General features: G+C 43.2%; 1 protein-coding gene across 4 annotated transcripts; it reads left to right on the top strand.

Annotated features, from left to right (window-relative positions):
* The first annotated feature begins 192650 nt into the window (after nt 1-192650).
* On the top strand, nt 192651-440678 carry SLC10A7 (solute carrier family 10 member 7). Of its 4 annotated transcripts, XM_073642504.1 has the most exons (12): nt 192651-193010; nt 215605-215687; nt 229646-229782; nt 240628-240703; nt 271364-271402; nt 361981-362016; nt 366354-366437; nt 389677-389842; nt 396001-396052; nt 398012-398085; nt 435485-435630; nt 440407-440678. In XM_073642504.1, the coding sequence occupies exons 1-12, from the start codon at nt 192911-192913 to the stop codon at nt 440443-440445; spliced, it is 1032 nt and encodes a 343-aa protein (XP_073498605.1). In that variant the 5' UTR covers nt 192651-192910; the 3' UTR covers nt 440446-440678. The 4 variants fall into 4 exon arrangements, 3 of the variants coding, with proteins under 3 accessions (XP_073498605.1, XP_073498606.1, XP_073498607.1); XR_012247589.1 differs by lacking the exons at nt 240628-240703; nt 396001-396052; nt 398012-398085; nt 435485-435630; nt 440407-440678 and having other exon boundaries at nt 192652-193010; nt 389677-389734; XM_073642505.1 differs by lacking the exons at nt 361981-362016; nt 366354-366437; nt 389677-389842; ... (2 more) ...; nt 435485-435630; nt 440407-440678 and adding an exon at nt 286477-287608 and having other exon boundaries at nt 192652-193010.
* Nucleotides 440679-576716: the final 136038 nt, after the last annotated feature.

Here is a 576716-nt window from a genome sequence, read left to right as displayed (position 1 = left end):
CTCTGCAGACATAGTGTGACTACATTACAAGTTGGTCACAGCTAAATACTGGGGGCATTGGGGCATTAGCTGGTTATTCAGCTATTCATTTTAATACTTTCTCACATCTGCTGATAAGGTGCACCCCGCACCCCCCAGCCAAGTGCTATTCTTAGATTTCGACCTGATTCTATACATAGCTGGGGTTCATAGACTGAATTACCTCACTATTATGCCACATGTAGTGGCAATTTTACTTGCAATCATTCGGATTAGGCGTTTTACCTTTGTGTTCTGCTGCTGACTGTGACAATTTCCGTATAGAAAAATATAACTGACAATGATTATTTACATTCACACACATGATTTGTATTCACATCTTACTCTATCATATATATATATATATATATATATATATATATATATATATATATATACACACATATATCGTTCTAGTAAAATATTCAGTTGTGTTACGGAGAGGAAGGTGTTAACCTTGCATCATGAACTTGCATTCTATGTGGAGGATGAACTCCTGTACAGTAGACTGCGTTTTTACATGCGGTACCAGCTGTGATTCCCTCTTCTCCTTCTCCTAGGCTGTGGATGAAAGCAGGGACTGCTATTGTTTTAGGTAGGAAACCCCTGAATTGCATTGTACTTCTCTGACTGTCGCCATCCTGAAGAAATGAAATAAATCAAAGTTAAGAGCTTGAGGATCATTTAATTATTGTGTGAACAGTGCTGTGCACCACGTCCAACAACATCTCTAAGCAAATTATGGGCGGCCCAGGAAGGAATTATTAGATTGGAATTTCATTTAGGCCGGGGAGACACAGCACTTCAATATGTAATCTGCTCTGCCTCATCTGATTTGGATGCTTAATTCGCTTTGACGAATTTATTAGTTTTCATAATAGTGCAGAAATGAGCTGCTCCATAGTCTGCTAATACAGTGTGCGCCATAAATCGTGTGTCAGCGCCAAGAGGCTGCACGGAGCTTTTATTAATGCCTGGTCCTCCATAGACAGCATCTCCAGCCCTCCGTGCCCCCTCCACAGCCAGGCAAGCGTTAATTACACCGCGTTGTCACCGAGAATGGCTGCAACTTTAAATGATCTTCTAATTAACAAGGCTGGTGTAATTTGCCAACTCTTCAAGGGGCATCACTGCTGTAATTATTATATAAGGGGGCTAGTTAGTGTGACGGCTCCACAGCTCCCCTGCTGTGCAGAGCGATTGCTTATATTATACTTTATACTAAATAATAGTACAAGCAGGTGTATAATGCCTGTGCATATGGATACTTATTATGGAGGAAATGCTAAAGTACAATCAATATGTTAGTTGGACAAGAAAGTACTGGAATGGAAGATATGGAGCAGCAGATCTCTAATATTCTGTTCTATCAATATTGATTAATTTTCCTCGATATTACAGTGATGGTGCGATAATGCAGATAACTGCAAACTGTTAGGAAACATGTCCCAAATGACAAATTCAGCTCTGCTACATACATATAGATATACATAGATATATAACTTCCTGATAGATGATAGATCGATACATAGATAGATAGAAAGATAGATAGTTAAACTTCCTGATAGTTATTAGATAGATAGATAGAACTATTCTTATAGGTAAAATGTCTAATAAAGAGATAATTTCTGATAGATAATAGATAGATAGAACTATTCTGATAGATAGAACTTCCTGATTGATCGATCGATTAATTGATTGACAGAAATATAGACAAACTTACTGATAGTTGTTAGATAGATCGATATATGATACATTGAACTGTTTTGACAGATAGCATTATTCTTCTAGATAAACTTTTTGTTATAGAGAGAATTCCTAACAGATGCTAGACAGATAGATAATAGACAAAGAAAACTATTCTGATATATATAGACATATATGTGATAAGATTAGATACATAGATATGAGAGATCTATATAAGAGATAGGTAGATAGATTGATACGTGATAGAAAGATGGAGTCATTGATAGATTGATGGATAGATAGATATGCAGAATTATTCTTCTAGATAAACTTTCTGATATAAAGAGAATTCCTGATGATGATAGATGATAGACAGATAGATAATAGATATCTATAACTATTCTGATAGATAGAAAGATAGATAGATAAATATATAGAAAGATATATATGGGGTAGATAGATAGATAACTTTTTGATATGAATTATATTCTTTAGGAATACTTATAATGCAATTCTTTTGGTAATACCTAGAACTTGTATACATTCGATTGTTGGGATATATTGTTTGCCTCCCTGTAAAATAAGACACAGCATAGTATAGTTTCCAGAGCTTAATTACTGGCTGAGATGAGTTAATGTATTCTATGACACTGGGGGATTGGGAAACGCTTATAGTCAATTTGCATTAATCTTGATCTTAATAGCAAGTGACAACAGATCTCCAAAATGCTGCACTCTTGTCACCATTGTGTGAGGTAAATACTGCGCTATAAGAAATTCATGAAAACTCCACTGAAATAATTGACTTCACTTTTACTGCTGTTAAGATGAACTGGGAGATAAGCGGAAACGCAGCACTGTGAATGGGAGACTCATTGTAAGGAGACTGCTGATCAGTGATCACATGGAGACCAAGCCTCTAAGTATGTGGGAACAGGCAATGGCATTAATGAATGTATCATGTGATGGAGAAACTGCTGCCAGTCTAGGAGGAAGATAAAGGGCTTTTCATATTTGGGTTCTGGCTGGTTTAGTGAAGTAAGAGCTGTTCCTGGAGACTCTTGCACACTATGCGGTATTATGTGCAACTAGTCTTGACCAGACATTGAGCTGAATCTTCTAGTCTTTATGTGTGTTGTAATTGCAGGGATGACTCTGATATGGAGGCACCTCAGCTTGGCAGAGACAAGAGTTAATGGAAGTTCACAGGGTTACTGCTTTGCTAGATGGAGGTGATGAAAATGTACAGCAGGAATCTTGTGCAGTCTAAGTGCCTGGATCATAAGGGGCGCAGAACTAAAATTAGTCTAGAACCTATTGCACTAGTGTGAACATAGTCCTGGTATTAGCAGGTAGAAAGTAATTTAACATTACCAATATTTGTAGTAAAGGTCGGAGACATAAAATCTGTAATCCTATTATGTAGGGTGTTAACTCTTTGGTGTCTGTATGAAGCATGCCTAAGGTTTTTTTTTTACAGTATTTTATGCTGTATGAATTCACCTTATCAATACTCAGTGAGCTTTGTAAATGAAGATGATAAAGCTATAGTAAGCACTGGACTCTGCTGAAGGTCTATGGTTTATTGCAGCAATTAGGTAAAATGAACAGAAAAAATTCTGCTCAAATCTGTGACTTCACTTCTATTCTTGAAAGAAAAGGTTCCAGTATAATATATATCTTGATTGGACTATCTATCTATCTATCTATCTATCTATCTATCTATCTATCTATCTATCTATCTATCTATCTATCTACAACCCCTGGCAAAAATTATGGAATCACCGGGCTCGGAGGATGATCATTCAGTTGTTTATTGTTGTTGAAAAAAAGCAGATCACAGACATGGCACAAAACTAAAGTCATTTCAAATGGTAACTTTAGGGCTTTAAGAAACACTAACAGAAATCAAGATTAAAAATGTGGTACTTAGTAAGGGTATTTTTCTTAGACCAAGCAGAGTGAAAAAAGTATGGAATCACTCAATTCTGAGGAAAAAAATATGAAATCATGAAAAACAAACACACAAAAGAACACTCCAATACATCACTAGTATTTTGTTGTACCACCTCTGGCTTAATAACAGCTTGCAGTCTCTGAGGCATGGATTTAATGAGGGACAAACAGTACTCTTCATCAATCTGGCTCCAACTTTCTCGATTGCTGTTGCCAGATCAGCTTTGCAGGTTGGAGCCTTGTCATGGACCATTTTCTTCAACTTCCACCAAAGATTTTCAACTGGATTGAGATCCGGACTATTTGCAGGCCATGACATTGACCATTTTCACCATTTTTGCTCTATGGCAGGATGCATTATCATCTTGAAAAATGATGTCATCATCCCCAAACATCCTTTCAATTGATGGGATAAGAAAACTGTCCAAAATATCAATGTAAACTTGGGCATTTATTGAAGATGTAATGACAGCCATCTCCCCAGTGCCTTTACCTGACATGCAGCCAGATATCATCAGTGACTGTGGAAATTTGCATGTTCTCTTCATGCAGTCATGTTTATAAATCTCATTGGAAAGGCACCAAACAAAAGTTCCAGCATTATCACCTTGCCCAATGCAGATTCGCGATTCATCACTGAATATGACTTTCATCCAGTCATCCACAGTCCATGATTGCTTTTCCTTAGCCCATTGTAACCTTGTTTTTTTCTGTTTAGGTGTTAATGATGGTTTATGTTTAGCTTTTCTGTATGTAAATCCCATTTCCTTTAGGCGGTTTCTTACAGTTCGGTCACAGACATTGACTCTAGTTTCCTCCCATTCGTTCCTCATTTGTTTTGTTGTGCGTTTCCTGTTTTGGAGATATATTGCTTTAAGTTTCCGGTCTTGACACTTTGATGTCTTCCTTGGTCTACCAGTATGGTTGCCTTTAACAACCTTCCCATGTTGCTTGTATTTGGTCCAGATTTTAGACACAGCTGACTGTGAACAACCAACATCTTTTGCAACATTGTGTGATGATTTACCTTCTTTTAAGAGTTTGATAATCCTCTCCTTTTTTTCAATTGACGTCTCTCGTGTTGGAGCCGTGATTCATGTCAGTCCACTTGGTGCAACAGCTCTCCAAGGTGTGATCACTCCTTTTTAGATGCAGACTAACGAGTAGATCTAATTTGATGAAGGTGTTCGTTTTGGAAATGAAAATTTACAGGGTGATTCCATAATTTTTTCCTCAGAATTGAGTGATTCCATAATTTTTTCCCTCAGCTTGGTCTGAAAAAAATTACCCTTACTGAGTACCACATTTTTAATCTTGATTTCTTTTAGTGTTTCTTAAAGCCCTAAAGTTGCCATTTGAAATGACTTTAAGTTTTGTGCCATGTCTGTGATCTGCTTTTTTTCAACAACAATAAACAACTGAATGATCATCCTCCGAGCCCGGTGATTCCATAATTGTTGCCAGGGGTTGTACAGTGCATTGTGAAAGTATTTGGCCCCCTTGAACTTTTCTACCTTTTGCCACATTTCTGGCTTCAAACATAAAGATATAAAATTCTAATTTCTTTGGGAACAATCAACAACAAGTGGGACACAATCGTGAAGTGGAACGAAATGTATTGGATATTTTAAACTTTTTTAACAAATTAAAAACTGAAAAGTGGTGCGTGCAATATTATATTATATATATAATTATATATTATAGAATCCACCTGTGTGTAATCAAGTCTCCGTATAAATGCACCTGCTCGTGATAGTCTCAGGGTTCTGTTTCAAGTGCAGAGAGCATCATGAAGGCCAAGGAACACATCAGGCAGGCCGGGATACTGTTGTGGAGAAGTTTAAAGCTGGATTTGGATACAAAAAGATTTCCCAAGTTTTAAACATCTCAAGGAGCACTGTGCAAGCGATCATATTGAAATGGAAGGAGTATCAGACCACTACAAATCTACCAAGACCTCACCGTCCCTCTAAACTTTCATCTCGAACAAGGAGAAGACTGATCAGAGATGCAGCCAAAAGGCCCATGATCACTCTGGATGAACTGCAGAGATCTACAGCTGAGGTGGGAGAGTCTGTCCATAGGACAACAATCAGTCGTACACTGCACAAATCTGGCCTTTATGAAAGAGTGGCAAGAAGAAAGTCATTTCTCAAAGATATCCATAAAAAGTCTTGTTTGAAGTTTGCCACAAGTCACCTTGGAGACACACCAAACATGTGGAATAAGGTGCTCTGGTCAGATGAAACCAAAATCAAACTTTTTGCCCACAATGCAAAACGATATGTTTGGCGTAAAAGCAACACAGCTCGTCATCCTCAAAACACCATCCCTACTGTCAAACATGGTAGTGGCAGCATCATGGTTTGGGCCTGCTTTTCTTCAGCAGGGACAGGGAAGATGGTTAAAATTAATGGGAAGATGGACGGAGCCAAATACAGGACCATTCTGGAAGAAAACCTGTTGGAGTCTGCAAAAGACCTGAGACTGGGACGGAGATTTATCTTCCAACAAGACAATGATCCCAAACTTAAAGCAAAATCTACAATGCAATGGTTCAAAAATAAACATATCCAGGTGTTAGAATGGCCAAGTCAAAGTCCAGACCTGAATCCAATCGAGAATCTGTGGAAAGAGCTGAAAACTGCTGTTCACAAACGCCCTCCATCCAACTTCAATGAGCTCGAGCTGTTTTGCAAGTAAGAATGGGCAAGAATTTCAGCCTCTCGATGTGCAAAACTGATAGAGACATACCCCCAGCGACTTGCAGCTGTAATCGCAGCAAAAGGTGGCGCTACAAAGTATTAACTCAAGGGGTCCAAACAATATTGCACGCTGCACTTTTCAGTTTTTAATTTGTTAACAAAGTTTAAAATATCCAATAAATTTCGTTCCACTTCACGATTGTGTCCCACTTGTTGTTGATTCTTCCCAAAAAAATTTGAATTTTATATCTTTATGTTTGAAGCCAGAAATGTGGCAAAAGGTAGAAAAGTTCAAGGGGGCCGAATACTTTCACAATGCACTGTATCTATCTATCTATCTTCCTACCTACAGTCTCGTAAAAGTTTGGGCACCCCTGATCAAAATTACTATTATTGTGAGCAAGTTGAAGATGAAATGATCTCTGAAAGGTCAAAAGTTAAATATGACAAATTTCCTTTGTATTTTGGCAAAAAAAAAATTGTCACTTTTTATATTTTAAAAATTACAAAAAGGAAAATGGACCCATGCAAAAGTTTGGACACCCTGCACCCCGCACTAGCAGCACCCCATTTTGCAAGTATCACAGCTTGTAATCACTTTTTCTAGTCAGCCAAGAGTCTTTCAATTCTTATTTGAAGGATTTTCATCCATTCTTCCTTGGAAAATTCTTCCAGTACTATGAGATTCCTGGGTCGGAAGCTCACAGCAGAGAGAGTCTCCTGAAGTGAGTGTCCCTCACTGCTGAGTATTTGGTGCAATGTAGCAGGAAGTGGGTCTCATCCTCCAGGGCCTCCAGGTCACAGTGTGGGCCCAGTCTATACAGTTGAAACCAGAAGTTTACATACACTCTATAAAAATACACATATGCATGTTTTTCTCAATATCTGACATGAAATCAAAATAAACCTTTCCCGTTTTAGGTCAATTAGGATTACTAGAATTTTTAATATTTGTTAAATGGCAGAATAATGAGAGAGAGAGAATGTTTTAAGGCATTTTATTACTTACTGCAAAGTCAAAAGCTTACATACATTTCATTAGTACTTGGTACCATTACCCTTAAACTGAATGACTTGGGTCAAACGTTTGTGATATCCTTCCACAAGCTTCTCACAATAGTTGGTTGGAATTTGGGCCCATTCCTCCTGATAAAACTGGTGTAACTGATCCAGGGTTGTAGGTTGCCTTGCTTGCACCTGCCTTTTCAGCTTTGCCCATAAATTTTCAATATGATTGAGATCAGGGCTTTGTGATGGCCACTCCAAAACATTGACTTTGTTATCCTTCAGCCTCTTTGTTACCATTTTGGCAGTATGCTTCGGGTCATTTTCCATTTGGAAGTCCCATTTCCGCCCAAGTTTTAACTTCCTGGCTGATGTCTTGAGATGTTGCATCAGTATTGCCGCATAATTATCTTTTCTCATGATGCTACCTATTTTGTGAAGTGCACCAGTCCCTCCTGCAGCAAAACAACCCCACAGCATGATGCTGCCACCTCCGTGTTTCACAGTTGGGATGGTATTTTAGGCTTCCAAGCTTATCTCTTTTTTTCTCCAAACGTAACGATGGTAATTTTGTCCAAAAGTTCAATTTTAGTTTCATCAGACCACAGGACATGTCTCCAAAAATTAAGAACTTTGTTCCTGTGTGCATTTGCAAACATTAATCTGGCTTTTTTATGTTTCTTTTGGAGTAATGGCTTCTTTATGGCCGAGTTGCCTTTCACCACATGTTGATACAGTACACGTTTCACTGTGGATATGGACACAATCTTACCAGCTTCCACCATCATCTTCACAAGGTCTTTTGCTTTTGTCCTTGCGCTGATATGCACATGTCGGACCAAAGCACGTTCATCTCTGGGACACAGAACCTGTCTTCTTTCTGAGTGGTATGATGGCTGGACATTCCCATCTTCTTTGTACTTGCGTATAATTGTTTGTACAGATGAATGAGGCACCTTCAGGTATCTTGAAATTGTGCTCAAGGATAAGCCAGACTTGTGCAAGTCCACAATTCTCTTCCTGATATCTTGGCTGATTTCTTTAGACTTTCCCATGATGTTACACAAAGAAGCAGTGTGCTTCAGGTGTGCATTAAAATACATCCACAGGTGTGTCTCTAATTAACTCAGATGTTACCAAAAAATCAGAAGGTTCCAAACACATAACATCATCATATAAGCAGTCCAGAACTGTTTAAAGGCATAGTAATCTTAGTATATGTAAACTTTTGACTTTGCAGTAAGTAATAAAAATGCCTTAAAACATTCTCTCACTATTCTGGCATTTGGCAAATATTAAAATTTATGGTAATCCTAATTGACCTAAAACGAGAAAGGTTTATTCTGATTTCATGTCAGATATTGAGAAAAACATGCATATGTGTCTTTTTATATAGTGTAGGTAAACTTCTGTTTTCAACTGTATAATTGGCTCAGGATCTGGCAGTCTCTGGGGTCCGGGAGTTTCTCCAGATATGGAGCCAGTCTGTAGTCTCTCTGGTACATGGTCAGTTTTTGTGAGGTGATAATATCGTTCTTCCAGACACTGACATACTGTATCTCTACCAGCCCTCGTCTACCATCTTCCTGATTCTAACTTTTGTCAGGCTGCTGTGATTGGCATTTTGGTCCAGTTGGGTTTGGGTCAGCTGTTCCGGGGGTCTTTGTTCATGTGGACCACCTATATGTAGCAGGGCTTTATGATGATGGGAGCTTGGACTGCTACTATGTAGGTGAGCCTGGAATGACATAGCCCTCTTCAGAACTGTTAGGTGTAGAGGAAATCTGCAATGCAATAGGCACTGTTGGTGGTGCTCCAATGGACCTGGAGAATGTGCTTACAGAATTCCAGGTGGAATATTTCTGCTGGGCTTGAATCCCATTTTCATCAGTCTGGGTATGTGTCAGGGCCCCAGACTTCGCTGCCGTACAGGAGGATTGGGGCGATGATAACATCGAAGATTTTTAGCCAGATCCTCACTAGCAGCTTCAGATGGTAGAGTTTCCTTCAGATGGCTTAAAAGGTTTTGCAGGCCTTGTCCTTCAGGGTCTCTATGGCTTGTTTGAAGCTGCCTGACTGGTGAATTTCCAGGCCCAGGTAGATGTATTTGTCTGTTCCTGTAAGAGCGCAGTTGTTTAGTACAAATGAAAGGTGCTGTTCCGATCTTTTCTTTCTCCTCTGAAACACCATGATGTTGGTTTTCTTTGGGTTGATCGGTAGTGCCCATGTGGAGCTGAATTTCTCTAAGATTTTAAGGTTGTCTGCTGCGTACAACACCTAGGCGTCATGGAGTGTGAGACCTGGTGCTGTGGAAGATTTCAGAGTGGTGGCCAGCTTATTGATGTTGAAGAGCGTTGGACTTAGGCTGCAGGTCTGTGTGACTCGGCGGCTCTCCTGGAAATAAGCCGTTCTATGCCCTTCACACTCATGCTGCAGCGGTTCTCGATGGAAGAACTTTTTATGACATCATAGGTCTTTCCTCCTATTCCAGTCTCCAGCAGTTTCAGAAATTTGCCCGGGTGCCACAGTGAGTCAAAGACCTTTTTAAAGTCCACAAAACAGGCGTATATCTTCCCATGCTTTGTGTTGTGGATGTGGATCTGAATGAGGCTGTGCAGGGTGTAGATGTGGTCAGTAGCGCAGTGGCATGAACCCAGCTTGGCTTTGCTGAGGACATTGTGATCAGTGAGGAAACTGAGGATCCTCTTGTTCAGGATGCTGTTGAACAGTTTCCCAGCTTGCTGCTTACATATATGCCTCTTTAGTTGGCAGGGTCATACCTTTCCCGAGTCTTGTGGATGGGTGTGATGAGGCCTTGGTTTCAGGTACAAGGGAAGAAGTCAGCACACAACACAATATTAAACAGTTTAACCTCTGTATTTCTGGTGGTCTGTACTTCAGCATTTCTGGTGGGATTCCATCCAGGCCACTGGCTTTTCTACATCTTATGGAAGAGATTCTCTCTGTAACTTCCTGTAATGTAATTAGTGTATCCAGAGGGTTTTGAAAATGTTTGACTTTTTCCTCCATTGCCGTTAGTTTTGCCGTTATGGTTTTATACTCTTGGCTTAGTCCTTCCTTTGGGATGTCTTTGTAGAGGTCTCTGAAATACTGGAGCCAGATGTTGCTGTTCTGGATATGGATGTTGTTTTTTTTGCTTTTTGTGCCTAAGTGGTTCCATAGTTCTCAGAAGGAATTGTCTTGGAGTTGATTAAGTTTGGTAGAGATGTAACATTGCGTCTTCCTCCTGAGGATGGTTTTGTACTGCTTTTGTATGGTGTCATAGGCATCCCTTAGACCCGGGTGGATAGGGTCTCTATGTTTCTTGCTTGAGGCTGTTCTCAGAGTCTTCCATATGGCTTTACATTCTATGTGAAACCAACCATTGATCATTGATCAGGTTTTCTTTTGGCTTCGTGTAGTTTACTTTTTAAAGGTCAGATAATCTGGTCATGGAGTACAATATACAGTGGGTATGGAAAGTATTCAGAATTTTTCACTCTTTGTTAATTTTTTTTCTCATTAAGGTACACTCCGTACCCCATCTTGACTGAAAAAAAAAAGAAATGTAGAAATTTTTGCAAATTTATTAAAAAAGAAAAACTGAAATATCACATGGTCATAAGTATTCAGACATTAAGCTGAAAAAGAGAATGGACAGCACCTCTCGGCAAAAATATATAAAACTGAACATGAGGTTCTTAGTTTAACATTCTGATCAGACTGTATGAAGCCAACTGCCACGTCATTTTTTCATAAAAAAAATGAACTTTTTAGAATTTACCAAATGGCTGTAATGAAACAAAGAGTGAAAAGTTTAAAGGGGTCTGAATATTTTACGTACCCACTGTATCATTGAGGTATTTTGCAGCTTGACTCACTCCTTCTAGGTTAGACTTGTACTTGTAGTTGTAGAAGTACAGGAGCATCTCCTGTATTTTGGGTCTGCTGGGAGCCTCTTTATATTTTATTGCCAAACTCTTGGACCATTTATGGGATGAAGGCAGGTTGAAGATGGCACTCTGCTGATGCTTTTGTGTGGATGGTTACTTTGTAGATTTCATGTACAGAAGAAGTTGGCTGTGATCTGACAGGTGCATTTGTGGGGTGACAATGAAGGCACCGCTTTTTGATAGGTCCATATCTGTAATGGCCTAATCTAATACACTCCTTCCTATTTGGGAGTTTAGTGTAGAGTTTACTCTAGAGTGTCTCCCTTGGTGCAGCAATTAAGAATATGAAGTCCTAAACTTCTACATAAGTTCAATAGCTTTTTGCCTCTTTTGTTGACTGTACTGTCATAGCTGTTTCTCACCGCGTGTATTGAGTTGTGGCCATCAGTCTCTGCTCCAAATATACAGATGTATCCATCTGTGGTCAGAAAGTCTTTTTCTCTCCTTGTTCTTGCATTGAGGTCTCCAAAGATGAGAACTTTGCCCAGTGCTTGATAATGGGCGGCTTTGCCTTGTAAGATCTCAAAGCTGTCTGGATTGAAGTAGGGTGACTCTGGTGGTGGTGCGTAGGTGGCGGAGAAGTAGACTTCAGACTGAGAGGTGAGGTCAGAAAGTCTTTTTCTCTCCTTGTTCTTGCATTGAGGTCTCCAAAGATGAGAACTTTGCCCAGTGCTTGATAATGGGCGGCTTTGCCTTGTAAGATCTCAAAGCTGTCTGGATTGAAGTAGGGTGACTCTGGTGGTGGTGCGTAGGTGGCGGAGAAGTAGACTTCAGTCTGAGAGGTGAGGATGGAGCTGCTGATTCTGATCCATATGTGGCTGTCTCCTCTCCTTAACCAGTTTGATGTACTGGTGGAGCTCTTCTTTATACTAGATCAATATTCCTCAGAGAGGCAGCCCAGTTTGATGTTTTTATTTTTCAGGGCAGGGACCGAGATTTCAGTGTATCTGATGTGTACCAGGGATCTATCTATCTACCTATCTATCTATAGACAAAAAATTCGATCCTGGGTGCAAGGACCACAAACAAATTTTCGTTCTGCAGTAATAAGATCAATAAAAAAGCAGGCGGCACTCCAAAGAATGTTAACATAAAAAAGTGGACTTTAATTGCCTTGAGAAAGGCTGTTTTCAGCCAAAACGTTGCCACACCATATGGACAATTAAAGTCCACTTTTTTCATGTAAAAGGTTTTTGGAGCGCTGCCTGCTTTTTTTATTTCTATCTATCTATCTATCTATCTATCTATCTATCTATCTATCTATCTATCTATCTGGAAAAAATCAGGCAGCACTCCAGTTCAGGGAAAAATTGTGGACTTTAATCCAACACCAAGTGGAACAACATTTCGACCTCACAACACGGTCTTTGTCAAGCTTGACAAAGACTGTGTTGTGAGGTCGAAACGTTGCACCACTTGATGCTGGATTAAAGTCCACAATTTTTCCTTGAACTGGAGTGCTGCCTGATTTTTTCCATTTACATATTTTGCGTTGGACAACCGCATTACTCAGGAAGTATTGCACCCAAAATCATCTTAAGGTCGTGCGTGCTGCTATCTGTCTTTTTTATCTATCTATCTATCTATCTATCTATCTATCTATCTATCTATCTATCTATCTATCTATCTATCTATCTACCTGCCTACACTTACCAAACTTTATTACTAAAAGAACAAGAAAAGGCAAAAGCAGGGTTTCTATATGTCTGCGTCTTCAGGTCGAGTATTATTTATCCTCAACTGATGACAAATGATAACAACTAATATCAAAACAGCAACAGATCAGTTGTCTTCAGTTTTTTATTCACCAGTTTCTACTGTAAAATCTAGCGATTCCAGATTAAAAAACACAACATGTAGCATTTTCTGATACAGCCCTATGAAGGATCCGACACAATAACTGATGCCCTGAATAAATGTAAACAATCCCATAACAAACTATGAGATCTTATCTTGCATCAGTTTTTAAGCTGTACTGTGTAAAGACATGAAGTTTGTAAAGAATATCAGACCAAGAAATGTTAATTACCTAACTAAAATTCTGGACAGTAAATGCCTCTCTACCCTGTGGGTAATTCTATAACAGTATGTTAAGGCAATAGGGCTTCATAGTATTGTTTGTTTTTGTTTTTTTTGACAAATGTTTAGTCAAAAAAGGGTGAAGAACAGGTTCCTTTGATAGATCTTATTATTTTCTATAGGGTGCATACAGATTCAACTTGTGTAAAGGTGTACCACCCTGTCTGGAATTGTGTTATCTTTAAGATGTGTGTTACAGTTGTAATCAAAATTATTGATCCCCCATTGCAAATGAGACATATTAACAAAATTTACAAACTTTGTGCTGTTTGCAAAAAACAAACAAGAACAATTTATAAAGCTCAATGCAGCTAAAATATTAAGAGTAGTTACAAAAAGACAAAAATAAAGAAGGAAAATGGAGCCTGTATGCCCCAACAAAGCTTAAGAGTAAAAAAAAATCTAATGCTTAATTCATGTAAGAAGTATACATTTTATTAATAAACACATTAAAAGGTAGATATCGTAATAACATGAAATAGCAAAAACCAACAGTAACTGATATCAGGTGAGTGGTGTGAACACACTATATGTGACAGAACACACAGATCATTAGCAGTCAATGGTAATAAAGAAAATGCATATACTGTTACTATGTCAGGAGAGTTTAGTTTATAACACAGTGGAAAGCAGGACCTTAATCCCTGAAGCAATCCTCCCTGACAGGGTTCACTGCTAAGTAGTGATGAGCGAGTATCTTCAGTTTGCTCAGGTGTTATGTTTTAGTCAATCTGTGTGCATGATTTGCGACTGTTTGACAGCTTTAAGACATGTGAGGAATGCCTAAGAAACAGGCATTCCTCACATGAATTAAAGCTGTCAAACAGTCGCAAATCATGCTCACAGAGTAACTCAAACATTACACCAGAGCACGCTAAAAATGCTCGGAAAACACCCAAGCATGCTCGTAAATCGTGAGAAACGAGCATACTCGCTCATCACTACTGCTAAGTAATGACCATAAGTAAAATTATGCAAACATAAGGCAGGACAGAGATAAGGGAAAGGGCTGCTCAAAGACCCATGCTGACAGAGTAATTCAATGCATTAGTGCTCACCCATCGGATGCGGAGTGACCTGCGTGCGCAGATCAAGCCCCAACGCGTGTTTCACGCCGGCTTCCTCAGGGGGCTAAGAGTCTTTAGCAAAGTTGCTACAGAGTGGTTACATAATCTACTCGTTCCAGTCACATGCAAAGCTGCTTTCAAAATTCTGCAGTGTTAGGCTATGTTCACACGTTACGTTTTTTGGCTGCGTTTTTTTATGCAAATGTTAAGCTGCATTTTACAGTACAAGCAAAAGTTATGAGATTTCAGAAATCGTATGCACACACATTCGGTTTTTTTTCTGACTGATTTGGAAAACTGCGGCATTTTTGCAAACTGCAGCATGTCACTTCTTTCAGCGTTTTTTCTGCATTTTTTCACATATAGAAAGCAATGAGTTAGTGCAAAAATGCAGGTATCAGGTTTTGCTGCCTTTTTGGTGCAAAAACCTGGGGAAATTGAATCATGTTTTTTTATGCCCTAAACTTTATCAGCATGCACAAGAGACCTGACAAAAATGCAGCAAAACCTGCTTTTTTGTAAGCAGCTTCTTTATTGCTCAACAAAATAACTTCTCTGTGACCATGCAAATCAATCTGCTGTATATGTGATTTAGGCTGTGCTTAGAACATGATGTGAACATTGATGAGTGGCTTAAATGGGTGCTCCAATGAAAACAAGTTACTGTATTTCAGTGGGGATCCGACCAATGGGACCGGCACCTACCAGCAGAAAGGGGAAGATTTATCTTTGTTAGACTGGAGTGGCAGTGCCCATGCTCGACTGCCGCTCCATTTATTCCCTATGGAACTGCTTAGTTCAGTGCTTGTCTTTTTCTAGCACACCCATAAAGAGTGAGTAGAGAGGCATTTGGGCTTTCACACTGCTTGCAGGGATAAAAGTGCTTCATTGGGGATAAAAGTTCCCAGTTCTTCTGATAGATGTGGATCCAATTGGTCGGACACCCAATTAGTAACCGAATTGAAGAAAGAAGTAAAGGTAGCATTCTGCCAATAATGCATGCTGGCCAGTGGCATAGGACGGAGACCCCGAAGGGTGTGTGAGGGAGTGACACTGAGGACGACGGCCGTTTCGCTGCCTTCCGGCGCTTCAACGGGTCCCACGTGTCAAATTAATAAGTTATTGTCACCTATACCATGGATAGGTGAGGGCATTTTAACAGAATAACCCCTTTAAACAATGATCTTCAGAACACCCTGAACACCATGCTTTGCACAATGAACCAACACAGAGCTATAAAGTAATGTAAAATTTTTAGCTTAAAGAAGTTGGCCACAACTTCTTAGTATGCCCCCAATGTATCCCCCCGGGGCGCTATCGCGGACCGTTCACAGGCATCATGTGACCCCGTGCTGACGTCATGACAAGTGAGGCGTGACTCAACGTCACACCCAGCATCCACCGCGCTTTCCCGATGATTGGGGAGAGGGAGAGCGCGTGGTGGATGCTGGGTATGACGCGCGGGGATAACTCCGCCCACAACCCAGCAGCCTCCATGGGACGCAGAAGAGGGACCCTCGGCTTCAGCCCGGACTTGTCGTGATAGCAGTGATAGCGCCGCTCACAGGCCGTAACTGCAACAGAAGTTATTTACAAAAGTACTTATAGGCCCCGGGGGGATACATTGGGGAGGGGATAATAAGTAGTGGACAACCCCTTTAATAGGTGGGAGACACAAGATAAGTTAAGCATAGTTTCTGCACAGTTGCTCAAATATTTTATGTACATTATGATCATGAATATTCGTTTTGACAGTTCTGGTATAATTCAGCAATACAAGTTAAATACGAAAGTTTATTGGGACAGTGCTACTTCAGCAAGTAACAGTTTTATTAAAACAAACTATGAGTTATAAAATTTTAGAGGTGCATCTAGCACATAATTTAATATATACAGTGAGGAAAATAAGTATTTGATACACTGCCGATTTTGCAAGTTTTCCCACCTACAAAGAATGGAGAGGTATGTAATTTTTATCGTAGGTACACTTCACCTGTGAGAGACAGAATCTAAAAATAAAAACCAGAAAATCACAATGTATGATTTTTAAAAATTAAATTGCATTTTATTGCAAGAAATAAGTATTTGATCACAAACCAACCAGAATGAATTCTGGCTCTCACAGACCTGTTAGTTTTTCTTTAAGAAACCCTCCTACACTCATTACCTGTATAAAAGACACCTGTCCACACACTCAGGCAATCACACTCCAACCTCTCCACCATGGCCAAGACCCAAGAGCTGTCTAAGGACACCAGGGGCCATATTGTTGACCTGCACAAGGCTGGGATGGGCTACAGGACAATAGGCAAGCAGCTAGTTGAGAAGGCAACTGTTGGCACAATTATTAGAAAATGGAAGAAACACAAGATGACTGTCAATCTTCCTCGGTCAGGGGCTCCATGCAACATCTTGTCTCGTGGAGTAAGGATGATTCTTAGTAAGGTCAGGAATCAGCCCAGAACTTCATGGGAAGACCTGGTCAATGACCTGAAGAGATCTGGTACCACAGTCTCAAACATTACCGTTAGTAACACACTACGCCGTCATGGTTTAAAATCCTATAGGACATGCAAGGTACCCCTGCTCACACCAGCACATGTCCAGGCCCATTTGAAGTTCACCAGTGACCATCTGGATGATCCAGAGGAGGCATGAGAAAAAGTCATGTGGTCAGATGAGACCAAAATAGAACTTTTTGGTATCAATTCCACTCGCCGTGTTTGGAGGAAGAAGAAGGATGAGTAAAACCCCAAAAACACCATCCCAAACATGAAGCATGGTGGGGGAAACATCATACTTTGGGGGTACTTTTCTCAAAGGAGATAAGGCGACTGCACAATATTGAAGGGAGGATAGATGGGGTCATGTATCATGAGATTTTGGCCAACAACCTCCTTCCCTCCTTCTAAGAATATTGAAAATGGGTCGTAGCTGGGTCTTCCAGCATGACAATAACCTGAAAAACACACAGCCAGGACAACTAAGGAGTGGCTTTGTAAGAAGCATTTCAAGGTCCTGGAGTGGCCTAGCCAGTCTCCAGACCTGAATCCAATAGAAGATCTTTGGAGGGAGCTGAAACTCAATGTTAGTGGGACAAAATCCCTGCTGCAGGGTGTGCAAACTTGGTCAACAACTACAAGAAACGTCTGACCTCTGTAATTTCAAAGAAAGGTTTCTGTACCAAATATTAAGTTCTGTTTTTCTATTGTATCAAATACTTATTTCATGCAATAAAATGCTAATTAATTATGTAAAAATCATACAATGTGATTTTCTGGATTTTATTAAAGATTCTGTCTCTCACAGTTGAAGTGTAGCTATGATAAAAATTACCTATTCTTTGTAGGTGGAAAAACTTGCAAAATTGGCAGTGTATCAAATACTTATTTACTCCACTGTATGGTAGGACAAAAGTTTTTCTTTATGAAACATATTTTTCTACTACTATCTACTATTGTCTACTGGAATATATCATTTCTGGTCTGTAGGAGCCTGACTGCTGGGGTCCCCAATAGTCTTTTAAATCCAGTAATGGTTTGTCACTGTGTCCCCTTCTAATCTTTACCTTGCACAGCAGTGCTTCCATGTTTTGGCTGTGCAGGTTTTTGCAGCAAGGCGCCATTCCTTTGAATGACTTTTTGTTGCAGTTTCCTGCCTTGCAGGTGGCCATGAGCATCACCAAAGGCCCTTAAAGGGCCACTAAACACAAAAAAATCATAAATAATCCAAAGATACCCCAGCAGTACCTCCCTGAATTTCATCTTATTGTGTATTTTTATTTTGTCTCATATTACAACTAAAGCTTGAAATGATATGTATAAATCTCTGCTTGTCTCAGGAGCCCTGCCTCTTCTTCCTCACTGTCGAATGTGTGGCTGTAAGACAACTGACTGCAGCACAAGACTCTCTGCCTCTGCTGTGCGCTGTGTGCAGTAGGACAAAAGCCAACAGAGCCTCACCTTCACCTGCTGAGGAGCAAGAATTCATTTGGCCTCCAGCTGAAGATTAAACTTATAAGCAGGAGGTTAACCCCTTTGTTCACTGCAAACTGATTGTTTCAGGATCATGCTGAAAACTAACAAATAAGGGAAACTATATTTCTTGATTAATTTCTAGGTTTCGTGTCACGGGGATCAGTGGTTGTCCTAACAGTTAGATCCCCTCTGATCTAGTGGTATATCATCACTTTCCGAGTCGGAAAATTTCCCTTGTCATATCATTTTAACAATTTTTTTTCCAAGACTAAATAATTTAGATCCTTCTTTATGTTTTATCTACTCTACAAGAAGCAGCATCTGTCCACTGAGAACACTTGAAGGCAAGTGACAGATTTCTTATTTACAAACAGAAACAAAAATGACGATATCTGTTATGTTTTATTGTGCACCAAGTGCAACTCACTTGTGGCACCCCAGGAGTCCGGTTGCCACAGTGGCATTGCCTCCCTTACAAGGGGTGATGCCATGCCTTGAAGCAAGGAGGGGTCCCCTAATCAGGTTTACCAGCATCCAACACTTTCCTGTCTCCAGACCAGAAAGGGGAGCTCCTCCCCTTAGCAACTGGAATCTGGAGGCAGGGTTAGTTAGAGTTAGTGAGAGTAGTTGAAGACAGGACAGCGACGAGGAAAGACCTAGGGAGTGGAGCTGTAAGCCAGCTCACCCCAGAGGAGAGAAGCGCAGAAGAACCGGACACCGGAGTCCGAGGTTGTGGGGTACTGAAGGCCCAGCAGCAGAAACCAGAGGTCAGGAGACTGCAGGTCTCCTGGCCCCATCAGATGCCCGGCGACACAGCAGCACCATAGGGCCCAGCACCGCCACGTGGGAGCGACACATAAGGAAGGCCCGAGCTGCCTACCATAGGGTGAGGATCAGACGTTTTACTCAGGGACGAGGTCTGGAGCATAGCTACAAGCAGCAGGGCCAAAAGAGATTAGCACAGAGGGAAGGCCTACAACTTCACCTGGCGAGGTGGATCCCCAACTTACTCCCAGGCCGCCCGGACCTCTACTACCAGCTAGTACCCATGCCACGGTCTGCTTAACAACTGCAAGTAAAGATGAGAGGAAACCGCCATTAAGTTGTGGACTGGTCATTATCTGCGCCATCACCTGCACTACACCGCACCAACAACATCTACCCTATATTATCACTAAATCCTGCCCTGGAGCTAAGCTCTGCCTGTGGAGAGCTGAACCAACTCTGCTGCGTCACCATCAGCTCCAGAGGATCTGCACCGCAGCGGCGGATCCATATAGCCGCATACCACAGGTGGCGTCACAAACGTTATCTATAAAAACTTTATTCCCCTTCTACCTTTTCCTTTAATTGACCGCCCTGGGTCACGGACCGAGTCACTGCTACCGTGACACACCCCAGCACCGACCGGCCCGGCTACCGAGTACCCCACGACCCAGGGGGGCACGTCACACTGATTTCTCTCCATCCAATGGTGTATAAACAAGTAGACAAGGTGTACAGTATAACCAGATTTTCTTTCAACTAGGGCAAATATTCAGTTTGTGCCCCTGTCTAATCTGAAATTTAACTCCACTTGCTGTGCCCCTTCTCCACGACTTAAAATTAGATATACAACTGGGTCATCCTCAGAAGTAGTTCTATTCAACTGATGGCCTCCTATATCTATCCGCTGTTTGACTGACAGATGTGCTCTGTGAGCTGTGCAGGCAGGTATGTCTGGGTCAATGTCCCCTTGTTCTCAATTCTAACAACACTAAAGTCACATGCCCAGCCTGCCCGTTAGCTCTGCCCCTGCGGTAGACTACAAATAGGACTGATGCTGTAGTAACTGGGTATACATTGTCAAACATGTGCCAGTCTTCAAAAGAACATGTCCCCATTAAAGGGAGTCTGTCACCTCATATATACAAGTCAAATAAAGCACATAGTTTGGTATGAGATGGAGCAAAAGGGAAAATCGTTCTCTTTGTTTTGAAATCTGTTCCTTTGTTGTCCCACCAAAACGTCATTGTAAATCGCAAATGAGGGTGCGCAGTGCATTGGCGCAGCTAAATGCCTTGTTGCACCGTTCCAGTCATTTATTTAGACTAATGCCACTACTTCATTGTTGATCAACAGTACTGGCTTGCCCAGTGGAACCAGAACTATCTGATAAACCTCCATAATGTGATAACTCTCCCTGTGCAGGAGAGAGCACACAAATCACTCTCTCCTAACTTCTGACATTGCTCGTCTCCTTGGCAATACTGAAGTGCAGGAGAGATCACACAAATCACTCTCTTCTTGTAGTTGACATCGATAAACAGTTATTCCCGAGAAATGTCATCCTCGTGGAGAGAGTGATTTGGGTGCTTTCTTCTGCCCTGAGGTGATAACAGTGATGGCAGAAGAGATGAGCGATGTGAGAAGCAAAGAGAAAGCACCCAAATCACTCTCTCCTCGCAGATGACATCGCTTGGGATTAGCTGTGTAGTGATGTCAAGAGTGGTCTCTCATCCACTGAAGTGACAGCATAAGAGACAAGCAATGACAGAAAAGAGGAGAGAGTCACATATGGACACACCATTGGTGCAACCTGTGCAGTCACACTGGGACCCAAGAGGTAAGGAGGCCCAGTTTCACCTCCAAAGCAACTTTTGTCATAAACACATTATTGGACTACAAAGGGTCCATATTCTATTCTTGCACCGGGGCCGTTCTTCTTTGTCTGCCACTGGAGAGAGTGATTTGTGTGCTCTCTCCTGCACAGTAATCTCAAAATGGAGATTTATTTTCAGACAGCGCTGGCTCTGGGCAATCAACATAGGATCAACAAAATAAGTGGGTTCACTGAGATATTTATCCATGCCAAAGGTGCACTGCAAACCGTTATTTTCATGTCACAATACAGCTGTTTTTTTGAAGCAATGGAAGAATTAATTTAAAAACAAAAAGGACATTTTTATTTTTGCTCCATGTCCTACAAGGCTGTTAGTTTGACACATAAATATAATATAACAGATTCCTTTTAAAAGCATGATGACATAGTTTTCAAAAGTTAAACTTACCTAATAATTATATTGCTACACTGTCCAAATAAACACATTAAACTAAAAATGTAGTTAATTTTTGACCATGTCATAAGACTTTCCTGCAAAGAACTGTAGCCTGTCAGACTCAGAAAAGGAAGAGGCTTTCCTTTCACATCCCATTATAGTTCTGGACACACAAATGGGCTGCCTAAGTGGCATTACTGCACCCTTTTCTCTCTACAGGCCTTGGACATCTGGGGAAAGTCACTGTCACATTCTATGTAGCGCTATTCTGATTCATAATTAAAATTTAAAGAATGTATTCATATTTTACAGCTTCTAAAGCGTGCCATTAAATTTTTATCCTTTAAGATATTTTCTGAAAGGAAGGCAGTGCTTAACTTTACCTCTACATAACACTTGGTAAAAATGTATTGAGTTCACCTTTTGTTACGGTGTGCATCCCCTTCTACTACCATTCCCCCTCTCTGTATTTACACAGAATTATATAATTATCCATTTTGCATACATGTAGTGTATGTTCACTTCTTTTCAAATACATTTCTAATTCTGTAGTTGACGCGCCCCCAGGGCCGTGGGGTACTCGGCAGCCGGGCCTTCAGATGCTTGGGGGAAATCACGGTGGCTGGCCCGATCCGTGGCCCAGGGCGGGAAACAAAATGGGGAATGATTATATTTATAGGGGTTTTAGAATAATTTGTGACGCCACCTGTGGATTCTGATAAGAGGTTACCAGCGCTGCAACAGTCCACTGAGGCTGATGTTAGGGGCAGCTATGATGGAACGGCTCCCCACAGGTGGAGCAGGCCTCAGGGCAGTGTAGAGGTGTAGAAAGATGGTGGAAGCAGGAGAGAGACGGCAGGACGGTCCCAGAGGAAGTACAGGCACACACACAAGGGCAAACTTCAATACCTTTACTGGTGGTGATGCAGGTATGGTCCAGGGCACTCAGGGCGAAGGGTACATTTCTGGATTCTCCCCAGTGAGCTGGTGTAAGGCCTCCTGATCTGTGTCTTTTATTCTCTAAGCTTCGGGCCTGCCTGGAGCTAGGCCTGGCTTGCTTACTGCTTCCTTCTTGTACCTACTGACCTAGCGGTAGGGTTTTCTCCTGGTTCCCACTATTCCTGGTCGCTGGAGCCTTAGTGGTACCTAACCCTGTTGCTGTGGTCAGCGGTTGGTTAACCTGGGACTTGTAGTTCTCCAGGGATTCCGGTTGTTCCTACGGGTCATAAAGATCCCTGTAGGCGCGGACCCGGTGTCCGGTATATAAATCGGGGTGAGCTTACTATGCTCCTCTGCTCCCTTAGTTCCACTTGCCTTCAGCCGCTCGGGGCCCTCACTAGGCTTCAGGGCTGCTGGAGGCCTAGCTTGCCTCACACAGCAGCCTGCGTGCAGCTACATCCTGTCTCTCTGCAGACTGAACACTGACTCAGCTGCCTGGCTCCACCTTCCCTTTATATATCCCTATCAGGGCTCCCTCTGCTGGTATGAGGTGGAAGGTGGAGGTGTTTGCATGTAGTGAGGGCCTCTTTTGGAGAAATCCATCTATGCACCCTTCTAGGTTCTGTGGCACCAATGCGCAGCAGGGGCACCACATAGTAAATGGTCCATAATGTGCAGCTGCTAATTGCTAAAATTTAATAACATTTTTAATGCAGCGCTGAAGCTATTTTTTTTTGCCTATATAGTGTAGCATAGGCTATTATTAAAGGGAACCTGTCACCTGAAAAAAAGCTCTTGATCTGCAGGCTAATAGTGTTGTGTACCTGCCCAGCGCCAGCACTTAGACCCAGGAAATGAATTTTATTCCCCCCGGCAGCATTTTGGTTTCAGTCTTGGGGGTAGCGCTGGCGCTGGTTCAGTCACCACTCAGTGTATAGTGAGCGGCGGCTGTAATCACTGACTGATAGCCGGCCCCAATGCTGAGCTGTTTTCAGTCAGTGAGGGGGGCATGGTTATAGCCGCCGCTCTCTATACACAGAGCTGTGGCTGAACCCACACCTGCGCCACCCTCGTGACTGAAACTGGAATATATCCTATGTGATGTATACAGCAGAGTCTCGGTGTATCCTACATGATATATACAGCAGAATCTCAGTATATCCTATGGGATGTATAGAGGAGAATCTCAATGTATCCTATGTGATGGCAACACAAGAAATTCCTCAAAAATAAAGAATAATCCCCTCCTAAATAGAACACACACCTACAGCAGCATAGAGATAAAATTCATAAAAGAATATCAAAGTTTATTAAATACAACTTACATACGTAAATTATGAAACAAAAATGACACATGGTCCCCATAGAGTAGAAGGTAAATGGGTTTGAAGGGACTCAAAAGCACAAATACAGAAGCTATTAGCCCTAAGACATAAATAGTGCCAATGATGGATATTATGCAGCTAGACAGTATCTAGATTTGATAGTCTATATTACAATATGTAAAAATAATCTATAACGCAACAGATAGAATGTACTGTAGAATGTAAGCCCGCAAAGGCAGGGTCCTCTTCCCTCTGTACCAGTCTATCATTGTTAGTTTGTTTACTGTAAGTGATATCTGTATTTGGTATGTAACCCCTTCTTATGTACAGCACCATGGAATCAATGGCACTATATAAATAAATAATAATAATAAAAGATATATTGTACCTGGTACCATCTAGAGATAATTTTGAAGGAGGTTTCCTGAGCTTTGGACCCTATTGAGGTTTTATGTGTTAGGAAGAAACATTTGGAAGTGCATTGAGGTGAAGAGTGCATTGCTGGAAAAGGGAAGAAAAAATAAAAAACTCTTTAAATCTCTTAGTTTGCGAGTGTGAACGAGCTGCGTGTGTCCGGAGCGTAAGTGCGAACGAAAGTAAGTGTGTGACTTGTTTTTCAGTGAAGAGGTATTGGGAATCCTGCAGAAAATACCTGTGTGAATTGCGGTGAGTGCTGCATTGTGACCTGCTGAGTGCTTTTCTACCTGTGTAGATTTATTGGGCTTTTTAAAACCTATTTTCTCACTACAGTTTTAGTTTCTTAGTTTACTACCTGTGTATTTAAGGGTTAACTACATTGCACTAAAATCCTGAGGTGTAGCTTTACTCACAAGGGGTTAATTAAGGGGACGGGGTCATAATTAAGGGTTTATAAGGGGCAGCTGGTTGGACATTCAGTCCTTTGGAAGTGCATTGAGGTGAAGGGTGCATTGCTAGAAAAGGAAAAAAAAAAAAAAACTCTTTAAATCTCTTAGTTTGCGAGTGTGAACGAACTGTGTGTGTCCGGAGCGTAAGTGCGAACGAAAGTAAGTGTGTGACTTGTTTTTTAGTGACTTTGTATTCAGGGAGTTTGGAAGGGAGGACTTTGGACTGAATTGCTGACTGTTTTTCATTAATTCTTTACTTTACTTTTTACTTAACATTCTGTATATTGCAATCCCCATTAGGAAATGAGCTCCATTACTGACAATGCTATCCAGTGTACATCTTGCCACATGTATGTATTCCTTGAACAGCCGGTCGAGGTTGCTTACTGCTGCGTGAGATGTGTGCACGTTGTGCGTTTGGAAGCCCAGATACTGGATCTAAATGAGCAGCTGGCAACACTGAGATCCATTGACAACATGGAAAGGAGTCTGCTGCTCACTGAGCAGCAGCTCACTGGGGTAGATGTGGGGGAGGGTGGTAGTCGGGAGCTGCAGGACAGTGAGGTCGCTAGTTGGGTGACAGTTAGAAGGGGTGGTACAGGGAAGAGTGCCAGGGAGGCTAGTCCTGATCTGGAACACCCCAATAAGTTTGCAAAGTTGGCAGATGAGGGGAGTGATGGTACAGGGGTAGTACTACTGCAGCAAGGCATGTCCCCTGAAAGCCAGAGGAGTGTCAGCTCCAGTAAAGAGGGAAATAGGAGAGTAGGGCAGGCCAGGCAGGTGCTGGTAGTGGGGGACTCAATTATTAGAGGAACAGATAGGACAATCTGTCACAAAGACAGGGATCGTCGAGCAGTGTGTTGCCTACCTGGCGCTCGAGTCCGGCACATCGCTGATCGGGTTGACAGATTACTGGGAGGGGCTGGTGAGGACCCAGCGGTCATGGTGCACATTGGCACAAATGACAAAGTTAGAGGTAGGTGGAAGGTCCTTAAAGATGATTTCAGGGAATTAGGCTGCAAGCTGAAAGCAAGGACCTCCAAGGTGGTATTCTCTGAAATACTACCGGTACCACGTGCCACGCCAGAGAGGCAACGGGAGATTAGGTAGATAAGTAAGTGGCTCAAGAACAGGTGTAGGAAGGACGGATTTGGGTTTCTGGAGAACTGGGCCGACTTCTCAGTTGGCTACAGACTCTACGCTAGGGACCGGCTGCACCTTAATGGGGAGGGTGCAGCTGTGCTGGGGGAGAAAATTGCTAGAAGGTTGGAGGAGTGTTTAAACTAGGGATTGGGGGGGAGGGTATTCATTTTATAGGTGGGGAAGATAGTGCAGATAGTGACCTGGGCACAAATAAAGAAATTGGGGTGGGGTTAGAACAGTCAATAAAGTAAGAAGGAATAGAGGTACAGAGAGATACATAAAATGCATGTACACTAATGCCAGAAGCCTCACCAACAAAATGGAGGAATTAGAATTAATTTTGTTGGAAAATAATTATGACATGGTAGGGACGTGGCTGGACGAGAGCCATGACTGGGCAGTTAATTTACAGGGCTATAGTCTGTTCAAAAATGATCGTACAAACAAGTGAGGGGGGGGTGTTTATATGTAAAATCAACCTTAAAATCTGTCTTGCGGGAGGATATATGTGAATCTAATGAAAATGTAGAGTCCCTGTGGGTGCAGATAAGGGGAGGGGGAAAAAAATAATAAATTACTGATAGGGGTTTGTTATAAGTCTCCAAAAATAATGGAAGTAGCGGAGAATATCCTCGTAAAGTAAATAGATGAAGCAGCGACTCAAGGAGAAGTCATTATTATGGGAGACTTCAACTACCCTGAAATACAATGGGGGACAGAAACATGTAGTTCAAGCAAAGGAAATAGGTTTTTGACTACTATGAGAGACAATTACCTTTCACAACTGGTTCAGGACCCAACAAGAAGGGGGGCACTGCTAGACCTAATATTAACCAATAGGCCAGACCGCATATCAAATATACGAGTTGGGGGTCACTTGGGTAATAGTGATCACAAAATAATACATTTTCATGTAACTTTTAAGAAGATGTGTAGTAGAGGGGTTACAAGGACACTAAACTTCAGGAAGGCAAATTTCCAACGGTTAAGAGATGATCTTAGTGCAATAAACTGGGACGATATCCTGAGACATAAAGCTACACAAAGCAAATGGGAGACATTTATTAACATCCTGAATAGGACCTGTGCACAATATATACCCCTTGGGAATAAACATGCTAGAAATAGGAGGAAACCACTATGGCTAAATAGAGCTGTAAGGGGCGCAATAAGTGACAAAAATAAAGCATTTAGAGAACTAAAGCAAGTAGGTAGTGATGAGGCATTAAATAAATATAGAAAATTAAATAAATTATGTAAAAAACAAATCAAGGCAGCAAAGATTGAGGCAGAGAGAATCATTGCCAGAGAAAGTAAAAATAACCCCAAAATATTTTTTAACTACATAAATAGTAAAAAACTAAAAAATGATAGTGTTGGCCCCCTTAAAAATAGTCTGGGTGAAATGGTGGATGAGGATGAGGAAAAGGCCAATATGCTAAATTATTTTTTTTCAACCGTATTTACACAAGAAAATCGCATGACAGAAAACATGATTAGTGATAACAAAAATTCTCCAGTAAATGTCACTTGCTTAACCCAGCAGGAAGTACGGCGGCGTCTAAAAATCACTAAAGTTGACAAATCCCCGGGCCCGGATGGGATACACCCGCAAGTACTGCAGGAATTAAGTAACGTCATAGATAGACCATTATTTTTAATCTTTAAAGATTCCATAATAACAGGGTCTGTACCACAGGACTGGCGTATAGCAAATGTGGTGCCAATATTCAAAAAGGGGACAAAAACTGAACTTGGAAATTATAGGCCGGTAAGCTTAACCTCTACTGTGGGTAAAATCCTGGAGGGTTTCCTAAGAGATGCTATGATAGAGTATCTGAAGAAGAATAACCTCATGACCCAATATCAACATGGGTTTACGAGGGACCGTTCCTGTCAAACTAATCTGATCAGTTTTTATGAGGAGGCAAGTTCTGGACTGGACCAAGGAAATGCAGCTTTTGATACGGTTCCATACAAAAGGTTGATGCATAAAATGAGAACAATGGGGATAGGGGAAAATATATGTATGTGGGTTAAGAATTGGCTCAGTGATAGGAAACAAAAGGTGGTTATTAATGGAAAACACTCAGACTGGGTCTCAGTTAACAGTGGGGTACCACAGGGGTCAGTATTGGGCCCCCTTCTTTTTAACATATTTATTAATGACCTTGTAGGGGGCATACAGAGTAATATTTCAGTATTTGCAGATGACACTAAACTCTGCAGGGTAATCAATACAGAGGAGGACAATTTTATATTACAGGAGGATCTATGTAAACTAGAAGCTTGGGCTGGTAAATGGCAAATGAGCTTTAATGGGGATAAATGTAAGGTAATGCACTTGGGCAGAGGAAATAAAATGTATAATTATATGCTTAATTGTAAAACACTGGGCAAAACTGTAACTGAAAAAGACCTGGGTGTATTGGTGGACGACAAGCTCACGTTTAGTGGCCAGTGTCAGGCTGCTGCTGCAAAGGCAAATTAAATAATGGGATGCATTAAAAGAGGGATAGATGCTCATGAGGAGAACATAATTTTACCTCTATACAAGTCATTAGTGCGACCGCACTTAGAATACTGTGTACAGTTATGGTCTCCGGTGTATAAGAAAGACATAGCTGAACTAGAGAGGGTGCAGAGAAGAGCGAACAAGGTTATTAGAGGACTGGGGGGTCTGCAATACCAAGACAGGTTATTACACTTGGGGTTATTTACTGTGGAAAAAAGAAGGCTTAGGGGTGATCTTATTACTATGTACAAGTATATGAGGGGACATTACAAAGACCTTTCTACTGATCTTTTTACTCTGAGGCCTGAGACGGGGACAAGGGGGCATCTTCTACGTCTGGAGGAAAGAAGGTTTAATCATAATCACAGACGCGGATTCTTTACTGTAAGAGCAGTGAGACTATGGAACTCTCTGCTGCAGGATGTTGTAATGAGTGATTCACTGTTAAAATTTAAGAAGGGCATGGATGCCTTTCTTGAAAAGTATAATATTACAGGTTATAAATACTAGATTCCTTGATAGGGCGTTGATCCAGGGAACTAGTCTGATTGTCGTATGGAGTCGGGAAGGAATTTTTTTCTCCAATGTGGAGCTTAGTGTTTGCCACATGGTTTTTTTTGCCTTCCTCTGGATCAACAAGTTAGGCTATGGGTTGAACTAGATTGACTTAGTCTTCCTTCAACCTTAAAAACTATATCTGGGAACACATATAGAGGTATAATAGCCTCCAATATAATTGTTGCATAGTTATAGTACCATGAATCCTAGATATATATCTATAAACATACATGTAAAAGTATAGTGATATTCAATATTCCCTAAATGTGGGCATTGCTATACCATCATAGTGACAATGTGCATATATAAATTATCATAGTTAGCACGTGTCTCTACGAATAGTAATTACCTGTGGCTATGATGTAAAGATAGGCTGAAAGGCACCTCGACGTGCGTTTCATGGCCTCCAGCGTTTTCGTCAGAGTCTCAGTGTATTCTATATGATTTATGCAGCAGAGTCTCAGTATATCCTATGTGATGCATACAGAAAAGTCTTAGTGTATCCCATTTAATGTACACAGCAGAGTTTTAGGGCATACGATGGTATGCATACGGTAGAGTCTCAAAGTATCCTATGGGATGTATATAGTAGAGTCTCAGTGTATCCTATGTAATGTATCTAACATTCTTAGTGTATTCTGTGTGATGTATCTAGCAGTCTCAGTGTATTCTTTATGATGTACACAGGAACCACAGTTTATTATATATGATATATATATCAGTCTCAGTGTATCCTCTGTGATGTGTAAAGCAGTCTCAGTGTATCCTTTGTGTGATGTATACAGCAGTCTCAGTATACTCTATATAATGTATATAGCAGTCGTGATGCATATAGCCCAGTTTCAGTGTATGCTATGTGATGTATACAGCAGTATCTCAGTTTACTCAACGTGATGCATACAGTCTCATTTAATCATATGTGATGTTTACAGAAGAGTCTCAGTGAAGCCATGGGAGAAACCACAGTGGTGAAACTCAAATCAAGATTAATTTGTTCTATATGCTGTTTTTAATTGATCTTTTGTAAATACAATAAATGACCTTGCGTAAAGAGGCTTTGTTATGCAGTTGGACTTTTTGGCCCACGCTATCTAAATTCGTTTCAGGACGATCAGAAGGCAAGACTGAATAATTTCATAGAAGAAATTATAACCGTTTTGGGGAATTAAGAAATACCTGCGAAATGGAATCACTAGACTGCTGAATTTCTAAAGCCAAGTCCATTGTCTGTGCATAATGCTACAATATTGTGCTCTTCATGTTTAGGAATATGACCAGCTCCAATTGTGTTTTTGCTGTGACTTGGGGAAAAAGTGTTAACTTTTATTTTTTTAATAGATTTAACTGTTCTGTTTATTTATCCTATGCAGATTTGACTTTAGCAGTGGCAAGCTGGGCAATTGCTCATGGCCCCAATCCCCAATAGGGTCCCCTGTGGCAGTGGCTTCCCCAGGCCAGCTCACACAACGGGGCACATCCGGAGCGACCTCCACTTAAGACTGTATTGGCGTACACAACATGCTGATACAGTTAAAAAAACTGTTACAGATCAGTGAGCCATGTTCTCCCTGTCCTCTTACGCTCTATTCTGTAGGCCACATGTCACTTTAGGCATGTGGCCTATAGAACGGCAGGAGCACACACATGACATGAGCATACTGGTGCAAGTGGCATGATAATGTCACCGTATCACTTCGCTCTTGGAGGTATGCCGACTGTCCCGACGGGTTCGTCAGGATCATCCAGGGGTTAAATTAGTATATAAGTGTTTATTTTTTTAATCTTATAAATTAGTACTCCTAGGCAAATTAACGGGCTTTATATTGTGTATGGGGAGCTGTGGAGGCCATCTTACTGTGTGTGTGAGCTTTGGGACTATTATACTGTATTTAGGGAGCTGTGGAGGCATCATACTTTATATAAGGAACCGTGGGGCAATCCCACTGAATGTAGGAGGTTGTAGGGAACTGCAAACTGTATATAGGGAAGTTGGGGACATAATACTGTTTATAGGGGGCTGTTGGAGCCACCATACTGTATGTAGAGGTTTGTGGGAGGCATCAGACTGTGTATATGGGAGCTCTAGGGCCATCATACTGTATGTAGGGGCTGTGGGGGCCTTATACTGTATACAGGGAGCTGTGGGATCATCATACTGTATATAAAGAGCTGTGAGTACATCATACTATATTCAGGGAGCTGTGAGGCCATCTTAATCCATCTATGGAGATGTAGGACCATCATGCTGTGTGTAAGGAGCTGGTGGCCATCAAACTGTATATAGGAAATCTGTGGGGTAAATAATAATGTGTAAAGGGAGCTGTGGGAACAACATAAAGTATACACGGGAGCTGTGGTGACATGATATTGTATATATGGAGCTGTAGGAGACATCATACTGCACATAGGTAGCTATAATGACATCATACTGTATGTGGGGGGCTGTGTGACAATCATAATCATATAGGGAGCTGTGGGGGCCATCGTACTGTGTATAGGGAGCTGTGGGTGTGTCATTATTTATATAAGGATCTGTAGGGTCCTCATACTGTATATAAGAGAGCTATGAGTGACATAATTCTATATATAGAAGAGCTATAGGGCACATCATTCTACATATAGGGAACTGTGGGGAGCATCATATTGTATATAGAGAGCTGTGGGGGCAATCATACTTTATATAGGGAAGCTGAGGGGGGAAACATAATGCATATAGTGGGATGTGTATAGTGGACAGTGGGGGCTATACTGTGTATATTGGGGTTGTGGAAGCTATTTTACTGTGTGGAGGGTTGTGGGGGCCATCATACTGTGTGGGGTTAGCTGTAGGGGCCATAATACTGTTTTAAGAGGCGGTGGGGGCTATCTTACTGTAAATACCAGTGGATATAAAAAGTCTACCCACTCCTGTTAAATTGTCTGTTTTTTGTCACGTAAAAATCATACCAAGAAGAATTTTAAAACTTTTTCCACCTTTCATGTTACCCATAATCTGTACAAATCAAATGAGAAGCAGATTTAAGTAATTTTGAGGGGGAAAATAAAAATAGCAACACCAAAATAAAGTCGTTGCATAAGTGTGAGCACCCTCTTCTAATTGCATATGTGATTGTGTTCAGAATTAGGCAATCACATTTAAACTATTGCTAAATAGTAATTAGTACACAGATGCCAATATTTAAAGTTATTCTGATTACCCCTTATAAAGTTTAGCTGTTCTAGTAGGATTTTCCTGATATTTTCTCAGTTGCACTTTACAGTAAAAGTCGACTTCTCTATCTGCTGAGCCACAGCAGCCACCTTTTATCTGGATGTTTCTTGTCTGTTATTCTTGCTTTAGTCTTTTTAGGTTAATTTGTCTGCCCTATCACCTTTTATGGTGCGGTTATATACATTTTCTCCTGCTGGTATTTCCTGCTTGTGATAGTCTCATGTGGATGTCCAACCATACTGCTGTGTTTATGCCATTCAGTGAAAGACCAGCTAGGGTTTATCTCTCTTCTGATTATGTTTTTCTCCCTGTACCTATCTTCTGTTTCTTGTTTAGGAACAAGGTGATGAGTGGAAGACTGCATTTAATACACCTGAAGGTCACTTTGAAAATTTAGTGATGCCATTTGGTTTGACCAGTGCTCCAGCAGTGTTTCAGAACTTCATAAATTATATTTTTTCTTCTTTAGTGGGTAGATTTGTAGGGATATACTTGAATGACATCTTGATTTACTGAGCTTCTCGTGAGGAGCCTCAGGAGCATGTTCAATCATTTATTTGCCAGACTAGAGAAGTGCAGCAAATTCAGTTTTTGGGTCATCTGGTTTCTGCTAAAAGTTTTCAGATGGATCCCGTTAAGGTATGGCCGTCCTTGATTGGGTACAACATACTAATCTTAAAGCTTTACAGAGGTTCTTAGGTTTTGCTAATTATTATCATAAATTCATTAAGAACTTCTCTTGGTCTACTGAGGCTGTTGATGTTTTTGCTGCTCTCAAGACAGCCTTTTCTAAAGCTCCTGTCCTCAGTCAACTTGATGTTGATTTGCCTTTTGTGGTTGAGTTAGACCCCTCTTCAGTGGGGATGAGTGCTGTTCTTTCACAGAAGATCGACAGTTGCTTTCATCCTTGTGCTTTTTTTCCCCAGAAATTTTCACAAGCAGAGTCCAAGTAAGAAATAGGCGATCGGAAACTCTTTGCTGTTAAGAGAACTTTCCAGAAATGGAGGCATTGGTTGGAGGGGGATAGTCATAGAGTAACAGTCTTTACGGATCATAAAAATTTACTGTATATTGACGTCGCTAAGTGCTCGAATACTAGACAGGCCAGGTGGGCTCTCTTTTTTGCTCAGTTTGATTTCTCTTTGACATATCTTCCTGGTACTAAGAATGTTAAGGCTGATGCTTTATCATGTAGTTTTGTTCCAGAGTTGAGGAACGAAAATCCAGTCAAAATTCTTAGCGAAGGGGTGGTGGTGAGTGCTTTGGGGATCGATCTCAGACAGCGCATTGTGGAAGCTCAGGTTGGTGCACCAGTGGGCTTGCCACTCTGCAAGCTTTTTGAGCTGTCCTCGCATTGCACTGATCTTCTTAACGAAGTGCATGACTCTGTGTTGGCTGGACATCCTGGTTCCTCTGCCACCTGGAGAGCTGTCTCCAGGTTCTATTGGTGGCAGAGTGCTCAAAAGAATATTGATGATTATGTTTGTAAGTGCAGAGTTTGCGCCAGGTCTAAAGTTGAGTGCCAGGCCCCGGCAGGATTTCTTTTGCCTAATGAGGTTCTGTCTCAGCCTGGGACTCATTTTTCCATGGATTGCCATTGCTTTTCTTATGAAATTCTCAATAAGTTTATGAAAAGCAGCAACAATAATCAGCATGGATTGAGGTTATTAATGGAAAGCTATGTGCACAGTTATATTATTCAAAAGCATGAAGTCAAAGTACAATACTTACATATGAAGTGTTAATGACAATGTACAGCCGATGGAGGTATGGGAGAAATTAGCCCCTAATCCATGCTGATTATTGCTGGTGCTTTTCATATACTTATATGAGAATTGCATTTGCACTTTATATTTACTAATATAATCAATATTTTCCAAATATAAGGAGAGGAATCTCTCTTTTATGCACTTGCACTTTGTTTGGATGTTTTTTTGGGGGGGAATTGGTACTAAATTCTTTACAATACGTTATATCTGGGGAAGCAGTGCAATATTGATACACCAGATTTCATAGGCATGTGCTGTTAAACAATTATTCTTGCATGTAACTTGAGCCAGTTTGGAGTGTTTTATGGATGAAATTTGAAGACACTTGTTTTTTAATAAGTTTTTAATTATTCAAATAAAAATTTATTTATTTTAGTGGATTTGTATCTTATCTTCCTTTAAACCAAGCTTATTTAGCCTGTGTTTGTGTGCTTCTTATAAAACATTGCAGAGTGTTAGATCAGCGATAAGGGCAGGGAAAGTTGATGTCCAATATGTTGTTAAAAATATTTTTAAAAAATCACAAAATAAAGAACAAAAAAAACTAATAAAATATTATACCAATGAATTCATATATTAACCCTTTCCCTGCTAGCACCGATTGTGGACATTTAACCCCTGTGATGCCGCTGTCAATAGTGACAGCGACATTGCAGGGTACCGCAGAGGGAGTGGGCTCCCTCTCTGCTTCCATCAGCACAACGCGATGCGATCGCATTGTGCTGATGGTCTCCATGGTGCCCTTCTGTCCCAAGATGGCCACGGGATCCTTCAGGATCCTGCAAGAAGGTGGCCTGTCAGTGCTGAGATACCTCCCCCCTGCCTGTCAGACGCTGATCTGGTGCTCTGAAATGCAAATGAAAGGTGATGTCCCATAATGGGACAATGTAAAAAAAGTAAAAAAAAAGTTAAGAAAATTATAAAAAAATCACAAAATCACAAAATAAAGAAAAAAAATATTAATCAAATAAATACATTCATCTGTGTAAAAAAATAAAATAAACAAAAAAGTACACATATTTGGTATCACCGCGGTCGGAGCGACCCGATCTATAAAACTCTCCCACTAGTTAACCCCTTCAGTGAACACCATAAAAAAATGAATGAAAAACAAGGCAAAAAACTATGCATTAACATCAAACCACCAAAAAAAAGTATAATGAAACGTGATCAAAAAGACGAATGTAAATAAAAATAATACCTATGAAAACGTCATCTTGTCCCGCAAAAAAACAAGCTGCCATATAGCTCCATCAGCGGAAAAATAAAAAAGTTACAGCTCTCCAAATAAAGCGATGCAACAATAATTATTTTTTCTTTAAAATAGTTTTTATTGTGTAAAAGCATCAAAACATAAAAAAATTATATAAATGTGATATCGCTGTAATCATACTGATCTGAATAATAAAGCTGCCTTATCAATTTTACCACATGTGGGATGTCATAAAAAAATTCCCAAAAAACAATTCCTGGATAGCTGGTTTTTGTTCATTCTGCCTCCTAAAAAAAGGAATAGAAAGCGATCAAAAAATGGAATTTGCCCAAAAATGGTACCAATAAAAACTTCAACTCGTCCTGCAAAAAACAAGTCATCACATGACTCTGTTGGCAGAAATCTAGAAAAATTATAGCTATCAAAATACTTGTTTTTACAATAAAAGCATCTTTTAGTGTGTGACAGCTGGCAATCATAAAAACCCGATATAAATCTGGTATCGCTGTAATTGCACCGACCCAAAGAATAAAGTCGTCTAATCACTTATAGCGCACGAGGAACGGCGTAAAAAATAAATAAAACGTATTCTTCACCTTCTGTTGGTTTGTTCAGTCTGCCTCCCAAAGATCACAGTAATGCTCAGCTCACATTTATCCTGCACTCTGCGCTGAGCGCTTATACTGGGATTTTCATGCAAATCTCTGAAATACGTGATTCAGACGAAAACCCCAGCTGAAGATTCCCTAAAATGAGGCAGATGGAGGCATTGTGGATGCTGTCTGGCCTATGATCCAGCGGTGTCTGTCTTTTTATTAGGCGTGCATAAAAGTGCCGTCAGCCCCAGTTTTGTGCACTTCCGAAAAGAAGGACGACGCTAAACAGAGGCCAAACGGAATCCAGAGTGACTCTGCTGCCTCATTATAGTGAATGGATCCCTTGGGGGTTTCATCTGAATCACGTCGCTCTGAGATTTAGATGGAAGCCCCAATATAAGTGGTCAGCGTGAGAGTGCCAGATAAATGTGATCCCAAATGTTATAAAAAATGTTCCCAATAAAAGCTTCAACTCCATTCTCAAAAAAACAAGTCCCCACTTGGGTCCATCAGCTCTTAATATAGGGGGTTTCCACGTTACTGCTAGCACAAAGGCTCTGGAAAAATTAAATGGCTCCTCTCCCTCCAAAACAAATCCAGCGAATTCTGTGCTCCCAAATCCAAATGCTGCCATTTCCTTCTGAGCCTCAATGTGCCTAAACTGCAGTTAGCGTCCACATGTTTGGTATTCCTGTAGCGATGAAAGCCCGTCTAATTTACGGGTGCATGTCTCCAAAAGAACGAGCTGGGCATAACGTACTGCTCACTACAATCTATTGGTCACTACAACGGCAGTTTGCTATCTTCACTTAGCAACATCCACTGCTGCTTGTTTCTGGAAAACACCCATGGAGTCAAAATTGTCACTACACCTGTAGGTAAATTCACAATGGGCTATAATTTCCAAACTGGGGTCACTTGAGGGGGGATTCTGCTATTCTAGCATGTAGGGGCTCTGTATATGGAGTCCGCAAACTATTCTAGGAAAATCTGCGCTCCAGGAGTCAAAACGCACTCCGTCCCTCCTGATTCTCACCGTATGACTAAGCAGTACTGCACAGCCACATATAGGGTATTTCTAAATTCAGCAGAATTTATGGGACAAATCTTGGTGCCATTTTTACTCATTGCATGGCATCCCAGTGTGAAAATGTAAAATCAGGGGCTAAAACAAAATTTTCGTGGGAAAAAGTTAATTATCTTTTTTTCACTGCCCAATGGTATAAAATTCTGTGACGCACCTGTGGTGTCAATATGATCCCCTAGATGAATTAATTGAGAGGTGTAGTTTGTAAAATGGGGTCGCTTATGGGGGTTTGGCTGATCTGGCACTTCAGGGGCTCTACCAATGTGACATGGCATCCTCAAACCAATCCAGCAAAATCTGAACTCCCATATGGCACTTCTTCCCTTCTGAGCTTTGCACTATGCCTCAAAAGTAGTTTTCGACCACATATGGAGTATCGGTGTACTCAGGAGATATTGCACAAAACATTTTTGGCTCCATTTTCTCCTGTTACTCTTGTGAAAATGCAAAATTTGGGGGTAAAAAATATTCTTGCGGGAAAAATGTGATTTATTTTATTTACATGGCTCAACGTTATAAACTTCTGTGAAGCATCTAGGGTTTCAAGGTGTTCACCATACATCTAGATAAGTTCCCTGAGGGGTCTAGTTTCCAAAACGGTGTCACTTGTGGGGGGATTCCACTGTTTAGGCACATCAGTGGTTCTCTAAACACTACATGGCGTCTGCTAATTATTCCAGCAAATTTTGCTTTCAAAAAGTCAAATGGTGCTCCTTCCCTTCCAAGTCCTGCTGTGCCCCAAAACAATAGTTTTCCTCGACATATGGGGTATCAGTGTACTCAGTAAAATTGCACAACAAATTGCATGGTGCAATTTCTCCTGTTACCTTTATGAAAATGAAAAATGTGGGGATAAAAAACATTTTTGTGGGAAAATTTAGATTTTTTTTTATTTTCACGGTTCAGCGTTATAAACTTCTGTGAAGCACCTGGGGCTTCAAGGTGCTCACCACACATCTAGATAAGTTCCCTGAGGGGTCTAGTTTCCAAAATGGTGTCACTTATGGGTGATTTCCACTGTTTAGGCACATCAGGGGCACTCCAAATGTGAAATAGCATCTGTTAATCCAGCAAATTCTACATTCAAAAAGTAAAATGGTGCTCATTCCCTTCTGAGCCCTGCCGTGCACCAAAACAGTAGTTTTCCCCCACATATGAGGTATCAGTGTACTCAGGAATAATTGTGCAACAGATTGTATGGTGCAATTTCGCCCGTTACCTTTATGAAAATGCAAAATTTGTGGATAAAAAACATGTGTGGGGAAAATGTGATTTTTTTATTTTCATGGCTCAACATTATAAACTTCTGTGAAGCACCTGGGGGTTTAAGGTGCTCACTACACATCTATACAAGTTCCCTGAGGGGTCTAGTTTCCAGAATGGCATCACTTGTGGGGGGGTTTCCACTGTTTAGGCACATCAGGGGCTCTACAAATGCTACATGGCATCCGCTAATTATGAGAGCAAATTTTACTTTCACAAAGTCAAATGGCACTGTTCCAAGCCCTATTGTGCCCCCAAACAGTGGTTTTCCTCCACATAATTGGTATCGGTGTGTTCAGGAGAAAATGCACAACAAATTTTAGAGTCCATTTTCTCCTGTTATCCTTGTGAAAGTTAAAAAAAAATTTGGCCTCAATTAAAAAATTTTTAAAAAAAAATTAAAGGTTTATTTTTTCCTTTGATATTCCATTAATTCCTGTGAAGCATCTGAAGGGTTAATAAACTTCTTGAATGTGGTTTTGAGTACCTTGAGGGGTGCAGTTTTTAGAATGATGTCACTTTTGGGTATTTTCTGTCATATAGACCCCTCAAAGTCACTTCAAATGTGATGTGGTCCCTAAAAAGATGGTTTTGTAAATTTTGCTGTAAAAATGAGAAATCACTGGTCAACTTTTAACCTTTATAAATTCCTAACAAAACAACATTTTGTTTCCAAAATTGTGCTGTTGTAAAGTAGATATGTGGAGAATGTTATTTATTAACTATTTTGTCTGACATGACTCTCAGATTTAAGGGCATAAAAATTGAAATTTTGAAAATTGCTAAATTTTCACAATTTTCGACAAATTTCCGATTTTTTTCACAAATAAATGTAAATCATATCAAAGAAATTTTACAACTATCATGAAATACAATATGTCACAAAAAACTGTCTCAGAATCACCGGGATCCGGTCAAGCATTCCAGAGTTATTACCACATAAATTTACATTGGTCAGAATTAAAAAAATTGGCCTGGTCAGGAAGGTGCAAACAGGCTTTGGGGTGAAAGGATTAATGTAAAAACAAAAATAAACAAATAAAGTACACATATTTGGTATCACTCCGTCCGTAATTACCAGATCTATAAAATTGTCACACTAGTGAACACCTTACGTGAGCACCGTAAAAATAAACAAAAAAACGTGGCACAACACTATGATTTTTTATCATACCGCAGAACAAAAAGTTGAATAAAACGCAAGCAATAATTCGAATGTAAATAAAAATGGTATCCCTGAAAACATCATTGTGTCCCGCAAAAAAGAAGCTGATATAAAGCTTCATTAGCGGAAAAATAAAAAAAGTAATAGGTCTCAGAATATAGCGATGCAAAACCATTCTTTTTTTTATAAAACAGTTTTTATTGTGTAAAAACGGCAAAACATAAAAACAAGACATACATGTGATATTGTTGTAATCGTACTGACCAGAAGAATAAAGCGGTCTTATCACTTTTACCACACAGTAAATGGCATAAAAAAACAACAAAATAATTCCTGAATTGCTGGTTTTTGTTCATTCTGCCTCACAAAAATCAGAAGAGAAAGCGATCAAAAAATGTTGTGTCCCAAACATGGTACAGATAAAAACGCCAACTCATCCCACAAAAAAAAAAGCCCTCACATGACTCTGTGAGCAGAAATATAGCAAAATTATAGCTCTCAAAAGCAATAGTGTGGCGATGCAAAAACTTTTCTTTTGATAGTAGCTAAACTTAAAACAACTATTTAAATCTAGTATTGCTGTAATCGCACAGGCCCAAAGAATAAAGTCACTTTTTCACTTATACCTCACGAGAAACGGCGTCAAAAATAAATAAAACCAATTTTTGATCTGCTGTTGATTTGTTTATTCTGCCTCCTAAAGATCGCAGTAAGGCTCAGCTCACATTTATCCTTCCCTGAGTGCTTATACTGGTGTTTCAATATAAATCTCTGAAATACGTGATTCGGAAAGAACCCCCAACAGAACATTCCCTATAATGAAGCAGATGGAGACACTTTGGGCTCTGTCTCGCCTATGATCCTGCGGTGTCCGTCTTTTCAAACGTGCACTGACACTATATACAGATCTCCTGTGTATAATGTCACTGGTGATCACTATATTACCTGTACACTGACACAATACGCAGAGCTCCTCTGTATAATGTCACTGGGGATCCCTGTATTACCTGTACACTGACACTATATGCAGAGCTCTGTGTATAATGTCACTGGTGATCACAGTATTACATGTACACTAGACTCCATATACAGATCTCCTGTGTATAATGTCACTGGTGATCACTATATTACCTGTACACTATACACTATATGCAGAGCTCCTGTGTATAATGTCACTGGGGATCCCTGTATTACCTGTACACTGACACTATATGCAGAGCTCCTGTGTATAATGTCACTTGTGATAACTGTATTACCTGTACACTTACACTATACACTACATACTATGTACAGAGCTCCTGTGTAAAAAGCACTTATGGTAATATTAATAGGATTAAAGTCAGGCTTTGACTAAGCCACTCCAAAGTCTTAATTTTCTTTTTCTTAAGCCATTTAGAGGCAGACTTGCTAATGTGTTTTAGATCATTGTCCTGCTGCATAACCCAAGTGCGCTTCAGCGTAAGGTCACAATCACATGGCCAGACATTCTCCATCAGGATTTTTTGGTAGTCAGCAGAATTCATGGTTCCATTTACCACAGCAAGTGTTCCAGGTCTGGAAGCAGCAAAACAGTCCCAGACCATCACACTACCACCACCATATTTTACTATTAGTATGATGTTCCTTTTCTGAAATGCTGTGTTACTTCCACGCCAGATATAATGGGACATATACGTTCCAAAAATTTCAACTTTTGTCTCGTCAGTCCACAGAGTATTCTCCCAAAAGTCTAGGTGATCATCTAGATGTATTCTGGCAAAACTGGGATGAGCCTTTATGTTCTTTTTGCTCAGCAGTGGTTTTCATCTGGGAACTCTGGCATTCATGCCATTTTTGCCCAGACTCTTTATTATGGTGGAGTCATGAACACTGACCTTAACTGAGGCAAGTGAGACCTGGAGTTCTTTGGATGATGTTGTGGGGTCTTTTGTGACCTCTTGGATGAGTCGTTGCTGTGCTCTTGGGGTAATTTTGGTTAGTCGGCCACTCCTGGGAAGGTTCACTACTGTTTCATGTTTTTGCCATTTGTGGATAACGGCTCTCACCATGGTTTGCTGGAGCCCCAAAGCTTTAGAAATTTCTTTATAACCTTTTCCAGACTGATAGATCTCAATTACTTTGTTTCTCATTTGTTCCTGGATTTCTTTGGATTGCATCATGATGAGGATCTTTTGGTCTACTTCACTTTGTCAGGCAGGTCCTATTTAAGTGATTTATTGATTGAGAAGAGGTGTTGCAGTAATCAGGCTTGTGTGTGGCTAGGGAAATTGAACTCAGCTTCCCAAAGATGTGATAAGCCACAGTTAATTTATATTTTAAGTTATTAATTAATAATAAAGACCTTCATTTAAAAATTGAATTTTAGGTTTACTTGTGTTATCTTTGTCTAATATGTAAGCTTGTTTTGTGATCTGAAACATTTAAATGTGACAAACATGCAAAAAAGTAAGAAATCAGGAAGGGGGCAAACACTTTTTCACACCACTGTATTGAGGCGCAAATCACCTTTGTGTGGATCATAATGGCTGTGTTAAAACATATCCCATAAATTACTAGACCGTTCAGCTACGATGGAGGGTACTTGTGGGAGAATTTTTTTGAGAACGGGATCTGTTTGTAGTGTTTCCTAACTATGTTGATAAATTGATTACATTGATTGTGGTAAATCGTACCTGATTATCAACAGTAATGTCCTTTTTGGGTTGATTATTGTAAAGAGGTAAGTTTCTAGAGGTCTACTTAGACCTCAGATATCCTCGACGGATTTGTGTCCGGCTATATCCGTGTTCTTCAAAATGACTAGATAACTCTTTGGATTGTGCTTAAAATTACTGATCGCCGGAACATATTCTCTTGACTCTTAGGATTTGCCCTATGGGGATCCAACGGATGTGAATAGTCAGCACGAAAAAAGGAGATGGTGGTGGTTGGTTTTCTGAAAATATTCGTGGATAAATGGCTATCAGGTAGCGCAAAAATACACAAATCAAGAAAATCCACATCTCTCCCAAATCTAAAGGTAAGTTTAGTGTTCAGTGTATTATGTTTGAATGTATTACTCATCCAATGTAATTCAATTTCCGAACCCTCCCAGAAGAACCAGATGTCATCGATATATATCATCCAGTTTTGTATCTGATCAAAATCTGGGATAGCATCACTTTGGAAAATTTCTCTTAACCACACCCCTAAGAAAGGTTGGCGTATGATGGGGCACAAGAGGTCCCCATCGCGGTCCCTTGAATTTGTAAGTATGTCTTTTGATTGAATTTGAAAAGATTATGGGTAAGAACAAATTCCAGTATGATGATGAGTAAATTAGCTATAGGTTTGTCAATATTGCTGGATTTAAGAAACCATGTTACCGCTTTCTAACTGTCTGAGTGTTTTGTAGGGCCATGAGGCGCAGCTGGGTTCTGTGGGCTCTGGACAGCAGACCTTCTATGAACTGGCCAGTCAACAGTTTATTGGTGTCCTGCACGCTGCCAGGGCCAGCTTGTTTAATTGCTCCCTGAGCTTCTTGCAGGTTCAAGGCATAGTCTCTGATACTATCTTGGGCTCGCTGCTTACAGCCATAGAACCTCATTTTGATTTCGGCTGAGGTACGGGTATCAAAGGTACTCCGCAGCCGGGTCAGAATGTCCTTTACAGTTCTTTTCTCCTCATCTGACCATGATTTCACTTCCCGCTGGGCTGCACTGGTTAGCTGCCCGGTCAGAATGCTCATTTTCTGTTCTTCTCTCAGGGGATAAACTTTAAATAAACTATGCAGTCTTTCCTTAAAGTCAGTTAATGTATGGGATTCCCCTGAGTATTGGGGCAGCCAGGCTGCTCCGGGGATGTAGGGCATGGAGAACGGCATCACCGCTGCTGCAGCCACGCTGGTGGTAGAAGGCCCCTCCGCGTCCGTCATCTTCCTCCCCCCTAGTTAACCGTGGCCTACCTTCCGACGATCCTCTTCTGTAGGCCGCGGCTCCGCTGGTGCTGCTCCGGGCGAGGACCTTGCGTCGCGTCCTGGTGACGTCAGCATCGCTCTCTCTCCTTCCAGGACCTTGCGCAGCGTCGGTACGTAGGGCGGGGCTTCAGGTCTCGCGCGGTTTGGACGTCCACGCCCCTCTTCTTCCCACGCAGCGTCCTGAAGATGGCGTCCGATGGCGGAAAAATGGCTGAAGATGGCGGGAAACGACTGAAGATGGCGGAAGACGACTGAAGATGGTGGGAAACGGCTCCGAATGGCGGGAAACTTCCTTTTGAGGTACGTGTACAGTCTTTTTCAGGCACGCAATACCCGTTTGTGGCGGGTTGGTCACAATCCTGCCGACTACGCCAAAGCTGACCCGCCCCCTGGGCCGTGGGGCACCCGGAACCGGGCTTCGGTGCAATGTTGGGGGTAGTGGTGGCAACCCGATCCCGCGGCTCAGGGTGGTCAGACAAAATGCTGTGGCAGTCTATTTGTAGGGTTTTGAATGTCCGACTACGCCACCCGTGGATTGCGGTCAGGGATGACCGCCACTGCAAGGCAGACCGCTTAGGCTGATGTTGGTATGCAGCACAGGGATAGGATAACTCCCCACGGGAAGAGTGTAGCCTCAGGGCAGTGTAATAGGATGCTGGGGGTGATGGTGCAGGCCGCAATAATAAGGGTTCAGAGTCTGCTTCAAACAGTCCAGGGTCTTTATTGTAGTTAGTACTAATGACCCAACAGGAGTACAAGGTAGGAATGGGCCTGGGGGTCTGAGAGCATTTGGGCGAGCCCCACTGGTCAGGGTGAGTGGGTAGGCCTACCGTTCTCTCTCTGCCCTTGCTGACTATCCCCCTTTTCTCCAATAACCCCACGATAGCACCAAAGGAGGATGTCACCCCACCCTAATAGGGACAGGAAACACAAAGAGGTTAAATAGCCCCTCCCTCATCCTCCCTCCAGTGTTTTTCCTGTCCCTATTGGGGAGATCAGTCCAGGAAGAGATGTTCGGTGGTCTCCGTTCAAAGAAAAGGATGGTGTTCCCGATACATAAAAACATTCAGGATCTAATCCTGGATGAATGGGAAAACCCTGAAAGACGGCTGAATACACCAGCGGAAATGAAAAATAGGTTTCCCGTAGATGAAGAAACCGCAAAATGTTGGACTGAGATACCTAAGGTCGACATTCAAGTGGCAAGAATAGCTAAAAAAACAGCTTTGCCATTCGAAGATCCTCTGGACCATAAGATGGACAGCCTTCTCAAGAAATCCTGGGAAACATCAGCAGTCCTTATGAACACAAATGTAGTCTCCACATGTGTTGCACGGTCCATGTCAAGATGGCTCAACCAGCTTGAAGAACACCTGGCTATGGGCACATCCAGAGAGGAGATACAAGCTTCCCTACCTTTACTGCAGAAAGCCACCGACTTCCTGGTGGATGCTTCAGCAGAATCCGTGAGGGTAACCGCCAGGGCAGCAGCCCTATCAAACTCCACAAGGCGAGCACTATGTCTGAAATCGTGAAGCGGTGATGTGGCCTCTAAAATAAAACTTTGTTCTATTCCCTTCAAGGGAGAATATATGTTTGGCCAGGCCCTTGACGACCTCCTGGAAAAGGCGGCTGACAAAAAGAAATCCTTGCCTGAACCCAGACACTATAAGAAGACCCCCTTTCGCCCCCCTCGGGAACAGAATTCCCAATACAGGGGGAAGGGCAAGTCCGGTCGATGGAGCTACCCCAAAGGGGGTAAAGATAGGAATATTTTTTCCCCGAAAGGACAACGACAACAGAAGCGGTGATGCCAGTGCGGTGGGGGGACGAATCATGAAATACCTTCCCCAATGGCAAAAGATCTGCTCCAGTCAATGGGTCTTAAATGTAATTCAAGAAGGGGTAAAGATCGAATTTTCTTCATATCCTCCCAAAAAAGTAAGGATAACTCATCTAACCTCTCCAAGATTAAAAACCGTTCTGATGTCCGGCCTAAAAGACCTACTATCCTTGGGGGCTATTTCACCAGTTCCAAAAATAGAAAGATACACAGGCCACTATTCATGCCTGTTTATGATAAAGAAACCAAACGGCACATACAGAATAATAATAAATCTGAAACCCTTAAACCAGTACATTGTCTACCGAAGATTCAAGATGGAATCCATCAAATCAGCAGTTCCCTTAATAGGGCAGGGGTATGTGATGGCAACCATAGACTTACAGGACGCATACTATCACGTCCCTATACATCCAACATACCGAAAATTTCTAAGGTTTGCAGTGGTTCAAGAGGATCAGACGTTACACTTCCAATTCAACGTATTGCCGTTCGGGATATCTTCAGCACCAAGAATATTCACCAAAATTATGTCAGAAGTAGTGGCTTCAATCAGGAAAGAGAAAATCTACATCATTCCCTACCTCAACGACTTCTTACTAGTAAGTCCCTCGGTAGAATCACTCCAGAAAGGTCTGCAAAGAACAATCCAGATCCTGACCACCCTAGGGTGGTTGATAAATCATCAAAAGTCAGAGCTGGTCCCTGCCACAGAAAAAACGTTCCTGGGGGTTCTACTAGATTCCACCAGACAAACCTCCTTTCTACCAAAGGACAAACAGATACTCTTGAGATCCAAGATATCGAATCTAAAGACCCTGAACAGAGTGTCCCTAAGGTCTGCCATGTCAACCCTCGGCTCCATGACAGCCTGCATTCAATCTGTAGCCTGGGCTCAGGCTCACACCAGAGTTTTGCAGACTCACATTCTTGCACAGTGGGACGGATCCCCAAACTCACTAGACAGGAAGATCATGATCCCTCATTATGTGAAAACATCCCTATCATGGTGGCTCAACCAAAGGAACCTAAGAATAGGGGTTCCATGGTCTCAGTTCCCTCTGGTAACAGTCACGGTAGATGCCAGCAAAGCAGGATGGGGAGCCGTTGTTGCTCAAACCCCCTTCCAAGGGGTCTGGACAAAAGAAACCAGCAAGAAATCCTCCAACTTCCGCGAATTAAAGGCAGTGGAGGAAGCACTCAAGATATTGGCTCCAATCATTACGGGCAAACACGTAAAAGTCTACTCAGACAACATGACTACCGTAGCTCATCTATCTCATCAAGGGAGCACAAGGTGCGAGAATCTAAAGAGTATCTCGGCAAGAATATTCTTCTGGGCAGAAGGACATCTTCGTTCCTTATCAAGGTTGCACATAAAAGGCTCAGACAACACCCAAGCCGACTTTCTGAGCAGAAGGAATATCCATCCGGGAGAATGGGAGCTGGACTCAGACATTTTCCACATGCTGACCAGTCGATGGGGTCGTCCGGAGGTGGAACTCTTTGCAAGATGCCAGAACACCAAGGCAGAAAAATACTTCTCCCTAGATCCAGACGACGCATGCCTGGGGATAGATGCATTCGCTCACCCATGGCGTTTCCATCTGGCTTACGCCTTTCCCCCAATTCCATTGCTACCCAGTACCTTACAGAAAGTAAGGACCGAGGAGGTCAAGATAATCTTGATAGCCCAGCTTTGGCCCAAAAGAAGTTGGTTCTGTGCACTAAACAATTTAAGCATAGAGGGACCCCTCATTCTACCAGCAATCAGGAACCTTCTCCATCAGGGTCCAATACTCCATCCAGACCCAGAGAACCTCCATCTAGCAGCCTGGCTTCTGAATTCACAATCCTGAAGGCTAGAGGGCTCTCAGACCGAGTAATTCATACCCTACAAAAAAGTAGGAAGCAAATCACAAACTCCATATACAGCAGGATATGGAAGACCTTCCTAGCATGGTATAAACCAAACGTACCAGATCTTCGGCATCCTGAGATGACCCAGATCTTGGATTTTCTACAAGAAGGGCTGGAGAAGGGTCTTAGATCCAGCACCCTCAAAGTTCAGATTGCGGCACTGAGTATCTACTTCGACCAGAGCCTTGCCGAACACCGATGGGTAAAAAGGTTCATGACAGCAGCTACTCGTCTGCGTCCCAGAATAATTAACCACGTTCCCTCCAGGGATCTTAATATTGTCCTTAAAGGTCTGACACTACCACCATTTGAACCTTTGGCTTCAATAGAGCTGGATAAATTAGCTTGGAAAACAACATTTCTAATAGCAATTACCACTGCTAGAAGAGTAGGAGAAATCCAAGCCTTCTCAGTGAATGACCCTTATCTGAGAATCCTGGATGATAGGATTATTCTACAATTGGACCCATCTTTCTTACCAAAGGTAGTCTCAGACTTTCATAGGTCTCAGGAGATAATTCTGCCTTCCTTCTGTCAAGACCCAAAAAATAAAAGAGAAGAAGAATACCATACTTTGGATGTAAGACGGGCTGTTCTTCACTACCTCCGGAAGACAGAGGCCTGGAGAAAAGATCAGAACCTCTTTATTCAGCCATTTGGTCAGAACAGAGGGAAAAAAGGTCTCAAAGGTTACCATCGCTACTTGGATCAAGAAAGCAATTGTGGAATCATATCAGATCCAAAATCTCTCACCACCAGAGAAACTGAAAGCACACTCTACAAGAGCCATGTCCGTCTCCTGGGCAGAAAAGGCTAGCGCTTCCCTCGAGCAGATATGCAGAGCAGCTACATGGTCTTCGGTCCATACCTTCACCAAGCATTACAAACTAAACTTAATGTCCATTAAAGACTTGACCTTTGGGCGGAAAGTGCTTCAGGCCATTGTCCCTCCCTAAACATGAGTCTTTGGTACTCCTCCTTTGGTGCTGTCGTGGGGTTATTGGAGAAAATAGAATTAGACTTACCGGTAATTCGGTTTCTAATAACCACCACGACAGCACTGGTAATTCCCTCCCAGGCTTGGTTAGCCAATCATTTAATTTGAATAAATATAATTTGAAGCATCCATACTTGTGTGGTCATTTATAAAAACACTGGAGGGAGGATGAGGGAGGGGCTATTTAACCTCTTTGTGTTTCCTGTCCCTATTAGGGTGGGGTGACATCCTCCTTTGGTGCTGTCGTGGTGGTTATTAGAAACCGAATTACCGGTAAGTCTAATTCTATTTTCGTGGTGTGATAGCCCACGTCCCTGAGCTGGCCGTGTACTATGCCTGTATGGCTTGCGACTAGGGCCTTAGGTACCTGTAGCTTCTCCGTGCTGTACCGGTCCCTCTGTGTGGCGGAGCCTCCAGGCTTCTCAGGCCAAGGGACCTAAAATCCCTCGCAGGTCGGTTATCTGCTGCCGGGCTTGCAACCCTGACAGCCTCGGACCCCAGTGTCCGGTTGTGTAGTTCTCTCTCAGCCAGGACCGGCTCTCTTCGCCTCTGTCCCTGGCTTGCTGTTCCTCCTCTGCCTCCCGGACTCCTCAGCTGCTGCTGACCTGTCCCTTTCCTCTGGGAACCCTTCTGGATGCTTCAGAAGTGGGTCCTGGTCTCCCTAACCCTGCCCCAGTTCTAGCTTTTATAGGGGCAGCCTGCTCCCCCTACTGGTCTGGGACAGGAGGTGCTGCATGCTAATGGTCCCTGACCACGGAACCTCCCTCCTGCTCTCAGACACAGCCTTTAATATTTGTGGCATCCAGGCCTAGGGTGACACAATAGCGCTAACTTTGCAGCTGCTATGGGGCTCTTGAGCGGGAGACAAAGGTGAGCCCTCAGAATCAAATCCTCTGGTGGGCACAATGTTTTTCAATCTGAAACAGCTTCTCAGTGGGAGTTGTATTTCACCACAGCCATATTCTTTAGCTCGGTGAAAGGACTGGCATAGAGGGAAACCGTATCTACCCCGGCTGTCATTTCTCCGTCACCAGGTTCCGCCCATTGTCACACACTACCATGCCTGGCTGTATGTTCAGCGGTCAGAGCCACAGATCAGGCTGCTGTGTTACAGCTTTCAACAACTCTGCAGCGCTAGGCAGTTTGTCAATTAAGCATTAAGCATGTTATCTTCAGCACAGCCTGTTGCCACTTGGCCAAGGCAGTGCTGCAGTGCTGTCAGCTTGTGACTGATGTGGTCATTTCGGAGATGGAGGAGGAGGAGGTGCATGAGCTGAACAATGTGATTACATTGTTGTTAAATTGGTGACGCTGTTTTTTATACTAAAGAAAGATCCTATTGTTTTTTTAAGACAAATGCATTCTCTGGAAAATGTCATTTTAACATTTTACAACCTTAGCTGGCAATGTGGTGTGTGACACATCATCAGACACTTCCTGTTTTATTTATGATGGAGGGACTCTGAAAGCCATAAAGCCTATTTTTATAGGGGCATCAGACAGCTGACTAATTTTAGGAAAACCCCCACTAAGAATTTAAAGACACACAGAGCAGGGCCACAGTAACAAGGTAAGACATTAGAAAGGAGAGAGTCTGCTTTACATTTATAGTGTATGCTGTGAGTCCAACGGCTGACCAATTTTAGGAAAAATCCCACTAAGAATTTAAAGACACATAGAGCAGGGCCACAGTAACGACAAATTCCCATTAGAAAGGAGAGAGTCTCCCATAGTGTTGGCCTATGCAGTGAATGCAAGGGCTGCCAAAAATTTGGAGGCACTTCAATGTCCCTTGGAAGAGACGTGGAGAAGGGCCTCATAAAAAAATGTTCCCATTAGAAAGGAGCGGGCCTCCTATACTTGTAATGCCCATGCACTAAGTGTATGGGCTGACAAACATTTACCCCTGAGGGTTATACATGAACATACTGCATCAAAAAATTTTTTTTACGGGCATCATAAACACCCTTTAAAAAAATTAGGTGGGTGTTGCATCACGGACCACGGTCACCCTGGTGATATGGTGGTGGAGGATGAGGAGAAGGAGGAGGACAAGAGCAAATAGCCAAAATCAGGAAGCGTATACCCATGTGTGGATGTGAAAAGGTGCATGGGAATACACCTCTCAAGAAAAGACACTGGATTTGAGTTTATGTTACGCTGCTATCATTCGGTGGTGTTGAGAAGTCTGGCCCAATCCAGCCCTTGTTCATTTTTATAAGAGTCAGCCTGTCAGCATTTTCAGTTGACAGGCGGATGCGCTTATCAGTTATAATTCCACCAGCGGCACTAAAAACCCCCTCTGATAAAATGCTGGCGGCAGGGCAGGCCAGGACCTCCAAGGCATAGAGAGCCAGTTCATTCCACGTATCCAGCTTGGATACCCAATAATTATAAGGCACAGCGGAATCACGGAGGACGTTGGTACGGTCCGCAAGGTACTCCCTCAGCATCTTCCCAAACTTTGCACTCCTTGTGAGTACCTCGCGCCTCAGGGCCTTTCCGATGGGAGGGTCTGAGAAAACTCTCCCAGAACTTTGACAGTGTTCCCCTGCCTCTGCTGGATTGAAGTTGTGTCTCTCTCGCCTGTACTCCTTGGTTGTCCAACGAAGTGTGCCCTCTGCTGCCAGCGTTTTCAGATGGGAATTTTTTTAATAGTTCCGCAACAAGGGCCTTCTGGTACAGCCCCATTTTTGTAGACCTGTCCGCCTCAGGAATAAGAGATATAAAGTTCTCCTTGTAGCGTGTGTCTAGAAGTGTCACCAACCAGTAATGGCTGTCACCCAAAATTTTGAGAACGCGAGGGTCATGGGAAAGGCAGCGTAAAATAAACTCAGCCATGCGTGCCAGACTACTAACAGGTAAGACTTCCGTGTCCTCACCAAGAGGATGACTGACCATGCTCTCCTCCTCCTCTTTGTCCTCTGGCCATCCACGCTGATCAGACGGTATGACAGCTGTGCAGGTAGTACCGTCTATAGTGCATGAAACTAGCTCCTGTCCTTCCTCCTCCTCCTCCTCTTCCTCTTTGTCACCCAATCCACGTTGGGATGAGATGGGGCTTTGCTGTGTGTAATCACCCTGTATGGTTCCTTGCTCCATCTCATCGTGATCCGCCTGCAATGCATCCTCTTTGATTGTGAGCAGAGAGCGTTTCAGAAGACAGAGAAGCGGGATGGTGACGCTAATTATGGCGTCATCGCCGCTCACCATCTTGGTGGAGTCCTCAAAGTTTTGGAGCATGGTACATATGTCTGATATCCATGTCCACTCCTGAGGTCTTATGTGTGGAGTCTGAATTGAATACCGACGGCCTTGTTGATGCTGGTACTCAACAACTGCCCTCTTCTGCTCACAAATCCTTCCCAACATCTGCAGTGTAGAGTTCCAACGCGTGGGGACATCACACACCAGTCTGTGAGCCGGAAGCTGCAAACGCTGCTGAAACACTGCAAGGGTGGCGGAAGCTGTAGCTGACTTTCTAAAATGGGCACACAGGCGGCGTACTTTAACAAGCAGATCCGGCAGCTCCGGGTAGGATTTGAGAAATCACTGAACCACGAGGTTAAGCACATGGGCCAGGCATAGTACGTGTGTGAGCTCGCCTCGCCTCAGAGCCGCCACCAGGTTCCGGCCATTGTCACACACGACCACGCCTGACTGTAGGTTCAGCGGTGTCAGCCACAGATCTGCCTGCTATTTCAGAGCTGTCCACTTGGCCGAGGCAGTGCTGCAGTGCTTCCAGCTTGTGACTGATGTGGTCATTTCGGAGATGGAGGCTGAAGAGGAGGAGGAGGCTGAGGAGGATGAGGCGCAGGAGCTGTAGACTGTGGGGGCAACCCTGATTGACCTAGGGCCAGCAATGCTTGGCGTCGGGAGGACGTGTTCCGTCCCAAGGTCCGACTAGGTCCCGGCTTCCACTATGTTAACCCAGTGTGCCGTCAGCGAGATGTACCGTCCCTGCCCACAAGCACTTGTCCACGTGTCTGTGGTTAGGTGGACTTTACCAGTAACTGCGTTGTTGAGAGCACGGCTAATGATTTGGGACACGTGCTTGTGCAATAAGGGGACGGCACACCCGGAGAAATAGTGGCGGCTGGGGACCGAGTACTGAGGGATGGCCGCCACCATCAGGTTGTTGAATGCTTCCATCTCCACGAGCCTAAAGGGCAACATTTCGAGTGCAAGCAGTCGTGAAATGTGAGAATTTAGTAGTGTGGCCTGTTGGGCATTGGCTGCATGTTTGCACTTGCGTTCCAAGGACTGAGGTATGGACAACTGAACGCTTCGCTGGGACAAGGACATGGACGTGCTTCCTGATGCTGCTACTTGAGAGTGTGCAACAACAGGTGCAGGCTAGGAGGCATCTTCGCATGCACCATGGACAGGGGATTGGCTTGCATCCACAACAGCGGAAGAAGCAATGGTGCTACCCGCAGACACTGTTCCTGGGGTTCGGTCTACAAAGTCGGGTGCTTTGCTGCCATGTGCCTGATCATGCTGATGGTGGTCAGGCTGGTCGTTTTGCCACCCCTACTGATGATGACCTGGCAGGTGGTGCAAATGGCCTTTTTGGGGTTATCGGCAGAGTCTTTAAAAAACAACCAGACTCGGGAAGACCTAACAGTTGTACTGGCAACTTCCTTCGTGTTGGTGTTACGGGGAACGGTTGCCTGCCTTCTGTCTGCGGCCACCACACTGCTTCTTCCTGCCTGTTGGGGTGCTCTGCCTCCCTCCCCCTGTGTGCTGCTGTCCTCGCTCTGCATGTACTCCTGCCAGGTTGGGTCAGTTACTATATCGTCCACCACCTCGTCTTCCACTTCCGCACCCTGGTCCTCCTCCTGACTTTCTGGCAATTGTGTCTCATCATCGTCCACCTCTTGTGACACTTTCCCACCGTCACCTTCGTGTGACCGTGGCTGCTCAAATATTTGGGCATCGCTACACGCGATCTCCTCTTGCCCCGCTTCAAGTGGACCGGGCAAGAGGCCCGAATCTATAAATGGAAAAGTGAACAGCTCTTCAGAGTGTCCAAGTGTGGGATCAGTTGTCTCTGGGTGCTCGGCATGATGGGAGGAAGGAGGATCAGGGTGAGGAATATGCGGTCCAGACTGACGGCTACTGAGACTTGACTGTGTGGAAGACAGGGTGGTGGTGGCTAAGTGACTGGAAGCATTATCCGCTATCCAACCAACAACCTTTTGACACTGCTCTGGGTTCAATAGTGGTGTGCTGCGGTCCCCTAGAAATTGGCACAGGAAGGTCAGGCAAGAAGATGTGGGTGTTTGTTGTGGCACAATTTCGGCTTGCCCACGGCCTTGTCCTCGGTCTCTGCGTGCACCATTACCATCACGTCCAGTTCCCCATCCCTTGCCACGTGCCTTGTCCATTTTAAATGGAGGACAGTATCTTCCACGCTCACTACAAATGACTGAGTTTGGAGTGAACTTATATGTGAGCCGTTTGACGGAGAAAACACAGTTTTAAATACCTGGCCTGTAGGTAAGTAGTTTGAACAGCAAACTGCTGTGAATTGCTTCACTGACACACTGAAATTTTTTTTTAATGGAGGCCAGAAATGGCAGTATTTTCTGAAAACATATATGTGATTCGTGTGATGAAGAAAACACAGTTTTAAATAGCTGGATTTTTAGCGCTGTAATATGGAAAGGACCTGGCTGTATTCTGCAGTGCCAACAAGCAAATGGCGCAGAAAAACGGTGTTCTCTGGATTGCTTTTTAAGCAAATTATGAGGATTAAGATGCAAAAAAAATTATTCCTGGTCCCTGAGACCTGGGCCTATTTCTAGAAATATAACAGCAGCAGAAGGCAGAACTGGAATGGAGCCTCTTGTCCTATGTGCGCTGCAGTAAGTTATATACTCTGCCTGCCTGCCTATATACTCTGCCTGCCTGATATCTTTGCAGATGGATTAGTTAGTCCTCAAAAGCACTGTTTGTTAAGATGGATATGTGTAATGTACGGTTTTTCTCCCTACACTAGATAATACACAATTAAATCTCTCCCTGACACAGCAGCAGCTCTCCCTACACTGTCTGATCCGGAGTAACTGTGACGAGCATGGCGGTGCCAGGTCTTATATAGACCTGTTGATGCTGTGCGGCCAGCCAATCATTGTAATGCCACAACCAACATGGCTACGGCATTACAGTGCATGGCAGGCAATCCCTGCATGTTCATTGGCTCTCTACAGAGCGCCAAACATGCAGGGATGGTACCCAAGTTCCCGCCGAGCAACCCGGAAATACTCGCCGAGCTTGTCGAGCACCATAATGCTCGGGCAAGTACCGAGTAGTGGCGAGCGCGTTCGCTCATCACTAATAATGATGTCAAAGATTTTGTGTCCGTTTGTGAAGTCTGCGCAGGCGCTAAAGTCAGTCATAGCTGGTTGGCCGGGGAATTGGCTCCATTGCCAATCCAGAAAGACCATTGATTCATTAGTCCATGGATTTCATCACGGATTTGCCTCTGTCTGGTGGGAAAACTGCTATCTGGGTGGTAGTTGACCGATTCAGCAAATAAGCTCATTTTGTTCCTTTGTCAGGATTACCTAATGCAGAGACACTCTCCAGGTTGTTTATTTCTCATATTGTAAGGTTACATGGGATCACTCTTAACATTGTGTCTGATAGGGGAGTACAATTTGTCTCTAAATTCTGGAGAGCTTTTTGTAGTAAATTCGGGATTGACTTGTCATTTTCATCTGCTTACTACCTTGAAACCAACGTCAGACTGAGAAAACAAATCAATCTTTGGAACAAATGTTAAGGTGCTTTGTGGCGGCTCAGCAGGAGGACTGGTCTTTGTTTTTACCTCTTGCTGAGTTTGCATTTAACCCCTTTACAACCCAAGGTGGTTTGCACGTTAATGACCAGGCCAATTTTTACAATTCTGACCACTGTCACTTTATGAGGTAATTACTCTGGAACGCTTCAACGGATCCCCCTGATTCTGAGATTGTTTTTTCGTGACATATTGTACTTCATAATTGTGGTAAAATTTCTTCGATATCACTTGCGTTTATTTGTGAAAAGAATGGAAATTGGGCAAAAATTTTGAAAATTTTTCAATTTTCAAAATTTGAATTTTTATGCCCTTAAATCAGAGAGATATGTCACACAAAATAGTTGATAAATAACATTTCTCACATGTCTACTTTACATCAGCACAATTTTGGAACCAAAATTTTTTTTTATTGGGGAGCTATAAGGGTTAAAAGTTGACCAGCGTTTCTCATTTTTCCAACAAAATTTACAAAACCATTTTTTTTAGGGACCACATCATATTTAAAGTCACTTTGAGGGGTCTTTATGACAGAAAATACCCAAAAGTGACACCATTCTAAAAACTGCACCCCTCAAGGTGCTCAAAGCCACATTCAAGAACTTTATTAACCCTTCAGGTGCTTCACAGGAATTTTTGGAATGTGGAAGAAAAAAATTAACATTTAACTTTTTTCACAAAAATGTTACTTTAGACCCAATTTTTTTTATTTTCACAGGGGTAACAGGAAAAAATGGACCCCAAAATTTGTTGTGCAATTTCTCCTGAGTAAGCAGATACCCCATATGTGAGGAAAAACCACTGTTTGGGCGCACGGCAGGGTTTGGAAGGGAAGGAGCGCCATTTGACTTTTTGAATGTAAAATTTGCTTGAATAATTAGCGGACACCATGTTGCATTTGGGGAGCCCTTGATGTGCCTAAACAGTGGAAACCCCCCACAAGTGACACCATTTTGGAAACTAGACCCCTCAGGGAACTTATCTAGATGTGTGGTGAGCACCTTGAACCCCCAGGTGCTTCGCAGAAGTTTATAACATTGAGCCGTAAAAATAAAATGTTCACATTTTTCCCAGAAAAATGTTTTTTAGCCCCCACTTTTGCATTTTCATAAGGGTAACAGAAGAAATTGCACCATGCAGTTTGTTGTGCAATTTCTCCTGAGTTAGCAGATACCCCATATGTGGGGGAAAACCACTGTTTGGGCGCGCGGCAGGGTTCGGAAGGGAAGGAGCGCCATTTGACTTTTTGATTGTAAAATTTGCTTGAATAATTAGCGGATGTGCCCCTGATGTGCCTAAACAGTGGAAACCCCCCACAAGTGACACCATTTTGGAAACTAGACCCCTCAGGGAGCTTATCTAGATGTGTGGTGAGCACCTTGAACCCCCAAGTTCTTTACAGAAGTTTATAACATGGAGCCGTGAAAATAAAAAAATCAAACTTTTTCCACAAAAATGATGTTTTAGCCCCAATTTTTTTTTCACATGGGTAAGCGGAGAAAATGGACCCCAAAAACTTTTGTGAAATTTCTCCTGAGTACGCCAATACCCCATATGTGGGGAAAATACAGTGTTTGGGCGCACGGCAGAGTTCAGAAGGGAAGGAGCACTGTGTGACTTCTTGAACGCAAAATCGGCTGGAATCGAGAGCGGACACCATGTCGCGTTTGGAGAGCCCCTGATGTGCCTAAATAGTTGAAACTCCCCACAAGTGACCCCATTTTGGAAACTACACCCCTCAAGGATTTTATCAAGGGGTATAGTGAACATTTTGAACCCAGAGGTACGACACAGAATTTGATGACATTAGGTCATCATATTGAATAAGTTGTCATTAGTCTTGAGCGCAAGTGCTCGCTACTTGAGTTTGCATCGGTACTCAGGTATGCACCATGTATCATGGGTGTTCAAGTGAAATGCTCGAGTCCCCGCCCACATGTTTCACAGTTATTAGACACCCCAAAAAAAACATGCGGGGATCGCTCGTGCATGGCAGGCAATCCCCGTGAGGTTTTTTTGGCCGCGAAGGATATGGGGCGGAGACTCGAGCACCCGCGATACTCAATGCATACCCGAGCACCCGATGCAAACTCAAGTAGCGAGCACTTGCGTTCAACACTAGTTGCCATATCATCATTTTTTATTTTAAATTTTTTTTTACTTTTGAAAAAAACAACAACCCTAACCCCAACCCTAACCCTACCCTAGCCCAACCCTGATCCCAACCCTAACATTAGCACAACCCTAACCCCAACCCCAGCCCTAGCGTTTATTTTTTATGCCGTTCCTAGTGCGGTATAAGTGATTAGACTACCTTATTCTTCGGGTCGGTGCGACTACAGAGATACCAAAATGATATCGGGCTTTTATGATTGACAGCTGTCACACTAAAAGACACATATTTTGTAAAATCTAGTTTTTGCATCGCCATATTTTGAGAGCTATAATTTTTCCATATTTTGGCCAACAGAGTCATGTGACAGCTTGTTTTTTGCGGGATGAGTTGACGTTTTTATTGGTGCCATTTTCAGGCATGTGACATTTTTTGATCGCTTTCTATTCCAGCTTTTGGGAAGCAGAATAAACAAAAAACAACAATTCAGGAATTGTTTTTTTTTTATTTTTTTTTATTCTACTCTGCGTGTGGTAAAATTGATAAGGTAGCTTTATTCTTCGGGTCAGCACGTTTACAGCGGTACCACATTTATATAGTTTTTCTATGTTTTGGCGCTTTTACACAATAAAAGCTACTTTATAGAAAAAAATATTTTTTTGCATCGCTTTATTCTGAGAGCTATAACTTTTTGATTTTTCGTATGATGGAGCTTTATGGCAGCTTGTTTTTTGCGGGACAAGATGACGTTTTCAGCGGTACCATTTTTATTTTTATTCGTCTTTTTTATCGCGTGTTATTCCATTTTTTGTTTGGTGGTATGATGATAAAGCATTGTTTTTTGCTTCGTTTTTTAGTTGTTTTTTTTACCATGTTCACTGAAGGGGTTAACTAGTGGGACAATTTTATAGGTCAGGTCGTTCCGGACGCGGCGATATCAAATATGTGTACTTTTATTGTTTTGTTTTTCATAATAATATTTATTGATGGGTACATTATATTTTTATTTTTGGTGGATTATTTTTTTTATTTTTTTTTTTATATTTTTACAATTTTTTTAAAAAAAAATTTTCACTTAGAGTTTTTTTACTTTTTTACTTTGTCCCACTCTGGGACTTTCACTTTTTTTATTCTGATCTCCTGCATAGCATAGGGATGGAGCACCATCCTTGTGCTATGCAGGCTGTCAGCGCCCGACAGTGAGAAGATCTTCCTGCTGTCTGGTGACTCGGATGTTGTCATGACTACATCGGGTCGTCATGGCAACACCCGGGAAGCCGCGGCAGACAGCGCTGGAGGCCGGAAGAGGAAGTGAGTATTGCGATCACCTCCCCTTAGCCACCGCAATGCTGCGATCGACTTCGATCACAGCATTGCGGGGGGTTAATGTGCCGGGAGCGGTGCGGGACCACTCCCTGCACATAGTACCGGGTGTCAGCTGTGACAATCAGCTGACACCCGGCGGCGATCGCGCCCGCACAGCCTGTGTGCGCGCGTGATCGCGATGACGTACTAATACGGGTCAGGCTCTTAAGTCCCAGGGCACAGACGTGTATTAGTATGTCATGGGCTTTAAAGGGGTTAACAGTCGAGTGAATCAGTCTACTGGAATCTCACTGTGTTATTGTAATTATGGTTTTCATCCCCATTTTGGTGAATATTCTAGGATTAGTTCTGAATGTCCTGGGGTGGAGGTTGCCGTACAAAGACTTGGGGATGTCTGGAATGAGATTCAAAAGAATATTGGGACTGCTCAGATATGCCAAGAACGGAAGGCCTATAGAAGACGTTCAGTGGGTCATGTTTTTAAGATCAGGGATAAGGTTTGGTTGTCATCTAGGAACATTAAACTTACAGTGCCGTCAGCAAAGTTGGGTCCAAAATTTATTGGTCCATATGAAATCCTAGAGGCGGTCAATCCGGTGGCATTCAGATTAAAGCTTCCTAAATCTCTTCACGTCCCTAACGTCTTCCATAAGCTCCTATTAACCCCTTAAGGACCCTGGGATTTTCGATTTTTGCATTTTCGTTTTTTGCTCCCCTTGTTCCCAGAGCCATAGCGTTTTTTATTTTTTGGTCATTACTGGTTTTACCATATCGTATACGGAAAAACAGGAAAAATATTCCAAGTGCGGTGAAATTGCAAAAAAAAGTGCAATGCCACAGATGTTTTTTTTTTTTAACCACGTTTACTGAATGCTAAAACTGACCTGCGTTTCTTATTCTCCAGGTCATTACGAGTTTATAGATACCAAATATATATAGGTCCTTTTTTATTTAAGTGGTGAAAAAAAATCCAAAGTTGCTAAAAAAAAAAAAAAAAAAAAAAAAATGGCGCCATTTTCCAAGACCCGTAGCGTCTCCACTTTTTGGGATCTGGGGCCGGGTAAGGGCTTATTTTTTGCATGCCGAGCTGAAGTTTTTATTGATACCATTTTTTGTTAGATCCGATGTATTGATCGCCCGTTATTGCATTTTATTGCAATGTTGCGGCAACCCAAAAAATAATTCTGGCGTTTCGAATTTTTTTCTCGTTACTCCGTTTACCGATCGGATTAATTCCTTTTTTATGTTGATAGATCAGGAGATTCTGAACGCGGCGATACCAAATATGTGTATGTGGTTTTTGTTTTTATTATTTTAATTTGATTGGGGAGAAAGGGGAGGTGATTTAAACTTTTTTATTTTTTTAATTTTTTTTATATTTTTAAAAACTGTTTTTTACACTTTTTGCTTGCTTCTATAGTCTCCATAGGAGACTAGAAGCAGCAACTGTCCGATCGCCTCTGCTACATAGAGGTGATGAGCAGATCACCTTTATGTAGCAGAAATGCTCCAGTGCTATGAGCACCGACCACTAGGTGGCGCTCATAGCGATCAGTACATGACAACCACTGGGGTCTGCTGCAGACCCAGGGTTGTCATGCCCACCCATCGGTGACCCGCGATCACATGACGGGGTCACCGATGGGCGGGAAAAGTGACGCGCTTCCGGCGCGGCGCTGTTAAATGCCGCTGACAGAGATTGACAGCGGCATTTAACATGTTAACAGCCGTGGGTGGATCGCGATTCCACCCGCAGTTGTTGCGGGCACATGTCAGCTGTAAGAATCAGCTCATATGTGCCCGGTTCTGTGTGGGCTCAGCGCCGGAGCCCGCGCTGAGCAGGGGGTGACAGCCTGGTGTGTACTATTACGCCCCAGGCTGTAAAGGGGTTAAAGAAGTTTATCACAAATCACTCTAAACAGTGCTGTTCATGCAGTCAGCGTAGGGTAACTATATAACAATTACAAATTGCCATAGGCAAATAAACCCTAAACTAAAGACTCATAAAATTTAAGTTTTATTAATTACTATTAAATTATTAGAGGAACATATTAAAACCAGCATGCAGTCAGCAGTGCAAAGGGACAGATAGCTATTATATCTCTCCTTATATTGGTCTCCTACCTATCACTGTTTCATAGTCTGTCCCAATATTAAAAGTCTTTAGTTTAGGGTTTATTTGCCTATGGCAATTTGTAATTGTTATTAAAGGAGTTTGTCCCTTGAGCATTGTCTCCCTCATTCCCGCCTCCTCCAGTTTCAGTCGACGGTGGCTTGGAGTATGAGGTTTAGAGGGTTCTGTATTCCTGTAGGGTCTGAAATTCCCTCCAATACCTCATCTACTGGAGGGCATATGGACCAGAGGAGAGATCCTGGACCCCAGCTTGAGACGTGAAGGCCGATCGGTTAGTCAAGGCCTTCCGTCTAAAATTTCCTGGGAAGCCTGGGGGTCTGGTGGACTCCATTTGAAGACTGGGTACTGTCATGGTTCCACTTCTCAGTGTTTCTGGGATGCAGTTACTAACAGCTCAGCCGTCCAATCTAGCACAGGGGCGTGCTGAAGGTTTCAGTACTTTGATTGACAGCTCAGTTGTCCAGTTTGGTGCAAAGGCGTGCTGAGTTATCTGTGTGTTAATTGACAGCTCGACCGTCCAATGTGAGTCTGGCAGGCGCTGGCTATCTCCAGATGTTCATTATCCCAGGTGATTGCCAGGCTACTTAACAGGGCTGTTTCTCCCAGACCTCTGCCAGACGTACAATCAGCTGGTGTGAGATTTGTTTCTCTGTACTTAGTGTTCTGTGAATTGACCTTCTGTTGCCTGACTTTGGAATTTGTTCTGACCATCTGTCGTTTTAACCCCTTCTGCTCTGATCCGCTATCCTCCTGGTATTCTGACCAACGGAACGTTACCTGACTACGTCTTTGTCTCGTCCTTCTGTTTAAGACGTACGCTCCTGACTTTTGACTTCAGACTCCTTGACCATCCAGTCTCACGGCTTGGCCATGAAAAGTGACTCAGCCTCACAGATTCAACATCTGCCGTCATCATCATCATATTGTCGTTCAGTTGTATATTGTCTAATCTTCGTAATGCCGATGTTGTATCTTTTATGTATGATGGTAATTCAGCTACCAGGGGTTTGAGGAAAAAATCTATAACATCACAAATAATCTCACACAGGCCCCCATTACCTGCTACAATTGGCCTACCTCTCTCCTCCACTATCTATCATGAATGCAGCTGCCAGGATCATATTTATGTCCAACCGCTAAACTGATGCCACCACCATGTTCCAATTTTTGTACTGGTTGCGCATCCGCTAATGAATTCAATATAAACTTATCACTATTACATACAAAGCTCTCCATAATTCTGCACTGCCCTACATCTCCTCCCTCATCTCTGTTTAACCCCCTACTCGTCATCTCCTTTCCGCTAATATCCTAAGACAAACATCCTCTGTAATCAGAACCTCCCAATACCATCTCTAGGACTTTTCTCATGCTGCACCAGTTTTCTGGAATACACTACCCCAGATAATCTGGTTAATTCCCAGTATCCACAATATTAAGCATGCCCACACACATTTCCTTAGACTAGAATATCATTTTGCCTCACTAATCTAGCTAACTATGCCATGTTCTCTCTTCCACACATTCAATAGCACTTTGTAAGTATACTTGTAAAGATATTGGTTGATGACTGGTTCATGGAGCGTTTATTGAATGCCCCTAGCTATTATACTTATGGTTGGAACTTACACTACATGCACTTTACATTTATCTTTTGTGTTACCCTTATTTCCTCCTAGATTGTATGCTTGCGAGCAGAGACGTATACCTCCTGGTATGCGTTGAACTATGAGTTATTCTTTAATGTCTTATTTTATTTGTACAAGTACCCTCTGAATTGTAAAGTGCTGCAGAATATGTTGCTGTTAACTTTGTTTCATTAACAAAGTGCTGGAGCACAGTCTGTGCATTGCATAATCCAAAGGCACTGGTGTTGAAAGCAGTCTTCCATTTGTTACTTTCTTTAATGCAGATTAGGCTATAAATTCCACACATGTCTAATTTGGTGAAGAAGGTAGAACCTTTAATCGTGTTAAATAGTTTAGAGATGTGGAGCAATGGATAATGGTCTTTTAATGTGATTTTACTCAGGCTTCAATAGTCTATGCACGTGACAGCGTGGCAAATCAGGGATGTTCATGGGTGGAGCCGATTTTTTTGGCGTAAACCAATTGCTGTTTCAAAAACGGGATGCATTTTGGAAGGCCTGTTATAAAGCCATTTATTTTTCACTTTACTAACAACAAACCTGTTTCTCACTTCAAAAAAGTAACATTTTGGACTGTTTGCTAAACTATAAGCACCAAGAAGATAAAAGCAAAAAATAACTAAAAGGCCCAGGTTAATTTTTGCCAAATAATTTATTCAAATATATTAAAAGAGAATGAGCATAAAAGAAATGAATTCAGAACAGATGAAAAAATAGCCAACTCAGAAAACATACATGAAAAAACAAAGGGTAACATCGGGTGAGTATACCAGTACACACATTAAATACATTAAAAAAAAAGGGCCTGTGCATAATTTATGGTATATAATGATATATATATATATATATATATATATATATATATATATATATATATATATATATACAGTACAGACCAAAAGTTTGGACACACCTTCTCATTTAAAGATTTTTCTGTATTTTCATGACTATGAAAATTGTACATTCACTCTGAAGACATCAAAACTATGAATTAACACATGTGGAATTATATACTTAATAAAAAAGTGTGAAACAACTGAAAATATGTCTTATATTCTAGATTCTTCAAAGTAGCCACCTTTTGCTTTGATGACTGCTTTGCACACTCTTGGCATTCTCTTGATGAGCTTCAAGAGGTAGTCACCGGAAATGGTTTTCACTTCACAGGTGTGCCCTGTCAGGTTTAATAAGTGGGATTTCTTGCCTTATAAATGGAGTTGGGACCATCAGTTGTGTTGTGCAGAAGTCTGGTGGATACACAGCTGATAGTCCTACTGAATAGACTGTTAGAATTTGTATTATGGCAAGAAAAAAGCAGCTAAGTAAAGAAAAACGAGTGTCCATCATTACTTTAAGAAATGAAGGTCAGTCAGTGCGAAAAATTGGGAAAACTTTGAAAGCGTGCCCAAGTGCAGTTGCAAAAACCATCAAGCGCTAGAAAGAAACTAGCTCACATGAGGACTGCCCCAGGAAAGGAAGACCAAGAGTCACCTCTGCTTCTGAGGATAAGTTTATCTGAGTCACCAGCCTCAGAAATCGCAGGTTAACAGCAGCTCAGATTAGAGACCAGGTCAATGCCACACAGAGTTCTAGAAGCAGACACATCTCTTCAAAAACTGTTAAGAGGAGACTTTGTGCAGCAGGCCTTCATGGTAAAATAGCTGCTAGGAAACCACTGCTAAGGACAGGCAACAAGCAGAAGAGACTTGTTTGGGCTAAAGAACACAAGGAATGGACATTAGACCAGTGGAAATCTGTGCTTTGGTCTGATGAGTCCAAATTTGAGTTCTTTGGTTCCAACCACCGTGTCTTTGTGCGACGCAGAAAAGGTGAACGGATGAACTCTACATGCCTGGTTCCCACCGTGAAGCATGGGGGAGGAGGTGTGATGGTGTGGGGGTGCTTTGCTGGTGACACTGTTGGGGATTTATTCAAAATTGAAGGCATACTGAACCAGCATGGCTACCACAGCATCTTGCAGCGGCATGCTATTCCATCTGGTTTGCGTTTAGTTGCACCATCATTTATTTTTCAACAGGACAATGACCCCAAACACACCTCCAGGCTGTGTAAGGGCTATTTGACCATGAACGAGAGTGATGGGGTGCTACGCCAGATGACCTGGCCTCCACAGTCACCAGACCTGAACCCAATCGAGATGGTTTGGGGTGAGCTGGACCCCAGAGTGAAGGCAAAAGGGCCAACAAGTGCTAAGCATCTCTGGGAACTCCTTCAAGATTGTTGGAAGACCATTTCCGGTGACTACCTCTTGAAGCTCATCAAGAAAATGCCAAGAGTGTGCAAAGCAGTCATCAAAGCAAAAGGTGGCTACTTTGAAGAATCTAGAATATAAGACATATTTTCAGTTGTTTCACACTTTTTTGTTAAGTATATAATTCCACATGTGTTAATTCATAGTTTTGATGCCTTCGGTGTGAATGTACAATTTTCATAGTCATGAAAATACAGAAAAATCTTTAAATGAGAAGGTGTGTCCAAACTTTTGGTCTGTACTGTATATATATATATATATATATATATATATATATATCCTTGATAGGATATGCATGGAGTGGTCAGACAATACAGACCAAAGTGGAGGTAAATATTCAGTGCTAATATAATAAAAAAAGTCTCAGAGGTAAAAGTTGTCAGTCCTAAAGATAGGAAAATATTACAAAGTACAGAAGCACACCACTTATGGTAATGGACACATCACAATAGGTACATTACAATTTCAGGAGCCACCCCGCTAGGTCAATTATTTGCTTTAGAGAGTAAAAGGATCCAGTCACCCACCACACCCCACACACGTTTCGCACTGAAATGCTTTGTCCAGGGGTGGTGAAATGCTGGAGAGAGGACTATTTTAACAAGACCTGACCAATCCACGCAGGGTAACTATAATTAATGATGTGGCTCCGGTGAGCCTGCGACGCCCCATCTTACCCTGTATACCGCCGTAACCATGGGGACGCACTCTGCTGGGAGAATGAAACCGCAGGTACCTTGATCGTAACAAGCGAGCCTGCTGGAAGTCAACGCGAATGACGCTACCGGAAACCACCATCACGTGACCTGGACCGGTCACATGAACGGGGTCAAATCACGTGATCTGTTTGTCATCCTGCCGGAGTCTTATTAAGGATGGATTACCTGTGTATAATACAAGACCCGACGGGGTCTTTGACCCCGATCACACCCCCCCGGAAGAAGCAAGTGGGCAAAACGCGCGTCGTGATGAAAGAGACGGCTTCCTGCTTTGGATCATTGATTTTCCTGTACATTAATATGTTTCCAGGTAAATACCATCTTTTCTATACTTCCCTTACCATGGTTATATAGCTGGTCGTTTATGGCATATGGGATCTTTATGTAGGGCCTGTTAGTAGCCCACTCTAGACCATACTGAAAATATATATTATGTTATAGAGGCTACCATTATTGATGCTATCTATGTCTTCTTTACTTTGCAGTTGGAATAGCAGGCAGAGTCTGTTGATTATGTTATTGTTTGAAATGCCATATTATTTATATAAATTCCTTCTTGATGCTAGACTTCTACATATATTGTATTTAACCAGGCTTACCCACCATATTTTCATCTCTGATGAATTCATTTCTTTTATGCTCATTCTCTTTTAATATATTTGAATAAAGTATTTGGCAAAAATTAACCTGGGTCTTCTAGTTATTTTTTGCTTTTATCTTCTTGGTGCATATACAGGTGCCTCTCACAAAATTAGAATATCATCAAAAAGTTAATTTATTTCAGTTCTTCAATACAAAAAGTGAAACTCATATATTATATAGAGTCATTACAGAGTAATCTATTTCAAGTGTTTATTTCTGTTAATGTTGATGATTATGGCTTACAGCCAATGAAAACACAAAAGTCATTATCTCATTAGAATAATGTACAAAAAACACCTGCACAGGTTTCCTACACATTTAAAAAGTTCCCTTAGTCTGTTTCAGCAGGCTCCACAATCATGGGGAAGACTGCTGACTTGACAGATGTCCAGAAGGCAGTCATTGACACACTCCACAAGGAGGGTAAGCCACAAAAGGTCATTGCTAAAGAAACTGGCTGTTCACAGAGTGCTGTATCCAAGCATATTAATGGAAAGTTTAATGGAAGGAAAAGAGTGTGGTAGAAAAAGGTGCACAAGCAACCAGGATAACCGCAGCCTTGAAAGATTTGTTAAGAAAAGGCCATTCAAAAATTTGGGGGAGATTCACAAGGAGTGGACTGCTGCTGGAATCATTGCTTCAAGAGCCACCACACAGAGACATATCCAGAACATAGGCTACAAGTGTCACATTCCTTGTGTCAAGTCACTCATGACCAATAGACAACACCAGAGGCGTCTTACCTGGGCCAAGGACAAAAATACCTGGACTGTTGCTAAGTGGTCCAAGGTGTTGTTTTCAGATGAAAGTAAATTTTGCATTTCATTTGGAAATCAAGGACCCAGAGTCTGGAGGAAGAGTGGAGAGGCACACAATCCAAGCTTCTTGAGGTCTAGTGTGAAATTTCCACAATCAGTGATGGTTTGGGGAGCCATGTCATCGCTGGTGTAGGTCCACTGTGTTTTATCAAGACCAAATGTTAGGATCTATGTTGTTTTACTTTTCAGCCATCTTTTTGTGGTTTGCTGGCTTCTAGTCTTTTCCTCTGGTGCTGGGTGTCTTGGTCACGTGATCTCCTCACTCTTTATTACTCAGCACCTGTCTCCCATTCCCCGCTGGAAATCAGTGTTGTTTTGCTTGTGCTCTGGCTAAGTTGCGTTGTTAGTTCTTTGTGCTTAGGACAATTGATATCCTGGGACTTCTTGTTCCACCAGTTTTGTTTCCTTTTATCTTCATTTCTGCAACTTACTTTTCTTTGAGGAGGTCTCCTGTTCTTGCTCCCAGCCCTTAGATCTTTTAGGGACCCCCTTTCCCCTTCCTTCAGGTCTTCGTTTGAGTTCAGTGCAGGAGTGTCGGTGGGGCTATTAACAAGGAATAGGGAACGCATCCCAGCGTAGGTTTTAAGCTGAGTCTCAGTGCAGGGACAGCTTTTCCCTCATATTCCTTAGTTCTAAGTTGCAGAACATAACAATATGTCCAGCCCCATTTAAAAAAAAAAGAAAAAAAAAAAGGTTTTTTTTTTCTCCTCCCCTCTTCCTGGGTTTTCTTCAGTATGAGTACCATCCAGGAGCTTGCCCAACGCTTGCAAGGGTTGACTCTGGAGGTCGCCGGTCTTCAGCAGTACGTGAGTAAATACCCTGCAGAACGCTATGAAGAACCTAAGGTAGGATTACCTGAGTGTTTCTCAGGGAAACGACAGGATTTTTTTTCATTTAAAAATGCTTGTTTATTGTATTTTTGGCTCAGACCCACATCTTCTGGGAGTGAACTACAGCGTGTAGGGATTATTATGTCTCTATTGCGTAAAGAACCTCAAATCTGGGCGTTTTCCTTGTCTCCTGATGATCATTGTTTGAGGTCTGTGGAGGCATTTTTTGATGCCATGGGTTTGCTATATGATGATCCTGATTGGGTTACATCAGATGAGGCAGAGCTCAGTCGTGTCAAACAGGGTTCTCTTGATGCTGAGAGTTATTGCACCCAGTTCAGACGATGGTCTGCAGAGGTCAGGTGGAATGACCCTGCACTTAAGTTTCAGTTTTTGGCAGGCTTGAGTGAAAGGGTTAAAGATTTGCTCATTGCATTCCCTGCACCTGATACTTTGCAAGTTGCCATGCAGTTAGCTATCTGTGTGGATAGAAGGTTGAGGGCCAGACAGAATGAGAAGTTCCCTGTATTGGTGGATTCTGTTTCTCACAATATTCCTGCCGACACTGGGGAACCTATGCAGGTGGGGGCAATGTCATACCATTCCAAGGAGAGGGACAGGAGGTTCTCTGAGGGACTTTGCTTGTATTGCGGTAAGGCTGATCATTTTTTAAAGCAATGTGAGGTTCGCTTAAGGAAAGAAAAAAAAATGGTCAGTAGAAATAACACTCCAGTTTGCATTGCGTTTTTACGTTCTGCTGGGGTGTTTTTTCCTGGTAATACCACCTGTCAGGGTTGTTCGATTGAGTTTCAGGTAATGGTGGATTGTGGTTCTGCACTTAATTTGATTGATCAACAATTTCTTGAAAAGTATAAGTTCGGTTCTGAACCTTTGTCGTCTCCTTTTCCTGTGGTGGCGATTGATAATATTCCCCTGGAGCATGGGAGAATTCTTTGAAAGGTCACTGGGTTTCCGCTTACTATGAATATGGAACATAAGGAGCAGATTGACTTATTTGTACTTGCTAAATTGCCTTCCACTGTCGTCCTGGAGTTGCCCTGGTTAAAAGTGCATAATCCTTTACTGGACTGGTCGTCTGGTTCCATAAGATCCTGGGGTCAGGGGTGTTATGGTAAGAGTTGTAATGTTCACATTACAGCTGTTGTGAAGGGGGAGTTACCTGAACCCATTCAGGATTTTTGGAGGGTTTTTTCGGAGGTGGAGTCGAAAGCTTTACCACCTCATAGAGATTACGATTGCGCTATTGACTTCGTCCCTGATGCTAAGCTCCCTAAGAGTCGGTTGTTTAATCTGACAATTCCTGAGAGGGAGGCTTTGAAAGAATACCTTCAGACTAGTTTAGCTGCAGGTCACATAAGTCTCATGTTGCTGTTGCGTTCTGTTTTGTCAAAAAGAAGGATGGGGGTCTTAGGCCATGTCTGGATTTTCGGGAGATTAATAAGATCACTGTGCGCAATCCTTACCCGTTACCACTTATTCCGGATTTGTTTAACCAATTGACTGGAGCTAAATTGTTTTCTAAGATTGACCTTCGTGGGGCATATCATTTGCTGCGGGTGTAGGACAGAGATGAATGGAAGACAGCTTTTAACACCCCGGAAGGTCATTTTGAGTGTTTAGTGATGCCTTTTGGGCTTACTAACGCTCATGCATTTTTTCAAAATTTCATCAATGACAAACTGAGACCCTTGATCGGTAGGAGTATTATTGTTTATCTAGATGACATTTTGATTTATTCATCGGTAGAGATGAGCGTTGTTCTACTCGAACTGTTCGCCAATCTCAAATTCGAGCTGTTTTGGGCGGTGTTCGAGCCGGTCGGCGAACACGAACAATTTGAGAAAAATTCGGCTGTTCGAGGTTATGTTCGATAACTGTTCGTGCACCAAAATCATAACTGGATTTTTTCTCAGTAATGATGAAAATTAATGTTAATACGCAGTTTGAGTGTACAGCGGGGTGGGGGGAGGGGCAGGGGATGGATCTCTGCAGGAACAATGAAGATCTCCATTTTTTTTTCTCTTTCCCGCATTTGCAGTGGGGAGGTGCAATCTGTCAGCCTATCAGCAGCGCACACACGGAGCGAAGTGCTTTTTTTCACACAAGCAAGGGCATGTGTGATTGGCAGTGTATGTCACATGTCCTTGCCCTATAAGACCAAGCCATTTTCCCCGTCGCCACCATTTTCTCACTGCTGCAGCTGCGTGTTAGACGGCACCGCTGTTGCTGTGTGCGCTATACCTTGTTAATTTCAAGCCAATTTTCGCACAAATATACAGATAGCTTGGGAGTAGGGAATAGTTGTGATTGCAGTCCTTTTAAGGACTAGGTTACAGCATTTCCTATGACTTTTATCAGGCAGGTCTGTGCTCTTAAATAGATAGATTGTGGGAGTAAAGACTAATTGTAATTGGAGTCCTTTTCAGGACTAGGTTACATCAGTTCCTATCAGTTTTTGCCAGGCAGGTCTGTGCCAGTGCTGTGCAAGTTTTTTTCACAGCATTTGGCTGAATCTAGCAAAGCTAATCCTTTTTGGCCTATTGCAGAGTGTGTTAGTCAGTGGAGTAGCCTATCTGTGTTGCAAGATATACCACCTGTGTATAGAATACCAATTTTTTTACTGCACCTAGTGAAGTAAAATCTTTTGGGCATAGCATCATTCTATTAGTCCATCTATACTGACCTCCATCAGGTTGCAAACTGAATATAATTTTTTTCTGCATCTAGCTCTGAAAAAATATTTGGGCTTCTAGCAGTGTGTGGGACTTGGTCTATTAGTCCATCTATACTGACCTCCATCAGGTTGCAAATTAAAAATAATTTTTTTCTGCATCTAGCTCTGAAAAAATATTTGGGCTTCTAGCAGTGTGTGGGACTTGGTCTATTAGTCCATCTATACTGACCTCCATCAGGTTGCAAATTAAAAATAATTTTTTTCTTCATTTATCTCTGAAAAAATATTTGGGCTTCTAGCAGCGTGTGGGACTTGTTCTATTAGTCCATCTATACTGACCTCCATCAGGTTGCAAATTAAAAATAATTTTTTTCTGCATCTAGCTCTGAAAAAATATTTGGGCTTCTAGCAGTGTGTGGGACTTGGTCTATTAGTCCATCTATACTGACCTCCATCAGGTTGCAAATTAAAAATATTTTTTTTCTGCACCTAGCTCTGAAAAAATATTTGGGCTTCTAGCAGTGTGTGGGACTTGGTCTATTAGTCCATCTATACTGACCTCCATCAGGTTGCAAATTAAAAATAATTTTTTTCTTCATTTATCTCTGAAAAAATATTTGGGCTTCTAGCAGCGTGTGGGACTTGTTCTATTAGTCCATCTATACTGACCTCCATCAGGTTGCAAATTAAAAATAATTTTTTTCTGCATCTAGCTCTGAAAAAATATTTGGGCTTCTAGCAGTGTGTGGGACTTGGTCTATTAGTCCATCTATACTGACCTCCATCAGGTTGCAAATTAAAAATAATTTTTTTCTGCATCTAGCTCTGAAAAAATATTTGGGCTTCTAGCAGTGTGTGGGACTTGGTCTATTAGTCCATCTATACTGACCTCCATCAGGTTGCAAATTAAAAATAATTTTTTTCTTCATTTATCTCTGAAAAAATATTTGGGCTTCTAGCAGCGTGTGGGACTTGTTCTATTAGTCCATCTATACTGACCTCCAACAGGTTGCAAATTAAAAATAATTTTTTTCTGCATCTAGCTCTGAAAAAATATTTGGGCTTCTAGCAGTGTGTGGGACTTGGTCTATTAGTCCATCTATACTGACCTCCATCAGGTTGCAAATTAAAAATAATTTTTTTCTTCATTTAGCTCTGAAAAAATATTTGGGCTTCTAGCAGTGTGTGGGACTTGTTCTATTAGTCCTTCTATACTGACCTCCATCAGGTTGCAAATTAAAAATAATTTTTTTCTTCATTTAGCTCTGAAAAAATATTTGGGCTTCTAGCACTGTGTGGGACTTGGTCTATTAGTCCATCTATACTGACCTCCATCAGGTTGCAAATTGAATATAATTTTTTTCTGCATCTAGCTCTGAAAAAATATTTGGGCTTCTAGCGGTGTGTGGGACTTGGTCTATTAGTCCATCTATACTGACCTCCATCAGGTTGCAAATTAAAAATAATTTTTTTCTGCATCTAGCTCTGAAAAAATATTTGGGCTTCTAGCAGTGTGTGGGACTTGGTCTATTAGTCCATCTATACTGACCTCCATCAGGTTGCAAATTGAATAAAAAAATTTTCTGCATCTAGCTCTGAAAAAATATTTGGGCTTCTAGCGGTGTGTGGGACTTGGTCTATTAGTCCATCTATACTGACCTCCATCAGGTTGCAAATTAAAAATAATTTTTTTCTGCATCTAGCTCTGAAAAAATATTTGGGCTTCTAGCAGTGTGTGGGACTTGGTCTATTAGTCCATCTATACTGACCTCCATCAGGTTGCAAATTAAAAATAATTTTTTTCTGCATCTAACCCAGCCAATAGTTTTGGCCTAATACCACAGTTTGGCCACTCAGCTCTGCTCGGTTACCATCCATTGTTTTTTTGTGCAAACAACTCCAGAGTTGTGAATTAGTTAACCACCAAAATGAGTGGAAAAAGGCCTGCTGCTGGTGGAAAGGGGAATAGGCGTGTTGGGAAGGGGAAAAAAGGTTGTGTCCGTGGGGTAGGTGCAGAAGAAAGACCATCTTCCAGCCAAACTAAAATGTCTACTTCTTTTAGCGGACAATGTGATAAGATCCCTTTCTTACGGCCACGCCAATCGCTACAAATTCCAGATGAGGCACAAAAACAGCAGGTGCTTCAACGGATATCAAGTGCTCCTTTAAGTGGGCTCTCCTCCACATCAACTTCAACATCACAAATACTCCAGTCCTCAAAGGTGTCACCCAAATCGCACTTGCTTCCTCACAGCTCCCAAATCTCCAGCTGCCCGTCTGAGTATGAGGTAGAACAGATGGTTGAGTCTGCAGAGCTGTTTACTCATACTATAGCCTGGGAATCAGAGGTCGACTCCAGCGCTTCTGTGAATCCAGACGAGGAAATGATCTGCACTGATGCCCAGAATCTTTATGAGTCGGATCCAGGACCAGACGCAGAAGGTTCTGACCATAATGTAGACCCTCATTCCCAAACTGTAACTCCTGTTGGTGGAGACAATGAGGAAGACGATGATAAGACTCAAATACCTGATTGGAGCGACAACTTTAGTTTTTTGTCAGGGCAGGAACAGGTTGGCTCTGAGGACGACGGGTGTGATAACGCACAGGGTGATGATGATGAGGTCGGAGATCCCACTTACTGTCAACCCACAGTCAGCCAAGAGATGAGGTCAGCAGAGGAGGTGGAGGAAGATGCTAGTGACGACGAGGTCAGGTTGCGCCTTCCTGGACAGAGACGTAGTACTGGAAGCACGTCAACAACTGCATCCTCAAACACAACTCTGCCTCTCACCACAAGTCGTGGTGGCTCTTCAGGTCGCATGGGTGCTAAGCCTTGCATAGCCTGGGCATTTTTTCAGATCGATAAAGATGACCCAACTCGTGTTATCTGTAACATTTGTCAGCAAAAGCTAAGTAGAGGCCAAAAAATACATAGTTTGAGTACTTCATGCATGAACCGGCACATGGACATGAAGCATAAGTTGCAGTGGGAAGCTCAGTGTGCTACAATGCGGTCTAGCCGGCCGGGCCAACCACCGTCTGCCATATCTTGTGCATCCGCGGCCTCTTCATCCTCTGTGACTGGGGGGACAGCAGTCACACCTGTTTTGGGGCGCAGACCTGCCACCTCTTTACCCGCAACAGCCAGCGTGATTGGCAGGTCATCATTTTCTTTGGAGGTGGTAACACCAGCTGGTCTTGAGCGCTGTCCGACATCGATAGCACCACCTTTGGATCAAGGCAACCTAACATGTCCGCCTGCATCTTCCTCACAGACCGGCAGTTTGCCGGGGACACCCTTATCAACCCCGTCTAAGCACAATAGCCAGCCCTCGGTCCCTCAGATGTGGACAAGTAAAAGACCATTTCCTCCTAGCCATGAGAAAGCTAAGAGGTTGAATTTCACCATCTGCAAGCTCTTGGCTACAGAAATGCTGCCTTTCCGCCTGGTGGACACAGAGGATTTTCGAGACCTTATGTCCGTCGCAGTGCCCCAGTACCAGATGCCCAGTCGGCACTACTTCTCAAAGAAAGGTGTGCCTGCGCTCCACCAGCATGTCGCACACAACATCACCGCTTCTTTGAGAAACTCTGTGTGTGACAGGGTGCATTTCACCACAGACACTTGGACGAGTAGGCATGGACAGGGGCGTTACATGTCGCTGACTGGGCACTGGGTAACTATGGTGACAGCAGGACAAGGGGCTGCTGTCCAAGTCTTGCCGTCCCCACGAGTTGTGCGTCAATCCTCTTTATGTCATTTTTCCTCCACTGCTTCTGCCTCCTCAACCTCCTCTCGGTCTTCCACCTGCACCCAAAGCCTGTCTGGTCATGCCACAAGCTTTCTAACTGCGCAGAAGGGATCCTGCACACCTCCTTACTATGCTGGCAGTAGGGCTCAACGTCATCAGGCGGTTTTTACATTGAAATGTCTGGGAAATGTGAGTCACACAGCTGAGGAGTTGTGGTCAGCTCTGGAGAACCAATTTCATGAATGGTTGTCTCCACTGGACCTGAAACCAGGGAAGGCCGTGTGCGACAATGCTGCAAACCTGGGTGCGGCCCTTCACCGGGGCAATGTCACACACGTGCCTTGTATGGCTCACGTGTTGAACCTGGTTGTCCAGCAATTTTTAGCCCACTATCCCAGACTAGATGGCCTTCTGCAGAGGGCACGGTCGCTGTGTGCTCACTTCCGCCGTTCGCATCCCGCAGCTCAGCGACTTACATCTCTACAGAAGTCGTTGGGCCTGCCACTTCACCGGCTAAAATGCGATGTGCCTACCCGGTGGAATTCAACTCTGCACATGTTGCAGCGACTGTGGCAGCACCGACAAGCCCTGGTGCAATACGTTCTGACGTATAGCCTGGGCCAACGAGATTCAGAGGTGGGGCAAATCACGCTGGAGGAGTGGTCTCAGATCAGGGACCTATGCACCCTTCTGCACAGTTTTGAAATGGCGACAAAGATGTTTAGTGCTGACGATGCCATTATCAGCATGACTATTCCGGTGATTTACATGCTGGAGCACATGTTAAACAGAATTCGGAGTCAGGTGGTGGCACAAGAGGAGGTGGAGGAAGTAGAGGAGGAGGAGTTGTATGCGGAAGGGCTAACATCTGCAAGGTCCAGACGGTCGGCAGCACCAAGGCGGCAGGCATGTGAGGGTGGGGGAGATGGTTTAACCAGGGCGCATGGTAGCAGCCAAACTAGTGAGGAAGGTGCAGGAGCCCAGGAAGAAGTGGAGGACGAACTGATGGAAGACTCATCAGATGAGGGAGACCTTGATCACATTTCTGTTGTGCGAGGTTGGGGGGAGAGGACAGAGGAAGGAAGCATGATTGTTACCTCGCCACCAACACAACAGGGACTTGGTGCTCCTGGATGCGCAACACACATGAGTGCCTTCTTGCTGCACTACCTGCAACATGACCCTCGAATTGTGAGAATTAGAAATAATCCTGACTACTGGGTTGCCACACTGTTAGATCCCCGGTACAAAAGTAAATTTGCAGAAATTATTCCTGCCATAGAAAGGGATGCATGCATGCAGGAGTATCAGCAGAGACTGTTGCAGAATCTTACATGTGCTTTTCCACAAAATACCAGTGGTGCACGTAGTGAATCTCACAGTTCCAACTTGCCAACCGTGGGACCGTCAAGTGTTCAGCACTCAAACCGTAACAGAACCACAGTATCTGCTGGTAACATCAATTTTGCGGAATCATTTCACCACTTTTTTAGCCCATCCTTTGCAAGGCCACAGGAGACAAGAAGTCTGACACATAGTCAACGCCTAGAGACGATGGTACAGGAGTATCTCCAAGTAAACATTGAAGCCACGACTGTGTCACTGGACCCTTGCTCTTTTTGGGCTTCCAATCTGGATAAATGGCCGGAGCTAGCCACTTACGCCTTGGAGATCTTGTCATGCCCCGCAGCCAGCGTTCTGTCTGAACGTGTGTTCAGCGCTGCTGGTGGTGTGCTGACAGATAAGCGCACGCGGCTCTCCACTGATAATGTAGACAGACTCACGTTCATAAAGATGAACAAATCATGGATCCGAAACGACTTTTCTACCCCTGTGTCATCCTGGGGAGAGTAAAAGCTTGATGATTGGTTAAAATCACCCTACCAACCGTTTTAAGCTTTCAAATTACTAATCATGTTTATCTGTATCTTGACTGGAAAATAATTTGGGCTTTGTAGCAGTGTGCAGCACTGATCCTATTAGGCCATCTATAATAAGCTTCACCAGATTTAAAATTAAAAATAATTTTTAGCTGCATCTAGCCCGGAAAATAATTTTGGGGCTCCGAGATGCGCAAGACACATAAGTGCCTTCTTGCTGCACTACCTGCAGCATGACCCTCATATTGTCAGAATTTGAAGTAATCATGACTACTGGGTTGCCACACTCTTAGATCCCCCAAACTTTTCGATCAACCTTTTCATTTTAATAAAGACCAAAAAAATGGTCATTTTTGAAATTATAAGCATTAGCAGGTTGTTAGAAACTGAAATCAAACAGTTTTCAACTCAAAACTTTATTCTAGGTGATGTTACATTTTCACATAGGACCCCTTGTTCGAAAGGAGCTTCTGAACTCTCTCGTCCATTGAATTTGTCAGGTTTTGGATGGTTTCTGCTTCAATTGTTTTGCATGAGGACAGAATACCCTCCCAGAGCTGTTGCTTAGATGTGAACTGCCTCCCGCCATCATAGACACTCCTTTTAATGATGCTCCAAAGGTTCTGAATGGGGTAGAGGTCAGGGGAGCATGGGGGTCACACCATAAGTTTGTCCCCTTTTATGCCCATATCAGCCAGAGATGCAGATGTTTTATGTGCAGCATGAGATGGTGCATTATCATGCAGAAAAATGATCTTGCTGTGAAATACACGGTTCTTCTTCTTGAACCATGGCAGGAAGTGCTGTTTGAGAAAATCCACATACATTATGGAGTTCATCTTTAGCGCCTTCAGGGATCCTAAAGGGGCCGACAATCTCTCTCCCCATGATTCCAGCCCAAAACATTACTCCACCTCCTCCTTGTTGGCGCTGTAGCCGTGTTTGCGTGGGGTGTCCATCAACCAGCCATCCTCCACTCCATTCATCTGGACCATCGAGCGCTGCACGGCACTCATCCGTGAACAAAACAGTTTTGAAATCAGTCTTCATGTAATGTTTGGCCCACTGGAGCCGTTTCTGCTTGTGTGAAGTGGATAGAGGAGGTCGACAGGATGGCGTATGCACAGCTGCAAACCTCTGAAGGACCCTGCATCTTGTTGTTCGGGGGACGTTGGAGGCACAAGCAGCTTCAAAAACTTGTCTGCTGCTATGACAAGGCTTTTTTGCCGCTGCTCTTTCAACCTGACGTAATTGCCTGTAGGAAAGAGTCCTCAATTTGCCCTTATCAGCACGCACACGTGTGTACTGTGAATCAGCTACATACTTCTTGATTGCCAAGACACTTCATCCTGATCATCGCACAATGTTGATTGTAGTCATGCCTTGACCTAAACACTCCACAATTTGTTGCTTCTCAGCAGCCGACACATCCTTTTTCTTTCCCATTTTGGCAGAAAATGTAGGCTGCTTAATAATGTGAGAGAGCCTTCTTAAGTAGTCTTGCCTTTATTGGACACACCTGCCAAACTAATTAGCACAGGTGTCTGCAATTGCTTACAGTGATATAAAGAGCCCTGACACACATCACCATCAATGAGTTTAACTGACAAACAAACAAATTCTTCCCTTATCACTCCTAAACACTTTTTGCATAATAATTTGGAACGCGGTGTACATGTGCTTTTCCACAAAACACCAGTGGTTCACGTAGTGAATCTTACAGTTCTAACTTGCCAACCGTGGTCTGTATGGAATTGTTCAATAAAGGGCCCAAAATTAAGATAACATAGATGGGAGAGGTCTCTATGAATAGGAATTCCTAAGTATTTGATACCCTGTGAGGGCCAGGCAAAGGGAAAGTTGGACTGGATGGAATTCTATATGGATTTAGGGAGGGAGACATCGAGGGCCTCAGACTTCGCTGCATTGATTTTAAAATTTTACCATGTAACAAAGTGATCTATTTCAGCCATAACAGCAGGGATGGATATATGTGATTGAGTGATATATACTAGGACATCATCAGCAAATAGAGAGCACTTGTACTCGGTGCCTCCCACCTCAATCCACCTAATATTGGGGTTATGGCGAATTGATGAGAGCAGGTGCTCCGTCACTAGGATGTATAAGAGAGGGGACAGAGGACATCCCTGCCTTGTCCCATTGGTGATTGTGAAAGGTGATGAAAATGTTCTGACGCACCCCCTGGGCCTTGGGACACCCGGAGCCGGACCCTTTTTGGTGGATGCTGGTGGTTGTAGTCTTCGTGGCGGCGATCTGGTTCCGTGGCTCAGGGCGGTCAAACCAGTGGCGGAACTATTTATGTGGTTTTGATGTTTAAATGTCCGACTACGCCACCCGTGGATTGCGGTCAGAGTGAACCGCCGCTACAGGGCAGACCGCTAAGGCTGGTGTTGTGGGTGCAGCAGAGCGTAGCATAACTCCCCACGGGAGGAGTATAGCCTCAGGGCAGTGTATGCGGAGGATGGGGGTGATGGTGCAGGGCAGCAGCAGTAACGACACGGAGTCAGTGATGCAGTTCAGGGCCTTTACTCACAGTTCTTATTATCCAGACCACGTCTGCAGGTAACGGCTGCCCACGTCGTACTGTGCTCACCAGGTGAGGGGCTCAGACAACTCCCAGATAACTTTGGAGCGCTTCACAGGACCCCCTTTGTGTGTCCTTTGTCTGGCCTTTCTTACCAACACTTCTGTCCGGCTGCCTCGGGCCTCCTCTTGGTAAACTTGGCGCCAGTTTCCCTGACCCTATGTGGTGCCTTCCTAGCGGGTGGAGCAAGGGGCTGCGCCACATAAAATGTCAGAGCCTCCGGTTTCTAGCTGAGGGTCGTTTCCTGCCTCCACTAGTTCGGGGACCGGTCTCCCCCTTTGGCCTGACCCCTCCACGCAGGTGGATTCGGGCGTGCGGTGGCGACTCGCCCGTCCGCACCCCTGGGATCCCTTCATTCCTCGTTCCTGGAGCCTTCTCCGCTCCTCTTCCTTCCTTCTCCCTCTTGCAGGCCTGGGCCTCTGTTACTAGGCCCGCCTCCGGAGCAGAGCTCATGCAGAGCCCCTGCTCCCTGCCACTTCTGCTCAGACTTCTCTGCACTGAACTAAGATGGTGCCCACCTTTTATACTCCCTTCTCAATGCACCCAGGAACTGCTTCCTCCCTGCTCCTGCACTGCAGGGTTCCCCTTCCTCAGTGTTCCCTCCCCCCACTCCAGCCAGGGACAGGGACTGTCGTGCCCATCTCAGGGGCATATTGGTCGCCCTGCCCCACGGCAATGTGGTGTAATGCATGCAGGTGTCGGGTCCTGATCCACACTCCATCCTTATCTGAGAGTGAGATATCACACCTCTGGGTGAGGTGCAATACGTCTGTAGCAACCGAGCCCTCGGTGCTACAGTTCCATTTATCTTCAGCCTAGGTGACGTATTGTGATACAGGGCCGTGATTTTGGCTATAAAAGGGTCCCCTAGACCCCTACCCCAAGCTTTTTAAGAGAATCATATATGGCGTGCCAGGAGACTCTATGGAATGCTTTCTCAGCATCCAACGAGAGTATCTACTTACAAATTTTTAACTGCATCTAGCCCAGGAAATACTTTGTGCCTAGTAGCAGTGTCTGCTAGTCAGCGGATTATCCCGGCTGTTAAGCAAGCTACACCACCTGTAGTTTGGACACTTAATTTTTTCAAAGGAAATGCTTCGGGACCACGGGATACTTAGTGAAGAGCATCAGGAGGCACCCCAAGGCATAGGGGCTGGGACTGGCACTAGGATGCCTTGCGGTGGACAGCCGAGCTCGATCCTTATAAAAGCTTTTTAACTGCAGCAGCTTTAGTGGACGCTACTGGAGCTGGAATTACGCGGCTGCTGGCATGAGACTTGCCCTCCAATAGATCCTTGTAAATGGATTTAAAGTGTATTCATTCAAATTAGAGGGACAATTTAAATTAAAAAGCTTAGAGCTGCCTCCACCACAGGGGGGCTCTCTCGACCCACCAGCGGACAGGCACCAGTATTGGGAGAGGGGGGCTGGCCGTCAGGGTTCACCGCGGCTCTGGCACAAACCCGGCGACACGGAGGTGGCACGGGCAGGAGCGGACTGGCCGTCTCGGCTTCTCACTTTTTGGATTTTAGAAGGGCATGACATGCCTATATCTGTGTCTCCCCCTCCTTTTACTCCTCCACCTCTTTTCTTTTCGCATGACTATATGTACTTGTCACTTTTCCATGTGTTAGTTGTGTCTTCTGAGCAGTTTGTCAGCTTTTGGACACCTTTGAAGGTGTTTTCTATGTGTTTCTATGTGTTTTTGTTTGCCTGCCATTGGTTTTAACGGTGTTCGAAGGTGTTCGACGAACAGTTCGACGAACTGTTCGGCGAACACACGGGTGTTCGACGAACCGAACCGAACTCGAACACTACGGGGGTGGCTCAACACTATTCATCGGATCTTGAGTCTCATTGGCAGAGAGTCTGCGAAGACTTCAGATACTGAGAGATAACACACTTTTTGCTAAATTGGAGAAGTGTCAGTTTGCTGTCCAGAAAATTTGTTTTTTGGGTTACTTTGTCTCTTGTGATGGTTTTGAGATGGACCCGGTGAAAGTTCAAGCTATGCTGGAGTGGCTGAGGCCTGAAGGTTTGAAGTCCGTACAGAGGTTTTTGGGGTTTGCCAATTACTACAGGAAATTCATAAAGAATTTCTCTGTCATCGCTAAACCCATTACTGATCTCACCAAGAAGGGTGCTAATACAGTCCAATGGTCCACTGAGGCTATTGAAGCTTTTGAGTATCTCAAAGAGAGGTTCAGCTCTGCTCCTGTTCTTATCCAGACGAATGAGGCCAAGCCATTTTTGGTTGAGGTGGATGCCTCATCTATAGGCGTAGGGGCAGTTCTGTCCCAGGAGGGTGAGGATGGGGTGCATCCCTGTGCTTTCTTTTCAAAAAATTTTTCTAAGGCTGAGCTCAACTATGATGTTGGGAATCGTGAGTTGTTGGCTATTAAACTCGCGTACGAACATTGGCGACATTTTTTGGAGGGGGCTCGACATCCTATACAGGTTTTCACTGATCATAAGAATTTGATTTATCTGGACGCAGCTAAACGTTTGAATGCCCGTCAGGCTAGGTGGGCACTGTGTTTTGCCCGGTTCAATTTTTCCGTAACCTTTGTCCCGGGGACAAAGAATGTTAAGGCTGACGCTTTGTCTCGTAGTTTCTCTCCAGCGGTGAATGCTGAGAAGGAGGAGTGTATTTTGCAGAGAGGGGTGGTGGTGGCCGCATTGGATTCTAAGTTGAAGAATAGCATCCTAGGAGCTCAGAGTGCGGCACCAACTAACACTCCGTATGATAAATTGTTTGTGCCTAGAACCTTGAGGAGAGCGTTGTTTGTTGAATGTCATGAGTCTCGGTTGGCTGGTCACCCAGGGATTTCGGAAACTAGGAAGTCTATCGGTTGGAGTTTCTGGTGGCCAGGGTGGCAAAGGGAAGTCATCAAGTGGGTGCATCAGTGTTCTGTGTGCGCTAGGTCGAAGGCCTCTCACGCTCCGGCTGCGGGGTTGCTATACGCCTTGGAAGTTCCTAGTTCGCCATGGACGCACCTTGCCATGGATTTTATCACCGATCTGCCTGTATCGCAGGGTTTTTCTGTCATCTGGGTTGTTGTGGACCGGTTTAGTAAAATGTGTCATCTAGTTCCATTCAACAAGTTACCTTGCACCAAGACTCTTGCTAAGGCTTTTGTGAAGGAGATTGTCAGGCTCCATGGTGTTCCCACCGACATTGTTTCCGATAGAGGACCACAGTTTGTGGCTCTCTTTTGGCGTGCTTTTTGTGACAGATTGAAAATTCATTTGTCATTCTCGTCGGGGTATCATCCAGAGTCCAGTGGACAGACTGAAAGGAAGAACTAGGATGTCAAGCAGTTTTTGAGATGTTTTGTGGCAGACAATCAGGAAATGTGATCAGAATTTCTACCACTTGCGGAGTTTGCCCTTAATAATCATACTTCTTCATCGACTGGGTGTTCTCCTTTTTTTTGTTGTACTGGCAGGCATCCATCTTTTGGTCCATTTTCCAAAGTTGGGGCTGCTGTACCGGAAGAAAGGACAATTTTTCTGGTGATTTGGAAAGGGTTTGGATCAGTGTACACCTGAATCTTAAAGAGGCTAACAGGAGATCAAAAAGGTATTTTGACAAAAAAAGAAAGGAGTCCTTGTTTGCTGTTGGGGACATGGTTTGGTTGTCCTCTAGGAATCTTCGTTTGAAAATTCCTTCTAAAAAACGGGAGCCTAAATTTGTGGGTCCTTTCAAAGTGGTTCAGATTGTTAACTCGGCAGCGGTGAGGTTGGGCATTCCCTCGTCCTGGAGGATTAATTCTGTTTCATGAGTCGCTACTTAAGAAGGCCGACACGCTTGATAAGCAGGCGAAGCCTACTGTCCCTCCTGTTGATGAGGACGGTGAATTTGAGATTTCTCGCATTTTGGATTCCAGGTGGCATAGAGGGAGATTACAGTATCTTGTGTCCTGGTGAGGTTTGGGCCTGAGGATAATTCCTGGGTGAAGGCCGAGGATGTCTCGGCCTCAAGGCTAATTAAGGCTTTTCACAGGAGATTTGGTGGTAAGGCTCGGCCTAGAGGATCCGGAGGATCCTCGTAAAAGGGGAGGTACTGTTAGAATCTATGTTGTTTTACTTTTCGGCCATCTTTTCTGGTTTGCTGGCTTCTAGTCTTTTCCTCTGGTGCTGGGTGTCTTGGTCATGTGATCTCCTCACTCTTTATTACTCAGCACCTGTCTCCCATTCCCCGCTGGACATCAGTGTTGTTTCGCTTGTGCTCTGGCTAAGTTGCCTTGTTAGTTCTTTGTGCTTAGGACAATTGATATCCTGGGACTTCTTGTTCCACCAGTTTTGTTTCCTTTTATCTTTGTTTCTGCAACTTACTTTTCTTTGAGGAGATCTCCTGTTCTTGCTCCCAGTCCTTAGATCTTTTAGGGACACCCTTCCGCTTCCTTCAGGTCTTCGTTTGAGTTCAGTGCAGAAGTGTCGGTGGGGCTATTAACAAGGAATAGGGCACCCATCCCAGTGTAGGGTTTAAGCTGAGTCTCAGTGCAGGGACAGCTTTTCCCTCCTATTCCTTAGTTCTAAGTTGCAGAACACAACACCAAAGTCAGCGCAGCCGTCTACCAGGAAATTTTAGAGCACTTCATGCTTCCCTCTGCCGACAAGCTTTTTGGAGATGGAAATTTCATTCTGCAGAAGGACTTGGCACCTGTCCACACTGCCAAAAGTACCAATACCTGGTTTAAAAACAACAGTATCACTGTGCTTGATTGGCCAGCAAACTCTTCTGACCTTAACCCCATAGAGAATCTATGGGGTATTGTCAAGAGGAAGATGAGAGACACCAGACCCAACAATGCAGACGAGCTGAAGACTGCTATAAAAGTAACCTGGGCTTCCATAACACCTCAGTAGTGCCACAGGATGATCGCCTTCATGCCACTCCACATTGATGCAGTAATTGATGCAAAAGGAGCCCCCACCAAGTATTGAGTGCATTTACTGAACATACATTTCAGTAGGTCAACATTTTGGATTTTAAAATCATTTTTCAAGCTGGTGTTATAAAGTATTCTAATTTACTGAGATAATAACTTTTGTGTTTTCATTGGCTGTAAGCCATAATCATCAACAATAACAGAAATAAACACTTGAAATAGATCACTCTGTTTGTAATTACTCTATATAATATATGAGTTTCACTTTTTGTATTGAAGAACTGAAATCAATTAACTTTTTGATGATATTCTAATTTTGTGAGAAGCACGTGTAGTTCCTACCTTACATAAGGATCTATCTATATACAGTGAAGGAAATAATTATTTGATCCCTTGCTGTTTTTGTAAGTTTGCCCACTGACAAAGACATGAACAGTCTATAATTTTAAGGGTATGTTAATTTTAACATTGAGAGATAGAATATCCAAAAAAAAATCAAGAAAATCACATTGTATAAATTACATAAATTTATTTGCATTTTGCAATGAGAAATAAGTATTTGATTCCTCTGGCAAACAACACTTAATAGTTGGTGGCAACGTTTCTCCTTGTGGAGAGTGACACCCTGGCTCTGGCATGCCAAAGTAAGGAGGCTTATTCGCCGTGCAACGCTCCTCTGGGAAATTTAATTTGCAAATTGCATCTTCAGAGAAAAAGAGGACTTGAACTCTATAGCGCCACCTATTGGAAGCAGCAATCCTACAAGTCACAATCCACCCTTTAACGAGTTGTGCAATATGACTTAGGATAATAGCCAAATCAGAATCTCAATTTGCATAGGTGGCGCTATAGAGTTCAAGTCCTCTTTTTCTCTGAAGAGGCAATTTGCATATTAAATTAAATACTTAGTGGCAAAACCCTTGTTGGCAAGCACAGCAGTCAGAAGTTTTCTGTAGTTGATGATGAGGGTTGCGCACATGTCAGTAGGAATTTTAGTCCACTCCTCTTTGCAGATCATCTCTAAATCATTCAGATTTTGAGGCTGTCGCTTGGCAACTCGGAGCTTCAACTCCCTCCATAAGTTTTCTATGAGATTAGGTTTTGGAGACTGGCTAGGCCACTCCATGACCTTACTCTGCTTCTTTTTGAGCCACTCCTTTGTTGCCTTGGCTGTATGTTTTGGGTCATTGTCTTGCTGGAAGACCCAGCCATGACCCATTTTTAATGTCCTGGCGGAGGGAAGGAGGTTGTCACTCAGAATTTTACGGTACATGGCTTCATCCATTCTCCCATTGATGCGGTGAAGTAGTCCTGTGCCCTTAGCAAAGAAACACCCCAAAAACATAATGTTTCCACCTCCATGCTTAACAGTGGGGACGGTGTTCTTTGGGTCATAGGCAGCATTTCTCTTCCTCCAAACACGGCAAGTTGAGTTAATACCAAAGAGCTCAATTTTTGTCTCATCTGACCACAGCACCTTCTCCCAATAACTCACAGAATCATCCAGGTGTTTATTGGCAAACTTCAGACAGGCTTGCACATGTGCCTTCCTTGGTGATTGTGGTCCCAGCAGCCTTGAGATCATTAACAAGTTCCCTCGTGTAGTTTTAGGCTGATCTCTCACCTTCCTCATGATCAAGGATACCCCACGAGGTTAGATTTTGCATGGTGCCCCAGATCGATGTCCATTGACAGTCATTTTATATTTCTTCCATTTTCTTACTATTGCACCAACAGTTGTCTCTCCTTCTCACCCAGCGTCTTATTTATGGTTTTATAGCCCATTCCAGCCTTGTGTAGGTCTATGATCTTGTCCCTGACATCCTTAGAAAGCTCTTTGGTCTTGCCCATGTTGTAGAGGTTAGAGTCTGACTGATTAATTGAGTCTGTGGACAGGAGTCTTTTATACATGTGACTATGTAAGACAGCTGTCTTTAATGCTGGTAATGAGTTGATTAGGAGCGTCTAACTGGTCTGTAGGAGCCAGAACTCATAATGGTTTGTAGGGGATCAAATACTTATTTCTCACTGCAAAATGCAAATAAATTTATCTAATTTATACAATGTGAATTTCTTGATTTTTTTGTGATATGCTATCTCTCAATATTAAAATTAACCTACCCTTAAAATTATAGACTGTTCATGTCTTTGTCAGGGGGCAAACTTACAAAAACAGTAAGGGATCAAATAATTATTTCCTTTACTGTAGGTGTATGCAGTTTGCTAAACTGTAGCAAAAGTTATTGCTACTTCATAGGCCATGCTTTCTTTGTGCAGTGATCGAAACAAAGTTACATTTTTACAACAAAAATTTTATTGCTGTCAATAAATTTTCAAGTTTGTTTTCACGGATGAAATAAACCATGATACCCTCTTATTCAACTCTTATTTAACTCACCAAAATACAAGTTTTCTTTAACTATTTTTTTTAAACTTTGCATTTGCAAAAAAAAATAATTTATTTTTAAATTGTTACAGCATGGCTAAAATGAGCCACATGCGGTCTGGGCCCTGGACTGGTGCTTCCCATTGCTTCTTCATTGGCCATATTGTCTTGGCTCTGGTGAATCCCCATTGCCTATATACTAAACCTGTAGCTACTGCTCAAAGCTTTCAAATTCATATTTCAAAATATTTCCTCATCTGTAATGGTGAGTAATCATTATATGTGCAAAAAAATGCTGGAGTACATCTTTAATTTTACAATATTGAGGAATTTGGTAGTTGATCACCACAGATATAGCTCCTGAAGCCACTGGAGATCAGTTTTAATTGCTGGGAGAGCTGCAGCCACCACAACAGATGTTACAAGGAAATACTCTAATATATAGCACTCATTCAAATATAGTAGAAGTCAAACAGAGTATGAGTCACTATTTCTTCGTGGCTCATTACTCTGGCTATTATCGTGGATATATGGACATGGGTGGTCAACACCTTTTTAGGATTCCGAGAACTTCTTTTATGGAACATATGTTAACACTTACAAATCTTATATATATTTGAATCATGTTACAATATAGACTCAAACATTTCTATGGGTCCTGTAATATAAATTTATATAACAAAGAGCTGTAAAAAATAGCTATAAAAGACTGTATATGCATAAAGCCTTAAAGGAGTTGTTCAAAACTTGAAACTTGTTCATTGAAACGAAATTATATCAATGAAAAAGGCACGGTATGTGGCAGCAGCGCCCCCCAATAACGATTAGTTTAAGGGCAGTGATAGAAGTTGTTAGGTGGCCCTGCTGTCAGTCACCATGCTTCTGTGTCACCCCAGGCCTGGATGCCACAAATAATAAAGGCTGTGTCTGAGAGCAGGAGGGAGGTTCCCTGGTTAGGGACAATTAGCATACAGCACCTCCTGTCCCAGGCCAGTAGGGGGAGCTGGCTGCCCCTATAAAAGCTGGAACTGGGGGCAGGGTTAGAGAGAACTGGATGACCTAGCTCAGGAGTGAGACTAGTCCCAGAGAAGGAGGGACAGTTCAGCTGTAGCTGAGGAGGTCGTGAGGCAGTGGAGGAACTGCTAGCCAGGGACGTACGGCGCAGAGAGCCTGTCCTGGCAGAAAGGGAGAATAAACTACTGGACATTGGGGTCCGAGGCTGTAAAGACTCTAAGTCCAGAAGCAGAGAACCAATCCGCGAGGGATTTCATGTCCTTTGGCCTAAGAAGCCCGGAGGCTCCGCCACAACAGAAGGGACCAGCGAAGCCAAAAGAGGCCAGAGGTAAAAGGAGCCCAAGTTGCAAGCCATACGGGTGAGAGTACACGGCACACTCAGGGACGTGGGCTATTTTACCACTAAAGGGGGAAATAGTCAGAAAGAGCTTAGAGAGCACGGTAGGCCTACACCCTCACCCTGACCAGAGGGGCTTCCCGAGTGTTCTCAGATATCCAGGCCCCCTTCTAGGCGGTACTGTTGTTGGGTCATTACCATCTGTTATAATAAAGACCCTGAACTGTTTAAGCGGACTCTGCATTCTGACCGTCGCGGACGGAACTATCACCCCCAACATCCACCTACACTACCCTGGGGTTACACTCCTCCCGTGGGGAGTTATTCTACCTCTGTGCTGCACACCAACACCAGCCCCAGTGGCCTGCCCTGCAGCGGCGGTTATCCCTGACCGCAATCCACGGGTGGTGTAGTCGGACATTTAAAACACTGATAAATAGACTGCCACAATTTGGTCTGACCACCCTGAGCCACGGGATCGGGTTGCCACTACTACCCCCAGTATCGTACAGAAGCCCAGTTCCGGGTACTCCACGGCCCAGGGGGCGAGTCAGTTTTGGCATAGTCGGCAGGATTGTGACCAACCCGCCACAAACGGGTATTGCGTGCCTGAAAAGACTGTATACGTACCTTAAAAAGAGATTTCCCGCCATCCGGAGCAGTTTCCCGCCATCTTCGGGACGCCACGCGGGAAGAAGAGGGGCGTGGACGTTAAAACCGCGCGAGACCTGAAGCCCCGCCCTACGTCCGGACGATGCGCAAGGTCCTGGAAGGAGAGAGAGCGACGCTGACGTCACCAGGACGCAACGCAAGGTCCTCGCCCAGAGCAGCGCTAGTGGAACCGCGGCCTACAGAAGAGGATCAACGGAAGGTAGGCCACGGTTAACTAGGGGGGAGGAAGATGTCGGAAGCGGAGGGGCCCACTACTACCAGCGTGGCTGCAGCAGTGGTGATGCCGTTTTCCATGCCCTATATCCCCGGAGCGGCCTGGCTGCCCCAGTACTCAAGGGAATCCCATACATTAAGTGACTTTAAAGAAAGACTGCACAGTTTATTTAAAGTTTATCCCCTGACAGAAGAACAGAAAGTAAGCATACTGATAGGGCAGTTAACTGGTGCGGCCCAGCGGGAGGTAAAGTCTTGGACAGCTGAAGAGAAAAGGACTGTTAGGGGGGTTCTGACCCGTCTACGGGACACCTTTGATACCCGTACCTCCGCTGAAATTAAAATGCGGTTCTACGGATGTAAGCAGCGGACACAGGACAGCATCAGAGATTATGCCCTAAATTTACAGGAAGCCTTGGGAGCAATCAAGCAAGCTGACCCTGGCAGCGTGCAGGATACAGATAAACTATTGACTGACCAGTTCATAGAAGGTCTGCTGTCCAGCGCCCACAGAACCCAGCTGCTCCTCATGGCCCTACAGAACCCTGATTTGACTTTTGCACAGTTCAAAGATAGGGCCATCCGGGTGCTCCGAGAACCCGCACCAGGTGGCGCTGTAGCTTCCCGGCGCCCTGCCATCACTTACCACCAGGGGGCGGCGCCCTACCCCGCAGACCTTGTGGGGACTGATGCGCGGCCCTACATCCATCCTCGCCTGCAAATCTGCCCATCAGGTCCAAGAACTAACAGAGTGTTGCTGCATTGACCAGGACCGTACAGTCGTTACAGATGGACCCGTCAGGACCAATCAAGCTGGCTTCCAGTCCGGAGGATGTCCCGTGACGTCGTTCAGAGGGAGGCCCGCCGACCGTTACACTGAGGATGGACAGCCGATTTGCCGCCGTTGCAGCCAGCCGGGACACATAGCCAGGTACTGTACTTTAAACGGGTCCGACCTGGGGCAGAGGGCCAACCCCCAGGCATAAGGTCATCAGGACCGTCTAATTGGCGTGATAAGTACGTAGGGGGACGCCCGGTTTTACCCATAGTGCTGGACGGTATCCCCATGAGTGCACTGCTGGACACCGGGTCCCAAGTGACTACCATCCCCTATGTACTTTTCAAGCAGTACTGGAGTGATACTGATATAACCCGTTATCCAGACGATTACTTGAGCATCATCGCCAGCAATGGTCAACCCGTGCCGCAGGTGGGGTTCAGAGAGATGACCATCAAGATTGGTAAGGTTGAACTGCCGGCACAGGGAGTGATTATTGTGGACATTGACCATCGAGAAAGTCACCCTAAAATAACCTTGGGTACTAACGTGATTGAAAATTGTCTTTCAGAAGTAATTGTAATTTTGCAGCAGGTGGCGATGAATGCTAGCTCCAGCCAACAGAGGGTCCTCCAGAAAGAGATAAGAGCCCTGATGAGACGGCAACAGGTAGAACTGTCTGGTGGTGAGATCGGTAGCGTGAGGATGAGCGACCCGTTCCCCATTGCCATGCCTCCCAAAAGTGAAATGGTGATCTGGTGTCGGACTGCAATCGGGTTAAGAGGGAAAGACTACCAAGCCATGGTAGAACCCGTGTACTCAGACAGCAGGCCCACCATTTTTACAGCCCGGGGGGTGGTTGATGTCCGCCATTGGAGGGTGCCCGTCCGGATCTTAAACATTGGGGAAAGGGAAGTACATTTGCCCCGGTACGCTACATTAGCCAAATTGTTTGCTGTCGAACACAATGCTCTCAGGGTCTTGGAGCCCTTGCCTCCATCTTCCCCGGTGGAGGATAATGGCTCCCAGAAACACAAGGAGGACTGGTGCCAGAAACTCCATGTGGGTGCTGACTACACTCCCCTGCACCAAAAACAAGGAGTCTACCGGGTGGTTCAGGAGTACGAGAGAATCTTTAGTAAGCACCCGCTGGACTTCGGCAGAATGAAAGGGGTAGAGCACCACATCCCCACGGGGAGCCACCCACCAATAAAAGAAAGATACAGACCTGTACCCCCTGCACATTATCAGAACGCAAAGGGCATGCTAAGAGAGATGAAAGAGGCGGGAGTGATCAGGGACAGCTGTAGCCCCTGGGCAGCCCCTTTGGTTCTAGTAAAAAAGAAAGACGGTACCATGAGAATGTGCGTGGACTATAGAAAAGTTAATCGTATCACCCACAAAGATGCATTCCCGTTACCTAGAATAGAGGAGTCTTTAGCAGCCCTAAAATCAGCTAATTTCTTCTCTACTTTGGACCCTACTAGCTGGTACTGGCAGGTTCCAATGGCAGAGGCTGACAAGGAGAAGACCGCCTTCACCACCCCGATGGGATTAAGCGAATTCAACTGTATGCCCTTCGGGCTCTGCAACGCACCCGGGACCTTCCAGAGGCTGATGGAATGCTGCCTAGGGCACCGAAACTTTGAGACGGTCCTACTTTACTTGGACGACGCGATTGTATATTCGAAGACCTACGAGGACCATCTAAAACACCTGGCAGAGGTGTTCGAAGCCCTGGCAGGCTATGGCCTGAAAGTGAAGCCCTCAAAGTGTCACCTGTTGAAACCAAAGGTACAGTACCTGGGGCACGTGGTGAGTGCTGAGGGAGTGGCCCCTGACCCCGACAAAGTTACAGCCATCAAGAGCTGGCCAAGCCCCTCTAACATCAAAGAAGTGAGGCAATTCCTCGGGTTGGTAGGCTACTACCAAAGGTTCATCCCCGGGTTCACTAAGATGGCAGCTCCAATGCAGGACCTCCTGATAGGTCAGTCTAAATCCAGAAGTCACAAGCCACCCTTCAAGTGGGACAAGTTGGAAGAGGATTCCTTCCGCCAGCTGAAAATGGCCCTCACGGGGGATGAAGTTCTGGCCTACCCTGATTATGGCCAGCCTTTTATCCTCCACACCGATGCCAGTAATGTGGGGCTAGGAGCCGTACTGTCCCAAAACCAACAGGGCAGGGAACGAGTGATAGCGTATGCCAGCCGGAAGCTGAGGCCCACTGAAAGAAACCCCGAGAATTACAGCTCCTTCAAGCTAGAATTCTTGGCAGTGGTGTGGGCCGTCACAGAACGGTTTAAACATTACCTGGCCTCCGCAAAGTTCGCTGTGTACACGGACAATGCAAGACTTGGTGCCCTGGAACAGCGGTGGATGGCCCGGCTATCAAATTATGACTTCACAATCAAATACCGGGCAGGCAGAACCAACGCCAATGCAGATGCCCTATCAAGAATGCCCCACCTACCCGAAGGAGAAGAAGACTCAGAAGAGCTGGAGGAAGTAGAGCTCCCTGCGTTCCACCGGTATGGGGCCACTCAGTATTCTCACCGGGTAAGAGACAAAGACCTAACCACCGTCATGTTCAACTCCTTATCCCACCACGGCTGGGCTGAAACGCAAAGATAGTGACCCTGCAATTCGCCTGGTAAAAGACATGTTAACCCAGGCAGATGCTAGCCCTGGCCCGGACGCTCCAGAGAAAGCCAAGCAGTTATGGAAGGAGAAAAGCAGGCTATTCCTCTACGAAGGTAAGCTGTGCAGAAGGCTTGTCAACCACCGGACGCACGAGCTGACCTGGCAGGTAGTGGTCCCAAGACGAGATGCAGCAATGGTCCTGGAGGCCTACCATGACAGAGCGGGACACTTCGGGTGGAAGAAACTGGAGTTCCTACTGAGAGAGCGGTTCTTCTGGATCGGTATGAGAGGGGCCATAGAGAAGTGGTGTAGGGACTGCGGCCCATGTAACCTCAGAAGGAAGGACCGTACCAGCCAGAAGACACCCTTGAGGCCCATCGTCACCATGCAGCCTCTTGAGCTGGTAGCTCTGGACCATGTAAAATTGGCTCCAAGCCGGTCGGGCTGCGTCTATGCCCTGACAATAGTGGATCACTATTCCCGGTTCCTGGTGGTGGTTCCTGTTAAAGACTTGACAGCCCAAACAGCGGCCAGAGCCTTCCAACAACACTTCTGCCGTCCACACGGGTATCCGGAACAGGTCTTGACAGATCAAGGTTCAGCGTTCGAGGCGGAAATCTTCCAGGAGTTCTGCAACCTCTACGGCTGTAAGAAGATTCGGACAACGCCTTACCACCCGCAAACCAACGGGCTGTGTGAGAAAATGAATCAGATAGTCATTGATCTCCTCAAGACGTTGCCTTTGAAGAATGCAGCCTGTGGCCGGAAAAACTGCCGGACCTGATAGACTTATACAATCATATCCCGGTGAATGCTACCAACTGCACCCCGGCTTACCTGATGCGAGCAAGACCAGGTAAGCTGCCTATGGACCTGGAGATGGGAGTCCTGGCACCCGAGGACACCTCCCCAGATGCGGACTGGGATACAGAACGGCGGCTACAGTACAAAAAGGTACAGGAGAGCGTGGAGAGGAGCCTGGCTCAAGCAAGAGAAAAGCAAGAGAGACTCTTCAACCAACACGCCCCTGCTGGTCCCCTGGAAACTGGCGAGCAGGTCCTGAAGCGGAAGAGAAAGCTTCACAAGCTAGATGACCAGTGGGAGAGAGACCCGTACACAGTACTGCCGTCCAACCACGACAACTCGAAGGTATGTGTAATTACCAAGGATGGAGGAGAAACCACTAGCACAGTCTCCAGAGACCACCTAAAAAGATGCCCCGAGCAACTACAGAGTGCAGGAGAAGATCAAGATGACCCTGAACCCGCAGAGGACAAGGAAGAAATGATCAGCACAGTTCTTGGAGAGTTCCCCCGGTCCTGGACTCGGATAAACGATGCAATAGTGGTACCCGTCCTACACTTCCTTCAACCAACCCAGCAAGAACCTACAGGAGGGCAGGAAAAGACTGAAGAACAAGCAGCCCCGGAGGCAGAAGAACCCATGCCAGCAGCCGAGGAGAGTCAACCCTCTGCTGACAGTGAGCCTGCCATGCCTGCGGTAAGCCAAAGGACCCGCAGACAGCTGCCTGAACTGCCTGTAAACCCAGCTAGTAGCTGTACCCTAAATGCTAGTGGGGAAAGCCCGGTTAGACCACCACCAGACAGTGGGTTACGCAGGTCAACCCGGAGCACTAGGGGGCAGATACCCGCTCGCTGGAAGATATAGGGTGTATAAAGAACTGTAAATAACCCTTGTAAATAATTGTCAAATGTTCAAACAGTTAATTGCATGACCAGTAATTATGTTTTTTCAGTTTCTTTCAGTTGACCATATGGACTCACAGGTTATGAACTTTGAGTAACCGGGACTGCTTGTAAATAATTGCACAAAGTGCCTCTTTTTGAAGCTTAACCGAGGAATGAATAAGGACTGTCAAGGACTCGGGGCAAGGACAGACCCCCACCTGGTTAAGGCTCCCCTTGTGTTGGTGAAATGGACACCCGGTCACAGATCATACTGTGACCCTCTTCTTTTGTTGGTGATATGGACACCCGGTCACAGACCACACTGTGACCCTAAGAACTCAATATGTGATGTTGTTTGCTATTTCCTTCCCTGTAGTGTTTTCATGGTCATGCATAAATACCCTGTTTGTTTTTGGCCAAAAAAGGCTTAGTCCCGGAGAACTAAACTTTTACTAGGGGGGAACGTGTCACCCCAGGCCTGGATGCCACAAATAATAAAGGCTGTATCTGAGAGCAAGAGGGAGGTTCCCTGGTTAGGGACAATTAGCATACAGCACCTCCTGTCCCAGGCCAGTAGGGGGAGCTGGCTGCCCCTATAAAACCTGGAACTGGGGGCAGTGTTAGAGAGAACTGGATGACCTAGCTCAGGAGTGAGACTAGTCCTAGAGAAGGAGGGACAGTTCAGCTGTAGCTGAGGAGGTCGTGAGGCAGTGGAGGAACTGCTAGCCAGGGACATACGGCGCCGAGAGCCTGTCCTGGCAGAAAGGGAGAATAAACTACCGGACATTGGGGTCCGAGGCTGTAAAGACTCTAAGTCCAGCAGCAGAGAACCAATCCGCGAGGGATTTCATGTCCATTGGCCTAAGAAGCCCGGAGGCTCCGCCACAACAGAAGGGACCAGCAAAGCCAAAAGAGGCCAGAGGTAAAAGGAGCCCAAGTTGCAAGCCATACGGGTGAGAGTACACGGCACGCTCAGGGACGTGGGCTATTTTACCACTAAAGGGGGAAATAGTCAGAAAGAGTTTAGAGAGCACGGTAGGCCTACACCCTCACCCTGACCAGAGGGGCTTCCCGAGTGTTCTCAGACATCCAGGCCCCCTTCTAGCCGGTACTGTTGTTGGGTCATTACCATCTGTTATAATAAAGACCCTGAACTGTTTAAGCGGACTCTGCATTCTGACCGTCGTGGACGGAACTATCACCCCCAACATCCACCTACACTACCCTGGGGCTACACTCCTCCCGTGGGGAGTTATTCTACCTCTGTGCTGCACACCAACACCAGCCCCAGTGGCCTGCCCTGCAGCGGCGGTTATCCCTGACCGCAATCCACGGGTGGCGTAGTCGGACATTTAAAACACTGATAAATAGACTGCCACAATTTGGTCTGACCACCCTGAGCCTCGGGATCGGGTTGCCACTACTACCCCCAGCATCGTACAGAAGCCTGGTTCCGGGTGTCCCTGATGACATCTCATTTTAGTGAACGAGGTGGTGGGTACAGAAGCAGTGGCTATTGAAGATGCATGGCAGCGGGGGCAGAAGAAGCATGGCAGCATGATAGAAGCTGTGGTCATTTATTCAACACAGCTACTGAAATAGGGAGCCATCAGTGCCATCAGTGGATGGTGGTCACAGAAACTGCGGTAAGTGAAATCTGTTTCTAAATGCTTCAGAATTTAAAAAACAACCACTCACTGTATATGAATGGGTTTCAAACCATGTCTTCTTATTAGAAGGTTCACGTGATAATTATTATTATTATTTATTTTTAGGCACCATTAATTCCATGGTGTTGTAAATAAAAAGGGGTTACATACAAAATACAAATATAAACTACAGTGGGGAAAATAAGTATTTGATACACTGCCAATTTTGCAAGTTTTCCCACCTACAAAGAATGGAGAGGCTTGTAATTTTTATCGTAGGTACACTTCAACTGTGAGAGACAGAATCTAAAAATAAAAACCAGAAAATCACGTTGTATGAATTTTACACAATTAATTCACATTTTATTGCATGAAATAAGTATTTGATACAATAGAAAAACAGAACTTAATATTGGGTACAGGAACCTTTGTTTGCAATTACAGGGGTCAGACGTTTCCTGTAGTTCTTGACCAAGTTTGCACACACTGCAGCAGGGATTTTGGCCCACTCCTCCATACAGATCTTCTCCAGATCTTTCAGGTTTCGGGGCTGTCATTGGGCAACATTGAGTTACAGCTTCCTCCAAAGATTTTCTATTGGGTTCAGGTCTGTAGACTGGCTAGGACACTCCAGGACCTTGAAATACTTCTTACGGAGCCACTCCTTAGTTGACCTGGCTGTATATTTTGGGTTGTTGTCATGCGGGAAGACTCAGCCATGACCCATCTTCAGTGCTCTAACTGAGCGAAGGAGGTTGTTGGCCAAAATCTCGCGATACATGACCCCATCCATCCTCTCTTCAATCACCCTGTCCCATTTGCAGAAAAGCACCCCCAAAGTAAAATGTTTCCCCACCATATTTCACGGTCGGGACGGTGTTTTTGGGGTTGTACTCATGCTTCTTCTTCCTCCAAACACGGCGAGTGGAGTTGGTACCAAAATGTTCTATTTTGGTCTCATCTGATCACATGACCTTCTCTCATGTCTCCTCTGGATCATCCAGACGCTCATTGGTAATCCTCAAATGTATGCCCTGCAGGATTTTAATCCATGACGGCGTAGTGTGTTACTAACGGTAATGTTTGAGACTGTGGTCCCAGCTCTCTTAAGGTCATTGACCAGGTCTGGGCTGATTCCTGACCTTTCTAAGAATCATCCTTACCCCCATGAAGTGAGATCTTACATGGAGCCCCAGACTGAGGAAGATTGACAGTCATCTTGTGTTTCTTTGATTTTCTAATAATTGTGCCAACAGTTGTTGCCTTATCACCAAGCTGCTTGCCTATTGTCATGTAGCCCATCCCAGCCTTGTGCAGGTCTACAAATTTGTCCTTGGTGTTCTTAGACAGCTCTTTGGTCTTGGCCATGGTGGAGAGATTGGAGTGTGATTGATTGTGTGGACAGGTGTCTTTTATACAGGTAACGAGTTCAAACAGGTGCAATAAATACAGGTAATGAATGCAGAGTAAGAGGACCTCTAAAAGAAAAACTAACAGGTCTGTGAGAGCCAAAATTCTTGCTGGTTGGTAGGTGATCAAATACTTATTTCATGCAATAAAATGCAAATTAATTATTTAAAAATCATACATTGTGATTTTTTGTTTTTTAATTTTAGATTCTGTCTCTCACAATTGAAGTGTACCTACGATAAAAATTACAAACCTCTCCATTCTTTGTAGGTTGGAAAACTTGCAAAAGCGGCATTGTATCAAATACTTATTTTCCCCACTGTAGGTATCTTTTTACTAGGACAACCATCCATGGGCAGTAATCTATGCGGGAACCTGACAGCCAATGTTCAATATTCTAAAGGCGCCATCATTGGAAAATTGAAGCATTACATGATACATAAAATTTGTGTAATTCATGCACACCGGGTATCGCATAGCAAGAGTGGCAGATTGCGGCTACTTTAAGGTACTGACATGGGTTTCCTAAACCAGACAGCAACTTTAATGGCATTTTCAGCTTTACTACAGCTATACGTTAGACTTCACACTAGATGGCAATGACAAGTAAGACAAGATGAAAACTTAAACATAAGAATTTCTCCAACTGCTACTAATATCAATCCGTTGCTGCAGCGATTTAACATATTCATCATTGAAAGGTATATTAGGGCAATAGATGTCGGTATGACTAATTGCATATAGACGTATTAGCCATGTTTGCAGTTCTTCATTAAAATGTAGCACAGCAGACACACACACAATAACTGTGAAGTAAAGGCAATGTTTAACCATTGTGCTACTGAATTTATTTTATCTACTATGTTGTACAAATATTTACCTTTAGAGAATCTCATCATCCCCTGTCCTCTGACTATGTGTATAACCTTAGAGGACACTGTCAAGTCTCTGTGTACAACACTTAACAATTTATGATCACTCAGCATTGGTAGGCACAGGCGTTAGTGCAAATGTAATAATCAAAAGTTAATTGCGTGAAAGTAAACTCTTAAATATTTGTTACATATCAAATTATTTTCAGCAAAATATTTACCGGTAGTTGTCATTTTCTGCTTGAGAGGTTGTTAATATTGAAAAAAAAGCGGACATTTTACATAGTAAATAAATAAATATATACAGTATATATATATACAGTACAGACTAAAAGTTTGGACACGCCTTCTCATTTAAAGATTTTTCTCTATTTTCATGACTATGAAAATTGTACATTCACACTGAAGGCATCAAAACCATGAATTAACACATGTGGAATTATATACTTAACAAAAAAGTGTGAAACAACTGAAAATATGTCTTATATTCTAGGTTCTTCAAAGTAGCCACCTTTTGCTTTGATGACTGCTTTGCACACTCTTGGCATTCTCTTGATGAGCTTCAAGAGGTAGTCACCGGAAATGGTTTTCACTTCACAGGTGTACCCTGTCAGGTTTAATAAGCGGGATTTCTTGCCTTATAAATGGGGTTGGGACCATCAGTTGTGTTGTGCAGAAGTCTGGTGGATACACAGCTGATAGTCCTACTGAATAGACTGTTAGAATTTGTATTATGGCAAGAAAAAAGCAGCTAAGTAAAGAAAAACGAGTGGCCATCATTACTTTAAGAAATGAAGGTCAGTCAGTCTGAAAAATTGGGAAAACTTTGAAAGTGTCCCCAAGTGCAGTTGCAAAAACCATCAAGCGCTACAAAGAAACTGGCTCACATGAGGACTGCCCCAGGAAAGGAAGACCAAGAGTCACCTCTGCTTCTGAGGATAAGTTTATCCGAGTCACCAGCCTCAGGAATCGCAGTTTAACAGCAGCTCAGATTAGAGATCAGGTCAATGCCACACAGAGTTCTAGCAGCAGACACATCACTTCAACAACTGTTAAGAGGAGACTTTGTGCAGCAGGCCTTCATGGTAAAATAGCTGCTAGGAAACCACAGCTAAGGACAGGCAACAAGCAGAAGAGACTTGTTTGGGCTAAAGAACACAAGGAATGGACATTAGACCAGTGGAAATCTGTGCTTTGGTCTGATGAGTCCAAATTTGAGATCTTTGGTTCCAACCACCGTGTCTTTGTGCGACACAGAAAAGGTGAATGGATGGACTCTACATGCCTGGTTCCCACCGTGAAGCATGGAGAAGGAGGTGTGATGGTGTGGGGGTGCTTTGCTGGTGACACTGTTGGGGATTTATTCAAAATTGAAGGCATACTGAACCAGCATGGCTACCACAGCATCTTTCAGCGGCATGCTATTCCATCCGGTTTGCGTTTAGTTGGACCATCATTTATTTTTCAACAGGACAATGACCCCAAACACACCTCCAGACTGTGTAAGGGCTATTTGACCAAGAAGGGGAGTGATGGGGTGCTACGCCAGATGACCTGGCCTCCACAGTCACCAGACCTGAACCCAATCGAGATGGTTTGGAGTGAGCTGGACCGCAGAGTGAAGGCAAAAGGGCCAACAAGTGCTAAGCATCTCTGGGAACTCCTTCAAGATTGTTGGAAGACCATTTCCAGTGACTACCTCTTGAAGCTCATCAAGAGAATGCCAAGAGTGTGCAAAGCAGTCATCAAAGCAAAAGGTGGCTACTTTGAAGAACCTAGAATATAAGACATATTTTCAGTTGTTTCACACTTTTTTGTTAAGTATATAATTCCACATGTGTTAATTCATAGTTTTGATGCCTTCAGTGTGAATGTACAATTTTCATAGTCATGAAAATACAGAAAAATCTTTAAATGAGAAGGTGTGTCCAAACTTTTGGTCTGTACTGTATATATATGTGTATATATCTACATATATATCTACATATATACAGGTTTATATCTAGATGGAAAGCATCTTTCCTTAGGTAGAAATGCAATGATCAGCGTATCACAGCACATCATTATATCATTTAATCCGGTTTTATTTACATATTATGTCTATATTCAGCCTGCATCTCAGGCTTTGTGAGCAGGCATCCAAATCAATATATTCCAAGTTCAATATCAATATATCCAGCTTTTCTTTCTCTGGCATTAGCATTTTCAACTTTAATAATCATTTTCACTTTGAAGGGGATTTTATCCTGAAATACATTTATGGCACATAGATATGAAATATCCCCAAGGTAGGACACATATAGATCCAAGTACCCCATTTCCATTAGAATACTGACTGCTTTTATATAGTTTTGATAACAGGACCTGTGATTTCTGTGAGAAGGCAGCTCAAAGGATGAGAACCCATAATAATTATATATTACTAAGTGCCGCAAAATCATGGCCAACCAGATTTGTTAAAATAGAGATAAAGTGGACAACGCATTTAATCTTTCTAAAATGCTTAAAGACAACCTGTCAGCAGCATTTTATTAAGTAAAGTACAGAAAGGGCCATATTGGCGCTGCCATACTGATTAAAATGATACCTCAGGTGAAGAAATCCATTTTGTAGATTTGTTTTAATCCTTGTTTGAAGTTTTGTGTATTCATATCTTCGTGCATTAGGGCAGGTCTGTGGGTAGGGTCTTCAGCATTGTTCCGTCCCCTCCGCTGTCTCTGGGTGTCTTTTTTTATTCTTTATTTAAAATTTTGCGCCGACGCTGTCCGAGCTGCAGGCGGCGCTTGCGCAGATTGAGCTCTTGGAAGTCTTCAGGAAAATGGCGCAGGTGGCTGCGCATTCGTAGATTGCTCAATGCCACGGCGCCATTTTACTGAGGCCCACAATTAGTCATAGCCGCGGGTGCCGCTTGCACAGATTGATCTAATGGTGGGCTTCAGTGAAATGGCACTGGTGGCACTGGGCAATCACGCTGATGCAGAATTTTAAATAAAGAATAAGAAAAGACACCCAAACACAGAGGAGGGGATGAAACAAAGCTGAAGGCCCTACCCACAATACCACACACAGGCTCGCCTCCATGTACGAAGATATGACTACAAGGAAACTTCAAAAGATTAAAGAAAATCTACAAAACGGATTTCTTCGCATGAGGTATCATTTTAATCTGTATGACGGTGGCAATACGGCCCTGTCTGTACTTTACTTAGTAAAATGCTGCTGACAGGTTCTCTTTAAATCCAGAAGAGAGAATATTACAAAAGGCATGATATGGAAAATGAAGTAGGTACTTTATTAACCATCTCACCACACACAAATCTCCTTTTTTGTCTACTTGCTCGTATCACTTCTCTAAATATTAGTCACCATATTGAGGCTGCTGTCTGGGCTGGTTTTAGACAAAGTGTGGCTCCAAATTCTAACATATTGTACCATCACATATGACACATTTAAGGTGCATTTACACAAGTGTCACTCAACTATATTCAAGTCATTTGGTGCTTGTTTATCGATCTCTTTATGGAGGCTGATGAAGAATGCTAGGAGTAGAACGATCACTAATAGATCATTCTGTCCTCATACATTTCATGTTATCAGCAACTTATCTCCTGTTTACATTGGGCAATTTGCTCATAGGCGGATTATAATGGGGGAAATCTGGGCTACCGCCCGGGGCCCAGGGCTCCAGGGGGCCCATGATCAGATTGCCCTCATTATAATATGTTTTGTGCCAACATCGGCGGTGCTTATCGCCAGCAGGGAGCACTCCTATTACTTCGCTGCTGGATAGAGATGGAACGTAGCTGCAGCCACCGCCTTCTGTATGACTCAGCCGGAGCGATGATGTCATCGTGCGGCTGCGTCGTTTACCATGTATGCACCGGCAAGAAGAGGAAGGAAGCAGAGCTGCATGGGATCTCCACGAGAGGTGAGTTATTTTTTTTTTCTTTTTTAAAGTGAATGAATTGGGGGTGGGAGGATGGGTGAGAGCATTGCACTGTACGTTATAATGAATTGGGGTGGGAGGATGGGTGAGAGTACTGCACAGTACCTTAGAATGAATTTGGGTGGAGGGGATGGGTGAGAGCACTGCACAGTACCTTATAATGAATTGGGGTGGGGGGATGGGTGAGAGCGCTGCACAGTATGTTATAATGAATTGGGGTGAGAAGATGGGTGAGGGCATAGTATGGTATAATGAATTGGGGGGTATGTGGCAATACTGAATTGGGGTATGTAACTATAATTGATTGGGGGTATGTGGCTATACTGAATTGGGGTATGTAACTATAATTGATTGGGGGTATGTGGCTATACTGAATTGGGGTATGTAACTAAATTGCATTACGGGTATGTGGCTATAATGAATTGGGGTATGTAATTATAATGAATTGAGGGATATGTAACTATAATGAATTCGGAGTATGTAATTTTAATTTTGGTGTATAGAACTAGAATGAATTGGGAGAGGACATGTAATTATAATGAATTGAAGTGGCGGGAGGAGCACAGTGGAGTGGTTGAGGATGCAGGAATTGTAATGAATTGAGGGAACGAGCACAGGGGATAATTACTTTATATTTTTATTGGGTGGGGAAAAGTGAATAATTATAGTTAGCGGGGGTCAAAGTAGTGGTGTATTAATTGATATTTTGAATGGTGGGTTGCACAATGGCTAATTATATATTAATGGTGGGTGCACGTCTGTATTCAGCGGCACAGTGTGGGGGATTCTTTTTTCAGGAAACAAATGTGTATATCCCTCATATATATATGAGGGATATACATATGTAATGTTTTTATTTTTAGGGGCGAGGTGAACAGTGTGGCAAATGCTGTGGCCACATCATGACTTTGGGACGTCGACAAGAAGGTTTGACAAGATGGAGAGGAAACAAAGAAAATGTCTTTAATCAGACGAGACGTCAGCAGTAAGTTACTGTCTGCAAATATTTATTCTGTATCTGCACCATTCAAAGGTTTACACAGTGATCAGTGGCGCTGAACGGCCACTGATAGGTAAATCATGATCATTCTTTTCGGCAGTGCGAGTCCTGTTTACAGAGGATGATGATCTTTTGTGCTGCACAAAAACTAATTTCACCTGATGAATGAGCGTTTCGCTTATTCATCGGGTGATCGGCAGCCTGTTCACACTGAAAGGATATGTCATAAGAACACTTCTTCAATGATTATCTTTCAGTGTAAATGCAGCTTTATTTGTAGAGATGATTAGAGTAATACTTTTGTTTGCAAAAGAAGCTCCCTTATTATGTAAAGCACCTTCACTTAGTATATAGGGTCTTCCCTTGTTATGTTCAGTGCTGAATGTAAGAGAAAAAATGTTCCCTTCTTCCATAGCATCATATGTATAGCCCCATCCCTTATTACATAGCATCCCCTCTTGTTATATATAGCCCCGTCTCTTATTACATAGCATCCCCTCTTGCTATGTACAGCCCCGTCCCTTATTACATAGCATCCCCTCTTGTTATGTGTAACCCCGTCCCTTATTACACAACCTCCCCTCTTGTCATGTATACCCCCCCGTCCCTTATAACATGGTATCCTCTATTGTTATGTATAGCCCCGTCCCTTATTACACGGTATCCTCTATTGTTATGTTGCGCTGTACATAAGGGAAAAAATTTGGCGTCTACAGATGTGCACCAGAGCACCTGTGAGTTCATCACGTGACCTGTCACATGGCCTCCCAAAAATATCATGTGGCATGTCACGTGATACATTGGGTACTGGGGGGAGCCATGCACCCTAAAATGCCCAGAGCCCTGGCTACCTTTAATCTGCCCCTGAATCTGTTGCTGGGAACAATGATTTTTGTTCCAGTAAAAACAATCCAATCACCTAATGAATGAGCATAATTTTGCTAGTTTGTTTGATGATTGCAGACAAACACTCATTTGCAGTGCTGGTATTTATAAGTGAGGATGCTGCGATGCTGCTCAGATGATGCATGTTACACACACTTGATATTAAACACACAATGTATGTTGCATTCACATACACACAAGTATATAACATACATAAACACATCAGTATATACGCACACATACATCTGTATACAATACATACATCAGTATATAACACACACACAATGCCTTAAAAAAAGTATTCACACCCTGTGAACGTTTCCACATTTGGTCACGCTATATCAACAAACTTAAATCTTTCTTATTGGTATTTTATGCGACATACCAACACAAAGTAGCAAGTATTTGTGAAGTGTAAAGAAAATGATACATGGTTTTCTAAATGTTTTAAAAATATAAATCTGTAAATTGTGACCTGCATTTGTATTTAGCCACCTTGAGTCAATACTTTGTAGCACCAACTTTCGCTGCAATTACTGCTGCAAGTCTTTTGGAGTATACAGTGGGGATAATAAATATTTGATACACTGCCGATTTTGCAAGTTTTCCCACCTACAAAGAATGGAAAGGTCTGTAGTTTTTATCATACGCGCACTTCAACTGTGAGAGACAGAATCTAAAAAAAAATCCAGAAAATCACATTGTATGATTTTTACATAATTTGCATTTGATTGCATGAATAAGTATTTGATACAATAGAAAAATAGAACGTAATATTTGGTACAGAAACCTTTGTTTGCAATTACAGAGGTCAGATTTTCCTGCAGTTCTTGACCAAGTTTGCACACACTGCAGCATGGATTTTGGCTCACTCCTCCATACAGATCTTCTCCAGATCTCCAGATCTTTCAAGTTTCGGAGCTGTCGCTGGGCAACATTAAGTTTCAGCTCCCTCCAAAGATTTTCTATTGGGTTCAGGTCTGGAGACTGGATAAGCCACTCCAGGACCTTGTAATGCTTCTTACGGAGTCACTTCTTAGTTGCCCTGGCTGTGTGTTTCAGGTTATTATCAAGCTGGAAGACCCAGCCATGATCCATCTTCAATGTTCTTACTGAGGGAAGGAGGTTATTGGCCAAAATCTCACAATACATGACCCCATCCATCCTCCCTTCAATACAGTGCAGTCGTCCTGTCCCCTTTGCAGAAAAGCACCCCCAAAGTATGATGTTTTCCTCACCATGCTTCACGGTGGGGATGGTGTTTTTGGGGCTGTACTCATTCTTCTTCTTCCTCCAAACACGGCGAGTGGAGTTGATGTCAAAAATTTCTATTTTGGTCCACACGACCTTCTCCCATGTCTACTCTGAATCATCCAGATGGTCATTGGCGAACTTCAAATGAGCCTGGACATGTTTTGGTGTGAACAGGGGGACCTTGCGTGCCCTGCAGGATTTTAATTTATGACAGCGTAGTGTGTTACTAACTCTCTTCATGTCATTGACCAGGTCCTCCCATGTAGTTCTGGGCTGATTCCTGACCTTTGTCAGTATCATCCTTATCCCACGAGGCGAGATCTTTCATGGAGCCCCAGACCAAAATTGACAGTCATCTTATGTTTCTTCCATTTTCTAATAATTGTGTCAATAGGCATTGTATTAAATACTTATTTTCCCCACAGTATATATATATATATATATTAAGTTCATGAATTGCCAACTCATGTTTCTTCCTTATAAACGGTCAGAATTAATGACTTTCAGTATTTCAAAATTTATTACACATTTTGGTATTTTATTCTGAAGTCATGCTGGACTTCTCACATTAACACAAATACTTGTGTTACGTAGAACAAGATTTTTCAAAAATGAATTAGTAAGGATTGTTCTCCTCAAGAAATCCAATGGGGACACCCGAGTAGTGATTTTTTTCATATAAAAATCCATAACGTTTTCCAAGCACAAGAAGAAATCAGCTTGATGCACAGTTCAACAAATCACATCATCTGCTCAGTAAGAAGCCTATTCAAGCAAGTAACAGGTATATAGACACAAGTGGACATACAGTTATTTTGAACAATATTTTTATATTTGTATACTTTTTTTAGTGCTTAAAAATAAATTTCAGCAGTAATAGCTTGAGGAAGGTGAGTTACAATGCTCCTTTCATGTGGTGTTGGTGCAGTCTGTCTGCCATTGTAGATGTGGTTTTGTGCTTATGGGGCGGCACAGTCTGGAGTCATGGGGACTCAGTCTTGCAGCATGGGTGCTGTGATGCACCAGACCGGCCGCCTTGCTGGTTCATTGCCATCGAGGTGGTGGTTGGCGCATGGCGCCGTTCCATTTAAGGCAGGAAATGTTAGGACCCACTAAGAGGTTTTCCGTGATGTGGCAGTGGGCTTCATACAGTCTGATCAGAATGTTAAACTAAGAACCTCATGTTCAGTTTCACATATATATTTGCATGTTTTCGCAGGTGCTGTCCATTTTTTTTTTTAGCATCAAGTATATAAGGCATGCTCCCCAGTAGAGAGGTGTCTGAACCCAGAAGCCGCTCCGGCCGTAACTGAGCCTGACACCGCTCTGGCAGTACCTGAACCTGACACCGTGGGTCCACGATCCACGTGTGTGATAACATGCTTGAAACAAAATTGTTTACCTACAATTTTGGAAAGGTACCAACAATTTTGTCTGGCCCATTAAGAAATAAACATGTGTATCAAAAAAAATGTGTAATTGCAATCATTATCCGGAAGAAATACTTCATTTTCTGTAACAATTTCAAGGGTGCCAACACTTTCGGAGATGACTGTTGTGGTAGATCAACTCACTTGGTTGCACATAGAGGTACGTACGCAGGAACACTGTCTCTTTAAATCTTCTGCTGAGTTTATTAAGAGCACTGCACAAAGTACAGCAATGTTAGCAAAAACAAACACCTTCCTGGCCTAACAGGAAAAACAAAACATAACCATAATGTATGACATAGTCCTTGTTGCTACGGGTAACCGGCTGCTTCAGGAACAAACAATCCCAGGTTTGTCTTTCCTTCATATGATCAAAACAGCTCAGAGCTTTCACCTCCATGCCCCCCCCCCCCACCCACACACCAAATGCTCTGAAAGGCTGTGATTTTATCCTCTGAGTTCCTCCCTTTCTATAGGTGTTTAATCACCCTAGCACTAAGATGGCTGATTAACCCACTTGTGTGCTGGAACTTTTTTCCTATGTATAATTACTGCAGCTATTAATCTAAGTGCTACATATCTCCCCTCCAGTACTTTGCCAGTGACTTTGTCACACTGTATATAAAAGTCTCAGTATACCATGAAGGAAATATACAGCACAGTCTAAGTGTATGTTATGTGATGTATACAGCAGAGTCTCAGTGTTATAAGCAGCAGTGTTCTATGCAATGTATACAGCAGAGGGTCCGTGTATCCTATGTGATGTATACAGCAGCATTTCAGTATATCTTATGTTACAAATACAGCAGTCTCAGTATATCCCTTGTGATGTATACAACAGAGTCTCATTGTATTCAAAGTGATATATAAATCAGAGTCTCTGTGTATCCTATGTGAAGTATATAAAAGTGTCTCAGTGTAGCCTAAAAGTTAAATAAAGCACAGTCTCAGAGTATTATACAGCGGGTGAAATAAGTATTGAACAAGTCACCAATTTTCTAAGGAAATATATTTCTAAAGGTGCTATTGACATGAAATTCTCACCAGAAGTTGGTGATAACCCATTCAATCCACACGGGCAAATAAATCAACCCACAGATGTCCATAAATTAAGTTATGTGTAATAATGAGAAATGACATAGGGAAAATGTATTGAACTCTCTTACTGAAATTTTAATTAATACTTCATACAAAAAGACTTTGTTGATGATTCAAGCCTTTGTTGAGCTTCAAGATGCCTCCTGTATGGAGAAACTACAACCCCTGGCAAAAATTATGGAATCACCGGGCTCGGAGGATGTTCATTCAGTTGTTTAATGTTGTTGAAAAAAAGCAGTTCACAGACATGGCACAAAACTAAAGTAATTTCGAATGGCAACTTTAGGGCTTTAAGAAACACTAAAAGAAATCAAGATAAAAAATGTGGTACTCAGTAAGGGTAATTTTTTTCAGACCAAGCAGAGGGAAAAAATTATGGAATCAATCAATTCTGAGGAAAAAATTATGGAATCACCCTGTAATTTTTCATTTTCAAATCTAACACCTGCATCAAATTTGATCTGCTCGTTAGTCTACATCTAAAAAGTAGTGATCACACCTTGGAGAACTGTTGCACCAAGTGGACTGACATGAATCATGGCTCCAACAGGAGAGATGTCAATTGAAGCAAAGGAGAGGATTATCAAACTCTTAAAAGAAGGTAAATCATCACGTAATGTTGCAAAAGTGTTGGTTGTTCACAGTCAGCTGTGTCTAAAATCTAGACCAAATACAAACAACATGGGAAGGTTGTTAAAGGCAAACATACTGGTAAACCAAGGAAGACATCAAAGCGTCAAGACCGGAAACTTAAAGCAATATGTCTCCAAAAAAGGAAATGCACAACAAAACAAATGAGGAACGAATGGAAGGAAACTGGAGTCAATGTCTGTGACCGAATTGTAAGAAACCGCTTAAAGGAAATGTGATTTACATACAGAAAAGCTAAACATAAGCCATCATTAACAGCTAAACAGAAAAAAACAAGGTTACAATGGGCTAAGGAAAAGCAATTGTGGACTGTGGATGACTGGACAAAAGTCATATTCAGTGATGAATCGCGAATCTGCATTGGGCAAGGTGATGATGCTGGAACTTTTGTTTGGTGCCGTTCCAATGAGATTTATAAAGATGACTGCATGAAGAGAACATGCAAATTTCCACAGTCATTGATGATATGGGGCTGCATGTCAGGTAAAGGCACTGGGGAGATGGCTGTCATTACATCTTCAATAAATGCCCAAGTTTACATTGATATTTTGGACAGTTTTCTTATCCCATCAATTGAAAGGATGTTTTTTGGGATGATGACATCATTTTTCTAGATGATAATGCATCCTGCCGTAGAGCAAAAACTGTGAAAATATTCCTTGAAAGACGACATGTAAGGTCAATGTCATGGCCTGCAAATAGTCCGGATCTCAATCCAATTGAAAATCTTTGGTGGAAGTTGAAGAAAATGGTCCATGACAAGGCTCCAACCTGCAAAGCTGATCTGGCAACAGCAATCAGAGAAAATTGGAGCCAGATTGATAAAGAGTACTGTTTGTCACTCATTAAGTCCATGCCTCAGAGACTGCAAGTTGTTATTAAAGCCAAAGGTGGTGAAACAAAATACTAGTGATGTATTGGAGCGTTCTTTTGTGTGTTTGTTTTTCATGATTCCATAATTTTTTCCTCAGAATTGAGTGATTCCATAATTTTTTCCCTCTGCTTGGTCTGAAAAAAATTACTCTTACTGAGTACCACATTTTTTATCTTGATTTCTTTTAGTGTTTCTTAAAGCCCTAAAGTTGCCATTTGAAATGACTTTAGCTTTGTGCCATGTCTGTGATCTGCTTTTTTTCAACAGCATTAAACAACTGAATGAACATCCTCCGAGCCCGGTGATTCCATAATTTTTGTCAGGGGTTGTAGTCGCATGCATTGCTCAGATGTGATTTTGGCTCATTCTTCCACACAAATACTCTTGAAATCCTGAAGGTTCCGTTGGCTCCTTCTATGAACTCTGAGCTTTAGTTCCTTCCATAAATTTTCCATTGGATTCAGGTCAGGTGACTGGCTGGGCCATTCTAGCAGGTTTATTTTCTTTCTTTGAAACCAATTGAGAGTTTCCTTGGCTGTGTGTTTGGGATCATTTTCTTGATGAAATGTCCACCCTCATTTCATCTTCATTATCTTGGAAGATGGCAGCAGATTTTTATCAAGATTGTCTTGGTACATTTGTCCATTCATCCTTCCTTCAATTATATGAAGTTTGCAAGTGCCGTATACTGTTGCACACCTAAGCAGTCCCACACCATGATGTTCCCACCTCCAAACTTCACTGTTGGTATAATGTTTTTAGGGTGATATGTAGTGCCTTTTGTTCACCAAACATGGTGTGTATTATGGCATCCAAAGAGTTCAATTTTGGTCGCATCTGACCAGACTATAATTTCCCAGCATTTCACAGGCTTGTGTGATGTATGCAATACAGTTTCAGTGAATCAATTGTGATGTATACAGCAGAGTCTCATTGTATCATATGTGATGAACAGAGCAGAGTCTCAGTATATCATATGCCATGTATAGAGCAAAGTCTGCGTATTCTATGTGATAGAATCATAGAATCATAGAATGGTAGAGTTGGAAGGGACCTCCTGGGTCATCTGGTCCAACCCCCTGTTCAAAGCAGGATTCACTAAATTATCTCAGACAGATGTCTGTCCAGCCTCTGTTTGAAGACGTCCATTGAAGGGGAACTCACCACCTCTCGTGGCAGCCTGTTCCACTCATTGATCATCCTAACTGTCAAAAAGTTTTTTCTAATATCTAATCTGTGTCTCCTGCCATTCAGTTTCATCCCATTGCTTCTAGTCTTTCCTTGTGCAAATGAGAATAAAGATGATCCTTCTACAATGTGACAGCCCTTGAGATATTTGTAGACAGCTATTAAGTCTCCTCTCAGTCTTCTTTTTTGCAAGCTAAACATTCCCAAATCCAGTAACCATTCCTCATAGGACATAGTTTGCAGACTGGTCACCATTCTGGTTGCGCTTCTCTGAACTTGCTCCAGTTTGTCAATGTCTTTTTTAAAATGTGGTGCCCAAAACTGGACACAATATTCCAGATGAGGTCGGACCAAAGAGGAGTAAAGTGCGATAATGACTTCACGTGATCTAGACTGTATGCTTCTGTTAATACATCCCAGAAATGTATTTTGTATTTGCCTTTTTTGCTGCTGCATCACACTGTTGACTCATGTTCAGTCTATGATCTATTAGTATACCTAAGTCTTTTTCACATGTACTGTTGCTTAGCTCTATTCCTCCCATTCTGTATATGCTTTTTTCATTTTTATTGCCCAGATGTAGTATTTTGCATTTTTCCCTGCTAAAAAACATTCTGTTAGTTGCTGCCCACTGCTCCAGTTTATTTAGGTCTTTTTGAAGCCTCTCTCTCTCTTCTCTAGTGTTAGCTATCCCTCCTAGCTTTGTGTCATTGGGGTTCAATGCCGATAAATGTAAGGTCATGCACATGGGAAAGAAAAACAGCAGTCACCCATGCATATTAAATGGGAAACCGTTGGGAAAATCTGACATGGAGAAGGACCTGGGCGTCTTGGTTAATAGCAAATTAAATTGGAGTGCCCAGTGTCAGGCAGCAGCTGCGAAGGCAAATAGAGTCATGGCATGCATCAGAAGAGGAATAGGGGCATATGATGAGAACATTGTTCTTCCTCTGTATAAAGCGCTGGTAAGGCCGCACTTAGAATATTGTGCACAGTTCTGGGCTCCGGTGCTCAGGAAAGACATATTGGAGCTAGAGGGGGTACAAAGGAGGGCGACTAAGGTAATAAAGGGAATGGAGGGCCTAGAATACCCAGAGAGGTTGTCAAAATTAGGCCTATTAACGTTGGAAAAGAGAAGGCTTAGGGGAGACCTCATAAACATGTATAAATACATCAGGGGGCAGTACAGAGATCTCTCCCATGACCTGTTTATACCAAGGATGGTGACAAAGACGAGGGGGCACACTATGCGTCTGGAGGAAAGGAGGTTCCTGCACCAGCATAGAAGGGGATTTTTTACGGTCAGAGCCGTGAGACTCTGGAACTCTCTGGGAGAGGAAGTGGTGATGTCCAACTCACTTAATGAGTTCAAGAGAGGCCTGGACGCCTTTCTTGAGAACAATAAAATTACATCTTATGCTTAGTTAATTCATCCAGGGATTTAATCTGACTGCCAGATTGGTGTCGGGAAGTGAATTTTTCCTCAATGATGTAAATTGGCCTATACCGCATGGTTTTTTGTTGCCTTCCCCTGGATCAACGCTGCGGAATAGCTGCAGTGCACAAGAAATAGGCTGAACTGGATGGACGCTTGTCTTTTTTCGGCCTTATAAACTATGTAACTATGTATGTGTCATCAGCAAATTTAATCAGTTTACCCTCAATTCCTTCATCTAAATCATTGATAAAGATGTTGAACAATACAGGTCCCAGGACAGAGCCCTGTGGTACCCCACTTGAGACATTCATTCAACTGGATGTGAAGCCATTTACGACCACTCTTTGAATCCGATCACCAAGCCAGTTATGAATCCACCTAACAGTTGCCTTGTCCATTCCATACTTGGTCATTTTTTCAATAAGGATGGTGTGAGATACTTTGTCAAATGCTTTGCTGAAGTCAAGATATACTATATCTACAGCATTTCCCTGATCCACCCAGTCAGTGATTCTGTCATAGAAGGAAATTAAGTTAGTCTGACATGACTTGTTAGTTACAAACCCATGCTGACTCTGGTTAATCACTTCATTCTTATCCAGGTACTTACATACATGTTGTTTAATAATTTGTTCAAAGATCTTTCCTGGTATAGAAGTCAGACTCACCGGCCTATAGTTCCCTGGGTCCACCTTCTTCCCCTTTTTGAAGATAGGAACAATGTTTGCTCTTCTCCAGTCTTCTGGGACTTCTGTTCTCCAAGAATTTTCAAAGATTATGGAGAGTGGTTCTAAAATTTCTTCTACTATTTCCTTCAGTACTCTGGGGTGTAATTCATCTGGACCTGGAGACTTGAACTCATTTATGTTAGCTAAATATTCCCTCATAGTCTTTCTGTTTACAGATAACCTGGATTCTTCTATTCCTTTAATAGGACAGTGAAGATCAGTTGATGTTACATTTTCTTTCTGAGAGAAAACTGATGCAAAATATGAATTAAAAAGTTCGGCCTTCTCAACATCCTTTCTTACCATTTCACCATTTTCATCCTGTAAAAATCCTATAGCATCTTTGACTTTTCTTTTACTTTTGACATACCCCCAAAATCCTTTTTTATTGCTTTTGACATCTCTTGCAAGCCTTAATTCATTGTCAGCTTTAGCTTAACTGATATGTGCCCTACTGGTTCTGCAGACTGCATTATAATTTTCTTTAGATATGCCTCCCTCTTTCCATTTGATAAACATTTCTTTCTTTCTTTTTAGCATGTGTTTAAGTTCTGTGTTCATCCATCCTGGTTTCCTTAAATGCTTCCCATTCTTCCTACTTTTCGGGATTGCGATTGTACTTTGAGAATCTCATTTTTAAAAATTTCCCACCCTTCCTGGACATTTTTGTCCTTAAGGACATCCAGCCATTGCATCCCTCCTATTCTCTTTCTGAGTCGCTTAAAACCTGCCTTTCTGAAATCTAACCTTGAAGTTTGAGTCTTCACATGTCTTCCTCCTCTAGTTATCCAAAATTCTATAATAGCATGATCGCTGCCTCCTAGGGTCCCTGCTACTTTTACCTCCTCAACCATTTCCTCCTTGTTTATAAGGATTAGATCCAAAGTAGCAGATCTCCTTGTTTTCTCCCCTACCTTTTGGAAGATAAAGTTGTCAGCAAGAGAGGATAAGAATTTGCTTGACCTGTTAGTTTTACTTGAGAGAGATTCCCAACAAATGTCTGGATAGTTGAAATCTCCCATGACCACGTCATATTTTTTTGAGAACTTGGTCATTTGATACATAAAGAGTTCATCCATATCTTCAGTTTTCCCAGGTGGCCTGTAGTAAATGCCTACAATGGTGTCCTTTCCGTTGTTCTCTCCTTGTATTCTTACCCAAACAGTTTCCACAGAACTCCCAGTCTCTGAAGCTTCAATCTCTGTGCAGATATACGCTTTTCTAACATACAAAGCGACACCTCCTCCTCGTTTATCAAGTCTGTTTCTTGCAAATAAGTTGTATCCTTTTAGCCTTGTATTCCAATCATGTGTATCGTCCCACCAAGTTTCAGTGATTCCAATGACATCATATTTCTTTTCCTGCATTAGTAGTTCCAATTCTCCTTGTTTGTTGCCCATGCTTTGTACATTTGTATAAAAACATTTTAGTTTGTGATTGGTTTCTCTTCCTCTCATATTTTTATTATTTAGATTTTTTTGTCTTTGTTCTTTCTTTCCACTTCCAATAGCAGAGATCTCAATAATATTAGTCAGCTGTATAGCTTTTTCTGGCCTTTTGCTTCCCTTCCCATATTGTTCTAGTTTAAAGCTCTCCTGATGAGTGTAGCAAGGCGACTTCCAAATACACGTTTTCCAGTCTACGTAAGGTGCATCCCATCACTAGCGAGTAGTCCATCATATAGGTAATTCATTCCGTGATCCAGAAATCCAAATCCTTGTTGACGGCACCATCGACGTAGCCAGTTGTTCACCTGTAGAATCATATTCCACCTCATTGTTCCATGGCCATCCACTGGGAGGATGGATGAGAAGACCACCTGCGCTCCCAATTCTTTCATTTTCTTGCCTAAGTTTTCAAAGTCAATGCAGATGGTTTCCAGGTCCTTTCTTGCGGTGTCATTTGTGCCCACATGTATTAGCAGGAATGGGTAGTGATCTGTAGGTCTGAAGAGTCTTGATATCCTGTCAGACACATTTTTAATTTTTGCACCTGGAAGACAGCACATTTCTCTTGAGGTTATGTCTGGTCTGCAGATAGCAGCCTCTGTTCCTCTCAACAGGGAATCCCCCATGACCACCACTCTCCGTTTTTTCTTCACAACATTTTTCTTTCTCCATCCAGGAGGATTCTGAGGGCTTACAAGGTTATTCATTGTGGGCAAAGTCTTATCTTGCTGTATTTCTTCGTGGTTCTTCTGCGTGAGAGCCTGGTACTGGTTCCTGAGCAGTATGGGTGCTGACTGCCTCTCGATCCTCTTGCTTCTCTGGGTTACATGCTTCCATTCCTCTGTTTCATCAGGTGCAGTTCGAATTTCTTCTCTTTCTGTATCATGAAGAGATAATTCTGCTCTGTCTAAGAACTCTTCACCTTCCTTAATGATTTTCAAGGTAGTTAACCTCTCTTCTAGATTTCACAACTTTTCCTCCAACAGGGACACAAGCTTGCATTTCTGGCATGTTAAGTTTGGCTTTTCCACTGGCAAGTCTGTGAACATATAGCAGGATATGCAGTTCACCAAATGGCTCCTGGACTCTTCCATGTTCTTATTTGTTAATGTGTTATAAAAACAGTGAAAAACGCTCCAAAATTCGACGCGCGGTTTACCGATGTCCTCCTTTCAGCTCCAACGGCCAAAATCCAGTGTTCTTTGAGCTCGCGGAGACTCTTCACTTATCCCAAAATGCAGTGGGAATATGCAAATTATCTCCTCAGGACTCCTCCCCTGGATGTATATTGTAGGGTCTCAACGTATCCTATGCAATGTATACAGTAGTCTCAAAATATCCTATGTGCAGCTTATAATGAGGGTAATCTGTCCTGTCGCTTGGAGATCCAGGCTCCGGGGAATCTGTGGCCAGATTGCCATCAACACTAGCGGCGCACCAGGAAGGCAGCGGTCCTGCAGAAAATTGTCTTTAGTTTCCTGCCTGGTGTTTTTCTATGACTCAGGTATGCAGAGTGATCATGTCAACACACCAGCCCACCACCTGCATCATTTAGAAAGTACCTGGGACGAAGAGGAAGGAAGTGATGCAGTGGGAGATTATTTGGAGAAGTGAGTGATTTTTTTTAACACAGTGGGGAGAGAGAGCAAGACAGGGGGAAAATGTAGGTAGGATGTTATCAGGGACAGACATATAATGAATTGGGGGTGGGGGAGGCTAATATCAGTGACTTATAATGAATTGGGGGTGGCAGAGGATGCTATCAAGGACTTATAAATAATTAAGGGGTGGTAGAGGATGCTATCAGGGACTTATTGTGAATTGGTAGGTGGGGAAGTACTCTATCAGGGACTTCTAATATGAATTGGGGAGTAGAAGAGAATGCTTATCTCCCACTCCAAATTCACCATACATCTCTAATACCATTCTCCCCCAACCCCTCAATTCATTTCTAAAGCATCCACTCCCATCCCCCAATTCATTATAAGTCCCTGATAGTATCCTCCTTCGCCCCACAATTCATTTTAAGTACCTGAATAGCATTATCCCCCACCACCAATTCATTATAGTGCTATACACGGACATAAAATGAGTTGGGAGAGTCACAGTAAGGCCGGGGTCACACTGCCGTACAACACGGCCAAGTGCTATGCGATAAAACATTGCATAGCACTCGGCCCAGTGTTATTCTATGGGCCAGCTCAGATCAGCGGCATGAGAGAACAATCGCCCATGATGCGATTTGCAGCGAGACTCGATTCACTCACACCTATACAAGTCTAAAATATACGCTGAGTCATGTCATGGAGGAGATGAAGAAATTACTTTCTCCGTCTTCTCCACAGCCGTGCTATGATTCTCTCATGCAAGAGAATCGCAGCACAGTAGCATCATGCTCGGCTCACGCTCCCAGCAGAGCTGGAGCCAAGGGTCATTAGCATATCGAGGGCATCGGATGTCATATGCTGGTGTGACTCCGGCCTAATTATATTTATTAGGTGGTGAAAATTATAGATATTGTGGGTTACAGTGCAGGTGTATCAATTTATATTTTGAATGGTTCGTGGCTAATAGTATATTAATGGTGTGGTACTGAGGTACATATTTGTAGTCAGAGACGCAGTGATTTTTTATTCATGAGGCAAATGTATATATACAAAATATGTGACTTTGTTATTTTCATGGCCACAATGATCAGTGTGGTAAGACAAGTCATGGCTGGAAGAAGTCGACATGAAGGTCTGACCAGACAGAGAAGAAACAACAGAAAACAACTTTATCAGTTGAGACGTCAGCGGTAACTCACTGGATGTAAATATTTATTCTGTATCTATACTGTATGACTTGCAGAGAGATAATGGGAGTAATACTCTTGTTTGTTAAACAACCTCCTTTAGGGAACATTCACACATTCATATGAAATGTCTGTGTGCTGTCACATTTTTTATTGGATGACACACAGACCCCATATTTCATAGATCCATTCACACATTTGTGAAACTCAAAGATCTGAGAATATCATCCGTGAGACTCAGAGCTTGTCATATTCTGCTCCAATTTTGGGAATCAGACTAAGATATACCCAATGGGTCTGTGTGCTGTCAGAGAGAAAAAATAGGGCAGTACACCGACACATGCATGTGTGAATGAAGTCTTATTATGTATAGCACTGTCCCTCAGCGTATAGTGTACTCACATATTATGTATAGCGCTGTCCCTTACTCTATAGTATACTCTCTTGTTATGTATAGCACTGTCCCTTAGAATATAATGTAATCTCTTGTCATGTATAAGGCCATCCTAAATTACTTTGTTTCCTATTATTATTGGTAACACGGTCCCTTCTTACATCCTCTCTTGTTGTGTACAGCGTCATCCCTTGTTACTTAACATCCTTTCTAGTTATGTATGGCGCGTCCCTTATTATATAGTATCCTTTCCTGCTATGTGTTGCGCCACCCCAGTATTACATAGTATCATGTCTTCCTATGTATAGCACAGTCAATTACATAAAACATTCTCTAGTTGTTTATGTTATCCATATGCACCCTCTCTTTATTAAATAGACTTTACTCTTGTTAGATATAAAATAAAATGACTGTTGATGAAGCAGCATGTGACTAGACGATAAGACCATCAGCCTCATCCAATTGAAAAGACGTTTTCCCATATTTCATCAGTAGTCAAGAAAGGATGACATGAAATAAAGAGAGGGCACAATAAATAACAAGAGAGGGCGCTATGAATTTAAAAAATGTCAAGAAAAGACACTATGTAAAGGGTGCTATACATAACAAGAGAGGACAATACGTTATAAGGGATGACAATGTACATAACAAGAGAGGATGCTATGTAATAAGGATGCTATGTACTAAGAGACGGTACTACATGTAATAAGAGAGGAAACTATGTAATGAATACATATACACACTCTATATATAATCTGCAGCTGTCGCCATAAATGGAGGGGGCTGTCAGTGTACACCCTAATCCTGATATGAGGTATACAGCAGTATCAGTGTATTTAATGTGATGTATATAGCACAGTTCCAGTTTATCCTATGTAATATATACAGCAAAATCTTATGTGATGAATTCAGCAGAGCCTCAATATATCCGATGTGATTTATACAGAAGAGATTAATTTTATCATAGTGATATATACAGCAGTCTCGTTATTTCATAGGTGATGTATACAGCAAAGTCTGTGTATCCTATGTGATATAAGATAAGATAAGATAAGATATACTTTATTTATCCCGGAGGAAATTGCGGTATCACAGCAGCAGAACACAGATCTCGAACATGACACATATGATAACAAAACATTTGGAATGCTTTAGACATTGCTTTTCAGACATTTGTTAAACACCCCCATAGCTGTTGGAACAAACGATCTCCTGTATTTTTCCTTTTTACACCTTAGTTGTATTAGGCGATTGCTGAATGTGCTCTTCTGTTTCGCAAACAGTTCATAAAGCGGGTGTGTGTTGTTGCCCATTATAGCTCTGCACTTCTTCTTAATCCTATCCTCTACCACCTCTTCAAAAGTCCCAAGCTGTAGGCCCACCGTCGCGCTAGCCTTCTTTATAAGTTTGTTGAGCTTGTTGGCGTCAGCAACACGCACACTGTTACCCCAGCAAATTATTGCCGCAAAGGTGGCACTAGCCACAATGGATTGGTAGAACACCTCAAGCATTTTGCCACACACATTAAAAGACCTTAACTTCCTTAGGAAGTACAATCTACTCATCCCCTTCTTGTAGACCTTCTCCATGTGGCACTTCCAGTCTAGCTTGCTATCCAGGTAAACCCCCAAATATTTGAAACTGTCCACCATCTCCACATCCTGACCGTCAATGGTAACAGGTAGGCATACCTTCTTGCACCTTCCATAGCTCACCCATATACCCAGCAAAATCTGTGTATCTTATCATGTAATGTGTCCAGCAGAGTCTCAGTGTATATTATATGAAGTAACCAGCAGTCTTAGTGTATCCTCTGTAATCTATACACTACAGTACCAGCGTAAAAACAAGATAATCATTGGATTAGAGTCAGCTCACCCACTACTTTGTATCCATTGCCCGTAGAAAACTGCAGTGCCGCAGCGGAAACATTGGGGAAGAAAGGAGAAACTCCAGCATCCAGATAATATAAAAACTGTATATTTATTGAAAAAATATTTAAAAATTTAGTTAATCCAGGTCACAACTAGCACATTAGGCGCAAATATCGCAACTACAGTACCAGCGTATCCTATATGATGTACACAGCAGATTCTCAGTGTATCCTATGTCATGTGTACAGCAGTTTCAGTGCATCCTATATGAAGGGGAAGGGAAGCAAAAGGCCAGAAAAAGCCATACAGCTGACAAATACTATTGAGATCTCTGCTACTGGAAGTGGAAAGGAAGAACAAAGACAAAACAATTTAAATAATAAAAATATGGGAGGAAGAGAAACCAATCACAAACTAAAATGTTTTTATACAAATGCACAAAGCATGGGCAACAAACAAGGAGAATTGGAACTACTAATGCAGGAAAAGGAATATGATGTCATTGGAATCACTGAAACTTGGTGGGACGATACACATGATTGGAATAAAAGGCTAAAAGGATACAACTTATTTGCAAGAAACAGACTTGATAAACGAGGAGGAGGTGTTGCATTGTATGTTAGAAAAGTGTATATCTGCACAGAGATTGAAGCTTCAGAGACTGGGAGTTCTGTGGAAACTGTTTGGGTAAGAATACAAGGAGAGAACAACGGAAAGGACACCATTGTAGGCATTTACTACAGGCCACCTGGGCAAGCTGAAGATATGGATGAACTCTTTATGTATCAAATGACCAAGTTCTCCAAAAAATATGACGTAGTGGTCATGGGAGATTTCAACTATCCAGACATTTGTTGGGAATCTCTCTCAAGTAAAACTAACAGGTCAAGCAAATTCTTATCCTCTCTTGCTGACAACTTTATCTTCCAAAAGGTAGGGGAGAAAACAAGGGGATCTGCTACTTTGGATCTAATCCTTATAAACAGGGAGGAAATGGTTGAGGAGGTAAAGGTGGCTGGGACCCTAGGAGGCAGCGATCATGCTATTATAGAATTTTGGATAACTAGAGGAGGAAGACATGTGAAGACTCAAACTTCAAGGTTAGATTTTAGAAAGGCAGATTTTAAGAGACTCAGAAAGAGAATAGGAGGGATCCAAAGGCTGGATGTCCTTAAGGACAAAAATGTCCAGGAAGGATGGGAAATTTTTAAAAATGAGATTCTCAAAGCACAATCGTTAACAATCCCGAAAAGTAGGAAGAATGGGAAGCATTTAAGGAAACCAGGATGGATGAACACAGAACTTAAACACATGCTAAAAAGAAAGAAAGAAATGTTTATTAAATGGAAAGAGGGAGGCATATCTAAAGAAGATTAAAATGCAGTCTGCAGATCCTGCAGGGCACGTATCAGGTTAGCTAAAGCTGACAATGAATTAAGGCTTGCAAGAGATGTCAAAAACAATAAAAAAGGATTTTGGGGGTATGTCAAAAGTAAAAGAAAAGTCAAAGATGCTATAGGATTTTTACAGGATGAAAATGGAGAAATGGTAAGAGAGGATGTTGAGAAGGCCGAACTTTTTAATTCCTATTTTGCATCTGTTTTCTCTCAGAAAGAAAATGTAACATCAACTGATCTTCACTGTCCTTTTAAAGGAATAGAGGAATCCAAGTTATCTGTAAACAGAAAGATTGTGAGGGAATATTTAGCTAACATAAATGAGTTCAAGTCTCCAGGTCCAGATGAATTACACCCCAGAGTACTGAAGGAGATCGTAGAAGAAATTTTAGAACCACTCTCCATAATCTTTGAAAATTCTTGGAGAACAGGAGAAGTCCCAGAAGATTGGAGAAGAGCAAATGTTGTTCCTATCTTCAAAAAGGGGAAGAAGGTGGACCCAGGGAACTATAGGCCGGTGAGTCTGACTTCTATACCAGGAAAGATCTTTGAACAAATTATTAAACAACATGTATGTAAGTACATGGATAAGAATGAAGTGATTAACCAGAGTCAGCATGGGTTTGTAACTAACAAGTCATGTCAGACTAACTTAATTTCCTTCTATGACAGAATCACTGACTGGGTGGATCAGGGAAATGCTGTAGATATAGTATATCTTGACTTCAGCAAAGCATTTGACAAAGTATCTCACACCATCCTTATTGAAAAAATGACCAAGTATGCAATGGACCAGGCAACTGTTAGGTGGATTCATAACTGGCTTAGTGATCGGACTCAAAGGGTGGTTGTAAATGGCTTCACATCCAGCTGGATGAATGTCTCAAGTGGGGTACCACAGGGCTCCGTCCTGGGACCTGTATTGTTCAACATCTTTATCAATGATTTAGATGAAGGAATTGAGGGTAAACTGATTAAATTTGCTGATGACACAAAGCTAGGAGGGATAGCTAATACTAGAGAAGAGAGAGAGAGGATTCAAAAAGACCTAAATAAACTGGAGCAGTGGGCAGCAACCAACAGAATGGTTTTTAACAGGGAAAAATGCAAAGTACTACATCTGGGCAATAAAAATGAAAAAAGCATATACAGAATGGGAGGAATAGAGCTAAGCAACAGTACATGTGAAAAAGACTTAGGTATACTAATAGATCATAGACTGAACATGAGTCAACAGTGTGATGCAGCAGCAAAAAAGGCAAATACAATTCTGGGATGTATTAACAGAAGCATACAGTCTAGATCACGTGAAGTCATTATCGGTCTTTACTCCTCTTTGGTCAGACCTCATCTGGAATACTGTGTACAGTTTTGGGCACCACATTTTAAAAAAGACATAGACAAACTGGAGCAAGTTCAGAGAAGAGCGACCAGAATGGTGACTGGTCTGCAAACCATGTCCTATGAGAAACGGTTGCAGGATTTGGGAATGTTTAGCTTGCAAAAAAGAAGACTGAGAGGAGACTTAATAGCTGTCTACAAATATGTCAAGGGCTGTCACATTGTAGAAGGATCATCTTTATTCTCATTTGCACAAGGAAAGACTAGAAGCAATGGGATGAAACTAAATGGGAGGAGACACAGATTAGATATTAGAAAAAACTTTTTGACAGTTAGGGTGATTAATGAGTGGAACAGGCTGCCACGAGAGGTGGTGAGTTCCCCTTCAATGGACGTCTTCAAACAGAGGCTGGACAGACATCTGTCTGAGATGATCTAGTGAATCCTGCTTTGAGCAGGGGGTTGGACCAGATGACCCAGGAGGTCCCTTCCAACTCTACCATTCTATGATTCTATGATTCTATGATTCTATGCATACAGCACAGCTGAACTTGGACAAGAAAGCAGCCTTGACACACACAGCCCTGAGCCCACATACTATAACACTCTACTCATCAAAAAATAGCAGCACGAATGCAAGGTGTAGTGAGCTGGCAGGCTCTGGCTGTTCGGTGATTATTGATATAGAGCCTGTTACAGAAGTGATTACACAGGATGATGTTGCCACCTTGTGGCCAGAGGTTGCACCTGCGCAGGGTGTGATGACAGAGCAAAAGACTGAGCCTCCTGTGTCCGGCCCTAGAGAGTCACGTGACCAAAGTGGGAAGCAGAAAAAAGCGCGCGAGGAGTTTGCTGTGGGCTGTGAAAAGAGCCAGGACTGTGTGCAGGCCCTCGTGCGTGGCGCAGGAGAGACTCTCAACGGGATTGACACCATTTCCTCGGGGCCTTCCCCAGCTTCTTCACTGCTGAGGGATACAGCTATTACACTCCCTGCTACTGGAGTGTGGACTACATAAGGGATCCACCAAAGCTGCTATCCGGATCAGAGAGACTGTAAGCGGGTCCTCTGGCGAGAGGCCGAAGTATTCCCTCCTTTCAGCGTAATTTGTTGTTCCTGTTTTTTTCTCCGGCTGGGACGCCCTCCTGCAAAGACAGACAGGCCTGCGACGGGGGACACATCCTTCTGGAGTAAAGGACTGGTGACGTGTGAGTAGGGACAGTGAGGGTCAGCTTATCAGTACACGTTATTACTGTGCATATTTACTGTTGTCATTTATTGTTTTTCTTTGCTGTTAAAAATGTATACGAGTAAAGATACGGTTATCAAGATAGAGTCTGTGTGTGGGGATCTTGCTGGGCCAGATCATAGATACCAACGCTCGGCCTTGCCCGCGGTCACTTCATCTGGCGTAGTCGGCAGGATCTGTGACCAACAAGATTCCCACCCAGGCCATGTGTACAGTCAGAAACCCCCGCCGGTGTCTATTGTGAATCAGGTCAGGAAATTTGGCGGACGAAACTACCCTGTACCAGAGTGGGCGGAACAAGTCCGGATACTGGGGGAAATGTATAATATTGACCCTAAGACCTTGGCAGAAATGGCGGTACTGACGCTAGAGGGGGAGGCATGGACGACAGTCAGACTGGAGACGGTCAGGGGCCAGCGTACAGTAGATGATTTGGTGCGGGTGCTGGAGAACACCTATGGGCCGACCACATACCAGGGAACACTGCGACACATGTTCTTTAGACGGATGCAGCTTGAATGGGAGGATATTCCCCAATATGCGAACGCCCTTCAGGTACTCCTTGAACAAACCTGTGGAAAAGGGGAGCAACTAGCTGGTATGGCTCCTCGTGACCTGGTACTGAGAGACCAATTTGTAATAGGACTGAGAGACCAGTATCTTAACCGCACGTTACAGGACTTGATCCGGATGATGCCGGCTCTTACTTTTGTTGAAGTCAAACAGGAAGCCATAGAACGTTCAAGGGGACCCGTCATGGATGTGGGGATTCAAGGTGCTGCGTGCAGATCCATATCTGACATTAAAAATCCGAACAGTGACACGGAAGACCTGAAACAGATGGTAGCAGACTTACAGCAACAGGTATTACAGTTAACATTAGACCGACAGGGAGACCAGCGAAGACAGCCCAGTCGTCCCGTGGGACAGTGTTGGTCATGCGGTGATCCTCGCCATAGGGCAAATCGTTGTCCTCAACACTTCCCTCCGCAACAACCTCCGTCGCACCAACGAACAAACCCTCAGTCACCCCAGCGAAGGGAATTTCGATCAGACCAGCGAATTGAACCCCAGCCATATCCACAAGCAGAGCTACCACGCCGGGCCTCACCACAATGGCCGCCGTTAAACTAGACACCCCTGCAGCTGAGGCTCGCGCAGCAGGGGAGGCCAAGGAGAGGGGTGTGGAAAAACAGAGCCGATGGCGGGGTGCTCTTGCCTCAAATAGCCCGACACTTGACGTTGTCCTGGAGGGAATTGCCGTACAGGGACTGATGGACATTGGGTCACAAGTGACCACGATCTCTGAACAGTTTTACGAAAATTACCTCAAACCAAGAACTGCTCGTGACCCAGACACCGCCATTAAGATTATTGCGGCTAATAATCTACCCATTCCAGTGACCGGAGTTGCTTGGATGGACACAAAGGCCTGCGGACAGGACTTAGGGAAACGAGGGATCGTCATCGTCAAGGAAGGTTTCGGCTCCGAGACCCCAGTGATAGTTGGAATGAACATCTTGAAAGACCTGGATCTTATGCTGTTGACAAGAAAAGGACCCAAATACTGGCAGAAAGTCACCAAACATAAGCCTACTCGTCTGGCGTTCCAGCGCGTAATCCGGACCGTTGGACTTCAACAGATGGCAGAGGAACAACTACCCCTAGCCGCCATTACGGTGCCACGCCGTACTCGGATTACTTTGCCCGCTGAAAAAGAGACAGTCATTTCCTTACCCCTTAACACCCACCGACAACTTGAGGGGTTGAAGTGTTGATCGAGCCGAGGACCCCAAGTGGGGGTAAGCTAAACCCACTAGTTGCTCGCACTCTAGCCGTCGTGAGGAACGGGAGAGTCCCTGTCAGGCTAAACAACACCGCAGACGTAGGCCTAGCCCTTGAAGCCGGCACTCAACTTGCCCGGGTATATGCTCTACCCACGGAAGTGAATCCCATTGGACCCCTAGAATTCACCCCGTCTACAGAAGGCGACTGGACGGTAACCGTCTCAGCCATAAACGCTCAAGTAGACGATGAAGACATTGGGCGAAAACTACGGGAAAAAGTGCAGCTAGACACGTCTCAGTACACCAAACAAGAAGTGTCTCAAGTGGAGGAACTCCTGCGGGAACACCAAGACTCCTTTGCAAAGCATGACACAGACTTTGGGTGTACCACCAGTATCCAGCACGAGATACCCACGGGCGATATCCCCCCTATCCGCGAGAGGTACCGGCAGATACCACCTCAGCAATACCAGGAGGTGAAAAGCCTGTTAGAATCCATGCTACGCGCCGGAGTGGTACGTGAAAGCCAGAGCCCGTGGGCTGCACCCGTGGTGATAGTCAAGAAGAAAGATGGTTCCCTAAGGTTTTGCGTGGACTACCGTAGGCTGAACGCTTGCACTATCCGGGACTCATATCCACTTCCTCGGATCGAAGAGTCACTGACCGCCCTGAAGAAGGCCAAATATTTTTCGTCCCTAGACCTGGCCAGTGGATATTGGCAGGTTCCAATGAGTGAGAAGGACAGGGAAAAGACCGCCTTCATCCTTCCCATGGGCCTGTATGAGTTCGACCGGATGCCGTTCGGCTTGAATAACGCACCGGGGACCTTTCAGAGACTAATGGAACGCTGTCTGGGGGACTTCAACTTTGAGTTTACGCTGATATACCTTGACGACATCGTGGTATACTCCGCCACCTTTGAGGATCATCTTCACAAGCTTGGCCAAGTGTTCCAGCGCTTGAGGAGACACGGCTTGAAGTTGAAGCCCAGCAAGTGCCATCTGTTCCAGCAGGAAATCGACTACTTGGGCCACCGGATCTCGGCCGAAGGCGTCCAGCCCTCTCCGGAGAAGATAGCAGCCGTTCAAGAGTGGCCGCAGCCAACTACCGTCAAAGAAGTCCGGGCTTTTCTGGGGCTAGCAGGCTACTACCGTCGGTTTGTCAAGGACTTTGCTCGGCTTGCTGAACCACTGCATGAGGTTCTCCGAGGGACCGCGAACAGCCCCAGAGGACGACGCATCAGTTGGGGGCCTGACCGAGAAAAATCCTTTCAGGCACTTAAGGCTGCTCTAACATCACCCCCTGTTCTGGCATATGCAGACTACACATTACCGTTTCAGTTGCACACCGACGCCAGCCTTCAAGGTCTAGGGGCGGTCCTCTCTCAAGTTCAAGATAATAAAGAACGCGTGATAGCCTATGCCAGTAGGTCTCTCCGTGACACCGAAAAGAATCCCGTCAACTACAGCTCCTTCCGCTTGGAACTCCTGGCTCTGACTTGGGCTATGACGGAGAAATTTGCTGGCTATCTGACAGGAGCAGAAGTGCTGGTCATGACGGACAACAATCCTCTTGCCCACCTAGAGAATGCCAAACTAGGGGCAATGGAACAGCGCTGGATGGCCAGGCTCTCTAGATTCCAGTACAAAATTAAATACAGAGCGGGGAATGAGAATCAGAATGCTGACAGCCTGTCTAGAGTGACATCATCCCCGCCAGTGGGGGACCGGGATGAAGAGTTGGAGGAAGATGAGATGCCTGACTTTGCCCGGCTCGCAAAGCAAATAGAAGATAGCCGCCAGTATGCGGTAGGAGGGATTGAAGCCGTAGTGGGATCTCCCCTGTCCCAGCAAGAATGGGCCAAGCTTCAAGATCGAGATCCCGAGCACGTCTTACTGAAACAGTATGTGAATAAACAAGAGAAACCGCCCTCCGAAGTGAGAGCCCGACTATCGACCGGAGCCTTGGCTCTGCTTGCCCAGTGGGATCGGCTGATCGTGAAAGATGGAGTCCTGTGTCGCAGGGCCCTTTTATCCCATATGCTGGAGGAGTGTTTGCAGATTGTCGTCCCGGTGCAGTTGGCCCATGAGATGGTGGGCGAAGCTCACAGAAGGAACGGCCACTTCGGCATAGACAAGACCCTCCGGTGGACCCAGCAGTTCATTTTTTGTCCGGGGCTCCGTAAGTTGGTTGAAAACGTCTGTCAAGCATGCCGTACCTGTGAATTCCACAAGTCTGCAGAGCAGCGTGCCCCCGTCCAGACTATTAAGACGTCGAGGCCCCTCGAGCTGTTGATGGTGGACTATCTGTTGATCGGAACGGCGAATAGTGGCTACCAGTACTGTCTGGTGATGGTGGACCACTTCACGAAATTCGCTGTCGCTGTTGCTACGAAGGATCAGACTGCTGAATCAGCTGCACAGGCTATCTGTCAGCAATTCATTCGGGTCTACGGGTGTCCGGAGCGGCTACACTCTGATCAGGGGGCTTGTTTCGAAGGGCGAGTCATTGAAGAACTCCAACGGATGTATGGAATCAAGAAGTCCAGGACCACCCCTTACCATCCACAAGGGAATGGCGCGTGTGAACGCTTTAACCGGACCCTCTTACAACCGATCCGGACTTTGGCTGAAGACAAAAAGCCCGACTGGCCTCGATTCCTCCCGGAACTGCTGTGGGCCTATAATAATCAGGTCCATTCCGTCACCGGATACACCCCATACACCCTTCTCTTTGGCCGTCCAGGCAAAGACATCCATGAGTTGCAACTGTCTAGCTCCGAAGAAGATACCTGTGGTACCTATCCTTCCTGGCTACAAACACATCGCCAGAGAATGGAGACTGTCTACCGGCTAGTAGGCCGACAAATTCAGGATCAAGTACACGCTGACCCACTTCCGGTACAAGAAGACCCACTGAATGTAGGTCAACTGGTCCTAGTCCGAATAAAGAAGCCGCAAGGGAAACTCCGGCCCAAGTGGGAGACCGAAGTCTATCGAGTAATTGGACAGCCGTACCCCAGTGGCCCCGTCTATCGAGTGCAGGGCGAAGACAGCGGCAGCATCCGAACTTTGCACCGTAATATGTTGCGCCCCTGCCGTTCCCAGCCTGACTCCCCTACTGTGATACCTAGAGAGATGGATATCACTAATACTGTCGGAGACACTGACCCCGGGGATGTAGAGACTGAATGCATGCCTACCCCTGTCCGTCCGACTGACGCACTTGAACCGATTACCTCCTCTACTGACATGTCGACTGGGAAAGAGAGTGGGGTGACTGATAGGAGAGAGGGGATCCAACCCGTTAGGCGGACAACGAGGACCACTGCAGGGGTACCTCCAGGACAGTCCTACAGAGACCAATATGTGTGGCCCTCTTCCCAGCCGCCCCCTGTCACATCCACAGCCATCGCCGCCCTGGAGCCGGTCGTTGACAGGGACTGCCAACCTTTGAGTGGGGGGGCGTGTAGTGAGCTGGCAGGCTCTGGCTGTTCAGTGATTATTGATATAGAGCCTGTTACAGAAGTGATTACACAGGATGATGTTGCCACCTTGTGGCCAGAGGTTGCACCTGTGCAGGGTGTGATGACAGAGCAAAAGACTGAGCCTCCTGTGTCCGGCCCTAGAGAGTCACGTGACCAAAGTGGGAAGCAGAAAAAAGCGCGCGAGGAGTTTGCTGTGGGCTGTGAAAAGAGCCAGGACTGTGTGCAGGCCCTCGTGCGTGGCGCAGGAGAGACTCTCAACGGGATTGACACCATTTCCTCGGGGCCTTCCCCAGCTTCTTCACTGCTGAGGGATACAGCTATTACACTCCCTGCTACTGGAGTGTGGACTACATAAGGGATCCACCAAAGCTGCTATCCGGATCAGAGAGACTGTAAGCGGGTCCTCTGGCGAGAGGCCGAAGTATTCCCTCCTTTCAGCGTAATTTGTTGTTCCTGTTTTTTTCTCCGGCTGGGACGCCCTCCTGCAAAGACAGACAGGCCTGCGACGGGGGACACATCCTTCTGGAGTAAAGGACTGGTGACGTGTGAGTAGGGACAGTGAGGGTCAGCTTATCAGTACACGTTATTACTGTGCATATTTACTGTTGTCATTTATTGTTTTTCTTTGCTGTTAAAAATGTATACGAGTAAAGATACGGTTATCAAGATAGAGTCTGTGTGTGGGGATCTTGCTGGGCCAGATCATAGATACCAACTCTCGGCCTTGCCCGCGGTCACTTCACAAGGTTCAGCAAATTTTCCTTTATTTGGTTATGCCCCTCAATACTCTCTTTAACAGGTTGTCCAGGATTAATTTTCCACTTTCCCATAGGCTGGCAGACATAGATAATAATAAACACATCAATACTGACACTCTACATGTCCAGTGCTCTCCGTCAACAGGAAAGAAATGGTACTTTTCAGCAGGGCAAGTACATATAGGATGGGAGGAGATATTGAAAATTACACCTAGCAAACAGGTTAGCAGAAGTAGTACTCTGCAGTGTATATATACAGAATAGTACCGATACTTAGACTTATATCCATCATACAAGATTGGAAAATGTGCAGTCCAGGTATTGTGCAGTGTATATTTACATACAGAAAAAATAACGTCAAAGGGAATCTGTCACCACATTGACCTAGTTAAACTATTCATATGGTCATACAAATTATAGACTAACTGTCGGGTACGAACCACAAACTTTTAAGTTTGGGTTTGCTCATCTCTAGTCAGGTATAATCACATACAGCTCTGCAGTGAGATCAAGAGAGCAAAGAGCAGCCATTACACATCACACTTGTAACCATTACACATCACACTGGTAACTCGCCCCTATGTAAAATAAGCTCTGGAGGCAGAGTTATCTTCCAGGCTGTGTCCTCCCCAGAGCCTGGAAGAGGTCATTTACATAAAGTGATAAAAGATGATTTCTCAACAACAAAGCATCTGATATGAAATAGACAAGGATGACTGTTTTCAGCAGTCTATAATCTGTATGCCCATATTAATAGGGTATGCCCTATAAGATGGGTCAAATGTGGTGACAGATTCCCTTTCAACTGAGTCCTTTGGAGTCAAGTGTCTGTACTACATTCAAAGTTATTTTCTCTGATGAAGCTCCCTTCCGACTGTTTGGGACAGTTGGAAAAATGTTTGTCCAGAGAAGAAAAGGTGAGAACTACCATGACTCCTGTCATGCCATCAGTAAAGCATCTTGAGACAATTCAACCTAAACTTCCTCCAAGAGCAACTTCTCCCAATGATCAAGGAGTTGGAGACGAACAATGTTTTTTTCCAGCATGATGGAGAACACTGTGTCATAAGGAAAAAATTACAGCTAAGTGGCTCAGTGAACAAAACATTGAAATTTTGGGTTCATGGTCAGGAAACTCCTTAGCTCTCAAATCAAATTGAAAATTAGTGGTCTGTCCTCAAAAAGTGGGTGGACAAACAAAAATACACAAATTGTGATAAACTCTAAGCACTGATTAGGCAAGAATGGTTTGCCATAAGGTTTGAAAAATAAGGGTCAACACTGTAACTATTGAGTCTTTGTATAAAAGCCTAAAAAGAACCTATCAGCAGGTTTTTGCTATTTAATCTGAAAGGAGCCAGATGTAGGGGCACTGATTCCAGTCACGTGTCACTTACTGGGCTACTTGCTGTTGTTTTGATAACAACAGTGACAAACTTTATGTGTCAGAAATACAAGCTTGTGATTCTGTTAGAGGAAAAGGAGAGGATAGCTACACTGAAGCTGAAGCTCATCAAAGAAGATGAGTATTTCCTTGACAGAGCAGGAGGCTCTCTTCAGAATGTTGCAAGAGAACTTTCCAGAATTCCTGCAGAAGCTAATGACAGAGTAGAAATAACTATTCAGAATGTTCAAAGAGAAACACCTTTCAATGTACCTGCAGAAGAAGAGAAATTGAAGCTTGTGACCCAAAGAAGCAGGTGGATGAGGAATCAGTCAGCACCCATACCACTGAAGAAACGCTACCAGGCTCTCACTCAGGACAACTACGAGATCAAAAAAGTTCTTTGCCCACAAAAAAACACTCAAGTAAGCAATCAGAAGCCTCAAGAAGGGAGAAAAGAAGCGCTGTGGTGAAGAAGAAAAGGAGAGTGGTGGTCGTGGAGATTTCCTACTCAAAGGAACAGAAGCTGCTATCTGCCAACCGGACATCACCTCATGAGATGTGTGCTGTCTTCTAGGTACCTAAATCAAAGATGTGTCTGATAGGGTTTGATGACGCTTCAGAACTGCAGATGACCACCCATGTCCGCTAGGACCTGGAAACTACAGTATATGCAGAGACTTTGAAGACCTAGGCTGGAAAATGAAGGAACTGGGAGCACAGATCATCTTTTCATCCATTCTCCCAGTAGATGTACATGGAACAAAGAGATTGAACAGGATTCTAAGGGTGAACAACTGGCTACGTTGATGGTGCCGTCAGCAACGTTTTGGGTTTCATGACCATGGAGTAAAAGGGGTAACATTTCGGCGGAGAGTGACATGTCAAGCCTAACATACCAAGGTGAGGACACTTTTAAGCCTTGCAATGCTCCTCTGGGAAATTAAATACGCAAATTGTCTCTTCAGAGAGGATGAGGAATAGAACTCTAGTGCCACCTATTGGAAGTACTAATCCTAAAAGTCAATATCGACCTTTTAACAAGCCCTGACATATGACTTAGGATAGAAGCAAACCAGGGATCTCAATTTGCAGACACTGTGGTTCGGGGTACTGCCCCTTGTCAGTGCAAAGTGTGAGATCTGGTTTGACCATGGAGTGAATTACTTGTATAATGGACTCCTTGCTACACATGGGTTGCATCTTACGAAAACAGGAATACACTTATTTGGTGAACGCCTTGCTACACTCATCAGGAGAGCTTTAAACAACTAGAGCAATATGGGATGGGAAATATACAGCCAGGAAAAGGTATGTAGCTAATGAACTCTGTTGAGGACCCTGCTATCAGAAGTGGAAATAAGGAACAAAGACAACAAATTCTGAATGAAAATAGAGGAGCAAGAGAAACCGACTACAAACTACAACTAGGCAAGTAAAATGAAAATTATATTTATAGAATGGGAGGAATAGAACTAAGCAACAGCACGTGTAAAAGAGACTTTGGTATACTAATAGATCACAGACTGCACATGAGTCAACAGTGTGATGCAGCAGCAAAAAAGGCAAACACAGTTTTGGGATGTATTAAGAGAAGCATACATCACGTGAAGGAATTATCCTCCCCCACTCCTCCTTGATCAGACCTCATTTGGAATACTGTGTCCAGCTCTGGGCACCACATTTTTAAAAAGGCATCGATAAACTGAAACAAGTTCAGAAAAGAGCTACCAGGATGGTATGGTGACCGGACTGCAAACTATGTCCTACAAGGAATGGTTAAAGGATCTGGGAATGTTTAGCTTGCAAAAAAGAAGGCTAAGAGGAGACTTAATAGCTGTTTACAAATATCTGAAAGGATTGCACAGTGTAGAAGGATCATCCTTATTCTCATTTGCACATGGAAACACAAGAAGCAATGGAATGAAACTGAAAGGGAGAAGATACAGACTAGATATTAGAAAAAACTTTTTGACAGTGAGGGTGATCAATGAGTGGAACAGGCTGCCACGAGAGGTGGTGAGTTCTTCTTCAATGGAAGTCTTCAGAGGCTGGACAGACATCTGTCTGAGATGGTTTAGTGAATCCTGCATTGAGCAGGGGGTTGGACACGATGACCCTGGATGTCGCTTCCAACTCTAACATTCTATGATCTGTATAACTATAACTCAATTTATGACACTTATCAATTTAACCTTGTTGCAAAATGGTCTCCAATGGAACTTTCCCTAGGATTTTTATTAACAAAAAGCCTGAAGACTGACACCATTTCCCCATAAGTAGATTATGTTTGTTTAAAAAATTGGCTCTGAGGATGCAATTTTCTTTCAAGTGAACTGCAAACACAGACAGGAATGAAAAATATAACTTCCTTGTTCGACCTTGTCTGTTTAATGTTGTCTGATAGAAACCCTATATTGGAGATTTTTTGATAATAACAGATTGCCTAAAGTGCTAGGTGCACAGCTATCCCTTCCTTGAAAATTGAGGCTGTGCTTCTGATTTTTTACTTCCAAGGGTCTAAAAAGACTATTTTTCCCAGTTGAACCTTCCATACGTGGAAAAATAATTCAGCTTTCAGAGATTAATAAAAACGTCTGTTACCAGGAGAGAACCATTCGCTAGTTACAGAGATCTAGCCACAAGAATTGAATAGAGAATCTTCCGCAAGGCAGTCTTTTTGTTGAGACCGGGATTTAATCTGTCCTAATGATGGAGATCTCTCCAACCTTGCTGTTTTAAGATCACATTGTATAAATTAGATACATTTTTTTTGCATTTTGTAGTGAGAAATAAGTATTTGATCCCCTACAAACCATTATGCGTCCTGGCTCCTACAGACCAGTTAGACACTCTTAATCAACTCGTTACCTGCATTAAAGACAGCTGTCTTACATAGTCACCTGTATAAAAGACTTCTGTCCACAGACTCAATTAATCAGTCAGACTCTCACCTCTACAACATCGGCAAGACCAAAGAGCTTTCTAAGGATGTCAGGGTCAAGATCATAGACCTGCACAAAGCTGGAATGGAATACAAAACCATAAGTAACATGCTGGGTGAGAAGGAGACAACTGTTGGTGCAATAGTAAGAAAATGGAAGAAATACAAAATGACTGTCAATCAACATCGATCTTTGGCACCATGTAAAATCTCACCTCATGGGGTATCCTTGATCATGAGGAAGGTGAGAGATCAGCTTAAAACTACACGGGGGGAACTTGTTAATGATCTCAAGGCTGCTAGGACCACAGTCACCAAGAAAACCATTGGCAACACATTACGCCTTAAAGGTTTAAAATCCTACAGTGCCCGCAAGGCACTGCTCAAGAATGTGCTCAAGAAGGCACATGTGCAAGTCCGTCTGAAGTTTGCCAATGAACACCTAGATGATTCTGTGAGTTATTGGTAGAAGGTGTTGTGATCAAATGAGACAAAAATTGAGCTCTTTGGCATTAACTCAACTCGCTGTGTTTGGAGGAAGAATGATGAGTACAACCCTAAGAACATCGTCCCAACCATGAAGCATGGTGGGGAAAACATTATACTTTGGGGGTGCTGTTCTGCAAAGGGGACATGACGACTGCACTGTACTGAAGGGAAGATGGATGGAGTCATGTATCGCGAGATTTTGGCCAACAACCTCCTTCCCTCAGTAAGAGCATTGAAGATGGGTCACAGCTGGGTCTCCCAGCAAGACAATGACCCAAAACATACAGCCAAGGCAACAAAGGAATTGCTCAGAAAGAAGCACGGTAAGGTCATGGAGTGGCCTAGCCAGTCTCCAGACTTTAATCCCATAGAAAACTTATGGAGGGAGTTGAAGCCCCGAGTTGCCAAGCGACAGCCTAAAAATCTTAATGATTTAGAGATGATCTGCAAAGAAGAGTGGACCAAAATTCCTCCTGACATGTGCACAAAGCTCATCATTGTTATGATCTGCAACATAAACTAGGGAAAGAAGGGGGGAGCTGTCCCTACAGTAAGACTAAGCTGAGTCCCTACTTTGTAGCGAGCAACCTGTTCCTTGTGAACAGACCCGCCTTCGTCCTCGGCTAGTCTGAACGGAGACCTATAGAGAAAGGGAGGGGTCCCTAAAAGAACTAAGGACTGGGACAAAAATGGGACACCTCCTAACAGAAGTTGTTGCAGAGCAAAAGATAAACTGAAAAAAGTACTAGAGGTCCCAGAGGACCAAGCAAACTAGAGATAGATAGGCACAAAAGCACCTGGCTAGAGAGACAGTTAAAACAACACTGAAGTCCAGCAAAGCCAGAAGGGCGGAGCTGGAATATATAGGAAGATGGTCACGTGACCGCAAAACACAAGATAGAAACAAAAACAAACAGGAGGGTTCTAACAGCACCCCCTCTTTTATGAGGATCCTCTGGATCCTCCAGGCCCAGGCCTATCCGGAAATCTCCTGTGGAAAGCTCTGACAAGTCTAGGGGCAGAGACATCATCCGCCTTTACCCAGGAGTTATCCTCGGGACCGAAACCTTTCCAAGCGACGAGATACTGCAATCTCCCTCTATGCCCTCTGGAATTCAGGATACGAGAAATTTCATATTCGCCGTCTTCCACCACCAGAGGAACTGTGACAGTGGCCTCCCTATCCGATACATCAGCCTTTTTCAACAAGGAAACATGAAACACAGGATTAATCTTCCAGGAGGTGGGAACCTCCAACCTAACAGCAGACTGGTTAACCACCTGAAGCACCTTAAATGGCCCCACAAACTTCGGACCCAATTTTTTAGAGGGAATCCTCAACCACAGATTCTTTGAGGACAACCAAACCATGTCACCCACAGTAAACAAAACCTCTTTACGTTTCCTGTTAAAATACTTCTTGGACTTTTTGTTAGCCTCTTGAAGGTTACAATGTACATTAGTCCAAACTCTCTCCAAATCACCGGAAAAATTCTTCTCCTCCGGCACCGCCGACCCCAATTTGGAGAACGAACCAAAAGACGGATGTCTCCCAGTACAACAAAGAAAAGGAGAACACCCAGCAGAGGAGAATGTATGGTTGTTAAGAGCAAATTCTGCGAGTGGCAAAAACTCAGACCACCCCTCTTGATTGTCTGCCACAAAACAACGCAAAAACTGTTCAACATCCTGGTTCTTTCTTTCAGTCTGTCCATTAGACTCAGGATGATAACCAGACGAAAATGACAAATGGACTCCCAACCTGTCACAAAAAGCACGCCAAAAGCGAGCCACAAACTGAGGTCCCCTATCAGAAACAATGTCGGTGGGAACGCCATGGAGCCTGACAATTTCCTTAAAAAACGCCTTAGCGAGTGTCTTAGCGCAGGGTAGCTTAATGAATTGAACCAAATGACACATCTTGCTAAAACGGTCCACGACCACCCAGATGACAGTGAAACCCTCGGACACAGGAAGGTCAGTAATAAAATCCATTGCCAGATGCGTCCAAGGCGCACTAGGAACCTCCAGAGGGCAAAGCAACCACGCAGCAGGGGTATGTGAAGCCTTTTACCTAGCACACACCGTACATTGACGTACCCACTTGATGACTTACTTCTGCCACCCAGGCCACCAAAAACTGCGACTGATAAGTCTCTTAGTCTCAGAAATTCCTGGATGACCTGCCAACCGAGACTCATGATACTCCACAAACAAATCTCTCCTAAAGGTTCTAGGCACAAACAACCTCCCATGAGGAGTGTTAGATGGGGCATCCTCTTGGGCTTTCAGAATCCCATCTTCCAAAACGGAGTCTAATGCTGCTACCACAACTCCTTCCTGTAAAATGCTCTCCTCCTCCTCGGTACCAACCATGGGAGAAAAGCTGCGAGATAAAGCATCAGCTTTAACATTCTTAGTACCAGGGATATAGGTAACAGAAAAATTAAACCGAGAAAAAAAAAGTGCCCACCTAGCTTGACGGGCATTCAAGCGTTTGGCAGCATCCAGATAGATCAAATTCTTATGATCTGTGAAAACCTGAATAGGAAATTTAGCACCTTCCAAGAAATGACGCCAATGTTCAAACGCGAGTTTAATAGTCAGTAATTCCCGATTACCAACAATGTAATTAAGTTCGGTTTCTGAAAATTTTTTTGAAAAAAAAGAACAGGGATGTACGCCATCCTTGTTCTCCTGAGACAAAACTGCACCGACCCCCACCGAAGAAGCATCCACTTCGACCAAAAAAGGCTTGGTCTCATCAGGCTGCATAAGGATAGGGGCAGAACTGAACCTCTCCTTGAGATACACAAAAGCTTCAAGGCCTCAGTAGTCCACTGGACCGTATTCGCACCTTTCCTGGTGAGATCGGTCAGCGGCTTAACAATTATAGAAAAATTCTTAATGAATTTCCTGTAATAATTGGCGAAACCCAAAAATCTCTGTATCGATTTCAAACCAATAGGCCTAGGCCATTCCTGCACAACCTAAACCTTCACCGGGTCCATCTCAAAGCCCTCGCTGGAGATAATGTAGCCCAAAAAACTAATTCTCTGCACAGCGAACTCACATTTCTCCAGCTTAGCAAAAAGTGAATTATCACTCAATAACTGCAACACCTCACGTACGCTCTGCCAATGGGACTCCAGATCTGGTGAATAAATCAGAATGTCATCCAAATACACAACCACATTCTTACCAATCAAAGGTCTCAGGATGTCATTAATAAGGTTCTGAAAAAACGCGGGTGCATTGGTAAGACCAAAAGGCATCACCAGATTCTCAAAATGACCTACCGGAGTGTTAAAAGCAGTTTTCCATTCATCACCGTCCTTCATTCGTAACAAATTGTATGCCCCCCGGAGATCAATTTTAGAGAACCACTTGGCCCCCACTAACTGGTTAAACAAGTCAGGAATTAACGGCAATGGGTAGGAATTGCGTACGGTAATCTTATTAATTTCACAAAAGTCCAGACATGGACGTAAACCGCCGTCCTTTTTTTAACAAAGAAAAATCCAACGGCCACAGGCGACTTAGAAGGTCTAATGTGACCAGCAGCCAAGCTCATCTGTATGTATTCCTCCAAGGCCTTTCTTTCAGGGATAGTCAGATTAAATAAGCGACTCTTGGGAAGAGTAGCTCCAGGAACAAACTCAATGGTGCAATCATAGTCCCTATGAGGAGGTAAAACTTGCGACTCCTCCTTTGAAAAAACCTTCCAAAAATCCTGAATAGGTACAGGTAATTCCCCTTTTTCCACAGCCGCAATGCGACCATTACAACATTTATCATAGAACTTAGGACTCCAAGACTTAATCTTATTAGTAGACCAGTCCAGTAAAGGATTGTGCAGTTTTAACCAAGGCGAACCTAAAACGACTGGAGTGGGTAAATTATTTAATACCACCAAATCTAAATTTTCTTGGTGAATGCCATTGATAGTGAGGGGAAATGCAGCAACCTTGTGAGTAATACATTTCAAAGGAGTGTTATCAATTGCAATCACAGAAATAGGTGATGACAAAGGTTTGGATTCCAATTTAAGTTTTTCCAAAAACCCCTTATCAATAGCAGAAAAAAATCCTTCACTGACCTAAAACACGGATCATTAGATTGGAGAGAAAAGGCCCACCCCTGTGGTTCCTTGCGCAAAAGTGACATGATAAACCCAATGCGCTGTGATTCATTCCCAGAGGACCTTGGTCTCAAACGAAAATATAATAAACAAGCATTTTTAAAGGAAAAAAAATCTTGTTGTTTACCATAAAAAATATCAGGGAATCCTACCTTGGGTTTGACAAAATGCGCTCCAGGACAGCTACTCACGTGTTGCCGGAGCTCGGACACCTCCAGAGACAATCCCTGCAGGCGCTGAGCCAAATCTTGAACAGAAACAATACTGATCCCCGGATTTCTTTCCTCAAGGTTTTTGTTTGGGCTGGACTTACTGTTATGGTCTGCAACATAACTAGGGAAAGAAGGGGAGAGCTTTCCCTACAGTAAGACTAAGCTGAGTCCCTACATTGTAGCGGGCAACCTGTTCCTTGTGAACAGACCCGCCTTCGCCCTCAGCTAGTCTGAACGGAGACCTATAGAGAAAGGGAGGGGTCCCTAAAAGAATTAAGGACTGGGACAAAAATGGGACACCTCCTAACAGAAGTTGTTGCAGAGCAAAAGATAAACTGAAAAAAGTACTAGAGGTCCCAGAGGACCAAGCAAACTAGAGATAGATAGGCACAAAAGCACCTGGCTAGAGAGACAGTCAAAACAACACTGAAGTCCAGCAAAGCCAGAAGGGGGGAGCTGGAATATATAGGAAGATGGTCACGTGACCGCAAAACACAAGATGGAAACAAAAACAAACAGGAGGGTTCTAACAATCATCAACTACAAAAAACGTTTGACTACTGTGCTTGCCAACAAGGGTTTTGCCACCAAGTATTAAGTGTTGTTTGCCAGAGGAATCAAATACTTATTTCTCACTGCAAAATGCCCAAAAAAAATCTAATTTATACAATGGAATTTTCTTGATTTCTTTTCGGATATTCTATCTCTCAATGTTAAAATTAACCTACCCTTAACCCCTTTAAAGCCCAAGACGTATTAATACGCGTCTGTGCCCTGGGCTCTAAGAGCCAGACCCGTATTAATACGTCATTGCAATCGCGCGCGCGCACACATGCGGGGCGGGCGCGATCGCCACCGGGTCTCAGCTGATTGTTACAGCTGACAGCCAGTGCTATGTGCAGGGAGCGGTCCCGCACCGCTCCCGGCACATTAACCCCCGCAATGCTGCGATCGAAGTCGATCTCAGCATTGCGGTGGCTAAGGGGAGGTGATCGCAATACTCACCTCTTCTTCCGGCCTCCAGCCCTGTCTGCCGCGGCTTCCCGGATGTTGCCATGATGCCTCGATGTCGTCATGACAACATCCGAGTCACCAGACAGCAGGAAGATTTTTTTGGTCATGCGCAGTGCATGACCAAACTATCTTCTCCCTGTGCAGCGCTGACAGCCTGCATAGCACAGGTATGGTGCTCCATTCCTGTGCTATGCAGGTGATCAGAATAAAAAAAAGTGAAAGTCCCATAGTGGGACAAAGAATAAAAGTTAAAAAACTGTCAGAAAGTGAAAACAAACAAAAAAAAAATTGTAAAAATGTAAAAAAAAAAAAAAAAAAATAATCCATCAAAAATAAAAATATAATGTACCCATCAATAAATATTATTATGAAAAAAAAACAAAAAAAACAATAAAAGTACACATATTTGGTATCGCCGCATCCGGAACGACCTAACCTATAAAGTTGTCCCACTAGTTAACCCCTTCAGTGAACACGGTAAAAAATAATAAAAAAAAACGAAACAAAAAACAATGCTTTATCATCATACCGCCAAACAAAAAATGGAATAACACGCGATCAAAAAGACAAATATAAATAAAAATGGTACCGCTGAAAATGTCATCTTGTCCCACAAAAAACAAGCTGCCATACAGCTCCATCAGCCGAAAAATAAAAAAGTTATAGCTCTCAGAATAAAGCGATGCAAAAAATAATTTTTTCTATAAAATTGTTTTTATTGTGTAAAAGCGCCAAAACAGAGAAAAACTATATAAATGTGGTACTGCTGTAAACATACTGACCCGAAGAATAAAGCTACCTTATCAATTTTACCACACGCAGAGCAGAATAAAAATATGAAATAATTCCTGAATTGTTGTTTTTTGTTTATTCTGCCTCCCAAAAATCGGAATAGAAAGCGATCAAAAAATGTCACGTGCACCAATAAAAACGTCAACTCATTCCGCAAAAAACAAGCCATCACATGACTCTGTCGGCCAAAATATGGAAAAATTATAGCTCTCAAAATATGGCGATGCAAAAACTAGATTTTACAAATTAATGAGTCTTTTAGTGTGTGACAGCTGTCAATCATAAAAACCTGATATGATTCTGGTATCTCTGAAGTCCCACCGACCCGAAGAATAAAGTCGTCTAATCACTTATACCACACGAGGAACAGCGTAAAAAATAAACTCTCGGGTTAGGGTTGTGCTAGAGTTAGGGTTGGGGTTGGGGTTAGGGTTGTGCTAGGGTTAAGGTTGGGGTTAGGGTTGGGCTAGGGTTGGGCTAGGGTTAGGGTTGGGGTTAGGGTTGGGGTTAGGGCTAGGGTTGGGGTTAGGGTTGGGGTTGGGGTTAGGGTTGGGCTAGGGCTAGGGTTAAGGTTGAGGTTAGGGTTGGGCTAGGGTTAGGGTTGGGATGTTTTTTAAAAGTAAAAAAAAAAAAAAAAAGATGACGATATGGCAACTAGTGTTGAGCGCAAGTGCTCGCTACTTGAGTTTGCATTGGGTGCTCGGGTATGCATTGAGTATCGTGGGTGCTCGAGTGACATGCTCGAGTCTCCACCTCATATGCTTCGCGGCCTAAAAAACCTTGCGGGGATTGCCTGCCATCCCCGCATGGTTTTTTTTGGGTGTCTAATATCCGTGAAACATGCGGGCGGGGACTCGAGCATGTCACTTGAGCATCCACGATACATGGTGCATACCTGTGTACCGGATGCAAACTCAAGAAGCGAGCACTTGCGCTCAAGACTAATGACAACTTATGCAATATGATGACCCAATGTTATAAAATTCTGTGTCGTACCTCTGGGTTCAAAATGTTCACTATACACCTTGATAAAATCCTTGAGGGGTGTAGTTTCCAAAATGAGGTCACTTGTGGGGGGTTTCCACTATTTAGGCACATCAGGGCCTCTCCAAACGCGACATGGCGTCCGCTCTCGATGCCAGACGATTTTGCGTTCAAAAAGTCACACAGTGCTCCTTCCCTTCTGAACTCGCCCAAACACTGTATTTTCCCCATATATGGGGTATTGGCGTACTCAGGAGAAATTGCAGAAAAGTTTTTGGGGTCCATTTTCTCCTCTTACCCTTGTAAAAATAAAAAAATTGGGGCTCAAACATAATTTTTGTGGAAAAAGTTTGATTTTTTTTATTTTCATGGCTTCATGTTATAAGCTTCTGTAAAGGACTTGGGGGTTCAGGGTGCTCACCACACATCTAGATAAGTTCCCTGAGGGGTCTAGTTTCCAAAATGGTGTCACTTGTGGGGGGTTTCCACTGTTTAAGTACATCAGGGGCACATCCGCTAATTATTCAAGCAAATTTTACATTCAAATAGTCAAATGGTGCTCCTTCCCTTCCAAACCCTGCCGTGTGCCCAACCAGTGGTTTTCCCCCACATATGGGGTATCTACTTACTCTGGAGAAATTTCTCAACAAATTGCATGGTGCAATTTCTCCTGTTACCCTTATGAAAATGCAAAATTGGGGGCTGAAAAACATTTTTGTGGGAAAAATGTGAACATTTTATTTTTACGGCTCAATGTTCTAAACTTCTGTGAAGCACCTGGGGGTTCAAGGTGCTCACCACACATCTAAATAAGTTCCCTGAGGGGTCTAGTTTCCAAAATGGTGTCACTTGTGTGTGGTTTCCACTGTTTAGGCACAACAGGGGCTCTCCAAACACAACATGGCGTCCGCTCATTATTCAAGCAAATTTTACAATCAAAAGTCAAATGGCGCTCCTTCCCTTCCAAACCCTGCCGTGCGCCCAAACAGTGTTTTTTCCCCACATATGGGGTATCTGCGTGCCTAGGGGAAATTGCACAACAAATTTTGGGGTCCATTTTTTCCTGTTACCTCTGCAAAAATAAAAAAAAATTGAGTCTAAAGTAACATTTTTGTGAAAAGTTAAATGTTAATTTTTTTCTTCCACATTCCAAAAATTCCTGTGAAGCACCTAAATAATTAATTAAAGTTCTTGAATGTGGTTTTGAGCACCTTGAGGGGTGCAGTTTTTAGAATGGTGTCACTTTTGGGTATTTTCTGTCATAAAGACCCCTCAAAATGACTTCAAATATGATGTGGTCCCTAAAAAAATGGTTTTGCAAATTTTGTTGGAAAAATGAGAAATCGCTGGTCAACTTTTAACCTTTATAGCTCCCTAATAAAAAAAAAAATTTGGTTCCAAAATTGTGCTGATGTAAAGTAGACATGTGGGAAATGTTATTTATTAACTATTTTGTGTGATATACAGTATCTCTCTGATTTAAGAGCATAAAAATTAAAATTTTGAAAATTGCAAAATTTTCAAAATTTTCGCCAAATTTCCATTTTTTTTCACAAATAAACGCAAGTGATATTGAAGAAATTTTACCACAGTCATGAAGTACAATATGTCACGAAAAAACAGTCTCAGAATCAGGGGGATCCGTTGAAGCGTTGCAGAGTAATTACCTCATAAAGTGACAGTTGTCAGAATTGTAAAAATTGGCCTGGTCATTAATGTGCAAACCACCTTGGGTTGTAAAGGGGTTAAAATTATAGACTGTTCATTAGTGATAAGCGAGCATGCTCGCTACTGCCCAGTGCTCGTCTGAGCATCTCACTGTTCGAGATGCTCGGCGCTCGCCGAGTATTTCCGGGGTTACTCAGCTGGAGCTCGGGTCCCCTCCCTACATGTTTGGCGCTCTTTACAGAGCCAATGAACATGCAGGGATTGTCTGCCACTCACTGTAATGCCGCAGCCATATTGTTTGTGGCATGACAGTGATTGGCTGGCCGCACAGCGTCATCAGGTCTATATCAGACCTGGCTCCGCAATGCTCTTCACAGTCACTCTGGAATCAGACAGTGTAGGGAGAGGTGCTGCTGAGCTAGGGAGAGATTTGCTTGTTTCTAGTTAGTGTAGGTATACCAAACTATGTTAGAGACACATATACATCTCAACAAACAGTCCTTCTGAGAACTAATCCATTTGCAGAGATATCAGGCAGGCAGTGTATATAGGCAGGCAGGCAGGGTATATAGCAGACTGCAGTGCATATAGCACAAGAGGCTCCATTCCAGTTTTGTCTGATGCTGCTGTTAGATATTTCTGGAAATAGGCCCAGGTCTCAGGGGCCAGGAATCATTTTTTTGGATCTTAATCCTTATTATTTGTTTAAAAAGCAATCCAGAGAACAACGTTTTTCTGCGCCACTTGCTTGTTTGCACTGCAGAATACAGCCAGGTCCTTTCCATATTACAGCGCTAAAAATCCAGCTATTTAAAACTGTGGTTTGTCCATCACACAAATCACATATAATTGCGCTGAAAATACTGTCATTTCTGGCCTCCATTAAAAATTAGTTTCAGTGTGTCAGTGAAACTATTGACACCAGTTTTCTGTTCAAAATAGTTAACTACAGGTCAGATATTTAAAACTGTGTTTTCTCCATAACACGGATCACATATATGTTTTCAGAAAATACTGCCATTTCTGGCCTCCATTAAAAATTTGTTTCAGTGTGTCAGTGAAGCTATTGACACCAGTTTGCTGTTCAAAATAGTTACCTACAGGCCAGCTATTTAATACTGTGTTTTCTCCATCACATGGATCACATATACGTTTTCAGAAAATACTACCATTTCTGGCCTCCATTAAAAATTTGTTTCAGTGTGTCAGTGAAACTATTGACACCAGTTTGCTGTTCAAAATAGTTACCTACAGGCCAGGTATTTAAAACCGTGTTTTCTCCGTCACACGGATCACATATACGTTTTCAGAAAATACTGCCATTTCTGGCCTCCATTAAAAATTTGTTTCAGTGTGTCAGTGAAGCTATTGACACCAGTTTGCTGTTCAAAATAGTTACCTACATGCCAGCTATTTAAAACTGTGGTTTGTCCGTCACACGGATCACATATAAGTTCGCTCCAAATTCAATCATTTGTAGTGAGCGTGTAAGATATTTAAAATGGGCAAGGCACGTGGCAAGGGACGGGGAACTGGACATGATGGTGATGGTGATGGTGCATGCAGAGGCCGAGGCCGTGGGCAAGCTGAAATTGTGCCACAACAAACACCCACATCTTCTCGCTCGACCTTCCTCTCCCAATTAATAGGGGACCGCAGTACACCACTTTTGAACACAGAGCAGTGTGAGAAGGTTATCACTTAGCCACCACCACCCTGTCTTCCACACGGTCAAATCTCAGTAGCCGTGAGTCAAGAAAGCATATTCCTCACCTTGAACCTCCTTCCTCCCACCATGCCGAGTGCCCAGAGATAACTGATCCCACACTTGGACACTACGAAGAGATGTTCACTTTTCCATTTATATATTCGGGCCTCTCGCCTGGTCCACTTGAAGCGTAGCAAGAGGAGATTGCATGTAGCGATGCCCAAATATTTGAGCAGCCAAGGTCACATGAAGGCGACAGTGGGAAAGTGTCACAAGAGGTGGATGATGATGAGACACAATTGCCAGAAAGTCAGGAGGAGGACCAGGGTGCGGAAGTGGAAGACGAGGTGGTGGATGATATAGTAACTGACCCAACCTGGCAGGAGGACATGCAGAGCGAGGAGAGCAGCACACAGGGGGAGGGAGGCAGAGCACCCCAACAGGCAGGAAGAAGCAGCGTGGTGGCCGCAGACAGGTGGCAGGCAACAGTTCCCTGTAACACCAACACGAAGGAAGTTGCCAGTACAACTGTTAGGTCTTCCCAAGTCTATTTGTTTTTTAAAGACTCTGCTGATATCCCCAAAAAGGCCATTTGTACCACCTGCCAGGTCAGCATCAGCAGGAGGGCAAAACTACCAGCCTGACCACCAACCGACTTTGTAGGCCGAACCCCAGGGTCCAGGAACAGTGTCTGTGGGTGGCACCACTGCTTCTTCCACTGTTGTGCATGCAAGCCCTGTCCATGGTGCATGCGAAGATGCCTCCTACCCTGCACTTCTCATTGCACACTCTCAAGTAGCAGCATCAGGAAGCACATCTACGTCCTTGTCCCAGCGCAGCATTCAGTTGTCGATACCGCTGTCCTTGGAACCCAAGCGCAAATATGCAGCCAACGCCCCACAGGCCACACTACTAAATTTCCAGATTTCGCGACTGCTTGTGCTCGAAATGTTGCCTTTTAGGCTTGTGGAGACTGAAGCATTCCGCAACCTGATGGTGGCAGCAGTCCCTTGGTACTCGGTCCTCAGCCGCCACTATTTCTCCTGGTGTGCCGTCCCCATATTACACAAGCACGTGTCCCAAAACATTAGCTGTGCCCTCAACAACGCAGTTACACCTAACCACGGACACGTGAACAAGTGCTTATGGGCAGGGACGTTACATCTCGCTGACGGCACACTGGGTTAACATAGTGGAAGCCGGGACCCAGTCAGACTTTAGGACGGAACACGTCCTCCCGACGCCAAGGATTGCAGGCCCTAGGTCAATCAGGGTTGCCCCTCACAGTCTACAGCTCCTGCACCTCATCCTCCTCAGCCTCCTCCTCCTCTCCAACCTCCATCTCCGAAATGACCACATCAGTCACAAGCTGGAAGAACTGCAGCACTGCCTCGGCCAAGCAGCAACAGGCTGTGTTGAAGCTAATATGCTTAGGTGACAAACCGCACAATGCTGAAGAGTTGTGGACAGCTCTGAAAGAGAAGGCAGATCTGTGGCTGACACCGCTGAACCTACAGCCAGGCATGGTCGTGTGTGACAATGGCTGGAACCTGGTGGCGGCTCCGAGGCGAGGCAAGCTCACACACGTACCATGCCTGACCCATGTGCTTAACCTCGTGGTTCAGTGGTTTCTCAAATCCTACCTGGAGCTGCCGGATCTGCTTGTTAAAGTAAGCCTGTGTGCCCATTTTAGAAAGTCACCTACAGCTTCCGCCGCAGTTGCCGTGTTTCAGCAGCGTTTGCAGCTTCCGGCTCACAGACTGGTGTGTGATGTCCCTACGCGTTGGAACTCTACACTGCAGATGTTGGTGAAGGAGTGGTGAGCAGAAGAGGACAGTTGTTGAGTGCCAGCATCAACAAGGCCGTCGGTATTCAGTTCAGACTCCACACATAAGACCTCAAGAGTGGACATGGATGTCAGACATATGTACCATCCCCCAAAACTTTGAGGACTCCACCAAGATATAGTATAGGATATTATATATACTCTTCCCACCAAGAGGAAGTTGCATGGTCCAATATCGAAAATATGCCCAATCTGCTTCTGCAACACCCCAAAACCAATCAAAATTCCCCAAAACTTTATAATTTGTTCTATCACGATTAAACGGAACCTGTCACATGAAAAAAATACTATTAACCTGCAGATGTGGGGTTAATCTGCAGGTTAACGGCACCCGCACTTAGACCCTGCTGCCAGGAGGAAATTAACTTTATTACCCCCTGGCAATGTTCGAGTTTCAGTCACAGGGGTGGCGCCGGCACGGTTTCCGTCACTGTTTTGTGTATATTGAAAATGGCTCAGCATGAAGGCCGGCTGTCAGTCACAGTCAGGGACATGATTACAGTTGCCACTCTCTATATACAGAGCGGTGACTGAAACCATGCCGGCACCACTCCTGTGACTGAAACTTGAACACTAAAGTTCCCTTACTACCAGCAGCGGGGGTTTAAGTGCCAGCGCCAGGCAGGTTCAGAAGGCTATTTACCTGCAGTTTAACCCCATGTCTGCCGATTAATAGCATTTTTCATGTGACAGGTTCCCTTTAAATTAATTAAAAATGAATTTATCAAATTGTATAAGTTAAGAGAAAGCCAGGGCGTGTAATTTTTGGGGAAACTGTCACGTTTTGTTTCAGGGAGCAAGCAGGGGCTTCGTTTGAGCATCCCAAGCACTGGTGATACTCAAACGAATTGTCATTAGACCGGAAATAGAAAAAAAATATATAATAGCTGTTAGACAGTGTAGTTTGGGAATGGTAGGGAATGTTTAAGCAAGTATATTAGAAAATAGCTTAGATTATGGGACTAAATAGATAGGGAGTTAGGAGCAAAATTACTTTGCCTTCGGACCATCCCTTTAAGTGCAGTCATGAAAACCATCAATCGTTATGATAAAACTCTCATGAGAAAAGCCTCAGGAGAGGAAGACCAAGAATGTCCTCTTCTGCATAGGATAAGTTCATCAGAATTACCAGCTTCAGAAAACATAAATTGACAACATCTCAGATAACAGCCCTCATAAATGATGCACAGACAAGTACGTGCAAGTAGGAGACACATCTTAACATCAACTGTCTAGAACAGACTACAAGAAGAAACCTTTACTGCAAAGAAGCCACTACCGAGGACCAAAAATTAAAAGAGACTTCTATAGGCCAAGCAACACAATGACTAAACGTTAGATCAGTGGAAATCTGCACTATGATCTGATGAGTCCAAATGTTAGTTCATTGATACTAACTATGCCTTTGTGAGACACACAAAAGGTGAGTAGATGGTTGAGGAGGTGTGAAGGTACTTTGCTGGTGACATGGTTGGTGATTTATTCCAGACTCAAGGCATACCGAGATTGGCTACCACAGCATTCTGCAAAAACATACCATCCAGTGCTATCTGGTTTATACTTAGTTTGACCATCATTTGTGGTGCAACAGTACAATGACCGAAAATACACCTCCAGGCTATGTAAGAGCTATGTGATTGATAAGGAGAAGGATGGAGTGCTTCATCAGATGACATGGCCTCCACCATCACCAGATCTCAACCCAATTGAGATTGTTTGGGATGAGTTGTACAGCCGACTGAAAGCCAAACAGCCAACAAGTGCTTAGACCCTCTGGGAACTCCTTAAAGGTTGTTGGAAAGTCATTCCATGCGTTTAACTGTTAACTGTCGAGCTGTTTGAAAAAATGGCAAGGGTGTATAAAGATGTCATCAGTGTAAAAGGGGGATATTTTGAGTAATCTAAGGATTAAGACATACACACGTGGTCAAAATTGTTGGTACCCCTCGCTTAATGAAAGAAAACCCCACAATGGTCACAGAAATAACTTGAATCTGACAAAAGTAATAATAAATTAAAAATCTATGAAAATGAACAAATGAAAGTCAGACATTGCTTTTCAACCCTGCTTCCACAGAATTTTTAAAAAAATGAAACTTATGAAATAGGCCATGTAATCTGGTTTGTTTCCCACATTTCTTTACGCTTTGTTTCCATGTATATTGCTTAGTAGTTTTGCTGCCTTCAGTTTGAATCTACATTGTGCTCTTTCCAATAAGAACAAGGAAAACCAGTGCATTAACAGGTGTGTCCAAACTTTTGACTGGTATCGTACATAGAGGGCACACATTATTCCAGTTACACGTCAAACTATGAAATGCTTACTTCTTCAATTTCAAGAGTGCTCCCTCCATCCCTCTGTAAGACTTTAACATTTTGTGTCTTTTCTGAGTCAGTTAAATCTCTTTTTTAGGCTTATTTTACCTGAGGAAAACAAGCTGCCTAATAATTCTGCACACCTTGTTAGAGGATGTTGATTTCCTTAGGACGCACCCTCCCTCATTACCCTAATGCACATCACCTGATCTGCTTTATCCAATAAGCATTCAAGTTTATACAGCTTTGAATTGGAAATTATGCCTAAAAATGTCAAAGTAATATTAATTGGTATCACAAGGGTTGCTGTGTGTGGTTTTAAGTAACAATTATTAAATATTGCTATCCTACTGCTCTCTCTTGGTGTTCCAGCATCAGGCTACTAGTTCTGAAGATGCCAGAAGATTTAAAGGTGAATAATGTGTTCTTGGGTCGCCAAAATCAGAATGTATTAGTCAATATTCAGTAGTTAACTTGTAGATCGCTATGGATTATTTGACCACACTGACATTAGATCATTTATGGTTTATAATAATGTATTCAGTTATAAAAGTAGTAATCTAAACACATAGAACAAAATTAGTTTAGCACACAACATACATATATAAAGTATTTAATTGATTTCCGTATGTATATACAGTATTCTGCAATTGTTTTAGGCAGGTGTGAAAAAATACTGCGAAGGAAAAATTATTTAAAAAATAGAAACGTTAATAGTATATTTTTTATGAATTAACAAAATGCAAAGTGAATAAATAAAAGAGAAATCTAAATCAAATCAACACTTGGTGTCACCACCCTTTGCAAAACAGCATCAATTCTTCTAGGTACACTTGCACAAAATCATTGATTTTGAAGGATTAAAGTCATGTGTGCGTAACCAATTATCCCAAACATGTGACACTGATCATCATTTGCAAATGTAGGTTGAAACACAGCCATTGACTGCAATGGAAACAGCTGTATAGGAGGCTTAAAACTGGAATAGGAACAGCCAAACTGTGCAACAAAGGTGATGTTGTGAAAGACAGTTTTATATCTCAAGTTACACCATGACAAGACTGTGCACAGCAATAAGACACAAGGTAGTTATACTGCATCAGCAAGGTCTCTCCCAGTCAAAGATTTCAAAGCAGACTGGGGTTTCAAGATATGCCATTTAAATTCTTATGAAGTACCACCAAAATATGTTGAAGCTGTGAGGACCGTAGATGCAGTAGTCAGCCAAAGAAACTTGTGCCATAGATGAAAGACACATTATGCTTAGTTCTCTTCGAAATTGGCAGATATTCAGCAGCGCCATCAGCTTGGAACTGGTGGTAACATGTGGATTTTGCTACCCCCAACTACTGCATATACTGTTCAGAAAGGCCTGGCCAAAAGTAGCCTTCATGGAAGAATTGTGGCCAAAAATCGATACCTGTGACATGAACACAAGGTCAAGAGACTCAACTATGCACAAAACAATAAGAAATAAAGTGCAGAAAATTAACAGCAGGTGCTCTGGATTGATGAGTCAATATTTCAAATATTTACTGTAGCTGTAAAAGAAGGCAGTTGGTTCACCGAAGGGCTGTTCAGCAGTACAAGAATACATTTTTGCAGACAACAGTGAAGAACAGTGGATATTTCTTGTATGTTTGGGGCTGTGGTTGAACAAATGGAGTTGTCAAGATTAATAGTGTCTTCTATGCTGATAAATATGAAATACATGCAGATATTAATCCATCTTGCAATACAATCAAGGAAGCGTCTAATTGGTACCAAACTTATTCTGCAACAATACGGCCCCAAACAAACACCAGTGTCATGTCAATAAAAACTATCCTCAGCGTAAAGAAGAATTAAGTAGTCCTGGAAGTGATGATATGACCCACAAAGAGGCCTGATCTGTCTGGGATTACATATGAAGAGACAGAAGGTTTTGTGCAAGCCTACATCCACCTAATATCTGTGGTTATTTCTCCAAGATGTTTGGAATATCCTTCCTTTTGAGTTTCCTAAAAACTGTGTACAACTGTGTGTAAAAAATAAATTAACACTTTTATTTTTTTAAAGTTTTTTTTTACTTTGCAACATTTTTTCTCACCTGCCTAAAACTTTTGTACAGTTCTGTACATGGCTGCTATGATTTACAAAATCATGCTTGAAAATGATCTAGCTCTCTTTACTGAAAACATCCTAATACACAGGGTATAGGCACTTTGGTCTTCAGATCTTTTTACTTACAGTTCTCTTTTAATAAACTTTTGTTTATGCCTACGGCTGCCATTAAATTACCAGTCAGACATTAATACACACAAGGGATGTTGTTTATAAGCCATGTCTATAGCTATGCGATTTGCATAAAACTTGCTGTAATTTATATAAGAAAAATAAAGCAGATTGAAGTTATTTTAATTATTACCTTAATTTACATGTCACAGAAAAGAGACCCAGAAGGACTCATGCTGAGGAGGAAAGGGATTTAATAGATCATCTGAGATGTTCACTGGTCAGAACTCACTTTACATTGGAGTACCTTAATTTATATCCAGAGACTCTTCTTCTATTTATCAGTGCTTAATGTGGTGTTGAAACAAAATATACTTGTCCTTGACATTATGTTTGTGTAGCAGTAGTATCATTAAGAATACCTTGGGAATTACTCACCATATAACGTGTTACTCATAGGGAAGACTGCATGCTAACATGCACATTGCATAACACAAAAGCCACAAATTGATTTAGTGACCCGGCACATTTTCAGTTTTTTTCATACATGTGGTTTAAAGAGATGTATGATTTATTCTTGTTTAGATATTAAAATAACTTTTACATCTTTTTATGTGATAAGTGGCACATCATTTTTATGTTATTATCATACTCTCTTTTTTTGCCAATATCGGGAGATGTTTTGCCTATATACATATAGTGAAAAAAAGACACATACGGTATGTCCTTTATTCTAATATAATAATATACTGTCATAACCGAAGGTGTTGTCACCCTTGAAATGGTTCCAAAGAACAAAGTATTTCTCCCAGAAAATTATTGCAATTACACATGTTTTGTTATACACATGTTTATTTCCTTTGTGTGTATTGGAACAACACAAAAAAACACAGATAAAAAAAGCTAATTGGATAAAATTTCACGCAAAACCCAAAAGATGGGCCGGACTAAATTCTTGGCACCCTCAACTTAATATTTGTTTGCACACCCTTTGGAATAAATAACTGCAATCAATCACTTCCTATAACCATCAGCAAGCTATTTACACCTCTCAACTGGAATTTTTGACTGCTCTTCTTTTACAAACTGCTCCAGGTCTCTCCTATTTGAAGGCGTCTTCTCCCAACAGCAATTTTAAGATCTCTCTACAGGTATTCAATGGGATTAAGACCCAGACTCATTGCTGGCCATTTTAGAACTCTCCAGGGCTTTGTTTCCATCCATTTCTGGGTGCTTCTTGAAGTATGTTAGGGGGTCATTGTCCTGCTGGAAGACCCATGACTTAGGACGCAAACTCAATTTTCTTACACTAGGCACTACATTGCGACCCAAAATCCTTTGGTAATCTCCAGATTTCATGATGCCTAGCATACAGTCAAGACACCCAGTGCCAGAGACAGAAAAAGAACCCCAAGACATCTTTGAACCTCCAACCTATTTGACTGCAGGTACTGTGTTCTTTTCTTTGTAGGCCTCTTTCCCTTTTCGGTAAACAGTTGAATGATATGCGTAAAGCTCTATTTTGGTCTAATCTGTTAGCAAGGCGCTTTTCCAGAAGGATTTTGGCTTACTCACATACATTTTGGCAAACTGCAGACTAGCTTTTTATGTCTCTGTGTCAGCAGGTTGAAAAGAGACCAAGGTCCATCAAGTTCAACCTTCCTCCACCAATGTCACTAATTTAACTATAACCCACAATGCTATGTGTATCGAGGAAATCATCCAGACCTTTTTTAAAAGCTGTTATATTGTCTGCCATTACTACCTCTTGTGGTAGTGCATTCCACAGTCTGACTGCTCTAACTGTAAAGAATCCTTTCTTATTTAGCTGCCGGAATCGCCTTTCTTCCACCCGTAATGAGTGCCCCCTGGCCCTAGTATGGTTTTAGGAAGGAATAAGTCATGTGCCAGTCCTTTGTACTGACCAGACATATATTTATACGTGTAAATGAGATCTCATCTGAGGGGTCTTTTTTTCTAAGCTAAACAAGACCAGCTTTTCCAACCTCTCATCACATGAGAGGCCTTCCATCCCTTGTAATAATCTTGCTGCCCGTCTTTGAACTGACCCTCACTTCTGAATATCCTTTTTAAAATGTGGAGCCCAAAACTTGTTCCCATATTCTAGATGTGGCCTCACCAGTGATTTATAAAGGGGTAACAATACGTTGGGATCGTGAGATTTTATCTCTCTTTTTATACATCCTAAAATCTTGTTTGCTTTTGCTGCTGCTGCTTGACATTGAGTACTGTTGCTCAGCTTACTTGTAACCAGAATACCCAAGTCCTTCTCCTGTTCTGAAGTCCCGAGTATACTGTCAGCTAATGTATATGAAGCAATAAAATTACTCTGTCTTAGGTGCATTAGTCTACATGTATCTACATCATGGATGTTAAACTCAAGCACACAGAGGGCCAAAATGAAAAACTTGGACACATAAAAAAAATTATAAAAACATTAAAAAATAAATAAAAAAAAGAATCCCCAAAAAATAAAAATATAATGTACCCATCAATAAATATTATTATGAAAAAACTGCGAAAACAAAACAAAAAAAATACAGATATTTGGTATTGCCACCTCCAGAACGACCTGACCTATAAAAATATCCCACTAGTTAACCCCTTTAGTGAACATGGTAAAAAAAATGAATAAAAAAACTAAGCAAAAAACGATGCTTTATCATCAAACCGACAAACAAAAAATGGAATAAAACGCAATTAAAAAGACGAATGTAAATAAAAATGGTACCGCTGAAAACGTCATCTTGTCCCACAAAAAACAAGCCGCCATACAGCTCCATCAGCCGAAAAATAAAAAAGTTATAGCTCTCAGAATAAAGCAATGCAAAACAATATATTTTTTCTATAAATTAGTTTTTATTGGTACCGCTGTAAATGTACTGACCTGAAGAATAAAGCTGCCTTATCAATTTCACCACACGCGAAACGGCATAAAAAAAACAAAACAAAACAAAAATTCCTGAATTGTTGGCTTTTGTTTATTCTGCCTCCGAAAAATCGGAATAGAAATCGATCAAAAAATGTCACGTGCCTGAAAATGTTACCAATAAAAACGTCAACTCATCCCGCAAAAAACAAGCCGTTACATGACTCTGTCGGCCGAAATATGGAAAAATTATAGCTCTCAAACTAGTCTTTGCCACAAAAAGCGTCTTTTAGTGTGTGACAGCTGTCAATCATAAAAACCCATATTGGTTTTTATGACCAATATGGGTCTGGTATCGCTGTAATCGCACCGACCCAAAGAATAAAGTAGTCTAATCACTTATACCGCATGAGCAAAGGCGTAAAAAAGAAACTGTAGGGTTAGGGTTGTGCTAGGGTTAGGGTTGTGCTAGGGTTAGGGTTGTGCTAGGGTTAGAGTTAGGATTGTGCTAGGGTTAGGGTTGTGAAAGGGTTTCTGTTGTGATAGGGTTAGGGTTGTGCTAGGGTTGTGCTAGGGTTGTGTTAGGGTTGTGCTAGGGTTAGGGTTGTGCTAAATTTAGGGTTAGTGTTTTGCTAGGGTTAGGGTTGTGCTAGGGTTAGGGTTGTGCTAGGGTTACGGTTGTGCTAGGGTTAGGGTTATGCTAGGGTTGTGTTAGGGTTGTGCTAGGGTTCGGGTTGTGCTAAGGTTAGGGTTGTGCTAGGGTTAGGGTTGTGCTAGGGCTAGGGTTAGGGTTGTGCTAGGGTTGTTTTAGGGTTGTGCTAGGGTTAGGGTTGTGTTAGGGTTAGGATTGTGCTAGGGTTGTGTTGGGGTTGGGATTTTTTCAAAAGTAAAGAAAAAAAATGATGACGATATGGGGACTAGTGTTGAGTGCAAGTGCTCTCTACTTGAGTTTGCATTGGGTGCTCAGGTATACACAGAGTATCGTGGATGCTGGAGTGACATGTTCGAGTCTCCGCTCCATAGGCTTCTCGGCCATAAAAACCTTATGGGGATTGCCTGCCATGCACGAGTGATCCCCGCATGTTTTGTTTGGGTGTCTAACAACCGTGAAACATGCAGGGTGGGGACTCAAGCATGTCACTTGAGCATGGTGCATACCTGAGTACCCGATGCAAACTCAAGTAGTGAGCACTTGCGCTCAAGACTAATGACAAATTATTCAATATGATGACCTAATGTTATCAATTTCTGTTTCGTACCTCTGGGTTCACTATACCCCTTGATAAAATCCTTGAAGGGTCTAGATTCAAAAATGGTGTCACTTGTGGGGGGTTTCTACTATTTAGGCACATCAGGGGGCTCTCCAAACGCGACATGGCGTCCGCTCTCAATTCCAGCCAATTTTGCGTTCAAAAAGTCACACAGTGCTCCTTCCCTTCTGAACCCTGTCGTGCGCCCAAACAGTGTATTTTCCCTACATATGGGGTATCTGCGTACTCAGAAGAAATTGCACCAAATTTTTTGGGGTCCATTTTCTCATCTTACTGTTGTGAAAATGAAAAAATTTGGGGCTAAAACATCATTTTTTATGGAAAAAGTTTGATTTTTTTATTTTTACAGTTCCATGTTATAAACTTCTGTGAAGCACCTGGGGGTCCAGGGTGCTCAACACACATCTAGATAAGTTCCCTGAGGGGTCTAGTTTCCAAAATGGTGTCACTTGTGGGGGGTTTCTTCCACATATGGGGTATTGGCTTATTCAGGAGTAACTGCACAACAGATGGTGTGGTGCAATTTCTCCTGTTACCTTTTATGAAAATGCAAAATTGGGGGCTGAAAAACATTTTTGTGGGAAAAATGTGAAAATTTTATTTTTACGGCTCAATGTTATAAACTTCTGTGAAGCACCTGGGGGTTCAAGGTGCTCACCACACATCCAGATAAGTTCCCTGAGGGGTCTAGTTTACAAAATGGTGTTACTTGTGGGGGGTTTCCACTGTTTAGGCACATCAGCTGCCCTCCAAATGTAACATGGCTTCTGTTAATTATGCCAACAAATTTTACATTCAAAAAGTTAAATGGAGCTCATTCCCTTCCGAGCCCTGCCGTGTGCCAAAACAGTGGCTTTCCCCAACATATTGGGTATCTGTGTGCGCAGGAGAAGTTGCACAAAAAATTTTGGGGTCCATTTTCTCCTGTTACCCTTGTGAAAGTCAAAAAAATTGGGTCTAAAGTAAAATTTTTGTGAAAAAAAGTTAAATGTTTATTTATGTTTATTTTTTCTTTCCACATTCCATTAATTCCTGTGAAGCAACTGAAGGGTTAATAAACATCTTGAATGTGGTTTTGAGCACCTTGTTTTTAGAATGGTGTCACTTTTGGGTATTTTTTGTCATATAGACCACTCAAAGTCACTTCAAATGTGGTGAGGTCTCTAAAAAAATGGTTTTGTAAATTTTGTTGTAAAAATGAGAAATCGCTAGTCATCTTTTAACCCTTATAACTTCCTAACAAAAAATATTATTTATGAACTATTTTGTGTGATATGAGTCTCTGATTTAAGGGCATAAAGATTAAAAGTTTGAAAATTGCAAAATTTTCACAATTTTCACCAAATTTCAGATTTTTTTCACAAATAAACGTGTCATATCAAAGAAATTTTACCACTAGCATGAAGTACAATATGTCACGAAAAAACAGTCTCAGAATCACCGGGATCCATTGAAGCGTTCCAGAGTTATTACCTCATAAAGTGACACTGGTCAGAATTCAAAAAATTGGCCTTTTCAGGAAGGTGAAAACACGCTTCTGTGTGAAGGGGTTAAAAATATTTAAAGAATTAAAAAATATAAAAGTTTAAATCACCCCTCTTTCGCCCCATTCAAAATAAAACAATAAAAAAATTCAAATATACACATATTTGGTATCGCCGCGTTCAGAATCGTCAATTGTAAGGTGGCTAATGGTTGCATAGTCAATGGGAAGTATGTGTCACAGAGATGGCTGTCCTCTGTAATGTAACCCGGAGTGTATCTCTAGTGCATGTAAGCACTAAGAGGTTCGTTTGGTGCACCTAGGACCGGGTTACGGTTAGCTGAGAGAGTTGGGCGGGTCTAGCTACCCACATACCTCACCTCTGGGTGTGGTTAACAGCCTATAAAATGGAGGCCGTTGTTTGGCACATGGTCTGTGTGTCTAGAGGGAGAAGTCCTTCTGTGTGTGGTTGTCTCCAGACGGAGCCATGTACTGGATGCCTACCAGCCTGTGTGACCACAGTGCTGGCCAACCAGAGACTTTGCTAAAAGGACAGTTTTCTTTGTTTTTGCCTGCACAAAAGGCTGTTTGTTTGCATTTTGCTTTTGACCGGTCTATGAAGCAAATAAACCGTTATGGACATTTAAAGGAACATGCCTCCTGTTTTCCTCCCATCGCACCCAAGTGAGTACGATCCCTACACAATATATAAAAATAATTAATCCAATCAGATTGTATGTCTGACAGGCAATCTCCGCGTGTGTCACAGCTTTCTAACAGCGGTAACACTTGCAGGCGCGGCGACAGTGAATGAAACCAAAATACTCGGCACGAACATGCATTTTGAGTGCAGTTTGAGTTTTTTATTTTTTTTAAATATACTGTTATCATAGGCAGTTTGTACAAAAAACTTTCAATTGTATTCTAATAGTTATTTGACTGGAAAATTACAATGACAGCAATTCATATAGGTAATTTGGGAAAATCAGAGAAAATATTATTTGCATAATAATTTGGAACACAGTGTAGTCTGGAGTTCGATAAACAAGGGGTGCATTTGTGGCCAAACTGCAGTTCCCGCTTTGTCCTGACTGCAGAGGTGGTGCTAGAGAGAAAAATCGAAAAAATTTCTGTGTTTGTTGACAGTGGAGACGGGGTCAGCATGGTTGATGCTGAGTTTGTGAAAACTCATGGTTTCGCTTGCTGTGCTTTAGCTGAACCTATTTCCATCTTTGCCATTGACTCGGCACAACTTGCACACAAAGCATTTACTCACATTGTGCATAATGTGAAACTGAGGGTGGGGTCAGTTCATTGTGAAATCATTCCTTGATATGTTTTGGAGAATCTCCCTGCTCCGATTGTTTTAGGTATCCCCTGGCTTGTTAAACATAATTCATTGGTGGATTGGCAAACCGGGGAGATTATTGAATGGGGAGATTACTGCCATGAGAACTGTCTGAATGTTTCCATTGCTGCTGTCTCTACGGAGATTCTGCCTGCTTTTCTGTCTGGTTTTGAGGACGTTTTTTCTGAGAAGGGTTGTCAGGATTTGCCTCCTCATCGTGCTTATGACTGTCCTATTAACCTGACCCCCGGAGCTAAACTACCCAAGTCCAGACTGTATAATCTTTCTGGCCCTGAGAGACAAGCCATGAAGGATTTCATTGCGGAAAGCCTGGAAAAGGGACATATCAGACCCTCATCTTCGCCCGTGGTGGCAGGGTTCTTCTTTGTGAAGAAAAAAGATGGCGGTCTACGTCCCTGTTTAGATTTCCGGGAATTAAATCAAATTACCATTCATGATCCATACCCTCTTCCTCTGATTCCTGATTTGTTCAGCCAGGTTGTGGGAGCTAAGGTATTCTCCAAGTTGGATTTAAGGGGAGCCTACAATCTGGTTAGAATCAGAGAAGGGGACGAATGGAAAACAGCGTTCAATACCCCGGAAGGATATTTCGAGAGTCTGGTTATGCCTTTTGGCTTGACCAATGTACCTGCGGTATTCCAGCATTTCATAAACTATATTTTTCATCATTTGGTGGGGAGGTTTGTGGTGGTCTATCTGGACGATATTTTGGTTTATTCACCTGATTTTGAGACCCATCGGGGGCATGTTAAGCAGGTGCTCCAGATATTAAGGGATAACAAACTCTATGTCAAACTAGAGAAATGTGTTTTCGCTGTTCAGGAGGTGCAGTTTTAGGGGTACTTGTTGTCATCTTCATGTTTTCGGATGGATCCGGAGAAGATCTGGGAACGTCCAGAGAACCTGAAGGCCATACAACGTTTTCTGGGCTTTACTAATTTTTACAGGAAATTCATTCAAAATTACTCTGTTGTAGTGAAACCCCTTACTGACATGACTAAGAAGGGGTCTGATTTTTCCAAATGGTTGGATGCTTTCCTCCAGGCTTTTTCTTCCTTAAAGAATAATTTTGCCCCTGCACCTATACTCTGTGAACCCGATGTTTCTCAACCCTTTATTGTGGAGGTTGATGCTTCGGATGTCGGGGTTGGGGCTGTGTTGTCTCAGGGTTCGTCCCCTGGTAAATGGCGTCCATGTGCCTTCTTTTCTAAAAAATTGTCTTCAGCTGAGAGAAATTATGACGTGGGTAATAGGGAACTTTTGGCGATCAAATTGGCGTTCGAGGAATAGCGACACTGGTTGGAGGGGGCTGTCCATCCTATTACTGTTATTATTGACCATAAGAACCTGTCATAACTCCAGTCAGCTAAACGTCTCAACCCTAGGCAAGCCAGATGGTCCCTGTGTTTTACTAGGTTCAATTTTGTTGTCACTTTTCGTCCAGGGGTCAAAAACGTCAAGGCTGATGCTTTGTCCCGAAGTTGGGTTGGTGGGGTGACAATGAGAACCCTTCCCCGATATTACAGAAAGGGGTATTTATTTTGGCTCTTTTTCCTGAACTGGAGGGTAAGGTGCTGGAGGCTCAGGGGGACGCCCCGCCTCCTGCCCTTCAGGAAAGTTATTTGTACCACCTGATCTGCGCCGTAATCAACGAACATCATAACTCTGTGCATGCTGGGCATCTAGGTGGTAAGGCAACCGCAGACCTCCTCTCTCATCGGTTTTGGTGGCTGGGGTTGCATCGAGATGTAATTGAACATGTAGCTGCTTGTAGTAATTGCACGCGTTCTAAGGTTTTGCACATCCGTCCGCCTGGTACTCTTCTTCCGCTACCTATTCCTAGCAGGCCATGGACACACTTGTTCATGGATTTTATTACTGACCTACCGGTTTCTGCAGGCAAAACGGTGGTTTTGGTAGTAGTAGATAGGTTCAGTGAAATGGTTCACTTCGTCGCTTTACCTGCACTTGCCAATACTAAGACACTTGCTCAGGTGTTCATAAATGAGATTGTGAATCTTCACGGGTTTCCCTCCGATGTGGTGTCTGATCGGGGGAACCAGTTTGTTTCCAAGTTCTGGAAGGCATTTTGTTCTCGACTGGGGGTGCAGCTGTCCTTTTCCTCTGCCTTCCACCCTCAGTCGAATGGTCAGACCGAGCGGGTCAATCAGAACTTGGAGATATACCTCAGGTGTTTTGTCTCTGAAAATCAGGAGGATTGGGCATCCTACTTACCGCTGGCAGAATTTGCCATCAGTAATCATCGTCAAGAATCCACTGGCAGGTCACCGTTTTTCGGTGCATATGGTTATCATCCAGAGTTTAGTACTTTCAGTGGGGGAGGAGCTTCAGGAGTTCCTGAAGAGGAACGGTTTGCTTCATCGCTCTCCTCGGTGTGGCAGGGTGTTCTGTGTAATTTGAAGACCATGGGTGACAGGTATAAACGTATGGCTGACAGAAAACGCTTGCCAGGTCCGGACCTGAATGTGAATGACTTTGTGTGGTTGTCTACCAAGAATATAAGATTGAAAGTTCCTTCTTGGAAGCTGGGACCTAGGTTTATTGGTCCCTAAAAAATTACCGCCATCATTAACCCAGTAGCGTTTCGTCTTGAACTTCCTCGGGCCCTTAAGGTTCACAATGTGTTCCACAGGTCCTTACTCAAAAGGTACATAGAACCTCTTGAGCCCTTACCTCTACCATCGCTCCCAGTAATGGTTGATGGTAATTTGGAGTCCGAGATTTCGAGGATAGTAGATTCTCGTCTCCAACGTCGTTCTCTGCAATACTTGGTGCACTGGAAAGGCTATGGTCCGAAGGAGAGGACGTGGGTTTCAGCGTCCGAGGTGAACGCTCCCAGATTGGTTCCCTCTTTTCACACCTCTTTTCCTGAGAAACCCAGTCCTGAGTGTCCGGAGGCCAGTCATAGAGGGGGGTACTGTCACGGGTGTGTCAGAAGAGACAGACAGTCACCCTGTAGTGGTTTGCAGGAGATCTCCACATTTGGCAATGCAGACAGCTGCCTTTAGTCTGGGTGTATATATACCTGGTGTGTCTAGGTGGGCTTCGCCGGTTATACTCATTTCTACTTGGAACTTGGCTGAAGCAGCATCACGTCCTCTCTGGGGTCTTGAGGCCATGTGCTCTGTTGGAGTTCTTCTAAAGCTGAGTTGTTGTTCCCCTGTGTGGTCTTCTTCTTTTGCCTTTAGAGTGCTTGCGGAGGTTGACTAGTGCTCATCTCCTTCAACCCCCAGATATAGCCTTACACCAGGGATAGTAGGGCGAGGTATGTGATTGGAGACAGCTGCGGTGGCTGTATAGGGACATTAGGGGGAGAATGGGTGACACTAGTCCAGATTAGGAGGTCACCTCTTCCCCCTTTCCCTAGTGTCTGGGCTCCCTATCCCTTTCCCCTCTGTGTTGCACTCACACCTGGCATGACTCTATATATTAGTGCCTACAAGTAGTATTCAACCCCCTGCAGATTTAGCTGGTTGACACATGTGGAATTAACTTGGCATTGTGACATTTGTACTGTAGATCAGCCTGGAAGTGGGAAATGCACTGCAGCAAATTTTTTTTTTTTTTTTAAACGTTAAAAGTTAATTCAGAGTGTCATTTATTATTCAACCCCTCAAACCACAAGAATTCTGTTTGGTCCCCCTAAAGTATTAAGAAGTAGTTCAGACACCAAGAATAATGAGCTTCACATGTGTGGATTAAAGATCTCTTTTGCCAGCCTTTTCTGACTATTTAAGACCCTCCCCAAACTTGTGAACAGCACTCAGACATGGTCAACATGGGAAAGAAAAAGGAGCATTCCAAGGCCATCAGAGACAAGATCGTGGAGGGTCACAAGGCTGGCAAGGGGTCCAAAACCCTTTCCAAGGAGTTGGGCCTACCTGTCTCCACTGTTGGGAGCATCATCCGTAAGTGGAAGGCTTATGGAACTACTGTTAGCCTTCCACGGCCAGGACAGCCTTTGAAAGTGTCCTCCCGTGCCGAGGCCAGGCTTGTCCGAAGAGTCAAGGCTAACCCAAGGACACCAAGGAAGGAGCTCCGGGAAGATCTCATGGCAGTGGGGACATTGGTTTCAGTCAATACCATAAGTAACGTACTCCACCGCAATGGTCTCCGTTCCAGACGAGCCCTTAAGGTACCTTTACTTTCAAAGCGTCATGTCAAGGCTCGTCTACAGTTTGCTCATGATCACTTGGAGGACTCAGACAGACTGGTTCAAGGTTCTATGGTCTGATGAGACCAAGATCGAGATCTTTGGTGCCAACCACACACGTGACGTTTGGAGACTGGATGGCACTGCATACGACCCCAAGAATACCATCCCTACAGTCAAGCATGGTGGTGGCAGCATCATGCTGTGGGGCTGTTTCTCTGCCAAGGGACCTGGCCATCTGGTCCACATCCATGGGAAGATGGATATCACGGCCTACCTGGAGATTTTGGCCAAGAACCTCCGCTCCTCCATCAAGGATCTTAAGATGGGTCGTAATTTCATCTTCCAACAAGACAACGACCCAAAGCACACAGCCAAGAAAACCAAGGCCTGGTTCAATAGGGAAAAAGTCAAGGTGTTGGAGTGGCCTAGTCAGTCTCCTGACCTTAACCCAATTGAAAACTTGTGGAAGGAGCTCAAGAATAAAGTCCACATGAGACACCCAAAGAACCTAGATAACTTGGAGAAGATCTGCATGGAGGAGTGGGCCAAGATAACTCCACAGACCTGTGCCGGCCTGATCAGGTCTTATAAAAGACGATTATTAGCTGTAATTGCAAACAAGGGTTATTCCACAAAATATTAAACATAGGGGTTGTATAATAATTGACCCACACTTTTATGTTTCAAATTTAATAAAATTCAACTGAGCAACATAACTTTTTGGTTTGTAAGATTTATGCTTTTGTTCATAAAACCTACTCTCGTTTGCAGTTTGAAGGCTCTAACTTATTTGCATCTTATCAAACCAGCTAAATCTGCAGGGGGTTGAATACTACTTGTAGGCACTGTATAGAGAAAATATTTATAAAATATATAGATAACATGATTGGAAAAGTGCTAAATAGGCTATATGTTAATAAAGATGGGTAGCAATATATGAATAATGATGTTAGACAATAAATATAAGTGTCTATAAACACTTCATATGGGTAATTATTAAGGTCCATAGAGTAGGCAATAATGGACGTCCAAGAATTCTGCAAGAAGTCTTCAGGTGGAGTCGGAAACACAAGAATCCATTAGACTATAAGAATGGATGACTAGATGGGAAGCATAAGAAAAAGTGCATGAATAAAAATGACCAATATAGAAATAAATACATACATGGAAAGATGATGGTCAAAAACATATTATAAAATAATTTAAAAAGCAAGAATAAAAAACCTAAACAGATGACTAGGTGGTCAGAGAAAAGGAGTAAAGCTGATGTTCTCATTGAGACCATGGGGATGGGTAGTGTTATGAGTCCATATCCATTTTGTTTCTCTTCTTGCCAAAATGTGGCTAGTGTTACCGCCATGTATCGATGGAGTGATCTTGTCAATTCCTCTTACCCGTAGAGTTGAGGGATCACAATCATGGAAAATTTTAAAATACTTCGGTATTGTTTTTAGTGTAGAGATGTAATTTTCAATGTGAGCAGCGACTATACTATTAATATGCTCGCAAACCCGTACTTTTAGTTGACAAGTAGTGATGCCAACGTATATTTTGGGACAGGGACATATTGCATAGTAAATGACAGCTTTGGTCTCGCATGTGATATTATGATTCATTTTTAATTCTTTAGATCCGGAAGAGTCATAAAATGTATTTGAGCAGTCGATATGGGGACACGCTACACAACGGCCACAAGGTAGACATCCTCTACATGGCTGAATCTGATTTAAGAAAGTAGAAGGCTCATTTTGATAATGACTGTGAACTAGCATGTCACGTTGATTTTGTGATTGACGGAATGTAATGCTCGGCTCTTTGGTAAAGTACTGGGCTAACGTATGATCAGCTAGTAAGATTGTACATGCATTTTTAAGGCAATTTCTTATGTTGGTCCGAGAATGGTAATTGGTGATGAACCGTACTTCATTGGAGGGGGGTGGTCTGCAAGAGGAGTATAGTAATTAATTTCTGGAAGAGTATTTAGCTCTATTCTAAGCACATTTGATACAACAGTGACTATAACCACGGTCATTGAATCTCAATTTGAGATCATTGGCCTGTGTTTCAAAATCCAAATCTGTGGAACAAAGTCGTTGTAAACTGAGAAATTGACCCACTGGAAAAGACTGTATCAGTGGGGGAGGATGGGAGGAGGATGCATGTCATAATGCATTCACAGATGTGGGTTTCCTAAATATATCCGTTTGTAAAATATTGTCAGAATCTTGTTTTATGGTCAGATCCTAAAATTCAATGATGGTAAATGAGGTGAATATTCAAATTATGAGCATAGAGATAAGACATAAAATCATCTAATGTTTCTGATGTTCCCTGCCAAATGAAAAATTATCGTCGATGTAGTGTGTCCAAAATAGGACACTGTGCATCCATTGGCAATAATAAGAAAGAAAAAGGTCCCTCTCCCACACCCCCAGGAACAAGTTGGCATGAGATGGTGCAAATGATGCGCCCATGGCAGTGCCCTGGAGCTGTAGGTAGAAGGACCCTTTAAAAATGAAAAAATTAAGTTAAGAGTTAAGCAGAATTCCAAAATTTGGATGATAAAGTAAATCATTGGAGAGGAAATTTCAGACATTTTCAAGATGGATTCGGTAGCATGGATTCCATCTACATGTTTGATATTGGTATAGAGAGACTCTACATCACATGTTACTAGTAGTGTATCATTGTCAAGATGTAATCCATAAAGCAGGGGAGACATTCGACCAAGTGTTTTAAATGGGAATCAATATATTTTCCAACATTCTCTAGGAAATTATGATTACTTGAAATTATCGGCCTACCAGGTGGATCTTCAAGGTTTTTATACACTTTAGGCTGAAGATACAGAGTGTAGATAGTTGGTTCTTTGATTTGTAGGTCCATAGATAATTCCTTTGTAATAATACCCTTAATATTGGCTTCTTCCAATATTTTGGTGAGACTTTAGAAAAGGATATAAGGGGATTGAAATTAAGTTTTTTGTAACATTCCCTATTTTTCAGTTGTCTGTAAGCCTCTGTTTAATACACGATGAGGGCTATAAGACTATGTTGCCCCCCCCTTGTCTGTGGGCTTGAATACAACATCGGGTAGGTTTTGTAATCTTTGTACACTTTTCCGTTCTTCAAAATTCATATTCCCGTTTGTTAAAATTGTCAGTGAGGACCTTAAAAAGATCCCCCATAATATATCAAATATATCAATATTATACACTAGATCGATATTCTATACTAGAAGGAATCTTACCTCCTTCTGTAGTTGTATGTTCTTGGGCAAGTTCATTCAGGATTTTTTGTGCCTCCTGCTACGTGTCTGTGGGAAACAGATCATGTACATTTAAATCATGGAAAAAAAATTTGAACATTAAAGATCTTGCACAAAAGATGCAAGTCTTTTATTGCAGTAAATGTATCAAAGTTCAAGTCGGGACAAAAAGTCAATCCCTTTTTAAGAACCTCAAGATCAGTTTTAGATAGTAAATGTGAACTTAGATTAATTACCTTATTCAGTTTATCTTCTGGAGAGTAATCATAATTACATCTATAGGGAAGGTTATGTACCGTCCGCTTGCGTTTAGATGTGGTGTCTTTAAATGTCATAGACAGGGCTGCCACCAGGAATTTCAGGGCCCCATACTGGCAAAATTTCTGGGCCCCCTTGAGACTCCGCCCAGGCTTCACTCCAGCTCCGTCTCCACCCCTTGAACCTTCCACAGTCCCACCGCCCACTCTTGGAAAAACTCCATTTCTGCACCATGTTCTCACCAATCACACATTAACAGTTCTCATCGAACACCTGATCACACACACAGCCAGCAGCTTTTGTTTCAGCCAAAATATTTTTTAAACCGCTACCACGACAAGGAGACTCTTCTGGCCGGGTCCTACTCTACTCTAACCTATTAAATATTTCTTATAATACCCAATACTCTTTTTGATATATTTTTCTTTATGGGAATATGTCACATATATTTTTTAAAAATGACCAATGCTACTACATACAAGGTACAAATACCACCACACTATGACCATATCACATATTACCACCACATAGTGATCGGATAATACCACATACAAGGAACAAATACTGTCACACCATCACCAGACCATATATTACCACCCTATAGTGACCAAATAATACCACATACAAGGAACAAATACCGTCACACCATGACCAGACCACATATTACCACCACATAGTGACTGAATACTACAATGCAGATCATTAATAAAAAAACACAATACTAATATTACCATAAATGCCATTACACACGGAGCTCTGTACATAGTATACAGTGTATAGTGTAAGTGTTCAGGTAATACAGTGATCACCAGTGACATTATACACTGGAGCCCTGTGTATAGTGTACAGGTAACGCACCGACTCACCAGTGACGTCTCTAGGTGAAGTCCTTCATCTTCGCTTTTCTCCTTCATCCAGCACAGACCGCCATCACTTCTCCCAGCCAGGACTGGTCTCTGCAGAAAATAACAGTTATCTAGAGCAGTTTGCAGAGCACATTCCCCAATGTTTCCCCAACTTTTACACTACACCAGATGAAGAAAAAAAGTGACATAGTGTCGCCCTGCACAGTAACAGGACCTTCTCCCACTGAAAACAGTATCCTCAAAAATAAAATACACCCTGCCCCCATGTGTCTCATCCTCATGATCCTGCCCCCCATGTCTCATCCTCATCACAACCTTGACCCCCGTGTGTCTCATCCTCATCACCATTCTGACCCCCGTGTCTCCTCCTCATCACCATTCTGACCCCCGTGTCTCCTCCTCATCACCATTCTGACCCCTGTGTGTCTCCTCCTCATCACCATTCTGACCCCCGTGTCTCCTCCTCATCACCATTCTGACCCCCGTGTGTCTCCTCTTCATCACCATTCTGACCCCCGTGTGTCTCCTCCTCATCACCATTCTGACCCCCGTGTGTCTCCTCTTCATCACCATTCTGACCCCCGTGTGTCTCCTCCTCATCACCATCCTGACCCCCGTGTGTCTCCTCCTCAGCATTCTTCCCCAGTGTGTCTCCTCCTCAGCATTCTTCCCCAGTGTGTCTCCTCTTCAGCATTCTGCCCCCGTGTCTCTTCCTCAGCATTCTGCCCCTGTGTGTCTCCTCCTCAGCATTCTGCCCCTGTGTGTCTCCTCCTCAGCATTCTGCCGCCGTGTCTCCTCCTCAGCATTCTGCCCCCATGTGTCTCCCCTGCATTCTGCCCCTTGTGTCTCCTCAGCATTTTGACCCATGTGTCTCCCCTGCATTCTGTCCCCATGTCTCCGCTTTACAAAATAAAAAAGTTCTCCTTACCTTGCCGCAGCAGCACCAACGATTCTCCTCCTAATCTGAGGCACAGACGCCAGCCAGTCACCGGCTGACAGTGACGTCAGACGCCGGCGACGTGCGCACTGACGTCAGATAGCTGGCAGCCTTTGATTGGCCGGTGACTGTTAACTATTGCCGTGCAGGAGCTTCCCGCACGGTAAAAGTTTTAAAGTGAACCTGCATCCAAGGACGCAAGTTCAGATCGCTAGGGCCAGGTGAGCCGAAGGGGGCCCCGTCGGGGCTCCTCTGCTCACCGGGCCCCATATGCCAGTACGTGCGGTAATGCCGTGATGGTGGCACTGGTCATAGATGATGATGTTGATGTATCAGAGTATTCCCCCAATGATGGCATGGAGGAAACTGAGGTTGATCGACCACTGGTAGATGCTTGTGTAGTAGATCTTTTACAATGGTAGATATTGTTATATTGTGAATCTTTATTATCACGGGCCAACTTGTTAGTATGACTGTCTTGGATGTTTTAACCCAAAAATCCAATTGTTTGTCCATTGTTGAATTAATGGATTGAAAATTTTCTGGTGTTAGCTCCAATTTGGCTAGTGAATGTTTCCTCTTGTTGTGGTAGCCCTTCCAAGAAGAGCTAATTTGGATTGAGATACAAATTTTCTCCAAATCTGACATTTTTGGTTCAAATTAGATAAATAAAATAAATAAATAAATACGATGCATCGGAGAAAGAAAATAACACACAGCCAGTGTCTGAGTGTACAATTCTTGTCTGCCCTCAGATTCCAAGCAACAAGTATTTTATTACACCCCCAAAAGAAAGGGTATGGCTATGTGCCTTACCTAATACAGAAAGTATTTTAATTGGAAATAACAATGTCGTAAATTATGGAAACCGATGCAGATGTCCTTGAACTAAACTAGCTCTGTCCAATTACCTGACTATACTTTAAAAAAAACAGAGGAAAATGTAAGAGAAAGACAGCTCTATATAATGCCCTGTGTTATCGCTTTTATGAATAACACTTATAAAGCTAATATTAAAATATTAAATTATCAAAAATATATAGGTAGATTTAATTGTCTAAAATAATAATCAAATCAAAGTATAAATATTTACCATAACAATTCCTCCTTTTTTTATTATTTACAGACAATTTATCCATCAGCTACTTCGCCATGCTATGGGAGCCTGGAGGAGACAGATCCTGTTCGCTGACAGATACCTTGTCCGCAAATCTCATCATAACAAATACACCAGTTCTAGCGGTTACATACGCTAGTAATACCAACATTTATGTAATGAAAGGGTAAATGAATATACTCGTATTCCCTATCCCCATTTCCACTATATGAGGTCTACCATTCAGTCTGGGGCGATTGTCTGCAGCTCATTTATACAGGGAATGTTAGGGCACAGCATTTATATCTAGGTCACCATGCAGAAGTATGAAGGTTGCAGGCGTAAGGCGTGGTGCAGGTTCCTTCTGTACCCTGGAGAAGCCATTTATAGGCCTGGTGACCACATACTAGTTATAAATCCTTGGCAATATGCAGGGTATGATGTCAGTGAGTCTCCCAAAATGACATATATAAGTCAAAGGTCCTTACATCGGAGGTTTGCTATAAGAAAGTTCGGTTGCTTTGGAAACCAACCTCATTCTTTCGGCATGTCTTTGACTCAAAATGGTAATTAAAGGGGTCAAGCCGCTCACAAGTCTGGGCAGAATCTGTAAACCACATCTCACTATTGTCCAAATTTCAATGGTTATTTTTCTGAAAACCTCTATCATCACGAATCATAGAAGTGCTCTCACACCTTTCCTAGTCCTCGGAGTGTGGGCATTGCAGGCTTTACTGGAATCTCACCTATTGAAAACTTTGAAGCCATGTGTGTTATAAATTTACCTTCTACTAGGTCCAGCTCATACCAATGTTTTAAGCTACCCATAAGATTTATCTGTAACCATGGACTCTCCGCCCACCCCACAATCTGGACTGGTACCACGTGGCTGCTGGTGAGGTTTCCTCCGTCATAACGAGCAGAATCAAAAGTCTCTTTGTGGAAACAGCTATAGTTTAAAGCATCATATGGGGTTAGGGGCACTGCGAGATATGACATAGTATCAGAGGATATTGGTCTGTGGGTGCATATCCAGCAGCTTTTAAGGATGTCATTAGAGTTTATGTCTCGCAGCAGGGCTTGGTGATACTTATCAGTTTGTTGTCCCAGTCCTCTCCTCCTTTAGTACATCATTGAGAGTTAGGGCAAAGGATGCAATTGCCATCAACGTGGTCCAAAGGGGCAGGCTCATCTTTGCTGCTGCCGGGAATCAGGACCTTTTTCAGTGGCCAACGTTGATCCAAGTATCTTTGTCTCGGAACTTGACAGAAGTGGCAGTGGTCAGTAGTACTGGAAATGGCTCACTGTATCTGGGTGCAGTGGTCTCCTCATATGTCACTTGACCACGACCCAGTCTCCTGGTACCAATATGTGTGTGCCGAGGAAAGAACACGGTTATGAGTAACAGTCAAATGTTTGTGCAACACCAAGACATATTCAGTGAGGGAACTGTAGGAGGCTGCAGCTGCGGCGGGAAATACAATTCTGTCTTAGAGGCACTACCAAATAGTATTTCATCAGGGACCGCTTCTTTCTGCACCTTGGGGCGGTCTTCACTGAATATAATGCTGTGGGCAGGCAATCTACCCAGGACATGTGTTATCTCTATGCTCTTCTGGATTTTTAATTTCAGAGTACCATTAAGGCGTTCCACCTCCCCACTACTTTGTGAGTGATAGGGAACATGGAAAACCTGTTCTATCCCGAGTGGCCATGGTCAGTGTCATCAGTTCTCCAGTGAAGTGTGTGCCTCTGTCACTTTCTATGGTTTTTGCTACCCCATTTCTACAAACTACTTCACTTATTAATTTTTTTTTTCCTGTGTTAACTTTGGTCACGGCCCAAGCTTCAGGCAACCAAGGGACGAGATGAATGCATACCAGGACGTATTCATAAGTACCCACCTTAGGTAGCTGTATGTAGTCCTTCTGCAGTCTCTGAAACTGGTTATCTGGCTGTCGTGCATTTTTGTGGGACTCTAATAGGTCTACCAGGGTTATGCTTCACACAAACTAGACATACTTTGTAGCCGCATTCGGGAACCCTGGGGCGCACCAGTTTTGTAGCACCACTGCACACATAACACCCTTTGTGTTGTGTCCCAGGGGAATGTGCTAGGGCATCCATCATGGGGAACAGGCACCGTGGGAGGCAAATCCTGGTGTTTACCTGCCATACCCTTGTAAATTGTAAGCCCACAAGGGCAAGGTCCTCTTCCCTCTGTACCAGTCTATCATTGTTAGTTTGTTTACTGTAAGTGATATCTGTATTTAGTATTTAACCCCTTATGTACAGCACCATGGAATCAATGGCACTTTATAAATAAATAATAATACCCCTGACTCTGACCGTACAGCACCTGCTTTGGCCCATGAGTTCTGTTTGTGTGGGGGAGCCAGGGGTCTGGAAGACCTGCAGTAGTTCACGATCAATGGCCACTGGGGCCGATGCGGTGACAGTCTCTTTTGTGAAAAGGGGGCTTCCCCCATTTTCGGTCACTGAGTTCCCTAGCGGGGCTGTGTCTGCTATGGCCAGTATTCCAGTCAGAGGTAGTCGTGCTGCTTCCTTAGCTACCTGGTCGGCCAAGAAATTCCTTACTGCATGGGGAGTTTGTGAGTAGCTGCTTTACCGCCTTATAAGTTTGCCACCAGAGGCCAGAAAATTACAGCTCCGCCAAATGGCACCAAAGTCATGTGCGACCCTTTAAAACATATCTCGAGTCCGAAAATACATGAATCTTTTTACCTTTTCCCAGATTGCACGCTGCAGCAAGCGCCTTCAGCTCAGCTTCTGGCGTAGAGCAGCTGGAGGAGAGTGGTTCATGTATTACTGCCTTACCATTGTGGACTACTACATACCCGGTGATAAACCGTCCTTCACCACAGGGGTTAGTGGGTTGTACATCAGTGATATCTAACAAGCCCTATGTGTCTGCCTCCATCAATGCCTGACAGTCAAGTCTATGTGTCAATGTCAAACTGAGCTTCCTCTATGATGTTATCATGTATCACCGCATTTTGGACAGTACTTATAGGGTACTGCTTTATACAGGGGGTGGACACTTGGTTTAAGTTTTACTGTCACCAGGGAATGGGTAGTTCTCCCAAATCAAGTTTGCTATTTGCCCACAGCTGGCTGGTTATGATCTCGAACCAAGTAGTTAGGGAATGGGGTTCAGAGCGTGTGCTATCCAGGGCTGTAGGACGTGTCAAGGACAAGAGACTACACAAGGGTCCCTTCATATTAAGGGGTAGTCATCTTGGGGCCATTTGGAGCGAATTCTATGCAGGCTCCAATTTTCTGCAACACGTCTGTCCCAAACAAATCAAACGATTCATCAGAGGCCTGGGTCACAATTGAAATTGAATCATGCAAATTCAGTCGGAGGGCCTGAGTCATTTGTAATTTAGTAGCTCGTCCCTCTACTCCTTCACAAGTTACATATTTGGGGGACAGTATGTCTTCTGATTTGTGCTCTTACATTAATACTGTACAGGCAGCTCCAATGTCTATCATGAATGTAACAGTCTCCCCCTCCCTCTTCCCTTTCTTGCTACATAGGTCCTAATTAACTTTCTTTTACATGCTTTCTACTTCAGCACCGCGGGCTATTTCCTTCAGATCAACCCATTGCAGATTGCGCCACTTCGGGCAACTAGTGCTTACTACAATCAGAACTATAGGTCTAAGGCTGTTAATGAAACACTGCAGCAATAATACGGGGTCAATGTAAAATTACTGAAACTAGACATGTGGCCCGATATGCCTTCTTGACACCATGGAGACACATTCTAAATGTTAGGGGGACCGGGAGATGAGTAACAAGAGTGATGAGCTTACTAGGGGACCAGGGCCAATGTATTATGTTATTGGCTATACTTATGGTGGATCATGTACCAGCAGGTTATTTTCTATCCTAGGAGGTAGAAAGTGTACATGACTCGTGGTCCTCATGGGGGCAGAGGCACCTTGGGCATCCATGGACATGGGGACCCACTGGACACAGTAATTAACTCCTTTAAAGCCTGGGGCGTATTAGTACGCCCCAGGCCATCACCCCCAGTTCAGTGAGGGCTCCAGCGCTGAACCCGCACTGAACCGGGCAAATGTCAGCTGATTTATACAGCTGACATGTGCCCGCAATAGTCGTGGGTTGAATCGCGATCCACCCGCAGCTGTTAACCAGTTAAATGCCGCTGTCAATCTCTGACAGTGGCATTAGCCCCGCCCATCGGTGACCCCGTCACATGATCGCAGGTCACCGATGCGTGGGCATGACAACCCTGTGGTTGTCATGTAAAGATCGCTATGAGCGCCACTTAGTGGTCGGCGCTCATAGCACATGAGCATTTCTACTGCATACAGGCGATCTGCTCACCGCCTGTATGCAGTAGAAGCAATCAGACAACTGCTGCTTCTAGTCTCCCATGGAGACTGTTGAAGCATGCAGAAAGTGTAAAAAAAATTTAAAAAAATTATCAAAAAATAAAAAAATATAAAAATGTAAATCCCCTTCCTTTCGCCCCATTCAAAATAAAGTAACAAAAAAAACCCCACATACACATATTTGGTATCGCCGCGTTCAGAATCACTTGATCTATCAATATAAAAAAATAATTTGATCGGCAAATGGCGTAACGAGAAAAAAATCTAAACGCCAGAATTACGTGTTTTGCTCACTGCAACGGTGCAATAAAATGCAATAACGAGCGATCAAAACATCGGATATACCCCAAAAATTGTATCAATAAAAACGTCAGCCCAGAGCTCAAAAAATAAGTCCGCACTTGGAATTTTTTTCCTGTTTTCCCGTACACAATATGGTAAAACCAGTAATGTCATTCAAAAGTACAACTTGTCCCTCAAAAAATAAACTTTCACACGGCCATAGTGACCACAAAATAAAAACGCTATGGCTCTGGGAACAAAGGGAGCAGAAAACGAAAATGCAAAAACGGAAAATCCCCAGGTCCTTAAGGGGTTAACCCCACGGGGATTCTGTACACAATATCCTCAGTTCCTGCATAAGGCAGGGTATCAAGAATTATGTATGTTTTAGATCAAGTACAGATACTACAGGTGTCTCTGCATTTTCATGCATCATAGATTACATACACAGTTCTATGTCTATTGTCTCTGATTTATGTTCACTCATTGAGAGACGCTTTGGATACTTCTAACCAAATCCTAGCCAGCTCAAGTCTGCTCTTATCTATCTTCCAGTAATTCTTACCAATTGCAAATACACTTCTCCCATTCCTTCTTAGCCTTTTTACTATCTGTATAGCTGTTTTGGATCCCATTGGGGGCCCTGACTGCACACAGAACAAGTAGCCATGGCTTCAACTTATTCGTCACACAGCTCACCTTTCTGCAAATGCCAGCTCAGTGTACCTGGACCTTGTCCACAGGCCACACTCTAGCAAGTCAGAATGAGCTCTCAAGGGGTAGCTCTCATAGCTCTCTCACCCGTTAGACCAGCTGACTGTAATAGGAAGGCGCCGATGTGATAGGCCTCTCCCCTATCAGACCAGCTCCATGGACAGAGGGAAGGCTCATACGGCTCTCTCGCCCACTAAAACCTGCTGACTAAAGTAGGAAGGCCCAGATGTGATAGGCCTCTCACCTACTAGACCAGCTGTGCAGTTGGCTACCCCCCTCTGTTGATCCTTAACCAGCTGTACAGCAACCACACAACGGGAAGTAGGGTCAAACACACTGATGACCAAATAATCACTTCCAATTCTTCCAAAAATAGGCACAATATTTTACTCTCAGCGTCCAACTTCAACTTACAGTTTTACTTTCAACTTTTATACAGTACTGTCTCTTTAAAAATCTACACACTTCTCAGCACAAAAAACTTGCACACAGCTGCAGCACCTTCACCCCTCTGCACAGCAGCACCAGCCCCTCCCTACAACATGGCATGGAAATAAGAACAGCACTAAAAGGAATGCAGCAATTATGACCATTTATATTTGTCCAGCATAACACAAACTCCAAAAATTCCATATGAAACTCCTGTAGGGCTCTGCCTGGCATACTACACCCAGGGCACTACTTCTGTGCACCTTTCCCAGAATGACAAGTGACGATTCATTCATGCGTGCTCATTCAGGGATCTACTCCACAGCGATCCTTTTTTTTTTTGTGTACAATCCCTTATCTCAATCCCTCTGCCTGTTTCAACTCAAAGTGAGTTGAATGCCCCCTGTAACATACAGTGGACCGCGCCTAGTGGAACCTCTTATATCAATCAAGGACTTATTCATTTGTCACCCTTTATACTCAGTTACTCATCCAATTTCATTCAATAATTGTCAGCTATATATCTCTAAAATCACATTGAAACACATAATAGACAACAAATTATCGTATACCTCTATAAGTTCAATCATACACACAAAATCCAAACAATGGCAGAGGTTTGATAAGAATGGTCTTGTAGGACCACTACGTACCCGTCTTGGACCACCAGAAAGCACTGAAACTTTTGTAAGACAAAGGGCTACTCACCACAGAATTATTTTCAGTGATTTATGGGAAAGGTCCGTGTAGTCGGGTCACAGAGAGGTCCAGTTAACCATCCTGGTTTTCGGCACCATGTAGCCCTTCCAAGAAGAGCCTAGGGTGGTAGCCCTTCCAAGAAGAGCTAATTTGGATTACGATACAAATTATCTCCAAATCTGCCATTTTTGGTTCAAATTAGATAAATAAAATAAATAAATACGATGCATCAGAGAAAGAAAAATAGCCACACAGCCAGTGTCTGAGTGTACAATTCTTGTCTGCCCTCAGATCCCAAGCAACAAGTATTTTATTACACCCCCAAAAGAAAGGGTATGGCTATGTGCCTTACCTAATACAGAAAGTATTTTAATTGTAAATAACAACATCGTAAATTATGGAAACTAATGCAGATGTGCTTGAACTAAACTAGCTCTGTCCAATTAACTATACTTTAAAAAAACAGAGAAAAGTGTAACAAAGACAGCTCTATAAAATGCCTTGTGTTATCGCTTTTATGAATAACACTTAGCTAATATTAAAATATTAATATTAAATAAAATATAAATTTATCAAAAATATATAGGTAGATTTAATTGTCTGAAATAATAAGCATAAATATTTACCATAATACCCTAAACGTTGATCAGTGTTTGCTAGGGTTTTACACTGTGTTCCAAATTATTATGCAAATAATATTTTCTCAGATTTTCCCAAATTACCTATATGAATTGCAGTCATTGTAATTTTCCAGTCAAATAACTATTAGAGTACAATTGAAAGGTTTTTGTACAAACTGCCTATGATAACAGTATATTTTTAAAAAAATAAAAAACTCAAACTGCACTCAAAATGCATGTTCCAAATTATTATGCACAGCAGAGTTTTAAACCTTTTCATTTTAATAAAGAACAAAAAAATGGTCATTTTTGAAATTATAAGCATTAGCAGGTTATTGCAAACTGAAATCAAACAGTTTTCAACTCAAAACTTTATTCTAGGTGATGTAACATTTGCACATAGGACCCCTTGTTCGAAAGGAGCTTCTGAACTCTCTCGTCCATTGAATTTGTCAGGTTTTGGATGGTTTCTGCTTCAATTGTTTTGCATGAGGACAGAATACCCTCCCAGAGCTGTTGATTAGATGTAAACTGCCTCCCGCCATCATAGACACTCCTTTTGATGATGCTCCAGAGGTTCTCAATGGGGTTGAGGTCAGGGGAGCATGGGAGCCTCACCATAAGTTTGTCCCCTTTTATGCCCATAGCAGCCAGAGATGCAGATGTGTTATGTGCAGCATGAGACGGGGCATTATCATGCATGAAAATGATCTTGCTGCGGAATGCACGGTTCTTCTTCTTGAACCATGGAAGGAAGTGCTGTTTGAGAAACTCAACATACATTATGGAGTTCATCTTTACCCCTTCAGGGATCCTAAAAGGGCCGACAATCTCTCTCCCCATGATTCCAGCCCAAAACATTACTCCACCTCCTCCTTGTTAGCGCCGTAGCCGTGTTTGCATGGAGTGTCCATCAACCAGCCATCCTCCACTCCATCCATCTGGACCATCGAGATCATTTCATGCATGAAAATGCCCCGTCTCATGCTGCACATAACACATCTGCATCTCTGGCTGCTATGGGCATAAAAGGGGACAAACTTATGGTGTGGCACCCATGCTCCCCTGATCTCAACCCCATTGAGAACCTCTGGAGCATCATCAAAAGGAGTGTCTATGATGGCGGGAGGCAGTTCACATCTAAGCAACAGCTCTGAGAGGGTATTCTGTCCTCATGCAACACAAATGAAGCAGAAACCATCCAAAACCTGATAAATTCAATGGAGGAGAGAGTTCAGAAGCTCCTTTCGAACAAGCGGTCCTATGTGCAAATGTAACATCACCTAGAATAAAGTTTTGAGTTGAAAACTGTTTGATTTCAGTTTGTAATAACCTGCTAATGATTATAATTTCAAAAATGACCATTTTTTTGTTCTTTATTAAAATGAAAAGGTTGAAAACTCTGCTGTGCATAATAATTTGGAACATGCATTTTGAGTGCAGTTTGAGTTTTTTATTTTTTAAAAAATATACTGTTATCATAGGCAGTTTGCACAAAAACCTTTCAATTGTACTCTAATAGTTATTTGACTGGAAAATTACAATGACTGCAATTCATATAGGTAATTTGGGAAAATCTGTGAAAAATTATTTGCATAATAATTTGGAACACAGTGTAGTATTCAAATTGATCAATAATTCCATAAATTTTTTAGAGCTATTGTTACAAATTTCCTCAGCAGTTCTTCAGACCTAATGCACTACCAAGATGCAGCAAACCCATATAACAAAGATGGCGGCTGTACAGGTGCAATATACTGATGAGACAATCACTCACAACCTACCATTTCATGGAGGGGGTGATTACTTAGTATTAGAAATGCACACAAAGTGGCTTGTATAGGGCGCTGTTCACACCATGGTAGTGCATAGTATCCGGTTTACAGCCTATTAGTTAAACCCCTACTATTAGATTAGGCGGGCCGTCCGGTACTATCTAAGTACACCCCATGAGAACAGACACCCTTGTTTACAATGCCAGCAATGATGGGCTTGGCTGCACCCTGGAATAAAAGTGCAAAAATACATATATAATATATGAGGTATTGGTCGATATTTTGGCCAAAATACACAAGCTCGTAACCCACGTCAAGGGTCCTCATGCTTACGAGTCCCTACGCTAAACACAAAAAGCAAAGCCTCAATAAGAATTAAAATTCCCCCAAGACTCTGAACTGAGCAGGTAAATACTACTGCTTTTTTTGCTGTGTTTTTTTTCTTGAATCTTGGGGGAATTTTAATTCTTCTTATTGTGGCTTTGCTTTTTGTGTTACAAATTTCCTCACAATTTTTTATGAAGTCAATATCGTCAATGGGAAATGACAGTATAACACTTCGTTAATTCTTAATCCTCTTGGAATGAGATTTTTAGTCAGATAGTTTTCAAGAAACGCTCTATTCCACCACAACCTCATTTTCTTGTGTAATAGATTTTTTTTATAGAAGAGTGTAAATCAGTAGAACTCTGACCACCAGAGCTACTGGCATTTGACCCACCACTACCAAACAATTGGTTGACTTGAACAAGCCAGGATTGTTCCTTAGTTTTTAGATCCATGGCCTTTGAGAAGAACCTGTGCAGAACACAGTATAAATGATTAACATGAGAAAAACTCAAAAGAAAGATACACATGAGGGTAGAAACATGAATTCATTTATCATAAGTTTGTGCTGGGAAAATTCCCTACTACAACCACGTGTACCCCGGACTGGTTAGAGACTCATCGGAGAAATGTATTTACACAATACTGATTATTGGCACAGCCCTACCATATCTGTACATCAATAACCGTTCCCTACATGTTATATTAAACAATAACCATGTGGATTTAAGGCACCTATGCACTTGCACTTTATTACCTATACAAGGTTGCTTACAGCCACATATCATAGCTTACAGCCACAGATACCTGTATGTATTTATATTTATCTCTAAATACTGTCATTTGGAATTGCGTCCACTTTTCTATTTAGTTGTTTTTCCCACCCTTCTGTTTTAATATTCTTGATCAATAAAATTACGTTTTAGTATTTTCACCTACCATGGACTCCTTTTGTCGGCTTTTCTTTTGAATTTCAACTTCTTGATTAATTTGCGCACCATGGACAAAGGAACATCAAGATCTCTGGAGATGGATTTGTAACTTGAGATTGTTGGTATTTTGGTTCTCAAGTTCTCAGACAGTTCTTTTCTCCTCTTTCTGTTCTCCATGCTTAGTGTGGCACACACAAACACACAATGCAAAGATTGAGTCAATTCTCCCCTTTTTATCTGGTTTCAGTTGTGATTTTCATATTGTCCACACCTGTTAGTTGCCACAGGTGATTTTCAATGAGCATCACATGCTTGAAACAAAGTTGTTTACCCACAATTTTGGAAAGGTGATAAATTTTGTCCAGCCCATTTTTGGGATTTCGTGTGAAATTATGCCCAATTTGTCTTTTTTTTTTCATTTTTTTTTTTCTGTTGTTGCAATGCACATAAAGGAAATAAACATGTGTATAGCAGAACATGTGTAACTGCAATAATTTTAAATTGTATTTCCTTTTTCATAAGACTTGTGTGTGTGTGTGTGTGTGTGTGTGTGTGTGTGTGTGTGTGTGTGTAGGACCCCATTTTTTTTTTTTTTACAGGGGCAATTTATTTCAGTGTGCCCCTCAAAAGGTGATAATAGACTATTCAACAGCATTTCAACACCTTTTTTTACCTAAATTCCCCTGTAACTGTGGCAGGTATACTAGCTCTAGTTACAGGAAAAACTCAGTCTCTTGGTTGTAGAGCAAAGCTGACTGGGTCTCTTAGGACCCAACAGCTACTGGTCCCTCCCTACACCTAGCAATTACATGACCGCTGGATCTGGAGGAGGAAATTATGCTAAGAGCTTCCTGTTACTACATACATAGCACTTGATTAGTGCTATGTATAGTGTAAGGAAAAGAAGGTAGTAAATCATTTCTGCCTTCTTTAAGGGAAGTCGGGTTGTGTCTGACAGCTGTCTCTCAGCTCCCACAGCTGCACATTTGTGTGCAGATGCTCTACTATGCAGTTTACTATTCTGTAATGTCTCTGAACAGTATGACATGGACAACCTGGACGTTTATTGGCTATGGACTGTCCGGAAATACCGTATTTTTCGGACCTCAAGACGCACTCCCCCCCCCCCCCACCCCCACCCCCCCAAAAAAAAAATTTGGGAGGAAAATGGGTGGTGCGTGTTATGGTCCGAACGCGTACCTGCGGTGGTGGTGGAGCGGGATCTCCCTCCTTGGCGGTGGCATCAAAGGAGGAGGAGGTGAGATGCTGCGGGTGTCTGGCTGGGGACTGCGGGTGTCTGGCTGGGGGCCAGTGCAGGTTGAACTGAATGCGGGCAGTGTCTGGCTACGGGCCGGGACGGTGAGCGGCGCAGGTTTCCGGTGTGCGCGGTCACTTCCTGAAGCTGTGATCCACAGGAAAATGGCCGCCCGAGCCGGTGCATGCGCTGACTTGTAGCTCGGGCGGCCATTTTCCTGTAGACCCCAGCTTCAGGAAGATGGCCGCGCACACCGGAAACCTGCGCAGCTCACCGCCCTAGCCCGCCACTGCCCGCATTCAGTTCAACCAGCGCTCTCCCCCAGCCAGACACCCCCAGCTCCTCCTCCTCCGCTCACCGCCCCGGCCCGCAGTCAGACACTGCCCACATCCAGTTTAACCCCAGCCAGACACCCGGGTCCCCCAGCCAGACACCCGGGGCACCTCACCTCCTCCTCCTTTGCTGTTGCCGCCGCCGCCACCACCACCACCAGTCCCGGTCTCCAGGCAGGCCCCTATCGCCAAACACTGGCCCCGGCCCTCAGCCAGACCCAGGGCCCAGCACCCAGCCGTGCACTGGGCCTCAGCCAGGCCCCCAGCCATGCACTGGGCCTCAGCCAGGCCCCGGCCCCCAACCTGGCATCGGGCCCCAGCCTGGCATCGGGCACCAGCCATCTCTTCTGCTGCAGCTGCCAGGTTCCTGAGGGAGGGAACGGAGGGCCCTACAATCCTGCTTCACCGCAACTCCCCGCTGCTGAAGCACCGGATTCCTGAAGGACCCTGCCTCCTGTGACCCTCGCTACACCGACCCCCAGGTAAGATACTGTACCTATTAAGACTATAAGACGGACCCCATCTTATTAAAATATATATTTTTTCTATATTCCACCCCAAAATTTGGGGTGCGTCTTATGGTCCGGTGCTTCTTATAGTCCGAAAAATAAGGTAGTTACATCCAATTTTAATGGATAATATAGCATTACGCAAGTCTGTAAACAAACATGCCGCAACAAATCTAAAAGATAAGTATATGGACAAGTTTATTTTTTTTATATTTATTTGGACTCAAAGCATTTAAAAGAAATTAATTTTAAAGTGTTACCACATCGCACTCTCTGCCAGCTCTGTATCAAGCTGCAGCCACCACACCACATTGCCATCCTGCCATATCTCAGTAGTTCATTAATGCTGAGTAACAGTAAGGCATCCTTCCATAACACAATGCAGTGGAGAGACATAATCTAAGCTTCTCCTTTGTTCAGGAAGGTATACACAACATTTGAGGGGTTGTCATTGCTGACATCAATTAAAGATGCTAGCATAAAAAAAAAACTTTGCCTAGGTCAGAAACAGGAAACTGCATTATAATAACATGAGCTGCGATCAAACATTCTGAATCAGATAAGTAAAACTATATCTGGCAACCCCCAGCAATAAGCTGGGAGTTTGATTCGGGTATGGTGCTGTCCCATTGGATAAAACATGGAGCTGATTATTGCAGTAGGACAACACACACACCCATACTGCCAGACTGGACAATAGTACAGGTCCCAGCTATCCAAGTCTCAGTGGCGGAACAGATCCTACACCATCCATAGCTTCTGCCCCCAACATTTTCCCCATCACTAGTGTCGCTTGCAGAATGAATCTGGTGGCCCTTGGCGACAGGAGCAGACATCCCATGAGCAAGTCCCGGAGGACAGGTGACAACAGCCAATTAGTTGATCAGGCACTACATGTGATAATCAATTGGTTTATGTTAGTGCCATCTTAACTAGTAAACATCAATATTTTGTTTCCTATTGCTTTTTGGTGCCAGCATATACCTTTGCTCTTTACATAGTCTGTAATCATTTACACTGATCCTTGTCCCAGTGGAACTTACCATCTAAATTCTCAACATCAATAAACATAACAGCTTGTGGGTTATGAAGATCAATAAGCTTGAAATGAGACTAGAGGGAGACTAAACCATCAAAGCACTAGTCCATATGAATGCCTATAGGCAATATTGTCATATCAATAGTAAGAAAGAACTGTGAAATTTAGGGGATATTTGAGTTGATTTTCTTTCAATCTGATTTGTTTGTCGGCATTTTAAAATATTCTTCAATATTAACCTGAATATAATGCCCTATTAAAGATACAATTCTGAAAAAAAGATTGTGCTGTTTGGCTAATAGGAACTGTGATAGAATACAGTAGATTCCTAATTATGAGTCCAATGTATTCTTGAGGTGAGCATACCCCCACACCTCTTACAGTCTGACTGCATGACTGCACATGCACAAATACACAAAAAGGCACACAATTAATCAATAAAGGCAGCAAGACACAATAGCACAAACAGAGTCAATACACTATAGATTAGAAAAGTACAATAAATGTGAAAAGGCAATGGGAATAGAATTATGTAGACTTATCACACAATTAGCTACAATAAATACAGCCACATATATAATAATACTTAAAAGTGAAATACTGACCCTCGCAGATTGTACACAGAAAAAGTTTTCATACCTTGTGAACTTTTCCACATTTTTTCACATTACATCCATAAACCTAAATGTATTTTATTGGGATTTTATGTGATAAACCAACACAAAGTAGCAAGTATTTGTGAAGTGTAAAGGAAATGATACATGGTTTTCTAATTACACAGGTCTGCAAGGTTAAAATAGTTTGAAAAGAGATTCCAGAGTACGCACTGTTGGAGTCTGTTCCAGTGTTCGAATCCAATCCTGCCTGTGACTCTGTGTCAGTATTCGCTCTACTCGATGACCCAGAACTTGTGTTGTCTGAACAGAGTCCGAATCCAGTCCTGTTTGTGACTCAGTGTCAGTATGCCTTCAGCCCTCAGATCCAGAACCCATGTTGTCTGAACAGTGTTCGAGTTCTGTCAGTTCCCCCGAGCCTGTGTCAGAAAACCTGACCCTTGGGGTCTGCAGCTGCAGTACTGGAGCCTGCCTAGGAGTGGTACCTGGCGTCTACTTGCAGCTCAAGCCTAACTCCACCATTAGGAGCTTTAGCGCAAAGCAGGTAACCCTTTAGCTATGCCCCTCCTAATTAAGCCCGGATCGTAGCACAGTAGGTACATGATCCACATGTGCGTGACATCCAAATTTGGCATACCTGTGTTATTTTAAACATATAAATCTGAAAATTGTGACGTGTATTTGTATTCAGTCCACCTGAGTCAATACTTTGTAGGACCACCTTTTGCTGCAAGTCTTTTGCACATCTAGAGGCTGAAATTTTTGCCCATTCTTCTTTGCAAACTAGCTCTAGCTCAGTGAGACAATTTAACTTTGTCGATTTAGAGTGCCGGACCTGAAAGGAACATCCCGACGTTCCACAGTGCCAGGAACAGATTTGAATATAAGGTCGCACAGGCCACCCCATTGTAGTCTCCTAGGGCTGTAGGTAGAAGAATCCTTGAAATAAAAAAAAGTTAGGAGTCCGTGCAAATTGCAAGAGCTCAAAAATTAATTTACATATCTCATGATCAATGTTGGACGTCATTAGAAAGAATCTACAGTTCAATCCCATCATTGTATTCATCTATCTTCTTCAGGACACACTTGTATCATTCAGGTATGAGAAAAGAATTTCAACCATGTATAGCCGCTGCAGAGAGGGACACAGGGAGGGGGGTTCTTCTTATTAATACATCAGGCTCATGATGATTAGTACGCTATGTTACTATTAACCAAACAGCCCAAAAAAAGTGTTTAATTTTGTCTACTAGGAGCATGGACCTGAAGCTGTACTTACACCGCCCATACAGAGGATAAACTATTCAGCTGACAGACTCACATTAAAAAAAACAGAGAATAAATGTTGTATCCGGCAGAACAGAAAAAATGGTGCTACTTTTACTTTAACTATAATGTAGCAAATCACTCAGATATACAATGCTAAGGACAGTATAAGTAATGTCATGCAGAAATCATATAACTAGCAGCACACATTTTGAACTTGCCAACCCCAGTAGGGGATGGCAAGGGGAGGCCTGCCGGCAAACTACTAAGTACTACTGAGTTCACCCTACTGACTGCTGCCTGCCTGTCTGCAATAAGGTACAGTTGGTTGTCTTAAAGGCGATATTCTAGTAACCTAATACTTATCCCCTATACACAACATATGGGATAATTATTGGGGCCAATTCACATGGCGAATCTTCAAGCAGAAGTTTGATGCCGACAGCCACGCTGACATTCTGCTGAATATCCACGGTAGAAGCTTCCTTCATGCCTCCCATTCATCTCTATGGGAGACAGCGATGAGTATTGCGGAACATCGAGTTTCAATTAGTTTAAAAAATGTATGAGACACATTCCCTTAAAGAAAAATCAATAAAAATATACCTAAAAAAAGTATTGAATATTTTAAGAAATTTTTAATAGGTTAGAGTAGAGTAGGGTCCTGCCAAAAGAGTCTCCTTGTTGTGGTGGCGGCTTAAAAAATCTTTTGGCCAAAACAAAAGCTGCTGGCCAGGTAAGTGATTTGGTGTTTGATGGGAACTATTAATGTGTGATTGGTGAGAATGTGGTGCAGAAGTGGAGTTTTTCCAAGAGTGGGCTGTGGGACTGCGGAAGGTTCGAAAGGTGTAGCCGGAGCTGGTGTGGAGTCTCAAGGGGCCCTGAAATTCCTGGTGGCAGCCAAGGACGTCACTGTATGACAAACAATTGTTGCATCCAGCTCCATACACTCAGCAACAAGTGGAGACAACTTGCTGCATTTTACTGTGATTTCAATTATCCTGGCAAAAGCAATTTTGAAAAAAAAAAATTTTTGACGTCTAAGGCTGCGTTTCTACGATGAGCCTTTTGTGCGTTTTTGACATAGTACATTTTTGCTGTGTCAAAAACGCAGCATCTTACAGTTCCAGGATGGGATGTATAGAAATTTCATGCCCTCTGTGCTTCTTTTTAACGCAGCGTAAACTGACCTGCGGTGCGTGTTTCATTTCTGCAGCATGTCAATTTCTTTTGCAGGTACGCTGAGTTTTCTGTGCGGAATTTCCTCATGAACTTGCATTAGGTGCGGATATTCCACAGGTAAAAAACGCATTTTTTAGTGCGTTTCTGCGGTGGAAACGCATCAAAAATGCGTGTAATCTGCACCTAAGTATGTCACAAAAGTTTTGTCAAAGCCAAATAAAAGGACGTATCAAAAACAAAGCAGCTTTATTTAAGGCTTGACATACCAACAAGATCCAAAACACACAGTCAAAAACACGATAAAAATGCATATTAAAAAACAACACACAAAACACAATAAAAAAATGGAAGTACCGTAACGAATTTTAATAATACATGCAGAAATTCTGCAGCGTCAAAAACTCACCAAAAGCTCATCGTAGAAATGAAGCCTAAAAATGTACAATCTTCCCTGGCCCTCGCTATCTCAATAATTACAGCCACAAGCTGGATGCACATTTATGGAGTTACTGCACAGATTATTCATTAGAACTATTCTACACTATAAGAAAATTACGTAAGTTTGGTACTGAAATACGAATGCAGTTACAGTGAGACCCTTAAACCTGTTCCCTTTACCCACTAAACAATGCAGCAATTATGAGGCTGATTCATCAAGGATGGCAGTTCATATAAGAGACGCATAATCCTTAAAGGGATTGTCTCAAGATCTTAAATGAACATTTTTTCCATTTACCTCCTATTAAAAATCCTCCCTATTCTCAAGAACAGAGGAATTTTTAATTTTATGGTGGACAGCTTGTTGCCTAGGTTATCAGCCACCTTATATTCTTAGAGTGACTGTTTACCTAGCTAAGGAGCGCACAACACTTTAGAACCTGCTTACGGTACTCTAAATGTAGCTAGATCACTGGATCCAGTCAGCTTCAGTCCCCCTGCACTTCTCCCAAGCTATTCTAGCAGCCTTGAAAACCATTCCGCTGGTCTAAACTGGTAACCAGTAACCCAGGAAGGAAAGGAGTTTTACGCTGCTTAACTGCAATGAACTGCCCATTCGCTACAATCAAGACATTTACAGTGGGAAAAATAAGTATTTGATACATAGCAGATTTTGCAAGTTTTCCCACCTACAAAAAATGGAGAGGTCTGTAATTTTTTTTGTAAGTACACTTCAACTGATTTTACAATAGAAAAACAGAACTTAATACAGGTGCTTCTCACTAAATTAGAATATCATCAAAAAATTAATTTATTTCAGTTCTTCAATACAAAAAGTGAAACTCGTATATTATAGAGTCATTACAAACAGAGTGATCTATTTCAAGTGTTTATTTCTGTTAATGTTGATGATTATGGCTTACAGCCAATGAAAACACAAGTCATTATCTCAGTAAATTAGAATACTATATATCAACAGCTTGAAAAATGTTTTTACAATCCAAGATATTGGCCTTCTGAAATGTATGTTCAATAAATGCACTCAATACTTGGTCGGGGCTCCTTTTGCATCAATTACTGCATCAATGAGGCGTGTCATTGAGGTGATCAGCCTGTGGCACTGCTGAGGTATTATGGAAGCCCAGGTTGCTTTGATAGCAGCCTTCAGCTCATCTGCATTGTTGGGTCTGGTGTCTCATCTTTGTCTTGACAATACCCCATAGATTCTCTGGGGTTAAGGTCAGGCGAGTTTGCTAGTCCATTGAGCACAGTGATACGGTTGTTTTTAAACCAGGTATTGGTACTTTTGGCAGTGTGGACAGGTGCCAAGTCCTGCTGGAGAATGAAATTTCCATCTCCAAAAAGTTTGTCGGCAGAGGGAAGCATGAAGTGCTCTAAAATTTCCTGGTAGACGGCTGCGCTGACTTTGGTCTTGTTAAAACACAGTGGACCTACACCAGCAGATGACATGGCTCCCCAAACCATCACTGATTGTGGAAACTTCACACTAGACCTCAAGCAGCTTGGATTGTGTGCCTCTCCACTCTTCCTCCAGACTCTGGGACCTTGATTTCCAAATGAAAAATTTACTTTCATCTGAAAACAACACCTTGGACCACTGAGCAACAGTCCAGGTCTTTTTCTCCTTGGCCCAGGTAAGTCGCCTCTGGCATTGTCTATTGGTCATGAGTGGCTTGACACAAGGAATGCGACACTTGTAGCCCATGTCCTGGATACGGCTCTGTGTGGTGGCTCTTGAAGCAATGACTCCAGCAGCAGTCCACTCCTTGTGAATCTCCCCCAAATTTTTGAATGGACTTTTCTTAACAATCCTTTCAAGGCTGCGGTTATCCCGGTTGCTTGTGTACCTTTTTCTACCACACTTTTTCCTTCCACTCAACTTTCCATTAATATGCTTGGATACAGCACTCTGTGAACAGCCAGCTTCTTTAGCAATGACCGTTTGTGGCTTATCCTCCTTGTGGAGTGTTTCAATGACTGCCTTCTGGACATCTGTCAAGTCAGCAGTATTCCCCATGATTGTGGAGCCTACGAAAACAGATTAAGGGACCCCTTTAAACGCTTAGGAAGCCTTTGCAGGTGTTTTTTGTTAATTATTCTAATTTACTGAGATAATGACTTTTGTGTTTTCATTAGCTGTAAGCCAAAATCCTCAACATTAACAGAAATAAACACTTGAAATAGATCACTCTGTTTGTAATGACTATATAATATATGAGTTTCACTTTTTGTATTGAAAAACTGAAATAAATTTACTTTTTGATGATATTCTAATTTAGTGAGAAGCACTTGTATTTGGTACAGAAACCTTTGTTTGCAATTACAGAGGTCAGACATTTCCTGCAATTCTTGACCAAGTTTGCACACACTGCAGCAGGGATTTTGGCTCACTCCGTCATACAGATCTTCTCCAGATCTTTCATGTTTCTGGGCTGTCACTAGGCAACATTGAGTTTCAGCTCCCTCCAAAGATTTTCTATTGAGTTCAGGTCTGGAGATTGGCTAGGCCATTCCAGGACCTTGAAATGCTTCTTACGGAGCCACTTCTTAGTTACCCTGGCTGTGTGTTTCGGGTCATTGTCTTGCTGGAAGACCCAGCCACAACCCATCTTCATTGCTCTTGCTGAGGGAAGGAGGTTGTTGGCCAAAATCTTGCGATACATGACCCCATCCATCCTCCCTTCAATACGGTACAGTCCTCCTGTCCCCTTTGCAGAAAAGCACCCCCAAAGTATGACCATGGTGTGAATGCCTGATAGAAATACATCAAGTTGCTCAGACTGGGAGACTTGTGGCCAGTCTATGCAATAGAGGTCCGTGCTCGGACGTCTGCATGAGCCCTTAATATTTATTTTTCTTGTAGACAAGGTTCTAAAGTAGAGAACTGGCAAAAGAAGAGTTTGAATGAAGTTAAATATACAGAGGTATCCCCCAAGCACTGTCAGGGTAATCCTGTGCAATTTCTCAGACTGTCCATTGCCAAAAAACTAGAGTAGAGAGCACTTCATGACATAAACATCTATCCTGGCCCCTTAAAGGGAATCTGTCAGTAGGAACATCCACTCTCCTAAGTCTTTATGGGTATGTTATAGTGATGGGTATGTTAGTCATAGAAAGTTAAATACAATGGTACCTTGATATCTGTTATGCAATATTTAATTCCAGAGAAATCCACATTTTTCTTAATATGTAAATGACCTGTTAAAGGGAATATGTCAGCAGGTTTTTTTGCTACCTCATCTAAGAGCAGCATGACATATGCAAAGAGATCCTAATTCCAGAGATGTATGACTTTGTGTCAGAACCGCTGCACCCAGTAAACTATCAGCAGAGCTGAGAAAGTTGCACCCGTCCAGATCACAGCTTCCTATGTACATTGTCTATTGACAGTGAGCTGCTTATCACAGGAGGAGGTAAAGTCGGACTAGCAGTAATGTGCACATCAGACCAGGCAATGAGAATCTTCTAGTGATAAAACCTTCACTGTAAGTAAACAACAGCACTGTTTAATAAATGACACATCACTGAATTCAGTGTTTTAACCCCCTACCTCATGCTGTGCGCAGATTACATAGCAAAACCTTGCTGACAGATTCCCTTTAAGATCTATAGGTCAGACAGAGATCTCCCTGACAATCTGCCTCCAGAGTTTATTTTATATGAAAGGGGAAGTTAGCAGTGTGAGACGACAAGTAATAACGGTCAGTCTGCTCTCCTGATCTATATGTCTCGCACTGGTAACGCCTCCTTTCATGTATAATAACCTCTGGAGGCAGATTCTTAGGCCTCATTCTCATCAGCGTATAAATTGGAAAAGTGAAATCCGATAAAAAATCGGATTGCACTCTGACTAATTTTATTCTATGATTCAGTGCTCATTTGCAATTTCTCAGCTCGGATCGAACTGAGAAAAAAAATTGCAGTATGCTGCAAGTGGCCGCGTATATAGGACAAGACTCATCCATGCAAATCAATGGGTGCGAGAAAAAAAAAAATCGCACGGCACATGAGCAATGCGTGTGCCGTCCCATTTTCATGCATGCATCTAAAAAGGAAGCCCAACATTGCATCAGCCAAGTACAATAAATTCACAGTCTGAACTGTCAGAATAGAATAGATAGCATACCGTATATATAGAACAGACAAATAGAAATATGTCAGTGAGATATATAATCCGTGCTTTGCATTGGTAGTTTACTGCACATGTATTTAGTTAATAAATAAATGAAAAAAATGTCATGGGGTCCCCCTTATTTTTAATAATCAGCTGAGAGAAAACAGACAGCTGGGGACTGGTCTTATTACTCTAGGAAGGGCCAATATCTATGGAGCTTCCCAGCCTAATTATATCAGCCCGCAGCTGTCTGCTTAGCCTTTGCTGGTCATTAAAAATATGGGGGACCTGACACTATTTTTTAAGTTAATTATTTAATAAGTTAAATAAGGCTAAACACCCTTTAGTGCCACATGAGGCACTAACGGTTGCTAGTTTATTATATGTAGTGGGCTTGTGACATTAAATATCTACATTACATCTATCCTAATTATTCTATCTGTATATAAGGTTGCTTTATTAATTTGTAAACTAGCTTTAAATGACAGAATTACAGTATGTAAAAGCTGATGTTAAAAATGCATTGCAAACGGATTGCATACGCATGTCATACGGATGCTATGTGAGAAAAATCGCATTGTACTCGCATGACACTCGTCCTACTTTTCTGGATCAACATCGGAGAGATTATTTTTACGCAGATGAGCGCGAGCCTTTAGGGAAATCTCTGCCTCACCCATAGATCTTAAAGAGATGGTCCGAAAAAAAACATATTTTAATTCTAAATATGTCTATTTTATGTCATAATCTAATCCCTTTTCCAATATACTTGAATTAAAAAGTCCCTATAATTCCCTCACTACACTAACGGCTATATATATATATATATATATATATATATATATATATATATATATATATATATATATATATATATATATATATATATATATATATATATATATATATATATATACACCTTCTTCTTGTTTGATGACGCTTCATTTGAGAACCCCTAGTGCATGCTGGGATGCTCAAACGAGGCGTCATCAGGGGACAGAGGATGTGGTCACTGCCACAGCCTCTGTCCCCACCCTGCAATGAAGTGTCAACAGTGATGTCCATTATAGGGGCCGGACGTCGGTTGTCAATTCTGACATATGCTCGGTAGGATCTTGTCACTATGCGATATTCTTTTCAATTTAGAGACAGTGCACTAGAGCCAGCGAGACAGTGCACGCTCTATGCACGTTGTAAGGAGAAAACCCGGAGAGTAGAGATCAGCCCTGCCCCCACTAGTGACATCACTTTTTTATGACTGGAACCATAACTTTTTTCTTACTTTTCATTAGACGTTGGTGTGTGAGGGTTTGTTTTTTGAGGGGCAAAATGTACACTATATGGATAAAAGTATTGCAACACCTACAGGACCTTTTATGACATCCCACTCTAAACCCATCTAATATGGAGGTGGTCCCTCGTTTTGCAGCTATAACAACTTCCACTCTTCTGGGATGGCCTTCTCCAAGAGAGTGAGTCTGTGGGAATTTTTGTCCATACATCCAGATGAGCATTTGTGATATCAGACACGTGTTGGATGAAAGGAGCTTGCTGCAAATTTCCATTCTAGTTCATCCCAAGGATGTTCAATAAGGTTGGAGTCAGGACTCTTCCACATCAAACTGACTCTGAAAATCAACCCTATAACATTATTCCACCTCCACCCGGCATTACAGGTCAGACACTGAAGTTGGACAAGAAGGCCTTGCTCAAAATCTCCATTAAAGCGCATTCCAAAGGTGTTTAGTAAGATTGCATCAGGGCTCCATGAGGGCCTGAAACTCACCCCTCATTGCCATTATGACCTGGCTTTGTACACTGGAGCACTCATGTTGGGACAGAAAAAAATCCTTCCCCAAACTGATCCCACAAAGTTGGAAGCAGTTATCCAAAATGTCTTACTAAGATTTCACTTCACTGAAACTAAGGCCACGTTCACACGTTCAGTATATGGTCAGTATTTTACATCAGTATGTGTAAGCCAAAACCAGGAGAGGAACAATCAGAGGAAACGTATAACAGAAACACGTCACCACTTCTGTATTTTTCACCCACTCCTGGTTTTGGCTTACAAATGCTTATGTAAAATACTGACCAAATACTGAACGTGTGACAGTGGCCTAAAGGACTGAGACGGATGTCAGAAAAACAACCCCATATCATTATCCTTCGTCCACCAAACTTTGCAGGTGACACATCGCAGTGAGGCAGGTCAGTTCCCCTGGTGTTCACCAAACAGTCTTGTCCATCAGACGCCAGAGAAGTGAAATTCATCACACCACAGAGCACGTTTCCAGTGCTCTCAAGTCCGGTGGCGGTGTGCTTCACACCCCTCCATCCAATGCCTGGCATTGTGCTTGGTGATGTAAAACTTGCAAGATGTGAAGTTTGCAGGTCCCAGTTTTTGGGCTGATGTTAATGCCAGAGTAGGTTTGGATGCTGCGGTTAGTCTGCGGAGCATTTGGCATTTTTTTGCACTATGTCCCCACTCTCGTGGTCTCCACTTTGTTGCCGTGGTTCCTAAACGCTTCCACCTGTCCAACCAATAACTCCCTGTATGACGGCTTGTTGTGGGATGACTTGTAGCTGTGAATGACCCCGTTCACTTTCCTATATAATGTACTTTAAATGAAACAAATTCCAAGTGCAGTGAAATGGAGAAAAATGGAATTCAGTCGTTGGTTTTTTTCCGGTTTTGTTCTTACATTTTCTATTTTTTTTTGTTTTCTATTTTTGTTTTTTTTACAGGAGATGAGGGATTCGGGGATTAGCAGAATAATAATTTATTAAAACGGTGTGTAATTGTATTTTGATAAAAGACTTTATTCTGGCCATGACTTTATTGAAAAACTGTTGAAAACTTCACTACGGGGTTAGTAATCGGGGAGTCTTATAGATGTCTCTCCATTACTAACCTGGGCTTCATGTCAGCTGCCAATACAAGGCTGACATGAACCCCAACCTTATTACCCCACTCGCCACAGCTACAAGGCAGTGGGAAGAGCGGAGGCTAAGCGCCAGATTTGGCACATCTTATGGATGTGCCATTTCAGGGACTGCTGAGAGCTGATGTTATTAGCCGTAGAGGGGGCCAGGATCCATGGCCCCTTCCTTGGCTATTAATATCAGCCCGCAGCTGTTTAGCCTTTCCTGGTTAGATTCTATAGGGGGACCCTACGTAAATTTTTTTCTGGGGTCCCCCTGTAAAGCCAGTAAAGGCTAAGAAAACAGCTGTGGGCTGTTATTAATAGCTAGGGAACATTTTTGGCTAATGGTCCCTTCCCTGTCTACTAATTACTAATATCAGCTTCCAGCGGTCGGCTTTCCCTCTGCTGGTTATGAAAATGACGCAGGAGCCCACGCCATTTTTTTTAATTTTAGGCTATGTGCCCATGATCCGGATGTAGCAGCGCTTTGGACACAGCATATTTTTGCTGTGTCCAAAACGCTACGTTCTATTGAACGCAGGTAAATCCACATGTGTTCACTGAACCATGTGGATTTACTGCATTCTATACATTCTAGTGGTCAAATTTCTGTTACGGAGACTAGTGACTCCGCAACACCATTTAACATGCTGCAGTCCTGAAAGACGCGACTCATGTTCGTGGGTTACCCGCAGCCTCAGATGCACGCATAGTGGACATGGGATTTCTAGAAATCCCATCCACTATGCTGTAACATCTGGACGCTGAGGGTTCAACGCTGTATAAACACGCAGCATCAAACCAGCAGCGGCTCCTGATTATGGGCTTGTACCCAAACTCACCCGCAGCATGTCAATTTATGAAGTGGAGACACTAGTCTCGGCTGCAAATTTTGACCGATTGAAATGTCATTATATGCGGTGGATCCGTGTTTATTGACAATAAAAGTGCGGCATTAGAACACAGCATTTTGGACACAGCTAAAATACGCTGCTGGTTGCTGGTCGGGCGGGACCCTGCGGCTAACAAAACAGCTGTGAGCTGTTATTAAGAGCCAGGGAACATGTTTGCCTAATGGCACCTTCCTAGGCTAAAAATAATAGCTCTCAGCTGCCCCAGAAATGACATGAATGGGAATGCTGATGAGATTGGGTTTAGCTGACACATAGTCCTTTTGTATAGTGATGACAAGGTGTCAATCAGACCCTTTCATTACTAACCCTAAGTAAAGAGTTAAATAAACACACAAACACACAGAGCAAACACTTTATTTGAAATACAACAAACACATTCTTTAATCATTTAAATTAACCAATATACTCACCCTAGGTCCGATTGTATTCCAAGGGTTAATGCGATGTCCCACGTTTCCTTTATCAAATATCTTTATTTAGCTCCAAAAAGAATCCATTGCTGTACAAAAACACATTAACAAAAGAATCAAAACGCGTGTTTTTCCTGCCAAGAGATGAAGAAGAGCTGCAGAAATTTCTGCAATCAAATCCTGAACGTGCGCACATAGCCTAAGGGGCACAACAGAACTCCCTGCTCCCCTGAATAGTCTCTTTATTTTAATTATTTTTTTAAATCCGCAATATGGCCCCAGAGACACTGGCCTGGTTCTTACTGCTAGTTTATGGTCTTCTTTACCAATGGGCCGATATCCAGCATCTCCCGAACCCTGCACCTTGAGCCTCTCCTCCTGCACCGGCAGCTCTGGCCGCTGACTATGCCGTGCTGGACCCGTGCTGGACCCCTGCAGCCCCGCGCACAGCCCCTCACAGCCCCGTCATCTCACCACAGCCTCTGACGTCTGCAGCCTGTGGAGTGCGCGCCTATTCGGAGGTGCGTGGTAATGATGGCGGCGCGCTGGGAGACTTCCTCAGCACGGCTCGCTATGCCTTGCCCCGCTGGAATGAATTGATTGCTTGTGCCAAACCTCCCTGTGTGGAGTTTACCTTAGAGACCGGACGTGCAGGACGTATGTATTAGCTGGGGACCGGGGAGACGTGTCACACAGCCCGGCGGAGCCCGCGTACTATTCCACAGCACCATGGGCCTACTGGAGAGACTGAGGAAAGAATGGTTTATACTGGGGATCATACTGGTGATAACAGCGGCCAAACTGGAGCCGGCCATAGGCGAGAAGGGGGGTAAGTGCGCGCGGCGAGCCCTGGCACTGTGAGACGTGTACTGTGCCCCACACTGTGCCCGCTGCTGTGCCCCACACTGTGCCCGCTGCTGTGCCCCACACTGTGCCCGCTGCTGTGCCCCACACTGTGCCGGTGCCGGCTGCTACTGACACGTTGCACAGACTGACACTTCCGTGTCCTGTACTAGGGATGGCACAGCTGCTGCCATCAGGGGCAACCGAGGGCTACAGCCTGCCAATAGGGGCTACACAGTGCCAGGCGCTGCCACCTGGGGATGCACGGGTTACCAATACGTGATCAGAGGGGCACTGTCACTATAGGGTCTATCTCCTATCTATGTCTGTATCATCTTGTATCTGTGTTTGTGTCTCTCTCTTTCCTCCATCTACTGACCTATTCTTCTCATATATTGCCTGAGCTTTCTATATTCATAAATTGATCTATTTTTTTTCTATTTATCCATCTGTAGATCTATACTCACATCTATCTACATAATATATATATATAATCTCCATGTCTGTTCTGATCTGACTATAAGAAAAAAACTGTATTGGCCAATAAAGTCCTGTAACGACTGAGCCTTATATTTTACCGCTGCCTCTATTTCTCTTCTAAGATTAGAATAGACATAACATACGTAGATGGATATGAGATTTACAGATAGATATAAGGAGGTTTATAAAAGAGGTTTGGTAACTGCCTAGCACCCAGATACTCTACAGGTTGGTGCTGTTAGAATGAAAAAAAATGTGTTTGCACGGATGATGCGTAGCAGAGAAATGCCGTGGTGATTGGGAATGTATGACCATTAAAAAGAAAACATATAAATAATATATTAATGAAGCCGTCCTCGTGGTCTGTGATCTACCACAACTCTGCCCGATCCCCGCTGCTCTGTTTCGCGGTCCCTTTTTTGACACATGTAATGGCCGTTCAGTGAATCGCTTTCCTCTGCCAGTCTGATGAGCACTTCATACTAATGCTATTACACTGCAGATTAACCCCTTATCTGCTGGTTAATAGCGTTATTGGACATGACACGCTCCCTTTAATGGTCTGAAATCTTATTGTATGAATGCACCCTATTTCTGTATGGTGCAATATGTTAGCATTGGAGGCTGCACTTTTACTTTTGGGCCAGCGCCACAGTATGTCTAAAACCGGCCAGTTCAGTCCCATTCTGTTTATACAGTTTTCTGCTTCCGTCAGCAGAATTTCTTCTTGTGAAGGATATGTCTCTACATATGAGATATGACGCTTTTCACAGTCTGTGCAGGGCGTATGGAGGCGTATGGCTCTGCCGTACAGGCCCTTCTCACGTGGTACTATGAACATTACTGTCCATGCTTTTCTTTCATGCCTCATGTTATTCAATGCTGTGGATATAGTTTTTGACAGCTAGACCCCTACAGCAATGGGAGATTTAGTTGTTTGATAGAAAGACTACACTTTCCAGAATAAAGAGCAATAAGTGTATGTGCGAGAATAATAAAAAAAAAAAAACAATTGGAAAGATACTTCAGGCTTGTCTTGAAGTGTCTTCCTCTGGCCACCCCTTTAATCTGTACTTTGATACCTTATGAGACAGCGTTGCAATACCAGTCCGGATACACAATTTAAAGGGGTTGTCCAGACTTTTGGGACAACTCTGCCGTCACTCTGTGACTGCAAATCTGTGAATCATCACACTGCGCGCTGTTAGGATTCTGAATGCAGTCATGTGAATGCAAGTGTGCGATTTACATACTTCCGGCCACATTCCGACTAATCGTATCCAGTTCACTTGTATGGAGCGAGGCCACGCACGTCTAGTCGACACATGACCTCATGATGCAAATCTCATACTTGTGGACACATTCCTGCCTGCTGTCGGCATCGGAGGATCCTGACACGCTGCGTATTGTGAGGATTCACAAGTCTGCAGTCACCCTATGTGACTGCAGACTTGAGCCCCAAGCCTGGACAACCTCTTTAACACACTGCTCATGACACAGTGCCAGTCTTTATTTTAACATTTATATACATTTTAGTTTAACACAATGTTGTTTATCTTCAGTTCACATTCCCCCCCCCCCCCCTCCCCTTTTCCCACTTAAAGCGCACCTGTCAGCAGGATTGTGCTCAGTAAACTACATACACTGTCAGGTGGGCGACATTACACTGATTAATATGATAACTTGGGTGATGAAATCCGTCCTGTGGCATAATCCTGCTGACAGGTGCACTTTAATTTATGGTGTAATTTCTCCCATGGATATCTTACTCCAGTTTTAGTGTCTTCATATTGTCTTGTAGTCCCAGCTTAGGTGGAAACTACTGCCTTTTACATCATGCATGCCAGATCTTGGTTTGGTCGCTTGTCCTGAGATCTAGAGAACTGTTTGCCCTAATGATCAGAGATGTATAAAGAGTAGAGACCACGTTAGAGAGCGTAGCTCTGGAGGCTGTGTTCTGCTCCAGTAAGTGGTAACATAGTGGTCCTTGTCCAGAGGAGTCTGAGATGGATTGCTCCTATAGAGGGTGCAGGATTATAGCGTGAGCACTGACTGGGCTGTAGGGTGCGAGCATGAGATGGATTCATGAATAGTTGTTGGGTACAGCAATGAGTGCTGAGATGCAATCCGCTGTCGGGGTACTATGGTGAATGCTGAGATGCTCTTCTGAGGGGCTGTTGTACTGGTACTTTGGATTTCTATGGAGTCTATAAGGCACTATCCCTGGTGCTGCGGTGTATTCTCCTAGTGACTTTTGGGTATCATAGCGATCGCTGAGGACAATTGCAGCAGGTTTGAACTTCTTTTCTACCACCACTTCCCATGACTCAGAACATAGGAAACATGATATTGTTACATGATTAATTATGTAATGATATTTATGTCTCTTCTGTGGTTTAGATGAATGTAATTAAAGTTCTGATTGACTTGTCAATTGAAACATGGGTTTTTCAGCATATTGTTCTTCTTGCTATACTTGAGACAGCCTTAAGTATGTATCCTCCATGTAGTAATTATGTGACTGTAGAGGTAACAATATAATTGAAGCTTTTTGTGCACTTATAGCTGACATAATAATGCCTACAGCTGATTACTATGTAGGAATATGTAGTTCAGTGAAGGAATCCAGCTGCCTTTACCAAACATAGTGTGAAAGAATGTGCAGTGTTCAGTATAATGCCACTGTGCTGGGAGTTGTAGTACTCCTGTAACTCGTGTGACAGAATCTTTCCTAATTGCTAGTATAGAAGAAAAATTGAACCAAAAAATTTTGGAGGAGGGGGTCCCATATATGGCTGGCATTAATTAGAGCCCTAATCAGTCTTAAGGACTTGTATGGGGACCATCTCACTGACTCCACTGGTCCCATCCTGTATGGGAGCCATCTCACCATCATACTGACTCCGCTGGTCCCATCTTGTATGGGGACCATCTCACCATCATACTGACCATTCTTAAAAGTAAATGTTCACCCTTTGCAGCTATGATAAATGCACAAAATCACCTAATCTGAAAGTCCAAAAATGTTCACAACCCCGATGGCTTTATGTTTGTTTGACAGGGACATATGGAAATGGTCTACAGATTGCATCAACAGATGTGGCCACAGATCTCCAATCACTGCATTTACTTACATTTCTTATACTTGTATTTTATGGAGGTTGAAACTTATTTCTATTAACCTCTGCCAATACCACTTGTTTTATGATCTTATTACGATCTATTGTCTTGCTTTAATTATCATTATCTATTGATATAGCACCGTCCACTTTTGTAATATAATACACTGTAAAACGTTTACCAGTAATACAATTATGATTAAACTCTGTCATAAAGAAATTAATAATGTAACAGCGTGTCATAGAAGTGCTTGACGAGAGGGTACTGCCTATATAGGCTTACAAGTGATATAGGAGTAGCTGTAAAAGGCAATGGACAAGCCAAGCTAAAACTGAGAGTAAAGAGGAATCGGGCAGCGCGTCTATAGCCAATGCAGTACAGAAACCTAGCCTTTAGCACCAGATGATGAACTGCTCACTTGATGGTGCTGCACAAAACCTCCAACAACGGTTGGTTATTGCTCCATACCAGCTGCTGCCAACTTGTGTCCTGCTGTGTTCAAGATCTGTGGTGGGAAGAATGGAGTATAAAATACATTTGCAGTTTTGGGCAGCAGAGATGAAGTCTAAAATTATTCTTAGTAGAGATAAAACTTTTCCAGACCGGATAAGATCCTTCCCCAAGTCAAGGGATCTGTCCAGTCTTTTTAAAGATGTGAAGTGGTAAATGAAGTGACCGGTCTTTTCTCCAGGTCCCCAGCACATTAAGTCTAAAGTTAACAGAATCCATTGGAAATTAGCAGTTTAACGTGTATGGGGGTCTCCCAACTCTCCCCCAATAGATGTCGGTGAGACAAGCATCCGGCATGTTGGAATTCCAACATCTGATCATTTTGTTCCCTTTGGAGATAACCTGTTGAGGATAGCTCTCATAGAGAACACAGGAGAGCCGGCCAAGCTTACTGTTCTGTGTATGTAGCAGACAGCTATCTAATGTCTATGGGGCCTTTATACTGGAAAGATGATTTGGATTAGCAAAATGGTCATTCTTCAGTCTACTACAATAAAATAATGTCATATAACTGCAAATTAATACTATAAAATAGGTCTTCTGGTTATGTGTAAATAAGGCTTCATCACTGTATAATGAGAAGTTGTGTAACTTTCTCAGGCTCTGTTCTCACCTTCTCTGGAGGCTCTGAGGCTGGGAAATTTATCTGACATTTTAATTAAGCACAATTCTGATATTTCGCTGAATCATAAGCTTAATATAAACCCCACCTTCCTGAAGATAGGAATTGGGGCTGAGCAGATGGTGTGCGTTGTCCTGATGAACTGGCAAGCAATGTAAGCCTATGGAGCTGAGCTTCTGCTTGTATACTGCCCTAGTACCCAGCAAGGAGACCCACTTACTCTATTATTTCCAATGAATTTTAAGCTCGTGAAGTTTCTTATTCATGGTGAAAAAGCTACGTGTACAATGTCCTCTACACAGCCGTCCGGGCTTTGCACATCCCATGCTTTGGGAAGATCCTCTCCCTCCTCATCAGCCGTGTTGTGAGGAACTCTGCTTATCTCTGAGTCTTTCCTATCATTGTATGGTCTTTTCTTTATGGTGTTGCTCTCAGGCCTTTATCATGAAAATTGGGGTGCTCCAATGCCATCTCTTATGGGAGGAACTTTATGGTGTGGCCTTATGTATGTTACAAGGCAAGCTGCAATTAAGCAGGTATAAGAGGGGGACGACGACATTGTTGGGATGTGACAGCAGTGAGGTCAAATGTTGACAGGCTCTTGGTCCACACTTCTTGCTTTGGTGCTGATATGAGCAGAATATACATTGTACAGATGTGTTGACCGGATTTCTTCTAATGTCGGGTGCTCTGTCGCAGATTACATTACATCGAGTGCAGCAGGATGGGCGCCATAGGGAGCACTCCAGGGACTCAATTAGTTTTGTCGTGTGCCGCTGGTGTCCAACATGTAAGGAGGCCCACAAAACCATAGTTTTTTTTATTCTTCTACTACGACTGAACAGAATAGCTGAATTTAAAGAGGCTGTGTGAACAGAGACTAATATACTGTTTTCTCTTCCTCTTTTATGTTATTTATTTGCTGTACAGTCCACTTCTGCTCTCAGCTGATTTGTACCCAGTCTAGGCAGTGCCCTATGAACCAAACAGCCTGGATATCATAGTGATGCATTGTTGCTTACTAGCAAATAGTTTGGTTGTGTTGATGTGTTTAGATCACAGAGCATTGCTCAAAGAGGAGCTTTCACTGGAATCATTAATGTAAAGTGCGTAGAGAGTGCATCAATTCATGGGACTCCGGTCCAGCGTCTAAGTCAGTGGTATCGGGTAGCTAGATGAGGAGGCCCACAAATCTCTTACCTTCTGGCTCCCCCAGCATGGCTTTTAATTAGCCAGGGCTGTCGCAACGTTCCCTGTGTGTAACATTGCACATATGAAGCTTGTAGATGTGTACATATATCCTCAGGTGACAAACATATATACAGACAAAAGCACCAAAATTAAATTGGGCTCCACCCTAATATAGAAGGGGCGGTGTTAGGAATAAACCGTGTATAAGTTGTCGATCTTATATAAATTTATACCTACAGTACATTATGACATATGTTTTGGGGTGGTACAAAGTAAATACGGTTTATAACATACACATTATTACCCATAACCAGCGCAGCCATTGATATTGTTCAGGCTCCGATGATATGGGGCCATGATGCTCGATGCAACACGATTTAACGCGGTGGAGACCTAGTTGGCTTTAGTAACAAGACTGGACTTGGCACAATGACAGGATGCTTGATACACTCCATAGTCTTTGCAAGTTCTGTGGAAAGGTTGTTGACGTAGTAAGATAAAGCCTTGTCCAATCAGCGAGCTGATGCAGCATAAACGATCTAACGACATAATCTCAGTTCGGGTTTAATAATTCTAGTTACATGTTGCTTGATTCCACTACACGATCTCGCGCATTCTCGGTCCGGATGTTGATGGTAAGGGAACATGATGCTCCCTTCACTACTCGGACTGGCATATGCTCATTGGGGACACTGTTGGGGTGCTAGCACAATGCTCGGTTATTGTCATGATACCACGCATGTGCAGTTGAAATCCCATTGGCATAATAGCAGGACACTTACTTAGCCCCGCAAAGAGGACATGATGCCAGTTTCCACTCCATTATTTTATCCTACGTTGGGCATTCCCATTCCTACACCTGTAAGAAGGAACTTCCACCTTTCCCGGGGTAATTTATGCATTTACTACTACTATTAGTACTATCGGGGGGGCAAGGTAGATAAGAAAGTTATTAGCCAGGATAATATGCATAATACAGTGTAACAGTCACTTACAGACTTGGTGGATAATGACCTAGCACTTAGTCAGAAGCCGCTCAGTTCACCTTTCATCCCATATGGACAGGAGGCTATGGGCAGCTCGCTATTGTGTTAGCCTCATAATCTCATGTCTGCTTGGTGAAAAAATGCAGCATTGAATGGCACGTGCCCAGTCTGTAGCCCCGGTGGGTGTGGTAGCATAATGCTTTTTCTGAGCTATCCACCATATAGATGAATGAAGAATATGACTGTTGGCACTTATTCTGGGTACAGTCCAAACGATAACTGGCGCTCACATCTTCATAAAGTGCTTTATTAAATCCAAATTTAAAACCGCAGCAACAATGGTGGACCCAGTGGCACAAAAAATGTTATGAAGAATGCTGGGAAAAAAACACACACACTGAACTCTTAAGCGACGTGTTTCTGACCTACATTGTCCTTTGTCAAAGCCTTTTTTTTCTTCTAGCCTTAAGGCCCCGTCACACATAACGAGATCGCTAGCGAGATCGTTGATACGTCACGGTTTTTGTGACGCAATAGCGATCTTGCTAGCGATCTCGTTATGTCTGATAGGTAGCAACGATCAGGCCCCTGCTGTGAGATCGCTGATCGTTACAAAGCTTCCTGGACCATTCCTGGGTCGTTGCGCTCCCTCTGGGCAGTGTGCATCGCTGTATTTGACACCTTATCAACGACCTCGTTAGCGATTCAGAACTGAGACACGTAGGCGTGCATAAATTGGACTTTTCCGCGGCCCTCGTCCCCGATTGGTGGTCACTACAGCGTTCTCATTTTCCGCCGTGGATAAAGAAGGCAACAGAATAGCGATTCCATCCTTTGTTTCTGACCTCGTGCTGGATTGCAGTTCCTAGCAGAATTCTCCCGGCTGTTGATATGCGTTCATTCGACTGAGTCCTGATTTTGCGTAATTTTATGCACGCCTTTGTGACACAGTACAGTCCCTATCAAGGTGTGGATCGTTGAAATAGCTGCTGTGTGAAAGCATCCCAACGACCGCCGAGATCGTTAGTTAGATCGCTGGGGCGGCCGAAATCGTTGGGAAGTTCTGCATGTTTGACAGCTCCCCAGCGATCACGAAACGACTCTCCAGCGATCCCAAAACCGTGGCGTGATAACGATCTCGCTAGCGATCTCGTTATGTGTGACTGGGCCTTTATGCCTAACCTTTTGTTTGGACTGTTGCTTCTATTGGAGTGTTTTGCTGTGCACCCGGACAGGTGAGCTGATTGCTCCTATTCATACTTATTTCCATGTGTTGTGATTGTGGACCGGTTTTACATCCTAATGGCTCATGTGTGGGATGGGCAGGTGTCACAAATGCGGAAGAATGTGCTGCCCTCATACTTTTGTATGTGCCACATCGACCTTTGTATGTTCTTATTGGCATGTACAGTATGTAATGTATGTAATAAGGATGGTTGTCCTTATCTAGTTAGGACTTTTGTCCTATTCAGAAGCGGTTTTCAAATACAAATGTACTAACTAAATAAGGATACCCACCACCCTTATTACATAAATGGCAATAAGAACTTATTAATTACTGTGTTGCTAATATTTTCTCTTTTGGCAAGAATATAGTAATGAAGCTTTTCTTCCTCTACTTAGTGGCCACTGCCATGTACTGCTGTGCTCTGCAGCCACCATGAAACAAGGTGCTGTGTTCTGTTCTGTACTTTTCTTACATTTGGCCACAACAGACATCAGCTAGTCAATGGTTGCCAGATGTTAGACCCCCACTGATCTTGATAAAAATGTGTGTATGTATATATGTGTGTATGTGTATAGATACAGGTTCATCTCACTTAATTAGAATATCATCAAAAAGTTAATTCATTTCTGTTCTTCAAGTGAAAAGTGAAACGCATATATTATATAGTCATTACAAACAGAGTGATCTATTTCAAGTGTTTATTTCTGTTAATGTTGATGATTATGGCTTATAGCCAATGAAAACACAAAAGTCATTATCTCAGTAAATTAAAATAATTAAGAAAAAAAACCCGCAAAGGCTTCTGGAGCGTTTAAAAAGGTCCCTTAGTCTGTTTCAGTAGGCTCCACAACCATGGGGAAGACTGCTGACTTGACAGATGTCCAGAAGGCAGTCATTGACACACTCCACGAGGTCCTAGAGTTCCAATTTTCATTTGGAAATCAAGGTTCCAGAGTCTGGAGGAAGAGTGGAGAGGCACACAATCCAAGCTGCTTGAGGTCTAGTGTGAAGTTTCCACAACAGTGATGGTTTGGGGAGCCATGTCATCTGCTGGTGTAGGTCCACTGTGTTTCATCAAGACCAAAGTCAATGCAGCCGTCTACCAGGAAATTTTAGAGCACTTCATGCTTCCGTCTGCCAGCAAGCTTTTTGGAGATGGAAATTTCATTCTCCAGCAGGACTTGGCACCTGTCCACACTGCCAAAAGTACCAATACCTGGTTTAAAAACAACAGTATCACTGTGTTTGATTGGCCAGCAAACTCTCCTGACCTTAACCCCATGGACAATCTATGGGGTATTGTCAAGAGGAAGATGAGACACCAGACCCAACAATGCAGACGAGCTTAAGGCTGTTATCAAAGCAACCTGGGCTTCCATAACACCTCAGCAGTGCCATAGGCTGATCGCTTCCATGCCACGCCGCATTCATGCAGTAATTGATGCAAAAAGAGCCCCGACCAAGTATTGAGTGCATTTGCTGAACATCCATTTACCAGATCGTCCATCATGACAGCACGACAGGAGGTAGTTTCTCTGATCCTCTAGGGACAGGAAACGCATGAGAGGTTATAAGTCCTCCCCCCTTACCTCACCCTCAGTGTTTTTTTTTCCTGTCCCTAGCCGGACAGAACGCTGTTACAAGAGTTTAGGAAAGAAAGAAGAAACAAAGAAGTACCTAGAGCCAGGTGGATTGGGGGGGGACTGATCTCTACCCTTCCCCTGGTCTAAAGGCTCCATGCTAAAACCCCTCTGGGCAGGGGTCCCTCAGCCGGGTCGGTGGAGGGGACTTCCGACTGCGCTGCACTCCTCGTACAGAGGGCTCTCGGCTATATGCTGCTGTCTGCCGGTGGGCTCCCTTTCAGGAGTATGCGTCCCTGGGTGGAACGCACTCCATGCCTCCAAGCCCTTCTTCCAGGAGCGCGAGATCCGCCGGTCGAACTTCCGGTGCGCGCCCTGCGATTGCGCATGGTACGGAGCCGGGAGGCTTGCTCAGGCGACTTGGAGCATCATGACTACTTCTGGGTCGCGTCGTGATGACGCGTGCGTTCCAGGCTGGAGCGCACGCAATACCGGAAATCTGTGCTCTGTGCTCTAAGGGGGCAGGGCACTCTGGGAGGACGTGTGCATTCCAGGGTGGAGCGCACTCTGGATTCTGCATGGCGCGTTAGGCAGCAGGAGGATACACCCCTGCAAGAAATTGCAGTGGCTGTTGATGAGGGTGTGCCTCACACCACCTGGATCAGGTAAGACCCTTTAAAAGGGTACCATTGCACACTCACTCCCGGACACTATGGATACTAATCCCACAAGGTCAGAGGCCCCAGCAGAGTCCTTGGGTAGTGTAAGTATTCTCGGTCCTGATAATACTCAATCTACTAAATGCTGGTAGAACTGGGTATTAAACAAAAAATTCCTATGTCTCCTTTGAAATAGGATAGAGGATCCCAGAAATCTGTATCCTCCTGTAAGAAATCCCGGAGATGTATATCTTATAACTCTAAGCTGCAGGATTCCTATAAAAAACAATTATGTAAGGAATGCATTGATAAGATTCTCAAAGAAGAGAAGGCGTCATTCGTAACGGACATGCGGTCCATGATCCGGGAGGAAGTTAGGAGTATGGTTTCCGAACTCATACCCACTCAAATGTCCCAGATACCCCAGACTGTGCAGTCCTCCTCCCGCCGTAAGAGACCTAGGTGGGAAATGGAGGAATCAGCGGAGGAAGGGGAATATGTGGATTCACCCTCGGAGCAGAGTCTGGAAGGGGAGGAAACTCTCTCTCAGATGCATTCGGAGGAAAGGAAGAAATACGTTTTCTATAGAGCATATTGATGACTTATTAAGGTCTGTGAGGAATACTGTGAATCTTTAGGACACTCGCGTACCCCTATCTAAACAAGATGAGATGTTCTCTGGTCTTAACAGACAGAGAAACATGGTCTTTTCTGTAAATGAGAACGTTAAAGCTATGATTCTTGAAGAATGTGAAGACACTGAGAAGAAACTTGCTATTCCAAGGGAATTTAAGGCTCAACTTCCATTCATCCCCTGAGGATATCAAGCTTTGGGAGGAAATTCCCAAGGTTGACATACCTGTTGCAAAAGTGGCGAGAAAGACTTCTATCCCTTTTTGAGGACACTTCTTGTCTAAAAGATTCGATGGACAGAAAAGCAGAGACCATGCTGAAGAGATGCTGGGAAAAATCGGCAGCAGTTATAAAAACTAATATAGCAGCTACCTCTGTTGCTAGGTCCATGTGTCTATGGATAGATAAGCTATCAGATCACATAGTGTCTAACACTACTAGAGAGATACTATCAGACTCTCTACCAATGTTAAAACTAGCGACACAGTTTTTGGCTGACGCATCAGCCACATCGGTTAGGTTCGCCTCCAGAAGTAGTGTGCTTTCTAATTCAGCGAGGCGTGCGATTTGGCTTAAGACTTGGTCGGGGGATAGCCATTCAAAAAACCAGCTTTGTTCCATCCCCTTTTTCCGGTTCCCAGGTTTTTGGCCCAGTTCTTGATAAGATTCTAGAAAGGGCATCGGATAAGAAAAAATGTTTCCCTGAGGAAAAAACGAAAAGATACCAGCCCTTTCGTAAATCCCACCCCCGGTCTCCTAAACGAGACTATAGGGGGAAAAGGTAAAACGGGTAGATGGTCCTATAGAAAAACGGGAAAAGAGAGAGCAGCCCAGTTTTCCTCTGGCCCGTCGAGTAGACCCTGACGCTATAGGGGTTGGGGGAAGGCTCAGTTTTTTTGCGGAAAAGTGGTAGACCATAACAAAAAAACAAATGGCTCCTGCGGACAATAAGAGAGGGATGCAAAATAGAGCTTTTCCGTCCTCCCCCACAGCGTTTTCAATTTACCCGTCCTCTCTCTCCCTCGGCCTCTCAAAGCCTTTGACAGGATATAATAACCCTAGAATCTCTAGGTGCGGTCAAACGAGTACCTCCCTCGGAATTAGGTTCAGGTCACTATTCTTGCCTCTTCTCGATACTGAAACCCTCGGGCAAAAGACGTATGGTAATAAATCTTAAACCCTTAAATCGGTGGGTAGAGTACAGAAGGTTCAAAGTGGAGACAATCAGTTCCAGCATCCAATTAATTCAAAAAGATTCGGTAATGTGCACCCTAGATCTCAAGGATGCATATTACCATATTCCTATCCATCCGTCTCATCATCAATATTTGAGGTTCGCCCTAGAGCGAGAGAACAGGGTGTATCACTTCCAGTTCACCTGTCTATCATCGGCTCCCCGAATTTTCACGAAAGTGATTACGGAGGTTGCAGCCTTTCTAAGAAAGCAGGACATAAAACTTTCACAACAGCCAGGAACGCCATACGAGTCCTAGGTCTAATGACATCGTGTATTCCCAGTGTAAAATGGGCCCAAGCTTATACAAGGCCCTGGTGGACAGAACCCCAAACCTAAGAAAGGCAGTAGATTGGATCCTCCTTCCCGTCATGCGAATCTCTACGGATGCCAGTCAAAGAGGTTGGGGTGCAAACGTAGAGGGCACATACTTTCAAGGTCCATGGTCTTCCGAACTACAGGGAAGATCTTCGAATTTCAGAGAGCTAAGGGCAGTCTGGGAAACTTTCCAGCAAGGAAAGAGGAAATCACGTAAAAGTTTTCTCGGACAACAGTACCACCGTTTCCTTCCTTCTTCGGCAGGGAGGGCCAAAGGGAGTACGACTACAAGTTCTAGCAGCACAGATCTTCCGGTGGACAGAAGCAAACATTCTTTCGGTATCAGCAGTCCATCTCAAAGGATCCGAAAACACAGTAGCGGACTACCTCAGCAGGGAAAAAATCTGGTCTTCTGAATGGTAATTGAACCCAGACGTTTTCGAACTAATAATCCAAAGATGGGGCACACCCTCAATAGACTTGTTCGCGACCAGGAAAAACTTTGGCGTTTTTTCTCCATCAGTCCAAGCGACAATCCCAAAGGAGTGGACGCGCTCTCCCAGCTCTGGGGAGTGGATCTTCTATACGCTTTCCCACCAAGCCCACTGATTTCGAGAGTATTGAGGAAAATAAGGCAGGAGCGGGCAACTCTAATTCTGATAGCTCCTTATTGGCCCAAAAAGATCTGGTTCCTGCTGTTACATCGAATGTCGGTGGATCATCCATCCAGACTTCCACATAGGAAACACTTTGTCTCAAGATCACTTGTTTCATCAGGATGTCCACCTTCTTCAGTTAACGGCTTGGATCCTGACAGGCTGATCCTAGCCTCTAAATGCCTCTCGGACCGTGTAATCACAACTATGCAGGCTAGCAGAAGGCCGGTAACATCAACCATATATTCCAGGGTATGGAAACAACTTTGTTCTTTTTCGAAAGGCTCAGTCATGGATTCAGTTCATCCTGACATCCCTAAGATCCTGGAGTTCCTCCAACAGGGATTCGATAAAGGCCTTAGGCCGAATACATTGAAAGTGCACATCTGCCATTAGTGCTTTCCTAGAGTATTCCTTGGCAGACCATCCATGGATATCAAGGTTCACCAAGCAGTCTCTCACCTAAGGCCTACAGTTAAAGATTTTTTGTTCCGCCATGGGACCTAAACCTGGTGTTGAAAGCCTTATGTAAACCTCCATTTGAACCTTTGGAGCAGGCAGGGATAGACCTACATTCCATGAAATCCGCTTTTTTGGTGGCGGTAACCCCGGCAAAACTGGTAGGTGAGATCCAAGCACTCTCGGTACTGGATCCTTATCTAAGAATCCTGGACGACAGGTTGATTTTCAGATTAGATCCCTCTTCCCTCCCCAAAGTAGTTTCCAATGCAAACTTGAATCAAGAAGTAATTCTACCATCTTTTTGCCAGTCTCCAAAAACGACAGGGAAAGATCGTTTCATACTCTGGATGTCAAGAGGTCGGTCGTTCATTATATAGAAGTGACAGCTCCTTGGAGACAGGACTCAAACTTGTTTCTACAATATTCAGGGACAAACAAAGGCAAAAAAGCCTTTAAACCAACTTTGGCACGATGGATAACTAAGACTTTCACTCTTGCATATGAGTTAGAAGGAAAGGACCCTCCAATTTCCATAAGAGCTCACTCCACTAGAGCAGTCTCCTCATCCTGGGCGGAGAAGGCAGGAGCATCGGTGGACCAAATCTGCCAAGCAACAACTTGGTCTAATATATCTACCTTTAGCAATCACTACAAGTTAGATGTTCTCTCCAGCCAAAAGCTAGCTTATGGTCGTAAAGTCCTTCAAGCAGTAGTCCCGCCCTAATAACCGTTTGATTTGGGTATTACTCCTGTCGTGCTGTCATGATGGACGATCTGATAAAATAGTAATTATTCCTATCGTTAATTACGTTTCCAGGAGTCCATCATGACAGCACCGTTCTATTCCCTCTCCTACTCTTCATGCTAATGTGAATGTAACATTGGTAAATTTAATAAAATAGAGTTGCATCTATCCTGGTGTGGTGATCGGTACAAACACTGAGGGTGAGGTGAGGGGGGAGGGCTTTTAACCTCTCATGTGTTTCCTGTCCCTAGAGGATCAGAGGAACTACCTCCTGTCGTGCTGTCATGATGGACTCCTGAAAATGTAATTAACGGTAGGAATAATTCCTATTTTCAGTAGGCCAACATTTCGGAATTTAAAATCATTTTTCAAGCAGTTATAAAGTATTCTAATTTACTGAGTAAATCTATACATGCCTGTATGGCCCATAGTAGAGGTTTGATTGCAGAGAAAAGCGTTTTAATCAATTCTGTTTTGTACAGGCTTGTCTGGAGGACAGCAAGCAATCCCCGCCTATGTGCTTATTATTCCTCCAAATCCCCGCCTATATGCTTAATTATCATATTCCCCCCTCCCCTGTGCACTGTGCTCACTGATTTCCTGGGCATGCACAAAGCGCCGCTCACATAGAGCATGCTTTGCTTCATCCCGGCCCCGTCTGCCTGTGCACTGCGCCACAGGGGTCTATTGCGCAGATGCTGGGAAGTGACAGTGACTCCCAGGCGCCTGCGCAATAGAACCCTGCGGCGCAAGGTTCGCCTATGGCCATACAGGTATGTATAGATTTACTTTTCTTTACCCTGTATGGCCATAGTAGAGGTCTGATAACTCCAAAGTGGTGACAGATTCCCTTTTAACTTTTTGATGATCTTCACATTCACACACACGCGTACACGCATGCACACGTAAACGCATATACACACACATACACACGTTAACACACGCACACACACATATGTACACATACACATGTGTACACGTACACATACACATGTGTACACGTACACACACACGTAGACACACACACGTGTACACGTACACACACACGCTCACGTGAAGACCAGTCCTGCAGCCAATGTAAACATTTAAGTGATGTTCCAATACTTTTTATATTGATGACCTATCCTTAGGGTCAATGTAAGATCGGCAGGGGTCTGACACACAGCAACACAGCTGTTCAGATGGAGCAGCTCGGCAAGTAAGTACTTCTGGCCGGCGACACCGATAACAGCTGATCTGGTGGACAACCTCTTTAATGATGGAAACAATGGGCTTGAGAGCTGAGCTTGCTCCATGAGAGATATATAGTGTGTCTCCTGCTGCAATGACCAAGATTACTCTGAATTCTACTTTTGTATCCCTTAGGTGCCATGGTCATTAGTAAGTGTGGCATCTAAGCGGTTATACAGAGGGATGGGGCTGTATCTATTACCCATTGCTTTTCACTTTGCTCCAGCAATCCGGCCAGCTTCAGAGCAGAGCTTACATTCTCGAAAGCCAAGAGCCTGTAAACCTGTGCTTCTTGCCTAGGAGACCATCCATCACGGAGGCTACAAAGTTGGCCGGTAACCTAGGCACTGAGCAGTATGAGCAGTAAACTATAAAAATTAAAAATCTCTCTATTCTTGAGAACAAGGAGAATTTTTTTTTTTTAATGAGAGGTAAATTGCAAAGTTGTTTGTTTTTACAAGCCCCTTGCAATTTTACCAAGTTTATCAAGATGAAACAACCTGTTTAAGGAGCATAGCTTCTTGACTTGAAGGAGAATAAGTAAGAATAAAAATAATTAATGGAGTGATAGTAATTTAGGTTGTGGGCATATGATGCCACTGAATGCACAAATAGTGAACTTTTTTACCTTGGCCAGCGAGCACTTCTAACTTGCACAGATAGCCGTGGCGTGTGACCTTTCTTGTGGATGGCAGGATGTTCTTATTCATCCCGTCACTTCTTAATACTGGCTATACAAGTGAGAATAAAATGCAGGTGAAGTATTTCGGTGCTGCTGTCTGCCAGGGACTAAGTTTCCCTAGTGAGCTACAACATGACTAGATCCAGAAAATAATCCTAGCTGTCACTTTCCACTGAGCTGAAGGACTCGCTGACCTGCATTATGAGGCCTTCAAGTCTTATTTCAGCAGTGGGGATATTTTTCTCTGCCTGGAACATATCAATACAAGTCAGAAAATGTGTTGACAAATATTCAAATTGTTGTCTTAAACTGCAGCGGAGATGTCATGCTGCACATTGCTGTAGGCTCTATACATGTACATAATAAGCCGAGAAATAAGTTCAGTCTTTATAGCCTTCTTCTCATTTAAATGAGAAACATGCATTTATTCATCAGAGATCTCTGTGTATTGTATCGTGCAGTAAAGGTGGACGAGGCATCATTTCGGATTAATGCTAATGCTGAAAGTTACTCTATTAGTTTGCACTTTGTTATCGTATGTACAATTTCTACTTGAGCATACTGCAGATATTTTTGGGATACATTTCCTAAGCACTTGCTTTAAAAAAAAGAAATCGTTTACTTTAGGAAAGTCTATTTTCATAAGCTGACACCATCAATTATTACTTGAGCCCCTAAATAAAAAGTTGTAGTTTTTAATAAAGCAAAGCTGCCATTAAAGGAAACTTGTCACGTTGTGTGTGGCGTCTTATCTGCACTCAGAAGGTTATAGGGTATGTGAACTGAACAGATGGATGTTCAGTTTTGTTTAAAAAGGTTAATAAGGCTATGTACGCACGATCAGGAATTGCTTGCAGAAATTTCTGCAACGTTTCTGCACCTATTGGCAGCCAAAGCACTGCAGAAAATTCGGTGCGTTTTCATGTATTTTTTGTGCCTTTTTGCCTGCGGATTTGCCATGCATTTTTTCCAATGCATTGTATAGGAAAAACGCAGGCCAAAACGCACAAAGAATGGACATGCTGCTTCTTTTTCCGCACATGAAATTCAGTCAGGAAAATTCCTGATCATGTGCCGAGATCTTGCAAAATGTCATAGGAAATCATGGGATAAGGTTTGCAATGTGTTTTTGGCCCATTTCTGCACGGAAAAAACGCACTGTTCGCACATATCCTTAAGCAAAAACCTGGGCCAGCACACCTTTTGGTATTAATGTAAGTATAAGGTGCACATTCACACTGCGACCATTAACATAAAAATATAACTTAGAATAAAAAGCATAGGTCTGATACATCAAGACCGGTGTTGTTAGTAGATGGGCTGGAATCAGATGCTTCCAATTCATGAAGAGGCGAACTGCAGATGAAATGAATGAGAGCTGTGCCTCTATACAGCTGATCGGTTGGGGTGCTAATTGTCGGACCTCCACTGATCTGATATTGATAATTCCCTGCAATCTCTGTGCTATGTGGAGTTTGTCGCATCAGACTCTTTTTCTTAGGCTGTGTGCCCACGATGCGTTTTTTAAGCGTTTCCGCAGCGGCAAAAAACGCTGCAGAAACGCTTAAAAAACGCACGGTAGAAGGTCCGCCATGTTCCCCAATGATAATCCGCATGTGCTGTGCACATGCTTCTTAAATTTCCGCTGCGGATTATCCTTGTGGAAAAAAACGCAGCACTACCAATTATTTTGTGGAAGCGCTGCGTTTTTGCCGCCATTGACTTGCATTGGAACGCATGGAATCCGCATCACTGGATCTGTACATGTGGAATCCATGCGTTTCAATGTGGAGATGGTACCCGGGTCTGGAGGAGAGGAGACTCTCCTCCGGACCCGGGTACCATAGTACCTGTAAAAAAAAGAATAAAATAAAAAAATAAATATTATATTTACCTTCTGATGGCCCCTGGTCTCCTTGTCTTCACTTGGCGGCAACTCGTGGTGGACTGAAGGACCTGCGCTGACGGCATAGTCATGTGACGACAGGTCCTTCAGTGTAGTGTACCGCGAGCTGCCGGCAAGCCAGGGCGGAGCGAAGCAAGACTGCGAGGGCCATCAGAAGGTAAGTATAGATTTATTTTTTACCATTCTTTAAGGTCACAGTATATAAATCCATGCCGTTTGCTTGGATTTATATAGTGTGACCAAGTTGTCAAGGACTTTCCAAGTGATGCTAAAATCGCTTGGAAAGCGCTTGTCAACCCGCATGCGGAAATGCAAGTGAAGATCGCTTCACTTCAGCTTGTGCCTGGCAGGAAAACACATGTACAATCCGCATGCGTTTTTTCTGCCAGGGAGATGCGGAAACGCTCAGGAAAAAATCCGGAGCATTTCTGCATCGTGGGCACGTAGCCTCACACTTTATCCCACTTTCTATTCAATACAACTTCCTTCTTTCTTACTCCTGTGACATGGTGCCCACTCAGATGCTACCAGGGAGAGTATTGCAATCGGGCACAGGCCCAGGACCCCCATGCCGTGGGATAGATTGTGTTATTTGTGTCTGGCTTCAGACTCTCTTATCTCCAAGCGGGAGCTGCTACATGATTATTGTGTGACGGTCTCTGGCTGCACAGCTTTAGACTTCTGATCACCAGTATGAACAAATTCACTTTAAAGGGGTTGTCCTGTAAAAAGTGATAAGTCTGCAGTCACTCTGTGTGACTGCAGACTTATGAATCCCCCCAGTGCACGCACTGTGCTCTGCAGGGATTTGAAGGTTTCAGACCTGGAAACGAGGGTATGTATGAGTAAGGCTGCGTGCCCACTATGCGTTTTTCAAGCGTTTTTGCCGCTGAATTTCCGCAGCGAAAATGCTTAAAAATTGCTTGGTAATATGTGCCCCATGGTCCCCAATGATAATCCGCATGTGCTGTGCACATGCTGCAGAAATTTCCACTGTGGATTATCATTGCGGAAAAATATGCAGCATGTCAATTAATTTTGCGGACACACAGCGTAATTGCCGCCATTGACTTGCATTGAATCGCTTAATATCCGCATGACTACATGTGCACATACGGATATTAAGCGATTCACTGTGCGGATGGTACCCGGGTCTGGAGAAGAGGAGACTCTCCTCCAGACCTGGGTACCATAGTACCTGTAAAAAAAAGAATTTAAAATAAAAAATATACATTATACTCCCCTTCCGATGTCCCACGGTCTCCTGTACGATGTGTCCTGGCTCCCCGGCGGCTCTCGATGGTCTAAAAGGACCTTCCATGACGTCATTTAGTCATGTGACGGGTCACGCGACCTGACGTCGGCGGTCACGTGACCTGTCACATGACTAAATGACCTCATTGAAGGTCCTTTTACACCACTGTGAGCCGTACAAGAGACCGGACGCACCAGAGAGAAGACCGGGGGCTATCGGAAGGTGAGTATAATGTTTATTTTTTTTATTTTTTACCATTTTTATTCTTTTTTTTAACTATTAACTTGGTCACACTATATAAATCTATGCCGGTTGCATGGATTTACATAGTGTGACCAAGTTGTCAAGCACTTTTCCAAGTGATGCTAAAATCGCTTGGAAAAGCGCTTGATAACCCGCATGCAGAAATGCATGTGAAGAACGCTTCACATCCGCATGTCCCTGGCAGGAAAAACGCATGTAAAAGCCGCATGCGTTTTTCCTGCCAGGGAGAAGCGGAAAAAATATGCAGCATTTCGGCATCGTGGGCACATAGCCACACACTCCCAACCCGTCGGCGCCACTTTGCTCCATACACTTGTATGGAGCGAGGCCACGCCCTGTCTAGTGACGTGACGGTCAGTGGGCACATCCAACTAGAAAGCATGGCCTCGCTCAATACAAGTGTATGGTGAGCAAGGCCGCGCCCTCTGGTCGGGGGCATGTATAACTCCTACATACCCTTCGTTCCCGCGTCTGAAACCTGCGAATCCCTGCAGCACTCAGTGCCTGTGCTGGGGGGATTCATAAGTCTGCAGTCACACAGAGTGACTGCAGACTTATCACTTATGACCGGACAAACCTTTTAACAATTCAGTGCAAAAACAGAATTGTGGAGCAGCCAAATGGATAACCAGATTAATTGATTTATCCACCAGACCGACATTTTCCTATAATTTAGAGCCTGTGTTGGTGATAAAGCAATATTGCTTTGGTAGCCAGAAACTAGTGATGAAAATGCACAGGTGTTTAAGGCAATGTGTCATTACAAAATCTTGCAATTTTCACACTGGCCACTAAGCCTACTACTAGTCTCATTATTATCACAGACAGTATTACAGTGACAGATAATACATCTATATGCAGTAGAAAAAGCAGAATCCACCATTCACAATAGATGTTACAGCTCGCTCCTGTCACAAAGACATTTGCCTAGTTCAAAGCATGCCCAGAAAGCTCTCCTGTAGGAATCAGTAACAGTCTAGTGCTGCCTATGTCCATGTCGTTGTTGAAAAGAATTTGATGTATGATCCCAATATTAGGCCTAGTGATCATTTCACAATGTTTTTTTTTATTTGTGACTGGCCTACCTCATCATAAAGGGGGTAAAGGGCTGATTAAAAAGCACAAAGGCAAGGAGACTTGTCCAATATTGAGCCGAGTGTCAGATCAATCTCTCCAATGTGAGTCTATGGATCTGTGAAAAGGATAGGACACCACTGAGATGCCATTACACGGTTTGGTAACAGAAGCTTGAGAAACTTTCATGAATTTTTTGTTTTCTTTTTCTTCCAAGAAAACCTGATGAAACGGAGCAAGCTCTAACGGTAAAAACCGAAACTGCCCAAACTCTGATAAGAAACCCTCATGAAACTCAGACTGATTTGTGCATATTAGAAAAATTACTATGTGTAAGGAGCCCTAATTTAGAGGCCTCTTTCAGATGTCTTTTTTATTTTCACGTGTGAGAAAAATGCACTGAGTTTCATCAGTGATTTTCACCTGTTTTATCATTTTTTGACCACTGAGAAAAAAAAAAAAGGTTTCTTTACCTTCTATCTGTTAGTGATGCTTGGAGGATAGGAGTGGTGATCTGCGCTGCTGATAAGCTTTTGTGGTTTTCCTTATGAAGAATTTAGTCCAACTTCGAAATGTGTTGAGAATAAACTGCATTGTTCTTCCTATACCATGTCCTCCTGGATTTTCATTGGGAATAACTCATCGGCAGTGCAGATCACCACTCCTATCAGCCAAGCACTTGCTGTACACAGAAGGTTTTTCTTGACCTGCGCTACAGCAGCTGTCCTTGCCTTTATTCCTCAGCTGTGGGCTGCACAACTCCAAGAGGTGAGCAGTTGCCTGTTCCTTCACTTTCACTTTTCTACTGGATAAGACCCTACTTTTGCTTCTTTCCCCCAGGGCTATGGAGTCTGTAAGCCAAACCTCCGACTCCTCAATTTCCCTGACTCTGACCCCACAGCCCTGCCTCACTACTGAGCATGTACATAAAGTGCAGCACAGATTCATCTCAACTAACAGCCGAGATCCTTAGATCAGGAACAGACATTTATAGGACATTTCATAACTTTCCCAACTTCTTATGGAAACATTTACAGCACATCCTGCATTATTCTTCTACTGCACCCAATTTATTAAATATTATAGGAGTCGGTCCATTTTATACCGACACTGACTCCACCAAAACGGACACCGACTCCATGACTCTGACTGAGCAGCCCTGCTTGCCCCCCTTTTTTCTAATGAAAAACTAATAGTACACGGATGGGATACAAGCGTTATCCGATGTTTTTTTTTTTTTTTTTGCCAACCCATAGACTTTCATCGGCGAGTTTGATCCCACACTCTGATCTATATCTCATGTCTCCCTGATTGGACCAATTGGTCAGACATGTGAACAGCCCCATAGACTTTCATAGGTACGATTTTTATCCATGGAAAAAGGATACCACACATATATGAAAAAATGACATGTGAATGAGTGTTTGATATGGAATTTGTTCTCAGTGATATTTTAACAATTTCACAAATACATGAATGGAACAGCTAAATGAATTTGATGACATGGATCCTTCAACCTTGTCTAATTTATAAACCAAGATAAGAAAACATGTAGTTTATAGTGTGAGTAACCTTAAAACAATTGTAGGCTTACACAGTGATTATTCAGCCAATTTCTATACAGTAACATTGGACAGCGCATTAGATTAGATGGTGCACCGCTGTGTTACTACTGCGATCTTACCCCACAATGTTTACTATGTATAAAATGTAATACTAAGTGTTGGTTTTCTCTCTTCTTCTAGGACCATTGAAGCCAGAAATTACCATAACCTATATTGCTGTGTCTGCTATTTTCTTTAACAGTGGACTGTCGTTAAAAACAGAGGTAGAGTATATAAAGTTGTCTTCTACAGATATAATGGGCATTAGGACTCATTGGGTTTTTTGCCAATGGTCAGTGTTGGGCTATGTTCACACCTTGTGTTTTTGCAGCCTTTTTTTGATGCATTTTTTATGCAAATTTTCAGCTGCATTTTACAGTACCAGCATAGTCTGAGATTTCAGAAATCTCATGCACACACATTGGATTTTTTCCTGACTGTTTTGTCACAGATCTGCGTTTTTGCAAGATGCAGCATGTCACTTCTTTCAGCGTTTTTTCAGAATTTTTGCAGCGTTTTTCACCCATAGAAAGCAATAGGTAGTGCAAAAACGTTGTAAAAACGCAGGTATCAGGTTTTGCTGCGTTTTTGGTGCCAAAACCTGAGGAAGTTGAATCAGATTATTTTTTTTATGTACTAAACATTATCAGCATGCACAAGAGACAAATGAACCCTGACAAAAATTGACAAAAAAAAGCTACAAAAACGCAATGTGTGAACATAGCCTTAGATTGATGGGAAAGTTTATATCTGAACTAAGTCAATGCCTTATGGAAATCGCATATGTTTATCAGAATTTTGGAGCATTATGCGTTATTTTCTGTTTTTAAACAAATTTATAAAAGCTTTGCAGCTATTTAGAAGCATTTTGCACCAACTCCATCATTTTTATGTTCCCCGGCATGCAACTTTTGACATGTAAGTTTTGTTTGTTTTTTTTTGCACAAATCGCGAGTAGGGAAGTGGTTTGAAAAGTGGAAAACATTCATAGACCTACATCTTACAACAAAGATGCAAATTTATAAAACCTCATGCTAAGCACAAGTAACAAAAAGGTAACTAGAAGCAAAACGGACTTCAAAAATTCCTCCCATGATGAATTTCCTCCTATATGTTTATCATATCAACTTAGGAATTTAAAAAAAATGGCATTTTTACATATAGCACAAGTATGTGCATCATGTGTGAAGACAGAATTACCGCATCTCACATCATGATGCATTTTATACATCAAAGATTATAATTTAAGTAGTCCTTATTCTTTTCTATCTGGAATTTCACAGTATACTTCTCCTTAGTGAGGTCATAGGATTTCATGATGACCCCTTGGGAATTTTATGTCTTTATGTTCTCTGAACGTTATCAATATCTAAATTAATAGAAGTTTCTGTATGAGAAAACTGTATGTACTATACTACTGAAGTTTTTCACAGGTTATAGACACAAGCTCCTATCAAAGATAATGATGATGACTTCCCAGCTCCTGTCTACAGTAAGGACTCATTCAAATAGTGTATTAAACGTCTGTGCACTGTCCATATGAAAAATGGGTAGCATACAGACAGCACACTTTGCAATGCAAGTCATTGATGTAGTTCACATAAACGTTTCTACATACGGACCTAGGTCTGCATCCGTATTTCTGCGCACACTTGCTTATTATAAATCAATGAGTGCACAAATAAAGGATCACATATGAGTTTGCCATCCATTTGTGATGTGTTCTTCATGGATCCATTACAATTATTAACATAGAAAACTGTATTTGGCCTTTTATTGTTCATAAAATTGTTCATGCTAAAACTGGATGCTTTATGGGTTTACAAAACAGACATACAGATGTAAAATACAGACATATGGATGGTATATGATGACAAATCATCAGTATTTTTTCTGGATAACAAACAGAGGCTTTTGCATTTGCTTGTGTGAGCCCAACCTTATAACATAGGAGTTTGCATATCAGCGTGGCTCCTGACTTTATACTTATATTAGTTGATTTAATTTGCTATCTGTCTGGCTGTTAGGATGCGTGCCCACTATTCGTTTTTCAAGCGTTTTTGCCACGGAATTTCCGCAGCGAATACGCTTAAAAAATGCTTGGTAATACATGCCCCATGGTCCCCAATGATAATCCGCATGTGCTGTGCACATGCTGTGGAAATTTCCGCTGCGGATTATCATTGCGGAAAAATACGCAGAATGTCCATTAATTTTGCGGACACGCCGCCATTGACTTGCATTGGACCGCGTGACATCCGCATCACTGCATCTGCACATGCGGATATCACATGGTTCAATGTGCGGATGGTACCCAGGTCTGCCGAAGAGGAGACTCTCATCCAGACCTGGGTACCATGGTACCTGTAAAAAAAAAAAAAAAAAAAAAAGACTTTAAGATAAAAAATAAAGATTATACTTACCTTCCGATGTCCTTCAGGTGTTTTCTCCGCTCCGTCTGGTCTGCTGTATGGGTCGCGGTGTTGTGAAGGACCTGCCATGACGTCATTGAGTCATGTGACCTGACACATGACTCGTGAAGGACCTGCGGTGACATCATTAACACCGCAAGCCACCCAAGACACCGGGCGCAGCGGAGAAAACACCGGGAGGATGTCGGAACGTGAGTATAATCTTTATTTTTTACCATTCTTATTCTTTTTTTTTTTTTTTTTTTTAACTAACTTGGTCACACTACTATAAATCCATGCCAGTTGCATGGATTTATATAGTGTGACCAAGTTGTCAAGCACTTTTCCAAGTGATGCTAAAATTGCTTGGAAAAGCGCTTGATAACCCGCATGCAGAAATGCATGCAAAAACGCTTGACAAACGCTTCTACCTGGCGGGAAAAACACATGTAAAATCCGCATGCGTTTTTCCTGCCAGGGAGAAGCGGAAAAAATATATGCAGTATTTCTGCATCGTGGGCACATAGCCTTATGCTGACACAGAGCAAACACTGGCCGCTCCTACAGGAAATTCTGCAGCTTCTGCTCAAGTTACATCAACAGAGCAGCAGCTTCTTTTCCGCTCTGCTCCGTTGACGGGGCATGACTTCTAATGTCATGCTAATTGACAGCTGGCCCCCCTCTGCATCAGGGCTCTTTCACAAGTCAGTGTGTCCGATATGTGTCAGTTTCCACACGTACCGGAGACACACACACACACACACACACACACACACACACACACACACACACACACACACACACACACACACACACACACACACACACACCCCCCCATTCAAATGAATGGGTCCGTGCACAAGTCAGCGCATTTCCACGGACCGTGTGTCCGTGGGCAAAACCCGTAGACATGTCCGTTTTTTTTTTCGTGCTGCATGAGCCGCGTGTGACACGGACATCTGTGTGTCATCAGTGTGACACGTACCGGCGCCTGGGAATTAGCGGTAAAGTTAGCGCTGTTCCCAAGCGCTGGGTGCTGAATGCTGCTCTCATCATTGTCCCCTGCTTGTGATGAGAGTAATATTCTGCTCCCGCTGTGTCCTGGTGTAAAAATAAGAATACTCACCTGTCCGAAGATGTCCCTCTCTGTAATCCATCTGACCACTCACACTGGGGAGGAATGACTCGCTGAACTTAGTAAGCAGTGTCTTGTCACTCACTGAGCGCAGTGCCGGGGCCTGCTCGCTGCAGCGAGTCATTCTCCCCAGCGTGAGCGGTCAGGTGAATTACAGCTGGGGACACCTACGGACAGGTGAGTATAAGGATTTTTTTATTTTATTTTTTTTACACCATGACACAGTGGGAGCAGAATACTACTCATCATTGTCCCTTGCTTGCGCTGATCACAGCTCCTTTAGGGGACAATTATAAGGGCAGTGTTCAGTATGTACGAGTATGTGGATTGTAAAATATGGCCATCTGAACCCGGCCTAACCTGCAGTTTATTCATTCAGATCATAGCTGAATTTGGGATTGGTGTCCACTAGATTCCTACTCAGTGAATGTCCACATAATTTGTAGGCTCAGTTATACCAGGAAGGCTATGAATCGCTGAGTTGGACCACACATTGAATTCCTAAGAATAGAAAGAACAGGGATTCCAAGTAATACAATTAATTCTAAATGTTTTGCCACAAAGCTGTCTATCAGTCTCTTGCTCTGTCTAAACCATACTGTCCATCTTGGTCTAAACCAGCATTTCCATGCTGTTAGATTCTTTAAGAAGATGTTAAGAAGTGAGAAACCCCTTTTATATATTTTAGCATGAGAATGGATTGTTTTCAGGTCTGTTTTTCACAAAAGTTGACACCATAAAAAGTGTTTTTAAACTAGGAAGCCGTTTCATGTAGTGTATTTGCATGGCGTTTAGCTAATGTAGTGCTATAAATGCCTCATCAGAAACTCGTTCTATCTAAAACCAGGGAGTTATGATAGACCTCAGTCCAGAGCCTCTCACCTAGCCAAATCAGTTCTCATACTTTGTACTGATGAGGGCCAATAGCCCGAAACATGTGTCTGCAAATTGAGATTTTGATTTGGCCATTATCCCAAGTCATATTGCAAGACTCGTTAAAGGGTTGATTGTGACTTGTAGGATTCCAGTAGGTGACGCTATAGAGTTCACGTCCTCTACATCTCTGAAGGGGCAATTTGCATGTTGAATTCACATTCGCACATTTTTGAGCTTGTGCTGTGCCTTTTACATCTTGTTCTTTAGATTTTTTTGATGTTTCTGCCCAGAAAGCCTTTTTTGACCTGCTCATTATTTGTTTCCTACCTACTGTATCTAATACTCTTCCCCCTTTAGTGAACATGCAAATGATAGTTTTTCTGTAGTTCCCAATGTCACGCTGACTTGTACGAAGATTCGGTTTCCAGGTGTTTCTTTTCCACCGTTCGCCAGGTGCCGGCGTTCCCACTCCCTGTGTATCAACATAGGCTTATAGATTAATTATTATATTGTTTAATTCAATTTCCCGCATGTTCTGCATTTCCCCACCGTGGATCTGAGCCACTAAAATACACATGAGCGTCTTATTGCAGATAGGCAGCGTGTATGGGAATGTTAATGGGTCTGTATCATACAACAGCTACAAATGAAGCTTGGAGACAAATTGCGTTTATTTATCTGAACATCTCAAGAGGACGGTTATTAAAGCACAGCAAAAACCTCCAAATCCTACAAATGTAATTCATGTACCAACAGGGAAAATGCAGAATGGAAGACGGTATAATAGATGTCAAACAAGAAGCAGTCTCAGAAATGAAAAGTTAAATATTTGTGCAAGAAATACATGCATGTCTTTATTTCTACGGCATTCTCTTGTTCTATTTCCCATGTTGTTTGTTTTAATATATCCTGAAAGCATTTTTATATCCTTGCATCCTGGAAATCTATATTTTGTTAGACACCATGGGGCCGCCACTTACAGAGTCAGATTGGTGTAATGAAGGCATCATCTGTAGCTTGTTTTGTTGTACATAAATACATCAGGATCAGATGCATCATATCCTCCTGATTTATGTTTTGTTGTTCCATAAGGAAGCGCCCAGGTCCATGCATTTCATACATTTCTACCATCCGAGCAGTTTTCTTTCTCCGACACCGTAGTCTTCCCAGGAGGAGACAGTGGTATTTACCCCTCCAGCCTTTTCTCATATTTGTCATGTGGTCTCGTACTAGAAACTACCCACAAATAGTCTAGTGCTATTAAAGGGGTCCCATTACTAGATCACAATACAAGCTGCATACAGAAAAATCCCTTAGCCCAAATGGGGACGGTGCACATATTTAAAAAATCCAAAATATTTTTTCAAAATCCGCGGCTGTGTACTTATTTTTTCATGTACAAAGTTTTCCCCTCTTGATATTAAAATGCTTGTTTAATAAGTGGATTATATGGCCTTTCTGACAGTTGATTTTCAGAGTAAGTACACCAGCCTGATAAGGTCTAAGAGATCTGCTTAATAAGGTGTACTGTGAAAACTGGTGAAAAAATCCTCTAAATAAACATGAAGAAGCAAAAAGAGTAACACTATGAAGTACTCCATTTCATCATTTTTCATCTTGTTCTTGCCTGTTTTAACAGTCATGTCAGATGTACAGTAACTACCCAGCATGCACTATCCCCTGAGTGGTCTCTTGAAGACCCCACTATATGAGAACATGGTTCAGGGGTGTGCTCAATTGTCAATCAGTAAAAATAACTAGCAGAAGAGAAAGTCATTCTGAATACACAGACAAGATACCTGATGAACACCATAAACTTGTTCTCTTGGCTGAGCGAGTTTCTTTATTTTAGTAGGAAGAATAAAAGGGATTCCCTGCTTATCTTTCCACAGTACAAAGTATTGGGCATATTGAAATCCAACTTGCCTTCTTCCTTCCAACCCCTGCCTTGGAAGCATAGGAAGGCATTATACACGTCCAATCATCATTTCATCCCTCTGAAATCAATAAACTTCTATCCAATGTGTATGGCCTGGATCATCCGCTGGCTACCCTATACATAATCCATTTAGTTCTGTAGTTCCTAAATCTGAAAAAGGGGTTTGCGGGAGAAGTCCCTTTGTCTATATTTTCATGATCCACTAAATGTAGGAGACCAATTTTAAGATCAATATGGGTGGTGATAAAATGTTGCATGGACTATGAAAAATGGGGAGAAGTAATGTGTAAGTAGTTTAAATAATAGTTGTTACTCTGTGTCACTGATCTTATAACACCTTTTTTGCAGTAAATGGTGGTGGTTTTTCAACTGTATAGGTATCCCACCTGTCCATATATAAATAATAAGGTATGGGGTGACTTTTTTTGTGGGAAGAAGGCACAGTAGTTTGTTACAAAGAATGTATAACATGGTATCTCACTTAGGCTGGAATCAAACGAGCGTATAGCACCCGATGTGAGCGCGTCGGATGCGAGATGGTAATGACTCTGCTCCTGCCCTGCTGCGAGCCTGAGCCAAGTGCGATGCTACTGTGCTGCCATTCTCTAGCATGGGAGAACCGCAGCACAGCTTTGGAGGGGACGGAGAAAGTAATGCCTCCATTGCCTGTGTCTGCGTATATCGTATTGCACTGGGATAACATCCGAGAGCAGTCTAATATTTCACACGCATCCATAGACTTGTATGGGTGCGAGTTAGTCGAGTCTCGCTGCCGAATCGGCATGAGAAAATAATGGCTGATCTGAGCTGCCACATACTAAAGCACTAGTCTGAGTGCTATGCAATGCTTTATCACATAGCACTCGGCCATGTTGAACGGTAGTGTGACTCCGGCCTTATTTGGACACTCTTCATTACTACATTTATTTCTCTGTATTTGGAGGGTGTATAAGTGAGGGGATTGGCTGTCCACCCAACTTAAACCTTTCAGACTTTTTTGGGAAATTTTCAATTTGCCAACCGATAGAGAAACAAATTCCAAACCGTACTGATAACATTTGGAAAGTAGTAATTGTTTATCAGTACGGTTTGGAATTTGTTTCTCCCCATTGTTCCTCTATGAAGGCTCTTATCTACTCAGTACATTAATGTCCCAAGTGTTGGATGAACTTATTTTCTGCCAGTTCAGTGTTTAATGCTCTGCACAAATTAACCTCTTCACCTCCCCCAGCTTGTTGTCTGTGGATAAGACCTATAGAAGCTTCAGCTGTTTCTTCCTTTCATTCATCAGCCTGTTCAGTTGGGCGGACCCATATTCCTAGTAAACCTCTATCACTCCTCAGCTGTGCGGAGAATTGCTTAGCATACACCATGTGGTAACTGTAAATTCTCTAGAGGAGGTGAAATATTGATTTTACAACAAATCAACTAGTTGGGAAACATCTGTTTGAAGTAGATCTGCTGCTGTTACTGTACAGGATTCTGCATATGATTCCAATTTTGCCAAATGAAGACAAGATTTCAACACTTATTAATTTGTGGCCATTGGTTTGTCAGATCAGGTTATGCTGCTGTATTTAGTCCCTGCTGGTATCACATATGTGAGGGCTATGTTCTTGATGTTTGCTGTAGATTGTTGTGTACATACTAGCGCTTCGTAAGTGACTCCAGAATCTTATAATTTTTAATAGAGCGTACAACCGAAGTAGAAAAGCACTTGTTCAGTCAAAGCCAAGAGATTTGAGACTGACACAAATTTAGTTTTTCACAAATTTTGCTGCTACAGAGTTTTTAGATCTTTTAGTCGGATGTTTCTATGGTTATTGAAGTACAACTAGAAGTATTTTATAAGTTATTACCCTTTTAACGACAAATGCATCAAGTTTATACAAACTTGTCATTATTTACAGTTTTGACCCTTATTTTTTTTTAAGACTTCTGCAGTTCGCTGTGACATGCTGGATATCAGCATCTGGGCCCAACCCTGACCGGTGACAACCCATTCTTGTCTTATCATTGCTTGGAGTTTATCACAGTTTCTGTGTTGTTTCTCCACCCTCTTTTTGAGGATTGGCCAAAGGTTCCCAATAGATTGAAATCAGGGAGTTTCCTGGTCGTGGACGAATAGAGGCTGAAACACAGAATTCAGGGATGTGTCACTTGTCAGAGTGCTGCTGTTTACTAACTGTGAAGGATTTATCACTAAGAGATAACATTACTGCACTAATCTGGCAACGCCCCCTCCTGTGATAAGCAGCTCACTGTCTATAACTTTGTACACACAGCCTGGTGTAAGCGGGAGGTGGGGTGGAAGGTTTGTCAGCTTGTCAATAAAAGTTCAACTCATAAATTACTTATCTTTGTACTTCAGTAACCATGGCAGCAAACTTTGTGAAAACCTAAATTTTTGTCATTCACAAAACTTTTGACCACGACTATACGTATTGGCATTTTTAGTGGCAGTTCTAGCTAGACTATTTCCAGATTCGCGTGATACACTTGTATTGAGCACGCCGGGAGTATGCATATTGTATTCTTGCGGTCATGTGACCGACATTCCCGGCGCTGACGCCAGCGTGCTGTATGTGCACTGGGAAGATTCACAAGTCTGCAGTCACACAGTGACTGCAGACTTGTCATTTTAGACCGGACAACCCCTATAACGACCGCCGATGCACATTAAAACGGCGGCCGTTAAGGGGCATTATTCCCTCATTGCCGTTTTAAATATACATGTCAGAGAAAAATGATGACCCCTGAGCCCACCTGGTACCTCCGCTGTGCCCTGTCCCTCCGTCTCCTTCCTGTAAAAAAAGGAAAAAAAAAAAAAATCTGCCAGCCGGCAACAGTAGGGAATTTTTCCTATTGGTTCCTTTTGATCACTGTGATAGACTCCATCACAGTGATCAAAAGCAAAAAAATAGTAAATCAAATCCTCCTTTGTCACCCCTTAGTTAGATAAAAATGATAAAATAAATTTTTCTCTAATAACCCCCCACGACAGCACCACAGGAGGATGTTGCCCCACCCTAATAGGGACAGGAAACACTAAGAGGTCAAATAGCCCCTCCCACAACCTCCCTCCAGTGTTTTTTCCTGTCCCTATTGGAATGAAGAGGTCATCCTGCGGTGCTCTGTGCCGACGGTAGGCACTAAACCTCATCTGAAAGCCGGGCAGCTGGGACCGATTCTATGTTCTCCTCCCTGTGGCTGCTCTCGTCTCCTCCGGGACTCTGGACTTCTCATCCAGTCCGCACCCGTAGGTAAACTATGGTGGGTGCTAGGTTGGAGGCCTCCTGCAGCTCTCCAACATTTCCTCCCCCGCCTCCTCATGTGGCCTCCGGGGCGCTGATTACTGGGAGAGTTCCATGTCTCTCGGCGCTGGGAGAGAGCGCTCCACATGCTGCAAAGTGTCGTCAGACGCCGGTATTAATTCCATTGACGTCACTTCAGGTCCTGCGTTCCACGCTGGAACACATAGCTAAATGAAGGCCGGAAGCTCCCTGGCCTCCGGCAATGATATCATCCGGCGTGCTTTCCACGCTGGAGCGCACAGAAAGGACGAGAATGAGGAATTGGTGGCATAGGACCGCCAGCATCTCAGGATTCCTGCCTTACACCTGGATACCGGGGGAGGAGCTTCCTCTAGGAAGAGGAAAGCGCATGTCCGGTCGCCTAAATAAGGCCCTGGACAGAAGACATCCTAAGGTAGGACCAAACCTTTGGTGATGTACATATGGATGGGTTAAATTCTTCCCGCTCCGCATCTGCAGAGCATGACGCTGTTCCAGTCCCATTAAGTGTCTGGCATTGGGGTCCTTTCCTGGGTGCAGGTAAACTATATGCTATCCTATTCCTTCTTTCTCTTTTTTAGGGGGGACAAGGATCTTGCACCAAGGACTAAAATGAACCGCAAATGCGCTGTATGTGAGAAAAAACTGTCGTCATCAAATAAAAGACCGCTGTGCCAGAAATGTACAGAGAAAGTCATTAGAGATGAGCAACCATTCCTAATAGAAGAAATTAAGGGCATAGTTCGCCAGGAAGTTCAGTCCTCCGTGGCCTCATTCTCCCTTCCCACCTCCAGTATACCTCTGAGGGCTAAGAAAAGGAAGATTTCCCAAGTCAGAGATTCGGATTTTCAGGACTAAATATCCTTACTGGAAAACGCCCTAGAGGAAGGGGAAGTAAGCCCTACAGAAGAGGGCCAAGAAAGTAAGAAATATTACTTTTCCTCGGAATATATGGAAGAATTCCTTACAGCGGTAAGAAGGACTATGGGAGGTGTTAGAAGAGAAAAGCTCCTGAACTGTCCAGGAGGAAATGTTTGCTGGTCTCTGGTCCAAAAAGAAAATGGTCTGTCCCATACATAAGAATATCCAGGACCTGATCCTAGAGGAGTGGGAATCCCCGGAGAAACGAATATACCAGCGGAACTTAAAGACAGATTTCCGGTAGATGAAGAGAACTCTAAGTGTTGGACTGAAGTACCGAAGGTTGACATCCAGGTAGCCAGGGTCGCTAAGAAAACAACGCTACCATTTGAAGACTCTTCACAGCTGAAAGATGGTCGCAGCCAAGTCATCAGTCCTGTCCAATTCCACAAGACGTGCACTTTGGCTAAAATCCTGGAGTGGAGATGTAACCTCAAAAGTAAAACTCTGCTCTATTCCCTTTCAGGGGGAATATATGTTCGGGTCTGCACTTGGCGGTCTTCTGGAAAAAGCGGCAGAGAAGAAGAAATCTCTACCAGAACCCAGAAATTATAGGAAGAGACCATTTTGTCGTCCTCCGGAACAAAACCCTTTCAGGGAGAAAGGGAAGTCTGGTTGGTGGAGATATCCCAAAGGAGGGAAAGGCAGGAACATTTTTTTCTCCCAAGGGCAACGACAACGCAAGCCATGACGCCAGAATAGTAGGAGGCTGTATTTCAAAGTTCCTTCCTCAGTGGCAGAAAATTTGCAAAAAACATCGGATTTACATGCGTGATCTGACGCAGCACTTTTGCCGCAGAGAAAATACGCTTTGTCCAAAGCGCTGCTATTGCCTGATTGTGGGCATATAGTCTTAGGATTGTGTTGGGGTTGGTATTTTTTCAAAAGTAAACAAACAAAAAAAAAAAATTATGACGGTATGGTGACTAGTGTTGCGTGCAACTGCTCGCTACTTGAGTTTGCATCTGGTGCTCGGGTATACACAGATTATCACGGGAGCTCGAGTGACATGCTCGAGTCCCCACCCCACATGTTTCATGGCTGTTATACAGCCAAAAAAATCCTGGGGATTTTCTGCCATACACGGGCCATCCCCGCATGTGTTTTTCTGGGTGTCTTAACAGCCGCAAAACATGCAGGGCGAAGACTCGAGTATCTCACTCGAGCACCTGCAAAACTCTGTGCATACCCAGGCAACCAATGCAAACTCAATTAGTGAGCACTTGCACTCAACACTAATGACAATATATTCAATATGACGACCTAATGTTATCAAATTCTGTGTCGTACCTCTGTGTTCAAAATTCTTGCTATACCCCTTGATAAAATCCTTGAGGTGTCTAGTTTCCAAAACGGGGTCACTTGTGGGGGGTTTCCACTATTTAGGCGCATCAGGGGCTCTCCAAACGCAACATGGCGTCTGCTCTCGATTCCAGACAATTTTGCATTCAAAAAGTCACACAGCGCTCCTTCCCTTCTGAACCCTGCTGTGCGCCCCAACAGTGGTTTTACCCCCACATATGGGGTATCGCCATGCTCAGGAGAATTTGCACAACAAATTTTGTGGTCCATTTTCTCTGGTTACGCATGTGAAAATAAAAAAAAAATTGGTCTGAAGTAATATTTTTGTGAAAAAAGTTAAATGTTAATTTTTCCTTCCACGTTGCTTCAGTTCCTGTGAAGCATGTGAAGGGTTAATAAACTTCTTGAATGTGGTTTTGAGTACCTTGAGGGGTGCAGTTTTTAGCATGGGGTCACTTTTGCATATTTTCTGTCGTGTAGACCCCTCAAAGTCACTTCAAACGTGATGTGATCCCTAAAAAAAAAAAAAAAAAAAAAAAAAAAAAAGTTTTTTTAAATTTTGAGAAATCGCTGGTCAACTTTTCATCCTTATAACTTCCAAACAAACAAAAAAAATTAGTTGCAAAAATTGTGCTGATGTAAAGTAGACATGTGGGAAATGTTATTTATGAACTATTTTGTGTGACATATCTCTCTGACTTAAGGGCATAAGCACTCAAAGTTTGAAAATTGCAAAATTGTATAAATTTTTGCCAAATTAACGTTTTTTTCCACAAATAAATGCAAGTGATATAGACGAAATTTTACCACTATCATGAAGTACAATGTGTCATGAAAAAAACCAATCTCAGAATTAGTGGGATCCGTTTAAGTGTTCCAGAGTTATTACCTCATAAAGTGAAAGTGGTATGTAATAGTACTCACCACGTCGTAACCCCCGATTCAGCGTAGGCTCCAGCGTTGAGCCCCCACTAAACCGGGCACATGTCAGCTGATTTATACAGCTCACATGTGGCTGCAACAGCTGTGGGTGGAATCGCGATCCACCCGCGGCTGTTAACTAGTTAAATCTGACAGCGGCATTTAACAGTGCTGTACCGGAAGCGCGTCACTTACCTCGCCCATCAGTGACCCCGTCACATGATCACGTGTCACCGATGGGTTGGCAGGAGACGCCTATGGCTCTCATGTCCAGATTGCTATGAGCGCTGCCCAGCGGTCGGCTCTCATTGCAAGTGAGCAAATCTGCTACATACAGGCGATCTGCTCATCGCCTTTATGTAGCAGAGCTGATCATGTAATTGTGGCTTCTAGTCTCCCATGGAGACTATTGAAGCATGCAAAAAGTAAAAAAAAAGTTCTTTTAAAAAAAATACAAAAGTTTAAATCACCCCCCTTTCGCCCCATTCAAAATAAAACAATAAAAAAAAACCCACACATACCAAATATGTGTATCACCACGTTCAGAATAGCTCGATCTATCAATATAAAAAAAAGAATTAATCTGATTGATAAACGGCGTAACAAGAAAAACATTCTAAACGCCAGTTTCTTTGGTTGCCGCAACATTGCAATAACGGGCGATCAAAACATTGGGTCTACTCCAAAATGGTGTCAATAAAAACATCAACTCGGAGTGCAAAAAATAAGTCCTCACCCGGCCCCAGATCCCGAAAAATCGAGACGCTACGGGTCTTGGAAAGTAAAAAAGAACCTATACATGTTTGGTGTCTACAAACTCGTAATGACCTGGAGAATCGTCATAGCAGGTCAGTTTTAGCATTCAGTGAACGTGGTAAAAAAAAAAAACAAACTGTGGAATTGCACTTTTTTTTGCAATTTCACCACACTTGGAGTTTTTTTCCCGTTTTCCAGTACACGATTTGGTAAAACCAGTAATGTCGTTCAAAAGTATAGCTTGTCCTGCAAAAAATAAGCCCTCACACAGCCATATTGACTGAAAAATACAAAAGTTATGGCTCTGGGAAAAAGGGGACCAAAAAATGAAAATGCAAAAAACGGAAAATGCTCTGGTCATTAAGGGGTTAAGAATCTAATTAGCGCTGTCAATAAGCAGTTAAGGGTGTGTGGAAAACAATGTGACTGACCTATGGTGTTCTATATATTCGCTATCTCCATAGTCTTTCTGTTGTTTTATGTTTTGTACTATATAAATATTTTGGCCTTACAAAACAAAAAAAATAGAAACTTTGCCTTTGCTCACCAATTTAGGGTATGTAACTCATTTTTGTAATTTCATAGGAGAGTGTTCTCAAATAATATTTGCTTTTATCCTGTTTTCCAGGAACTGACCAGTGCTTTGATGCACGTGAAGCTTCACCTCTTCGTCCAGGTGTTCACACTCGTCTTCTTCCCAACAGCAATATGGTTCTTCCTTCAAGTGCTGTCACTGACGTCTATCAATGAATGGCTGTTAAAGGGGTATGTCTTACATTGTGCGCTGCAAAAATCAGAAGCTGTTTTACAAATATTTAATATGATTGACTAATATCTTCAACAATCAAAACTTATGATTTTGGTAGCTCTACTTATATTCTTTAGATGCACATTTATAGCCTTGTGCTATCAGCCCCCTCACCCTTTTCTGCTGTCAGTTTGTAGATATGTTGTAGCTGCCCATGCCCCATGTAGCCAGGATGTATATGGTCTGCTATTATGGAGATCAGACAGACAGGGTCAGACCAGCTCCCCGGGGACAGCAGGGAGATGAAGTGATCAGCTCCCGATCACACACCATGCTAAACACCGCGCTCAGAGCAAGCACTGGGTCTAGTACTGGGACAGCATTCTTCCTGCATTCAGGCTGTTTCTGTGGAGACCTGTGATGTCACAGTGACATGAGGGTCATTTAAGTGTGACATGTAGAATGGCATGCTGGGAGGTCATGGTCTATATCTTCCCCGCAATCCGATTACTATCATCTGAAAAATTGCTGGAATAAGACTGATCATGCCATCCTGGCTTTCTTCTACCTTTTAGGAGCAAAGTGTATAAATAATGATAAATAACTCTATTCTCCTCATATACATAAATTACAAAAATATATATCTTCCTAATCCACCATATACACTACATATACAGTACATAAAATGTTTTTTTTTGTTTTTTATTTATGTACTGTATATGTAGCGTATATAGTGGATTAGGAAGATAAAATGTTTTTTTATTTATCTTCCTAATCCACTATTCTCATCAGGAGGGCCCCTTGTGATGTGGACACGTTACATCATGCCCTCTTGTTATAATATGTCCAAATAATGCACAATATATTCTTCAAGTCCACACAAATCATTTTCCAACATTATTTAAACATTTCCATTCAAAAGGTGGTCTGTCACTATTTATATATGCTGTATACCAGCTGTCGAATTATTGCATGTCCCAGTCCCCTGTGAGGGGGTTTAAATAAAAAAAACTAAAAAAGACAATTAAAAAACGTTAAACATAATTGCGTTTTTTTTTTTGTCTTTGCTATCTCCAAAGAGTATAATAGAAAGTGATAACATTTTGTGGTAGGTACAATAATTTAATCAATAAATACAGCAGCTCACCACACAAAAAACCAACTCCTCACACAACAATGTCAATGATAAAATAAGAGTTTCGGCTCTCAGAAAATGGCGAGACAAGCCCACATTTTTTTCAGCACTGAAATAATTAATAATAATAAAAGCAAAACACACTATTAATATATAGTTCAGAATGTTCCCAGGTGATTTTTCTCTCTCAGTGAACAGCAAGAAAGCAAACCTGAAAAAACAATGGCAGAATTACTTTTTTTTTCTGCCTCTGTTTCACCGCACTTGAAGTTTTTACTTGATTTCTAGTACATTTCAGTGGCAAAATAAATGGTGTCAACTGCAACTCGTCCCACAAAAATCAAGCTCTCATATGGCTAGATCTACGGAAAGATTAAAAAAGTCATATTACCAGGTCATTTTTATCACACAATGACTGTTGTAAAACAATATCAAATAAAACAAGGGCAAAATTGCATTTTTTTTCACCAGTTCATCCCACTTTTTCATTGCTTTGTATGGTAAAAGGAATGGTGTCATTCTCAATACTACAACCCGTCCTGCAAAAAAACCCTAAAAACTCTTACATGGCCATGTTGACAGAATAATAAAGTTACGGCCTTTGGAGGAAGGAGAGGGAAATTTGGAACCTTGAAAAGGAGAATTGGTTGCTGTGGTAAGGGGTTAAAGTGTACCTGTTTACATCAGGCTAGTGCTGAAAACCGCTGATGGGTGGAGGGGTGTCTGGTTTTGGACCCACTTCGAGCTGATATTGGATGTAGGCTGTGAGTTGATTTAATGAGCATTTTTATATGGAATTTGCACCCTAATGTGTGAACAGTGTCTAAATACTAAGAAAGACGAAGGATTTGCTGCTGTACATTATCCTGTTTTTTTTGGTAAAACATCACGCTGCGAGAGGAGAGGGGGACTTAAGTAGAGGAACTGACGTCTGATTGTTGCGTATTGCACTATTGGATGTGTGGGCAAAAGGAAACTACACAAAAGAAAGGGCAAATATCACGCCTGGAAGAGCATACTCACTTGGAAAGAAACCATTTGCAAGAAAAATGAATTAAATCACGAATGCCATGCAAAAGGATGGGAAAAATATCGTTAGATGATCTTGTACATTAAGGCATATGCTATAAAAATGTATTTGATGCAGATCCCACCAGTTAGGCCAGCATCTGTGTCGAGAATGGGGTCCCAGGCGTCCCACTGTCAGTGGAGGTGGTCAAAATTCTTATTAACTTGTATGGAAATTGACTGCGAGCAGCATATGGCAAGGCGCTGTTTTCAATATAGATGTGGGTCTCGCATCTATCATATATTTATTCCACATGCCTAAACGTACGAGATGGGAATACCCTTTTAAAGATGCTATCCCACAATGCACATTTATCTCCTGTCCCAAAGGTAAGTAAAAAATGTCTAACCAGTAGGTGGGGATCGCTAATGAAACCCCAACATTCACTAGAATGAAGGTCCTATTTCTTCTTAGCAGAAATAATCCCGCTGTTCTTTAGAATAAAAGTTTGCAAAAACTTTGTTGTAAATTTAAATAAAACAGGTCATTCCCAGTACTATAAAAATATATAAGTGCTTGCCCTACGTGAACCATAACATATTCCTTACTCATGGATCCATCCATGCTTCTGTTTTATTTGAATCTAGAATAAAGGTTTTGCATACTCTTTATCCAAAAAGCAGCTGGATTCTCCCTACTTTCTTGATTGCTATAACCCTAGCAGGAGTGGTTTTATCCGAGCTGAGGATCACTGGAGACTTCAGTTTGGGTGAGCCGAATCACATTTTTTTTCTTGTACCGATTTCTTCTTAGCCCACAACCAGACTGAGGAGGAGCTTTAATGAAGCGGTGGTCATGCATTCTCCTTACCATCCATTCAATATCCTTGTGAACTGAAACAGTCAAGCATTTTTTTTCTCCTTTTAGATGTAAAAATGGCATTACCCATTTGTATAATACTAGACTATAATATTTCCATAATACTGTGTTAGTTAAAAATCTCTTTTTATTCACAAAATAAGTACAACCACAGTGCCAAAGCTATCATCCATGATTTGAGAGTATTCTTATAATATAAAATAGTCATAGATTTAAAGCTTCATAAAAAAATTGAAGTGGTTTTGAGACTTTGGAGAGTAGCGAATGAATGTATGGGCTTTAACTGAGCATGCAGTGTAAAATATTTAAAAGTCTTAGTATTGCTTATGTATCTGACTTATGTTAATTTTCTGTGGCTAGATGACGAGGAGGAAGGATTAAGATGTCAAGAGAAATTAAGCTAAACACATCAGCCAATCAGTTGCATTCATCACGCCGAGCGTGAAACCTTCTTATATTTAAATCGGATCTTCTCATGTTTGACACTGAGCTCTTCGTTAAGCTCTAATAAGTGTCCTTTATTCCCATTCCACTGCAGACATCCAGTCTTCCCTTCTGCCGTCCCCATGTCAAGAATACTTTCAAAATGGGCCCCTTATAATCATTTCAAGTGCTTAATGTGTTTCAGATTTTAAAGTGGTTACTCCCTTAGGATTTGGTAGACTGGATGAATATAGCAAGGGATCATGGAAAAGACTCAAACCTTCATTGAATTACAACTCTCAAAGAAAGAGAACGAAAGGGCCAGCTCCCAAAGACAATAGAGAAAGATGTACAAGTACATTAAATCATTCCACTTCATTTATATTCTTCTCTGTGGCCAGGCAGACAGGCTAGATAATCTCGGGATCGCAAAAAAACTGAACTTTGCTATTATACTAGTTATATAAAAAGTTTATAAATTTATAAAGTAGCTTAAAAAGATTTTGCCACCTCATAAAATGATGGTATAGCGCTAGCATATGCCATAACTTTCTGATCATGGGAGTCTGACCGCGAGTATGACTAGACCTCCACATTGGTAGGCCCATCTTATTCTCTCAGTATACAGTGGCACTATCCATCTCCCTGATTGTGTAGGGTACTGCTGACTGCCCCATTCACCCAGATCATTGCACAGGCCAGAGGCTTCTGCCCTATGTTAAAGTAGTAAAAGGGATGTGGCACTATACTAGCCCTGATCTGAGGATCGGGGGTGTTAAACAGGTTGAATCTTCATCAATTATAAAGGGATGGCACATTCTAGCAATATGCCATCACTCAACTTTTGTGGTAGTTTTTGATCCAAATACAGGAATTGAAACAAAAAAACCAAAAAAATTGACGTGTCCTATTTTTCCTTTTTTCATTTTTGGATCTTTAGCTTTGTCCTAAAAAGTTGCTTCAAAAATGTTTGCTCTTCTGTTTTAACCCCTTCACGCTGCAGCCAATTTACGTTTTTGCATTTTTTTGTTTGTTTGTTTTTTCCTCCCCTTCTTCCCAGAGCCATACCTCTTTTATTTTTCTGTCCACATAGACATATGAGGACTGTTTTTTTTTTCATTTTTTTTTTGCGAGAGAAGTTGTACTTTTGAATGTCGCCATTCATTTTACCACAATGGGAAAAAAGAACCCCACAATTCTGACATTGTTTTTTGGGAATTGTTTTTATAGTGTACATTTCGTGGTAAAAATGACCATGCAATATGATTCTTCTCATCAGTACGATTACGGCGATACCAAACATGTCCTGTTTTTCATTATTTTGGTGGTGAAAAAAAAATCAAAAGTTTGCAAAAAAATTTTTTGGGGTTGTGTAGCCATTTTGCGAGACTTGTAACGTTTTTATTTTTCAGCCAATAGAGCTGTGTGATGGCTTATTTTTTTTGCGGGGGGAGACAATGTTTTTATTAGTACCATTTTGGGAGATTTTTGGTTGCTTGTTACAGCATTTTTTGGGCAACTGCGGTGACTAAAAAAACGTAATGTTGGCGTTCTTGAATCTTTTACTTTTGCGGTGTTTACCGATCGGGTTAATTGTTTTTATATTTTGATAGATCAGGCTTTTCTGAACGTGGCAATCCCACTTATGCGAATTTTAATTATTTTTTTTTTAATATCTTAATTTTCAGTGAGGGTAAAGTGGGGTGATTTAAAGTTTTATTTTTTTATTTTTTTTATTTTTACTGATTTTGTTAGCCCCCTTAGGGGACTTGAAGATGCTATTGTTCGATCGCTTGTGCTATACAATACACAGCCATCACTTATATCCACGGCAGATGTCGTGAAGGGGTTAACTAAACTTGGTTTAATTTTACTAAATTTAAGTTCCCTGCACACTTTAGATAACTGTCTGACAAACGATCGTTCAGCTAGGCATTTATCTCCCCAGACTTTCCCATACATAGGAGTGCTCGCCCAACCAAGCGCTCGTGTTCTCTGAGTGTGCCAATGCCAGGCACCTCTGGTTGCGTCTTACCTATTAGAGAATAAAAGGACCAACAGTCAGAAATCAGACATGTCGAATCTTTAAGTCCCCCAACAAGCATCTGTCGTGGACCACAATGCACTTTAGACTGTAGGCTGAACCCGTGGGTTCAACTGCCATTAGTGTAATGTGTTGGGGGGGGGCTAAACCCTTTCTTCATTACTGCCAGGCTTCCATTTACACATTGAGGTCATGGTACCACAGTCTTTAAGTGGTTGTCCGGTCTAAAATGACAAGTCTGCAGTCAATGTACATGACTGCAGACTTGTGAATCCTCCCAGCGCACGCACTGAGCACCGTGAGGATTCGCTGGTATCAGCACTGGGAACGATGATCACATGATGTGATCTGCATACTCTGTCAGAACGCGACTAGACTGTTTCCGGCACGCTCAATACAAGACTAGTCTGGGTCTGGCCGGGAGTGACTGCAGACTGGTCATTTTAGACCGGAAAACCTCTTTAAGGCCAGATTCAAATCAAGTTTGAGACTCCTTTGTCTCTGTCACAGACTACTGTCTGAATGCCCAGAAAAATGGGACTTTACCCGGGAACCCAATGGAGTCTATAATGCTATTGAAGATAGACAGTGGGAAAAAAGATCAAATGGAGTCCAAAGTTTGCAGTTTGCAATTTTGGACTCCGTTTGCCTCATTACACCCAATGACTTCATCGGGGTTCTGTCTTAAAGAAGCACTCCCATGAAGATTTTTTTTAAGTGTGTGTTCATATCCTCACCTACCATTGCTCTCTCCGGTTTCCATGATCCTCGTGGGAGGGCTTCTTTTAATGCTGTGTTTCTCCGCCTCAGATGTAAAGTTGAAAGGTCATTTCAAAGTCTCTGAAACTTAAATGGTCCACTATTGATTGCAAGTACTCTGGATGAGCTGTAATTCCGGGCACAGTCACTACTAAAAGTGCAGAGCTGCAAAAGACCAAAAACAACTTAAACGGATATCTATAGCGTTACAATCTAAGTAAGAATATCGTTGCACAGGGTAGTTGCTATATTAGGGCAGGTGTCCTAGGACAGAGGTGCTATAGCCGCTATTTTCTAAAAACTGTTTTCCAGCTTTGTGGATTTTAGAGCTGCTATTAGTCTTCATAAAGCTTTGACTGTTGCAATAGGTTTCCTGACTTGAATTTAATATATTCTCCATGAGTTTGTCTTTCTGCATATCTCTAGTGGTGCTTAGCAATCAAGAGCCACATACATGAAAGTGATATTCCACTGGTAGACCGCTTTACAGTCACAGAATAAAAATCTAGTATTTCTGCATAATTTTAAGATGGAAAACAAAAGAAGGCAAGTCTGAAAGGTTAAGGCGCACTGCTGAAAAACAAAAATCTGATTTACTCCAAACTGAATCTGCACAAAATCTTTATTGCATCACTTGTGTAATACATCATCAAAATTAAATTTTGGATTCTACATCTACGCCTACCAGCACATGACTGTACAATAGATCATTTTTCAACTCTTTTTGTATTACCAGGGTTTGCAATGCACTGCAGTCTCCCTTAGCACAAATGATTATGAACGCTGCTCAATTTCTCCCTAAGGGAGCTATATATTCAATGCTGTTTAGGTAGAATCCAGAATAGGGATTGTGGTCAGCACAATTAGCAATTACTCTCACACTCAGGAGCTCTTTTGTGTATTGGTTGCAAGAAGTATAAGAAATTGATCCTTTACAGCAATTATTGAAAATATCTTGTGATTTTATTTATTTTTTCCTATGTAAATTAAGCCATCTAGTTATAGTAACAGTTAGGGTAGATTTACACGGGGCGGTAATGTTATGGCAAAGGGGAGCATTATTGCCAAACTGCAGTAAAACCGCATGTAAATAATTTTCAGTTTTCATGGTGTTCTGGAAAAGCAGTTTCTGTAGACAATAAAAACCAAGTAAAGTGACAGCAATACCATCTATACTATTCACTGGAAAGAATGACCTTGTCCTTTGGTTTGTGTTGTTACATTCAGTAACCTTTGTTACATTCAGACCTTGTCCTTTGGTTTGTGTTGTTACATTCAGTGTTTCACAAAAAGTTAAGAAAATCAAATAGCTTTCTTTTTTTGGTGATTTTTCAAGGGAGTCTGTGAGCGCAGAATGTTTGTTCACAACCTTGGTGTAGCCAAACAGTTTAGTGCACCTTCCCACCTGCTTGTTTCCTTATATCTACACTCCCCTCTTCTTTGATTGACAGCTCGGGCTTTATAGAGCCAGAGAAGGGCGGAGATAAAGGGAAAACAAGTATGTGGGAAGTTGCAGTTAAATGACTACGCCAAGTATGCACTTTTGAGTTGTGAATAAAAAAAAAAAATTGCATTTCATCATCCAAAGTATTTATTTCATAAGTCAGTAGTGCGCATGAAAATATCCAACTTTGTAATATATTTTATCAGAGCATTCTGCTTCTTTCTCCTCCAGATCTGATCAGTCATTTTCAAAATCCTCAATTCACAAGGTAAAATCTGCATTCAATGAAGATGGTTACATTACTTAGATGACAGAGGTGTAAAGGGTAACACTTCTTCTTGTGAAGAGTGACACATCGGCTCTGGCATGCCAAAGTGAGGAGGCTTATTCGCCCTGCAATTCTCCTCTGGCAAATTTAATGTGCAAATTGCCTCGTCAGAGAAAAAGAGGACTTGTACTCTATAGCGCCACCTATTGGAAGCAGCAATCCTACAAGTCACAATCGACCCTTTAATGAGTCGTGCAATATGACTTAGGAGAATAGCCAAATCAGAATCACAATTTGCAGACGTGGTGTTTCTGGCTATTGGCCCTCGTCAGTGCAAAGTATGAGAACTGATTTGGCTAGATGAGAGGCTCTGGACTGAGGTCTAAGGGATAACATTTCTCCTTGTGACATGCCAGAGCCAGTGTGTCACTCTCCACAAGGAGAAACGTTACCCCTTAGACCTCAGTCCAGAGCCTCTAACCTAGCCAAATCAGATCTCATACTTTGCACTGACGAGGGCCAATAGCCCGAAATACGAGTCTGCAAATTGAGATTCTGATTTGGCTATTATCCGAAGTCATATTGCAAAACTCGTTAAAGGGTCAATTGTGACTTTTAGGATTGCTGCTTCCAATAGGTGGCGCTATAGAGTTCAAGTCCTCTTTTTCTCTGACGCGGTAATTTGCATATTAGATGACAGATGCATCTAGTGAGATTCTATGTAAACCAGAGAGGAGGAGAAGTGAGGAGCTCTGCCTCTGGCTCCTCCCCACCTCCCATCTCCATAGAATCTCATTAGCAGCGACTGTTGTATCCCATCTGAGTAATGTAACAATCTGTCTTCACTGTATACAGATTTTACCTGGGAATTGAGAATGATCAGTCCTGGCAGACAAAGAAGCAGATTTCTCTCATAAAATACATTACAGAGTTGCCTATTGTCATGTGTATAATTGATTTATGAAATAAAAATGAAAACAGCGCTTACTCTTTAATGTTGATCTAGAATTTATATGGATCCCAAAATGGTCCTGGGAAAAAAAACAACATGCATAACACAAACACTCATGTGTACATCGACTGAAAACATAAATTAGGGCCCTGGAATAATTTTATTTCTTTAAAAATTGGTAAGAAGAAACCACACAGGCCAGATACAATTTTATCCATCAGCGGCGTGAAGTATTAAGCCACGTTCACACATTCAGTATTTGGTCAGTATTTTACATGAGCATTTGTAAGCTAAAACCAGGAGTGGGTGATAAATACAGAAATGGTGACGTGTTTCTATTATACTTTTCCTCTGATTGTTTCACACTGGATTATGGCTTATAAATACTGATGTAAAATACTGACCAAATACTGAATGTGTGAACATGGCCTTAGGCAAATATTCAGCTGCATTTTTCAGTGCCAGCAGTCTGAGATTCCAGAAATCTCATGCACACGTGTTTTTTTTTTGTTTTCAAGATTTTGTGCCTTGCATGTTTTTTTGCAAAATAGAGCATGTCACTTCTTTCAGCGTTTTTTTCAGCGGTTTTCCACCCATTGGAAATAATGGGTGGTGAAAAAAATGCTAAAAAAATGCTGAAAAAATGCACCAAAAACGCAGGTGTCAAGTTTTCAGCATTTTTTGTGCCTAAACCAGAATGAGATTTTTTTTTCCACTGAACATGCATAACAGAGACAAAAGGACAGCCAAAAAATACAAAAAGCAAGAAAACCGCAACAAAAATCCTGAGCAACCTCCTGGCAATAGATCAGGTTTTGCTGCAGAAAATGAACGCTGAAAAAAAACATGATGTGTGAACATAGCCTTAGACTTGTACAGGTTTTAGGCAGTGTTCTCCTGCAGTATATAAACTGTGTTTTCTGGTGTGTTTTTATTTTTTTTACAGAAAATCTGCAACTTTTAAGGCTATGTTCACACATGTTGGGTTTTTCAGCATCACAAATCTGGCAGGAAATCAGCTGCGTCAAAAATGCAAGTTTTGCTGCGTTTTTTTGCTGAGTTTTTTCAGTGTTTTTTTCACTGTCCTTCTGTCTCTGTTTATGCATATGCATAAAGTTCTGTGTAAAAAAGAACCCCATTCTATTTTTCCATTACTTCCTATGGGTGAAAAAACGCTGAGAGAAGTGACATGCTCTGTTTTCCTAAAACCCAACCAAGGCACAAAATATGCAGCAAAAAAACCCCATGATGTGTGAACAGAGAATTCTGGTTTCTCATAGACTTTGCTGGCACTGCAAAACGCAGCTTTGCATAATTTGCATAAAAATCTGTAGCAAAAAACGCTGAAAAAACACAACGTATGTGAATATGCAGCAAAAACGTTGTAATAAAAAAGATTGCTATTGTGTATTATACTGCAGATAAAAAGCAGCATTAAAACCACCCAGCATTTATGTTGTGTGTTAGTTTCCAGATACAAGTAGGAATGTGTGACAATGACACGCTTGGCAGTGCCTTCCCCAGCAGAGTAATGAATCCGTATGCTTATACTCGCTCTCCTCTGGTATCTGCCAGCAGGGAACTGTTGGATTTTCTGTCGTTAATTTCATGTGTATGATATGATTGCCTTTATTTTTTGGGTATGTGATAGGTGTGTGCTTGTAACTCGCTCTCATTTTATGAAGGTCTGTTGGAACATGGACAGAGAAATGTATCGTTCCCACTACTTTGCTAAGGGCAAGTCCTGGTTATTCTTCCAGTGTCTGTAATGTGAAAAGAAAGCGGCCGGAATAAGCCTCATTCTGTACCATACTTTCTGGCAAACATGCTGTTTTGATGTGTATTCTGCCTTCTTTATGTGAAGAAATGTGTACGCCTTTCAGTTGCGTAGAAGCCATTTAGAAGAGTTACTTGCTTTCTTTTCCCTAACTGGCGTCATGTTGTTGCAGTCTCCAGACAGTGAGCTGTATGCCCCCTCCGGTCTCCTCAGCAGTCATTTTGACCAAAGCTGTTGGCGGTAATGAGGTGAGTGCTTCAAATATGTATGTGTTTCTCCAGCTTCTCCTACAACATCCCATGATACCATGATGCATACAAGTTTCTGATCATCATACATCAATTACGTGTAGTGACGCTGAGCTGAAATCTTTTAAAGGACACAGTCTCCAATAATGCTGATCATTAGTACATACAAATGTCTTATGCTGCACTCCAGTCATTTTGTGTGCATATACCGTATTTTGTATTGTGCTTATAGAGGACCTGTTAAAAGTGGCCTGTTTTTGCTTTTTATTTTATTGCTGCTGCTCTCCTGAGTATTACAGTTTTTGTTTTTTATTCAATCCACCGTATGGTTCCAGAGGTATGGGCCTTTGCATTTCTCAACTGTAAAACCGTAAAGCAGATTTTAAAAATAACAAAAAAAAGGCAGCGGGAGTAAAATAAGAGCAAAAACTGGTCATCGGGATTTTGCTAAGTAAACTACAGGCTGTGTGAGGTTGGCGTCGTTACACTGATTAAAATGATACCTGGGTTGATGAAATCCGTCCTGTGGTGGTTGTTTAATCTTTGATTGCAGTTTGGAGATAATGATATGCTCGTGCTTCGGGGGGGGCTGTGGGAGGGGCTTTATTTGGTGCTCTGTTCTTATATTCATCCTTATGGGCTTAAATGACAAGTCACTGATCCTTTAGTGACCTGCCTCCTGTTTTAAATACTGCCCTTGTGCAGTTCATATTGTGGTCTCTTAAAAAAACCTGACACTACCTGTAGTTTACTTAGCAAAATCCTGATGACCAGTTCGCTTTAAGCAGTTCTCGTTGAAATAGTAGGGCAGGAATGCTATAACCTGTCAGGTGCTAATTTCTGTGGAATTCTTCATGCTTGATCCTTTATTCCATTGGACAATCTGTGTACATCTCTATGGGGGTAGTTTATCAGAGTAAACTGGCACTTAAAATAACATTTTGCTGATGGCTAATATGTGGATGACTGGCAATACTGTCATGTCAGAATATGGAACTAAAGCTGCACTCTGCTATAGCATGCAAACATTGAATATCTGAAATTGGAATTGCATTACTGCTGTAGAAAATAAGTTAAAAATGAAAATACTTAAGCGCATAAATTGTCCAATTCATGTGTGCCCAGCAGCCCTGACAAGGCAATCTTCTCTGCTGGGAACCCAACCTACCATGATACCTCTCCCTGGCTGAAAGCCTATAATTATATGAGTTGGTAGGACCAAGCTGTGATTAAAACCACCATAGGTTGTTGGGTGGAGTGCTCGATCAGAAGTGACCATCAGTTTTTTTTTTTAATATTTATGTCAGAATATGGAACTTAATATATGCAGATCATTTCAGTCCGCCTCGCTCTGACCCATCACTCTGTATCTCCGCTTCTTTTTTGTGTCTTAGGCTGGTCACTCACCTGCCACTATCTCTGATTTGCACAAAATGCTTTTGAAACTCTGATTGCCTGAAGCTTGCATGTCTATTAAAGAGAAGGAATTGTGCCAGACACTAAAAGCAATGATCGGACTTGTTGAAATCCATGTCTAGGTTCCTCCACACACTTTACAGCAGCCAGTAATTCTGACGACATTTATGTGTATGGCCAGCTTTATCGTGGGATGTATAGCCTGGTCATTAATCCTTTACACCAGTCTGTAGTGTAGGCCATTTATCCTTTATGATGAGTAAACTTTCCAAAAGAACTCTGGGAGCTGACGAGGTCTGTCTGTTTGCTGGTAATTTCATTACAGGTCTGTTAGTTAAGAAAAAAAAAATGGATATCTGGTCTCTTACGGTGCCTCTCGTGAGGTCTCCTACGGTGCCTCTCGTGAGGTAGCATGATGGACGCCAAGCTCAAGAATATATATATATATATATATATATATATATATATATATATATATATATATATATATATATATATATATATATATATATATATATATATATATATATATATATATAATAAATTTTTGTGGAGATGGGGCGCAGGTGGTAGGACTCAGAGGTGTTCTCTGTAACATTTAGTGGGCTTATCCACTACTGGTTAACACCTTATTAATAGCTCCACTGTGCAGCAGAAAATAATAAAGAACACCTTACCACCTGACTGGCACTGTTCCGCTGATGTTAGCTTTGTGTTCCCTGGTGGTCATGTGATTACTGCGGCCAAAAAGAACATCATGTAAAATCAGTTTTTATGGAAAGCTGTCCTGACAAATGCTGCACAATCTGAGTGGGATGTCTTCCATCAGCAGTGCACTTAGTTACCAATGAAGAATTATTCATGGATGTAAGAACAGTATATCTAACACCAAGTACTGGTGTGGAACCGGTCAGAGGAGAACAGGAGAAAAAAACTTAACTATCAGAAATCTTAGTAGCTGGTGTCTGTTGGTTAAGTGTATAGTAGTACTAAATGTCGGACTGAGGTGCCATGGGCCCACCAGTAACCAACTCCAGGGCCCCACTTTTCACCTACATGCAAATGTGACATTATCCTCAATCACAAATTTATATAACCATGAACTGGGTAGATTGTTACATGAATATGTTGCTGCCTTTGTCTGTACATAATGATTCACGAATATCATGTCAAGTACTGCTCATACAACAGGGTGGAGGCCCACTCCTGCACAGGGGACCACCGGAGGATTCTCCTGTGTTCTCCTGTGGGCCAGTCCAAACCTGGTAGTACTGTGTGTATCCAGGTCACAGGACCCAGTAACTGCTCTTCTACAACAGTGATGATGGTATACAAATTCTTCTCACTAAATTAGAATATCATCAAAAAGTTAATTTATTTCAGTTCATCAATACAAAAAGTGAAACTCGTATATTATATAGTCATTACAAACAGAGTGATCTATTTCAAGTGTTTATTTCTGTTAATGTTGATAATTATGGCTTACAGCCAGTGAAAACACAAGTCATTATCTCAGTAAATTAGAATAATTAACAAAAAACACCTGCAAAGGCTTCCTACTCGTTTAAATAGGTCACTTAGTCTGTTTCAGTAGGCTCCACAATCATGGGGAAGACTGCTGACTTGACAGATGTCCAGAAGGCAGTCATTGACACACTCCAAAAGGAGGGTAAGCTACAAAAGGTCATTGTTAAAGAAGCTGGCTGTTCACGGAGTGCTGTATCCAAGCATATTAATGGTAAGTTGAGTGGAAGGAAAAAGTGTGGTAGAAAAAGGTGGTCAAGCAACCGAGCAACCAGGATAACTGCAGCCATGAAAGGATTAAGAAAAGGCCATTCAAAAATTTGGGGGAGATTTACAAGGAGTGGACTGCTGCTGGAGTCATTGCTTCAAGAGCCACCACACACAGACGTATCCAGGACATGGGCTACAAGTGTCACATTCCTTGTGTCAAGCCACTCATGACCAATGGACAACGGAGCCATGTCATCTGCTGGTGTAGGTCCACTGTGTTTTATCAAGACCAAAGTCAGCGCAGCCGTCGACCAGGAAATTTTAGAGCACTTCATGCTTCCCTCTGCCGACAAGCTTTCAGGAGATGGAATTTTCATTCTCCAGCAGGACTTGGCACCTGTCCACACTGCCAAAAGTACCAATACCTGGTTTAAAAACAACAGTATCACTGTGCTTGATTGGCCAGCAAACTCACCTGACCTTAACCCCAGAGAATCTATGGGGTATTGTCAAGAGGAAGATGAGACACCAGACCCAACAATTCAGACGAGCTGAAGGCTGCTATCAAAGAAACCTGGACTTCCATAACACCTCAGCAGTGCCACAGGCTGATCACCTCCATGCCACGCTGTATTGATGTTGTAATTGATGCAAAAGGAGCCCCGACCAAGTATTGAGTGCATTTAATGAACTTACATTTCAGTAGGCCAACATTTCGGATTTTAAAAACATTTTTCAAGCTGTTATAAAGTATTCTAATTTACTGAGATAATGACTTTTGTGTTTTCATTGGCTGTAAGCCATAATCATTAACAGAAATAAACACTTGAAATAGATCACTGTTAGTAATGACTCTATATAATATGAGTTTCACTTTTTGTATTGAAGAACTGAAATAAATAAACTTTTTGATAATCTAATTTAGTGAGAAGCGCCTGTAAATAGCATCCAATTCTATATTGCTGGTGATAAAACTACTGAATGTTCTTAGGGTATGTGCACACAATGTCTTTTTCAGGCAGGCGAACCCACCAAGTTTTGCAGGAGGCACCATCATTTTCATTTCCTGAAGTGTTTTTTTTTTTATTTTTTTTTAGCACTTTGGATGTTTCTGAACACCAGCATTATGTTTTTTTTAGCACTTCTCTTGCATTTTTGTGGCAGCTATATTAAAGGCATTCTCCAGGTGTTTCTTTTCTTTTTTTTTTTTTTTAAGCTTAATTAAATAATAAAATTACAAAGGTGCTCAGAAAGACGCCCTGGCATTTTTCTGAGCCTTCCCATTGACTTCTATTATAAAGTATGTAGCGTATTCAGTGTGGAAAACACCTGAAGAACGGACAGCTAGTCACTACTTTTACCCACTTGGCATCTTTGGAAATCTGAAGCTGTTAAAGGATGCTGAAAAGCTTGAACATATGAAGAAGTTGTTTTTACATGGAAATGCAGATATTTTCTAAGCGGAGTGCCCCTGAAAAAGACATGCACATCCCGTAGATGGTGTGAGGACCATCAGGACAATGAGAATTACATTCGTCGTCTCCAATCAGATTCTATAATGTGAAAATGAATATGAAAACTAGTTGGCTGTTAGGGACATTTTTTTTTTCGTTTTATGAAATGTGTATGTAATAAGGCTGTATATATATATATGACACATAGTCCTGAAAATAGTTCTGTAAGATAACAAGGAGCCTTGTAATACACAGCAGTCTCCTGCCTTCTAGGTATATCTCCCTCTCATATAACAACTAATTGCGCTTCTCAATGATTCTGTGACAATTAATACTTTAGGGCAAGAACTAATAGTAACCAGCAAGAAATGTTCCACAGACTTGTCCAGATTCTTCTTGATGGGAATTATTTATATTTTTCTCTAAGCTAATGGAATAATGAAGTACTGCTGCTGATCCGCTCTGCTGTGCAGCCCGAAAGGCACGGCCGGCAAGGATAACATACATGTGTGAGCAGCGAGATGTGGTTAGTGGTGGATCAGGTCACTTCTCTCATACTCTGAGCTGGTTAATAGTCCTTCTAGTGAGCACTGCTTACATACTCCTTTTGTTAGGACCCTCTTGTCTCTGTCATTTATTTCCCTATCCATAATCCTTTGGGGCCGGATTAGTCTAAAACAGCAAAGTAGCCAGATGTCTGATTCTGAGAGAGTCCCACAGGCCGGCTACGGAAGGCAACTGAATTCGTTCAGGGTAGCAGATCAAAGGTACCTGAGAATTACTTATGGGCACGTAATTTGTGTCACATCTATTATTATCACACAGACCAGAATCCATGACACTCATTATTGGTACTGGTGTGATAATCGGGAAGTTCCTTTGAATATGTCAGTGTATTTCTGGTAAATTGATACAATATGTATTCATTTGATGACTGCATTGATAGAATGAGTCTTATCACTAGGTCTCTGGCTTTTCCTATATGATCTAGTACATTGCTGCTCTGTCTGCTCAAATATAATTATCGATGGTTCCTAATAATTGGCTCCCAAACTGACTGTCAATTAGACAGAGTGCTTATATTCCTAATGTGAATAGATGGCCACTCCAGGGACATGCCCTATAACATCCAAGAGAACCTCCTTGTATTAATTTTATGTTCTATCCTAGGGAAGGACAGTGATTCTCCATTGTCTCTTTATCTGCCTGCCATCATTCCTCTTGGCTTCCTAAAGGTGCTCTCACTCTGCGTTTAGGCACCCACTCAGTGTCCCCATCAGGGCTTATGTCCGAACTCCCTGCAAAACGGTATTCGGATGTATGCACCGAACGGGCCATAAACTATAAAGGTGCTTTCACATTGCCTTTAGGCACCCACTCAGTGGCCCCATCAGGGCTTATGTCTGAACCCTCTGCCAAACGGTATTTGGACGTATGCGCCGACTGGGCCATAGACTGTAAAGGTGCTTTCACATTGCATTTAGGCACCCACTCAGTAGCTCCCGTCGGGGCTTGTGTCCGAACTTCCCCCCGCAAAACAGAATTTGGACATATGTGATGACGGGGCCATAGACTATAATGGTGCCGACAGAGCAAACGTGTGCTCAGCTGTACATCATTTTCGGGCATGTATACCTACTGGAGACAGACACTCAAATGTAGTAGACTGCGTCTGAGTGTCCTCCCTCAGTAGACGTATGCGCCCGAAAATGATGCACAGCAGAACTTGCGTTCGCTCTGTCGGCACCATTATAGTCTATGGCCCCATTGGTACATGCGTCCAAATCCCATTTTGCGGGGGAATTGGGGGTCGGATGTAAGCCCTGACGTGAGCTACTGAAAGAGTGCTTTCACACATTGTGTTTAGGCACCCAAAGACTTTTCTTCTTGCACATGTGCCCCCTGCACTTCCCCCTCTCTATTTTATGGCAAGGGTTTGTAGTTAGGCAACGGCTGAGTGGTAATAGATAAAAAATAAAAACCTATCTACATATATAGCATTTAGGAAGTTATTGTATGTTTGTTTTCGGCTAGTTTTTCCTGTGAGACAACACCAGTCATTCTGAAGTAGTCCACATGTTAATTTTTGTAAATTTTTAATTTTCAAACATGTTATGATATATTTTTATATTATATGATTTCAAAATTAGCACCAAGTTTGTCCATAAAGCCTTTATCCTAGAGACATGGCGGAACTAGAGTCCTTTGGACACTCAAGCAAAGTTTGGATCTGATCCCTTTTGGGCAGTGACTCTCTGGGGTTCAGGTTCAGGATAAAGTTCAGGTACAGTTCTGGTTCCCGATCCGAACTTTGGACTAAAGTTCGGTCGAACCCAACAAACTCAAACTTCCACGGGATCCGCTTATCCCTACTCTGGAGGCCTAAACTGGTTGCCAGACTAGGGTCGTTTCAATCTTTTTGCTTATTTAAAGGGGTTTTCTACCCTTACAATATTGACCTATCCCTAGGATAGGTTATCAAAATCAAATTATTGTGCTTCTGACACCCAACACCACAACTAAACAGCTGATCTCAGTTCCAAAAGTGGATTTAAAGAGATTGTCCACAGCTTTATCATTGCTGACCTATCCTTAGGAGGGGTCATCGATGTCAGATCGGTCGGGGTCCGACACCCGGCACCCCCGCCGATCAGCTGTTCTCGGTGATGGCGGGCGGAGCTGCTCAGTCTTCTTATAATGGCCGCAGTAGGATACTACACATCCGCCTCATAATTCAAATTGGTAGGAGGCAGATGTGTAGTAACCGGCCATGGCCACTATCTGAACACGGAGCAGCTTCACAGTTGAGCAGCTCCGGCTGAAGGTGGTCGACCACATCAATAACAGCTGATCAGTGGGGCCACCTTGACCCCGACCGATCAGACATTGATGACCTATCCTAAGGATGGGTCATCAATGTTAAAGTAGTGGACAACCTCTTTAAACAATGCATAGAGCCAGAGCACAACAACTGTGTACATTGCCGATGAGTGCCTACTCAAGATAATAGGAGCTGAGCAGTAGTTCTTGGCAGCGACCACTGCACCGTGTACGGAGCTGAGGTGTTCTGGCTCACTGCACTGTATAAATATACTTCTGGAGCTGATAACAGCTGAACAGTGAAGGTACTGGACCCCCAATTATGATATTGAGAACTTATCCTTGGGGTAGGTCATCAGCATTAGAAGTCTCTGAACTTTGGAACCTACAAGTGACTGAAATTGTAAATATGCAATAACATCTTTAACTTGGTTCTGTTCAACAGTTTTTCTATATATTGCTTAATATTTACTTAAAGGGAATTTGTCACCTTGGAAAATGCCATTTAAATGTGGATATAGGGTTAATCTGCATAGCGTTACTATACTGCCTGGTCACTTTACTGGGAGATATTGACCTTATTTCCTTCCACGAGCCACCGGCTTTCAGTTATAGGGGCATGCACTGATTGGCTACAGCCACATCCGACTATATGGAGAGCAGCTGCTTTAAGCCTGCCCCGGTGCTTTGCTGCTCAGCCACCTCTGCACAGATGTGCTGCAGAACAGCAGGCTGTCAGTCAGTGTGCAGGGCCTGGTTACCGCACACTGACTGTGTAGTGGTGGCCAGCTCCCTGCACCACCCTGCTAACTGCAATTCTGCATGGAGAATATAACTTCATTTTCCCCCTGTAGCTGTGTTTCCAGTAACCCCTGCCAGACGTGGGTTTTAACGCTATTTACCTGCAGATTACTACTATATCGCTTGGTAAATGGCGTTTCTGGACATGAAAAGTTCCCTGTAAACTACAAAGAAAGCAGTGTGCAAGTTAAATATTAAAAGTGTGTTACTTTAAAAACACATGTCACATATTCAGATTATTATTAAAACACATAGGTACAAACAACCACTGCACCTGATAAAGTGAGGCAGACTGCCAATATGTTAATAATCTGTTCTCCTTTTATTCAGCTCCTAGGGGTTGTGTAGTTTCTTTCCTTTTTTCCTTGTACTAAAGCATTTTCTGTTCCTTTGCACTTTCTGGTGCGGCACGTGCAGGCACTGATTCAGGACACTAAAGATAAGATAGGATATATAACAAGTTTATCGGCTGAAAAGACTGCACTTAAATCACAATAAAGCAGTATAACATTAGCATATGCCAATACATATAAAAATGTATATACTAAAATTATATATGATTGCAATATATGAAAATCATCCGTAAAAGCACCTTCACTTCCTACTTATGAAGAAACACACACACACATATACACACACATTATATATATATATATATATATATATATATATATATATATATATATATATATATATATATATATATATATATATATATATATATATATATATATATATATATATATATATACACACACACACACACACACACACACACACACACACACACACACACACACACACACACACACACACACACATACACGCACGCACGCGCGCATCCCTTCTCCCACCATTTGACAATGCAGAACTATCCGTATCTCTGGAGGGGACAAGGGTTAATAAAGGAGAGGTGCAGGAAGGGATAATAGGCAGTGGAAGAAGGGGTTAATGCGGGGAGGGGCGTGTAAGAGGCAGAGGAGGAAAGGGAGACTAAGGCTGTGTGCACACGGTTTTATGCGTTTTTGCTGCAGAAAATCCGCATGGATTTGGCCCCAAAAACGAATTGCAAACCTTATCCCAGCATTTTCTATGGGATTTTGCAAGATCTCTGCACATGATCAGGAATTTTCCTGACAGTATTTCATGTGCGGAAAAAGAAGCAGCATGTCCATTCTTTTTGCGGATTTGCCTGCGTTTTTCCTATACAATGCATTGGAAAAAACACATGGCAAATCCGCAGGCAAAAACGTATGGAATTTCCACAGCCAAGAGCACAGAAACGCAGGGTTAGAGGAGGAATAGAAAGAACCAGGGGGTAAGTGGATACTCAAACAGGTAGGGCCAAGGGTCCGGTCAGAGGGGGGATTTTGCAGGGCCAATGCTACGCTTCTTTTGTGATGGGGCCGCTGGTCAGAGTAGACTCAGGAATGTGAAGCTCTTGGGCTTTCTAAGCTCAGCAACTGAGGTGAAAAGGGGCCGTGTGCAGTGACAGGTGAGGGCCATGACTTGTATTGTTCCCTACCAGCTGACTAAGGTCCGGCTCGGCCTGGCTCGGGGCCATGATGTAACTTTACCTCAGCTGATAAGGCAGAATGGAACAACCGGTTTATTACCAGCCATCCCAGTCCTATTTACTTGCATTACCACAACAAAGGTTAGTGTTCCCTGCCAGCTGACTGATCGGTATATCCATATATACACTACCTTTACATCACTAAACTAGAACAAGATGTGGATACCCTAAGCCTGTACAGTTTCACCATAAGGTGACTCGTTTTTACATTCTCTCTCTCTCTCTCTCTCTCTCTCTCTCTCTCTCTCTCTCTCTCTCTCTCTCTCTCTCTCTCTCTCTCTCTCTCTCTCTCTCTCTCTCTCTCTCTCTCTCTCCATTTAACTATATATAGGTATTGGGGATGTGGGCGTAACTGTGAAATATTTAATTTAATAGGACAATTCCATATATATTTATTTAGGGGTGGGCCTTCCAGTGTAATTTGCAAAAATAAACAGCAGAAGTTGGTATAAATTTAAGTTTCTGGAACACAGTCAGAAATGTGACAAATTTGCTATGAGGCATGTGCCTCATCATTACACTCCTCTTAAGCCCCCGTCACACTAAGCAAGATCGCTGCTGAGTCACAAGTTTTGTGACGCAACAGCGACCTCAGCAGCGATCTCGCTACGTTTGACACTTAGCAGCGACCAGGCCCCTGCTGTGAGATCGCTGGTCGTGTTGGAATGGTCTGGACATTTCTTTGATCGTTGAGGCCCCGCTGGGTAGCATGCATCGCTGTGTTTGACACCTTACCAACGACCTTGTTGACGACTCAGACACAGAAACACATAGGCGTGCATCCTTAAACAGATCGTTACGGGTCGCTGCATCATTGCTGCGTCGTTGGGAAGATCTGACTGTTTGACATCTCACCAGCGACCACATAGCGACGCAGCAATGATCCCTGACAGGTCGTATCGTTGTCGGGATCGCTGTAGTGTCGCTAAGTGTGACGGGGCCTTTACTCCAGCACACTTTAGATTAAGACTGGTGTATGGTCCTAATACATTTACCCCATAATGTGTGAATAACTGGTCAGTTTTATCTCATGGGCTCAGTTATGTGGACCAGCTATGGTAAATTTTAAAGATGAGCAGATCAATCCACAGTGGATCGATTTCCAGTCGAATTTCTTCAAAGGTTCAAATTTGAACACTTTGGGCGTTTTTTTGTGCAATCCTTATGATTTTAATTGCAGTACCACCATTTAACTGAAGACTCAGAGATCAAGCCAATAACGTCAGTCATGGCCACACAAATTTCCCCATAATGTCCTGCAGCTATCCCATCACATGGTTTAGCGCAGCCGATCATGGGTGCTATCACAACCAGTGTAAAAGTCAAAAGCATCGCAATTTTATGCTTGTAGACTGTAGGGATAGGAAGTCAGAGCGCATGGCTCATCCCATCTAGGGATAGAAAAAGGCTTACAGCAATCTGATTGTGGTGCACTACTGCAATGCTGAAACACATAGAAAATGGGAGTGGTGGTCTCAGTCTGTGAATAAGGCCACATTCACACGTTCAGTATTTGGTCTGTAATTTACATCAGCATTTGTAGGCCAAAACCAGGAGTGGGTAAACGATACAGAAGTGGTGACGTGTTTCTATTAGGCCACGGCCCCACTATCAGTATTCTGTCAGTATTTTTTCTCAGGAGTGGGAGTCAAAACCAGGAGAGTAACAATCAGAGAAAACGTATAATAGAAACAAGTCACCAATTCTGCATTTATCACCCACTCCTGGTTTAATAAATATATATATATATATATATATTACAGTGCCTACAAGTAGTATTCAACCCCCTGCAGATTTAGCTGGTTGACACATGCGGAACTAACTTGGCATTGTGACATTTGTACTGTAGATCAGCCTGGAAGTGGGAAATGCACTGCAGCAAATTTTTTTTTTTTTTTTTTTTAAACGTTAAAAGTTAATTCAGAGTGTCATTTATTATTCAACCCCTCAAACCACAAGAATTCTGTTTGGTCCCCCTAAAGTATTAAGAAGTAGTTCAGGCACCAAGAATAATGAGCTTCACATGTGTGGATTAAAGATCTCTTTTGCCAGCCTTTTCTGACTATTTAAGACCCTCCCCAAACTTGTGAACAGCACTCAGACATGGTCAACATGAGAGAGACAAAGGAGCATTCCAAGGCCATCAGAGACAAGATCGTGGAGGGTCACAAGGCTGGCAAGGGGTACAAAACCCTTTCCAAGGAGTTGGGCCTACCTGTCTCCACTGTTGGGAGCATCATCCGTAAGTGGAAGGCTTATGGAACTACTGTTAGCCTTCCACGGCCAGGACAGCCTTTGAAAGTGTCCTCCCGTGCCGAGGCCAGGCTTGTCCGAAGAGTAAAGGCTAACCCAAGGACAACAAGGAAGGAGCTCCGGGAAGATCTCATGGCAGTGGGGACATTGGTTTCAGTCAATACCATAAGTAACGTACTCCACCGCAATGGTCTCCGTTCCAGACGAGCCCGTAAGGTACCTTTACTTTCAAAGCGTCATGTCAAGGCTCGTCTACAGTTTGCTCATGATCACTTGGAGGACTCTGAGACAGACTGGTTCAAGGTTCTATGGTCTGATGAGACCAAGATCGAGATCTTTGGTGCCAACCACACACGTGACGTTTGGAGACTGGATGGCACTGCATACGACCCCAAGAATACCATCCCTACAGTCAAGCATGGTGGTGGCAGCATCATGCTGTGGGGCTGTTTCTCTGCCAAGGGGCCTGGCCATCTGGTCCGCATCCATGGGAAGATGGATAGCACGGCCTACCTGGAGATTTTGGCCAAGAACCTCCGCTCCTCCATCAAGGATCTTAAGATGGGTCGTAATTTCATCTTCCAACAAGACAACGACCCAAAGCACACAGCCAAGAAAACCAAGGCCTGGTTCAAGAGGGAAAAAGTCAAGGTGTTGGAGTGGCCTAGTCAGTCTCCTGACCTTAACCCAATTGAAAACTTGTGGAAGGAGCTCAAGAATAAAGTCTACATGAGACACCCAAAGAACCTAGATAACTTGGAGAAGATCTGCATGGAGGAGTGGGCCAAGATAACTCCACAGACCTGTGCCGGCCTGATCAGGTCTTATAAAAGACGATTATTAGCTGTAATTGCAAACAAGGGTTATTCCACAAAATATTAAACATAGGGGTTGTATAATAATTGACCCACACTTTTATGTTTAAAATTTAATAAAATTCAACTGAGCAACATAACTTTTTGGTTTGTAAGATTTATGCTTCTGTTCATAAAACCTACTCTCGTTTGCAGTTTGAAGGCTCTAACTTATTTGCATCTTATCAAACCAGCTAAATCTGCAGGGGGTTGAATACTACTTGTAGGCACTGTATGTATGTGTGTGTATATATATATATATATATATATATATCAGTACAGACCAAACGTTTGGACACACCTTCTCATTTAAAAAAATTTCTGTATCTTCATGACTATGAAAATTGTACATTCACACTGAAGGCATCAAAACTATGAATTAACACATGTGGAATTATATACTTAACAAAAAAGTGTGAAACAACTGAAAATATGTCTTATATTCTAGGTTCTTCAAAGTAGCCACCTTTTGCTTTCATGACTGCTTTGCACTCTCTTGGAATTCTCTTGATGAGCTTCAAGAGGTAGTCACCGGAAATGGTCTTCCAACAATCTTGAAGGAGTTCCCAGAGATGCTTAGCACTTGTTGGCCCTTTTGCCTTCACTCTGCGGTCCAGCTCACCCCAAACCATCTCGATTGGGTTCAGGTCTGGTGACTGTGGAGGCTAGGTCATCTGGCGTAGCACCCCATCACTCTCCTTCTTGGTCAAATAGCCCTTACACAGCCTGGAGGTGTGTTTGGGGTCATTGTCCTGTTGAAAAATAAATGATTGTCCAACTAAATGCAAACCGGAAAGTGTAATAAGGTTATGAAGGGGGAGATTTATCAAACACTAAATTTCAGCCGCCTGTCTGGATCATCCTCCAATAAACCATGAATTAGACGTGGACGATAAGCTTTTTCACCCAATAGATTTCAGGATTCGCATGATAGAAGCTCGTGAAATTCCCAATTCCAAAGAGGCTCTTCTGGTGGACTTTTTTGGACTCTGAACAAATGTTTCAGCAACAAGTTATTATCTTCTGTACAGACTGTTTTGGGTCGACCAGTTTTTGGAGCATTAAGGATTGAGCCAGTGGCAATGAATTTGTCACGAATGCGGTAAATAGTTTGTCTCTTTGGGGCTTGAGTACCAAATGTTTCAACCCAATTTGCTCTAACGGTTTCAGCATTTTGACATCTCCAATACTCTGTTAAAATCCATTTTCTTTGATCAGTATTTAAATTATTTGCCATTATGTGTTATCTGAATTATCTGAAAAGAAAACAGATTTGGGGGAGATCTATCTGTGAAAACTAGATCTGTGAAACTGGCTCAGTTGCCCTTAGCAACCAAACAGATTCCACCTTTCATTTTCCAAAGAGTCTGTGAGGAATGAAAAGTGGAATCTGATTGGTTGCTAAGGGCAACTGAGCCAGCTTCACTTTACACCATGTTTGATAAATCTCCCCCTTCATAACCTTATTACACTTTCTGTCCACCTACTTTTGGACCACCCTGTATATAGCGATGAACATGTATAGTAAAGCAAGTCGGATTTCTAGAGCACAACAGTTAAAGAAATCATTGTACGGCAATTATCTTACAGCATCAATACACTGCTACAATGAACAAAGCGAAGAAATAACAGGATTTTCATTTTATTATAGAAAATAAGGTAAAATCGTTGTGTTGCTGACATAAGCCTTAATGTAGTCATATTGACATATTATTAAAGAAATTACTTAAAATAGAACTTGCAAAATTGGCATTTTATATATGTGGTGTATATGTATATATATATATATATATATATATATATATATATATATATATATATATATATATATATATATATATATATATATATATATATATATATATATATATACCACATATATAATCACACTTCCTTCTGCTAATGGTCCACTATGATACCCGTACACGCCACCTGAATACCCCTATTGGTTATAATCTGTTGCATCCGTTTTCCTGTATCCAGATATGTTGAAGTCAGCAGGAAATGACTGCGTAAAATATCTCAAAAGAGGTTCAGTCCAGCCCTAGGAGACGTGTTATACAAGTATATTTTGGGTAATTAGAGGCTTTGCATTATTGCAAATTTCAATAGGCCACAAATCAAATATTTTGGAGGAAAATTAGGTGAATTTGAATTTCAAACTTTCCGTTCATCTCTACTAAATGCCTTTGAGCTGCTTGTGATCGTCCTTCTTGGAACCAAAGAGAGAGATCAGTGACTTTGCCGTCATGCAGAAAGCCATTTGTAAAGAATTAATAGGTCAAGTGTAAGAAATACACCAAACGGACATAAAAAGATGGATTCCTGTATTTATCAGCAAAGTAATTGTGCATTTGGCTGTGTATGTGGCTCATGCTATTGAGTAGTCTATAACTGGCAGAGGTTGACAGGCAGCTTCCGCCAGGGTCTGCACAGGAGGCCTACCTAATATGCTGTCTGCCCTGAGGGCCTATGGGAGCGCAGCTGGATTATTATGTTAATGCAGGAGCCTCCTGCCCTCTCCCTATCCCAGCTGGGCTCCCTGTTGTTCAGCTCTGCTTTTTCCTGACAGTATAGTAATATGCTTCATGATTGAAAGGGCAAAAGGCCTCAAAAGAAGGAAAAGAGAAAAAACAGGTCTACAAAGAGATGTCAGTGAACCAGCGGAGAGATTTCTTCCTGTCAGCATCTTAGGAGCATGCATGTAAGTAGACCTTAGGTAGCATGAGTCTTGGACATCCCGGTTTTAGAATGTGAGGAGTTAAAATAATCATTTCCAAGGATAAGACACTTTACCTAAATAGGGAGGTGTAGTTGATGTATATGCGGCTCTACAATCAGCAGCATTTTCTTCTGGAAAATCTGTGTGTCACGTGGAGCTCACTTTCAGCTCCTAAGATCCAGAACTGCTGCTGGTCCTACATCAGTGCAGACCTGTGCTGCAGCAGAATGACGTGGCTCTGCTGTTCAGGAGCTTAGGAAAGCTGGATAGCCACTCCTATGACCCAGCGTTTCCAGAGACTAATGCAGACATCTTTAACATTTCGTAAGAAGAGGACAACACACAAACCCACCCTGTTATATTTGTAGGATGAACATTAAGACCCCAATTCATAATTTGATTTTTTATTTCTTTCTTTATTTATTTTTCTAAAGATATTTTTTTTGTCTTTTTTTTTTCCGGCTGGCTCATTTTACGCCAAGTTCTATAAAATGAGCACAGAATTAGCCCAAGTTAGCTCTTTTTTTTTTGCTCACTTTAGAGTTAAAACTTGCACCTCATAAAAAGGCTCAAAAGCAATAATGAATTGGACCCTCAATGTTGCACTCCTCTGTTTTAAGTTAGTCATAGTAATGTTCTGTATTGTGCAATTTGTAATGCAAAAAGTAGATGGAGGTCTGTTGGTTTAAAGGGAATCGGAGCATAATGTAGAGACATAGATCCTGATTCCAGCTGTGTCACTTATTGGGTTATTTGATGCAGTTTTGATAAAATCACTGTTTTATAAGCACTAGATTATCACTAGAGGACTAGTAAACCTGCTGCAACGTAGTCTTCTCTATTCATGAGCTCTGTATAACCCCGCCCACACCACTGGCAGCTGTGTACAATATGCATAGGCAGAAAGCTGCCAATCAGTGGTGTGGGCTGGGCTATGCACAGCTCAACATTAGAGAACTGATAGATCTGTAGCAGGCAAAAACCTGATGACAACAAATTCCCCTTAAAGGACATTACTTTTGTACAAGTATTGATCTACTTCTTAGTACAGCTTTCAATCTTATTTCACTACTGCTTTGATAAAAACATATCACTTAACCTGATAGTTAACATTTTATAAAAGATATCTAGAAGATGCCGGTGCACCCACTGGATGGGAGAACGTGGCCTCATTTAAAGGTTTGCACAGTACCCTTATTACAATACTGAGTTGCTCAATGAATAGGACCCAGGTTGTAGAACTCATTGTCATGTTCCTCAAATCATTCATAATCACATTTTTGCATTATCCTGCTGAAAAGAGGCCACTGCCATTAGGGAATAACCGTGCAATGAAGAAGTCTTCAGTAATTTTGTAGTGGGTAATACATGGTACATCCACATCCAGGACCCAAGAATTCCTAGCGGAGCACCCCCTATATTGCCCTTTGCTGTTGCTTTCTTGTAGTGTATTCTGGTGATCCTTTGTAGACATTTTGGCTGTGAATAGACTCAGCGTTGGCACTATGAATGACTGATCTGCAGCTATGGTGCCCCACCATGTCCTATGTGTTTTGGCACCTTTTTATTATAGCCACCATTTGACTTTTGCTTCAGTGGCTTTAAACCCGATAGTCAAGCTTTCTCTCCCCATAGACATCAGTGAGCAGTGGGCACCCGTGAGTCCTATCAGGAGTTCACTGCTTGGCCCCTTTTTTGTACAACGTTTTTGCTGAGAACACCCCAACAAACCATGCTGATTTGGAGACGCTGTGGCCCAGTTGTTTAACCATTATACGTTTTCTTTAACCCTTGACAGGTTCCATTGTAACTTGGAAATCAGGTCACTATGTCTGTCGGCACTTTTAAAATGGTTGACTGTGACTTTTAATTTAAAGGCCTGATCTTAGAATGGGTCATCTGTATTAAATTAGCAAATATCTCACTATTGTCATCCTTTCCAAGGAGTTTTTAAAGGGTGCTGTGGCACAGCGTTAAACGTTTAGTAACGACTATGCCTTGTATTACATCTTCATTCGATTCACTTGAATTAGACAAAACTGCTGGGAATTTTCATACCTGCCTGATGAGCGTGTCTTGAGTTTAAGCTCCACTGACCTAATGTCTGTGTCCTATCCTTACCTTGATTTTTTTCCAACACAGATTTCAACCTCTATAATAAAAAGGCTGCCTGCTTACATGGAAATAAGAACAGCAAGCTCTTGAAGGGCGAGGAAGAACCCAGTTATCCCTAATAAAGTATATTTAAAGGGGTTGTACAAAAATATATATATTTTTTTGTATGGATTGATTAAAATAAAAGCAGGCATACTCCCTTTTTGGTGCCTTTGCAGACCCCGCACAGGCAACTCCAGAAGTCTTTGCCGGCTCTGGAAGCAGTGTCTGCCCTGCGCGAAAGGTACAGCACCGCTGCAGCCAATTAGAGGTGACGAGAAGAGCGCGTCATTGGGTGTTTCTCTGATCATGCTTTCTTCTTCTAATCACCTGACCGCTGCAGCTAATTACAGGCTGCAGCAATGCTGTGACTTCCGAACGGGACAGACACTGTTTCTGAACCCTGCTGAGACTTCCGGGGCTGTCTGTGCTGGAATATGAATATTACTTAAGTTTTTATTATTTTCCATCAATCTATGCAAAAAAATATATACTAATGTACGTTTCATATGTAAAACACTAAGTATATATGCTTTCACCAGCTGCATTGCTCTGTATGTGCATGCGGAGCAACGTGTCAGTCAAGGGGATGAGATTGAGGAGACTCATCTTGGATGATGAGTCTGAGGCTTTTCAAAGTATGTTTTTTTCCTGAAACATCATGGCGGTTCAGTGTAAAACACACAAGGATGCAATAATGCATGGTTCGGGCAGCATGAATCCCTTTTAATCTTTCAGCTTTCTATGTGAGCTGCTCCTGTCTTATTGGAAAAGCGCTTCTTCAAAGCTGGTTTCATATCTTTAATAAGTGTGTAATGATATTGATTATGACTATGTACTGTTTGTTTTGTAATTGTGTTAACATTCATGTGAAAACTAGAATCGAATCTTGCTCTTTCTGCACCTGTGTGCCGCAGCCATGCGTGTGTCATTGGCGCACATTAGCTTGTGTTTTATAGGCACTTTTGGGTTATGGCTACTTTTCTTTAACTATTAGCCCCATCCTTTGTGGAATGGTGTGCTGGATCCTTTTGTATGCATTTAAACAGTCTTTTTAAAAGCCCGGGTGTATTTCAGCCAGTCTAACTTGCAATATTCCATTCACCCTTAAGAATTGGAGAGAGCCATGGTCTGAACTTTATGTAAAAAGAGTGCACGCCGAAGATTTCTGTTATTAACTGTCATCATCTTCATAATATATGTCCAAATAACGGCAGCATAATAACTAAATTTCAGAATAATAGGCCCCTTATGAGAGGCAGAAGTCATTCAGGATAGTCATTGACAAATAGGCTGTAACATGCTCGTATTGTCCTGCTCACACTCTCTCCTCCGTGTCATTCCCATCCGTCAATGTCCCGGCTCCCTTCTTATTAAAGCACACTTCCTCAAAAGCAACTTCATTTCTGTAAAGAGGAGTGACAGCATATTCAATTTTGTGCCTGTAATCCCTTTAACTGTGTTTATTTTGGTGTTGATGTAGATGTATTAGAATAGCATAAAGCACATGTACGCAGTATTTTCTGGGAAGCACAAAGCTATAAAGATGTCCTCTGTTTCTAACCATCCTCATAGATTATTTAAAGAAAAAAGATATATATATATATATATATATATATATATATATATATATATATATATATATATATATATATATATATAATATTTTTTTTTTTGCTCAAAAAAATAAAGGGGACACTCAAATAACACATGCTACATCTGAATGAATGAAATATTCTCATTGAATACTTTGTTCTGTATAAGGTTGAATGTGCTGACAACAAAATCACACAAAAATTATCAATGGAAATCATATTTATTAAGCAATGGAGGCCTGGATTTGGAGTCGCCCCCAAAATTAAAGTGGAAAAACACACTACAGGCTGATCCAACTTTGATGTAATGTCCTTAAAACAAGTCAAAATGAGGCTCAGTATTGTGTGTAGCCTCCACGTCCCTGTATGACCTCCCTACAACGCCTGGGCATGCTCCTGATGAGGTTGCGTATGGTCATCTGTGGGATCTCCTCCCAGACCTGGACTAAAGCATCCAGCCAACTCCTGGACAGTCTGTGGTGCAACGTGATGTTGGTGGATGGAGCGAGACATGATGTCCCAGATGTGCTCAATCGGATTCAGGTCTGGGGAACGGGCGGGCCAGCCCATAGCTTCAATGCCTTCATCTTGCAGGAACTGCTGACACACTCCAGCCACATGAGGTCTGGCATTGTCCTGCATTAGGAGGAACCCAGGGCCAACCGCACCAGCAAATGGTCTCACAAGGGGCCTGAGGATCTCATCTCGGTATCTAATGGCAGTCAGGCTACCCCTGGCGAGCACATGGAGGGCTGTGCTGCCCTCCAAAAAAATGCCACCCCACACCATTACTGACCCACTGCCAAACCGGTCATGCTGAAGGATGTTGCAGGCAGCAGATCGCTCTCCACGGCGTCTCCAGACTCTGTCACGTCTGTCACATGTGCTCAGTGTGAACCTGCTTTCATCTGTGAAGAGCACAGGGCACCAGTGGCGACTTTGCCAATCCTGGTGTTCTGTGGCAAATGGCAAGCTTCCTGCACGATGTTGGGCTGTGAGCACAACCCCCATCTGTGGACGCCGGGCCCTCATACCACCCTCATGGAGTCGGTTTACAACCATTTGTTCAGGCACATGCACATTTGTGGCCTGCTGGAGGTCATTTTGCAGGGCTCTGGCAGTGCTCCTCCTGTTCCTCCTTGCACAAAGGCGGAGGTATCGGTCCTGCTGCTGGGTTGTTGCCCTCCAACGGCCCCCTCCACCTCTCCTGGTAGCGCCTCCAGCCTCTGGACACTGTGCTCACAGACATGGCAAACCTTCATGCCACAGGTCGCATTGATGTGCCATCCTGGATGAGCTGCACTACCTGAGCAACTTCTGTGGCTTGTAGAGTCAGTCTCATGCTACCACGAGTGTGAAAGCAGAACCAACATTCAAAAGTGACCAAAACATCAGCCAGAAAGCATTGGTACTGAGATGTGGTTTGGTACTTGCAGAACCACTCCTTTATTGAATGTGTCTTGATAATTGCCAATAATCTCCATCTATTGTCTATTCCATTTCCACAACAGCATGTGAAATTGATTGTAAATCAGTGTTGCTTACTGTAATATGTATATAATTAGTACAGACCAAAAGTTTGGACACATCTTCTCATTTAAAGATTTTTCTGTATTTTCATGACTATGAAAATTGTACATTCACACTGAAGGCATCAAAACTATGAATTAGCACATGTGGAATTATATACTTAACAAAAAAGTGTGAAAATATCTGAAAATATGTCTTATATTCTAGGTTCTTCAAAGTAGACACCTTTTGCTTTGATGACTGCTTTGCACACTCTTGGCATTCTCTTGATTAGCTTCAAGAGGTAGTCACCGGACATGGTCTTCCAACAATCTTGAAGGAGTTCCCAGAGATGCTTAGCACTTGTTGGCCCTTTTGCCTTCACTCTGCGGTCCAGCTCACCCCAAATCAACTCGATTGGGTTCAGGTCTGGTGACTGTGGAGGCCAGGTCATCTGGCGTAGCACCCCATCACTCTCCCTCTTGGTCAAATAGCCCTTACACAGCCTGGAGGTGTGTTTGGGGTCATTGTCCTGTTGAAAAATAAATGATGGTCCAACTAAATGCAAACCGGATGGAATAGCATGCCGCTGCAAGATACTGTGGTAGCCATGCTGGTTCAGTATGCCTTCAATTTTGAATAAATCCCCAACAGTGTCACCAGCAAAGCACCCCCACACAATCCATGCTTCATGGTGGGAACCAGGCATGTAGAGTCCATTCGTTCACTTTTTCTGCGTCGCACAAAGACACGGTGGCTGGAACCAAAGATCTCAAATTTGGACTCATCAGACCAAAGCACAGATTTCCACTGGTCTAATGTCCATTCCTTGTGTTCTTTAGCCTAAACAAGTCTCTTCTGCTTGTTGCCTGTCCTTAGCAGTGGTTTCCTAGCAGCTATTTTACCATGAAGGCCTGCTGCACAAAGTCTCCTCTTAACAGTTGTTGTAGAGATGTGTCTGCTGCTAGAACTCTGTGTGGCATTGACCTGGTCTCTAATCTGAGCTGCTGTTAACCTGCGATTTCTGAGGCTGGTGACTCGGATAAACTTATCCTCAGAAGCAGAGGTGACTCTTGGTCTTCCTTTCCTGGGGCGGTTTCTCATGTGAGCCAGTTTCTTTGTAGCGCTTGATAGTTTTTGCAACTGCACTTGGGGATGCATTCAAAGTTTTCCCAATTTTTCGGACTGACTGACCTTCATTTCTTAAAGTAATGATGGCCACTTGTTTAGCTTTACTTAGCTGCTTTTTTCTTGCCATAATACAAATTCTAACAGTCTATTCAGTAGGACTATCAGCTGTGTATCCACCAGACTTCTGCACAACACAACTGATGGTCCCAACCCCATTTATAAGGCAAGAAATCCCACTTATTAAACCTGACAGGGCACACCTGTGAAGTGAAAACCATTTCCGGTGACTACCTCTTGAAGCTCATCAAGAGAATGCCAAGAGTGTGCAAAGCAGTCATCAAAGCAAAAGGTGGCTACTTTGAAGAACCTAGAATATAAGACATATTTTCAGTTGTTTCACACTTTTTTGTTAAGCATATAATTCCACATTCATAGTTTTGATGCCTTCAGTGTGAATGTACAATTTTCATAGTCATGAAAATACAGAAAAATCTTTAAATGAGGTGTGTCCAAACTTTTGGTCTGTACTGGGTGTGTGTGTATATATAATATAATTGTATAACATTTTCCTGTGCAATGGCATAGCGCTACTAATGCAGTCATCTTGGAAGCAGGAGGAATGCTCCTGATCTGAGCGGAGGAGGCAAAAGAAAGTGTACCAGGCAGGCTGACTATATACGAGATACAGTGCCTACAAGTAGTATTCAACCCCCTGCAGATTTAGCTGGTTTGATAAGATGCAAATAAGTTAGAGCCTTCAAACTGCAAACGAGAGTAGGTTTTATGAACAGAAGCATAAATCTTACAAACCAAAAAGTTATGTTGCTCAGTTGAATTTTATTAAATTTTAAACATAAAAGTGTGGGTCAATTATTATACAACCCCTATGTTTAATATTTTGTGGAATAACCCTTGTTTGCAATTACAGCTAATAATCGTCTTTTATAAGACCTGATCAGGCCGGCACAGGTCTGTGGAGTTATCTTGGCCCACTCCTCCATGAAGATCTTCTCCAAGTTATCTAGGTTCTTTGGGTGTCTCATGTGGACTTTATTCTTGAGCTCCTTCCACAAGTTTTCAATTGGGTTAAGGTCAGGAGACTGACTAGGCCACTCCAACACCTTGACTTTTTCCCTCTTGAACCAGGCCTTGGTTTTCTTGGCTGTGTGCTTTGGGTCGCTGTCTTGTTGGAAGATGAAATTACGACCCATCTTAAGATCCTTGATGGAGGAGCGGAGGTTCTTGGCCAAAATCTCCAGGTAGGCCGTGCTATCCATCTTCCCATGGATGCGGACCAGATGGCCAGGCCCCTTGGCAGAGAAACAGCCCCACAGCATGATGCTGCCACCACCATGCTTGACTGTAGGGATGGTATTCTTGGGGTCGTATGCAGTGCCATCCAGTCTCCAAACGTCACGTGTGTGGTTGGCACCAAAGATCTCGATCTTGGTCTCATCAGACCATAGAACCTTGAACCAGTCTGTCTCAGAGTCCTCCAAGTGATCACGAGCAAACTGTAGACGAGCCTTGACATGACGCTTTGAAAGTAAAGGTACCTTACGGGCTCGTCTGGAACGGAGACCATTGCGGTGGAGTACGTTACTTATGGTATTGACTGAAACCAATGTCCCCACTGCCATGAGATCTTTCCGGAGCTCCTTCCTTGTTGTCCTTGGGTTAGCCTTGACTCTTCGGACAAGCCTGGCCTCGGCACGGGAGGACACTTTCAAAGGCTGTCCTGGCCGTGGAAGGCTAACAGTAGTTCCATAAGCCTTCCACTTACGGATGATGCTCCCAACAGTGGAGACAGGTAGGCCCAACTCCTTGGAAAGGGTTTTGTACCCCTTGCCAGCCTTGTGACCCTCCACGATCTTGTCTCTGATGGCCTTGGAATGCTCCTTTGTCTTTCCCATGTTGACCATGTCTGAGTGCTGTTCACAAGTTTGGGGAGGGTCTTAAATAGTCAGAAAAGGCTGGCAAAAGAGATCTTTAATCCACACATGTGAAGCTCATTATTCTTGGTGCCTGAACTACTTCTTAATACTTTTGGGGGACCAAACAGAATTCTTGTGGTTTGAGGGGTTGAATAATAAATGACACTCTGAATTAACTTTTAACGTTTTTAAAAAAAAAAAATAAAAAAATTTGCTGCAGTGCATTTCCCACTTCCAGGCTGATCTACAGTACAAATGTCACAATGCCAAGTTAATTCCGCATGTGTCAACCAGCTAAATCTGCAGGGGGTTGAATACTACTTATAGGCACTGTATGTATAGTAATTTTCCAATCCCATGGTGGATGGTTGCTTTAATATTTTCATCATATGCATTCAACTCTAAAACATGTATGCACTGTGAAAAGCACGTGTGTTGTGACCTCATATATGTGTGACATCATCAATCTTGAGACCTCCTCAGTGATCACATATTATCCAATGATGTTCACTACAACCATCAATCTATTTCAAAAGTTTAGGGTACGATCACTCTGGCATATGTTCTCTCATGCGAGAGAATTGGGCCAATTATGCTAATGACACTCGGCTCAAACTATGTCAGAGCTTGAGCCGAGTGTGATCAGATTCTCTCGCATGAGAGAATTGCAGCACAGGTGTGGAGAAGATGGAGAACGTAATTTCTCCATATTCTCCATGGTCTCTGTGCGCTTTCATCAGGCTGCACTTGGATGACATCCAAGTGCAGACTGATGTTTCACACGTACTCATAAATATCTGAGCCACTTAAATCATGCTGTTATTGTTTTCTCATGCCGAGCCAGTGTTGGTGTACCCTTTGATGTATAGCTAGATCAGTGTTTAGTTCATTGTCAAACACATTGCATTAAATCACAGACAGAGAAAGATGTACTACAATATCTACGCTGAGCCACAACATGGATGTGTGTGTAAAGTCGCATATAATACACATTAACTTGATGCTTAAAGGAGTGTTGTAATCTTCTGCGTTCAGGAGTGCACCGCTCCCCTGCCTCCGCCTTTGTGTTGCTGGGGGTGGTGTGATTTTGGAGTCCCCCAGAGACAGCTTTCCCCTGCTGCAGGACTTACCTGGCCAGCTTCACACTGGCGCTTGCAGGCTGTAAAGCAAAGAGCTTGGAAGCAGCACATGTCCCTTACCTAGGTAACCGGCCAGTCTGCAAGGTGGCTGGTAACCTAGGCAACGTGCTGTAAACTATAGACTGACAAATCTATCCATTCTTAGGAATGGAGAGTATTTTTAATAAAAGGTAAATTGCAAAGTTACTTGTCTATACACACACATTGCAATTTTAACCATTTAAGAAGTGAGACAACTTCTTTTAATCAGCCCATGTGACCACTTGAATACAGATTAAAGAGTGGTAATGTTCCCTTTCATGCAGAATTCCTCATTTGATGTTGCCCCCTTGTGGCATTTTTACAAATTACTGCTTTTTGTAAGACTAAGATTGAATATAGAGAATACAATCCCCTTTTCTTCTCTCTTTGTGTTCTGTGTATATTAAAACAGACATCAGTGAAGACTTAGTTCTGTTTGCATCTAGTGGCAGAAAACTAATGCAGACTATATCTGGAAATCTTCAATTTTGAGTGACAGTTTACATTATGACACAGTTTTGTACTCATTAAAGTTGTACTCCTTTTTTCATTACCTCCTGTAATTATTGCATCATTAGTGTATTATGGCTTTAATTAGTATATTCCCAATTCTGGGTATCCATGGTTACGACCACTAACCGCTAACAAACTGTCACTATGTGAGTGGTCGTAATCATGGATACCTAAGCTACTGCAATGCCCTGCACATGGAGTAAGCGACATAGTGAATCAGAAGAACTATACTACATTTCTAATTGGAGGTATTTGTTAATCTTATTATTATTACACCTACTACATATTGAGATAGGATCTTGGAGATGGGAATACCCCATTGAGCTAAAATATGAGTGTATTACAGCCATGTGAAAGGGACCTTACATAGTAAGGCAGAGTTGGAGGAGACCTCCAGGGTCATCATATTCAACCCTCTCCTCAATTTTTGGATTCACTAAACCATCTCAGAAGACAGATGTCTGTCCAGCCTCTGAAGACTTCCATTGAAGGAGAACTCACCACCTCTTGTGGCAGCCTGTTCCACTCATTGATCACCCTCACTGTCAAAAAGTTTTTTCTAATATCTTAGCTATGCATTTACATTTTAGATAGTTTTATGTACCATTTTTTCCTTAAAGGGAATCTGTCAGCAGATGTTTGCTTTTGTAATCTGATGGACATGAGGTAGGGGCTAAAACACTGAATTCAACAATGTGTCACTTATCAGGCTGTGTGCTGTTATAATACTTACAATGAAGGTTTTATTAGTAGGACATTATCATTGCTATGACTAGCTGCCCTGAGCCAAGACATCTGACTCCGCCCCTCCTCTGATGAGCAGCTCTCTCTCTTTAGCCAGTGTACAAAGAGCAGTGGTGTGGGCGGAGATCGCTTTCTCAGCTCTGCTGCATCTAAGAACTCTGTGTCACAACTGCTGCCCCCAGTAAACTAAGTGATACATTGTTGGAATCAGGGTCTCTGTTTCTACATTATGTCACTTTCAGATCCACTGGAAATGACTTTGGTATCACTGGCCGTCCTGCCCACATGCACCCGCTTGATGCGGTGTGGTAAATTATCGAACACACCTGTGATTCTAATGAACACTGGGGGCTATTTATACGGGTATTACTACCCATGTATTTATATTTATACTTATATTGATTTGTATATTTGAACTTTTTTCACCTGCATTGTCATGTTTTTTTCTTGTGTCTTCACCTTACAAATAGCTATGTTAACTATACTTTATTTGTAATTATTGGGGACTTTTTGCTCCATTTTTTCTTTTTGGGTTGTGGTCTATAGTGATGGGAGCTTCTCCTGTTAATTAGTCCTTACCCCTATGACGCCAGTAAATTTGTTGATAGGTAGCAAAAACCTGCTGACACATTCCCTTTAAGAATAATTTACATAAAACTACCTTTAAGGTAACTCCCATTAAAGAGCATGCCTTCAGAGAAGTGGTGTGCACAATATTCGTTTTTGTAAGCCTCTTGCGGAGTATATTGTGCCGCGGTGCGTGTTACCCGCTGCTCATATCTATGCACTGCAGTGTCCTGCTACTACTCCTGGGCTCCTGTTTCCAGTATGGGAGCGCCCCCTGTAGAATGTAATGTGATTTTACAGCACTGGCTCATCTACTGGATATTTGAGCCTAGGAGAATATTATATTTTAACTATTTAATTTCTTAATTGGATTAAAAACATTAATGCTCTGCCCACTACCCCAAAAAAGTCATTATTTTGCTTTGTGCTTAAACAGAGCTGGCAAAGGCTTGTCCTTAAATCTATGCACGATCATGAAAAAGAAATGTTTATCATTTTGCCTTGTGACAAAAGTCAGTTCCCAGTTACAAAACTTGGGATAAGAGTCTGTGGTTCTGGTATTAGTGGATGGGGTTGTTTCTTAGCAACATGCAGCTATTCTTTTAGTAGCAGATGAAAATCTCCGAGCAGGCATTGTCAAAGGTTGTCAGGGCATGTTGATATTTCTCGTCCCGGTGCAGCAGAAGGGCCATTGACTGCCTAGGGCTACAGCTACACAGAGGTTTCTGAATTGTGATGCTGCACAATAAGAGATCAGAGTGACAATGTAATCCATAGAAGGCAGTGCGGTCACAGCTCCAACTTACTGCTGTGATCACAACATTCTCCTTGGGTATTATTCCAAAAACACTATGGAACTGGAAAGAACCAGAAGGATAACGGTAACAGGTAGACATTCCTGTTCTTTACATTGATTTCATTGTTACGTTCTGTATGTCGTGATTGCGTTGTGGGAAATACTGGATAGCAAGTGATGTCGCAGTGGCCATATTGATGATTGAAGAGTTATTCCCATCTTCATAGAAAGCAAAATAAGCTAAATCCCCTTTTATCACAGTGATGACTTGTGATGTGATGTTATTACATATACAATACATAAGTAGGCATCCTATGGTCAATTGAAGGACACTAGGGCTGGACGTTTAAAGGGGTATTCTCACGTGTGGAAGTTATTTCCTACCCATTGGATACTGCATAACTTCTTACTTACTGGAGGTCTGGCCATGGGAACGTCTGCTGCTCCAGAGACCAGGGCTCTGTGTGAAAAGAGCGATGGTTGATCATGCGCACATCTGCTCCGTTAATTTTTATTGGGACCACCAGAGATATCTGAGTGCTACGCTCAGTTGTCCTTCAACACTCCCATATGAATGAATGTGAATATGGATTAATATAAATAAATCCCTAACGTATGTACTTTAAAAGTTTTTCTTAAAAGTAAATCTAGGGGTGGAATAAAAAAGGTCTGGTTACGACAACCTTAAATTGAAAACGTTTTGAACTCCAGAATGCGGAGAATCAAAAACATGAAAACCACTTTTGATCTAGGAGACATTGCTGTAATTCAAGAATTTGTGCTAGTGTTGTGTGACTTGTTCTTATGGCTTTCAATTCAGTGTTGTGTAGTTAGACGTCTGCCTATTTGAACAAGGCCTTCATGTTGTTCCACTGACAATGTCCAGTAGATGTAGGCTAGTACTAAACCCCTAGAATAAATTCTGAGATGTAGCTGTAGAGAAGTGTCCCTTCATTTGATCACCCCTAGAAAACGTGTTGGCTAAAACTATTTTTTGTTTTTATTGTGATCTGTTGGACGGGCTGTCTTGTTTGTTTTGTTTTTTTTTTTCCCCCAGCATTAGTCGATAAGCTATGTTCTAGAGGTAGATCAGTGTTTTATGATTTGCATGTGTTAGCCCCTCGTTAATTTTAATTCATGAATCCACAAATCTTCAATTAATTACAAGTATTATTCTTATAATTTAGATATTGTGTGTTTCAGGATTTCTGGCTGCAGATAGGAGAGCTGTAGTTTGTTAGAAGAGTTGTGCATATTTGGAGGTAGTAGCTTGCTTGCATGTGGTTCTTCTAATGAAGCAATTCTCTGATTCCTGACCTACGGTTAGCAAACACCACAATCTCCATGTATACACATGCTGATTTATTTATTTTTATTTATCCTAAAAATGAGATTACAAATGATTTAATGTTAACATTTCAGCCATTATTTTGATGTAGTTCATCATGATAGTTATACAGATTGTCATTTATTGTGTCATTCCACTGTGTATGATAAAAGAAAAGCCAAAGAGCCCCTGATTGGCATTTATGTACAGATTCTTTAAGGGATGTACAAAAATTTGTTTTTCCCCAAAGTAAATGGGTATTGCCATGTCTTATTTTGCAGTTTAGGATGATTTACTTAAAGGGGTATAGTAGTAGTAGTAGCAGCAGCAGCAGCAGTAGTAGTAGTAGTTTTGCTATGTCTCTTTCCTCATGTGCAGGGCATTGCAGGACCTGGGGTATCCATGGTTACGACCACTGATATAGTGACAGCTAGTTGCTAGTGGTCGTATCCATGGATACCTAAGGTCCTGCAGTGCCTGCACATGAGGAAAGAGACATGGCGAATCAGAAAACTATACATTTATAATTGGAGGTATTTGCTAATATTATTATTACACCTACTACATATTGGGATAGAATTTTCGAGATGGGAATACCCCTTTAAATATCAGACGCAGTCCATGGATAAGAGTGTCGTTTCTTCTGGGGGCAAAAGCAAGCCTTCATTTCTAGTCCTAGGCTACCTCTTTAAAGAAGCACTCCTCCCATCAAAGTTTTTAACCTCTTGATATATTGCAGTCATCATATTATACAGCACTGTGTACTTACAATTGCTCATTTTGCCTTTCTACCCAGCTAATTCTTCTCTTTTCTCTGATCTATGTAGAAAGAGGAAGTCTCTTGTCCCTGCATTTATTATTCCCCTCTTCAACTCCTGACCCAGCTGCTCCACTCCTCCCCCTGCCAGGGACTTTTGCAGTGACTTATGACTCATGCAGGGAATATTGACCCCATATTTTTGCATAGAGCTTAGAAGGATTCAGCTAGTCAGTTTTTAATCACGTGATGTCATAGACCTAATGGAAAAGAGAAGAATTATAATATACAGTGCTGTATAATATGATGATTGCAATATATTAAGAGGATAAAAATGTTGATGGGAGGAGGAGTGCTTCTTTAAAGATTCATTAAATCCTGCATAATATTAATGTACCAAAACCTGTACTTGTGTGCCTTTGCTGTTAATTTATGAATCTGGACTTCTTGGTCAGGTACATGTGTTCATATGTAAAATCCTGAATAATTAATAACATTCCTATTATTATCACCATATTCTTAATCACTTCTTCTGTTATGTCCATTTCATTGATTTTTCAAAGATGACTCAATGGCGAAATAAAAATATTGGAAAATCACTTTTGTTTGCATATCTCTCAAAATATTTAATATAAATTAAACACTAACCTATGTACCAAAAAAGGGTATGGAAAGTTTGTAAAACTAGTGACAAAAAAATAACCTAAAACCTAATGTAAAATCATGATTAATGACATTTCCTTGTTTATCACCAAAATCGTAACAACTTTTCTATCATTTGTATTTGCAATATTTTTATATATAAATGTGTATTAATCGGCATTGCTGTTTATTTTCCTACAGGCTGCCGCTATATTTAATTCTGCATTTGGGAGTTTCTTGGTAAGTACATGTCAGATTTTACATACTGATCCATAACGTCATGTCTTTTGTGTATTGGGAAACCACAATATAGAGCAGAAAGTGAGGAGGGAGGTGATGGGCTCCCAGCTGCGCTTCAGCCTTCCCCACATGCGATCACTGCCCTTTTTGTAATAAAAATCCTTTGCTGCTGTTAACTATTATAATGAAGACGTATGTCAATATAGTGATTTATTTTCTTATTGTCTGTAATGAGCTGTATTGGATATCCATTATACAGCTACAAATGGTGCAAGTATAGTGGAGACCAAAGCACACGGCACATGATTAAGGATCTTCCATCTCCGCTGAAGTCTCTCTTGAGGATTCGTATACTCATTGTGTGGCACATAAATTGATTATTGCTTAAAGGGAGGAACTAGGCCCTGTGGCTGGTGGGATAATATGTATGTATGCTAATTACTGCCCACTAGTACTTGTAATTGTAAATGATCTTTCTCCAGAGTTGTGGAATACTGAAAGTAATAATGTCTAGAAAAGATAAACCTCACCGACCTGATCAGAGAGGATTGGTGGCTCCTTGTGTAGGTGTCCTGTAAGAATACGCCTGCACATACATGTCATATCTATAGGTTTGTGGGTCAGCAGATCGTTTCTTTGTTTGCACCTTTTTTTTTTTATAGGAAAGTTTTCCAGTGGTTCAGTGGACAACCACTTTAGAATAAGAATTTGTGAAAGCAAATGCTTTCATGACACACAAAATATGAAATTTAGTCTTATTTTTTTACAACTACATCTCAAGTAATGAAGGCAGTCGAAAAGAAGTGTCCACCATGTTACAGGCTGCTAGCAATTTGAAGTCTTGTATTTATACAGCCCATAAGTGACGTATTTGTGCATGGGTAGCACTCTACTAGTAACCCTTCTTTCATTTACATGGAAAGGAAAGCAACAGTTGACATTAATGAGCAGACTTTACCTTTCTGTGCACATTCCGGAGGTTCTTGGAAAGACGTTGGAAGCATCTCCTCCCTAAACATACTCTCAAGAATGAAGCTACCTTGTGTTATTTTCCGGTCTGCACTGACTGGCAGGACACTAGGGAAGAAGCTAAACAGAACAAATTCTTTTTAGGTTTTATTTACACATCCGTGTGTCGCTGTCTGAGTATGGACAGCGATGCACAGATGGGTCGTGGGTCTCCTGACCTGAACACAACATCATTCTCTATGCATGTAGAAGTCGGTTAAGTTTGGGTCAGGAGATCAGCAGCTAGTCCGTACATGGATGTGTGAATGTAGCCTTATTCAAACCCTATACAGCATTAGTCCTTCAAAATGGCCATTCCATATTTGTGATTGATAATAAAAGTATTGCAGTTTAATGAAGCCTGTCTAACCTATAAGTCTCAGATGGCGCTAAGTATGAGACCTGTAAAAATATTTAAAGATACCTGATTGTACTGTTCACAGATCAACATTAATTAGTAAGTAAAGTTGGATTCTTCTGTTGTAAGTGCACCAAAAAAGTCCCTAAGTCACAAGTGCTCTTGGCTGTCTGCCGTGAGAGCTGCACAAAACTGCTACTGCTGCCACTCAATATTAGAGGGTAGGGGTTATGGAGCCCTTATGATTATGATTAAGAACTAATAGCACTTAAGCCTTAGTGGTCATCTTTGGAGCACTTCAGCCTTAGAGGCCATCTACGGTGCACTTCAGCCTTTAGTGGCCATCTGTGGATCACTTTGGCCTTAGTGGCCAGGCCATCTGTGGAGCACTTTGGCCTTAGTGGCTGGGCCATCTGTGGAGCACTTTGGCCTTAGTGGCTGGGCCATCTGTGGAGCACTTTGGCCTTAGTGGCTGGGCCATCTGTGGAGCACTTTGGCCTTAGTGGCTGGGCCATCTGTGGAGCACTTTGGCCTTAGTGGCTGGGCCATCTGTGGAGCACTTTGGCCTTAGTGGCTGGGCCATCTGTGGAGCACTTTGGCCTTAGTGGCTGGGCCATCTGTGGAGCACTTTGGCCTTAGTGGCTGGGCCATCTGTGGAGCACTTTGGCCTTAGTGGCCGGGCCATCTGTGGAGCACTTTGGCCTTAGTGACTGGGTCATCTGTGGAGCACTTTGGCTTTAGTGGCCGGGCCATCTGTGGAGCACTTTGGCTTTAGTGGCCGGGTCATCTGTGGAGCACTTTGGCCTTAGTGGCCAGGCCATCTGTGGAGCACTTTGGCCTTAGTGACTGGGTCATCTGTGGAACACTTTGGCCTTAGTGGCCAGGCCATCTGTGGAGCACTTTGGCTTTAGTGGCCGGGCCATCTGTGGAGCACTTTGGCCTTAGTGGCCGGGCCATCTGTGGAGCACTTTGGCCTTAGTGGCCGGGCCACCCGTGGAATACTTGTAGGAGTGGCATGTGCTGGGATCAAACTGGATTTTTTATTCCCTTAATGCTGCTGTTAAAACAGTAAAGTAAGGTATTTTTGAACAGCTCTACACCTTTCCTATCCATCGCTGGCAGTAGTTTTTATGGATCAAAACTGTTAACAAGGTACCTTTTTAAATAGTAAAAAAAATAAATAACCCACAGTAAATGTGAATTATCGGCTGATACATCGGGTGTGGCAGAACTCTCCATGATTAGATTACTTATTCCTTTTTTTTATAAAATGTTATAACCTGTTAAAAAGCATTATGGATCTTCCAGTCGTGATGAAAATGTAGACTTCGCACTCAATTAAACAAAGGATTTTTGCCAGTTGTATTTTTTTCCTTTAGATTATTATTCACAGATTGAGTTGTTTGGTCAGAATTGCGAGCAAAGTTTGTAACTTCCATCCATAGCAATACACATTGTTTACAGCTGTTCAGAAGGGATTTCACCTCCCGGATGAGAAGAGCAGAACCCTCTTCACCTGAGATGCAGTTGCACGTCTGTCCTGCACACACACTGCTCTTGTTTGCACTTCAAGATGATGTGACTGCGGAGTGTAAACAGGCCCCAGCCACAGACGTGACATATAATCCCATATTATGCTATCGATTATGCGTTCCTTGGGAGGGTTTATTTGACTTTTTGGCCCCCTCAGTTTATTTTGAAGCTTTATGTCCTAGTAGTTTCCCAGAACACCGAAAAATCTTGCCACGTTTTTCTTTACCCAACCTTATTGGTATGGCTTTCCACACATATTATTGCTGACCTGATGGTATTGTGCTTGTGATGATGCAATACATATACACTTTATTTTTATTATTTTTTTTTATTATAAAATCTTTTGCTGAACAGTGCCCATTTCCAATTAAAATGCATTGCCTTTTAAGAACTAATTGTTTTAGAAAACTGTTGTGTTTTTTTTATTTTTACTCAGCGGGTAATAACTAATTATGGATGAATTCAATTTACATAAATTTCAGGCCAACAGAATATCTCAGGATTGTACCTTTGAGAATTTCTTTAAGTTGAGCCAGTAATGTCATTATCTCCTCCTCTCATTTAAACTGCTCGCTTTACAATAATTGTAGAGCTTAATAAGTGATTTGATTTCTTCCCTTGATGAGGTTTTAATAAAATTTGATAGCGTTTGAGTAATTCAGCATAGCTAGTTATCAAAGGGGCTGGTCCTGGCAGCATGCATTTATATATCCCCGGGGAGAGGAGAATGTCTGCACGCTGCACTGCATGGCTGTACTGGCACGGCTTCTGACACCACACTGTGGCACTCTTCTCCATTGACTACGCCAACAGATTTTCAGATTGTGACTTTAAGATTATTTCTTTGTCAAGTTTCGATTATTTCTAATTATAGAGCTTTATAGAGCTCTAATCTGACCCCAGCAAAATCTGTACCTCTGAGACAACAGAACCACTGGGCTCGCGAAGGAGTCTACCTTTGTGGGTTCATTCCCTAATGCATTTTAATTGTTGGAAAGTTCCCTATGCAAGCAGGCGTGGTGACTGTAATTATAAAGTTGCAGGACTTAAAGCACCGCTTCTGCTATTTTTGTTTTTTTATTGCAGCCCTGGAGTGGTGCTACTGACATAAGGCCCCCTGCACCTATGCTTACCATCCACTGTCTTCTGCTGTTTTCCATGCTGCATTCATGACCTGCCTGATCGCTCCAATGTTTGCTGGAGCGAGCTGGAGGTCACTTTTGAGTATAAGTCAATGAGAGCCTTTTTTCTGGCCTTGTTCTGGATCTTATAGACTTACACTGAGATCTTGTGACCATTACCTTTGTCTTCCAGTCACTCAGGAGTTGCAATCAAGAGATAGTGGTGTGGAATTGGAGCGGAGCCGGCATGAGCTGTATACACTGGGTGTTGAGTGTACTACTAGGTATAGGGATCTTACGTTAGTAGCACCACTGCAGCGCTGAAATAAAAACTGCTGGAGTGGTGCTATAAGCCTCCCTGTACACTGTATATGGCAGTCGACCAAACCATGTCTTGTTTACTGATCTGTGCTGCTCTGATTGCCGTCCTGTTAGACAGGTCAGCTATTAGGAAACTAGCGGTTTTGGTAATGCTTGTTCCCAATTATCAGCCAGTGTGAATGGGCCCTAACAGGATGTTCGGCTGCAGGGAGAAAATAAATTTGTATTTTCCCTACAGGCACTCACTGTCAGTAAGGTGGCACGCGCCAAGGGCTGTGAGCTGTCAGCGCTGTGCACAATGAGTGCGCAGTAATCCCCTCCCCTGCTCCATGATTGACAGCCTTCTCTGCAACATGGCAGTGAAGTGGGAGTGATGACCACGCTTCCCTTGTGCACAGAGCGCCGAATGCTCACAGCTTCCAGCACATTACTGAATCCGAGCGACTGCTGGGAGAACATAACTCCCCAAAGCCAAACATCCAGACACCCACATATGTTTAAAACAGTATTTCCCTGCAAATGACCAATATTGCTGCAAGAAAACAGCACATTTTTTGCACGACATGAATTGTGTACGGAGCTTGGTATCTTTTACTTTTCACAATTTTAGTGCATTGCTTGGGTTAACTTTTTTTTTTTTTTTTTAAATAAACCAGAAAGTGATGCTATAGGCTTCTTGATGGGAATACAATTCATGTGGGTACTTAAAATAAATAAATAAAAAATAAATAAATTTGGCAAAAAAAAATGTTGAGTGAAGAAAATTGATTCTTTTCAATGTACAGTTCTGATTTCTGTACTGTGAACATCTATTCCTCTGAATTGGCCACACTCAAAAATAAACATTATTTAATGTCCATTTGTCTTCCAAATTAATGACACAAATTAAATTACTGAAAGAACTGTGGTTTCTAAATCAATTATTTTTTTTTAAAGTATCCCAAATTTTCAATTGCTGTTCATTTGATTGTTGTTATGCATTTCATTATTTTCTATGTAATTAGTAGGAATCTGCCGTACAATCCAATAGACCCAGATAATTTTAATTGCTAGAGAACAAGAATTGATTTATCGTTTGCCCTGCCATCTTTTAATCTAGAATTCTACTATTTCTGTTTGGCTTAGTAAATATTTCACCAATATTACCTGCATTAACAGAACATAAAAATATACAGTATAAATATACAGGAATAGGGCCAGGAATTTCATTTCTTACTAGCTAAATTAAAGCCATAACCCTACAGTAAAAGTCTGCAACAAACACTGTGCAAAGAAAATTACTATTTCATAAAAAGGTATTAAATATTTGAAAACTGTGATCTTTACGCTTATTTGTTTATTTAATGTGTGTATATGTATGTAATATATATAGATAGCATAATTATACATTTAATTTATGTCTTTACGTATTATTTTGCATATAACAAAAAACTGATCATGATGTGCTGGAAACAATAATTCTTTTTTATAAAAGGAATCAAATTGGGAAGTAGAGTGAATGCTATTTCCTAATATTCAATCTAATACTTATTAATTTTTCTGATATTCTCCTTTTATCTCTCTGGTGCTTTAGTTGTAGTTTATAAGTATTCTATTATTAGTAAAATGGAGAGTCCTTCTGATTTCCTGGTGACGTTGTAGGGGGTTGATGCTATATATACATGTATGTAGACTGAGCTACAGTTTAAAGTATGGGGGATTGCAGAGAAGCCGCCCAAGCCCCTAATTAAATGTGGTAAATTTCAGACTAAAATCAAAAAGACAATGGGAAATTCATGTTCATATTCCCCACACGTTCACATGAGTTATGTAAGTTAGGATCATAACTCAGAAAACATGTCAGAGCTGCCAGGATGTTGTAGCTGTATCTACTGATTAAAAAATGAAGGCATTGACAATCGCATATAAAACACGGATTCAGTTGTACAGTGATTTGTCAATAAAACTGCATTTATTTTGTATGCTTTTTTTCTTATTTCTGCACTGTAGTAATGGTGTGGCTTTGTGTTTATGAAAGTGTAACACCAAAGACCACACACGAGAAGCCAATTCTAAAGAATATTCTAGTTCATTGACCTGAAAATGAGGTCTGGAAAATGATAAAGAATTAAAATGCAAGATATATTTAATTAGAGAGTGATTTAATGGTAACCTGTCAGCAAAAAAGTGGTATTTACTTGCAGTCATAATGCTAATCTGCTGATAAATACTACACTGCTCAAAAAAATAAAGGGAACACTCAAATAACACATCCTAGATCTGAATGAATGAAATATTCTCATTGAATACTTTGTTCAGTACAAAGTTGAATGTGCTGACAACAAAATCACACAAAAATCATCAATAGAAATCAAATTTATTAACCAATGGAGGCCTGGATTTGGAGTCACCCCCAAAATTAAAGTGGAAAAACACACTACAGGCTGATCCAACTTTGATGTAATGTCCTTAAAACAAGTCAAAATGAGGCTCCGTATTGTGTGTGGCCTCCACGTGCCTGTATGACCTCCCTACAATGCCTGGGCATGCTCCTGATGAGATTGCGGATGGTCTCCTGTGGGATCTCCTCCCAGACCTGGACTAAAGCATCCGCCAACTCCTGGACAGTCTGTGGTGCAACGTGGAAGTTGGTGGATGGAGCGAGACATGATGTCCCAGATGTGCTCAATCGGATTCAGGTCTGGGGAACGGGCGGGCCTTTCCATAGCTTCAATGCCTTCATCTTGCAGGAACTGCTGACACACTCCAGCCACATGAGGTCTGGCATTGTCCTGCATTAGGAGGAACCCAGGGCCAACCGCACCAGCATATGGTCTCACAAGGGGTCTGAGGATCTCATCTCGGTACCTAATGGCAGTCAGGCTACCTCTGGCGAGCACATGGAGAGCTGTGCTTCCCTCCAAAGAAATGCCACCCCACACCATTACTGACCCACTGCCAAACCGGTCATGCTGAAGGATGTTGCAGGCAGCAGATTGCTCTCCGCGGCATCTCCAGACTCTGTCACGTGCTCAGTGTGAACCTCCTTTCATCTGTGAAGAGCACAGGGCGCCAGTGGCGACTTTGCCATTCCTGGTGTTCTGTGGAAAATGGCAAGCGTCCTGCACGGTGTTGGGCTGTGAGCACAATCCCCATCTGTGGACGTCGGGCCCTCATACCACCCTCATGGAGTCGGTTTCTAACCGTTTGTGCAGACACATGCACATTTGTGGCCTGCTGGCGGTCATTTTGCAGGGCTCTGGCAGTGCTCCTCCTGTTCCTTCTTGCACAAAGGTGGAGGTAGCGGTCCTGCTGCTGGGTTGTTGCCCTCCTACGGCCCCCTCCACGTCTCCTGGTATACTGGCCTGTCTCCTGGTAGCGCCTCCAGCCTCTGGACACTATTCTGACAGACACAGCAAACCTTCTTGCCACAGTTCGCATTGACGTGCCATCCTGGATGAGCTGCACTACCTGAGCAACGTCTGTGGGTTGTAGAGTCCATCTCATGCTACCACGAGTGTGAAAGCACAACCAACATTCAAAAGTGACCAAAACATCAGCCAGAAAGCATTGGTACTGAGATGTGGTCTGTGGTCCCCACCTGCAGAACCACTCCTTTATTGAGGGTGTCTTGATAATTGGCAATAATTTCCATCTATTGTCTATTCCATTTGCAGATTAGCATGTGAAATTGATTGTCAATCAGTGTTGCTTCCTAAGTGGACAGTTTGATTTCACAGAAGTTTGATTTACTTGAAGTTATATTCTGTTTCAGTGTTCCCTTTATTTTTTGAGCAGTGTATTTTAAATATATGTGGCTTTCTAATGGAAAGTGTGGCTACAAGGAGGAAATCAAGTTAGTCTCCCTGTGGCCGCTCTGTTCCAGTTAAGGGTTGTGAAGAGACAGCAAACTATAATCGCACTTCCTGCTTCTTCATTGACAGCGCGCACACCCTGCCCCCTGCGCGCACACCCTGCCCCCTGCGCGCACACCCTGCCCTCGCGCGCACACCCTGCCCCCGCGCGCACACACATACACACTGCAGAGTAGAATGTCAGTCAAGGTGCAGGATTACAGTTTGCTGACTCTTCACAACCCTTTGCGCTGCCCCAATGACTAGAAGTGGCTGCATAGAGAATATAACTTAATTTTCTCTCTGCAACCACACTTCCGGGTAAAAAGCTACAAATATATAAAACTAAGATTGCAAACGACCACTGAAGCTTCAAGAGTATTTTGATCCTTGATATTTATGGTATCTCAGGACAGTGAGGGTGCCGTTTATTGTGCTGCAGAAAACTGCCTGCTGCGTCTGTAATAGAGAGGAGGGAGCTGGCGTCTCTTGTGAACAGCTCTATGACTCCCTCATACTGGAAGAATAAGAGTCTTAACTTAACGTTATGATGCAAAAAATAATTTGTGGTGAGCATGACAGGAAAATAAAATAGAGCACTGTGTGTGTATGAGTTACAGAAACAGACAGGATCATATACGCTCTTGGTTTACCAACTGGTGGAGGTTCCTGAGTTGTTTTTTAAGTCTAAAAATTACATCATGGGAAAACCCTTCAAATAATTATATAGCTCCATAATATGCCAATGCACAGTGTATTTCTGGAAATGTCAAAACAGGAATTCCATAAGTGCTACACATATAAACATATGAGGTTCTTAGAGCACATTTTCAACAAAGTGTATATACCCATTTGCCAATAACAAGCAGACCTCTTTTTGTGCTTATAAACAGGGGACAGAAAGTAAAGATAAACTGCAGGATAGGCTGTAAATAGAGGGGACAGAAAGGAGAGTAATACTGTAGGATGACCTGTGTACAATCAGGGGGCAGAGAGGATATATATGCTGCAGGATGGGCTGTATATAAAGAGAAGACCCGAAAAGAAAGCCATAGCAGCTATATATTCAAATGGCATAACTTTCTTAAAAGGAACCTTTCATGTCATATCTACTATCTACACTGCCCCCATTGCGTTGTTAGTGATGCAATTTGCATCACTAACCAGCTTTTTTCATTAAAATTGGTGGTGTTATAATGAATCTATAACATTTTATGTACTTATATCCTACCTGCTTGTTTTCAGTCATAGGCGTGTGATCCCGGTATTCAGTCACTGCTGGCGCCGCCCACGTATTTGAATTTTGCTCCCAACGAGCGCTGATATTAGTGGGGCGCATGCACCGTTTTACAAGGCCAGCCTCGGGTCCTTGCGTAGTGAGGCTGTGTAGTTCTCCGCTTCACTGCGCATGCCCTGTGACGAGCGGCTCCCAACGTGTGCCCAGTGAAGTTCCCAGCTTCACGATGTGCAGCCGGAGCTACTTGTCACAGGGCATGCGCAGTGAAGAGGAGAACTACACAGCCTCACTACGCACTCGCGAGGAGCAGCGGGTCACAGCGCATACACAGTGAAGCTGCGAACTACAGCGCCTCACTGCTCACGCGCAAGGATCCGAGGCTGGCCTTGTAAAAATGCGCATGCGCCCCACTAATATCTGCGCTCGCTGGGAGCAAAATTCAAATACGTGGGCGGCGCCAGCAGTGACTGCGGCGCCACCCATGACTGAATACCAGAATCACACCCCTATGACTGAAAACGAGCAGGTAGGATATAAGTACATAAAATGTTACAGATTCATTATAACACCATCAATTTTAATGAAAAAAAGCTTGTTAGTGATGCACATTGCATCACTAAACGCTATGGGGTCAGTGTACATAGCAACTAGGACGTGACAGGTTCCCTTTAAATAGATTCAATTATTTAAAAGTTAAACACATATTAAAATCAAAAGTGGAGAATTGACAAGGAGACCCCACACAACCAGGTCTGCAGGAATAAATGTAACCCAGTATATGCAATATCATGTCAAGGTTTCATACATAAAGAAATAGAGATATACACTGTGTGCCGAATTGTTAGGCAAATGAGAATTTTGATCACATGATACTTTTTATACATGTTGTCCTACTCCAAGCTGCATAGGCTTGAAAGCCAACTACCAATTAAGTAAATCTGGTGATGTGCATCTCTGTAATGAGGAGGGGTGTGTTGACTAATGACATCAACGCCCTATATAAGGTGTGCTTAATTATTAGGCAACTTCCTTTCCTTTGGCAAAATGGGTCAGAAGAGAGATTTGACGGGCTCTGAAAAGTCCAATATTGTGAAATGTCTTGCAGAGGGATGCAGCAGTCTTGAAATTTCCAAACTTTTGAAGCGTGATCACCGAACAATCAAGCGTTTCATGGCAAATAGCCAACAGGGTCGCAAGAAGTGTGTTGGCCAAAAAGGCGAAAAATAATTGCCCATGAATTGAGGAAAATCAAGCGTGAAGCTGCCAAGATGCCATTCGCCACCAGTTTTGCCATATTTCAGAGCTGCAATGTTACTGGATTATCAAAAAGCACAAGGTGTGCGATACCCAGGGACAAGGCCAAGGTAAGGAAGGCTGAAAAACGACCACCTTTGAACAAGAAACATAAGATAAAACGTCAAGAATGGGCCAAGAAATATCTTCAGACTGATTTTTCAAAGGTTTTATGGACTGATGAAATGAGTGAATCTTGATGGGCCAGATGGATGGGCCAGAGGCTGGATCAGTGAAGGGGAGAGAGCTCCACTCCGACTCAGACGCCAGCAAGGTGGAGGTGGGGTACTGGTATGGGCTGGTATCATCAAAGATGAACTTGTGGGACCTTTTTGGGTTGAGGATGGAGTGAAGCTCAACTTCCAGACCTACTGCCAGTTTCTGGAAGACAACTTCTTCAAGCAGTGGTACAGGAAGAAGTCGGTATCGTTCAAGAAAAACATGATTTTCATGCAGGACAATGCTCCATCACATGCATCCAACTACTCCACAGCATGGCTGGCCAGTAAATGTCTAAAAGAAGAAAAAATAATGACATGGCCCCCTTGTTCACCTGATCTGAACTCCATAGAGAACCTGTGGTCCATCATAAAATGTGAGATCTACAGGGAGGGAAAACAGTACACCTCTCGGAACAGTGTCTGGGAGGCTATGGTGGCTGCTGCACGCAATGTTGATCGAAAACAGATCAAGCAACTGACAGAATCTATGGATGGAAGGCTGTTGAGTGTCATCATAAAGAAAGGTGGCTATATTGATCACTAATTTTTTTGTTTTTGCATGTCAGAAATGTTTATTTCTAAATTTTGTGCACTGATATTGGTTTACCTGGTGAAAATAAACAAGTGAGATGGGATTATATTTGGTTTTTATTAAGTTGCCTAATAATTCTGCACAGTAATAGTTACCTGCATTAACAGATATCCTCCTAAGAGAGCCAAATCTAAAAAAAACCCACTCCAACTTCCAAAAATATTAAGCTTAAATATTTGAGTCTTCTGGGTTGATTGAGAACATAGTTGTTGATCAATAATAAAAATAATCCTCTAAAATACAACTTGCCTAATAATTCTGCACACAGTGTATAGCACATATATTGTTACAATTTGTTACATAATCATGTTCTTAAGTGGGATAAGTAGGACATCATAACATGCTAAGAAAAGAATTCACAGTTTAAAGCATATAATACTGGTACATATCATAGAGTAGCCAATTTAATAAATATAAAGTATATTTAACTTTAGGATATATCAAAGATAGACTAATTACCAAAAAGGGTCCCTTTCCAAAGTCAGCGCACCAAAAAGAAGGGCTATCAAGCGTATAAGTAGATAAGGGGCACAAATCCTAAAAATTAGGTGATGCTCATCTGCTCAACCTGGATAGAGTGGGGGAGGTTGCCCGACGCGCGTTTCGCTTAGGCTTTTTTGGGGTAATAGTAGATCAGTGTTGTGAAACTGCAAATGGCTCTATTGATGCATATTGCAGTGGATTATCTTTGTAAAATGCATCAACACGGTAGCATTTGCAGTGATTTCACTGATCTGTTTGTAGCGGACAACAACCACAACTCTACTCTTCCGCAATGGCAGTTCACAGGACAGTTGATCTTTGCTACAAACAGCTAATTATGTACCGTAAGTCTACACTGCAGCTATACTGATGTATAATTGGGACTCTGTGTGAAATGTAAAGAAAACAAGAGCGCAATAATTTGGTTTTCTCCTATAGCTATATTTTATTCACAACACAGCATAGAACACAGATCAGAAAGTAAAAGGTAGAAATTTTCCCATTTTATTTGAAAAATAAGTCCTTTAGACAATGATGGCAGCAACACAACTCAAAAACATGGGAGAGGGCCATGTCCATTGTGTAGCAGACACTTTTTTCTTTTTACAACAGTCTGTAAACGTCTGGAAAGTGAGACCAATTGCTGGAGTTTTGGTAGAGGAATTTTATCCCATTCTTGTGTGTTGTAGGATTATAGCTGCTCTACAGTTCTGGGTCGTCTTTGTTGGATTTTTCATTATATAATGTGCCAAATGTTTTCAGTTGGTGAAAGTTCTGGACTGTTGGCGGCCGGTTCATCTACCGAACTCTTGTTCTGCGAACCCATGCTGCTGTGATAGATGCCGTATGTGGTTTAGTGTAGTCTTTCTGAAATATACAAAATAGATGTCCGAATGGGAAATATATTGATCTAAAACCTCTATATAATGCTCAGCATTGATATTACCTTTCAAGATGTATAAGCTGCCCATGCCATAGGCACTAATGCACCCCTATACCATCAGAGATGCAGGCTGCTGTTCTCTGAAGACAAGTTGGATGGTCTCTCTCCCCTTTAGTCCACAGGGCACAGTATTCATGGTTTTCATAAAGAACTTTTAAATGAGCGTTGGTCCAGAGATGACGACAGTGTTTCTAGATTGTGTTGATATATGGCTCCTTTAGCTTTCATTTACATTTGTGGATTGCACCGCAAAATGTGTTCACAGACAATGATTTCTAGAAGTCTCCCTGCAGTTATTTGCACAACTGAATCATGCCTGTTTTAGTGCAGTGCCGCCTGAGGGCCCCTACATCACAAGCATCCATTATTGACCGTCTGCCTTGTCGCTTGTGCACACAGATTTCTCCAGAATCTCTGAATCTTTTGGCATTATGTACTGTAGAAGATGGTGGGATATTCAAAGTCTTTGCAATTTTACATTGAGGAACATTTTTTAAAATTGTTCCACAATTTCTAGACAGTTAACAGATTAGTGAACCTCTGACCATCTTAGCTTCTGAGAGACTCTGCCTCTCTAACATGCTCTTTTTATACACCTTCATGAGACTTACTTAAAAATTGACCCTCCAGCTGTTTTTCACTTGACCCTCCACTTACATTTTCAGTCCTTTGTTATCCCTACTCCAACTTTTTGAGGCGAGTTGCTGCCATCAATTTCTAAATTAGTTAATTTTTTCAAATGAAATGAAAAATGACTTTCACCTTCTGATCTGTGTTCTGTTGCAAATAAAATATGGCTATAAGATTTCTAAATCATTGCGTTCTTGTTTTCTTTACATTTTACATAGGGCTCCATTTATACATCAGTATAGCTGCAGTATAGGGCTCTAACTTTTGTATATTGTATGTGTAGAGCAGAGAATGGACAGAATCATAAGCTGCATTCTACACTTAGATTAGCTTAATGGTCACTCCGAGAAGTGGGACTAGACAGAAGCACACAGGAGAGGGATAGGGGTCTGCAGCACTGAGGAGAAGCAAGCTCTGGTGAGAAATGTAGTTGTAGATAAGAATAGGACCTCCCTTGTGAAGCTGGATGCACCAGGGGTCAGGTAGGGATGAAAAGTACACCATAGTAAAGGAAAGAAATTTTAATGTTGGGTTTAGTCTGTATATTAACAATAAGTATGCAATTACTGTGCTTTGTGAAAACTGTGATTCTGGGACTAACCCTTTAATTCTGCAATTTACAAAGAGAATTTTTGCTCTTGACTCGCATCATATCCAGATGGCCAAAAGGGGTACTGCAGCGGACCTGCTTGCAAACCTGGGCAGTTCATTCTTGCCTGAGTGGATCCTAGGTAATTGTGATCTCCCACAGCAATGAAGAACCTGTTATCATTCTGCTCAGGTCACATTATAGACAAAGGTGGCTCCGTAGATGATGAAGACAGCGTGGCTGGGTGTACTTACATTGTGAAGAAGCTGATTGTGGTGTGCATCCACAGCTGAATAACACACATATGTCTGCTGCATCCCAGACCACTGTGACGGTGAAGCATTCCACCATGTCTCTACAATGAACCTGATCTCATCCCTCTGCCCCATGTATAATTAATCATCACCATGATAAGAAAAACTATTACACGTTTGATTTCAGAAAGATAAAAAGCGATGCGTGTATTAGGTATTATCCCATTGAATAACCATTTTCTTTCAAGAAATGATCAAAATATTTCCGTGAGTAGACCCGTGTCACCCACGTGAAAGCTAAATAATTATGTCCCCCTGTATAATTTTTTTGTGTATGTGTTCTAGATGGACAGTATAAAGATGAAAGGGAAATTTGTTCATAACGGCACTTCACAGATGACTGAAGCAGGTGTTAGAAATGCAGATGAAGCGTGTTGACTAAAGAGTGTACAAATTTGAAGTGAAAATGCCAGTGGTCGGCTTCTAGTACTCGGCTCATGTGAAGTTTCTGGGAGTAAATTATTCATGTTATTGTGTGAGCCGGTTTAACATGCAGGAGGAAGGTGCCGATTGCATTGAAGGCCTCCTCTTTTTTCCTTTACGTTTGTTATTTTTTATTTTTTAGTTCATAATGAGCCCATGATCTTTCCTTATGTAGGCATGAATATGAAATATTGATCCAACCACTGAAGAGGAATCGATAACAAGAAATATACATGCTTTTGATATTCATCCAACTCTACAAGATTATCTGAAGAATATATATGTTGGATCACAACATGGACAGAATTATTATTTTCAGATGGTTCATGGGTGTATTTTCAAAACACATGAATTTAAAAAAAAAAAAGTGTTTTTTTTTTTATTTTTCCATATATCTAAAGCCCAGTGCAGGAAATTTCAAAGCTTTCTACCATGGTGTTTGTGAGTTGTTGTGTGGCTTTAAGCCTTTAAGAATCCAGACGTTTTTTCATTCTTGCACTTTCATTTTTTCTGTCTTCGTAGCTATGTGAGGGATTGTTTGTGGGACGACTTGTAATTTTGAATGACACCATTCCTTTTACCACATCATATATATTGAAAAACAAGGGAAACAAATCCAATAGGGATGAAATGATGAAAAAAAAACATAATTGCCCATTTTTTCCAGTTTTATTTTTATGGCATTCAAAAAAAAAAAAAAAGTTGAAGAAAAACAGTATTTTGTATTGCCGCTTCCATAAAAGCCCACTGTATCAAAATATAAAATGAATTAACCCACATGGTAAATAACATAAAGAGAAAAAAATCTAAATTCCAGAATTTTTTTTTTTTAGTTACCACAGCTCCATGTAATAATGCAGTAAACACTAATCAAAACATTGTATGTTCCTCAAATTGGTATCAATAACACTGTTGGAACATTACTCCAAAAAGAAGTCAATTGAAAAATAAAAAAATTTTTGGGTTTTGGAAGAAGGGAGAGAGAGAGTGTGAACAGAAAAGTGAAAAATTTGCTGCAGAGGCAATATTCTTATTTGGGGGAAAAGCTCTACATAAAAACACTGTACAACATATTGAAATATGAAATGGATGCTTTGTCACACTAATGGCATGTGTATACATATGTATACCCTGTAATGTGCTGTGAAGCTGTGGATATCCCACTTTAAGAAGGGAACAGATTTTCCTGCCATTGTATCTCTAATTTTTTTTGACACATTTCTGATATTTGTGCTGCCGTATTGCTCAGAACTAGAAGTGTATTATGCAAACGAGAGAAATTGAAATAAAACAAGTCATAAAAGGGCAAACTTATGTGGCGGATTTTATAATGTGTTGCATTCTTATTTAAATAACGCCGATTTTGCAAGTTCTATTGTAAGTAATTTCTTTAGTAATATGTCAATATTACTACATTAAGGCTTATGTCAGCAACACAACGATTTTACCTTATTTTCTATAATAAAATGAAAATCCTGTTATTTCTTCACTTTGTTCATTGTAGCAGTGTATTGATGCTGTAAGATAATTGCCGTACAATGATTTCTTTAACTGTTGTGCTCTAGAAATCCGACTTGCTTTACTATACATGTACTTCGCTATATATATATATATATGTGTAGATATATATGTATGTGTGTGTGTGTGTGTATATATATATATATAATATATATATATATATATATATATATATATATATATACACATACAGTACAGACCAAAAGTTTGGGCACATCTCATTTAAAGATTTTTCTGTATTTTTATGACTATGAAAATTGTACATTCACACCGAAGGCATCAAAACTATGAATTAACACATGTGGAATTATACACTTAACAAAAAAGTGTGAAACAACTGAAAATATGTGTTATATTCTAGGTTTTTCAAAGTAGCCACCTTTTGCTTTGATGACTGCTTTGCACACTCTTGGCATTCTCTTGATCAGCTTCAAGAGGTAGTCACCGGAAATGGTTTTCAATTCACAGGTGTGCCCTGTCCGGTTTAATAAGTGGGATTTCTTGCCTTCTAAATGGGGTTGGGACCATCAGTTGTGTTGTGCAGAAGTCAGGTGGATACACAGCTGATAGTCCTACTGAATAGACTGTTAGCTGCTTTTTTCTTGCCATAATACAAATTCTAAGTAAAGAAAAATGAGTGGCCATCATTCCTTTAAGAAATGAAGGTCAGTCAGTGCAAAAAATTGGGAAAACTTTGAATGTGTCCCCAAGTGCAGTTGCAAAAACCATCAAGCGCTACAAAGAAACTGGCTCACATGAGGACCGCCCCAGGAAAGGAAGACCAAGAGTCACCTCTGCTTCTGAGGATAAGTTTATCCGAGTCGCCAGCCTCAGAAATCGCAGGTTAACAGCAGCTCAGATTAGAGACCAGGTCAATGCCACACAGTTCTAGCAGCAGACACATCTCTACAACAACTGTTAAGAGGAGACTTTGTGCAGCAGGCCTTCATGGTAAAATAGCTGCTAGGAAACCACTGCTAAGGACAGGCAACAAGCAGAAGAGACTTGTTTGGGCTAAAGAACACAAGAAATGGACATTAGACCACTGGAAATCTGTGCTTTGGTCTGATGTGTCCAAATTTGAGATCTTTGGTTCCAACCACCGTGTCTTTGTGCGACGCAGAGAATGTGAACGGGTGGACTCTACATGCCTGGTTCCCACCGTGAAGCATGGAGGAGGAGGTGTGATGGTGTGGGGGTGCTTTGCTGGTGACACTGTTGGGGATTTATTCAAAATTGAAGGCATACTGAACCAGCATGGCTACCACAGCATCTTGCAGCGGCATGCTATTCCATCCGGTTTGCGTTTAGTTGGACCATCATTTATTTTTCAACAGGACAATGACCCCAAACACACCTTCAGGCTGTGTAAGGGCTATTTGACCAAGAAGGAGAGTGATGGGGTGCTATGCCAGATGACCTGGCCTCCACAGTCACCAGACCTGAACCCAATCGAGATGGTTTGGGGTGAGCTGCACCGCAGAGTGAAGGCAAAAGGGCCAACAAGTGCTAAGCATCTCTGGGAACTCCTTCAAGATTGTTGGAAGACTATTTCCGGTGACTACCTCTTGAAGCTCATCAAGAGAATGCCAAGAGAGTGCAAAGCAGTCATGAAAGCAAAAGGTGGCTACTTTGAAGAACCTAGAATATAAGACATACTTTTTTAAGTATATAATTCCACATGTGTTAATTCATAGTATTGATGCCTTGAGTGTGAATATACAATTTTCATATATATTATTACTATGCTTGCATGCACACACGGAGTACCTGAACTCTAACCCTTTCCCTGCCAAGGGCGTAACTCAAACATTACGGGGTGGCAAAAAAGTAGTCAAGGACATGTGTGATACATCCTGGTTATTAATGGCCGTAGATCATCCTGGATTGCAGCTATAGGAGCATTTCAGTCTCTTTAAGTCAGAGATTCTCAGCTTTAAAGAGACATTAAGGGTTAAACTGAATGCTGCATGTGGTTGGTTGCTCACCTTCCCGACTCCCACACTAACCCATGATATCGTGGGTTGGGTCTAATTTTTTTATATTTTAAGGCCAGTATTAAAATGAGCCCTGAATCACATTTGTAGCTACAATCCAGACTTTTATTGACCCTTGTATCACCTAGTAAGCATCATTAAAAAAAAGACAGAAAAGCCCACTAATATTATAGTAGAAAAAAAAAAGAAATTTTTACCTTTTGCAACTGTTGTACATAAATTTTATAAAGACACTTGGGGTCAAAATAAGTTTGTTTTTTTTGTATTAAAATTGGTGGGGGATTCCTATTGCAAATCAAAAATTTGGGGCTAAAATTACATATTAATGGGAAAAAAATTTTGAAAAATTTATTTAATTCCACTTTTGTTTTGGCTAGTTCATGTGATGCAAAGATTATACAAGAAAATAAAGTTCCATCAGCTCACCACAGTTTGTGCACACCAAGTTCCATCTCCTAATTAAATTGATTTTCCATCCGAAACGCCCATGATAGCTATGAGTAAAGACTGCCAGGTCAGAAAGACGTCATCTTAGAGGTGTTTTTCTTTACTGACTGGCAAAAAAAAGAAATTAAGGCCAATGTGTTTTTATGGAGCCGTGTCCTTTTGGATAGAAAATAAAGTTAATTTAAAGAGTTAACTAACTTACAAAACATTATTTTGAATACTAAAATAGGTGCACTTTAAAAAAAAAAAAAAAAAGTCCTTTTGTGGGAGGGAATGGACATCTTAAATAAAAAAAAAATGCCAACATAAAGTAAACTCATGGGAAATGTACATTATTAACCACTTTGTGTTGTATGACTATTTTAAGGGCAGACACATTAAAAAAAATTGCATGTTTCAAACTTTTTTAAAGGTTTTATTTTTTAATTCTAGTTTTTTTGTTTAATACATTCAAACCTGTATGGAACTAAATTTACTGTAAACGTAAAGCACAATGTGTCATGAAAAAAGTGCATTCCAAAGTTATTGCTGCGTTAAAGGGGTATTCCCATCTCCAAGATCCTATCCCAATATGTAGTAGGTGTAACAAAAATATAAGCAAATACCTCCAATTAGAAATGTAGTATAGTTCTCCTGATAACCTATGTCGCTTACCCCATGTGCAGTGCATTTCAGTAGCTTTAGGTATCCATGGTAATGACCACTAGCAGCTAACGAACGGTCACTGAGGGGTTGTAACCAGTGGTCATATTACATTATTGGGTTAGAATCTTGGTTATGGGAATAACCCTTTAAATGACAGACACCTGATGTGAGTTTTCCAGCCTAAAACCAGACTTTTGGTCTCTCCAGTTCTGAAGATTTTGTAATCCTATATATTTTCTAGAAATATGAAATGTAGAAATAGGCCTTACAGTATGTTGCGGTATGTAGGGACAATGCACATGTTAAACTTTTATTTTAAGGAGGTGTGGTGGTCTAAGTTTCTGTTTGAGTATCACTTTTAGGCACAAAAATCTATTTTTATAAAAAAAAATTAAAATTTCACTTTGATGCAAAATTGCATGAGTGTATTAAGAACTGAGTAGCATTTTAACACTCTCAGAAAATATATAGGTGTTGAGGGGATAGTTATCAATGCATTGTTTAGTCATTCAGGTTTTATTTGTACACGTCAAAAGGGCAAAAATTGTCCTAGCTACCAGAGTCGCGAAATGTCGATAAACCCCTGGCAGTGAGAGGGTTATAATACTAGGTAACAAGGGGCCACGGCAGTCTTAGGACTTTATTATTATTTATTACTATTTAGATGAAATCAGGGGATGTAAAAGTTCCATGCACTGGTTTAATATTGATAGCATATGTACATTGTTCCAATTTCCGTTGTTTAAGGAGTCATTGGTCTTCAGATTTATCCTCCTATCATTTCATATTTATAAAAAGGTATCTGATCCACAAGATTATTATAAAACTTCTATTCATGAAAGCGGTGCAGAGAATAAACCGTATTCTTGTGCATGTATGGCCATCTTTCCTCATACAGCCATGGTGGATATGCTTTTAGTTCTCCCTTATTTCTTTGTGTATTGGTTTCTGTGTCTGTAATGTCTCTTGGAGGGTTTCTTCTTTTGTTCTGGATATTTACTGCTTGTCGATATATTGCTCCTAAGTAACAAAGCAGATGATTTTACACTCCTCCCGAGGGTCCTGTTTACATACAAGTCATAGCTGCCTTATTCTACGTGGCCTCATTTCCCACTAAGACACTGCATTATTAATCACCAGGAAGCTGTGTGGTTCAGCCAACATAGGATTTCCTATGGCATAATACAGTAACCAAGGGCAGACATGTGAATTTCTTATAATTACTAGTGTATAATGCTACATTTATGATAGTACAGTAGTTTATTTTTCTTATTTAATGTTTTTGGAGTTTTACTCATCAAATTAACACTTGAAGTTTCTTAAAGCACCACTCCGGGCATCTTTTTTCCACTACTGGAGTGGTGTCACTAATGTAAGTTCCCTGCCCCTAGTTATATACTCACAAGCCACTGTCTTCTGTTCTCTGCACCACTCTGGTCGTCTCCAGCAGGTTGTGACCTGTCAGATTACTTCAGTGTTTGCTGGGGGAGCCGGAGGTCACTTCTCAATGTTTGTCTATGAGAGTCAGAACCAGCCTATAACAAGACTCTCATACACTTAGAGTGTTTGTGATCGTTATCTCTGACTTCAGGTCAATCAGAAGCTCCAGTGACATGATGGTGGATCGAGACTGAAGTGGTGCTGGGAAGAGTTGAAGATGGCAGCTGATTAGTATATTACTAAGGGCAGGGAACGTACATTATCGATATCACTCCAGCGGTGAAGTAATTAAAAAAAGAAGAAAAAAAACGCTGGAGTGGTGCTTTAATCTTTAGATTAAAAGTCCAGAGTGTAGAGGTGAGCAAATTGATTGGCACAGCCCTGCTCCAGTGGCCACGTCCATATTTCATTGCTACTGAATGGGAGCCCTGAAAACAGCCTCCTACCTAGTAGCATCTCTAACGCCTCTTCTGAGTTGTAGGCCTGGTGGGGCGTCATGCATGGTCACACAGTAGTGATGTTGTGCCTGGCCTGAAAATCAGAAGAGACGCGGGAATTCCAACAAGTAGGAGGCAGATCACAGGGCTACTGTACGGCAGCCACAGTATATTGACAGTGACATCGGACTATGGTTCTGCAAATGTATTCACTTATCTGTAGTGATCAGAAGTGCCAGAGGTATGAAACCGCCTTGACCCCTTTCCATATTGAGAATACATGCACACTCCACTGAGTGTGCATGTGTATACAGAGGTTTAGCAGGAACAAATGCATGTTCTGACAGCTGCCTACAGTGTATGGCAAGTTAAAAGTATTCTCTATTTGGAAATAATGGCCCTCCCTATAATTTGATGGTTACCAGGGTGTTTTGACTTTTTGAGTAGTATTTATTTTATTTTTTTCAAATTACTATGTTTCACATATTTTTATTGCCAAATCTCTTGTGGATTTTCCATATACTGCTCTCGAACAGGGGCCATTTTCTGTGTCTGCCCCTGCTTCAGAACTATTGTAAGGTTCCCTGTAAACTGAAGCTTAGATTAGACTGAATTGGCTGCAATAAATGCACACAGAACAGATCTGTAAAGGAATTATCACATACCGTATTTATCTAATAGTGAAAAGTGCCAAGTCTGGCCCTTTATCTGATTGAGATGGTCTTATATATTCACAGGAGAGCTGCCAGTGCCCATAATGAAAGCAGGGGTTGGGTATCGCAGCAATGGTTAATACTCAGTTTGTATGGAATATGTCTTTAAAGGGAACCTGTCATCAGGTTTTCCCATATAAAGTAGGGCCAGCACCTGTAAGCCCTCATATACAGCATTCTAGAATGCTGTATATAAATCCCCAATGCACTCTGCATCACACAAAAAAATAGTTTTTATTATACTCATTTACTGGGTGGTCCAGTCTGATGGGCGCTGGTTTTGATTCGGCACCTTCTCTCTTCTTGCTTTGTGTGGATGACGCGTTCTAAGAGCAGAGGTGCGAATGATGAAAACACAGGTTAGGCCACGGCCCCACTATCAGTATTTGGTCAGTATTCAGTCAGTATTTTATCTCAGGAGTGGGAGCCAAAACCAGGAGTGGGTGATAAATGCAGAATTGGTGACTTCTTTCTATTATACCTTTTCTCTGATTGTTGCTCACCTGGTTTTGGCTCCCACTCCTGAGAAAAAATACTGACCGAATACTGACCAAATATTGATAGTGGTGCCGTGGCCTGATACTGCATCTTTTCTCACAAAACTACATATCTTTCTGCTCACTCCCCCTACTCACATCACATGATGTCTGCAGATTGTGCTTCATTTTCATGGTAACAGATGGAGTTTGCTTGATGTGTCATTAGGACTTTCACTTGTTAAAGGGAACCTGTCACCCCCTGGGAGATATCAGACCTCTACTATGAGCATACAGGTTATAGAAATGTAAATCTATACATACCTGTATGGCCCATAGTAGAGGTCTTGTGGCTGTGAAATTGCTTTTTATAAAATCCTTTTTCCTAGGCCGAGGGATGCCATGAAATGCCCGCCTATATGCTTAATTTAAATATCCCTGCCCTCACCTGCACTTCCCACGCATGCGCAATGCGCCTATAGCTTAAGGCGCTTTTTTTTTTTCTCCCGTGTGCAACAATGAGGTTTGGTCCCCACTTTCTCCCGGCATCCTGCTATCCCGGACCAAGCCTCATTGTTGTGCACGCCGAAGATCACTGGAGCGGAAGTCACAGTGACTCCCCGGTGCCTGCGCACTAGAGCAGATCAGTAAAATAGCTCAGGGAGAAAAAGAAATGCGCCTTACGCTATAAGTACATTGCGCATGCGCGGGATGTGCAGCCCTAGACTGGACGTCACAGGGTCCTGTGACGTGCAGGGTAGGGGGGAATATTTAAATTAAGCATATAGGCGGGCATTTCTTGGTGTCCCCCGGTCGCCAAGCCTAGGAAAAAGGATTTTATAAAAAGCAATTTCAGTGTCACAAGACCGTTACTATGGGACATACAGGTATGTATAGATTTACTTTTCTATAACCTGTATGCCCATATTAGTGGTCTGATAGGTCCCAGGGGGTGACAGATTCCCTTTAACAAGTGAAAGTCCTAATGACACATCAAGCAAACTCCATCTATTCCTGACTCTATGATTCTGTGCTGTCGTCAAGAAGTTGCTGTGTATGCTTCATGGAGTAATGTGACAGCGTTCCCTTGTATTCCTGAGCAGATCAGAAGAGGGCATTGTAATTACTAATTGTAAACGAGGGGCACCTTAGGGACTTCTGTTTCTGACTTTAAAGTGACAAATTGATGTATTCCCGTCATACTTCTTAGGACCTTATTATTTATCTGCTGCGTTGCATCTTCAGAGATCAGAGTGTAATGATATTAAAGGTAAAGGTGGATACATTACATATAAGCATTTTAATTATGGCGACTGCCATGGTATGCTTGATTTTATTTGCTGATGTATATTGAATCCAAAAGTTCTGTTTGTTCATTTTCATTGTTCCCTATGTATTGACATTGTTGGGATCTGTATGTATGGGGCAGGATTGTCGATGATTCTTCCACAGACTAGGTTTTAAATCCAATTTATCCAAAACAAATAATGTAGTCCCTTTAAGCACTTATCACAGGCAATGAACACTCGAAAAAAAATACCTGCCCAGTTTGACTCTTAACATGTTTTCTCACGTATGCAGTAATGGCTTGTTCACATGTAGCATTTTTGCTGCATTTTTTTTGTACATTTGCTTTGTATGGAAAAAAATTATTTCCTTGATTGACAGCTTTGGTGTTATAGAGGCAGTGAAGGGTGGAGATAAGAGGGAAAACAAGCAGGCGGGAAGGTTTATATAAATGATTGTCCCCGCCATGATGCACTGAGCACCTCTACTTGGTTTGAACATTCATTCTGTGCTGACAAAGTCCCTTTAAGAGATAATATGGGTATTGGGCATTGTTTGGTAGAAAGCAGGGCGATGGAGTCTGTAAGCCAAACCTCCGACTCCTCAATTTCCCTGACTCTGACCCCACAGCCCTGCCTCACTACTGAGCGTGTACATAAAGTGCAGCACAGATTCATCTCAACTAACAGCCGAGATCCTCAGATCAGGAACAGACATTTATAGGACATTTCATAACTTTCCCAAATTCTTATGGAAACATTTACAGCACATCCTGCATTGTACTACTGAACCCAATTTATTATATATTGTAGGAGTGGGTCCATTTTATACCTACGCCACCAAAATGGACGCCGACTCCACGACTCCGACTCCACAGCCCTGCGCCTTCATTATTTCACTTTGCAGAATTAAGCTGTGGCTGTATGGTGGATATTGCTACTGTATATTTTTGCAGGACCCAAACAGTGATTTTTGTTTATTGCCATTCTAAGATGAAAACACTTTAACCCCTTTTTGGTTCATAGTGGCCTATCCTCTAGGATAAATTGAATTACTGCTATTGATAAGTAAATGAGTGTTTCACCATCCTGGCATGGCATGAGTTATCAGTCTCTTCATGCATTGTTACATCTTCGATTCTAATTGCACAGACCATGTTGGACTTTGAAGAGCTTCACATAGTTGCTTTACACTAACTATCCACCTAATCAAGGCATGACTGGCCTTAGATCTATTCTGACTTTGCTTCAGATCTACTGTGTGAATCTCTTGATACCTACTTAAATCACTCTTATAATGCAAAAACAACATACGGTGCTCGTCTCTAGCTTCTGATTACTCTTTTAGGCACTGTGCTCAGGATACAGACAGTAGGAGCTGCTCATCTTCATGCTGTTAATGAAAATGAGGCTATGCCATCACTTCTTTTAACCTACTTGGATAACAATCCTAGCTTGAGTTAATTATACAGTAGGGCATTGAGATGAGAGAGCTAGCTAACTGATGGACAACGGCCCCAGCAGCATAACACTAGAGAGAAAGTCGTTTTTTTTTTTCATCTCTTCTCTTTTTCCTTTAATGAAATAGACTTGATTTCACATTCCACCGCTATGTTAATTACCTAGGGGATATCTATGGTTCTTCAAACAGGACCCAGTCATCTTAGTATTCTATAAATTCATATCATTTAAGTAAATGGGGAGCAAATCCAGGTTGAGAAAGTGCATTGCCAGTTCAGTGATGTGGAATTTTATGTTGTATATTAATTATGTGTTAAAGTTCTATCCTGTATTAGCGAAAAAATGCTATTTATTATTAATAAGCTTTCTAATGGGTTTTATCACCTTTATTTTAAGTAGCAAAAACGTCTGTCTTCATGAAAGATAATTCCACTAACTTTCATTGTTTGGTTTTCCAAAGCTTCTAAACTTATGGTGCAATGCTTCAGATGGGATATTATGTGTGTATAGTTTTCTTTATGTGCATTCCTGTTTGGAGCTGGGGTATTGTTCTGGACAGGGCTGTGGAGTCGGTAAGCCAAACCACCGACTCCTCAATTTCCCTGACTTCCAACTCCGACTCCACAACCCTGCCTCACTACTGAGCGTGTACATAAAGTGCAGCACAGATTCATCTCAACTAAAAGCCGAGATCCTTATGCCATATAAATGTTTGTTCTGTTCCTGATCTTTCATAACTTTCCCAAATTCTTATGAAAACATCTACTGCACATCCTGCACTGAACCCAATTTATTATATATTTTAGGAGTCGGAGTAGGTCCATTTTATACTGACACCGACTCCACTGCCCTGGTTTGGACTGGGTTATATTACCCAAGGAATGTTCCCTAATGCAGCATGGCCCCTGACTTTGTGGTTCAGAAACTACAGGGTTCTTTGTATCATATCACCTCTCGCTGCATTTGGGAAATGGAGAGTAATTTTGTTTTTGAGCAGTAACATTTGTGAGCAAATTAATCTAATTAATTTGTCCAGTGATGTACGGACTTGCCCTGAACTACAGATGATTAGCCTCAAAAGCATATAGGAAGCTGTTGAGTTTGGGTTAGTAGACCCACTGCCGGTCCATACTCAAACTGTGGAACATGGGTGTGCGAAACCAGTCAATTTTATATATTGTGACATATATTAGTTTAAATTATGTCATTTATAGTCAAAATATTTGTTTCCCTGGATATAATTATTTATAATTTATTTTTTTTTGCTGAGAATTGACTTCATCCAGACTATATTGTGTTCATTAACTTGCCTGAGCAATTAATTTCAAGAGTTGTGCACCTTATCATAAAAAAAAAATTAGGCTATAATATAAAAATACTGCTCACCCATAGGCTTGACATATATCTACACCAAAATTTCTTATATAAGCAGAATAATATTTTTCTACACTATACATTATATGAGAGCGTTTTCTGATTGTACAACAGTCAGATGTCAGCTGTCATCCCTGGCTTCACATAATAGCTATTGAGTGAGGACAGAAGAAAATCAGCTGGGCAATGACAAGATGCACATCGTAGAGACGGAGGAGGCTGTGATCCCAGCTGTGCAGTGAACCATTGCTTAAAAAAAAAGCAGAAAATGACCTGATTTTGTGTAGAGATTTGCGATGTGTCTCAAATTATGGCAGCGTATGCTTAGTAGACAGGTGTGACCAACGGAAGTGTCAGTAGAGCACTGTCAATAGAAGGCTGGCAGCTCTTAATAGGGCTGCCTCAGACAGGTTGTGCGCTAAATACTCCATCTAGCAGATCAAGGGGGTGTCATGGCATTCAGGGACAGGAACAGAATTGTCTGGCCGAAAAGAAAATCTAAACACTGAAGTCAGAAAGTAGAATTAGACAGGCTGAACATAAGGCCACTTCCCCACTATCAGTATTTGGTCAGTATTTTTTTCTCAGGGGTGGGAGCCAAAACCAGGTGAGGAACAATCAGAGAAACGGTCTAATAGAAATGTGACACCCCAGGGGTCTGGTTGCCACAGTGATAGAGATATTACGTCTGAGAGCAGGTGGGAGGTCCTTTGGTCAGGGATCCTGTGCATGCCACACCTCCTGCCCAGTCTTGGGAGGGGAAGGACTTCCCCTATATAAACCCGGGGCTGAGGCAGAGTGAGTGAGAAAGAAGACAGAACAAGAGTAGAGAAGAGAAGCAGCATAGCAAGAAACATCAGGAGCTCTGTGGGGAGCAGTGTTACAACGAGTCAGGGGCTGGCAGCTACAGAGCTCGCCCTGACTGAGAAGATTTCTTACCGGACCCGGAGTCCGAGGCTGTGGGGACTAACTCCTACCCAGCAGCAGAAACCGTCCGGCAGAGGATTTCAGGTCCTCTGGCCCAGAAGCCCGAAGGCACGGTCACACGCGTGGGACCAGCACCGCCATCGTGGAGCGGAAGCCATTAGAAGGCCCCGAGTCACCGGCCATACGGGTGAGCACCACACGGTACACTCAGGGACGTGGGCTACTTATTCCCGCCTCTAGCAAGGTAGCCAGAAGAGTACAGTTAGTTGGGAAGGCCTACAACTCCGCCTGGCCAGGGGAGATCCCATCTGCTCAAGGACTGACCAGGCCCCTATCACTAGCAAGTACTCCGGGAGGGTCTATCTTTGTCACCAGTAAAGACCCTGAACTACACCGCACCGTCTCTGAGTGGTTCCTGCTACCCCCATCATCCACGTCGGCTGCCCTGAGGCCATACCCCTCCCGTTGGGGGTTATACCATCCACGCTGCACCATCCTTCCACCGGCCTCAGCGGTCTGCCCTGCAGCGGCAGCTCCATAGCTGCATTCAACGGGTGGCGTAGTCACCAACCATCTACTGCTAGTACATTGCCGCTCAGTTTGACTCCCTGGGCACGGACCGGGTCGCCGCCACGAGACTACAACCCTCAAGAGATCCGGCTCCGGGTAAGCTCCCGCGTGCGCAACGCAGCGCGACACAGGCCCAGGGGCGCGTCAACTTTGGCGTAGTCGGCAGGATTTCGTGCCCACAACCACCGGGTACTGCGTGCCTGAAAAGCAAAGACTGTTCAAACTTACCAGTGGTGAAGATTCCCGCTATCCGTGGAGGTTTCCCGCCATCCGGCGCCATCTTCTACCTTCTTCCCGCCATCCGCGAAGTTTTCCCGCCATCCGGCGCCATCTTCGACCTTTTTCCCGCCATCCGTGGAGTTTTCCCGCCATTGGACGCCATCTTGAGGACGCCGCGCGGGAAGAAGAGGGGCGTGGACTCCGAAAGCGCGCGAGAACTGAAGCCCCGCCTCACGTCCGGACGTTGCGTAAGGTCCTGGAAGGAGCCCAGCAGACGCCGACATCACCGGAGCGCGACGGAAGGTCCTCAACCCTGACGATCCACTGCGGAGCCGCGGCCTACGGAACAGGATCATCGCAAGGTAGGACACGGTCCACTAGGGGGGAGGAAGATGTCGGATACGGAGGAGAGCTTCACTGCCTCAACCCCCGCCAGCGCCACCGCTGCTGCAGTTATGCCCTTCACCATGCCCTATATCCCGGGAGCAGCTTGGCTACCCCAGTACTCAGGGGAGTCACATACCCTGCATGACTTTAGAGAAAAGCTGGATAGCCTCTTCCAGGTGTACCCCCTCACAGAAGTGAGCATCCTGGTGGCCCAACTAACCGGGGCAGCCAAAAGGGAAGTAAAATCCTGGCCACCTGGGAGGAAGACTGTCGCAGGGATACTAACCCGGCTGAAGGACACCTTTGATACCCGCACCTCAGCCGAGATTAAGCTTAGATTCTACGGGTGCAAGCAGCGAGCGCATGAGAGTATAAGGGACTATGCACTAAACCTACAAGAGGCCCTGAGGGCCATAAAGCAGACCGACCCTGATGGGGTGGGAAACGAGGACAGGCTGTTGACTGAACAATTTATAGAGGGTTTATATTGCAATGCCCACCGAACCCAGTTGCGGGCAATGGCCTTACAGGATCCCCATCTGGACTTTGCACAGTTCAAGGACAGAGCCATCCGGGTGCTCCGAGAACCGGCACCGGGTGGCGTTGTGACCCACAGGCGCCCAGCTATCACTTACCACCAGGAGGCGGCGCCCTTGTCGGCAGGGCCTGTGGGAGCTGATGCGCAGGCTTTGGACAATGACCCGGCTCCAGACCTACGCCATCAGGTCCAAGAGCTAGCTAAGAGCGTTGCTGCGCTAACCCGAACTGTGCAGTCTTTACAGGTTTCCACCCCAGGGAAGATCCAGCTGGCATCCGGACCGGAGGACATCCCGTGGCGTCGACCAAGGAGGACCCCACCGGCCAGAGGAAGACCCAGTGACCGATACAGCGAGGACGGACGACCCATCTGCCGCCGCTGCAATCAACCCGGACATATGGAAAGGTACTGTTCTTTAAACGGGCACAACCTGGGGTAGAGGGCCAACCCCCAGGAAAAAGATCACCAGGCCCATCGAACTGGCGCGACAGATATGTGGGAGGACGTCCAGTCTTGCCTGTGGTACTGGATGGCATTCCCATGAGTGCCCTACTGGACACCGGGTCACAGGTCACCACTATCCCGTACGTGCTCTTTAAGCAGTACTGGAATGACTCGGATATTACCCGCTACCCTGACGACGACTTGAGTATCATCGCCAGCAATGGCCAGCCCGTGCCACAGATCGGATTTAAAGAGGTGACCATCAAAATCGGTAGAGTCGAACTGGCAGCACAGGGACTGATCATTGTAGACATTGACAAACATGAGAGCCACCCAAAAATAACTCTAGGAACTAATGTAATTGAGAATTGTCTTGCAGAGGTGATTTTCCTTCTACAGCAGGTTGCCAAGAACGCCAGCTCCGGCGAGCAGCGAGTGCTCCAGAAAGAGATCCGGGCACTGATGCGACGGCAACAGGTGGAACTCTCCGGCGGTGAGATTGGTAGCGTAAGAATGTGTGACCCTTTCCCTATTGCCATGCCCCCAAAAAGCGAAATGATGATTTGGTGCCGGGCAGCTATTGGTCTGAGAGGTAGAGATTACCAGGCAATGGTAGAACCAGTTTACTCAGACAGTAGGCCCACCATTTTGACAGCACGGGGGGTGGTCAATGTACGCCATGGGAGGGTGCCCATTCGCATAATCAATATCGGGGAGAGGGAAGTGTACCTGCCCCGGTATGCCACGCTAGCAAAATTATATACCATCAACCAAAACTCTATACAGTCTGTGGAACCCTTGCCTCCATCTCACCCGGAGGAAGGTAACGGCTCTAAGAAAGTAATGGAGGATTGGTGTCAGCAACTACATCTGGGTACTGACTCCACTCCCTCACATCAGAAACAAGGAGTCTATCGGGTGGTTCAAGAGTATGAGAGAGTGTTTAGTAAACACCCGTTAGACTTCGGGCGAGTCAAGGGGGTAGAACACCGCATCCCCACGGGAGATCATCCTCCCATAAAAGAGAGGTATCGACCCGTACCCCCTGCACATTACCAACACGCCAAGGGGATGCTTAGAGACATGAAGGAGGCTGGGGTAATCCGGGATAGCTGTAGCCCCTGGGCAGCCCCGCTAGTTTTAGTCAAAAGAAAGACAACACCATGAGGATGTGTGTAGATTACCGGAAAATCAACCGTATCACACACAAGGATGCGTACCCCTTACCAAGGATAGAGGAGTCATTGGCTGCTTTAAGATCTGCTAACTTCTTCTCTACCTTGGATCTCACTAGCGGGTACTGGCAGGTTCCTGTAGCAGAGGCGGACCGGGAGAAGACCGCATTCACCACCCCGATGGGACTTAGTGAGTTCACCTGCATGCCGTTCGGACTCTGCAACGCCCCAGGAACCTTCCAACGATTAATGGAGTGCTGTCTGGGCCACAGAAACTTCGAGACGGTCCTGTTGTACCTGGACGATGTCATCGTATACTCCAAAACTTATGAGGACCACCTGAAACACCTGGCGGAGGTGTTCGAAGCTCTGGCGAGTTACGGCCTAAAGGTGAAACCCTCCAAGTGTCACCTCCTGAAACCAAAGGTGCAGTACCTGGGACACGTGGTGAGCGCTGACGGAGTGGCTCCCGACCCCGATAAGATCACCGCAATTAAGGGATGGCCAAGCCCCTCCAGCGTAAAAGAAGTGCGGCAGTTCCTCGGGTTGGTAGGCTACTACCGAAGGTTTATTCCCGGTTTCACCAAAAAGGCAGCGCCTATGCAGGACCTCCTGATAGGCCAGTCCCGGAAGGCCAAGAACCAGAAGCCGCCCTTCAAATGGGAAGAGCTAGAAGAAGAGTCCTTCCGCCAGCTGAAGATGGCCCTCACGGGGGATGAAATCTTGGCGTACCCGGATTATAGCCAGCCCTTCATCCTCTACACCGACACCAGTAACATCGGGCTAGGAGCCGTACTGTCCCAGATCCAGCAGGGGAAAGAACGAGTAATCGCCTACGCCAGCCGAAAACTGCGACCCACCGAAAGGAACCCCGAGAATTATAGCTCATTTAAGCTAGAGTTCCTGGCCGTGGTATGGGCAGTCACTGAGCGCTTTAAGCATTACCTTGCTTCTTCCCGGTTCACCGTGTACACGGATAACAACCCGTTGACACACCTGGACACGGCAAGACTCGGTGCCCTGGAGCAGAGGTGGATGGCCCGTCTGTCCAACTACGAGTTCATAATCAAATACCGGGCAGGGCGCTCCAATACTAACGCGGACGCCCTGTCCAGGATGCCCAACCTGCCGGACGAAGGAGAAGATCCGGAGGGACTGGAAGAAATTGAACTCCCTGCGTTCCACCGTCATGGGACTATCCAGTATTCCCACCGGGTAAGGAGTAAGCAGGCTGCTACGTTGAACCCCTTACCTCACTACAACTGGGCGGAAACGCAAGACAGCGACCCTGCCGTCCGACTGGTGAAGGAGATGCTGACTCGGCCGGAGGCTCGCCTTGAACCAGACGCTCCGGAGGAAGCCAAACAACTATGGGCAGAGAAGAGTCGACTGTTCCTTTACAAAGGGAAGTTGTGCCGCAGAATGGTTAACTCCCGGACGCATGAATTACTCTGGCAAGTAGTGGTGCCACGAAGAGACGCAGCCATGGTTATGGAGGCATACCACGACGGAGCTGGACACTTCGGGTGGAAGAAGCTGGAGTTCCTGCTGCGCGAGCGATTCCACTGGGTAGGCATGAGGGGAACCATTGAGAAGTGGTGCAGAGACTGTGGCCCGTGCAACCTGAGAAGGAAGGACCGCGCCAGCCAGAAGACTCCCCTGCAGTCCATCGTCACCCGGCAACCGTTGGAACTGGTAGCCTTGGATCATGTAAAACTGACCCCAAGCAGAAGTGGCTACGTCTACGCGTTAACCATCGTGGATCATTACTCCCGGTTTCTGGTTGTCGTCCCCGTCAAGGACTTAACGGCTCAAACAGCAGCTAGAGCCTTCCAGCAGCACTTTTGCCGTCCACACGGGTACCCGTACCAAGTGCTGACGGACCAGGGACCTGCCTTTGAAGCGGAGGTCTTCCAGGAATTCTGCAATCTGTATGGCTGCCGGAAGATAAGGACGACACCCTACCATCCGCAGACTAATGGACTTTGTGAAAAAATGAACCAGGTGGTAATGGATCTTCTAAAAACATTGCCCCTGGAAGAACGCAGTCTGTGGCCTGAAAAGTTGCCCGATCTGGTGGACCTATACAACCACATCCCGGTAGGTTCCACCAACTGTACCCCGGCTTACCTAATGAGGGCAAGACCTGGTAAGTTACCTGTTGACCTGGAAATGGGAGTCCTGACACCCGAGGACACTTCACCAGAAACAGACTGGGACACAGAGAGGCAGCAGCAGTACCGGAGAGTACAGGAGCGCGTGGAGCGAAGTCTCTGTCAGGCTAGGGAAAGACAAGAGAAAACTTACAACCAGTATGCTCCCGCTGTTCCCCTGGTACCCGGAGAGCAGGTCTTGAAGAGGAAGAGACGGCTCCACAAGTTGGACGACCAGTGGGAGAAGGACCCGTACACCGTACTGCCCTCAAGCCACGAAAACCCGAAGGTCTGTACCATCAGTAAAGACGGAGGGGAAACCACAGCCATTGTATCCCGGGACCACCTGAAGAAGTGTCCCGAACAACTGAGGAACCCTGAAGAGGAACAAGAAGACCATCGACCCGTAGAGGAAAGGGAAGATATGGTTAGTACCGTGCTCGGGGACTTCCCTCGGTCTTGGACTCAAGTCAATGGTGCAGTTGTGGTACCCGTACTCACCTTCCTCCAACCATCATCCCAAGAACCTACGGAGCAATCGGTAGAGCTGGAAGAACAGCCGGTCCAGGAGGCAGAAGACTCTACACAAGCAGACCCGGAAAATCAACCCTCTGCTTATAGTGAGCCTGCCATACCCCTAGTGAGCCAGAGGGCCCATGGACAGCTGCCCAGTTTACCCTTGGCAGCTCCTACACCCTGTAGTTCAGGGCCAGACAGTCAGCTCCGTAGGTCCACTAGGGCCACTAGAGGCCAGCTACCCGCACGTTGGAGGATCTAAATGTTTAAGCTATCTTATAATGTTTACTTGTTTATAGTTGCTTGTGTATAATTTTGTGTTTCTAGTTCTTTTTAGGAGTCCTTGGTGGATTTACCGGGAATCCTTGTACATAGTTGGAGCGTAACCCAGGATGGACTAAAGACTGTTAAGGACTCGGGGTAGGACAGACCCCTACCTGGTTACGTCTCCCTGTTTTGGTGAAATGGACACCTTGCTTTTCAAAACTGCACCCGGTTGCGGACACGCCGTAACCATCTTATGTGTTTTTCTTATTGTATTGTTATTGTTATACCTTGTTATGTTTTTCTAAAAAAATATGTTTAGTCCCGGAGTACTAAATTTCACTAGGGGGGAATGTGACACCCCAGGGGTCTGGTTGCCACAGTGATAGAGATATTACGTCTGAGAGCAGGTGGGAGGTCCTTTGGTCAGGGATCCTGTGCATGCCACACCTCCTGCCCAGTCTTGGGAGGGGAAGGACTTCCCCTATATAAACCCGGGGCTGAGGCAGAGTTAGTGAGAAAGAAGACAGAACAAGAGTAGAGAAGAGAAGCAGCATAGCAAGAAACATCAGGAGCTCTGTGGGGAGCAGTGTTACAACGATTCAGGGGCTGGCAGCTACAGAGCTCGCCCTGACTGAGAAGATTTCTTACCGGACCCGGAGTCCGAGGCTGTGGGGACTAACTCCTACCCAGCAGCAGAAACCGTCCGGCAGAGGATTTCAGGTCCTCTGGCCCAGAAGCCCGAAGGCACGGTCACACGCGTGGGACCAGCACCGCCATCGTGGAGCGGAAGCCATTAGAAGGCCCCGAGTCACCGGCCATACGGGTGAGCACCACACGGTACACTCAGGGACGTGGGCTACTTATTCCCGCCTCTAGCAAGGTAGCCAGAAGAGTACAGTTAGTTGGGAAGGCCTACAACTCCGCCTGGCCAGGGGAGATCCCATCTGCTCAAGGACTGACCAGGCCCCTATCACTAGCAAGTACTCCGGGAGGGTCTATCTTTGTCACCAGTAAAGACCCTGAACTACACCGCACCGTCTCTGAGTGGTTCCTGCTACCCCCATCATCCACGTCGGCTGCCCTGAGGCCATACCCCTCCCGTTGGGGGTTATACCATCCACGCTGCACCATCCTTCCACCGGCCTCAGCGGTCTGCCCTGCAGCGGCAGCTCCATAGCTGCATTCAACGGGTGGCGTAGTCACCAACCATCTACTGCTAGTACATCGCCGCTCAGTTTGACTCCCTGGGCACGGACCGGGTCGCCGCCACGAGACTACAACCCTCAAGAGATCCGGCTCCGGGTAAGCTCCCGCGTGCGCAACGCAGCGCGACACAGGCCCAGGGGCGCGTCAGAAACAAGTCACCAATTCTGCATTTATCACCCACTCCTGGTTTTGGCTCCCACTCCTGAGAAAAAATACTGACCGAATACTGACCAAATACTGATAGTGGGGGCGTGACCTTAGAGGAATACCTTGAACCACAGTAAGCATAAACTATAACAGGCAACTGATATCATGCTGGTAGTTTAAGTAGGGTGTGGTGCTGTCCCATTGGCCTCAGCAGGGAGCTGATTAATCCTGCTGGACAGCACACACACCCATACTGCCAGATTGAGTGTTACTACAGATCCCAGCCACACTAGCATCTTTGGCTGGATAGAGTCTTTTGCCTCCCAGATCTTTTGGTCTGGACGTCTCCCCCACCACTAGCACCATCCACAGAATGGCAGCACCGTGACACACAGACATTGCAGAAGCAGATCCAGGTGGAGTTGTGACAGGAAGCAGAGGTTTCCCATTGATTAGTATGGGATATTTGTGCAGTGTTGTGTCCATTTTTAGGATGGAAGAAACAGCACAGTCTGCAGAACTTTTGCGTTTGTTCTAAAAGGTAACGCATGACAAAAACTCAGACAGATCCCATGCTAATCAATGGGCTCCTTTGCTTCTGTTTATATCCTTTATACAACAGATTAGTTTTGGACATTAATTCCGTTTGTTCCGTCCCCTTACATTGATGCATATCTGACCATTTGATGGGGATGCAGTGTTGTATATGTAAAAATTACCATTTTATAATTGACTCTCCCTCTGTATAATTCCTTTCACCGCTTTTTTTTTTTGTCAATTGTCAAACTTTTTAGTATATAAAGGCTCCAAATAGTACAGTCATGGCCAAAAGTATTGAGAATGAGACAAATAGTAATTTTTCCAAAGTTTACTGCTTCATTTTTTGTAATGGCAATTTGCATATACTCCTGAATGTCAAAGAGTGATCAGCTTAACAGCAATTACTGTACTTGCAAATTCAATATTTGCCCAGAAAATGAATTTTAACCCCCAAAACACATTTCGACATCATTGCAGTCCTGCCTTAAAAGGAGCAGCTAACATCGTTTTAGTGATTGATCCATTAACACAGGTGTGGGTGTTGATGAGGACAGGGCTGGCGATCAATCAGTCATGATTAAGTAAGAATGACATCACTGAACACTTTAAAAGGAGGCTGGTTCTTGGTATCATTGTTTCTCTTCAGTTAACCATGGTTATCTCTAAAGAAACACGTGCAGCCATCATTGCACTGCACAAAAATGGCCTAACAGGGAAGAGTATCGCAGCTACAAAGATTGCACCTCAGTCAACAATCTATCGCATCATCAAGAACTTCAAGGAGAGAGCTTCCATTGTTGTCAAAAAGGCTCCAGGGCGCCCAAGAAAGACCAGCAAGCGCCAAGACCGTATCTTTAAACTGTTTCAGCTGCGGGATTGGACTACCAGCAGTGCCGAGCTTGCTCAGGAATGGCAGCAGGCTGGTGTGAGTGCTTCTGCACGCACTGTGAGGCGGAGACTCTTTGAGCAAGGGCTGGTTTCAAGGAGGGCAGCAAAGAAGCCACTTCTCTCCAGAAAAAACATCAGGGACCGACTGATATTCTGCAAAAGGTACAGGGAGTGGACTGCTGAGGACTGGGGCAAAGTCATTTTCTCTGATGAATCCCCTTTTCGATTGTTTGGGACATCTGGAAAACAGCTTATTCGGAGAAGAAGAGGTGAGCGCTACCACCAGTCTTGTCTCATGCCAACTGTAAAGCATCCTGAAACCATTCATGTGTGGGGTTGCTTCTCGGCCAAGGGAATGGGCTCACTTACAGTCTTGCCTAAAAACACAGCCATGAATAAAGAATGGTACCAGAATGTCCTCCAAGAGCAACTTCTCCCAACCGTCCAAGAGCAGTTTGGCGCCCAACAATGCCTTTTCCAGCATGATGGAGCACCTTGCCATAAAGCAAAGGTGATAACTAAATGGCTCATGGAACAAAACATAGAGATTTTGGGTCCATGGCCTGGAAACTCCCCAGATCTTAATCCCATTGCGAACTTGTGGTCAATCATCAAGAGACGGGTGGACAAACAAAAACCAACAAATTCTGGCAAAATGCAAGCATTGATTATGCAAGAATGGACTGCTATCAGTCAGGATTTGGTCCAAAAGTTGATTGATAGCATGCCAGGGAGAATTACAGAGGTCTTGAAGAAGAAAGGGCAACACTGCAAATATTGACTTGCTGCATTAACTCATTCTAACTGTCAATATAACCTATTGGTACTCATAATATGATTGCAATTATATTTCTGTATGTGATATAAACATCAGACAAACACAGATAAAAACCAGAGGCCAGCAGATCATGTGAAAATATAATTTTGGTGTCATTCTCAAAACTTTTGGCCATGACTGTAGAATGCTGCTGGGCTGTGATTGCCAAAAGCATTATGTTTTGTGTATGTCTCTAGATACAGACGAGTGTTAGAGGAGCACAATATTTTCACATAAGAGGTAATGTATAAATGATTGGGTGTGTGCTTTTGATGAATAAAACCGAGATTACTGCTCCTGTAATTATCTGGGAAATCATTGGTTGGAAATTGATATTTCACACAAAGTGTTACAGCATCCGGCTCACTAGTTTTTGCTGCAGAAATGAGAAATGACAATTCTTTGCCTAAGTATAATTCAATCAATAACCGAGGGGCAGACTTATTTCACAGGTAATCGGGCCAGTGTAAAACAAAAGCTTTTGTATTGATCTGCCATTGCAAAAATCTGGCATTTGGATCATATATGATATGCTGCAACAAGCCGTTTCCTTACATGTATGCAGCATTGGAATATCAGAGGTTAGTATCTTGGGGAGTTTATGTGCAAAGAATCCATTCATCATTCTGTATACTACCTTGTGTGGCACCTCATATTTTTGGCTTTCATTCGTTTGTCTACATTTGGGCACGTTGGCTAATAAACCCATTATCAACACACAGAAACACAGCATTAGATACAAAATAAATCTAGTTCCCGATCTGTCTATTTTACAAAGCGGGCAGTTTTATGCTTCCTATCCATTCATTCAGTTTTCACTTTCTAAGGATTTCCTTTTTGTCTAGTCTCAGTCCCTCCGCTAAGAAGGAAGTTATTAGTTTCTTGTACTAGTCACATGTTGTTTCTGAAGGTCTCTTAAAGTTTGTTCTGCTTTTTTTTTATACATAACTCGAAAGTTGGGTGTTGCCAGTTGGATGTGTGTTCAGGAAAACTCTTTACATTATTCAGCCAGTATTAAGTGTTGTCCTCTTTTGGGGAGAGGTTCCTTTTTTTAATTTTTTACTTAAACGCATGTACTTGGGGCTAAAAATCATTTTTGTTAACTCCCAAGCAGAACATTCGCTGTCTTGGGGTTATTTTTAATTTAGATTGAGCAAGTCATCGGAAATGGGAAATTAATGCAAGGTCATGTCACCTGCGCCTCAAAAACTTGTCTAGAATTTAACCTTTCCTTACCTTTGACTCTGCAAAAAATTCTTACACTTCTGATTCATTCTCGCCTGGACAATTGCAATGCTCTACTAATTGGTGGCCATCTAACTAAACTCTCTCCTCTTCAATCTATTCTGGATGCAGCAGCCAGGATCATATTTCTGTCCAACAGCTACACCGATGCCTCCACTCTATTCCAGCCATTGCACTGGTTGCCCATCCACTACCGAGTCCAATATAAACTTATGACTCTCGCCTACAAAGCTCTCCACAGTTCTGCACCACCCTACATCTCCTCCCTCATACCGGTCTACCACCCGTCCTGTCCATTCCGATAGCGACCTAAGGACAGGGACACACGGCCGTATAACTCATGCGATAATTTCTGACCTGAGCATGACAGCATGATGGATTTCTGTGCAGCTGTCAAGCTCCGGTCAGGAGACGTGCCGGCCAGTACGAGGATTACCATGCGGAGAAATACGGCAGTGTGTCACTGCCCTAAGACTGACATCCTCTATAAACTGAACCTCCCACTCCCGTTTCCAGGGCTAAAACATTTCTTTAGACTGGCCTATCACCTCCCCCACTAATTTAGCTAACTATTCCCTGTTCTCTTTTCCATGCATCAGTACTTGTAAGGCTCACTGACAGCACACGGATGACCTCAATGTACAATCAATGTGATATTCGTGATTAAAATTGTACTTTTATAGGAGACGTTTTGCAATTATTTTTTAAAATTATTTTTAACCATGGAATTTATCAATGAAACAAACACTGACGAAAATCCTACCTTTTTTTGCATTTGCAGAAAATCACGGTAATCTGAAATTTATTTACTCTGACTCCATTTCTATTAAAATGGGATAAGTTAGGAGAGTTGCCCATAGGAACCAATCAGATTTAAGAGGCTCTGTTAAAAATGAAGGCATTGACCTGATTGATTGTTATAGGGTAGTCATCCCCATTTTTTTTCTTTTGCATAGTTTTTTTTTTAATTTTTCATAGAATTTTTTTTTTATAATATTCTAAAAACTCTTCTAGTCCTGGAGCCTGTGGTAGAGGATGTTTTCCCTCAGAAAAAAAGTCATAAAGTAACAATAAGCACTCCAGCTATGAACAGGTTACCTCCCAATGAATACACTATGGGCTCTCAATAAGCTCTGACTCCGGGACAGAGTGGTAGTATAGTTGTAGAGAGTACCACAGATTTTCATTTAAAGGGTTTGTCCATTATTCGGATAACACATACATAATCCTCAGGTATGTGTAACAACACTTACCTCTGGTGCCGGCGGTATGCCAGCGGTTTTGGCAGTGGCTCTCTCGAGGATCGTGTAACATTGTCACACGATCCCTGTAGCCAATCAGAACTGGCATCCTCCTCATCCTCCCCTTTCCGACAAATCGCATACATCCCTAGGAAGTGAGCGCTGCTCCTCTTTCATTTCCTCCAGATGTATGTGATACATCCAAAGGCTGGGAGAGTGGAGCAGGCGCTGATTGGCCTTAGGGATTGTGTGATATAACCATGTCAGGTGATCCTTGGGAGAGCCAGTGCCAACACCGCTGGAATGATGTCGGCACCAGAGGTGAGTAGAAGTGTTATTATTTTACATGGGGCCAATATAGGGATTCAAAAGTGGCTGTTCGAGTAGTGGACAACTCCTTTAACCTTGAGAAAGATCTCACAAATATGATTACGCAAATCTCATGTCTTTGTTTCTGTGCCTCTAAATTGGGAGTACATAACACTACTAGACACCATCTTTAGCTTCTCCTCTAAGAGGTCATTGGGTGTTTGGATAGAATTTGTCCTAAGGTAAATGCTAACTGTACAGATTATTATTGCATTAAGAGAAATGGTTATTATGTGATCAAATAAAATGACATTTACAATGATTGTCTTAATCCAAAGAGGTAAGACATGTTCCCTAATACTAAGAAAGCCAGGGTGAGCTTTATTCTGTAGTTCACAAAGTTTCTGTACAAAAATCCATATTGAGAAATCTGAAATAATAGCTAGCTGATAAAGCTATGACCAGCTCTGACATTTTGTAATGCCACACACTTGTGAACTTTATATACTACAAATACATTAAAAAGGTTGTATCAGCTGATCTGTACCGATCCAGCTCTGAAACCCTCGGCAGCCATCTGTTATTGCTTGATGATGTTACAGCTGCTGCAAAGAAAATGAAATATTACATGGTGGCCATACTAGTAAATGATACCTAGTGGCCTGTTAGGGGGAATCCCTAGTAGGGTGTATAGGAAAGGGATGTCCTAATTATAGAGAATTAAGCTGCTTACAATTTGAGTGAAACCTACGCTTTACTCGTACTGATCCCTATTTATCGTCGATATTAAATATTGGGACTGTATCCATGTTTCTGCAGCTACAGCATTTGTACTTGCTGTTCACATTCAGGGTTACTCATTTGTGACCTTGTGGTGTTAGTGTATATAATAGACGTATTTTCCAAAGCATTGATATAATATCAGCAACTCGAAAACAGGTTTTTCATGCTTTTAACAAGCGACAAGAAAATCTCAATATATTGAAGGGGATTTTCTTAGATTAAGTTCTATCAGCTATCCATAGGACTGGTAATAAATGTCTGTTTGCTGATGATGGCAGCACTAGACTGAGGTGCAGATCTTGATCACTGTACGATCAGAGTGAGAAGTTTCAGTAATCAAGCCACCGATGGGGATATCGAATACAACGCTGGACCGCCTCTCCATTCAAACTATGCATAACTGCAGTTGTGCAGTGAGGTGGAACAAGGGTCTTGGGACCTCATTCTCCTTATTATGTTAGTCCCAGGGGTGGACCCAACTCCGACATGTTTCACCTATCGTGTGGATTGGTGATAAATGTCTTAGACCAGTTTCACACATCCATCATTCATGGTCCAAGTACAGGCTGCAATATACAAACTGGCCGCCGTTTTCCTGGCAGCAACTTGCCAACCTCATGTATGCCTAGGAGGCTATTGAGGTTGGGTCAGGAGACTTGCGGCTAGTCCAAACATCGGGCTCTGTACTTTGACCGTAAATGTTGGGCATATGAGCTGGCTATAAAAAAACAAAAAAAACAAAACTATAATAAATGTATTGGATTTAGTAAAGATAAAAAGAGTCCTAAAATATAATAGTGTAGAATATCCCAAGATGCTTTGCTTGAACCTTTATTTTATTTTTTTGTTAGATGTCAACCAGTTACACCTACTGCATTTTTTGGACTATAAGCCGCACCTGACCATAAGATGAAATATGGAATATTTGGGAAAAACATTTTTTTGTAAGATGGGGGTCCATCTTATAGTCTGAATAGGTATGGTATCTTACCTGGGGGGTGGTGGAGCGAGGGTCACAGGAGGCAGAGTCCTTCAGGAAGCCGATTCTCCAGCAGCGGGGAGTTGCGGTTGTGGTGGAGCAGGATTGCAAGGCCCAACGTTCCCTCCCTCAGGAACCTGGCAGCTGTAGCAGAAGAGGTGAGATGGCTGGGGGCCGGTGTCTGCCCTGGGGGCCGGTGTCTGCCCTGGGGGCCGGTGTGCGGCGCGGTTTTCCGGTGTGCGTGGCCATCTTCCTGAAGCTGTGATCTACAGAAAAATGGCCGCCCGAGCTACCAGTCTGCGCCTGCGCTGGCTCAGGCGGCCATTTTCCTTTAGATCACAGCTTCAGGAAGATGGCCGCGCACACCGGAAAGCCGCGCCGCTCACCGACCCCCAGGGCAGACACCGGCCCGCAGCATCTTACCTCTTCTGCTGCTGCCGCTGAGTTCCTTAAGGAGGGAGGGAACGGAGAGCCCTGCGATCCCGCTCCACCACAACTATCAGGTAAGTTCTACGTTCGGACCATAAGACGCACCCCCATTTTCCTCCCAAGTTTGGGGTAAAAAAAAGTGCATCTTATGGTCTGAAAAATACGGTATGTAAAAACTCTACTCCCTGTTCACAGGTTTACATACCTATTCATCACTCTCTTTCTAAATAAATGTTTAATATGCATGGTATTGTAGTACATTGACTTGTAAGTGACAATATGGCTATGTTCACATGCAGAGTTGTTGCAGCATTTTTTTGCAGCTTGTTATATAAATTAAAAGCTGCGTTTTACAGTACCAGCAAAAGCTATGAGATTTCAGTAATCTCATGCACACATTTGTTGTTTTTTTTTTTGCTTAACTGAATTTGCAACATGTTATTCTTTCAGCATGTTTTTGCAGCATTTTTTTGCATGTTGTTTTTTTTGCTGTGTTTCTTCACCCAAGGAAAGCAATGAGAAAGTGAAAAAACACTTCAAACGCAAAGTGTGTTTGTGAATAAAACTAACTTTTTTAAATATGTAGTTTAGACAAAGCCCACATGTAATCCACACCCCAAAAATATGCAAAAAACCCATGGCAAAGTGGGCGTATGAGCACAGCGTTTTTACTGCCAAGAGAGCAGGTTTTGGCTACAGAAAGAGACGCAGCAAATAGCGTTGTATTTGAACATGGCCTACCTCTATCTAATGAACTGTAAATTGGTACTTTAAGGTGACAAAAAAATGAGTGTCATTATTGTTTAATAGTGGGGTCTGTGGTGTTCTTAGAAATCATAGGGCTCCAAATGGACCCCAATTTACACTGAGATGTACTACAAACAACATGTTTTTTTGTTTTAACACTCACCATTCACAATTGTGAATAGGGGAGCTCTGTCTTTATGGTGTATTAAATAATCTATTTCTACCCACCTGCAGCCGCCTCTAGGGGGAGCTGTAGAGTGGTAGTTTCATAGGGTTTTGTGTTTTTTTTTATTTTTTTTAAATAACCGAAAACTGCATTTTCCTTTACACACACAAAATCCTCTAGAAAGCTTACGGAGTACCTGTTTGTGGGATTGTGCTCTAAATCTGGTAATAAGTAATGTCTGCTATGTACGGAGTCACATGTTTTGGATAAATATGAACAAAATATCCACGGTTATCAAAAGCAATAAATGCAATAAATAAGTGTTTATTTTAGTTACAGAAGTGAATGATCTGCCCGGCATAATACAGAACACATTTCTGTTTACAATGTTACATTTAGATTGACTTTAAAAATGAATAATTACCTACAAAATAGAAATATATATACAGTGTCGAACTGGAGTGCCAAGGGTCCACCAGTAACAGTGATTCTGGGGGCATTCTGTTCAGCTACATGCAAATATTACATTACTCTCATTCACAAATCTACCTACACTATGCTTCAATATAATAATAAACCAGGTAGATTGCTGAATGAATGAATGAATGATGAGATACTGGCTTGGTCTGTACATAGAGAATCATGTGACAACTGCTGCTCATTCAGGGGGCCCGCCGAAGGATACCCCTGTGGGCCAGTCAGAGCCTGAATGTTTGTGTGTAATATATATAGATAGATAGATTATTTCAGATGACAATGTGCCAGTCGTGCAAATTATAAACGGAGTCTTTGATCCTGGAGGGCAAGGAATTTTGCGCAGCTCCTGTCCACGGCTAGAGAGCACTGACGACAAAGCGATTTCCTCATCTCTAACATGTTAGCTTTGGTTCAGGAGAAAGAGGTGTATAGAATGAATCTCCTAATTGGACCTCATGTTGGCTGATTACAAGCATGCTTTTGAGTAAATGTAGCGATAATAAACAGGTTGCTAGCTTGCTGAAAACACATGGCATTAATAATGTAGTGTCACATTTGATTTGGAGAATGTTTCGTTTGAATCTTGTATAAGTAGATCATAACCTGTAAAGTCTACAGGAGTTTTCTTTAGCCTCAAGTTTTAAAGTTTTCTTTATTTTGCCGTGTGGTTATAATGTATTGCTTCTTTAATAATGCAAAAAAAAGTAAGTGTGGGGTGGGTGAGGGGGATATCAGAACACTGTTGTTAGAAATTAAAAGTGACACGTTCTTGATAGTCTGAAGTGATAAGCGCGGCTGGTGAACTAAGAGAGCAAAGTTACGTCGCTCTTCCATTGGTGGAACATCTCTTACCATTAGGCCTTCAGACTCTCATTCAGCTGTCAGTACACGGGCATATTCCAGAGCCAGCTTCTCCCATGCTGTGCGGTGCCTGCAGCTTGCCTGGAGCTTAACTTTGACTAAAAGTGTTGATTTCATTTCTCTTAGCCTTGTTCCCATTTAGCGTTAAAAACCTGCTTCAGAGCCTAGCCTTTTATTCTGCAAAGCACACACGCGTGTCATCTCTCGCTGCACACTTCTGATGTGAAGTTAAGGAGCTCAAAATATATGCTAGTCATCACCATGAATAATTGATCAGAGGGGAAGCCTGGCAGTGTTAATTGTGAAGGTGCTGCTGAGCAAATGCCAAAACAAAAGCTCCCCTCAATGCTTCCGAAAAAAAGCCTGTAAAGTCTTTAGCAGTGAGCAACAGGGTCAGCGCGCCGAGGTGGAATTTAAAAGGGCCACTTGAATATAATGGGTTTTGACTTGGATTTGTCATGTGCCTCAATGCATCATTGATTGAACGCTCGTTTGTTAAATCAGCTGTGCGGTCTGCTGTTTGTCTGCCACAGACACTTCATGCAGAGATTCTTTTATTTCTTTTCAATGGTTTTTATACAGGTACACAGTACACCCTTGCGAAGTACAGGCATGGACAGATCCTTGACTGACAGCGGCTAAACACTGAACAGGTTTGAAAGCTTTGTATAAATATTACTGAAATAAAAGAGCAGATCCAGCGGGCTCTACACTGCTTCTCCACCCAAACATACTCCAAAGTTGAAGTCTGTACCTGTCCACCGGTATTTTGGCCCACTCCTTGTGAGCAAACTGCTGCAGCTGTCTCTGGATTGAAACGTGCCGTCGTTTCAGTTCCTTCAAAAGATGTTCAATAGAATTTAGATCAGGGCTCAAAGAAGGCCACTTTGGAATAGTCCAATGCTTTGCTCTTAGCCATTCTTGGATGTTTTTACCTATGTGTTTTTGGTCATTATCCTGTTTGAGGACCCAAGACCTGCGACTTGAACCAAGCTTTCTGATACTGGGCAGCACATTTTGGCAAGTTCCAATATCACTTTTTTATTATTTGCTTTCAACAGTGGTTTCCTCCTTGGTTGTCTTCGATGAAGTCCACTTTGGCCAAGACCGTGACAGATGGTGCGATCTGACACCAATATACCTTGACCTTGCAGTTCACTTCTAATCTCTTTGAAAGTTGTTCTGGGCTCTTTGGTTATCATTTGTATTATCAGTCTTTTCAGTGTGTCATCAATTTTCCCCTTGTGGCCACATCCAGTGAGGTTGGATACAGTTCCATAGACTCCTTAATAATATGCGTGACTGTAGTAACTGGAACATCATACTTTTTACTGTAGTGTTCAAAAACATGTTAAGCGCACAATCTTTATACTGGTTTTTATTTCCATGCATTGGGAACATTTCACTGTTTTCTAATTCAAAACATAAAGATAAATGTATAGAATTTTTAACTCCTTTACAGAAAATAGCAAAAAATGAACATTGGGCTGTTCTAAATAATAGCAGTGTCTGCATTTGTCTTTACAAACTCACAATATGTACTCTTTTTTTGAGGATTTAGCATTCCTGTGAATCACTAACCTAATATTTAGATGTATACTCAGTTTTTTTAGAACTGCTTCACATCTATGTTGCATAGCCATTGCCCAGGATGCTTTGACTACATCCCACAATTTTTTGACATTTTGTTGGATTTGCCTCAGAAACGGCATTTTTGATGTCAGTCCACAAGTGTTCTATCGGATTAAGGTCCGGGGATTGGACTGGTCACTCCATAGCCTCAATTTTGTTGGACTGGAACTAAGATTTTGCTCGTTTACTGGTGTGTTTAGGGTCACGATCCACCCGCGGCTGTTAGCTAGTTAAATGCCGCTGTCAATCTCTGAGAAGCACATCATTGGCCCCGCCCATCGGCGACCCCGTCACATCATTGTGGGTCACCTATGGGTTGGCATGACAACCTTGTGATTATCATTGCTAGATTGCTATGAGCACCGCTCAGTGGTCGGCGCTCATAGCAAGTGAGCAAATCTGCTACACACAGGAGATCTGATCATCGCCTGTGTATAGCAAAGGGGATCAGAAAACTGCAGCTTCTAGTCTCCCATGGAGACTATTAAAGCATGCAAAAAGTGTAAGACAAAATGTTTTTAAAAATATAAAAAAAATATAAAAGTTTAGATCACCCCTCTTTTGCTCCATTAAAAAAAAAACAAAAAAACACACACATACTCCTATTTGGTATCGATGCGTGCAGAATTGCCCGATCTATCAATTCAAAAAAAGAATTAATCCGATTGGTAAACGGCGTAACGAGAAAAAAATTCTAAACGCCAGAATTATATTTTTATGGTCGCCGCAACATTGCAATAAAATGCAGTAAAGGGCGATCAGAACATCTTATCTACCCCAAAATGGTATCAATAAAAATGTCAGCTCGGTGCGCAAAAAAATAAGCCCTCATCCGACCCCAGATCATGAAAAATGGGTACGCTACAGGTCTCGGAAAATGGCGCCTTTTTTTTTTTTTTTTTTTTATAGCAAACTTTGGATATTTTTTTCACCACTTAAATAAAAAATAACCTTTACATGTTTGGTATCTTCGAACTCGTAATGACCTGGAGAATAATAATGGCAGGTCAGTTTCAGCATTCAGTAAACGTGGTAAAAAAACAATTGTGGAATTACACTTTTTTTTGCAATTTCACCGCACTTGGAATTTTTTCCCATTTTCCAGTACACGATATGGTAAAACCAGTGATGTCGTTCAAAAGTACAACTTGTCCCGTAAAATATAAGCTCTCACATGGCCATATTGACTGAAAAATAAAAAAGTTATGTCTCTGGGAAGAAGTGGAGCAAAAAACGGAAAATGATCCGGTCATGAAGGGGTTAATATATGCAAACTGGTAATTTTATCCCTGGTATGCGGTGAATAGATCTGGCACCATAGTAAGAGAAAAATGCCCATATAATGATGCTTGCACCACCATGCTTCACTGTCTTCAGAGTGTACTGTGACTTGAATGCAGAGTTTGGGTGTTGTCTGACTGGCCCTTGGACCCCCAAAAAACAATTCTACTTTCATCAGTCCACAAAATGTGTCTCCGTTTCTCTTTAGGCAAGTTGGTGTGTTCTTTGGCAAATTGTATCCGCTTCAGTACATGTCTTTTTTTAACAGTGCTACTTTGCGGGGACTTCTTGCTAAGAGATTAGCTTCACACAGGCGTCTTCTAACTGTCACAGTACTCACAGGTAACCTGAGACTGTCTTTGATCATCCTGGAGCTGAGCATTGGCTGAGCCTTTGCTATTCTGGCTATTATTCGATCCATTCGAATGGTAGTCTTCCATTTTCGTCCACGTCTCTCTGATTTTGCTTTCCATTTTAAAGCATTAGACATCATTTTAGCTCAACAGCCTATCATTGTCTGCATTTCTTTATAAGTTTTACCCTCTTTCATCAACTTTTTAATCAAAGTACGCTGTTATTCTGAACAATGTCTTTAATAACTCGTATCTCTCCGGCTTTCAAGGAGAAATGCATGTACAACATGTGCTGGCTTCACCTTTAAATAAGGGTCACCTAATTCACATATGTTTCTTCACAGAATGATTGACCTCACTAATTGAACTCCACACTATTATTTTGAACACACACCCTTACAATTAATTATTCAAATATTCAGACTCAAAAACATGCAGATCATGAATGCGAAGTCTGTTGGTTTTCTTAGAATCTGCTGCACCAACTGGTAAATTGTTTGACGTGATAATATAATTCATACCAAAAACAGTGATTAATTGGTTAGTCATATTAGACAGCTATTATTTTGAACACTACTGTACATGTTTGTATATAATTTTCTTTCTAATCTTGTGAGACGACTCAACTTCTGTCAGGGAGTGTAAGTCTACCTTCAACCTTAAAACTATGAAGCTATGTCGCTTATCCATGTTATGTAAATAAAAGCTTATACCCTGACGTTAAATTCATCCATTGGTTTTATAAATTACTCTTTTGAAAGCTGAAACCCTCCCAAATTTGGTTTAGGTTAAGAAAATAAATTGGCATCAATGCTGAAATATTGATCATTTAATGAACACAGAATGGTCCGATTTTGGCAAGACAAAAGTTTTGTCGCCCACAGAAAGTAATGTGATATTCAAACAAATAATTATCTCAAAATAAAAATACATGTTGCATAACATTGGTGAATGAAGTTGTGGCTATTAGTCATATTTAATATTTTGTGTGACTTCCATGAGCTTGAAGGACTGCATCCATGCGGTTCAACAATGATTCATACAATTTATTAATGAAGTCATCAGGAATAGCAGAGAATGCAGTCTTACATGCCTTCCAGAGTTCATCTAGATACTTTGGTTTTGTCTTCCAAGCTTCCTCTTTCATCCTACCCCAAACATGCTCAATGATGTTCATGTCTGGTGACTGGGCTGGCCAGTCCTTGAGCACCTTGATCTTTTTTGCCTGGAGGAACTTTGTTGTAGAGATGGATGTATGAGATGGAGCACCATCCTGCTGCAGAATTTGACCCCTTTTATGATTTGGAATGTAAGAGGTAGCTAATACTTCTTGATATTTTAGGCTATTGATATTGCCTTCCACCTTGCAAATGTTTCGCACAACCCCATACTCAAGGTAATCCCAGACTATGATCTTTCCACCACCAAATGTAACTATTTTCTGGGTGTATTTTGGATCCATACGGGCTCCAGTAGGTCTCCTGCAGTATTTGCGGCGGCTGTGGTGTAATTCTACTGAAGATTCATCAGAGAAATCCACCTTCTGCCACTTTTCCAGTGTCCATCTGTTTAGCAGGCTGTGGGACTTTGCAAATGCCACACGGTTTTTTATTTGCCTTTTGTTTAGTGCTGGCTTCTTGGCACTGATTCGACCATGGAGGCCATTTCGAGACAGAATCCTACAAACTGTTCTAGTTGACACAGGGACTTGAGGTGACCAGGCCTGTTGGAGCTTTTCTGCAGTGGAAGAGGGGCTTTCTTTGGATTTTCTAACCAACAAACTTTCCTCCTAAGCAGTTGTCTTGCGGGGTCTGCCGGACCTGGGCTTGTTAAACACATCTCCAGTCTCTTCAAATCTTTTATAAACTCTTTGTACTTGACGCTGAGACACATTAAAGGTGCCAGCCACCTCTGCAGTGGATCTAGTATTCAGCCTCTTGATAATCATGGCTTTGGTCGCAGGGTGGATTTTTGGCATGTTGTCAGAGCTCAAGTTGCAGTTCAAGTGAAGGTCTGGGGTGCTGGGTTTCTTTTTATACACACCCACTAATTAACCAATCATTTATTGAGCACTGGTGAGGATGTAAACTAGGATTGGGTGCATTATATCACCAGGCGACAAAACTTTTGTCTTGCCAAAATCTGACCATTCTGTGTTCATTAAATGATCAATATTTCAGCATTGATGCCAATTTATTTTCTTAACCTAAACCAAATTTGGGAGGGTTTCAGCTTTCAAAAGAGTAATTTATAAAACCAATGGATGAATTTAACGTCAGGTTATAAGCTTTTATTTACATAACATGGATAAGCAACATAACTACTGTCAGGGAGTGTAGAGGTAGTCCACAACTATACAGAATGCCTCTATCGATTCAAACGGTGGAAATAAGTTTTTTTGTAATTACCATCTGTTGTGACTGTTGCCTGGGAGTGGCGCTATTGCTGACCGCTCAGCAGGCATCACGTGGCCCTGGCTGCAATCGGCTCTGACATCCACCAGGTTCTGTGCGCACTGACTGCATAGCCGTCCTGTCTGGAGGCTCTATATGAGGAGAGCTTCCAGAAAGGACGGCTATGCAGTCAGTGCGCATAGAACCCGGCCATTGATAATGTGCAGGGCAGGAGTGAGGTGGCCGGACACGGAGCTACTGCGCAGGCTCTAACGATGCACGCTCCTGAGAATCCGGCCAGTGATCATGATAAACTCCTTACTAACTGCGCAAGAACAGCCAGGGACGCAGTAGAGGCCGTAACCATGCATACCGGAGTCACTGTGATACCCTGCACATGGGGTAAGCAATACAACAAAAAAATATATACAGAATATCTAATTGGAGATAATTACTAATATTATTAATATTACACGTAGCACATATTCAAATAGGATCTTTGAGATGGAATTCCCCCTTAAGTCCAAGTTCAATCTATAGCCTAACAAGTTGATCTCGAGGAAGGCAAAACTCCCATGGGGCAGACAGTAATAGCTCCATATTAGGGGAAAAATTCTTTCCCGATGCCATACGACAATTAGATTTATTCCCTGTATCAACATCCCATCACAGAATCTAGTGCCCATAAGCTGTAATATTATATTTATCAAGAAAGGCATATAGACCCTTCTTGAATATGAGTATTGAATCAACCATTACAACATAATGTGGCAGAGAGGTCCATAGTGTCACTGCTCTTACAGTAAAGAGTCTGCGTCTGTGATTATGATTAAACCACCTTTCCTCTAGATGTAGAGGATGCCCCATTGTCCCTGTTGCAGGCCTAAGTGTAAAAAGATCATTACAAAGATCTCTATACTGTCCCCTCATATATGTGTACTGTAAGATAGCTCACAGAAACTTCGTTGATGGGAGGTATGTATCACAGAGATGGTTGTCATCTGTGATGTAATCCTGGAGTATTGTTTGTGGCTTCTGGGACAGGTTTTACGGGTAGCCGGAGAGACGAATGAGTCTGGCTACCCACATTCCTCATCTCTGGGTGTGGTTAACAACTTAAAATGGAGGCCGCTGTTTGGCACATGGTTGTGTAACTGTGTGACTTGGTAATAATTCCATCACCTATGCAACACTAAGCAAGTCCTGAAAATATGATTTATTGGGAGATTGGGATGACTGGCATTTGGGAAACATCATCCTGTCCTAATGACTCACTGAAGACCCTTTCATCAAAGTTCATGTTTAAATCATGGAAAGTGCATTTTGGTTGATGTAATGGTTAAGTGACCAGGGCTGCTGACCCACTTTTCAGTTTTTTTTGAGGACAACTGGACCAAAATTCACAGTCTTTCCAAAATTTTTACAGTTATTCACCACGCTCTTTACACCCCCAAAATGTCCTTGAATCACAAAGAGAAAAATTACAGAGGTTGTCCAATGCTTAAAAAAAAACAAAAAACAGGTGAAGAAAACCACAATACTCACCTGTTACATACCCCACTATTGCAGTGCCAATGATTCCTTTACATTGTAGCAGTTAAGACTTGTCTCATACTTTTTATCTTCATCGCTGCTGCCGCCATGTATACAAAATAGTGGAGAACAAGGGGAACTGGAGCCATGGAGGATATAACAAGTGAGTGTGAACACCAAGAATTACACCCAGCATACAGGACAGAACTGATAATGTGCAGTGTGTGTATACAGTGGGTACGGAAAGTATTCAGACCCCTTTAAATTTTTCACTCTTTGTTTCATTGCAGCCATTTGGTAAATTCTAAAAAGTTCATTCTTTTCTCATTAAAGTACACTCTGCACCCCATATTGACTGAAAAAACAGAAATGTAGAATTTTTTTGCAAATTTATTAAAGAAAAACTGAAATATCACATGGTCATAAGTATTCAGACCCTTTGCTCAGACACTCATATTTAAGTCACATGCTGTCAATTTCCTTGTGATCCTCCTTGAGATGGTTCTACTCATTCATTGAAATCCAGCTGTGTTTAATTAAACTGATAGGACTTGATTTGGAAAGGCACACACCTGTCTATATAAGACCTCACAGCTCACAGTGCATGTCAGACCAAATGAGAATCATGAGCTCAAAGGAACCGACCAAGGAGCTCAGAGACAGAATTTTGGCAAGGCACAGATCTGGCCAAGGTTATAAAAGAATTTCTGCATTACTCAAGGTTCCTAAGAGCACAGTGGCCTCCATAATCCTTAAATGGAAGAAGTTTGGGACCACCAGAAGTCTTCCTAGACCTGGCTGTTCTGCCAAACTGAGCAATCGTGAGAGAAGAGCCTTGGTGAGAGAGGTAAAGAAGAACCCCCAAGATACTCTGGCTGAGCTCCAGAGATGCAGTAGGGAGATGGGAGAAAGTTCCACAAAGTAAACTATCACTGCAGGCCTCCACCAGTTGGGCCTTTATGGCAGAGTGACCCGACGGAAGCCTCTCCTCAGTGCAAGACATATGAAAGCCCGCATACAGTTTGCTCAAAAACACATGAAGGACTCCCAGACTATGAGAAATAAGATCTCTGGTCTGATGAGACGAAGATAGAACTTTTTGGTGATAATTCTAAGCGGTATGTGTGGAGAAAACCAGGCACTGCTCATCATCTGCCCAATACAATCCCAACAGTGAAACATGGTGGTGGCAGCATCATGCTATGGGGGTATTTTTCAGCTGCAGGGACAGGACAACTGGTTGCAATTGAAGGAAACATGAATGCAGCCAAGTAGAGATATCCTGGATGAAAACCTCTTCCAGAGTGCTCTGGACCTCAGACTTGGCCGAAGGTTCACCTTCCAACAAGACAATGACCCTAAGAACACAGCTAAAATAACAAAGGAGTGGCTTCAGAACAACTCTGTGACCATTCTTGACTGGCCCAGCCAGAGCCCTGACCTAAACCCAATTGAGCATCTCTGGAGAGACCTGAAAATGGCTGTCCAGCAACGTTCACCATCCAACCTGATGGAACTGGAGAGGATCTGCAAGGAAAAATGGCAGAGGATCCCCAAATCCAGGTGTGAAAAACTTGTTGCTTCATTCCCAAGAAGACTCATGGCTGTACTAGCTCAAAAAGGGTGCTTCTACTCAATACTGAGGAAAGGGTCTGAATACTTATGACCATGTGATATTTCAGTTTTTCATTTTTTAATAAATTTGCAAAAATTTCTACATTTCAGTTTTTTTCAGTCAAGATGGGGTGCAGAGTGTACTTTAATGAGAAAAAAATGAACTTTTTAGAATTTACCAAATGGCTGCAATGAAACAAAGAGTGAAAAATTTAAGGTGGTCTGAATAATTTACGTACCCACTGTATGCACACCTCAACATTGAAATTGCAGCACTAAGAAGGAAAAGTCACGGAATTATGTAAATTACGGGATTGATTGACATGTTAATTATATGCAAATGATAAGAAACAAGATTTGCATAACATCTCGATTTATTTGGTACTGAATATGAGCACCAAGCGCAGAAATACATGCACTTAAATACCTTGGCTGCTATCAGTGAGGTTATTAATAGTTGTCTGCCGCGCTGAATCCACTGGGGCTCGCAAATCATCAAGATCCGCTACTGGCAGCTCTCTTTGCAATTGCCAGCTAATGATGTCTTAGATGTTCTTAATGGGAGACAAGTGGAGAGGCGCTCCAGGCCATAGTAACACGTTTAGGCAATGCAGGCTATTCACTGTAGCACGAGCAACATGCAGCCTGGTATTGTCTAGTTGAAAAACAGCTTACATAGTAACGTAGGTTGAATAAAGACCTAGGTCCATCAAGTTCAACCTTCCCCCAATTGTACTGCCTACACTAACACTACACTAACTTACTAACTAACTGGGACTAGGCCTCACAATGTTGTTATTGTTATTACTACCATTTTTATTATTGCTGTACTATTACAATTAAAAATGTACCCATTTATAATTTAATTTTTTTAATCAGTTTTTATATTTTGTATTACTCTTGTTATTGTAATAATGGTATTACTAAAATCCCTATGCCTAATTCTGTTGATCCATAAGAAGGCAAAACCCCCAGGACACATTCAGCCAATTTGTGTCACATGGGAAAAATTCCTTCTTGACCCCGAGAAAAGGCAATTAGTCCTAGAACCCTCGATCAATCTTAATTATATTACTAGTTTTGTAATTACTATTACTGTACTAAATGTACTACTGTACAGTAGTAGCTCCAGGGACGCTTTGGAGAAAAGTATGTATCACTGGTTCATCAACCAAATCATTGTAACATCAAGCTGTTAGTTCCTGGAATGTAGACTAGAGGGGTCCAGCTACTGTATATTACTGTATGTCATCCCACACCATAACCCTGGGAGTATAACTGGTGTGACGGTCCCTCAGGAAGGCCTCTACATTGGCCTCGCAACATTGCTCTCAAAAGCTTATATGGTGCAATGCAAGATGGCGGTGGAATGGAGATCCATCCTCTTCAGCAATGAGTCCTGCTTTTGTCTTGGACGCAACAATAGCCAGAGATTTGTCAGGGGACCACATGGACAATGTCATGAAGAGGCCTGATCACTGCTGTTTAGCCTCTAAAATGCTGCTGTGAATTTTATAGACTGGTGGATCTAAGCCACACATCACACTTCTCTTTTCCCTCAACATGATTGTTAGGTGCAGATGGGTTGTTATGGTGGCTGGGGGCTTACAAAGGCCATTTATTCTGCCGTCTTGGTACTTTTGTGAAGCACAGCCACAAGAGACTATTTTCTGTATACTGCAAACCTGAACTTTTGATCTTGTAGATCAGTTTCACAAGTTAAAATATTTTTTCAATATTGTTATTCTTTAAAAGTATTCAGAAAATGGTACACTAGTAAATGGACTTAATAGTGAATTAGTTGTGCACTAATTGTAACTTTCACAACAATTGTTTCTTAGATGCTTCACATGTCCAGTATTTCCTTAAAGGGAATCTGTCACCCCATGGGAGTTATCAGACCGCTACTATGGGCATAAAAGGTATAGAAAAGTAAATCTATACTTACCCGTATGGCCTATAGTAGAGGTCTGATTGCAGAGAAAAGTAGTTTTATCTTTTTGGTTTTCAACAAGCTTAGCGTCCGGGGGACGCCAAGCAATGCACGACTATCTGATTATTATTCCTCTAAATTTGCGCCCATCAGCCTAGTTACCATTATCCCTCCCCAGCATGTCAAAGGGTGCTGTGACATGAGCCTTCCTTCCTCACCTCCCGGCGTATGCGCAAAGCGTGGCTCTTATAGACCGCGCGCTGTTTCCTCCCGGCCGGGTTTGTATGAGCTCAGTGCTCTATTGCGCAGGTGCTGGGGAGTCACTGTGACTAACGCTCCAGTGACTCCCAGCGCATAAGAAGAAGGTTTTCTACGGCACTGTGTTCATACAAACCCGGCCGGGAGGTGAGAGAGGAAAGCACACATTACAGCGCCCTGTGACGTGCGGGTGAGGCAGGGAAAATGGTAACTAGGCTGATAGGTGGCGATTCAGGGGAATAATAATCAGATAGGCGGGCATTGCTTGGCGTCCCACGCCAAGCCTGCTGAAAACCAAAAACATAAAACTACTTTTCTCTGCAATCAGACCTTTACCATGGGCCATGCAGGTATGTATAGATTTACTTTTCTATAACCTGTAGGCCCATAGTAGCAGTCTGATAACTCCCAGGGGGTGACAGATTCCCTTTAACCACCTCCATATAGTGTCTTTACAGCAGCTGTTGATGTACTAATATACCCAATATAAAATAGTTGGCAGACCATGCCACATCAGACTGAAGTCCATTTAATGTGTATCGGCGCCTTTCATTTCTTATCCTCATTAAACCCGTCAATTAGCTAAGCCCTACCCCTTAGTCATCCCCCAGCCCAAAAATGAAAAACTGTAGAAAATAGGCTCTGTTCTTCTAAGATTTTGTCATGGATGTTTCAAAAACGTACAGAAAATACTGTAGACTGAGAAGCCGCATATGCAAATCTTTCTTTAGGATATGAATGTTGAAGAAGTCAATATACAGTGGTGTGAAAAAGTGATTGCCCCCTAAACCTAATAACTGGTTGGACCACGCTTAGCAGCAACAACTGCAATCAAGCGTTTGCAATAACTGGCAATGAGTGTTTTACAACGCTCTGGAGGAATTTTGGCCCACTCATCTGTGCAAAATTGTTGTAGTTCACCCACATTGGAGGGTTTCCGAGCATGAACCGCCTTTTTAAGGCCATGCCACAGCATTTCAATCGGAGTAAGGTCAAGTCTTTGACTATGCCACTCCAAAGTCTTAATTTTGTTTTTCTTTCTTTTTCACACCATTCAGAGGTGAACTTGCTGGTGTGTTTTGGATCATTGTCCTGCTGCATAATCCAAGTGCGCTTTAGCTTGAGGTCATGAACAGATGACCGAACATTCTCCTTCAGGATTTTTTGGTAGACAGCAGAATTTATGGTTCCATTTCCCACAGCAAGTCTTCCAGGTCCTAAAGCCGCAAAACATACTGTTGGTATCATGTTCCTTTTATGAAATGCTGTGTTACTTCTACACCAGATGTAATGGGACATACACCTTCCAGAATGTTCAATTGTATTCTTCCAAAAGTTTTGGCGATCATCAAAATGTTTACTGGCAAAATTGAGATGAGCCTTTATGTTCTTTTTGCGCAGCAGTGGTTTTCGTCTTGGAACTCTGCCATGCCATTTTTGCCCAGTCTTTCTTATGGTGGACTTAACCGATGCAAGTGAGGCCTGCAGTTCTTTGGATGTTGTTGTGGGGTCTTTTGTGGCCTCTTGGTTGAGTTGTCGCTGCACCCTTGGGGTGATGGGGTGCTACGCCAGATGACCTGGTCTCCACAGTCACCAGACCTGAACCCAATCGAGATGGTTTGGGGTGAGCTGGACCGCAGAGTGAAGGCAAAAGGGCCAACAAGTGCTAAGCATCTCTGGGAACTCCTTCAAGATTGTTGGAAGACCATTTCCGGTGACTACCTCTTGAAGCTCATCAAGAGAATACCAAGAGTGTGCAAAGCAGTCATCAAAGCAAAAGGTGGCTACTTTGAAGAACCTAGAATATAAGACTTATTTTCAGTTGTGTCACACTTTTTTGTTAAGTATATAATTCCACATGTCTTAATTCATAGTTTTGATGCCTTCAATGTGAATGTACAATTTTCATAGTCATGAAAATACAGAAAAATCTTTAAATGAGAAGGTGTGCCCAAACTTTTGGTCTGTGCTGTATATAATTTCACAACAAGACCATTAATATGAGACATACAGATAGGACTTGATTAACATTTCTATCACCTGTATACCCATATTAATAGGTTATATATGTCCCATGGGACGTATCTATATATATATATATATATATATATATATATAATCGTCTTATCCTGTCTGTCTTTCTTTCTGTCTGTCTGTCCAGGAAATCCCGCGTCGCTGATTGGTCCGGCCGCGGCCAATCAGGGACGCGGGATTTGAGAAAAAGATGGCGGCCGTTAGCGGCTCATCTGCAGGACGGAGGTCAGCGGTGATGCAGCAGGGAGATGACCGGCGCGAGGTGCTCATCTCCCGGCCGCTAGCTGAACGGAAGACCAGGGAGCGCTGCTGCCGGTTGGGATACTTCTGCTGCGAGGAGCCGCGCATCTCCTGGCTTCTCGCAGCGGAAGTAGCCGCACAAGCAGCGCCGCTCCCCGGTCCTCACTAATACGACGCTGGTCGCGGGCGTCGACCGCAACCAATCAATCAGCGATATGGAAGTAAAATTTAAACGCCGCTCTGCTGATTGGTCGCGGTCGCCGGCCGCAACCAATCAGCATTATTGGCGCCAAATTTAAACCCCGCTCTGCTGATTGGTCGCGGCCACCAGCAGCGAACAATCAGCGATTTTGGCGCCAAATTCAAACACCCCTCTGCTGATTGGTCGCGGCCTGCAATCGCGACCAATCAGCATTATTGGCGCCAAATTTAAACACCGCTTTGCTGATTGGTTGCGGTCGCAACTAATCAGCGATTTTGGCGCCAAATTTTAACACCGCTCTGCTAATTGCGCCCGGTCGGCTGCATACATATTCTAGAATACCCGATGCGTTAAAATCGGGCCACCATCTAGTTTAATAATAAAGACCTTCATTTAAAAACTGCATTTTGTGTTTACTTGCGTTATTTTTGTCTAATATTTAAAATTGTTTTGTGATCTGAAACATATACAGTAGGTGTGACAAACATGCAAAAGAATCAGAAATCAGGAAAGGGGCAAACACTTTTTCACACCACTGTATATTATCTGTACTAATTCAGTTAAATTAAATATTTGCAAAGCAACAGAACACTTTATGGAGAATTAATGCATATTTAGAAGAGTATTGGGACTCTGACTAAGCCACTTCTATTCTTTTACTTTAGAAACAATAGTTTTTTGGAGGTAATACACAACATATAATGGTTTGGCATGTGTTTAAAATTCAACGTGTAGTAGACAGTTTATTTGCCTTTTTTCTGTCTTTGCTCTTGGCTGAGTGATTGAAAAGCATTTTGTTTAGTGAAGTGTGATACTGTAGGATTTCACTGAAGTCGTAGCTTTAGGTATGCTGCAAATCATGTGTAGAGAAGTGTGAGTTTAAGGAACAGCGAGGGGAGGAGGAGCAACAACAGCTTGACTTGGGCTAAGGGGCTTCCGGGCTTATGAAGAATCAAAAAGCATTGTGTTATGAACTGGAGGAACGCAGATCCCCTACATCATGACCAAATGTGGAAATGAATACGCCCTATGACAAAATACCATTACTTTTAGAAGTGTTATATACAACACATTAATAAATGAGCAGGTCACCTATACATTATTACAGGGAAACCTCAGTAACAAACCTTTTGTTTCCCATTTTATTATTCATTAGGGAGACATTTAAATCTAGTCTCTGTATTGATTATTTTTTTGGCCCTTATATTTGCAAAGCTGATTTGGGTTGGGCTATTGTATAGAAATGTGATCACTGGCAGGTCTGAAATGCTTTTGACATCCCAATGACCGAAAGCTGGGGTCCAGTAGAGGGCTTTATATCTACCCGATCAAGAGTTTGTCTGTTTTTTTGTTGCAATGGGCCGGATAATTCTCAACACCTTTTTATTTTATTAAAATATATTTGGTCATATTTTCAAAATATCTGTTACTGTCGATGCCAACAGGTTTTTCAACTGCAAAATGGAAGCAAAAAAAAATAAACTCACACAGATCACTCCTCTAAATGGTCTATGGTAATTTCACTAGGACAACAAAACCATTAGATTTTAGTTTAGCAAAAGTATTTAGCAGCAAACTATAGAGCTCAAGTCATTGCATGCTATTAAGATTGTCTCTGACGGGCATATGGAAATGATTGATCGCGATTCACTATAGGAAAAAAAATACTGATGGCATAATAAACGAGATTTGCTAGGCAATGACTGCCAATATGTGTGCATTTTATGGGAATTAGTGGTTGGAGGATTATTTTGAGAGCGTATATGACTGGCACATTAATTTGTGGATGTCTGTTGCATTTGCTGCATGCATTTGAAATCATTATTGGGAAAAAAAAATAAAAACTTTATAAAGATATTAGGAAGTTTTGGGGGGAAAAGAAATGCAGCAAAAGGCTGTGGTGCCTGATAAATTAGAGATCACCAGACATTTTTTGATTTTTTTTTTGCCTATAGTCTCCAATGAACTGACGGTAGCCTGTAATCTGCAAAAACATTTTCAGTGCATTTCTCAATTGATATTATCAGAAGCTTTCAGCTGTTGAAGGGATAAAATAGTCGTAAAATCTCATATTAGGGAGATTGCTATTTCTGTATTCCCTAATATATTCTGGAAAATGGCTCTAAGGTGAAGCTTTCTTTGATGAATAATTTATGATGTCAGATTCCGATGATTTACTAAATACTATACACATTTTTAACAAAGGAAGTTGCTTGTAAATTATTGGTGATTGTGGTTATGAAGGGCTTGCTTCCTCTCTGGATTCTAATCTGTTAATGGAAAGTAATACTGTACACTGTGGATATGTACCTTTTATGTGCTTTGAATGTGTTTTTCAGACATTTTTCTGTTCTTGGCTATTTGTCAGCATTATAGATATGTAGACATAAAAAATTCTTTAGTTGCTTAGCTAATATAAATTAATAAAACGTACTAATATATTGTCCTTATAAAAGCTGCACCGTTTCCCCGATTTTACTGCTGGGCTTGTGTTCCAGGTGCTTTACCTTCACTTTGACGCTCCCCCTCTGTCAGTAATGTACAGAAAACTGGTGGTCTTGTTCAGTTCAAACGCTAAGCCAGCCCCCTTTTCTATTTACAGCTGACTAGGAGACTGAGAAAGGGGCTAGCTTAGCTAATGACCTGAGCAAGCCAAAACATTTGGCCTTAGTGAGATTTTCCAAGGACAAAGTTCCCACATTGGGTACTTGCTTCATTTTTGATGTTGCAGAATTTCTGCAACTCTTGGTTAAATTAGATTATTTGCATTTTTTTCATTGCATTTTTGTACATTCATTTTTTATCGAGTTTTCTCTGCTGCATTTTGTCTTTTTTCACATGTCATGTTTATTTTGGATTCTTCATAGTAATTAGCTTTGATAAAACTTTATTGATACTCTTGTGCGGATTACCCACATATGCACTTTTTAGTGTGGATTTTTCTCATCTCATTCAAGTCTATGGGAAAATGTCCAAATAAAGCATATATTTAATGCAAAAGAAATTGACATGTTGTGGATTTCAAAAACTCACTGCAATCCAGTTTACTTTGCATATAAAAAAGGCCAATGTGCATGAGATTTCCGTGAATCCCATTGTCATTTCTGTGACTGTAATTTAATGTGTTTTTTTTTGCGCAGCCAAAGTATGCAGTTATAAAAACATACAAAACTCATTGAGGAAATCTGGTCGAAGGGTATGTGCACACATCTTCTTTTAGGAACCGGCGTACTTGCTTCATTTTTGAAGCACAATACACTTTGGGAAAACGTATTTTTCCTTAAGCGTCTTCTGTTGCTTGCAAATTGCCTCTTCAGAGAAAAAGAGGACCTGAACTCTATAACGCCACCTATTGGAAGCAGCAATTCTACAAGTCACAATCAACCCTTTAACGAGTCGTACAGTATGACTTATGATAAAAGCCAAATCAGAATCTCAATTTGCAGACAGTGTTTCGGGCTGTTGGCCCTAGTCAGTGCAAAGTACAGTGGGGAAAAAAGTATTTAGTCAGCCACCAATTGTGCAAGTTCTCCCACTTAAAAAGATGAGAGAGGCCTGTAATTGACATCATAGGTAGACCTCAACTATGAGAGACAAAATGAGAAAACAAATCCTGAAAATCACATTGTCTGATTTGGAAAGAAATTTTTTTTCAAATTTTGGTGGAAAAGAAGTATTTGGTCAATTACAAACGAGCAAGATTTCTGATTCTCACAGACCTGTAACTTCTTCTTTAAGAGGCTCCTCTGTCCTCCACTCATTACCTGTAGTACTGGCAACTTGTTATCAGTATAAAGACACCTGTCCGCAACCTCAAACAGTCACACTCCAAACTCTCCACTATGGTGAAAACCAAAGAGCTGTCGGATGTCACCAGAAACAAAATTGTAGCCCTGCGCCAGGCTGGGAAGACTGAATCTGCAATAGGCAAGTTGCTTGGTGTGAAGAAATCAACTGTGGGAGCAATAGTTAGAAAATGGAAGACATACAAGACCACTGATAATCTCCCTCGATCTGGGGCTCCACACAAGATCTCACGCCGTGGGGTCAAAATTGTCTCAAGAACGGTGAGCAAAAATCCCAGAACTACATGGAGGGACCTAGTGAATGACCAGCAGAGAGCTGTGACCAACTTTACACAGACTACCATCAATAACACACTACACAGCCAGGGACTCAGATCCTGCAGTGCCAGACGTGTCCCCCTGCTTATGCCATTACATGTCTGGGCCCGTCTGAAGTTTGCTAGAGAGCATTTGGATGATCCAGAAGAGTATTGGGAGAATGTCATATGGTCAGATGAAACCAAAGTAGAACTGTTTGGTAGAAACACAACTCGTCATGTTTGGAGGAGGAAGAATGCTGAGTTGAATCCAAAGAACACCATACCTACTGTGAAGCATGGGGGTGGCAACATCATGCTTTGAAACTGTTTCTCTGCCAAGGGACCAGGATGACTGATTCGTGTACATGAAAGAATGAATGGGGCCATGTATTGTGAGATTTTGGATGCAAACCTCCTTCCATCAGCTAGGAAATTGAAGATGAAACGTGGCTGGGTCTTTCAGCATGACTGATCCCAAGCACACCGCCAGGGCAATGAAAGGAGTGGCTTCGTAAGAAGCATTTCAAGGTCCTAGCCAGTCTCCAGATCTAAACCCTATAGAAAACCTTTGGAGGGAGTTGAAAGTCCATGTTGCCCAGCGACAGTCCCAAAACATCATTGCTCTAGAGGAGATCTGCATGAAGGAATGGGCCAACATACCAGCAACAGTGTGTGCCAACCTTGTGAAGAATTACAGAAAACGTATGACCTCTGTCATTGCCAACAAAGGATATATAACAAAGTATTGAGATGAACGTTTGCAATTGACCAAATACTTATTTTACACCAAAATTTGAAAAAAAATTTGTTTCCAAATCAGACAATGTGATTTTTAGGATTTGTTTTCTCATTTTGAATCTCATAGTTGAGGTCTACCTATGATGTCAATTACAGGCCTCTCTCATCTTTTTAAGTGGCAGAACTTGCACAATTGGTGGCTGACTAAATACTTTCTTTCCCCTTTGTATGAGAACTGATTTGGCTAGATGAGTGTCTCTGGACTGAGGTCTAAGGTGTTGTGGCGGCTTTGCTGCTGGCCTTTTTTTTTTTTTTTTAAACTTTATATGTAAAATAGTGAGCCTGTAAATGTGATCATTATTAAGGCGCTTTATCAACATGTTTAAAGAGAATCTGTCACCCGCTGGGACTTTTCAGACCGCTAATATGGGTATACAGGTGAGTCATTCTGCCTTTCCAGCGCCTGCACACGAGTTCTCTGCTGCACAACTCTACACAGACGGCAGGAAGAAGAGCGCAGTCCATACAGAGGAAACAGCGCAGGCGCAGGATCCGGCCAGGAACTGCAATTCACAGGGCCCTGTGATGTGCAGGGGAGGTGGGGTGAGTATGGAAATAGGGCTAGTAGGCGGGCATTTCTTGGCGTCTGGGGGACGCGAAGCGTAGCAGGAATAATTTAATAAAAAGCTATTACACAGCAACCAGACCGTTAATATGGGCCATGCAGGTATGTATAGATTCACATTTCTATCACCTTTATGCCCATATTAGCGGTCTGAAATGTCCCAGGGGGTGACAGATTCTCTTTAACTGTAAAAATTGTAATTGAGATCCACTACGTTACTTTCTAAGTGCGACTTATTTAACCACTTCGCGCCAGAGCCTGTTTTTGCCTTCGTGACCAGGCCAATTTTTTCAGTTCTGATCACTGTCACTTTATGAAGTAATTACTCTGGAACGCTTCAACGGATTCCCCTGATTCTGAGATTGTTTTTTCGTGACATATTGTACTTCATGATAGTGGTAAAATTTCTTCGATATCACTTGCGTTTATTGTGAAAAAATCGGAAATTTGGCGAAAATTTTGCAATTTTCAAACTTTGAATTTTCATGCCCTTAAATCATAACATTTCCCACATGCCTACTTTACATCAGCACAATTTTGGAACCAACATTTTTTTTTGTTAGGGAGCTATAAGGGTTAAAAGTTGACCAGCGATTTCTCATTTTTCCAACAAAATTTACAAAAACATTTTTTTAGGGCCCACATCTTATTTGAAGCGACTTTGAGGGGCCTTTATGACATAAAATACCCAAAAGTGACACCATTCTAAAAACTGCACCCCTCAAGGTGCTCAAAACCACATTCAAGAAGTTTTTTAACCCTTCAAGTGTTTCACGGGAATTTTTGGAATGTGGAAGAAAACAATGAACATTTAACTTTTTTTCACAAAAATGTTAATTTTTTTATTTTCACAAGGTTAACCGGAAAAAATGGAATACACAATTTGTAGTGCAATTTCTCCTGAGTATGCCGATACCCCATATGTGGGGGAAAGCGACTATTTTGGTACACTGCAGGCTTTGGAAGGGAAGGAGCGCCATTTGACTTTTTGAATGTAAAATTTGTTTGAATAATTAGTGGACGCCATGTCGCATTTGGGGAGCCCCTAATGTGCCTAAACAGTGGAAACCCCCCACAAGTGACACCATTTTGGAAACTAGACCCTTAGGGAACTTATCTAGATGTGTGGTGAGCACGTTGCACCCCCAGGTGCTTCACAAAAGTTTATAATATTGAGCCGTAAAAATAAAATTTTCACATTTTTCCCACAAAAAATGTTTTTCATCCCCTAATTTTGCATTATGATAAGGATAACAGGAGAAATTGCACCATGAAATTTGTTGTGCAATTTCTCCTGAGTACGCCAATACCCCATATATGGGGGAAAACTACTGCTTTGGTGTACGGCAGGGTTCGGAAGAGAAAGGAGCGCCATGTTGGCTGGGATAGGTTACAGACAACATGTCACTAGTGTTGAGCGAGTATGTTCTATTAACCCTTTCGCCGAGTATGCTCGGGCAGAGCTCCAAGTATTTATAGCTGCTCGGTGATATCGTTGAATCGCTCCCGTGTGCATGATTTGCGACTGCCGTTCTGCGTGTGGTAAAAGTGATCAGGCAGCGTTATTCTTCAGGTCAGTACGTTTACAGCAATACACTTACTGTATATTTTTTTATGTTTTGGCTCTTTTACACAATAAAACAATTTTATAGAAAAAATATTTTTTTTGCATCGCTTTATTCTGAGAGCTTTTTTATTTTTCGGCTGATGGAGCTGTATGGCGGCTTTTTTTTTGCGGAACAAGATGACGTTTTCAGCGGTACCATTTTTATTTCCATTTTGGTTTTTGATCGCATTTTTTTCCACTTTTTGTTTGGCAATATGATGAAAAAGCATAGTTTTTTGCTCCGTTTTTTATTTATTTTTATTACGGTGTGCACAGAAGGAGTTAATTAGTGTGACAGTTTTATAGATCGGGTTCTTTCGGATGCGGCGATACCAAATGTGTACTTTTTTTGTTTTTGCATAAATATACGGATTTATTGGTTTAATGTTTTATTTATTTATTTTTATTTTGTGATTTTTTTTTAACAGTTTGAAAACATTTTTTAGACTTTTTTTTTTACATTTTTACTTAGTCCCTCTATGGGACATTAATTTTTATTTTTCTAATCACTGTTCTCATGCAATGCAATAGACATGTATTGCATTGCATGAGAACTTTGACAGTTTCATACTGTCTGTCTCCTGCTAGACTTCAGCTGCAGGCTGAGTCTAGCAGGACACCATATATGGCAGATCCGGAGGCGGTCATGTGACCTCCGGCTGCCATAACAAAGGCAGGTCCTGGAAGACATCAGAGGGCCGTCGGAGAGGTAAGTGGACGACCCCCTCTCCTCTCACTATCTTCTAAATGCCGCGATCACTATAGATCGCGGCATGTAGAAGATAGCAAAGGGTTAACATCATTGATGATGTCCCCTGTCAGAGCTGTCGCTCTGAACCGCAACCACAGCACTTGCAGGACCCTGGGGGACCTGAGGGCTGCGGGACCACCAACCGTTCATAAACGTCGGCTCTCCACAGAGCCCAGGCAGCGCCGACGTTTATATACAGTGGGCGGTGTGGAGGCGGTTAAAAGTAAGGTATACTTTTGCTGAATCAAATTTTGTATCATTCATATTGTTCATTTAAACTTCTGTTGACTTCTGAAGATATTTTTTTTTGCCTTAAAGGGGTATTCTCAAGTTATTACATTGCTTTAGCTAGTTAGCATGAAAATAAGCAAGATTGCAAGTGACGTGCTTTTTCTATCTCCTGTCTTACTCCTGCAATGAGAACTTTTATCTTTCATAGTGTACAGCTGGTTTCCATGGAGCTTGACCACTAGTGGCTGCCCAGACCGTGGAGAGTGTGCACAGTACTTACATTCCACTCCAAACATACCAGTCAACTCTCTCCAGTCCATTGATTACTTCACAGCAGTTATCTGCTTGCTTTCCTCTCCGCTCCTGACAGACAAGCTATTGTTAAAATATTGCAAAATGACCATCCTGCACCATGGGTTGCTTTCAGAGCGGGTCTTCTAATCAATGCTGTACCCTTTGCTTGTTCAAATGCCCTGTTATCCTGTTATATGTAAATATACTAATAGAAGTGCAGACTCAAGAGCAAACCTCTGATGGCTGAATGTGTAATAGCAGAACTTGTGCTAAGCTTTATAGTTTACTAATACTACAGCTCTGCTACTCACCAGAACTGTCATTTAAGGAGGAGCCTGCCCGTCCAGAAACCAGGAAGTAAGGAGACTGTAAGGAGCTTCATTTACTCTGAGCTACTCAGCTTCAGAATTCCCCTTTAAATGTTCAGACTTTGCAGATCTGCAGGTCCTGGGACTTTACTGGCGCTTAAAGCTAAGTGCCCACGATGCAGAAATGCTGCATATTTTTTCCGCATCTCCCTGGCAGGAAAAATACATGCGGATTTTACATTCTTTTTTCCTGCCAGGTAGAAGCGTTTGTCAAGCGTCTTTGCATGCATTTCTGTATGCGGGTTATCAAGCTCTTTTCCAAGCGATTTTAGCATCACTTGGAAAAGTGCTTGACGACTTGGTTACACTATATAAATCCATGCAACCGGCATGGATTTATATACTGTGACCAAGTAATAGTTTAAAAAAAAGAATAAGAATGGTGAAAAATAAAGATTATACTTACCTTCCGATGGCCCCCGGTCTTTTCTCCCCTGCGTCCGGACTCTGGCACTACTCGCGGTGGTGTGAAAGAACCTTACATGACGTCATTTAGTCATGTGACAGGTCACGCGACCGCCGACATCAGCGGTCGCATGACCTGTCACATGGCTAAATGACAGCATGGAAGGTCCTTTTAGACCATCGCGAGCTGCCCAACACACCTTACGCATCGCTGAGGAGGCCGGGGGCCATTGGAAGGTAAGCACAATCTTTATTTTTTATTTTAAATTCTTTTTTTTTTTACAGGTACCATGGTACCCGGGTCTGGAGGAGAGTCTCCTCTTCGCCAGACCCGGGTACCATCCGCACATTGAATCGCTTAATATCCGTATGTGCACATGTAGTCATGCGGATATTAAGCGATTCAATGCAAGTCAATGGCGTCAATTACGCTGCGTGTCCGCAAAATTAATGGACATGCTGCCTATTTTTCCGCAATGATAATCCGCAGCGGAAATTTCCGCAGCATGTGCACAGCACATGCGGATTATCATTGGGGACCATGGGGCACATATTACCAAGCATTTTTTAAGCGTTTTCGCTGCGGAAATTCTGCAGCAAAAATGCTTGAAAAACGCATAGTGGGCACACAGCCTAAGACTCAGGTCATTCTATAAGTCTTTTAAAAGTTCTTCCCTTGACCTGCCAGTTTTCTTATCTCTGTTAAAACGTACGGGTTTATTTTCTATATTACTTTCTGAACATTGAGCCTCCTTACAGATTTTATGAAGAGTTTCTTCCCTTGCTTGTGCTTCAGGTAAATCTGTAGTTGTGATGTGTGTGTTGTTAGAATTGATGTGGTTTGTGAGCTGTCATGTGACTGAAGCAGTGCGGCTTTGTGCCCGCTATGACAGCTGACTCCACTACAACATTCTACTATTACTATTTTTTTCCTTTATTAATTGGGCACCTAAGCATAAATAAACAGAAATTTCCATCTCGTCGTAGTATTTCTATCCTCTAATAGCAGTGACAGGCGAGTGATTGCCGAGTTGGAAACCTGCTATTTTTAATGCCTTTGGGTTAGACTGCTAAGTTTTCTGCATTCATTCCAGTCATGAATATCAGACATTTCTCTCATATGAGGAAAAAATGCATTTGGGCTATTCTGAAATTAACAAAATATTTGTTTTCATTCTTCTCAAGTAATAGAACCCCCACCACCATCACCCATCCAGTTTGCTTCCAAATACCTTGTTAGGAAAGAAGTGATGACTATAAAAACTGGCATGTCACCGACGGGGAGAATTATTGGTATTAAAATATACTCTGGAATCCAAGGGTTAAGATAAAGTGCCACAGCAAGCAAGCGTGTTCAGAAAATTTTATTGAAGAAAACACTTCTGGCAGACAAATCCCCTGAGACGCAAATAGACTTTAATGTGATTTGACCATGCCAACATAATAAAGGGCCACCAACAATGCTAGCATAAAAAAATTACATCTACCCATATATAAGTATATATAATAAGGACACCAACCACACTCTGGTCATTAATTTATTTACCAAACATAAAAAAAAAGTGGCTTAAATGAATAATTCTCAAGAAAATTATCATTTTCCAGGGTATTTTAGTTATTTAAAGCATGCAATTGATGAATGTGAAATATATAATATTATTGCAGCTCATATTAAAAGTATTTCTGTGATTTCCGTCTCCTGCATGCATACGGCACCTATTCTGAAGTTCTCTAGTTAAACCGTGGAATTAAAATCTCTTCAGCATTAAATCCAATAACTTATTTCCAAGGGAAGTAAATTGTAGAAGCCCCATAGCACAACCTTGTGGCCAAGATGAAATACAAAATGTTCCAGTTTTCAATTATGCATTTGAAATATAACTATGTGGAAACATGCTGCAGCATAATTATGTATTAAAAAAAATCCTACACAGCAGTAACAGTATTATTATGTTATATACAACCATTATGTGTTTATGGTTTTAATTATGTCTTCACTATACACAGTACTTTCACCACAATAGCAGAATACTGGTCTTGTAGGTCACAATGAAATGTACAAAATATATCTTACATTGCAATAATAGAAGTGTAACTCAGGCAATCGCAACAAAGATCTGCTGCAGTAGAACAATACCTCTCTAGTTTATAGGACAGGGTTTGCCTTCTACCATTGGTGGACGGTAATGTATATCTGGCAGGATCAACCTGTTAACACCATGTGGTTTTTTTTGGTTCAACATTCGGTGCTGATTCAGTTCTTAGCAACCTTGTCAGAGTCCCATCGTTTATAAATTCCCAGATAGTTGGTTTAATAGAAGGCATTTTCCCAAAGCCGTTTACTTCTTATACAGCAAATTACGCTAATATTTTAATATCAATTTTCTGTGCTACGGACTCGTCGATTATCAAATATTTTTATTCTTCATTGGGGTTTTTTAATTTGCCTGTGAAAAACAGTTGGCCAAAGACGACAACCATCCTTAATTTTGTGGACAGTCTTTGAAAGTGTCCCCAAGTGCAGTTGCAAAAACCATCAAGTGCTACAAAGAAACTGGCTCACATGAGGACCGCCCCAGGAAAGGAAGACCAAGAGTCACCTCTGCTTCTGAGGATAAGTTTATCCGAGTCACCAGCCTCAGAAATTGCAGGTTAACAGCAGCTCAGATTAGAGACCAGGTCAATGCCACACAGAGTTCTAGCAGCAGACACATCTCTTCAACAACTGTTAAGAGGAGGCTTTGTGCAGCAGGCCTTCATGGTAAAATAGCTGCTAGGAAACCACTGCTAAGAACAGGCAATAAGCAGAAGAGACTTGTTTGGGCTAAAGAACACAAGGAATGGACATTAGACCAGTGGAAATCTGTGCTTTGGTCTGAGGAGTCCAAATTTGAGATCTTTGGTTCCAACCACCATGTCTTTGTGCGACTTTGAAAAGGTGAACGGATGGACTCTACATGCCTGGTTCCCACCGTGAAGCATGGAGTAGGAGGTGTGATGGTGTGGGGGTGCTTTGCTGGTGACACTGTGGTGGATTTATTCAAAATTGAAGCCATACTGAACTAGCATGGCTACCACATCATCTTGGAGCAGCATGCTATTCCATCCGGTTTGCGTTTAGTTGGACCATCATTTATTTTTCAAAAGGACAATGACCCCAAACACACCTCCAGGCTGTGTAAGGACTATTTGACCAAGAAGGAGAGTGATGAGGTGCTGCGCCAGATGACCTGGCCTCCAGTCACCAGACCTGAACCCTTTTGCAGAGTGCAGGCAAAAGGGCCAACAAGTGCTAAGCATCTCTGGGAACTCCTTCAAGATTGTTAGAAGACCATTTCCGGTGACTACCTCTTGAAGCTCATCAAGAGAATGCCAAGAGTGTGCAAAGCAGTCATCAAAGCAAAAAGTGGCTACTTTGAAGAACCTAGAATATAAGACATATTTTCAGTTGTTTCACACTTTTTTGCTAAGTATATAATTCCACATGTGTTAATCCATAGTTTTGCTGCCTTCAGTGTGAATGTACAATTTTCATAGTCATGAAAATACAGAAAAATCTTTAAATGAGAAGGTGTGTCCAAACTTTTGGTCTGTGCTGTATACAGATAATAAGTAGTCTTTCTTATTGGAGTTTCCAACTTGGCCATAAAAAAAAAATGCTATCTGTGATATACAAATAGGCCCATATATATTTGGACAGAGACAACATTTTTCTAATTTTGGTTCTAGACATTACCATGATGAATTTTAAACAAAACAATTCAGATGCAGTTGAAGTTCAGACTTTCAGCTTTCATTTGAGGGTATCCACATTAAAATTAGATGAAGGGTTTAGGAGTTTCAGCTCCTTAACATGTGCCACCCTGTTTTTAAAGGGACCAAAAGTAATTGGACAATTGACTCCAAGGCTATTTCATGGACAGGTGTGGGCAATCCCTTCGTTATGTCATTCTCAATTAAGCAGATAAAAGGCCTGGAGTTGATTTGAGGTGTGGTGCTTGCATTTGGAAGGTTTTGCTGTGAAGTAAACATGTGGTCAAAGGAGCTCTCCATGCAGGTGAAACAATCCATCCTTAAGCTGCAAAAGCAGAAAAAACCCATCCGAGAAATTGCTACTATATTAGGAGTGGCAAAATCTACAGTTTGGTACATCCTGAGAAAGAAAGAAAGCGCTGGTGAACTCATCAATGCAAAAAGACCTGGGCACCCATGGAAGACAACAGTGGTAGATGATCGCTGAATAATCTCCATGGTGAAGAGAAACCCCTTCACAACAGCCAACCAAGTGAACAACACTCTCCAGGAGGTAGGCGTATCAATATCCAAATCTACCATAAAGAGAAGACTGCATGAAAATAAATACAGAGGGTTCACTGCACGGTGCAAGCCACTCATAAGCATCAAGAATAAAAAGGCTAGACTTGACTTTGCTAAAAAAACATCTAAAAAAGCCAGCACAGTTCTGGAAGAACATTCTTTGAACAGATGAAACCAAGATCAACGTCTACCAAAATGATGGAAAGAGAAAGGAGTATGGCGAAGGCGTGGTACAGCTCATGATCCAAAGCATACCACATCATCTGTAAATTATGGCAGAGGCAGTGTGATGGCTTGGGCATGCATGGCTGCCAGTGGCACTGGGTCACTAGTGTTTATTGATGATGTGACACAGGACAGAAGCAGCCGAATTAATTCTGATGTATTCAGAGCCATACTGTGTGCTCAGATCCAGCCAAATGCAGCCAAACTGGACGTCGTTTCATAGTACAGATGGACAATGACCCAAAACATAAAGCCTAAGCAAACCAGGAGTTTATTAAAGCAAAGAAGTGGAATATTCTTGAATGGCCAAGTCAGTCACCTGATCTCAACCCAATTAAACATGCATTTCACTTGTTAAAGACTAATCTTCAGACAGAAAGGCCCACAAACAAACAGCAACTGAAAACCACCGCAGTGAAGGCCTGGCAGAGCATCAAAAACGAGGAAACACAGCGTCTGTTGATGTCCATGAGTTCAAGATTTCAGGCAGTCATTGCCAACAACGGGTTTTCAACCAAGTACTAGAAATGAACATTTTATTCTCAATTATTTAATTTGCCCAATTAGTTTTGGTCCTTTTTAAAAACAGGGTGGCACAGGTTAAGGAGCTGAAACTCCTAAACCCTTCATCTAATTTTAATGTGGATACCCTCAAATGAAAGCTGAAAGTCTGAACTTCAACTGCATCTGAAAAGTTTTGTTTAAAATTCATTATGGTAATGTCTAGAACCAAAATTAGAAAAATGTTGTCTCTGTCCAAATATATATGGGCCTATCTGTTTGTGTGTATATGTGTATATATATATATATATATATATATATATATATATATATATATACACTACCATTCAAAAGTTTGGTCTCATTTAGAAATGTCATTATTTTTGAAAGAAAAGCACATTTTTTCAATGAAGATAACATTAAATGAATCAGAAATACACTCTATACATTGTTAATGTGGTAAATGACTATTCTAGCTGCAAACGTCTTGTTTTTATTGCAATATCTACATAGGTGTATAGAGGCCCATTTCCAACAACCACCACTCCAGTGTTTTAATGGTACATTGTGTTTAACTGTGTAAGAAGGCTAATGGATGTTTAGAAAACCCTTGCACAATTATGTTAGCCCAGCTGAAAACGGTTTGGCTGATTTGAGAAGCTATAAAATTGACCTTCCTTTGAGCTAATTGAGAATCTGGAGCATTACATTTGTTTGTTCTATGAAACTCTGAAAATGGCCAGAAAAAGAGAACTTTCATATGAAACTCGACAGTGTATTCTTGTTCTTAGAAATGAAGGCTATTCCATGTGAGTAATTGCCAAGAAACTGAAGATTTCCTACCACGGTGTATACTACTCCCTTCAGAGGAGAGCACAAACAGGCTCTAACCAGAGTAGAAAGAGAAGTGGGAGGCCCCGCTGCACAAATGAGCAACAAGACAAGTACATTAGAGTCTCTAGTTGGAGAAATCGATGCCTCACAGCTCCTCAACTGGCAGCTTCATTAAATAGTACACGCAAAACGCCAGTGTCAACGTCTACAGTGAAGAGGCGACTCAGGGATGCTGGCCTTCAGGGCAAAGTGGCAAAGAAAAAGCCATATCTGAGACTGGCTAATAAAAGGAAAAGATTAATATGGGCAAAAGAACACAGACATTGGACAGAGGAAGATTGGAAAAAAGTTTTATGGGCAGACAAATTAAAGTTTGAGGTGTTTGGATCACACAGAAGAACATTTGTGAGATGCAGAACAACTGAAAAGATGCTGGAAGAGTGCCTGACACCATCTGTCAAGCATGGTGGAGGTAATGTGATGGTCTGGGGTTGCTTTGGTGCTGGTAAAGTGGGAAATTTGTACAAGGTAAATGGAATTTGAATAAGAAAGGCTATCACTCCATTTTGCAAAGCCATGCCATACCCTGTAGACAGCGCTTGATTGGAGCTAATTTCATCCTACAACAGGACAATGACCCAAAGCACACCTCCAAATTATGCATGAACTATTTAGGGAAGAAGCAGGCAGCTGGTATTCTATCTGTAATGGAGTGGCCAGCGCAGTCACCAGATCTCAACCCCATTGAGCTGTTGTGGGAGCAGCTTGACCGTATGGTGCGCAAAAAGTGCCCACCAAGCCAATCCAACTTGTGGGAGGGGCTTCAGGAAGCATGGGGAATTTCCCAAGCTTACCTCATCAAATTAATAGCTAGAATGCCAAAGGTCTGCTATGCTGTAATTGCTGCAAAGGAAGCATTCTTTGACAAAAGCAAAGTTTGAAGGAGAAAATTATTCTTTCTAATAAAAATCATTATTTCTAACCTTGTCAATGTCTGGACTATATTTTCTAATCATTTTGCAACTCATTTGATAAATAAAAGTATGAGTTTTCACGGAAAACGCAACATTTTCTGGGTGACCCAAAACTTTTGAACAGTAGTGTATATAAGTAATATACATATACAGTACAGACCAAAAGTTTGGATACACCTTCTCATTTAAAGATTTTTCTGTATTTTCTTGACTATGGAAATTGTACATTCACACTGAAGGCATCAAAACTATGAATTAACACATGTGGAATTATATACTTAACAAAAAAGTGTGAAACAACTGAAAATATGTCTTATATTCTAGGTTCTTCAAAGTAGCCACCTTTTGCTTTGATGACTGCTTTGCACACTCTTGGCATTCTCTTGATGAGCTTCTTTACCAATCTCCTGCCAATCCCAGTCCAGTAATACCCAGTTACTTGACAGTCTCACTGATGACATCCTGACGCTGGAACATGTAACAAGCTGCAGCAAGTTACTGGCTGAGACCGTCACCATTGTGGCTAGTTAGCTGACTGCTTATTTTTTTATATCGAGAAATCAGACTGTAGAAGCAAGCTGGGGATCTGGAAAGCATCGAAAAGGGAAAGGTGTGGGATCGGTGAGAATCACTTGTTTTCTCATTTATGCCAGTCTGAACACTTTAAAAAAATTGGACAACTCCTTTGAGCATGGATTTTGCCGGTTTCTGAAGAGTCGGAAGTAACTAAAACCATTGATGGAGCCTAGTGAGGCTACAGTCAAGTTAAATAGGAAAGCCCGAGATGTAATGTTAATTTTATTTGTCTATATGTGGCATATACAAAGGAAGAACACCTACATAGATTCTTCGGCTATTTATTTTACACAGTTCTTGCAATATATAATTTATATATTTAGAAATGATTAGCTACATTGAGAATTATTTGGACAACAGCATTATTTTGTATCAAAGTATGTTCTACGTAAACAGACTACATTGAAGACATTGGTTCTCTCCTGAAAGATCTTATCTGTGACTTCAGCTGCTGACATTTTACACTTGAATAGACGATTCATTGAAGACTTCCCCAACATTTCACCAGTTAGAGTTGATCCAAACTATTCTCTATTAATACTTAATCAAAGAATAGTCCTCAATCAATATTTCACATCAGAATACATTGTTTTACCAAGTCAGAGATGCATTTGGATAGATTGATTTCCAATGATTCTATCATTGCTTCGCTTCAGTTTTTTTTTTTTTTTTTTAACACTGCTAAAACTCCTGAAAAATATTGTAGCAGTCTTTCACATCAAAGGTGTAAATGGATTTCTTGAAAGTTCCTCAGCAGGCTGGAGATACATGGAAGCCTCTTTACACCAACACAATTGCTGTTGGAAAGCTCAGCTTTGCAAATGATTTAAACTGTGATGATGATGACCTTGCATCCAGAAGGACAGATAATCATTCACTGTAGTAGGTGCAAATACACAGTGCGCATGTATATACTGTATTGCCAGGGCAGGGGAAGGCAGACATAGACTTTACATTCAATTAATTAGAGTAGATATTCTGTAGACCCTCCCAGTCTACCACCTTACGCCTAGCCTTCTTCTAGATTGGGAACAACAAAATTAGGTTTAGCACCACTATATAATAGTGAATCTTACCTGTGCCAGACAGGAGTTATTTGGGCCTACCTTAGGAAATCATTCTCTGCTCTGAACTATACCTGGCATTCTAAAGAGGATAACATATATAGCTGGATATGTAAAGAATTGGTTCTTATAGGGAACCAGTCAGGTAGGAGAACGGTATTAAACTGAATATATAGGATTAATTTCCAGGTTAATAGCGTTATGAAGGTGCCCAGCTGCTGTACTGAAAGTGTGGCATCTGATAGAAAATGAATTTTTTCTCCTGGGAACAGTCTACAGTTCAGAGTCGGCTGTCAGTCAAACGGCGTGGGCTTACTTACAGTATAGTGAGTGATGAGTGAAGCTGCATTGGCACGCCTGCACGACTGAAAGCCCGTAGCTCCCTGGAGAAAATGTTCTTTTTCTCCCGAGTGCTGCTTATTCAGTACAGGCCGGGCACCTTCATAAAGCGATTATCCTCCAGATATGCCCTATATTAATACAGACAAGACATTTGTTTGTAAGTTTGTTTTTTCAGCTGCTACAAAACCTAATGTTACTTGACTTTGCTTCTTCGTGTAGTCTGCTTTTCTTGTCTGTTTATACCAGTGTCAGCTCCTGCCGGATTTATCCACTTTTAACTGCTGTCTCACCTTTCATCAAATACTGAATTTGCTATAAATTGTGAACAGTGTGCTGTTCCTTTATTTTCCCTTATCTTATTTTTACAGTAAGTGATGACATAAGTCTTTCTAAGTCTAGATTCATATCCTAAAACTGATCTGAAACTTCCAAATCTCTCCATAAAAAAAACTATATAATCTGTTTTCTGATGGTGATAAGTTCTATTTTAAATAGTGATTTCTTGTAAAAATAAATAAGTAAAAAAATTAAAAAAAAAGTATGACAGTAAGAAAAGTCTTAGGGTTGTCCTTACGTATTTCATAAGCTTGCCGCTTCTTTGGCTGATACCGATTCCTCCCAGCCCCATATACATAACGTATATACAATCGACTTGGCCAATTGAGCGTGTTTTCTAAATGGGAAAATCGTAGTAACCCGCTGCTGCCAGTCACCTTTGGTGGTGGCTTATCTTTCCATGAGCTTTCACCGATTGTATATAGCTTAGTGTAAGAAAAACAGAAACAAAAATCACAGACTTAAACACCATATAAGGATTCTAATCTTACAACATCATTTTTAATTAGAATGATTTAAAATATTTTAGTATCAACTATAGCCACTATAATCAGATGGTCAAATGTTATTCAAGATCATGCAAGGCTGGTTTGAAACCATAAATAAATCCCTATTCTACCTCTAGTGTTACCCTACCTTACCACGCACGTTGACACCCTGAACCTACACAATGGCGCCCCCGCTTGGTCGTCGACTCTACCTGTCTGACCCTGTATGCGGCGCCATTGCTAGGTTCAGATTTTTTATTTTTTTTATCTTCCCATGAGATCAAAAGTTTTGACAAGTTCAAATCCAACTGATCCGCCTGTCATCCAATATCTACTCTCGGGGTAGAGTAGGAAAGCTACCTTACACATTAGGTGGTCCTGTGTTCCCACTGTAATCAGCTAGCATTTATGTTGGCTGCTTCCTTGATGTACATATTACAGATGGGGAAAAATGCAACGTGGACCCAGCCTTAGTTAAACAAAAGTGTCTAAAGCATTGCTCTGGCATCAGCCACTATGATCAATCTGACTCCTCTTCAGACTGTCTGATCTCCGTTTACATTGTCTAAATATTAGACAGGCTTAGTAAATTTACCCTAATGTATAAAGATTTGGAGATGGTTCTTGCGACTATAAATGGGGCAGATTATTGAGTGTATGGGGATTTAGAAATACAGACTGATATTCAATGGGTTAAAGGCAGAGTTATGTAGAAGGGTGTTGTCACATTTGGATATGCTTAGAACTACATGACAATACCTCCTCTGCGGTTCTGAGGTAGAAGAAACACTTGCTTAATTTCAATTATTCATATATAACTATTACTTTGTCATTTTTGTTTCTCATTGTCAGAAATGTATCTTGCGAGTCTGGCAAATATGTTGTGTAATTCCTTTTTTTCATCCAGCATTCCGGTTTGTCAATAATAAACAGCTCTGCATTATCTCATTATGCCCAAACTATTGATTTGACTTAAGTATCACATACTGTAGTTGCTAGCAGTCCTGAGTTTTCTGAAAAAAATCCTGGCAAATTTAGGCATGTCCCGATCCAAATTTGACAGTAAAAGGGGAGATGTGTGCAAAGTGTGCCCTGAAGAGGGGACCGGTTATTAAGTATGTTCTGTTGGAACTTAATAGAATTTACATGACTATATCAGATATTGGTGCAAACACCTGTGAATTATGGGGCTTTATTTACGTGCCAAGTATCTTCAATGTGCAGTATATCATCTCTGCAAGTCACATCTCAAGCCTGATCTGGAGTAGTGCTGTCATTCGTCACTTCATGCATGTTCCCCCATTGATGATTGTAGTGCATGCATCATGTGGGAGAGTCATAGCTGGAAAGTAAAAGTTACCTGGAAAGTAATACTCAGTGGTCTAAATGATGTAAAGCTGATTCTGCGGTGATAATTACGAAGAGCAGGGCTTGATGTCCTTAGGTTACAATTTTCTTTAAAGAGAATCTGTCAGCAGGCTTTTGCTATTTAATCAGAGAGCAGCATAATATAGTGCACGAGAGCCTGATCCCAGGGATGTGTCGCTTATTAGGCTGTGTGTTGTATTTTAAATACAATAAGTATTTTGTCAGCAGGAGGTTATTGCTACAGGACTACATCTCATGTGCACACCAGTCAGGCTAATCTGTGTAACCCCGCCCCCACCACTGATTGGCCGCTTGCTGACAACTTTGTGTACACAGGAAGCTGCCAGTCAGGGGTGTAGGCAGGGTTATACACAGCCCAGAAGTCCTAGCTCTGCTACATCTACATCAAGTAAAACAGGTATTCTATGAAAAATATGCCAAGCAGCCCAGTAAGTGACGCATCCCTGGAATCGAGCTTTCTTGCTGTATGTTATGCTGCTCTCAGATTATATAGCAAAAGCCTGCTGACAAATTCCTTTTAAATAGCCATTCATTCTATTTTAAAACAGAAGTTACTTTCTTTAAAGCCTTCAATTTTATTGACTTCTACGGGAAAAGAATAGTCTTTTTTTAATCTACAATATTTATACTATGTGTCTCATCCGAACCCCTCTAATCCATTGTACTCATTTTTAGTTCTGCTTTATTGTACGGACATGAACTCTTCCACCACACTTTACCGTTTGCACTACCCATTCAAGAGGAAAGCATGCTCTTGCCGTCTGACAAACCCAGATTTGTCCATCGGCTGCCGGGTCGTGTGTCGCGATTCATCACTCCAGAAAGGATGTTAACCTATTCAGTTTGGGATTCAGCTTCTTACCACTCGAGCTGATGCTTGGCATTGCATTTGTTGATCTGAGATTTTATGTGGCTTCTCTGCTATGGAAACCCAATCCATTCAGCTCCCAACAGACTGTTTTTGTGCTAAAGATTCTTCCAGTAGAGTCATTCCATGTCAAGTGGACCAGTGGTCCCCACTCGACCTTCTCCGATTTTGCTGAAAATTTATAAGGATGTACATGTATGTTTGAAAAGAGGTTCTGTAAATTTTTAGGGCCAGTTCTCAAATACATTGGGCACTGTTGACCTTTCACTGGAGGTTCCACCAAGCCTGCACCTTCAGCTAAGAGGATTTTGCAAACTTTGGCACATAGCCATTAGAGTTCTATACTGGCTATGATGCTGAAATTTGGCATACTAGCTCAACTTTTGCTGCTAAACACGATAAAATTATTACCGGCTATGACAAAACAATATTTCGGCCGCAATTTTGTGTCAAAGTAGCTTGTAAAACGCGTCGCATAAAATTTATGCCAAACTTTGCCCATATATAACTCAAGACCAAAAACCAATAGTAACTGGTGCTCTGCCCTGTACACCAAACATCTACATGACTTTGCATTGCTGCAATATCACGGTCAAATCATATGTATTTGTGGAAATATTCACACCCACATATGATGAAAAACTTAAAAAAAAAACAAAAAAACGAATTTTACCTATTTTTAGGTCAAATTTCTCAAAAAGGGTACCCCTAAAATATATTAATTCTGATATCATTAGAAAGAGCACATTTTTCTCTACAAGGATCATATTTTTTTCTTTTTGGAGTCTCTCAGTTTAAGTAAAGAAAAATGCCACTTAACATGGTGTTATTTATTAATAAGCAATGAATGGTAACTGCACTATTCAAACCCTTGCGTTGGTCCATGGTGGTTATACCACAACCAATTCCCTAAGAATTGGTATTATAATCCTATTAAGAATTGTAATAATTCTGTCTTTCGAGAATTGGCAGACCCATTTTGTTGGTTCCCAAGCCATAATGTTCAGTCTAAGTGGTCTGGAATCGTTGCAGAATTTGCAACATAATCTGTTTAGAGAAGCTGTATTGTCGGCCCATTGCTGTTGCAGCTGGTGCTGGAATTATTGCAATGATTGACTGCTCGGGAATCCAGCATGTATCATTTCTCACAGGCCAGTGAAAGAAGCTAGCTGGTCCATGAGGATGCATAAAATTTATTAATGCATCATGGTCGTCGACTGAAATTTCAGAAATATTTCCAATCCACCAGTTCCTATCGTAAATGCAGGCAATGTATTGCCCTGGCTGGAGGTTTGCAATTGGCACAAAAGGCATTTCTGATGTGACAGATCTATCTACATGGGCAATGAAAGATGATGGGTCATTTGACACCCTTGAAATGCGAATCTTTTTGTCATCAATTGAACTGGTGATTTTCTCTTGTTCCAGCAATTGTATGTCCATCTTTGAACCTTTCCTCTTGAACTACCCGTATTTCGTCAATTTTTTGTTTTGGAACAAAAAAAAATTTGATTCCATGCAGTTGCTCGTTGCAAAAGTTGAATAAATCCACCGGGGTCAGTATTTGGTTTTCAGTTGGGCGTTGAAGACTGGCACGAGCTGCCAACCTCTTTGCTGTCCCTCCAATCCCATCACAGGGCGACTTTCCATGACTGGTACCAAAAAAATTCCATTCAGCGCTGATATTGAAATCAGCATTGTAGTGGCACAAGTTGAGAAAATTTTTGTACTGGGCTGCAGATCCATTGCTGAAGTAGTGGATATGACGAATCCCATAGATGAGAGTCTTGAGATACTCCACAATTACTGTTAAGTGTGGACTGCAACTGTGTCATGTCGTGAGCAATCACTGATTATGCACAAGCTGATGTTCTGCGCAGCTTCACCATTTAACTTCTTGAAGTAAATTACAAATGGGTGTACTGTAGCTTGACTATTTTCCCTGTGGAAACCTTGAATGGCATCTTGAACAATAAATGAGTAAGTTTCAGCAAAAGTCCATAAGGATCACAAGCTCTCCAGGTCTCAGATTTTCCTTCAACGATTTCAAATAGCTACTTTGATGCTTGGTGATGTAGTGATGGCTACAAAGTTTAGAAATTTTCAAAACCAATTCTTCAATGAAATCTTCTATAGTCAGTTGTTTGGTATCAAGCGTGTCTCGATCAGTGTGAATCCATTGTTTGAACTCAATAATATCTTCAGGGTCACTGTTGACAAACACATTGACTAGAAATTCTTTTAAAACTTCAGGACCCGGGCATTTATCACAACGGCCAAGCATACAGTCCTTGGATTCAATTCCACAGACCATTTTGCATATGAGCTCTTTGTAGTCATCATTGATTGGGCATGCTGCAAGTATTAGTTTGACATTTTGGTGAATGGTACACACACAAACGGAATGTGTTCCAGCAGATCCAACGGTTACGCACCACTTTGGCCGAAGCTCACAAAACTTGGAAAATCCAATTTCAGGGCCATTCTGATCCCTATAGGCAACAAACATTTCCCTCCTATTGCTCAGTAATAGTCGCTTTTGCATCTGCTTTTTTTCTCCTGCTATTCGCACTGATACATAGTCTTTTTTACCAGGGCACATTCGACTGAATTCATCATCCTCAAAAAATGCCTGCACCTTTTTCTTCACTTCCTCAGAAACTTTCTTGCCACACTTGATTCTAGGTAAGGCTAAGGTCCCATGTTCACATTTAAGCTTTCGAGCTTGTTTGACCATTCGTTCAGAGACACCGAATTCGTCTGATATAGCCTTAATGGACCAACTTTTAGGTGCCAATGTCAAGATTTGGACCTTTTCTGCCCGACTGGACACCTGCAGCTTTTGCTTCAAATCTGCCAAAAGGTGATTGTAATCCAGACACATTTTGCACTGTGCTGTTTTTGTTTGCTCAATGTCTTTCGGCTCAAGCCCTCCAATTGAAGCAATCTTGCTAGAAAATGCATTTTGTACCTGGCTTATCTTTCTCCTTGCATATCCAAGTGAATCCCGCTGGCTTACCCGTGGATATTTCCGAGGAGAGATGCCAATGGATGTTAAGCTTGAATTTAGACTTTCAGGAGAACATTCCATTCCATCTGGATCTGATTCAGAGGAAACTGGATCAGCTGATTTTTTCCTGTTAGCAAATTCTTTTCGACATGATGCACACATCTTCTGGCCAGGCTTCACATCATTCTTTGTAAATTCGTTCAACTGGTCAGCTGCTAACAAATTGATAGCTCGCAACTTTTTGGTGTTATGACCTTTCTTCCTAAAAGGATTGCAACACGATTTTTGCAAATGCTCATATTTGGTCAAGAATGAAGCTGTAGTGCCGGCGTCCCTGCCCTCTGCTAGGCAGGGACGCTGTTCCCCTGACCGCTCTGCTCCGTGCCCGGCGTCCCTCTCCCGCTCTGCTGGCAGCGCGCGCTCCTTCCCGGCCACTGTGCTTAGGGCGCGCGCCCTCCCTCCCTCTTAAAGGGGCCGCGCGCGCCGTCCTAAGGAGTCCCCGGCCAATGGCCGGAGGACTTTACCATATATAAGGCACCTCCTCCAAAATGGAGGTGCCCGAGCAATGTTGTTGCACCGTTCTACTCTGCTTCAGCCCTCAGGTCCCGTTGCCAGTTACCTGCCAGATTCCTGCCAGCTTGCTGTCCTAATCCTGCCTGATTTCCTGTTACCTGCCTGCCTGCCTGAGGTCCGACGGTCTGCCTTACAACTCCGGTCAGTCTGTCTAAGGACCAACTTGCCCGCTCACCTGGGAGCGCACATCAGCTACCTGCCTGCTTGCCTGAGGTCCGACGGTCTGCCTTACAACTCCGGTCAGTCTGTCTATGGACCAGCTTGCCCGCTCACCTGGGAGCGCTTCTCCGCTACCTGCCTGCTTGCCTGCCCGGAGGCTCCGCTGTCACGTGCTGTGACCACCAGCTATTCCAGACTCTTGCCCGCTCACCTGGGAGCGCTTCTCCGCTACCTGCCTGCTTGCCTGCCCGGAGGCTCCGCTGTCACGTGCTGTGACCACCAGTTATTCCAGACTCTTGCCCGCTCACCTGGGAGCGCTTCTCCGCTACCTGCCTGCTTGCCTACCTGGAGGCTCCGCCGTCACGTGCTGTGACCACCTGCTATTCCAGAGACTCTCGCTTGCTCACCTGGGAGCACACATCCTCCATCTGCCTTGCTAGCCTACCTGGAGGTTCAGCCATCACAGGTCGTACCTACCCTTTACCTAGAGACTGCCCCGGTCACTTGCCGTGACCTCCAGCCCGTTCTTCCAGAGACTGCCCCGGTCACTTGCCGTGACCTCCAGCCCGTTCTTCCAGAGACTGCCCTGATCACTTGCCGTGACCTCCTGCCCGTACACCCAGAGACTGTCCCGGTCACCTGCTGTGACTGCCTGCCTGGTCGCCACCCGCTCCCTTACAAGGACCGCTCCCTTGTATAGTAGCCCAGAGGTTCCGCCTCCCAGACCCGTTACAGTTTGCTCGGGCCATGGAACCCGGTGGCACCCAAGCTCCCTCGCTCTCGGACCTGTGTCATGAACTGTCCCGTCAAAGGTCCCAACAGGAGTCCATCCTGGGTCACCTGCGGAATGTCAATACTCGCCTGGACACTCTGACTGGACACTCTGACTGCTCCACCAACAACCTCCGCCAGTGCCATGTCTCGCAATCCGGCAGCTCCGCTGTCCACTAACACCATGATATCCTACTCCGGACCTCGGCTTTCTGCACCTCCTCGCTTCGGAGGCGACTCAGCCCAGGCTCGGGGCTTCATAAATCAGTGCACCCTGCACTTTGAACTATTGTCCCACCAGTTTAACTCCGACCGAGCCAAAATTGCATTCATCATGTCCCATCTCACCGGGGAGGCCCTGGCCTGGCTAAATCCTCTATGGGAGAGAGGAGACCCCCTGGTGTCCAACTTGCCTGCTTTTCTCACGGCTTTCCGGAAAGTCTTCGACGAACCCGGACGGAAGACCTCATCCGCATCATCGTTGCTACGCCTCCGTCAGGAAAGTCTCACCGTGGGCCAATATGCCATACGGTTCCGTACCCTTGCCTCGGAGCTGGCCTGGGATAACGACGCTCTGGTTTCCGTCTTCTGGGAGGGTCTGTCCGGCCGTATTAAAGATGAACTTGCCGGTCGGGACATTCCTACCACTCTCGATGACTTAATAACTCTTGCCACCCGGATTGACCTACGGTTCCAGGAGCGTGCCAGAGAGGTCACCCGTGAGAGGAGGTTACCACGTCTAGCTCCTACTTTTCAGAAACCCGTCACTCCTTCTGTCTCTAACCAGGTGCACCCTCCTGAGCCTATGCAGGTCGACCAGACCAAGATGGTCAAGACCCGTCAGGACTTACGCCGTGCCGAGGGGACCTGCTTCTACTGTGGCAGTAAGGAGCACCGGATCCGTGCCTGCCCGGAGAGGTCGGGAAACGCCTGTGTCTAGGTTCGCTCAGAGAGGTCCACCTAGACAAGAATAAATCCTCTCCATCCCTGCTGTTGTCAGTTTCAATCGTCTACGGGGAGAACCGTTATTTCGAACTAGCCCAACTGGACTCTGGAGCAGCCGGGAATCTTATTTCACAGTCCCTGGTAGAGAAATACCGCATCCCCACCAAACCTCTGGCTGTACCCTTGTCTGTTGCTGCCGTGGATGGGGGGGCTCTTACCACGCCCCATCCAACTCATCACTGAATCCATTACTCTGCAGGTGGGAATGCTGCATTCTGAAAGTATCTCCTTCCATGTTCTGCCTGGACTCTCTCACGACCTCTTGCTAGGCCTACCTTGGCTCCAGAAACATGCACCCGTTCTTGACTGGCAGATCGGAGAAGTCCTTCGCTGGGGACAGGGCTGCCATAAGACCTGTCTGGTTCCCGTTCATCCCGTCCGTCCTTCTCCTACCCCAGCTAATCTACCTGGACTTCCGATTCCTTATTGGTCTTATGCTGATGTCTTTAATAAAAAGGAGGCAGAGACACTACCCCCTCATAGACCATACGACTGTCCTATCGACCTGTTACCTGGTACTTCTCCTCCCCGTGGGCGTATTTATCCATTATCCGCTGCTGAGACCCGGTCGATGTCCGAATATATTGAGGAGAATCTGGCCAGGGGATTCATCCGGAAATCTACCTCCCCGGCGGGAGCAGGCTTCTTTTTCGTCAAAAAGAAGGACGGCTCTCTCCGTCCCTGTATAGACTATAGAGGCCTTAACCAGATCACGGTGAAGAATAAGTACCCCCTTCCGCTCATTCCGGAGTTATTTGATCGTCTGAGGGGGGCTAGAATCTTCACCAAACTGGACCTCCGTGGGGCGTACAACCTGGTTTGTATCCGTCAGGGGGATGAATGGAAGACGGCATTCAACACCCGGGACGGCCACTATGAATATCTGGTAATGCCCTTTGGCCTCTGTAACACTCCTGCGTAGTGGTGTACCTGGACGACATCTTGGTCTTCTCTCCGGATCTCCAGACTCACCGGAGGGATGTTCGTCAGGTCCTGCTCAGGCTCAGGCAGAACCATCTCTACGCTAAATATGAGAAGTGCCTCTTTGAGCAGACCTCGCTTCCGTTTCTGGGCTACATTATCTCTCAGACCGGCCTACAAATGGATCCTGAGAAACTGTCTGCCATCGAGAAATGGCCCCGACCAGAGGGGTTGAAGGCTATTCAACGGTTCCTGGGCTTCGCCAGCTATTACCGCCTCTTCATCCCGCACTTCTCTTCCCGGACTGCCCCAATTTCCGCGCTCACCCGTAAGGGTACTAATCCCAAAGAGTGGCCGCCCGAAGCAGAGGAGGCCTTTCTTTCCCTAAAACAGGCCTTCTCTTCCGCCCCGGTGCTGCATCGCCCGGACGGCAACAAGCAGTTCTTCCTGGAAGTTGACGCCTCCTCCTCTGGAGCCGGAGCGGTACTTACTCAAAAATCATCTTCCGGGAGAATGGTAACTTGTGGCTTCTTCTCCAAACTCTTCTCCTCTTCTGAGTGCAACTATTCCATAGGAGACCGAGAGTTATTGGCCATCAAGCTGGCGTTGGAGGAGTGGCGTTACCTACTCGAGGGGGCTCTTCATCCGGTAATAATTTACACTGACCACAAGAACTTGGCTTACCTCCAGCATGCCCAGAGACTTAACCCGCGCCAAGCCCGGTGGTCCTTGTTTTTTGCTCGCTTTGATTTTGTTCTTCATTTTCGCCCAGCAGACAAAAACGTCAAAGCAGACGCCTTGTCCCGATCCTTTCTGGTGTCCGATCTCGAGGAAGAACCTAAACATATCATCGATCCCGCCAGAGTAATGCAGGTGGCTCCCGTGAGTCTAAATCGTCTCCCTCCCGGTAAGACGTTTGTTTCAGTACCTGATCGGGAGAAGATCCTACACTGGGGCCATTCGTCTAAACTAGCTGGCCACGCCGGTCAGAAAAAGACCCTCCAGCTTATTGCCCGGCACTATTGGTGGCCTACCCTGCACAAGGACATAATAGACTTTGTTTCTGCCTGTGTGTCCTGCGCCAGCAACAAAGTCCCGAGACATCTGCCAGCCGGACGCCTCCTTCCGCTTCCTGTACCTGCTGCCCCCTGGCAGCATATAGCAATGGACTTTATAACTGATCTCCCCGTCTCTGGCGGTTGTACGGTCATTTGGGTGGTCGCTGACCGCCTTTCCAAGATGGCTCACTTTATTCCCCTGCCAGGCCTTCCGTCTGCACCCGAGCTGGCTAAAGACTTTATCCGCCACATCTTCCGTCTTCATGGCCTGCCCCTCCACATCGTGTCGGATCGTGGGGTACAGTTCACCTCACGTTTCTGGAGAGCCACTTGTAAACTACTAGACGTCACCCTGGACTTCTCTTCCGCTTACCACCCACAGTCCAATGGTCAAGTGGAGCGGATCAATCAGAACCTGACCAGTTACCTCCGGCACTTCGTTAATGCCCTCCATTCTGACTGGGTGGATCTCCTACCATGGGCCGAGTTCTCTTATATTAATCACGAGAGCGAATCCTCCTCCAAATCCCCGTTTTTTGTAGTCTTTGGTCAGCATCCTCGGATTCCTTTTCCTGTCTCCACCTCTGTGGACAACCCGGCTGCGGAATCTCTCGTTAGCAAATTTTCCTCCATATGGGAGAGTACCCGGTCCGCACTCCTTCTGTCATCCGAGCGTATGAAAAGACACGCTGACAAAAAACGCCTGGATCCTCCACAATTTCGTCCAAGAGATAAAGTCTGGCTCTCATCTAAATATGTTCGACTCAAGATACCTTCTTACAAGTTAGGGCCTCGGTTCATCGGTCCTCTGGAGGTCATCAGTCAGATCAACCCGGTGGCCTATAAATTGAAACTCCCGGCCAACTTACGGATCCCTAACTCCTTCCATGTATCTCTCCTCAAACCCGTGGTGCTTAACTCTTTTTCCAAGTCTACAGGTACGCCTCCTGCTCCGGTTTCTGCTGAGGACGAGTTTGAGGTAGAGAACATTCTTGCCACCAAAAGGGTAAGAGGAAAGACCTTTTTTCTGGTAGATTGGAAGGGGTTTGGTCCTGAGGAGAGAACGTGGGAGCCCCGGGAGAACATCCATGCCCCTCTCATCCTAGCTAAATTTCTGTCTGGCCTAAAAAAGGGGGGGCCTAAAGGGGGGGGTACTGTAGTGCCGGCGTCCCTGCCCTCTGCTAGGCAGGGACGCTGTTCCCCTCACCGCTCTGCTCCGTGCCCGGCGTCCCTCTCCCGCTCTGCTGGCAGCGCGCGCTCCTTCCCGGCCACTGTGCTTAGGGCGCGCGCGCGTGCCCTCTCTCCCTCTTAAAGGGGCCGCGCGCGCCGTCCTAAGGAGTCCCCGGCCAATGGCCGGAGGACTTTACCATATATAAGGCACCTCCTCCAAAATGGAGGTGCCCGAGCAATGTTGTTGCACCGTTCTACTCTGCTTCAGCCCTCAGGTCCCGTTGCCAGTTACCTGCCAGATTCCTGCCAGCTTGCTGTCCTAATCCTGCCTGATTTCCTGTTACCTGCCTGCCTGCCTGAGGTCCGACGGTCTGCCTTACAACTCCGGTCAGTCTGTCTAAGGACCAACTTGCCCGCTCACCTGGGAGCGCACATCAGCTACCTGCCTGCTTGCCTGAGGTCCGACGGTCTGCCTTACAACTCCGGTCAGTCTGTCTATGGACCAGCTTGCCCGCTCACCTGGGAGCGCTTCTCCGCTACCTGCCTGCTTGCCTGCCCGGAGGCTCCGCTGTCACGTGCTGTGACCACCAGCTATTCCAGACTCTTGCCCGCTCACCTGGGAGCGCTTCTCCGCTACCTGCCTGCTTGCCTGCCCGGAGGCTCCGCTGTCACGTGCTGTGACCACCAGTTATTCCAGACTCTTGCCCGCTCACCTGGGAGCGCTTCTCCGCTACCTGCCTGCTTGCCTACCTGGAGGCTCCGCCGTCACGTGCTGTGACCACCTGCTATTCCAGAGACTCTTGCTTGCTCACCTGGGAGCACACATCCTTCATCTGCCTTGCTAGCCTACCTGGAGGTTCAGCCATCACAGGTCGTACCTACCCTTTACCTAGAGACTGCCCCGGTCTCTTGCCGTGACCTCCAGCCCGTTCTTCCAGAGACTGCCCCGGTCACTTGCCGTGACCTCCAGCCCGTTCTTCCAGAGACTGCCCTGATCACTTGCCGTGACCTCCTGCCCGTACACCCAGAGACTGTCCCGGTCACCTGCTGTGACTGCCTGCCTGGTCGCCACCCGCTCCCTTACAAGGACTGCTCCCTTGTATAGTAGCCCAGAGGTTCCGCCTCCCAGACCCGTTACAGAAGCTTCATGGTGTAAACAGATTTGTGAATGTTCGTCAAAATTTAGTCCCACTAGTCGACGCAGCAATTTTTGTTCATCCAATCCAAAGCTTGTAACTCATCCTTGCTATGGGTGAATGTCTTAAGGTGGCACTTAGAATTGTTCGCAAGGCCGATAGAGCACTGGGCCGATTCTTCATCAATTTCATTCTCCATCGCTAAAAAATAAATAATATATGCATTAAAATGTAACAATAGTCAATAACTTTTCATAAACAAAAAGGTTTATAGGTTTTTGATTATAATAGACATTGCTAGCAACAATACAACTCTGTAACATGTGATAAGAATCTGAAAATCAAACACAAAATCAATGCATTAAGCGCATAAATAACACCATGTTCAGTGGCATTTTTCTTTTCTTAAACTAAGAGACTCCAAAACAAAAAACAATGATCATTGTAGAGAAAAATGTGTTCTTTCTAATGATATCAGAATTAATATATTTTAGGGGTACCCTTTTTGAGAAATTTGACCTAAAAATAGGTAAAATTCTGTTTTTTTTAAGTTTTTCATCATATGTGGGTGTGAATATTTCCACAAATACATATGATTTGACCGTGATATTGCAGCAATGCAAAGTCATGTAGATGTTTGGTGTACAGGGCAAAGCACCAGTTACGATTGGTTTTTGGTCTTGAGTTATATATGGGCAAAGTTTGGCATAAATTTTATGCGACGCGTTTTACAAGCTACTTTGACACAAAATTGCGGCCGAAATATTGTTTTGTCATAGCCGGTAATAATTTTATCGTGTTTAGCAGCAAAATTAGCTAGTATGCCAAATTTCAGCATCATAGCCAGTATAGAACTCTAATGGCTATGTGCCAAAGTTTGCAAAATCCTCTTAGCTGAAGCCGCTGGCTTGGTGGAACCTCCAGTGAAAGGTCAACAGTGCCCAATGTATTTGAGATCTGGCCCTAAAAATTTACAGAACCTCTTTTCAAACATACATGTACATCCTTATAAATTTTCAACAAAATCGGAGAAGGTCGAGTGGGGACGATTTTTAAAACTGGTCCACTTGATGTGGAATGACCCAGTAGTGGTTTCATCTATGTAGTGAGTGTTGCAAGTAGGGCCATTTTTTATTACCCACTATGTCCTCCGGCACCCGGCAATGCAGTTTTGTGACTATGGAAGCTGAGTGGTTGTTGCTACTAGAAATTCATACTTTACTTTCAGCTGACCAAAGCTTCTCTAGCAAGACCAAATGGGACAAAATGATCCTTTGAAAAGGTAGTACCCTATGATGTTGCAATATTGTCTCCAGGACTTTTGTAAATATACTTAATGGTAAATCTGTTCCTTTATTTTCAAAACCTTATCGCTTGACATAAGAAATTAGATGGTTTTACTATAAAATTCTATGTGTTGTAGATAGAAACAAATATATATACCATATGCATGGAAATGTGGATGTATTATTTTCTTTGTATTTCATGCAAACAGTAAGAACTTGACAATCTTGTATAAACACTTACTCTCTTACTTTCAGGGTATTGTTGTGACCCCAATGCTGCTACTTTTATTTGTAAGTATACTTTTTGATTTTATTCAGCCTGTTGACATTGTTATCGTCTTGAATGTTTACTATGTATTTCATAAGGCACCAACCCTCTAACTATTAAAATATGGGTTAACCTCTTTACCCCCGAGGGTTGTTTGCACTTTAATGACCGGGCCAATTTTTAAAAATCTGACCACTGTCACTTTGAGGTAATACCTTTGAAACGCTTCAACGGATCCCGCTGATTCTGAGATTGTTTTTTCGTGACATATTGTACTTCATGATAGTGGTAATTTTTCTTCGATATCACTTGCGTTTGTGAAAAAAATCGGAAATTTGCCAAAAATGTTGAAAATTTAGCAATTTTCAAAATTTGAATTTTTATGCCCTTAAATAAGAGAGTTATGTCACACAAAATAGCTAATAAATAACATTTCCCACATGTCTACTTTACATCGGCACAATTTTGGAACCAAATTTTTTTTTATTAGGGAGCTATAAGGGTTAAAAGTTGACCACCGATTTCTCATTTTTACAACAAAACTTGCAAAACCATTTTTTAGGGACCACATCACATTTGAAGTGACTTTGAGGGGCCTTTATGCCAGAAAATACCCAAAAGTGACACCGTTCTAAAAACTGCACCCCTCAAGATGCTCAAAACCACATTCAAGAAGTTTATTAACCCTTCAGGTGTTTCACAGGAATTTTTGGAATGTGAAGAAAATGAACATTTAACCAGGAAAAATGTACCCCAAAATTTGTTGAAAAATTTCTCCTGAGCATGCCGATACCCCATATGTGCGTGAAAACCACTGGGCACACGGCAGGGCTCGGAAGGGAAGGAGTGCCATTTGACTTTTTGAATGCAAAAATTGCTGGATTAGCGGGTGCCATGGAGAGCCCCTGATGTGCATAAACAGTGGAAACCTCCCCCACAAATGACTCCATTATGGAACCTAGACCCCTCAGAGAACTTATCTAGATGTGTGGTGAGCACCCTTAACCCCCAGGTGCTTCACAGAAGTTTATAACCTGGGGCCGTGAAAATAAAAAAAATCAAACTTTTTCCACAAAAATGATCTTTTAGCCCCAAATTTTTTTTTTTTCCACAAGGGTAAGAAGAGAAAATAGAACCTAAAAACTGTTGTGCAATTTCTCCCGAGTACGCCAATACCCCATATGTGGGGAAAATACACTGTTAGGGGGCACGTCAGGGTTCAGAAGGGAAGAAGCACTGTGTGATTTTTTTTAACGCAAAATTGGCTGGAATCAAGAGCTGATACCATGTCGCATTTCGGGAGCCCCTGATGTGCCTAAATAGTGGAAACCCCCCACAATTGACTCTATTTTGGAAAGTAGACCCCTCAAGGATTTTATCAGGGGGGGTATAGTGAACATTTTGAACCTAGAGGTACGACAAAATTCGATCACATTAGGTCATCATATTGAATAAGTTGTCATTAGTCTTGAGCGCAAGTGCTCGCTGCTTTAGTTTGCATCGGGTACTCGGGTATGCACCATGTATCACAGGTGCTCGAGCGACATGCTCTAGTCCTTGCTCCGCATGTTTCACGGTTGTTAGACACCCAAAAAAAACATGCAGGGATCGCTCGTGCATGGCAGGCGATCCCAGCAACGTTTTTTTTTGGCCGCAAAGCATATGGGGCAGAGACTCTAGCATGTCACTCGAACACCCGCGATACTCAGTGCATACCCGAGCACCCGATGCAAACTCAAGTAGCGAGCACTTGTACTCAACACTGGTCGCCATATCGTCATCATTTTTCTTTTTCTTTACTTTTGAAAAAATCTCAACCCTCAACCCTAACCCTAGAGTTTATTTTTTTACACCGTTCCTCGTGTGGTATAAGTGATTAGACGACTTTATTCTTCGGGTCTGTGCGATAACAGCGATACCAGATTCATATCTGGTTTTTATGATTGACAGCTGTCCCACACTAAAAGACGCTTTTTTGTTGTTGCAAAGACTAGTTTTTGCATCACCATATTTTGAGAGCTATAATTTTTCCATATTTCGGCCAACAGTCATGTGATGGCTTGTTTTTTGCGGGACAAGTTGACGTTTTTATTGGTACCATTTTCAGACACGTGACATTTTTTGATTGCTTTCTTTTCCGATTTTTGGGACACAGAATAAACAAAAACCAGCAATTACGGAATTGTTTTTATGTTGTTTTGTTTTTTTTATGACGCTTCGTGTGTGGTAAAATTGATAAGGCATCTTTATTCTTCGGGTCAGTACGTTTACAGCGGTATCGCATTTATATAGTTTTTTATGTTTTGGCGCTTTTACACAATAAAAACTATTTTCTAGAGAAAATAATTTTTTGTATAGCTTTATCCTGAGAACTATAAATTTTTTATTTTTCTGATGATGGAGCTGTATGGCAGCTTGTTTTTTGCGAGACAAGATGACGTTTTCAGTGGTACCATTTTTATTTACATGCATCTTTTTTATCGCGTGTTATTCCATTTTTTGTTTGGCGGTATGATGATAAAGCATTGTTTTTTGCTTCGTTTTTTATTTATTTTTTTTACCGTGTTCACTAAAGGGGTTAACTAGTGGGACAGTTTTATAGGTCAGGTCGTTCTGGACGCGGCGATACCAAATATGTGTACTTTTATTGTTTTGGGGTTTTTTTTCATAATGGATTATGGGTTCAATATATTTTTATTTTTTGGGTATTATTTTTTTCTTTTTTTTTTTTTTTTTTTTTTTTTTTTCACTTTACTACACTTTTTTTTTACTCTTACACATTGTCCCACTATGGGGCTTTCACTTTTTGCAGCCTCATCGGCTGCATGGCATAGACAGCAGCAGCTCCCTATGCTATGCTGCCGGTCAGTGCTGCACACTGGGAGACATTACTTTGGTCATGCACTGCGCATGACCAAAGTAACGTCCTGCCTCCTGGTGACCCGGATGTTGTAATGACGACCTCGGGTCGTCATGACAACATACGGAAGCCACCGCAGACATCGCTGGACGCTGGCAGGAGAGGGTAGTATAGCGATCACCTCCTCCTTTGCCCCCGCAATGTTGCAATCGACTGTGATCGCAGAATTGCGGGGGTTAATGTGCAGGGAGCGGTGCGGGACTGCTCCCTGCACGTAACACCGGGTGTCAGCTGTGACAATCAGCTGACACCCAGCGGCGATCACCCCGCACTGCTTGTGTGCGGGTCGCGATCGCATTATGCGTAATAGTACGTAGCTGGTCCATAAGTCCCAGGGCACAGCTACGTACTATTACTGACGTCGTCGGAAAGGGATTAAGAGCACGATAATTGTTAAAATGAAAATGACGTGCCATTCATTCCCCTTCTGCTCCCTGACAGTGCTACTGCAATGGTGTCACATCAGTCATTTACATGACCTCTGGCTCACTGTTGACCCTTAATATACTGCACATGACCGCTGAGGCTAGTGTTCGACTGCAGTGGTCATATGAATTATTGACTTGATGCTATCGCTGCAGGACCAGCAGGGAACTCTGAAGTAGTTTGTAGAGTGTGAATTGAATAAGTAACGTCAATTTTATTATTTTAAATGGAACCTGTTAAAAAGTTCGGCCACCACCTTTCAGGCCTCTTTTACAGTATGCTGTATGTATGTCCCTAATTCCCTCTGCATGGCACAAAATTGAGCTTTTATTATACCCTCACACTGGTCCAATAGGCGTTTCTGGTCTTCATCCGACACCTTTTCTCTACCTACACTCGCTGTCCTCCTTCCCTGCTTCATTTGGTTGACATGTCCTTTGTCATCCACACGGTGTCTGACAATCATGCTCTTGAGGGCAGATCAAAGTACTGTAGTGCGCATGCGCCGGCTTTACTTTTGCGTCTTCGGCGCTCTTTGGCTTTTGCCGGTGCATGCACATTACAGCACTTTGCTCTGCCCGCGGCAGGCAAGAGAGAAGTGCACCTGCTCATGAGAGCGATTGGGGACACTGTGTGGATGACGTAAGACCCATTATCCACACGAAGCAAGAAGGAGGATGACAATTCTAAGAAGGGAATGCTGTAAAAGAGTCCTGAAAGGTGGTGGCCATACTTTGTATTGGGAAAACCTGGTGACAGGTTTCCTTGATCACACTTCATACTCGTAGCCCTTTTTTTTTTTTTCTTCCTTGACAATATTTTTAAGATTCTTTTATGCTGCCATAATATTGGCCTTTCTAAAGCAAGTATATCTGTTAATTTCCCACAGAATGTAATATACAATCCAAACCCATGTCATTTGTTCCAAAATTAGCATTTACTACAATTTGGCTGTTTTTTGAAGAATGAGGATTCACCAGGCAGTTTTCATTTGTGTCTCTTTCTCCCCTACAGTTGGGATCATCTTCATCAGTGCCCTTTACCTCTATATTCTCTCAGTTGTTCATGACTGTTGTGGTTCCTCTGATCATTGGTCAGGTACGTTCTTCATTTCTGTTGGTCAGTCAACATTAAGAATTGCTATAATGCTAAGTTATAATTTACAATTTGTTATCGATGAGCCTCTTGTTCATTTCTAATTCTTGAAGTAGTTGTCGACCACTTATTTTTTTTTTTCCAAAGCCATCCAACACATTTTAAAATAATGAAAAAAATATATATTCAGCCTACCGATAGCCCACAAATCTTCTCTTCTGGCCAGTTGGGTATGTGACTACTAAGGGAAATCATTGGCCATCACAGTCGCATATCTGTCTGGCTGGAAGAGAAGGTACCGAGACGATTAGTGAACCCAGCAGGGTTGGCAGAAGCTCAGGCAGGTGAGTATACTTTAATTATTTTAAAGCATGCTGGATGGTTTTGAAAAAAGCTATCAGGAGAAGACTGCCTCTACAACCCTGCTGAGATCTCAGATGACTATATCACTGCAATGGGCTGTGACTAGATCTGCGGGTCGCATGCTTCACCCTCGCTCTATTCAGACTCTTTGGACTTATGGCTGGTTAGGACGATGGAACAGAATCCCTTTCCTGGTGATCAGACCTCTCACTGATCTTGCAATTATCCCTTGTCTAGAGGATAAATGCTTTACCCAAAATAGCATTTTAAAATATACCTCCAGTGATCCATTTAACTTCTCAACATATGCCCCTCTGTTTCTAATCAAGAATTTAAAATAAAATATTTTACTTCACATCTTAAAGGATTCTTTGGATTGGCGTTCCTTGCACAGTATTAGGATATGCCACCAATGTATGACCATCAGGGTCTCATCCGCAGTAATCCAAACTCTCCTGTCAGCTCTGCTTGGCTTTCTCCAGGCTGTGACATGGTTGACCCATTTTATTCACAGTCTGACCATGTACCCATGTACCACCTGGGAAAACACCAGTGATAGTCCACAAATACAAACTCTTTCATCAGATCTTTCTTCTGCTTTTGTAGCACTTTTGCTTCACAATCTATGTCCTACTGATAAGATGCAAACTAAAATCTAGAACAGGATAATGAACGTCTTTCTTGTGTGAGAAAACGGAAAAATGATGGAATTGAGAGCTGGTATAGCGAGGAGCAGGTTCAGTTTTACCCAGTGTTCTTCTTTCACAGCTGTACTATATGGTTTCCTTGTAGAATACATAAGTATGCTGCACGCAGTAGCCGCTACAGGCAGCGCAGTTTTGGTCAATAGGCAAACAAGAGGAGACTCTCAGATAAAATTGTGGGTGACAGATCAGATTCTGAACACATCCAAGTTATTCTCTGGAGGTGTCTAATGAACGGCCTCTTGCTCAAAGCTCTGCAGATGTCACCAGCAATGTTAGTCCAACATCATGTATATTTAATTAGTTTTCAGATCATCAATATTAAATAGTAATCCAGGCGACATATTTGTGAGTATATTCAGAACAACCGAGTTGAATCACATCCCTCCATTAATATGTATGTTATATTAGGGATTTTTGTGATTATAAGAAATTATTTTCACCATTTCATATGCGCAATGGACTCTAGTTGTTTTCTTGCGTTTTGCTGTAGCTGAATGCAAGATGTTTTAAGTTTTAAGTATAGAACTTTTTAAGTAATCTTTCTCAACCTTTAAATGACCTTTATTTTTTTTTTTAAAGAGCCAAAAAACAAAATGCAAAGGAAATTGATTTTATAACCCCTTAGTGATACTTCATTTTGTAACGGGTCCGGGAGGCGGACTGTAACGGGTCCGGGAGGCGGAACCTCTGAGCTACTATACAAGGGGGCGGCCCTTGTAAGGGAGCAGGTGGCAGTCTCTGGGTGAACGGACAGGGAGTTACGGCAAGTGATCAGGGCAGTCTCTGGGTAAGGGGTAGGTACGACCTGTGATGGCAGAGCCTCCGGATAGGCTAGCAGGCAGATGGTAGATATGTGCTCCCAGGTGAGCAAGCGAGAGTCTCTGGAATAGCAGGTGGTCACGGCACGTGACGGCGGAACCTCCGGGCTGGCAGGCAGGTAGGTAACGGAGAAGCGCTCCCAGGTGAGCGGGCAAGAGTCTCTGGAATAGCTGGTGGTCACCGCACGTGACAACGGGACCTCCGGGCTGGCAAGCAGGCAGGTAACGGAGATGCGCTCCCAGGTGAGCGGGCAAGAGTCTCTGAGATAGCTGGTGGTCACAGCACGTGACAACGGAGCCTCCGGGCTGGCAAGCAGGCAGATAACGGAGAAGCGCTTCCAGGTGAGCGGGCAAGCTGGTCCATAGACAGACTGACCGGAGTAGTAAGGCAGACCGTCGGACCTCAGGCAAGCAGGCAGGTAGCTGATATGCGCTCCCAGGTGAGCGGGCAGGCTGGTCCTTTAGACAGACTGACAGGAGTAGTAAGGCAGACCGTCGGACCTCAGACTGGCAGACAGGTAACAAGTATTCAGGCAGGAATCAGGCAGGTAACTGGCAGGTAACTAGCAGGAAACTGGCAGGTAACTGGCAACGGGACCTGAGGGCTGAAGCACAGGTGAGACACAGGTGCAAACAACATTGCTCGGGCACCTCCATTTTGGAGGAGGTGCCTTATATATGATGAAGTCCTCCGGCCATTGGCCGGGGACTCTTTAGGGCGGCGCGCGCGGCCCCTTTAAGAGGAGGGGAGCGCGCGCGCCCTAAGCACAGGGGCCGGGAAGGACAGCAGAGCGGGGGGAAGATGCCGGGCACGGAGCAGAGCGGTGAGGGGAGCAGCGTCCCTGCCTAGCAGAGGGCAGTGACGCCGGCACTACAGTACCCCCCCCTTTAGGCCCCCCCTTTTTTAGGCCAGACAGAAATTTAGCAAGGATGAGAGGGGCATGGATGTTCTCCCGGGGCTCCCACGTTCTCTCCTCAGGACCAAACCCCTTCCAATCTACCAGGAAAAAGGTCTTTCCTCTTACCCTTTTGGTGGCAAGAATGTTCTCTACCTCAAACTCGTCCTCAGCAGAAACCGGAGCAGGAGGCGTACCTGTAGACTTGGAAAAAGAGTTAAGCACCACAGGTTTGAGGAGAGACACATGGAAGGAGTTAGGGATCCGTAAGTTGGCCGGGAGTTTCAATTTATAGGCCACCGGGTTGATCTGACTGATGACCTCCAGTGGGCCGATGAACCGAGGCCCTAACTTATAGGAAGGGATCTTGAGCCGGACATATTTGGACGAGAGCCAGACTTTATCCCCAGGGCGGAATTGAGGAGGGTCCAGACGTTTTTTGTCAGCGTGTCTTTTCATACGCTCGGATGACAGAAGGAGTGCGGACCGGGTACTCTCCCATATGGAGGAAAATTTGTTAACAAGAGATTCCGCAGCCGGATTGTCCGCCGAGGTGGAGACGGGAAACGGGATCCGAGGATGCTGACCGTAGACTACAAAAAACGGGGATTTGGAGGAAGACTCGCTCTCGTGATTGTTGTACGAGAATTCGGCCCATGGCAGGAGATCCACCCAGTCAGAATGGTGGGCATTAACGAAGTGCCGAAGGTAACTGGTCAGGTTCTGATTGATCCGCTCCACTTGACCATTAGACTGTGGGTGGTAAGCGGAGGAGAAGTCCAGGGTGACGTCCAGCAATTTACAAGTGGCTCTCCAGAAACGGGAAGTGAACTGTACCCCACGATCCGACACGATGTGACGGGGCAGGCCATGAAGACGGAAGATGTGGCGGATAAAGTCTTTAGCCAGCTCGGGTGGAGACGGAAGACCTGGCAGAGGAATGAAGTGAGCCATCTTGGAGAAGCGGTCAGCGACCACCCAAATGACCGTACAACCGGCAGAGACGGGCAGATCAGTAATGAAGTCCATCGCTATATGCTGCCAGGGGGCAGCAGGTACTGGCAGAGGTAGGAGGCGGCCGGCCGGCAGGTGTCTCGGAACTTTGTTGCGGGCGCAGGACACACAGGCAGAAACAAAGTCTATTACATCCTTGTGCAGGTTAGGCCACCAGTAGTGCCGGGTAATAAGCTGGAGGGTCTTTTTCTGACCGGCGTGGCCAGCTAGTTTAGACGAATGACCCCAGTGTAGGATCTTCTCCCGATCAGGTACTGGTACGAACGTCTTACCAGGAGGAAGACGATTTAGACTCACGGGAGCCACCTGCATTACTCTGGCGGGATCGATGATATGTTTCGGATCCTCCTCGAGATCAGACACCAGAAAGGACCGAGACAAGGCGTCCGCCTTGACGTTTTTGTCAGCCGGGCGAAAATGAAGGACAAAATCAAAACGAGCAAAAAACAAGGACCACCGGGCTTGGCGCGGGTTAAGTCTCTGGGCATGCTGGAGGTAAGCCAAGTTCTTGTGGTCAGTGTAAATTATTACCGGGTGAAGAGCCCCCTCGAGCAGGTAACGCCACTCCTCCAATGCCAGTTTGATGGCCAATAACTCTCGGTCTCCTATGGAATAGTTGCGCTCAGAGGAGGAGAAGAGTTTAGAGAAGAAGCCACAAGTTACCATCCTCCCGGAAGATGATTTTTGAGTAAGTACCGCTCCGGCTCCAGAGGAGGAGGCGTCAACTTCCAGGAAGAACTGCTTGTTGCCATCTGGGCGATGCAGCACCGGGGCGGAAGAGAAGGCCTGTTTAAGGGAAAGAAAGGCCTCCTCTGCTTCGGGTGGCCACTCTTTGGGATTAGTACCTTTACGGGTGAGCGCAGAAATTGGGGCCGTCCGGGAAGAGAAGTGTGGTATGAAGAGGCGGTAGTAGTTGGCGAAGCCCAGGAATCGCTGAATGGCCTTCAACCCCTCCGGTCGGGGCCATTTCTCGATGGCAGACAGTTTCTCAGGATCCATTTGTAGGCCGGTCTGAGAGATAATGTAGCCCAGAAACGGAAGCGAGGTCTGCTCAAAGAGGCACTTCTCAAATTTAGCGTAGAGATGGTTCTGCCTTAGCCTGAGCAGGACCTGACGAACGTCCCTCCGGTGAGTCTGGAGATCCGGAGAGAAGACCAAGATGTCGTCCAGGTACACCACTACGCAGGAGTAGAGAAGGTCCCGGAAGATGTCATTGACCAACTCTTGAAAGACGGCAGGAGCGTTACAGAGACCAAAGGGCATTACCAGGTATTCATAGTGGCCGTCCCGGGTGTTGAATGCCGTCTTCCATTCATCCCCCTGACGAATACGAACCAGGTTGTACGCCCCACGAAGGTCCAGTTTGGTGAAGATCCTAGCCCCCCTCAGACGATCAAATAATTCTGGAATGAGCGGAAGGGGGTACTTATTCTTCACCGTGATCAGGTTTAGGCCTCTATAGTCTATACAGGGACGGAGAGAGCCGTCCTTCTTTTTGACGAAAAAGAAGCCTGCTCCCGCCGGGGAGGTAGATTTCCGGATGAATCCTCTGGCCAGATTCTCCTCAATATATTCGGACATTGACCGGGTCTCAGCAGCGGATAAAGGATAGATACGCCCACGGGGAGGAGTAGTACCGGGTAGCAGATCGATGGGACAGTCGTATGGTCTATGTGGTGGTAATGTCTCTGCCTCCTTTTTATTAAAGACATCTGCATAAGACCAATAAGGAATCGGAAGTCCAGGTAGATTAGCTGGGGTAGGAGAGGGACGGACGGGATGGACGGGAACCAGGCAGGTTTTATGACAGTCTTGTCCCCAGCGAAGGACCTCTCCGGTTTGCCAGTCTAGCACGGGTGCATGTCTCTGGAGCCAGGGCAGACCTAGCAAGAGGGCGTGAGAGAGTCCAGGCAGAACATGAAAGGAGATACTTTCAGAATGCAGCATTCCCACCTGCAGGGTAATGGATTCGGTGATGAGTTGAATGGGGCGAGGTAAGAGGCCCCCATCCACGGCAGCGACAGACAAGGGTACAGCCAGAGGTTTGGTGGGGATGCGGTATTTCTCAACCAGGGACTGTGAAATAAGGTTCCCGGCTGCTCCAGAGTCAAGTTGGGCTAGTTCGAAATAACGGTTCTCCCCGTAGATGATCGAAACTGACAACAGCAGGGATGGAGAGGATTTATTCTTGTCTAGGTGGACCTCTCTGAGCGAACCTAGACACAGGCGTTTCCCGACCTCTCCGGGCAGGCACGGATCCGGTGCTCCTTACTGCCACAGTAGAAGCAGCTCCCCTCGGCACGGCGTGAGTCCTGACGGGTTTTGACCATCTTGGTCTGGTCGACCTGCATAGGCTCAGGAGAGTGTACCTGGGGAGAGATGGAGGGAATGACGGGTTTCTGGAAAGTAGGAGCTAAACGTGGAATCCTTCTCTCACGGGTGACCTCTTTGGCACGCTCCTGGAACCGTAGGTCAATCCGGGTGGCAAGGGTTATTAGATCATCGAGAGAGGTAGGAATGTCCCGACCAGCAAGTTCATCTTTAATACGACCGGACAGACCCTCCCAGAAGACGGATACCAGAGCGTCGTTATCCCAAGCCAGCTCCGAGGCAAGGGTGCGGAACCGTATGGCATATTGGCCCACGGTGAGACCCTCCTGACGGAGGCGTAGCAGAGAGGATGCGGATGAGGTCTTCCGTCCGGGTTCGTCGAAGACTTTCCGGAAAGCCGAGAGAAAAGCAGGCAAGTTGGACACCAGGGGGTCTCCTCTCTCCCATAGAGGATTTAGCCAGGCCAGGGCCTCCCCGGTGAGATGGGACATGATAAAGGCAATTTTGGCCCGGTCGGAATTAAACTGATGGGACAAAAGTTCAAAGTGCAGGGTGCACTGATTTATGAAGCCCCGAGCCTGGACGGAGTCGCCTCCGAAGCGAGGAGGTGCAGACAGCCGGGGACCGGGATAGGTTACCATGGTATTAGTGGGTAGCGGAGCTGCCGGGTTGCGAGTCATGGTACTGGCAGTGGCTGCAGGTGGTGCAGTCAGAGTGTCCAGGCGAGTATTGACATTCCGCAGGTGACCCAGGATGGACTCCTGTTGGGACCTTTGACGGGACAGTTCATGACACAGGTCCGTGAGCGAGGGAGCTTGGGTGCCACCGGGTTCCATGGCCCGAGCAAACTGTAACGGGTCCGGGAGGCGGACTGTAACGGGTCCGGGAGGCGGAACCTCTGAGCTACTATACAAGGGAGCGGGTGGCAGTCTCTGGGTGAACGGACAGGGAGTTACGGCAAGTGATCAGGGCAGTCTCTGGGTAAGGGGTAGGTACGACCTGTGATGGCAGAGCCTCCGGGTAGGCTAGCAGGCAGATGGTAGATGTGTGCTCCCAGGTGAGCAAGCGAGAGTCTCTGGAATAGCAGGTGGTCACGGCACGTGACGGCGGAACCTCCGGGCTGGCAGGCAGGTAGGTAACGGAGAAGCGCTCCCAGGTGAGCGGGCAAGAGTCTCTGGAATAGCTGGTGGTCACCGCACGTGACAACGGGACCTCCGGGCTGGCAAGCAGGCAGGTAACGGAGATGCGCTCCCAGGTGAGCGGGCAAGAGTCTCTGAGATAGCTGGTGGTCACAGCACGTGACAACGGAGCCTCCGGGCTGGCAAGCAGGCAGATAACGGAGAAGCGCTCCCAGGTGAGCGGGCAAGCTGGTCCATAGACAGACTGACCGGAGTAGTAAAGCAGACCGTCGGACCTCAGGCAAGCAGGCAGGTAGCTGATATGCGCTCCCAGGTGAGCGGGCAGGCTGGTCCTTTAGACAGACTGACAGGAGTAGTAAGGCAGACCGTCGGACCTCAGACTGGCAGACAGGTAACAAGTATTCAGGCAGGAATCAGGCAGGTAACTGGCAGGTAACTAGCAGGAAACTGGCAGGTAACTGGCAACGGGACCTGAGGGCTGAAGCACAGGTGAGACACAGGTGCAAACAACATTGCTCGGGCACCTCCATTTTGGAGGAGGTGCCTTATATATGATGAAGTCCTCCGGCCATTGGCCGGGGACTCTTTAGGGCGGCGCGCGCGGCCCCTTTAAGAGGAGGGGAGCGCGCGCGCCCTAAGCACAGGGGCCGGGAAGGAGCGCGCGCTGAGAGCAGAGCAGGAGGAGGACGCCGGGACGGAGCGCGCGCTGACAGCAGAGCGGGGGGGAAGATGCCGGGCACGGAGCAGAGCGGTGAGGGGAGCAGCGTCCCTGCCTAGCAGAGGGCAGGGACGCCGGCACTACACATTTGATTTTGCATGGAAATGGATGAGCAAATTTCTTTTGTTAGGCTTTTAGAACAGCTTTTGCAATTTTTTGCGTTTGTTTTAATGTGGTACAAACATGTCAGTTCCATCACTGATTTTGACAGGATGTAGCTTAGGTTTATTTTACTCGCAGTGGCTACATTTTCAATATAACTGGTTCGTGCAGAAAACATGCAGTATACTACGTGGTATTCTTTCCATTGATAATCAATGGCAGATATATGCAGTGAGCATGCATATAGTGGGATACACTAGAAAGACAAAAGTATTGGGACACACCCTAAAAGGCCCTTTAACACTGCGCGATTATCATTGTGTAAACAAGACATGCGCTGCCTAGAACACACGGAACAATCTATTACAGAACATTTAATGCGCATCTGAGCAGGTTAGTCAAAGACTGCCGACCAGCAAGCATGTTGACGGCACCGCCGACCAGCAAGCATGTTGACGGCGGTCGTTTTAACACTGCGAAATACATAGTGTGAACTGACCATTAAAATTCTAATTCTAGTTTTTCAGTCCTGTTTCCATAAGTGAATAATGTTCATCCCGTCACCCTGCAGTCTGCCTTCACAAACATTTGATAAAGAGTACTGCATTCTAAAGCGCTCACTGCATTGGAGCGTGGCACTGTAATAAAATGCCACCGTTGTTTAAAATCAATTCATGACATTTGCTCCCGGCAAGCGCAATTTTTGTGGGGCGCATGCACATTTGTACATGTCCGGCCGCCTTCGCAGTGAGGCTGTGTGATTACCTGCTTCACTGCGCACGTGCTATGTTTCCAATGATTTAGAAGAACAAAACTCAGGATATAGAAACTGTGCACACCCAATATGAGAAAAATATATAACAAAATCTTTATTACAATTTTACAAATGACCGTTGACAACAGAAAAATAGAATAAAAACATTTAAAAGTAGGCAAGACATTGCACTACACATAACGGAGGGGGGGTGTCAAATATAGTAGCCCAAGGCAATAAATCCCCTTTAAGCCGCAGGTATATTTTACATAATTTGTCATATCCCACAGTACACAACATTATTGTTAAACATACCATGTGATCCAAATCATGAATAACATGACATGACATGCGGAGATATAAATAATAAACCAGGTCTCCCTGAATGATCAGATCATAAGCATGAGTGTGTTAAGGGAATGAATTGGGATAGTTACATGCCGGCACTGAAGACCCTACACGTTGCACTGCTAGGCGCAGCTTCGTCAGGGGTAAGTTGTCAGTGGGCACATATGTTTTTAAATGCTGTGTCCAATTTGATGTGACCCTTTTCAGGTGAGAGTCCATGGTCTCGCCTGATTTCTACATCACCATAGGACGCCAGACTTCCGCTTCCTGTTTCAGATGCGTTCCACCTGAATCACGCGGTGGAACGCAACTGGAAGTGGGCAGTACGTCATATCCATTTGGAGAAACATGCCCCCATCGTATGGTCATAGGACGCAGGAGAGGACGTCCCCATCGCGCGACCGCAATAGAAGGGAAGCTTGCGTTCCATCTAGTGTTGGAACGCAAAAGCCGGAAGTAGCGCGTCTGCTACAGAAATACCGGTAAAGAAGTCAAGTAAAGTGCTAGCTGCATGAAAGCGCTGATAAGATGGAAAAAAGGCCAGGTCAGAGGAGCAGTAATATATAGTCCAATAAAAAGCTGTGTCCCACCATGTGTGCATAAATATGTGGCCACATTAGACAAAACAGACATTACTTGACAAACAAAAAACTAACAACAACAGACAGACAAACAACAAACAAAACCACAAACAAAAACCACACAAGTATACATGAAAACCACCACAGTGATGGCAAAACAGAGCAGATGCAACATATATGAAAGTATAGGAATATACTGCATACGTGTATCTAAAGAAAGTGCTCACAACTGGTCATACTTACCAATATTCTAAGTAAGAGTGATTCAAAAAGAAGGGTGTGTAGAACATTAGTTAATTAAAGAGAATCGGATGAAAATGCACAAGCCAGTCACAGGAAAGGAGGGACCACCAACTGGACCACACAGGATACAAAATGAGAGGAATACTATATGAGTGAAATGTTAAGCCAAGTAACCAGTAAATGAGAAGTCCTCATTTATACCCCTAGAGCCACCGAATCAAGAATAAAGATCCACCTGGATTCTGATCTCAATAGATCACTAGTGTAATCTGATTTGCGCGAGTTGGGCCTCATTTTTTGTAGGCCCGTCACACGTAAATTTTTGGGACTGCCAGAGTGGTACATGCGAACTACACAGGCTCACTGCACACGTGCGGGAACATAGCGCGTGCGCTGCGAAGCTGGTAATCACACAGCCTCACTGTGCAGGCGGCCGGACATGTACAAATGTGCATGCGCCCACAATAATAGCGCTTGCCGGGAGCAAATTTCAAATACGTGAGCGACGCAAGCAGTGACTGAATGGTGTGCCCGCCCTTGACTGAATAGGAGAATCACACCCCTATGACTGAAAACGAGCAGGAAGGACAAAGTATATATAAGGTTATAAAATCATTATACGAACACCGATTTTAATGAAAAAAGCTTGTCAGTGATGCACATTGCATCAGTAACAACGCTATGGGGGCAGTGTACATAGTAGCTAGGACGTTACAGGTTCCCTTTAATACTAGTTGGATGGAATGGAGAAAAAGTCCTCAGTCAGGTTCAAGCACAAGGTTTAAGTGGCTCATAGTTCTGCAAGACTAACTAAGCCTTAGTTCCCACTCCAGCATAAGATTACTAATCAAGATTTTATATCTTTAGGAATGTTTCTGTAGTGGGATATGATACAACCAACTAAATGTAATTAACTTAGCAAATATATGTAAAAAATGGCAAGAAGGAACGCTAAAGGTACTAGCCATAGATAGGCCATAGATTTTTTTTTTGTGTGTTTTTTTGTGTGAATGGGGGTTACAAAATCTCTTAGAGCACATGCATTTAATTAAATTGAATTTGAAAAAAAAATTCTAAGACCCTCAGGCTATGATCCTACAATTGAGTTTCTGGTGAATTTTTGACACTGCATATTTTCAGAGCATCAAAAACGTAATGTCTGAGGCTACAGTGACTTGCGAAATTGTTTATTCCCCCTTGGCTTATTACCTATTTTGTTGCAATACAACATGTTTAAATATTTGATTTCTGTGTGATGCATCAGCACTAAATAATCTAAGTTGGTTAAGTCAAATGAGAAAAATATAGACATGAATTAAATATATGGGATCAAATAACTAAAAATTGGCATGTGCATATATATATCATCACTTTTGTGATGAAGCCCTTAAAAATTTCTGATGCAAGCAATTACCTGCATAAGTCACATGCTTGGTGAAAGGAAGTCCACCTGTGTGCAATCTAAGCGTCTCATGGCCTGTCAGTATAGACGCACACCTTTTCTGAAAGGCCACAGAGGCTGCAACACCATTAAGAAAGAGGCACCACTAACCAAACAACACCATGAAGACAGAGAGCGAAATACAAGGATATTCTTGAGCAAAACCTGTTTGTCAGTGATTTGAAACTGGGACAGAGGTTCACCTTCCAACTAGACTATGACCCAAAGCATACCACTAAAGCTAGAGCAGTTTTGATTTGAGGAATGGGCAAAAATCCCAGTGGCAAGATGTTAAAAGCTCAGAGACTTATCCAAAGTAACTTGCAGCTATAATTGCCACAAAGGAGGCTCTACAAAATACTGACTTTAAGGGGGTGAATAGTTATGCACACTGAAGTTTTCAGTTATTTTGTCCTATTTATTGTTTGCTTCACAATGCTGCTTGCCACTTTACTGCAGGTAAATAACTTTTTTGCACACATTAGTTTCCCTATAACAAGGAATATAATAGTTTCCCATAACAGTTTGTGTTATGAAAAAAACAAAAACCTTGTCAAATATTTTTTTGTTTAAATTAATGAAACACAAAAAAACAGAATTAAACAATGGGTCATTTTCTGGTGATCCATTCCCTTTTGTGTTCTTACTGATATATTGTGAGTAGTGGGCTTATTAATACAGTTGTTTTATGGCTACTATTTGTACAGAACCATAATGGAGCTTTTATACTTTCATATGGTCTGTTTCAATTTCATATGGAGGGTTGTCAGACATAATTGGTAGCATACATAGTCTCCTACTGTGTTTTTGGAGGCATTCTTCTCTAAAACCATTGCTGTATTGCATCACACAAGGGCTGTGCCGCTCCATGTAAGGGCACGTGTAGACGACCGTAGAGTCTCTCATCCAAGAGAATCTGGACGATTTTGCAAATGACACTCAGTCAGCATAGTGTGGTCCGATTCTCTAGGATGGGAGAATCTGAGCACACTGTGAGAAGATGGAGAACAAAATTTCTCCATCTTCTCCATTGTGTGAATCCACAGAAATCGGACTGCACTCAGATGAGTACAGTCCGATGATTTTCACTCACTTTTTTACTTGCATGACAGAGTGCGATCCAAATATCTGATCAAACTTTGGCATGCAGCGATTTTCTTTTCTCTGGACAGACTCTATCCGAAGAAAAAAAATCAGACGTGCACTGCCCCATAAACTAACATTGGCCCAGGTGATATCCAATGTTTTGTCGGATTGCACTAGGACCGATAATATTGTCGTTTTCACACTGCTGTGCTGACAGTTTAAACCAGGGGTTTCAAGCTCTGCCTGCTAAATGGTCCTTACATTGAAGTTGATACGACGCATTATTTGTGGGACAAGATAATTTTTTCATTTATATCATTTTTTGTTGTGTATGACTTTTTGATGACATTTTATTACATGTTTTGTGTGTCAGTATAATGATACAGTAACATTTTTGGTATGTTTCCTTTTTTTATGGTCTTCAGGTTATGGAACAGTTTTAGTAGCTAGAATCGTTAATTGTTCCGCCAAACGTGTATGTGTAGCGAGAGAGATTTTTTTTTTTTCTCCCCCCAATTGGCCCTATTCAATAATATTGGCCCCCTACACTCCCTTACACTATTTATGGCCCCCACTTGTCCCCATAAACTAATAATGTATGTTCCTCATTCTTGCCCTTTTCCTGTAATAATGTCCTTCTTCCTGGCTTCCAGTCTTGTCGTAATGTTCCCCATCCTTTACATGCACATTAACCGCTTTACCACCTTGGGTTTTTCCATTTTTGCGTCTTCGTTTTTTGCTCCCCTTCTTCCCACTGCCATAACTTTTTTTATTTTTCCGTCAATATGGCCGTGTGAGGGCTAGTTTTTTGCTGGACGAGTTGTACTTTAGAACGACATCACTGGTTTTACCATATCGTGTACTGGAAAACGGGGAAAAAAGGTGCAATTTCAAATTTTTTTTTTTTTTTTTTTATACCATGTTCACTAAATACTAAAACTGACCTGCCATTATTATTCCCCAGGTCATTATGAGTTTGTAGATACCAAATGTGTATAGATTCTCTTTTTTATTTAAGTGGTGAAAAAAAATATCCAAGGTTTGCAAAAAAAAAAAAAAAAGTCGCTATTTTCCAAGACTCGTAGCATCTCCATTTTTAGTAATCTGGGGCCGGGTGAGAGCTTATTTTTTGCTCACCGAGCTAATATTTTTATTGATACCATTTTGGGATAGATACAATGTTTTCATTATTCATTATTGCATTTCATTGTAATGTTATGGTGACTAAAAAACTGTCATTTTTGATTTTTTTTATCGTTATGCCGTTTACCTATCAGATTAATTTTTATATAATGATCGGATGATTCTGAACGCAGCGACAGCAAATATGTGTATATTTGATTTTTTGTGTTTTATTTTGAATGGGGTGAAAGGGGGGTGATTTGAACTCTTATATTTTTGTTCATTTTTTTTTTAGATTTTCAAAAACATTTTTTTTTTTTACTTTTCACTAACTTCAATAGTCTTCAAGGGAGACTAGAAGCTGCGATCATCTGATCTCTTGTGCTACACACAGCATGGCTTCAGCTCATAGCATCCCCAGCAATGACAACCGCAAGACCCCGGGTTGTCATGCCAACCCATCGGCGACCTGCGGTCATGTAACACAGGCACTGATGGGTGGGATTAGTGACTCGTTTCTGGTAAGCGCGAGTTAAATGCCGCTGTCAGAGATTGACAGCGGCATTTAACTGATTAACCCCTTTACCCCAGAGGGTGGTTTGCACGTTAATGACCGGGCCAATTTTTACAATTCTGACCACTGTCACTTTATGAGGTAATTACTCTGGAACACTTCAACGGATCCCCCTGATTCTCAGATTGTTTTTTCGTGACCTGTTGTACTTCATGATAGTGGTAAAATTTCTTTGATATCACTTGCGTTTATTTGTGAAAATATCAGAAAATTTAGCAATTTTCAAAATTTTAATTTTCATGCTCTTAATTCAGAGAGATATGTTACACAATATAGTTAATAAATAACACGTGTGTACATCAGCACAATTTTGGAACCAAAATGTTTTTTTATTAGGGAGCTATAAGGGTTTAAAGTTCACCAGCGATTTCTCATTTTTACAACAAAATTTACAAAACCATTTTTTTTAGGGACCACATCACATTTGAAGTCACTTTGAGGAGTCTTTATGACAGAAAATACCCAAAAGTGACACCATTCTAAAAACTGCACCCTTCAAGGTGCTCAAAACCAAATTCAAAAAGTTTATTAACCCTTCAGGTGCTTCACAGGAATTTTTGGAAAGTGGAAGAAAAAAATGAACATTTAACTTTTTTCACAAAAATGTTACTTTAGACCCCAATTTTTTTAAATAAAAGAGTATACAGACATTACAGCAGGGATCACGGCTAATTCTTTCTTTGAAGTAAAACATTGTTTAAAAACAGACAGTGAAATGTTTTATCTCATAAGAAAAAACAGCTGTGATCCCATGCTGTAATGTCTGTATACTCTTTTTCTTCCTCCCCTGCCTGGGAGCTGTGGTATGATCAGACCATATTCCTGCACGGTCAGACACAGCCATTACACAGTACACAGCAGGGGCACATTTATAAGATTATCTCAGCACAGGAAGATTTTATTTAAACACATCCAATTGTGGAAATTATTATTATTCCAAGATCTATTGATTAAAATGAAATTTCGTTTGTGGGAAAACCACTTAAACTGCTGTGGGTGGATCTTGATTCTACCCGCAGCTGTTATGGGCACATTACAGCTGTAAAGATCAGCTGTCATGGGCCTGAAAACGTGTGGGCTCAGCGCTGGAGTGCGCATGGAGTGCAGGGATACAACCCAAGGTCGTAAAGGGGTTAAAAAAAAGTAATACTTAACAATTCTTCTCTCCTGTTCCTGCTCCCACAACCCAGTGTCCTTTTCCTCCTCCATAGCTGACTATGAGCATCCCAATGTCAGCTGCTGACATCTGATTGGCAAGTGGCTCTCTCCAGCACAACACATTTCAACTGAATGTGCATCCAATGATGCATATTCAGCTAAAAAGCCACTGGCATCAGATAACCCCCTTCCTTCCAAGGGCCCAGTTAGATCGTTATGCATGTTTGAGACCACTGATTTAAACTTTCAAAAATCCGATTCATGAGTATGTAAGATCTGAATAACAAAAAAAAAAAGAAAGAAAAAAGTGTGCAGAAAAATAGTCATGTCAGCATAGGAAACGGTTACATTAAAGGAGTTGACCGGTGACAAGGTGTGAAGACCAATCTTTTTGATAAGTCATCATTATAAAATACCCAGTAGCACCCCAACCAATTAGCTGTTATAAGGTCACAGCGACCAGATATAAGCACATTAAATGGAGTTGCAATGCAAAGCTTAATTCAACGAGTAGCAGCTGTCTCTGGGTACTGCAGAACAATTCCTATTTTGTTTTTTAACTGAAGCTGCTATTCTCTTAAAAAGGAGCTGATCTGCAGTACATGGCAGCGGTCACTATATATTGAATAAAGTTGTGCATGGTAACTCTGTTCAACCTGTTTACACCTGTCCGCCGATGGAGTTTATAACCTCTGATCAGTGGGGGTGTCCAATCTGATATTGATGACCGGACAACCCCCAAGATAAAAATGCAAAAGCTCATTTATATATGTGTTTTTGTATAACTATGTAGCAGTTTTACAAGCGTAGCAATACATTCCTTCATGCCGATTATTGGAGTCGTCTAATTATAAGCTCCTGCACTTCTTGATTCTTGTAACCCTGACTGACAGGTTACATACATGTACTGCTTGATGAGAATGTTGATTTATTAGTCTGTTCTTTTCCAATAACTTTATTGAAGCCAAAACATATTTGATCCTGTACTGCTGTCGACCCAAATTTGGATAACATGTAAGACTATACTCATGGTGGATGACTTTCAGGTGGTCATGGGTTAAACAACAACAGTGATGCCATTGATAGTCACTGCAGTGTTACTTCCCTTACGCTTTCATGCCATCTTCTTCTCCTGCACATAAGTGCTTGTGACAGACCTTTATTTTATGTTTTATATTAAAGAGCAATTTATGATTAAATGTTAATGACATAGAATTTTCACGGTGCGCCCATATATTCTACCAGTTTGAACATTTTTCAAAGAAACACACCAAAACCCACTGTTTTCCATGAATAAGTAATAAAAAGCATGTCTGCACATTATCATTCATGCATTCTCTAGTTATCCGGCCAGTGATTAACCCTTGGTGGGCTTTAGTTACAAGTTGCCAGCTTAGTGACATGAGCCAAGCTGTGTGCCACTGTGGCTTCTCTGGACAGACATGATCCATAACTTAGGCTGGAAAACATAAGGCACTTATTCTCACTAAGTAATATTACAGTGGGTGCTTGTCGTGCTCATACAGATGTATTTGGTACCGGACACATTTTGGGATGCCAGGCAATGCCCTAAGTTATCTTTCTAAAGCTGCATTCACACAAACATTGTTTGTCTTAAGGAATTTCCAAATCTGATCCGTTGCATAACTGATGCAAACAGAAACCCATTGATTAATATTAAGGAACATCTAGGTTGTTATGTGCCTGCTATTAAAACAGAAAAAAGTTTAGCATGCTGCAGATTTTTTCCATTCTGAAAATGGACACATTACAGAACCCAGTGGGACCCTGTAATAATCATTGAGCCCCTCCACTTCCATTTCCATCAGCTTTGCAACAGATCAGTCTTGGACGTTAACTCTGTTTTACAAGATGGATGTAATTAATTAGGTCTGAATTAGTGATGAATTAGGTCTATAAAAATAAGCTATATGGAAAAATATCAATTTCTAATATAATTTTTGCCATGTGCTTGTTTGTTGCCTTTTTAGATAATGGCTTTGTTATAGCATGAAGTATTAGGTGTGAGCTTTTGTTTTAAAAAGAATATACCGGTATTCGCCTTCTGTCTTCACTATTGTCTGTATTGAATTGCCAGACAAATAAGGTCTTTATAGTATTAATTCTTAAGCTCCAGTGGAACATTTGATCAACCAGATGTTAAAATTGTCTTATATTGCCACAGCTTGAACGCAACTTTATTTATGGAAAACTTTAGAATGGAAAAAGTCATAGACATGGGACATGGGTTCAAATTCCCCCAAGGACAAATCTGCAAGGAGTTTGTGTGTTCTCCCCATGTTTGCATGAGTTTCCTCCTACAGTCCAGACATTCTGATAGGGAATCTAGATTGAGCCCCAATGGTTACAGTGATGATTGTCTGTGAAAATAAATAACACTATATAAGTAAAATAAATAGACCATTTTGCAATTGTTGTGATTGCCGTGCAAGTTTTCCTTCCATAGGGAATAACGTTTAAAATTTGTCTTGCTAATGCCAGTGGTTGCTTAACACTAGAACTACTGATGGAGTCATTTTGACTCCTTTCGTTTTTTATTTCTCTTCTGTGACTACATTTTTCAGAATTCCGGCTTGAAACTCGGTGACTTTTCCTCAAATATGATGTGAAAAAAGATTTTGTGAGAATAAATAATTTTGGTGAAAAATTTGCGTGTTTTTTTCAAAATTTACCAAGAACTACTGAAGGGAGTCATTTTGACTCCCTACTATATTTTGAGGTCCTTTTGTCACTAAATGTTGCTATAAAGTTTTGTGCATAATTTTTTCACCCTGTCTTATTTACCCTGATGTTCATATAGATGTAGTTCAATTTACATGTCAACTTTTCACATTTTCCTTGTGTTTTACCTGCTTGTATTACTGTGTAATGCTGAACAAAATAGCTTGTTTACTCTAGGCTCTTATCTTATGCTAATGAAGGGTGGTGTTTTTCTAAGGTCCTAGCAGGAGACAGTATTCTGGATAGTAACTTTACTTTCAGTTCAGCTGAAGAGACAAAGAGAACAGACGCAGACATACGAGCTCTGAAGACTCATACAGGTATGAATTGTTATGAAATAGTTTAGCTGTCTGTCAACTGATTCAGCCCACCTACTTTTGAAGGTGGCAGAACAGTTATTATTTCTTTTAGTTTTCATTTCATTTCTATTTTTCAGCAGGGAACTATATAGAATTATGGAATTTGTGAGGAATATGGAGAGAAGACGTTTGATAAAGCCTCAGGATATTCTGGCTACTTTGCAATCCATACCGGAGGATGAATCGGAATCCGAATTGCAGGAACATGTATTTGATTCTGACAGTGATGAAGATTTCATTCCTCAGAACATATCAAGTGAATCTGAAGACTCAGAAGGAACAAATCCAGAAGGTAAGTAGTTATGTGTAGTTATTTGTTCTTCCACACACTGAGTTAGGGCCTGTGCACACTAGCAGAATTCTGGCTGAATAGCCATCTGGATATTCTTGCCGCAATACAGGCCGTACCTGCCCGCTCATGCCTGAAGCTCCGCTCCGAACCCCGGGCTGGAGCCGCTGTCAGGGACAGAGCAGCGCTTGCTTACGCGCGAGCACGGCTCCGTCCCAGACAGCGGCTCCAGCCCAGGGTTCGGAGCGGAGCTTCAGGTATGAAACTCCGCTGTGTACCTGAGCGGGCAGGTACGGGCCGGATTGTGGTGAGAATATCCGGTCGGATATTCCGCCGCTAATCCAGCCAGTGTGCACGGACCCTTACAAAACAAAAATTCTAAATATTCATCAACTTTTTTACAGATATTCCAAGCACATCAACTGGGGATCGGGCTCATGCAGTTATGTTGCCTCGTGACCATCCTCCTGGTCGTGGACAGAAAAAATCAGCAAAACGTCCCAGAAATGAAAGAACAACAGATAACGATGGCGGCGAAGGTAATGCAACAACAAACACCAGAGAAGGCGAATCTGAAGGAATACTAGTTTCAGCGGATGGTATTCAATGGAAACCTGTTGAAATTGGAGAACACTTGCCTGGTAGGCGTGACAGCCAAAATATTCTTCGAGAAGCACCTGGCCCTACAGGATACGCCAGAAGAAATATCATTATCGATAGTCCTTTGAGCGCATGGCGTTTATTTTTTGATTCATATATATTGACACATATAAAGAACTGTACGCTTGCAGAAGCATGCAGGAACAATAATTTACAGTTTACTCTATCTGATGAGGAGCTAGATGCATTCATTGCGATATTCTATGCTCGTGGAATATCTGGCACGAACCGTCACTCGATTAGCAGTATTTGGTGTAATGACTGGGGAATACCGTTTTGCAAAGCGACAATGTCTAGGGACCGCTTTGTTGAAATTATGAGGTTTCTCAGATTTGATGAGAAATCTACTCGATCGGAGAGACTGCAAACGGACAAGTTTGCTCTATTTTCTACTGTGTGGGACAGGTTTATTGAAAATTGTATTGCGTGTTACAAACCTGGCCCATACATAACGGTGGATGAGCAACTTTTCCCAAGCAAAACTAGGTGTCCATTCACGCAGTACATGCCTTCCAAACCAGATAAATATGGCCACAAATATTGGCTAGCTGTTGATAAGAGGAGCAAATATCTGGCAAATGGCTTCCCTTATCTAGGCAAAGATGACACACGCCGTGCTGAGGACCGTTTAGCTGACCATGTGGTAATGAAGTTATTGGACCCGTTTTTGAAAAAAGGTCGCAATGTTACAACCGATAATTATTTTACTTCAGTAAAATTAGCTAAACAGCTAAAAAGCAAAGGAACAACCATCGTGGGAACACTGAACAAGATAAGGCGAGAAGTGCCTAAAGAAATAAAATCCATGAAAGAGGAATTGTACAACACTAAAGTGTTTAGAAATGAAGACAATTTTACACTTACAGTATATCAAGGAAAGCCCAACAAAAATGTTGTCATTTTGAGTTCCGTCCATCCAGATGTTGTTGTTGCGTCTGATTCCGCTAAAAAAACTCCAGAAACGGTAAAGTTTTACAATGAAACAAAATATGGAGTAGATGTAGTGGATCAGATGGCACGAAAATATACCACACGAACATGCACAAGGAGATGGCCTGTTCATGCATTTGAAAATGCCTTAGACTTTGCGGGTATAAATGCATGGATAATAATCAAGGAGATTACCCACCAAAAAATGTCACGCAAGGCATTTTTGCAAACGCTTGTGAGAGAGTTGAGTGGTCCTTATGTCACAGATAGGGAAAAGGGTTCCACGTCCCAAGTTTCTACATGCTCAGAAGTGATGGTTCAAACAAAATTTTGCCAGATCAAAGAAAAGTGCAAGAAAAATAGATCTGTCGGAAATTGTAAGACTTGTGGTAAGTCTTTGTGTGGGCAATGTACTGCCATAAATCAAAGGCAATGCCTAAAATGCGAAACACCAAATGTTTAGAAGGTGAATTCTGCGCCATATTTTCATTTTTATGCTCCTCCACCTACATTTTCTCTGCTTTTTGTTCTTCAGCTGTTGTTTATATGTGTGCACTTGAATAAAAAAAAATGTTTGAAAAACGTCTATTATAATTATTGTTATTTTCTGTAGAAAAATAAGAAAAGCAGAAAAAAAACAATCAAAAGCATTACTGTTGGATCTCACAATAATAATACATTACAAAAAATATAATTATTAATAAATAACCACAAATGAAACTCTAAAAATAAACGAAAACAAGCAAGGAGTCAAAATGACTCCTTTCAGTAGTTCTAGGCGGGGTCACGAGTCCAGTAGTCCTAGTGTTAAAAGTCACTGTGTTTTGTTTGCTTGCAATGATTGTTTTAGCACTAGTAGCCATCATTGCTGTGACTAGCTGTGAGCCTGCATCTGACACGCCCCCTCCTGTGATAGGCAGCTCCATGTCTATGGACATTGTACATACAGAACCAGGTGTGGGCGGGGTTAGCTTTCTCAGCTCTGCTTCATTGCTAAATCTGAAAGCTCTGATTGTGTCAGAACGGCTCCATCCAGTGATCTATGTGATACATCGTTGGATTCAGCTTCTCTTTGCCTACATTATGCGCCTCACAGATGTGGTAGCAAAAGCCTGCTAAAAATTTGTATTTCCTTTATATTACAATGTGAATGCAGCCTGAAAGGACTTCATTTATATTTAGGAAAGGGTTCCGCAAGACTCATAAAGCATGTATGTGAATGTCATCAGTCTAATTCTGAAGTTTTAAGATTTGCAGGGATACAAAGGGTTAATCTCCTTTTCAGGAAGGTAACCATAATAAATTAGCCAAATGTATTATAAAAACAAAATCACAAGGACCGCTGTGTTTTAACGAAAAAATTGATATGTCAGGATTTTTATAGAATATAGAAGTGGGTTTTTTTTGTTTTTTTGTTTTAAAAAAAACTTTGTGTTGTTTATACATAATTGACATATGGATGGGGTGTGTTCCCTATAAAGGGGCGGTTCCCCCACGTCAGTATGTGTTTGGACCTGTTGAAGCACTATTGTGTGTGAAACGGCCGTCGTCCGTCTCTTGCACCTGCATTCTCCCACATCCATTTTTTTTAATGATTTTGCAATAAAATACTTTTTTATAAGATAGGAAAGGCAGCACTCTCTGTCTTTGAAGTTTCCCTTTAAATATGTAAATTGTCTCTTCAGAAAGGAAGAGGACTAGAACTCTAGCGCCACCTATAGGAAGTAGCAATCCTAAAAGACAATATCAACTCTCTAACGAGCCTTGTCACATGACTTAGGATAATAGCCAAAACCAAAATCTCAGTTTGCGGACACTGTGTTTCGGGGTACTGCCCCTCGTCAGTGCAAAGTGTGAGATCTGGTTTGGCTGAGTGAGAGACGTCTGACCACAATCCAATGGGTTACGTTTCTCTTTGCGGTGAGTGACATGTCAGGCCTGAAATGCCAAGGCCTTTAAATCTGACATGCTATGTATACAGTGGCACCTACTTACTGCATTTATGTAGTGGCATGAAGTCTGCTCATACTACTTAGTCTTTATGTTTTTATTCAGTTTTATGGATTACCGCTGTATTTAGAGGTTTCTTTTCACAGTTTATATCATCTCCCATACACCATTCACAGATTATAATATTCAGCTTTCACTTTTTAAAGCTATTACATCTCGCCACCCCCTAATTAATTACTCAGGTGGTGATTAATTCTTTTTCCTGCATTTTTTTTTTTTTGGGGGGAAGAGGGGGGGACTGATAAAAGAAATCAAATGGCATTTATCTTTAGATTCATGAAAACTCTAGATATTCAGACCCTGAATTATTTAAACTCCCCCAACACATACACTTTTGCTTTTCAAGCATAAGTTATAATTTAATTAAAAACTTCTGGCGCATTCCTGGCATTTTAAATATTAAAGTGTTCCATGGATCACTTTCGATTATCCACCGTCATGAAATTCCTGAAGATGTCACAATTTTAAGGTTCCTGAAGTTGCACTCAGAATTGTCTGTTGATGCAAGAGGGATTGTGATAATTACACACATCCATTAGTATCAGCAGAGGAGATAAACATCAGGGAGTCTTAATGGGCTTGTCTCGGTGACAGCCAGCAAAGAACATTTGACATAATTAAGGATAGATTTGATTCATTTGAAAATATACTCTCATTATAGGTGCCCAGTGGAAGTTGCACTAAAATTGTTAAATTCCCCAGAATAAGACTATAGCGGCTGGGAAGCTTTTGAAATCCGCTGTGGCAGTCATCGGAATTATTCACTCCTCTTTATGTCTTTCTGCTGTCAAGTTCACTTTGCGTTTCCTTGTACTTTGAGCTCTGAAAGAGACAACCTGTTGGCTCCTCTCTTGCAGATTGTGCGGAGGTACATCAAGGACTGGTTGGAGAGGAAGAAGCCTCCATTTGGTGCCATTAGCAGCTGTGTCCTTCTCATGATCATCTACACAACCTTTTGTGATACGTTTTCTAACTCAAATATTGATCTGGACACCTTCAGTCTGGTTGTGATTATATTTATCAGTGAGTACACTTTAAAAAATGTATATATTTTTGTACTTAAATAAATATTTAAAGTATTGAGATCTGATTATAGTGCCAACTTATTACAGGCAATCCTATTGGTTGTCCTCTACTGCCTAGAACAGTCACATCTGAAACTATGTGGTATAAATAATTATTTGCTAATGTGTGTATTATGTTAATTGCTCCGTTACAAGCAATATTTATTGATAATGGAGGAGAAAAAAATGTGATTGTCTGCTGTTTCCTGCAAGTCTACCCAGCCTGTATGCTGGAAGCGCTTGCCCAAATTTATCAAAAGTGAATTTATTTTATCCAAGGGGTTGTTCATCCCTGAGTAAATTTTCGGCAAGTAATGTGCACACCGTTAGTTGTCTGCTATTCTTGCCTTTTCCAGTGGTTATCACCAGGGCTGTGGAGTTGGTAAGCCAAACCTCTGACTCCTCAATTTCCCTGACTCCGACCCCACAGCGATGACAAACATTTATTGGACATTTTATACCTTTCCCAAATTCTTATGAAAACATTTACAGCACATACTGCATTGCATTACTGAAGCCAATTTATTATAAATTTTAGGAGTCTGAGTCAGTCCATTTTATATCAGCTCCACCAAAATGGACATAGACTCCACGACTCCAACTCCACAGCCCTTCCTCACTACTGAGCGTGTACATAAAGTGTAGCACAGATTCATCTCAACTAAAAGCCGAGACCCCTAGATCAGGAACAGAACAGACATTTATAGGACATTTCATAACTTTCCCAAATTCTTATGAAACCATTTACATCACATCCTACTGCTGTACCCAATTTATTATACACTGCTCAAAAAAATAAAGGGAACACTTAAACAACAAAATATAACTTCAAGTAAATCAAACTTCTGTGAAATCAAACTGTCCACTTAGGTAGCAACACTGATTGACAATCAATTTCGCATGCTGTTGTGCAAATGGAATAGACAATAGATGCAAATTATTGGCAATTATCAAGACACCCTCAATAAAGGAGTGGTTCTGTAGGTTGGGACCACAGACCACATCTCAGTACCAATGCTTTCTGGTTGATGTTTTGGTCACTTTTCAATGTTGGTTGTGCTTTCACACTTGTGGTAGCACGAGATGGGACTCTACAACCCACAGAAGTTGCTCAGGTAGTGCAGCTCATCCAGGATGGCACATCAATGCGAGCTGTGGCAATAAGGTTTGCTGTGTGTGTCAGCGTAGTGTCCAGAGGCTGGAGGCGACTGGGGGTGACTCCAAATCCAGGCCACCATTGATTAATAAATTTGATTTCCATTGATGATTTTTGTGTGATTTTGTTGTCAGCACATTCAACTTTGTACAGAACAAAGTATTCAATGAGAATATTTCATTCATTCAGATCTCGGATGTGTTATTTCAGTGTTCCCTTTATTTTTTTGAGCAGTGTATATTTTAGGAGTCTGAGTCTATCCATTTTATACCGACTCCACCAAAATGGACTCCGACTCCACAGGCCTGGTTATCACTCAACCACAAGTATATGATTTGCTTCCTTTGTAGTCATGTGCCGATTAGAGTCTCTATGCTTGCTCAATAGAACATTGAATGAAGCGGCGAATCTCATAGTTGCAGTTGTGTGACAACAGCTGAAACTGGCAAGCATTGTCGAAACCTATCTGTATGTACATTAAACACTGTTAGGATTCGGCAAGCTTCACGACTCTCTGAAAATGTACCCAGGGGTGGCCAACCTCTCTAAAGCCTGGCTAATTTATTTACATATTTTGCAACACAGTTATGGCTTCAAGTATTTTTGAAAAATTTGTCACAGCATACATCAGTGCCATCAACTTTCACACCAGCAAAACTAATGCCACTTTTTTGACTCCAGAGTCTGCGTGGAGTAGAGATGGAACTTTTTTTTTTTTCCTCTCATTTCTGTCATAGAAAAATACATCCCTTACAGCTTAGTCGAGCTCTTGCAGTGGGAGAATTTACACCAAATAATGTAATGTGAATGTGAGAATAGTCTTCACTTCCCTCTGTAGAGATGCTGAAACTAGCGAGAAATGCTGAAAAGTTTTAGCTTTGACATTTGGAGTATCGTGACTGCTGCTCTGGACGAAGACACCGGTTGCTACTAAGGATCAGTACATTAATGAAATGTATTTCCAAAAGTGCCAAACTAGAGTCAGTACTTCTGTATGCAAACTGTAGAAATAGTGTTGAATATTGAATAGCTAACCCACTTAGTGCCCTGTTCTGTACATTTATGGTGATGGCCGCTGGTAATTTGCCTCAGAGGCATAAATGTACAGTGTTACGATGACTTAGCAGCCGAGCTCACACCATTCACACCAGGCGTCCGCTATAACATACTCTCCTACAAAAGCCAGGATCAAAGCTCCCACCATTTAACACTTTAGATGGTGCAGTTATTAGTAACTACTGCATCTAAGCAGTTAGCCATATCAAGGAATACACTGCAGTATAAATATTGGGATAAATAATTCCCAAATAAGAATTTTTTTCCTCCTGTACAAAATGCCTAAAGTGGCTAAAAGTTATAAAATTGTTCACAACAACACAAATTATACAATGATCATGTTATTGAACCCTCAAAGAGCATGAGACAAACTTTGGCAGAATTGTGGTTACTTGTTTATTCCATAGCCCAAAAAAGGAATACCAAGTGATCACCAACACGGTCCTCATGTGAGCCAGTTTCTTTGTAGCGCTTGATGGTTTTTGCAACTGCACTTGGGGACACTTTCAAAGTTTGCCCAATTTTTCGCACTGACTGACCTTCATTTCTTAAAGTAATGATGGCCACTCGTTTTTCTTTACTTATCTGCTTTTTTTCTTGCCATAATACAAATTCTAAGAGTCTATTCAGTAGGACTATCAGCTGTGTATCCACCAGACTTCTGCACAGCAAAACTGATGGTCCCAACCCCATTTATAAGGCAAGAAATCCCACTTATTAAACCTGACAGGGCACACCTGTGAAGTGAAAACCATTTCCGGTGACTACCTCTTGAAGCTCATCAAGAGAATGCCAAGAGTGTGCAAAGCAGTCATCAAAGCAAAAGGTGGCTACTTTGAAGAACCTAGAATATAAGACATATTTTCAGTTGTTTCCCATTTTTTTGTTAAGTATATAATTCCACATGTGTTAATTCATAGTTTTGATGCCTTCAGTGTGAATGTAAAATTTTCATAGTCATGAAAATACAGAAAGATCTTTAAATGAGAAGGTGTGTCCAAACTTTTGGTCTGTACTGTATATCAAAATAAAAAAAAACTTAATTTCATATAAAAACCTGATTTATTCAATACTTAATTTTCTGATGGTATACTCCCGTTAAAAAATAAAAACACCGACAAACAACAAGCCCTCTCTTGGCTATGTTGATGGAATAAAAGAAAACAATCTATTGTACTCTTAATGTAGAGCTGAAAAAAAAATTGCTGCATCTTTATTGAGGGCCAATCACCTGGGTATGGGTTTCAACCCCCAATTAAAGTATCACTCCCGTTAACTATTTTTTCCCCTAAACCTATGTACAGTGTGTACGGAAAGTATTCAGACCCCTTTCAATTTTTCACTTTTTTTTTTTTTTTAATTGCAGCCATTTGTTAAATTCTAAAAAGTTCATTTTTTTCTCATTAAAGTACACTCTGCACCCCATCTTGACTGAAAAAAACAGAAATGTAGAAATTTTTGCAAATTTATTACAAAAGAAAAACTGAAATATCACATGATCATAAGTATTCAGATCCTTTGCTCAGACACTCATGTTTAAGTCGCATGCTGTCCATTTCCTTGTGATCCTCCTTTAGATGGTTCTACTCCTTCATTGGAGTCCAGCTGTGTTTAATTAAACTGGTAGGACTTGATTTGGAAAGGCACATACCTGTCTATATAAGACCTCAAGCTCACAGTGCATGTCAGACCAAATGAGAATCATGAGCTCAAAAGAACTGCCCAAGGAGCTCAGAGACAGAATTGTGGCAAGGCACAGATCTGGTCAAGGTTACAAAAGAATTTCTGCATTACTCAAGGTTCCTAAGAGCACAGTGGCCTCCATAATCCTTAAATGGAAGAAGTTTGGGACCACCAGTAGACTTCCTAGACCTGGCCATCCAGCCAAACTGAGCAATTTTGGGAGAAGAGCCTTGGTGAGAGAGGTAAAGAAGAACCCCCAAGATCACTGTGGCTGAGCTTCAGAGATGCAGTAGGGAGATGGGAGAAAGTTCCACAAAGTCAACTATCACTGCAGCCCTCCACCAGTCGGGCCTTTATGGCAGAGTGGCCCGACAGAAGCCTCTCCTCAGTGCAAGACATATGAAAGCCCGAATAGAGTTTGCTCAAAAATACATGAAGGACTCCCAGACTATCAGAAATAAGATTCTCTAGTCCGATGAGACTAAGATAGAACTTTTTGGTGATAATTCTAAGCGGTATGTGTGGAGAAAACCAGGCACTGCTCATCACCTGCCCAATACAATCCCAACAGTGAAACGTGGTGGCAGCGTCATGCTATAGGGGTGTTTTTCAGCTTCAGGGAGAGGACGACTTGTTGCAATTGAAGGAAACATGAATGCGGCCAAGTACAGAGATATCCTGAATGAAAGCCTCTTCCAGAGTTCTCTGGACCTCAGAATTGGCCGAAGGTTCACCTTCCAACAAGACAATGACCCTAAGCACAGAGCTAAAATAACAGAGGAGTGGCTTCAGAACAACTCAGTGACCATTCTTGACTGGCCCAGCCAGAGCCCTGAGCTAGACCCAATTCAGCATCTCTGGACAGACCTGAAAATGTCTGCCCACCAACGTTCACCATCCAACCTGACGGAAATGGAAAGTCTCTCCAAGGAGGAATGGCAGAGGATCCCCAAATCCATGTGTGAAAAACTTGCATCGTTCCCAAGAAGACTCATGGCTGTACTAGCTCAAAAGGGGGCTTCTACTCAATACTGAGCAAAGGGTCTGAATACTTATGACCATGTGATATTTCAGTTTTTCTTTTTTAATAAATTTGCAAAAATTTCTACATTTATGTTTTTTTTTCAGTCAAGATGGGGTGCAGAGTGTACTTTAATAAATTTACCTTATGGCTGCAATGAAACAAAGAGTGAAAAATGTAAAGGGGTCTGAATACTTTCCGTACCTACTGTAAATGTTAGCGTAGGGTTAGTGTTGTTCCCCCTAAACATGTGTAAATGTTAGTGTAGTGTCAATATGTTAATATACTCACCTATAGCCGTCTCCTCCGGTATCCGGTGCCATTCCGCTCCTCTTCTGAGAGATGTCACATCTCTGCAGACTCTCAGGATTGCACTGCTCTGTGTGACCTGAAAGCGGCTGTTACATTGTAATATATGGAGCGTTAGAGCGAGGCCCCATAGATTTACATTGTAAAAGAGATTTCCGACTCACACACAGAGCGCATTGTGATCCGGAGAGGCTGAATTCCTGTCATGTGACTCAGAAGAGGAGCGAAATGGCACTGGATACCGGAGAAGGCGGCGGTTGGTGAGTATATTAACACATTGACACCACACTACCATTTAGACTGATTAGGTGGGAAAACCGTTAATGGGAGTGTTTCTTTATGGAATTTAAAAAAAAGAAAGAAAAGCTTTCTCTGGAAGTTGCACTGTATTTGAGTCATCTGACTCCCCATAGAATTCAATTCCAAACTTTCAAATAACATCCCATCCCACCAAGTGAGGATCTCGCAGCTCAGACTGAACAGGTCTATATATAGCATTTAGACAGTAATTATTTATATATGTTTATATTATTGTATAACTGCTATATATAGCACTGAAACTGCGGTTTTGAGGATAACAGATCTTTACCCAAAAGTTGGCAAAGTGTCTAGTTTCTATTCCTGTCTCTTTGCTGCTCCCATGATAACTATGGACTCCACATTTTTTGTATCCTTTTATATATAATCTCCTATATATAACAGGTGACTTTGTGAGCTTGTGAGAATGGAGCTCATAATCACACGGCACAGGTGTCAGGCTCCTTGCTAAGGTCATTAGGTCCTTGTGAATTTTCATGACCTTTTTTATTTAATTTATGTAGCTGCATACGTACATGTGTGTGTCCCTTTACTGCTGATATAATATATGCCATCACCTGCTCTTCTCTTTCAGTATTTTTTATCCAGCTGGCATTTATGCTTTTAACATTCCTGTTTTCTACTAGGTAAGTTCAATGTTGGTCATTTTGATGAAACTGTCAATTCATATAGATGTGGCCCAAATACCATATTATCAGCACAGTAGTGTTCCCGTCACATAACTCATGTACTGCTTACATAAATGCTTGCAGAAATAGTTGTGTTTCACCTAGATTTAAAGGGGTTGCCTGGTTTTGCTCACTTCTGTGTTGGGAGATGAGCAGCGCCCATGATGTACCAACTGCACACACCTGCTGGGACACATGCTCTATTTGCAGGTATTGCTGACTTGTTCTATTCTAATGAATAGCACAATTGTATTGTACCTGCCAATCGTAGTCGCATCCTGGCAGGTATGTGAGGACACTTTGTCCTCAGAGCTGCTAAAATCCCAACAAACCCTTTCGATTGTATTCACTATTTTTTTTTTTTAAATCGCCACCTGGGATCAGTCTTTGGGGCTTAAAATCTGTCACGCTCACATAATGAAAAATACTGCAATACTATGAAGTTGAATCCTCACTTCCCAGTCAATGGAGGTCTTATCTAGTCCAGAATATGCATATATTTTCTGTTTTGGCTAATTAACCTTGGAGTAATGATTCATTTCTGTGTTTTACTTAGAGGTCGACCATCTTCTCTTCTTAGTGCCTCCTTCCTCACAAACCTTCCTCCAATTGTAAAACATCTCACATGGAAAAGCTACTTTTCTATTTAGAGGAGACTGATGGACAGGTCTGGTCACACTATCCTCTGTGGCCAAATCTGTGCTAGGGCATTTTAGTTAGAAGAACACCACGTGCTACAATATTCTTGCCTGCAAGCCAAAAGATACTGTGCTGTAGCCCTAAAGGACCTCAGCATAAGACAGTAAAGTCCACCTTTCACTGCATGGATGTCTTACAATGGATCAGGCTCAGTGTTGTGGCTTCTATTATAAACAGAAGTTATGAAATTGTGTAAGATTGTTATCTAGGCTGCCGATCACCCAATGAATGAGCAAAATGTTCATTTATCGGGTTACTGCATCTTTTAAGCAGCGCAAAAGATCATCCTCCTCAGCGGTGCAAGGACTCGCGCTGCCGAGAACTATGACAGCCTATATACACTTCATGAACTATTACAGATCGCTCCGTGCACATTGTTTACTTTGTTCTGCCTGTGTAAACCGGTAATTAAATGACTTGCGATCAGTAAACCTTTACCGATCAGCGGTCATGTAGTGCTGCCAGTTAGTCCCTGTCTGATGTTACAAGACAATTGTTTACTTACTGCCTGCTTCCCTATAGTCAGCAGCTGATTGCTGTTGTTACCTTGCATGGGGACACTTTGTGATCATTTTATTGTCAAGAGACTCTTCCCAGTTACAGGTGAGAAGTCAGAGGAATAGACAAAAGCTCAAGGTTTCCTTTTTCCCCAAGTACAAAATATAAGTACTGTACAAACCTGACATCAAGTCTGCTACAGTCATCTAATTAAGGGAGAAGGATCTTAGAGAAGGTCTGTTCATGTAGATCATAACTTTTTCAACCCAGCAATGTCTCATAATAATGCTTAGTTCTTCCAAAAGTTTACTCCTTTGGTAGCTACACTGAATCAAATCAAGATCACTGCAACATTCAGGCAAGATTAAGAGTTTATTTGCACTGCACAATGGTAAACGACTGCCGACCGGCAACATTTTTACCAGTTAGTGATCGTTTACACGGGCAGACCCCATTTCAGCTGCGCAGAGAATGATCGGTAATATTGTTAAGTGCGTGTACGCTGCCAGTGTCAGCACCACAAGTCCACCTAACACAGGGTGATGCGCTGCTGAGAATGATGATCTTTTGTGCAGCACAAAAAAATAATTTCATCCAATGAATGAGCCCTATGCTTGGCTTTTCTTATGCAACCCATTTTATTTAATGGTTGAAAATATTTCCTTTTGCTCTGTACATGTGCTTTTGAGCTTTAGTAATTTATATTTTATTTTCTTGCAGTAAAAACACTGGCTTCACACCAGCAGACACAGTTGCAATAGTATTTTGTTCAACACATAAATCGCTCACTTTAGGTAAGTTAAAGTATGAATGAAACATGCTTTGAAATATGTATGAAATATCTCTATTTTATTCTACTTGTTTTGTTTTTTTAGCTATTATATGAATGCGAACAATTTGTAGTAATAGGAATTAGGTTTTTCCTTATTTAGATAGTTTCAATAAATAAATGAATAAAATGTTAAGATGTCATAAATGTCTGTGTGCTGCAGAGAAGTAAGAGCAGGAATTTACCTCTGTGTGCGCGGAGTGTGGGATTTATCATAGCTAGTCCATACCCACTTGCTGAGAAAGAACTGAAGATTAGAGAGTCTGCAGAGGAGAAATGAATGATAAAAGCAGGATAGAGGTCCTATAATGGCTATATATAGTGTTACTCAAGTGTACACGTACGGCACCTTATTTTGACTTGTCACGTGAAACAGCTATGCCTTTAAAGATCACTTCACACACGCCAGTGCAAACTGTATGGGGCCGAACAGTCGTCAATACAATCAGAAGTCCACATACAATGTGCGTACTGTCGGCAGCACATTCCCTGTTTAGAAGGAGAGGTGTGCTGCCATCAACTATTATTTTTAAGCCAGATTAAATATGCAATCAGCCATAGAACAAGTTTTTACTCATTTGCTGGCCAATCACTGCCATGCTTATATGGACTAATGAGCAGGAACAAGCATTCTTCTTCTTATTATTATTATTAATTATTATTATAGCGCCATTTATTCCATGGCTCTTTAAATGTGACAGGGATATACTGTACATAGTGTAAGGCGGCGGTGTTCACACCGTGCAGTAACTGAGGCAGTGACCCAAGCAAGTCCAACATAAACCGCTTTTATTCAGCAACTCACGGGTAAACAGAAAGTCCTCCGGTTCGCAGCCGGGTTAACATGAGTCCATAAACAATGGTTGCCGGGGACAATGGCCACGCCAGGCCGCTCAGAGCCTGACAGGTGCAGAGCCTTCCTAGGCGGTGGTTCAGCCACACTCAATCCTGCTGAGCTATCCTGCTGTGCTCCTAGCATGTTGCAACATAGAACAACACTAAACCTTAGTGAAGGCGTTTTAAAGGACCTGTGGCAAGAGCCACTGGAAAACCCGGGTTGGAAGGAGGAGGCCGCCCCACTGCCTCCTGTGACCTCCTCCAAAAAATGAAGGCCCTGCCGGGTTTTACTTAATCTGCCTTAGCCAGGTAGTCTGACTCGGGTCATTGCTCACCTTCATTCCTGCATTGCAGCCGCAGCTGTGTGTGTGACTGCAATGCACTCCAATGGATTTAATAGGTCTCTGTACACATTCTGGGGGATATTTAACGTCCCTCGTATACGATCCCGGTCACTGCCTCACAATAGCAAAAACATTTACGTAATCTTAACAAAACGAGTCAGCGACTGGTACAGGAGGAGAGAGGACCCTGCCCGCGAGGGCTCACAGTCTACAAGGGATGGGTGAGGATACAGTAGGTGGGGGTAGAGGAGGTCATGCAGTAATGTGGTGGGGCGGTGGTTACTGCAGGTTGTAGGCTGGTCAGAAGAGGTAGGTCTTAAGGTTTCTTTTGAAGGCTTCCATGGTAGGCGAGAGTCTGATGTGTTGGGGTAGAGAGTTCCAGAGTAGGGGGGATGCGCGGGAGAAATCTTGTATGCGATTGTGGGAAGAGGAGATAAGAGGGGAGTAGAGAAGGAGATCCTGTGAGGATTGGAGGTTGCGTGCAGGTAAGTACCGGGAGACTAGATCACAGATGTATGGAGGAGACAGGTTGTGGATGGCTTTGTATGCCATGGTTAGGGTTTTGAACTTGAGTCTCTGGGCAATAGGGAGCCAGTGAAGGGATTGACAGAGGGGAGAGGCTGGGGAATAGTGGGGGGACAGGTGGATTAGTCGAGCAGCAGAGTTTAGGATAGATTGGAGGGGCGCAAGAGTGTTGGAAGGGAGGCCACAGAGCAGGAGGTTGATGTAGTCAAGACGGGAGATGATGAGGTCATGCACTAGTCTCTTTGCTGAGGAATGCACGGATCCGGGAGATATTTTTGAGTTGGAGTCGGCAGGAAGTGGAAAGGGCTTGGATATGTGGTTTGAAAGAGAGATCAGAGTCCAGGGTTACCCAAAGGCAGCGAGCTTGTGGGACTGGGGAGAGTGAACAGCCATTGACGTTGATGGATAGGTCAGATGGGGGATATGAATGAGCGGGTAGAAAGATGATGAACTCTGTTTTATCCATGTTAAGTTTTAGAAATCTGGCAGAGAAGAAGGATGAGATGGCGGACAGACATTGTGGGATTTTGGTTAGTAGGGAGGAGATATCGGGTCCAGAGAGGTAGATCTGTGTGTCATCGGCATAGAGGTGATACTTAAAGCCGTGAGACTCCATGAGCTGTCCCAAGCCAAAGATGTACATGGAGAAGAGCAGAGGTCCTAGAACTGAACTTTGGGGGACACCGACAGATTGGGGGCGAGATGAGGAGGTGGTGCGTGAGTGGGAGACGCTGAATGTCCTGTCTGTTAGGTATGAGGAGATCCAAGATAGGGCCAAGTCCGTGATGCCAAGAGATGAAAGAATCTGTAGTAAGAGGGAATGGTCGAGTGTGTCGAAGGCTGATGACAGGTCCAGAAGGAGGAGGATGGTGTAGTGTCGCTTGGATTTGGCTGTTAGTAGGTCGTTGGTGACTTTGGTCAGGGCAGTTTCAGTCGAGTGATGCAGTCAGAAGCCAGATTGTAGGCGATCGAAGAGGGAACAGGAGGAGCGGTGGGAGGACAGTTCAAGGTGGACATGTTGTTCTAGTAGTTTTGAGGCATAGGGGAGAAGTGATATTGGGCGGTAGCTAGTCAGAGAGGATGGGTCAAGGGAGGGCTTTTTGCGGATGGGTGTGATTGAGGCATGTTTGAAACATGAGGGGAAGACACCGGTTGTTAGTGACAGGTTGAAGAGGTGGGTTAGGGTTGGGGTGAAGACTGTGGTAAGGTTAGGGATGAGGTGGGATGAGATTGGGTCAAGTTCCCAGGTGGTGAGGTGTGATTTGGAGAGTAAAGAGGAGGCTTGACCTTCTGTAATGTGGAGCAGTGGGGTTTGTAGGAGGAAGGTTGAGTAGATATGAGGAGGGGTTGTGCAGACTTTAGGCAAAAGCTTTGTCTGATGGTATCAATCTTCTGCTTGAAGAATGAGGCAAAGTCTTCGGCTGAGATGAGAGAAGAGGGAGGAGGTGCTGGGGGACGAAGGAGAGAATTGAAAGTGTTAAATAGCTGTTTAGGGTTTTGGGACAGGGAGGATATGAGAGATGAGAAGTATGTTTGTTTTGCTGCAGTGAGTGTGGACTTGAAAATAGTGAGGGATTGTTTAAATGCGATGAAGTGCTCGATGGAGTGGGACCTTTTCCATCTCCGCCCCGCAACCCTGGAGGCCCGTCGCAGTTCTTTAGTAAGTTTGGTGTGCCAGGGTTGCCTGTTGATTGTGCAAGCTTTGGTATGTGTGAGAGGGGCGATTGAGTCGAAAGCTGCAGCTATTGTGGTGTTATATAAAGTGGCCGCAACATCTGCATTGTGTAAGGAATTTGTCTGTAAGAGGGAGGAGGGATTCAGAGAGTGAGTGTAGGTCAAGGTGTTTGAGGTTACTGCGAGCGTGTGTAAGTTTGTGGAGTGGGGATTGTGCACCTGGAGAGGAGAGGGTAGAGAATGTGAGGAGGTTATGGTCCGAGAGAGGGAGAGGTGAGTTAGAGAGGGTAGATAGGGAATAGAGACGGGTAAAGATGAGGTCCAGTGTGTGGCCATCTTTATGAGTAGCTGCAGAAGACCATTGAGTAAGGCCGAAGGAGGAAGTGAAGGATAGGAACTTAGAGACAGACGAGTGGGAAGTGTCAATGAGGATGTTGAAGTCACCCATTATGATAGTGGGGATGTCAGCGGAAAGGAAGTGAAGCAGCCGGATGGTGACGTAGTCTAAGAAAGTGGTGGCTAGCCCTGGGGGTCAGTAGATGACGGCCAGTTGGAGGTCAGAGGGGGAATAGATGTGCACACAGTGCACCTCAAAAGTGGGGAGTGTAACGGAGGGTGGCAGTGGGATTTGGGTGAAAGCGCAGGTATCTGACAGGTTAAAACCTACGCCTCCACCATGTTTGCCGTTGGGGCGGGGGGGTGTGGGAAAGGTGGAATCTGCCATACGAAAGTGCAGCTGGGGAGGCTGTGTCAGAGGGGGTGAGACAGGTTTTGGTGATAACGTGGAAGAAAAGTTTGTTAGTAATGAAAAGGTCGTGGATGTAGGAAAGTTTGTTGCAGACGGAGCGAGCGTTCCATAGAGCTCCTGTTAGTGCAACTGAGGAAGTGGGGATTAGTTGGATGGGTATGAGGTTAGAAGGGTTGCGACAGTTTGTGGAAGGTCGTGGATAGGAGGTAGAAGTAACTGTGGGGATATGGCGAGGAGGACCAGGATTTGGAGAGATATCTCCAGCAGTGAGGAGGAGCAGAGAAAGTGTTAGCAGGTGGAAGCAAGAGAGAGCATGAGGTGGCGGTCTGTGTTTGGAGATCCAGGATTGAATGTTGAGGAATAATTCTGAGGAGGAGGTGAGATGAATGGGGAGGATGGAGGGAGAGATGAACAGTTCCTTACTAGGTGTAGGTGTAATGCTCTTTTGGTTGATTATTGGTCTGGGTAAAATGACTTGTCCCCTACTAGATACCCCCCCCTTAATTAGCTCATTTGCAGCACAAAATAAAAATAACATACTTCCCGAACCAGGGCCGTTCTTCCTATCTGCCCGATGTGTCTAGTATCAGTCACATGACACAAATGTTGGCTACAAGGGTCAGATGACAAACAGCAGTCATGTGAAATAACAATGTCATGTGACCGCCAGGAGAGACAGCAAGGAGATAGGAGGAGTGGCGTCGGTCTGGTAGGCAAGTATGCAGTTTTTTTGCTTTGTGCAGCAGCCTGGAGCAGATAAGAGGTTGTTTGGTAGTGGACAAACCCCTAACTCTGTATGCAGGATTATGTCCTCATTGAAAATCGGGAATATAGAGCCTTTTCTCCAACTGCCCTCATAACTTTTTATGACGTCAACAGAAATCTCTTCATCTCTTCTGACTCCCCCATACACGGGAATGTTCATCTCTTCTGACTCCTGCTCTCCCCCACCCCCCATACACGGGAATGTTCATCTCTTCTGACTCCCCCCATACACGGGAATGTTCATCTCTTCTGACTCCCCCCATACACGGGAATGTTCAGCCGAGCACTCCTGTGTTTTATATGAAAGAGTCACTGCCAGACTCCTCTGACAGCATTTTATCTCCCAGAGAACAAAAGAATCGGCTTTTGGAAAACCAACAGATTAGATCCTTCTCTCTCCGGTATCATCTGTTAGGTGAGAGTCGGAAGGCCCCCATACACATTAGACTGTAATCTAATTCCGCTGACATTGGCAGGTTCGGCTGACTTTAGTCTCATGTATATCAAGGCCTTTACAGATCAGATCACAGTTGTATTAGAAAACCAGGTAGGAGAACAAGAACCCTTGTTTTTGTTATTTATCACCACTAAATTGTGATCATATTAAAGGGGTTGCTCAGGTTTGGCACGAAAGTCCTCACAGCGCGCACTTGGGATTCTCTGGGGCCGGCGGCAAGACCGAGCAGTCATGTGACCACAAGTATGCAATTTGCATACTCCCGGCGGCCACATTCTGACTAGAAGTGAGCAGGCTCTCTCAGTACAAGGGAATTGAGCGAGGTCAATCTAGTCAGATTGTGACTGGAAGTATGCATATTTCATGTTTGCGGTCTCATGACTGTACAGTCTCGCCACCAACACCGAAGAATCCTGACATCACACACTGAGAGGATTCACAAGTCTGCAGTCACGTACAGTGACTGCAGACTTTCGTGCCAAACCTGGGTAACCCCTTTTAGATGGAAGCACATCTTTTAATCTCGTGAATATCTTTACTACATTGTGAAACAAAAAACTAGTACACTACAGGTGGAGATGTTGTAGTGCCATCTAGATTGGAGACAGATATAACAGCAGCCGTGATAACAGAGCCATTAGTGTCATCACCTAAATCTTTCTTTCATATTCTGGTTTGTACAGCAGGCGAAGAGGAGTAGATCCAAACATGTACAACCCTCTCTTGATTCATTTCTTTTATTAGTATCTTTGCCATTGATTGATTAGTACTTGATATTAGTACTTTTCTTCTATTGATTGATTGCGGATGAAGTGACTATTTGACCTTTAATTATGAAGCTCCACATTGAAAATGACATTGAGCTATAGCTTCTTGTAATCCTGCTGGAATACCCGGCAGGAAGCCATTTGGAGTTCATTCAGGATGATCGAGAATGCCTCGAGAAAGCCGTGTACTATCACTTGAACACTTCAGAAACGAAAAATTCACTCTATAATGGATTCTTAGCTACTGATTTGCACATGTAAATCACCGGAAATATAATGTGTCGTAATTGTATCTGGAAAAAAAACTTGATGGATATTCTGCACAGATTTGTAGTGGAAAGGTAAAAGCAATTGTACATCTCAGCTTTAAACACTATCTGAGTAAAGTGAATACATGAATAGCATAGATGTTATTCATATAGGATAGGTAATAATGACCAACTATACACACATCTTTCCTCTAATATACTTCTAACGAGTATTTAACTCTTTTGTAGTCTCTCCTGTTTCATGTGTTTTTGATCTGGCTTTATTGACTGTGATATCTTGGAACAGATATGTAAATTTCTATGTATTACGTCCTGGTCATGTTGCTTCCTCCAGTTATGCCCATTCGTTACTTGGTTTTATAAAGATTTCTTGTAACATTAGATCTGTAACTATGGTTAAGGGTGGACACACCCAAAACACGTAGGCTCTGCACATGGTTACATGAGTTTTTAGCTATGATTCAATAAAGGAATGACATTTTTACATCAGGTGCTGGAATTTTACCAACTTTTTGGATATAGGACTAGAACATGGTACAGTTTATGAAATGATAGATATTGTGATGTAAAATCACTTTGGTAGCATAGCAAAGGCTGTCTGCACAGCGACACACAGATTTAGCCAGGTCCGTAATCTTACCTTACAGCGTCCATGGCTCCTCTTTTTATGTGGTGTGACGCACATGTGATGTTGCTCCAGGTCAGCTAATCAAAAGAAGAGCTCTGGATTTCAGGAGGTAGGAAGTAGTGCTCAGGGACCCCATCTGGCGGCCACAGAATAATGACCTGGCCGCTGGACCGGATCCTGTGAATCAATTCGCACCAACTGCAGTTCTTGGTAATAATATATAAGTATTGGCATACCATGGTTAAAATTATGGAGAAATATGTCACAGGTGAGTTCAGAGATCTGACTGAAGATTGTTAAAGGAGTTAATACTCTTTTAAAAGTAATGCTATAGTAAATAGGACAAAGCTGCAATGCCACACAGAGGCACTACTAAAAATATGGCTCGTCTAGTAAGCAATGAAAGGGACATGGCAGTCATGGGAACACAGGGGCTGTATTGATTAGCTGATTATGAGAGTGCTGATAGTCACTGGCCCCTTACCGATTTACTACCTACCAGATTGGCAGACGTTGGCTTCTGCCTCAAGCGGACTGTTTTGCATTCAACTCTAGACGATAATTGCTTTAACTAGATGTCTGTTTTATCAACCTTCTTTAACTGCATTAACTTAATTTCCAGTGCATAATGGTTTCCCAATTCTTTCCATATTTTACATATGTAATTGTTAGTTTTTTATTACTATTATTATTTTATACATTTTCCTTTTTTTAACATTATTACTAATTATATTTATGAACTTCAAACTCTTGCAACAAAATTCACACACAGGACTACATTTGCATTGTTACACCATCTCTCCATTTAAAGCTGTTATGTATTTCTCTTTTGAACGGCGTTAATTAGAACTCCTGCCAGGATCCTGTGGTGCCATCACCTGTCCCAATCTCACATTGTAGTGTGCATTACAGTCATTAAATTAGGGCTATGCTAAACAGGTAACAATAGTATCAAACTTTATTAGAACAATGCTATAAAGATTTTCTAAGTTTATAATTAAAGTTTTTCAAGAAATAATTGGTCTACAAATGGCATAGCTGCTGGATTAGGTATTCGGTGCAAATTAGGGTGCATTTACAAATTATCATTTATCGGGTGAAATAATCTTTTGATCATCGTTCTCGGTGGTGCACCATCCTGTGTAAACAGGATTCGCATTGTGGAGAACAATGGTAGCTTATGTCCACTTAGTAATCTATTACAAATCTATTGAAAATCGCTCAGTGCGCATCGATTACGGCAGTCTGCTTGTGTAAACAGTTTATTAAAGAGAACCGATCATGTAAAAAAACACTATTAACCTGCAGATATGGGGTTATTCTGCAGGTAAATAACGTTCTAAAGCTGTGCGCCTGCTGCTCTGAAAGCCCGGCTACTGGGAGAAAATAAACTTTATTCCTCCAGGCAGCCTCGGACTTTCAGTCATAGAGGTACAGCTTCAGTCACTGCTCAGTACATAGTGAACGGTGGCTGCAACCATGCGTTGTGCTGATTGAAAGCCGGCTCAGCAGTGCATTAGTTCAGAGCCAGCTGTCAGTCAGCGCCGCGGTGTGGTTACAGCTGCTACTCACTATGTACTGGGTGGTGACTGAAGCACCGACCGTGCCTCTACCACTGAAAGCTGGAGGCTGCTGGGAGGAATAAAGTTAATTTCCTCCCGGAAGTTTTCGGTGCAGCGACCGCACAGCTATAAAACACTATTAACCTGCATATTGACCCCATATCTGCAGGTTAGTAGCATTTTGGGACATGACAAGTCCCCTGTAAATAACCGCCGATCAGTGGTTGTTTAGTGCCACTGGTCTGTCCGTGTAAATGGACCCTTACTTTCGGCAGATACATTTTTTTTTTTTTGAGGCTTCACCTGGGTATTTTTGTGATTTGTGCAATTTTTAAGGCTAATGGTTACCTATATTTTCACCTATAAGCCGAAACAGCCTACTTAATATTCTTTAAGTTCTCCACAAGCCGCAAAACATCATTAACCCATTGAGTTATGGACTCGACAAAACTTCTGAATAGTGATGTCTGGCACCAAGATGTGTGTAATCTTTAGGACCTTTAAGTTGGGATCGGGGGCCTTTTTTCCAGCACATCCCACAGATGCTGAGTCATATTGAGATCAGAGGATTTAGAGTCAACACCTTTACCCCTTAGTCATGTTCCTGATACTATTCTGTAGAGTTGCAAGTCACATTATCCTGCTGAATGAGTCATGCCATTAATGTGCAACAATGTTTAGGCAGGTGGTATGTGTCAAATCAATTTCTGTGGGCTACTGTCTTCTACTGCTTCATTGTCAAGTTCTAATGTTCACATGTAGGTGCTTTCAGGGGTGGCATGGGGTCAGTCTAGCACTATGACCAGTCTGTGAGCACATATTCCCATTAGCAGTAAGATGGGATGCACTTTATTTTTTATATTTCCATCATAGCCAGCATAAACTTTTTTTTTTTTTAGTAATTTGTCCTACAGTAACTCAACTGTAGGATCGGACCAGAGGGGTCTTCATTCCCTGTATGGCTCAGTGAGCCTTTTGCACCCATTACGTTGGTTCACCAATTTTCCTATTTTGGTACTAATCTCTGCATATTGGAAACACCTAACAAGACTTGTTTTTGTAAATGCGCTGACCATTTGTCTAATCACTACAATTTGGCCCTTATTAAAGTGTATGTTCCTTTCTTTTGCCCATTATTTCTTCTGCTTGAGAGCAGCCATTGTAATGAGGTGATCCATGTTTTCTTAATCTGTTAATGGCTGATGGGTTTATAAAGGTTCTGATACAGTTAGGTCCAGAAATATTTGGACATTGACATACGTTTTGGCATTTTAGCTGATTACCAAAAACATGTTCAAGATTATTATATATTTAATATGGGCTTAAAGTGCAGACTCTCAGCTTTAGTTTGAGGGTATTCACATCCTAATTGGAGTAAGGGTTTGCGAATTACATTTCTTTAATATGTAGCTATATGTTTTTAAAGGGACCAAAAGTAAGTGGACAATTATCTCAAAAGCTCTTTAATGGGCTCCATGGGCTATTCCCTCACAAATCCATCATCAATTAAGCAGGTAAAAGGCCTGGAGCTGATTCCAGGTGTGGCATTTGGAAGCTATTGCTTTGAACCCACAACATGCAGTCAAAGGAGCTCTCATTGGAAGAGAAACAGACCATCAGGCTGAAAAAAGGAAGAAAAAAAATGAGAGAGATCACAGAAATGTTAGTAGTGTCCAAATCAACAGTTCGGTACATTCTGCAATTAAAAAAAGAAATCATTGGTGAGCTTGGGAACTCCGAAAGGCCTGGACGTTCACAGAAGACAACAGTGGAGGGTCACAGAATCCTTTCTATGATGAAGAAAAATCACTTCACAGCATCCATTTAAGTGAAGAACACTCTCCAAGAAGTAGGTGTTTCAGTGTCTAAGTCTACCATAAAGAAAAAACTTCATGAGACCAAATACAGAGGGTTCACCACAATGTACAAACCATTGATCAGCCTTAAAAATAGAAAGGTCAGATTAGAATTTGCCAAAAAATCATCTAAAGAAGCTGCCCAGTTCTGGAAAAGCATTCTTTGGACAGATGAAACGAAGATCAATCTGTACCAGAATGATGGGAGAAGAAAGTATGGAGAAGGCTTGGAACAGCTCATGATCCAATGCTCACCACATCCTCTGGGTCATTAGTGTTTATTGATGATATGACTGAAGACAGAAGCTGCCAGATGAATTCTGAAGTGTACAGTTCTATACTTTCTGCTCAATTTCAACCAAATGCAGCAAGGTTGATTGGATGGCACTTTACAGTACAGATAGTGACCCAAAGCATACTGCGAAAGCAACCCAGGAGATTAAGGCAAAGAAGCAATGGCCAAATGAATCACCAGATCTCAACCCCATCAAGCATGTATTTCCCATGCTTAAGGCAAAAATTAAGGCTGAAAAACCAACCAACAAGCAACAACTGAAGTCAGCTGCGGTAAAGGCCTGGTAAAGCATCACAAAGGAGAAAACCCAACATTGGCGACTTCCATGGCTTCCAGACCTCGGGCAGACGTTGCCTGTAAATGATTCTCTACATAGTATTAAAAATGAACATTCATAGTAAAATTACTTTTGAGTCCTTGAAATGAGGCTTTGTAGGAAAATGGTTGCAATACCTACAATGGTGTGAAAAAGTGTTTGCCCCCTTCCTGATTTTTTATTCTTTTGCATGTTTGTCACACTTAAGTGTTTCAGATCATTAAACCAATTTAAATATTAGACAAAGATAACACAAGTAAACAAAAAATGCCATTTAAAACCTAAGTTAACTGTGGTTTATTACATCTTTGGGAAGCTGAGTTCAATTTCCCCAGCGACACACAGGCCTGATTACTGCCACACCTGTTCTCAATCAAGAAATCATTTAAATAGGACCTGCCTGGCAAAGTGAGTTAGACCAAAAGATCTTGAAAAGCTAGACATCATTTGCAATCCAAATAAATTCAGAAACAAATCAGAAACAAAGTAACTGAGATCTATTAGTCTGGAAAAGGTTATAAACCCATTTCTAAAGCTTTGGGATGCCAGCGAACCACAGTGAGAGCCATTATCCACAAATGGCGAAAACATGGAAAAGCGGTGAACCTTCCCAGGAATGGCTGACCAAAATTATCTCTCGAGCACAGCGAGGACTCATTCAAGAGGTCATGAAAGACCCCATAACATCCAAAGAACTGCAGGCCTCACTTGCCTCAGTTAAGGTCAATGTTCATGGCTCCACCATAAGAAAGAGACTGGGAAAAATGGCATGCATGGCGGAGTTCCAAGACGAAAACCACTGCTGAGCAAAAAGAAGATAAAAGCTCATCTCAATTTTGCCACAAAACATCTTGATGACCACCAATACCATTGGGAGAATAGTCTGTGGACTGACGAGACAAAAGTTGAACTTTTTGGAAGGTATGTTCCATTACACCTGACGTAGAAGTAACACAGCATTTCAGAAAAGGAACATCATACCAGCAGTAAAATATGGTGGTGGTGTTGTGATGGTCTGGGACTGTTTTGCTGCTACAGGACCTGGAAGACTTGCTGTGGTAAATGGAACCATGAATTCTGCTGTCTACCAAAAAATCCTGAAGGAGAGTGTCCAGCCATCTGTTCGTGACCTCAAGCTGAAGCGCACTTGTGTTGTGCAGCTGGACAATGATCCAAAACACATCAGCAAATCCACCTCTGAATGGCTCAAGAAAAACAAAATTAAGACTTTAGAGTGGCCTAGTCAAAGTCCTGACCTTAATCCAATTGAGATGCTGTGTCATGATCTTAAAAAGGCAAGTCATGCTCGGAAACCTTCCAATGTGGCTGAATTTCAACAATTTTGCAAAGATGAGTGGGCAAAAATTGCTCCAGAGTGTTGTCAAAGACTCCTTGCCAGTTATCGCAAACACTTGATTGCAGTTGTTCCTGCTAGGGGTGGCCCAACTAGTTACTAGGTTTAGGGTGCAATCACTTTTTCATACAGAGCCCTATAGGTTTGGATTTCTTTTTCCCTTAATAATAAAGACCTTCCATTAACCCCTTTCTGACATGGTACGTCCTTGTGGCATGTTACTTATTGACCAGGGATGTATGGATACATCCAGGCGATTTTGCGCGCACCAAGGCTGTACGCGCGATCGCCGCCGGGTGTCAGCTGATTCTGACAGCTGACACCTAGCACTTTAACCCCTTAAATGCTGCAATCACAGCATTTAGCGAGCAGAGGTACAGAAGCCCCTCTGCTCTTAGATCGGATGACATCAGGGTCACCAGGCACTAGTAAGATAGTTAGATCATGCACAGTGCATGATCTAACTAACTTGTGTCAGTGCAGAGCTGACAGTTATGAAGTATAGCAGTGATCTTGCACTGCTATACCTTATAACTGTGATCAGAAAAAAGTGAAAGTCCCATAGTGGGACTAAGTAAAAAAGTACAAAAAAAATTGTAAAAATAATCTAATCTGAAAATAATAAATATATTAAATAAAAAAAGAGGAAAAAAATTATGCTTTATTATCATACCGCCGAACAAAAAGTGGAAAAATACGCTCTAAAAAAGACCAATGTAAATAAAAATGGTACCGATGAAAACATCATCTTGTCCCGCAAAAACACAAGCTGCGATACAGCTCCATCAGCGAAAAATAAAGTTATAGCTCTCAGAATAAAGCGATGCAAAAATAATTATTTTTTCTACAAAATTGTTTTTGTGTAAAATCGCCAAAACATCAAAAAAACTATATAAATGTGGTATCGCTGTAATCGTACTAACCAGAAGAATAAAGCTGCCTTATCAATTTTACCACATGCAGAATGGCATAAAAAAAAAAACATTTCCTGAGTTGTTGGTTTTTGCTTATTCTGCCTCTCAAAAATTGGAAAAGAAAGCGATCAAAAAATGACATGTGTCAAAAATGGTACCAATACAAAAGGACAACCCGTCCCGCAAAAATAAGACCTCACATGACTCTGTCGGCAGAAATATGGAAAAATTATTATTGCTCTCTTAACCCTGCTGTTCCATTCGGGTCTACTATACACTTATAATGTTCCGGTTATTTTTGACGGGACCTATTAAAGTCTTGATTTTTAGCTAATTTAAGTGTTTTATTTGAATACCTGTTGCATTATTATACTGTATGTGAACATGGTTGTTCATAAACAAATGAAAAATGAAATCAAAAGCTTAATTTTTATTTTTTTGTATCAAAAAATGTTACATGGCCTTATTGCAATATTCATGCATATTGCACATTTGCACATAAAAATATTCTTTATATAACTGCAAACTATAACTAATAACATCAAACTATATGCAAATATATTTTTTTTATTAAAAAAATAAAAAAAAAAGTTCAGTTTTTTCTATGTAAAATGGTAAATAAGGTTCACGGTGCTAAATTTACTGTTTGCATTCGTCACAAGTATAATTTACATGTCTTTTGCATAAGTACTTTGTACAACTGCAACATATCACATTTGTTTTGTGATTACTTGATGTTGGACAGAAGGCGCATCGTTTCCGTTTTAGGCTGGTTGTGTTGCTGGTGGAGGCTGTGGTTATCGTAGCAGTGCCGGTGGAAGCCGTTGGTTCACTTTCTTTAGCATGCTGTTGGATCCTGTGGACAATGGCTGCCGCTCCATCATCTCTGGGTGTTACTTTTCTTTCTTCGAGATATGGGCTAACCAGTGATTTTCCCAACGCCTCTATAAAAATTCTTCTTTTATATAGTTTTTTGTTCCAATTTGGGTGTATTAAACGCCATAACACGAATGCATTGTATGCAGACACCTCAAGAATGTTGTAAAAAACAACAATTGGTCACTGATTTGTTTTGCGTTTAGAGGTGTAAGTGCCTATGAGTTGACCTAGAGAATCAACTGCCACTTTTGTGGCATTGTAATGTAAAGTCATGTCCGGCTTTCTGTCGTCTCGATTACTGATTGCACTATCATGGTGCATTGTGCTCATCAGAATGACCTGTTTAGTTTCTTACGTTCCCAAAAAACACACTGTTGAAAATAAGAAAATCTTTTCATTTACAATGTGAAATGTTGACAACTGAATTGAACTACTGTATTTCTATATGAACAGCAGGGTAAATAAGATACAGCGAAAAAGTTTTGCACATAACTATACTGGAAGCGAATCCATCTGCTGTATCGTAATTTGAAAATGTATGTACAGTGGGTACGGAAAGTATTCAGACCCCTTTAAATTTTTCACTCTTTCATTGCAGCCATTTGGTAAATTCTAAAAAGTTCTTTTTTTTTCTCATTAATGCATACTCTGCACCCCATCTTGACTGAAAAAAACAGAAATGTAGAAATTTTTGCAAATTTTATAAAAAGAAAAACAAATATCACATGGTCATAAGTATTCAGACCCTATGCTCAGACACTCATATTTAAGTCACGTGCTGTCCATTTACTTGTGATCCTCCTTGAGATGGTTCTACTCCTTCATTGGAGTCCAGCTGTGTTTAATTGAACTGATAGGACTTGATTTGGAAAGGCACACACCTGTCTATATATAAGACCTCACAGCTCACAATGCATGTCAGACCAAATGAGAATAATGAGCTCAAATGAACTGCCCAAGGAACTCAGACAGAATTGTGGCAAGGCACAGATCTGGCTAAGGTTCCAAAAGAATTTCTGCATTACTCAAGGTTCCTGCATTACTAACACTGCAGCCCTCCACCAGTCGGGCCTTTATGGCAAAGTGGCCCGACGGAAGCCTCTCCTCAGTGCAAGACATATGAAAGCCCGCATAGTTTGCTCAGAAACACATGAAGGACTCCCAGACTATGAGAAATAAGATTCTCTGGTCTGATGAGACGAAGATAGAACTTTTTGGTGATAATTCTAAGCGGTATGTATGGAGAAAACCAGGCACTGCTCATCACCTGCCCAATACAATCCCAACAGTGAAACATGGTGGTGGCAGCATCATACTATGGGGGTGTTTTTCAGCTGCAGGGACAGAACGACTGGTTGCAGTTGAAGGAAACATGAGTGCGGCCAAGTACAGAGATATCCTGGATGAAAACCTCTTCCCGAGTGCTCTTGACCTCAGACTTGGCCAAAAGTTCACCTTCCAACAAGACAATGACCCTAAGCACACAGCAAAAATAACAAAGAAGTGGCTTCAGAACAACTCTGTGACCATTCTTGACTGGCCCAGCCAGAGCCCTGACCTAAACCCAGATGAGCATCTCTGAAGAGACCTGAAAATGGCTATCCACTAACGTTCACCATCCAGCCTGACGGAACTGGAGAGGATCTGCAAGCAAGAATGGCAGAGGATCCCCAAATCCAGGTGTGAAAAACTAGCTCAAAAGGGTGCTTCTACTCAGTACTGAGCAAAGGATCTGAATACTAATGACCATGTGATATTTCAGTTTTTCTTTTTTAATAAATTTGCAAACATTTCTACATTTCTGTACTTTTTCAGTCAAGATGGGGTGCAGAGTGTACATTAATGAGAGAAAAAAAATGAACTTTTTAGAATTTACCAAATGGCTGCAATGAAACTACTTTTAGTACCCACTGTATGTGTAAATCTGTACGGACCAAAAGGACCTAGATAAATTGATAAATAGTAGTAGATGCAATATATAGTCCAAAATGAGATTATAACTCCTTTATTTTACTCAAAAAATGGCTGGAGATTACTATAAAAGGCTATCGGACATTTTTGACCGAACAGTACAAGTGTAAAAAAAACGTGGAGCAAAAAGTAAACAAAAATAAAATACACATACTAAGAACCCCTCAAAGTCAATTAACCACAAGTTTCAGAACCGCATAATGAATATTTTAAAAAATGTCAAATTTCAAATTCGGTCATTTTTGACCGAACAGAACAGCAGGGTTAATATGGCGATGCAAAAAACTGTTTTTGCCAAAAAAGCGTATTTCAGTGTGTGACAGCAGCCAAACATAAAAAAAGTTATAAATCTGGTATTGCTGTAATCGCACTGACCCGAAGAATAAAGTCGCCTAATCACTTATACCGTACGAGGAACAGCGTACAAAATAAATAAAGCCAATTCTTCACCTGTTGTTGATTTGTTCATTCGGTCTCCGAAAGATCGCAGTAAAGCTTGGCTCACATTTATTCTGCGCTCTGCGCTTACACCGGGATTTCGTTGTAAATCTCTGAAATACATGATTCATGCGCAACCCAGGCTGAAGACTCCCTATAATAAAGCATATGGAGGCACTGTGGACGCCGTCTGGCATATGATCCAGCGGTGTCCGTCTTTTTAGGCGTGCATAAAAGCGTCATCGGCCACAGTTTTGTGAACCTCTGGGGGAAAAAAAGGACAACACTGAACAGAGACCAGACGGAGTCCAGAGTAACTCTGCTGCCTCATTATAGTGATTTATCTGTCATGGCAGGTCCTTTCACACCACCGCGACCCATACAACAGACCGGACATAGTTACATAGTTTATACATAGCGGAGAAAACACCGGGGCTATCGGAAGGTAAGTATAATCTTTATTTTTTCTTTTAAATTCTTTTTTTAACAGGTTCTATGGTACCCGAGTCTGGATGAGAGTCTCCTCTTCTCCAGACCTTGGTACCATCCGCATATTGAATCACTTAATATCCGCTTGTGCACATGTGCCCATACGGATATTATGCGATTCAAGTCAATGGCGGCAATTACGCTGCGTGTCCGCAAAATTAATGGACATGCTGCGTATTTTTCCGCAATGATAATCCGCAGTGGAAATTTCCACAGCATGTGCACAGCATATACGGATTATCATTGGGAACCATGGGGCACGTATTACCAAGCGTTTTTTAAGTTTTTTCGCTGCTTAAATTCTGCGGCAAAAACGCTTAAAAAACGCATAGTGGGCACGCAGCCTTAGTGTCCACATGTTTGGCTTTTCTGTTGCGATGAGAACCCGCCTAATTTACAGTTGCAGGTCTCTAGAAGCACAAGCTGGGCATAACGTACTGGTCACTACAACAGCAGTTTACAATTTTCATTTAGCAACATCCACTGCTGCTTGTTTTTGGAAAAATCCCCACCACATCTGTAGATAAATTCCCAAAGGGGTATTATTTCCAAATTGGGGTCACTTGAGGGGGGATTCTGCTCTTCGAGTACTTGGGGTCTTTGTATATGGAGTCTACAAACTATTTTAGAAAAATCTGTGCTCCAGGAGGCAAATAGCACTCGTTCCTTCTGGAGTCTTGCCGTGTGGCTAAGTAGTACTGCACAGGCACATATGGGGTATTCTACATTCAGCAGAAATTGTGTGACAAATTTTGGTGCCCTTTTTACCCATTTCCCAGTTTGAAAATGTAAAACCTGGGGCTAAAACAAAACTTTGGTAGTAAAAATTTAATTATTCTTTCTTCACCGCCCAATGGTGTAAAATTCTTTGATGCACATGTGGTGTCAACATGCTCACTGCGCCCCTAGATTAATTAATTGAGAGGTGTAGTTTGTAAAATGGGGTCTCTTATGGGAGGTGCAGCTGTTCTGGCACCTTAGGGGCTCTTCCAATGTGACATGGCACCCTCAAACCAGTCCAGCAAAATATGAACTCCAACATGGTGCTCCTTCCCTTCTGAACTTTCCCATGTGCCTCAAAATTAGTTTTCAACCATATATGAGGTATCTGTGTACTCAGGAGAAATTGCACAACAAATTTTGGTGTCCATTTTCTCCTGCTATCCTTGTGAAAATTAAAAAATTGGGGGCTAAAGCAGCATATTTGTGGGAAAAATCTATATTTTTTCATTTTCACAGATCAACGTTGTAAACTTCTGTGAAGCACCTGTGGGTTCAAGGTGCTGACCACACATCTAGATAAGTTCCCTGAGGGGGGTCTAGTTTGCAAAATGGTGTCACATGTGGGAGAGTTCCACTGTTTAGGCACATCAGGGGCTCTCCAAACGCGACATGGCGTCCGCTAATTATTCCAGTAAATTTAGCATTCAAAAAGCCAAATGGCGCTCCTTCCCTTCCGAACCCTGCTGTGTGCCCAATCAGTAGTTTTCCTCCACATATTGGGTATTGGCGTACTCAGGATAAATTGCTCAACAAATTGTATGGTGCAATTTCTCCTGTTACCCTTATGAAAATGCAAAATTTGGAGCTAAAAAAAAAACATTTCTGTGGGAAATATGTGAAATTTTTATTTTCATGGCTCAATGTTATAAACTTCTGTCAAGCACCTGGGGGTTAAAGGTGCTCACCACACATCTAGAGATGTTCCCTGAGGGGTCTAGTTTCCAAAATAATGTCATTTGTGGGGGGGTTCCACTGTTAAGGCACATAAGGGGCTCTCCAAACGCAACATGGTGCCCGTTAATCCAGCAATTTTTGCATTCAAAAAGTCAAATGGCACTCCTTCCCTTCTGAGCCCTGCCGTGTGCCCAGTGGTTTTCACCCGCATATGGGGTATCTGCATGCTCAGGAGAAATTTATCAACATATTTTGGGGTACATTTTTCCTGGTACCCTTGCGAAAAAAAAAAAAAAATTGAGTCTAAAGTAAAATTTTTGTGAAAAAAAGTTAAATGTTCATTTTTTTTCACATTCCAAAAATTCCTGTGAAGCACCTGAAGGGTTATTAAACTTCTTGAATGTGGTTTTGAGCACCTTCAGAGGTGCAGTTTTTAGAATGGTGTCTGTGCTGTGGAGTCAGAGTCGTGGACTCTGAGTCGGAAGTCAGGAAAATTTAGGAGTCGGACGTTTGGCTTACCAACTCCATAGCCCTGAGAAGCAGGACCGTTTTGAAATTATAATGAAAGAGACAGAAAATAAGTTTACATATGTTGCAGCCTGCAGTAAATAATGGCTATGATGGCTAATCTATCATTTTAGCCCAACAGAAGGCACAGGTGTACATAAATTAATAGTCCAGAAGACATTTATGGCATTTCTAACTTTGACAGTTGTCACTTTTTATTCTGAACACAAAAATAAGAGGTGATCAGGTTGTGCTAACGTGGCCAGTGAAAACAATACCAGAACGCAGTCAAATACTCAAGTTACAATATTAATTTGCTTCAAGATTATAATTGCAACTTGAAAATGTTGTGAGCAGATAACGGATAAAGATAAAGCAAGTCCTTACATATAAAAGTCAGTCAGAGCTGATAGCAGCTGTTGATTCATGCCATTGGAAGAGAAGTTCTGGTATCTGATGGAACACAGATTCCTGATAAAAGTTAAAATAACCCAAAAAGTGCAATTATAATTTAAAAATAGTGTAACCTCAGGCCATTGAGTGAGCACTTATATAATTAGTGAAGGGGTGCCTAAAATCATTATTCTCGACAGCACATCGCCTTGTGTAAGCTGGGCATGTGCTGCCGACAACAATGGTAGCCTATGTGCACAGAACCTTCTATTGCTGGTCATTCTGTGCACATACTGTAGGTAATGCTTTTTTTTTCTTAGGCTATTAAATAATCTCCAAGCAGTAAACAAGTAGGGTGGTGTAAACCTGCCCCTAGTCTAGTGGAATATTTCATTAGCATATTAGCCAATGTACATCTTGTGGTGGCCTTTTTCCTATGGTGTGCTATTCCAGATATTTATTATTTGTGTGTTAGCGAGCACTTAGACTAAACAGATGATAAAATCTTCTAATATTGTATTTTCTAGCTAGAGCTTCTGCTGTATGTTTCTGTAAGCGTTGGTGACAGGTAGATTTAATAAAATTATATAGAGGTAAATTACAAGTTTACAAGTCAAGAGACATAGGAATACTTTCCGCAGCCTGCTTCCCATACAGAAGAAAGCACTGTGTATCTGTTACCTCCGTCTTACACCCGGCATATAAATCCTTTGATTCCAGCATTTCTCAGATGTGTCCAGAAATGTCACCAAAGGCTTTACTTCCTGATGCCTCCTATTCATCTGTACATACTGCTAGCAGTAGGATTTTATTAATATTTAGAAAGTTTGCCTCCAGCAGTACTAAAGTGAGCATCAGAGAAACAACAGTTGTTTACCACGTTTGAACTGAAGGATCTCGCCCCAGAGATATGCTTTCACTTGAAGTGTACATCTTTCAATCTCAGCTCCCAACAAAGAGACACATGAATAACAATTGTCATTTCTGGGCCGTACCTCTCCAATTATTTATTTGGTTTGTGTCTTCCAAGAAATGCGCATAATGGGGACAGACACTCAAAGCCCGATTGCTACTTTTAATGACAGCACGTTCATATGTCTGTGACATGCATGTGTACATAAAAAGAATAGAATAAACAGCCTGCTAAGAGGATATTGTTAATGGCATTAACCTCCTTTGCTGGGGCATATCCAGGAGCATCTCTAGATGGAGATGTTATTTTTTTGCCACCTCTTTTGTAGCTCTTTAAAGCACTAGTGCTTCCAGACATACATGTTAAGAGATCAGTTCCTTACATTGTCACCCACATGAAGGCAGCTAAATGTGCCTGACTGTATGTCACCACCCTAGGCAGTGACTATTGATGTCAGGGTGGAAAGATTTATCAGACAACTGTCTTCATTGCTCACTGTTAAACCTATCTATATTAATTATTTTAACAATTGCATGGTTAATGATGACTTCACTTGTTACATTTGCTGACTGTTATATTTTGTATAGGGGTTGTTCCATAAATAACATTTATCACCTATCCATAGGATAGATACATGTATGATTGGTGGGTGTCCAGTTGTTGAGACCCTTCCCAACGATCCTGAGAATGGGTCCTGTGTGAATAGAGCTGTAGTGAGCATGTGCGACTATCACTAGCGAATAAAGCCGTGGTCTCACATGCTCACTACCACCCCATTCACACAGGAGAATTGAGGCTGGACCACCATCCATTTATATTGATCATCTATCCTGTGCTTAGGTTATACATAGCTGCAATCAAAATGATTCAACCCATTGGAAATTACGTTAGGTTTATTATCAACATTTACAAACTTTCTATTTGCAATAAACCAAAGGAAAACAAAAATACATATTTAAATATTACAGCGCAATTATTATAATAAGCAATTTTTAAAAATGCAACACAAATTCACACTTTCAACGACTACTGCAATCTCAGAATTATTCAACTCCTTCATAATGTTAGTACTTAGTAGAGCACCATTGGCTTCTATGACATGCTGCAGTTGTGATGCATAGTCAGACATCAGCGTCTTGTTGCATGACTGAGGAATCTTTGTCCATTCATCATGGTCAGTGGCCTCCAATTCACACGTTGTCGAGATTGCATGCTGCATCCACCTCCTTCAAATGACATCTAAGATTTTCCATGAGGTTCAAGTCATGCGAATGTGATGGTCACTCCAGAGTCTTCCAGGACTTCTGCTGAAACCTAAGCCTTGGTGGATTTTGAGGTATGATTGGGATCATTGTCCTGTTGTAAGGTCCAATAATGCCAAATCTTCAACTTCCATGAAGAATGTATGAAGTTTTCTCTTCAGATTTCCTCATGCGTGATTGATTTCATCCTTCCCTCCACATGCTGCAGATTTCCAGTGCCAGCTGTAGCAAAGCGGCCTCACACAGCACTGAGCCACCGTCATGCTTCATTGTACTTGGGTAGTTCCATTTTAGTGTATGCTTCATTCTTCTGTCTCCAGACATATGGCCGAACCACAGGCTGGAAAAAATTCCAAAAATTCTTTGGCTTATTAACCCCTTCACGACATTTCACGTCAGTTTATGTCAAGGTTGGTAAGGGGTTACCACAAAATGACACAAACTTATATCATGGCGATCATGCGGGTACAGTTGCTGTGCCCGCATGATTGCCGCCGGGAACTTGGCTTCAATGATAGCCAGAGGCTGTGATAGCCAGTTATAGCTCTCAGAATATAGCACTGCAAAAACTATTCTTTTTTCTATAAAATTAGTTTGTGTAAAAACACTAAAACATAAAAAAATATATCAATGTAGTATCGCTGTAATCGTACTGGCCGAAAGAATAAAGCTGCCTTATCACTTTTACCACATGGGGACCCAGGGCTGTGGAGTCGGTATAAAATGGACCAACTCCGACTCCTAAATTATATAATAAATTGGGTACAGTAGTACAATGCTGTACATTTTTTCATAAGAATTTGGGAAAGTTATGGAAGGTCCTATAAATGTCAGTTCTGTTCCTGATCTAGGGGTCTCGGCTTTTAGTTGAGATGAATCGGTGCTGAACTTTATGTACATGCTCAGTAGTGAGGCAATGCTGTGGAGTTGGAGTTGAGAGACAGGGAAATTGAGGAGTCGGAGATTTGGCTTACGGATTCCACAGCCCTGTGGGGAATGGCATAAAAGAAAATGCCCCCCAAAAAATCCTGAATTTATGTTTTTTGTTCATTTTGCCTCACAAAAATCAGAATAGAAAGCAATCAAAAACTGTTATGTGCCCAAAAATGATACCAATAAAAACGTCAACTCATCCCACTAAAAACAAGCCCTCACGTTGCTCTGTTGGCACAAATATAGAAAAATTATAGCTCTCAAAGTATGGCAATGCAAAAACTTTTTTTTTTTTAGTGTGTGATAGCCAAACATAAAACACCTATATACATTTGGTATCGCTGTAATCACACCAACCCAAAGAATAGTCATATTATCACTTATACTGCATGGTAAGTAACGTAAAATAAATAAATAAAAGCAATTCTCGACTTACAGTTGATTTGTTCATTCTGCCTCCCAAAGATAAGGCTAGGCTAAAGGTAAGGCTTGGCGCACATTTATCCTGTGCTCTACCCTGGGCGCTTACATCGTATAAATCTCTGAAATATATGATTCAGACACAACGTTTGACAGAAGATTCCCCATAATGAGGCAGATAGAGGCACGGTGGACATTGTCTGGCCTATGATCCAACAGTGTCCATCTTTTTAAGCATGCATAAAAGCGCGTTTGGCCTCAGTTTTTTGCACTTCTGAAAAGGACCACACTGAACAGAGGCTAGACGGAGTCCAGAGTAACTCTGCTGCCTCATTATACTGAATGGATACCTCAGGGGTTTCATCTGAATCACGTCACTCGGAGATTTAGATGGAAACCCTGATATAAGTGCTCAGCGTAGAGCACAGGATAAATGTGATCCAAAATGTTCCCGATAAAAGCTTTAATTCAATCCACAGAAAAAGCAAGTCCCCACTCAGGTCTGTCATCTGTCAGTGGAAATATAGTGGGCTTCCACGTTGCTATTCGCCCTCCAAAATAAATCCAGCGAATTCTGCTCTCCTGAATCCAAATGCCCCTCTCCCTTCTGAGTCCCACATTTGTGGTGCTAAACCATATTTAGCATCCACATGCTTGGCATTTCTCTAGCTATGAAAGTCCGCCTAATTTACGGCTGCATGTCTCCAGAAGCACAAGCTGAGCATAATGTCCGGGCACTACAATGCACTGGGCACTACAATAGCAGGTTTGCAATTTTCTCTCGCCAACTTCCACTGTTGCTTGTTTCTGGAAAATACCCATGGAGTCAAAATCGTCACTACACCTGTAGATATATTCACAGAGGGGTATAATTTCTAAAATGGGGACACTTGAGGGGGGATTCTGCTCTTCTGGCATGTAGTAGCTCTTTATATGGAGTCCACAAGCTATTCTGCGATAATTTATTCTCCAAGAGTCAAATAGCACTCTCTCCCTCCCGAGTCTCACCGTCTGGCTAAGCAGTACTGAACAGCCACATATATGGTATTGCTGCACTCAGCAGAAATTGTTTGACAAATTTTGGTGCCATTTTTATCAATTTCCCCTTGAGAAAATGCAAAATCTGGGGCTAAAACAAAAATTTTTTGGTAAAAATGTAATTTTTTTCTTGCAATTTGGGGCACTAATGGGGGGTTCTGCTGTTCTTGCACCTCATGGTCTCTTCCAGTGGGTCATGGCACCTGCAAACCATAACGAAAAATCTGCATAATAATATGGCTCTCCTTCCAAAAAGTATTTCTCGATTACATGTAGGGTATTGGTGCAGTCAGGAAAAAATGGACCTCTCAGATTGTTGTGCAATTGCTACTATTAGTCCTTATAAAAATTAAAAACTTGGGGCTAAAACAACATTATTGTGGTGAAAATTTAATTATTCATTCTTCACCGCCCAATGGTGTAAAAGTCTGTGAGGCACATGTGGTGTCAACATGCTCACTGCACCCCTTTTGGAGGGTGTCGTTTGTAATATGGGGTCACGTATAGAGGGTTCTGCTGTTCTGTCACCTCAGGGGCTCTGCCAATCTGACATGGCACCCTCAAACCATTCCAGTAAAATCTGAACTCCAATATGGCACTTCTTCCCTTCTGAGCTTTACACTGTGCCTCAAAAGTAGTTTTTGACCACATATGGGATATTGACGTACTCAGGAGAAATTGTATAACAAATTGAACTGTTCATTTTCTCCTATTATCTTTAAAATTAAAAACTCTGGGCTGAGTAAATGGAAAATTATCAATTTTTCCACTAAATTGTTGCTTTGGCCCCATGTTATACAATTCTGTAAATCATATGATGGTTAAAAATGTGAGTTCCTCTAGAGGTGTTGTTTTAAAAATGGGGTCACTTGTGGTGGTTTCTGCTGTTTTTGCATGTCAGGGACTCTTCAAATGTGACATGGCATCTGCAATTTATTCCAGCCAAAATTGCGCTCCAGAATTTAATTGGCGCTTTTTCCCATCCGAGCCCTGCTGTGCGCCGAAACAGTAGTTTTCCACCACAAATGGGGTATCTATGTACTCAGGAGAAATTGCACAACAAATTGCATGGACCATTTTCTTCTGTTCTTCTGAACAGCATTTTTGAAGGAAAAATGTAGTTCTTCATTTTCACAGCTCAACGTTATAAAATTCTGTGAAGCACCCGTGGGTTCAAGGTGCCCACCACGCATCTAAATAAATTCCTTGAGAGCTGTAGTTTCCAAAATAGAGTAACTTGTTGGAAGTTTCCACTGTTTAAGCACATCAGGAAGCTCTGCAAACATGACATGGTGTTCGCTATTTATTCCAGCCAATTTTGCACTCCAAATGTCAAATGGTGCTCCTTCTCTTCTGAGCCTTGCTGTGCGCCCAAACAGTAGTTTTCCACCACATATGGGGTATCTTTGTACTCAGAAGAAATTTTGCAGCAAATTGTATTATCCATTTTCTCATGTTACCCTTGTCAAAATGAAAAATTTGAGGCATAAGCTACATTTTTGTGGGAAAAATTTAAGTTTTCTTTTTTTTCTTTTCACATTGCTTTAATTCCTGTGAAGCACCTAAATGGTTAATAAGCTTCTTAAATGTGGATTTGAGAACTTTGAGGGGTGCCGTTTTTAAAATAGTGTAACTTTTGGGCATTATCTGTCACATAGGCCCCTCAGTCACTTCAAAGGTGCTGTGATCTCTAAAAAAAAAAAAAAAATAGGTTTTGTAAATTTTGTTGGAAACATGAATAATTGCTGATAAACTTTTAACTTCTTTACAATTGAAAAATTGTTTAAGGGCATAAAAATACAAAGTTTGAAAATTGCAAAATTTTCACTTTTTTGTAAAATTTTCGATATTTTCATAAATAAACGCAAATAATATCACCCAAAACTTACCACTATCATGATGTACAATGTGTCACAAAAAAACTATCTCAGAATCACTCAATCTCAGAATCATGTTGAAGCGTTCCAGGGTTATTACCTCATAAAGTGACACTGGTCAGAATTGTAAAATTTGGCCTGGTCAGGAAGGTGAAAAGAGGCAGGGGGTGAAGGAGTTAATATGGGATTAAGTATATCGATGCTGACTTTTCTAGTTCTTCTGCGTCAGTAGAGGTCTACATCTTGGTGTTCAGTCAGTGTCTGGTGCTCCAGATCTTGCTGCAGGTTTCCTTACAGTCACTCAAGAGTCTTTCTGGTGGAAGCCAGTGCGGTCTGTCGAATGGTGCTCTGCTAAATACTAATGTCGTGAAGGAGTTGAATAATTCTGAGACTGCAGTAATCATTAAAAGTCTCATTTTGTGTTGAATTTGTAGAAATCACTTGTTATATTAAGCAAATATAAGTAACTATATCCACTTTTGTTTGCTTAATATACACATAGTTCCTTTTGTTTGCTGGATGACTAGCATCGCTCTCACAAATACCTGCAATGTCTTCCATATGGCTATGGTTTTCACATAATTGTAAGCTGACTTTCTCTTTTTATATACCAGTTGTCAAGTATATAAACATACATATCAAGGCAAAGTATTGAAGGTTCAAGTTTTGAGTTTGTCTTGTTTACATATGTAATAAAGGGATAGATTGTGGGTGTTTTACCTACAAAATGTAAAAGATATTTTAGGAAAAATGTCACTCACTTTGGCTTTCCTCGGCTGTCCATGCTTTATACAGGTGCATCTCACTAAATTAGAATATCATCAAAAAGTTAATTTATTTCAGTTCTTCAATGCAAAAAGTAAAACTCATGTATTATATAGTCATTGTGTTTTCATTGGCTGTAAGCCATAATCATCAACATTAACAGAAATAAACATGTGAAATAGATCAGTGTTTGTAATGACTCTATATAATATGAGTTTCACTTTTTGTATTGAAGAACTGAAATATGATATGCATGGCACCCCTCATCCCTGTCCTGGTGTGCATGGCACCCCTCATCCCTGTCCTGGTGTGCATGGCACCCCTCATCCCTGTCCTGGTGTGCATGGCACCCCTCATCCCTGTCCTGGTATGCATGGCACCCCTCATCCCTGTCCTGGTATGCATGGCACCCCTCATCCCTGTCCTGGTATGCATGGCACCCCTCATCCCTGTCCTGGTATGCATGGCACCCCTCATCCCTGTCCTGGTATGCTTAGCACCCCTCATCCCTGTCCTGGTATGCATGGCACCCCTCATCCCTGTCCTGGTATGCACATTAAAAAAAATAAACACTCATACTCACCCTTCTTCTCTCTCCTCCAGCGCTGTGTTCGGTCTGCCTGCACTGATCTCTCCATGTAAGCCGCGCATGACGTCACTGCCATGCGCGGCTCACAAGGAGAGATCAGCTGCCGGAAGTCACTGCCGGGACTGTGTGCGTGGGGAGCAGTGACTTCACTCTCCTTCATAGCCGGCACACAGCGGAGCCGCGCTGCTGCTGGCTATCTCCTGTGCCCGCTCATTAAAGGGCATGAGCGTGGGGAGGGGGTGAATATTCATGCCTTTAACAGCGGGCACAGGAGATAGCCGGCAGCGGCATCAGCCGCAGCGCGGCTACACTGTATACCGCTATTAAGGAGCATGAATATTCAGTGCTCCCCACGCCTCATGGGCGTGGGGAGCAGTGAATATTCATTTTCTTTAGCAGCGGGGACAGTGTAGGCTGCAGCGGGCGGCTGCTGCCTCCTGTGCCCCGCTCCTCCACCGATACCGCTTCCCCCACACCACACATAAATATACACACACCCCCAACATTCGGACCATAGGACGCACCCCCCATTTTCCTCCAAAATTTTGGAGGAAAAAAGTGCGTCTTATGATCCGAAAAATACTGTAACTTTTTGATGATATTCTAATCTAGTGATATGCACCTGTATATACAGCAATTTATTTATAGAGAATCTGTCAGGAAGATTTACTCTTATAGCACTAGCGCTTTATCAGACTCCTAATAAGAGTTCCTATCATCCCCTCAGTACAAGCAATTTGTCCAAAAAACGCTGTTTAATATTGCTTAGCCACCCGATATATTTAAATTACCTTGACTAGTCAGAGAAGTGAATGCTCATCCAGGAATAGTGACTCCCAATCCACCATTATCGTGCATTTTAAAGGCGTGATTGACCTCTCATTTTAAGGTTTCGAGAGCTAGGAGGGGAGGGTCTTGTTGGGATGTTGATCATTCCTCTGTAGGCATTATAATGTCAGATTCTGCTGTTAGTGGATGAGCAGCCACCTCTCCGCCTAGTCAACGTAATTTAAATATGGCGATTGGCTATCTATATTAAACTGTACTTTTTGTCAGTTTGCTGGGACAGTTGACCACATTAAGGGGAGGAACAGTTAGGAAGGAACCATTAGTAAGAGTCCTATACATTGTTTGTGGTACATAAGTGACAAGTTAATCGCAGGGGCTTTTTAAGGTTAGACTGCAGTGATCATCTGATTCCCAAACTGGCTTCATTCTGAAAAACTATCATCCTTATCACAATGCAATTTACATTTTAGTAAACCATACTGTAGGCGCCCCATATCCAAACATGTATTTTATTTTTGTGAACTACCAAAAATGCATTTATCAGTAAGGTTTTGATCCCTGAGTTGATCTGTCAGTAAGCTTCAAGTAATTTCTCAGGATTTTTTTTTTTGACAATTTAGCATTAAAATTGTTACGCTCACGCCCGGACTGACTGGCGTGAGCGTGGTTAGTGGTCCCACTGGGCCACGAACCGAGGAGTGCCTGGAGGGGCGTAACTAGGGGCCTCGCCAGATCCGACCACGAACACACGGCGGCTTAATCGACTCCGTGGTCTGAGGTGGGAGGTGGCCCAGGTGCTACTCCAGGTCAGGCCCCGGTCACAGCTGTTGACCCACACCGGGGAATGTAGGAACGGGCAGGCACAGCTGGTATGCAGACAGGCGGGTACTGGCAGGCACGGCTGGTATGCAGACAGGCGGGTACTGGCAGGCATGGCTGGTATGCAGACAGGCAGATACTGGCAGGTAGGAACGCAGGCTGGATAGAGACCAGTACAGACTGGGATACAGGAACAGAGCCGCAGGTGCGGAGGACAAGCAGAGCAGAGCGAAACCGCAGGTGCGGAGGACAAGCAGAGCAGAGCGAAACCGCAGGTGCAGAGGACAAGCAGAGCAGAGCGAAACCGCAGGTGCGGAGGACAAGCAGAGCAGAGCGAAACCGCAGGTGCGGAGGACAAGCAGAGCAGAGCGAAACCGCAGGTGCGGAGGACAAGCAGAGCAGAGCGAAACCGCAGGTGCGGAGGACAAGCAGAGCAGAGCGAAACCGCAGGTGCGGAGGACAAGCAGAGCAGAGCGAAACCGCAGGTGCGGAGGACAAGCAGAGCAGAGCGAAACCGCAGGTTCGGAGGACAAGCAGAGCAGAGCGAAACCGCAGGTGCGGAGGACAAGCAGAGCAGAGCGAAACCGCAGGTGCGGAGGACAAGCAGAGCAGAGCGAAACCGCAGGTGCGGAGGACAAGCAGAGCAGAGCGAAACCGCAGGTGCGGAGGACAAGCAGAGCAGAGCGAAACCGCAGGTGCGGAGGACGAGCAGAGCGAAACCGCAGGTGCGGTGGACAAGCAGAGCAGAGCAAAACCGCAGGTGCGGTGGACAAGCAGAGCAGAGCAAAACCGCAGGTGCGGTGGACAAGCGAGGCAGAACAGAGCAGAGCGAAACCGCCGAGCAGAAGGTGCAGGCAGACAGGACGGGGCTCTGTTCACATGGAACAGACTGGGAAACACAGGAAGCTAGTTAGAACACAGGAGGTAGATACGGAGGCAGGGAGACGGGACAAGCAGAACCAGATACACACAAGGTACTTACAATGAAGTAGCGAGTGGACCCAAAACTCACAAACAGAAGTACAGAGACAACGAGTTGGAGTTAGGTGCAGGTTCAGGCACTGCAGGAAAAGGGCAGGTACGGACATAGAGACAAACCGGTAACGGGCTAGGACACAGTTCAGACAGGAACTGAAGCCGGAACAAGATACAGGAACGAGCCTCGGAACTCAGCCCCCAGGGTGGCGGAAACAAACTAGAAGTCACAGATACAGGTAACGGGCCTGGGTGTACAGCCCCCAGGGTGGCGGAACAGACTAGAAGTCACAGATACAGGTAACAGGCCTGGGTATACAGCCCCCAGGGTGGCGGGAACAGACAAGATACAGGACAGGACCTGGCAACTCAGTTGCACAGAACATACTGAAAGAAAGTGTTGCTCAGGCACCTCCTACTGGGTGAAGGGGGTTTAAGTATCCAGTGACTCACAGCAATAGGCTCGGGACGCATTAGGAGTGTGCACACTGTAACATTAAGAATCATTCAGTAACCGCGCCGCCGCCCTAAGCAATCAGACAAGAGACATGCACACAGCAAGTACTGGAGCAAAGTGTGCAGCCTGGACTGATAGGTAAGTTGGCGGTCTTGCATGGTGGGAGATGGTAAGCCATGCCAGCACGCCGCCAGGGATGTTACAACTATTACTCTAACATATAGGAGGATCGATCACAAGAGCATTATATCAGCAATTGATTGCTTTATTAAAAGATTTTATGGTAGAGATGAAATGAGTAACGTACTATTTATCACTTAATTGCATCAGTAAAATAGTGTAAATTTATTAATAAAGGCTATTTAATAAGTTGCATTTAGAAAGCAAATAAGCATTAAAATAAAATTCTGTGCAAAAGTGCACATGACTTTCAAAAAAGGCCTTTCACCAGTTTGAGCATATTAAACTGGCCATATCATAGAATAGTGGCTGCAGAGCTGAATAAAAGATAGTTTTTCTTTTTATTTTATTTTCTCTGTTGTGGAGATATTGACTTATAAAGTTTAGGTTATAATTTATGTTAAGTCCAAGGAGTCATTAGCAGAGATTATTCTCTGAAGGCTTGTATTTCTTCCCCTGAATGACATTGAACAATCATAAGCAAGCAGCAAACATACAGGGTAAAAAAATAGCGCACCCCAACAACAGTTTAAAGCTGGCTTTCTCCTGAATAAGGCCCTGAGCCCTGTTCTCATTGTACAGCTGTGTATGGTTACAACAAACAATTTTCAGCTTTCATCAAAGCTCAGTCAGTGTTTGGGAAGAACCAGTAAAGCTGAGCTTTGATTAATTACAAACATGTCAGCAGCTTTCCTTCCACAGCGCTGACAGCTCTGCTGTACTGCCCTTCCCACACCACACTGACTGCTGTGAGATGAAAGGTGTTTAGGTGTTTGTAATCACATTCATCTCTGCTCTACTCTGGGCATTTTGTAATCACACACAGCTCTGCAGTGAGATCAGCGAGGAGAGTAGGGCTGTAGGAGGATTGATAAAACTATTTAACATGCCTCAGAACTTTTCCAAAAGTCCTGGCCAGTTCCGCCAAAGTGGACGGAGTTGGGACAGGCAATGGAGAAGCCCACCCAACAAATCCATTATAATTTACGCCAGAATGTAAATTATGCCAGAAATGTATGCTTAACCCCAGCTGGAGTATCATTTCGAAGCTGAACAGCAGTTGTTTGATGCGCCAGATTAATTAGAAGGCATATATCTTTAAATGTATTTGGCGCATCTGACTCCAGCATGCCCCTCATTAAGACTGGCCTAAAACTGCCAATCTTAAAGGAGTTGTCTGGGAGTATTTTATTTCGCCTGTTCTACCCTGTGCCACCTCAGAGTTGGGCAGTTAGGCATTGGGGAGCTAGCTGTTAATCAGCATTCACGCCCCGACAACAGAGCAGAACGGCAGAGAAGCAGCGCCTCTGTTGGCGTGACCTAAGGGGAAACCGCAGAGTCTCCGTCGGGATGTTCCCTTAGATATCCTGCTATAGTCCGAAGAGCAAAGTGAGATTGCTGCCCGTGGTAAAAGCACATGTAGCTTTTTTTTTTACGCATGTACCAGGTATGTCTTCAAAGTTAATTTTCAGCCGGCAGAGATCGGCGACAGGCAGAACAAGCAAGCAAAAAATAAATTAGTCTCCGATAACCCCTTTAATAAATTGGGGACTGTTAATTCCTTGTTACTAGATTCTTAGTTGTGGCAATAGAACTAACCATTAGGAAACTCAGTGAGCCTCTCAGTATATATCACAACCGGAAAAATTACATTACCTTCTTGGAAAGCTGCAGGAATATTTTCTCCCAGGTTACTTCAAGTATGACCTCAAAGGGGCGCAATAGATAATTACCTATCAACAGAATTATTAATGAAAGTTTGCTGAGGATACCACCACTAGGACACCTGTCAATCACATGAGCAGACGACCAGTGCTCGTGCAATGGAGAGGAGTGTGAATGGTGGATCAGTTGAGCATGTATCTTGCTGTTCCATTCAATGTTTTGGGGGCTGATGGAGCTTTATTAAGTTGTCATCAGTAAGGCTGGTTTCACATGGCCTTGAAACATGTGCTCTGATCAGAAAGCGGTTGACCTGCCTATTGCAATTCAAGCGCAGCCTGTATTTCACGAGCATGTGAAAATGGTTTTATAGAATTTGAGTGGAGCCGGCACTCACACTGGGAGAGTGGCGACTCCTGAACTATCTGTTTAGTCTAGGGAATCCCAGTGGTGCGGACCCCAGCGATCAGACATATATTGCCTGTGGATACGTGATAATTGTTCTTTGCAGACAACCACTTTAATATATATATATATATGTCAGCAAGATTTCACCCCTCAAACTGTCTACAACCTCATTTGAAAATATTAACTCCATTAGAAATTAATGACAGGGTTAACAAAAGGCTGTAAAAGTGATAATAATGAAAAACAACTGGAGGGTGACTTTGCATCCTAGTCACATGATTGTATAAAAAGAGCAAGTTGGAGAAAGAGTCTCTCAGAAGCAATGATAGTCAGACACTCTCCAATCTGTGAACTGCGTTTAAAAATTGTGGAACAATTTCAGAAAAATGTTCCTCAGCATAAAATTGCACCATCTACAGTACATAATATTCACAAAAAATTCAGATTCTGGAGAAATCCATATTCACAAGTGACCAGGCCGGTGGTCAGTATTGGATGCTTGTGATATATGGGCCCTCAGGCAGCCCTGCATTAAAGAATTGGATGATTCTGTCAAACAAATCTCTGCATGTTCTCAGGAATACTTCCAGAAATCATTGTGTGTGAACAGTTTGCCATGCAATCCACAAATGTAAGTTACAGCTCTATCATGCAAAGAAGAATCTACAGTGGTGTGAAAGTGTTTGCCCCCTTCCTGATTTCTTATTCTTTTGCATGTTTGTCACACTTAAATGTTTCAGATCACAAAACAAATTTAAATATTAGACAAAGATAACAAGTAAACACAAAATGCAGTTTTTAAATGAAGGTCTTTATTATTAAGGGAAAAAGAAATCCAAACCTACGGGGCTTTGTGTGAAAAAGTTATTCCCCCCACACCACCACCCCCTAAAAACAAATTAACTGTGGATTATCATATCTTTGGGTAGGGGAGTTCAATTTCCCTAGCCACACACAGGCCTGATCACTGCCACACTTGTTCTCAATCAAGAAATCACTTAAATAGGACCTGCCTGACAAAGTGAAGTAGACTAAAGCTAGACATCATGCTGCAATCCAAACAAATTCAGGAACAAATGAGAAACAAAGTAATTGAGATCTATTAGGGTATGTGCAGACGATCCGTGCTGTCAGCGCTTTGAACGCAGCATACTTTATGCTGTGTCCAAAGCACTGCACGCAGGTGAATCCGCATGTGTTCATTGAACCATGCAGATTCACCACAATCAATACATTGCATTGATCTAATTTCTCTTGTGGAGACTAGCGACTCCGAAAGAGAAATTGACAATCTGAGGTCTGGAAAGACAAGCCGCATGTCCCTGTTTGCAGGTGATCCACAGGTGCTCAGAGACGCATAGTGGGCATGGGATTTCTTGAAATCCCACCCACTTTGCTTGTAATGTAGAACGCTGCGGTTTGCACGCAGCACAAGTGCGCTACGTCCAATCCGCAGAGTTTACTTATCGTGTGCACATACCCTTAGTTTGGAAGAGGTTATAAAGCCATTTCTAAAGCTTTGGGACTCCAGCGAACCACAGTGAGAGCCATTATCCACAAATGGCAAAAACATGGAACAGTGGTGGACCTTCCCTGACCAAAATCACCCCAAGAGCGCAGCGACGACTCATCCAAGTGGTCACAAAAGACCCCACAACAACATCCAAAGAACTGCAAGCCTCACTTGTCTCAGTTAAGGTCAGTGTTCATGACTCCACCATAAGAAAGACTGGGCAAAAATGGCATGCATGGCAGAGTTCCAAGATGAAAACCACTGCTGAGCAAAAAGAACATAAAGGCTCATCTCAGTTTTGCCACAAAACTTCTTGGTGATCACCAAGGGAGTGTATATGCGCATGTAGCTCCTGCAAAGACTAGTCCATCCTTACCTTCAGCTAGCTAATCCTTTTTTTTTTTTTTTTTAAACAACATGCAAATGGCGCTGAAGTTCAGCTTATGGAAACTCTTCCGACGCCTCTGTCAGTCTGGCTCTATTCCCCACCCAGCACCACCTTCTACTGTTTGACTGATAGTTCCTTTCCTTGAAGTCACCCAACAAAAGAGCAGTCAGTGAAGCATAAGTTGACACTGGCTGGGAAATAGAACCAGAGCATCAAAGGCTCTGTTAGTGTTTCACAACCCTTAAAGGAGTTTTCCCATGAACAAAAGTACATCTTAATCAATAGATCTTAGAATAATAATACATTCCACAATTGTATGTTTAAATAAAATGTTCCTGTGCTAAGATAATGTTATAAATGTGCCCCTGCTGTGTACTGTGTAATGGCTGTGTCTGACCATACAGGAACATGGTCTGACCATGGGCAGGGGAGGAAGCAAAAGAGTATACAGACATTACAGCACGGGATCACAGCTGATTCTTTTTGTAAGGTAAAACATTTCACTGCTACTTTTTAAAAGTGTTTACTCCAACAAAAGAATCAACTGCAATCCCCTGCTGAAATGTCTGTGTACTCTTTTTCTTCCTCCCCTGCCCAGGAGCTGTGGTATGATCAGACCATATCCCTGCACGATCAGACACAGCCATTACACAGTACACAGCAGGGGCACATTTATAAGATTATCTCCGCACAGGGACATTTTTTTTTATGCATCCAATTGTGGAAATTATTATTCCATGATCTGTTAATTAAAATTAACTTTTGTTCTTGGAAAAACCTCTTTAAGCACTTCAACTTCATTTGCATATTGATTGAAACGCAGATTTCTGGGTGACAGAGGAACAGACAGGCTAGGTAAAGGTATAGATGGACTTGACTTTGCAAGAGCTACATGCACATATAAACAGTTTGGGAGGTGAAATCCTGCTGACAGATTCCCTTTAATGTTCATATGAAGTGTTCGTTTCTTAGAGCTCATACAAATGAGATGGAAGTTCCAGTCCCTCTCAGTGTAAGATAAAAGATTTCTTGTACTGTCTTGTTAGAAGACAATAAGCACTTGAAGGCCTTACTTGGCAGATGCCAGCTGAGAGACCTTCTTATGGATTATACTGCAGTGTCAAACTCTGTTGGGTAATTTTAGACAAATGTGTCATGTGTGACATGGAAAAGATGGCAGGCTGTACATTAGTGATTTCCCTAGTGCTCCGAGCAGGTAGTAATGTGCTGGGAAGTGCTCTGTCAGTGCTGTATCCTGCGATAGCATTGGGAAAATCTGTTTGGAGAGAAATTACTTTAGTCAGAGAAGAATCCATTTGCAATGTGTGCCTCCTAACATCTTTCAGACAATGCATTGTATTAAAGAGGCATTTTTGATTAATGTTTTATAAACACTTTTCAGTATGACAGCTTAAAGTTCCTCTAAATGCGTGCCTCCATAAAGTCAAATGCCATCTCATAATGTCTCGTCAGAGTCTGTCAACCATAGTGACTTAGAGTCCCTACCTTTAGAGCATTACAATTAGTCTGCTTCATTTCTACTGCTCCAGTGATAGCCAGATGAAGAGACCTGTAGCCTCGCATTTGCCGAAATGTGTTATCTGGAGTGGTTTTTATTCACGGATATTTGTGCTCTACTTTTCTGTCATCCAGAGTGTTGTGAGATGCTATAGTTTCACGCATCATTCATTTCACCAGTGCTAGTTCATAGTGTTGGAGAAATCAAAACTTTTTTTTTTCCTTCATCCTTTTTCCTCCACAACTGCAGGGTAACTGTGAATTGGACAAGTACCTATTACCAGAAAGCTACCCACACACTTATAACCACCGTCCAGGACATGGCACTTGTCATTAACTTACTACACTATAAAATATATTTGTAGGAACCGCAAGCAGCATTACTACCACCATACCTACATGTCCTACAAGGTCATAGAATTTCTTTCCCGCAAAAGCTTAGTGGCAAAATCTGTGGCAAAGTATATATTCCATCAGGACTGTTATTTTTCTTCATCATTGAATACTCTGGTGCTGATTCATCAAACACTTTGCGACTGAATTGTTGCAATAAAAATGTTTCAAATGTCACAAAAGTTTTGCGCAAATCGTAGTTGAAACGTGAGCAGAATATATCACTGAGGAGCGGGGCCGAGCACAACTAACATATTCATCAACATTTACAACACAAAAGTAGCGTAAATTATGACACATGTATTGCCTGCCATAACTGGAGTACATGTCTTAGGCCACGGCCCCACTATCCGTATTTGGTGAGTATTTTTTCTCAGGAGTCGGAGCCAAAACCAGGAGTGGGTGATAAATGCAGAATTGGTGACTTGTTTCTATTATAACTTTTCTCTGATTGTTCCTCACCTGGTTTTGACTCCCACTCCTGAGAAAAAATACTGACCGAATACTGACCAAATACGGATAGTGGGGCCGTGGCCTCGTTCTGGTGCACGGCATCTAAAAGATGCACCAAATGCATCGGGCCTTTCATCAAGATGGGCAATTCTTGATAAATCTGACCCTTTGTTTCTATTGTGAGAAATATAAAGTAATTGAGATATGAAATAATAGTAGAGCAGATGATCATCTTCTACACGTTGTGGAACACCTGACTGATATCTGATCTGATGTGATGTATGTTGTGTGAGATAAGTAGTAAGTGTTCATTTTCAGATAAGTAATAGAATTGTCTTTGTCTCCAGGTATTCCAATGCTGAAGATTGTGTTTGCGGGATATGAGCATCTCTCATTAATATCTGTTCCCTTGCTGATTTATCACCCGGCTCAGATTCTACTTGGGAGCGTATTAGTGCCAACAATAAAATCCTGGATGCTTTCCAGACAAAAGGTAATGTGCATGGCTTATTGATAATCACACCATCGGAGTGTTCTGGTACTGAAGTAGTACAAACGATTCTTAACGGTGTTTAGGGATATGGACGCATCGGCACTGACTCCTTTTGCTTCTTAAATGCGAAATCAGGCAACATTCTATATAGGATGCATTACAGACTTATCAAAACTATGGGAATAAAGCAGTGTTTGTGTATGAAGCTTGTGAAGGCAGCAGGAATACAAACACACGGACCTGAAATCCCGACTACACCAGCATAGTCAGCAGGTGGCTGAAGCTGTGCTGATGCACGAGAACCATTGAATCCTGCAACATCCAGGACGCAGAGACCTGACATCCAGCATGCATTACCGGACGGTATGACGTCAGAAGTCTGAAACTAGCAAAAGGTCGTGCCGTCTACATAAGCAACCACTAACATAAGTAACAATTGTATTATTTGTCTAGTGTCTATAGTCTTTAATTCCTCCACTCCGGGTGATTTTTTGTTTTTTTTCTCCCCTTCTTCCAAGAGCCATAACTTTATTTTTTCCAGCCATATAGCTGCATTCATTCTGCCACATAGTGTACTGGAAAACGGGAAAAAAATCCAAGTGTAATGAAATTGCAAAAAATAGTGCAATTCAGCAATGTTTTTTGTTTTGTTTTATTTATCATTGGTGGGGAAAGATGCAGGCTCAGCGTGAGCCCGTATCAAAGGCAGGGACACAGCCGATGACCAATCAATTTTCGATTGTTGAGCTTCTGTTTTTTTCCTCCCCTTCTGAGAGCCATAACTGTTTTATTCTTCCTTCAACATAGCCGCACGAGGACTTTTTTTGCGGGATGTTCTTTAGTTTTCAATGACACCATTAATTCTACAGTTCATTGCGAAATGCAATGAAAAAAACAACACCGTTTAGTTTTGGGTTCTATTTTTACAGCTTTTATTTTGTGGTAAAATTTACATGGCAATATAATTCTCCAGTTTCATAGGATTATGTTACCAAACATTTATGGTTTTTGTTCGTTTTTTGTTTTCTTTCCATTTAACTGATGACATTTTTTTTACGTTTATGAGAAGAAAAAAAATTGGTTTGTGTCTCCATTTTCTGCGACCAGTAACCCATCAATGTAGCTGTATGATGGGCATTTTTTCTGCTTGGCCAGCTGACATTTTAATTGATACCATTTTGGGGTATGCAAGACATTTTGATCACTTTACTGCTATAGTAGCAATTGGGGACAGTCAGGGAACTGATAGGGTTCCTTTATAATCAATATTCTTGTTCCTCAACATTCTTGGTTCTCCTTCAATTTAAAATTATACAGTTGATTTACATGGCTATGGGTTTTATACTCATCTGTCACTAAAGTGGTTTAGATATTGTTCAACCAGGTGGAAGAAGAAAAACCTTTCAGTTATTATTTATTGACTGCTTTAGCCCTTAAAGGGTTTGTCTGCTACTTTTAGATTAACTGCTTATCCTTAGGGAAGAGTCAGACGGCGGCCGTATAACCCAGTGTGAATCGCAATGCACTGCTCAGACTGATGGGTGGCTCTCCCAACCCAAGCGTGACATCTGCATAGAAATACACGCTCGGGTCGGGAGAGCTGATGGCCAGTCCAAGTATTGCGATCCTTGTCCGAGGTATATGGCTGTCTGACTCTTCCCTTAGGATAGGTAATCACTACCTGATTGGTGGGATTGCATCACCCAGCACCCCCGCCGATCAGACGTTTCCAGCACCTACAGCGGACGGATGTGCTTATTTGCACAGCGGAACAGCACAGCTCTGTCAGCTGAATAGTGGCCACAGTGGGGTACTGCACGTCCACTCCTATTCATTTGAACAACTGAGCACATGCAGCCAGCACCAAGAACAGTTGATTGGCAGGGGTGTCGAGAGACGGTTGACGCACCTGCGTTGATCTGATATTGATTGTTTCCTAAAGATGGGCCATAAATATAAAAGTTCCAGACAACCCCTTTAAACTCCCAACCAGTTATGTTCTTCAGAAACCCATAGACATGTTTCTGCTCCATTCTGAACATATTACTCTTACTTAGCCGTATGAGACCCTTTTTTGTGTCACAACTTGTAGTTTCTTTGGCCATGACTATGGGGTAAATACACAATAGTGTTTAATTGATGTGAGTTTATACACTTGAGGCAATTTGAAAAGTAAAACTTTAGGTTTTTTTTTTTACTTTTTCAACAGTTAAATTTTAATTTTTCCTTCTTTTCTTTTCTTTCTATATTACCCTAGGTTATATCTAGGTACAGAAGACTAAAAACCAGCATACCTGGGGTTAAATAGCAAAAATCAGCCATTCATTATGAAAGTGTAACAATTTTTTTTTCTTTTAACTTTAGTCCTTTATATATTGGTGTTTCTAACCTCCCTAAATATTCATTGTGTGTCAGCATACTGCACTTACTGAATGCATAAATTTCACCATTGCTATAGACATATAAAACGTAGTTAACATTCATAAAAAGCAATATATAGATACATTTTAAGTGGAAATACGCTTTAACAATAAACTGAGTCTTATTGAGCCATAGGAACAAGGTTCTTTTCTGTCTTACTTTATCAGTGACGTGCACTCGAACTAACATGGTGTCTGACTTCATAAGAGAACTCTTTGAGAAGTCTTTTGATGCTTTCAAAGTCAGTGGAAAAAGTAAAGTGTCTGTTTAAATACTTCCTCTTCTCTCATACAAAAGAGAGTGTTTTGAAATCTATTTTTTCCCCAGCAATTAAGTCAATCACAAACAATTCCTCACTGTCATATTGTAATATTATTTTGCCCCCTGTGGCTTCTTGAAAACAACGATGACACCTATGCCGACTGTTAATGTGGGACTGACGTTAAATATTTACAGCCTTTGGATTCTGTATTTCTACTTCTGTAGTGTGACTGAAATCTCAAAGTAGAGAAAGTCTTTGTGCAAATAAATCTTAAGAAGTGAATGTTTACTAATGCCAGACTTTATCAAGAAAGTACCATTTTTATTTGACATTGCAAAGGGCTGTGTTACGTCTTCATTGTAAAAGTGCTTCTTTTATTCCTAGATTTCTGAGCTGACTTCAGTACATCAATCAGTCACATAAAAAGACGATCTTCCACCCATCTTCTCACTCTCTCTTCTTTATGTAGGGACAATAGATTACACAAAATGATACACATGCATACAGAAAAGTAACTATAACATTTTCACTGAACAAATTTGAAAATGTTGTAGCCAAATGTTTTATAAATGTGCTCCATTGTGTATTTCAATATAAGGAGTTGTCCGGTCTTGTACATGACATCCTGGACCCTACATTTATGTTAAGGTTGGGGCATGGTTGTGCCCCTCTGGGAACAAAGAGGTGGCTGCAAATGTGCACCTCTATCCACTTGTCTATGGAAATTCCATAAATGTATGCGATGGGCCAATCCCTCTAAATTAAATAATCTATATTGACAGACAATGGTATTATGTAGAGCTTATTCCACACACCATTAATTACATTTATATAATGAATATTTTCTAATTTGGTATAACCCAGGATATGCTGTCAATTTACAGTAGATATGGGTCTGACGGACAGGGAATCTATCACCAGATTTTTGTTATGTAATCTGAGAGCAAAATGATGTAGGAGCAGAGTCCCTAATTACCGTGATGTGTCACTTACTGGGCTGTGTTTTGCTGTTTCAGTACAGTGTTTTATCAGCAGAAGATTATCACTACAGGACAACTGGCCTTCTGCATTGTAGTCTAACCAAGCCCCCAGCATGGATTAGCAGCTCTCTGTCACTATACAATGTACACAGAAAGCTGTGGTGGGGAGGTTATACACAGATCAACAACTGAGCGCTGCTAGGTCTGCAGCAGAGAAAACGGTGACTATCTTAACTTCTGCACTAAGTGAAACATTCCTGGTATCAAGGTCTCTGTTCTACCTCATAGCAAAATCTACTGACAGATTCCCGTTAAACGGTATACGGGCAACATTCACATGTTCATTATTTGGTCAGTATATTACATCAGCATTTGTAAGCTAAAACCAGGAGTGGGTGATAAATACAGAAGTGGTGACGTGTTTCTATTATTCTTTTCCTCTGATTGTTTCACTCCTGATTTTGGCTTACATACTCATGTGAAATACTGAAGTACTGAACATGTGAATGTTGCCTGAATAGTAGATGTGGTTCCTGCAATAGGACCTGCATTTATCTGCACCAATGGGACCTTCATCTATCTCCTGAACCGGGCACCATTGGGCTCTGCTGTCGGTGCAGAGCTTGTCATTATAATCATACAAATGAATGGGAATTACACCCACCTCTTTATTTGCAGCTGCAAGTGTCAGGAGCTGTTTCCCGAACTAGATGAGGGTCCCTTTTATATTTACATTCCGACAGATATGCCATGATTGTATGACATGGGAATACACCACTAATACTGAAAAAGACTGTACATTGAGTTCAGAATATAATACTAACATGATTAACCAGAGGAAGGCAAAAACCACACGAGGCAAATGTTAATCACCCATATTAGGGGAAATGTCACTTCCTGACTCCAGATATAAAATATACAGTATATCCGATAGGCCCCGTCCTATGGTGGAAAATGCTTCTGAAAAGGAATGTATAATTTGTGAAAATCTTTGCCAAGAACAATAGAAGAAACATGTTTACCTAAATACCTTTATGTGTTGGATTGTCAGTGGATACTGGTTTTCCCACCTTTTTATAATCGTGTCTGATATTTTTTGTTTCTATTTTACAGGCCCTGAAGCTAACAAGGCAGCCGAAGGTCCCATTGTAACACAGAAGTAAGAAGTGTAAATATGTACAATATTGTACATACAGACATCGTACAAAAGACTTTTGTTTGGGAACATTTGCTTTAATGCATATTTTATTTTTTTAAAAAGAGACCTGACTAAGTGCCTTATGGATGCATTTGGTGATTATATAGTAGAAGAAGAAGAAGCCATGTTTGTGTCCCATCTCATCTTTGTATTTTTTTTATTTGAAAAATAAAGATCTCAAGTGGTCGATGTGTCAAATGCTTTCAAAATACAGTAAAAACATTGTAATTATAGTAAGCTTATTATAATCTTCATAGTCATTTTTATACTCTTAAAGGGGTTGTCTGGCATTACATCCAGGGAATGCATACGCTCCTCTTGTCACCGCTGTGAGCCCCTTTAAGCAGTCTTCCTGAATGTTTAAAGGGTTTGAATGGCGGTGCTTACTTCTGCATTGGGAGGCAAGTGGTGATTGCTTTCCTAGATGCCCATCGTCAGGTTTCATTCACCTGTCCTATTCATTAGAAGTCTTTTAAAACCCTTTAATGAGGACTTGTTGACTCTCACCAGATTTTACAATAAAAGCTGCAAACATTAATAAACTGATTTCTTAGAGTGACGACACTGGTGTCAGAATGGCTACATAATCCTGGTACCAAAAATGAGCATTATAAGTAGGATTCCAGGTAAAGAGTGAGAGGTCCTGAGTCCAAGCGTATTCAATCTTCACCCACCCAGCCTGACTGACTGTTGCAGCTTATACAGAGCAGTGTGAGATTTCAGCATGGAGAAGGGACACTGAGGAGCTGTCAGTCAGGCTAAGTGGCTGGAGATTGAATTTAAGAAAGGATTTTACAGTTATTCTGACATGGATTTTCAAACTAAGTAGGCCCCATCATGTCTTTTCATTAATGTATTTTTTTTTGTATTTTGAATTCTGGTGACAGATCTGCTTTAAAATGGTGTTCCTCATAAAATAATAATGCTGTTCCTCTGTTACTTCCTCGTGAAAAGGTATGAATATATTCAGAATTACGGACTTCTAGTATACTTGTCAGAAAGAAAGATGTGTTCCTACACACTCACTGCCCAATCAGTGTTGACAGTGTCCAACTCTGTAAGGATGCACCCCACTGACAAGGAGAATGACAACATTCTGTGGTCATTTTATTATTTATACATTTCCAGGAGGAGTGACAGGAACAACAAAATGCAGAGTTCTAAGAAAAGATGTTACAGAATTGTTATTTAATAAGGAAAACAAGTATGTTGTGAAATAAATTTCAGGAAAAGCTCTTTTAAAATATTACTTGTTTCAGATAATTGCAGTTGAGTTATATTGTAGACAGCATTCACTTCTTACAACCGCTTTGTTTTCACACTTGGAATATACGGTTCATTTAATATGTAAAGTAATGGGTCTTACTATAGACTGACCTCTAAAAGACTATTTGCACCCATGTTGCCAAACTTGCACTAGCTTTGTTAAATCCAGTATTGTAGAAGTGGAGGTTTGTCACATATAAAGGAAGAAAGAAGGATGCAAAACCAGGGATCACCTATAAATAATTTATATTTATTAACATATATAGTTATACATACTCCTGGCCAGTGGGCGTGGCCTCGGTCCATACACTAGTATAGAGCCGAGACCACGCCCTGACCAGTGATGCGGCCAGCCAGTGGGTGTGTCTGACTAGAGGGCGTGGCCTCTCTCCACACAAGTGTATGGACCAAGGCTGCGCCCACTGGCCCGGAGTATATATAACACATACATACCCTCCAGTCCCAGGTCAAAAACCGGCGAGTCCCCTCAGTGCGTGCGCTGGGGGGATTCAAAAGTCTGCAGTCACACAGGGTGACTGCAGACTTATTGATTTGGACCATACAACCCCTTTAAATACCTTGTCAGAAGCAACGAGAAATGTTGCAGATATACAGAGACTTATTTGCAGGCAATGTCCCATGGAAAAGTATACAAATTATCTTTCCTCCAAAAAAATTAAAACCATCTTGTGTCTGCCAAAACAGAGACTTCTCCAAATATGAGCGAGACATTTGTATGCAGCAGTTTCAGGATTATTGCCTAGAGAGTATGGTAATGGTTAGCTCCATGAGATGCCTTAGACAAGCCTTGGTGAAAAGGAGGGGGGGACTACTGGCTCTCATTAAAGGGATACAACTAGTGTTTGGAGAACTTACACTGCTCAAAAAAATAAAGGGAACACTTAAACAACACAATGTAACTCCAAGTCAATAACACTTCTGTGAAATCTACCTGTCCAGTTATGAAGCAACACTGATTGCGAATCAATTTCTCCTGCTGTTGTGCAAATGGAACAGACAACTGGTAGAAATGATAGGCAATTAGCAAGACACCCCTGTAAAGGAATGGTTCTGCAGGTGGTGACCACAAACCATTTCTCTGTTCTCATCCTTTTTGGCTGTTGTTTTGGTCACTTTTTCATTTTGCCATTGCTCTCACCCCTAGAGGTACAGTATCATGAGGCGGTGTCTACAGTACAACCCACAGAAGTTGCTCAGGTAGTGCAGTTCATCCAGGATGGCACATCAGTGCGAGCTGTAGCAAGAAGGGTAGCTTCTGGCGCCCTGTGTTCTTCACAGATGAAAGCAGGTTCACACTGAGCACATGTGGCAGAGTCTGGAGACACCGTGGAGAGTGATCTGCTGCCTGCAACATCCTTCAGCATGACCGGTATGGCAGTGAGTCAGAAATGGTGTGGTGTGGCAGTTCTTTGGAGGGCCGCACAGCCCTCCATGTGCTCGCCAGAGGTAGCCTGACTGCCATTAGTTACCGAGATGAGATCCTGAGACCCCTTGTGAGACCATATGCTTGTGCGGTTGGCCCTGGGTTCCTCCTAATGCAGGACAATGCCAGACCTCATGTGGCTGGAGTGTCAGCAGTTCCTGCAAGATGAAGGCATTGAAGCTATGGACTGGCCCGCCCGTTCCCCAGACCTGAATCCGATTGAGCAAATCTGGGACATCATGACTCGCTCCATCCACCAACGTCACGTTGCACCACAGACTGTCCAGGAGTTGGCGGATGCTTTAGTCTAGGTCTGGGAGGAGATCCCACAGGAGACCATCCACAACCTCATCAGGAGCATGCCCAGGCATTGTAGGGAGGTCATACAGGCACATGGAGGCCACAGAATACTGAGCCTCATTTTGACTTGTTTTAAGGACATTACATCAAAGTTGGATCAGCCTGTAGTGTGTTTTTCCACTTTAATTTTGGGGGTGACTCCAAATCCAGGCCTCCGTTGGTTAATAAATTTGATTTCCATTGATGATTTTTGTTGTCAGCACATTCAGATTTGTACAGAACAAAGTATTCAATGAGAATATTTCATTCATTCAGATCTAGGATGTGCTATTTGAGTGTTCCCTTTATTTTTTGAGCAGTGTATTTACAGGCAGTACTCTATGGGTAAAAGTATACAAATTATCTCTCCATCAAAAGGCAGGACACTATCTTATATCAGCTATCAGAAAGCTGTGTCTAAAACATTTAATTTAGCCATCTGGTACCCTGCTCTGAACTTTCAAGGCACAAGAACTCCCATACAGCTGGCTAGAGATTGTTCTCTCTTCCTTTTGGAAGAGTCTTTGATTTGGCTGATAAGTAACAATTAATTCACATAAGAAAACATAAACTGGGATAAGACCAATCTGTTTTGTCAGTTTCCTGACAGGCCACTTTTGACCTGACTCCTAGTAGGAAACAAAATATTTAAGTCCTAAAAGTCTGTATAAGTGGACATAAATCTGCCAGGGAGGAAAAGAAGCCTTTGATATCCTGTCCTTAACTCCTAAGTTGTCTGCTTCAACTATTAGCACAATCACCAAGGGTGCATTTACACTGCTTAATTATTGGGAACCAGCCTTCCTAGGTACACTCATTTCTCGGTAGAGTGTAAACCAGCTGCTGGTCACCCAATGAACAAGTAAAGTATGTCAGCAGCTTCCCTCACCGAAACACAGTTCTGATATGTCAGCAGCTTTCCTCACCGAAACACAGTTCTGATATGTCAGCAGCTTCCCTCACCAAAACACATTTCTGATATGTCAGCAGCTTCCCTCACCCGAAACACAGTTCTGATATGTCAGCAGCTTACCTCACAGAAATATAGTTCGGATATTTCACCAGCTCTCTTCACCCGAAACACAGTTCTGATACGTCAGCAGCTTACCTCACAGAAATATAGTTCGGATATTTCACCAGCTCTCCTCACCGAAACACAGTTCTGATACATCAGCAGCTTACCTCACCGAAACACAGTTCAGATATGTCAAAAGCTTATTTCACCGAAACACAGTTCTGATATGTCAGCAACTTCCCTCACCCGAAACACAGTTCTGATATGTCAGCAGCTTCCCTCACCCGAAACACAGTTCTGATATGTCAGCAGCTTCCCTCACCGAAACACAGTTCTGATATGTCAGCAGCTTCCCTCACCCGAAACACAGTTCTGATATGTCAGCAGCTTCCCTCACCGAAACACAGTTCTGATATGTCAGCAGCTTCCCTCACCCGAAACACAGTTCTGATATGTCAGCAGCTTCCCTCACCGAAACACAGTTCTGATATGTCAGCAGCTTCCCTCACCCGAAACACAGTTCTGATATGTCAGCAGCTTCCCTCACCGAAACACAGTTCTGATATGTCAGCAGCTTCCCTCACCCGAAACACAGTTCTGATATGTCAGCAGCTTCCCTCACCCGAAACACAGTTCTGATATGTCAGCAGCTTCCCTCACCCGAAACACAGTTCTGATATGTCAGCAGCTTCCCTCACCCGAAACACAGTTCTGATATGTCAGCAGCTTCCCTCACCGAAACACAGTTCTGATATGTCAGCAGCTTCCCTCACCAAAACACAGTTCTGATGTGTCTGCAGCTTCCCTCACCCGAAACACAGTCCTGATATGTCAGCAGCTTCCCTCACCGAAACACAGTTCTGATATGTCAGCAGCTTCCCTCACCCGAAACACAGTTCTGATATGTCAGCAGCTTCCCTCACCCGAAACACAGTTCTGATATGTCAGCAGCTTCCCTCACCCGAAACACAGTTCTGATATGTCAGCAGCTTCCCTCACCCGAAACACAGTTCTGATATGTCAGCAGCTTACCTCTCAGAAATATAGTTCGGATATTTCACCAGCTCTCCTCACCCGAAACACAGTTCTGATACATCAGCAGCTTACCTCACCGAAGCACAGTTCAGATATGTCAAAAGCTTATTTCACCGAAACAGTTCTGATGTCACCATCTTACCTCACAGAAATACTGTTCTGATGTCACCAGCTTACCTCACAGAAATATAGTTCTGATATGTCACCAGCTTACCTCACCCGAAACACAGTTCTGATACGTCAGCAGCTTCCCTCACCGAAACACAGTTCTGATACGTCAGCAGCTTCCCTCACTGAAACACAGTTCTGATATGTCAGCAGCTTCCCTCACCGAAACACAGTTCTGATGTGTCAGCAGCTTACCTCACAGAAATATAGTTCTGATATGTCAGCAGCTTCCCTCACCGAAACACAGTTCTGATGTCAGCAGCTTCCCTCACCGAAACACAGTTCTGATATGTCAGCAGCTTACCTCACAGAAATATAGTTTGGATATTTCACCAGCTTACCTCACCCGAAACACAGTTCTGATACGTCAGCAGCTTACCTCACCGAAACACAGTTCTGATATGTCAGCAGCTTCCCTCACCGAAACACAGTTCTGATGTGTCAGCAGCTTACCTCACAGAAATATAGTTCTGATATGTCAGCTGCTTCCCTCACCGAAGCACAGTTCTGATATGTCAGCAGCTTCCCTCACCGAAACACAGTTCTGATATGTCAGCAGCTTACCTCACCGAAACACAGTTCTGATGTGTCAGCAGCTTACCTCACAGAAATATAGTTCTGATATGTCAGCAGCTTCCCTCACCAAAACACAGTTCTGATATGTCAGCAGCTTCCCTCACCGAAACACAGTTCTGATGTGTCAGCAGCTTTCCTCACCGAAACACAATTCTGATATGTCCGCAGCTTACCTCACCGAAACAGTTCTGATACAGCAGTGTTCAAAATAATAGTCCACTATGACTAACCAGATAAATCACTGTTTTTGGTATAAATTATATTACCACATGTAAAACAATCTACCAGTTGGTGTAGTAGATTCTAAGAAAACCGGCAGACTCAGCATTCATGATCTGAATGTTTTTGAATCTGTGTATTTGAATAATTAATTGAAAGGGAATGTGTTCAAGAATAGCAGTGTGGAGTTCAATTAGTGAGGTCAATCATTCTGTAAAGAAACAGGTGTGAATCAGGTGGCTCTTATTTAAGGGTGAAGCCAGCACATGTTGTACATGCATTTCTCCTTTGTCAGCAGCTTACCTTACCGAAACACAGTTCTGATACGTCAGCAGCTTACCTCACCCGAAACACAGTTCTGATACGTCAGCAGCTTCCCTCACCCAAAACACAGTTCTGATACGTCAGCAGCTTACCTCACAAATATAGTTCTAATATGTCAGCAGCTTCCCTCACCGAAACACAGTTCTGATGTGTCAGCAGCTTACCTCACAGAAATATAGTTCTGATATGTCACCAGCTTACCTGACCGAAACACAGTTCTGATATGTCAGCAGCTTACTTCACCGAAACAGTTCTGATACAGTAGTGTTCAAAATAATAGTCCACTATGACTAACCAGATTAATTACTGTTTTTGGTATAAATTATATTACCACATGTAAAACAATCTACCAGTTGGTGCAGTAGATTCTAAGAAAACCGGCAGACTCAGCATTCATGATCTGAATGTTTTTGAATCTGTGTATTTGAATAATTAATTGAAAGGGAATGTGTTCAAAATAGCAGTGTGGAGTTCAATTAGTGAGGTCAATCATTCTGTGAAGAAACAGGTGTGAATCAGGTGGCCCTTATTTAAGGGTGAAGCCAGCACATGTTGTAGATGCATTTCTCCTTGAAAGCCTGAGAAATGAGGGTCGTTCGAGACGTTGTTCAGAAGAACGGCGTACTTTGATTATAAGTTTTACCCTCTCCAATCAACTTTTTAAAGAAGTGTAGACAATGGTAGGCTGTTCAGCTAAAATGATCTCCAATGCTTTAAAAGGGAAAGCAAAACCAATGAGATGTAGACGAAAACGGAAGACTACCATTTGAATGGATCGAAGAATGGCAACGGCTCAGTCAATGATCAGCTCCAGGATGATCAAAGACAGTCTTAAGTTACCTGTGAGTACTGTGACAGTTAGAAGACGCCTGTGTGATGCTAATCTCTTAACAAGAAGTCCCCGCAAAGTCCCAAACTCTGCATTCAAGCCACAGTACATGCTGAAGACAGTGAAGCATCATGATATGGACATGTTTCTCTTACTATGGTGCCGGACCTATTTACCACATACCAGGGATACTTGAAGAGGTCATGTTGCCTTACGCTGAAGAGGATATGCCCTTGAAATGGGTGTTTCAACAAGACAACGACCCTAAAACAAATGAGTAAAATCTTGGTTCCAGTCCAACAAAATTGAGGTTATGGAGTGGCCAGTCCAATCCACGGACCTTAATCCGATATAACAGGGTTCCCCAACTCCAGTCCTCAAGGCCCACCAACAGGTCATGTTTTCAGGATTTCCTTACTATTACACAGGTCATGGAATTATTGCCTGTGCAGGTGATGCAATTATCTCTTGAGCAATACTAAGGACATCCTGAAAACATGACCTGTTGGTGGGCTTTGAGGACTGGAGTTGGGGAACCCTGCGATAGAACATTTGTGGGTTGACATAAAAAAAATACAGTTTCTGAGGCAAAGCCAACAAATGCAACAAACTTGTGGGATGTAGTCAAAGCATCCTGGGCTGGAGTAACAGTTGACAGGTGCCAGAAGTTGGTTGACTCTATGCAACATAGATGTGAAGCAGTTTTAAAAAACTGTGGGTATACAACTAAATATTAGGTTAGTGATTAACAGGAATGCTAAATCCTCAAGAAAGAGAGTATATATTGTGAGTTTGTAAAGACAAATGCAGACACTGCTATTTTTTAGAACAGCCCAATGTTAATTTTTTATTTTCTGTAAAGTAGTTAAAAATTATATACATTTCTCTTCATGTATGTTTTGAATTAGAAAACGGTGTGCAATGTTCCCAATGCATGGAAATAAAAACTAGTATAAAGATTTTGTGCTTAATTCATGCTTAACTCATGTTTTTGAACACACTGCTATTATTTTGAACACTACTGTATGTCAGCAGCTTACCTCACTCAAAACACAGTTCTGATATGTCACCAGCTTACCTCACCGAAACATAGTTTTGATATGTCACCAGCTTACCTCACCGAAACACAGTTCTGATATGTCAGCAGCTTACCTCACCCAAAACACAGTTCTGATATGTCAGCAGCTTACCTTTCTGAAACCAACCTGTAATGTCATAATAGCTTGCATGACTGACACAGATGTGATGTCACAGTATCTTACTGCCGGTAATGGAGAAACAATCGTGGTTGTCCTGAGGAAGAAGTATGTATACTTCGAAACATGTTGACTAAATAAACCACTTAAGCCCCCGTCTCACATAGCGATGAGTGACTCAGTGACTCACCAGCGACCTCACCAGCGATGTCGCTGTGTGTGACGTGACACTTTGCAACGATCAGGCCCCTGCTGTGAGGTCGCTGATCGTTGCAAAGTGTCCTGGACCATTTTTTGGTCGTTGGCCTCCCGCTGGCCAGCACACATCGCTGTGTGTGACCAGCGGGACCAACGATCTGGCTGGTAACTATGGTAAACATCGGGTTACTAGGGGCACGCGCGCACTTAGTAACCCGCTGTTTACCATGGATACCACTCTGCTACGGTGCGCGGAGGCTCCCGCGCACCGTAGCAGAGTGGTATCCATGGTAAACAGCGGGTTACTAGGGGCACACGCGCACTTAGTAACCCGATGTTTACCATAGTTACCAGCCTGCTCCTGCTTGCAGCAGGCTGGTAACGGGAGCAGGACATCGTGGAACGATTCTTTCCACGATATCGCTGCTTCCCTCATCGCTGGTGAGGCTGCCTGTTTGACAGCTCACCAGCGATGTATTAGCGATGCAGCAACGATCCCTGACAGGTCGTATCGTTGTCGGGATCGCTGCTGCATCGCTTAGTGTGACGGGGCCCTTACACTCCGATTCCTTCATCCTTCCTACATGACAGCGCAGAATTAACCCATTTGTTTCTCCATTACCTGCATTTTCATCTCCTCGTGGGTCTGCAGCAGCCTAAGCGTTATTAGCGGTTGTGTGCACACAACCCGACCAGGTGAGCACTAACAAGTTATTTTCTCAATATTGTTATCCAGATAAGACCCTATTTTTACACTTTGTGTCTTTCCAGTTCTCTCTTGACTTGGACAGTATCTTACCTGATTGAAACTAATTTGTGATATTAAAGTATCTTTCTTGTTATTTAACTGCATATCTACTCCCCCAAAAAATTAAGGGACTGCTTACACATTACTGTATAACCTCAAGTCAATCAATCTTCAGGAATGTCAATTTGTACAGTTAGGAAGCAGAAGTGATTGTGGATCAATTTCACTTGCTTTGTTGCAAATGAAAGTGACACCCATTAAGATAACACCCAAAAAAAGGATGGGAGCAATTCATTAAGACTGGCGTGACCTGATTCATTAAGTGGTGTGCACTGATTAATGAATCGGGCACATTTGATACTCAGTGTGTGTCGCAGCCAGGGGGCTGGCATACATTTCTTTATTAAGTTTATACTACTTTTGCTGCACAACTTATGACTAGAGATGGGCGAACCCGAACAGAAATGTTTGGCGTTCGTACTGGACTATCACTGTTCAGGTCTGAGCGCCGAGCACAGACATTCTCCTGAAGTCCAGTGCAGTGTTCGGGGCAAGTCTGTGTGGTGACGCGGAGGAGAGAGATATTTTTGTTTCCTCTTTATTAAAAGTTCAGGTCTTCATTATTTTCAATGAGGTTTGGGTTCTGGTACTCTAACTTGACTTTTTCAAAAGTTCGGGTCAGGTACCAGAACCCGAACTTCCACCAGTCCGGCCATCCCTACTTATAATGAATTTCATTGGCAGATGTGACCACGCCCTAACCTGTCCTTACTACTCTTCATATTGGCATAGCTGGTCAGGACTGGTTTATAATTGCCAAATGCTGCGAAAATATTGTGTCTTATTAAGGTGTGTACGACAAATTTCTGGCGTAAGCGCCTTAATGAATCATCCCCAGATTGTGACCAATTCCATTCTCCTTGTCCTTCCTGATTCCTTTCTAGTTTTGTGTTTTGCTGGTGTGCTTGTCACGACTGGTAGCATGAACCGGCACCTCCAGCCCATTCAGAAGCAAAACTTTTAGCCATGACTGTGTATGTGAATGACGCCTAGATGTTATTTTTTGTGTCATAGTAATGTACCCGACTAAAATACATTTGTGATGTCACAGTAACATTTCTAGTGGACACTCACTTCAGATGTGAGAGCAATATACTTGCTTGGAACACTGTGAGGTCACAGTAATGTGCTCAACAGAAAACCACTTGAGATGTCACAGCTGCCACCTGACTGAACATCATTTGTGACGCTGCAGCAACATACCTGCTACGTACTTGTCCTGCATAGTCGTGTATATAATAAAACGGTTCTTTTAAGTAGGGACAATGTCTTCTAGAGCCTGATAAAATCATGATGTCACAGAACTATACATGATGAAAATATGCTAGTGATGTCACAGCAATCTGCTTCAGTAACCCACTTGTAAGGTCACAGCAGTGTTCTAATTATACTTTTCAACAAATATTAAGCTTCATGTAAGTCGTAAAATGGAAAAAAAAACTTTTTTTTATTATGGAATAAATCTACCTGTAGTGATTCGTTTTATATTGTACGATTTATAACCACAGGGCTAAAACTTGAGGCTTGTCCTGAAAAACTGCATTCCATATTTTTGTAGAGTTATCTGCCTGAAAGAATACATTTAACTTTAAGGTACAGTACAGACCAAAAGTTTGGACACACCTTCTCATGAAAATTGTACATTCACACTGAAGGCAGCCAAACTATGAATTAACACATGTGGAATTATATACTTAACAAAAAAGTGTGAAACAACTGAAAATGTGTATTTTATTCTAGGTTCTTCAAAGAAGCCACCTTTTGCTTTGATGACTGCTTTGCACACTCTTGGCATTATCTTGATGAGCTTCAAGAGGTAGTCACCGGAAATGGTCTTCCAACAATCTTGAAGGAGTTCCCAGAGATGCTTAGTAGTGTTGAGCGAGCATGCTCGACACTGCTCGTTACTCGCCCGAGCATCACGCTACTCGGGATGTTCGGCGTGCACCGAACATTTCTGGGTTACTCGGGCGGAAGCTCGGGTCTCCGCCCTGCACGTTTGGCACTCTTTACAGAGCCAATGAACATGCAGGGATTGCCAGACAGTCACTATAATGCCGCAGCCATGTTGTTTGTGGGCATTAGAGTGATTGGCTGGCCGCACAGCGTCACCTCGTGTATTTAAAACCGGGCGCCGCCATCTTGGACACAGTCGCTCCAGATCAGACGGTGTAGGGAGAGTGCTGCTGAGTTAATGAGAGATATATAGTGCGAAATAGTTAGTGTAGGGTCTCTAAAGCCTGCCAAATCAAACAAACAGTCCTTCTAAGGACTAATATCCATCCCAGATATCAGGCAGGCAGGCTCTATAGGAGACGCAGTGGTTATACCAGCAAATGCTGCATTACAGTCCTGTGTGCTCCTGTTGGTCAAATTGCTAGACTTATCACCCCGGTCTCAGGGGCCAGGAAAAAAAATTTTTTTTTCATGTAAATCCTGTATTTTTTTTTTCCCTCAGTCAGACTGTCCAAATACGCGTCTTATTAACCTTTTGGTATCCCCCCCCCCCCCCCCAAAAAAAAAATTGAGTGTGTCTGTGACTGTTCAGACACCAATATATCTGTTTAAAAGAGTCTGGTGTAGGCCAGAAAAACAGAACTGTGGTTTTGCAGTTCCACGGGTCAAATCTCTGTATTATCCTGTTTTTGGCATTTTTTGTCGTAAAAAAATAAAAAACTGTAATAGTGCCTCACTGACTGGTCAGACACCAATATATCTGTTTAGAAGAGTCTGGTGTACGCCACATAACTATAACTGTGGTTTTGCAGTTCCACGGGTCAAATCTCTGTTTTATCCTGCTTTTGGCATTTTTTGCCATAAAAAAAAACTAATAGTGTCTCCCTGACTGTTCAGACACCAATATATCTGTTTAAAAGAGTCTGGTGTAGGCCAGAAAAATAGAACTGTGGTTTTGCAGTTCCACGGGTCAAATCTCTGTATTATCCTGTTTTTGGCATTTTTTGCCATAAAAAAAGCAGTAATAGTGTCTCCCTGACTGTTCAGACACCAATATATCTGTTTAAAAGAGTCTGGTGTAGGCCAGAAAAATAGAACTGTGGTTTTGCAGTTCCACGGTTCAAATCTCAGTATTATCCAGCTTTTGGTATTTTTTCCGTTAAGAAAAACAGTAATAGTGTTTCACTGATTGTTCAGACACAAATACAGTTATATGAAAAAGTTTGGGCACCCCTATTAATCTTAAGCTTAATGTTTTATAAAAATTGGTGTTTTTGCAACAGCTACTTCAGTTTGATATATGTAATAACTGTTGGACACAGTAATGTTTCTGCCTTGAAATGAGGTTTATTGTACTAACAGAAAATGTGCAATCTGCATTCAAACAAAATTTGACAGGTGCATAAGTATGGGCACCTCACCAGAAAAGTGACATTAATATTTAGTAGATCCTCCTTTTGCAAAAATAAAAGCCTCTAGTCGCTTCCTGTAGCTTTTAATGAGTTCCTGGATCCTGGATGAAGGTATTTTTGACCATTCCTCTTTACAAAACAATTCCAGTTCAGTTAAGTTTGATGGTCGCCGAGCATGGACAGCCCTCTTCAAATGATCCCACAGATGTTCAATGATATTCAGGTCTGGGGACTGGGATGGCCATTCCAGAACATTGTAATTGTTCCTCTGCATGAATGCCTGAGTAGATTTGAAGCGGTGTTTTGGATCATTGTCTTGCTGAAAGATCCATCCCCTGCGTAACTTCAACTTTATCACTGATTCTTGATCATTATTGTCAAGAATCTGCTGATACTGAGTGGAATCCATGCATCCCTCAACTTTAACAAGATTCCCGGTGCCGGCATTGGCCACACAGCCCCAAAGCATGATGAAAACTCCACCAAATTTTACTGTGGGTAGCAAGTGTTTTTCTTGGAATGCTGTGTTTTTTTGCCGCCATGCATAACGCTTTTTTGTATGACCAAACAACTCAATCTTGGTTTCATCAGTCCACAGGACCTTCTTCCAAAAAGAAATTGGTTTCTCTAAATGTGCTTTTGTATACCTCAGCCGACTCTGTTTGTGGTGTGCTTGCAGAAACGGCTTCTTTCGCATCACTCTCCCATACAGCTTCTCCTTGTGCAAAGTGCGTTGTATAGTTGACTGATGCACAGTGACACCATCTGCAGCAAGTTGATGCTGCAGCTCTCTGGAGGTGGTCTGAGGATTGTCCTTGACTGATCTCACCATTCTTCTTCTCTGCCTTTCTGATGTTTTTCTTGACCTGCCACTTCTGGTCTTAACAAGAACTGTCCCTGTGTTCTTCCACTTCCTTACTATGTTCCTCACAGTGGAAACTGACAGGTTAAATCTCTGAGACAGCTTTTTGTATCCTTCCCCTGAACAACTATGTTGAATAATCTTTGTTTTCAGATCATTTGACAGTTGTTTTGAGGAGCCCATGATGCCACTCTTCAGAGGAGATTCAAACAGGAGAACAACTTGCAAGTGGCCACTTTAAGTAGCTTTTCTCATGATTGCATACACCTGGTTATGAAGTTCAAAGCTCAATGAGGTTACAAAACCAAAAAAAGTGCTTTAGTAAGTCAGTAAAAAGTAGGTAGAAGTATTTAAAACAAGAAAATGATAAGGGTGCCCATACTTATGCACCTGTCAAATTTTGTTTGATTGCAGATTGCACATTTTCTGTTAGTACAATAAACCTCATTTCAAGGCAGAAAAATTACTGTGTCCAACAGTTATTACATATATCAAGCTGAAATAGCTGTTGCATAAACACCAATTTTTATAAAACATTAAGCTTAAGATTAATAGGGGTGCCCAAACTTTTTCATATAACTGTATATCTGTTTGAAAGATTCTTGTGTACGCCACAGAACGATAACTGTGGTTTTGCAGTTCCACGGTTCAAATCTCTGTATTATCCACTTTTGGGCCTTTTTTTACATAAAAAAACAGTTTGAGGGTGTCGCTGACTGTTCAGCCCCAAATATATCTATTTAAAAAAGTCTGGTATACTCCAGTAAATTAGAACTGTGGTTTTGCAGTTCCACAGTTCAAATCTCTGTATTATCCAGCTTTTGGTATTTTTTCCGTAAAGAAAAACAGTAATAGTGTCTCCCTGATTGTTCAGACACAAATATATCTGTTTGAAATATTCTGGTGTACGCCACATAACTATAACTGTGGTTTTTCAGTTCCACTGTTCAAATCTCTGTATTATCCAGCTTTTGGCCTGTTTTATGTGAAAAAAAACAGTAATAGTGTCTCCCTGTCTGTTCAGTCACAAATATATCTGTTTAAAAGATTCTGGTGTAGGCCAGAGAAATAGAACTGTGGTTTTCCTCTTCCACGGTTCTAATCTCCTTTTTATTACCCTTTTTCCATTGATAGTGCGAGTGTAAGCTATTTTACTTCATTTACAATGGGCAAGGCGCGTGGCAAGGGACGTGGAACTGGACGTTCTGGTGATGGTGCGTGTAGAGGACGGGACCGTGGCCAAGGTGAAAATGTGCCACAACCAACAGCCACATCTTCTCGCTCCCACTTCTTGACCGAATTACTAGGGAAGCACACTACAACACCAGTATTGCGAACTGATCAGTGTGAACAGGTTATTAATAGTGTTGAGCATTCCGATACTGAAATATCGGGTATTGGCCGATATTCGCGGTATCGGAATTCCGATACTTAATTCCGATACTTTTAGAATATCCTATACCGGAATCGGAAGTTCCCATAATGCAATGAGCCAGTTTCATTTTATTCAGCCAATGAGGATCCTAAGAAGTCTGGGCACATCCTGTTAGGCATGTAGGCATGTTAACTAATGGCATGGCTGTGATTGGCTGCTGAAATGATGTCATGATGCACTATAAAAGCCGCCGCCGCCATTTTGACCTCACTCTGCTGTGAATTCAGTTAGGGATAGGACGCTGTTGTTCTGAGGGACAGTTTTAGCTACCTATTTGCTCTATTCTGCTTTACCCAAGCTACTTTATAAATCGCTGTGCCTTGCAGCGCTAGTGCACAGTTCTCTGTGCTGTTCACCGCTGTCTGCAAGGTCTCTGTGTGTGAGTGCAGCTCACCCTGTAGTGTGTGCTTCAGCCACGTCTGGTTGTAGTGCGCTCAGCGTGCGTCACTGCCTCATACATTGTCCTATTTTGCTAATTGATAATTTTTCATGATTTCTCCTATTAGTGTGGTGGTTCCATCCGTATTCAGCTAAATTGGTTCCAAACACACTATATAGGAGTAGATAGAGATTTTTTTTTTGTCTTGCAGCGCTAGTGCACAGTGCTCTGCATCTGCACAATTCACGCCTATTTTCAAGGTCTCTGTGTGTGAGTGCAGCTCACGCTGTAGTGTGTGCTTCTGCCATGTCTGGTTGTAGTGCGCTCAGCGTGCATCACTGCCTCATACATTGTCCTTTTTTGCTAATTGATCATTTTTCCTGATTTCTCCTATTAGCGTGGTCGTTCCATCCGTATTCAGCTAAATTGGTTCCAAACACACTATATAGGAGTAGATAGAGGAGCCTTTCTGCAGCATTGTGCCCTGCAGCTCCAGCCAGATTAGTATTAGCCTATTTTTTGCAGCTTCATCTATTGCATTGTAGGTTACCTTCCTGCATTGTAATAGCTACAAAAAGTTTGTGATACTATCGGTATTACATCTTTGGGCACATCCAGTGTCTTTTTGTGACAAAAAAAACCTAAATAAAGTTCACCAAACACTCCACTTTACAGTTGTGTAGGCCACATTAGCTCATATTAAAGTCTAGTCCACACTTTATAAAATTAGTGTTTCTTATACCTGTTAGCAGCTGTTCAGGAATAAGCACACTAAGCCCTTAGTACTTTTCTGCCTATCTTTATCAGTCTACCAAGATGAAGAAGGCAGGGAGTAAGGCATGTGGTCGTGGGCGTGGAGTTTCTGCAGGGAGAGGACGTGAGGATTCTGTGCCTGCAGGGAGAGGACATGGGGATTCTGTGCCTGCTGCGGGCACCAGTGACTCAGCATCCCCCAGTTTTACCAGGGAACAGTCCTTTATGCGCAGCTTTGTAGGAGCAAGCCATACCCCACTGCTGCGGGAGGACCAAATTGAAGCCGTTGTCGAATGGATGGCAGCTAACGCATCGACTTCAATTAGTTCCAGATCCTCTCAGGTCCTGAGCACTGAAGAGCACCCATATGTCTCTTCACCACCTGCCAAATTGCCCAGGCAGTCAGAGAGCCCTGGACAGGAGCCATCTCTACTTCTGTTCTCTGAATCTCTTGGCTTGGAAAGAGGGGGCCAGCCAAGCATAATTGGAGAATTTGAAGAAGAGGTAGTATGCAGTGATGTGCAACTGTTTTGTCTCTCTGAATCTGAAGAGGCGGGTGGGCCAGTGCCTATGGTCAGCAGCACACCTCAGTACGCATCTGATGATGAGACTCAGGTGCCACTTTCTGGTGCGTACTGTGCTGTCGAGACTACAGAGGAGAAGCAGTTGTTTGAAGAGGGTGGTGTAGATGATGAGGTCCTTGACCCATCATGGCGTGAGGGACAGGAAGGTGGTGGGAGCAGCTCTCAGGAAGAGATTCCCTGAACGGCCCAAAAAGGAGGGAGAGGGAGGGGACAGACTTGGTTGCCTGTAGCCTCCACTTCAGCACCCATTAGGAGCATGGCTCTTCCAAAATCCAAAGCGGGCGCTCCCAAGACTTGCAGTGCCTGGTCCTTTTTTGACACAGTTGCAGATGACATTTGCTTTGTCAAATGCAAGCAGTGTAATCAGAAGGTGAAAAGAGGGAAGAGTGTCAGCAACCTCAGTACCACAAATATGTGGAAACATGTGCGGACCAAGCACGTGGTGGAGTTACAAAAACACACTGAAGACCTAGGTCAACCTACAGCGCCACCTACCACCTCGTCAGCTCGTGTTGTAGCCTCTTCCTCCAGCTCACACACAGCTGGTTCGGCTTCCTCACAGGATCGCCATGGAAGAACCTCTGGCACTGTTGTACAGAGACACAGTGTAATTCTACCCACAGCACCACTTTCCCTGTCATCCTCACACTCCCAGGCCAGTCTACAGCCATCGTTAGCACAGGCATGGGAGAAAAGGCGCCCATACTCGGCAATCCACCCCCGAGCACAGGCTCTGAATGCTGGCATTGCTTAACTACTGGCCCTTGAAATGCTATCATTCAGGCTGGTGGAGACTGACACCTTCCGTAACTTTATGGCATTGGCAGTCCCACAATACAACGTACCCAGCCGCTTTTATTTCAGCAGGCAAGCCGTCCCTGCCCTGCAACAGCATGTGGAGGGAAAAATTAAACATGCGCTACAAAACGCCGTCAGTAGCAAGGTCCACCTGACCACCGATGCGTGGACCAGTAAGCATGGACAGGGACGATACCTTTCCCTCACTGCCCATTGGGTAAATGTTGTGGAGCCAGGTACAGATCTTGAGAGTGGCGCTGTACGTGTTCTGCCAACTCCAAGGATTGCAGGAATCCAGTCTGTACACATTGACTCCTCCTCATACTCCAGTTCTTCTGAATCAGCGCTGCAGGAGCTGTCACGGTCTACCTCCACATTGACCCGTGAACGTTACCTGTTATGATGACCGATATGAGCACAGCCGTGGCCAAACGTCAACAGGCCGTATTAAAATTAATTTCTTTGGGGAATCGAAGCCATACAGCGCAGGAGCTCTGGAATGCCATCAAGCAGCAGAGTGACGTGTGGTTTGTGCCAGCGAATCCCCAGCCAGGCATGGTAGTGTGTGACAATGGCCGAAATCTGGTGGCATCTCTGGGCCTAGGCAACCTCACTCACATCCCATGTCTGGCACATGTGCTCAACTTGGTCGTGCAGAGTTTTTTGAGGTACTATCCGGATCTTGATGCACTGCTTCACAAGGTCCGCATAGAGTGCGCTCACTTGCGGCGTTCCAGCAACGCAAGATCGCGCATTGCAGCTCTGCAGCGCCGATTACGTCTTCTGGAACATCGCATCATATGTGACCTACCCACCAGGTGGAATTCAACGTTACATATGTTGGAGAGGTTGTGTGAGGAGCAGGCAGCAGTAATGGAGTACCAGCTGCAGTAGGCGCAAACAAGTTGCAGTGCGCACTGTTCACACTTCACCACCACTGAGTGAGCCTCTATGAAGGACATTTGCCACGTTTTGCGTGACTTCGATTATTCCACGCGGATGGCGAGTGCAGATGATGCACTAGTCAGCATGACTATCCCCCTTATCTGCCTGCTTGAAAAAACACTGCAAGCACTAAGGGAGTAGGTTTTGGAAGAGGTGGAGGATGAGGAGTCATAAATGCCATCTGCTTCTGTACAGTCTGCGCAACGTGGTTCCTCACAAAGGCCTAGGCAGGGGACACTTTGTGAGGAGGATGAGGAGGAGTCAATGGAGGAGGAAGACATCTGTCCAGAGGAGGGAGGTACACAATGCTCTAGTAGTCAGTATCTAGAGCGAGGGTGGGGTGATGCAGAGATCACGCCTCAAGCAGGGGACAGCGTTTCTTGGCCAGTTGGCAGTCTGCAGCACATGGTTGATTTCATGCTGCAGTGCCTGAGAAACGACCGCCGCATCGCCCACATTCTCAACACGGCTGATTATTGGGTGTCCACCCTCCTAGATCCTCGCTACCGGGACAACTTACAAAGCCTCATAACACCGTTGAACCGGGAGCGTAAAATGTGGGAGTACCAAGACGCACTGGTGCATTCCATCATGTTCTCCATTCCAACCGAGAGCAGTGCTGCTAGTGCTTTACAAAGCAGATCAGTGCTTCGAGGCAGTGGAGGAAGCTCTGCACAAAGAGGGAGCAGAAGCAACGCCTCAGCACAAGGCAAGACCAGTATGGCCCAAATGTGGCAAAGTTTTGTGTCCCCGGCGCTACAAATGTCTACACCATCACAGACGGCTCCAGTCAGCAGGAGGCAACGTTTCCGTCAGATGTTGACAGACTACATGTCTTGCCCTCTCAGTGTACTCCCAGACGGCTCTTCCCCCTTCAAGTTTTTGGTCTCTAAGCTGGATACATGGCCAGAGCTTAGCCAGTATGCATTGGAGGTGCTGGCTTGCCCTGCTGCTAGTGTATTATCGGAACGCGTCTTTAGTGCCGCAGGTGGTGTACTAACAGACCGTCGCATGCGCCTATCCTCCGATAACATTGACCGGCTTACTTTTCTGAAAATGAACAAGGCCTGGATCTCGCATGAATTTGCCAGACCTCGTCCAGAATAAATAATTGGTTGGAAACAGTATCCAGGTCTCCTGTTGTGCTCATGTTTCTACCACCTGAACTGTAATCCCTGAGCTCCAACACCGCCAGTTGCTGCTCAGAAGTGCCGTCTGCACAGTCAATGCTTGCTGCCGTGTTATTGGGGTTCAGTAGCGTCAGCTGATCCCCAGCTGTGTGTCCAGCATATTCTCCTGCTCTGTCCACATCCACTGTACTACAGATTTAAAACTAGCTCCAATTAGGCCTCTGGCTCCACTCTGTTTTTAGTATTATCCCTGAGCTCCAACACCGCCAGTTGGCGCTCAGAAGTGCGGTCTGCACAGTCAACGCTTGCTCCAGTGTTATTGGGGTTCAGTAACGTCAGCTGATCCCCCGCTGTGTGTCATGCAAATTCTTCTGCTCTGTCCACATCCACTGTACTACAGATTTAAAACTTGCTCCAATTACACCTCTGGCTCCCCTGCTTTTAGTATTTACCCTGGGCTCCAACACCGCTAGTTGCTGCTCAGAAGTGCCGTCTGCACAGTCAACACTTGCTGCCGTGTTATTGGGGTTCAGTAACGTCAGCTGTTCCCCTGCTGTGTGTACGGCAATTTCTACTGCTCTGTCCACATTTTCACTACTACAGATTTTAAAGTTGCTCCAATTAGACCTCTGGCTCCTCTGTTTTCAGTATTTACCCTGGGCTCCAACACCGCTAGTTGCTGCTCAGAAGTGCCGTCTGCACAGTCAACACTTGCTGCCGTGTTATTGGGGTTCAGTAACGTCAGCTGTTCCCCTGCTGTGTGTATGGCAAATTCTCCTGCTCTGTCCACATTCTCACTACTACAGATTTTAAAGTTGCTTCAATTAGACCTCTGGCTCCTCTGTTTTCAGTATTTACCCTGGGTTCCATCACCGCTAATTGCTGCTCAGAAGTGCCGTCTGCACAGTCAACACTTGCTGTCATGTTATTGGGGTTCAGTAACGTCAGCTGTTCCCCTGCTGTGTGTACGGCAATTTCTACTGCTCTGTCCACATTCTCACTACTACAGATTTTAAAGTTGCTCCACTTAGACCTCTGGCTCCTCTGTTTTCAGTATTTACCCTGGGCTCCAACACCGCTAGTTGCTGCTCAGAAGTGCCGTCTGCACAGTCAACACTTGCTGCCGTGTTATTGGGATTCAGTAACGTCAGCTGTTCCCCTACTGTGTGTACGGCAAATTCTCCTGCTCTGTCCACATTCTCACTACTACAGATTTTAAAGTTGCTTCAATTAGACCTCTGGCTCCTCTGTTTTCAGTATTTACCCTGGGCTCCAACACCGCTAGTTGCTGCTCAGAAGTGCCGTCTGCACAGTCAACACTTGCTCCAGTGTTATTGGGGTTCAGTAACGTCAGCTGTTCCCCTGCTGTGTGTACGGCAATTTCTACTGCTCTGTCCACATTCTCACTACTACAGATTTTAAAGTTGCTCCACTTAGACCTCTGGCTCCTCTGTTTTCAGTATTTACCCTGGGCTCCAACACCGCTAGTTGCTGCTCAGAAGTGCCGTCTGCACAGTCAACACTTGCTGCCGTGTTATTGGGGTTCAGTAACGTCAGCTGTTCCCCTGCTGTGTGTACGGCAAATTCTCCTGCTCTGTCCACATTCTCACTACTACAGATTTTAAAGTTGCTTCAATTAGACCTCTGGCTCCTCTGTTTTCAGTATTTACCCTGGGTTCCATCACCGCTAATTGCTGCTCAGAAGTGCCGTCTGCACAGTCAACACTTGCTGTCATGTTATTGGGGTTCAGTAACGTCAGCTGTTCCCCTGCTGTGTGTACGGCAATTTCTACTGCTCTGTCCACATTCTCACTACTACAGATTTTAAAGTTGCTCCACTTAGACCTCTGGCTCCTCTGTTTTCAGTATTTACCCTGGGCTCCAACACCGCTAGTTGCTGCTCATAAGTGCCGTCTGCACAGTCAACACTTGCTGCCGTGTTATTGGGATTCAGTAACGTCAGCTGTTCCCCTACTGTGTGTACGGCAAATTCTCCTGCTCTGTCCACATTCTCACTACTACAGATTTTAAAGTTGCTTCAATTAGACCTCTGGCTCCTCTGTTTTCAGTATTTACCCTGGGCTCCAACACCGCTAGTTGCTGCTCAGAAGTGCCGTCTGCACAGTCAACACTTGCTCCAGTGTTATTGGGGTTCAGTAACGTCAGCTGTTCCCCTGCTGTGTGTACGGCAATTTCTACTGCTCTGTCCACATTCTCACTACTACAGATTTTAAAGTTGCTCCACTTAGACCTCTGGCTCCTCTGTTTTCAGTATTTACCCTGGGCTCCAACACCGCTAGTTGCTGCTCATAAGTGCCGTCTGCACAGTCAACACTTGCTGCCGTGTTATTGGGATTCAGTAACGTCAGCTGTTCCCCTACTGTGTGTACGGCAAATTCTCCTGCTCTGTCCACATTCTCACTACTACAGATTTTAAAGTTGCTTCAATTAGACCTCTGGCTCCTCTGTTTTCAGTATTTACCCTGGGCTCCAACACCGCTAGTTGCTGCTCAGAAGTGCCGTCTGCACAGTCAACACTTGCTCCAGTGTTATTGGGGTTCAGTAACGTCAGCTGTTCCCCTGCTGTGTGTACGGCAATTTCTACTGCTCTGTCCACATTCTCACTACTACAGATTTTAAAGTTGCTCCACTTAGACCTCTGGCTCCTCTGTTTTCAGTATTTACCCTGGGCTCCAACACCGCTAGTTGCTGCTCATAAGTGCCGTCTGCACAGTCAACACTTGCTGCCGTGTTATTGGGATTCAGTAACGTCAGCTGTTCCCCTACTGTGTGTACGGCAAATTCTCCTGCTCTGTCCACATTCTCACTACTACAGATTTTAAAGTTGCTTCAATTAGACCTCTGGCTCCTCTGTTTTCAGTATTTACCCTGGGCTCCAACACCGCTAGTTGCTGCTCAGAAGTGCCGTCTGCACAGTCAACACTTGCTCCAGTGTTATTGGGGTTCAGTAACGTCAGCTGTTCCCCTGCTGTGTGTACGGCAATTTCTCCTGCTCTGTCCACATTCACACTACTACAGATTTTAAACTTGCTCCAATTAGGCCTCTGGCTCCTCTGTTTTCAGTATTATTCCTGAGCTCCAACACCGCTAGTTGCTGCTCAGAAGTGCCGTCTGCACAGTCAACACTTGCTGCCGTGTTATTGGGATTCAGTAACGTCAGCTGTTCCCCTACTGTGTGTACGGCAAATTCTCCTGCTCTGTCCACATTCTCACTACTACAGATTTTAAAGTTGCTTCAATTAGACCTCTGGCTCCTCTGTTTTCAGTATTTACCCTGGGCTCCAACACCGCTAGTTGCTGCTCAGAAGTGCCGTCTGCACAGTCAACACTTGCTGCCGTGTTATTGGGGTTCAGTAACGTCAGCTGTTCCCCTGCTGTGTGTACGGCAATTTCTCCTGCTCTGTCCACATTCTCACTACTACAGATTTTAAAGTTGCTCCAATTACACCTCTGGCTCCTCTGTTTTCAGTATTATCCCTGAGCTCCAACACCGCCAGTTGGCGCTCAGAAGTGCCGTCTGCACAGTCAACACTTGCTTCCGTGTTATTGGGGTACAGTAACGTCAGCTGTTCCCCTGCTGTGTGTACGGCAATTTCTCCTGCTTTGTCCACATTCACACTACTACAGATTTTAAAGTTGCTCCAATTAGGCCTCTGGCTCCACTCTGTTTTCAGTATTTACCCTGGGTTCCAGTACCGTCAGCTGGTCCTCGGTAGTTCCATTGGCTCTTGTACCTTCTGCTACCCATCCGGGTTCCAGTACCGTCAGCTGGTCCTTGGTAGTTCCATTGGCTCTTGTACCTTCTGCTACCCATCCGGGTTCCAGTACCATCAGCTGGTTCCTGGCAGTTTCTTTGGCACGGGTACTCCCTCCTGCCCAGCCTGGTTCCAGCATGCCAGCTGTTTCTGGGTAGTGTCAACGTCACTTTGCCTCCAATGCGTTGTCCTGTCGTGTTGCCGTTGGGTTAGCCGACTCTATGGTGCCTGCAGTTTAGGTGACTCCTATGTGGGCTGCGGGATCTGGCAATGAAGGCTGGTTCCATAGTGCCAATAAGACAAGCACCCCCTGTAGGACTGTGGGTTTCGGTAACTGCGGCCGGCTCGCGGCCTTGCAACTTTTTTTTTCATGGGTACCTTCTGCTACCCATCCGGGTTCCAGTACCGTCAGCTGGTTCTCGGCTGTGCCTTTAGCTTAGGTGCCTCCTTCTCGGTATCCAAGTTCCACCAACGTCTGCTGGTCCTTAGTAGTGCTTTCTGGCACAGGTACCTCCTGCTTAGTAACCGAGTTCTAGTACCGTCAGCTGGTCCTCGGTAGTTCCATTGGCTCTTGTACCTTCTGCTACCCATCCGGGTTACAGTACTGTCAGCTGGTTCCCGGCAGTGTCTTTGGTACGGGTACTCCCTCCTGCCCAGCCTGGTTCCAGCACGCCAGCTGTTTCCGGGTAGTGTCAACGTCACTTTGCCTCCAATGCGTTGTCCTGTCGTGTTGCGGTCGGGTTAGCCGACTCTATGGTGCCTGCAGTTTACGTGACTCCTATGTGGGCTGCGGGATCTGGCAATGAAGGCTGGTTCCATAGTGCCAATAAGACAAGCACCCCCTGTAGGACTGTGGGTGTCGGTAACTGCGGCCAGCTCGCGGCCTTGCAACTTTTTTTTTCATGGGTACCTTCTGCTACCCATCCGGGTTCCAGTACCGTCAGCTGGTTCTCGGCAGTGCCCTTGGCTTAGGTGCCTCCTTCTTGGTATCCAAGTTCCACCAACGTCTGCTGGTCCTTGGTAGTGCTTTCTGGCACAGGTACCTCCTGCTTAGTAACCGAGTTCCAGTACCGTCAGCTGGTCCTCGGTAGTTCCATTGGCTCTTGTACCTTCTACTACCCATCCGGGTTCCAGTACCGTCAGCTGGTCCTCAGTAGTTCCATTTGCTCTTGTACCTTCTGCTACCCATCCAGGTTCCAGTACTGTCAGCTGGTTCTCGGCAGTGCCTTTGGCTTAGGTGCCTCCTTCTCGGTATCCAAGTTCCACCAACGTCTGCTGGTCCTTGGTAGTGCTTTCTGGCACAGGTACCTCCTGCTTAGTAACCGAGTTCCAGTACCGTCAGCTGGTCCTCGGTAGTTCCATTGGCTCTTGTACCTTCTGCTACCCATCCGGGTTCCAGTACCGTCAGCTGGTTCTCGGCAGTGCCTTTGGCTTATGTGCCTCCTTCTCAGTATCCAAGTTCCACCAACGTCTGCTGGTCCTTGGTAGTGCTTTCTGGCACAGGTACCTCCTGCTTAGTAATGGAGTTCCAGTACCGTCAGCTGGTCCTCGGTAGTTCCATTGGCTCTTGTACCTTCTGCTACCCATCCGGGTTCCAGTACCATAAGCTGGTTCTCGGCAGTTCCTCAGCCTTCTTGTACCTTCTGCTACATTTCCAAGTTCAAGCTTTTTGAAATGGTTCTTGGTAATTACTCTGGATCTCCCTGACGAGGACCCTGAAGACGAGGACCCTGAAGACCACCCCGAAGAAGACGAGGACCCCGAAGACGAGGACCCTGAAGACGAGGACCCTGAAGACCACCCCGAAGAAGACGAGGACCCCGAAGACGAGGACCCTGAAGACGAGGACCCTGAAGACCACCCCGAATAAGACGAGGACCCTGAAGACGACGACCCTGAAGACGACGACCGTGAAGACGACGACCCTGAAGACCACCCCAAAGAAGACGAGGACGCCGAAGACAACGACCCTGAAGATGGGGAGCCTGAAGACCACCCCGAAGAAGTCGAGGACCCCGAAGACAACGACCCTGAATATGGGGACCCTGAAGACCACCCCGAAGAAGACGAGGACCCCGAAGACGACGACCCTGAAGACGACGACCCTGAAGGCCACCCCGAAGAAGACCAAGAAGATGACCCTGAAGAAGATGACCAAGAGGACAAAGAACAAGAAGACAACCACCAAGATACAGAAGAACAAGAGACAGAAAACCAAGAAGCAGAAGTACAAGAAGCTGCAGAACAAAAAGCGTAAAAACATTAAGCATAAGACTAAAAATCAGAGCAATAGATATTATCTAAATTATAAGCAGAAGATGACTAAGCAGTGTATGGGGGTGAGTCCGTTCCACCTCGTGGTGCCTCTGGAAAAGACCTGCTGCTGCAGGCCAAACTGAACGCGGACAAATCCTGTTGTAAATCTTTTGTGACGGGCAGAACGAAAGGTGCAATGTTCAAACTTTTATAGATAACAACTACAGGAATGCCTGTCACAAATAAGAATATGATGAAGAAGAAGAATATGAAGAAGATGAAGAAGTAGAATATGAAGAAGAATAATAGTTGAATAAGAAGAATATGAAGAATGTAAAAAAAAAGAATAATAGGAAGAAGGTGAAGAAGAAGAAGATGAAGAAGGTGAAGAAGAAGTTGATGAAAAAGATGCTGATGCTGAGGATGATGAAGGAGAAAGTGTGGGAGAAGTAAAAAAGAAGGTGAAGAGCATGGAAGTAGTGAAACATAAATATCTGACAAAATATAAAAAAACTTAACATAGTCAATATTTCCGTAACTCACAACGTCTTAAAAAAAATATTAATTCCTGCTATTCCATTTGATTGGGCTAAACCTCTATGCCTTTATTGTCTCCCCCACCTCCTCCAATACATTCTACATTATTCTTAGTTGTTTTCCTTCATGTAGAATTTACCTACAAGGAAAGAAAGGGTTTATTTTCATTCCGATATTTGTGTCCCATTGACTTGCATTGGTTTCCGGTATCGGAATCGGTGATATCCGATACTTTTTGGGTATCGGTCCGATCTAATCAGATACGATATTTACCGATATCGGAAGGTATCGCTCAACACTAGTTATTAATTGGATAGCAGATAATACTTCCAGTTACCTGGGCACCACCACCTCTGGTCTGTCTTCCACACGGTCAAGTTTTAGTAGCCGTGAGTCTCGACCGCATACTCCTCCTCACACTGATGCCCCTACCTCCCACCATGCCGAGTGTCGTCAGACAGCAACTGATCCCACACTTGGACACTCTGAAGAGCTGTTCACTGGTCCATTTCCATATTTGTGCCCCTCGCCTGCTCCGCTTGAAGTGGTGGAAGAGGAGATCCCATGTAGCGATGCCCAAATATTTGAACAGCCACGGCCAGAGGAAGTCGACGCTGGCAATTTGTCACAAGAGGTGGACGATGACGAGACACAATTGCCACGAAGTGAGGAGGAGGATCGTGGTGTGCAAGTGGAAGAGGAGGAGGTGGTGGATGATCTAGTAACTGACCCAACGTGGCAGGAGGACACGCAGAGCGAGGCCAGCAGCACACAGGGGGAGGGAGGCACAGTACCCCAACAGGCAGGAAGAAGCAGTGTGGTGGCCGCACAAAGAAGGCAGGCAACAGTTCCCCGTAACACCAACACGAGGGACATTGCCAGTACAACTGGTAGGTCTTCCAGAGACTGGAATTTTTTTAAAGACTCTGCTGATAACCCCAAAAAGGCCATTTGTACCACCTGCCATGCCAGCATCAGCAGGGGTGACAAAACTACCAGCCTGACCACCACCAGCATGATCAGGCACATGGCAGCAAAGCACCCGACTTTATGGGGCGAACCCCAGGGTCCACGACCAATGTCAGCAGGTGTCACCACTGCTTCTTCCGCTGTTGTAAGTGTAATAGAACCCCCTGTTGTGCGTGCAAGGCAATCCCCTGTCCATACTGCATGCAAAGATGCCCCCTCCTCTCAGTCTTCACTTGTTATGGCAGTTTCTCAAGAAACAGCATCAACATCCACGTCCCACCGCAGCGTTCAATTGTCCATATCCCAGAGCTTTGAACGAAAGCGCAAACTCGCAGCCAACACCCCACAGGCCACAGTCCTAAATTCGCACATTTCACGACTGCTTGCGTTGGAAATGCTGCCTTTTAGGCTGGTGGAGACGGAATCCTTCCACAACCTCATGGCGGTGGCCGTCCCTCGGTACTCGGTCCCCAGCTGACACTATTTTGCCCAGTGTGCCATCCCCGCACTACACAAGCACGTGTCCCAAAACATCTGCCGTGCCCTCAACAACGCAGTTACTGGGAGAGTCCACCTGACAACGGACACGTGGCCAAGTGCTTGTGACCAGGGATGGTACATCTCCCTCACGGCACACTGCGTAAACATAGTGGAAGCCGGGACCCAGTCGGACCTTGGGATGGAACACATCCTCCCCATACCGAGGATTGCGGGCCCTATGTCAGTCAGAGTTGCCCCCACAGTGTACAGCTCCTGCGCATCATCCTCCTCCTCCTCCTCATGTTCAGCCTCCATCTCAGATATCCCCACATCAGTTACAAGCTGGAAGCACTGCAGTACTGCCTCAGCCAAGCGGCAACAGGCTGTGCTGAAACTCATAAGCTTAGGTGATAAACCTCACACTGCTTGTGAGTTGTGGACAGCTGTGAAAGAGCAGGCAGATCTGTGGCTGAGACCGCTGAACCTACATCCTGGCATGGTCGTGTGACAATGGCCGTAACCTGGTGGTGGCTCTGAGGCGAGGTGAGATCACACACGTACCATGCCTGGCTCATGTGCTTCAGTGGTTTCTTAAATCGTACCCCGAGTTGCCAGATCTGCTCGTCAAAGTACGCCGCCTGTCAGCTCATTTTCGCAAGTCGGCTACAGCTTCCGCCGCCCTTGCTGTGTTGCAGCAGCGTTTGCAGCTTCCGTCACACCGACTGGTGTGTGATGTCCCCACACGTTGGAACTCTACCCTCCACATGTTGCAAAGGATTTGTGAGAAGAAGAGAGCAGTTGTGGAGTACCAGCTGCAACAAGGCCGTCGATATTCAGGTCAGACTCCACACATAAGACCTCAGCAGTCCACCTGGATGTTTGACATATGTACCATCCTGACAAACTTTGAGGATTCCACCAAGATGGTGAGTGGCGATGACGCCATCATTAGCGTCAGCATCCCACTTGTCTGTCTTTTGCAACGTTCTCTGCAGAGAATTAAAGAGGAGGCATTGCAGCCAGAGTATGATGAGATGGATCAAGAACCCATAATGGGCGATTACACACAGCCCAGCCTCATCTCATCCCAACGTGCATTGGGGGACAATGAGGGAGAGGAGGAGGAGGAAGAACAGGAGCTGGTATCATGCGCTGTAGACGGTAGTACCTGTACAACTGTCATACAGTAGGTTCAGCGTGGGTGGCCGTAGGACAGGGGGGAGGAGGAGGAGGAGGAGAGCATGGTCAGTCGTCATCTTGGTGAGGACACGGAAGTCTTGCCCGTTACCAGTCTGGCACGCATGGCTGACTTTATGTTACGCTGCCTTAACCGTGACCCTCGCGTTGCCAAAATGTTGGGTGACAGTCATTACTGGTTGGTGACACTTTTTGACCCCCGCTACAAGGAGAACCTTCACTCTCTTATTCCTGAAGTGGAGAGGTCTATAAAAATGGGGCAGTACCAGAAGGCCCTTGCTGCAGAACTGTTAAAAAAATTCCCATCTGAACACGCTAGCTGCAGAGGTCACAGTTCGCTGACCAACCAAGGCGTACAGGCGAGAGAGACGCAACTCCAATCCAGCAGAGGCAGGGGTATACTGTCAACATTCAGGGACCTCGCTCTGTACGCCTTGGAGGTCCTGGTCTGCCCTGCCGCTAGCGTGTTATCAGAGCGTGTTTTTAGTGCCGCTGGGGGAATTTTAACTGATAAGCGCACTCGCCTGTCAACTGACAATGTTGACCAGCTGACCCTTATCAAAATGAACAAGGGCTGGATTGGGCTAGACTTCTCATCACCACCAAATGACAGCAGAGTAACATAAAGTCAAATCCACTGTGTTATTTCGGGAGGTGTATTCCAATGCACAGCTTCACACCCACACATGGGTATACGCTTCCTCAATTCGGCTTTTTTTTGCTCTTCTCCTTATCCTCAGCCTCCACCACCACTATACCACCAGGGTGACCGTGGTCCGTGTTGCCAGCATTGCAAGTTCCTCCGTCCTAATTTTTGGCAGCTTTTGCTTGGAAGGCTTAGGCAAAGACTATGGGAGACGCACTCCCCAATAATGGGAATAATGTTTTTAATATGCTATACTGCATGGCTCTTGTAAGGGGCATTAAAACCATCTTGTTAAACCACTCTGACCTCCACGTCTCTTCCAAGGGGCATTTAAACCGTCTTGTTAAGCTACTGCAACCTCCACGTCTCTTCCAAGAGGCATTAAATGTTACAACTCTCCTGTTAGGTTTTTTTTAGTTTGCTGGTCACATGACCAGTTTTGCCTATTTAATCCGGCTCCGCCCTCCTGGCATTGCTGGACTTCATTTGTATTTACTACTGTTGAGCTAGCTTGGTGCTCTGTTGCCGTTCTCTGTTAGTTTTGCTAGGTCTTCTGACCTCTTTACTTTTTGTTGTGTGTTTGTCTTTGACTGCTACGATTTCTGCTAGGAGGTGTCCAATTTTTCCCAGTCCCTAGTTCTTGTAGGGATTCCTCCCTCACATCTATAGGTCTTCGTACAGACTAGCCGAGGACTTTAGCGGGTCTGATCGCAGGATCAGGTTCCCCGTTACATCGTAGGGATCTAGTTTAGTTCTATTGTAGGGACAGATCTCCTGTCTTTCCTTAGTCTCTGTAGCAGATCATAACATTAAAACTGTCTTGTTAAGCTAATGCGACCTCCACCACTTTTCCAAGGGGCATTAAAGCAGTCTTGTTAAGCTACTGCGACCTCCACGTCTCTTCCAAGGGGCATTTAAACAATCTTGTTAAGCTACTGCAACCTCCACTTCTCTTCCAAGGGGCATTAAAGCTGTCTTTAATGCCCCTTGAAAGAGACGTGGAGGTTGCAGTAGCTTAACAAGACGGTTTAAATGCCCCTTGGAAGAGTGGTGGAGGTTACAGTAGCTTAACAAGATGGTTTTAATGCCCCTTGGAGAAGTGGTGGAGGTCGCAGTAGCTTAACAAGTCAGTTTTAATGCCCCTTGGAAGAGACGTGGAGGTCAGAGTGGTTTAACAAGACGGTTTTAATGCCCCTTGGAAGAGCGGTGGAGGTCAGAGTAGCTTAACAAGATGGTTTTAGTGCCCCTTGGAAGAGTGGTGGAGGTCACAGTAGCTTAACAAGACAGCTTTAATGCCCCTTCAATGCCTACACATGCCTAAAAGGCCCAATTTCAAGTGCAAGCAAGCTAGCAGTATGGTATTGCAGCCTGGGGGTGGGTGGGTGGCAGGTTGCACACTTAACGCTTGCATTCCAAGAAAACAAAGCAGATGCTAACTTCTATCATCATCATCATGCTCCTCATCTTGGCACTTTCAACTCCCCTGATGGAGAAGCCGGGGCCCACCGGAGGAGTCTGGATCTCTGGTGGGCTCGTCCAATGCTGCCCTAAAGCAAGCCGGGCTAAGAAAAGTGTGGGGGGATGTTCCAAGGAGAAATAGGGGTGGCTGGGGACCGAGTATGGCCACCCGGTGACCCCCTGGCAGCTGGGGACCGAGCGTGGACACCCGGCCGCCGGGCGGCTGGGGACTGAGTATCAGTACCTCGCTGCCTAAGAAGCCATGAGGTAGTGGCCAGCTTTGGCCTCCTCCAAACTAAAAGGCCCCATTTAAAGTGCAAGCAAGCTAGCAGTATGGTATTGCAGCCTGGGGGTGGGTGGGTGGCAGGCTGCATACTTGCGCTTGCATTGCAAGGAATTGGGGAGGTACAATTGAACACTGCCCTGGGACAAGGACTTGCACGGGGATAGTTGCAAGTCTGCATCTTCTGATGCGGAAAGGATCACTTCTGATGGGCACACTTTTAGGCAGTGACCTGGGTGTCAGAGATGCTTCCAGGGCTCTTTCCCATGCTGTTCCCATGTCTTTTCAGCACTGTATGCATGTGTCACACAGCACATGGCCAGATAAGATTGTAAAATGTTAAAATGACATTTCCCGGTGAATGTATTTGTCACTGTTGAAAGCAATACAAAAGTGCAAAAACGCATAAAAAATGCTACTTGTGAACATAGCCCAAGGTGTGGAGGAGTATCTTTGTTTTTGGTTACTTATTTTACCTTATACACAAGTCTTTACCCTGGAAAGGAAGTTCCTTAACATATTTCACAGGAAAACCGTTTCAGTTTCGTTTTTGAACGTTTTATTGTGAGCCTGTTAAAGTGGCTTAATACCTCTGACCACGTTGTTGACAGCAGTGACCTGGGGGTCAGAAATGTTTCCTGGGGCGATGCCCATGCTGTCCCCATGTCTTTTGAGCACTGTCACTATCGTTTTGGGCACTTTTTAGGCTTTCTACAGACTGCCGGGGGTGCTGCTGCAAAAAATGCTCGTGTCTCCCATAGACCAACATTGGGCTCGTTGCTCGGGTCGAGCACCCGAGTATCACGGCGAGCTCGGCCCAAGCTTCGAGCACCCGAGCATTTTAGTGCTTACTCAACACTAATGCTTAGCACTTGTTGGCCCTTTTGCCTTCACTCTGCGATCCAGCTCACCCCAAACCATCTCGATTGGGTTCAGGTCTGGTGACTGTGGAGGCCAGGTCATCTGGCGTAGCACCTCATCACTCTCCTTCTTGGTCAAATAGCCCTTACACAGCCTGGAGGTGTGTTGGGGTCATTGTCTTGTTGAAAAATAAATGATGGTCCAACTAAACGCAAACCGGATGGAATAGCAAGCCGCTGCAAGATGCTGTGGTAGCCATGCTGGTTCAGTATGCCTTCAATTTTGAATAAATCCCCAACAGTGTCATCAGCAAAGCATCCCCACACCATCACACCTCCTCCTCCATGCTTCACGGTGGGAACCAGGCATGTAGAGTCCATCCGTTCACCTTTTCTGCGTCGCACAAAGACACGGTGTTTGGAACCAAAGATCTCAAATTTGGACTCATCAGACCAAAGCACAGATTTCCACTGGGCTAATGTCCATTCCTTGTGTTCTTTAGCCCAAACAAGTCTCTTCTGCTTGTTGCCTGTCCTTAGCAGTTGTTTCCTAGCAGCTATTTTACCATGAAGGCCTTCTGCACAAAGTCTCCTCTTAACAGTTGTTGAAGAGATGTGTCTGCTGCTAGAACTCTGTGTGGCATTGACCTGGTCTCTAATCTGAGCTGCTGTTAACCTGCAATTTCTGAGGCTGGTGACTCTGATAAACTTATCCTCAGAAGCAGAAGTGACTCTTGGTCTTCCTTTCCTGGGGCGGTCCTCATGTGAGCCAGTTTCTTTGTAGCGCTTGATGGTTTTTGCAACTGCACTTGGGGACACTTTCAAAGTTTTCCCAATTTTTCACACTGACTGACCTTCATTTCTTAAAGTAATGATGGCCACTCGTTTTTCTTTACTTAGCTGCTTTTTTTCTTGCCATAGTACAAATTCTAACAGTGTATTCATTAGGACTATCAGCTGTGTATCCACCTGACTTCTGCACAACACAACTGATGGTCCCAACCCCATTTATAGGGCAAGAAATCCCACTTATTAAACCTGACAGGGCACACCTGTGAAGTGAAGACCATTTCCGGTGACTACCTCTTGAAGCTCATCAAGAGAATGCCAAGAGTGTGCAAAGCAGTCATCAAAGCAAAAGGTGGCTACTTTGAAGAAACTGGAATATAAGACATATTTTCAGTTGTTTCACACTTTTTTGTTAAGTATATAATTCCACATGTGTTAATTCATAGTTTCAATGCCTTCAGTGTGAATGTACAATTTTCATAGTCATGAAAATACAGGAAAATCTTTAAATGAGAAGGTGTGTCCAAACTTTTGGTCTGTACTGTATATGTAATGAAAGAAAATGCCGTAAACGGTGACTTCCTAGTGAAACCATCAAACTATTAATAAACATTGCACATTTTTATTACATGACAGTCTATAGGTTGTGTCCTAACTAGTGTTGAGCATTCCGATACTGTAATATTGGGTATCGGCCGATATTCGCGGTATCGGAGTTCCGATACTGAGTTCCGATATTTTTACAATATCGGATACCGGAATTGGAAGTTCCCATAATGCCTGCGCTCTGCAGTGTCTCTGAAGGATGACAAGCTGGATGGCAGCGCTCAGCTGCGATCCAGCCTGTCATCAGAATGCCATCCCAGCGTGGGAGAATTCTGATTGTTTAAAAGCCAGTGGCTTTTTACCGCCCACCGGCTTTTTACCGCCCGCTGGCTTTTAAACAATCACTCAGCCCCATACTCGCTTCCCCGCAGCCTCCCACCCCGATCCTCCGCTCCCCTCGCCACCTCCCATCCCGATCGTAAGTTAGGACCGGGCGGGGAGCACAGCACCAAGAAGCGGGGAGCGAAGGACCCGGGCGGGGAAGCTGGCAATGAAAAGACTTCACCGCCGGCTTTCCCGTTCTGTGCTGCGCTTTCCCGCCGGTTATTTCAAATGAACAGCTGATGTATCAGGTGATGCCGATCAGCTGTTCATTTGAAGTCGCCACGGTGCCTTCAGAGGGTTCATGTGAGTTCATGCTTCACTGCACTGCATGAACTCACATGAACTTTCCCACGGCCGCACAGGTCAGCCACACCTCCCAGACCATCAGCCCGTCATGATTGGTGTGTGCGTGCAGGCAGACATAGGCCGATGTGACACTACTACTCCCATCAGCCTATGTCTGTCCCCCGTCCACTCGTGCCAGCAGGATCAGCTCGATGGGAGCAGTAGTTCCCATCAGCCTGATCCTGCTATTTAAATTGCCCTACTGTGTCCCCAATAAATTTTAAATACATTTCATTGGTGGCCAGTGGTTACCTAAAATAAATTAGTTCATACTTTACCTGTCCCCGCCGATCGCTACCTAAAATAAAGTAAAAAATAAAAATATACACCTATACTCACCTAGACACCTAATTCCCCAAAGCCATCGATCTCCTATAATAAAATATAAAATAATAAACCACAACCTTATCCTTACCCCTCCGTAGTAGTCCACGAGTGTCCCACGATGATCTCCAGTTTAGAGCAGCCACATAGAATGTGACCGCTCTGAACCGCTGCCGCCGCTAGAATGCCGGGGCCGTAAAGCAGCCCCGTCATTGCATAAGCAGGTTCGCCGGAGTTCAGGCAGCGCTGCTCCGGTCAGCTCCTTTACGGCCCTGCTGTACCGTGAGAAATTCCCACGGTACAGCAGTGCCGTAAAGGAGGTCTACGGAGCTGCGCTGACTGAATGCACTCCGGTGACCTCAGTCAGGGGCTCACGCTGCCGGGAGCGGACGTGTTCCCGGCAGCGTGAGCTTACAGCAGCCATGCGCAGCTGTCACCATCTCCAGATGTGACAGCTGTGCATGGGAGATCAGCGCAGGAACGTGGACAGGTAACTATTTTTTTTTAGCAAACTAAGAATTAAATAAAATGGTGTGTTTTATTTCAAATAAATTATTTTTTTCTGGGTGTAGTGTGTGTTTTTTCTTTTTAACCCTTTGTAGGTTAGTAATGGGGGTGTCTTATAGACGCCCATCATTACTAACCTGGGCTTCATGGCAGCTGGCGCTGACATGAACCCCAACCCTATTACCCCCTGCCACCGCACCAGGGCAGCGTGGAAGAGCGAGGCTAAGTGCCAGAATTGGCGCATCCTATGGATGCGCCATTTCTGGGGCGGCTGACGGCTGGTGTTTCTAGCCTGGGAGGGGGCCAATATTCATGGCACCCTTCCTGGGCTATTAATATCAGCCCCCAGCTGTCTGCCTAGCCTTTGCTAGCTATTAAAATAGGGGGGACCCCACGTCATTTTTTTGGGGGGGTCTCCCATTTTAAAGTAAAGGCTAGGTATTCAGCTGGGGGCTGATATTAGTAGCCTGGGAAGCTCCGTGGGTATTACCCCCTTCCCAGGCTTCAAACATCTGCGCCAGCTGTCTGCTTAACCTCCGCTACAGACTAAAATTATGGGGGATCCCACGCCAATTTTTTTTTTAATAAATCCTTTATTTTAACACTAAATGACAAGTACAGTAACCAACACTATCACTGTACTTATTATATATGTGACTGACATGTTTCTATCTATCTAATCTATGTGTGATGCTCTATTATTTCTCTTGTAAATTGTCGGGTACCGCTGCTGAATTGCCGGCCGGCTTTTTTAAAGAGACGGTGCATGAAAACACTAATATTTTTTTAAATAAATCCTTTACACTAAATGACAAGTACAGTAAGCAACACTGTCACTGTACTTCTTATATATGTGACTGACATGTTTCTATGTATCTAATCTATGTGTGATGCTCTATCTTTCTGTTATAAATTGTCGGGTACCGCTGCTGAATTGCCGGCCGGCTTTTTTAAAGAGACGATGCATGAAAACCTAATATTTTTTTAAGTAAATCCTTTACACTAAATGACAAGTACAGTAAGCAACACTGTCACTGTACTTCATATATATGTGACTGACATGTTTCTATCTATCTAATCTATGTGTGAAGCTCTATTCTTTCTGTTCTAAATTGTCGGGTACCGGTGTATGCCGCTGCTGAATTGCCGGCTTTTCATGTTTCACTGTGAGCACTGTTCCCATCGATTTGGGCAACCACCTCCCCCAATATATTCTACATTATTGTTAGTTGTTTTCCTTCATGTAGAATTAACCTACAAGGAAAGAAAGGGTTTATTTTCATTCCGATATTTGTGTCCCATTGACTTGCATTGGTTTCCGGTATCGGAATCGGCGATATCCGATACTTTTTGGGTCTCGGCCCGATCCAATCCGATCCGATATTTCCTGATATCGGAAGGTATCGCTCAACACTAGTCCTAACCCCTTCCCACTGGATGACATATATATCCATTATGGAGGGAATACGAATGCAGGCTTATGAGCTAAGCTGTGTTATACAGCTGGCCCCTGCCTCTTACAAAAAGTGTTGGCAGCGGATCATTCAGGATACTCTCAAAGCATGTTGACAACAGAACAAAGCTTTAATTAGCTATAAACAGGTACAGATATGATAGGCTTTGTGGAATCAGGAATATAGATATCTTAAGTATCTCTGTGCAGCATCAGCAGGCTGCTTCTCCTCTCATGCACAGACACAGGAAACTGAACACAGTCACATGATCTTCTCTGTGTGTGAGCCTCTGGGAGATTTTTTTTTTAAACTTTATAGACAATACACAAACCTAGCAATAGAACATTTACATAAGCAGGAATGGAGTTGTTGCACTAAACATATTCCAACACCTCCACTCAACAACTACTTATCCTGTTAGTCCCATTGCGGTGCTGAAGTCCTCAAACTTGGCTCTTGGAAATGGTTTTGTCATACCATCAGCTAACATCTTGTCAGACTCACAATAAACAAACTCTAGTACACCAGGTTCTACTAAGTCACGTAAGTGGTGATGTTTAACGTGATGTGTTTAGTCCTTGCACTAATCTCATTGCTGGCAAGTTTAATACATCCTTAGTTGTCCTCATAGATAACTGTTGGCTGAGCTAGTGGCTTGCCGAAATCTTCCAAAAGTTGTTTCAACCAAATATCTTCTTGACTTGCATAAGCAGCTCACACATATTCTGCTTCTCGTGGACAGGCAATTTTTGCATCTCTTGACATGACTGTGGCTCTGGCTCAGGAAGTGTTCTGACCATATAAGAAAGGGGTCTAGCTGGAATACCTTTGTTTGATCTTTCTGATCCCCTGACTGGAGGTTGACTTGGTTCTTCTGTTTCTTTCTTGCTGGCTTCAGAGCTTATCCAGACTTCAGTGTTTTCTTTTTCAGTGTCTGGGTTTGGTGATTGAGATTCTTGTTCTTGTTTCTTGGCTTGAATGACTGGTATAACTTCATGGAATTTAAGTGAAACTGAGTTCTCATCAATCACTACGTCTCTGCTGATTGTTACTGTGTTGGTCTCTGGGTGCAAGATTCTGTATCCCTTTTGAGTTTCACTATAGCCCACCACGACTCCTTGTTTTGCATGTCATTCCCATTGGAACGTTTTTCTTTGGGAACATACACAAACGTTTTGCTTCCAAATATCCTTAGGTGCTTCAGGTTAGGCTTCTCACAGTTCCATAGCTCATATGGAGTTTTATTTGTGGCTTTACCTGGCAGTCTGTTTTGAAGATGGCAAGCTGTCGTGATGGCTTCTCCCCAATACTTTGTAGGTAGATTCGCTTCAAACAACATACTTCTTCTACTTTCACAGACAGTGCGGTTCTTTCTCTCTGCAGTGCCATTCTGTTCTGGGTTGTATGGGATGGTAGTCTGGAACACGATTCCATTCTTTTTCAAAATAGTTTGCACCTTACCACTTGTATATTCAGTCCCATTATCTGCACGCAGGGCTTTTGGCATTCTTCCAAATTTGTTAAATACTACGGCAAGATATTCTTCAAGTTTCTGTGGAACTTCATCCTTACTGTGAAGCAGGTAGGCGACTGTATATCTGGAGTAGTCATCAATAAATGTGAGAAAATATCTCTTCTTGCATGAAATTTGAACACTCATTGGACCGCAAACATCTGTGTGTATCAAATCCAGTGGCTGTGCAGATCTAGTGGTGCTTACTTTAGGAAAGGATTTTCTGGACATTTTCTCTTTAAGACAGCTAGTGCACTTCATCATTTGACTACATTGCTTGATTTCCATACCATTTGCAAGTTGACCTAGCTTCCTTATTGCTTCTGGGTCTCTGTGCCAAGACGTCTGTGCCATATATGGATACAGTTCTTTTGCAGATCTTGTCAAGCACTGTAGACTCTTTCTTTGCATTTTAGCTGATAAAGTTAATTTTTGATTTTTCCTTCTGCAAGAGTGTGACCCTTCTTTGATATAATGCAGCTGTTGTCTTTAAAAGTAACTTGTTGGCAGCGGATCATTCAGGATACTCTCAAAGCGTGTTGACAACAGACAAAGCTTTAATTAGCTATAAACAGGTACAGATATGATAGGCTTTGTGGAATCAGGAATATACATATCTTAAGTGTCTCTGTGCAGCATCAGCAGGCTGCTTCTCCTCTCATGCACAGACACAGGAAACTGAACACAGTCACATGGTCATTTCTGTGTGTGAGCCTCTGGGAGTTTTTTTTTTTTTTTAACTTTATAGACAATACACAAACCTAGCAATAGAACATTTACATACACAGGAATGGAGTTGTTGCACTAAACATATTCCAACAAAAAGCGACAATGATATTGACAATGGGGCATCTGTTCAATAGCCCATTGGCCCCCTCCACATCGCAATCATGGGGTGCGGAAGGGTTGTCATGGCAGTTGGGTGCCTGCTGTAAGCTCATATCATTGGTTTTTTGATACTCCTGTGGACAGAAGGGTGACTATAAAATAAAGTGAAAAAAAATGTTTTTAAAAATATATAAAAAAAAAATTTTGAATAGCCCTTTCCCCAATTTGAAAAAAAAAGCATATTTAGTATTAAAGGGGTTGTCTGGTCAAAAGTGATAAGTCTGCAGTCACTCTGTGTGACTGCAGACTTATGACTCCCCCCTCCCCCTAGCGCAGGCACTGTGTGCTGCGGGGATTCGCTGGTTTCAGACCTGGGACTGGAGGTTATGTATGTGTTATGCATACCCCCGGACAGTGGACGTGGCTTCGCTCCATACACTTGTATTGAGCGAGGTCGCACCCTCTAGTCAGACGAGACCACTGGCCGTCCCTGTTTCTAGGCGGAGCGTGGCCTCACTCAAAACAAGTGTGGCGACTGACCAGTGTTATGTATAACGTATATATACCCTCCGGTCCTGGGTCTGAAACCAGTGAATCCCTGCAGTGCACAGTGCCTGCTCTGGGGGGGATTCATAAGTCTGCAGTCACACAGAGTGACTGCAGACTTATCACTTTTGACACGACAACCCCTTTAATGGCTGTACCTCACCCAAAAATGCAATACAAAGTGCTATTTAACCACTTAAATGCCAATGAGTTGTTATGAGAACTGAAGGCCCATGTCACCGCTATTCTAACACTGTATTCAGTAGGACTATCAGCTGTGTATCCACCTGACTTCTGCACAACACAACTGATGGTCCCAACCCCATTTATAAGGCAAGAAATCCCACTTATTAAACCTGACAGGGCACACCTGTGAAGTGAAAACCATTTCCGGTGACTACCTCTTGAAGCTCATCAAGAGAATGCCAAGAGTGTGCAAAGCAGTCATCAAAGCAAAAGGTGGCTACTTTGAAGAACCTAGAATATAAGACATATTTTCAGTTGTTTCACACTTTTTTGTTAAGTATATAATTCCACATGTGTTGATTCATAGTTTTAATGCCTTCAGTGTGAATGTACAATTTTCAAAGTCATGAAAATACAGACAAATCTTTAAATGAGGTGTATCCAAACTTTTGGTCTGCACTGTATATTTTTCAAAAAAATGACAACAATTTTGTCCATCTGCTATTTCCACTGTTACATCTCAGGTCGTGTGGGTACAAAATTTTGAAGCCCTGACATTTTCTTGCAGTTGTACACTCCTAACTACACATATCTCTACATGCACAACTACAAATACATAAAGATATAACAAGACTGGTTCTTTTTACCTTGAAATGTAGTGTGATCATGAAGCTACCAGAATTCACAGTTTTTGTTGGGGTATATGCAAAAGCTTGGGTTCTTATTAGTGATGAGCAGCCATGCTCGTTACTCGAGATTTACAAGCATGCTCGGGTGTTATGTTTGAGTCACTCTGTGCGCATGATTTGTGACTGACAGCTTTAATACATGTGAGGAATGCCTGTTTCTTAGGCATTCCTCACATGTATTAAAGCTGTCAAACAGTCGCAAATCATGCATACAGAGTGACTCAAACAAAACACCCGAGCACGTTAAAGATACTCGGCGAGCACCCAAGCATACTCGCCGAAAGGGTTAACAGAACATAGTTGCTCATCACTAGACCTTATTCACCAGTTTTTACTAGAATCGTAGTTGTGCCAAAATTTGGAAACATTTGGCATTTGTTATGCCAGTCTTAACCAACTTTTTAAAACATGGTCGAAACTTTGGCAGAAGGGGTGTGGCCCACCACAGCTGACAAATGTTTCATAAATCATGCCACAAAAATGGGGTAAATTACTAAAGAAATATACTGAAGCAGCTGAAGTATGAGCCAAATTCATTAGCTTCTTAGCACAAATGGAAGTAACTATATAACTGTATGTCTGCACTTGGATCCACAAGTGTGAGGGGCTCAGGAGTTGAGCTCTCTTCACAAAAAGTAGATGCCGGCTGTGTTACATAGCTGACTTTTGTCATTAACAGTAGTGTCCAGAACGGAGCTCTGATCACTGCTGTTAACCATTTAAATGCAGTTGATGAGCTGTGGCTGCTATCTTGGCACTTCTACCATAATTTTCTTTATATACTGCAATACTGTTGGCTTGTAGATTGTAGTGCAAGCATTTGGATGATCGTATGTTCAAGTCCCTTAGGAAAACTAATAAATAAGAAAAAAAATGTTTAAAACTACAGTCGGGAAAATAAGTATTTGATACACTGCCAATTTTGCAAGTTTTCCCACTTACAAATAATGGACAGGTCTGTAATTTTTATCGTAGGTATACTTCAACTGTGAGAGACAGAATCTTTAAAAAAATCCAGAAAATCACATTGTATGATTTTTGCATAATTAATTTGCATTTTATTGCATGAAATAAGTATTTGATGCAATAGAAAAACAGAACTTAATATTTGGTACAGAAACCTTTGTTTGCAATTACAGAGGTCAGACGTTTCCTGTAGTTCTTGACCAAGTTTGCATACACTGCAGCAGGGATTTTGGCTCACGCCGCCATACTGATCTTCTCCAGATCTTTCAGGTTTCGAGACTGTCGCTGGGCAACATTGAGTTTCAGCTCCCTCCAAAGATTTTCTATTGGGTTCAGGTCTGGAGACCGCCTAGGCCACTCCAGGACTTGAAATGCTCTCCTTAGTTGCCCTGGCAGTGTGTTTCGGGTCATTTTCATGCTGGAAGACCCAGCCACGACCCATCTTCAATGCTCTTACTGAGGGAAGGAGGTTATTGGCCAAAATCTTGTGATACATGACCCCATCCATTCTCCAATACGGTGCTGTTATCCTGTCCCCTTTGCAAAAACTCAACCACAAACCATGATGTTTCCCCCACCATGTTTCACGGTTGGGATGGTGTTCTTGGGGTTGTACTCCTTCTTCTTCTTCCTATAAATATGGCGAGTGGAGTTGATACCAAAAAATTCTATTTTGGTCTCCTCTGACCACATGACCTTCTCCCATGCCTCCTCTGAATCATCCAAATGGTTATTGGTGAACTTCAAATGGGCCTGGACATGTGCTGGCATGAGCACGGGGACCTTGCGTGCCCTTCAGGATTTTAATCCATGACGGCATAGTGTGTTACTAATGGTAATATTTGAGACTGTAGTCTTAGCTGTATTCAGGTCATTAACCAGGTCCTCCCATGTAGTTCTGGGCTGATTCCTGTCCTTTCTCAGAATCATCCTTACTCCACGAGGCGAGATCTTGCAAGAAGCCCCAGACCAAGAAAGACTGACAGTCATCTTGTGTTTCTTCCATTTTCTAATAATTGTGCCAACAGTTGTTGCCTTCTCACCAAGCTTCTTGCCTATTGTCCTGTAGCTCAACCCAGCCTTGTGCAGGTCTACAATTTTGTACCTGGTGTCCTTAGACACCTCTTTGTTCTTGGCCATGGTGGAGATGTTGGAGTGTGATTGACTGAGTGTGTGGACAGGTGTCTTTCTTACAGGTAACGAGTTTAGAGATGTGCAATTAATACAGGTAATGTGTGCAGAGTAGGAGGGCTTCTTAAAGAAAAACTAACAGGTCTGTGAGAGCCAGAATTCTTACTGGTTGGTATGTGATCAAATAATTAAATCGCATTTTATTACATGAAATAATTATGTAAAAATCATATAATGTGATTTTCTGTTTTTTTATTTTTAGATCCTGTCTTTCACATTTGAAGTGTACCTACAATGAAAATTACAGACCTCTCATTCAAAACTTGCAAAATCGGCAGTGTATCAAATACTTATTTTCTCCACTGTATATAGAAATCCAAACCACCTCCCCACTATTATACCATTAGAAATAAAGAAATAAAAAATAAGAATGTTGAAAAAATAAACATTCAATATTACTGTTATTGTTAAATTCCAGTCTTTCAAAAAATAAAGTTAGAAAGTTAATTAACCTGTATGATTAATGCTATAAGGAGAAAAGGAGAATTTAAATTCCAAAATAGAGGTGTTTTGGTTTATATACCTCCCCCCCAAAAATACAATAAAAAGTGAGCACAAGATTGTATCTACCGCAAAATGATATCAGTGAAAACATCAGCTCACCACGCAAAAACAAGCCCTCATACAGCTCCAATGCTGGAAAAATAAAAATGTTACAGGCCAATTTAAAATGGCGACACAAACCAAAACTTTAATTCTAATTTTTTTCCACCATTTACAGTGCATTGTGAAAGTATTTGGCCCCCTTGAACTTTTCTACCTTTTGCCACATTTCTGGCTTCAAACATAAAGATATAAAATTCTAATTTTTTGGGAAGAATCAACAACAAGTGGGATACAATCATGAAGTGAAGCAAAATTTATTGGATATTTTAAACTTTTTTAACAAATTAGAAACTGAAAAGTGGGGTGTGCAATATTATTCGGCCCCCTTGAGTTAATACTTTGTAGCGCCACCTTTTGCTGTGATTACAGCTGCAAGTCGCTGGGGGTATGTCTCTATCAGTTTTGCACATCGAGAGGCTGAAATTCTTGCCCATTCTTCCTTGCAAAACAGCTCTAGCTCATTGAGGTTGGATGGAGGAAGTTTGTGAACAGCAGTTTTCAGCTCTTTCCACAGATTCTCGATGGGATTCAGGTCTGGACTTTGACTTGGCCATTCTAACACCTGGATACGTTTATTTTTGAACCATTGTAGATTTTGCTTTATGTTTGGGATCATTGTCTTGTTGGAAGATAAATCTGCGTCCCAGTCTCAGGTCTTTTGCAGACTCCGACAGGTTTTCTTCCAGAATGGTCCTGTATTTGGCTTCGTCCATCTTCCCATCAATTTTAACAATCTTCCCTGTCCCTGCTGAAGAAAAGCAGGCCCAAACCATGATGCTGCCACCACCATGTTTGACAGTGGGGATGGTGTTTTGAGGGTGATGAGCTGTGTTGCTTTTACACCAAACATATCGTTATTTGCATTGTGGCCAAAAAGTTCGATTTTGGTTTCATCTAACCAGAGCACCTTATTCTACATGTTTGGTGTGTCTCCCAGGTGGCTTGTGGCAAACTTTAAACGAGACTTTGAGAAATGGCTTTCTTCTTGCCACTCTTCCAATAAGGCCAGATTTGTGCAGTGTACGACTGATTGTTGTCCTATGGACAGACTCTCCCACCTCAGCAGTAGATCTCTGCAGTTCATCCAGAGTGATCATGGGCCTTTTGGCTGCATCTCTGATCAGTCTTCTCCTTGTTCGAGATGAAAGTTTAGAGGGGCGGCCGGGTCTTGGTAGATTTGCAGTGGTCTGATACTCCTTCCATTTCAATATGATCGCTTGACAGTGCTCCTTGAGATGTTTAAAACTTGGGAAATCTTTTTGCATCCAAATCCGACTTTAAACTTCGCCACAACAGTATCTCGGACCTGCCTGGTGTGTTCCTTGGTCTTCATGATGCTCTCTGCATTTGAAACAGAACCCTGAGACTATCACAGAGCAGGTGCATTTATACGGAGACTTGATTACACACAGTTGGATTCTATTTATCATTACCAGTCACTTAGGACAACATTGGATCATTCAGAGATCCTCACTGAACTTCTGGAGTGAGTTTGCTGCACTGAAAGTAAAGGGGCAGAATAATATTGCACGCCCCACTTTTCAGTTTTTAATTTGTTAAAAAAGTTTAAAATATCCAATAAAGGGGGGCGTGGCCAGGACCTCAATGTGAGAAGAAGTGTGTGTGAGGAGCTCCTGCTGAGCTGAACACAATAGAGGCATAGAAGAGGCAGAGTGCCGGCATTTTCACCTCAATTACAGCACACATGGGGCCACGATGTGCTAGGACACCGGCATCCACTCCAGGGCCAGTGATGGCGACCGCACCGGACACCTTTCTTCAGAAGGACTCAGCACCTCATGGTGTCCCGGAGCCATCTTGGCTGGAACAGACCAGGCTGCAGCAGCCTCAGACAGAGCACAGAGGTGAGGGGAGTGGGAACCAATCTCAGCTTGCGGCCCCTGCTGATGTGGATTTGCAGGGGCACCTAACAGCAAAAAGCCGAGGCAGAGCTGTGAGAGTCGTCTCCTCTGCAAATAAGACTGTTACAGCTCACACGAGGTGCACATCAGAGCCCCCCTCCCCCTCCTCCCCACAGACAATTGCACAGATAACAGCATGTGCTGCTGATCATCCCCAACCCCCATCAGAAGACGGAGAGTCAGCCGGGGAGACTGAGGGAGAGGGGAATATTTTCACTGTCCATGGTAAAGGGGGTGGAGACTTGTCCTCTTCCCCTGGCTGTACTGAGGATGAATGGGGGGGTTGGGAGCCAGCAGTCCTGTGCCCCTGCATGGCAGAGTTACCTAGAGCATTTACCCTCCAAGACAGACTTCAAAAACCTTATAAAGGAAGTCAAGGATACCTGCAGGTCAGAGATTGCTTGTGTGAGACAAGACCTGAGGCACTTGGCAAATCATATAGAAATACTGGAGGATGATCATAATACTACTAGAGCTCATGTAACCAAACTAGTGACCACCCAGCAAAAATCAGTGATGCAGGATATGCATGCCCACATTGAAGATCTTGATAATAGGGGAAGAAGGAGCAATATACGGGTGAGGGGTCTCCCCGAGTCGGAGGGGGTGGAGGATCTCCTCAGAGCTATACTTCAGGAGATCTTTAACTCTATCCTGGGTGATAGTCAGCCTGCCTCGATCAAATTTGATAGAGCTCACAGAGCCTTGAAGCCAAAAGGTACTACAGCATTTCCGAGGGATGTAATATGCTGCTTGCATAACTTTGAGCTGAAAGAAAAGGTAATGGCCAAGGCACGGGCCCAGAAAGCCATAAAGTATAGGGGGGCGGACATCCAGCTCTTCCCGGACCTGTCTAGAATTACCCTGCAGAAGAGAAAGCATCTTAAACCTCTGCTCAGCATGCTCCTGGATAAGAAGATTCCCTATAGGTGGGGCTTCCCCTTTGCTTTAATGGCTCGCAGGGATGGGGTGTCGGCAGTGCTCCGCTCTATGGAGGATTTGGCCAAGTTTTGGGGGGACCTCCAACTAACTGCACCGAACATTCCGGAATGGGACTATCTTCTCCCCCCGGAGGCTCCACCTCCCGTATGGCAAAAGGTGGGGAGGCGGGGCAAAGAGGGAACGACACCTCGCAGGCCTGGAGGGCAGGGCCCGCCCTCTGGAGTGCCTAAGAATAACTATGGTTGACTGTAAAACCCGGAGCATAAGCGGCTTTGCTTGAGGGTTTACTTTTTGTCTTTATCGCTCTTTTTCACTTACAAGCCGGTACTCGACGTCAAGTTCTGAAATACTTATGTTTGATATTTTTCTATGCCTTAAATGAATGAATATTTTAAAGTGTCACTTTGACAACCTGTTTATAAATGCTCAGTGGGGTTCCTTGGGTTTTGGGAAAAGGATTTTGGTTATTGTTTCTCTTCTCACAGGAAGGTTTTTTTTTTCCCTTTTTCTGGTCTCCCTCCAATATATTTTTCCAAAGGGTTGTTGGACAGCAAGGACATTGTGATTTCCCTTAACTGCATAGTACGTTTTTGAAACTTAGTGGGCTCACTTTGTGCCACGGTAACAACCCTTCTCCAAGAGTTACTCTTGGGAAAATTGTTCTGATCTGTTTTGATATTTGTACATGTTTTCTCTTTATGTTAGTTAGCTTCAGTCTGTGTCTCCCCCACATCCCACTGTCTTTCCCCTCCCTCCTTTTTACCTTTTCTTTTCCTTATCAAGAGAGCAGGGGTCATTCATGAAGCTCCATGGCAGGTCATTATGGGGCGGGAGGCTGCAACGATTGTCTGTGAGTATGATTATAAGCAGTAGTTCACCTTTTCTCACTAGCAATGGTTAAGTTGATCACTTTGAATGTAAAGGGGCTTAATTCCCCTAGAAAAAGAAGGCTCACACTGCAATAGTTGAGGGCTCAGAGAGCGGACATTGCCTTTTTACAGGAGACCCATTATGACCGGAGTGGGACGTTTAGATTTGCGGCCCATCATTACCCTTCTGCCTACTCTGCCTATAATAATAATAATAAAAAGGGTGGAGTGGCCATACTTATATCATCTTTATGTCCAATTCAAATCTCTAAATCTCATGAGGACCCGGCAGGTAGATTTTTGATACTGGAGGGCTTTTTTCAGGGCAAAGCAATAATATTGTGCAACATTTACGCCCCAAATTCGGGCCAAATACCCTTTATTCACAAGGTTCTAACTAGCCTTCGACGGCTGCAGCCTGTGGCATTGTTGGTGGGGGGGGGGACTTTAATATGCCATTCTCAGAAATAAATGATAGGCTTGCTTTGAGGGGGAACCCGCCATCTGCTGGTTCGTCCCGATTATCATTGGAATTTAGAAAATTGATCCGGGCAAATTCCCTTTTTGATATGTGGAGAATAGATCATCCCAAAGAAAAAGCTTACACTTTTTATTCAAATCCGCATCAGACTCATACCAGAATCTATTACTTTTTTGCTAATATTGTCACACTTAGAATGCTAGAGAATGTGGAGGTGGGGTCCATAACATGGTCGGATCATGCGTCGGTAATATTAAATTTAAAGTTGGGTCTCAGTTCCTACAGAGCCTGTCACTGGCGACTGAATGAATTTCTGGTAAAGGATCCCTGTATTCAAAAATCTTTATCAAATCATTTAACCCAGTATTTTGAACTAAATTTGCGATCTGTGCCCTCCCTTCCTATTTTGTGGGAAGCGCATAAGGCGGTAATAAGAGGGTATTGTATTGCAGAGGGAGCGAGGCTTAAAAAAAATTCAAGGCAACTTTTCTTGAATCTTAATTCTCAGATTCGCCTTCTGGAACGTAGATTTGCCTCTTCTCCGTCGACTGGGACTCTGAGGAAGCTGTTGGCCACTAGGGACAAATTGAAGGATCTCTCCATCCGTAAAGTGGAGAAGATGCTTGTATTTTCAAAACAGAGATATTATGAAAAAGGGAACAAGGCCCATACCCTGTTGGCTAGGCAATTGCAGGATCGCTCTGTGGCCGCGGCTCCTCAGGCTCTTAGAGACGATGAGGGAACTACCCACTATGACCCGGGGGAATTGTCAAATATCTTTTATAAATTTTATAAGAAATTATATAATCTTCAGGACCCACTGGCAGGCAATCCAGAATATAGGCGATCAGAGATAGACAGCTTTTTTCGGAGGATTAGTCTGCCAGTTCTTTCAACGGAGGCACAAGATTCCCTTAACAAACAGATCACTCTTGAGGAATTAACTGACATTTTGAAAGATTTGCCCCTGGGTAAGTCACCAGGCCCGGACGGTTTGACCTATCTATATTATAAAACTTTTGCGGATATACTACTCCCCTATATGGTTGACCTTTTTAACTCCTTCCTGACGGGAACCCCGATTCCTAGCTCGCTGTCTCATTCATATTTGGTGTTAATTCACAAGGCTGGTAGAGATCCCCTTGACTGCGCCAACTATAGGCCCATAGCCCTCTTGAACTCGGATTTAAAAATATTTACCCGTCTCCTTGCAAATAGACTGAATGTCTGGCTTCCGCACATGATTCATAAGGATCAGGTGGGGTTTGTGCCCTTCATGCAGCGAGGAAACAACACAAGGAGGGCTGTGGACCTGGTGGATGTGGTCAATAGGAATAAGTCTCGGGCGCTTCTCCTCAGTCTGGATGCGGAAAAGGCTTTTGATCGCCTTAATTGGCCCTTTATGTTTAAGACAGTGAAGACTTTTGGGATATCGGGTGCTTTTCTAACAGCACTAAAGGCCCTTTATTCTTCTCCCACGGCGTCCATTAAACTTCCCCATTGTGTATCACCCAGTTTCTCTATAGCAAATGGTACAAGGCAAGGCTGTCCTTTATCCCCACTCTTGTTTGCCATGTGTATCGAGCCTCTAGCGGCAGCAATAAGAGTCAATCCTGACATATCGGGGGTGGAGGTAAGGGGTAAAGTATTTAAAATTTCCCTATTTGCAGACGATGTGCTACTGACCCTCACGAATCTGCATATCACCCTCCCTAATGTTAAAGTGACACTTCAGGAATATGGCATGATCTCAGGAAATAAGATTAATTCTAAAAAAACAGAGGCACTTCCACTAAACCTTCCCCATGAAGAATTAGATCATCTTAAGCTGAATTACAAATTCCGGTGGAAGTCAGAGAGTATCAAATATCTGGGGATTAACATAACATCAGACTATGTTTGCTCATAATTTTCCGCCCCTTTTTAAAGAATTGAAGGGTCTTATGGTCAAGTGGGCCAATCTTCATATCTCATTTTTGGGGCGTATATCGGCGGTGAAAATGTCCCTTATTCCTAAACTCAACTACTATTTTGAAACTCTAACAGTTGGGGTTCCTATGGAGGAGTTGAGGGCTCTCCAATCCTGTATAATGAAGTTTATATGGAATAATGGGAGGCATAGAATCTCCAAGCAGGTACTGATCTCGGGGAGGGAGCAGGGGGGGTTATCGGTCCCGGATGTGGTAAAATACTATTGGGCGGCTCACTTGAGAAGGATTCCCTCGTGGTCATCCCTTTGGGCATATAATAAGTGGACAGAAATTGAAAAATTATGGATAGCCCTAGTTCATCCGAATTCACTACTGTGGTCTGAGAAATCTGTTAAACTCCAAACCACTTTACTGGGCCCTATGCAATTCACTAGAGACATATGGGACACCTGTAGGAGGAGATTTCCTCTTTCTTCTAAACACTCTCCGATGATATCGTTGGTCTTTCAGCCTTTGCTCCATCAGAGCCAAGAATCATTGATGGCTCATCCCTGGATCAACGCGGGATTGTTTAGATTTGCGGATATAGTGGACAGAAACACCTTAGTAATACATCAGTTTGATTATTTAAAAGAAAGTTTTAACATCACTAAAGGGGAATTCTATCAGTACATACAGATTCAGTATTTTGCAAGATCCCTGCTGGCTCATACAAAGTGTCCATCCCCACGGAGTTTGAGAGGCTGTGCAGGAGAGGTCCCTCTACCAAGGGGTTGATCTCGGATATATATAAAATAATCAATTCACCTATAGGTGGACCAATCTTCCAGCACCCTTATATGTCTAAGAGGGAGGGATTCTTGGGAAGGAGGCTTTCCTCTCAGACATGGCAGACAATATGGTCTAAAGCAGCTAAGACATCAATCTGTACCCTATACAAGGAGAACCAATATAAAATTTTAATGCATTGGTACCACACGCCGGATGTCCTGAATAAAATGAACCCGCAGGTCCCGAGTATATGCTGGAGATGTGGATCATCTGTCGGCACTCTGACACATGTTTTCTGGTCCTGCAGCAAAATAGTTCCCTTTTGGGAAACAATAAGAAAACTGGTTCAGGAGGTGCTATTTACAGAGATTTCTCTGGAGCCCTCTGTTTTCCTTCTCAATGTGACCCCTGGAGGAATGGGTAGACATTCTTCCAAATTGCTCCTCCTCTTGTTGACAGCAGCGAGATGCATGATTGCTCTTTGCTGGAAAATGGACTCACCACCCTCTAGACAAGAGTACTATGCTAGGGTCTGTGATGTGAGGCGGATGGAGTCCTTGACTGCACGTCTTAATGCAAAGATGGACCTGTTCGAGACAGTATGGGCCCCATGGGACTACTATTGGGCGCAGCGTAGTGAATGATCAACTGCTTCTTGATCTTTTGTCTATATCGTTCTTCCTTTCCCTTCCTTCTCTCTGTGTTGTCTTTTTTTTTTTTTTCTTTGTTTTTCATGGACTGTTATTTAACCTTCGTCAGGCTGCATAATTTTACAACGTTAACAGGCTGCAGAGGTACAATTGTACCTTCATATATACCTCCACTGTTGGAAGACTTTCTCCTTTACTTGGTTTCAGGAACTAAAGTTCATTCAGCTACAAATGTTATGCTGATATCTATTGGCCAGTGTTGTTACTGCTCACTTATGTTGCTGTCAATTAAGTTGATTCAAACTGGGAGTGGCTTCTACTTCTCTTCCTGCCTCCCTCCTCTCAGTAGCCATTTTGCTGTTCATCTCATTGCTGTGAGCACACAAATTTCTAGACTTGTGAAGTCTTCAATTTCTTGGATACGAAGGTAGGAAAGTCTCACAGCATCTAACAGCCAGTTATACCTTCATTCGCCTTATGTGGGGACAGAACAGTCAGAAATTGTCTTTGAGCCTGGACTTGGCTTACATATATTTTGTATGAAACTTATCACTATAGGTATGATTTTTATACGAAAAATGGATAATAATTAGTATCTACATATTGTTTTACGATGTTTTACTTATATTCAGCACAAAATAAAGATGGTGGCTCTGTTACAATTTTCCTATTGGTCGAAAAAACAGTCGAAGATGGAATGAAAATTCTGAAACCGTATGCGGTTTACATAATATATAAATGACATTTATAAATAATTATCACTAGAAATAATTTACTCTTTTATCTGCACTTTAGAATCGAGTTTCATTCTACTTGCCACGTGTTACTGAACTAAATTACGAAGCCAAAATTCATCTACCAAGTCATCATGAGTGATAGTGATGCTGGATCTAGTTTCCGCCATAATCCAAGAAAACGTGTTTGCAGGTTAGTATCATTTTGTGAAAAGCCAATAATGTAGTATTGTGTAGTATTTCGGAAAATTATTTATTTTTCATTTTTTCATATTTACAGATTTACGTCTGACGAAATAATGCGAATGCTAGAAGAATCTGATTCTGAGCATGAGGAAGAACCATATGTTGCATCTGATGATGAAAACTATGTACCACAAGTGGATGTTACTGAAGAAGATTCAGACATTGAACAAGAAATGGTCATAGAGCAGGAAAAAGAATACGACTCAGACGAAAGTGTTGAGGATGAGTCTGTGCCTCAAAGTGCAGGCGACATTTGGACTGCTAAGGATAAAACTCAATGGTGTAGTGATCCACTGCCAAATGCACAAACAAAATCTCGTAATGTCCTACGACAAAGAGGTGGCCCTGCAGCAATCAGCAACCTGTATACAGCAAAAGAGCTATTCAAGTCAATCATGACTCCCGAGATGTGTGACATCACATTACGAGAAACGAATCGAAAGGCCACGAGAGTTTGTGATGCTTACAACAACGAACTGGTTCAACGTTTTCCTGATTCTTCTGAACGGCCACCACAAAAAACATTCAAGCAATTTACTGAAACTGAACTCCATGCATTTTTGGGCATACTGATTGCTGCTGGTGTGCACAGAGACAACAAAGAGAATCTGGAGGAAATGTGGAATGTTGCTGCTCTGCCTCTTATACGTGCAGCCATGTCTCGTGACCGCTTCAAGATGATACTCAGATTTATCAGATTTGACAACGAAAATACACGTGCAGAACATGTGCAAACAGATAAAGCTGCACCAATGCGGGACATCTGGACAATGCTGAACAGAAATCTGGAGAGAGCCTACAAGCCATATAATTGTATCACCGTCGACGAGCAATTATTTCCATTTAGAGGCCATACTAAATTTACCCAGTATATACCTTCAAAACCAGCTAAATATGGCATAAAGATTTTCTGGGCTTGTGACTCGTCAAACGCCTACCTATTACAAGGTCAGCTCTACACTGGGAAACCAACTGATGGTCCTCGACAAGTAAACATTGGTGAACGAACAGTATTGGACCTAGTGAGCTCGTATAAAGGCTCTGGAAGAAATGTCACCACTGATAACTTCTTTACAACCATGGAACTAGCTAAGGTATTGAACTCCTGGAACATGACACTAGTTGGTACAGTGAGAAAAAACAAAAGGTTCCTACCTATCAACATGCAGCCTGCCAAAGAAAGGCCTGTAAACTCAACAAATTTTGCCTACAATCATGATGCAACAGTCTGTTCATATGTACCAAAGAAGAACAAATCAGTCGTGCTTCTATCATCTATGCACATGACGGGAGAAGTTGAAGAGACACTAGCAGCCAAGCCAGAGATAATAAAATACTACAACAAAACAAAAGGCGAAGTTGATGTTATGGATAAAACGTTGGGAGAGTACACTGTGAAACGACGAACATTACGTTGGCCTCTGGCATTTTTCTACAATATGATTGACGTCACTGGGTTAGCATCCTACAGAGAACACAATCCAAGCTTCAGGACAAAGGATCAACGAAGAAAGTTCCTGAAAGATCTCGCAAATCAGCTGTGTATGCCTACAATTGAAGATCGTAGTACAAACCGAATGATGATGAGAAACCATTTTCTTCGAGGTGCAGTAGAAATGGTGCTTGGACGATGCATTCTGGTAGCATCGCAAGCAGCAGCTGGCCCTCAAATACCTCATGGTAGTCGTGGACCCTCCCCTGTTGTTGGTAGTTGCTATGTCTGCCGAGACCTGAGGTGAAAACAACGTAAGACTAGAAAGTCTTGTGTGGTTTGTGTGAAACCCATTTGCGATGAACACTCGGTAGCAAAGACAACATGCATTACTTGCGAAGAAAATCAATAAAAAAAGTTTCTTACATTTTCTTTTATAATGTAAATGAACAGTTTTTTTACTTGTTTATAATAATAAAATAGCATTACCATTAAAAAGAATATTATTCTTTTTTCCTTGCATTATCTTCATTCAAAATATACGAGGGTACATTTGTACCTATGCAGCTTGTTATGGATGCAAAAATATCTCGACCCCTTATCTCGGAAGGGGGTGGAGATATTTTATTGAAATTTGGCCAATATATTCTGGACCAAAACTGCAGAGATGTCACGAAATTTCAGTCCTCTACGGCTTTTCGAAAAAAAGTTATTGCAATTTTAAAACGGAATAGTTACAATTGTACCTACTCAGCCGGACGAAGGTTAAAATGGATGTCATATCAGATATTTGAATTTGAAAGCTTTAAAGTGATCTCTAATGGGCCAGCCTATTGGAGGCCTAAGTGTTTTCTCTGATATGAAAATGTGAATGACTTTTCTGTGTTCTATCTTTGCTAAAATATGTGAAAAATTTTAATAAAAATTACAGTTATTAAAAAAAAAAATATCCAATAAATTTCGTTCCATTTCACGATTGTGTCCCACTTGTTGTTGATTCTTCCCCCAAAAATTAGAATTTTATATCTTTATGTTTGAAGCCAGAAATGTGGCAAAAGGTAGAAAAGTTCAAGGGGGCCAAATAATTTCACAATGCACTGTAAATGAAAAGAAAATCCGTTCAAGTTTGGTAATGCAGTAATCATACTGACCCGGAGAATCATGTTAACCAGTCTTTTTTTGCCAAACAATGAACACCATAATAATAAACTCCAAAAAAATAATGACAGAATTTCATTTATTTTCATCATTTCATCCCACTTGGATTTTTTCCTCATTTCTCTTTACATGATATAGTAAAGTGAATGTTGTGTTTCAAAACAACAACTCATCCTGTAAAACTAATTCTCTTATATTGCTATGTCAATGAAAATATGCAAAAAAATATTTTTATTAACGCATGCATCTTAATGAATTGGGTGTATATTACTCCAGCACACCCGTTCATCAAGCCTCGTGAGCAAAACGCCAGTCTTGTTGAATCAGAGCCTTCATCTTTGGGATTGATGCTAAATGTCACACAAGGTCTGAGCTACATGGTGCTTGACTTGTCTATTCTACGCTATGATGCCAAGTTATCCCTCTTTGCAGTTTTACAAATCCCTGTATGTGTCAATGAATATAGGCTGCAGGATTTTCCTGGATAGGATGGGAAACAGATTGTGTTTTTTAATATTTTGAAGATGTTTTTTTTTTCAAAATTTACATTTTCTAAAGTGAGCTCTAACAAGTTTAGTGCTAGGGATTAAAGGGATTGTCTCATGAACAAAGCACACTTTAATCAATAGATCTTTGCTTAAAAATAACTTCCACAATTGGATGTGTTAAAAAAAAATGTTCCTGTGCTGAGATTTTAGAAATGTGCCCCTGCTATGTACTGTGTAATGGCTGTGTCTGACAGTACAGGGACATGGTCTAATCATACCACAGCTCCTGGGCAGGGAAGGACGCAAAAGAAAGTATACAGACAGGGCAGCATAGTATCACAAATGATTCTTTCTTTGAGTTAAATCATTGTTTAAAAACAGGCAGTGAAATGTTTTATCTCACAGAAAGAATCAGCTGTGACCCCGTGCTGTTATGTCTGTATACTCTTTTGCTTCCTCCCCTGCACAGGAGATGTGGTATGATCAGACCATGTTCCTGTATGGTCAGACACAACCATTACACAGTACACAGCAGGGGAACATTTCTAAGATTATCTTAGCGCAGGAATATTTTTTTATACACCCAATTGTGAAACTTATTTCAAGATCTATTGTTCGATTAAAATGTACTTTGTTTGTGGGAAAACCTCTTTAAGTATCACAATTAGAGATGAGCGTTGTTGTACTCGAACTGTTCGCCAATCTCAAATTCGAGCTGTTTTGGGCGGTGTTCGAGCCGTTCGGCGAACACGAACGATTTGAGAAAAATTCGGCTGTTCGAGGTTATGTTCGATAACTGTTCGTGCACCAAAATCATAACTGGATTTTTTCTCAGTAATGATGAAAATTAATGTTAATACGCAGTTTGAGTGTACAGCGGGGTAGGGGGAGGGGCAGGGGATGGATCTCTGCAGGAATAATGAAGATCTGCATTTTTTTTTCTCTTTCCCGCTTTTGCAGTGGGGAGGTGCAGTCTGTCAGCCTATCAGCAGCGCACACACGGAGCGAACTGCTGTTTTTCACACAAGCAAGGGCATGTGTCATTGGCAGTGTATGTCACATGTCCTTGCCCTATAAGACCAAGCCATTTTCCCCGTCGCCACCATTTTCTCACTGCTGCAGCTGCGTGTTAGACGGCACCGCTGTTGCTGTGTGCGCTATACCTTGTTAATTTCAAGCCAATTTTCGCACAAATCTACAGATAGCTTGGGAGTAGGGAATAGTTGTGATTGCAGTCCTTTTAAGGACTAGGTTACAGCATTTCCTACGACTTTTATCAGGCAGGTCTGTGCTCTTAAATAGATAGGTTGTGGGAGTAAAGACTAATTGTAATTGCAGTCCTTTTCAGGACTAGGTTACATCAGTTCCTATCAGTTTTTGCCAGGCAGGTCTATGCCAGTGCTGTGCAAGTTTTTTTCACAGCATTTGGCTGAATCTAGCAAAGCTAATCCTTTTTGGCCTATTGCAGAGTGTGTTAGTCAGTGGAGTAGCCTATCAGTGTTGCAAGATATACCACCTTTGTATAGAATACCAATTTTTTTACTGCACCTAGTGAAGTAAAATCTTTTGGGCATAGCATCATTCTATTAGTCCATCTATACTGACCTCCATCAGGTTGCAAATTGAATATAATTTTTTTCTGCATCTAGCTCTGAAAAAATATTTGGGCTTCTAGCAGTGTGTGGGACTTGTTCTATTAGTCCATCTATACTGACCTCCATCAGGTTGCAAACTGAATATAATTTTTTTCTGCATCTAGCTCTGAAAAAATATTTGGCCTTCTAGCAGTGTGTGGGACTTTCTCTATTAGTCCATCTATACTGACCTCCATCAGGTTGCAAATTAAAAATAATTTTTATCTGCATCCAGAGCTGAAAAAATATTTGGCCTTCTAGCAGTGTGTGGGACTTTCTCTATTAGTCCATCTATACTGACCTCCATCAGGTTGCAAACTGAATATATTTTTTTTCTGCATCTACCTCTGAAAAAATATTTGGGCTTCTAGCTGTGTGTGGGACTTGTTCTATTAGTCCATCTATACTGACCTCCATCAGGTTGCTAATCGAATATAATTTTTTTCTGCATCTAGCTCTGAAAAAATAGTTGGCCTTCTAGCAGTGTGTGGGACTTTCTCTATTAGTCCATCTATACTGACCTCCATCAGGTTGCAAATTAAAAATAATTTTTATCTGCATCTAGATCTGAAAAAATATTTGGCCTTCTAGCAGTGTGTGGGACTTTCTCTATTAGTCCATCTATACTGACCTCCATCAGGTTGCAAATTAAAAATAATTTTTATCTGCATCTACCTCTGAAAAAATATTTGGGCTTCTAGCTGTGTGTGGGACTTGTTCTATTAATCCATCTATACAGACCTCCATCAGGTTGCAAACTGAATATATTTTTTTTCTGCATCTACCTCTGAAAAAATATTGGGCTTCTAGCTGTGTGTGGGACTTGTTCTATTAATCCATCTATACAGACCTCCATCAGGTTGCAAACTGAATATAATTTTTTTCTGCATCTACCTCTGAAAAAATATTTGGGCTTCTAGCTGTGTGTGGGACTTGTTCTATTAGTCCATCTATACTGACCTCCATCAGGTTGCAAACTGAATATAATTTTTTTCTGCATCTAGCTCTGAAAAAATATTTGGCCTTCTAGCAGTGTGTGGGACTTTCTCTATTAGTCCATCTATACTGACCTCCATCAGGTTGCAAATTAAAAATAATTTTTATCTGCATCTAGCTCTGAAAAATTATTTGGCCTTCTAGCAGTGTGTGGGACTTTCTCTATTAGTCCATCTATACTGACCTCCATCAGGTTGCAAATTAAAAATAATTTTTATCTGCATCTACCTCTGAAAAAATATTTGGGCTTCTAGCTGTGTGTGGGACTTGTTCTATTAGTCCATCTATACTGACCTCCATCAGGTTGCAAACTGAATATAATTTTTTTCTGCATCTAGCTCTGAAAAAATATTTGGCCTTCTAGCAGTGTGTGGGACTTTCTCTATTAGTCCATCTATACTGACCTCCATCAGGTTGCAAATTAAAAATGATTTTTTTCTGCATCTACCTCTGAAAAAATATTGGGCTTCTAGCTGTGTGTGGGACTTGTTCTATTAATCCATCTATACAGACCTCCATCAGGTTGCAAATTGAATATAATTGTTTTCTGAATCTACCTCTGAAAAAATATTTGGGCTTCTAGCTGTGTGTGGGACTTGTTCTATTAGTCCATCTATACTGACCTCCATCAGGTTGCAAACTGAATATAATTTTTTTCTGCATCTAGCTCTGAAAAAATATTTGGCCTTCTAGCAGTGTGTGGGACTTGTTCTATTAGTCCACCTATACTGACCTCCATCAGGTTGCAAATTCAAAATAATTTTTTGTCTGCATCTAGCTCTGAAAAAATATTTGGCCTTCTAGCAGTGTGTGGGACTTTCTCTATTAGTCCATCTATACTGACCTCCATCAGGTTGCAAACTGAATATATTTTTTTTCTGCATCTACCTCTGAAAAAATATTTGGGCTTCTAGCTGTGTGTGGGACTTGTTCTATTAGTCCATCTATACTGACCTCCATCAGGTTGCTAATCGAATATAATTTTTTTCTCCATCTAACCCAGCCAATAGTTTTGGCCTAATACCACAGTTTGGCCACTCAGCTCTGCTCGGTTCCCATCCATTGTTTTTTTGTGCAAACAACTCCAGAGTTGTGAATTAGTTAACCACCAAAATTAGTGGAAAAAGGCCTGCTGCTGGTGGAAAGGGGAATAGGCGTGTTGGGAAGGGGAAAAAAGGTTGTGTCCGTGGGGTAGGTGTTAAAGCAACAGTAACATCTGCAGAAGAAAGACCATCTTCCAGCCAAACTAAAATGTCTACTTCTTTTAGCGGACAATGTGATAAGATCCCTTTCTTACGGCCACGCCAATCGCTACAAATTCCAGATGAGGCACAAAAACAGCAGGTGCTTCAACGGATATCAAGTGCTCCTTTAAGTGGGCTCTCCTCCACATCAACTTCAACATCACAAATACTCCAGTCCTCAAAGGTGTCACCCCAATCGCACTTGCTTCCTCACAGCTCCCAAATCTCCAGCTGCCCGTCTGAGTATGAGGTAGAACAGATGGTTGAGTCTGCAGAGCTGTTTACTCATACTATAGCCTGGGAATCAGAGGTCGACTCCAGCGCTTCTGTGAATCCAGACGAGGAAATGATCTGCACTGATGCCCAGAATCTTTATGAGTCGGATCCAGGACCAGACGCAGAAGGTTCTGACCATAATGTAGACCCTCATTCCCAAACTGTAACTCCTGTTGGTGGAGACAATGAGGAAGACGATGATGAGACTCAAATACCTGATTGGAGCGACAACTTTAGTTTTTTGTCAGGGCAGGAACAGGTTGGCTCTGAGGACGACGGGTGTGATAACGCACAGGGTGATGATGATGAGGTTGGAGATCCCACTTACTGTCAACCCACAGTCAGCCAAGAGATGAGGTCAGCAGAGGAGGTGGAGGAAGATGCTAGTGACGACGAGGTCAGGTTGCGCCTTCCTGGACAGAGACGTAGTACTGGAAGCACGTCAACAACTGCATCCTCAAACACAACTCTGCCTCTCACCACAAGTCGTGGTGGCTCTTCAGGTCGCATGGGTGCTAAGCCTTGCATAGCCTGGGCATTTTTTCAGATCGATAAAGATGACCCAACTCGTGTTATCTGTAACATTTGTCAGCAAAAGCTAAGTAGAGGCCAAAAAATACATAGTTTGAGTACTTCATGCATGAACCGGCACATGGACATGAAGCATAAGTTGCAGTGGGAAGCTCAGTGTGCTACAATGCGGCCTAGCCGGCCGGGCCAACCACCGTCTGCCATATCTTGTGCATCCGCGGCCTCTTCATCCTCTGTGACTGGGGGGACAGCAGTCACACCTGTTTTGGAGCGCAGACCTGCCACCTCTTTACCCGCAACAGCCAGCGTGATTGGCAGGTCATCATTTTCTTTGGAGGTGGTAACACCAGCTGGTGTTGAGCGCTGTCCGACATCGATAGCACCACCTTTGGATCAAGGCAACCTAACATGTCCGCCTGCATCTTCCTCACAGACCGGCAGTTTGCCGGGGACACCCTTATCAACCCCGTCTAAGCACAATAGCCAGCCCTCGGTCCCTCAGATGTGGACAAGTAAAAGACCATTTCCTCCTAGCCATGAGAAAGCTAAGAGGTTGAATTTCACCATCTGCAAGCTCTTGGCTACAGAAATGCTGCCTTTCCGCCTGGTGGACACAGAGGATTTTCGAGACCTTATGTCCGTCGCAGTGCCCCAGTACCAGATGCCCAGTCGGCACTACTTCTCAAAGAAAGGTGTGCCTGCGCTCCACCAGCATGTCGCACACAACATCACCGCTTCTTTGAGAAACTCTGTGTGTGACAGGGTGCATTTCACCACAGACACTTGGATGAGTAGGCATGGACAGGGGCGTTACATGTCGCTGACTGGGCACTGGGTAACTATGGTGACAGCAGGACAAGGGGCTGCTGTCCAAGTCTTGCCGTCCCCACGAGTTGTGCGTCAATCCTCTTTATGTCAAAGTTCCTCCACTGCTTCTGCCTCCTCAACCTCCTCTCGGTCTTCCACCTGCACCCAAAGCCTGTCTGGTCATGCCACAAGCTTTCTAACTGCGCAGAAGGGATCCTGCACACCTCCTTACTATGCTGGCAGTAGGGCTCAACGTCATCAGGCGGTTTTTACATTGAAATGTCTGGGAAATGTGAGTCACACAGCTGAGGAGTTGTGGTCAGCTCTGGAGAACCAATTTCATGAATGGTTGTCTCCACTGGACCTGAAACCAGGGAAGGCTGTGTGCGACAATGCTGCAAACCTGGGTGCGGCCCTTCGCCGGGGCAATGTCACACACGTGCCTTGTATGGCTCACGTGTTGAACCTGGTTGTCCAGCAATTTTTAGCCCACTATCCCAGACTAGATGGCCTTCTGCAGAGGGCATGGTCGCTGTGTGCTCACTTCTGCCGTTCGCATCCCGCAGCTCAGCGACTTACATCTCTACAGAAGTCGTTGGGCCTGCCACTTCACCGGCTAAAATGCGATGTGCCTACCCGGTGGAATTCAACTCTGCACATGTTGCAGCGACTGTGGCAGCACCGACAAGCCCTGGTGCAATACGTTCTGACGTATAGCCTGGGCCAACGAGATCCAGAGGTGGGGCAAATCACGCTGGAGGAGTGGTCTCAGATCAGGGACCTATGCACCCTTCTGCACAGTTTTGAAATGGCGACGAAGATGTTTAGTGCTGACGATGCCATTATCAGCATGACTATTCCGGTGATTTACATGCTGGAGCACATGTTAAACAGAATTCGGAGTCAGGTGGTGGCACAAGAGGAGGTGGAGGAAGTAGAGGAGGAGGAGTTGTATGCGGAAGGGCTAACATCTGCAAGGTACAGACGGTCGGCAGCACCAAGGCGGCAGGCATGTGAGGGAGGGGGAGATGGTTTTACCAGGGCGCATGGTAGCAGCCAAACTAGTGAGGAAGGTGCAGGAGCCCAGGAAGAAGTGGAGGACGAACTGATGGAAGACTCATCAGATGAGGGAGACCTTGATCACATTTCTGTTGTGCGAGGTTGGGGGAAGAGGACAGAGGAAGGAAGCATGATTGTTACCTCGCCACCAACACAACAGGGACTTGGTGCTCCTGGATGCGCAACACACATGAGTGCCTTCTTGCTGCACTACCTGCAACATGACCCTCAAATTGTGAGAATTAGAAATAATCCTGACTACTGGGTTGCCACACTGTTAGATCCCCGGTACAAAAGTAAATTTGCAGAAATTATTCCTGCCATAGAAAGGGATGCACGCATGCAGGAGTATCAGCAGAGACTGTTGCAGAATCTTACATGTGCTTTTCCACAAAACACCAGTGGTGCACGTAGTGAATCTCACAGTTCCAACTTGCCAACCGTGGGACCGTCAAGTGTTCAGTACTCAAACCGTAACAGAACCACAGTATATGCTGGTAACATCAATTTTGCGGAATCATTTCACCACTTTTTTAGCCCATCCTTTGCAAGGCCACAGGAGACAAGAAGTCTGACACATAGTCAACGCCTAGAGACGATGGTACAGGAGTATCTCCAAGTAAACATTGAAGCCATGATTGTGTCACCGGACCCTTGCTCTTTTTGGGCTTCCAATCTGGATAAATGGCCGGAGCTAGCCACTTACGCCTTGGAGATCTTGTCATGCCCCGCAGCCAGCGTTCTGTCTGAACGTGTGTTCAGCGCTGCTGGTGGTGTGCTGACAGATAAGCGCACGCGGCTCTCCACTGATAATGTAGACAGACTCACGTTCATAAAGATGAACAAATCATGGATCCGAAACGACTTTTCTACCCCTGTGTCATCCTGGGGAGAGTAAAAGCTTGATGATTGGTTAAAATCACCCTACCAACCGTTTTAAGCTTTCAAATTACTAATCATGTTTATCTGTATCTTGGCTGGAAAATAATTTGGGCTTTGTAGCAGTGTGCAGCACTGATTCTATTAGGCCATCTATAATAAGCTCCACCAGATTTAAAATTACTAATCATGTTTATCTGTATCTTGGCTGGAAAATAATTTGGGCTTTGTAGCAGTGTGCAGCACTGATCCTATTAGGCCATCTATACTAAGCTCCACCAGATTTAAAATTAATAATAACTTTTAGCTGCATCTAGCCCGGAAAATAATTTTGGGGCTCCGAGATGCGCAAGACACATAAGTGCCTTCTTGCTGCACTACCTGCAACATGACCCTCATATTGTCAGAATTCGAAGTAATAATGACTACTGGGTTGCCACACTCTTAGATCCCCCAAACTTTTCGATCAACCTTTTCATTTTAATAAAGACCAAAAAAATGGTCATTTTTGAAATTATAAGCATTAGCAGGTTATTAGAAACTGAAATCAAACAGTTTTCAACTCAAAACTTTATTCTAGGTGATGTTACATTTTCACATAGAACCCCTTGTTCGAAAGGAGCTTCTGAACTCTCTCGTCCATTGAATTTGTCAGGTTTTGGATGGTTTCTGCTTCAATTGTTTTGCATGAGGACAGAATACCCTCACAGAGGTGTTGCTTAGATGTGAACTGCCTCCCGCCATCATAGACACTCCTTTTGATGATGCTCCAGAGGTTCTGAATGGGGTAGAGGTCAGGGGAGCATGGGGGTCACACCATAAGTTTGTCCCCTTTTATGCCCATATCAGCCAGAGATGCAGATGTTTTATGTGCAGCATGAGATGGTGCATTATCATGCAAAAAAATGATCTTGCTGTGAAATACACGGTTCTTCTTCTTGAACCATGGCAGGAAGTGCTGTTTGAGAAAATCCACATACATTATGGAGTTCATCTTTAGCGCCTTCAGGGATCCTAAAGGGGCCGACAATCTCTCTCCCCATGATTCCAGCCCAAAACATTACTCCACCTCCTCCTTGTTGGCGCTGTAGCCGTGTTTGCGTGGGGTGTCCATCAACCAGCCATCCTCCACTCCATCCATCTGGACCATCGAGCGCTGCACAGCACTCATCCGTGAACAAAACAGTTTTGAAATCAGTCTTCATGTAATGTTTAGCCCACTGGAGCCGTTTCTGCTTGTGTGAAGTGGATAGAGGAGGTCGACAGGATGGCGTATGCACAGCTGCAAACCTCTGAAGGACCCTGCATCTTGTTGTTCGGGGGACGTTGGAGGCACCAGCAGCTTCAAAAACTTGTCTGCTGCTATGACAAGGCTTTTTTGCCGCTGCTCTTTTAACCTGACGTAATTGCCTGTAGGAAAGAGTCCTCAATTTGCCCTTATCAGCACGCACAGGTGTGTACTGTGAATCAGCTACATACTTCTTGATTGCCATGACACTTCATCCTGATCATCGCACAATGTTGATTGTAGTCATGCCTTGACCTAAACACTCCACAATTTGTTGCTTCTCAGCAGCCGACACATCCTTTTTCTTTCCCATTTTGGCAGAAAATGTAGGCTGCTTAATAATGTGAGACAGCCTTCTTAAGTAGTCTTGCCTTTCATTGGACACACCTGCCAAACTAATTAGCACAGGTGTCTGCAATTGCTTACAGTGATATAAAGAGCCCTGACACACATCACCATCAATGAGTTTAACTGACAAACAAACAAATTCTTCCCTTATCACTCCTAAACACTTTTTGCATAATAATTTGGAACACAGTGTACATGTGCTTTTCCACAAAACACCAGTGGTTCACGTAGTGAATCTTACAGTTCTAACTTGCCAACCGTGGTCTGTATGGAGTTGTTCAATAAAGGGCCCAAAATTAAGATAACATAGATGGGAGAGGTCTCTATGAATAGGAATTCCTAAGTATTTGATACCCTGTGAGGGCCAGGCAAAGGGAAAGTTGGACTGGATGGAATCCTATATGGATTTGGGGAGGGAGACATCGAGGGCCTCAGACTTCGCTGCATTGATTTTAAAATTTGACCATGTAACAAAGTGATCTATTTCAGCCATAACAGCATGGATGGATATATGTGATTGAGTGATATATACTAGGACATCATCAGCAAATAGAGAGCACTTGTACTCGGTGCCTCCCACCTCAATCCACCTAATATTGGGGTTATGGCGAATTGATGAGAGCAGGTGCTCCGTCACTAGGATGTATAAGAGAGGGGACAGAGGACATCCCTGCCTTGTCCCATTGGTGATTGTGAAAGGTGATGAAAATGTTCTGATGCACCCCCTGGGCCTTGGGACACCCGGAGCCGGACCCTTTTTGGTGGATGCTGGTGGTTGTAGTCTTCGTGGCGGCGACCCTGTTCCGTGGCTCAGGGTGGTCAAACCAGTGGCGGAACTATTTATGTGGTTTTGATGTTTAAATGTCCGACTACGCCACCCGTGGATTGCGGTCAGAGTGAACCGCCGCTGCAGGGCAGACCGCTGAGGCTGGTGTTGTGGGTGCAGCAGAGCGTAGCATAACTCCCCACGGGAGGAGTATAGCCTCAGGGCAGTGTATGCAGAGGATGGGGGTGATGGTGCAGGGCAGAAGCAGTAACGACACGGAGTCAGTGATGCAGTCCAGGACCTTTACTCACAGTTCTTATTATCCAGACCACGTCTGCAGGTAACGGCTGCCCACGTCGTACTGTGCTCACCAGGTGAGGGGCTCAGACAACTCCCAGATAACTTTGGAGCGCTTCACAGGACCCCCTTTGTGTGTCCTTTGTCTGGCCTTTCTTACCAACCCTTCTGTCCGGCTGCCTCGGGCCTTGGTAAACTTGGCGCCAGTTTCCCTGACCCTATGTGGTGCCTTCCTAGCGGGTGTAGCGAGGGGCTGCGCCACATAAAATGTCAGAGCCTCCGGTTTCTAGCTGAGGGTCGTTTCCTGCCTCCACTAGTTTCGGGGACCGGTCTTCCCCTTTGGCCTGACCCCTCCACGCAGGTGGATTCGGGCGTGCGGTGGCGACTCGCCCGTCCGCACCCCTGGGATCCCTTCATTCCTCATTCCTGGAGCCTTCTCCGCTCCTCTTCCTTCCTTCTCCCTCTTCCAGGCCTGGACCTCTGTTACTAGGCCCGCCTCCGGAGCAGAGCTCATGCAGAGCCCCTGCTCCCTGCCACTTCTGCTCAGACTTCTCTGCACTGAACTAAGATGGTGCCCACCTTTTATACTCCCTTCTCAATGCACCCAGGAACTGCTTCCTCCCTGCTCCTGCACTACAGGGTTCCCCTTCCTCAGTGTTCCCTCCCCCCACTCCAGCCAGGGACAGGGACTGTCGTGCCCATCTCAGAGGCATATTGGTCGCCCTGCCCCACGGCAATGTGGTGTAATGCATGCAGGTGTCGGGTCCTGATCCACACTCCATCCTTACCTGAGAGTGAGATATCACACCTCTGGGTGAGGTGCAATACCTCTGTAGCAACCGAGCCCTCAGGGTGCTACAGTTCCATTTATCTTCAGCCTAGGTGACGTATTGTGATACAGGGCCGTGATTTTGGCTATAAAAGGGTCCCCTAGACCCCTACCCCAAGCTTTTTAAGAGAATCATATATGGCGTGCTAGGAGACTCTATGGAATGCTTTCTCAGCATCCAACGAGAGTATCTAATTACAAATTTTTATCTGCATCTAGCCCAGGAAATACTTTGTGCCTAGTAGCAGTGTCTGCTAGTCAGCGGATTATCCCGGCTGTTAAGCAAGCTACACCACCTGTAGTTTGGACACTTAATTTTTTCAAAGGAAATGCTTCGGGACCACGGGATACTCAGTGAAGAGCATCAGGAGGCACCCCAAGGCATAGGGGCTGGGACTGGCAGTAGGATGCCTTGCGGTGGACAGCCGAGCTCGATCCTTATAAAAGCTTTTTAACTGCAGCAGCTTTAGTGGACGCTACTGGAGCTGGAATTACGCGGCTGCTGGCATGAGACTTGCCCTCCAATAGATCCTTGTAAATGGATTTAAAGTGTATTCATTCAAATTAGAGAGACAATTTAAATTAAAAAGCTTAGAGCTGCCTCCACCACAGGGGGGCTCGCTCGACCCACCAGCGGACAGGCACCAGTATTGGGAGAGGGGGGCTGGCCGTCAGGGTTCACCGCGGCTCTGGCACAAACCCGGCGACACGGAGGTGGCACGGGCAGGAGCGGACTGAGTGTGTCGGCTTCTCACTTTTTGGATTTTAGAAGGGCATGACATGCCTATATTTGTGTCTCCCCCTCCTTTTACTCCTCCACCTCTTTTCTTTTCGCATGACTATATGTACTTGTCACTTTTCCATGTGTTAGTTGTGTCTTCTGAGCAGTTTGTCAGCTTTTGGACACCTTTGAAGGTGTTTTCTATGTGTTTCTATGTGTTTTTGTTTGCCTGCCATTGGTTTTAACGGTGTTCGAAGGTGTTCGACGAACAGTTCGGCGAACACACGGGTGTTCGACGAACCGAACCGAACTTGAACACTACGGGGGTGGCTCAAAACTAATCACAATATACCAAGTTTATCAAGTTAACAAGTCCATGATAACGAAAAGTCTCAAATTACCTCCAAAAAATGTGCAGAAACTGTGTTTTAGAAGCTTCCCAGCTATATTAATATTGAGGACAAGAATTTCCTTACTAAAAAGTCAATTGCTACCGTCAGTTGCTTAAAAACTTTGGAGGTTTGTGCACAGGATCTACAGTGAAAGAAACATCAGAAATGCAAGCGTAATATAATGGAGACTTCAAGCATGAACCTGAAAGAGCAGTAACCAACATCTATAACAGATTTTACATTGTGCTTCTATGGAGGGAATAGGAAACAAGTTAAATTTTTTCTTTTAACAATACTACAAAGGAAAGTCAACCTTACATTGACTGTTACATTTTCATCTCTTATATCTAAACTGACTAATGAAAAGAAGGCTGGGCTATTACATGAAACATTTTTCCAGTGCCTCTGCCTATGACAATGCCTCTTTTTTTTCTGTTCTTCATGCACACAGCATGATGCCATCCATGTATTATGATTTGAAAGGCAGAAAATTTGCATTGCTTGATTTGCTGTCACCACAAAAAAAACATTATTTTCCATTTTTAATGAACAAATAAAAGTGGCCTATACAAAATACAGTGAGTATAAATACATTGTGTCGTTCATCACTTCTGTGCCTGCTGTATACTGTAGGTATAGTAGAATACAGAAAAAAAACACAAATCATTGACCACTGATTACAGTTTAATGGGAAAGTTACAGTTAGTCAGTGACCGAATCTTCGTGATTTCAGTTCTGCAGGACATTATTTTTTATTTAATAGGAAACAAGTGAGATGCAATTGAAGTGTAGACTTTCAGGTATAATTAAAGGGGTTGAACAAAAATATCCTGTGAATCGTTTAGGAATTGCAACCATTTTGTTACAAAGCCTCATTTCAGGGGCTCAATAGTAATTGGACAAATTAAATTTACCAAAAATAAAATGTTTATTTGTTAATACTTTGTAGAGAATCCTTTGCAGGCAATGTCAGCCTGAAGTTTGGAAGCAATGGACGTCACCAAACGCTGGGTTTCCTCCTTTGTGATGCTTTGCCAGGCCTTTACAGCTGACTTCTGTTGTTGCTTGTTTGTGGGTCTTTCTGCTTTAAATTTTGTCTTAAGCATGTGAAATGCTGCTCAATGGGGTTGAGATCTGGTGATTGATTCGGCCATTGCAGAATATTGCACTTCTTTGCCTTAAACTCCTGGGTCGCAGTATGTTTTGGGTCATTGTCCATGTGTACTGTGAAGCGCCATCCAATTTAACCTTGCTGCCTTGGGTTGAACCTCAGCAGAAAGTATCGCCCTGTACAATTCTGAATTTATCCGGCAGCTTCTGTCTTCAGTCACATCATCAATAAACACTAGTGACCCAATGCCATTGGAAGCCATACATGCCCATGCCATCACACTGCCTCCATCATGTTTTACAGGGGATGTGATGAGCTTTGGCTCATGAGCTGTTCCAAGCCTTCTCCATACTTTCTTCTTCCCCCCAACATTCTGGTACAGGCTGATCTAAGTTTCATATGTCCAAAGAATGCTTATCCAGAACTGGGCTGGCGTATTTACCTTTTTTTGGCATTGTGGTGAACCCTCTGTATTTGCTCTCATGAAGTTTCTTTATGGTAGACTTAGATACTGAAACACCTACTTCCTAGAGAGTGTTGGGTGGATGTTGTGAAGAGGTTTTTATTCACCATGGAAAGGATTCTGCCATCATCCACCACTGTTGTCTTTCTTGGACGTCCAGGCCCTTTTGAGTTCCCAAGCTCACTGTGCACTCTATTTTTTTTTTCAGAAAGCACCAAACTGTTGATTTGGCTGCGCCTAACATTTCTGCTATCTTTCTGATAGATTTCTTTCTTTTTCAGCCTAATGAAGGTCTGTTTCACTTTCATTGAGAGCTCCTTTGACTGCATGTTGTGGATTCACCACAAAAGCTTAGAAATGCAAATGCCACACCTGGAATCAGCTCCAGACATTTTACTTGCTTAATTGATGATGGATTTGTGAGGGAATAGCCCATGCAGTCCATTAACCCCTTTACCCCCGAGGGTGGTTTGCACGTTAATGACCAGGCCAATTTTTACAATTCTGACCACTGTCACTTTACGAGGTAATTACTCTGGAACGCTTCAACGGATCCCCCTGATTCTGAGATTGTTTTTTCGTGACATATTGTACTTCATGATTGTGGTAAAATTTCTTCGATATCACTTGCGTTTATTTGTGAAAAAAACAGAAATTTGGTGAAAATTTTGAAAATTTTGTCATTTTCAAAATTTGAATTTTTATGCCCTTAAATCAGAGAGATATGTCACACAAAATACTTAATAAATAACATTTCCCACATGTCTACTTTACATCAGCACAATTTTGGAACCAAAATTTTTTTTGTTAGGGAGCTATAAGGGTTAAAAGTTGACCAGCGATTTCTCATTTTTCCAACAAAATTTACAAAACCATTTTTTTAGGGACCATATCACATTTGAAGTCACTTTGAGAGGTCTTTATGACAGAAAATACCCCAAAGTGACACCATTATAAAAACTGCACCCCTCAAGGTGCTCAAAACCGCATTCAAGAACTTTATTAACCCTTCAGGTGCTTCACAGGAATTTTTGGAATGTGGAAGAAAAAAATGAACATTTAACTTTTTTCACAAAAATGTTACTTTAGACCCAATTTTTTTTATTTTCACAGGGGTAACAAGAAAAAATGGACCCCAAAATTTGTTGTTCAATTTCCCCTGGGCACGCATATACCCCATATGTGGGGAAAAACCACTGTTTGGACGCACGGCAGGGCTCGGAAGGGAAGGAGCGCCATTTGACTTTTTGATTGTAAAATTAGCTTGAATAATTAGCGGACGCCATGTTGCGTTTGGAGAGCTTCTGTGTGCCTAAACATTGGAGCTCCCCCACAAGTGACCCCATTTTGGAAACTAGACCACCCAAGGCACCTATCTAGATGCATAGTGAGCACTTGGAACCCCTAGGTGCTTCACAAATTGATTCGTAAAAATGAAAAAGTATTTTTTTTTCCACTTTTTCAATTTGTGAAGCACCTGGGGGTTCCAAGTGCTCACTATGCATCTAGATAGGTGCCTTGGGTGGTCTAGTTTCCAAAATGGGGTCACTTGTGGGGGAGCTCCAATGTTTAGGCACACAGGAGCTCTCCAAACGCAACATGGTGTCCGCTAACAATTTGAGCCGATTTTCCATTCAATTTGTTAGCAGACACCATGTTGCATTTGGAGAGCCCCTGATGTGCCTAAACAGTGGAGCTCCCCCACAAGTGACCCCATTTTGGAAACTATACCCATCAACGATTTTATTAAGGGGTATAGTGAACATTTTGAACCCAGAGATACGACACAGAATTTGATAACATTAGGTCATCATATTGAATAAGTTGTCATTAGTCTTGAGCGCAAGTGCTCGCTACTTGAGTTTGCATCGGGTACTCAGGTATGCACCATGTACTGCGTGTGCTCGAGTGACATGCTCGAGTCCCTGCCCCGCATGTTTCACGGTTATTAGACACCCAAAAAAAAACATGCGGGGATCGCTCGTGCATGGCAGGCAATCCCCGCAAAGTTTTTTTGGCCGCGAAAGCATATGGGGCGGAGACTCGAGTATGTCACTCAAATACCCACGATACTCAATGCATACCAGAGCACCCGATGCAAACTCAAGTAGCGAGCACTTGCACTCAACACTAGTCGCCATATCATCATCTTTTTTTCTTACTTTTGAAAAAAATCCCAACCCCATCACAACCCTAACCCCAAACCTAACCCCAACCCCAGCCCTAACCCTAGCACAAACCTAACCCGAGAGTTTATTTTTTACGCCGTTCCTCGTGCGGTATAAGTGATTAGACGACCTTATTCTTCGGGTCGGTGCGACTACAGCGATACTAGAATCATATCGGGTTTTTATGATTGACAGCTGTCACACACTAAAAGACGCATTTTTTGTAAAATCTAGTTTTTGCATCGCCATATTTTGAGAGCTATAATTTTTCCAGATTTTGGCCAACAGAGTCATGTGATGGCTTGTTTTTTGCGGGATGAGTTGACGTTGTTATTGGTGCCATTTTCAGGCACGTGACATTTTTTTTTATTTTTTTTATGCCGTTCCGCATGTGGTAAAATTGATAAGGCAGCTTTATTCTTTGGGTCAGTACGTTTACAGCAGTACCACATTTATATCGTTTTTCTATGTTTTGTACTTTTACATAATAAAAGCAATTTTATAGAAAAAATTATTTTTTAGCATCGCTTTATTCTGAGAGCTATAACTTTTTTATTTTTTGGCTGATGGAGCTGTATGGTGGCTTGTTTTTTGCGGGACGAGATGACGTTTTCAGCGGTACCATTTTTATTTATATTCGTCTTTTTGATCACGTGTTATTCCATTTTTTGTTTGGCAGTATGGTGATAAAGCGTTGTTTTTTGCTTCGTTTTTTTTTTTTTTTACCGTGTTCACTGAAGGGGTTAACTAGTGGGACAGTTTTATAGGTCAGGTCGTTCCAGACACGGCGATACCCAATATGTGTACTTTTATTGTTTGTTTGTTTTTGTTTTTTTTATAATAATATTTATTGATGGGTACATTATATTTTTATTTTTGGTGGATTATTTTTTTTATTTTTTTTTAAATATTTTTACAAATTTTTTTTTTTTCACTTTATGACACTTTTTTACTTTGTCCCACTATGGGACTTTCACTTTTTTTTCTCTGATCGCCTGCATGGCAGCATTGCGGGGGTTAATGTGCCGGGAGCGGTGCGGGACCGCTCCCTGCACATAGCACCGGGTGTCAGCTGTGACAATCAGCTGATACCCGGCGGCGATCGCGCCCGCACAGCCTGTGTGCGGGCGAAATCGCCAGGGCGTATAAATACGTATCTGGTCCATAAGTCCCAGGGCACAGACACGTACTAATACGCCCTATGTCGTAAAGGGGTTAAAGAGCTTTTGAGATAATTGTCCAATTACTTTTGGTGATGGATTAACGAGAAATACATAAATAAGGAACAAGTGGTAGGCTTGGGAGGTATGTGCTAGAATCAAGAACAATTGGGGAGATCTCTGAATAAAACCCTCACTAACAAGTCCTAAAACTTAACTTTTGTTATTTGTTAAAAATGGGGTAAATAAACAGAATTGCATTTAGTCCCTATACTGCCAGAATTGATCCTAATTATACATAGGCTATTGCCTGAATTATCTGATGGTGACACCCTGGGGTGTTAATATTATTTGCCAAATTAGGACAAATGATTTAAAGCATGCGTCCCCCCTTCATGTTTCACTGCATATGCAGCGTCGATGGAACAATAGCAAGAATGGCCGGCCAAATAAGCCACATATATAGCCTCTGTGCCTGTTGTCTCAACCAATGCAATTGCATATAACTGAAAACAGGAATTGAGCTATATTAAATGTAAATAATCATATAGGATATTAGCACTCACCAATCGCTAGAACCTCTTGTATGCTGTGAGAAGCGCTATCATAGGTTTAAATATACAGGGTGGGCCATTTATATGGATACACCTAAATAAAATGGGAATGGTTGGTGATATCAACTTCCTGTTTGTGGCACATTAGTATATGGGAGGAGGAAAACTTTTCCAGATGGGTGCTGACCATGGTGGCCATTTTGAAGTCAGCCATTTTGGATTCAATTTTATTTTTTTCAATGGGAAGAGGGTCATATGACACATCAAAGTTATTGAGAATTTCATAAGAAAAACAATGGTGTGCTTGGTTTTTAACGTAACTTTATTATTTCATGAGTTATTTACAAGTTTCTCTTTGTTTACAGCCATTGACATGTCGCAGAGGTTAACACGTGAGGAGCGGATAGAAAATTGTGTTGATGTCTGGTGAAAGCAGTACCCGGGTCATTGCAGCAGATTTCAATGCAAGACACCCTATGAGACCACCCATCTCCCATGCTACAGTTAGCAAACTGTTTGCCAAATTTCGTGAAACAGGTTCAATGTTGGATTTGCCAAAATGTGGATGCAAGAAAACTGTCACTAATGAAGAAACATCAGTGGCTGTCCTAGCTTTATTCAGCAAGAGCCCACAGCGTAGCACTTGCCGCATGTCACTGGAGAGTGGCATCAGTCGAACATCCCTTCGGCGGATATTAGCTACTCACAAATGGCACCCTTACAAAATACAGCTGCTGCAGCATCTCAACGAGGATGACCCAGATCGGCGCACTGAATTTGCAGAATGAGCAAAACAAAAATTGGAATAAGACCCTCAGTTTACACAGAACATTATGTTCAGTGATGAGGCAAACTTTTTTGTGAATGGTGAAGTTAACAAACAAAACCACCTCTATTGGTCTGACACTAACCCTCAGTGGATAGATCCCTCCAAGACTGTTGGAACACAAAAATTGATGGTATGGTGTGGTATATGGGGTACAAAGATAGTGGGGCCATTCTTCATCAATGGAAACCTCAATGCCACTGGATATCTGAAATTGCTACATGATGATGTGTTGCCCTCTTTATGCACTGAAGATGGCACGTTCCCTGAGTTTTTCCAACAATATGGTGCACCACACCTCATTATGGGTGTCAGGTCCGAGCATTTCTACATGAACAGTTTCTTGGAAAGTGGATTGGTCATGGTGGGTCAGTTGAATGGCCACCAAGTTCTCCCGATTTGACCCCCTTAGACTTTTATCTTTGGGGTCATCTGAAGGCAATTGTCTATGCTGTGAAGATACGAGATGTGCAGCATCTGAAACAACGGATACTGGAAGCCTGTACTTGCATTTATTCTGCAGTGTTGCTATCAGTGTGTCAAGAGTGGGAGAAGAGGTTTGCATTGACAATCCAACACAATGGGCAGCACTTTGAACACATTTTATAAGTGGTCATAAACTTGTACATAAGTCATGAAAGAATAAAGTTATGTTAAAACCAAGCACACCATTGTTTTTCTTATGAAATTCTCAATAAGTTTGATGTGTCACATGACCCTCTTCCCATTGAAAAAAATAAAATTGGATCCAAAATGGCCGACTTCAAAATGGCCACCCTGGTCACCACCCATCTGGAAAAGTTTTCCCCCTCCCATATACTAATATGCCACAAACAGGAAGTTGATATCACCAACCATTCCCATTTTATTTAGGTGTATCCATATAAATGGCCCACCCTGTACAAGCATTGGTACATTGGGAATGATCTTTCAATCAGAAATTTCCTTGTCATCCATGCACCAATAGTGTACAAGCTTGCCATCAGCGGCGTCATAATGATGTGGCGCATTGCTATTGGAAAGCGGCATAAACCGCATCCTATCTAACTCAGTCGCTGCAATTGGACAGTTTACAGGATGACGCGGCACATCATCATTAATAATAATAATCTTTATTTTTATATAGCGCTAACATATTCCGCTTTACATACATTATCGTCGCTGTCCCCATCGGGGCTCACAATCTAGATTCCCTATCAGTATGTCTTTGGAGTGTGGGAGGAAACCGGAGAACCCGGAGGAAACCAACGCAAACACGGGGAGAACATACAAACTCCTTGCAGATGTTGTCCTTGGTGGGATTTGAACCCAGGACCAGCGTGTACTCGTCATCTTAAACAACATAACAGCGGGGTACAAACTTCTTGGATAGCGCATCATTGTAAATCAATTGGTATAATTAGACAGTCAGCAACATGACATAATACATACATATTAAATATTATTATGAATCACTCATTATTATCTTTTTCTGTTATAATACATTTGCAATTAAGTTGGTAAATCCTATTTAAATTGGTGTGAGTTATTGCATTAATGAATTGTAACACTACAGTATTTTATTAATTATATTAGTGTTAAAAATATTTGAAATGGAGTACAGAGGTATATCCAAAACTGTGCTTATAAAAGTTAAAAACAAAAAAACTAAACCAAATCCAAACTGAATATGATACTATATGGGTATATAGAAAAACTCTCTAAGAATATATATATTTTTTACTATGTTTTACAGTTTAGTACTCAGAACTACCCTGAAAAAGGGAAAAAAGAAGTTTTAAAAGAAAGCGCCATATGAGAATCCTTCATTTAGACCGTCTAGATAAAGGGTACATATTCTATAAATCCATTTGACTTCTTATCTCAATAGTAGTTGGTCTAGGTTACCCTTTCTTTGTTTAAAGGTACACCTCTGTATACCCCAGAACAGAGTGACCAATAGAGGGAACGTGTGCTTTAAATGATTTGTCTTAATCAGCCAAATAGTATTGACACCCCGGGATGTCTCCATCAGATAATTCAGGCAACAGCTTATGTATAACTAGGATCAGTTCTGTCAGTCTAGGGACTGAATGCAATGTTGTTTATTCACCTCATTTTTTTAACTAATAATAAAAGTTAAATTTTAAGGCTTGTTAGGTAGGGTTTTTTTAGGGGGTCACCTCAGTTGTTTCTGATGGATTAATAAAAATCTCATTAAAGAGCTTTTGAGATAATTGTCCAATTACTTTTGGTCCCTTAAAAAGAGGCAGCTACATATTAAAGATCTGTAATTGCTAAACCCTTACTCCAATTAGGATGTGAATACCCTCAAAATAAGAGTATGCTCACATCTGCGTATAAAAAGTAGCTCCGATTCTCAGCCAGAAAAGTTGGAGAGTGTCAGGAGAGTGTTATGCGTTTTTTTTCTTCCTTAGTCTCACCTAGCATCCATATGCCATGCGAGTGCTATGCGAGTGTGTGTTTTTTCCCTCACCTAGCATCCGTTTGACATGCGTATGTAATCCGTATGCAATGTGTTTTTAACATCAGCTTTTACATACAGTAATTCTCTATGTAATTTCAAGCTAGTTTTCGAACCAATAAACTAATCTTATATACAGATATGGATGGATAGATGGATGTCAGTTAGATATATAATTAGTGCAGTGCGTGTGTAGTTTACTGTACATGTATTTAGCTAATAAAGAATTAAAAGAAAAAAATGGTTTCGAATCCCCCTTAATTTTCTTAACCAGCTGAGGGAAAGCCAACAGCTGGGGGCTGTTGTTTATAGTCTGGGAAGGGGGTAATAAACATGGAGCTTCTCAGACTATTAATATCAGCTCACAGCTGTCTACTTAGCCTTTACTGGTTATTAACAAGGATTGATCCCAAAAAAAGATGACTTGGGGTTATTAAAAATAAGGGGACCCCACGTCATTTTTTGGGTTGGTCATCTCTTGTTAATAACCAGTAAAGGCTAAGTAGACAGCTGTGAGCTAAAATTAATAGCCTGGGAAGCTCCATGTTAATTACCCCCTTCCCAGACTATAAACATCAGCCCCCAGCTGTCGGCTTTCCCTCAGCTGGTTAAGAATAATATGGGGGACCCCACACCATTTTTTTTCTTTTATTCTGTCTATATATCTCTATTATTCTATTCTGATGGTTCACACTGTGAATTTACTGTACTCGGTTGATGAAATGCCGGGTTTCCTTTGAGATGGATGCGTAAAAATCGCACGACACATGCATGGCCGTGTGCCATGTGATTTTGTTTCTCGCACCCATTGACTTTCATTGGTGAGTCTCGGCCGTTTTACGCGGCCATACGCAGCACACTGCAAATTTTTCCTCACCCCAATTCCAGGTGAGGGAAAACTCACAGATGAGCCCTGCCTCATTAACTAACATTGTAGTGAGTGCAATGCAAGGTTATCTCACATTGCACTCGCCGAGTTTTAAAACCCTAAGGCCACGTTCACAAGGTCAGTATTTGGTTAGTATTTTACATTGGTATTTGTAAACCAAAACCAGGAGCGGTGCATGTGTTTCTATTATACTTTTCCTCTCATTGTTCCACTCCTGATTTTCGCTTACAAATACTGATGTGAAATACTGACCAAATACTGAGCGTGTGAACGTGGCCTAAAACTGAGAGTCTGTGCTTTAAGCCAATATTGATTATATAACTATATCTTGCATATGTTGTAGTAAACAGCAAAAATGCCAAAACTAGTGTCTCTGTCCAAATATTTATGGACCTGACTATATGTTTTATCTACAACTCTTCAATTCTGTAAATTTCGATTATATATACTGAATGTGCGTTTTCTGAGAGAATTTGCATATAATGGAAAAATAACATCACACAATATACTTAAAGTAAAATGTTAAGTATTTTTGTCATGGGGCAGCACTTTCTTTCATTTCTAATCAAGTATAAGTTACAGTTACATAATAACAAATATGAGATATGTGTGTGAACTGTCTCTGCTCATCTTCTGGTTTGTGAAAGTTACAAAAATGTATATACAGTTGAAACCAGAAGTTTACATACACTATATAAAAAGACACACATGCATGTTTTTCTCAATATCTGACATGAAATCAGAATAAGCCTTTCCTGTTTTAGGTCAATTAGGATTACTAGAATTTTTAATATTTGTCAAATGCCAAAAAGTGTATGTAAACTTCTGGTTTCAACTGTAATTACCAATCATAACAAGTGAAGTGTGGAGCATCTATCAGATTTGTCTTCAAATTCTAAGGAACCACAATCCTCATTTTTTAATCACACTAAAAGGGGTATGGGGTTCATTGCACATGGACCCATTTTCAGTTAATTTCATATTTTTCAGTCTTCCACCATTTTTTTTACTTTGCTAATTTGGTTAGACACATGCCACTGCAACATCAAAACTAGAATAGAATAGAATATCATCATAAAGTTAATTTCTTTCAGTTCTTCAATTCAAAAAGTGAAACTCGTATATTATATCAAGTCATTACAAACAGTGATCTATTTCAAGTGTTTATTTCTGTTAATGTTGATGACACAAAAGTCATTATCTCAGTAAATTAGAATACTTTATAACAACAGCTTGAAAAATGTTTTTAAAATCCGAAATGTTGGCCTACTGAAATGTATGTTCAGTAAATGCACTCAATACTTGGTCGTGGCTCCTTTTGCATCAATTACTGCATCAATGCGGCGTGGCATGGAGGCGATCAGCCTGTGGCACTGCTAAGGTGTTATGGAAGCCCAGGTTGCTTTGATAGCAGCCTTCAGCTCGTCTGCATTGTTGGGTCTGGTGTCTCTCATCATCCTCTTGACAAAAGTCAGGCGACTTTGCTGACCAATCAAGCACAGTGATACTGTTGTTTGTAAACCAGGTATTGGTACTTTTGGCAGTGTGGACAGGTGCCAAGTCCTGCTGGAGAATGAAATTTCCATCTCCAAAAAGCTTGTTGGCAGAGGGAAGCATGAAGTGCTCTAAAATTTCCTGGTAGACGGCTGCACTGACTTTGGTCTTGATAAAACACAGTGGACCTACACCAGCAGATGACATGGCTCCGTTGTCTATTGGTCATGAGTGGCTTGACACAAGGAATGCGACACTTGTAGCCCATGTCCTGGATACGGCTCTGTGTGGTGGCTCTTGAAGCAATGACTCCAGCAGCTGTCCACTCCTTGTGAATCTCCCCCAAATTTCTGAATGGCCTTTTCTTAACAATCCTTTCAAGGCTGCAGTTATCCCGGTTGCTTGTGCACCTTTTTCTACCACACTTTTTCCTTCCATTCAATTTTCCATTAATATGCTTGGATACAGCGCTCTGTGAACAGCCAGCTTCTTTAGCCATGACCTTTTGTGGCTTACTCTCCTTGTGAAGTTTGTCAATGACTGCCTTCTGGATATCTGTCAAGTCAGCAGTCTTCCCCATGATTGTGGAGCCTACTGAAACAGACTAAGGGACCTTTTTAAACGCTTCGGAAGCTTTTGCAGGTGTTTTTTGTTAATTATTCTAATTTACTGAGATAATGACTTTTGTGTTTTCATTGGCTGTAAGCCATAATCATCAACAGTAGCAGAAATAAACACTTGAAATAGATCACTTTGTAATGACTCTATATAATACTGTATATGAGTTTCACTTTTTGAATTGAAGAACGGAAATAAATTAAGTTTTTGATGATATTCTAATTTTGTGAGAAGCACCTGTATGGGTTTCTGAGCCAAAGTCAGAAATTTCCTTTATATATCGCATTTCTTTTGCTCAAAAAAGAGCATGACAAATGCTGTGTGTGAAATCACCCTTTTGGGGTTTATTTACAACTCCCTTAATTATTTTTTTTACAGTTAATAACTGTCTAAAATATCAAAACAAGTAATAGCTTATAATTTTCCATGTTATTCCCATGACATCTCTCTCCTACCTTTTTTCTGACCAGGCTCCACTGAGAATATGGCGTGTTCACATGTAACTGCAACATTCAGTCATTGACACTCCTGAGGTTACAGATGTTGCCAGTGCTGCCTTCAAAGGATAGGACAGGACACTGATTCATCATGTAATGACATCATTGTGAAAAAATTCCACAGTTTGGAGCGGTTTTAGCAATACTGACTCATTTTGAAATGTTCTGCAACCCAGTTGGTTATTACCAGAAGATCTCTCACATGTAAGAGATCGGTTTCCATTCACCTGGTAGTGTGTTGCTAACCAATACCTCAAAGGTTTAGCACAACAGTCTACATAAAAATGATGTGTCAATATATAATGTCGAAAAGATTCACAAACTATTTACTATGGAAAGCGTGTAACTCTGAGCGCCTATAATTTAAGTAATTATTTTTTATGCATTTTTTATCTTGAACAACGTGCCAGTCCGGTGCCGAAATGTGTTGGTTAAACCTTTATTTCATACAATCGAGGATTCTTCATTTCCACCCAGGTACCGTGATCTCTCCGCTAAAGTGGATGTCAATGTATAATGTCGAAAAGATTCACAAACTATTTACTATGGAAAGCGTGTAACTCTGAGCGCCTATAATTTAAGTAATTATTTTTTATGCATTTTTTATCTTGAACAACGTGCCAGTCCGGTGCCGAAATGTGTTGGTTAAACCTTTATTTCATACAATCGAGGATTCTTCATTTCCACCCAGGTACCGTGATCTCTCCGCTAAAGTGGATGTCAATATATAATGTCGAAAAGATTCACAAAATATTTACAATGGGAAACTTATAATACTGAATGCCTATAAATTAAGAAATTGTTATTTATGCAATTCTCAAAGGTCCAGCAGACAGAAGAAAACTCTGATGATTCAAAGCCAAACAACAATTGGTACAATTTTATTAATTTCAACTATAAAAATCTTAAATAGGTGCTTATACACATTTGAGAGAAGTCATCCAGCCCACCAACTATGTCATTTATGTATGGGACTCCATTTTCCCCCATAAATGATGTTGGGAAAGAATTATCAAGCATGTTGAATTTTAATGTTTTTTTATTTTCTGGGAAGATAAAGCAGGCTGACAGCAATAGCATACAACATTTCACGTTTTCACGACAAGGGAGACCAAGGGAGGTTGTGGGATCCCGATCTGCATGCCGGGATCCCTTAATCCAAAAATTCAGTCCCGACTTTTGCTATAAAATCGGGACCCTTAGGGGGGCATTAAACCACATTTGAAAATAGGTTATATTTAGAAAGATTATCCCTCTGTGGTGGCCCATTGTTTTCTTAACTAAAAAAGGCAACCACAGACTGGAGATAAGTACTTTTTAACCCCTTACCAATCTGGGACATACATTTTCGTCACAAGTTGCTGAGGGTTTATGAAGCGAGCTCAGGAGTCTGCTTAATATGCAATGAATCCCGGTTGTGTTACAAAGCCAGCATCTGCTTGTAACAGCAGCAGCCGGGCTTCAATCCATGTTGTCAACTATTTAGATGCCACTGTCAATTACTTACAAATAACAGTTAGGTTGTGTGCACACATTGCATTTTTGCTGTGCGGATTTGTCAGAAAACCTTAAGGGATTCCTGATGCCAGCAAAGTGAATGAGAGTCCTGAATTTCATGCACACGTTTCTTTTTTGTGACTCGCAGATTTGGTGCAGATTCAAATCTGCAGCATGTCTATTCTTTCAGCGTTTCTGCAGCGTTTTTTCACCCATTGACTTCAATGAAGTCATTCAAAAAGCTATAAAAACACAAGTCTAAAAATGATTGCGGATTTGCTGTGTTTTTGAAGCATTTTTTCTTCAAAAAACGCAGGGGGGTTAATAAAAGGAAAAGTAGGAAGAGGAAACTCCGCAATTTTGTGTGTGTAGGTGAGTATGTGTGTGTATATGTGTTATTTACACACACACACAAATATATATATCTCCGGCAGATATAAAATTTTATACATATAATTCTATATGTTGTGGGGTTGGGCAACTAAATATCTGCCAGATACAGTTCAAAAGTTTACATACCCCGGCAGAATTTTTCCTTTCTTGGCCTTGTTTCAGCGAATATGAATGATAACAAAAAAACTTTTTCTCCACTTATGGTTATTGGTTGGGTGAAGTCATTCATTGTCAAACTACTGTGTTTTCTCTTTTTAAATGTTAATGACAACCAAAAACATCCAAATGACCCTGATTAAAAGTTCACATACCCCAGTTCTCGATACCGTGTATTGCCCCCTCTAACGTCAATGACAGCTTCAAGTCTTTTGTGGTAGCTATGGATGAGGTTCTTTAATCTCCTGTAAATTCCTGGGCTGTCTAGCATGAACTCCGTTCTTCAGATCTCTCCACAGTGGCTCAATGATATTGAGATCAGGAGACTGAGATGGCCACTCCAGAACCTTCACTTTGTTCTGCTGTAGCCAATGACAGGTAGACTTGGTCTTGTGTTTTGAATCGTTGTCATGTTGGAACATCCAAGTACGTCCCATGCGCAGCTTCCGGGCTGATGAGTGCAAATTTGCCTCCAGTATTTGCTGATAACATTCTGCATTCATCTTTCCTTCAACTTTTACCAAGTTTCCTGTGCCTTTGTAGCTCACACATCCCCAAAACATCAGCAATCCACCTCCGTGCTTTACTGTAGGAATGGTGTTCCTTTCATCATAGGCCTTGTTGTCCTCTCTCCAAATGTAACATTTATGGTTGTGGCCAAAAAGTTCAATTTTGGTCTCATTACTCCAAATTACCTTGTTCCAGAAGTTTTGAGGCTTGTCTCTGTGGTGTTTGGCGTATTGTAGGCAACATACTTTTTGGCATTTGCGCAGTAATGGCTTTCTTCTGGCAACTCAACCATGCAACCCATTTTTATTCAAGTGCCTCCATATTGTGCATCTTGAAACAGCCACACCGCTAGTTTTCAGAGAGTCCTGAATTTCAGCTGATGTTATTTATGGGTTTTTCTTTGCATCCCAAACAATTTTCCTGGCAGTTGTGGCCTACATTTTTGTTGGTCTACCTGACCATGGTTTGGTTTTTACAGAGCCCCTGATTTTCCATTATTTTTTTGTATCCCTTTCCTGTGTTATACAGTTCAACTACCTTTTCCCATAGATCCATTAACAATTCTTTGGCTTTCCCCATGACCAGTGTCAGACTGGAGTACCTTGGGCACATCAGAGAAAACTCATTCTTGGGGCCCACCATGCAGTTATGTAAAAATACCACACAGGATAGATCCTATATACTACACCACACAGGAGAGCTGACAGAACCTCTATATACTACACCACACAGGAGAACTGACAGATCCTCTATATACTACACCACACAGGAGAGCTGACAGATCCTCTATATACTACACCACACAGGAGAGCAGACAGATCATCTATATACTAAACCACACAGGAGAGCTGACAGATCCTCTATATACTACACCACACAGCGGAGCTGACAGATCCTCTATATACTACACCACACAGGAGAGCTGACAGATCCTCTATATACCACACCACACAGGAGAGCTGACAGGCCTCTATATACTAAACCACACAGGAGAGCTGACAGATCCTCTATATACTACACCACACAGCGGAGCTGACAGATCCTCTATATACTACACCACACAGGAGAGCTGACCGATCATCTATATACTACACCACACAGGAGAGCTGACAGATCCTCTATATACTACACACAGGATAGCTGACAGATCATCTATATACTACACCACACAGGATAGCTGACAGGCCTCTATATACTACACCACACAGCGGAGCTGACAGATCCTCTATGTACTACACCACACAGGAGAGCTGACAGATCAACTATATAATACACCACACAGGAGAGCTGACAGATCTTCTATATACTACACCACACAGGAGAGCCGACAGATCATCTATATACTACACCACACAGGATAGCTGACAGGCCTCTATATACTACACCACACAGGATAGCTGACAGATCCTTTATATACTACACCGCACAGGAGAGCTGACAGATCTTCTATATACTACACCACACAGGAGAGCCGACAGATCCTCTATATACTACACCACACAGGAGAGCTGACAGATCTTCTATATACTACACCACACAGGAGTGCCGACAGATCATCTATATACTACACCACACAGGAGAGCTGGAAGATCCTCTATATACTACACCACACAGGAGAGCCGACAGATCCTCTATATACTACACCACACAGGAGAGCTGACAGATCATTTATATACTATGTAAGGGGGATGTCCGTGGTGTAAGTACTTTCAGAGCAAGGGATCCAGAACTGCCGGGGCTGTGCCTCTGGTTGCAGGGGGAAGACAGACTGTAAGCACAGGAGTCAGGTGACTGGGAAGCTGGGGGCGTGTCCAGAGGGAGAGCTGGGAGCTCAGGTGACCGGGGAACTCCTGGTGTGGCTAGAGAGAGGAAGAGACGAGGACATTTGCGCGGGAAAGCGGAGCTGGGTCCTGCTCAGCAGAGCAGTGTGAGAGGGTCCAAGCTCCTGGCTACAGTACTTGGAGCAAGGGATCCGAGTGCAGTGGACCGGAGGAGTCACGTCGACTGTAGGGAGAAGAGACGCAGGGTCCGTGGATCTGAGCACGTGAGGTGCCGTGTTATGGACTAGGGGCTCAGCGGGAAAAACCAGAGACCGCCCGCTGCCACCAGAAGATGGAGCATTGTTTGGGCGGGAAAGCCTGAAGAAATTAACACTGGCTTCAGCTGGCAACTGCCTTGTGGAGGACAAGAGTCAGCTAAGTGTAAAAAACTGTCGATTACAACCGGTTCGACTCTGCTACATCTAGTTAAACTGTGAACTGTCAGTGATAGACTTTTACCTTGTTTTTCCCCCATATTTTCCCATGTTACTCCCTGTGTGGAGATTGACCCTGTTATCATAAACCTCCCCTGTTTATTAACCCCTTATTGGCTGCTCTGTGTTTCTGTGTCACTGCATCTAAAGTACCCGTGTTACATTTGGCGTAGTCGGCAGGATGCAGTCGTTAGACACAGACACTGCAGAGAAGCCCATCCTGGGAGCTGCTGCTCCTAAATCTAGCTTGCCGCTGGGGGCCATGCTTAGCAATCTCCCAAAGTTCACCGGGACAATATGATGCTGTGGGACTGGATTGAGAGAGTTAGGAGTATGTTACGTATGCATCCGATGACCAGCAATGCAAGCCGAAATAGCCTTACTGGCCCTGGACGGCGAGGCCCGACTATCCGCGATGTACCGCCCTCTCCATGACTGGGATACTGCAGAAAAAGTGGTGCGGATACTGGAGGAGATGAATGGGGATCCCACCAATGTAGGAGAGCTGAGGATACGGCTGTTTCACCAAGTGTAGCAGGAGGGGGAGACTGTGACGCAGTATGTTAATGCCTTACAGAGGGTGCATGCCTATATTACTAGAAAAGACGACATGGGGAATTTGGGAATGGGCCCCCCTGACGTGATCTTAAGGGACCAGTTTGTGGCAGGCCTCAGGGATGTGCAGCTGAAGAAGGCCTTGCGGGAGCGCCTGGGCGCAAACCCACGTATGACTTTTCTAGAAGTGGGGCAAGAAGCACGTGTGAGAGAGCAGGAGATGGGGCTGACGGTGCTGGCAGGGATGGTCCGGAGTAATGAGGTACCCACCCCGCCTGCAGCTGAACCGGAATGGGCTCGAGAGATGCGGAAGGAGATACAGGAGATTCGGGATGACTGGTCCTGTCTCAAGAATACCCCTGCCCCGACACCAGAGATACCCAGATCGATTGCCCCAGTTATGGAAAGAATTGAATTCAGGACCCCCCTGCAGGAGAGTTCCGTAGAGAAGTGAGGCAGCCCTACACAGACAGAGACACGACCTGCTGGAAGTGTGGAGGCGCAGGACATTACGCCAGGGGCTGTGCTAGCTGAGAGCGGCCCCTGTCGCGGCAGCCGTTAAATTAGCGGGCTCCATGTTCGGGGGACACAGCACGGAGCCTGAGGAAGGGGAAAGAAAAAGAGGAAGTCCCAATGACCTAGTTTCCAGCAGCCCGACTGTCTGGGCCGAAATAAGCGGTCGGGCTGTTCACTGCCTGATTGACACGGGATCCCAGGTGACTACGATGACAGAAGCCTACTTTCAACAGCGATTTCCAGAGATAGCGCGGCCTGAATGGGGACCAGTAATTAGACTCACGGCAGCTAATCAATTACCCATCCCGGTCGCAGGGGTGGTGTGGATGAAGATCCGAGTGTGTGGAAAAGATGTGGGAAAAAAAGGAGTCGTCCTGGTCGCAGGGGGAACCGGAAGTGGACCCCCGGTGACCCTCGGAATGAATGTGCTGAAAGAGATCGGGCAAATCCTGCTTAGTGAGCCGAAGGAGATTCCTCTAGACCAGTGGGACCCGCGAACTCCCCAACGGAGGGTCTTTCAACAACTAATCCGAGCTGCCCAGGCTCAGGAGACATTGAGTGAAGGGAAGATCCTGGGGAAAATAATAGTGCCAGCAGCTGCGGCGCTCACCTTACCGCCCGGACGAACTGTACTCACGTTACCCGCACGGGCCTGCACACCTCTTGAGGGGGTCGAAGTTCAGATAGTACCAACATCGATGGACAAAGTACCCCCCGGACTCTTGGTGGCTCGAACACTGGCCACCGTCCAGGGTGGCAATGTTATAGTTCTGTGTGTTATTCTGGGCGAAGATGATCTCACACTCCCTCCCAGGGCGGAAATAGCCCAGATTCTGGGAATGCCAGAGAAGTTAGTGTGACCTGATGTGGTACAGCTGTCCGCTGTACAAGGAGACTCCTGGACTCTGGCGGTCACCGTGCCGCCGGAATCCCACAGGGCTAGTGTGAAGGGGGGGAGAAGAATCCTAGAATGAATGCGGGCTGAATTGATGGGACTTACACCTCGACAGGTGCAGCAGGTTGAGGAGGTGCTGGAGCGGTACCAGGAAGTCTTTGCTCGCCATGAGGATGATTTTGGTTGCACTGAAGCCATTACCCACGAGATTCCCACGGGGAGCGCTGCCCCAGTGCGGGAGAGATACTGGCAGATACCTCCCCAGATGTATAAAGAGGTTAAGGAGATGCTAGCCCATATGTTACAGAATGGTGTGATACGGGAGAGTCAGAGTCCGTGGGCAGCCCTGATTTTCCTGGTCCGGAAGAAAGATGGGACCCTGCGGTTCTGAGTGGACTATAGACGATTGAATGCCTGTATAGTACGGGACTCTTACCCACTACCCCGAATTGAAGAGTCCCTGTCTGCCTTAGGGAAGTCAAGATACTTCTCCTCCTTGGATCTGGCCAGTGGGTACTGGCAGGTGCCTGTGGCCGAACATGACCGTGCGAAGATGGCGTTCATATTACCCATGGGACTGTTCGAATTCAATCGGATGCCCTTCGGCCTGACTAACGCCCCTGGGACGTTCCAGCGTCTGATGGAGAGATGCCTGGGCGATTTGAACTTTGAGGCGACACTGATTTACCTTGACGACATAATTGTCTACGCCGCCACCTTCGAGGAGCACCTCCAGCGACTGGAGCAAGTACTGAGTCGCCTACAGAGTCATGGCCTAAAGATGAAGCCCCAGAAGTGCCACCTGTTCCGCAAACAGATCGAATATCTCGGTCATACTGTGTCCGGTGAAGGAGTCAGGCCCACCCAGGAAAAGGTGGCCGCCGTACAGGAGTGGCCTACCCCGAAGACAGTGAAGGACGTTCGGGCCTTCCTGGGACTTGCCGGGTACTACCGAAGATTCGTGAAGAACTTCACCCGCATAGCCAACCCATTGCTGGAGCTACTTACAGGAGGGGAAAGAGCGCGTGATTGAGTATGCCAGCCGCTCCCTTCACGACTCCGAGAGGAACCCAGATAATTATAGTTCTTTCAAATTAGAGTTGCTGGCTCTGGTTTGGGCAATGACCAAGAAGTTTGTGGAGCATTTGTCTGGGTCCAAAGTACTGGTGAGAACAGATAACAACCCGCTGGCCCACCTGGAGAATGCGAAATTGGGGCCCTGGAGCAGCGGTGGGTGGCCCGCATTGCCAGGTACCAGTATAAGATCGCCTACCGGCCTAAGGCAGAGAATACTCACGCCAACGCCCTCTCCAGAGTGATATATGAATGGCCTGATCATGACCGCGACGAAGATTTGGAGGCGGATGAGACCCCTAGCTTCCGAAGTTTCGTGGGACCGCTGGGCGCGGCGCAGGGACAGATCGGAGAGACGCTGGAAAAACAAGTGCTAGGGCGGCCAAGAGATGACTGGATCCGACTTCAACAGACTGACAGAGAAGTTGCTCAATTACATCAATGGGTGGCTTTGCGGCAAGTCCCCAGTTGAGAAGAGAGGAGTACCCTGTCCCCGGGAGCACTGAAAATGCTGGGACAATGGGAGAGACTGTGTTTGCCAGACAGGCTGCTGTACCCACGGGTGCAGCTACTGCGAGAGTTCAGGACAACCTGGCAAGTGGTGATCCCAGAGAAGTTGGTCGGAGTAGTGGCTAAGGAGGCTCATGAATGAGGGGCTCACTTTAGACCAGAGAAGACGTTTCAGTGGTTGCAGAGGCTGGTGAATTATCCCCGACTGCGAGCAACAATAGAAGACACTTGTCAAAGATGTCGGAGCTGTGAGCTGGTTAAGCCCCTGGAGCAGCGGGTCCCCATACAAACTATTGTGACTTCTGCCCCCTTGGAGGTGCTGATGATCGACTATTTGACTGTTGGACCAGGGCATCTCGGGTATGAACATTGCCTACTAATGACAGACCACTTCACCAAGTTTGCGGTAGTGACCCCGACCAGAGATCAGACCGCCGAGTCAGCTGCGCAGTTCATCTGCCGAGACTTCATTCGGGTGTACGGCTGCCCAAAGAGGATTCACTCCGATCAAGGCGCCTGCTTCCAACGTTGGGTGATGGAAGAGCTGCACCGGTTGTACAAGATTGAGAAGTCACGGACTACTCCTTACCACCCTAAAGGAAATGGGGCCTGTGAACGCTTTAATTGGACACTGATCCAAATGCTCCGCACGTTGGAGGAAGATCAGAAGGTACGGTGGCCTGAGTTTGTGGCCGAGCTAGTGTGGGTCTACAACAACCGAGTGAATAGTACGACGGGGTTCACTCTTTATACCTTGCTGTTCGAGTGAAAGGGGCGAGAGATCACCGAGTTAGAGCTGGACCCCGAGGAGGACTACCCACGGACGGGGGTGTCTTCCTGGGTCCGGGAACATCGGCATCGACTGCAGACCCTCCGATGGTTGGTACAACAAAAGTTTCAGGAGCTCAAACATCATGAGACATTGCCTCTTCGAGGGACAGCTCTGACGCCCGGGGAGCGGGTGTTGGTTCGGGACAGGCGGCCCTGGGGCAAATTGAGTAGGCGGTGGGAAAGGACCCCGCACCGAGTGAAGCGCAGGATTGGCGCTGAAGGACCTGTGTATGAAGTTCAACCCGAGGGGGCTGAAGGAGCCCTTACCAGAGTGGTTCATCGTAGTATGCTGTGACCCTGTCTGTCTAAAGATGATGAGGATGGAGAAGAATCACCTGCTTCTAGAGAGGGTCCTGTCACAGTTGTCCCAAGCCATGATGTGGATGAAGAAGAATTGTTGATTCTACCTCCGAGCCCCAGCACTCGATTACCTGCAGTCCCCAGTGCAGGCGGCGAGGGAACAACATCGGTTGAAGCCACCTGGCAGGCGGAGATTGGAAATCCGAGTGACCCTGCACCCCCCATCGGTCAAACTGAGTTACGCCAGTCAGAGCGGACAACAGCAGGAGTGCCTCCTCACCGTTACGAACAAGATCAATTCATATGGTACCGTATCATCCAGGAAGTCCAAGAATGTGAACGTTTGATGAAGGAACTCTCGCCCGTGGAATGGCGAGTTAAAGGAGAGCGGGAGTGTAAGGGGGAAGACCGGGGTGTAAGTACTTTCAGAGCAAGGGATCCGGAACTGCCGGGGCCATGCCTCTGGTTGCAGGGGGAAGACAGACTGCAAGCACAGTAGTCAGGTGACTGGGAAGCTGGGGGCGTGTCCACAGGGAGAGCTGGGAACTCAGGTGACCAGGGAACTCCTGGTGTGGCTAGAGAGAGGAAGAGACGAGGACGTTTGCGCGGGAAAGCGGAGCTGGTTCCTGCTCAGCAGAGCAGTGTGAGAGGGTCCAGGCTCCAGGCTACAGTACTTGGAGCAAGGGATCCGAGTGCAGTGGACCGGAGGAGTTGAGCTGAGCATGTGAGGTGCCGTGTTATGGACTAGGGGCTCAGCGGGTAAAACCGGAGACCGCCCGCTGCCGCCAGAAGATGGAGCATTGTTTGGGCGGGGAAGCCTGAAGAAATCAACACCGACTTCAGCTGGCAACTGCCTTGTGGAGGACAAGAGTCAGCTAAGTGTAAAAAACTGTCGATTACAACCGGTTCGACTCTGCTACATCTAGTTAAACTGTGAACTGTCAGTTATAGACTTTTATCTGCTTTTCCCTTGTTTTTCCCCCATATTTTCCCGTGTTACTCCCTGTGTGGAGATTGACCCTGTTATCATAAACCTCCCCTGTTTATTAACCCCGTATTGGCTGCTCTGTGTTTCTGTGTCACTGCATCTAAAGTACTCTTGTTACAACTACACCATACAGGAGAGCTGACAGAGCCTCTACATTACACTACACTAACTGTATCGGCGTGCACAGCGCCACAGCATTGCTGAATATAGCAGAAATCACAGTCTCCTTTGAAGCCCGGCCACAGGAAGGGTTTCAAAGGAGCTCTGTAATGACAGGCACAGGGGTCATCAGCTGACCCCCGGCTGTCATGACAATGTAGCACCCTGAGGATTCGGCTGCTACAGGAGTATTGCACCTCAACCCAGAGGTGTGATATTCCACTCCTGGGCAAGGATGGAGTGTGGAACTGAGCTCGGTAGGCTGCATGCACTACACACATCCCATTTCCGAGGAGCAGACCGACGGTACTCCCACTTAGAAATGTGCAGGTACGACCGAGTCTGTTCCTGGCTGGAGTGGGAGGGGGGTGGTACATCCCAAGTAGTGTAGGGGCAGATAGGGGGAGCAGCCTGGGTAAAGTTAGGAGCTCATTGGGTGCTGGTCACCTGAGCTCACACATAGAGGGTGTATATAAGGTGGGCACCATCAGAGATCAGGGTCAGATGCAGAGGATCAGATGCAGAGAGTCAGTCAGCTGCAGAGAACAAGTCAGGAGCAGGGGAGAGAAGAAAGACAAAGACCCAGAGTGAGAGAGGAGAAAAGAGAGAGACCCAGAGCACAGAAGAGAAGGACTCTGAGATCCCAACTAAAAGCACCGGGTGAAGAGTCGGCATCAGGGTACCGGAACCCAAGCTGGTGGGGGTAAAAACATTCCCCAGCCAGAGACCGGAGACCATGGGCAGCGTCTGCCACGGTCACCCATCACATCCACCCCGAAGGCACACCACATGAAGGGTCAGGGAACCCAGGGCCAAGGGTGTCCCAACAGAAGGCCCGAGGGAGCTGGACCTAGGTGGATTACTGGTGGGGACGGCCAGAGAACGGGACAGAAAGAGAGCTCAGGGCCACGCTCCGGACTTGTTTGGGGGTTGGCTGGATCCAGGACCTGGTGGACGCAGCACGGCTCGGGTGGTCACTAGCAGCTGGAGTGACCAGTACAACATCTGCAGTAAGTAAACACCCTTAACTGCACAACCCGACTCTGTCTTCACTGCCGTCTGCACTACACCACCACAACCCCCATCCTCTGCGCCTGTCCCCTCTGAGGCTATACCCCTCCCGTTGCGGGTTATCCCACCAAGCTGCGCATCCACCATCAGCCTCAGCGGAACCTGCTGCAGCGGCGGCCCCAGTGACCGCATCACAACGGGTGGCATAGTCGACACAAAAGAACTCTTAATAACATCTGTAGGACTGCCACATAACACTGAGCTTGACGCCCTGGGCACGGGGCCGGGTCACAGCCGCTCGGAGACTACAACCCCCCCATCTGATCCGGTGCCGGGTATTCCCCTCAAAAAAAGGAATATGTCCCAGGGGGCGCGTCAACAACCCATCGACGTCTCACGATCAATTCACAGGCGCGCCAGTGAGCGAGAGAATGATGCGCACGTATGGCGGTGTGTGTTAAAGGCAACTGTACGAGATTGACAGTGACATTTAACATGCGCCATACATGAAAGACGGATGTCGTAAAGGGGTTAAAACCTGAGGGTGCCCTCCCCCACTGTGTCACCTCTAATTTCCTGTTGACCCCCTCACCCACTGCATCACCTAATTTATTGTGGGGTTGCTCAGAGGGTGTAAGGGGACCCACAGTAAAACATAAGTGATTTACACAGTGGGGGAGGGGGCCCACAGGAAATTAGCGGTGAATCAGTGGGGGAGGGGGCCCACAGGAAATTAGAGGTGAATTAGTGGGGGAGGGGGCCCACAGGAAATTAGAGGTGAATTATTGGGGGAGAGGGCCCACAGGAAATTAGAGGTGAATCAGTGGGGGAGGGGGCCCACAGGAAATTAGAGGTGAATCAGTGGGGGAGGGGGCCCACTGGAAATTAGAGGGAATCAGTGGGGGAGGGGGCCCACAGGAAATTAGAGGTGAAACAGTGAGGGAGGGGGCCCACAGGAAATTAGAAATTTCCTGTGTGCCCCCTCCTCTGTGCCACCTTTAGATTGCATGAGGGCCCCCTCCCTCAGTGGCTGGAAAAATAGCCAGGCTGCAGGAATCATATATTTACTTACAGTCAGCCATCAGACTCCCTCTTCTCCTCTATACAATACATGACTGTGCTGCTTGGGCAGGACATTAACCAATCATAGCACAGCTCCTAGCCAGAGGTCACACAAAGAAAACTAATGGTGATTGGCTGCACTGCAGCCAATCAGCATTAGACCAGGGCTGTGGCTGTCCAGAGAGGAGCCAGAGACTCAGCACAGGAAACAGGTGCACTCTGCTGATTAGCTGTTGCTGTGTCTCCTCTCAGCCACAGCCTCACACAGTCAGCTGTGCTGTGACTGTGCCGGCTGAATTGAGGTAGGGCACTCACACACCGCGCTCTTGGCAGGTCACATCACTTGTGCAGCCTGCCTGCTGGTGCTGGCTATTAGCATGCACGGTAGGGCAGGCACTAATGAAGGAGGCAGGAGCTGGGGCTGGGGGCAGCCCGGGCCCACCGGAGGATTCTCCGGTGTCCCAGTGCCCCAGTCCAACCCTGCCCATGACTCACAATCCAGAAACGTCAGTGGCTGGGTGAAAGATGCAAGAGTCTGTCTGGATCCCAGAAACTCACTCAGCTTTTATGCACACACACTGATTACAAGCAAACAGGTCACAGGTGAGGATGTTATCTTTAGTAGCCATTCAAACCCATTTGTCTCAAATTCTGTGCATGTTATCAAGCTAAAATCACCAGGGTATGTGAACTTTTGATCAGGGTCATTTGGATGCTTTTGGTTGTCATTAAGATTTAAAAAGAGAAAACACAGTAGTTTAATTACTGACCAATCGGCACCAATAGGGTTAATTTAAAATGACAATCGTCGCTCAACACACCATATTTTCCTCAGATCTGGCATGCAGAGCAGTTGTATAGCCCCTCTGTGTACCTATGAGAGAATTCAATTGTGGCCAGTGGCTGAAATCCTCCTGCGATCTGTGCTGTGCTGTCTGCTGTGTGACTCATCTGTGATCACAGCAGCAGCAGTTCCCAATCCCTGTCCCAGCTCCCTCCCATCATCCCCCTCCTCAATTGCATTTTTGGCACACTTATTTTTTTTGCCACCTTCTACATGTGCACGTCCTATGTCCACGCTCCAATTACTTTCCAAGCTCAATTTTTGGAGCACTTTTTTTTGCAACAATAAAGTGTGTGCTTTCCGCGGTTACAGTGCTCTGATCAGAGTCTGCGCCATGGGACTTTTTCGTTTTTTTCTAAGGTAGCGGATGTCGCAGTGTTAGTGATGTCCGATTTTCTTGTAGAAAAAAAAATAATAGTAGTTAGTAGGGAGGTAGGGCATTAAGAGAGTGGATGTCAGAGTGTAAGTGATGTCCGGGTTTTTTTTGCAGAAAAAAATGATAGTACAGAGTAGCTTCATAAGTAGTGCATTAGGATAGTGGATGTCGGAGTGTTGGTGACGTCAGTTCTTCTTTTTCAGAAAAAAAAAGGTTAGTACCGATAAGCTTCATAGGTAGCGCGTTAGGGGAGCAGACGTCGCAATACTAGTGAAGTCTGATTTTCTTTTCAAGAAAAAAAAGAATAGAACCAAGAAGTTTCATAGTTAGCACATTAGGGGAGCAGACGTCTTAGTGTTAGTGAAGTCCGTTTTTCTTTTGCAGAAAAAAACAATAGTACTGAGTGACTTTATAGGTAGGGCATTAGTGTAGTGAACATCACTGTAATCACTATAATTTTTTTATACAAAGGTTTTTTTTACTTCTATTCATTTTTCTATTCTTTTTCTTATATTTTTTTTCCTAAATTTTTCCTTATAATTTTTTTCCTAAATTCTTCCTTTTTACTTTTTTCTCTACTTTTTATAGTAAATTTAATAATAAACAGTACCCTTTATACACGCACCACACAATACACGTGTAAAAGCATCACTTATACACATATCCCCACTGTTTAGAAGAATAAAATAAAAATGTCCCCTTTGTCAAGAAGACGCTATTAAACAGAGGAGGCATATGCTTTCCTTGCCTCCAACACATATTCAGGTAGTAAGGAAGATCCCACATTCCTCTTTTTTTCTTCCTCTTCCTACTACGCCTCATCTAGTGAGGAGGGATCCCCAGCAATGCGCCCTAGGACCAAGCCAATCCCTTCAGCAATTGCTCTCATGTAGACTCCACCCCTGAAAATTATCAGCCTGTTATTCCAGATTTCATGGGCAGCTCAGGAATCCAATTTGACGCTACGGGCCTCACTGAAATTGACTTTATGAAATTCTTCTTCAGTGAGGATGTCAGGAACTCCCACAGGGACGACCCGGGGAGATCATGCAATATCTCACCGCGCCGTCACTGTGTCACTGATTTCATCAGGAATTCGCGAGCACACGATCCAGACTACTCACTCCTTGGGCATTGGCAAGCACACAGAAAGCGTATGGCGTCACACCTCCAAATTCCAGCTCGAGGAATATGTGTGTACGCCCCGTACGGTTGCTGACGGCTGCACGATAGCCCAATTATTAATAATTCCTGCCACCACCGTCCATATTGACTTATAATGCAGGCCTGGGCGGGTGCCTGCAGTTTTGGTAGCGTATATGGCTTCGGGGGAGGGAACGATTACAGGACAAAAGAAACAGAACTATTACATTTTATATTTAATCCAAAAGGGAGGCAGTGTTTAGGAAAAATATATACAAGGATTTTACAAAGGAGACATTAAAATATATAAGCAGTTACATAAAATAAACAGGATTAAAGAGGAAACTTATGCTATACAGTTCACAGGGACGAATCAGCATAGGTTGCTCCCCAGTTTGATTTGAGCGTTATCGAACGAGACCCGTTGCTTATAGTCCTTATACCTCCCTGGCAATGAGTGCTCCTCTATTCTCCATGGATTCTCTTATACCTAAGGGGAGATCTGCCCACACGCCCCTTGTGATGACATCATGTGGGCTGGTCACCAGCCTGTACAGTTTTATTAAAACGCTAACTTCTGCAATAACTTATCGCTCGTTGATCGCAGAAGCTTGCAAAAGACGCCATTTTTTCCGTTATGAATGCGACCCGTCATTCTAGTGCTTCTGCGCTACGGCTCCACGCAGGGTTTTACAGTGACAGGGAAATATGCATATTGATCCTTGGCTGATTCTGCCACTAAAAATATAGGTCCCGTTATTATTGGAGTTATGGAACTTACAATATTCCATATTCCATATCAGAGTCGGCATGTCTATAGATTTTCTTTTGAAGCTTGGAAAGCAGCTTCAACAGTTACATGCAAATTATTGCAATCCTGCAACTAATTACCCCCTGCGTCTGCCAGGGAGAAATACATTTGCGCTTTAATTAGGCTCTTAGCACTTCTTGGCTGGCATCTGCCTACAAGGCATTTCTCAGGCGTGCTCTCAGCTCTCTTCTTGTGGTAAATGGTGGATAAGGGAGGGGTGGAGGGGCTTGGGAGAAATGGTCAACATTCTTGTAATATCTCCCTGACATCAATATCTCCCTGATAGAGGATATAATAAATCTTTTGGTGGTCGAGACAAATTTATATGCCCATAAATTTTTCATCCAAAATCCAATGTCATCAGATTCTAAATGGACAGAGATTTGGCAATACTGAAATACTTATATACTATACAGCACAACGGTATACCGTATGGCCATGACAAGGACATGATTTGAAGCAATCTAAAAATTTTTACATTATAATGATAAGGCGCAGTGTCCTCCCCGAGACAATCTCAGCTTTGATCGTCTATACAAAATTCGGCCAGTAGTTGAACACTTCAGCAGAAAAGCTGCTGAGGCGTGCAACCCCCAAAGGAACATCTGTATAGTTGAAACTCTGGTTCATTTCAAAAGGAGGCTAAAATTCCGATAACACTTTCCCAGTAAGAGGGCAAGGTATGAAATTAAACTGTACAAGATGTGCAAGAGTAAATCAGGGTACACCCACAGATTTAGGGTTTATGAAGGGAGAGACAACCAGTATTGACCCCCTGAATGCCCCACTTTCCTGGGGGTGAGTGAAGAAATTGTGTGGGATTGGTGCACCCACATCTGGATAAGGGTTATCACCTCTACGTAGATAACTTTTACACCACCATCCCACTCTTTAAGACTGTCTCTGCCAGAGGTACTGTTGCATGCAAACTCAGGCGAAAAAATCAGAGAGGGCTCCATAAGCCACTAATTGAGCAACTGTTGAGAAAGGGTGAGAACAAAACCCAATGTAGCGAAAACATGCTGGTGGTCAACTATAAGAACAAGAGGGATGCCCTTATCTTGACCACAATACATCATGACAACAGCTCCCCTGTCACTGTCCAAGGTACCACAACAGAAGTCCCAATGTCAGATTGTATCCTGGATTATAATAAATTCATGGGGGGTGTAGATCTCTAAGATGAGATTCTCAAACCATACAGTGCCATGCAAAAAGCAAAAGTATGGTCCAAAAAGCTGACCATGCACATTGTACAGATGGCACTGTACAATGCTTTTGTGCTGTTTCGATGTGCTGGCAATACGAGGGTCTTCCTTCAGTTTTAGGAGTTACTTATCAAGGCCCTTATGTTTTGCAGTCAGGAAGGTGAGTGTCCTAATACTTCTGAAGCTGATGGTGTCCATATGGAGTATGCGCCAAGAGGGGAATAGGTAAGGACATAATTTACCATTGAGAAACCTGGTCTTTGCATTAAGAATTGCTTCAAAACATACCACACATCCATGAATTGATAAAATTTTGTTTTACCCTGTTAACACAACACCCTTTTATAGTCTGATGTACTCTGCACAAGTTACACACAGGGCTGCCACCAGGAATTTCAGGGCCCCATACTGACCAAATATTTGGGCCCCATTTAGACTCCACCCCAGCTCCGCCTCCACCCCTCGAACCTTCCACAGTCCCACCGCCCACTCTTAGAAAAACTCCACTTCTGCACCACTTCCACACTAATCACACATTAAGGGCTCACTCACATTAGCGTATAAAAAACAGCTCCAATGTTGCTCCTGTAAAGTTGGACAAGTGGAATCCATATGTTTCAACTTATGTCATGTGAGTGCTATGCGCGTGTGTGATTTTTTTTTCTCACATATCATCCTTATGAAATGCATATGCAATCTGTATGCTCTCGCATTGGATGGTATACATTAATGTCACCCTGGCCTTAGGAAGAAAATGACTTTGCCTTCGGACCACTTCTTTAAAAAAGCCCCCCCAGAACTTTTTTCCCTTAAACCTGTGTGTATGTGCATGTAGTGTACTGACACTGTATTAATATACACCTACTGCCATCTTCCCCAATATCCAGCACCGTTCCACTCCTCTTCGTAGTGATGTTACCCTCTGCAGACTCTGCATCATGCTGCGCTTTGTGACTCGGAAGTGACTTTTACAATATAAGTCTATAGAGGATCAGAACGAGGCTTCATAGACTTACATTGTAAAAGACTTCCGGCTCACAGAGAGACTGTCGTGATGCAGAGAGCCTGACTCGCCGTCACGTAACTCAGAAGAGGACATACTTATTCATACATGATGTCTGCATGAGCACAAACACAATGCACACATTACAACACACCACCTGCACACGCACTATACACAGATGACATACATATATTTATAATCACTATTTTATTCATCATTGAAGACAGGAAAAGGTGGGTCATGTAGTTAGGAATCAGCAGCGGAGGGAGCCCTCCTGTCAGCCCTGCACACCGCCCCATCCCGACTGCTGAGCTGCTGGGAGCATTTGTGACATGCAGAAGTAATGCTGTTGCAGAGGGTGACATGCAGAAGTAGTGCTGTTGCTTTAAAAGCATTCAGCAACAATTAGAAGTAACACAAGCACATGAGACAGGAAATGTTGTGCTCCAGAAGCATCCAGCAACTAGAGGGGTTAACACAGTCACAGGAGAAGGGGAGTATTTTAGCAGAGTGTTTGTGGGGAAGTTGTCTGGCTGGTGCCGAAGAGAAAGGTGGTGTGTGTGTTCTGTATCTCACAGAAGTGCCCCTGCAAGTGAAAAGGATTCAAGTCAGGAGTGAAGCTAAGCACAGGTCAGGTAGAGTTCCTGAACTAGCAGTGCAGAGTATTGTCAGGCAGAAAGATAAGGGCTGGAAGAAATGGTGTCACAGGGATCATCTCCCTCAGCAAACCCTCCTCCATCTCACTGTGCTGTAAGGAATGCTGTGTTCATTCATGTGCCTTTGCATTAGAACTGTGCTGCCCTGTACTACTGGGAAGGCTGTGAACTGCTGTGCTGCTAAGGAAACTGTACTGTTTGTCACTGGAGCCTGTTGCTCATAAGACTTAACTTGCACTGGCTGTGCGGCTTCTTATTAAATGCTACTGTTCTATGAGGACTCTAGTCAAGTGTGTCTGGTCAGCAGATGAAACAACCTACGTGTCTGTGCCTGAGGGTCAATACCCCTGTGTGCCTGAGAGAAGCTGCAGCATATGGTCTATGGTCACCCTGAGTAACGGTTCCCCCAGGATTCCAAAGAATTCACATAACCTGTCTCGCCCCTATCTGAACCTAGCGGCATGCGTGTAACACATTACAGAAGGGAGGGGGCTCCTGTGTGTGAATAGCAGCTATACAGGGGAAAGTGCTAGAAGGTTTCTCCCCTCTCAGGAATGTTACCCCACTCCTTTCTTAGGGCTCTTTCATATGTCCGTGTGTCCAGTACATGTGGTAACAGTTTCCACATGTACTGGAGACACAGACACAGGCAGACACATTCAAATCTCTGGGTCTGCGCACATGTCAGTGAGTTTCCACAGACCATATGTCCATGGGCAAAACACGCTGACTTGTCAGTTTTTGGCTGACAGCACGGATCACATGGACCAATTCAAGTCAATAAGTCCATGTAAACACGAGCCGCACACGGCTTTCTGTACCACAATAAATTTCAACTGACTGTGCGGCCGATCGGCACACAGAACCGGATCGGAGTGCCGCTTCTTGCCGGTTTGGGGAACGTGCTACAATTTGAACAATCGGTTCCCCCGAACCGGACAGACCCAGCTGAATCCCACCCCTGGTTACGTCCTTTTCTGACAGCCTGTAACATCATAGGCTGAAGCCAATAGAAAAGGTCACACAATAATACATTCAATTTATCATAAATGACAAGCGGTACTGGCATGCATTGCCAGTATACTGCAGCCAGACAAGAGGGAGGACAGTGCAGGAAAAAAAGGGGGCAAGTCAGGTAAGAGACAGCTAGTGTCTTATATACAGACCCCTCACCTGTCTCCCTTGTGTCTCATACCTCTCTCTTATCTCATGCCTCTCTCTCTCTTGTCACTTCTTCCATTTTGTCTATCTCGCTCTCTTTTCTTTCTTTCCTTCTGTCTCCTTCTCCCTGGTTGTTGGTGGCTCCACCCTCTCCATTTAGCCACGCCCCTCCATGTCGCTCCACAGTCTGATAGCTGTGACGCTGCTGGAAGGGAGGGATCGGCTGCTCGGCTCCTGGCTCCGCTGCTGACTGCAGGCTGGGGTGAGTGGTCATACCCGATGTCAGCACTGCTTCTGAGGAGCCTGCACTGCAACGCTGAGTGCTATCTCTCAGGGGACGGCACAGTGCTTCTGCTGCAGGATAAAGGTGAAGGAGGATTGCGCCGCCTGAAAGACAGCTGAAACTTAGATGCCGACTTAAAAGAAAATGCAGCTGCAGTTAGCTGGGGTCTGATGAGCAGAAGCAGAATGAAGGGGGGTGTTATGAACTGCTGCAAGCACTAAGGAAAGATAGGAAAACTGTCCCTACAATAGGACTAAGCTGAATCCCTACGATGCAGCGGGGGACCTGTTCCTTGTGAACAGACCCGCCTAAGTCCTCGGCTAGTCTGAACGCAGACCTATAGATATAAGGGAGGGGTTCCTACAAGAACTAAGGACTGGGAAATAGATGGACACCTCCTAGCAGAAATTGTAGCAGAGCAAAGACAAACAAACAAAAAGTACTAGTGGTCCAAGGACCAATCAAACTACAGAGTTAGGTACAAAGGCACCTGGCTAGCTTGAGAGTAAATGAAACACTGAAGTCCAGCAAGGCCAGAAGGGCGGAGCTGGATTATATAGGCAGAAAGTCATGTGACCAACAAAATAGAAAAAAGACTAACAGGAGGGTTCTAACAGTACCTCCTCTTCTATGAGGATACTCCGGATCCTCCAGGCCCAGGTCTATCAGGAAACCTCCTGTGAAACGCACCGACAAGTCTAGGAGCAGAGACATCATCCGCCTTTACCCAGGAGTTATCCTCGGGACCGAAACCTTTCCAAGCGACGAGATACTGCAATCTCCCTCTATGCCATCTAGAATTAAGAATGCAAGAAATTTCATATTCACCGTCTTCCACCACTGGAGGAACAGAGACAGTGGCGTCCCTATCCGAAACATCAGCTTTTTTCAATAAGGAAACATGAAACACCGGATTAATCTTCCAGGAGGTGGGAACCTCCAACCTAACAGCAGACTGGTTAACTACCTGAAGTACCTTAAATGGCCCTACAAATTTCGGGCCCAATTTCTTCGAAGGAATCCTCAACCGCAGATTCTTAGAGGACAACCAAACCATGTCACCAACCGTAAACAAAACCTCTTGACGTTTCCTGTCAAAGTACCTCTTAGATTTTTTGTTAGCCTCTTGAAGGTTACAACGTACATCAGTCCAAACTCTCTCCAAATCACCGGTAAAATTCTCCTCCTCCGGCACAGCCGATACCAATTTGGAGAATGACCCAAACGACGGATGTCTCCCAGTACAACAAAAAAAAGGAGAACACCCAACAGAAGAGGATGTATGGTTGTTAAGAGCAAATTGAGCAACTGGCAGAAACTCAGACCACCCCTCTTGATTGTCAGCCACAAAACAACGCAAAAACTGTTCAACATCCTGGTTCTTTCTTTCTGTCTGTCCATTAGACTCAGGATGATATCCAGATGAAAATGACAAATGAACTCCCAACCTGTCACAAAAGGCACGCCAAAAGCGAGCCACGAACTGAGGTCCCCTATCGGAAACAATGTCGGTAGGAACGCCATGGAGTCTGACAATTTCCTTAACAAAAGCCTTAGCGAGTGTCTTAGCGCAGGGCAGTTTGATGAAAGGAACCAAGTGACACATCTTGCTAAAACGGTCCACGACCACCCAGATGACAGTGAAACCCTCAGAGGCAGGAAGGTCAGTAAAAAAATCCATAGCAAGATGCGTCCAAGGTGCACTAGGAACCTCCAGAGGGCAAAGCAACCCTGCAGCAGGAGCATGTGAAGACTTAGATCTAGCACACACAGTACATTGACGCACCCACTTAATGACTTCCTTCTGCCACCCAGGCCACCAAAAACTGCGACCTACAAGTCTCTTAGTCTCAGAAATTCCTGGATGACCTGCCAACAGAGACTCATGACACTCCACAAACAAATCTCTCCTAAAGTTCCTAGGCACAAACAACCTCCCATGGGGAGTGTTAGACGGGGCATCCTCCTGGGCCTTTAGAATCCCATCTTCCAAAACGGAGTCCAATGCTGCTATCACAACACCTTCCTGTAAAATGCTCTCCTCCTCCTCGGTACCAACCATGGGAGAAAAGCTGCGAGATAAAGCATCAGCTTTTACATTCTTGGTACCCGGGATGTAGGTAACAGTAAAATTAAACCGCGAAAAAAAAAGTGCCCACCTAGCCTGACGGGCATTCAAGCGCTTGGCAGCATCCAGATAGATCAGATTCTTATGATCAGTGAAAACCTGAATGGGAAATTTAGCACCTTCCAAGAGATGATGCCAATGTTCAAATGTGAGTTTAATAGCCAGCAATTCCCGATTACCAACATAGTAATTAAGTTCGGTCTCAGAAAATTTTTTTGAAAAGAAAGCACAGGGATGTACTCCATCCTTGTTTTCCTGAGACAAAACAGCACCGACCCCCACCGAAGAAGCATCAACCTCGACCAAAAAAGGCTTGGTCTCATCAGGCTGCATAAGGATGGGGGCAGAACTGAACCTCTCCTTGAGATACACAAAAGCTTGAATGGCCTCCGTAGTCCACTGAACCGTATTCGCACCTTTCCTGGTGAGATCGGTCAGCGGCTTAACAATTATAGAAAAATTCTTAATGAATTTTCTGTAATAATTGGCGAAACCCAAAAATCTCTGTATCGATTTCAAACCAATAGGCCTAGGCCATTCCTGCACCGCCTGAACTTTCACCGGGTCCATCTCAAAGCCCTCGCTGGAGATAATGTAGCCCAAAAAACTAATTCTCTGCACAGCGAACTCACATTTCTCCAGCTTAGCAAAAAGTGAATTGTCACTTAACAACTGCAATACCCCACATATGCTCTGCCAATGAGACTCCAGATCCGGTGAATAAATCAAAATGTCATCCAAATACACCACCACATTCTTACCGATCAACGGTCTTAGGATGTCATTAATAAGGTTCTGAAAAAATGCTGGTGCATTGGTAAGACCAAAAGGCATAACCAGATTCTCAAAATGACCCACCGGAGTGTTAAAAGCAGTTTTCCATTCGTCACCTTCCTTCATTCGTAACAAATTGTATGCCCCCCGGAGATCAATTTTAGAGAACCACTTGGCCCCCACTAACTGGTTGAACAAGTCAGGAATTAATGGCAGTGGGTAGGAATTGCGTACGGTAATTTTATTAATTTCGCAAAAGTCCAGACATGGACGTAAACCGCTGTCCTTTTTTTTTTACAAAAAAAAATCCAACAGCCACAGGAGACTTAGAAGGTCTAATGTGACCGGCGGCCAAGCTTGTCTGTATGTATTCCTCCAAGGCCTTTCTCTCAGGGATAGTCAGATTAAATAAGCGACTCTTGGGAAGAGTAGCTCCAGGGACAAACTCAATGGTGCAATCATAGTCCCTATGAGGAGGCAAAACTTGCGACTGCTCCTCAGAAAAAACCTTCCAAAAATCCTGAATAAGTACAGGTAATTCCCCTTTTTCCACAGCAGCAATGCGACCGTTACAACATTTATCATGACACTTAGGACTCCAAGACATAATTTCATGGGTAGACCAGTCCAGTACAGGATTGTGCAATTTTAACCAAAGTAACCCCAAAACCACTGGAGAAGGCAAATTATTTAATACCGCCAAATCCAAATTCTCTTGGTGAATACCATTAATGGTGAGGGGAAATTCAAAAACCTTGTGAGTAATACATTTCAAAGGAGAGCCATCACCAGCAACCACAGAAAGAGGAGATGACAAAGGTTTGGATTCTAATTTAAATTTTTCCAAAAATCCCTTATCAATCACATTGAGTGTAGAACCACAATCCACAAATACCCAAAATTCAATCAACTCCTCCTGAAATGAGGTGCTCCCAGAAATAAATACACCCTTTGAGTTCAAGCAAGCTAAACGGGCGTAACTGACCTTTTTTTTTCTTTGTTCAAACAAAGCACACAGTTCTTAATAAAGTGGTCAGATTTACCGCAATAAAAACATAATCCCTTAGCAAACCTGCGGTCTTTTTCCTGAGAATGGGGTGACATCGCCCCAATCTCCATCGGTTCTCCACCCTCCGAACAGACCCTCTGAAAACTAGGAGCTGCCATAGCAGTAGATTTCTCTTCATTAATCCTAGCACGCAGTCTCCTGTCCACACGTATAGCTAATTGCATTGCCTCCTGCAAGGTTCCAGGTGTTTGGAAGGCAATCAGCAGATCCTTAACTCTTTCACCTAGACCAGCAAGAAACATACATTTTAATGCCGAGTCATTTCATTCCACTTCGTCGACCATCTTCTGAATTATGTACAATAATTTTCCACATCACCTGACCCCTGCTTCAAACGTCTTAATTCAGTTTCAGCAGATGAGACTCGATCAGGATCGTCATACAACAACCCCATAGCAGAAAAAAAATCTTCCACTGATCTAAAACACGTATCATTAGGTTGGAGAGAAAAGGCCCATCCCTGAGGTTCTTTGCGCAAAAGTGACATTATAAACCCAATGCGCTGTGATTCATTCCCAGAGGATCTGGGTCTTAAACGAAAATATAATAAACAAGCGTTTTTAAAGGAAAAAAAATCTTGCTGTTTACCATAAAAAAAATCTGGCAGTCTTACCTTCGGTTCCACAAAATGCGCTCCAGGACAGCTACTCACGTGTTGCTGGAGCTCGGCCACCTCCAAAGACAGTCCCTGTAGGCGTTAAGCTAAGTCCTGAACCGACACCATGCTGATATCTGGATTTCTTTCCTTAGAGTGTTTTATCTTTGTTTTGGGCTGGACTTACTGTTATGAACTGCTACAAGCACTAAGGAAAGATAGGAAAACTGTCCCTACAATAGGACTAAGCTGAATCCCTACGATGAAGCAGGGGACCTGTTCCTTGTGAACAGACCCGCCTAAGTCCTCGGCAAGTCTGAACGCAGACCTATAGATATAAGGGAGGGGTCCCTACAAGAACTAAGGACTGGGATATAGATGGACACCTCCTAGCAGAAATTGTAGCAGAGCAAAGATAAACAAACAAAAAGTACTAGTGGTCCAAGGACCAAGCAAACTACAGAGTTAGGTACAAAGGCACCTGGCTAGCTTGAGAGTAAATGAAACACTGAAGTCCAGCAAGGCCAGAAGGGCGGAGCTGGATTATATAGGCAGAAAGTCATGTGACCAACAAAATAGAAAAAAGACTAACAGGAGGGTTCTAACAGGGGGTCCCTCTGCTCACCAGGCCTCTCTGCTCACAGGGCCCCTCTCCTCACCGAGCCCCATATGCCAGTAAGGGCAGTAATGCCCTGATGGCAGCCCTGCTTACACATACCACCAAGTTATTAATTTGTTCACCAGTAAAGCCAAAAGCATTTTTATTTCTATTACTATGCCTCAAGATAATTCTTTGGAGGGTATAGTTTCCAAAATGGGGTCACGGGTGTTTCCACTGTTTAAGCACATCAGGGGCTCTGCAAACACGACATGGCGTCCGCTATAGATTCCAGCCAATTTTGCGTTCCAAAAGTCAAATGGTGCTCCTTACCTTCCAAGACCTGATGTGCACCCAAACAGTAGTTTTCTACCTCAAATAGGGTATCAGCATACTCAGGAGAAATTACACAACAAATTTTGGAGTCCATTTTCTCCTGTTACCCTTGTGGAAATAAAAAATTTGGTGCTAAAGCAACATTTTTGTGTGAAAAATGTGATTTTTTCTTTTCACAGCTCAACAGTATAACATTTTGTGGAGCACCTGGGGGGTTCAAGGTGCTCACCACAAATCTAGACAATTTACTTAAGGGGTGTAATTTCCAAAATTGGGTAATTTGTGGGGGGTTTCTACGGTTTTGGCACATCATGCGCTCTGCAAACACAACATAGCATCTGCTATCGATTCCAGACATTTTTGAGTTCCAAAAGTCAAATGGTGCTCCTTCCCTTCCAAGCCCTGACATGCATCCAAACAGTAGTTTTCCACTACAAATGGGGTATTGACGTACTCAGAAGAAATTGAACAACAAATTTTGCGGTCTATTTTATCCTTGTGAAAATGCAAAATTTGGGCTAAAGCAACATTTTTGTGGGAAAAAGTAAAATTTTATTTTTTTCCTTCTGCATTCCTGTGAATCACCTGAAGGGTTAATAAACTTATTGAATGTGGTCTTGAGCACTTTGAGGGGTGCAGTTTTTAAAACGGTGTCATTTGGGGGTATTTTCTATCATATAGGCTTCTCAAAGTCACTTCAAATGTCATGTGGTCCCTAAAAAATTGGTTTTGCAAATTTCATTGGAAAAATGTGAAATTGTTGTCTTTTAACCCTTATTATTTCCTAACAAAAAAAAAAATTCAAAAATGATGCTGTTGTAAAGTAGACATGTGGTAAATGTTATGTATTAACTATTATGTGTGATGTAACTATCTGGTTTAAGGGCATAAAAATAAAAATATTGAAAATTGTGAAATTTTCTAAATTGTTGCCAAAATTCCAATATCTTCACAAATAAATGCAAGAAATATCAACTTAAATTTATCATTAACATAATGTACAATGTGTCATGAAAAAAACAGTCTCAGAATCACTGGGATATGTTGAAGCATTCCAGAGTTATTACATAAAGTGACTCTGGTCAGAATTGTAAAATTTGGCCTGGTCAGGAAGGTGAAAACAGGCTTTGAGATGAAGGGGTTAATATTGCTCTGATCTTATTTGTCTGGAGAATCCTATTGCTAGTAGTTTTTACCACATAATAAAAACAAAACCCAAAAAAGAATGCTGGAATTGCATTTTCTTCACTCCGCTTAGAATTTTTTCCCTATTGTTCAGTACATTATGTGGTAAAAAGAATGGTGTTATTCAAAACTGCAAGGCATCACACTAGAAACAATGTCTCATAGGGCTATATCTAGAAAAAATAAAGTTATGGCTCTTGGAACTAGGAGAAGAAAAAACAAAAGCGCAAAATGAAAAATTGTTCAGGTCATTAATCCCTTTACCCCTGAAGGCTGTTTGCACCTTAATGACCAGCCCAATTTTTAGAATTCTGACCACTGTCATTTTATGTGGTAACAAGGCTGCGTGCCCACGATGCGTTGTTAAAGCATTTTTGCTGCGAAATTTCCTCCACGGAAACGCTTTTAAAACGCTTCGTAATCCGTGCCCCATGGTCCCGAATGAAAATCCGCATGTTCTGTGCACATGCTGCGGATTTTTCAGCAGTGGATTTTCTGTGCGGAAAAATCCGCAGCATGTCCATTATTTTTGCGTTTCAGCATGCGGATTTGACTATTCAATGCATTTGAAAAACGCAAGTCAAATCCGCATGTAAAAACGCTGCAAAAACGCGTGTAAAATCCGCAAGCGTTTTTACTGCCAAGGATATGCAGAAACGCTGCGGAAATTTTCTGCTTCAATTCTGCATCGTGGGCACATACCCTTGCTCTGGAACGCTTCAACAGACTGCGCAAATTCTGAGACAGTTTATTCATGACATATTGTACTTCATAATAGTGGTAAAATTTCTTCGATATTACTTGCATTTATTTGTGAAAAAAAATGCCAATTTGGCTAAAATTTTGAAAATTTTGCAATTTTCAAAATTTTAATTCTTATGCCCTTAAATAATAGAGATATGTCACACAAAATAATTAATAAATAACATTTCCCACATGTATACTTTGCATAAGCATAATTTTTGAAACAATTATTTTTTTGTTAGGAAGTTATAAGGGTTAAAAGTTGACCAGCAATTTCTAATTTTTCCAAGAAAATTTACAAAACTATTTTTTTGGGGACCACATCACATTTAAAGTGACTTTGAGGGGTCTATATGAAAATACCCAACAGTGACACCATTTTAAAAACTACACCCCTCAAGGTGCTCAAAACCACATTCAAGAAGTTTATTCACAGGAATTTTTTGGAATGTGGAAGAAAGAAATTAACATTTAACTTTTTTTCATAAAAAAATTTACTTTAGACCCAAAGCTTTTTATTTTCACAAGGGTACCAGGAAAAAAATGGACCCCAAAATTTGTTGTGCAATTTCTCCTGAGCATGCCAACCACTGTTTGGTTTTTCACATATTTCCACAAAAATGTTTTCTAGCTCCAAATTTTGCATTTTCATAAGGGTAACAGATATTGCACCATACAATTTGTTGTGCAATCTCTCCTGAGTACACCAATACCAATATGTAGAGGAAAAGTACTGTTTTGGTGCACAGTAGGGCTCGGAAGGGAAGGAGCGCAGTTTGACTTTTTGAATTCAACATTTGCTGAAATAATTAGCGTGCGCCATGTTGCATTTGGAGAGCCCCTGATGTGCCTAAACAGTGGAGATCCCCCACAAGTAACACCATTTTGGAAACTAGACCCCTTAGAGAACTTATCTAGATGTGTGGTGAGCACCTTGAACCCCCAGATGCTTGACAGAAGTTTATAACTTTGAGCAGTGAAAAAAAAAATTCCATATTTTTTTCCTGAGTATGCAGGTACCCCATATGTGGGGGTAAACTACTATTTGGGCACATGGCAGAGCTCAGAAAAGGAGTGGCAGTTTGGAATGCAGACTTTGATGGAATGGTCATGTTGCATTTGGAGAGCCCCAAATATGTCTAAACAATGGAAACCCTCCACAAGTGACACCATTTTGGAAACTAGACCCCTCAGGGAATTTATCTAGATGTGTGGTCAGCACATTGAACCCACAGGTATTTCACAGACTTTTACAATGTTGATCAGTGAAAATGAAAAAAAAAAAAAAAATTCCCAAAAATATGTTGTTTTAGCCCACAATTTTTTAATTTTCACAAGGATAGCAGGAGAAAATGGACTACTTTTGAGGCACATTGGAGTTCATATTTTGCTAGACTGGTTTGAAGGTGCCATGTCACATTGGCAGAGCCCCTGAGGTGCCAGAACAGAAGAATTCTCCCCATAAGAGACCCCATTTTACAAACTACACCTCTCAATAAATTCATCTAGGGGCGCAGTGAGTATGTTAACACCACATGTGCCTCAAAGAATTTGACACCATTGGGCGGTGAAGAAAGAATAATTTCATTTTTACTGCAAAAGTTTTGTTTTAGCCCCAGATTTTACATTTTCAAACTGGGAAATTGGTAAAAATGGCACCAAAATTTGTCACACAATTTCTGCTGACTGTAGAAATACCCCATATGTGGCTGTGCAATACTGCTTAGCAGGAGCGCCTGTGCAAGAAATACGTATGGGCGCCTCTCCTTTCATGGCGACAAAGCTACAGATGTATATATAGCCACACACACATATGTAACGGGTCTGGGAGGCGGAACCTCTGAGCAACTATACAAGGGGGCGATCCTTGTAAGGAAGCGGGTGGTGACCAGGGAAGACGGGCAGGTAGTCACAGCAGGTGACCGGGACAGTCTCTGGGTAAACGGGCAGGAGGTCACGGCAAGTGACCGGGACAGTCTCTGGGTAAACGGGCAGGAGGTCACAGCAAGTGACCGGGGCAGTCTCTGGGTATAGGGTTGGTACGACCTGTGACGGCTGAGCCTCCAGGTAGGCTAGCAGGCGGATGGCAGGTGTGTGCTCCCAGGTGAGCAGGCGAGTGTCTCTGGATAAGCAGGTGGTCACAGCATGTGACGGCGGAGCCTCCAGGTAAGCTAACAGGCGGATGGCAGGTGTGTGCTCCCAGGTGAGCAGGCGAGAGTCTCTGGATAAGCAGGTGGTCACAGCATGTGACGGCGGAGCCTCCAGGCAGGCTAACTGGCAGGTAGCAGATGAGCGCTCCCAGGTGAGCAGGCAAGAGTCTCTGAACTGGCAGATGGTCACAGCAAGTGACGGCGGAGCCTCCAGGTAGGCTAACAGACAGAAAAACAAGCAATGTGAACTGAGGTCTAAGATGGTAGACATGCAAGAAATAGGAGCATGTTCACACTAGCAAAAAGAAGCAGAACCTACAAAAGACAAAAAATATATCTCATACCCTACCATCATTATGTCTAAATGTAAAGCAAAGTTGCATAATAAATATAGGGTACTTAGTGAACTATTTTTGATCAAAAAAAGTATACAAGCCGTCCCACCAGCGGCAAGGTGACCCTAAATTGGGACGGTACCTATACTGTCTATATTAAAAACCTTACTGTATATCAAAGTTGAAGTAATGCATATAAAAGGGTAGACAAATAGGACCGGGTCCCAACTCCAGACCACCTAGGCCCGTGGTAAGCTACATATATACTAATCAGCTCAACAAAGGGGATGCCACACCCTTAAATTGCACAGAATGCAAACAAGACAAAAAAACAAGCTGTGGTTACTTCCGAGTCTCTACACCCCTCCGACCAGGCGGAGGACCTCCAGTTGTCTCCAGAACCCTTCGGGGTGCTACCTGGTAGCGAAAGGACAGAGACTCTCCTTTACTCTGTACCTGATACCTCGCTCGCTTCGTCCAGTGAGTCCAACCTAGTGTACTCCGAAGCAGAGGTTACTCCCGAGTCTCTACACCCCTCCGACCAGGCGGAGGACCTCCAGTTGTCTCCAGAACTCTTCGGGGTGCCACCTGGTGGTGAATGGACAGAGACTTTCCTATATCCTAGATCTGATACCTCGCTTGCTTCGTCCAGTGAGTCCGACCTTGTGTACTCTGAAGCAGAGGTTACCCTTGAGTCTCTACACCCCTCTGACCAGGCGGAGGACCTCCAGTTGTCTCCAGAACCCTTCGGGGTGCCACCTGGTGGTGAATGGACAGAGACTTTCCTATACTCGGTACCCGATACCTCGCCTGCTTCCTCCAGTGAGTCCGACCTAGTGTACTCTGAAGCAGATGTTTTCTCTGAGCCTCTGCACTCTTCTGACCCGGCGGAGGACCTCCAGTTGTTTCCTGAATTCTCCGGGGTACCACCAGATAACAAAGAGACAGTGACTTTTCCTCATTATGTACCTGATAACCCGTCTATTTCTTCCTGTGAGCTTGACAAGATGTACCTCGAAGCAGAGATTACCCCCAAGTCTCTGTCCCCCTCCAACCCGGTAAAGGACTTCCAGTTGTCTCCTGTACCCTCTGGGGTGCCACCTGAAAATATGTGGAGAGAGACTTCCTTGTGTGCTGTTCCTGGTACTCCACCCGTTTCGTCTGTTGCTAAGGATGGCTGGATAGGAGGTAGCATCCTAGCTAACCAGATGAGATCAATTTTTCCTGTGGACAGTGTAAGTGATCTCCTTGAAGTGAACGACTGGTCCTCGAATTCCCTGCGGAAGATTCTGGCAGGCCTGAAGAAGAGGGGGCGTAAGGGGGGGGGTACTGTAACATACCTGGCGGCGTCCTTGCATGGTGGTCCATCTCCCACTGTGCAAGAGCGCGCACTTGATCTCCAGTCCAGAATGTCTCTCTGGCTTCCCTCCTTGCTGTCTGTTTGTCTGTTTTGGCTGCATAGGGCGACGCCCGCTGAACTTCCTGTTTCTTGTACCTGCTGCGGACACGCCCCTGTTGCACCTTCAGCCTATTGCTGTCCATCTTTGGGTATTTATACCACCTTCTTCCTCAAGATGGCGCCTGAGCATTGTGTCCTGTCAGTCGGCTTTTTGTCTCTGACATGCCAGGTCCTATCCTGTTTTCCTGCCTGTTTTCCAGTTCTGTGTCTGAACTGTGGTCTGTTCTTGTGAACACGCTTCTTGCCTGTTCTTTCGCCTTCTAGGGGCCGTATTCCTAGATCTGCCTGTCTGTGCCTTGCGGTATCTGTTCCCGTCTGAACAGAGTCCTGTTTGTGTCCCTGCCTTGCGGTATCTGTTCCTGTCTGAACTGAGTCCTGTCTATTTCTCCTGTCTTGCAGTATCAGTTCCCGTGTCTGAACTGAGTCCTGTCTATGTCTCCTGCCTTGCGGTATCAGTTCCCGTGTCTGAACTGAGTCCTGTCTGTGTACTCTTGCCTGCTGCCTTTCCTGGAGGCTGTATTTCCAGGCCTGTCTGAACACGCTCCTAGCCTGTTCCTCCCGCCTTCTAGGGGCCGATTACCTAGATCCGTTCCTGTATCTTGTCTGTCCTGTCTGAACACGCTCCTTGCCTGTTCGTCCCGCCTCTCTGGGGGCCGTATTCCCAGACCCGCTCCTGTATCCCGCTGCAGTGTCGGTCTCTTCCGTACACTCAGTTCCAGTCTGAACTCTCTCCTATCCTTTACCTGTTTTGCCTCTATGTCCGTTCCTTTCCTTTTTCTGCAGAGTCTGAACTCGTACCTAACTCCTGCTTGTTGTCTCTGTACTCCCGTTTGTGAGTTTGTGGTCCACTTGCTACTTCACTGCAAATACCCTGTGGGTATCTGGCTCTGCCTTTCCCTTCCTGTCTGTTCCGTGTGAACAGAGCCCTGTCCGTCCTGCTCTGACTCCTTGCTCACTGCTCCGGCAGCCTTGCTCCGCTCTGACCCTTTTGCTCACTGCTCCGGCAGCCTTGTTCCGCTCTGACCCTTTTGCTCACTGCTCCGGCAGTCCTGTCCTGCCCTGCTTCTGCTCGCTGCTCCGGCAGTCCTGTCCTGCCCTGCTTCTGCCCGCTGCTCCGGCAGTCCTGTCCTGCCCTGCTTCTGCCCGCTGCTCCGGCAGTCCTGTCCTGCCCTGCTTCTGCCCGCTGCTCCGGCAGTCCTGTCCTGCCCTGCTTCTGCCCGCTGCTCCGGCAGTCCTGTCCTGCCCTGCTTCTGCCCGCTGCTCCGGCAGTCCTGTCCTGCCCTGCTTCTGCCCGCTGCTCCGGCAGTCCTGTCCTGCCCTGCTTCTGCCCGCTGCTCCGGCAGTCCTGTCCTGCCCTGCTTGTGCTCGCTGCTCCTGCAGCCCCGTCCTGCTCTGTTCTTGCCCACCACTTCGGGCGTTCCCTCTCTGCTGTGGTTGTCTACCGCATCTGCGGTTCTGTGACCCAGTCTGTACTGGGTCTTAACCTTTCTGTGCTCCAGCCCGTCCTTTCGGCCAGTACCTCCCTGCCTGCATACTCGCCTGTATCCACCCATCTGCATACCTGCCGTGTTTGCTTACATCCACCAGTCTGTGCCAGCCTAACCTGCCTGTTCCAGTAATCCCAGTGTGGGTCAACCCCCGTGTCCGGAGTTTGACCTGGAGTAGCACCTGGTCCCTCTGCCCGGTTTCTCCCTGGTGCACTGGCGTCGTATGCCGTCGTGCCACCTTGGTCGGATCGGCCAGATACTTAGTCACGCCCCTCCAGGCACTCTCCGGTCCATGGTCCAGTGGAACCACAACACCCGCACACGCCAGTCAGTCCGGGCGTGTGCATAACATAGGGTATGAGATATATTTTTTGTCTTTTGTAGGTTCTGCTTCTTTTTGCTAGTGTGAACATGCTCCTATTTCTTGCATGTCTACCATCTTAGACCTCAGTTCACATTGCTTGTTCTTTTGTCTTGTTTGCATTCAGTGCAATTTAAGGGTGTGGCATCCCCTTTGTTGAGCTGATTAGTATATATGTAGCTTACCACGGGCCTAGGTGGTCTGGAGTTGGGACCCGGTCCTATTTGTCTACCCTTTTATATGCATTACTTCAACTTTGATATACAGTAAGGTTTTTAATATAGACAGTATAGGTACCGTCCCAATTTAGGGTCACCTTGCCGCTGGTGGGACGGCTTGTATACTTTTTTTGATCAAAAATAGTTCACTAAGTACCCTATATTTATTATGCAACTTTGCTTTACATTTATATATAATGATGGTAGGGTATGAGATATATTTTTTGTCTTTTGTAGGTTCTGCTTCTTTTTGCTAGTGTGAACATGCTCCTATTTCTTGCATGTCTACCATCTTAGACCTCAGTTCACATTGCTTGTTTTTTTGTCTTGTTTGCATTCTGTGCAATTTAAGGGTGTGGCATCCCCTTTGTTGAGCTGATTAGTATATATGTAGCTTACCACGGGCCTAGGTGGTCTGGAGTTGGGACCCGGTCCTATTTGTCTACCCTTTTATATGCATTACTTCAACTTTGATATACAGTAAGGTTTTTAATATAGACAGTATAGGTACCGTCCCAATTTAGGGTCACCTTGCCGCTGGTGGGACGGCTTGTATACTTTTTTTGATCAAAAATAGTTCACTAAGTACCCTATATTTATTATGCAACTTTGCTTTACATTTATATATAATGATGGTAGGGTATGAGATATATTTTTTGTCTTTTGTAGGTTAGGCTAACAGACAGGTAGCAGGTGAGCGCTCCCAGGTGAGCGGGCAAGCTGGTCCATAGACAGACTGACAGGTGTCGGAAGGCAGACCGTCGGACCTCAGGCTAGCAAGCAGGAAAGCGGATGACAGGCAGGAATCAGGCAGCAAACTGTCAGGAAACTGACAGGTAACTGGCAGGTAACAGGCAACGGGACCTGAGGGCTGAAGCAGAGTAGTGAACAGTGCAACAACATTGCTCGGGCACCTCCATTTTGGAGGAGGTGCCTTATATATGGTGAAGTCCTCCGGCCATTGGCCGGGGACTCCTTAGGACGGCACGCGCGGCCCCTTTAAGAGGGGGGGAGCGCGCGCGCCCTAAGCACCGTGGCCGGGAAGGAGCGCGTGCTGCCAGCAGAGCGGGAGGAGGAGGCCGGGCTCGGAGCGGAGAAGTGAGGGGAACAGAGTCCCTGCCTAACAGGGGTGGCAGGGACGCCGACGCTACAGTACCCCCCCTTTAGGCCCCCCCTTTTTTAGGCCAGACAGAAATTTAGCAAGGATGAGAGGGGCATGGATGTTCTCCCGGGGCTCCCACGTTCTCTCCTCAGGACCAAACCCCTTCCAATCTACCAGAAAAAAGGTCTTTCCTCTTACCCTTTTTGTGGCCAGAATGTTCTCTACCTCAAACTCGTCTTCAGCAGAAACCGGAGCAGGAGGCGTACCTGTAGACTTAGAAAAAGAGTTAAGTACCACGGGTTTGAGGAGAGATACATGGAAGGAGTTAGGGATCCGTAGGTTGGCCGGGAGTTTCAATTTATAGGCCACCGGGTTGATCTGACTGATAACCTCCAGAGGACCGATGAACCGAGGCCCTAACTTATAGGAAGGAATCTTGAGCCGGACATACTTGGACGAGAGCCAGACTTTATCCCCAGGACGGAATTGTGGAGGATCCAGACGTTTTTTGTCAGCGTGTCTTTTCATCCGCTCTGACGACTGAAGGAGTGCGGATCGGGTACTCTCCCAAATGGAGGAAAATTTGTTAATGAGAGATTCCGCAGCCGGATTATCCACCGAGGTGGAGACGGGAAATGGGATCCGAGGATGCTGACAGAAGACTACAAAAAATGGGGATTTGGAGGAAGATTCGCTCTCGTGGTTATTGTACGAGAATTCAGCCCATGGCAGGAGATCCACCCAGTCAGAATGGTGGGCATTAACGAAGTGCCGGAGGTAACTGGTCAGGTTCTGATTGATCCGCTCCACTTGACCATTAGACTGTGGGTGGTAAGCGGAGGAGAAGTCCAGGGTGACGTCTAGCAGTTTACAAGTGGCTCTCCAGAAGCGTGAGGTGAACTGTACCCCACGATCCGACACGATGTGGAGGGGCAGGCCATGAAGACAAAAGATGTGGCGGATAAAATCTTTAGCCAGCTCGGGTGCAGACGGGAGGCATGGCAGGGGAACGAAATGAGCCATCTTGGAAAAGCGGTCAGCGACCACCCAAATGACCGTACAACCAGCAGAGACGGGGAGATCAGTTATGAAGTCCATAGCTATATGCTGCCAGGGGGCAGCAGGTACAGGAAGCGGAAGGAGGCGACCAGCTGGCAGATGTCTCGGAACCTTGTTGCGGGTTCAGGACACACAGGCAGAAACAAAGTCAATTACGTCCTTGTGCAGGGTAGGCCACCAGTAGTGCCGGGTAATAAGCTGGAGGGTCTTTTTCTGACCGGCGTGGCCAGCTAGTTTAGACGAGTGACCCCAGTGTAGGATCTTCTCCCGATCAGGTACTGATACGAACGTCTTACCGGGAGGGAGACGATTTAGACTCACGGTAGCCACCTGCATTACTCTGGTGGGATCGATGATGTGTTTAGGTTCCTCCTCGAGATCAGACACCAGAAAGGATCGGGACAAGGCGTCTGCCTTGATGTTTTTGTCAGCCGGGCGAAAATGAAGAACAAAATCAAAGCGAGCAAAAAACAAGGACCACCGGGCTTGGCGAGGGTTAAGTCTCTGGGCATGCTGGAGGTAAGCCAAGTTCTTGTGGTCAGTGTAAATTATTACCGGGTGAAGAGCCCCTTCGAGCAGGTAACGCCACTCCTCCAATGCCAGCTTGATGGCCAATAACTCTCGATCTCCTATGGAATAGTTGCGCTCCGAAGGGGAGAAGAGTTTGGAGAAGAAGCCACAAGTTACCATTCTCCCGGAAGACGATTTTTGGGTAAGTACCGCTCCGGCTCCAGAGGAGGAGGCGTCAACTTCCAGGAAGAACTGCTTGTTGCCATCTGGGCGATGCAGCACCGGGGCGGAAGAGAAGGCCTGTTTTAAGGAAAGAAAGGCCTCCTCTGCTTCGGGCGGCCACTCTTTGGGATTAGTGCCCTTACGGGTGAGCGCAGAAATTGGGGCAGTCCGGGAAGAGAAGTGCGGTATGAAGAGGCCACTTCTCGATGGCAGACAGTTTCTCAGGATCCATTCGTAGGCCGGTCTGAGAAATTATGTAGCCCAAAAACGGAAGCGAGGTCTGCTCAAAAAGGCACTTCTCATATTTAGCGAAGAGGTGGTTCTGCCTGAGCCTGAGCAGGACCTGACGAACATCCCTCCGATGAGTCTGGAGATCCGGAGAGAAGACCAAGATGTCGTCCAGGTACACCACCACGCAGGAGTAGAGAAGGTCCCGGAAGATGTCATTGACCAACTCTTGAAAGACGGCGGGAGCGTTACAGAGACCGAAGGGCATTACCAGATATTCATAGTGGCCATCCCGGGTGTTGAATGCCGTCTTCCATTCATCCCCCTGACGGATACGGACCAGGTTGTACGCCCCACGAAGGTCCAGTTTGGTGAAGATTCTAGCCCCCCTCAGACGATCAAATAATTCCGGAATGAGCGGAAGGGGGTACTTATTCTTCACCGTGATCTGGTTTAGGCCTCTATAGTCTATGCAGGGACGGAGAGAGCCGTCCTTCTTTTTAACGAAGAAGAAGCCTGCTCCCGCCGGGGAGGTAGATTTCCGGATAAATCCCCGGGCCAGGTTCTCCTCAATATATTCGGACATAGACCGGGTCTCAGCAGCGGACAATGGGTAAATACGCCCACGGGGAGGAGTAGTACCGGGTAACAGGTCGATAGGGCAGTCGTATGGTCTATGAGGGGGTAGTGTCTCTGCCTCCTTTTTATTAAAGACATCAGCATATGACCAATAAGGAATCGGAAGTCCAGGTAGATTAGCTGGGGTAGGAGAAGGACGGACGGGATGGACGGGAACCAAACAAGTCTTATGGCAGTCCTGTCCCCAGCGAAGGACTTCTCCGGTCTGCCAGTCAAGCACGGGTGCATGTCTCTGGAGCCAAGGTAGGCCTAGCAAGAGGGCATGAGAGAGTCCAGGCAGAACATGAAAGTAGATACTCTCAGAATGCAGCATTCCCACCTGCAGAGTAATGGATTCGGTGATGAGTTGGATGGGACGTGGTAAGAGGCCCCCATCCACGGCAGCGACAGATAAGGGTACAGCCAGAGGTTTGGTGGGGATGCGTTATTTCTCTACCAGGGACTGTGAAATAAGATTTCCGGCTGCTCCAGGGTCAAGTTGGGCTAGTTCGAAATAACGGTTCTCCCCGCAGACGATTGAGACTGACAACAGTAGAGATGGAGAGGATTTATTCTTGTCTAGGACGACCTCTCTGAGCGATCCTAGACACAGGCGTTTCCCGACCTCTCCGGGCAGGTACGGATCCGGTGCTCCTTACTGCCACAGTAGAAGCAGCTCCCTCGGCACGGCGTAAGTCTTGACGGGTTTTGACCATCTTGGTCTGGTCGACCTGCATAGGCTCAGGAGAGTGTGCCTGGGGAGAAACGGAGGGAATAACGGGTTTCTGGAAGATGGGAGCTAGACGTGGAAACCTTCTCTCACGAGAGACCTCTTTGGCGCGCTCCTGGAACCGTAGGTCAATCCGGGTGGCAAGAGTTATTAAGTCGTCGAGAGTGGTAGGAATGTCCCGACCGGCGAGTTCATCTTTAATACGGCCGGACAGACCCTCCCAGAAGACAGACACCAGAGCGTCGTTATCCCAGGCCAGCTCCGAGGCAAGGGTACGGAACCGTATGGCATATTGGCCCACGGTGAGATCTCCCTGACGGAGGCGTAGCAGAGACGATGCGGATGAGGTCTTCCGTCCGTGTTCATCGAAGACTTTCCGGAAAGCCGTGAGAAAGGCTGACAAGTCGGACACCAGAGGGTCTCCTCTCTCCCATAGAGGATTCAGCCAAGCCAGAGCCTCCCCCGTGAGGTGGGACATGATAAAGGCCACTTTGGACCGGTCGGAGATAAACTGGTGGGACAAGAGTTCGAAGTGCAGGGTGCACTGGTTTATGAAGCCCCGAGCTTGAGCGGGGTCGCCTCCGTAGCGAGGAGGTGCGGAAAGCCGGGGTCCAGGACAGGATACCATGGTATTGGTGGGCAGCGGCGCTACCGGAATGCGAGTCATGACACTAGCGGTGGTTGCTGGTGGAGCAGTCAGAGTGTCCAGGCGAGAGTTGACATTCCGCAGGTGACCCAGGATGGACTCCTGTTGGGACCTCTGACGGGACAGTTCATGACATAGGTCCGAGAGCGAGGGAGCTTGGGTACCACCGGGTTCCATGGCCCGAGCAAACTGTAACGGGTCTGGGAGGCGGAACCTCTGAGCAACTATACAAGGGGGCGATCCTTGTAAGGAAGCGGGTGGTGACCAGGGAAGACGGGCAGGTAGTCACAGCAGGTGACCGTGACAGTCTCTGGGTAAACGGGCAGGAGGTCACGGCAAGTGACCGGGACAGTCTCTGGGTAAACGGGCAGGAGGTCACAGCAAGTGACCGGGGCAGTCTCTGGGTAAACGGGCAGGAGGTCACAGCAAGTGACCGGGGCAGTCTCTGGGTGAACGGGCAGGAGGTCACAGCAAGTGACCGGGACAGTCTCTGGGTATAGGGTTGGTACGACCTGTGACGGCTGAGCCTCCAGGTAGGCTAGCAGGCGGATGGCAGGTGTGTGCTCCCAGGTGAGCAGGCGAGAGTCTCTGGATAAGCAGGTGGTCACAGCATGTGACGGCGGAGCCTCCAGGTAGGCTAACAGGCGGATGGCAGGTGTGTGCTCCCAGGTGAGCAGGCGAGAGTCTCTGGATAAGCAGGTGGTCACAGCATGTGACGGCGGAGCCTCCAGGTAGGCTAACAGGCAGATGCAGATGAGTGCTCCCAGGTGAGCAGGCGAGAGTCTCTGGATAAGCAGGTGGTCACAGCATGTGACGGCGGAGCCTCCAGGCAGGCTAACTGGCAGGTAGCAGATGAGCGCTCCCAGGTGAGCAGGCAAGAGTCTCTGGACTGGCAGATGGTCACAGCACGTGACGGCGGAGCCTCCAGGTAGGCTAACAGACAGGTAGCAGGTGAGCGCTCCCAGGTGAGCGGGCAAGCTGGTCCATAGACAGACTGACAGGTGTCGGAAGGCAGACGGTCGGACCTCAGGCTAGCAAGCAGGAAAGCGGATGACAGGCAGGAATCAGGCAGCAAACTGGCAGGAAACTGGCAGGTAACTGGCAGGTAACAGGCAACGGGACCTGAGGGCTGAAGCAGAGTAGTGAACAGTGCAACAACATTGCTCGGGCACCTCCATTTTGGAGGAGGTGCCTTATATATGGTGAAGTCCTCCGGCCATTGGCCGGGGACTCCTTAGGACGGCGCGCGCGGCCCCTTTAAGAGGGGGGGAGCGCGCGCGCGCGCCCTAAGCACCGTGGCCGGGAAGGAGCGCGCGCTGCCAGCAGAGCGGGAGGAGGACGCCGGGCTCGGAGCGGAGAGGTGAGGGGAACAGCGTCCCTGCCTAGCAGGGGGCAGGGACGCCGACGCTACAGCATATATATATCTCCTCCACCACCCCATCATTGCTCTCCTGCACCACCCTCATCATTGCTCTCCCCCACCGCCCCCATCATTGCTCTCCCCCACCACCCTCATCATTTCTGTCCCCCACCACCCCCATCATTGCTCTCAGTACGACCCTCATCATTGTTCTTCCCCACCACCCCATCATTGCTCTCCCTCACCACGCCCATCATTGCTCTCCCCCAGCACACTCATCATTGCTCTCCCCCACCTCCCCATCATTGCTCTCCCCCACCACCCCCATCATTGCTCTCCCCCACTAGCCTCATCATTGTTCTTCTCCACCACCCCATCATTGCTCTCCTCCACCACCTCCATCATTCCTCTATTCATGAGCTTTAATAGCAGGCACACTGACTGCAGAGTGGCAGCAGGAGCCGTGCTGCAGCTACAGTGGCCGTGGGAAGCAGGGAATATTCATTTTCTTTAGTAGCGGGCACTCGGTAGGCTGCAACAGGTGGCTCCTGCCTCCTGTGCCACGCTGATCCCCCGCGGCCGCTCCCCCACACCCACCACCATGCACGGCCATACTGTAATAAAGTATACGGACTATAAGACGCACCCCCCACTTTCCTCCAAAATTTTGGAGGAAAAAAGTGCATCTTATAGTCCGAATAATATGGTTATGTAAAATGTTCCCATTTATCCTGTGCTCTACGCTGAGCACTGATATCGGGGCTTCCATTTAAATCTCTGAGTGACGTAATTCAGTTGAAACCCCTGAGGGATCAACTCACTATAATGAGGCAGCAGAGTTACTCGATTAGACGACTTTATTCTTCGGGTCAGTGCGATTACAGCGATACCAGATTTATATCGGATTTTTATGTTTGGCTGCTGTCAAACACTAAAAGACGCTTTTTTTTGCAAAAACTGGTCATGTGAGGGCTTAATTTTTGCTGGACGGGTTGATGTTTCTATTGGTACCATTTTCGGGCAAATTACATTTTTTGATCGCTTTCTATTCGGATTTTTGGGAGGAAGAATAAACAAAAACCAACAATTCAGGAATAGTTTTTTTTTTTTTTTATGTTGCTTTGCGTGTGGTAAAATTAATAAGGCAGCTTTATTCTTCAAAAAACTATTTTGTTGAAAAAATTATTATTTTTGCATCGCTTTATTCTGAGAGCTATAACATATTTAGTTATTTAGTCCTCTGATGTAGCTGTATGGCAGCTTGTTTTTGCGGGACAAGATGACGTTTTCAGGGGTACCATTTTTATTTACATTTGTCTTTTTGATCATGTTTTATTCCACTTTTTGTTCGGCAGTATAATGATAAAGCATAACTTTTTCCTCGTTTTTTTTTTACTATGTTCAATAAAGGGGTTAACTAGTGGGACAGTTTTATAGGTTGGGTCGTTCTGGACACGGCAATACCAAATATGTATACTTTTATTGTGTATTTTTTTTTCAGAATATTTATTTATGGGTACAGTATACTGTATATATACAGTACAGACCAAAAGTTTGGACACACCTTCTCATTTAAAGATTTTTCTGTATTTTCATGACTATGAAAATTGTACATTCACACTGAAGGCATCAAAACTATGAATTAACACATGTGGAATTATATACTTAACAAAAATGTGTGAAACAACTGAAAATATGTCTTATATTCTAGGTTCTTCAAAGTAGCCACCTTTTGCTTTGATGACTGCTTTGCACACTCTTGGCATTCTCTTGATGAGCTTCAAGAGGTAGTCACCGGAAATGGTTTTCACTTCACAGGTGTGCCCTGTCAGGTTTAACAAGTGGGATTTCTTGCCTTATAAATGGGGTTCGGACCATCACTTGTGTTGTGCAGAAGTCAGGTGGACACACAGCTGATAGTCCTACTGAATAGACTGTTAGAAGTTGTATTATGGCAAGAAAAAAGCAGCTAAGTAAAGAAAAACGAGTGGCCATCATTACTTTAAGAAATGAAGGTCAGTCAGTGCGAAAAAATTGGGAAAACTTTGAAAGTGTCCCCAAGTGCAGTTGCAAAAACCATCAAGCGCTACAAAAAAAACTGGCTCACATGAGGACCGACCCAGGAAAGGAAGACCAAGAGTCACCTCTGCTTCTGAGGATAAGTTTATCCGAGTCACCAGCCTCAGAAATCGCAGGTTAACAGCAGCTCAGATTAGAGACCAGGTCAATGCCACACAGAGTTCTAGCAGCAGACACATCTCTAAAACAACTGTTAAGAGGAGACTTTGTGCAGCAGGCCTTCATGGTAAAATAGCTGCTAGGAAACCACTGCTAAGGACAGGCAACAAGCAGAAGAGACTTGTTTGGGCTAAAGAACACAAGGAATGGACATTAGACCAGTGGAAATCTGTGCTTTGGTCTGAGGAGTCCAAATTTGAGATCTTTGGTTCCCACCACCGTGTCTTTGTGCGACGCTGAAAAGGTGAACAGATGGACTCTACATGCCTGGTTCCCACCGTGAAGCATGGAGGAGGAGGTGTGATGGTGTGGGGGTGCTTTGCTGGTGACACTGTTGGGGATTTATTCAAAATTGAAGGCATACTGAACCAGCATGGCTACCACAGCATCTTGCAGCGGCATGCTATTCCATCCGGTTTGCGTTTAGTTGGACCATCATTTATTTTTCAACAGGACAATGACCCCAAACGCACCTCCAGGCTGTGTAAGGGCTATTTGACCAAGAAGGAGAATGATGACCTGGCCTCCACAGTCACCAGACCTGAACCCAATCGAGATGGTTTGGGGTGAGCTGGATCGCAGAGTGAAGGCAAAAGGGCCAACAAGTGCTAAGCATCTCTGGGAACTCCTTCAAGATTGTTGGAGGACCATTTCCGGTGACCATTTCAAGTGACTACCTCTTGAAGCTCATCAAGAGAATGCCAAGAGTGTGCAAAGCAGTTATCAAAGCAAAAGGTGGCTACTTTGAAGAACCTAGAATATAAGACATATTTTCAGTTGTTTCACACTTTTTTGTTAAGTATATAATTCCACTTGTGTTAATTCATAGTTTTGATGCCTTCAGTGTGAATGTACAATTTTCATAGTCATGAAAATACAGAAAAATCTTTAAATGAGAAGGTGTGTCCAAACTTTTGGTCTGTACTGTATGTATATATATATATATATATATATATATATATATATATTATTTTTTATTATTATTATTATTATTATTTTGTGATTTTTTTTAAAAATATTTTTACAACTTTTTTTTCACTTTTTTACTTTGTCCCATTATGGGACTTTCTGCAGCTTGATTGCAGTTATAAGGTATAGTAGTGCAAGATCACTGCTATACCTTATAACGCGGCAGTGCTGCAGACTCATATTAGTTAGATCATGCACTGCGCATGATCTAACTAACTTGCTAGTGCCTGGTGACCCAGATGTCGTCATGATGACATTGGGTTGCCATGGCAACGATTGGGACCCCGCGATGACATCTTGATGTCTCCGATCCAAGAGCAGAGGGGCTTCTGTCCCACTGCTTGCTAGGGGGTTAAAGTGCTGGGAGCAGTGCAGGCACCACTCCTGGCACTGAGTGCCGCATGTCAACTGTCAGAATCAGCTGGCACGCATCAGCAATCGCCTGGACATATCCATACATCCCTGGTCAATAAGTACCAGGCCACAGGGACATATGGATATGTCTAATGTCAGAAAGGGGTAAAAGGGAATCTGTCATTAGATTTACAGATGTAGACAAAATTGTTGGTAACCTTCTGTTAAAGTAAGAAAAACCCACAGTGGTCACTGAAACAACTTGAAACTGACAAAAGTAATTTTCAATTTAAATTTACTGAATAATAAACTAATGAAAATCAGACATTGCTTTTGAATTGTGGTTCAGCAGAAAAAAAAATAATGAAAAGATTGAAAATAAATTTTACCATAGAAAAATGTTAAATTATGGTGTCAACAAACTTGTTCTAATCCATCAGTCTGCCTATTTGAAGGATGAAAAGTAGTAGGTAAAAGCTATAAGACAATCTCCAAACAGCTTGATGTTCCTGTTACTACAGTTGCATATATTATTCAGAAGTTTAAGGTAAATGGGACTGTAGCCACCTTCCCTGTGCGTGGTCACAAGAGGAAAATTTATGACAAATTGAAGAGATGGATAATACGAATTGTAATGTCATGGGTGTGTCAGGTTTAATAGACAGTCGCTTTGGATCTAGCTGTAGAAGGTCACTGCGCTTAGCATTGCAGACACCTTCTTAATCCTTCTTCCTTTAAGACCCAGCAGCGACCTCCCTCCTGCTGCTGATTGACACACCCTTGCATGGGACTTAAAAACCCTCAGTTTGATTCAGGCAATCGCCACTGATACTTCTAAGTTCTTTTGTGCATGCTTGAAGCACTAGCTGTTGGCTGGCTTCTTCTCTGGTGCCCTTGGAAGACAGTTGGCGTTACTCCTCTGGTGTCTGCACAAGCTAAGTTAATCCCCTTTGTTTGTCTACCTTCTTGTCTTTAGTTTGTAGTGGGAGCACTCTGTGGGTGAACGAGTACTGGGGAGGTGGAAGAACCCATACAGTAAGGGGGTGCCTCTGCATCATACGTTTCCCCTGAAATCCACAAAAAAAGGGCGTGTGGTTTTTTTTGTGGAAAAAAGGGACATTTTATTGGGGCCTGTCCATCGATTCCTAAGCAAAAGGAGACCCAATTAACCCTTGATATTCTGGATTTGGATAATCAAGGGATGCGTTTATCATTAACCTGAAGTTCTCGGTTTGTCCTGACAGCAGAGGTGGTGCTAGAGAGAGCAAGACTGAGAAAATTTCTGTGTTTGTTGACAGTGGAGCTGGAGTCAGCATGATTGATGCTGAGTTTGTGAGAACTCATGGTCTTGCTTGCTGTACTTTAGCTAAGACCATTCCCATCTTCGCCATCGACTCAGCGCCACTTGCACAGAAAGCTCTAACTCAATTTTGTACATAATGTAAAACTGAGGGTGAGGTAAGTTCATTGTGAGATAATCCCTTGTTATGTCCTGGACGGTCTTCCCATTCCAATTGTACTTGGTCTACCCTGGTTAGTGGAACATAATCCATTGGTGGATTGGCAATCCAGAGAGATCATTGAGTGGGGAGATTACTGGCATGAGAACTGTTTAAGCATTTCCCTTTCTACAGTCTCTACAGAGACATTACCTGCGTTTTTGTCTGGTTTTGAGGACGTTTTTTCTGAAAGGGGGTGTCAGGATTTGCCTCCTCATCGTGCATATGACTGTCCTATTAACCTGACCTCCGGAGCTAAACTACCAAAGTCCAGACTGTATAATCTTCCTGGCCCTGAGGGACTAGCCATGAAGGATTTCATTGCGGAAAGTCTGGAGAAGGGGCATATCAGACCCTCATCTTTGCCTGTGGCAGCAGGGCTTTTCTTCGTGAAGAAAAAAGATGGCGGTCTACGTCACTGTTTAGATTTCCGGGAATTAAATCAAATTACCATCTGAGATCCATACCCTCTTCCTCTGATTCCAGATTTGTTCAGCCAGGTTGTGGGAGCTAAGTTGTTCTCCATGTTGGATTTAAGGGGAGCCTACAATCTGGTTAGAATCAGAGAGGGGGATGAATGGAAAACAGCGTTCAATACCCCTGAAGGGCATTTCGAGAGTCTGGTTATGCCTTTCAGTTTGACTAATGACTGCGGTGTTCCAACATTTCATTAATGATATTTTCCATCATTTGGTGGGCAGGTTTGTGGTGGTCTATCTGGATGATATTTTGGTTTACTCACCGAATTTTGAGACACATCGGGGGCATGTTAAACAGGTGCTTCAGATATTAAGCGATAACAAACTATATGCCAAACTTGAAAAGTGTGTTTTCGCCGTTCAGGAGGAGCAGTTTTTGGGATACCTGTTGTCATCTTCGGGGTTTCGGATGGATCCGGAGAAGATCAAGATGCTGTCCTTGATTGGGACCATCTCAAGAACCTGAAGGCTCTACAGCGTTTTCTGGGCTTTACTAATTTTTACCGGAAATGTATCCAAAATTATTCAGTAATTGTGAAACCCCTCACTGACATGACAAGAAAGTGGTCTGATCTTTCTAAATGCTGCCCTGCAGGCTTTTTCCTCCCTAAAGAGCTGTTTTGCCACTGCACCTATACTCAGTCAAGCCGATATTTCCCAATCCTTTTTTGTGGAAGTTGATGTTTCGGAGGTGGGGGTTGGGGCTGTGTTGTCTCAGGGTCTGTCCCCTGGTAAATGGAGTCCATGCCCCTTCTTTTCTAAGAAATTATCTTCGGCTGAGAGAAATTATGACGTGGGTAATAGGGAACTTTTGGGGATTAAATTGGCGTTTGAAGAATGGCGACATTGGTTGGAGGGGGCTGTCAATCCTATTACTGTTATCACAAACCATAAGAAACGTCATATCTTCAATCGGCTAAACGTCTCAACCCTAGCAAGCTAGATGGTCCCTGTTTTTACTAGGTTCAGTTTTGTTGTCACTTTCCGTCCAAGGGTCAAAAACGTCAAGGCTGATGCTTTGTCCAGGAGCTTCCCTGGTGGCGGTGACCATGAGAACCCTGCCTCGACTTTTCAGGAGGGTGAGGTATTGGAGGCTCAGAGGGACACCCCTGCCTCCTGCCCTTCAGGAAGGTTATTTGTACCCTCTAATCTGCACCGCAAAGTAATTAGGGAACATCACAACTCTGTGCTTGCTGGTCATCCAGGTGGTAAGGCAACTGCGGACCTCCATTCTTATCGTTTTTGGTGGCCAGGGTGGATCGGGATGTGATTGAACACGTGTCTGCTTGTAGTATTTGCCCGCTTTCTAAAGTATTGCATACCTGTCCGTCTGGTACTCTTCTTCCACTATCTATTCCTAGCAGGCCATGGACACACTTGACCTACTGGTATCTGCAGGTGATACTGTGGTTTTGGTGGTTGTAGATAGGTTCAGTAAAATGGTTCACTTTGTCGCATTACCGGCACTTCCGAATGCCAAAACTCTTGCTCAGGTGTTTATAAGTGAGATCGTGAAGCTACACAGGGTTCCCTCCAATGTGGTGTCAGATCAGGGGACCCAGTTTGTTTCCAAGTTCTGTAAAACTTTCTGTTCTTGACTGGGGGTGCAACTGTTCTTTTCTTCTGCCTTCCATCCTCAGTCGAATGGACAGACCGAACGCATTAACCAGAATCTGGACACTTACCTCAGGTGTTTTGTCTCTGAAAACCAGGAGGATTGGGCATCTTACTTACTGCTGGCAGAATTTGCTATTAATAATCGTCGTCAAGAATCTACCGGTAGGTCATCGTTCTTTGGTGCATACGGTTCCCATCCACAGTGTGGGACTTTTAGTGGGGGAGGGGCTTCAGGAGTTCCTGAGCAGGAACGTTTTGCTTCATCATTCTCCTCTGATTGGCCGGGGGTTCTGAGTAATTTGAAGATCATGGGAGACCGGTACAAATGTATGGCTGACAGGAGACGCTCGCCAGGTCCGGACCTGAGTGTGAATTACTTTGTGTGGTTGTCTACCAGGAATATCAAGTTGAAGGTTCCTTCCTGGAAGCTGGGACCTAGATTTATTGGTCCCTAAAAAATAACCACCGTCATTAACCCAGCAGCATTTCGTTTTGAGATATTTCAGGCCCTTAAGTTCCACAATGTCTTTTACAGGTCTCTGCTCAAGAAATACGTAGAACCTCTTGAGTACTCTCCCCTACCGCTGTCCCCAATCATGGTTGATGGTAATTTGGAGTTTCAGATTTCGAGGATTGTAGATTTTCATCTCCAGTGTCGTTCCCTACAGTACTTGGTGCACTGGAAGGGTTATGGTCCAGAGGAAAGGATGTGGGTTTCAGCATCAGACGTGAATGCCCCCAAGTTGGTTCGTGCATTTCACACCTCTTATCCTGAGAAACCTTGTTCTGGGTGTTGGGAAGCCACTCATAGAAGGGGGGGGTACTGTCACGGGTGTGTCAGGTGTAATAGACAGTCGCTCTGGATCTAGATGTAGAAGGTCACTGCACTTGGCATCGCAGACACCTTCTTAATCCTTCTTCCTTTAAGACCCAGCAGTGACCTACCTCCTTCTTCTGATTGATACACCCTTGCATGGGAGTTAAAAACCCTCTGTTTGATTCAGGCAATCGCCGATGATACTTCTTTTGTGCATGCTTGGAGCACTAGCTGTTGGCTGGCTTCTTCTCTGGTGCCCTTGGAGGACAGTTGGCATTACTGCTCGAGTGTCTGTTCAAGCTAAGTTAATCCCCTTTGATTGTCTACCTTGTTGTCTTTAGTTTGTAGTGGGGCCTGACCAGTGCTCACCCCTCCCCCTCGCTATCTAGGGCCAAGCTCTAGGGATATACAGGGTTTAGGGTCCTGCTCGGCGATTAGTGTGAAATCAATATAGGGATGGTAGGGTAGGCAGGGTGTTATTACATTTGGCTAGGGGTCTCCACTCCCCCTTTCCCTAGTGTTTGGGCTTCCTCCCCCTGTTCCCTTTGTGTTGCACTTAGTCTTTCCCACACTTTGCGTGACAGGTAACCAAAGAGCCCAGAGCAATTTTCAAAGAGATTATAGGTCGCACCATCCATCGCTGTTTTGGTCAAAGTGGACATCATAAAATACGACAGAGGAGGAAACCACTGTTGAAAGCAAATCATAAAAAAATCGAGACTGAAACTTGCCAAAATGCATACTGACAAGCCACAAAGCTTCTGGGAGAATGTCATTTGGACAGATGAGACAAAACTAGAGGTTTTTGAAAAGTCACATCAGCTTAATGTTCACAGATGCAAAAATGAAGCATACAAAGAAAAGAACATTGGAGCAACTGTGAAACATGGAGGCTTAGTTATGTTTTGGGGCTTCTTTGCTGCATCTATCACATCTGCCACATGGTATCTTGAATCTGTGCAGGGAACAATGAACATTCAAGACTATCAAGGCATTTTGGAGCGAATTGCCCAGTGTCAAAAAGCTTGGTCTGAGTTGATAGTTACGGGTCCTCCAACAGAACAATGACCCAAAGCACAGCTAAAAACATCCAAGAATGGATATAGCAAAGCATTGGATTATTTTGAAATGGCCCTGTATTGAACCCTGATCTAAATAATATTGAACATCTGTGGAAGGAACTGAAACATGCAGTCTGAAGAAGGCAACCTTCAAACCTGAGACAGCTGGAGCAGTTTGCTCTCGAGGAGCGGACTAAAATACCTGTGGAAAGGTGCAGAATAGTGATAAGCGAGCATGCTCGTTACTCGAGATTTACGAGCATGCTCAGGTGTTTTCCGAGTATCTTCAGCTTGCTCGGGTGTTATGTTTCAGTCATTCTGTGCTCATGATTTGCGACTGTTTGACAGCTTTCTTAGGCATTCCTCACTTGTATTAAAGCTGTCAAACAGTCGCAGATCATGAGCATGGAGTGACTGAAACATAATGTTACGGGTGTGTCAGAGGTGACAGACAGTCACCCTGAGGTGGGTTGCAGGAGATCTCTACATTTGGCATTGCAGATAGCTTCTTAGATAAGAGGCTGTCTTTAGGACCGAGCGGCTACCTCTCCCTTGCCACTTAGCTCTCTAGCCTGGGTGTATATATACCTGGTGTGTCTGAGAGGAAGTCGCCGGTTATACTCATTTCTACTTGTGAAGCTTAGCAGGAGCAGTACTTCGTCCTCTCTGGAGCTTGAGGCCGTGTGCTTATTTGGAGTTCATCTAAAGCTAAGCCATTTTCCCCCTGATTTGTATACCCTTGTTGTCTATAGTGTTTAGCGGAGGTTGACTAGTGCTCATCTCCTCCCATCCCTAGTCGTAGCCATACGCCAGGGAGAGTAGGGCGAGGCACTCGTGTGGCGATTACTGAAGAGGCAATATAGGGACGCTAGTTGAGACAGGGTGACGCCAGATCAGACTAAGAGGTCTCCACTTCCCCATTTCCCTAGTGTCTGGGCTCCCTTTCCCTTTTCCCTCTGTGTTGCACTAAGTCTTTCCCACACCTGGCGTGACACATAACACCCGAGCACGTTGAAGATACTCGACGAGCCCTCGAGCATGCTCGCTGAAAGGGTTAACATACTCGCTCATCACTACTGCAGAAGTCTCACTGAGAAATAGGTTTGTTTTCAGTGATTGCCTCAAAAGGTTGTGCAACAAAATATTAAGTATACCATCATTACTGTCCAGGCTATTTTCATTAATTTTTTGTTTTCTCTCAAACCACAATTCATAAGCAATGTCTGATTTTCATTAGTTAATATTCAGTAAATTGAAATAAAAAATCACTTTTGGAAGTTTCGGCCATTGTGGGTTTTTCTTACTTTAACAGAAGGGAAACCTGTCATATTGAAAATGGTATCTGATCTGCAGGCAGAATGTTGTTGAGCAGGAGGAACTGATCAGATTGATAGTCATCTTTGTGGAAGAAGTTCAGTATCAATTGTTTTTTATTCATTAAAACCCTTGGTATTGATATACATACGAGTCTGGTGGGCATTCCTATTCAGTGAGTAACAGTCTTCCTTGTATGATGTATTAAAGTACTGATGGTGCTTCCAGTTCTGTACTCATGTATTGATGGTATATCTGGTGATGTATTCATTTACTGATGGTAGTTTTGGTGCTGTATACATGTACTGATTTGGTTCTGTTGAGGTATTCCACACCATAACTTTGCACACTGCGTAGTGCCTATTCTTGGGTACTGCAGTTCAGTTCAATTCACTTGAAAGGATGGTTAGGGCAGGGCTGTATTTGGCATTGTTGCTGACCCAGGCATTTTAAGTGGTTACCTTTAGATAGTTGTTAAGGTCTTGTGCTAGATCGGTTCACTCGACAGCACACGGAAGGTAGACACGGGAACACTGTCTCTTTAAATTCTTCCCAGGTTTATTATACAAGCAGCATAAACCGTGGTGAAGTAAAAATGAACATGGCCCTTTGGGCAAAAATAGGAAAACAAAACAAAGTGGTTGCACAAAGCACAGTCCTTGTGGTAGCAGGGATCTGCCAGCTCAGAGTTTAGCAAACAAACGGTTCAGCTTTTCATTGTCAGAACACAAAGCACTGGACTTTCTCTCTGGTGAACAGCCTCCCACCTGTTCTACAGCTGTTCACATAAAACCCTAGGATGTTAAAAATGGCCGCTTAACCCCTCAGCACTTAACATGTTGGAGAAAACTTCAATGTTTCACATCACTGAAGCTAATAGTCTCAGTGAAACATAGAGTTTTCTGCTCAAGTACAGGATGGGATGTTCCTCTCTTTTTACATCTTGGGACAACATGGCTCCTAACCCGACCTCTGAGGCGTCCATCTGGAGTACGAACTCCTTACTGAAGTCCGGTGCGACCAAGACTGACTGCTTACACAAGGCAACTCTTGGAACGTCATCTCTGCTTCAGAAGACCATTTGGCCATCGATGTCTTCGTGGCTTTAAGAAGGTTGGTTATGGGTGCGGCTATCATTGCAAAATTCGGGATAAATCACTAATAGTATCCCACAATTCCCAGAAACGCCCAAACCTGTTTCTTTAAGACCGATTGCGGCCAATTTTGGATTGCCTCCATTTTTTTCATTTGCAGCTTTATTTCGCCCCTTCTGACGATATAGCCCAAGTATTTTGCCTCTTCTTTTCCTATGGCGCACTTCTTTGGGTTTATTGTAAACCATGCATTCCTCAGTGCATCCAGTGCCGCTTGGACCCTTCTGCAGGTGACTTCCCCAATCCGGGTTGAAGATCACAATGTCGTCCAGATAAGCTGCGGCGTACTTTTTAGGAGAGGCTAGGATCCGGTCCATGGCCCTCTGGAAGGTAGCTGGGGCTCCCTGCAGACCGAACGGCATCCTGGTGTATTGAAAGCACCCGTCAGGTGTAGAGAAGGTCGTCTTCTCTTTGGCACTTGGAGATAGGAGAATTTGCCAGTACTCTTTCATTAGGTCCAGGGTGGTGATGTATCTAGCTGAACCTAGCCTCTCAATGAGTTAATCCACGTGGAGCATAGGATAGGCATAGAATTTGGAAACCTCATTTAGCTTTCTGTAATCATTGCAAAAATGGCATTCTCCACCTGGCTTCAGCATCATGACAATGGGGCTGGACCAGCCGCTGTTTGATTCCTCGTTGACGCCGATGCTCAACATTCTCTTTACCTCTTACGAGATCACCTCGCAGCGTGCTTCAGGAATCCGATATGGCTTGAGTTTCAACCGTACATGCGGTTCCATAAGGATCTCATGCATCACAACCTGCGTACATCCTGGCAACTCCGAAAACAGGTCCTGGTTCCGCTGAAGCAGTTCTCGGCACTGTTGCTTCTGGGCTGGTAACAGTGTCTCGGCCAATGAGACATCCTGGATCATGGCTTCAGGATTGGCCCCCAGACACGTAGCTTCCACCGGTTCCTCATCCCGCCACAGTTTAAGCAGGTTGATGTGGTATACCTGGTATGCCTTTCTTCTTCCTGGCTGGTGGACCTTGTAGTTGACGTCACTCAACTATTCGACCACCTCATATGGCCCTTGGCAGTTGGCCAGAAATTTACTTTCGAACGAAGGAACCAATGCGAATAACCAGTCTTCAGGGCTGAACTGTCTCAACCTTGTGGCCTGATAGTAAACCCTTGCTTGGGCCTCTTGTCCTTGGAGGAGGCTCTCCTTCACAAATGGTATCACCCTCGTGATCCGGTTCTGTATCTGGGCCACATGATCGATGATGCTCCGGTGGGATGTAACCTCTGCTTCCCAAGTCTCCTTCACAATATCAAGAAGTCCCCGAGGGTGCCGTCCATACAGCAGCTCGAACTGTGAGAATCCTGTAGAGGCTTGGGGGACTTCCCTAATGGAGAACAGCATATATGGCAGAAAGAAATAGAGATGAGCGGTGTTCGACTAGAACTGTTCGCCAATCTCAAATTCGAGCTGTTTTGGGCGGTGTTCGAGTTGTTCGATGAACCCGAACGATTTGCAAAAAATTCGGCTGTTCGAGCTTATGTTCGATAACTGTTCGTGCACCAAAAGCGTGTCCTGCATGTCTGGCGCTATTTTGAGCACCAATCATGCAGGGATTGCCTGCCACTCACTGTAATGCCACAGCCATGGTGGTTGTGGCATTACAGTGATTGCCCAAATCGATGGGAACAGTGCCAACAGTGAAACATGAAAAGCGGCAATTCAGCAGCGGCATAGACCGGTACCCGACAATTTAGAACAGAAAGAATAGAGCATCACACATAGATTAGATAGATAGAAACAAGTCAGCCACATATATACAAAGTACAGTGACAGTGTTGCTTACTGTACTTGTCATTTAGTGTAAAGGATTTATCAAAAAAAATAATAGTGTTTTCATGCACCATCTCTTTAAAAAAGCCGGCCGGCAATTCAGCAGCGGTACCCGACAATTTAGAATAGAAAGAATAGAGAATCACACATAGATTAGATAGATAGAAACATGTCAGTCACATATATGAAGTACAGTGACAGTGTTGCTTACTGTACTTGTCATTTAGTGTAAAGGATTTATTAAAAAAAATAATAGTGTTTTCATGCACTGTCTCTTTAAAAAAGCCGGCCGGCAATTCAGCAGCGGTACCCGACAATTTAGAATAGAAGGAATAGAGAATCACACATAGATTAGATAGATAGAAACATGTCAGTCACATATATATGAAGTACAGTGACAGTGTTGCTTACTGTACTTGTCATTTAGTGTTAAAATAAAGGATTTATTTAAAAAAAAATTGGCGTGGGGGTCCCCATAATTTTAAGCTCTAGCGGAGGTTAAGCAGACGGCTGGGGCAGATGTTTGAAGCCTGGGAGGGGGGTAATACCCATGGAGCTTCCCAGGCTACTAATATCAGCCCCCAGCTGAATACCTAGCCTTTACTAGCTATTAAAATGGGGGACCCCCCCAAAAAAAATGACGTGGGGTCCCCCCTATTTTAATAGCTAGCAAAGGCTAGGCAGACAGCTGGGGGCTGATATTAATAGCCCAGGAAGGATGCCATGAATATTGGCCCCCTCCCAGGCTAGAAACACCAGCCGTCAGCCGCCCCAGAACTGGTGCATCCATAGGATGCGCTAATTCTGGCACTTAGCCTCGCTCTTCCCACTGCCCTGTAGCGGTGGCAGTGGGGTAATAGGGCTGGGGTTGATGTCAGCTTATAATGCCAGCTGACATCAAGCCCAGGTTAGTAATGGAGAGGCGTCTATAAGACACCCCCATTACTAACCCCATAGTCAAAGTTAAAAGAAAACACAAACACCCAGAATAAACTCCTTTAATTGAAATAAAGATACATTCCTTTATTGTTCTAAATTAAACCATACTTACCACCACGCCCATTCCAGCTGAAGCCAACGATCTCCTGCAATAAAAGTAAAATAATAAAGCAACCTGATCCTTACCTTTCCATGGTTCCCACGACAGCTTCAGCTCTGCTACATCGAGATGACAGGCTGGACCGCATCAGAACGCTGCCATCCAGCTTGCCATGCCGCGGACACTGAGAAGCGCAGGCATGCTTGCGCTCCTCAGTGTCTCGCTGTGACGGCATAAAGATGAGACGAGTTCATGTCCAATGATCTCAGCTCACCTCATACACGTCACTGACAGCGTGGGAGAATTCTCACGCTGTAGCGCTGAGTGCAGGAGAATTTTCCCACGCTGTCAGTGACGTGCATGAGGTGAGCTGAGATCATTGGACATGAACTCGTCTCATCTTTATGCCGTCACAGCGAGACACTGAGGAGCGCAAGCTTGCCTGCGCTTCTCAGTGTCTGCGGGATGACAGGCTGGATGGCAGCGTTCTGCTGCGGTCCAGCCTGTCATCTCGATGTAGCAGAGCTGAAGCTGTCATGGGAACCATGGAAAGGTAAGGATGAGGTTGCTTTATTATTTTACTTTTATTGCAGAAGACATTGGCTTCAGCTGGAATGGGCGTGATGGTAAGTATGGTTTAATTTAGAACAATAAAGAATTGTGTGTTTATTTCAATTAAAGGACTTTATTCTGGGTGTTGTGTTTTTTTTAAATACTTTACTAGAAATTCATGGCGGTCATGTCTAATATTGGCGTGACCCCATGAATTTCGGGCTTAGGGCCAGCTGATAATGCCAAGCTGGCCCTAACCCCTTTATTACCCAGTGAGCCACCGCACCAGGGCCCTGGATGAGTTGGGTACAGCGCCAGAAGATGGCGCTTCTATGAACGCGCCATTTTCCGGGGTGGCTGCGGACTGCAATTTGCAGCGGGGGGGACCCAGAAAGCTTGGGCCTCCCTGCGCTGCAGATTCCAGCCCCCAGCTGCCTAGTTGTACCTGGCTGGACACAAAAATAGGGCGAAGCCCCACGTATTTTTTTTTTTAATTATTTTGTGGGGGTCGTGATGACATTCCACTCGTCCTCCAGTCACTCCAAATTAAGGCTATGAGCATGGGTCAACCATTCAAAGAATGAGTCAGACAACAAGCTGGTTCAAACTCAGAGCACGCTCAAAAGACTACTACAGACAACGTTCTCAGCAATGTTCTGTGTTTATTTTTTACATGCACAAACCTAAATACACTACATAATGGGGAGGGGATAGGGGTTGTCCGGAGCGGGGTAAACCATGAAAGTCCAGTGTCTGACCACTCCTGATTGGTCCACATCTCCTTATCTCAGTCTCTGGGCAGATATTGCAGCCGTCAGCTTATAATCTTGTTTCGTTTCTCTGAAATAAGTCTTGGCAACACTGGAACTGTCTTAGTTTAAGTTTCGATTTGAGTAATATGTAGCAAGGAAAGCTTATTGTTATAAGACACAAAATGGTGGTTAGTACATAAGCAAAGCGTATAAAAGTATAAAAGTAGAGAAAATATATATACATTCTTTTTAACCCTGACATTCCCCCCTAAACACTAAGCTTTCCCTTGCTTCGGGGCCTTTGAGACTGTCCATGTGTGGGGAGAGGGGAGGTGGATTTCTTCACCCAATCATCTTAGAAGCTGCCCCCTTATGGGGCGCCCCCGAACAATTGAGCCCTACCCTAAATGACACATGGAGTTCTCCCAACTGATCCTAAACTAAATCTTTCAGTTGGACTTTGTCATGGGGGGTCTGGTCAGGCTTGTTCAAAGGAGTGTATTTCTCCATATCTTCCTTACTGGTATCATCATGTAACAGAGATGTGGTTTCTTGATTCAGAAAGGTCCCGGAGATTGGGACAACATTGGTTATAGCTTTCCTGTTATAAGGGGACTATGCAGCACAGGACCACCAGGCCCAATACTAGTAGACCTCCCATTACTAGACAAACTTGTTGGAGGAATCCCTTGAGCCCTCCCAACCAACCTGAAAAGAAGGAGGTATCTACCCCTGTGTGGTAGCTGTCCACCCTGGGACAGACAGTAAGCATATGGAAAGGATATAGAAGAAGGTAGTCATCTTTTATAGACTCGTTCTGTCTCTCTTGCAGTGGGAGGCGTGAATCCAGGTGCTCTTGCCCTCAAGCTTCAGAGCCGTCGGGGTGGTGAGAAGCACAGTGTACGGTCCCTCGAACCGCGGCTGGAGGCAGTCTTTCCGGACAAACTTCTTCACATACACTAGATCGCCTGGGATGAAATCATGTACTGCATCACCTGTAGATTCTGGGAGAGAAGCAGATACTGGAGAGCGGGTGTTAGTCAATTCTCTAGACAAGGCAATCACAAATTTTACCACTCTATCATGTGTTTCAGACAACTCTTGGGGCCTAATCTCTCCTATCTTGGGTGGGGTCCCAAACAAAATTTTATAGGGAGTCAGCCCATGTTTGGCCTGAGGAGTGTGTGTGATATGATACAATACTATGGGGAGTAGGTCGGGCCAGGGGAGGGGATGATCTTAGGTCATTTTCAAGAGCTGGGTCTTGAGTGTGGAATTCATTTTCTCCACTTTGCCTGAACTGGCAGGATGGTATGGAGTGTGGAGGCCCAAATCTGTTCCCAACATGTTCCAGAGTTCTTCGTAGATATTTGCTGTGAAAGCTGGTCCTTGATCCGATTCTATGACTTGGGGAACTCCAAATCTGCAGGCAATTTCGGTGATCAGTTTCTTGGCTGTGACTTTAGCAGTCATATTGACAACCGGGTAGGCCTCGGGACAGGCTGAGAACATATCCACGGCTACCAAAA

The sequence above is a fragment of the Phyllobates terribilis genome, unplaced genomic scaffold (genome assembly GCF_046119375.1).
Source record: "Phyllobates terribilis strain yellow unplaced genomic scaffold, ASM4611937v1 Scaffold_1__5_contigs__length_1240528914, whole genome shotgun sequence".
NCBI lineage: Eukaryota > Metazoa > Chordata > Amphibia > Anura > Dendrobatidae > Phyllobates > Phyllobates terribilis.
The sequence above is the reverse complement of the archived record's forward strand: the minus strand, read 5'-3'. Positions and strand labels throughout refer to the sequence as shown.

Bases quoted from the DNA above. Each gene is read 5' to 3' on its own strand.
- SLC10A7 (XM_073642504.1), top strand. From the start codon at position 192,911: ATGGGCCTACTGGAGAGACTGAGGAAAGAATGGTTTATACTGGGGATC. The intron at 193,011-215,604 runs GTAAGTGCGCGC...CTCTTCTTCTAG, and splicing joins GGCCATAGGCGAGAAGGGGG to GACCATTGAAGCCAGAAATT. The intron at 398,086-435,484 runs GTAAGTTAAAGT...CTTTGTCTCCAG, and splicing joins ACATAAATCGCTCACTTTAG to GTATTCCAATGCTGAAGATT.